The sequence below is a fragment of the Empidonax traillii genome, unplaced genomic scaffold, assembly GCF_003031625.1.
Source record: "Empidonax traillii isolate 1590-97213 ecotype Southwest subspecies unplaced genomic scaffold, ASM303162v1 scaffold23:size2178997, whole genome shotgun sequence".
Lineage (NCBI taxonomy): Eukaryota > Metazoa > Chordata > Aves > Passeriformes > Tyrannidae > Empidonax > Empidonax traillii.
The window spans coordinates 561,328-1,128,901 of NW_020955216.1; the positions used below are offsets into that span (position 1 = coordinate 561,328).

At 45.4% G+C, this 567,574-nt stretch overlaps 24 protein-coding genes, 2 long non-coding RNA genes and 1 other non-coding gene across 73 annotated transcripts in view; 12 read left to right on the top strand and 15 right to left on the bottom strand.

Moving 5' to 3' along the window:
* The window catches only part of PHKB (phosphorylase kinase regulatory subunit beta), a 69,375-nt gene extending 67,476 nt beyond the window's left edge, over positions 1-1,899 (bottom strand). For 2 of the 3 annotated variants that reach the window (XM_027902861.1, XM_027902853.1), the window contains exon 1: positions 1,694-1,811. Coding sequence is in view for 1 of the 3 variants with exons in the window: in XM_027902868.1 (XP_027758669.1) it covers positions 1,694-1,775 (82 nt within the window). In the remaining 2 variants the exon portion in view is untranslated. Of the gene's footprint in view, positions 1-1,693 lie in introns of all 3 variants that reach the window. The other variant, XM_027902868.1, reaches the window with a different exon arrangement.
* A 27-nt stretch (positions 1,900-1,926) lies between these two features.
* ITFG1 (integrin alpha FG-GAP repeat containing 1) lies at positions 1,927-71,099 on the top strand. The gene is made up of 18 exons (XM_027902882.1): positions 1,927-2,161; positions 5,854-5,926; positions 7,304-7,449; positions 9,095-9,152; positions 9,751-9,825; positions 11,952-12,046; positions 21,699-21,760; positions 23,804-23,888; positions 34,075-34,169; positions 40,662-40,834; positions 47,604-47,754; positions 48,052-48,160; positions 51,439-51,482; positions 53,337-53,415; positions 63,126-63,250; positions 64,107-64,189; positions 65,816-65,933; positions 69,299-71,099. Exons 1-18 carry the CDS (start codon positions 1,954-1,956, stop codon positions 69,356-69,358), a joined length of 1,839 nt encoding a protein of 612 aa, XP_027758683.1. The 5' UTR covers positions 1,927-1,953; the 3' UTR covers positions 69,359-71,099.
* A 5,186-nt stretch (positions 71,100-76,285) lies between these two features.
* On the top strand, positions 76,286-105,981 carry NETO2 (neuropilin and tolloid like 2). 2 transcript variants are annotated; one of them, XM_027902906.1, is made up of 9 exons: positions 76,310-76,406; positions 88,182-88,238; positions 89,004-89,144; positions 91,063-91,311; positions 93,207-93,251; positions 93,341-93,468; positions 97,030-97,258; positions 101,077-101,190; positions 103,748-104,997. In XM_027902906.1, the coding sequence occupies exons 1-9, from the start codon at positions 76,373-76,375 to the stop codon at positions 104,326-104,328; spliced, it is 1,578 nt and encodes a 525-aa protein (XP_027758707.1). In that variant the 5' UTR covers positions 76,310-76,372; the 3' UTR covers positions 104,329-104,997. The 2 variants fall into 2 exon arrangements, with proteins under 2 accessions (XP_027758699.1, XP_027758707.1); XM_027902898.1 differs by lacking the exon at positions 89,004-89,144 and having other exon boundaries at positions 76,286-76,406; positions 103,748-105,981.
* Positions 105,982-134,429: 28,448 nt separating this feature from the next.
* On the top strand, positions 134,430-146,280 carry DNAJA2 (DnaJ heat shock protein family (Hsp40) member A2). The gene is made up of 9 exons (XM_027902980.1): positions 134,430-134,630; positions 137,239-137,298; positions 138,302-138,522; positions 139,872-139,952; positions 140,279-140,412; positions 142,029-142,225; positions 143,657-143,801; positions 143,970-144,097; positions 144,594-146,280. The coding sequence occupies exons 1-9, from the start codon at positions 134,553-134,555 to the stop codon at positions 144,780-144,782; spliced, it is 1,233 nt and encodes a 410-aa protein (XP_027758781.1). The 5' UTR covers positions 134,430-134,552; the 3' UTR covers positions 144,783-146,280.
* Positions 146,281-147,096: 816 nt separating this feature from the next.
* LOC114067517 (borealin-2-like) lies at positions 147,097-154,006 on the bottom strand. Its single transcript, XM_027903036.1, has 10 exons — positions 153,791-154,006; positions 153,394-153,522; positions 152,398-152,438; positions 152,020-152,080; positions 151,308-151,375; positions 150,446-150,513; positions 149,718-149,756; positions 148,376-148,508; positions 148,066-148,152; positions 147,097-147,272 (listed from the first exon to the last, which is right to left on the bottom strand). Exons 1-10 carry the CDS (start codon positions 153,948-153,950, stop codon positions 147,225-147,227), a joined length of 834 nt encoding a protein of 277 aa, XP_027758837.1. The 5' UTR covers positions 153,951-154,006; the 3' UTR covers positions 147,097-147,224.
* A 9,573-nt stretch (positions 154,007-163,579) lies between these two features.
* On the bottom strand, positions 163,580-172,640 carry LOC114067474 (carbohydrate sulfotransferase 6-like). Of its 4 annotated transcripts, none has more exons than XM_027902957.1 (2): positions 172,532-172,640; positions 163,580-165,213 (listed from the first exon to the last, which is right to left on the bottom strand). In XM_027902957.1, the coding sequence occupies exon 2, from the start codon at positions 165,183-165,185 to the stop codon at positions 164,004-164,006; it is 1,182 nt and encodes a 393-aa protein (XP_027758758.1). In that variant the 5' UTR covers positions 165,186-165,213; positions 172,532-172,640; the 3' UTR covers positions 163,580-164,003. The 4 variants fall into 4 exon arrangements, with proteins under 4 accessions (XP_027758758.1, XP_027758750.1, XP_027758740.1 ...); XM_027902949.1 differs by lacking the exon at positions 172,532-172,640 and adding an exon at positions 170,999-171,932; XM_027902939.1 differs by lacking the exon at positions 172,532-172,640 and adding an exon at positions 170,136-170,318.
* On the bottom strand, positions 165,099-176,723 carry TMEM231 (transmembrane protein 231). 2 transcript variants are annotated; one of them, XR_003573407.1, is made up of 8 exons: positions 176,544-176,723; positions 176,298-176,467; positions 175,168-175,296; positions 174,087-174,230; positions 173,734-173,815; positions 173,494-173,599; positions 172,532-172,816; positions 165,099-165,213 (listed from the first exon to the last, which is right to left on the bottom strand). XR_003573407.1 is itself a non-coding variant. In XM_027902995.1 (7 exons), exons 1-7 carry the CDS (start codon positions 176,683-176,685, stop codon positions 172,627-172,629), a joined length of 963 nt encoding a protein of 320 aa, XP_027758796.1. In that variant the 5' UTR covers positions 176,686-176,723; the 3' UTR covers positions 172,244-172,626. The 2 variants fall into 2 exon arrangements, 1 of the variants encoding a protein (XP_027758796.1); XM_027902995.1 differs by lacking the exon at positions 165,099-165,213 and having other exon boundaries at positions 172,244-172,816.
* Positions 176,724-176,972: 249 nt separating this feature from the next.
* Positions 176,973-181,433, top strand: GABARAPL2 (GABA type A receptor associated protein like 2). Its single transcript, XM_027903024.1, has 4 exons — positions 176,973-177,177; positions 177,484-177,539; positions 178,666-178,838; positions 180,850-181,433. Exons 1-4 carry the CDS (start codon positions 177,144-177,146, stop codon positions 180,938-180,940), a joined length of 354 nt encoding a protein of 117 aa, XP_027758825.1. The 5' UTR covers positions 176,973-177,143; the 3' UTR covers positions 180,941-181,433.
* A 4,773-nt stretch (positions 181,434-186,206) lies between these two features.
* On the bottom strand, positions 186,207-205,618 carry ADAT1 (adenosine deaminase tRNA specific 1). 3 transcript variants are annotated; one of them, XM_027902916.1, is made up of 9 exons: positions 205,395-205,618; positions 204,566-204,634; positions 203,783-203,837; positions 202,890-203,020; positions 201,157-201,775; positions 198,970-199,115; positions 196,721-196,820; positions 194,094-194,180; positions 186,207-187,800 (listed from the first exon to the last, which is right to left on the bottom strand). In XM_027902916.1, exons 1-9 carry the CDS (start codon positions 205,561-205,563, stop codon positions 187,668-187,670), a joined length of 1,509 nt encoding a protein of 502 aa, XP_027758717.1. In that variant the 5' UTR covers positions 205,564-205,618; the 3' UTR covers positions 186,207-187,667. The 3 variants fall into 3 exon arrangements, 2 of the variants coding, with proteins under 2 accessions (XP_027758717.1, XP_027758728.1); XR_003573404.1 differs by lacking the exon at positions 186,207-187,800 and having other exon boundaries at positions 194,160-194,180; positions 196,721-196,964; XM_027902927.1 differs by lacking the exons at positions 186,207-187,800; positions 194,094-194,180 and having other exon boundaries at positions 196,703-196,964.
* A 1,047-nt stretch (positions 205,619-206,665) lies between these two features.
* KARS (lysyl-tRNA synthetase) lies at positions 206,666-215,660 on the bottom strand. Of its 2 annotated transcripts, none has more exons than XM_027903057.1 (14): positions 215,539-215,660; positions 214,672-214,816; positions 214,319-214,484; positions 213,761-213,854; positions 213,321-213,507; positions 212,939-213,064; positions 212,083-212,202; positions 211,709-211,871; positions 211,436-211,609; positions 210,645-210,730; positions 209,877-209,962; positions 209,424-209,550; positions 207,104-207,247; positions 206,666-206,837 (listed from the first exon to the last, which is right to left on the bottom strand). In XM_027903057.1, exons 1-14 carry the CDS (start codon positions 215,607-215,609, stop codon positions 206,751-206,753), a joined length of 1,776 nt encoding a protein of 591 aa, XP_027758858.1. In that variant the 5' UTR covers positions 215,610-215,660; the 3' UTR covers positions 206,666-206,750. The 2 variants fall into 2 exon arrangements, with proteins under 2 accessions (XP_027758858.1, XP_027758850.1); XM_027903049.1 differs by lacking the exon at positions 215,539-215,660 and adding an exon at positions 215,298-215,408.
* A 140-nt stretch (positions 215,661-215,800) lies between these two features.
* TERF2IP (TERF2 interacting protein) lies at positions 215,801-217,281 on the top strand. The gene is made up of 3 exons (XM_027903116.1): positions 215,801-216,340; positions 216,431-216,507; positions 217,074-217,281. The coding sequence occupies exons 1-3, from the start codon at positions 215,818-215,820 to the stop codon at positions 217,155-217,157; spliced, it is 684 nt and encodes a 227-aa protein (XP_027758917.1). The 5' UTR covers positions 215,801-215,817; the 3' UTR covers positions 217,158-217,281.
* A 2,617-nt stretch (positions 217,282-219,898) lies between these two features.
* On the bottom strand, positions 219,899-231,656 carry LOC114067545 (carbohydrate sulfotransferase 4-like). Of its 4 annotated transcripts, none has more exons than XM_027903096.1 (3): positions 229,546-231,656; positions 227,310-227,375; positions 219,899-221,364 (listed from the first exon to the last, which is right to left on the bottom strand). In XM_027903096.1, exon 3 carries the CDS (start codon positions 221,349-221,351, stop codon positions 220,173-220,175), a length of 1,179 nt encoding a protein of 392 aa, XP_027758897.1. In that variant the 5' UTR covers positions 221,352-221,364; positions 227,310-227,375; positions 229,546-231,656; the 3' UTR covers positions 219,899-220,172. The 4 variants fall into 4 exon arrangements, with proteins under 4 accessions (XP_027758897.1, XP_027758879.1, XP_027758906.1 ...); XM_027903078.1 differs by having other exon boundaries at positions 219,899-221,551; XM_027903105.1 differs by lacking the exons at positions 227,310-227,375; positions 229,546-231,656 and adding an exon at positions 225,166-225,620.
* Positions 231,657-231,771: 115 nt separating this feature from the next.
* TAT (tyrosine aminotransferase) lies at positions 231,772-241,363 on the bottom strand. Its single transcript, XM_027903068.1, has 12 exons — positions 241,229-241,363; positions 239,410-239,652; positions 239,162-239,266; positions 238,352-238,419; positions 237,810-237,968; positions 237,505-237,643; positions 236,929-236,981; positions 236,410-236,562; positions 235,393-235,521; positions 234,878-234,961; positions 233,195-233,293; positions 231,772-232,438 (listed from the first exon to the last, which is right to left on the bottom strand). The coding sequence occupies exons 2-12, from the start codon at positions 239,642-239,644 to the stop codon at positions 232,295-232,297; spliced, it is 1,368 nt and encodes a 455-aa protein (XP_027758869.1). The 5' UTR covers positions 239,645-239,652; positions 241,229-241,363; the 3' UTR covers positions 231,772-232,294.
* A 7,044-nt stretch (positions 241,364-248,407) lies between these two features.
* On the top strand, positions 248,408-249,515 carry MARVELD3 (MARVEL domain containing 3). Its single transcript, XM_027904191.1, is given in 3 exon segments — positions 248,408-248,466; positions 248,659-248,729; positions 248,851-249,515. Coding segments are annotated over 3 exon segments (795 nt in total).
* Positions 249,516-252,467: 2,952 nt separating this feature from the next.
* Positions 252,468-284,229, bottom strand: PHLPP2 (PH domain and leucine rich repeat protein phosphatase 2). The gene is made up of 19 exons (XM_027903127.1): positions 284,068-284,229; positions 283,616-283,860; positions 278,423-278,556; positions 272,778-272,968; positions 271,964-272,089; positions 270,600-270,754; positions 266,462-266,608; positions 264,784-265,014; positions 263,856-264,058; positions 263,287-263,347; positions 262,613-262,708; positions 261,172-261,327; positions 260,241-260,441; positions 259,598-259,760; positions 258,828-258,958; positions 258,331-258,441; positions 257,683-257,871; positions 257,322-257,553; positions 252,468-255,988 (listed from the first exon to the last, which is right to left on the bottom strand). The coding sequence occupies exons 1-19, from the start codon at positions 284,197-284,199 to the stop codon at positions 254,849-254,851; spliced, it is 4,044 nt and encodes a 1,347-aa protein (XP_027758928.1). The 5' UTR covers positions 284,200-284,229; the 3' UTR covers positions 252,468-254,848.
* A 1,043-nt stretch (positions 284,230-285,272) lies between these two features.
* Positions 285,273-324,848, bottom strand: AP1G1 (adaptor related protein complex 1 subunit gamma 1). 2 transcript variants are annotated; one of them, XM_027903140.1, is made up of 24 exons: positions 324,829-324,848; positions 316,167-316,370; positions 312,004-312,128; positions 309,684-309,825; positions 308,375-308,471; positions 307,478-307,554; positions 306,380-306,388; positions 305,226-305,321; positions 304,657-304,737; positions 304,310-304,408; positions 303,851-303,906; positions 302,893-303,006; positions 299,556-299,696; positions 299,189-299,243; positions 298,012-298,134; positions 297,590-297,679; positions 296,958-297,085; positions 296,263-296,367; positions 294,021-294,162; positions 293,345-293,471; positions 292,803-292,898; positions 292,400-292,560; positions 291,305-291,403; positions 285,273-289,175 (listed from the first exon to the last, which is right to left on the bottom strand). In XM_027903140.1, exons 2-24 carry the CDS (start codon positions 316,365-316,367, stop codon positions 289,074-289,076), a joined length of 2,466 nt encoding a protein of 821 aa, XP_027758941.1. In that variant the 5' UTR covers positions 316,368-316,370; positions 324,829-324,848; the 3' UTR covers positions 285,273-289,073. The 2 variants fall into 2 exon arrangements, with proteins under 2 accessions (XP_027758941.1, XP_027758947.1); XM_027903146.1 differs by lacking the exon at positions 324,829-324,848 and adding an exon at positions 324,292-324,424 and having other exon boundaries at positions 288,956-289,175.
* LOC114068332 lies at positions 301,224-301,310 on the bottom strand. The gene has a single exon (XR_003573567.1). It is a non-coding gene; the product is annotated as a small nucleolar RNA SNORD71 (small nucleolar RNA).
* On the top strand, positions 310,882-332,034 carry ATXN1L (ataxin 1 like). Of its 3 annotated transcripts, XM_027903163.1 has the most exons (4): positions 310,882-310,884; positions 324,777-324,963; positions 325,459-327,664; positions 330,719-330,800. In XM_027903163.1, exon 3 carries the CDS (start codon positions 325,569-325,571, stop codon positions 327,627-327,629), a length of 2,061 nt encoding a protein of 686 aa, XP_027758964.1. In that variant the 5' UTR covers positions 310,882-310,884; positions 324,777-324,963; positions 325,459-325,568; the 3' UTR covers positions 327,630-327,664; positions 330,719-330,800. The 3 variants fall into 3 exon arrangements, with proteins under 3 accessions (XP_027758964.1, XP_027758959.1, XP_027758974.1); XM_027903173.1 differs by lacking the exon at positions 310,882-310,884 and having other exon boundaries at positions 325,459-327,038; positions 330,719-332,034; XM_027903158.1 differs by lacking the exon at positions 310,882-310,884 and having other exon boundaries at positions 324,750-324,963; positions 325,459-330,850.
* Positions 332,035-333,793: 1,759 nt separating this feature from the next.
* Positions 333,794-346,371, bottom strand: ZNF821 (zinc finger protein 821). 16 transcript variants are annotated; one of them, XM_027903281.1, is made up of 10 exons: positions 346,275-346,371; positions 345,851-346,002; positions 344,633-344,722; positions 342,507-342,590; positions 339,789-340,785; positions 337,734-337,859; positions 337,082-337,224; positions 336,435-336,539; positions 335,411-335,577; positions 333,794-334,713 (listed from the first exon to the last, which is right to left on the bottom strand). In XM_027903281.1, exons 6-10 carry the CDS (start codon positions 337,813-337,815, stop codon positions 334,059-334,061), a joined length of 1,152 nt encoding a protein of 383 aa, XP_027759082.1. In that variant the 5' UTR covers positions 337,816-337,859; positions 339,789-340,785; positions 342,507-342,590; positions 344,633-344,722; positions 345,851-346,002; positions 346,275-346,371; the 3' UTR covers positions 333,794-334,058. The 16 variants fall into 16 exon arrangements, with proteins under 16 accessions (XP_027759082.1, XP_027759054.1, XP_027759061.1 ...); XM_027903253.1 differs by having other exon boundaries at positions 339,789-341,162; XM_027903260.1 differs by having other exon boundaries at positions 342,400-342,590.
* A 24-nt stretch (positions 346,372-346,395) lies between these two features.
* IST1 (IST1, ESCRT-III associated factor) lies at positions 346,396-353,033 on the top strand. 3 transcript variants are annotated; one of them, XM_027903308.1, is made up of 10 exons: positions 346,401-346,648; positions 347,563-347,662; positions 348,258-348,438; positions 348,671-348,758; positions 349,057-349,140; positions 349,522-349,632; positions 349,944-350,150; positions 351,223-351,315; positions 352,500-352,545; positions 352,702-353,033. In XM_027903308.1, the coding sequence occupies exons 2-10, from the start codon at positions 347,572-347,574 to the stop codon at positions 352,899-352,901; spliced, it is 1,101 nt and encodes a 366-aa protein (XP_027759109.1). In that variant the 5' UTR covers positions 346,401-346,648; positions 347,563-347,571; the 3' UTR covers positions 352,902-353,033. The 3 variants fall into 3 exon arrangements, with proteins under 3 accessions (XP_027759118.1, XP_027759109.1, XP_027759127.1); XM_027903317.1 differs by lacking the exon at positions 351,223-351,315 and having other exon boundaries at positions 346,396-346,648; XM_027903326.1 differs by lacking the exon at positions 346,401-346,648 and having other exon boundaries at positions 347,559-347,662.
* Positions 353,034-354,144: 1,111 nt separating this feature from the next.
* Positions 354,145-357,646, top strand: DHODH (dihydroorotate dehydrogenase (quinone)). Of its 2 annotated transcripts, none has more exons than XM_027903358.1 (8): positions 354,145-354,306; positions 354,583-354,782; positions 355,086-355,168; positions 355,678-355,865; positions 356,323-356,436; positions 356,795-356,948; positions 357,023-357,182; positions 357,328-357,646. In XM_027903358.1, the coding sequence occupies exons 1-8, from the start codon at positions 354,160-354,162 to the stop codon at positions 357,380-357,382; spliced, it is 1,101 nt and encodes a 366-aa protein (XP_027759159.1). In that variant the 5' UTR covers positions 354,145-354,159; the 3' UTR covers positions 357,383-357,646. The 2 variants fall into 2 exon arrangements, with proteins under 2 accessions (XP_027759159.1, XP_027759148.1); XM_027903347.1 differs by having other exon boundaries at positions 354,149-354,306; positions 355,086-355,189.
* A 1,929-nt stretch (positions 357,647-359,575) lies between these two features.
* Positions 359,576-361,357, top strand: HP (haptoglobin). The gene is made up of 4 exons (XM_027904202.1): positions 359,576-359,580; positions 359,863-359,924; positions 360,091-360,195; positions 360,594-361,357. The coding sequence occupies exons 1-4, from the start codon at positions 359,576-359,578 to the stop codon at positions 361,355-361,357; spliced, it is 936 nt and encodes a 311-aa protein (XP_027760003.1).
* Positions 361,358-361,808: 451 nt separating this feature from the next.
* DHX38 (DEAH-box helicase 38) lies at positions 361,809-371,125 on the top strand. Its single transcript, XM_027903338.1, has 26 exons — positions 361,809-362,328; positions 362,574-362,761; positions 362,919-363,023; positions 363,338-363,503; positions 363,616-363,734; positions 363,854-363,930; positions 364,017-364,172; positions 364,829-364,990; positions 365,070-365,177; positions 365,730-365,842; positions 365,945-366,082; positions 366,304-366,490; positions 366,581-366,766; positions 367,199-367,339; positions 367,513-367,623; positions 367,696-367,812; positions 368,038-368,145; positions 368,236-368,348; positions 368,871-369,079; positions 369,165-369,319; positions 369,412-369,567; positions 369,643-369,777; positions 369,856-369,981; positions 370,386-370,481; positions 370,617-370,738; positions 370,859-371,125. Exons 1-26 carry the CDS (start codon positions 362,006-362,008, stop codon positions 370,941-370,943), a joined length of 3,702 nt encoding a protein of 1,233 aa, XP_027759139.1. The 5' UTR covers positions 361,809-362,005; the 3' UTR covers positions 370,944-371,125.
* On the bottom strand, positions 371,091-375,255 carry LOC114067736 (zinc finger protein 853-like). Of its 4 annotated transcripts, none has more exons than XM_027903386.1 (8): positions 374,452-375,255; positions 374,034-374,110; positions 373,296-373,544; positions 372,536-372,664; positions 372,074-372,238; positions 371,796-371,957; positions 371,445-371,702; positions 371,091-371,244 (listed from the first exon to the last, which is right to left on the bottom strand). In XM_027903386.1, exons 1-7 carry the CDS (start codon positions 374,468-374,470, stop codon positions 371,475-371,477), a joined length of 1,029 nt encoding a protein of 342 aa, XP_027759187.1. In that variant the 5' UTR covers positions 374,471-375,255; the 3' UTR covers positions 371,091-371,244; positions 371,445-371,474. The 4 variants fall into 4 exon arrangements, with proteins under 4 accessions (XP_027759187.1, XP_027759205.1, XP_027759196.1 ...); XM_027903404.1 differs by having other exon boundaries at positions 373,311-373,544; positions 374,034-374,119; positions 374,452-375,253; XM_027903395.1 differs by having other exon boundaries at positions 372,074-372,223; positions 374,034-374,119; positions 374,452-375,251.
* Positions 375,256-426,771: 51,516 nt separating this feature from the next.
* Positions 426,772-458,114, bottom strand: LOC114067752. 7 transcript variants are annotated; one of them, XR_003573465.1, is made up of 7 exons: positions 457,941-458,114; positions 456,916-456,985; positions 455,938-456,084; positions 438,901-439,043; positions 428,496-428,605; positions 426,991-427,155; positions 426,772-426,847 (listed from the first exon to the last, which is right to left on the bottom strand). It is a non-coding gene; the product is annotated as an uncharacterized LOC114067752 (long non-coding RNA). The 7 variants fall into 7 exon arrangements; XR_003573459.1 differs by having other exon boundaries at positions 426,991-427,197; XR_003573457.1 differs by having other exon boundaries at positions 426,991-428,605; positions 455,938-456,044.
* A 718-nt stretch (positions 458,115-458,832) lies between these two features.
* Positions 458,833-459,441, top strand: LOC114068304. Its single transcript, XR_003573555.1, has 2 exons — positions 458,833-458,873; positions 459,211-459,441. It is a non-coding gene; the product is annotated as an uncharacterized LOC114068304 (long non-coding RNA).
* An 11,211-nt stretch (positions 459,442-470,652) lies between these two features.
* Positions 470,653-567,574, bottom strand: part of ZFHX3 (zinc finger homeobox 3) — a 129,409-nt gene continuing 32,487 nt past the window's right edge. The window contains exons 1-10 of one of the 4 annotated variants that reach the window (XM_027903449.1): positions 562,183-562,357; positions 555,352-558,101; positions 552,814-553,310; positions 529,335-529,566; positions 501,174-501,281; positions 492,273-492,406; positions 491,881-492,081; positions 484,534-484,636; positions 478,596-484,049; positions 470,653-475,881 (exon numbers count right to left, since the gene is read on the bottom strand). In XM_027903449.1, the coding sequence (XP_027759250.1) occupies positions 474,314-475,881; positions 478,596-484,049; positions 484,534-484,636; positions 491,881-492,081; positions 492,273-492,406; positions 501,174-501,281; positions 529,335-529,566; positions 552,814-553,310; positions 555,352-558,055 (11,001 nt within the window). In that variant the 5' untranslated portion in view covers positions 558,056-558,101; positions 562,183-562,357 and the 3' untranslated portion in view covers positions 470,653-474,313. Of the gene's footprint in view, positions 475,882-478,595; positions 484,050-484,533; positions 484,637-491,880; positions 492,082-492,272; positions 492,407-501,173; positions 501,282-529,334; positions 529,567-552,813; positions 553,311-555,351; positions 558,102-562,182; positions 562,358-567,574 lie in introns of those variants that run through there. The other 3 variants (XM_027903459.1, XM_027903441.1, XM_027903468.1) reach the window with 3 other exon arrangements.

The window sequence follows — 567,574 nt, forward strand, 5'->3', positions numbered from 1 at the left end:
TTGGCTTTACTGGCAACAATGTAATCCATAATTTAATATACATAAACATGAAGATACAGATTACCTCCTACAGGATTGGGTCTTAAATGACACATTGATGTTGGCTATAAAACATGAATCACTCGTGCAGTTCAGGCACATGGGTCTATACTCCATCTGTACTCTGTCTTATCCAAGCACTACACTAGGAAAATAATAAACCCAAACAAAACAGGGCTGTTTGTGAGCTGGGACTCTCCGGCACAGGCCTCAGCCAAACCAGACATGTATGGGGGAGTTTCAGACACTTTCTATGATTATCCCAACCATGACTCCTTCTGAAAGGGCCAGAAAGGAAACAGAAGAGCTCTGAAGATTACATAAATTTTAACATACTTATAAAGATACAGCAGTAAACTTGAAAAACAAGAACATGATTTTTAGTTTTAGATACGAATGTTACCTGAAAGATTATACATTAAATTTGATCTTTAAATCAACTTTATTATTAGAAGAACTTTTCAACTAAAATAATGTTTATTTCTTGACTAATTTTCTCCAGTTATGATATAAAACTCTATGAACAAATCTCTAGACAAAATTTCTATGCACAGGGAACAACAATAATCTGTCACTGCAAAGGAGTCACTTTTTATACATTTAACAACAAAGTCGCCTGCAGCAGCAGTAAATACTCAAGCATTTACAACCACCCAAATGCCTTCTGCAGCCACAGGGCCTGAACCTGCAGGGGGAATCCCAAAGTTCATGTGCTGCTGTGGGGCTTGGGGTTCACACACTTCAGACATGCAGGCTCCACACTTGATTTTCTAGAGCTCTATGGCTACACTTGTCAATCAGCTGTCAGGTAACAGCACTCTGTTAATAATCATAATCTGCCACAATGTAACAACTCTTTCAGTGGAGTCTCTTAATCACGGAACTTGCAAATCAATACTATATATACACTGAACTTTTAAAGCCAAATGAATCAGACCAGCCTTTAAACAATCCTTTAGAGACCTCATAAAGCCCCATCTTCTTTTCGCACTGTCTGATCAGTCATTAACACAACAAAACCAACCAAACATGCAAGTAAGTAAATAACAATTGAGTTTTATAAGCATATATGGTATATAAATAAACACCACAGGGATCTTCTGGAAAACTGCTTCCATTTAGAACAACTAAAGCCCTACTAAGACTGTATTTTACTTTGAAAAAGTAATTTTAAAAACTACTTTTTTGAACTTTGGAAATGCAAGCCAACTCGGTAAATATTGCCCTTCCATTTAGGTCAGAATGGAGCTGCCACGTAGTCCAAGTCTAGAACAAGAAATCCTCATGCCATAAAACAGTTACCTTTATCCAAGGGAAACCTGTCAAAAACTATTACCCTTTTTTTTTTCCTAAATACTTCATCTTTTTGACGGTTTTATATAACTGCAGCAATAAATACTCCTCTGAGCAGCTGCCTGTGCAGCTGTGGGGCCAAGTGACACCTGAGCAGTACCTGGGGCTGTGCCCTGCCAAGGACACGGGCTGAGGATCCCGGGAGCACCTGGTGTTCCAGGTGTCCCTCTCACAGCCAGGAGGGGCAAACACGGCCCGGGATGGGCCAGGAGCGGGGGCAGGAGGGTGGGAAGCGGGGTGGTGAGTGACGGGAGCGAGCGGGACCCGCGCAGCTCCTCCCGGGCGAGCCAAGAGGTCAGACCTGAGCGCTTGGAGCGGGCGCGCAGCTCCAGCACCTTCCAGCTCACATCGGCCATGTGAGAAGCCGCCGCCGCCGCCGCCATCCCGGCGAGGTCGCGGCGGTCGGTCCGGGATGGCCGGGCGGGTTTCCCTGGATCGCCCCTGGATCGCGCCGTAAAGCGGCTCGCGCAGGCTCCGCCGGCGCTGCCGCAAACCGCGGGCCGGCCGGGCCGGGCCCGCCCCCGCCACCGTCAGAGCGCGGGCGGGGCGAGGCCGAGCGCGATGGGGGCCCGCGGGCCGTGCCCGCCGCTGGCCCCGCTGCTGGTCCCCGTGGTGGTCCCGGCGCTGGCCCTGCTGGCCCTGGCGGGGCCCGCCCGCGCCCTGCAGAATGTCACGGCGCAGCTCTTCGGGCCCGAGGCCCACGGAACGCTGGCGGCCTTCGGAGACTTCAACTCGGACAAGCAGACGGACCTGTTCGTGCTGCGCGGCGGTGAGTGCGCCGGGCCGGGAGCGCCTGCGGTCCCTGCCCGTGTCCGGGCTGCTCCCCGTCCCCTCCCGGGCAGCCCCGCGATGCCGCCGCCCTCCTGCCTCGGCCCCCCGCGGCTCGGGGAGAGGCAGCAGGTGCCTGTGTGACTGCGGCCGTCTCGGTGCCTGGCGGGAACGGAGGGGCTTTCCCGGTAAGAGCTGGCCCTTGAGGAGCAGGCGATGGACTCGATGATCCCTGCGATCCCGCGGGCTCTGTGGGTCACGGGTTGCTCGTTGTCTCCCCCAGCACGGCCTGGGTGCCGGGGGCTGCCCCCCGTGTTGCTGAGGGCCGTCGCGCTGGTGTTCGCACGATGAAGTTGACGTTTGCTTTGCTCCTGACATAATTCCTGCGTGGAAAAAAGGTGTTTTCAGTTTGTTCTGAAGTATGGGTGTGTACAGGGCAAGACACTTTTCTTTAAAGTTGAATTTATGGTTTTGAAAGAATTGGCATTAATTTCTCCTCTAGCATGGTCACAGATTGGATTTTCGCTCCTACTTTCACAGTATTTTGGGAAACACAGATGAACATTTCGCAGATGTGAGGAGGATAAATTGCACGTTATCCTACCTTAAAGTGGCAAGGTAGAGAAATTTGTTTCTCACAGCCACAAGTCACCTGCCATGAGTTTTTGCTTAGGCTTCACATATGGTGAGACCCCAAATGAGAGCTTATTTTCAGTGGTCAGTGTTATTTGCAGATATTAGTCTTGGATTATCTTCCTTGCTTGAAGCAACAAGTTAAGATACTAAATTTATTCTCTGATTCACCTTTTTTATTCCTTCAATCTCAGAAATGTTTCTCTAAGTAGCTTTGGTAAAGCATGAGTGACTTTCCCATCTAGTTGAGTTACTGAAGTGCATAGTTCCTTGAAAATACTCCACTGACTCATCTACTGAAAAAAATAGTTAGATTTAAAATGAATGTCCATGATAAGAGGTTTAATTTTTACTTTCTTATCCTTCAGATGAATGCATATAAAAATGCGAATAGGTATAAGTTTTAGAAATAAGATTCATGGTTTCTTTGTGTCTGCACAGCAGCCCTTGCTAAATCACTTTCCTATGTGACACTTAGTGTAAAAATCAGCCTGAAATAACCTGCCTGAAAAAATTATTTTTCATAAGTTAAGTCCTGACAAAAAGTAAATAGGAAAATTTACAGAATACCTTCAAAACAAAAGGTAATAGTTCTAAACAGTAGGATTCTAAATAGTAGAATGAACAGCAGCCAATTGTAAATAGTGTGAGGAAATGAGCATTGGAGATAATATTGCACTTTGAGCAACAGGGATGGGGTAAAGCAGCCCAGTCCTAATAATTGTGGCCCTTAATAAGGGAATGGGGATGATATCTTGACCCTTTTTTTCTAGATTTATATTACTGTTCTGACCTTGCATTCCTTCAGTTGAAGGAGAGTAGTGTTCAATATGCTCAGATACATGAATGAAAATCAGGTTGTACTCACAGCTTTGGGACAGAGAGCAAACGTACTGAACATAAGAAGTAATCTAGATCCAGAAGTGTCTCACTGCAAGACTTGTTAAAATTACCAGCGGACCCTGGTTTTAGTCACTTTGAAACTAGAAATATACAAATAAATGGAATTGTGCATATGCTTACCTGTTTTATAAGGCTATACATGAAACAGGAATAAGTGGGGAAGCTCATGCTGTTTGCTTGTTCAACCTACCACATTCTAGTTTTGTTTGATGCCTCTTCTAGTAGTACTGGTGCAGTGAGTGATCATTCCTTTATTCACCTTCTGCATTTCATTAGGGAATTTTGAAAACTTCTATGGTATTCTCACAGCGATATTCAGCCCAAAGGCCTCTAATCTCTGTAATTGCTGTTTTTTATTGAAATTGTTCTTGGTTTTCACACCCTCTGATGTATTTTTTTCCTTTCTTCTTGTCCTCTCATCTCAGAAAGAATACAGAGCTGCAAACAGCACCTAGGATGTGTGCACTGTGGATTGATGTAGTGGCATAGTGATTCTGTTTTCTGTTCGTCTAATAATTTCCAGTAGTTTGTTTTGGCTCTTGATGAGCACTGAGCTGAAATTTTCATAAATCTACCTTTAGTGACCACAGAATCTCACTTCTTAGTGGTAGAAATGACTTGGAACCTGGTATGTGTAAAAACACATTTGCTTCTCCATCGTCATCATTACTTTACCAAAGAGATGATAACAAGGCAGGTGAGAGCGTAGTGTGAAATGGGAATTACAAGTTTTAGCAGGCAGCCCACAGGTTTATTGTCCAAGGCTGAGCAGCCAGCAGGTTTCTGCAGCTCGCTATGTGCCAGCTCCTTCACTCAGCGGTGCAGCTCGGGCATCACTGACTTGCCAGATGGGACTGTGCTGGTCCCCCCAGTTCTTTCTGAAAGGATTTGTTTTCATTTACTCATTTGTTGGTGTATTCTTCTCTTAAGTGGGGGAGCCCCTGGTGGTCTAGTGGTTAAGGATGCGGTGCTGTCACTGCCGAGGCCCGGGTTCGATTCCTGGTCAAGGCCTCTCCCTGGGCAGATGGAGCTTGTTAGCCCTGGAAGGCAATCCATCTACGTCCTGAGGACCTCGCTGCCACCGTCCAAGCTCACTTGGCCCTGGCAGATGAACCTTAGGATTAAAGGGTGGATTCAGTTCCGCGCACACTGTGTCTCACCTAAAGTGCAAAGACCTTCCCTGGTTCTTCATTCACGAAGCCTGGCCATTATTATTACTTCTCCTAACTAGGTTTATGGCAATTACCTTTTTTCTTCCCTAGTGAGGTAGGTTGTATTCTGCTATTCCACAGCTGTGGACTTTGCCACACAATGATGCTCTTGAAAAATGCTGTGGTAGCTCCAGTTTGGAACCATAGAATTATTTTTTATAGGCAACCCAGTTCTTGCAGTTTGGGATGCTACAGGTGTGAAGAAAAGAAAGAAAAAATACAATTGTTTTACTATGAACTGTTGTTTTAATTGCAGAAGTAAGTGCGTCTGTAGTGTGGTTTACTGACTGAAACATTTTATTTCATCATTTAGTTTAAAATTCTTCTTTTTCTTCCCCAAATTTCAATTATTTCTGCAACATAAAATATGGACTTTTATTTAGATATTCCAGAAATAATGAAATGATACTTGCTTGTATCATTGACTCTAAATGAGGAAATGCTGCAGGGAACCAAGTAACTTCTGAGTTTCACTGAAAGTGCTTTGGCAGCTGATTTGGGAAAGCAGTATCAGATCCTGCTACATCAGAGATAGTATTAAAAGAGTTCACTTTAAAGCTTTAGTTATTTGTGTGGAGCTGGTGCCTATTACTTCTCCACATGTAATGTTTCTTAACTCATTACAGGAAGTTTTAATTTAAGCGATGTGATAACAATAGCAGAGAGAACGTTCTAATACTAAACCCCTTAAGAAGGGGTGTCATCACTAAGGAATATTCTTGGTGTTAACATTCCTTTGAGATGCAATTGGCTTCATAGGGTGTGTTGAAGAAGTTCTCCTTCTGCTTCCTTTTGAGTGAGGATGAAGTACTGGTATGGGAAGGCTTTCAAAGTTTTTGCTGCTGGGAGGAATGGGTATCTGTGGCATAGTTGTTTACATGCTGGGTTTGTATGTAAACCATTTACAGTCTTCTTCCATTATTCATCATCTCCCTTGCTTCCACAGGAAATGAGTTGGTTATCTTCCTGGCTGACCAGAAGGAACCCTACTTCAAGCCCCGTGTTAAGTTACCAATGAAGTAAGTACTGCTATTCAACACTGAGAAAATGTAGGTGGCTGTTTTTCTTGCAGGTGCCCCTCTGCAATCAGTGAGAATGTTATAGAATTGTCTGTGCTGCTGTTATCTGTTTGACTTATTCAGCTTGCCCTTAGAGCTCCAATTCTTTGGCCAGTTTCCTGATTAATTTCCTGATATATTTTTGATTTGATTTCTTTGGATTGTGTTGGTCAGATGACAGTTTGTGGAGGTGACTTTTGTCATTCATGTTCTTTACTAATAGGTGTGACTTCCCACTCCCTTATGGAATCTTTATTCTTTGGGGGTTTTTGTCCTCAAATTAGCATTTAAAATACCCATATGTTAAAATATTTTTGTAGCTGATTTGGATTTTCAGGATTTTATTCCCTAGTAAAATAAACTATCATTTCATATCATGTGTTAAGTCTTTGTGGCAGGTAGTTCTGGTCTCAGTCCCAAGACATGTTTTCAGGGAAATTCACCTAGTTACTGTAGCTACTAATGGAATCCAGCCTGTATCATCTGCTTTAGGAGAGATATGAAGAATAGTGTTCTGGTATTTCTATCTAGAGATCTACTCCTTTATTGAGTTCAAATGTGGCTTTTAAAAAGGCATCAATTTTTAATAAATGTAAAACAATCTGTTTATGTACGTATATACGCATAATTTTAACATCCTGCAATACTGTGATGGTTATTGCTTATGAATCATGCTTATTAATGGTATTATGTTTAAATTGCTGTTTGAGATTAGCTTCATCTTCAGCAGTTCTACATATTTTTGTTTTTCCTTATTCCCTCATGCCTTGGAAGGAGCTAATTTGTTTAGTGCATTAGAAATGATCTGTTTTTAATCCTTAACAGAATGATCAATGGTTGTGTGTGTAAAGCAGAGCCTGAGTAGGTAGCCAAATAAAAGATAGAAAGAACAAACAAATGTAGGGAGGAGTGGTAAGACGTGGCAGAACGTAGAAGGAAATGACAATGTCTTTTGAAAAGTCTCCTTATGTGTCTGAATCCTCCTTTTAAACTGTTCCTTGTTGCTTTATGGAATGCTCATGGAATGCAACCAAAAGATCCTGCTCACTGAAATGCAGTTTTGAGGAGTGGTTCTACAGCAAATGAAGGGTTTTAATGGATCTAGATAGTATTAATGAATGGGATATGGCTGGAGAAAGCCTGATAACTGAAGTTTGGAGTTAAAAACCTCATCTTCCTTAGACAAGGACAGCCTGCCAGAGTTACTTTTGCAATAGATAAGGACTTTATAATAAGCCAGGTTGTTGAAGGATATTACTGTGTTGGGCCAACTAATAATAATTGGGCAAGCCTTTGGACACACAAGTGCTTTGCATTTAATTTCCTTTTGAATTCCAGATCCCTGGGTGTTACCATAACCAGTGTAGTTCCTGGAGATTATGATGGAGATTCCCAAATGGATGTCCTTCTGACTACCCAGGCACAAAGTCATGGCAGAGATGAACTTTCAGTGTTTATTTTCTGGGGACACAACCAAACATTAGGTGAGTTGCTGAGACTGCTCATTAACAGGATTGTTAGACTTGAAGTATTGTCAGCAAGTTACAACTCATTTTACAGTGTAGTGATTTTTACAGCTAAAATAGGGATTAGCAGCTCTTCAGTTTCACACCCTTATATTATCTTGCTCTTAAACTGTATTCAATAATTGATGAAAGAGAACAAAACACACTGTATCATGCAACAGACATAACAAAAAATATTTTAGTTTGGCAGTAACATAATAACTGAAGAGCTTCTTCTCATGGCTTCCCTGTTGTCCATGTCAGCGTCACAAAGATGATCTCAAAAGATTTATCTTCAATTTTAAATGCACAGAGAACTTGGTGTAAACTTTAGTGCATAAACTTTCAAAATAGCACACCTAAACCTACCAACTGTGATATAACACTTATTTCTGTTAAATCAAATCTCTGAAGACAGTGAGACACTAAAGTAGGTATTGGAAGAGAGGTTTCTAGATTGTCTATTGCTGGATGTTTCAAGAAATTTAGAATCAAGATTTCAAGAGTCTCTTAGCTGTGTTCTAGGTATAGCTGATTCTGTCTTTGGGTGGAGTCATGGACTGTGTGAACTTGTGAGGGCTCTTCTGTCTTCTTTTGACTTTTCTAGGAAAGGGTTTTGGGAAGAGTTTAGGGTTTGAGCAAGGACAGATGAGCAAAATAAGATACTCTTCAAATCCACAAAAACTACTGAAGAATAAACACTCTTGCAAACAACTGTGTTATGAAATAGTTACAGATAGGCAAGTGATGGCTTTAGATACCATTGCTTCTGACTTTAATCAGGGGTGAAACAAGGAACCCATGAAAGTGCAATGGATGAAATACTAAGAGAACAGCAGATGTCTCTAGTATTTGAAAGAATATGAATGACTTTAATTAATATATGCTGTGTTGCTTCTGGAAAAACATCTGGAGAGGAATAAATGAGCATTTGAGGCCTGGGAAAGGAGTCAGAGGTTAAAAACTGGGGCAATGGTTGGTATGTAGTGAGGCTACTGAGAAGGTATGTGGTGCCTTCGTGGGTAATAGAAGGGTGACAAGTCAGTAAGAGAGTACTGGTGTGTAAAATGTGGAAATTGTAAAGGGAAACATCGTGGAGAGAGGAGAGAAATAAGGATGGTCTGGCAAGGAGTTTGGATTACAAGTAGAAGTCAGGTGTAAGGTGATAACCTGATTAGGACTTAAAATCCTCACTCCACACTTAGGCACACTACCTCTAATGCTTATTTCAAATACTCAGTGTATATAATTAATGTTTTTTACAGTGGCAAAACATTAAACAGAAGTCAAACATACAGTGTCAATTTTTAGCCTGTCTTCATCCCAGCTATTGCAGATTTCGTGTCTGCATGCTTGCAGTCGTGCATAGAAATAGATTTCACTAAGATCTATTTAGAATGATTTGTTGAAGAGTTCAGTGAAGAGAGAAGAAACTTCAGTATTTTAACTGTAACTTTCCTGCAGATTTTCAAGAAGCCATTTAGTCGTTTATACTCAACGGTTCCTGATGTTTTTAATCATAAAATTCATGGTTGTAAATTAATGGAATAATTATGTCTTAGTTGAAAATGCAAATGTCACAATATATTGGTAATTGAATCAAGTTAATATTTTCTGTTTTCAGATCTTAACCATAGAACTATGTTAAATAAGACTTTTCACGATGAACCTCTAGTAATGGAGTAAGTATGACCTACTTTTTTTTTAAAAACACAATTATAGTGGTGACTAAGAGCCACTTAAATGTATTTTAATGCTAAAATTTGAAACAGATGCCCTTTATGCCCTTTAAGAGCAGGATGGTTTGTGTAATGTCAACTGATCCAACTAAAGATGAAGAACCATAACACTCATCTTTATAAATTCCTATGTGTTATATCATCCTGGCAATAATAACTACATGAGCTTTTAATTTTTTTAATTTCAGTACTCAAATTTATGCAGAAAAAGGAGCCATTCATTTTTTAGTGAATTTTATAAAGCAAAAACCTTGCTGGCTCATCAGACTGAGCAAATATCCCCTTCATAATGTACTTGCCTCTGTGTGAAATGCTGAACAAAAGCAGGGGTGGGAAATAGAGCTGGAAAGCCAAACCCACTGAAAGATATTTACTGCTCCCAGCAGCTCAGACAGGAGCCAAAATTCAGTCCGGTCTGTGCAGCTGAGAGTCCTGCGTTACTTGGTGGGAAAATGCTGTCCAAGTACAGGTTGACTTAAGAACAGTTAATTTGAACTCCTGTAATGACTGAGATGATTCTGAAATTGTTTCCCATTTTCAGCTTTAACGGAGACTTGATTCCTGATGTCTTTGGTGTCACCAGCGATTCAAACAAGCCACAGATACTGATTGGCGGGTGAGCTCCGGGGTTGTTCATTAGCCTCTGATAGAATTTTCTCTCGATTGTGAAAGAATGTGCTCAAAATATAACAGAACTATTTTTAGGTGAAAGTTGTATTATAAATGTCAAAAACAGTCTTTTTATGTGTTTGGTTTTTTTTTTAAACTATTCTCTCTTGACTGACAATGAATGAATGGAAAAATTAGAAACAGAAACAGAACTTACGGGGTTTTTAGAGGATTGGACCTTTAAATTCGTTACTTGAAGAAATTTGCATCTTGTAACTTGTATTTTGCAGCTTTTAAGTGGAACTATTAGGGTTATCCTTAATGGTGTTCAGTAACATTAACAAAGAATCTTGCAACTCTGTGTGTTTGAGAAGAAATCCAAGTTGGTGTCACAGCTTCTTTAGCTTTGCATACAATCAGTCCTTAAGTTTATTTTGAAAGAAAGAGTGTATTAAAAAGTCTTTGCATTCCTATGTGGTTTTCTTCAGCGGAGAAATGAATGAAACCATTTCTCTGTCTATGGCAGCACCATACCAGCTTTCTATCCTGCTTCCCCATGTCCCTTAGAAATGTTTAAATAAGGCTTTCCTCACACACCCCATCAGTGAGTTTAACAAATCTATACCTGTTGTTCCTAACTGGCTATTTTCCTTCCATTGGAGATGATTCAGAAGTGATGTAGGGTAAATAACCTTTAAATGTGTAAATGGAAATGATACCCTTCCTGGCAATATGGTTTTGATAATAAATCCCAACTTGAATTTTATCACCCTACTTTTGTTTAAATTAATGGCTTATGAAACAGATTTCAGAATCACAAGGATGTTTCTGAACCCTTTGAAATGATTATATATTGAAAAATTATATGAACTCTTGAAGATATGGAGAAGTGGAAAAGATTTGTTTCATTTTGTTGAAGAAATCCTTTCAGTAGCATTAGCATACAAATAAACTTACTCATTGTAGCTCAGAATAAGACTGAGTGCTATAGATAATAGCATAAGCCATGGCTTCTACATGGATAACAGCTTTATGTCATCTGCTTAGAAAAGCATTTTTCCATTTGTAATCTAAAATTTATTCTAGAGCTGTATAGCTAACTTCCCTGGCTGCTTTCAAAAATGAATACACAGAAAAACCTAGAGAAAATGTTTAATTATTTCTTCAAGATTACGTGATGCATTTGAACATTTCTAAGATTCCAGTTGTGATCCCTGGGAAGTCATCAGAGCCTTATTTTTTTGCTTAACATAAAATGAGTCACAGAAGATAAGGACTTCAGTAAAATGGATGTAACGTCACTGGAATAAAAAAAATTATTCTAGGCATAGTAATATCACTGTCCTGCTGGTGTATGGTGCATATTGAGATTTTTCAGAGTGTGTTAGCTAATGGTTCTGAAAGCAGCATACCAGTGATTCAGCAATGATGACTTCTGAAGGATTTGTTGCATTTCAAATCGTTGCTAATAGAGAGGTTTGATGGAAGTTAATTCATTTTTAGAGCAGAAACCAGCAGGGCATGTATGTTTATAAATAAATAAATAGAAGTATCACCTGCTTGGTAAATAACATCATTGGCCTGTAGTCCATCATAATGTGAGAGTTTAATTCATGTGTTGATTTTGAAGTGATTTGAAATAACGTGCATTTCCATGCAGCAGGTATGAGCTGCTGTAGCAGCATGTGAACCCTTTTGCTCATGTTTATTAATCAGAGGCTACATTCCAGAAGTACTTCCAGAATTAAAACTGCTAGAGGAAACTGTCCCAGGAAGGGCAGGAATCAGTGACTCAGGATTTACAGTTCAAGCCTAGGCACTAATTAGCACTTTGTGGGTGGTGATACTTTTCTGTGGAGGAAAAAAAAAAAAAAAAAAGGAAGTTGCTTTAGAAAGTTAATAAAATTGAGCTGGAGCCCCTGTGCTGTGAATCATCCTTCACAGAACCTTTCAAGCAATTACTCTTAGTTACTTGGTATATTGTAAGCTAAGTAGTAATTTTATCTTGGTATTAGGAGAACATGCTTTCTGTCCAATTTTATTTAAAGTTTCTCCATTTTTTAAAGCTATATTATCATGATTAACAGTCCCCGCACATTGCTGAAATGTATTCCTTTCTCTTCCTGTCTGTAGGAATTTGTCATGGCATGCTGCTCTGGAAACTCAGAGTAAAATGTATATACCACACTCCCATGCTTTTATAGATTTAAATAAGGACTTCACTGCTGGTAAGTCATAAAAGTGTTAAATACCTTCCTAAAAATATTCATCAGTAAGTATACAATGTAATGTGTTGCTATTTCCTTTGGTAATTATGTGAATTTGCTACTTCTAATTTCTTTTTAAATTATTTTAGTATCTAGAATTTAAAAATTCTGGGTTTAAAAAACTACTTTCAAAATTAATAGCCTAATAAAGTTTTCTACTTCTTGCTGATGCTCAGCGCTAATGCTTGTTGTGATTAATGTTGTGTTCATCATTAAAGCCTCGTTTCCTGCTCTTCACAGTGCTGTACTCTGCTGTTCAGCTGGCAGTGGATCAGGGCTGCATTTTCTTCATCTCGAGTCTGAAAACAGTTTGATAGTTTGATGCAGGAGAATGTTTTCAAGACCAGACTTACAATTTTTCTTTAAGATTTCAATATGACTTTTTTCTGGTCTGTTGTAGTTGGTTCTATCACTGATGGAGTAAATGGCACATCATTCTTGTATCACTATATGAGCAATCCTGTAACCTGTTCAGAGCTCAGAGTTCAGGGCTGAGCACTGCAGACAATGTTTCTTGTGGTAGATAAACTATATTCTTCCTTCATTTTCTTTGGGGGCTTGGGGGTTTCCTTTTGTGATTGCAGTTCATTTACCATGATGAATCTATTTCGTACTTACATACTCTTTCATACCTCCAAGCACATTTAAATATCATGCTAAACACACTAAATGAATTCTGAATTGTTTTGCTAGATGTGCAATGGACATCAATTCATATATGGTAATTTTGGGAAAGAGAGTTTATCTTTTTCTTCTTTAGTTGCATGGGAATGAGAGAGGAAAGAGTCCATAAATTTAATTAAGATGCTTATAAATGTTGGGGATTAAGTTAATTGCTTTAGCATGCAGTCAGACCTTAATATTCAGTTCTGGCACGTTGCTACATGAAGCTGTCAAGTGGAAATTCCAACTGGAAAAGTAGATACATGCTTGCTTACCATAATCAGTGTCATGTAATAAGCAATTCTAACACACTCAGCTCTAGAGGTCTTTTGGAATTTTGTTTTAGTGGCACAAGCAGCATAGATGAGCATTCCAGGTAGCATTTTAAGCTGAGTACATTGAAATCAAAACTCACAGGAAGGTAAAGGTAGGAAGTCTAAGTTGCTTATACAGATCAGTCACAGATGGATCCATTTCTGAGGTTTCTGACAGCGGACAGACTAAAGAATGTTCACAGAATTCCAGATAGTGCTAGTGATATGTGGAATTTTCTCTATTAAATAGAAATGAAAGTCAGGGTCTTTGTATGGAGAGTGCTGGGAGCTTTTATAGATTCACATCTATTTTCATATCTCAAGATGTGAGTAGAAGCCTCTATGAGGCTCTTCCCATAAAGATCCTGACTTGTACGTGCTTGTAGCAGCAAGGATAAAACACCTTGGGCTGAAATACTGCATTACAGTGTAATGGGGAGCTCTGTGGGAAGTGTTATGTTACAGCAACCTGAGGAAAATATTAAGAAAAATAATTCATACTGAGAAGAAAACTGGAGAAAATATTACCATAGAATTATTTTCTTTAAAGTAATGTTTTGCTTCTAAGATGGAAGTGATAATTTTTTTTTACTATCCCCGTGAAAATGGAACCAACTGGGAATAAGACATATGTTGCTGAAAAATAATATCAGTATATCTGATGTTTCATGGCTGATGTGTTTTTCCAAGACTGTTTGCTGCCAGAATGGAAAGTCACCATTCGTCTGGTCCTACCTGTGCATTTATGACACTTCCCTCACATCAGCTCCAGTAACTGCTTGGAACTGGGGCTGGTGAGGAACACAGTTTATTTTCACTTGAGTTATTAAGGTGATCCAACTCACCATGCAGCTTCAGGAGTGTCAGAGCCGATGTAAGCACTGGGAAAAGGTTCACTCCTCTTTTCGTAGCAGCAGTCATTGCCTGCCTTTAACCAAGCATAAAATTGCACCTTCGGTTTCATTGTGCCTCTTCCAAAAAATACCTGCACAGTGTTCTCGCCACATCTCCTGTAATTTGTTAGTCTGTGCAGAGCTGGGCAAGTGACTCATAGAAGCATCAGGTGATAGAAGGTAAGAAAAAAAACAACAGAGCTCTGTGCAGCCTGGACAGACCTTGCAGAAGACACGTAAATGCCTCTCCTGCTTGTTTAGCTCTGCTCCCTGTCAGCACAGCTGGGCAGCGTGGCAAGGAGAGTGGGATCCATATGGTGCTGTTTCTCCATGGAGGCTGCTCCTTACTGGTTGGCTCAGGTAGAGCTGGTGAGGAGGAGAGGATCCTTGTGACTCAGTACTCACCCACACAGCCATTCTTGAGCTGGAATGAAGCCTCATTAAGAAGAGGGCCTGGGACACATTGGAATGGTATTAATTAAAAGGGAGGCGTTGACAAGATGCAAGGGAATAGTCTGCCTGCTGAAATCATCTTGCCCAAAAGGCTTAATTGTGATATTTGATGCTCTTGTGATACCTTTGCACTGAAAAATTCAGCGTATTTACTCACAGTCAGCCCTACTATTCATGGACATGGAGATACAGTTGTACCTAAAATGAATGCAGTGATTTTTGTTTACAAATAAAAAAACCAAACCACCAGAATATGCCATTTTTACTTTGTTTTGGGTGGTTTTTAAGACTTTTCTCTAATGTTCTGCAATGTTTTGAGGCTCTTTGTATTCTGTAACAGATGCAGCCAATTTCATGATTTTTAGCTGGGCTATTTTTGGCAACTCTATCATTATAAACAGCTTAGGAGATTTAAAGCGTGCTTGACATTAAAAAAAGAAAAAAGGAAAACAAAAAAAGAAAAAAAAAAAAAAAAAAAGAAAAAATCCTCTCTGGGCTGAGGAGCTTTTTTGCTAGTTTATTGCCTAACCCATTTTCAACCTGCTGATATTAAACCCTCCAAACAGAGCTTTTAATTGCCACACTTCTCCTGCTCTGGGTAAAATGAAGTTGAATTGTTATGATTTCATTATATGAGAACTTGCTCATAAAGATGTGTTTAATCCCTAACAGTGCTTCATGAAAGGCTAACAGTGTAAGGATTTTATAATCCAAAAATCCTCTAACCACAACAAAGATAATACTAATCTTTCTTGGTGCGGGGTAAACTGGGCTGTTTCAGAGAGTAATGCTGTTTTTAAAGAAAGCATCCTCATGGAGAAGTCTCAGCTCCTTATTATTCATTCAGTAAGTAATTCTGAGTTAAACCGGGAACTTTGTACAAACCATGCAAAAATTTGCAGTATAAAACTCTTACCAAGGGGTCTGCATGTGCTTTATGGATAAAGATTAACTAAATAAAAAAACTTTCAAGTGTCTTTGCATGTGTATTAGGCACGTGTTGCTCCAGGGAGGAGTATCTGGTTCACAGAGTGCCTGAGCTGGGAAGAGATGTCTGGAAATAGTCTGGTCAACCAACCTACCATCACTGTCACTGCTGATACATGAACTGAGATAGAGTGAAAGATGAGGAGAAAATGATGAGTTAGAATAAGGCTACTGGGTGTCTAGTAATACATACTCACACTTGTCATTAGTTACCTTTAACAGCTGCCTTAGGAAGGTAATGTTGAAGCTAATAATAATAGGCTTGTTTGACCAGATTAAATCAGGTGTATTTTATAGACCAGATAGTCCAGGTGAGCATTTCCAAAGCAGGATGCTCAAGTAAGAGACCTGTCTTAAAAATGTCACATCCCCAAAGTGAAAAATTTGCATCATGTGACTTAAGAAGGATTTGTAGAATATGTTTAACTCTTTTGATTTTAGTGAAGGAGGTAAAAAGCAACTTCTCTTTGCATTAGTCCACTCAATCCAAAGTAAGAAGGGACTCAGTGTTTCTCAGCAATGTGTCTTGGATGTGTCATTTAAGAGGTGCAGAGAACACTGGTCAGTGGAGGAAACTCTGCTGGCAAGATGGTCACTACACTGAAGGTTTTACACTGAACCGTGGGGAAAAGGTGTCATAGCTGGAAACTGGGGCCAAGGTACGTGAAAGGACTTGATAAAGACCACCCAGAAATGATGTCGAGGTGGGCACCAGTGCAGGTGATCTGTTTGAAGCTGGGCTTACACAGACACTGTTTGTGCTGTTGTTGATTTGCATCACAGTCAGAGTTTTCACTTCAGTACTTTGGACCGAGCTGAGATTTAAATTTAGCGTGATTAGACTGTCTCAACATAAGTTCTCATAGGTGTATCAAGTGATTTTTCTGCAGTTGAAATTTTTAGGATAGTGATTATTTTGCTGTGTCATTTTTTTTCTATTGAGTTAATTATTAATTAACTAATTACTCTTATTTTAAACATCCTAAAATGTCAGATGTTCATTTAGGGATAATGCTGTGTTTCTAAGCCAAAATTCGTAGTTCCTAATTACTTGGAGAGAAAAAAAAGATTATTAAATAATAAATATGTCTGCGTTCAAAAATACAAGCCCTCTGCCAAGAAATCAGGCCATGGTCCTACAAGGGCTTTTGAAATGCTTAAATGTATGAGACAAGCTGCCTTGGGCTCTGAATTATACTGTAACCTCATACTGTACATCTGTCAATGCATCCTTGAATGCTGTGAAAAACAGCTGATGTATTAAATATTCTGTGTCTAACTTGGTTATGTGATTCCAAAGTTTGGAAGTGCTGCTTTTACAACCAGTCTTGTGTTGAACACTAGCACGTGGTGTGTATAATTGTAGATATTTCTGGAACTGTTTATATAATATGAAGGAAAAATCATAAATTTAGGTTTGGGAAAACTAAAGTGGAAAAATCATTAGTCAGAAACAGCTTGCTGTAAGCTAATTGCAGTCTCTTTACTGATTTCTGGTGGTTAATTTTCTTATGTTGCTTTGCTTTGGGAATCTAGAAACCTAATGTACCAGAACGTTCACAATGTGTTTTCTTTTTTATTCCCAATTCTTAGTTTAAATGTGTAAATGTAGATAGTTTTCTTCTTGAGAAACAATCATTCAGATCGCAGGTGATATTTCTCTTGTAAGCATTTAAACCTGGATTGTGAAGATACTGGAACATTTGATGCCAGGCTCTGGTTATGTATTCAATGAGTTTCCTCTGCATGGAAGCTGGAGGCCTCTCTGCAGTTAATGTTATCAACAAAGCTTATTTTATACAATAGGTGGGCATTTATTCTCTATGAAAATAACCAGGCTAACAAATTATTTGGCTTTTTAAAACTTAGCTTGAGTAGCATTTTAAAACTTGGGTGGGGGATGTGTTTACTCTCTCTGGGTTTGCTCCTTCCTTTCTGTTGTTTCCCAGAACAAATATTCAGTGATGATGTCACTGTGTCATTCCTCGAACAGCTACATTTTTTACATTTCTTAGCTGTTTTAAACTCTGATAATGGAGCTTACCTGTGAATTTACAGCAAGTAACAGAGGCAAAAAATGTATTATATAAGATGGACAGGATATATTTCAGAGGAGTTGGAAGTTGGAATTAGCTGCATCTGCTCCTGCTGGGATTGCTCTGCTCTTGCCAATGGCTTCTCTTACTCATAGCTTACCTCACAAAGAGAAAAAAAATGAGTAGAGATCTTTAGAGAAAAGAAATAGCTGTTTTAACTTCTTTTTCCTAATCTTTCTAAAAGAGCCCATAATCTCTGCTGTGTGCTTAGCAGTTTTAGTTTTAAAATTGCCATTATGAAGCGTCTCAAAAGCTATTCCTTTTGCAATTTTTAATTATATACTGATATAATTATATACAGTTGGGGATAATAATATGACATTTTTATGGGAATCAGTAGCTTACTACAGGTGAGAAGTAAATTGGTTGTGCCACAAACAACATTGTTTTGAGAAAGCATGAATGTGAAAATGGGTTCTGAAAGCACTCTGAACACTGAGCAGTTATATTCTATTGCTTGAAACAGTATCATTGCCTTTATTCTGAAAATTAACAGAATTGTCTGAAAGTCATGTTTGAAGTGCTAAAAGAAGCATAACTATAAAGCATAGATCTAATTTAAAAGTTTTCCAGTTAAGTGATTCTTTTAAATTAATATCCTATAGTAAGTTGTAATAATGAAAGGGATTTTACTTCTTAGGTATGTTGTTTATAATTGTTCATCGTGTTTTGCTAAATAGTTCCAGTAAACACTTACTAAATCTTGAAAGGCCTGTTTGAACAGAATAAATTCACAATCTTTTTATTGAAAGCACATTTCTTAAAAATTGACCAACACAAATTAACTTGTTTGGAACATTTGAAGTCTTTTTGTTTTGCTTAAGTTTTTCAGGAGAGGAAGCTACTGGAGGGAATGTTTCTTTAACTTTCTGTTTTGTGTAACCAGCATCAAAAATTCATGACCAGTAAATTGCAAGCTCATTAGCATTGGGCCTTGTACTTGTATCTGTGTTATAAAAGCTACATCACCATAGCCAGGCATGTTCATCCCCCAGAGCAGCTTCTGGTTAGCGAATATGCACAGACACACCTGTTCTTCCACCTTAATGAGAGCATTTTTAGGCATGTTTTGAGTGAGCATAAATAAATTCTAATTGGGTAATGCCTTGTACATGTTGATAGTGTTTAAAAATAGGGGCAATTTTTTCCCCCCTCCTTTATTAACTTAAACTTCTGAAGTGATTGTGAAATCAAGGAGTAACTTAATGTTGCTCATACCCTGGTGGCTTCTGAAGACAGTCATGGATGCTGAGAGTTTTTATTTTGAAATAAAGCCCTCTGACATTAAACAAAGGTCAGATCAGTCATTAGTGAAATGAATGCTCCATCTATAATTAGTACCATTTTTTATAACACTCAAAAGTGACAGAAAATAACAAGGATAATCAGAAGTGGACTTGGAGCAGGTTCTGTGTAGTTCGGTTTTCTTTTAATTTTCAGTGAGTCCTAATAAGAAAAAAACAATGTTTGGAAGTAGGATGAGTTTGTAATATTACCTGCTTTTTATTTAATAAGATTGTCTGCAGTTGTGGCTGCCCCATCCCTGGAAGTTTTTAAGGCCAGGTTGGACAGGGCTCTAAGAGCAACCTGGTCTAGTGGAATGTGTCCCTGACCCTGGCAGGGGGCTGGAACTGGATGATCTTTAAGATATCTTCTAACCCAAACCCTTCTGGGATAGTTGCAACAGTTCACTTTGCATTTGATTAAGAGCAACCTTTCCTCTCAGGCAGTATTGATTTCTTACTTGCAGCCATTCACTAAGGCTGTAGGTGTTACATTTCAGGAAATCTACCTTAATCTGACATCAAGATCTTCCCCCATCCCAACTCTCAAGTACTTTACTTCCCTTTGCTACATCATATCTCAAGTTAAAGATTTAAGAAATGCCCTGCAGGCTTAGTCTCGTGGTCCATCTAGCTAGCCCAATATTCCTTCTCTGGCAGCAGCAGCAGCAAAGTAGCCAGGCCAATTTTTTTGGTTCTGATATTTTCCTCTTTCTGTTTCATATTTCCATGGTGTATCTCCAGAATCTACAGTTAACATGGGGCTGTTAGAGGCACACCCTTACCTGTCATTTTTTGTATCCCTTAACGTACCTGTTGTCTAGTAAAAGTATCACCTGTAAATGATTGGTTATTGAGCTGCAGATTTTTTGATTTCATTACCTCAGTATCTCACATTGGGCCGTTGTTCTGTTCATCAGCATTTGAACAGCCCTCGGTACTTAGTCCTTGCTTTTTAAACTTAGAGATCTGTATGGAATAGACTTTGTTTTCTACAGCTGAAACTGCAACCTGAACTGCCTTGCAAAGGCACTGTGGCAGTGTATCTTTAGACCAGTGACTTTTCCTGGTCGTGTGTAATGTGATAGGCATTCCTTGTAGGGAAAAGGGGGTGAGTTTTCTTGATATAGCCAGAAACAAAACAGGAATGGTGCGGTTTTCAACATGATTGGTGTTTTAAAGTACAAAAAGTGTAGAAAAGAACTGTGTATGTCTTCATTGTTATGCAACCCAAGAACTGAACATCCAGATACTAATGCATTTGTTGGTTCCATCTCTTCTCCTGCAGCTGTTATATACTAAAGAAATTAGTACTAATCGACATGGAAAGCAATAGCAGTGAAGTGAGAGATGGCTGCCATGGACACTGTTCCTTTGGAAAGAAGATGCTTGCAAGGAGTCTCTGCTATGGCTGTTAGATATTTATAAATAGCAAAGATTCTTAATTGTTTCCTCTCTCATATGCTTTTGGTTCTTGGAGCCAAAAACATAATAAAACCAGAGAAAATCATAAAGTACATTAGGTTGAAAGTAACCTTTGGGAATTACCAGGTCTAGAACACTGTTCCAGACAGGACTTGGTTTTTCTCACACATTTCTTTCACAAACTTGAGGGAAAACATTTGTAATTCTGAGCTCTACCAATTTGTGAACAGTTATTTGAAGGGTCTAAATTCCATTGCCTTTTTGCGCTGCTGCTGCAAAGAAATACTTTGGTTTTGCTTGCTTTTGAAATCTGTGGCATCCTTGATCAAAGAGGAAAATTACTTGTAAATTTTAAGCATTTGATTCGGTTTCAGTGAGAGGGAGTTTAATCCTACAAACAAGCATGAGCATTTTGGACACACAGCTTCTAAGGAGGCTTCAGGATAAAACAGAGGGCAGTTGGCAGTGAGGTGCCAGTGGAATTGTTTCAGCAGGCTCTACAACTAGAGGTGATGTTGCTGTACCTATATTAAGATGTCCTATGGGAAATGGCAGCTTGTTGCTCTGCTGTAGGAGCAGCATGGCACAGCTCCTCTACGCTATTTTTAGAAGATTATCTGCTATCTTCGCCTGCCTTTGCATTCTGCCACTGCAGTGTGATATTACAGCAGCCTTGCAGATGCTCTGGGGTGCCGGTTCCACTTGTCCTATACAATGTTATGTGCCCCAGGTTAGGTTTGGGGGTTTTGCCTGCAAGGAAACCCTTGTGTTCTGTCTCAAATAGTGGCAATTGAAATTACAGAGGGGAAGGGGACAAGTGTTTAAAAGAGTACTGTTCTTAAATCTGGATTTCTTAACACTGGATTTTATTTTTTTTTAATAAAAACTTCTTCTTCCCTTTTTTCTAATTTGTATGCTTTCCTAAATATCAGTGAGTAAGTTCTTCTTTCAGTAGGCAATGCCAGATAAATGGTCTGAAGGCCTCTTTTGCACTCTCTTGATGTTTGAGAGAATTTTAGTGTAAAATATGCCAGAAATATTTCTCCATCAGTGTATCTGCTGCTTAATTCAACATATTCAAAATAAAAGGATAGCTGGTAGGTTTTTGTCTTTAATTTTGACTTCCTAAAAATATAACTGTGTAAACTTTTTTCTAGCTTTGAGGTATGCCTCTGTCTTTACTCTTAAGAAACGTTCTTCAGGGTGCATATATAACATCCAGCACTTCCTAACTCACATGAGAGTAACTTTACTTGTGTTTTAACCTATACAAATGCAAAACTTGTGTACGGAAGAGTATGAGGGATGAAAATAGTTTTGGAGGGGCGTGTTTTTAATGTTTCTTAATATCTTTACATCTCAACGTCACTGGAATAATGCATTTAGAACTTAGGTAATTTTTTAAAAATAATTTATATATCTTTACTAAGTGATCAGATGTATTTGTTTGTGTAGTCTACTGCTAAATATTTTTATTTCTCTTCCATTTTTCCTTGCAGATTTGTTCCTTACTACATCCCCAAATTCCAAAACCATTCAGTTTGAGACGTGGGTAAATAAGGTAAGAGAGAAAACAGAAATGACCCTTATGTTCAAACATGAACAATTTATAAAAACCAAAAAGACATCTGAGAATGGATGCTGAGGCACTGACTGCACCGTTGCATTTACACTGCACAACATTCCTGGGCACCTTTCGCTCAGCACAGGTCCCTCTGCAGATTTTGGAATGTGACTGCTCAGTAAATCAGGTGCCTTCAAACACCTCAGCAGGGCTCCTGTGTGAGGAGCTTACTCACGCTCAGCAGGGTGGTTTAGGAATGAAAGGATGGTCATTTGGGTTTTATTCTTGCTGGTTTTTTGTTGTTTTGGGTTTTTTTTAAGTAAGCTTGGTCTTGGACAGAGGTTCAAAATGTCACTTCTAACTGGTAAAATTTGTGTTCAAGTTACAGTTGAGTCCAGAGTCCTGTGTTAATTAAGTATCATAAATGAAATTCAAGGTTGAGGAGTAATAGCTCGATGGATTAATATTTATTTATTGAGATTCTGCTTTTGCATTGCAGGAGTATCTTTTGTCCTGTGTTACCCAAAAAGGATTGTAGTTAAAAGTTCACCTTTTTCTTACAGTAGAAAGGGCTTAATGTGTTTCTTATTAGCTAAGGAATGAGTTTTTGAGAGTTTACCTGAAAATGTATCCATCATGTCATAGTTAAGTCACTGTAGAACAAAAGATGTAGTCTTGTCTTTGACAACATGGCCATCTTCAACCAGGGAAGAGTAATGAAAGCAGTGAGTCATGAATCCTGTATTTCCAGCTTTATATAGACCTAAATTGACAGGCATTGAGTTTTAGTGACTAAACAAGACATTTGTGCTCTCTCTTGTTGTTTGGTTTTTTTTTAATGTTCTTACAAATTTTGGACTCCTGTATTCTAAATATTATCTTTCATTATATATTTTGTATGGATAGATTTGTTTGTCTTTAGAAAGAAAGAATTCTGTTCTTTGGAATCAATCAACCCAGTAAAATAGGTCATACATATAAAATACATGTACATATATGTGAATCTTAAAATACCTTAATTGATCCATTAAAAGCTGTTAAATTGCTCTCTGTAGAACAAAGCAATTCTCTTCACTGATGCACTCGTGCTTTTAAAATATTTGCCCATATGAGATATGAGGGGCTGAGTACAGGGCCTAGTCTTTTTTACTGCGTGGAAATGCATCAATTTTATTTTTTTAATCATTATAAATTATATGTCAAGGTAAAGATATTTAGTCAGACATCCAGTACAAACAACAACTGAGTGTGTGCAGAGTTGCATCGAAGCCTACAAACTGAATATGACATGAGTCATGTTGGATGTGGATAACTGTGCACTATTCCCAAAGCCTTTGTCTCCTTCCTCTCTGGTATCTGTGTGGACAGCACTGTGCATGTGCTGACTGCACTGACTGGGCCAGGGGGCTTTGGGTCATCTGACATGGCTACAAAAACTCAACATTTTAAAATGGGCTTGTTCCAGTTGTGATGCAGTTCTGTGATAAACAACGATCCGGTGCCTTTTGTCCTTCTGATGAAATACTGGACTATTGTTTTCTGTGGGCCTAGATTTTAATAATAGGTAATTAAAACAAGATCTAAATCAGATCTAATGTCAAATCAGTTTATTTCCTAATTAGAAGGCAGTTCAGAAGCTATTTTTAACAGGTGTGCAGCTGTGGTTTTATATATTAGTTATATCAATAAAATCACATAAATATGCATAAATGCACATTAGTATTCATAATCACTTAATTATGATTTAGATAATGCTGCTGAAATAACCCAATCTCTTCCTCTTAACACAGCAAAATAAATGGAAATTGTGTCTAAATATTACTATTGCTGGACTTCCATAAGACTCCATGAAGGATTAGAAATGTAAAAGCTCAGTCCCAATTTTGAAAGAGTCCTTTTTTTGTTGTTTTTCTGTAGCTGAGATGTCTCTCTACTATTAAATTGCATCTTTATTGATCTATATTTTCTTTGGTTCGAAAGTCAAATTTCATCACTTAGACTGCAATTCAGTTTTTCCGTCATCTTTGTCCTCTTTGATAGGATGGGAACTTCACTAAAGCTGGAAAAAGTAAGGAAATGCCAAGTGGTGCGAAAGTTGTTGGACAGTCCGTGTTTGCAGATTTTGGTGAGTTTTATTCTTCCACACTAATCCTGAGTGTTTCTTTATTTTCCATATTTTGTTAGATACTTTACACTGAAGAACAAATAAAGATGTTTAAGTGGGTTTTATGTTTCCCTGCTTTTTTCTAATAGGTGTTTGTTTTATCTGTAAATCTTGAAATATCTGGGAATAATTGTTAATGAATTCAGCTTTGACTGTCCCAGTACATTTTGCATCACATGTATCTATCTACATTTTATTGCTTTGAGGTGTGGTACAAGACCAAACTTTTACCAGACATGGGTTTTTTGCCAAGATTTTATTTTTTCCCCAAATCTTGTTCAGAAGGTGTTATCTGAATAAATGGTCATAAATTCTTCACTTGTACAATTTAATAAGGACCAAATGTAAATTACTGAATTATTTGAATAAAGATTGCTGGAACATGGTGAAATCTTAATGGTTGTAATTGAAAATTTTGAAAGACTTTTGGACAGGCGAAAAATTTCATTTATATGTAAATCTATTTTTGCAAGGTAAGTGAAAGCCTGTATTTTTCTATTAGCCAGTCAATTGTGGCTAATAGAAAAATTGTCAATATGTGTGTTTGGTTACAGAGAATAGAGAATGTTGATTATGTAGTCCAAAAAATACTATTTGTCTGTGCAGTTAAATAACAATTTTCCATTCCAAGGGAAAATGCTTTGGGCCTGATTCTGCTGCTGTGACTGGATGTAAAGAAATTCATAAAAAACTAATTTACTGCATTTATACAACACATTTCCTAATTGAGAGACTGAGCCTGTCTTTAAATGTTGTCAAACCAGAGCCTTGTTATATCATTTTTCTTTTAAAATATGTTTTAAAGAAAATGGCAGGTTTTAAAGTTCTTAGACCCAGAATGTGACCCTCTTGCTGCCACTTAAAAGGGTTCTGAGGAGTTGTAGCAAAGCTCTTCATGGCATGGAACTAGAAGACCCATCTGCTGGGTCAGATCTACAGGGAATAATGGCAGGTAGAACCTGAACCACGCTCCAGGTTCTTCTGTGAAATGTTTGACACGTTTTCAAGAATCTTTGTCAAATTTTTTATAAAATCTTTTGTTGTTTCTCTGCAAATTTGAACACTTACCTATTAAATATGTGAAGGAAAGGATAGAGTACTACAGATTTTACAGATAAAAAAAATGGAATGTCCCGGGGCTTTTGTAGCCACTTTCCACGCTGATGTTCTGGGTAATGTGTCTTAATAGGTATTAAATAGAAAATTTTTTTTCTTAACAATGGCAATGTGGAAAGCTATCTTACTGTAGGATAATTTATCTCTGTGTTAGGTAGCTAATGAGCCCAAATGATACATCGTAATTTTAGAAGTGTATCACAATTAATGGAATTCTAATAAACCCTGGGATGTCTCTGCGAAGAGAAGTGGAACTGTTCAAATGATAAAGTTGAAATTTTGGAAGTATGACTAAATGGAATGTGCAGTGTTTGGTACAGCCAAGGTTATGAAAGGCAGTGGCTGGCACAGATTAGTCTTGGGGGCTGTGGATTTGGAGTTCCATCACCACTTGTTTAATGCCCTGCTCTGCTAATTATCATCAAAGTCATAGGCTGAGCTCTAGTGTGGGGTAACAGGGGAGCAGTCTCTCCAGCAAGGATGAATATCACAGGACAAAGTGTGCTCAGGGACTTAAGAAATGCCTGCAAATAAATGTAGAGGGACAGCAGGGAGGCAAGGGACCATCAGTATCAGCTGTGGGAGGAGATGCTGCCTTTTTAAAGTCATTGTTCTGAAAGCTCTCAGCCACTTCATCTCTAGCAGAGAACACCCAGATCTTGCTATATGAGGGTCTTGCCTCTCCCTGAACAACCACACACACACTGTCAACTTCATCTTCATTCCACATCGCTCCAGTTGAAGGATGGGAAATGGTTTAATGGTCTTTCTGCCCATTAATTTTCTTAAGCAATGGAAGAGATTGTTGTAAATGTGTCTGTGTGCTTTGATAAAGGAATAAGGTTTATTCTGACAACTATGATTTCCAATCAGCATAGGAGATGGAGTAGAGCATCAATATTTTGTTTTCTTCCCATCTTTCTAATGTCAGTTTAAAATACTCAGGGCAACAAGGAGTTACACTCCACTGAACTAAGTTTCAGAGAATATTGAAGTGAATATGGTAACTAAAACAGTGTATATGAGTAATGAAGGACTATAATCCTAAATTCCATGTTCTTCCTGAAATGTTGTGTGAAAGAAGTTGAACAACATCCCACCATCAAAAAATCCTCTTACACCACAATAGTTGGGTGTAAGAGTGCTATTCAAAAATTGGAGGGAAAAAAACCTTTAAATGCAAAGGAAGTTTGTGGTTGAGTTCTGCTTATGTTTGTTTTCATTCTGGTATTTTTTGTTCTGCATCAGTCTAACAATAAAGTGTCAAAAGTTCACATTACAAGTATAACACTCTCTCAGAGTAACTGCATTTACCCCCATGCTGTATCTGCTTACACAAAGATACTTCAAAAAGCAGAGTTTTATCCTACAGCTTCTGCCTTTAGTGAGCTGAAGGCAAAGAAATGCATTGCTAGAAATGGTTTGTCAGACTTGAACGTCTCCTTTTTCAGTTTTCCGTTTCAAAACTGATGGAATAATGATTGTTGTGAGTCAGAGGAAGTTAAGGCACGACGGTTTGCCATTTGAAAGAGTTATTTGGCTACCTGTAATGGAGCCTGGAGGAGGTTTCATTGCACAACAAATCAAAATATCACAACGAAATGGAAAATGAGATGTGTGAGAAGGTTGTGCTGCCTTCCACCTTGGCAGGTTTTGCCGAGCCGCGTGTGCTGCAGAAGGTGCCTCACGCTCTGCTCTGCACGGCCATCCTCAGCCTGGCACCGACACAGCTGCTGCTGGGACCAGAAACAGCTCACACACAGGCACCAGCCTCTTAATGCTCTTACTTCTGCATTGCCAGCCTCTATTTTTCTTCCCTTTTCTTGACATTTTCTGTACCTCCCAGCTGATGTGCCAGCTTTGCCATTTGCTAAAGGTCTCAAAGGATTCCATATCTGTGCTTTCTCTCTGTGCCACTTCTCATTTACTTAACCTTGTGCATTTTGGACCCTGGAATGATGTCAGGTCCAGATGTGAGTTTGGGGGTGTGTCACTTGGGCTGCTGCCTTCTCATTTACACCCACCCTTCCATTTGTACCCTGCTGCACTTCTGCAAGAACCTGATTTACTGATCAGACCTTCATCATAGCAAAATAAGCATTGTTTCAAAGGTGACTTTGATGTTATTTCCTGCTTCCAAAAATTTTATTTGAAATACCCTTTTGAGCCATAAGTCATTTGTAAGAAGGGGGGAGCTTTGAATGAGATCCTGACTGAGAACTTCTAAAAGCAACTGATGTGGGGTAAGATTTCCTTAAACTAAGGTTGAACAACAGCTATCAGGAAGAAATTATTTGGATAAGTGGAGTTGGAAAAAAACAGCAATTAGGTGACTCATGAGATGCTGTCACAGATGTTAGTGTAATCTTAGTACTGAGTGTTCCTAGGTACTGAAAAAATAAAGATATATTTTTTGTTAAAAAGATACACAAGTGTATGTTTGTATGCATCTATATATGTCTGTATATTTTAATGGTAAATTATGCAAAAGCATGTGTGTTCAGATCAATACATAATGGTGATGGAGTAGACCTTAGGCTTTATGTCTAAGTTGGAACCTCTGTAATAAGTAGCACTTCCCCCTTTTACATGATAGCAATGATTTGTACGTTAATCTGACCAAAGGACAGGGAGCAATTGACAAATTTGTATTGCTCTTCTGAAAGTAAATCAGGAATGCTTTTTGACATTTATTACAAATGGCATTTCAATTGATTAAGGTGAGCAGAGTTGGGCACTGGAGAATTTTGCACTTACTTGGCTGACACATTGCTCCAAACAAGTAAGAGCTCTTCATTATTACTTTTCCTATTCTTCTCATGTCACTATGGTAATTGCAGTGCAGTGGTTGCTATAGCAAAAATGATTAATCCTCTGTTGTTGTTATCTCTGTGCTCACAGAGGCTTTTTATAAGATCTGCTTGTACTGTCTTTATAGGAAATCATAGATGTTGTCTAGAATCCTGATAAATACTTGCAAATATAGAGAGTTTTAATAATTGTCATTTAAAATACTGGGAAAATGTTGTATTTTTAAAGAAATTTAAGGATTTTGATAGGACAATCTGAAAATTACCTTTTTTTTTTATTAGGGAGGAGATGAATGTGAGCCATGTTATGGACACACAAACCTGCTGTTTTCTTGTTAGTATGGAGATTAATGACATATGTCTTTTAAGTAGTGACTCAGAAACAATTAGCACAAATATTGTGCAGTTTACACAGTCCATTAATTCATTTTTACAGGAAGTTAATGTCATAATTACTATTTAACTGTGATAGGTTCAGTTGGATAACAGAGTTTGATAGATCATCCTTTGATCTAAGAACATAAAGTTGATTAATCAGTCATTGATTTTGCTTAGTGAAGGCAAAGAACTTTATTGTGGCCTGAACAGAAAGACTAAAAATAGCTTTTTGAAATCAAACTGGATCATCCTGCTCATGGTGCCCTCATAAATAAACACAACTTCTCCAAAATATAAACACTCTTTCTGTTATTTCTTTCTCTCCAAGTCTTTGTTAGGACTTGCATACAGTGAGATATTTTTGTCCACTTAGCTTTACATGTAGTTCCCAAACTGTTCCCATTTCTGAGGGGGAATACTGGTTTCCCATATTTTGCCAAAGTCTTTCACGTGCTGCTGACAAATGCTGGTATCTCCTGCGAAGAAGAATTGCTGTTGCCTCACGTTAAGTTTTGTCCAAGGGGCTTGTACATTAAGAATTACTTTGCTTTCTTTCCAACAATGAATTTGGAGGAGTGGTGCATGTGCCACCTGCTTATTCATTCTCTCTTGAACAACTTCATCTCCTCACGGCTGAGTTTTTCTTTGGCAGCGATCCTGGTTAATATAATAGCAACTCTCAGCCCGGGTTGAGTTGACCCAAGAGAGGCACACAAGTGGCTTGCCTTGATTCCTGTTATCCCCTTCACTTGTCAGCACTTGGAGGTTTGTTGCCATGTGAGCTTTTAACATGTGTAACATCAGAGAGCTCCAAAGAGCCAGGTTTGGAGTGTCTGTTTTAAATGAAACACTTGGAACAAGCAGCTTTTAGCAGGAAACTGCAACAGGAATTTCGGTGATGCTTATTGTTTGGGGGGAGAGGTTTCATATTGTATTTAATCTGCTTTCTTTTTCTTGCTTGCATTCTGGTTAGTCCTGGAATTTCCATTTGAGACAGAAGACAGCACTTGGCTCCAGTGCAGCCTGGAAGTCTCTGTGTGCTGTTTGCTGGCACGCTGCATTTAAATGCTTCTCCTGCAGAGGAGCTGTGAATATGGATTCTTTGGAAGGATGCAGACAGGCTTGGAGTCAGAATTGATTTAGTGTGAAGGAGAAGGTTATAAAGGTTTCTTTAATGTCCACAGAACTTTGAATCATCTATAAAAGCTCTTTACATCTGTTTTTTGAAGTTATGATTCACATTTTCTAAAAGCAGATGACACTGATTGTTTTAATAATGTGTAATTATCTTAGTAATTCATTATAATTGTCTCTGTTATGACCATCTCGTTGAACACCTAGAGGCAGAGAGTGACAAAAGAATTCTAATGATTTTATTACTTAAGAAGATAGATTTAAGATAATCAGCTTTCAAACAAACCTTTATTTGATTTGAATATCAAACTCAGTTGCACTGATTGTAGGCTTCTTGCCTGCCCCAGAAGGGTGTTGTTTTTAGCACTATCTTAACAGGGCTTTTTCCTCCTTATCCTCTTATTGTTCTTCAGAACTGTAAATGAAAAGCCCAGGAGAAAGGCAAATGAGAACTGGGCAAAGACAAGAGGGAGAGATGTGAGCAAACTAAATGTCTGGTGAAAGAAAAAGCATCTAGAGCTTCATTAGGCTGTATTGTATTATACAAGAGATGCCTTCTCCTTATTTGGACTTACAGTCAATAGCAAAGAAAAACTTCTTGGCTTTTATTGTACTATGCTGAGGATTTATAGTTTGTCACCATTTTCAAGAGAACTGGGAAAAGTGCACTGAGAAGGGTCTGTGATAACACAGGGACCATGGCTATTCTGAATGTATGTAATGTATGTTCTCAGGAGAGAGCATGAATCAGAACATTGTGGGACTGGAAGGGTCTTGATTTTTTGTTGCTTGAGTTTTAAAATGAAGAAAGCTGGACTCTTCTCACTGTCTTAGGCTGTACAGTTAGATTTTTTTCTATTTCACAGAATACTTAATGTCAGAAGGGACTTCTGGAGATCATCTAGTCCAACCCCCAGTTTTCCAGAAAACAATTTCTTTTTATTTACCACAACTGTAATAAGTTATAGTAATTAGTCTGAAATCTAAAAAAACCTATAAAGAGTTGATTATAGTGTTTGTTTTTAAGGGAGCAGAAGTAAGATTACACTGTGGAAGAACTACATAGCATTCAAACTATTAAAGGATTTGGATCATACACCCACCAAAAGCTGTCTTGCTCTTTGTAATTACAGCTTTATCTTGCATATTACAAACCAGTTTTGAAGTGAGAGATCATGTTACCTGTCATCTCCCCAGGTTCCATTTTCCTTTCAGAGTCCATGTTGGAAAGTGCATTGCACTGGTATGTGCAGTGCATCTAATAACCCTTGAATCTGGTTGCAAAACACCACTTTTCTGACACCTTTTGCTGTGTTTTTAAAGGAATTTGAACATTAGGTTGGAGAGTCTTTTGCCTGTGTTTACTTGTGTTAAGTAAATTATAAGGATGTTTGCTTTAAAGGCATCTCCCCAATATCTCTTGGTTTGGGAAGAAGTTATTATGTGTGTAACTCTTTTAACCATTTCCTGTTTGTGGATTCAGTTTAAAACATATGCTTATGCTACATCACCTCAGTATTGCATTTGGAATATGGAACAATTTTTAATAACATTGTATTGGTTTTAATCTGGTTTACAACTTGTTTTCTACTTTCACCCATATTTACATTTAAAATAGATTGAGAATACTTGTACTATGTGTTTTTTTGCAAGTGTCAGTGAAGATTTCAGCTGCAAGTAATGTCTCTGATACAACCTCTCTGTGTGAGGTGTTCCCACTGATGCGCACTAGCCATGGCTTTTGGGGTACTTTTGGTTTGGATTGGATTGCCAGCCCTTTGTAAAGATGGGCACAGTGCTGGGAAGAATCCATGGCTGTTCTTTGAAATTCAGTGAACAGGCAGTTGTAAGTAATGATTCTCACATGATTTCTAGATGGCATAAGACTGCTAATTTTGTCTTTACATATTTAGATATAAGTACAGGTTTGCAGGTGATGAGTATGTGGGACTGTTCTTTTTCTAGCCTTTTCCACTGCCTATAAAACTTAATCTTTATTAACCATGTAGTTGTTTAGTATCACTCTCAAGCAAGAATTGTGTGTTGAGAGGATGTTCGTTACACGGAGTTTTTTCTTTGTACATCAAAGATGCTCTAAGTTGCGCAGTGATAGCAAAGGACATTTGGAGTCTGGAGTGTTTGGCCACATCTACTGCTACAAATGATGCTGAAATTACAAATAAGACTAAGTTTGAGATTTCCAGCAATTTGGACTGAGATTTTTTTAAAACCCATACAGTAATAGAAAGACTAATGGACTCCAGGAACTGAGTGAAGACTACAGAGGATCTCCAGGAATAGATTTCCTAGGCAGACCTAGGCTGAAATCTTAAGTTTGTAGTTTTTCTGGAACACTTGCATCTGTAAGGTGATGGCTTTGTGTCTAATTATGTGCAAGTTCCATCCTTGCTGTCCTATGGATTAGTTATTCTTCAAAGGTCCAAGGTTGTTTTTGTCGATATACTGTACTATTCCTGAACGTTAATTACCAAGACTATCAAACTGAGTTATTGGCATAACAAGATGAATGTTTGCAATATAAGTAGAATCAAACATTTTATATTCTCCTCTGCTCCATAGTGTAATTTAAAATGAGAACATCCTTGTCCTTGTCCCTTTCTAAAAAAGAGGAAGAAGAGAGTATTTGAAGGTTCTTTGTCCTTGTGCATTACTGAAAATCTTCTAAAATTACTTCGGACTGAAACTTTTGTAGAAATGTGATTAAAATATTAGGGCTTAAGTTAAATTTCGTATTCAGAAGACACTTAGATTTCTGCAACTTAATTCTATTTTAGCAAAGCCTTCAATATTCCCATGGGATTTGCAAATTGAACACTTTGTTCCATTTACATTTAGAAAAAGCCTGAAGTCTAGCATTTAATCTAGTTCATGTAAGCAAAGATTCAGGTGAGTAACATGTTTTAATTGTTGTTCTTAAGAGATGCAGAAGGAAAACAAACAACTTCAAAAGTTGGAGCTGATTTCAGACTGGTCAGATTCAACAGCTGCTGTGTTGATTTCTGGGTTCAGTGGTGGGTAATTCCCTCTCCCATCTCTTGGGGTGAGAACTTACTGGATTGCTATCACTTAGGCTACTCCACATCCTGAATTGTCTATCCTTGATAACAGAGCTGCCATGAGGATTTGGGAGGGGTTTGGTGGTGAGGTAGAATAATTCACGAGGCAGATGGGATGTAGGAAGCCACTAAAGGCTTGGCTTTATCACTTGGAGATATTTGGGGAAGTCTGATATTTTCATCACTCTTCCTCCCCTTACAACCTTACTTTCCATCTCCCAACTTCCTGATAAAATAAGGGAGGGACCTAGAAAATATAACTGTGCACTGATAGATACATAGATACACACACACCCCTTAAAAGGAGGCTCAGCTTCCTAGAAATGTAAGTTGGCAGGCTGAGAAAACATTTCTTGTAGTGCAGGTGAAGTATGACAGAACTTCCAGGCTGTGCTCTGTAGTATATTGGAAAATTGATAAGGTGTTCAGTGACTTTGGCAGATGATCTAGTTTTTACATATTAACTAAGGAGATTTCAAGTAATTTTACCAAATCCACTTGCCTAAATTAACGGGTTTGAGTTTTTTTGCAAGACAAAACACTATATATGCCTTGAGCCCTTAGATGCTCTAAGTAACATTGGCAGTTCATCCAGAAATCCATTTCCTAGCACATTCATGAGCTACATTTCTGAAACATGAGCTTTGATTTTATAGCCTGCAAAAGTGGAGTCCCTGGAATCTCCCTGAGCTGGGGCATTCTGCCTCTGTGGTAAGGCAAGGCTGGCTACATTCAGGACTTGCAGGTTATTAATTCAGCAGTTCTTGCTGCTGCTTTTTGGCATTTCCATTCAACTTCCCTCTGTGTTCTCCTTCTCAGCCCACACAGGTAACTGTTGGTGGCCTCTATCCCAGTGCAGAGTCAGGATATTTTGGAATGTGCTAGACAAAGCTGCAAGGTCATCGTGTGAACACAGGGATTTCTCCTGGAGCAGATAATGAGCAATTATTATTTTTTTTCCCCATTATATGTTCTGTCTGTCAGAATTCTGGATGCAAATAGACATTACTTGTTTAAACATTAAAAGGTCATTATTCTACTAAAGGTTTTGGAAATACGTGGATTAAAGGCACTTGAAGAACATTTTTGAAAACCTGTTATTTACTCAGATTTACCTAATTCTGTAAGCCTGGGATTTATTAGCCATTGTGTTAATCAACTTTCTAGCGTTGTTTTTTATGCTAAGTACAGATTAAGATATTACATGTGAACTCATGACTCTTCTTAAGGTCTTACTGACAGCACAAGAGTTTAAAACTAGTTCAGAAAATTAAATAAGTTTGTATGGTGGACTTGTGATGGCAGATTTGTATTAAAGGTAATTTTCTTCCCAGCTGAACAAAGGGATTGATTAAATTACTAAGCACCTATTCTTCTGAATATGTCAGTAAAATTTAAAACTTTCCCTGTATTATGGGTCAAGATGAAAATACGTCAGCAAAGGCAATCTTCAAACAAAAGACCCAAATTAGATTCTTAGGTCAAGGATTCTGAATGGGTCTGGTTTATCTCATGTAATTTTTCACATCTAAACCCATAACAAAGTATTCACAGCTGATTATTTTTTGTAAACAGGGTTTCTGAATTTGCAAATACGAAGCTGACAGGGGTTTTTTTTTTTCTCTTTTGCAGATGGGGATGGACAGAGTGAACATTTATTACCAGTTTGTGAAGATGAAGCATGTCAAAGAAGTGCCATCTACCTAACTAAGCTGGGATTGGATCAGGTAATGTGATTTTGGAATAGCAAAACCCAAGGAAAATACTGTGCTTTGTTAAATAATATGAAACAGAAAAACTGGTTTTGGGGAAAGAAATGAAATTTCCTCACCTGTAATTACTGGATACAAGAGACTTTTATTGATTTATTTAATTGTCTGTTCCTTGTCTGAAAAATGCGGATTTGGTGGAAGAGGTTGCATAGCTAGAATTCTTCATAATGAATAATTCTACTCAGGAAAATGATGAATGCTTCTGAGCAGTTTCTTGATTGCAAACCACTGCGTTCTAAGCAGGATAATTGCCCCAGCGTGAGATGAAAAACAAGGTTTGTGTTAAGAGTTCAAAACAGATCTAATTAACTCAAATATACAAGTTGAATCAGCCCACATCTCTTACCCCTTGTTTCTAGTTTCTTTTCTTGAAAAAAGTGGTATACAAAGACTTTTTTTAGGCTGTGTATATTCAGAATTGGGCTTCTTTTAAACTATTGCAGGTTTGTTTCTTCGTGACACTGCTGGCTTTGAGAGACATGGTCATAATTCCTGCAGCAGATCACTCTATGTTCATTTATATGCGTGTGTGATAATTTGGTTTAAGTATTTACAGTGCCTTCATTTATAATAAAGTTTCAGCATGCAGTAAATTAACCAACTGTTTGTTGGATGCCTTAATAAATGTTTTATTAAATTCAAGTTTAGCAATGTGAACTGAAAAGCCAAGATGAGGTATAAAGTACTTGTAGCAGACAGCAAAACCCACTGTAGTGTACTTACAGAAATTTACAGTGGGTGCCACACATGCTGCTAACAAGGTTATGAATTACTGATTATTCCCTTACTGACAAATTAAAAGTAGAATTTTGTGTTGATAGTAGTACCCTCTCTGATCTATAATTCAGAATTTATTAGTGAACTTGTTACAGTCTGTAGCCCAAGTTTCAAGTGTAGATTTTCTCATTTAAAGAATCAAAAAGCATAGAACACAGGCTGTATCCCACTTTCCTGCTAGTGAGGAAAATCACTCTGTATTGGAAAGGAAAGCACAGAGCTTCCAGTCAGTTCAGGAGGAATAACTGGGATGGAATATACCATCAGTGCAAGACAGAGTAACTGTAAATTTGGCAATTTATCTCTTTTAGCCCCCTAATCTTGGCAGCTCTGTTCTCAGAAATCAATTTTGCTGTGCATGCCGTGTTTTGGGTTGGTTGTGGGTTGTTGAGTTTTTGTTTTGGATTTTTATTTCTTACATTCTTCCCTGTAAACACAGAATACAGACAATAGCTGGTAGCATTGCACAGTGTCACAGGGGAATCTGAGTTATGGGCCACAGCCTTTGTATTAAGGAAGTGGATGCTCAGGTCATCAATATCTGCACTGCTGCTGGTTCTTTGGGTGAGCACATCCCACAGGTCACATCCTGTAATGGGTGAGTGGCTGGGGTGCTCTTTGTCAAAGACAAACTGCTCTTCAGCTCTCAGTTTAGTTACTTACTCTTGATAATATAAGAATTAAAAGGCATTTCAGTTTTTCTGCTCATGTAATGTGAGACAAATATTGTAAATTAAAGTCATTTCACTGTAGAAAATCAAACCCACACAAACAGTTGGTACTACTGGGAGATACAACCTGAGAGTAGTGGGTGACTGTGAACCAGTTCTGTTAGGTCTTGTTCAGAGTATGTTTCTAGAAGGAAGAGATGCAGCCCTGACAGAGGAAAGTGCAGGTCAGTTTGCATAACAGACTCTCCTTTGGAAAAATTCTGATATTATTGTTACCTAGTCTGAAGTAAAATTGCACATAGACAGTTTTAATCTTATTTCATTTTTTATAGGAGTAAACTAATCACTAATACATCAAATTTTTAACCAATATTTAATGTATTAACTTAACAATTTCACTGTGTAGTTTCAATTTTAAAAGAATTTCCAAGGTAATGACTTTTGAGATAAAAGTTAGCAGCTAAATATTGTCACATAATTTTAAAAAGCGAAGAATCCAAGAGATTCTCACCCTAGTAGAAGGAAAGTATTAAAAAGTATTAATACTTACCTAGAAACTTGAAAGCAATTTTCTCTTGATATTTTTAGAATGACTTTTTAATTAAAAGTGACAGTATCAAATGACATGCAGTAATGACCTGTTCTGGCCTAACCTTTTGAAAGAATTCTATCTAGAGCACTCTTTTCTTGCACTCATCGGCAGCTGATGGAGCTGCTTCTCTTAAAACATTTTCTCTTTTCTGTTCTGAAACAGTGGATAATATCAGTATCCTCATTCATATGTCTGCAGCTTTTCGCATGTGTTGCAGGCTTCCTTCAGGTAGAAATCTATTCAAACATGTCAATTCCTGTATTTATTTTGAAGTGAAATGTTTAATTTCACTGAATTTGGTCACTGTGTGATGAGATGACCCAGCTTCCAAGCTTTGACTTAAGTAGCTTAATCTTCATGAGAAATCTAATGATTTATTCTTTATAAGTATTAGAAATATCTCAGATAACATTTTCTTCTTTTGGATGATGGAGCAGAAGTAAAGGCCAACAAAATACACACGAGTGACTTTAGGAGATACAGACCTACTAATGTTTTAAAGGAATGTGAATGTTTCCATGGCAACAGCAGAATGGCTGTCAGATCTGAAGTGGGATCCTATACACTGTTTCAGATTATGGCAGGTGTTAGGACACCTCAGACTTCTTTAAATTCACCTACAGTCAAATCTGAGAAATGTTTTAAAGTCCCTGGTACAGTTTATTGTAGAAACTCTAGATACTGTGATATTCTTAGAGATGACTAATCCTTCTTTTAATTTTGCCAAGGATTCAGTATGACTTTTCATTTGTTTCCTGAGGCAAACAGTGTGATTTCAGTCCCTTCATTCGCAAGTTTCTTTGTGGGCTGGATGATTCTTATAACCTCTCTCTGTATAATAGAAAGGTTATAGAGATTTATTCCTCTTGGAAATTTAGCAGCTCTGAAGTAGGACGCAGTGGTGCATCCACACAGTGGTGCATCCACACAGTGGTGCAAGCCACAAGTCTTTGTGGTGTCATTCCCTAGGCTAGAGAGGAATGTTACACCATCAATTATCGGCTGCACTTGGTCAGGGCCAGAAGTTTTTCTTCATTCCTAATAACAGTTTAAAGGGGATGGGGTGGATTCTGCTGCTGTAATTGTCGTAAATCTCAGGTTCTGCAAGATCCTCTCATCATTCCGAAGTTGCTCATCTTTCTCAAAGCAGCTGTGGGGCTGTGAGCATTGAAACACGACCTTTACTGCTGTGGTTACTTTTTCCTGTGGTTCTGAATCAGTGTTGGGGCTCGTCGTCTTCTGGGCTTTGAGCGCCATATTAATGGTGTAAAGTGTAGTCATTTACTTAGTTTATTTTTATGCAACAGTGGCTGCTCAGCTGTGGAAGGGATTCAGGTGACCTTTGGAGGCACTGAAAGCCTGATGCATCCTGAAATCATGGGACTATTTGTTATGTACAGCTGAACTACAATGCAGGTGTGCTGAGAGAGGGACCCCCAGGGAAAAGGGCTGTGGCTGGGGCAGCTCTTTCAGGCCACTCTTGATGCTCATCTTTCTACAGGGTGGATTAATGCTTCTCAAATAAATCAGGAGAATCCCTGAATGAGCACCAATTTCCAGACTTCCACACTGGGTGGCCTGAAATCGGGCAGCTGGCTGGGGGTGGGGTTTGTGCTTCTCAGGTTTCTGGACGTAGTTTAAAAATGCACATGTGTTAATCCAGCAATTTTGGCTCAAAGACCTGCTACCAGGCTTTGGAACCAGAGCAGTACCTTTCCTAATGTATGGAAGAATGGGGACTTTGCAAGAAATGAGCCTTTTCCAGTGAAGTGGGGTGAATGCAATGAGTTTTAAATGTTTCTCAAATACCCCAGACCTTTTTCAAAATGAAAAAGGTGTTGTTTTCACGGGGTAGTAGTAGAGCATTCTCTTTTCTACTTGTTGAAAAACAAATGTTTGAAGAGCTTAAAAACGAATTTTCGAGCACTTAAGTACTTTTCCTTTTTAGCCACAAAGTCATTAATTGAAGGATTAAAAATATCTACATAAATGTTCTAAGTAATTATATTAGTGGCATGCAGTGGAATTTAACAGAAAGGGAAGAAGGAAATCTGATTTCTCTGGCTGGATTTTATGTGTTCATTTAGAATTTATTTTAGATACTCATTCTATTTTTCAGTCTTTTTTCATCTGAGCTGTGTAGCAGAAATCATATGATCAGAAAACTGGAAAAAGTAGCTTTGTGTGTCCTCATTATACCCACCTATTTCTATCTTAGAGTGAAAGAAAAAAATTGGTTTTAGTCTTTTCCTATTAAAGTAGTAACAGCAAACATGAAGCTTAAAGTGTCTGGGTTATCAAACACAAAAGAAGTAAGAGATTTATATTGTTGACAAACACATTTCCATTTTTTGTCTTCTGTGGTGAAATATATGTCCTGAGGCACATGAACAATTAATCTTGCATTACATTACACAAGACTACAGTTCATAATAGAAATATTCAGAATGAGTCTCACCAAAAGCGTGGATTACTCCGAATTTGAAGTGTCATTTTAAACAGTTCCATGTGGTGCTGCGATGTGATCTGGTTGGGCAGTGAACAGCACTGATGTTCTGGAAGTGTTACACAACTGCTCTTGTGAACAATTCCCTCGGGTTGAGCAGGACGGAGGGATCTGATCCATGGCACAGACAGTGCTGATGTTCAGTAGCAATAGGTGATGTTTTGCTCACCTATTGTTTTATATCTCACTGTAGACCTTAGGATTGTAGAATTGCCTTCCCTGACTCACTCTGAATAGAGTAAAAAGAAAATACCAATTCATATTTGTGCCTAAAACTGCATTTTTAATTTTGCTTCTTTAAAGTAGTGTTACCCTACATGGGAGCATTTAAAAAGTATGTGATGGATGTAATTGGATTTCACTGCAATGACTGTGTGAATGATGCTGTGTGAAGTAAAAGCTATATTGTATTTCATGGTTCTGCTTTCAATCAGTGTTTTTCAAAATTACAGTATTTGCAATAATATTGTATCATCTGTCTTCTGCATGACAAATAAGTGCTAAGAAATCTTGCCCTTTGAAAAATTTCCCACAGGGTGTGGGGGTTCAAATATGTTTCATTTCAGTTTGAGTTTTCAGCGGGAGTGTAGGAGATCATCATTGCAGTTCAAACGTCATCACTTCCGTGGGCAGAGTTGCACTGAGTGTGTGCAGTGTCAGGCAGAACTGTTCCAGGCAACTAAGCCACTTGTGATATCCAAAACAAGTTGACCTTAAGTCACTCACTTCTCTAGTAATTCTGGGAGCTTCTCTGACATGCCTGTGGTCCTAAGGGACCAGTCAAGGCCACACGATTGCCATGTGCAGGAATGTTGTTGGTCACTGGATTGCGTTAGGGAGTCTTTCCACAGCAGGAAACGACACTGTCGTGGATCTCAGTCTGCTTCCTGAAATAGCTAAATTGAGACTTGGATGAGAGACATGTAAGATCTGTTAAGTGCTTTTGATGTTGGTGACAGTGATCCTTTAAGATGGCACCCTTCTGTCCTTTTGAAGGCATTGACAGTTAGTTGACATATAAAATTACTTCTGACTTTAAAAATGGCACTGAATTTCTCTGGAGCATTGAAATGTTAACCCTGGTACTTCAGCTTCATACTAACTTGTGAAAATACTTTGATTTTAATTAAGATAAGTTCCTATTTAGCACCTCTGCAGCACTTTGGAAAGTAAGTGCATTTCTTGTCCTGGAGAAATTATATTTTGCATTTCTTTTGTACTTTCAGTTTGATACTTTAATCTTAATTTCTTATCAAACATTTCAGTATCTGATGCTGCTGGGGAGATAGGAGGGGAATTGAAGCTCTTGAACTTCTGAAAATCCATGAATAATAGAATCATTTGAGCTGAAATGAACCTTAGGAGATCCAGCCTCCTGCTTTAAGCAGGAGCAACACTGAATTCAGATATGAACTGTCCTGAAGCATACTGATAGTATCCAGCAGTTTTGATGAGGGTACATCAGTCCTCCAGCTTTAATGATGCCTATTGCTTGCAATTCCAGGGGGAAAAAATGAGACTTAGGATCTCAATGCCCTGATGGTTTGGGCTTACCTACACTTTAGGATTAGTATAGATTCCAGGCAAGCCTGAATTTCAGTTAAGGTGTTCCTGAATATCTCCGTATACTGGACACATTCCAAAACACGGGTCCTTTATTCTTACAACCTGACCTACATTTTCCCTTTTCTGGAATAATTTAATGCATAGAAAAAACTCAGAATAATTTTTTCATTTGGTGGTAAATTTAGGAAATAATCCTTATTTCCTCTATGGAAATTTGTAAATGGCTACAAATCCTGATGAAGTGAAGAAATGTCAGCTGTTTTAAATAGAATTACCTTGTTTAAATAAAGTGGATTTCTCTACCTAGCTGTTCTTTTTTTTGTTTTATTTTACAGTGGATTCCTGTCTTACAAGACTTCAGAAATAAAGACACAGTCTGGGGCTTTGTACCATATCAAAATGACAAATCTTCAACAGAAACTTCATTTCCAATTACCCTTCATATTGGAGATTACAATATGGATGGCTACCCAGATGCTCTTGCTATCCTAAAGAACACTTCTGGAAGGTAGAGTATATGCAAACCTAGAAATAAAACTATCAGGTGCTTGTTCAATCATCAGTCACACAAATTGCTAACTTTAGTGCATCTCATTCATTGTAACAAGTGAACAAGACTTTTGATCTCTGTTAAGCATTTCTCTTTGTGAAAAGGGGAAACATTTAGCAGAGAATATGCTTTTACATGCTATGCAGGTTTATGCATTTACAAGCTGTATTCAGCATAATTGTATAGGCTCAGACTGTGACTCCTGGTGAGGAATTGCACCAGGGACTGGAGGATGAGGAAACATTTTAGGTGCTCCTCCCAGATGACAGGAGCTGATTCTCTCCCTTTCCTTTCCCAAACCATCTTCTGTAAAACCCTGATTTCAGCTTTCAGTGCTGACTGGTAACACCAGGCTGGAGAGTTGGGGAAACTGCTCCATGCTGTGGAGTGAACACTGACTGGTGACTCTGCTGAAGAGTGCAATAGTGGTTTGTCCCTTCCGAAAGGCAGGAAGTTTAAATAAACCTAATAATTTACCAGTGGTTCTTATATTGCCCAACTTTAACTGAAAATAAATAACACACATATCCAACCTCCCCCCCACCTCCAAAAGGAGCTTCTAACCCTTCCTATTTAATATCTCAATGTAATCTTTGACCTCCCTTTTTTTTTCCCCCCATTTTTTTCTTTACTTGTTTTTTTTTTTCCCAGTATTCTGTATTGCTACCAGCTGGTGCTGTACAGTAGAGGGCACGTAGGGATGCTCAGAGGGAGGCTGTTGTAGCGTGAGGAGTTAGTGATCCACAAAAGAGCTGACCCGAGGAGCTTCATCGCTGTGCTGTGCCTCGGCTGCGGGAGAGACGCGGCTGATCGTGACGGAGGAGCCTTGGGCAGCTCTCACCTGGCACCTGCTGACGGGACTGCTGGCGTGTCCTTATCGTTACCTTGAAGGGAAGCAGCGTGTTTTCGTGTGAACAGCCTTTTGCTTGACAGTAGGAATGATAAATAGCTTGTTTATTCTAAGGGAAACTTAAAAGAGCTCAGGAGACCATGATGCCAGTGAAGCTCAGTACAGACAGGAGATGTGCAGCGTGCTGTGCCCTGACTAGAGTCTGTCTGGTGCTGCACAACTGGTTTTCCCAGCATCTCAAGAAATATAAGGTTATTTATGCTATTTCATGTTTCTTCCTCGTGTCATTGCTTGTAAAAGGTATTTTAACCAATACCTTATGTGTTGGTTAATGTAATGGCGTCTTAATGTCTTAGTATAACCTTTGACAGATGCTTGCTCCAGTGCATTACAAGGCAAAACAGGTCTGCCTTGCAGGTGTATTTATTGTCTTCCTCTGTGTGGTATTTTGGATAAGGTTGGGTGCAGGTTCATACTTTGAATTCATAAGGAAAAGAACTGAGGAGCTCACTTTGATGCTTCAGACAGTGTACATATAAGAGAATTCACTGCTGAAGTCCAGGAAGTCAATTCAGATCTTCTAGGGGTTGCCTAAACAGGAGTCATCCACTGACATTTTTGTGTTAGAGTTCTTCAGATACTGACACACACCTAAGAATGACCCAGTTTGAAGAGTAACGTGCTTGTATTCAGCCTACGTGCTGTGATTCAGAGACAAGGCTGTGAGCAGCTGAGCTCTGTAGCTCTGAGCCTTAAAATAACCAGCAGAGCAGGTGTTTCTATTCAGACATGGCAGACGAGGAGGATGCTGTTACTGCCCAGGATGGCATAGCCAAGTTAAAGCTCTCAGGCCCTGAATGGCAAGTTTCTCACTCCATACCTGCCTCAGCTGGGAGTTTGCATCTTCTGTTCAGCAGTCATTGAATAAAGACTGCCAAGAGTCAGAGAGCAAACTAGAACCAGTGTCTTTGCCATAGAAATACTGTGACATCAGGAAAGTTGTTGTCTTTGGTTTTACTAAAGTCCCAGAAATCCTGTGTTTTGAGCTGTACATAGGCTGTCTTCTGGTGTGTGTCCTGATAGTCACTGCACTTCAAAAGGAGCTCAGAAATTTATTTTAAGTTATTTTATCTTTGAAGATTCTTAGGAGCCTCTGTCCTCTGGCTGGTGTAAGATTATGGCAATGTAACATCGTGTAAAAAAGTTTAAAATAGTTTGTAGAAGCCCAGGAAGTTACCAGTGTCTCATTGCAATGAAGTGCTGTGATACACTTCTATCTCTGTTCTCCCTGCTTCTGAAATTGTTTGCTTATTCAAGGGAGTGCATTAAAATTAATTTGAAACTTGACATGGAAGTTGAGTGACACAGTAAGGCATAAGGACTGAAGGTACTGGCAGATGATTTGACAAGTTATTGAAAGGGAGGTTCAGGAAGATGAGGAGGTCTGGCAAAAACAGGCTAAGTAACCTAAAAAAGGAGAAATACATTGCATGTTAACATTGTAAATATCCAGTATTTGTAGAAAAGTAATGAAAACATGCTTTGTACTTTAGGATGGGAATGAAAGTTACATTTTTTTGCACTCACTATGGAATGTCACATTCATTATTAATTCATTGTTTCTGAGAGACTTAAGCAAGTACTTCCTTTTAAAATGTGTAACTGGGTCACTGATTGGAGAGAATTAAAACAGTGTGGGAATTAAATTAAAGCTGTCCTTAAATTAGAGCAAATTAAAATGAAAACCTTATTTAATCGATTTTAAACACTTCTGGATCAAGCTGTTTATTTCATTCTCTGAAGCCTTTCATGCTACATCTACAGATCTAATTTCAGTGATTGATTACTGTGATTAAATGATAAAAGCATTTTTGTAAACTCTTGACCTCAATCTATGCTATCGTCTGGGAAGCCTGGTTTCTACTTGCTGTCTGTAACATAAAGAAGTTAAAGGAGGCAGAAACAATTTTGTTCATCTCAAAATATACCCATATGTGATAATAGAAGAATTAAAATAAATTATATGCTTCCATCACAATTCAGGAAAGTACTTTCAGATCAAATCGTTACAAATGCCTACAAAAGACTGAAATAAAGATTTAATGGTTGGACATAACATTAGTTTACTGTCCTGCCACATGGGCAAGTCAGGAAAATGAGCAGTAGCTTCAAGTATTCTCAGAGCTGTTGTAAGATTCTGCTGTTTCATCTCCTGCCATATCCCTTTGATTTCAAACTACAGTCTGTAATATTCTGATGGCATGGAGATGATCCTTGCCAGCAACAACAAAAAAAAATGGAATCTCACTTGTGTTTGCCAGTGTTGAGAGGGTTTGAACCCAGAGAATCAATAAATTCCAACAGGTGGAGATGCTAAATTCACAGTAGATTATTACCTGTTATATGTTCAGTATGTTTATATGTTCTTTTAACTTCTCACTTGAGTCAAAACCTGCACATTAGAATTCAAGTCCAGGAATTTTTCTTCAGGCTACATACGTACATGAATTCTGTATTAGAAATTGTGTGTGTATATAGAATAATAATAAGTGAAGGGGTTTTATCAGTAGTTATTAATTGGTTCATCTGTACTTCCTGTCTTACCTAAATGTATTCATTTTTTCACGTGCTGGGTTTTTTTAATTGACTCTGGTGACACTGAAAGTGTAAGTTACTGTAGGTGAGTTTATAAACACCTTTCTCCCATCTAATTACATGAAACAAATTTTGTTTAACACTTGTTCCCAATTAGATGCTAATAATTGGCATCTTGCATTGCAAACATGTAATCTAAGTCTTTTCAATTCCACTCTTACTCAAAGGGAATTTGACTGGATATGGACAGGTTAATAAAAAACTTTCGAGTATGATAGACTTCTAGAAAGTTTTCTAGGTGTTCGTGCTCAGTTTTAAATTAATGTGTATGTATTAATCCTTTATATGGAAGAACTCTTATTTGACCAAATTATCTCTTCCTAAATCATTGTTAGTTGTCACTTGTCAGAAGTAAGGTTGGATAGAGGACTTCTTCTAAATGTAGGATTGATGAGCACCTTGTAATTGAGCAAATCTAAAAAACCAGAGGCAAATTCAATTACTTTGAACGTCTGGAGTGAGATATAAGTCATTTCGATGTCCCCAACTGTAAATGAACTAACCTAAAACTGACAGCATGAGAGATGTATGAAATTAGCAGTAAATATTTAATTCTAATTGCAAAGAAATATGGTAAAATAAAACTGAGATAAGTCTTCAGTCTGTCTTTGGTGTTAAGCCTCGCTCATAGTTATTTAGCTTTATTAAATTTACGTTGGAGCACAGATGACTTTGGTCAGAAGGTTCCAAATTGTAGACAACTCTATCCCAAAGTATCGAGTTATGCAGGAAGTACAAAATGTAGCTACCATTCTGCATTGGTGTGGATAGCTAAATATTTAAAGTGCTGCAAAAAGCATGTTAAGGGCAGAGTTCTTTTGCTCTCCTCTGCCGGTATTGAAGCTGAATTGTTTGGTATTGACTGCTGCACATTTGAATAGCACCTTAGCATTGATTTTTAAGGTTTTACCATTACAGCAGTGTCTATCTTTATAGGCTCTCAAGGACATCATTTTCACGATGCAGATGATCATCTTTATTACAGTGAGATTGTTACTCATGGTAAATCTTCAAAATTTGGTTCAAAATAATAGGAAGGTCATAAAGTTGCTGCTATTAATCGTAGTATGTAGCAGAAATAAAGCATGGAGGTAGATACTTTGATTCTAGGGATGCTTGTGTATTAAAGGCTTAAATAATACAAGGATTCAACTGGCAGCTCGTAGGCTAACTCCAGATGTCAAGAGTTCTTTCAAAAGAGAATTGAAGAGATGAGGAGACAGCAAAGAGCTGATTGCTCTCCCCTCTGCAGACAATAAAGCCCTGCAAGTCCCCGTTGCTGCAGCACGACCCACACACTGAGATTTCCTCCTCCCGTGCTGAGATGTAGCACGTGGGACAGGGAGTTCTACGTCTGTGAATTTGTTTATTTCCTCTACAAGATGGCTCTTCTACAGTGCACTTCTTGGGTCTTCAGCATCTGTTTAGGGTTTGACATTGCTTTTTTTCTTCCTGCTGTTTGTCTTAAGTTTCTCTTGTTGCTACAGAAGGGTGAAGGGAAGTGGCATTGCCATGCTCGGGGCTACTTTGATTAGTGCTTTCCTTTTTTCTCACAGTGCGGGTGCAAGAAGAGGAAATATAAAAGGTTCCTGTAGTAAATAAAATCCTTGTGTCTATCCATTCACAAGGCTTATAATTTAGACTTGAACAATACTCTACACAGAGCGTAAGGCAAGCTTGACAGTCTTTTATCTTTTAAATAACTATCATCTAGATAAATTCTAGCAGTTTTTAAAAAATCTGAACTGAAAGAAAGAATCTTTGTAAAACTTCCTCCAAAATTTAAAAAAGTGTATGTCAAGAGATGAAAAAGAGAAATTGAAACAATTTGCTTCACTTGGGTTGTCACCTTAACTTGTAACTACAAGTTACATGTATTACCCAAGTATCCACATCAGAATAGCCAACTGGCTATTCTGATGTAGATACTTAGGTAATACATGAAATGAATGTGAGCACTGAAGAATTTCAAGTTATGATTCTGAGTTCTCAGATACAGATAATACAACATCTCGAATGTTGCGCATTACCTCGTTTCATTTTGGCCATGCATTCATTCAAGTAATTTTCCTAAGGAGCAGTGCTTGTGTGTGTGCATGTGTGTGACTGCATCCTGGAGGCTCTGCATGCCACTAAGACACAGAGAACCCCCCTGCTGTCCCCATCCCTTCAGCAGTGTGTCCAAGGTCACACTGAGGACGTGGCTTGGTTGTTGCCCTGGGCTCCGACACGCTCAGCTGGCTGCTCTGGCTCCTGGCTCTGCCACCAGCAGGAGAGGAGCAAACTTCATCTGTTGCCATTGCCCAGGCAGTGATGGATTCCAGCAGGCTCTCAGGATACAAACCTACCCAAAGAGCTGAACTCCTGGTTGGTAAAACCTGGTAAACTGAACGTTTTCCCAGTGGCAGGAGCACTGATAAAGACTCAGGGACAGTGTCTAATGGTGCTGATCATCAGCCTCCATGTGTGAACCTCGTGTGTCCCACTGACCCACGGCACCTATTCGGTACAGCCTTTAAAAGGGAGATTTTTGTCCACTAGAGCTGCTACTCTGGTTCATTTCTTTGCTCCTTGTTTCAGTATTACAGCCTGTCTTTGTGTCTGGATTCATTGCACCTCAGCAAATGCCCGGTTTGGTTTGTCTCGTCCTATTTTTACTGCGCTATTAGGCTGGGATTTGTGGTTTATATTTTGCTTTGGAACAATGGAAATGATACCAATAGAGATTTGCTTTAATCTTAAATTTGTTTAAAACATCGTGCATTGTGTAAGGAAATTTATTAGTGGAGCTGGGATGGGAAGAGATTGTCATAAAATAATAAAAAAGCATGGACATGTTTTGAATTAGTGTTTAAAATGAAGGACCATGGAGAGATTCAGGAAAATGGCAGATAAGTGCACTTGTACTTGTTTCAGAATAAAGTAAGGCTACGTTTAGTCCTTTGAGTGGATGGTTAATTAAATTATTCCTGCTAATTTGGACCCATTTATTTAGTGTGTTCGTTGTTTTAACTCGGGCACGACACAGTGATTGTAATTCTGTCTGTAAAGTTCACATTCGTGCTTATGGATTTTCAAGTATCCAGGGGCTGCTAGCTTTGTTGTTATTATATTTAACTCCAGCACACTTAAACTATTTAATTATAGTATTTTTGTAATGTCTGTTATTTAGACTTATCAATAATAAATTGGTTTATATGTGTGTGTGTGTGTGTTTTACAGCAACCAACAAGCATTTTTACTAGAAAACGTCCCCTGCAACAACGTGAGCTGCAAGAGCATCCGTCGCATGTTCAAAGTGTTCTGGGAGCTCTCAGATCTAAACCAGATCAAAGATGCAGTGGTAGCAACTTTCTTTGACATATATGAAGATGTAAGTTCAGCTCTGTACCCAGGAAACAGAGTCTGTGTGTGTGGCTGTGCCTGTCCCTGTGCCCTGTACAAACATTGGCTTTGCAGCATGTGATAACTTGTGGGTGGACCATTCTGTCTTAAAATTAGGATTCTATTAAAAGATTTTTGAAATATATTAAAATTAGTAGTGAAGTTGTAAACTTTGCTGCGCAGTATTTTTTTTCTTTGTGTCTCTAAGGGAATTTGTTGGCTAAATTTGGATGTTACCGAGAGTAAATAAGCGTTCTAATGTAAATTTGGGTTTTTTTTCCTCTAGGGAATTTTGGATATCATTGTGCTAAGCAAAGGCTACTCCAACAAGGACTTTGCTATCCATACATTGAAAAATAACTTTGAAGCAGATGCCTATTTTGTTAAAGTTATTGGTAAGTTATCACTGTATAATCAAGTCAAAATGGGATATTGAGAAGAATGTGGACATTTAAACATTTGTATATGAAAACTATGATAATGCTCTGTGTATGATAACTTTAGAAAAGAAAAAAAACACAAAATGGGAAATACTTGGGATTGCAGAAATCTCTCATTGCTAAATCTGAGCTTGGATTAGGTGGTTTTGTTTCATTTCAAAGGGGTTTTGGTTTTAGTTTACTTATTAAAATCCAAAGTAATTCTGACCAGTGTCTGCCTGGAGAAACTGCAGCTACCAGCATTAGAAGTCCTGACAACTAGATTAAAAAAATTGTCTCATAGATTTAATAGGTCTTGAGGGAAAGGGTTGCAGTAGCTGATCATAGGAGGCCCAATCTGTAGATTTTCTGTACGATACCTCCACTTACCTCCTCACATATATAGTGTTGTCAGTATAAAAATTGTGATAGATATACACATATATGTCATTCGACTTACATGTTATTATTTTAATTGTGTGAAGCTGTTTAAAATTTGGAGGAAGATTAGCTCATAGTCCACTAATTGGAGAAAAAAATGGGATGATTCTTGCACATATAAATACATATGCTGTGGTGAGACAGAAAGGAACCAAGAGAAATGACGATATTGATTGGAGGGACTGTGCTTTGCTTGTCCACAGTGACTGCCTATTCTGAGAAACAATAGCCAAGGGCACTTTTATTTATCTGTGCCTTGAGTGGTTCCAGTGTTTTCTTCCAGCCGGAACTTCTGTCCTTTTTGCTGTGCCTCTGCCTTATCAAACCTTTGCTGGAGTTCTTGTCTGTGTCATGTGGAAATGATGCAGAATCTTCTTCAAAATGGGCTGATTTCATTTCAGTGATTACTGGCGTGGTTTATGTTTTGTTTACACTGCATGGTCTGTTCTGAGGGTCAGTTTGCTCCCATGTGGGAGTCACTTTGGTGTTTTCAGTCTAAAAGGCACAAAACACACCTTACCTGAAAAGCACAGAATGGACACGGACATGGCCGGGGTGTGGGAATTAACGAGAGACTTGGTTTAAAAGGCTGGAGTTAGACTGTGATAGCCATAATTAAGAGCAATTAGGTTTTCCAATTGCGTGCCCTGCCCTGTTCTTCAGCTGCAGAGGTGTTGAGCTTTGAGCTCACTGCTTGTCTGTCTTCCTTAGTTTTTCTGAGGAGTTAAAAATGAGGCTGTATGGGAGCCTATGAGAACCAAGCTCAACAGGAACAACTAGAGGTTCACCTTCAAAAATTGTATTTGCCTTCATGTTAAATGCATCTAATCCTTCTAAAGCACACATCCTGCACACCATAAGGTGAACAGCACTGCAGTTACTATTGGGGACTGGTGCATTCATTACTTGGCTCCTTAACCTGAGCTCTGTCCTCACAGTAATAGCCTAGAATAATTTATCTTGTTGATCAGAGCCTTCTTTTAAATAATACCATGTGTGGGTAGTGTAATTCCCAAAAGCATGCAGCAAATCCTCTGGAAAAAACTTACACTTCACAAAGCCATATCAGAATTATAATTTTGTAATATTTTAATGGGAAAAGGAGTAATTTGCAACATGCTTGTTGATTCACTCTGTAAATCTATCTTATAAACTGGAGCAAGCCTTTTTTTAGCACCCTTTTAGGGGGTGAGTATTTTTGCATAGAAAGCCCAGGAAAAGGGAATTAATGAGTGGCTAAAAATATTTTTACTGTGATACAGGGGAGAATATTTCTAACAAAACCTGCTTTGTGGAGTTAGTGCATCAATAAATGCATTGTGCTCACTTATTTGGCATATGGACAATGAGAATAGCTTTGCTCATTATAACTGATGTCAAATCTACTTGGTCAGGTAATTTGTTCAGGAGTGAAACCGAACAGCAAATTTCAGTGTGTCTTTTTGCCTCAAAATGGGGTTGGTTGCACTTGCAGACACACTTATAACAGATAAAATTAGCCTATAGCTTTAGAAGTCTATTTATAGATACATATAGTCTTCAGATTCTGCTTTGGCAGACATTCATCTTACCTGTCCATGTTTTGGGGGAGTTTTGGATTGTATAAAATATTAGATTTTACTATATTTGGAAATTTCAATATTTTGAAATGGCAAACAAAGAGTGGTAACTTTGGAATCTCGACAGTTGCTAATAGTCACCCACAAAATATTAGAAAAATTCCTTCAGTAGAGCAATGCCACTTCTGACTCCCATAGGGAATGATTTCTAATTGGACTGTGAACATCTTACTTGCACCTCTTAGTATTTCACTGATCCCAAACATTTTGTACCCTATACTTCATGCAGCCTTAAAGTAGACAGAAGATGCTTTAAAAAATTCCTGGCGGTTTGGGTGACCTGCCCTCAAATCTGGTCCAAACCTTCCTTTTCTGTCTGCCACACTTGCTTTGGGATACCATAACTCATGGAGAAGTAATGTTTTCCCTTGGCTTCAGTACCTGGTGTGTATCCTCTTCCCTGCCCACAGCCATTCCTGGCCTGCTGCTCAACCAAACTGTTATCATTACAGTCCAAATTTTGCATCAGAATGGCACCTTAGATTATTTTGTGTGTGTGGTTCTTGTTGTTTTATTCTAATACTCAGTGGCAGGATGTTCTAGGTCACAGAACAGATGGATTTCATTGCTCATTGCTTAATTGTTTAACAGATTTCTGAATGTTACTGATTTTTGAAACGAATAAGTTTTAAACAAGTAATTGAACAACTATCACAGGCTTTAGATATTAAGTAGCGTTATATATTTGCTTATAATACTTTTGAATTATTAGAATAAATAGGTAGTGGGATTTTTGTTTGTTACAGCTTTTGTGAATAGCTTTAAATCAAGTTCCAAAACTATGCCTTGTATAGAAGGAAAAGCCTTTACCTTTTTATCAGTTAAGGCAATAAAGCTGAATCTCTGCCAGTATTTTAAATGGTTAGAAATGAAGAATAATGAATAAAATGTACAGTCCACTATTGTAAAAATTATTTAATTTAGATTTTTTTTAACTGTCAGATCTCTCCTTATGAAGCTGGTTAACCAGTGAGGTGGGATAAACAGTGACCAGCTGACAAATTTCTGCCAAGAAGTTTGCTTTATACAGATTGGGAAGTGTTATACATTATCATAACTCACATAGAAGACTTTGCTTTGCTTTGTTTTAATGGATACCTGACACTATTTGTAGACTTTATCAGGTTTCAGAGATAGTGCACCCAAGCTGGCTTGTGAACAGAAACACTACAAGCTCACTTCTTGTTTTTGCAGTTCTCAGCGGCCTCTGTTCTAACGACTGTCCTCGGAAAATAACAGTAAGTGGAACTATGACTCTGCATTAGTATTTAGCTTCAAATAAGCTGAAGTCTAATTATACCAAAAACTCTCAACATATTAAAAGACTTATTGACTGAAGGAATGTGTAATCCAAATCACGACTGGCCAAGTTCTGTGTCTTTGAGACCCAGAACTTTGTGCAGCTGCCTGCTCAGAGCTGAAATCAATTGACGGATTGTGCAGGGGGTTTGTTACCCAGCACTGGGGAGGCTGGGATATACCACACAAAAGGGAAACTTGGGTAATCCAGCTGGATGTCTGGACTGTGTATTGTGCCAAGGCTTGGTCTGGGCATTTAGAAAGTCCAGGCAAAACTGATAATGGGGATTCAGCCACAGAGTCACCTTGGGACTAAACTGCAGGAGTGGGTGCAGTGAAGGAAGGAAATGCACTGGGCTGTGAGAGTTCTGCAGATAGTTACATACACATTTGCATCTCCAGAGATCCTACAGCTCACCCACCAAACTGCCAATTAGCCAATTGTTTAGCAATGTTCAGGGTGAAAGTTGGCCTGGAAGAGAAACTTTGAGGAATCAGAACTAGCAGTAGCACTTCAGCTCTGCAAAAACATTAAATTGAAATTAGATTTGAAAATAAAAAAAAAATGTTTCCTTTGGGACCAGCTTTTTATTTCAGCCTATTTTAAGACATAGAGTTTAATTTCTGTTGTAAAATATTGAGGTTTGATAGTATTATTGGCTTAATTACAAATATAGGGAGGGTTTAAAAAGCAAATCTTCACAACAGATGTTGGAGAACATTTCATTATCAAGATCACTGAAACACTATTGCCTCCGTTGTACGAGAAGTTCTCTGTCAGAAAGTAACATAAAGTATATTATGCCAGAGTACAGCTACTTGACACACAAAAAAATTAAATTTCACCTTACTCATCTTTCATAGGTCTGCATTAACATCATCTCTCTGGTCTCCTTATTCTTCATTCTAATTAATTATTTTCAGGCTTTGATCTCATCTGTCATCATTATCACTTACTGTTATGGTTTGGAACTGACTGTTTTTTGAGGCATGGCATGAAACATATCATCAGCTCTTCTTTTAGTGTTCTTTCTGTAAATTATTTGAAATACCTTTACTGGATTTGATGCCGTAATAGCAGCTTGAATTCAGCACATAAAAAGAAAAAAAAAATTCCTTTAAATCTATTCTTAGAGTGGTTCTCCATCCTTTTTCTGCCCCACCATAGCAGGTAATTGTTTCCAACCCCTGCTTACTGAGGTGTATTTGTTCTGGTTCATACTCAGTAATACACAACTACCTTGGATTCCTCCCTCCCCATGACTCTATTTTGATGTTTAAGTACATTTTCTCCCTAAAGACAGTTTTGCTTAAAATAGATACCAGCACTTGACAAGTAACTATTCAATCACTTTCATGAATTAAATGAAACACTGCTAAGTGATGATTAAAAAAATGGACTTTGTGTAGTATTTTTCAATTCAGAAATACCATCAAGACTGTGCGTTCTCCCAGACAGCATCAAATGAGTTCTTCTTTTTGAGAACATACAGTTAATTCTTTGAATTTTTAGGGGTTTTTTATTTTACTTGTAGCTTCCAAGGAAACCTTAAGCCTTTTGCCAGAGGACTGAATAGTATTGCTTTCTCCATGAGAAACTAAACACCACTTTGCCAACTGATTACCCTTATTTTGAAAATTAATTTCCACATAATGCTACGACCAAAACAGTTGCAAGATTTTTGTAATTACAATATGAAAAATAAATTATTAATGTAGAAATACTTGTCTTCAATTTACTGTTCCTAACATTTTGCCTGCCTCTTTCTTTTTTCTTTTTCCCCCCCTCCTAGCCCTTTGGAGTTAATCAGCCTGGTCCTTACATCATGTACACCACTGTAGATGCAAATGGCTACCTGAAAAATGGGTCAGGTAAGCTAATCTCGTCATGAGAATACACATGTGTAAGTACTTCTCAGCAACCTAAAGAGCTGGAAAGTTTACAGAGCGAAATGGGAATGGTTTTGAAGAGTGTCTTCAGTTTACAATGCTAAACCCCCCCAACTTTCTCTTCTTTCTTTACAGATTGCATTTTTATTAGAAATATTGCAACTGCTTTATTTTTTCTTCTGTCCCTTCTGTGCCAGTTGGGTTTGAACAGTTGGCTGTATCTGAGAAATTGATGGGTACAATATCATCAGTTTGTGAAATAGCACAAGCTTCTAATTATATACTTTTCCTGTCAGTTCCTAAGCAGTAATGTATTAAGAAACAACAGTGGCCTTGACATACCTAAATAGAATCATAGTAGCCATATGAAAAAGGATCAGGATAATATCCAGTAAACACAGGATGTATTTGTCTGGATTTGCTCACTACATCTGTCAGACTAAAAAAATCAAATCATGAGTAGCCTACAGAAGCTGGAGAGGGAACAGCTGCATCCTTTCCGGTAATAAAAGAACTACAAGGTATCAAAGAATCATCAGGTAACAGGCTCAAAAGAAATGGGAACAAGTGCTTTATGAAACTTAAAAGCTTAACTAGTGGTTTAATGGCCTGAGATATTGCAGATGCCTCTGTTTGCAGGAGGCCAAAAACAAACAGCCAAAAAAAAATAACCCATGAGGCCATGGTCCAAGCAGGACCTGGGGTTAGAATACCCTGGGATGAAGGCTGCCTTCCTGAGTGTGCACTGGTGGCTTGTGGAAGACACAGGTACTTAGTGGTCTATTAGTCCAACTTATGACTGTTAATCTTAGGACTAGAAAGGACTCAGTTCTTGCGTAGGCAGCATATCCCAAACTCTCAAGCTGAAACATGATCAGAGTGTGCAGTCTGTGAGTGGTGCCACTGTGGCTCCTTCCCCAGGGGGGCAGTCACCTGCATCTGTCACTCCAGTCTCATTTCAAATTAAACACTGATTTAAAAAATAAAAAAAAAAGTTTCCAGCAGTGCACTGGGAAGACTGAGTTCTGTATAACACTGATTTAAATCATAGCAATAATTTTAGGGGGGGAAATGCTGGCATTAAAGTCCTAAATCAATGGGTCCTCTTTGGGGCTCTTCCCAAGAGCTGCTGTCAGAGCTACTGGAAACTCCTACAAATTCTATATTACAAAAGTTTCCAGCCTGCCACTGCAAGTTCAGTGAGTGCATTCATTGGGTGAACAGGCATCTAAATGAAGAAATCATGGGTGTAAAGGAGTGCAATGTATTTATTCCCTCGGGCTCACTGGAACTTACTGCAGGCCTGCCTAAATCTGGTGCACACATGTGAATATAAATTAACTTAATGCAAGCACAGCTTCCTACTTCCTTTGGCCACTTGACTTGTGAATCCCATCTTATTATCAGAGAATCAGGAATACTGATGACTAACTCTGTCTTAAGTAACAAAAAGGAGGTATTTTGCCTAAGAAACACATTAGTAGAACCATCAAACTGCCCTTTGTTCTTCTTCTTTAGAGAAGTGATATAAATTGTCTGTAAATCAAAAAAACAACCTTTGTTTAGGTCTAATTATACTCATTTAAATTCATTGTTCATGTAGTCAGAGAAGTTTTTCACTCTTACTACTTATTTATAATTAACACAATCTCCAACTTAGAAATCTGATGTTTTTTCTTTCTTTGTGTCATGGAGCAATGCACTTATCTTAGAAATTTCTTATATCTTTGTGGAATAGAACTAGCTTAAAATTTGGATCCCTTTCATGTATCATTTTCCTAATTTTTTTTGTTTGTTTCTTTCTCTGTTCCAAGAACAAAAACAAATACATTTTTCTTAAGCATTATCTTTAGGGTTTGCTGAATTTGGTTGGTTATGACTTTGTTGTTTGTTTGTTTGGGTATTTTAGGGAGGGCAGAGCTTTTAGAAATGCAATGTTTTTACAATTTACTCTAAGAACAGCTATCAAATATGATTTAATATTGCTATATTCCCTTCACTGCTACCATATTTACAATAATAAAAACCTAACAGAGTCCAGACATGATGAATTTCCTTTTCTGTTTTGACGTTAGGAAATAACAGTAATGAATTCCAAGTGCATTTATGACCCTAGCAGGATTGCTACAGGGAATTTTCTAATGCTGCCTTTGATCAGTTTCTCAGCTCTAATAAATTAATAGATTTTTTTGAGACTGCATAATTCCTGCAAGAACTTTTCAAAGTCGTGTTTTCTGAAGGTATTGCATTAAGTTAGTAGCTAGACTTTCTTCTTTTGCAAGTCCTGTTTGTAAAATTCAGTAAATGTTCCAACTGCAATTCCTGGCCTACAGGTTGTTACCTTGAAAAACAGCCCATTACATCATAATCCTATTCTATTTGACTGTCAATAAATACATCAAGCAGTGCTTTTTATGTGTACTGGTAGGCAATACCAAACCCACATGGTATTTTTGGGCCATGTATAAACCTACAAAACATCTTTTCTGCATTAAGCTTTTTAAAGTATGCCATCAATGTTCTGTTTTAAAACTAATTTTCATCAACCTATTTTCATTCCTTATATAATATTATGGAACAATCCATATCTGAAACTTTTAATTAACTGAAAGAAATAATGAGACAATAGAAAATTTGAAAATAATCAATCCATTTCCCAAGAAATAATGTGAGTAAAAACATAGTTCTCTTTTTAATAAAACCAAAACTCATCATTACTTTTTTCGTCCCCCCTCCAAGTCAGCTGATGTTACTTATTGGCTCTAGGGCTGGTCTCAACAGAGGAAGAGGTATTGGCAGGACTACTGAAACCAGTCACTTTAAGTTATCCCTCCAGCCCCAGCCTTCAGTAAATCATAAAGTACTCAAAGCAATTTCCCCATTCTGCTTCTGATCACCCAAATTCTGCAGGACTTTAGTTGTGAACTGTGGTACCTTTCATGTAGGCAATATTCGTGCAAAGAGTAAAATAAAAAGGCCCATATGGCTGTTCTTATCTAATTCATTTTAAGGTCCTTTGATCTGCCAAGCCTTAACGACAGGAAATTTGCATAATTATGAGGGCTTTTTTAAAAACATTGTTGGAATTGTTCTCTTTCCTATTAACATTCCTGTATGTTGTTAAAAGATATCAGAATAATAATTAGCGTGTATTCTCTGCTTTTACCTTCCCATTGCTCAATTCACTTGTAATCTTAAAACAAGAAATAGTGTTCAATTAGCTACAGGGAACAGCAATTGCCATCATGAGCATTAGAATGGAGGAGTACTGGGCCTTACATCTGGGGTTAGTATCTCCACAGACCTTCTCCCCTTGAGAAGAAAATCAACTGCAATAGCTTCTTCAAATATTTAAGGAATTTTGTGCTTGAGAGATCAGGTCCAGGTGTAAATCTGAGGGAAGCACACAAACTCAAATCTAAGCCACGCTTTCTGAACAATTTCCTGTGATCTACCTTCTCCATCCCCGTCTGTCTTGGAGCTGTTATTGTTAAGGAAATCCCACAGTTAAGTATGAGTGCCAGCCAGGATTTTCAGCTCTATGTCTGCATTTCCAGGCTTTCATTGGATTTTATTGGGAGAATATCTTCTGTGTTTCAGCCGGCACTACGGACATCTTAATTTTCTCCCTTGAAGTAAAAATACACTGATGGAGTTTGAAATAAATAAGGTCATAATTGCAGGTTGTGTCTACCAAACATACTAATCCTATGGGCCAGGAACAACAGAACAATAAATGTTTAAGGTTTATCAAAGATCCAGATCCACATGTGGGCATGAGGTGATCCTATGAGTGGTTCCATTGAATGGCTCATATGGATCAAGCCATAATGTGTTTAAGCATCTGTATGACTGAAGCTGTGTGGACTGATGGCCTTTGCAGCTCTCATTTCACAGCTCTTTCATTTTGCTGGGTTTGCTTTGTTTTGTTTTAAACCTTCCATGGCAGAATGACCTTTCACATGCTGTGAAGTCGTGCCCTTCTGGTTTTTTGAAATCTGCTTACTCTTCCCTGTTGTTGCATTGAGTTCTCCTGCTGTCTAACTAAATTGAATTGTGAGGTGAACACAAATGTCTGGCAGCCTTTATAGTCACGAATTTAAACATAAACATTGCAATATGTACCAGAAAAAAGCAAAACAAGCTTATTTTCAATGGCCATTTGACACTTGCTCAGTGTAGTAGGGTTCATTGTGAGGAATTCCACTATATAGAAAGAAGAGCGGATCCATGGAACAAGCTGGAATAATTCAATAATTGAATAGCGGGATTCTATTAAGAGGGATTTTTTCGTTGCTATAGGTCAGAATACCCTGCTAGTATGTTTTTCTATATAACTTTCTTTTGTTTAGAAAACTATTTGAATTTGTAACGTTGCATGAAATATTACCTCACCTCAGATATTTAGGCATTACAAATGACCCAACTTGTCCCCATGCAAGTGATTGTAATATCAGCAATATGATAATTTTATCATTTGAGGGGTTTTAAAGACTTACTAGTTTTACTTTTTTGGTTTTATGGTGCAAAGTTATCTGTCTTGAAAATACATATTCTCATATAAATGAATCAGGTTTGGAGTTTGGATTTGCAGAGTAAGTGTTGGCAGCACTGCAAGTCATTGGTGCACTTTGAATTCCCTTTCCCATATCATTTCTAGGACTGCAGAATAAGGTATTGCAGAAAAGGTTGAGGTGAAGTTGTGTACTGCATTAATCTGGAATTTCCTATTGGGTAGACAAAGGAAAAGAGGCAACCACCTAAGGAGGACAGGGAGACACCCTCAGCCCCAGAAAGTTGCAGTTACCACTGCATAATTTTAAGCAGAAGAAGAGCTGTTTCCCCACTGCTTTTTTTCCAGCCAGTGACCTGCAGCTCCAAAGGCAGTAGTAAGGGAACTGAAGTAAAGCTGTCAACCAAAGCCAAGGAAATCAAATTCTCCAAGTTTCTAAAAAGCTTTCAAGTTTGAAGTTGTTGGGCTTTTGTTTGGTGTTTTTGGTTTCTTTTCTGAAAGCTGCTTTGTAAATTCTTAAGGATGTTCTGTGGATCCGTAATTACTATCAGTTGTACTTTCCCTTTCTCTTGCTGTAAGTTGTTTTGGCATATTTTCAAGTAAAATAAAGTGCTGCCAGCTTCAAAAGATGGGGAAACACTTTGTGCAACATAGCACAGTACTGAGAATGGCTGTAAATTAAATATCACTGTAGTGTTTCAGCTGTGCACCTGAAGTGACACACGTTCACCGGGAAATGGGACTTAAACCTTGAACTGGCTTTGGCTCATGCCAGCTGTTGAGTGCATGTTGTTCCCAGCTGTGCAGCAATCCAGGCAACTTCTGCACGGCATTTTTTTGGAATAATTTTTACTTTTTCTAGGATGTATATGTTTATCTAATCTATGTAAAAGCAGTCATTTGTGTGTTGATCTCAGTATTAAGGTAGGTGATGGTACAGAATGACACTAAAGGCTACAACTCAGATACTGTTTTTTTTTTTACCGGAAAAGATGCCTGCATTGTCAAAATGTAAAAATAATGTATATCTAAAACTAAGCAATTCCTTGTTACATTTTCTAACTCCATTAGATTTTTCGGGTTTTTTGACAAGTTGATTCACATTTCACAAATACCTTCAGTTACTATTCTGGTGAATGTATTAAGGTTTCTGATAAATGCATCATTTTGCAAATTAGAAAAAAATGTAGCAACTGGAAGAAATAATGACATAACATTTTTATGTATGAAAATATATTTAGCTTTTCAGCGCTAATATATTGAATTTTGGGGAACTTTTGAAAGCCTAAATATTACTGTATTTTGAATTAATCTGAATGGCTTTAATTGACTACTTAAATGCAAATGATATTTTGTCAAGAAAATCATAATAAAAAAATTAGAAGAATGGTGCTTCAGGAAACCACAAGCTTGAAATCATTTTCCATTAGTCTTTCAGTTCCGTGTAGTGATCTTGTATGTTCTGCTCTATTTAATTTCACAAAATAAGCTCATTTAAACTGATTGAACACTATCAGTATTGTACATCTATTTCTGTAGGTTCAGGTAGGCTGTTCATAAATCCAGTATCAGTGCTGTTTAAACAAGGCTTTGCTTCTACATGTAAACACGCTCACCTCCCCTTCAGAAAGTGAAATTCGTCATTTAAGCGCTTCTGCTGCCTGAAATAAACTGCTGAGGATGTTACAGTTCAGCTCAGGGGAGAGCAGGTACCCTTGAGCTTTCAGCAAGTTTACATCAGGGTAATGAGAACAGAAGGAAAATGACTTAATTCGGTATAAAAGAACAAGGAGTGCGTGTGTCACAGACGACACATCACTCTGATTTTCAGACAAGACTTGGGAAAGGTTAATGACACGTAGTGCTTCCAATTTTATATGCCAGACTTCAGAAGTAAAGAGATTGATTCAGAGATGTCCAGAATGGTTTCTGAATGTAAAACTGCAAAATCTTCTGAGGTTTGGCTACCCAACATCATATTAGCTCTTTCTTACGAATTTGATCTCTGACAGGCTGAAACCACTGAAAACTGTGTGCTAAAATGTTGAGGGTTTTATTCTTCCTAAGGTTTTTTGAAGCAACAAACTTAGTGATTTATGATTTAAAACAAAAATACAAACACCCCCCCCCCCGCCTTGTACTGACAAGCCCATGATATCTGGATGTTCGAAATAACAGATTTGAAACAAGAAGCATAGGGCAAAAGACAGAGTGTTGAATAGTCTTAAAAGTAGTGTTGAAAAGAAAAGCATGGTCAGGAGGAGTATTTTCAATTCTTGTTTATAGTAACAGTTCTACTTATGAAGCAAAACAAACTGTGAAGTAACAGCCACTTCTTCTATCTGCCTGCACAGACCTCCAAAAACCTAAAGAACAATTCTAGTGTAAGAAATAAATCCCACCCTCCTCCTTGAAGATGCAACAGTATTTTCAAATTTTCTTTGAGCAAGTAGAAAACTGTTCACAATAGTTTTACAACAGGGCAAATTGCTATTTAAATTAAATTTGAAATATTTGTGTAAGTAAATTAATTACCAATGACTGAGAACTTCAGATATGACAATAAACTATTGACTCTACTCTCTGTAATTTCTTGTTTTATTTTTCAACTTGGTTCAGGGCTTTTATGTTTCTCAAATGAGCAGTTGTCATTCTTAATTACTTGGTTGCAATTCTGAGTGGAATATTTTGGTAAGCATCAAACAGAATTTTTGATAGATACAGGGGGAGTAAAGCAAGAAGTAAACTCAGAGATCTCATGTGCTTACTCAGCTTTAATGTAAACTAGAACCTTCTATGTGCTATCATCCTGCTTGGTTATTACCTTCCACTTTAAAGGCAAATAAAAAAATAGGTATGTGCACATTTTCTGCCTGCTGTGTAGAGGAAAACATTCCTTTCTGACCTTTGCAAATGATCTATTTACATCCTGAAGCATAAAGATTTCATTATCCTTATCTTCGTAGGCATAAGAACCAGTGTTAGGGGCCATGAAATTATTCAGTGCTTTAAGAATTGCAGCTGCAGTATCTGACTCTCTAACCTCTTTAAGGCTGACTGCACACAGTATATGACATTTTCTTCTATTTCCTTTAATTTAGTTGACGTTCATTTCATTTGTATGGTGAAAGAAAAAAGCAAGATCTTAGTGGCAGTCTTTTCATGATTCTAAATATTTCACTCAAAAGTAACTCTAAAAGCTCTTCAGTGTTATATGTTACAGCAGTACATTGTTCTTTTGGGGAAAATCCTTCAGTATTAGTGAACCAAATTTTAAAATTCGTTATTACAGCATGATCAAGTAACACATACCTGATTTGTTTTTATAACTAAGTCAAATTTAATAAACCCACCTTTACTCCTTGTCACTTTTATGTTGGTTACCAGAGCTTTCAGATACTATGTTTCCTCTGATTTGGGAATTATTCACATTTTAGATTTGGAAAATGACACCTAGAGATTGAGCAATTTAGCCAAGATCATGTCAGGGAAGGCAGTGACAAAGCAAGGACAGTCTCAGGACTCAGATCCTACCCTGTTATCTCAACTTACTGAAAAAATCCCTGTTCTTGAAGAGAAAAGCTGTTCATCAGTGCCACATCTTTGGGAAATTTACCTAACAGTGTGCACAGTACACCTTGCCCTCCTAACAGCACTGAAAGTACAAATCCAATTTAATATTTCTCATCAGCTTGCTCATTACATGGCTGACACAGGGGAAAAGTAAATCTAAAATATGTATAATCTTTAGGAAGCCTTACTGGTTTTTTTTGCTAATAGCATTTTAGCTTAATAAAGACGTAACTGCATCAGGCTGATTTTTCAGATCTCATCTGGAGCTCTGTATTTAGTTGACATTTATCTTCCTTTTTAAAATAAAATTATCATAGCTCTAAAGCTACAATAATACAGAATATTTACCTCATGATTAAACGGGCCTGTTTCAAAACATGTCTGACAGCAAATGGCAAGTGGCTTCCTCAAGAGCTGGTGAAGGGCAGGGGATTCAGGAAAAGAGAACATGAAGTAATCATTGTATTGAAGAGGGATTCAAAATCATCATCCTTCAATACTAGAGCAAAGTGCCAACTTCCAGAATCAAACCTTGGATGAGAGTGTGGAGAGGTAAAAAAGAGTTGGCTGTAAATCCACTACAAAATGTGAATGTCTGTTCTTTAATTCACATTTGGCTGTGTTTTGTCGCTTAATTTATGATTTCTAGTTTCAGGCAGAATCTCTCAGGGGTCAAAGCAGAGAAATATCTGATGTTCTAGAAATACTGACTACATCACAGCCACGTGAAAAACACTTCCTTTTGGTCACGTAAACCTACTTGTGGCTGTCAAGTATCCCTTGAACTCATTTCTGTTAATCCGGGCTGAATTCCTTGCGGTTTATGAGGTGCTGATGTAACCTGCTGTGTAACCAGATCCCTCACTAAGAGGCTTTCTAGAGAATGAGCAAAGAATCTACAGAGCATCTGAATCTGTTTACCAGAAATTAAAAGATTACAAGATTTTTTATTTCAATGGAATAACTGAATACTTTGGAAATGGGATGTCAATGAACTTGTGGATATCTGCAACACTTGTCTCTTTCCCTGCTACCTTTTCAAGAAACCTGGAATCTGTTTTTTCCCCTCCAGTTTCTCCTTTAATTATTATTAACTTGCAACAACTGTAATCCTGTTTTCATTAAATCAATTTATTATTTGAACATTTGTTCATGAGAATTTACATAGCTAATTTTGTGACTCAGTAGTAATTACTGATCAACAAGAATTAAAGTGAGCCTTCATATGTCAAGTCTGATCTTGTAAATCAGTGGGGCAAAAGACTTGGCACTAATCATATCAAAATAAATGTGGATAGTTGATTTCTTCTCACCTTGTAACAAATAAGAGAGATTTGTTTTAATATATTAATGGTGCTCAAAAGAATTCTCTTTTCTAGAAATAAGCATTTAAGCTGTTCTCCTCGTGAGTGCCTACAAATAATTTGCAAATGTGAGATTGAGCCTTTAAGAAATAATCAGATGATTGGTGAAATATTGTTAAACATTTGTATTCCTGACTGTGCAATGTGTGTTTGTCTAGCAAGTTGGTAGTTTGGAGGTTGATTTGGTGGGGTTTTTTTCACCCAAAATACCTACTTGGTCTTCTCTTCTGGTTTTATTTCAGCTGGACAGCTCAGCCAGTCAGCACATTACTCTCTGCAGTTGCCCTACAACGTGCTGGGTTTGGGACGCAGTGCCAACTTCCTGGACCATTTGTATGTTGGCATTCCTCGTCCCCTGGGAGAAAAGGTGAGCTGAGATTTAAAACTGTCAAGCTAATGTTTGTGGTGTTACCTTTCCTAAAAGAGTTCGGATAGAAATACTGCTAGGGATACTCTTTATTTTAATTCTCTGAAGTAAGAATATCAAAGAAGTTTTAACACAGAAAAGTTTGCCCCACAGAAGAATGTTTTGGTGGGTATGTAAGCTCTGAAGCAAACACTAAGACCAAAGACCAGTGGATGACTGAAGCTGTCTCTGAAGTGTTAGCTCAGGTATGTAGTTTGTAGGGCAAATGAGTATTAGATCTGACAGTGCAATTATTCTGGACTGTAATAGCTGTAAGGCTTTCCTGGAGTTGGTCTGGCCAGCCTGGAACTCACAGAATCCTTTCTGCTTTGGTAATAAAATCATGATCAGTGTGATGGGAGGTGGAGATTACTGTGATGCTCTAATCTTCAGATGAAACATAAAAGTGGGGTCCTCACCATTTCCAGTCTTTAAAGATCTGATGGTACAACTTTAAGAAGTAAGGTACTCAAATTGGCCAAATTCTGATTTGGATAATTGCTTTGCCTGCCTCCTTTGTAGAGTCGATTCTTTTCTTCTTTCCTTATTATGTTGTTGCTTTGTACTTTTTAAGCAGATGCTGTGTTTCATGTCAGAAATAGTTATTTGCTTTTTAACTTTTTGTGGGTTTTTTTAAAGCACTTTGGAGTTTTCAGAATAAAAAGTTTAAACAAAATTAAGGGATTAATCTCATATACTTAAAATTCCTTTTTAAAAATGGGGGTTTGTTTCTCCTTTTGTATGTTTCAACAGCGAATTTCTTTCCTTTTAAGTATATTGTTTTGTTAGGAATTGACAGAGTGTGTTTTTTTTTCAGTCCATAAGAAAACAGGAATGGACAGCTATCATACCAAACTCCCAGCTCATAGTCATTCCCTATCCTCATAACGTTCCTCGAAGGTAACTCTATCATTTTGATTTGCACTTCACAAAATTACATTAATACATGTTTTAAATTAGGCATTATATGTAGGTTTAAAAACAGTTACTTGTATAAAAGTAAATTGGAGAACAAGGGCAGGGGGTCAGTTCTGAGATGCAGCTGCCTCTGACCCTGAGCAAGATCCTTCTCAGGTATTTACACAGACTCTCACATGGTGCCTGGAAACAATCAAAATCTATTCCCACCTCATGCAAACAAGTAAAATGTTTTACCAGCTCAACACCCGTAAATATTTGCTGGATATACCAATATTCTTACTGACAAATTACAAAAAAAGCATGGGAGTGGTTGATTTAAGCATTTTTTGCATCAGTTATGCAAGTTCTGTGTGGGTCCATAGGAGAGCTTTGGCTCAGCCCTTCGAATGCAGTAGCTGTTGCTGCAGGTGTGAAGGTTCTTCCTTAGGTAAAGGTGAATGGCTTGGTTACACGAGAGCTTGAACACAGAATTCACTTTGCAAATGAAATGTTTATCCCAGAAAGAGAGCGTGTTTCTCTCCCTGCTATTAGAGAACACATTAGCCAAATATTCCAGCTGCTTTTTGCCGCTTGATCTACCAGTGAGGTCAGTTGCATTTATCATGCAGAAATGATTCTGACATCAGTTTCAGCAGTTAATTTTACTATAGGACAAATAACAGTTAAGAAGTGATGTGCTGCTTGAGTTGCTAATTAACAACCACAGAAATAACATCTGCCAGATGAAAATTTAGTTGTAGTCTGGAGGTATTTTAAGGTAGGAGTTGCACAGAAAAATTTCTGTCATCCCTAAACTGTTTTTGCTTTCCTATAAAGGGAGTTTATGGACACTGGAGAATAGCAGAGGATAGAATCCCCAGAAGAAATAAAACTTCATAATAAAAACCTCTTAATTTTTTTTTAATAGGTACGATATTTCCTGAGAGGCCTCAGTGCTGCCACAACACGGAGCCTGCTGCTGATGGCTGTCCCCTGACAGGAAGCTGTAGTACAAAAAGGGTGTTCACTGACCCTCAGGGCCCCCCACTGTTTGAGAGATGTCTTCCAGAAGCCCTTACAACATTTAATTTTGTTGCTCTCCAGCATTCTGCTGCCATAATCCACTGGTTATATTGCCTAGAACAGCATTTGTCCCTGGGTAAACGTCAAACTGAGAGAACTGGCCCCATGAGCCTGTCCAAGAGCAGCTTCTCATGTGGAGGAAACATCTTACTGGCTTATTTTCCTCTGCTTCTCCGTGTCCCCAAGCCCCAGGCTTTTTTGTGGAAGTTTCTCTTATGCATTTTACTTTGTCCCAGGCAGGGGCAGGAGATAAATCTCCTAATGAGAAAAAACTCATTCCCTGAGGATATCCATGGCATTCGTGAAAAGTTAAGCAGAAACTGCATTTAGACATGGTATTACTGGAAAATAATTATATTAAGCCATATATTTCCAAGTAAACATCATTAAGCTTCAGTCTCTAAGTAGAGTTGCTCACTTCTGTAGACCAAGTTGTCACCTGCCTTACCCCAACAGGTTCTTCTCATCTTTGTAAGTTAAATCTGTTTTCTGCTTCCTAATGAAGGGTATTAATGTTTCCTTGGATTTTTTTCCTTTGCATAGCTGGAGTGCCAAGCTGTATTTGACCCCAAGTAACATTGTACTGCTCACAGCTATAGCCTTAATTGGTGTCTGCGTTTTCATCCTGGCAATAATTGGCATATTACACTGGCAAGAAAAGGTAAGCTTAATTAACTAGAATATTTCCTATACTATTTACACTTCCTAATGTTTTACAGCCCTGTACATTGGGGATTCTTTTGACTATTTTTCTACGGTATAATTTCTGACACGGGTTGAATTGATTCCCAAAAAGTCTTTATTAATTTAGTATTCACTGCAAATTTAAAAATTGGCATTGTTTTTATTTAAGCTCTAAGTCACTTAAAAAGGGAAATGAAGAGCAACATGGGCAAGCTTTTGCAATTAAGCTGTTGTTTCCAACTTAAATCTGTTTCATATCTAAGCTTTCCATTTCGCAGTTTTAAGGAGAACTGTTTTAGAAAATGGAACATAAACTCAGTTTACTTATCTTGAGTTCTGCTGTTAATCTAAAAATAAGGAAAACATCTTTTTTTCTGTATCTATCTTTGCTGATTGCATTGACATTAGCATTCAGGAATGCATAGGGAGTCAATCATGGGCACGTTGGTTCTTTGCTCTGTGGGTCTGAATTATACATGCAGTGTATAGAAATCCATTGATTTGAAGAAGCATTTTGAAAGGGGCCTTTCATGTCACAAAAGAAATGCGTTCCCATTTTTCTCAACTCTGCTCAGTTCACAATCATATCCAACTGGCAGGACTGCCAATAAATGCTACTACATACCCAAACCATAATCCTAGCTGTCAAATAAAATTACTGCCCATTTTGACATGGTAGAACTGTTTGTTATTTTGTGCTTGTGGAAATAAAATGACCTTGTTAAACATTCAGGCGGGCTTTGCACATGCTTTGTCTTTAAATGGTATTTGTCTGTCAGTCTTCACTCTTCAAAACTTTAAATACAATCCCCGAGTAATAATAAAGCTGCAAATGAGACACACAAAGCAAAGAAATATGAAATTTATGATGACTGTCATTAGTATGTCCTACTGTACCAAGAAAGCTCTGCTAACTGGGAGTTGGGCTGGGCACTGGCTGGGTTTAATTCTGTCTCCAGCATATCTTGAGCAACAGGAGTAGCAGAAAAGGTACTTGGACTTTGAGTTGGGGAAGGGTTGACTATGCATAATTCCATCTGGAGAAATGGAGATTTAATGGCACCATTTAAAACAGTTTTTCATACAGTAATTCAAGCATTGCCGTGTAAAGAAGGACTCCGCCCAGAGTACTTTTGGAGCCATTTTAAGCCCCATGACATGTATGTGTATGAAGTGGTGTATTGATTATATTATAAACTCATTTCCAACTCTGCAGTCTTGCTCAAAATAGGTTCAATATTTGGATAAATTGTGTGTATTTTCAGACCACTGTATAAACATGTTTTAATTCCTATACTTTTCCTATTGATTTTACCTTCCCACTTTTCAGAAGAACTGCTGAGGTACTGAACACATAAGAATGTTCACTAAGGCTGCATCACTGACATTTTTAAAGTTAAACTCCAAAGTTCCTTGTTTCTAAGCTTGTTCTTAGCTTACTGTCTCTCAGTAATCCTCTCATAAAAACACCATCCTGGCTAATGCCATTTTCCCATGCAGATCTCTGGAGTACCTGTAGCAAAGAAAGGAAGGGGATATGTACTGCCACTTAAAATCTTTCCTATCCCCCAGAGGATGTGTGTCTGTGAGCTGCAGTGTTTTATTCAGCAGCTAAAATAAACCCTGTGCTTTGACCCCTGTAGATGGGTAGTAATAGGAGCCCTTTGTCTGCAATAGTTCTCACACACTCGTCTGCCAGCCAAGTATTGTAGCATGGAAATAACTGTAGGGTTTAGGGTAGGTGTTGCTGTCATGCCTTAGAAATTGTGGATCCATTTAAAAGGAAAAAAAAAGAGCTTTGAAATCTCAGTTACTAGTTTTTAGTTTTGATACATCAAATGAAAGAGTAATTGAGGAAGAATTGACACCATTATTCATGTTAGCACAACTACAGTGTGTTCCATTCGCTAAGGACCTCGATCTTGCTGTGTTTCCATTCTTTATAATGTGCTTTGGGGTCTCGAGGCTGGTCATGTGAGCATTGCACAGTGATGGCAGTGCTGCCAGAGAAGGGTTTTGATGGATCCACCAGAGTATCAGTTACTGTCAAATTTGAAGCAGTAATTTTTTCAGGAAGCATCCAAGAAATGGAGTGAAAATTGTTTTCTAAGTGGGACTGTGAAATTCTGTGGAATGTGACAAGCATTTCAATGTAGGAAAGAGTGTGCCACTCCCTCCTTCCCACCCCTTTTTTGACATTCAAAATTCTAGTGACATTGATAAAATCCCTGCCAAAAAAGCCAGACTGATACATCTTAAACCTCACTGACAGCTCTGGTGCTGCTACAAAATGCAGTAAAATCCATACTTAATCCAAAGGAGTTGCTATCACACATAAACATTGTGTAATGAGGAAATATTTGGCCCTGAACCAAAGCAGATGACAAACTTCCATGGCAGGAGACGTGCACCAATTTTTACAATTGTGGTGTATATTTATCAACTGAGATACAAATCTGAGTGCCCACACAACAGCACACTGGAGAGGCTTTTCTTTGTTTTACTCATCAAAAAAAGATGGGTCTAAGCAGCTAAAAAGCATTTCAATCTGTTTTGCTAAATTCTCTCATGCTGGGATTTACACATACTGTCTGTCATGACAAAAACACTGTTTTCTAGAAAAGTTCACACTGTGTTCAGAAATCCTTAGAGAAGTGCTTCCATCCTCTGTTACTGCTTTAGCACACAAGAGGAGACTTGTGGGAGGAGAGGACGTTTTTACACATTACATGGATTGTAGATACAATTTAAATATACTTATTTTTTCCAAGCACCATCTAAACTACTCTTTCAGCAGGTCAGTGTGTGGGAAGTGCACCTTACTTCACATTTTCATAATACAAACCAAAAACACAGAACGTTTTTAGCCTACCCGGTGCTGTTAATTGTTGGTTGAACTGCCATCTTGGTCTAAATTTGTATTTTAACAGAATGGGTTTTTTTAAATGAGATTCTTCTGAAGAGTAACATAAACGACATTTACAGTTAATGCAGAGTACTTTCCTCTCATATTTGTAATGCAAAGTAAATGCATCGTAGGAAACAGTTTTCAGGTTTGACTTATTCCTTTTAAAAAAGCATTATTAGAAATAACAGAAAATAATGGGTCATAAATACTACAAAAGCAGAGCATTAACAGCAGAAACCAATTTTGCATAGATTATTGCTATTTCAAGCTGACATTATTTAAAAGTTAATTATTGAGGTTTTCAGTAAGCTTTCTTGCCTTTTGTCAAATGAATGACTCGGAAAAAATCAACCATTCTCTGACATTTGACAACTCATTTCTGTAGCAGTATTGCTCTAGATTCCACAAAGTGTTTTTTTATTAATATTTTTCAGAAAGCAGATGACAGAGAGAAGCGACAGGAGGCTCATCGGTTCCATTTTGATGCTATGTGACATGCCTTAATATTTATGAAGGAGCTGCTACTCATTTGCTTAATTGAAATACTGAATTCTGGGTTTTAAGATTATTACCGTGAAAATACTGTTGGTGTGTTATTTGTAAATGTTGCATTATTTGGTATTTATTTGCAAAGTATTAAAATTAGACCTGAATGTCTCTCAAGGCCTTTCTGTTAACAGCCTGTATATAATAGCATTTGGCCTTTATTTAACAGAACTGTACATTTCTTTTTCTTAGTAAAGGGATCAAGTTGCATGAACTTGTTTATGTACCAATTCTTTAGTAATATTTGATAGAAAGAAATATGTGTAAATCAAGTGTTGCCATCTCAGCAAGCAAAATACTTTGTACCACTTGAATTGGTCTCGTCATTTATTCATTCCTGCAAAATAACCTGATTTCTGAAAATTAAACATGAGCAATTTCTCAGATGACTTAATTGTTAATTCTTTTGATTGTATTAAATGGTGCTTAATCTAAAGTATTCTGTATTTTTCCTTGTTTAAATCCATCTCTGCAGTAGTTAAAGAACTTAGGAATTAGAGAACCAAAAGAAACCTGCAATGTAATGCTGGTTCAGTCATCATGGGATAGATGCAGTATTTATGTGTGCTAGTTCTGGAGAGAAGACAACACATTAAAAAATTAAAATCACAAAAATGTATCAGGATTACATAAACTGCTTTTATAATTAAAGTATAACCATATTTATTTTAGAACGGTCCAAAGTCATTATGAAAATACATATGAGAAAGATACAGGATTATTTGTTTGCTTTTGTTTTTCAACAAGTTAAAAGAAACATTTTTGAGTAGAAAGAGAATGAGGATTGACACCTAAAATTTATTGCTAAGTGATGAGATGTACAAAGGTAAAATAAGACTGTAGTAGGAACTCAGAACAAGCAATGCACATCATCTATGGACACTCCTATGCCCAGATGTCATAATAATTACATAAGATGAGTAGCTCAACTCTAAATATTTAAAATGGTGATGAGGTTACTGTTGCACAGTGTACTTGGGATCCTCGAAGAGTCTCTTAAGAATAATCATGCTTCTCTTTTCCATGAGTTTACAGTCTCCTAAGTTTTACTAGATATTTCCACTATGCACTGCTCAGATGCCAACACAGGAGACTTTCATATCACAGGACTGGGATTATTCAGGACAGAATATTTACTTAATGTACACCTTTAATATTTCTCTAAGTGTCATGAAAAGATAAGATTTTTTTTTTTAGAGAAATAGTTAATGCTATTGGACTTATTAAATGACATTGATAGAATTGGCTCCCATCAGCAAAAGAAAGAACAGATTTCATTATTAAAAAGATGCAGAATTTAATATATTTTCCTGTCTTTTTCAGATGGTTGGAGAATAATGCTAAATGCATAATGCCACTGTGGCAGCAAAGTTGTCTGTAGCCCTCTATCACAATATAATACACACAGATTAGCTTCCTTATTTTTTTTTAAAAAGCAATTAGGAATAAAATAACCTCATGCTGACATTTAAGCTGTTGTCAGGTTTACAAAACAACGAACTCACATCTTTTGCTCTGAGGTATTTTGCATGCTCAGTAGTGCATCATTGCATCACTATATACATCACTGGTGCTTTAATAGCTGTCTTATAATAAAGTTTTCCACAGGTTCTAACTACTCCTAGCTTGGCCCACACTGTATATGCATATGATTTTGAATTAAGGAATTAAATATTGTTAAACTTCTTGTCAAAGGTTTCATGTCTTAATTTGGTTTTCTGCTCTATAAGCATCAAAATTATGTTGGGGTAAAGTTATTACCCTTCCACCACTAAGTTTAAGAAAGCAACATCAATTAGGAAGTGCCATTACAGGTGATTGTTACAGTAACTGAGATTTAAGAAGTTGTTCTAACTGCATACATTTTCAAAATGCATCCACTGTAACACAGCCCTGGTGAGAAATACTATTGGAAGGCTTCCTCAGTGTGAAATTTCACCTATATAAAAATACTGTTGACAGGCCAACTGACAGATGGCTGTTGAAATACCATCTTTCTTTGTTCTCATTTTCCATGAGAAGCTTTAAGACTGAATCTTCCTACCAGATTTATCATTAATGCACTATAATCCCCCAACAAAAGAACCAACTTTTCTGCTGCAGATTAATAGGCATATTCTATGTAGTATGATACTCCTCCTGTGCTGAGGCCATCTTTCTCAACAGGCAGCTGTATTAGAAACATTTGCTGCAGTTAATTGAAAAGTAATCACTGTAAATGCACCGAGTCAATTCAGGACTTCTGTAGAGTCACAGAATGGCTTGGGTTGGAAGGGACCTTAAAGATCACCCAGTTCCACCTCCCCTGCCGTGAGCAGGGACTCCTTCCACTAGACCAGGTTGCTCAGAGCAATCCAACCTGGCCTTGGACATTTCCAGGGGTAGGGAGCCACAACTTCTCTGCACAACCTGTGCCAGGGCTGCTCTCGACCTGTTCATCCCCCCAGCCTGGATTGACACCAATATTTGGTATTGATGCTGTAGAGATACCAATATATTATAATTCATATTTACAAAATCTTTCAAATAAATTACACCTAAAAAGAAAAGGAGGAGTCAATCCATAAATTTCTACTATATTGTAATCAATAGTGTCAAAACTGTGTCAGTTTTAAAGGTATTAATAACAAAAAGAATATTTTTTTAAAATTCAGAAAATAAAATTGTGCTTTAAATAATCTCGTACTTTGTAAATAAACAGTAGGGATGGGCAAATGTTTTCATCAAAGAAGTATGTTAAGAAATCAAGAGCAATAGAGGTCTTAAATCTGACACATTGCTATGCTGCTTTAGTAACCCTCTGTTATCCATTCTGGAGTTTTTTTCCATTTTGGTGACAGGATCTATTTGTTGAGGCACTATAATATCAAACTCACTGTCACTTCGAAAATAATCAGCCACACAGCATCATTTTTGTAATTAATTCCTGACTTCAGTGAAAAATGTGGTCTCATCTATGACACAATCCATAACCATTATAACCTTATTTTGAAATTAATGAATCTTCCAATTCAAGCCAACCAAGTCTGTAGGTATATTCCAACAGTCGATCTGATTATATTGCCTAGCAGAGAAGTGCCCAGTAAGCTTTCTGATGCCTATCAGTATTCTTCATGACTACTCCAAAGTTTGCAGTGTTTGTAACTCAGTGATAAACAACAAAGCCAATTGTACATATTTATGTATCATTACATGTCACCACACTAAGAGCCACTTGCACCTTCTGTAATTTTCTAAGTAGAAATCGTATGCAAACAGGATTTATCAAATGTACCTAAATCCTACTGACAAAACCAAGTACCAGACACTTCAAACATAACTCCTAACTTCCTTTCATAATCATTCACTGTTGACATCTATATTTTTGCAACCTCTTCCAAAAACAACAGCTGCTGGTCTAAAGCTATTTGTGATGTATGATCTGCTGCTACTCAAGAGCAAAAAATACATTAGGTAATATTAAAATTTAAACTTCTCATAGAACAGCAAACCAGAGGAAGTTTTAAGGAAGAACTGTTGGGAGGAGGCAAACCCAGTTCTAACAATAGAAATGTCAGCCTTTAATTGCAGCAGAGCACCTGTTGTACCTGACTGCTTGTGAGCTGCTCCTGCAGGTGTTTACCTACATGGAAATGAGCAGTCCCAGTGCCTTCCCTCATTCAAAGATAACCACAATGACTCGATAGAGCATCAGAACCATCCACAGCTGGCTGTCCAAAAGCTGTCTTCAACCTTTCTTAATTCCCAAACTCAAGTTAGATTAACTCAAGCTTACTGCCAGCTTGACCCCGTGGCACAGCATTTTCCTCTCTGGAAACTTGCACTCAGAAAACAGGAACTCAGAGCTGCTTCAGACCTGTCACAAGTTCACTGTGAAGTACTTTAAAGCAGCACCTATAGCAAGAAGTCCAGGAAGACAAAGCAATAGGGGTGTCCGCAGGAGAAACGTCTTTGAAAGCAGCAGTAAATGATGGCAGAATATGCCCCAAATCTACAAATTGATGCTACTACCTGCATCTCCCACACTGACAGCTTGACACAGCCCTGGGAAAAGAGCAGGATGGAAAAGCTACTCACTTCCCCAGGTGTGTAATAGCTCTGTTCAGCCTTCTAATGGACAAACTAGAAGTTCAGCTCTTCAGTTAAATTGACTGTAGCAGATTGGGTCTTTGCAATTACTACCAAAACTTGTACTAAGCACAAGGTATTGCAAGGGTTTTCTCCGTTCCTCTGGTGTGAGACAATTGACCACAAATAGTCTTCAATGCAAATTCAGCCTGAAATCTGAGAATCAGGCCAGTTCTCTCATTTCTCATACCATCACTAGTAATAAAAATATCCAAGTCAAATTTTGCCATCAGCTATACTGTGCATTCCAAAAAAAATTTTAAAAAGCAAGTAACCCCCTGTTTCCTAACAATCTGCAAAACAGCAGTCAGCTTTTAATTATGTACTTGCAGAGAGGATAAAAAATTGTGGACGATGCACAGATACAGTAGTCTGATATTTTCTTGAGTCACTACAGCAAACATTTTTGTTAGTAAAGAAAATAATGCAAAGTAGATACACCTGATGAGGACTTCTTGTATAGGAGTTTTCACTACAGGACATTTCATCACACCACTATAAATACATGGTTAAGAGGTGAACACAGAGAAACCGCTTCATCCGCTGCTGGAATGCAGCGGCTATTTAACATTTCATGGAAAAACTCTGCTCTGAGGAGGACTGTACCATCTCTATTTGAAACTGAAAGGACAATTCAAGTGAGTAGAATAATATAATTATGTAACTTGGGATTTTGCCAGACCATCAAGCTTAATACTTCATGAAGCTTCTTAGAACACTGAAATGGATCTTTAATAACCAGAAAAGCTCAGGACCTTTACTCTAAGGTCTCACCGGGGCTCCGGTGCGGTGCTAGGCAGGGGCGCTCGCAGGCAGGAGTTGTTCCTCCCGCACCGGGTTCCTCCGGCTGCTCCTCGCTCCCTCCTCGATTAACTCGCCCTAACTGACAATCACACTGACTTGAAGAGCCTGAAGTATTTAACAGATAAGGTGAGGCAAGAGAATGACCTTTTCTAACAGGATATGCTGACCTTTGAGCGTTGTAGAAAGCATTTAACATTCAAACACATAGCACCAAACCACAAGGAAACCAGAGCTTCGCCTCGCACCGTCATGTTCGACACTGTAGTGAGCTGCCCTACTCCTTAAGCAGACGGGATCGCTAGCTGCAATTATGCACATGATTTACAGTTTGCAGAATCTGTTGGGTCTATCGAGTGGTTTCCAAATCGCTTCCACACGGTGCTTGCGCGCGCGGGGCACCTGCAGGTTCAGATCTGCATCACTCTGCAGGACCGCGATGGGGAGAACGGAGGACCTGACTTTAGTGGAGAACGGGACCTCCTCCGTGCTGGAAGCGGGGCCGGAGCAGCTCCCGGGCCCGGGACACCCGCACGGCAGCTCCTGCTGGGGACGAGCCGGGAGCTCCTGCCGCGCTCCTGCCCCATGCTCAAACCTTTAACACGCTCCGGGCACATCCTCTCCTCTCAGTACTTCTGGAGGCTGAGCGAAAGCTCTCAGCTTCGCCTAATCGGCAATTCTAGGGAGGAGACATCCTGTAGGAAATACCCAGCGATACTTCAACCCGTGCTGCCTATGGGAGATTTGAAAACATCTCTAAGGGACTAACATGAGTTGCTGTAATTTTACATGTAGCCTATGGGTACTGCAGCCTTTCGCGGCCATGCTCCCGGCTCTCGCCCTCACATTCCTCTATCGCCAGCTCGGGGGGGATCCGCAGGCCGAGACTTCTCCCTCCCAGCCTGGCGCCCGGGGGTTCCAGACATCCCTTTCCCCGACATCGCCACCTGCCTCCACCCCGGGCCCTCTTCTTAAGTAACATATCCCCTCACAAGCTAACCCGATGTGATGGATAACTAGAGGGACGGGAGCCAGGGCAGGCAGCAGGCTAAGTGCGCCTTTTTATTAACTTCTTGTAAAGTAATAGCTCCATTTTAGCTGTCACTCCTGTCAAACAACAGCCGCACAATAGCGTGTGATGGGCTCTTCTCGGAGCCCGAGCCACAGGCAGCGCACAGCACACTGCGGCCAGGCAGGCACCGGGCACGCCGCACTGCCGGGGCCGTGCGGGCTCCCTGCCACGAGCGAGGGGGCGAGGGAGAGGGACGGGAAACGAGGGGAAGAACCGGGTCCTTTTTACCCCACCGGGAACCCACTCAGATCCCAAACAAAGGCCGGCAGCCAGGATTCAGGCTCGTCCGAGCCACCGTGTCCTGGAGAGGGGCCGCACGGCTCGCCCCCTCCGCCCTGCCCGCTCTGCGGGCGGCCAGCACGGCAAAAACGGGAAAATCCCGGCGGACGGAGGGCAGGAGGGGCCTGGGACGTGAGGCTCGGTGGGGGACCGGGGCGGGGGACCGCGGCGGTGCCAGCCCCGGCTCCCTGTGGGGACGGGGCGAGCAAGGGTCCTGCCCCAGCGCCCCGTCCGCCGCCGCCCCCTCCCCGCTGCCCGGCCGAGCGGGAGGAGCCCCGCGGCCCCGCCGGCTGCGGCTGCTTGCGGGGCTCCGCGGGGGGCGGGCACATGCGTACAAGCGGCTCATCCAGGCAAACACCCCTCACATCTTAAATGAGCTTCATTTGCCGGCAGCCGCTCCAGTCGGGCTGGGAGCTGCCGGGCTGCGCTCGCAGCGCCTGGCGGGGAGCCCCTTAGGGCGGGCCCGCCCCGACGGAGACCCCCGCGCCCCGCTCTCGATGGGACTGAGCGCGGAAGCGGCTCCGCGCTCGGGCGGCGCGGGCGGAGCGCGCCCCGCGGGGGCGCCGGGCATGGCCGCGGGCGGGCGGGGGCCGAGCCGGAGCCGCGGGCACAGCGCCCTCGCGGGGGGCCCCGCCGCGGCCATGGAGCGCCGCTGATCGCCGCCGATCGCCGCCGGGAGACAATGGCCCTGCACAAACTCTGCTCCGTGCTCGAAGGTAGGAGCCGCGGCGGCGCGGCGCCCTCCGCGGGAGCAGCTGCTCGGAGCGGGAGCCGCGGTACCCCCGGAGCCGCCCGCCCCCTCGGCTGCCCCGCGCTGCCCCCGCCCAGCGCCGGCGGAAACTTTGGAGCGAGGGGCGCGGGGGCTGCGCAGGGGCGGCCGCTCCGCTGCTGCTCCTGCCGGGGCTGCTTCTCTGGAGCAGCTGCCCGAGCCCCGCATCGCCCCCCGCACCGCGTCCCTGCGGGGCGGCCGCGGGTCCGGGCCCCGTGTTGGTGCGGGGGGGTCCCGGTCCCAGTCCCGCTCTGCCCCAGCGCTGCGGCCGCTCGGGGTTCGGCGCTGGGGCGGGCGCTGCCGGAGCCCATCGCGGGGCCGGGCCGGGGCCCCGCTCCCATCCCGGGCTGTTCCGGCCCCGCTGGGGACACCTCGGTACCTCGCGGGGGGGGAATCCCAGCCTGCAGGAACGTGGGTCAAAGAGGCAACGACCCTGCCCCAGCGCCGTGTATATTCCCAAGACCCATCAACAGCATCCTGCGTTCCGGTCTGTTCACTGTCAAAATACTCCTGCTTTCGGAACTCTCCTAACGAGCTGCCCAGCAGTGATCAGCCCATCACACTTGTTTTATGGAACGAGATCTGTTTTCAGCAGGGCTTTCACAAAATCAGCCGCCACCCGAGTCACAAGCTGGCTGACCGGTATTGACCTGAGCTTTTCTTCTTGAGGCTTTTAAATCTTGTTTCTAACTTCTTTCGGTTGAGAGGTAAACAACTGAGGAAGGCTCGTCATCCGAGCATTTCTTTGTCTGTGCTGTTATTTATACAGCTCGACAATGGGCTAGGGTTTTCTGTTAGAAAATAAGGCTGGATGTGGCAGTTAACCTTGTGCCTCAAGGGATTATTTCTACTATTCTGTACCTACTTGAGCAATTGCAGACTTGATAGTGATGCAAGTCTATTTTTTTATCAGGTTTATTATTATTAAATTATTCTGTTAGGAAATTTTGGCGCGACCGTTTGCATTACTGAAACCATCAAGGCATTACTGCAGGGTGGAGAACTGTTTTGATTATGCACTGACGTCTTCCCACAGTATGAAAGTTGTAAAGAAGTCTGTTTCAAATCCAGAATGTTTTCGTGGCCCGTAAAATCCCGTGTTCCTTAACTGAAGGATGTATGTCTTTAGGTTTAAGTAAATATTTTTCGTTTATTAGCATAATAACTGAGAGACAGAAGTTACTTGCTGTCAATAAATGTCTGGCTCTCTATATAGGTGTTAACCATCCACTGAGTTTAGACAACACAGGAGCATAGGGCTTACATGGGGAAGACAAGGCATTTAGATATTTTTCTACTGCCTCTTTTAAGTAACAAATTTAAATACTCTAAACCACTATATTACATATCTACTACTTAAATACTTTCTAGATATGCAGATTTAATCACGTTTCAGAAACTTGTGATTGCTGCAAATTTGACTGTACAGGTTTTCTCCTGAACAGACCTATAAATATTGTTTTTTATCATGACACTAGTGTCCAGGTAAAAAGTCCCCATTCTGCTCAGGAAGTTTTTTGTATTTTTCAGAACCTATAAATTGCACAAAGCCATTAGTCAATAAGCTGTTAGTATTCTAAATGCATCCCTTGCCATGACTACAGAAACAACCTATCATTACTTAGCATCATGCACTGCCTTTTATCTCTGCTTCACCAGGAGTTGTCACATATTCCAATTATTACATTTCATCAGACACAAAAAAATGTATTCCCGTAGACAAACATACAGATTTAATCCCAAAAGGGAATAGAATTCAAAGTAACCTTCCTTATTTTACAAGTTGCATCTTAAATTTTGCATGGAAGCTCTACCTACAGTGGCAATAATTTTTAATTTTCTTTCTCCATACAAGTCTTTGTCTGCAGAACTGGGGGAGTTCTGCTAAACCACGTACAAAGTACCATGAGCTCAATATATCATTATAAGTCACATTTCAGTAATACTTAGAAACAGTTTAGTCATCTGTTCTTAGTATGGAATACACATCTACATCTGTGTCATCCACAGAGGTTATATTTTGTGACTGTATAACCTCAGGGCAGAAAAGAGCCCGTCATACTCACTTTGTGGCAATTCAAATTTCTTATATTAAGCTTGTTCAAAACTACTCTATGATCTTCCTCAGCTATCAATAATAAGAGCTGATTTAAATGAACATCTCCATGTAATTCTTCCTCTGTCCGTACTATTCAGCAAAACTTTTCAAAGTCTCATCCTGAATCCCATCATCTTACATGGATTATTTGCTCCCATCCAGAAGTGCCAGTGCTGAGTGGCAGTGCTGGTGGAGCACAGCAGCTCTGAGGCTGCAGTGGCTGCAGTTTTTGCTGAGTGGAGCCCAACCAATGCCCACCTGCTTTCTTAGTGGTGTCTGTAACCTCCTGGAGGCCAAGGAGCTTTGCTGCATTTGGGTTGTTGAAAGACAAAGCCTTTTCCTCCTGTCTTCAGTTCTCATTGAGATTTTAAACACCCTGGAATTGGTCCCCAAGCCCTGGAAAATGCACCTGCTCTACAACAATAAAGCACTATAACCCTCTACTTCTTAAGAGAGAAAAGCAACTGCTTTCTTGATAAAGCCACGTTCCTGTTACGCTTTGGAAGCAAATAACCCATCTTGGATTTCCTCAAATCTGGAATTCCTCTAAAATGTGTTTGCTAAGAACTTGTTCCCATTCTTCCAATATGTTCCCTCTTTCATTTGCCTATGCTATTATCTGGTTAAAAAACCCTAAAAACCGTAAGTTAAATCCTTTCTGTACATTAATTTTGGACTACTTCAGCTAGTACAGTTGGATTAATTTAAAAGGTAAAAAAAGAGAAAATATTCTCTCTAAAAAGAGAATTTTGTAGTTTCTTACCCAATAATTCAACAAGCAGCCAGGGCTAGACCAAATTACTGCTACTTCTGGAAAGTCAGCATTCACAACCTTCCAGTGGGCTACAGAATTATTTCCAACTCTTGTCAGGTTGCAAGAATGTGGACTACTATGATTAGCTTCCTGCCATTCTGCTCAGCCTCCTCATTTGCATTTTGGCATGATTTTAACAGCTAATTTCTCACAAACAAGTAGTGTTAGGAAGTAATGCTTACTTCCACACAACAGCTAGAAATTATGGCCACCTCTTTCCAAAATCAAAAGGTGTAATATCGACCCAAAAAGCTAAAACAAGCAGGGAAAAAAATTAAAAATCTATTAATAATTTCACAATTTGTTCATTGAAACCAAAAGCAAATTACTGACTGAAGAGGGTAAAGTGACCTAATGAAGGCAGTATCAAGTGCTAGTCAGAATTTCATTTTTTACATAATAAACAGTATCTACTTGCAGAGTTTGCTGCTGCACTGGAAGAAAAGTGAAGCACCAAACTGCTGGCACTGCTAAGGAGTTAAGCCGAAGTAACTTAACTGTGGAACAGGATTCAGAAAGCTGCTATGTTCTAAGGAGAGTATTTGGTGGTGTGTATTATGTCTTGCTCTTAATACACATACAAACTTAATATCCAAAATGCACCCCTCAGCAGCATGACTTCAAAAACATTAAATCCCTAGATTTCCTAAGAGATAGTTGACCATGACTGCTAAAATTGTACAGAACAAGTTGGTTATAATTACAGTGATATTAATAGAAAGTTTCAGTGTATAAATCAGGTATATGGCTGTGGCTGGAGTACAGAATAACACAGGATTGAAGCTGAAGGAGCTGCTGAATTATGTATCCCTAGGTAATGAAAAAGTTAAGATCTTCAGTGTCTTCCCTAAGGTTTAATTCACAAGGAAAGATTAGACAGAAAAATTACCCCCAAAGTGAAACTTCATAAGCTATTCATCACTTTTGAACCTGTCAGAAAGTCACAGTGTAATTCATTGCAGGAATGAAGAGAGCTGATAATTGCACACACTCTTGTACACAGAGTTTACATACAAAACAAATCCATCACTTGATGTATAACCCATCTGGACTGAAACAAAATTTTAATTATGGTGTCTTGGATTCAAGTTGGGGCTCTAGTGCTGCAAAGAAACCTGCTGCCTGTGTGCCTTGTATATTCCAATTTGTTAGTTTAATTAATGAAGCACTTAGAGTCTAGGACAACTTAAACAGCTTGCTACCTTTAAATAGCTTGCTGCCTCTCAGTACATGACTGGCAACTGCCACCTCAAGTATTGCAAGAGATGGGGGTTGGGGAGTGTAAATTTTTCAACAAAAGCCCAGCAGGTAACTTTAAATGAAAAAGAATCTGCATTTCTTTTAGCTTATCTTTGTGCTGCACTCCATTTTCTGTTATTACAAAGCTGACCCCACTATGCAGCAGAAAAGGACGGCCAATATGTTAACAAACCTCCAAAACCTCCTTCTTTAGCATACAATAAAATTGGTGAACACAGAGAAGCCTCTTTTGAAGGGACTAAGAGTGAGGAGGTAGAAAAAAAATATTAATTATACTGTGTACATAAATTGTTGCCAGACGTGACAGCAGGCAGCAGAACTTTTAATATTCATTTCATAATAGACATTCCTGAGAAGATTTCCTCTGAAAAATACACTTTATTGATAATAAAGAAGATGATGAAGTCTGATGAGTTTTTAAGTCCAAAGTATCACTATCCGAGTGCTCTAGGAACAAGTTATCTCTTGGAAAGGTGTGTTCAGAATAGTCACGTACAGCAGGATCAGTTCTGTCAGCTACAGGGAAATCATCTGAACTTCAAGTCAGTGTATATATTTTAATAAGGTTTTTTAAACCCCTCATCAACATGGTTTGCACATGCAGCCTTCTCATCAGTCTCTTGCTGCACACATCTTGGAGATAAAAAAAAGGATCTTCCATATAAAAAGGAAAGCTTCTATTTTAAAAATGAAAGCTATCATTCTTCTGGCAGAAGTTTTGCTGGCAGACAGACCCAGGGATGGATTATAACTAAAAGGATGTGGAGCAACTGGTAAAATGAAGCAGCCCACAGCTGCTTTTACATTTCTAATGGAGGACAGGATCCGAAATGTTAAATGTTTTGAGCTAACCTAGAGGGGACTCTGTCATAGATCCATCCAAGCATGAATTGTTCTGGAGATGATTTTTATCAAAGGGATGTGGGAGAGCTGCAGTTACTTCCTGAATCAGTTAACCTGGTTTCTCTGCAGAGATACAGAGTCCCAATTTGTTTCTCTGGCAATCTTAAAGCAAGGAATCCCTACTGGAAACAGCTGGAGTGAGATGAACCTGTTATAACTGAGAATAGACCTGAGTGCATTCAGCTATCCTGCTGGCAGCTAATGGCTAACAAGATTTGGATCTTAGAAGGCGCTGGAGTCACTGTTAATAGCTGGTGAAGCCCACTCCTGCTATCGAGCTTTTGTGAGGAGGATTAAAAATGGGTTGGCAGCTCCTCTCGCATGCTCTGGGTAAGACTTAAACCCAGCTAAAATATGTCCTGCCTGGTGCATCCCTTCATCTCTGCTGCTTTATTCTGTGGCAATCCTGCAGTATATTCCAATATGAGGAAATCACTGGAGCTGTTAATAGGATAAGTTGCAGACAGCCACCTTAACTGCTCTTTGATACTCATTTTACCAATCTGCAGATGTCCTGTTGAGACCACAATAGATTAGGGAATATATCCAGACTATGAACTATGAAAATGTGGGATTCAAAAACTGCTGTGTTTTCATCCTCAGCAGTAGAATTATTTGCCTTAAAAAGAAGGCAGCAACAGATGCAATCCACTATGCCTTTTGTCAATGAACAAACATCACCAAGTGCTAGGAAGAGAGAGAAAAATCTCATTCCTTGGAATTTACAGTTCATGTTTCTGAGCTAAAAATGACCATCCACACAGAATTACGTAGGATTCAAAGTACCTGGACACTTTCCTGTCTGTCCAAATTGCACAATTCTTTACTAGACCACCCAGCAGTCAATCACTTTGAATTTCTGCAGCAACTCATCCTGGATCAGAGCCCTTAAAAGCAACCGAAACATGAGTAATTTATGTTGTACATACAATCTAGGCCAGATAATAAGATAGGATATGATATCACAAATGTCCCCAGCGCATTAATAGCTAACATTAATGTTTAGACACACATGAATTAAGAAGTGGATATAAAAGCTGGAATGCTGTGATGAGCTGTTACTGAAAGTAACACTAATTTTAGCACACGGGGCAAATTAGGAGCTAGGTTTGAGAACAGTACACAGAAAGGGATTCATTCCCATAAGGCAAAACATAGTGTATATCATTAAGATCAGGCATTTGTTACTCCAGGCTGGATCTGGCAGAAAGAAGCAGGCATCCTGCCAGGGTTTTCCAACATGCATGACCTGTGTGTTGCCAATTACCATCTATATGTATACAAGGTGCTGCCTAATCCAGGGAGTACAGCAGAGACATACAAGGAATCCTGCTTAAAGCAAACTCTGTCATCTTTATCCCTGGGATTCTGGCTACCACTGCACTAAGAATGTGTAATACTCCAAACGATTAAGGCTTTATTTAAAAAATTGGTGGGATTTTTCCCTCTGTTTCTCAGTTGTGCCTGACTGCTCCCCAGTTTGATGTTCAGCTTGCCCTGCGTGCACAGATCCCCCATTGTCACCACTGAGGACAGACACTGCTCTCAGAGCCACACAGCAAATGTAGTCTGTTTTCTGTGTGTGTGAAGATCCCTAGAGCATGCAGAAAGGGAGAGGAAAGACATATCCCAGGGAGCTCAGAGCACTACTGTATCCCACGAAATCTGAGAAATGCATCTTGCCAGAAAGTACAAGCATATGTCACATTTGCAGCCTAAAGCACTTGTTTTTTAAGCAACACACTGATTTCTCAATATTGGGTTGAGCACCCATTTACTATAAAACTAACTACATTATTCTCATTTTTAAAGAGAAATAGAAGCCGCACATATGTGAACCTCTCTGTATATACTTCAGTACACAAATTGTCTTTATTTTCAGCTCAGATTTATTTTAGAAAATTTTAAGAAATGCCAACAAAATCTTGACTCCTGCAAACATTGCATGGTTTATTATAGCAGTTCAGGAGCTTCTTTTATATTATTTCATAAGCCTACTTCAACAACAGAATAGTAAGAACTTGCAATGTATGGTTAGAGTCTTCACTCTTCAAAATTTATACAGCTGTCTGCAGGCTATGTGATCTAAAATATTTCATGCAAAGAAGTGAAGAAAATGAAAAATCCATTCTTTTAAAAACAGAAACAGAAGCTTGCTGCTTTTTCTTTATTTCCAGTTCATGTTCACACAGGTAAAAACTATGGGAGCTTTAAATAGTAGTACAGAATTCATGAAATACAAGCCTGTAGCAAATAGCAGGTTCATGAATAAAAGAAACCCCTTTTAATCTGTCTGCCTCAGTGTGTGTGCTGCTGTTGGCTTCCTGATGGCCTCTTCTACAGGGTACATATCATGAAGTAGAAGCTCAATATAAGGTGAAGAAGCACTAACCTTTATTATATTTGCCAACTAAGTATCTTAAGTTTATAAGGTCAGTCTCCCATATCTGTGTCCTCTAGAAAATTCTCACCACACTCCTGCATTAGAAACAGCACAATCAGACCTCGCCTTCCATGCCTTTGGTAATCAGTGCAGTCATGCAGTGCTGCACTGTGTGCTGTTGTTTACATTGCCAAGGCATGTTCAAGTGGCATTTTGACTCTCTGCTTCTGGTTCCTGTACCACAATAGACTCTGGAGCTAAGTCTAGACCTATCTTTAAGCTGCACTGAGGAATGGTCAAGTCAGTGCGAGATGTAAGAGACTTTAAAAGAGGAAAAAAGGAGCAGAGGAATACTCTGTCCCGTTGTAAGTTCAGGTCCATTATAACTGTTTGAATTTCAGTTTATCAGAAATTACAAGATCATTCTTCATCCTTCTGGCACTGCTACAAGACTCTTAGTGAAAGTAGTTGGGTCTCTCGTGTCTGTTCCCATTGCTGTGTCTGTCCCTGCATGCAGGACCAGGACACTGGTTCAGCACCAGCTCTCCGCTGTACCATCCTACAGGATTTGTCCCTTCCCTAAATATCTTCCTTCTAACAGATTGTGTTGCCCAAATTAGTCTTTGGGATTCAAAATTTCTTTTCCAAGTAAGTGGTATGGATTTAGGGCACCAAGTGATTGCTTTGTTGTTTTTAAAATGCTCACAAAAATGGGTTAATGGAAACAGTCTGAAAGGTCTAAAAATATCCCAACTGATTTTTTTTCCCCTTCTTTCTTTTCCTTTCATCCTGAATATTGATAGGCCTTGTTTTCAGCCCCCAGACTCCTGTTTGCTATCCCACATTATAGCGTGTCATGTGAATGCACACAGTTTAAGGCCATACTACCTGCCCAGTACTGCCATACTATTGCTCAGGAAGATGGTAAGTCCTCTGCAGCTCTTTTAGAGCAGTGTCACGGAGATAAGGCCAGCGCACATCCAGACTATTACTCAGAGACACCTCTTCCCTTTGTCATGCTGTCACCCAGGATAAAAGCAATGGCAAAGGAAGACCCTGAAACCTTTGCCACTGGGCTGCTCTGAATGTATCTGAAGGGTTTGTTGAGAGCATGAGAATTATGGGCATTGCCAGGGAAGGGCAAGAAAGAGGTGGAAGAGATTAAGACTGCAGAGGATGAAAAGGACAGGAACAAAGAGAAGGTGGCCCCTACTTAACTATTTCCACTCATCCATACAACATGACAAAAGGAAGACATTAAGGCAAATATTCAGACCATTTATCTTCTGCAATTGCCTGCATATCCATACTGTTCTGCAAGGAAAATGCACTGTTGTTTGCATTTACACTCACATATACAGCTCTGGACTATTTATAGAAATGGCATAGGCTTTAGTGGAAACCAACCAGATTTTCTGAAGTCCTTTTAGGGGACTTGTTTCTTTATCCAGATCAGCAAGAAGGGAAATCAATGATTAGTGTAGCAGAACATCTATTCTTATGTTATTGCTATCAGTACAATCACACAAATAGATGCACACTGATATTTGTTTTTTAAAAAAGTATACAGTAACTGTATAAAATGGTAGCCATAGCAAAAAGCTGTACTAAATAAAAAACTCCCAAATTTTTCACTGTTGCTTAAAAGTGACTGCATTCATTTTGTTAGTCACGGAAGTATTTGTTTCACTCATAGCTCTGTGTTCTGTTACTCTAAGAAAAAAGTCAGAGCTCATTTCACATTTTGAGAAGTGGCACAGCAAGTTCTACAGAGCTTGCTATGTCCTTGCAAAACAAGGGTGGGCACAGCACATCCTCAGGAAAGGTGAATTCAACAGAACGTATTGACACCTGATTTACACAGGATTGTGGGAACTGCATTTACTTTAAAAGCCAACTTTGAAATGTTGCTCCACGACCAGTGTAGAAAAACCCAGAGAAAACAGACTGACAGCTTTATAGCCACTACCAAGGTTCTCTCTTCTAGGGACAAGTACAAATACAGGAGCTCAAATGCGTTGTCAGTGCCTGCATTCAAACTCGGACCTCTGCACAGTTTGAACAGAGAAGCTGCAAAAGTGAAGTGCAGATAATTGTGAAATAGTAGCACCTATATAAGAAATATTAAGTCATGTTAATAAAGATGAGATGTTTGTTTATTTGCTTTAAAGACTACTGAACAGTCCTAACCTGAAGACCAGTAATGGGGTGCTAGTTGCTTCCATCTGAAGGAGAGTGAGTCAGCAATGGTCAGTGACAGATACTTTGTACTGGGATAATACGTTAGAAAGCATATTTTTCGGTATGTTGATAATGATGAAAATGCAGAATTATTGCAAAGATGGAAATTGAAAAACTACTTAAGTCTTCACCTACTATCTCATAATCCACACTTAAAAATCAAATAAGCTTCTAGGAACATAACACTTGTTGCAAGACCCATATGGTATTTTAGAAAAGACCCACAGTTATGAACTTGACTTACACAGGAAAAGCAGTTGTTGGTGAGGAAAGTCTCAGAATGAAATACAGCCTCGTTCAGTATGGGCAGAGAGAAGAAAGGGCAGCAGAGACATACATAATAAAACACAAATGCTATATGGACACTTTCAGGAGCAGACTTTGATCCCTTTTATCTTTTCCCAAGGTAATATATCCATGCCAACATTACAGGAGCCTGTAGATGAGTTGGGTCAAGATCATCGTAGTTCACAGTCAGTACATGCTCACTCTGGAAGTCTCTGAAGGGCTCAAAGTCTTACAGCAACACAACGAAAATCACAGATGGAGAAAATGCCTTTTCAACATGAGCCACTAAAATGCCTGAGCAACCAGATGGGAAAACTGAGAAAATAAAACTAACTTCTTGAGTGTGACAATAAAATTCCTGCTGAAATCTCTTTTCCTGCAGTGGTAAGACCTGTCTGACAGCAGATTAGGAACTATGTGAAAGGCCATAGCAGATCAAATCAAAGGTCCATCTAGCCTGGTGCCTTCTTTCACAGAGATACAAAAGCAGAAAGAGTATAAAACTGGAGCAAATTATAATTGCCCCAAATATTAGCCCAGACTTCCAACAACTTATGGCTTAAGGAGTTTCTGAAATAAAATGTATTTCAAGGATGAGTTACAAAGTGTGTGCGTTAAAAAAGGAAAAGAAAAACAGGAGAAAAAGAAATCTTTGTTTAATTTGAACATGCCACAGCTGAGTTTGCCCAATAGCTCCTGGTTGCCGTGCTACAAGAGGCAAGTAATAGTTACTCTCCATTCACAATTTAAATGACACTTGTGATTTTATAACTTGGATCCTATCTCCCCTCAACCAACCTCTGTCCAGGGCACAGTCCAGGCCTGCTTAGCTAGTTCTGTAAGAGATGTGTCAGAATTGCAGAGATATCCAAGATGGAAGCAAGTGAAAGATTTGAAGAGTGGCATATTAATATACTCGATTTCATTCCCTTTTCCCCTCGTGGTAATCCCTGACAATTTGATATGGCAAAGCATTTTAGGAAAATCTGGACATTAAGCCTGCTTTAATGGATGGTGGAATCTGGGATCTTTAATATGTGCTGTTCATAGTGATGCTTCTTGGGTGCAGGGAAAAAGTAGATGTAAGGAAAAGCCAAGAGGGAAGAAGGGAGGGAGAGAGGGAGAGAAAGGAGGCAGATAGGGAAAGGAAGGAAAAGAGGGAGGGAGGGAAAATTTTTTTGCAGAAATCCCTGGTGTTGTGGCAGCATCACAGCAGCCAGTCCTGCCAGCACAATTCAATAGTGCTCCTGAAATCCATGGAAGGATAAGACCATGCAGTGAATCCTGTGGTCCAGATTAATTTCCTGGAAGCTGGAGATGTCTTTTTGCACACATTAGGCAAATAGAGTTTTAGGATAAATGATAAATGATGCATTATAGCAGAGAAACATCAGGATATAAAAGTTTTATAGAAAATAGATACCATCTAATTTTAGAAAATGCTTGTAAATTAGTAGATACTCCAGAAAATACTCCTAAAGTCCCCTCAAACAATTAATTGCTATTCTCATATACACTTTCATAAGGTACCTGAAAGAAGAACCAACAGTGCTTGTAGACTGCATTGGTTTCCTAAAGTTGAAATTTTAAAACACATAAATGAATTACATATTTTTGTGTGTTCTCAGTTGTTTTGGTCAGTAATGCTGACTAAGGATTTGCATGAATCAGGTCTGCAGAGAATGGTAATTTTGATGAATTACTGATGTTTTTCTTGTCCAATTTCTCTCATCAGTGTTGCTGGTAACAATCCTTGTAGTGGAAGGGATTGCTGTTGCACAGAAGACACAAGGTACAATTTTAGTTTGATGATTTTCTGTCAAAAAATGTAACAGTTTTGTAATTTTTTTAATTGAGCAGTATAAATGAAAGAAAGTATTTGTGTTCAGGTGTTAATAGCTCTTGGATTACCAATATGAATTCTAGTGTTTTCCATTTTCCCCCATTTGCTGCATTTTCTTCTGAATGAACAAAGCCATCCAGTCACAAAGAACATGGAAGTTCACTCACCCAGTTAAAGTTCTGTGCTTTTAGATGACAGAGGTGGTAAAGAAGCCACCATGGAAATTCATGTTTTCTTTTATCTGACAACAAGCTTTTCAAATAGTCCACCCACAAGCATTTTTGAAGACTGCTGAGTGGGGAAGGCATCAATTTCACAAACCTCGTTTTCTCGTATGTGAGATTAACCCACACTTAAAAGAGGAGAAGAATTCCTTGAACTGACACCTACAGAATTTCCTTGGAAAATTTCTGCAGGAGAGAGTTTTCACCCCCATAAATCAAGAAGCTGCCAAGATACCAGTGGAAGGTGATGTTATTTACTGGAGGCAGCTGAGACCTGTATCAGCACTGGGTGTCCTCTCAAAGGTGTGCAAATTGAAACGGCACAGATAAAGTTAGATATTAACAAGCACCTTAGAAGAGGGTTTTCAACCAAAATGAATTACTGTCCTCTTTAACAGGCTGTGTGTCATGCCAGTGTTTTATTTTTGCAATATCAAACCTGCAGGCTTGCAGAAGAAATTTGGTTTATCACTTTTTTTTTCCTCTCAAGGTGGGCAAAATATCGGAGTGAATCGCATCCCTCCCACCCAGTGCGACAACTGGGTACGGACGAGTAATGGAGGACATTTTGCTTCACCAAACTACCCAAACATGTACCCCCCAAACCAGGAGTGCATCTACATCTTAGAAGGTACCTGCTGTATTTCTGTTTCGTTGTGCTGTAATCTTCCTGTTAAATGGATAATCTTGAACTGTTGGGACTGTGTCGTTTTGCAGTACTGCGAAGTATTGCTTTGCCATATTGGTGATATAATAAATTCTGCATAAATTTACTTGAACAAGAAGCTAAATTTGCTCTCTGAAGTAATAATAACAAATTAATAAGAAATGCAAACATGAAAAAAATTAGCTGTAGGGAATAAGACATACCCTCACAGCCAGAAATAGCAGCATCAGATCTACTGTAATCTATGAAGACACAGAACTATTAAGATAAAAATTGTCGTTTGTTATCTTAATATCACTGATAATAAACAGCAAAAAATGAAGACTATTTTCAGACCATACTGTGTTATTCTAAGTCTATCTCACTAGCAGAAAATCGTTATGCTGTCCTTCATTAATAAAAAAGATACATCTGAATGCCATAGCACTGTACTAAAAATTCAGAGATTTGTTAGCTCTGCTGAAGTCACTATTAAAATAATGTGCTGAGGACAAAAAATTGTCATTAACTTGAATAAAGCCACATTCCAATGAGAATATCTTGGATAAAGGCTGCAAGACTTGAGACACTCTAATTATTTTTCCTCTTATTAGAATGCACCCAAAACCCACTGAAGTCAGCTAAAAATATTAGTCAGCTTAATCATCTGATTCATATCAATTAATTGAAATATTTCAAGTGGTAGGTTTCAGTGAGTTTTTATTTGTACAGTACAGTGGTGGTTCACAGACACCCTTTTTGCGTGTACACGTGCACAGTTTCGGTTCTGAGTCTTGTCTGACCGTGAGGGCACCGTGGAGCACACACAGCAGGTCTGGCCTCAGGGGTCAAACGAGGCAGTTGACACGGCTCAGAATCAGCTCCAGAGCCTCTCCTTACAGCCCTTCCACAGAAACATTGTGGGTACCTGAGTGAGACCAAGGCCCTCCAGAATTTCTAGCCAAGATCTGTGCGTTCCTGCAGATCACTGCTAGGCTGCACAAGCAGCTACAAATGTGTGTAACTCCTGTGTAAGGAAGGTGTGAGGTCTGAACGGAGCGTTAGAGGCACGTCAGCAAATGCTTTTCGCATCCAGAGGGAGCAGCCAGCGTGGGATTCCTTAATGCTGGTGCTCCAGACACCAGGGAGTATCTGAAAGTTCACACAGCTCAAGAGATGCCAAGAGCAAGGAACACTAAAGTTATTCACAGAGTATAAAGCCAGGGATGGGAAAGTCCCGTCTCAGAGTAGTCATAACTGTGTCTCATCAGGATTTAGGGGTCTGATCCAAACCCTGATATTAGGCTGCCACTGATACAAACTTGCCAGCATCTGTAGCCACCTGCGTATTAATAACATATTTGAAGCATTTACACTTCTCTGAATAGTCTAATGAAAGATGTCTTCTGCCAATGGATCTGCAAATTTGGACATTATGTTTAAGAAATGTATCAGTCAGTAGATCTTCATATCATCCTCTTTTCCATTTTTTTCTGCACACCTCACTGTTTTGTCCTATACTGTATATTTTACTTTTGCGTAACACTGGGTTTAATTTATATTTTAATAACTAAATCTTGTTTGAGTACCTCTGCATATATGTTAATATGTCACATGTGCTGCATTAAATTTATGCAATTTCTGAATTTTCAACGATGAAGATCAGCAAGCAAAAAAAATCCTGTAAAACTCTACGCAAAAGTATCTTTTACAAAATAATTTTTAAAAATTTTATAACGGTGTGTCTGAGTTTTTGTAGCAGACTGCCAGATATATTTTGAGAAGTTTCCACTCTCTTTTTTCTGTTGCTGTTTTGGAGGCCTGTCTCTTCATTATTTCACATCTTCATGGTTTTTATCTAGAGCTTCATTTAATCTTTTTTTTTTTTTTTTTTTATATCTAGCTGCTCCACGACAAAGGATTGAGTTGACCTTTGATGAACCTTATTACATAGAACCCTCATTTGAGTGTCGGTTTGATCATCTGGAGGTTCGAGATGGACCTTTCGGTTTCTCCCCTCTCATCAATCGTTACTGTGGTCTGAAAAGTCCTGCACTAATTAGATCAACAGGGAGATTTATGTGGATCAAGTTTACGTCTGACGAGGAGCTGGAAGGAAAGGGATTTCAAGCAAAGTACTCATTTATACCAGGTAAAAACGTCTAAAATTGTGAGTTAATGACCATCTGCTCCCACTGAACTCTGGGTATGTTTGAGCTCTCAATCCAGAGTTGCATTTCATTATTAGTGCTTGTGAAGGCACAGTGACAATGTGATAGTCACAGTCTCAGTCCTGCTTGGGACACTTGACTAAAACCACTTCGGAAAGTTGACCAAAGGAAATTACAGGTCTGTAGTTTGCTAGTGAAGAGGACAGTTGATCTTGTTCATGCTGAAGTCTCCAGCAGCATCCCTCTTTGTTCCTCTACCCTGTACCAGTTTCACCAGTGACTGTGCACACAAACAGCTGCATTTTCAACAGCCTGTCCTCCAGCAATATGAGACACTGACAAAAACACCCGAAGCAAATCTGCAATAGCACTCCAGCCAGAGGCAAAACATTTTAAATCTCCATTCTGAAAAGCCAGAGGACATTTCTATACAGTCCAAGCATCAGCTCTCAGTAGAACTAGATTCCCTCAATCCACAGGCTCAGCCAGCAGAGCTGCTCTTTGCTCACAGGTCTGTGTAGTTTACAGGTAGGAAGGAGAGGATAATGTGCTGACAGTGCCTTTAGACAAACAAAAGTACATCTGCTCTGTGGGGCCACTTAAAACTGGCAGGGCATTATTCTTACATGAAAATTTGACCTGATGTCCTTGTGCAAAGCTTGACTACTGTACTTCATGGATACTACACGTGTGGTTATCAGCATTTTACTGTCCTTTGGGATGAAAGGCAATATAAAAGTGTCAGTTCTGCTCCTTTTACAAATGTATACACAGGCATAACTTAATGTCACCTTTACCCAGCTGGTCTTTACCCCTACAGCAGATGAATACAATATCTATGATTATATATTACTGCTTAGGGATTTAGACTTGGAAATTTCAGATGAACATGGTGGCCAGTCCCCTGGGAATAACACGTTAAAATGTTTTCAGAGGGGCAGCATTTATGCATTTTGCCAAGTCCATTTCAAAGGCATTTCATAAACATCACTAAATTAGCATAGTTCCAGGCTGGAACTTTAAATACACATTGAAATGTTGCTGTTCTGATTTGTGAGGAAACATTAACCTGATCCCTGAAGTGCAAGCCTTGGATATGCCAGCCCATTACAGACTCGCTTTTAGCCGAGTTCTCGTCTCAGTAGATCGAGTACCATCAGTTAACCATTATGGAAAAGTATATTTTTACTTCACTAGTATTGGGCACACAGTGTGCTACTACAGGTTTACTGCAGATGTACACAGTACCTACACATCACACTGAGGAAAAAGGAGATGGAGGAGCAATCAAGGTGAGATTCTGCTTTCAGAAATGAGGTCTAGAACTGCACTACCTGGCCTAGTAGAAGAGATAAAGGTACCCAGGGAAAAAGTATCTCCAGGATTGAACTGCCCTTCTTCACATCCATTATTAAGAGCAGTTAGCTATTTCAAAGTCGTGATATATTCTGCTAAACTCGGTTCAAACTGTTCAAAACTAGACAGCAGTCTGATAAAATTAATCTAGTTAATCTTTCTGCACACAGAAAGATCCCCTGTACTCTTGTGGAGCTTCAGCAATTTCAGTGAAAACTGGAATAGTTAAATTGAGGACATAATGTAGGAGCAAAATACTGAATAGTCTCTTTTAGTGTTATGTTAGATATGTGAGCTGCCAGGATAGAATTACCTTATTCTGATAAGGTCAATTGTTGTGGAATAATGTTCTCATCTAAAAAAACTTTGCCTCTTTCCCCTCCAATTGCTTCAGTAAACTTTCTGGTAATTTTTATTGCGACATACTAAAAAACGGACATAATCTGCAGATAATACTAAACCTTGAAGTGATTCTCGAGCACTGATAGCCCTTGTGATTCATAACTTCTTTCTCTTGCAGATCCTGACTTCACTTACCTAGGAGGCATTTTAAATCCCATCCCAGGTCTAGTATTACAGTAACAATTCCTTTATACATGAAATTTTAAATTAATATCATACTGCATTTGACAGCAAGGTTTATCTCCCCCCTAGACTGCCAGTTTGAGCTCTCAGGAGCTGATGGAATAGTACGCTCCAGTCAAGTAGAACAAGAAGGGAAAACAAAGCCAGGACAAGCAGTTGACTGTATATGGACAATTAAAGCTACTCCAAATGCTAAGGTGGGTTTTGTTCACATAACTCAGTATATAATGTGTTTCCATGACATTCATAACAGGGAATGGTCACTAGCTGGGATTTGCATAATGTCTTACTTTCACCGAAATGAGTTATGTATCAGTGGTTTAGGAAATCCAGAGATATAATTGTTTTTGAAATTAAACTTACACAAGTCCACAGAGCTGCCTTCCTATCATTTGAAACTTCAAATACCAAATAACTGTGAAAACTGTTTAAGCAACAATTTTCAAGGGCATTTGACTTGAATTCTGGATTTATTGGAAGACTGCAGGCAAAAATGCTGGCTAACACCTTTGATAATTTCCGGTAAATCTCACTGCCATGGTTTAGCATTTTACCTCCAGTGGTTCTGTTGGAGAATTTGGTTCTGTTTGGACTCAACACGACACGTGCCTGCTTCTCCCATCTAATTCACAATCCAGCACCTTAAAATCCACTTTTGTCAGCAGTCTGAGCTAAAAGGAAAGGCTCAGCTTTCACCTGGAAACAGCTGAGAGATTATCACTCTTCTGACTTAGCTAGAGGATCTCCTAAAGTACCTCAGTTAAATTTGCTGGACCTTTTCTGCCCAAGCCCTAAAGGGGCATTATCAGCTGCTGGAGCCAGAAATCAACATTAGTTACTCAGGTACCTGCTATTTATGATTGCGCTGCAGAACTAGAGACTGCTTACAAAACCATCGCTGTCTTATGCTCATTAAAAACCTCGAGATTTGTTGTTAGGCAGAGAGAAGGAGAAAATCCTATTCACAATTCCAAAATACAATAGCTACAGCCTGTTTAAAAAAACCCAACAGCTACACATTTCAGAATCGTGTATTTGTTAATTATGAGTTGCACAGAAGAGTACATATTTATATTTTTTTTATAGCATACATATCTTTAACTTTGCTTCTGCTTGCATGTACATAAAAATTAAAAAATATTTCTAAGCAGTAGCTGCCAAGATGCCAGTTCTTACACACTCCTTATAGTTAACTAAGCAGCCCTGTTAACCAACTTCCAAGTGTATTCTGAAACAGCAGCCTAAAAGATGATAAGAAGGAGGACAAGACAAGAAAGAAACTAAAAGTCCATTAATATATTTGAGCCTTTGAGGAAGTGACTCAACTCCCAAGAGCCCTATCCTAGTCTAAGTAATAGCAGTTCTACCAGAAACAATAATAAAACCATTTTCTCTCTACATTGCCACTTGAGTGCACGAGGTCTTACGCTTAAGCATTTTAATAAATTATTGAATGATGCCAGAAGGCAGAGTTATAGTTGGGTGAGTCCTGAGATTAGATCATCATCCTAAATTATTGATTTAAAACATTACAGAAAAATAATTCTTAGTATTCTGACAGTGGTTTCTCAAGCTTCAATTCTGGCAGAATTATGGTGATAAAATCCATTAGATCTGATATGGTTCTCTCTTGAGAAAAATAAGCGTAGACATTTTTAATTTCCTCAATCTGATTTTGTAATAAAAATAAACTTTTAAAACCAACACAATTACAGCAATTAAAGTACCTTTAAAATCTGCATAACAGAGAAGCATCTATTATAAATTATATATAATAAATTGCCTCAAGATTTCAGAAAATTGCAAGGATAATCAGTATAATCTAAGAGTAAGGACCTTTTACATTTGCCCAACAGTAACCCAGATGAGCTTGTGAAGAGGTGAGGGCTTTTAATGGAATTATTCCTTTGTTTTCATACAAATAATAGCTCTACTAAAAATGTGCTAAATTATTTTTAGTTTCCATTGTAATTTTGTGGCAGATCTATAAAGTCAATCGTTAAAAGAAAATACCATCTCTCAGCCCAAATACTAGCACTTACAGCTCACACCCACGCCTGTGAGATAAGACATCAATGGAAGACAGGCTCTCAGTGTAGATGAGAATTTCCAGCAGTAAATCTAACACAAACAGCAGGGGGGGGAAAAGAATATAGAAAAAAAAAAAAAAAAAAGAAAAAATGTGTATACTGAAAAATCACAAAACAGTGAGGTGAAGCATGAGATGATATGGCACAGGCTGCACCTTTGGACAGACAGAGCAAGGGAAGGCAGTGCTGGCAGCCTGCCTTTGGAAGCACTGGGAGGGAAAAGCCAGGGGGTGCAAGTGTCACCTGTCTTTCCATGTGCTCTTTTATCCTGTTTTCAGTAAAGCCTGTTAGGTGTATGGGGGGATGTGTGTATCTTCCCCCCCCCCCCCCCAAAGGTGGTTAATTTTATTTTAGTGAATTCTTTATAATTCAATTTTGAAAGGCTTTGGCACCCACTGGGGTTAAAAATGAGATATGGCAAAAGGGCAGAAAACCAGGTGAATAGAGCAGGTGCAGGAGTGGGATTCATCCACCCTGACTTCCTCATTCACAACCTAAACAGGACTTGTTGGGCAGAGATAAAAATCCACACTATGCAAAAAAAATTCTTTAGCATCCATAACAGAGGCCAGAGAGGTGATCAGAGATGTCCTCAGAGCACACCCAGGCTGGAGCCAGGCTGACCTGAGCACACAGGGAAGAGCTCAGGGAGAGAGGGGGAGCAGGAGACCTCAGCCTCCACCTGGAAACATTTCTCCTCTCAAAACAAGGGCTATCTGACAAACTTTGGAAGTTGAAAATGGCCTTTGCAGCTTGCATAGGTGACCTAGTTTCATATCTCATAAACTTTCACTAGAATTCTGAGAATTCCAATACAGCCATTTAAGAGATTAAAAAAACCTTATGAGGTGTTCATGTCATTCTAGCTGAATTATCTTGCACGAGTTTTCTGCTCCAGCAAAATAAATTATTTCCTTACTCTTTAAGCACCATCTCAATCTTCTAATTTTCTTGCTGCACATGTTCAAACACATATGCTACCTTTTCTTGGGTTAGATTTCTGCTTTTTGAAGAATTAAGGTTAGCTTAAATTTATTACCTCTTCCTACATAGCCAGCTTAGTTTTCTCTCTCAGTTCCATTTTTATTCAAATTACTCCTGACTTCATGGTTTGTGTCTTCCATAACACTGCTATGGTTCAGTAATTAGCTTTCATTCTGAGGCAATAAATTTTAATTTCCTTATTTTACTTCAGAGCTTCTCTGACTAGACTCCTTCCCTTATATTTTAACATTATTTTTATGAATTAAAAAGAAAGAAAAGAGAACAGTCAAAATACCATTAAAATTATTTTAGCACATTTATTCATTCCTTGTATCTCTTCTAGAGTAATAGACTTCCCATTTAGCAGAGCTGCTTGGGGGTTTCTTCAGCAAGTGTGCTGCTTTGTGCTTTTATTTCCAAAGGGAGCAGAAATATATCAAAGTAAATTGTTAAATAAGGACTGTTTTGGGGAGCGGGAAGATGTGAAACAGATACCTAAGACAAAATTTCAGGTAATACTCCACGTGGACATTTAATGATGAAATGTAAGTTTAAAAGTGTTGTGAATTGGGAGATACCCATAATTGTAAGGGAACAAAACATCTTACTCAATATTTGCTAAGAAAGAAAACCATCTTCTCAGTGTTACTTCCCCCGGAGACATTAATTCCTCTTCTCTAACAGATCTACATGCGGTTTCTGGACTACCAGATGGAGCATTCCAATGAATGCAAGAGAAACTTCGTGGCTGTGTATGACGGGAGCAGCTCCATCGAAAACCTGAAGGCCAAGTTCTGCAGCACCGTGGCGAACGATGTGATGCTGCAGACGGGGACAGGGGTGGTGAGGATGTGGGCAGATGAAGGCAGCAGACTGAGCAGGTTCAGGATGCTCTTCACTTCATTTGTGGACCGTAAGTAGATTTTAAAGTGCCTGTTCTCCTGCTATCGGGACACTTCAAGTGTTCTAGGGAAAGCATCAGCTACGTGTTATGCAGCAGGAATACATGAAAAAGGTTATTTCTGTTTCTTTCACATAGTAGCTGGTAAATTAGGTAATTGCTTTATTACAGCTGTAAGGTGGTTCCTGAAGAACCACCTTTCATAAAAGGCTTATTTTCCATTTGAATTCAGCAATATTACCACCCGAGGCTATGTCCTTCCCACAGAGTTCCACAAACCAGCACAGACTTGCTTCAGAAAGACAACACAGGGACTGAAGCCATCCCTTATCCTCAGCTGCATGTGGCTCTAAGAGATTTTTGTGTTGTTGAGTTTGGGTCTTTGGGGTTTTTTTTAATGCAAGAGGTTGAAACACTAAGTACTCCTGAAGCTAGATAAGTTTCCAAACTTACGATTTTAAAGCAGCTCAGAAGTTTTTAGCAGAAGAAAATCTGCAAAGGTATGTGGTTATTCTTTTTTATTTGGATACTGCCTTTCTTGGCAGGTAGTTGAAAAGTATATGGCTGAAAAATGTATCATGTAGTTTTAAGTAATCTAGTCATAAACAATTTTTCTAGCTGAAAAAGGTGAATTCACACATTTTCAGATTGTTAAGCTATCTTTCTCTTCTGCCTTGCTAATGATTTGTAATTATATGAAGCCAACCATGAAAACGATCAATATTTTTGAAAAGATTTACATAAATGAACTAATTGTGCATGACAGTCACCTAACGCACACCTAGTGCTACTTGCAGATTTGACTAAGTAATTCAGCTAAGAGCAATGTTAAAAATCAATGTATTTGATTTCTGGCTTGATTCAATACATGAATAATGCTGGATACAAAGGACACTGGGAACATTGCACCAGTCTTAGGCAGCTGATATGAGAAGAGTCCAGCTATGTCCTTGAAGTCCTGGACTGGAAGTGATCAATCGTTGTGACTTTTAGTCTTCATACTCCTCAAATAACAAACAAAAGGCAAATTAAGTCCATTTGTCTCATCTTCACAAACTGTGGACATCCCCATCCCCACAAAAAGTTAGAGACTACACAAAAATGTACAATAGGGACTGTGCTGGTGGATGGAGAAGCAGCAACAGAAAGGATCAACCAAAAATACAGAACCACCTGTTCAGGGAAATAAGAAAGGGAATGTGTCTTACATTCCTGTTTATTCCTCTGTGCCTCCAAAAGAACTACAACTCCCTACAGGTCCCTATCAAAACACCAGCAAATACACATAGATCCACAACCACTACTTTGGACATGAATTTCATAGATCCTCCTTTATCTCACAGTCAGAAATATTTCAGTAGATACTGTAGCCTGTTACATACACACCCATTTTAAACTATTGTGTTTAAATTCCAATCCTGGTTATCCTTTATAAAGCAAAGCTTGCATAATCTTTCTTTCCAAAATCATAAGGAAAAAATACCTAAGTCTTTTCTCCCCACATGTAATAAGGCCAAGAGTCTTTTATTTTATAGCCTGCATCATGAACACTTCCATTTTGATTATTAGCCTTTCTCCCATTATATAGGTATAATGGTTAGAAACGTTGACTGCATCTTCCCATTTCTGTGAATGGCTTTAGGTCGTCTGGGATACCTGTTTTCATATTTAGATTGATACTCTTGCATAACTTTTGTCCTGTCATCATTTAGTCCTTCAGGGAGATGTGAATCCCTTTGGAATATAACTGCAGTATCATTTCAGACATTCCATCACAATGCATCATACGATGCTTCCATTAGGCCTTGAGCCATTAACAATGTGCATTTTCTTAGCAGCCACTCTTGATACATTACAGGAGAACATTAGTCACATCAACAACACAACAACCATCCTCCTTTATGTTTCCTTTCCTAAAGAGTAGCAGTTGATGAAACAGTTAAAGACATAGATAAGTCTGAATTTGTAGCGTTAAGCAGGAAAATGTTTGATTTTATTCTTTCATTTATCAAGTAATTGCATTGAACTTGGGGGAAAAAAAAAGTCCCATTGAAAAATGGTTTGGCCCTTAGAAAAAGTTGGATATAAAACATTATTGAAAAAGGCTCTTGGTTTAGAGCCTACCTAGGAAGTCTCCCTGGTCAGAAAGGATCAGGGAGAGCAGCTTTCCCAGGACCATATGAAGTCAGTTAGTGAACATCTCCAAGGATGGAGACTCCACAACCTCTCAGGGCATCCCATATGGATCACATTAGATGCTTCTGGCTGGTTTTTTGCTACAAGGGGGAATTACTGCCTCATGTTCCACTATTTCTCCACCAGGACTTGAAGTGTTTGTCTGTAGATCTGCCTTGCAGCTGGCTGATCCTCAGCCTTAGACGCATTTGTGGAGTTATTCCTTCGCTGCTGCAGGACTTTGTTTCCTTTTGTTGAACTTTAGGAGGAGGAAAAGGTGTTCCTGAGGCTAAATCTTCTTTCCATACTAATAAATTCTCAACTCACTTCAGGAGGGAAGATATATGTGGTAGCTACCATGACATTTTTAAGCTCTGAAATTACATGGATAAGCTCTCCCAAAATACATTCTGTATTACACTTGCACTACAATTAAAGCACAGACTTCCTACATGGAACTTCTTGCCAGATTGCCAGGGTTAAGCAGTGACAGAAAGCTAATACAAAGGCTTAAAACCAATGAGTGTAGGTTACCAGACTTAGTGGAGTAAGAAATGGGAAGACAATGCATATTAAATTTAGGGAATGCAAATTCAAAATTAAAGGTCTGAATTTTCTTTTTTCTTAGACATAACTCCTCTTTTTGTCACTGAGACTCTGAAGTCCAACAGAAGGACTAAGTGAGAAATGAATGCAGTATTCAAGAGTAGCCATTCCCCTCTGCTCTACCCTAGGAATAAATTCTTTTTATGAAACCAAATAGTCAAATGTCTATCACACATCTTTGCTGTGTAATATATAACTGAATCCACTAATAATAAACATTTCCGTGGTGAAAATAGTGCATTACTGAAACAGAGGAAGGGAAAACCAATTTCTTGTCCAGTACCCTGAATTCATAAATAATTCTCTATGTATACTATATAACACCCTGAGAAGAATTATTACTATTTTTTAATATTTTATTTGAAGTCAAGGAGCTATAACAAATATTCACAAAAACATCAAATCTCCAGGGCAGCTTTCTAGTTAATATCTTTCTTCAAATTTCTAACTATATATAGACAGATAGATAAAAAGCTAAACTGTACTCTCAATCCCTGCATTAGCTCTAATAGGAGGATCCAGGAGCTTTTGATTCACAAGCAGAAATGACTTAGATGCCTCCAGTTATTGAAATCTCTTGCAATTACTGAAACAGTCCTCTACAAGCTGAAATCTGATTTGCCTTAAGGTATTAATGGGCTCTAAAATGCAGATATTCAGGGGCTGCCTCACAACATCTACACAGCAGATGCACAGCGGAATAAATATATAATTGATGGTGAGCATGAGATTTTTAAGTATTAAGTTTTTAAAGACATGAATTAAAGCCTCCTTCCATTATCTGTATTTTGTGACTGACTCTATCTGGTACTTACCCACTTGGAGCAAGAATTTTTTTTTTTGTAGCATAGACAACACGCCTGAAAGCAACCACATGGAGAGAGAGAAAATCATCTGATAGTTAATGATCGAAAGAAAAGGGATTGTGTTTGAAACAAAGATAAAGAATGTGCTAGCATGTTAAAAAAACAAACAAGAACTTACTAGTTGTATTGCGAGGCACCAATAACTGAAAATTCTGAGTGTTTTCTTTCTCCTCTCTCCTGCAGCTCCCTGCTCAGGCAACACTTACTTCTGCCATAGCAACATGTGCATCAATAATTCTTTAGTCTGCAATGGCATCCAGAACTGTGCATACCCTTGGGACGAGAATCACTGCAGAGGTGAATACAGTGCAAAGTAGAGCCTTTATGAGCTGGGCTGGTCAGTTTGCCTTTCAAGAAAGCCATCAAATGTCTTTTTCCTGGAAATATGCTGAAGACAGCTATTCTGCTAATCTCAGGAAGGTGTTCCAAATTTTATATTTAAACTCAGGAGAAATGTAAAGCTACCTGAATATTGACCTTACTGCTTCATAACTCTTCAGCATATACTCTCTACTTTAAAAGGGTATCAGCTTGATTAAGAAAGAGAATTTAATATATTCCAGGCTACATCCTGACCATTTCTAAACTTCACCGAAAGCGAGGATTGTAGGGACAGGTAGTGCCTTTTAGAGGAAAAGAGAGCTGGAAAAACACAAACAAGCTTTCAAGCATAAAGAGCCTTTCTCAGGGCTGAAATAGAAGCAACAATCCTGGAAGATAAATACAATTTTAAAACATTTGAGTTATAAATTGCAGGCTATTTCAGAGTAAATTCAACTGCTGCATATGGTGTGAGAAAGGATGGGAGGAAGGAGGAATTGTTAGGAAGAGTAATCACTTATGGAAAACAGAGGTGTAAATGTCTGCCTCTAGAACACGGGGCAGGAAGTATTATTTAAACCATCACAACTGCAGTAAGGACTTGCTTCAAAATCAGGTTTTATAGGAAAAATTCTCATGATTTGAGAAAATTGTTATTCTGTTAAAGCACCCCTGGTTTTTAATTGCTTTTTGGGTAAACAAAAAAAAATTCATACCGCTAAAAAATACTCTGTATGTCTTGGATATTATGGAAGCTTTCCAGCTAACAGAACTGATCCATAGCTCCCAAGTTCTCAATGTACAACTAAGCTTCCTCTAAACAACCCTTAGCTTTGATAATATTCAGCATTCCCTCTTAAGTGCAATTTCTAGATCTCTTTCCCATCTTTACCAAATGCTGTCTGGAATCTCACCTAGAATCCACACTTCACTCACGTACTGTAGGATTAAAAAAAAATAATTCCACAAAAAACGTGCTGTAATGTGAAAAAAGAGTATTTCCCAATATCTGTAAATTGCTATATCTGGTGCTGAACAACCTATCATGTTTTATATTTAATGCAAGCTAAATTCTGCTGTAGTACTTGCACAACAGATAATTTAGGGGCAGCTGAAGACCAGATCCGTATTGCCAGCTATGGGAGACTGATGCAACCAAATAAGCGATATTTAGCCTTAAAAAGAAAGCTGCTCATGACTGTGCTCAGTTCCTGCAGGCACCCAGAGTTCTCATTTAGTCCATATCAATAGCTACATAAATCTGAGCATATTGTGACCTACTTATGCCTAAGCCCTGTAACACAAAAATTGTTAGAAAAGTCAGTTGGGTGCAATGTATTTTAAGAGACTGGAGAAGACATCACCTTTTGCATAACAACTTCTTGATTGAAATATCTTCCAAGAATTAAGAAACCTAGATGAAGACAAGAGAACTTCCATGGTACAGGAATCCATACCTCCAGCAGTCCAAGCTGTGAAGCAGAAATGTAACTTCTTATTCCAGTTCCTTGGGAGTCTGTTTAGTACATGGATTGTTTCAAATAACACATGAGGGTGTATAACTCTCTCCATGCACAGTGTGTGGTACTCATGTGCGTAACACACATATTCAGGTGCCAGATATCTGAAGATATTATGCAATATTTAGGCTACTACATTTTCTTCTACATAGTCTTAAATGCTTTTCCTCCCCACTAGCAGGTTCTGCAGAGCCTCAGTGTAGAAATCTTTCAGTCCCCTAGGACAAGAACATTTACAGAGAAAAAAATCCAACTGGAAAATTTGAGTTTTCAAATAGAAACTTTAAATATGGAAAACGGCCTTGTTCTGATGCTGCCATCTTGTGTGGTTTCAAATGAAGTACTAGCCAAAATTTGGATTAGTTGGTTCCCCTCCCTCTTCTTTTTTCCTCTCAACTGACTTGATTACTGGACTCCTAAAACTGGAATATATCTATGCTAAAACTCCCTGTGTTGAATTAGGTATAATAGCCTCACACAATAGACACAGACATTACATTTCCAAGAGATGTGAAAGCAAACAGCACAGCCATTCTTACACCTGATATCACTGTGATAATATTTCATTTTTAAAGAAGAACTAGCTGATTGTAAATCTAGGTTTTCTTCCACGGACATCAATGGGAATGTTGCCAAGAGGAACAAACCACGGCAAGAGAAGCATCAGCTGTAGCTGGATTTAACCTATTTAAGGTTAACTTAAGCCTGTTTAATTCACAGATTTTGGAATATGAACTGATCAGTTAAGGTTCAGGATGGAAATCACCCCCTAGCTGAGTCAGCATGCAGTGGTCACAGAATTCCACCTGCCACTGAATTATCATATGGTAGCCTCTAATGACAGGGAATTAGACAAATCCCATTGACATACAGGTCTAGTCTCCAGTGCCTTTAAGTAATTTTATTAATATGGCACTTGCTGGCAATCATAATGATTTGCTTTGTTGAAATACATTATCAAAAGCGTGGAAAATAATAAAAGTCTTACCGTGATCCTCATTTTTTCTTTGCAGAAAAGAAAAGAACTGGATTGTTTGAACAAATCACCAAAACTCATGGGACAATCATTGGCATCACATCAGGGATAGTTTTAGTTCTTCTCATCATTTCAATTCTAGTGCAAGTAAAGCAACCTCGCAAAAAGGTCATGGCTTGCAAGACTGCCTTCAATAAAACCGGTTTCCAGGAAGTATTTGATCCTCCTCATTACGAACTCTTTTCACTAAGGGACAAAGAAATTTCTGCGGATTTGGCAGATTTATCGGAAGAACTCGAGAACTATCAGAAAATGCGACGCCCTTCAACAGCTTCCAGATGCATCCACGACCACCACTGTGGCTCCCAGGCCTCGAACATAAAACAGAGCAGGACCAACCTCAGCTCCATGGAACTGCCCTTCCGCAACGACTTCGCGCAGCCCCAGCCCATGAAAACCTTCAACAGCACCTTCAAGAAAAGTACTTACACCTTCAAACAAGCTCATGAGTGCCCTGAGCAGGGTATAGAAGACAGGGTGATGGAGGAGATTCCGTGTGAAATTTATGTGAGAGGAAGGGAGGACACGGCACAAGGTTCATTGTCTATTGACTTCTGACTTCCTGGTGAAGGTGGGATCGGTGTATATACGAGATGCTTGTGTACAATGACAGTGTACATATTAAAAGTGTATCATATGCAGCGTGTGAGATGCACACACTTTTAGCTTATTATACTTCATTAAAAAAAAAAAAAACAACACCCAGTCTTCATAACTAATTCTTGCTGAAAAATGGTGAATTTCCTCCCATCTTCCCAAGCTACCTATCTAGTGGAGGAGTAAAACAGAGACTTTGCATGGAAATTTTAAGAGAGGATATTGGAAGAAAAAACCCTAGAAGTACTAATCATTGAACACTGAAAACAATGGCTACTATTCTCTTCTGGCTACCATTTTTCTCTTCTTTAGATGTCTGCTTTTGAAGACAATTTTAATACCTCACTTGCATAAATAAAAGTAGTTAAGTGCACCCCATGTATGTCAACATAGGTGTCTTATTGTGTTTGTCAAATTGGAAGTAGAGTTAGTGTTAAGTGCCAGTTAAGACTCAAGAATTATGTTACTGCCATCTGTTTCACTTGCCTCCCATTTCTATTGCCTTTAATTATCAGTTCCTCACTCTATGCTTTGTAAGAAATGAGTGGAAAGGGTTATTGCCTTTTAAAAATACTAAGTTATATTTTAGTACATTTGGAAATACATAATCTTTGCAGCTTTTGGTTAAAACACAAGCGAGTAGTCATGTTATTCTAGATGCAGACTTTTACAACAGTTTTCTTTCAAGGTTTAGGATTCTGAAATATTCTGCCATGTATTACAGCTCCATATGGCACATTGATTTCACAGCTCCGTACTTGGGAAACAATTTTGTGCCTGCGTTTTCCAAGTATTTACATAAATAGACTGTACTGTACATTCGTCTCTTAAAATAGCCTTTTACTCCTTGTTGCAGCCAATCTTCCCTACTGAAATCAGTGGTGATACTTTTAGCTCATGTCCTACTTGCCTGAAGAGAACTGCTCTGAGGTCTGTGTGATTACCAGATCTATGAAGATACTGGAAACAAAGAGAATTCACAAAGCAACTCTTATTAACCCTTATGGAACCCTTCTTGTGCCCCTGGTTTCCACATGCAAAATTGCACATTTCATACCTTTTTTAATGGTGGTTTGGACCTAATTTTAAAATTTTTACAATATAAAAAATTTTTTAAAATATATTCTCATTGTGGTTTTTAAACTTTTTATATAGTGTGATACTGTACAGACTATTTATTATATCACAATCTAGCACCTGTACAGCAGGCTTGTGTCAGTGGCCCTCTTGGCAGCTCTGAGAACAAGCAGTCGCTGCTGTACACATCACAATTTACCAGTAGTCCTTACCATGACTTCCACATTAGCCTACATTTTATTTCCTGGTTGGTTTGAGCTTATTCCAGTATTTTTTGTACATGAAACCTTTCACTAAAGCTGACCTTCCACCTTGCACTGGGCATAGCCTTTATTTACAGGTGTCAAAACATAGTGTTTGTTGCACTCACTGTAGTACAAACAAACAAACAAACAAATCATATTAATGTATGACTGTAGCAATTGAAAAATCTTTAAAATAAAAGATGAACAATAGCTACAATCACAGAGGTTCATTAGAATGACAAAGCATTTTTGCAATCTTTTTTACAAATGCTTTGAATGTATGGCATTTAAGAAAGAAGAAAAAAAAAAAGAGGGGAATTGAGTTTCTTCAACACTTCCTAACTTCAAAGTTACTGATGTCTGATGTCCAGAAAGAATTTATTACAGAAGCTCATATATCAGACCCATCAGGCTGTATCCCAGTGTCAGTTTTTGTGCTGGTCTCAGAATGTATTCCAGTTTGAAGGAATGAAAATGAACATTATTTTTAGATGCACTTCACACAGAAGTGTTAAAAAAAAACCTAGTAAAGTTTGACTCGAAAATTTTTGAATATTTAATTAAAGCATTTGACAGATTTAATTTACTTTCAGTAATATTTTCAGTAAATTTTACACTTTCAGTAATAAATACCTCACCATGACCTATAAGACACAGAACATTATTTCTGACAATCTGTTAGTTCCAGATTCTTTTTACAAGTACATAGTTTACACAGGTCATTTTTATCCATATAGCTCCTATAAGTGCTAGGTTTGCATGATTAAGTTTTCTTTTTAAGCTGCATTTCTCCATGTGATAAAAATAACATGATCCCTACTCTTCCCTAGGTTATGTTGTCTCTGAACAGTAAACCTGTATTAATAAAACAAATAGCAAGCCTTCAAAGCCCAGGTCTGTGGGGAAAAGGGACAAGCTCTGTTGAAGAAGTTCCTAAATGGCTTGGATAATATTTCAGTCTCTCATAACTTTCCAAATCTATGGTTGGAGCACAGGTGCTTTTTGGCTACCCCAGGGCACGCGGGTGAGCTCCCGTAGCCAGTCATGTCCTTTGAGTACAGCTTTTTCCAGTATCCCCAAATCCATCTCCACAAGCTTTGCTTTCCCCCCCTTCTTTGCTATCTGTTCTGGCTGCTTTAGGATGTCAGTCAAGACACTCCTGCCTGTTTAACACCTGCCCCAGATTCCCAATACAGAGCAAAACTCTCTACAAGGGAACTTTCCTGTATTACTGCAATAGCAAACCCAGCCCTTACTGTGGCAGTAGCTGCACACAACCCCAAAGGAATAACGATTTCTCTAGGCCTCTAGAAGTAGTAATAGCAAGAAAATGAAATATTGGTGCAAAGTGAAATTAGCATTGAACCTAAAATTCTGAAAGGAAAACCGGTGCACAGTGTGTTTTAAAAAATAATAATGCCTACACATCTCTGGCAGTGTTGAGTTCAGTTACTTAGCTGTGCTCTAAGAAATGAGGGGTAACTATTACAGCCATAATTCCATTTCCACTTCAGTAAAATTCCTTTCTCTGGGTGGACTGATTGGTATCACTCAGAGTACAGAAAACTGGCATTTTCAGCAAAAGAATCTAGTATTGGCTTTGCAGTCTCAATCTGGTTGAGGCTGATGTTGTGGTCTTTAAACTTTTTCTGGCATTAGTGAAAAATACCACCTTTCTTATTTGTGCCATTTCTAAGTACTTTTAGCCTTTTTTCGTTGTCTCCATCTTAAATTCATGCATTTCTAGGAGCATCCTGATTTTGCACTGAGTTGTACCCTTATCTGCAATACCATCTGTTAACACTGAACACTCATTAGCAAAGATCTACTCACAAGACACACACTGACCAGGAAAAGACCAACAGCAGGAACTACTGTTTGGTATTTATAATTAGTTTTTACCTTTTATCTTAGTAGCTTAGCCAACTATCTAATATGAATAAGGAATTGTGATAAAAATTGTATAAGTAAACCTCAAGCCAACATGAAAATAAAGGTGACTGTGAATCACGACTCTTGCGAGCTCTGTGAGGAGACATCTGCATTTACAGACATGACAACAGTGGTGCAGGAAACTGAGGCTTAACACTGTTCCTGACTCTGAAATATATCGGTGATGGCAGAAATACTAATTTGTGCTTAAAATGCATGAGATTCTCTTGTCTGTTGTAGACAGGATGACCCTCATAGCATATACATATACAATGGCATATTATAAGAATTAGTCTATTTTTACTAAACCAATACAAAGAAGGGTTGTGAAAAGAACTGTCATTGATTTACAAGAAAAGGTGCTTGCCGTGGGAACACGTCACAGGACTTTTAAGTCATTAAAATACACTTTGTTTTGGTTTTTCCTTGGTGCAAAGAATTCTAGGCATTACCAGCAAATCTGCTAAATGAGGAAAAAAGGCTTGACTTATTTGCAAAACAAATTAAATAATGTTCTTACATCATTGTTCAGGACACTGAAGTTTCCAAACTGTGTAAGTATAATCCTTTATCTGAAAGGATACCAAGCAGAAGTCCTAAAAAAAAACTAAAATTAAAAAAAAAAAATTAAAAAAAAATCTTGGCACCTCCACCTGGGAAGCCAAGAGTAAATTACTGCTTGAAATGGAACAACTTAATTCATGTGCATATGTGAAAGCATATCTACGGCCTTACCTTCCTGTATGGTCAGGTTCTATATATCTGTTCACATTAAAACTCAGTCAAATCCATTTACTTTTTACATGACCTTATTTCAAAGTTTATGCATAAGCCCTATGATTTCTCAGGAGGTCTGTAGTCTCTTTATCAAAACAAGATTCCTAATCCATGTTAGTCTGAAAGATAAGCTGATTTTGCACTGAGATCACACTGCTAAAACTGAATATTAATTATAAGGGGAGAAAGGATTTTAAAATGAAAAACCTGGATGAGTTAACTCATGCTTTGAAAATTAGTGTTTACACCACCGATCTCAATCTAACAATATAAAATATCTTTAAGACTTCCGTTCCTGTGGTGTCTAATAAGCATCTCTCTACAGCATAAGTCCCCCCTATAAATACACAAATCACATGCCAGTATGCTGTAATATGTGGTTCCAAGTCAGGGTGGAACTGCAAGTTTATTTTCATACTCAGATTTTTTTGCTGCACTCCATTTTACACAATCAGCTTAACAAAAATCTTCTTCCATCTGTTTCGTAGCTCAACAACAGTAATTTCTGAATGGTCAACTTGTTCCCTCTTATTTTGCTGTTGAAGATAATCTACCATATACCAGATAAAACAGCTTAGTTTGTATAAGTCTGTTTTTACAGAGCCAGGCTCAGGAGAAACAAAGTAAGATCTTGATGCTTTTGTATGTCTTTCCGCTACCATCCCATAATTCATAGTAATAACTTGTACAGTGGAGAAGCCCATAAAAACTTCATGCTACATTCTGTTCAAGAAAAAATAAAGTCTTACAATATAAACCAAATAATCTGTACCTAAGACCGACACACCTCAAAATTCAAAATAATTTTATGTTTTGGAATCTAAATCTAAAGGGTATGAGCTGTCAGTGCTGCCAATGACTTAAGAAATACACATCACACCATCTTCTCTGAACAACTTATTTCTCAGCCCAAACACAGATTTCCTAGACATTTTTTAAGTGTTAAAACTTATTTTACTATTTTATCAATGTATATATAAATATATGCATATTACATCTTATAATTAGCTTCACAGTTCATTATCACCTACATGAAGTTGCTTCTGGCTTCCTTCCACATGTATTTAGGAGCAGTAATTATAGTGCAAAATATTTCTCGTTAAACCACAGCATTTCAGGCTTTAAACACTGTGCTAATTCTGAGACTATACTGCAGCTTATTTTTCACCAGAGAAGTAAGAGGCTGCAAAGAAAACTCAAAGCTCACGGGATTATCTCCTTGACCTAAAATGAACATGGCTAAACTGGAACAGAGCACATCAGTGTTCTAAAACTCAAGATTTAGTATTTAAGAGGGAAGTAATACCAGAATTAAAAGGGCCTGTGTTGTTTTATGAGAGGATTTAGTTTGCCCCAGTTTGCTCATAACACTTGTCTTTAATAACTGCTCCATACACCTATGAAAATGACACAGGCTTAAGCTGTTTGCAGACAGGAGAGGAGTTGAAAATTAGAGAATTCTTTGTTGAAAATACCAAACGAGAAACAAATGTTAACCACTGGACATTTCTGATAGTGCTTAACTCGCCCTTCAATGCAGTCGAATTAGTCTCGAGGTAATAAAGCCCACAATTCTACCTATATTTTAGGTTCCCTCACATCAGTAAAGACCCTCATACTCCTGATAATTTGGAAAAAGCCACCTGCTAGTCCTGAGTTTATGGACTAACATTCTCAGTTGCTACTGATTATTATAGAAAAAGGTGATTTAGTGATTAATGGGGGTGAAAAAAGCAGGAAAATACTCTTGAAAGCAATTATGAGATAAAAGATTCTTAGAAAGACAAGTCAATAAATCCCAAGTCTCTTAACCATTGTAATCCATCTTCTATTTGTAAGGAACAAACAGCCAAGGTACATAAGGGATACCACTCGTTGCTGGCTCTCCACTGTACATTTAATAACCCAACAGACCAATTGAAGGCCTGAGGCCTAGTCAAATAATTTTAATCTTTCTGTAGTAATGAAAACAAAGAGACCTAGCAGAGTAAAGATGTTTGTTTTGCACTTACCAGAGGCAAAAGATTCTGCACAGGCCATTTAATCTTCTGTCATCGTGAAGTGTTATCTTTAACAGTGAAGGGAATTCTGGAATATAAAAGAACAGCACAAAATATCTATGTACAATTCAATTCATAGCAAACAAATCAAAAGGAACAGATACTTAAAATAATCTCATATATTAGGTATTTTCTAGAACTCTGTATGACTCCTAAGATTATCACATTCTCCCAGACACCTCTGCATTTTGTCTGTTCTGCAGATTTGAATTCAAGCTCTTGTGTATTAAATCTGTGCAAGTGAAGTAGTAATATGAGAAAACTAAATTCTTGGTCTTTAAGATCCAGAACTAATAAAGCTGCAGACTTGGAAAGTTTTACTGTACTGCACTTCCCTCCTGAGAGTGAAAGCAAGGGCAGACATCCTTTACTTGAACTATCGGAATCCAAACATGACTTATAGTTAGAACAAAGTTTGGGTGTTTGTTTTTGTTACTTTGTTTTGTTCTTTTTAATTGTAGTTCCAACTTCCCTTTCATTATTAGCATCATAAGATAACATTTCTTCTAAAGCAAATATGGGGTTTTTTTGCCCACAAAGAAAGAGCTATAATAAGTAGATTTAAATATTGCATTACTGTGTTTAAAATTATGAAATATCTGGTTTTAATATCAGTTTATAGAAGCATAAAAAGCTGCATCACCTACATTCATGGAATAGTTTACATTACAAGTCACCAGATGTGTAACGTCAAGTTTTACTGACTTTTTAGCACCACCTGTAACACTACTGCAAATGACAAATCCTAATGCTCAACAAGAGAAATAAAAAGCATAAACCCAGTTCTTTTTCAGTTCTCTCTTCCCCTCAGGAACACAAATAAAGGCTACCAACTGTTCTTTAGCAACAGTACCAAGCATGCAGATTTGAATAGTAGCTAAAGTAGCCCTCAAGGCTTAGGGGAACATTACAGGAAGTAGAAAATAGAGTGTATTTCTACATTATTTTCCTATAGGCAGCATTTAAAACCAAAAAATACACAGGGTGACCAAACAAGGACTGCTAAGGGGAAATACACAATTTTATGTGAACCAGAGCTGGAGGTCGTAGCTTATCCTTACTGTAGGACTACACTGAAATTAATCTCCCCAGAAAACTCAAAAGGTAAGGAACAGCCACTTCAGATTTACAGTATAATGAAAAATTATTTCTGTAGAACAGCAAGAAAATGCAGTTTGTTTGGTTGCCTTGTCGAGTTACAAAGAACAGCTGACAATGACTGAAGGAAGTGGCAGAAAGCCAACCCAACCTCAAAGCAGAACAACTTGTCTTGAAGGTGTAATAACTCGTCTTCTGCTTGCCTAACCATGGGGGTAACTCCTCTCTTCTTTCATCGTGGAAGCACTTTCAGTTCTGGTAGGAGAATATCTGAAATGAATGACATTCCTGCCTGTGGGCCCCAGGCCAGTCTTAACAGAAATACCTGGTATGAAATAACCAGGGGAAAAAAAAAAAAAATATGGCTTTGATTCCCTTTCAGACTGGAGTCAAATTCTAGAGTCTAATAGGAAATCCACCAGAATCAGTGTATAAGCATCCAAAAAAAAAAAAAAAAAAATCATACAATGTCCTAAGGAGAAGGTCTGGATGCCCTGTGAACAGCAGACATCAGCTTCATTGAACACAACTAAAACACTTTTCAGCACTAAACCACACTCAAGTTGAAAGATTTCAAGACAGATCCAAACATCTAGAGTGCTATTTTGAAGGGTAATTCATTATGTTAGTGATTTTATTGATTAACAGCAAACCCTTGTTATTAAGGTCAGATGTCTGTATCGATTTTTTTTTCTTTTTAAGGGAGACTTTGTATGAATATTAATGGCTCATGCCTAGAATTGAAGAACTGAAAGACAATATAGCAAATTAAATTAAACCAGATTCTCTGTTCTCAGCAGCCAAACTACATAAGCAAAATGCCACCTCTAATCTAATGCTTATTTTTACTGTTTTTAAAAGGCATTTGGAAGAAACTCTTTGTCATAACCTCTCACAGAAAGCAAAAGCTAGGTAGGAAAGTATAAAAAAGAAAGGTTAAGTTAGAAAAGTATCAGAACAGATGTTACAAAATCACAGCCTACAAAAGGCTGAAAAACTGAACTATGGAACCCAAGACACAACTCATGTGTCTCTCTAGTGCCAATATAAAGCTGAAAATTGAAAATAGGTTTACTTCTCTAGAGCTCAGATACACTACAGTATTATTGAAGCACCACAGTCTAGTATGCACAATTTGTCTCATTTATTACCAAGTGAAGTTCATCGCACATCCATGGGTCTAGTTTTCCCATATGACACCACTGAAGGTTTTACACCGTGACAGTGATGCAGAACTGATCATGCATCACTCATGATCCTGATGGTGCATAAAGGAGATCAAATACCAAGTTCTTCATTTCTAGTGCAAAAAACCTCTTAAGCACACACAAATCTGATTACTCAAGAATATTGTCCTCTTTAGCCTGCTCCAGCAGCAAACATTTAAAAAATAGCTAAACCTATTTTCTCATCAGATGGGGCCACATGTCTAGTAATGTCTGTACACAGCACATCTAAACAAATGTATCTTCATTAGTTTCATGTCAGTGTTAGCTCAAATAACAATAGTAAGCTCAGATGGAATATGCTGCCAAAGCCTGCCAGCTCTGCTTTTTCCTACAGTGTTATCGTCCATTAAAGCTGTTGATTATGAAATTACTTTCTGTCCTTGTCCTTCACTCCATCTGACCAACAGCTCAGTGACTACTGCTCTCTGCTGTCTGCATGCAGATAATAATCCATATTCCAACTCCAAGAAACGTAAGAAAGCATGATGGTGTGTTCCTGTAGCAGTTATTTAAAATACTGACCCATTAATACCTGTCACAAATAGGGGAGGCAATCTGCTAAGCAGTTATCCAGCAGCCCTATAAGTATATACACATATCATTGAAGATATGTATGTTTTCATCTTTGACAACCAAAATTTTAAGAAGTACGTGTACAGGAGAGAAAGAAGGACATTTTGGAAAACATAACAAGGGGATTAAATATTTCCTGGTTTATTATCAGCTTACTATCAGCATTAAAGATGAATAATGTATGGCTATCAAGAAATTAGATGTTCAAACAACTGAAGAGAGAGTAAAGTTTGAACAACTCATCACATTCATCTTCAGGGAAACAAATTAGGGTACATTACTGTCACAGATTTTGCTTGACATGGTTTCAGGTTTCAATCCAGTTACGTGGAAAATCTTGGGAACATCAAAGAAATAACTTTTCCCCCTCCTCTCCTGAACACATACAAGTGAAAAGGTTTTTTCATAAATCCTTTAAGCTGGATGCATGGCTTATACAGAGGGAAAGACAACATTAAAAAAAAAAAAAAGTTTCTCTAAATTCTGACTTACTCTGGAAAAAGCAGTGATGCCTCAATTACATCTCTACCAAAACAGAGGCTTTTAGAAAATTCTTTCACTAGGCAGCAGTTCACTGAATTGCTACATTAATGTACATTTCAGGCTTTGAAGTCAGGGGGCCAAAGCAGAAATGAACCAAGAGAAAAGGCATGCCATGCCCCCTTTACAATTCCATTAGTGATTTCTCCCATCTCTGTGGAAAGGTTATTTCTGTATCTAGATTTCTCATTCTCCTAACAAGACTGAGTGGGGAGACAAGATAAATATTTCTTATTTCATTTACAGAAGTTGTATAGCTCACTTATTTAATTAGATTTGTCGTGACTTACAGTGGGCAAAGCAAGAGCAAAACTCTCTTTACATCCTGATAAGCAAACAAATGAAAGACTTCTGTTCCTCCATTAAGGGCAGCCAAAGCACCCTGAGGGCAAAATAAATAAGCAGAGAGCAGACAGGAAAAACTGACTTGCAGTGATGTGATATTCTAGCAACAACTAAGTCATAGCACTAGCATGGAAGGAGAGTCCCATCAGTCAAGTATTTAATTCCTGCACCCATTGCATTTGCAGGCTCAGAAATCAATTAGGAAAGGTCACGAGCGAAGGTGCATCCATGTTTGTGCCTTTCTACATCAACTATTTCAAAAGTTTCAAGAGTACTTTTGTCTGCTGTGGACTGTAATTTTAAGCACACAACTGTACTACAGTCATATTACAAAATACTTATTGGATAGGGATACAGATGCAGTTAAATTCTAAAAGATAGAACAATCATTTTCTCTCAGCAGTCATGGATTTCTTCCCAATTCTGACACTGTTATCTGTGTTTTCTTGGCTGATCAATTGACATCAAATGATCCAATTTGTCTAGTAATTTAATGGATGCAGTAATAAAAATGTAACTAAATATTACCAATGGTGTGACAATACCAGTTTTCTATAAAATTCAGTTTTAATTCTAAATGTTAGAGCAGACATGAAATATTCACCTTAGGCTTCTCAACTTTAGACTTCTAGTTTTGTGTTCCTGAAACAAGACAACATGCACATCACCGAAAGGAATCTGCATTCTCCTCATTATATTTTCCTCCAAAACAAGATTGTGGCAATTTGCCAGAGCTAATTTCCCAGCACAGAAAAAAAAACCAAAACAATGAAGAAAGAGAAGCATTAAAAAAAAAACACATTAAAGTAAGCACTTTATTTAGGCCAGAGGGAAAGGAAGAAAAAAACCGGAAACACAGAGAAGTTATCCAGTTACCAAATACTATCTTCCACTTTGATACATATGATTACTTCCTGCTGTCTCTGGGAAAGGGGCAACCACTACTCTCATTTATGCAAAACAAAACAAAACAGTTTTTTGTCATATGAGCAACAAGAAGCAGAACAAAATGTGACCACGTGATGCAGGGCACGGTGCTTCTAACATGTCTCAGTCACAGCAGGCAAGGGTTCCAGCTTAAAGAAACAAAAAGACAGGTCAGTTGGTAAAGTAATTAACACAAGACCTCTTTAAAATTAGGTTTAAAACTGTCCTAAATGAATAAGTAAAGCAGCAAGGAAGTAAATATAACTTTTTGTCACAATGCTAAGGTATCAGAAGACATTGGCAGGATCCTGACTATGCAGGTACCACTTCTTGTCTCAGTTCTGTCTATTTTTATCCAGGTCCTGAAATATGAGACATTAGAGTGTATTTGTTAATGAGTAAATTATATTTAGATTAAAAAAAATTAAAAGTAACTATTCACACAAAATGGTAAATACACCCAGTACATAGTGATAGGTCTTTTCAATTCATCTGCAGCCAGAACACTGCCGTTGTTGCAGTGGGGATTATGCTGACAGGGGCTTTTTGGCAGCATGTGAACAGGTGATGTTTATTGCTCAGGTCATGTTCTTCCAGAGTAAACACTTGTAAACAAATTACTGCTTGAACTGCCGTTTCCTGGCCAAGAGTACACTCATGTCATATGGTTTTGGGCACAGTTCCTCCCATCTAATGCAGATGATACTGGAAATATGAAAGAAAAAAGTAGTCACAAAAATAGATGAAACTGTTCTAGTACGGGAAGGAGGATAACAGGAATGACAAAGCTCTATTCTGGAGAAGACATGGCTAACAAAGCTCAGTAAATTGTCTTTCAGAACCCCAACGAAACAAAACAAAACAAAAAAAACAAACCAAAAACAAACAAACAAACAAACAAACAGGGTGAGAAGGGTGGGAGAAAGAACAAACTCCTTTTTTCTATAGCATAATCGGAATTTCCCACCTCGTAGTAACTTTGAATTTTGATTCAATTTAAATCAACACAATTCCATAAAGTTTGGAATGGTCACAGAGAATGGCAGCAGGGGTTAGTGACTAGATACTAAATTGAAATGTCTCACTTTGCTGGCTTAGATCTATTAATTGATTTTTTTAGAAAAATCTATTGTTTTTTAAGTTATGCTCAGCTCTTTTCTCTATCTAGTACCCAGTCATCTCTGAGGTAGAAAGTAAAAGCAGCCATTCCAGCAAGAGGGTAAGTTTAGGTTACAATACTGAACAAAACATGTAGTCCATTCTCTGAGGGAAAAAAGCCCATAACCCTTCAAGAAAAAAGCATCTCAGTAATGGATTATTTAAAACCTCCAAGAAGAATCTGCTTTAGTAGAAACTAAGCAGAAAATTAGAGAAAATGGAAACAAATACTTCATTTATACCTGTGGCTATGAAAGCAGATTAAAAAAAGAAGATGAAAGGCTGCAAGTTCCACTGCTGCATATCCTGAGCCACAGCAGGCTCAAAAGGCCACACACACATTTTTGCTCTCGCAGGAGAGGAGAGGACTAGAATAGCAATTCTAAACTCCAGAGATGATTTCTATCCTTTCCAGACAGGGCTCAATGATAGATTAATGTGTTTTTTAAGTAAATACCAAGAGGACAGATGAATAAACTATACAATAGATTTTACACCGTTCTAGTATTGGAAACGTTTGAGGATTGTTGTTCTTTTAAGAGCAACCATATAGAATCTAGTATAAATAATTCTCAATCCCTTCTACATTTATTGCTAGTGACATAGCATTCAAATACAAGACAGCATAATAATTAATGCCTCAATTAATTATGGTAATTAAGTTTCTTTCAACTGAAGAAACTGAGTGCGTGACAAGAGATAAGGAATATATTATGATTTACTCATCTGAGCACTTACTTGTGTTAGCAATGAATCTAGCCACATAAATAACAACTGTATAGAAACAAGTAGTTTTTATGACAAATGAAACACTTATTTTCAGATGCTCATAAAAACTCCATGTTCTAACCAAAAAGAGAAGGAGCTCCAGGCGTGGGCAAAGTCAGTGCTGCCTAACAGGGAGGTTGCTGGAGGCAGCAAACCTGCAACGGAGCTGCCACCTGCTATATCTGCATGTGGGGAACTCTGCCCAGAGATCCTCACTGGGGACTTTGTGGGGTGTTTTTATAGCTTAGAGGTTCTTCCCTCTCCCAGGGTCTCAACCTGAAAAGGTAGAGACTCAAAGCAGTAATTCTATAGAATGTCTTCGCTTCCCTAAGGAAAAAAAAACATATAAAAAGATATAAAAACCTGCTTTCTGTCTTTCCCCAGGGTCATGGATTAATATCGCTACTTTAGGCAGAAGGGTATTAAAAAAAAACAAGACAAAAAAGACAAACAAGACAAAAAACAAGACAAAAGACAAACTTTTCACCCACATCTATTTGCTTCTGGAGACTAAGCAGGAGGAGGTTCTACAGAGAGCAGAAGGAAGACTGGCACAGGACAAGGATTTCTTCTCTTGTCAGCAGGGCCCACACTGCCCTGTTCTCTTCATATCTGCACCACCAAGCACGAGCTCACATGACTGTCTTTTTGAGGTGTATCAGCGATGCTTTGCTCATGTGTTTTTTGTCATCAGAGTTTGCATTCTTTTTCCTGTGAAAAGAATACCTCTAGATTATACTCTATCAAATTAAAATACTATGGCTACTATGAGCCATTTCTAGCACATTTTACCAATGCTGCTTCAACACAGTTATAATATAACATTTCCCATCACTATTACTCTGAAAATTTTAATTCCAGACAACCCTGACAGAACAAGTCTGTCTCGATGATACTTTACCAAACCTTCAAACATAAGGTTTGGAGATGATAGTTGAATATTACAGTCTTTGTTTTGGCAAAGCACCATATATCACATCTGTCCAAATTGTGCTCTGTGAAACAGTATATCCTAAGCACCAGAAACCCCAAAATACATATCTTATGTTTTAAAGCAAAAGTGGATAAACCCAGACCTTTTGCTACTTGTCCGTGTTTTCTTTTCTTGATTCAGAATTATTTACAGATAAGCTACAAACAATAGAGAGGAAATAAAAAGAAAGCTGAACTAACAAAGCACATGACAGTAAACAGCTTATCAGCAAGAGCTGCATCCCCTCCCTCATTCAAGTGAAAGAAGATCAAGAATTTATAGGATGCTGGCAAGAACACTTTAGAGATTTGAAGCACAGACAGGAGGAACAGGACACTTGCCAAAGTCCGCACAAGGGTAGAAAGATATGAACAATCATTATCTGTGCAAGTCAGCTGGAGAAAGCTACTCAAAAGTATGCAGTGAGAGGAGACAGGGCTGCAAAGTCAGCTCACAGCAGACCTTTCTGCCCCAGCTTTCCCAGCTGATGTAGCAGCGACTGACAGCACCATAGAAAATAAAACATCACAGTTTTTTGGGTCAAGCTGCTTTCCTCCTATGGGATATGCACTCAGATTTGGAAGAGACACAAAATAAATATACTAGAAGGTAATTGTAGCATTTATCTATAGATATCTCAGACTTTGATGATGCAATCCTATTAGTAGCTCTGAGTACAGTGGTTTTTTTTAACCCCTGCTAAAATAAAAGCACTCTACTGCACAACTGATCTGGTTGTTCCTCTGAAGCAGTCACTTCAAGAAGTTTGAATTCTAAATCACTAAAAAAAAAAAAAAAAACAAATAGGAATTGCCTTTTAGCGTATAAAGTTGTCAAGACAATAGAGACTTATAGAACATTAATCACTTGCTGAATATATTTGATTTATAGTCTGAAGTTATTTTTACAATCACCAACATATTTTTTGTTAGAAAACCATCTGTTGTTCTATGCTGCCATACAATCTTAAAAGGATACAGATGCAAACCACTGATGCACCTTCTGTGCTAGTTTTTTTATAGAAAGTTAGAGAGGATTTTTGGTCCTTTTAAAATAATTTTTACTTCAGTTATTCAACTATCAGAGCAGCAGGACACTTTCAGCACTAATGAATGTAGTGCTGTGTTGCACACACATGTCACTGGGACATCAAAAAAAAAAAAAAAAATCAAAAAACCTGGAACACCAAGGGAATCCTGATAAATCAGAACAATGTAATAGCCTTGAAGTCTTCCAGGACTTTATCTCAGAACCAAGTCACAGCAAAGGTCAGAAAAGAAGTAATGAGGTTGCCCTGAAACTATGTCGAGAAAGGAAGACTGCAAGGCTTTGTAATTTAGACAATGTTAAATCAGACAGTATTGCCTTACAGAAATGCTTATTGAATTTTAAAAGCATAATCAAAACCAAAAATCCAGCTATTTTTTCAAATAATTATTTTTGTAAATACAAATCCTCATACATTTTTCCAAATTTACCAAAGCACTAATTCATCTCTGCTTGTTTTGCTTTTATGAAATCTATTAAAGGCAATTTTGATTAGAATGTCACAGGACATGTGCTTAGATTTGTACAGGTAAATGTCTAAACTTCTGAAACCCAGCCCTAATTAAATTTCTTGCCTGCAAAACTACTATAGGTACTCTACTTCTATATTCTTTCCCAGTTCTCAGTGCTCTGTGATCCGTTTTAGCTACCAGTTTATTTTCTTTGGTATTTCCTGGGGCTTACAGGGAAGATGTAAAACATATTCCTTTCTTCCAGTGCTTATACTGGTTCATGATTACAGAATAAAAAAATTGTAAGAAATTCTTGTATGTTTTTGAAGAATCCAAGGCCGTGCCAGCTGTATTTCCTCCAGTTATGGTTTCCTGTGTTTTAAAGAATAACACAAAATTTAATCCCTGCACTGAATAATGACAGTACAATAAAAGAATAGATCTTATTGTGCAACTTGGAGTCCTTAAGTCAACTGAAGCATGACTTTATTCTAGAATATTTTTAACTGGAATTAATACTAATACAGTGATGGCCTAAATTCTGGGCCTGAGCGCATGAACTAACACAAAAATGAAACCAAAGAGCTCCAGCTCAATAAATAGAAGCAAGTACTACAGCAGAAAAACATGTCCTGATTCATCACTGTAGAAGCACACATGAAAACTGAGAAGCTACTTAAACAGTTTAAGAACTGGCCCAAATTTATCAGAAGTACAAAAGTTCAGCTGTGGAATTAAAGATCAACAGCTGAGCACATCAAGTGTGTCTGACTGACAGCGCTGATAGAGTCCAAATCAAAATACTCATAAACTTAAATGGATAGTAAAGTCTCTAAGAATTTAAATTTCAAATTTTAGTAAAGCCCTTAATTTTCTGTGTAACAACCCTTAATGAAAACTTCTAGAAATGCAGCGTGAAAAAAAAGTAAAACTCGAATCACCTCTTATTAAGCGGTGTCTCCCCTCACAAGTGACCTACTGATACCAAGCTGAGAATGCCTTAACCAGGTCTAATAGGTGAAGTTCAGCTCTACAAAATATCAGTTTAAATTCCATGCACCAGGTGGAGTTTACATAGAGTTTAAGAGGCACGTAAGTCCTGCGTCAACTTCCTGCTCAGGAATCAATTTTGCCTCAACGCACAAAGCAAACTACAGTGAAAGAAAGGTTAGCACATAGTATTTAAAAGAAAATATGACATTCAGAAAAAAGTAAATATCATCATAATCTCTATAGTATTCACCTCCTCACTACGCTAGAAATGAATAGGAGAGCTGTCAGTTCAGTCAAGAGGAGTCTGCATAATACACATAAAATGGGTACACAATTATTGTTATTTTTATGTGAAATCCAAGTCTTCTGCATAAAGAAGTTCTAAATACAATCCCAGATCACATATTTATGTCTTTGTTGTAAACAGAAAAAAAAGAAAAACATGAAAAATATTCTAGAACAATAACAAGACTTTGGACATTTTTCCATTGTTCAGACTAACAACAAGAAATGAAGGCGAAGAATCAACCAGATAACGAGCTACATTAAATTATATGAAACTCATTATTGGGTTGACACAAGCAAGGTTTTGTACTACATATATATAAAAAAATTATATGAATTTATGGTCTGCATTTACGTAAAGGGGAAGAATTTTAGATTCTATCATATATGTGCATGTTTTTGCAATGTAACTGTTATAATTACCAAGTGAGTTTCCTGCACCCTACTTGATGTAGTACCTGACCTGCTGTTAAAAATTTTGTTTTTAAAAGACTACCAAGCTTGAATTATGTTTTAGCATTGAAATAAAAGCTTCAGATTCAGCACAGAATTTAGAGTCTTCTAATAAACTAGATAAATAACACATTCAAAAGTATTTTCAGGGAAACAAGAGCTGCTCTATCAGTCTGGCACTATATTTAAATCTCTTTAAAATGCAGGTCATTTTTCCTCCAACAAGCATCTATAGATAATAATATAATCTAAAGCTAATTTCTGGGACATATGCATATTATAATTATTTTTCTTATTGGTTTTAACACGTACATCAGTAGCTTTACAGATTTTGATTTTTTTATTTAAAATTTCCAGCAAGAATTTGCATTCTTATGTGTGCTATTCCTCATGTTTCCTGCAATTCAGAGGGTTTGTTTGTTTTTAAACCCATTTCAGCACATTTTAAAGCAAGCTGATGTGCATTACTGTGCATGTTTATTTGAGGTTAAATTATATATTGCAAAACACGTGGCACATTTTTGATTTTTCTGTTCTCATTTTATTTTTAGGGATGTCTAGTTTGACTGACACTGCACAAGGAATCTACTGAATTCATGCATTGACTTTTGGCTGACAATGTAGGTATGCACCAAACCAGCTGAGGGCTTTTCACCGATGCAGACAAAATTCAACACTGCAATACAGCAACAAGGGACAAAGAGCAGGAGAGGGAATGAAGGGCCAGGGCTGCCTCTTGCTCTGCTGTGCACCTGGTCTTGCTGTTCACCACCATCCCCATCTCCTGGGGATACCAAACCATGCCCCCTTGATTCCTGCAGATACATAACCCCACAAGAGATGGCAATATTATTTTTGACTTTTGATCCCCTAATTTTGCAGCTATGTGGATACCTTACTTGTCCCAAAATTTTCCCATAAATTCTCCTTGAGTTTACAGTTCAATTCATACTCATCACCACCTCAAGACTGAGAGGAGCTGGCAAGGAGAGTTCTAGCCAGTATTTTCAGTGCAGGTTTGGTTCAATTTGATTAATTCAGAATCTGTTGGAAGCAGCAGGCCATTTCCACGTGTGTGTGTTGTAAAGAGCACACATATCAAATTTATTCATTTTCCTTGAAGCAGCCAAGAGGCAACATTTCAATGTAGGTACATATTCCTATGAGGACAGAGATGGCATGGGCAAGTGCTTGGAGTAGCAGGACTAAACCCAAGAAATATTCACCAGGTTAATTTCTCTTACATAGCCTTCCTGTATCTTATCATGCATAAAATGAGAAATATTACTCATTACCTAAGCCATTTTAAAATTTTGCCAATTAATATTAACTTGATTGGGAGCAAATTTTTGCTTTTTGGTACAAATATACAAAATTGTCTATACAAACTAGAATTTTGCTTCAGTAGAGGGAAATTAGACTGTCAGTCTTTGAAATCAGGAGTGAAAGTATTGTTTGCCTGTTGAACCCTTCTCATACATTTCTTAATGTAAAATAGCTCAGTCCTCTCTTCCTCATTATTATCTCCAGCAAAATTTTAATCTGAACAGTGTTAGCATAAATTTATATCTGCTGTGTGTAGGTTAGGGGATTCAAATTATTGGATTTATTTTTACTGAAAGAGAACTGAAGTATAGTAAGAACACACATGATGTAAGTCTTGCTATTACTCTCCATGGTGATGTAGGGTCAGAGTGGAGAATGAAGTGGACTGTTCTGAAAAATAAGTTATTTGCTGTTTGGGAAGAAGTATTGGGAATCTTAACACACTGGTCTAGGGAGCTTACTGTAACTGTTCAAGATAGCAGCAGACATCAGGTTTAAAATCCCAATTCAGGGAGAAAAAAAAAGGCAGTCTTCATGAATTCTCATCTCTTTAGGACACCATAACCCTGAGAGCAGTGTTTACTCAAAATTTAGAACCCCCAAAGTTTTCAATTGCTTACAAAACACTCTACAGCCTACATTACCACCCTCTGCTCTGAATAGTTGGCCAATACATTAGCTCCAGACCAGGGAACTAAGAAAAGGTACTGCTGGCCAGCTAGCAGGGTTGTGAAAAAAAAAAACAAAAACCAACAACACAAAAACCCCCATATACAGGCATGCTCTGAACATACTCTAACTTTTCAACACTTCATGCACATGCTTGCAGGATAGGAAAAAAAGCACCTTAATATTTATGTAGTTATTTCTATTTTATCCCTCATACTTGTCCCTCAGGACTAATAAAGCATGTTTCCTTTCCAAAGAGCATCTAAACCCTTTCATAAGGGATGACCCCTCCTCTGTTGATCTCCTCTAGCCATACCACCCTTCTTTGGATACAGTTCTGCCAGCAGTAGAGGGAACTGTAATTTGATTTAGTTCATCTTGCTGCTGTGTTGTAGCCAGGCTCTTTGCTCTCTGTCAGCTCAGAACCCGCACTAAACTCTCCTTCTCCTACACATTGTGGTGGTGCTTGGATATCCCTCTTTGTCACACAGTATTAGCAGAGATGCTCCCTGTCCGGAGCACTGAGCAGTTATTGCCCAAATGTTCCCACCCTTGACAGGAAAAGGCAGTGCTGAAGGTGGTGCTTGTGAGCTGGAGCAATGCTGGAGGGCAGCTGGGCTCATTACTCACATCTCCATCTGGAAACAGCAGACTTATTGTTATGAGACTTTAACCCACCAGGGCATCTTAATGTGGAGATTATCAATATACTCAGTGTAATTCAGCTCCTCACTTAATTGTCAGCATGCCAAAGCCATATACTGTAATTGTATCAACTGAGCCAAATCAGCTTGTTTGATTAATTGTGATTTCTTCTGGTTTTAGCTAATAGAACTGAGTAAATTAAAGATCCCAAGCTTTCAGATTTTTTTCCTCTCTCTATAAAAAGCCAAACTGTTTTAAGGCTTAATAAGGTAACAACCACTTAGCAACACACAGACTGTGTTCCCATATGCTGGTCAAGAAAGCTCCTCTCCACTACTCAGTGAATCCAGTTAGGAAGCCAGACTGCAACCACTACTGCACCAGTTCTATGCTGGATTATCAAAACAAAAAGGCACAAAAATCTTAGCTTCGTTTTTATACAGGTTATAAGTGGTGAAAGAGTAAAGCTGATTCTCTTAAAAGGATATATTTTTAAGAGCCTGTCCACAAAACCTGAAGTTCCTTGAAATTACACCTGAGATAAGGACAATTTACAAATAAAAATTTTCACAGGCAATCACATTTTATAACACTATATATATATATATTACATTATATAGTGAACTATACAAGCATAGCTCAGGATCCTGGCTTTAACATCTGCTGACATTAACAGTCTGAAATAAGCATTGTGGTTTCCACAGGGTATTTTAAAATACTGAAATCATTAATCTGTCCATTTTTTTAACACCCCCCCCGAATTTAAAAATCTGCATCATCCTGTTTTGTCCCCATACTTTTTACTCTACAGTTTCTGTTTTCCCCCACCCAGTGATTTGTCAGCAGAATGCTTTATCTCTGTTAAATGACAGACTACATTCCTACAATCAAGAATACTACAGAAAAAGCTTCTCTCAGTCTCTTCTGTACTTTAAATAATGAAGTTTTTGCTTTCAGCTAGTAATCAGAAGCCCCAGGATTACTGCCAAATGTGTGTTTCTTGGATACCAAGCAAAGGCTTCCTGTCTTCCATTTAGTTCTTTAGTTCCATTTTCTGAGTTAAAGTGATGGCTCCACGAAACGTTTATTCACAGTTTACAAACTTGCAAAAAGGAATAGGTTGTGTCTTCATTAACTCCTATCAATGCAATCAGTAGGAAAGTAGAAAATGTTATTTTGACTGTTCAAGTTTAAAATTATTTTCTGATTAACTATTTCATATAAAAATCACCTAAGTAACACAAAAGAGGGTAAGGAGATGCAAGCCTCTTCATAACTTTATTTCTCGCTCCCTAAGAGATCATCTCTGAACTTCTTACAGGAGTTAGTTTCTCCTCGGAAGTGAAAGATAGATCAGGAAGCGAAGAATTTGCTTAACACACAAAGCTGTGATCTCTACTAGAAGATAACGTGGGGTGTTACTAGTCCTGGCTGTGTTCATGAGATGCTCCTGAGAGATGGTTACACTTCACATTAAATGAAACAGAGAAGTAGCTTTGTAGATGTAGCACTCTCCAGGACACAGCCCTTAGCTAAACCTTCCTGCTACTGCAAGATGTATGTCAAATGTAAGTCATCCTCTGCTTTCAATTTGACTGCCATTTACAAACCTTTTTTCCTCCTTTTCAGCTGTTATTTATAGGTTCCAAATGACCTTATTCTTCTCACTGTTACTTCTCTTACCATGTCCAAACTGGAAACACTGGGTTGTATTCAAACTGGTTTCCTGCGTAATACAATATAACCAACTGCCAGAGCTGTCTGAACAGGCGACATGGAGCAGATTTTGCTGAAGGTGACAGTTGATTGAATTCACAGAAGCCCCATTACCAAGATTATTCTGAATTTAATTTACTGTCAGTTTAGTAAATTGTGTTTCTAAGCATCTATTTTCAAGTTACTATGGAAACAAATCTTGATACTTCTGTCATAACTGAAAATTTAAGAGGAGTAATTTTAATGAAAAGTTTCACTGTGACAAAGTGAAGTTCTGGGGTTTTTTTAAGCAAGTTTTTAGGCGGGGCACGGCAGCGGCAGGTACTGGACCAGACCCATTTCCCGAGCCAGAGCTCCCTCCAGCGGCGTCCGGAGCGAGAAGGGGAAGCCCCGGCACACACGGGCTGACCTCCCCCCTGCACCCATTGCCGTTAGCAAACAGAGGAAAAAGTATTCTTTTAATTAAAGGAAACAATTAAGGGGGACAAAATAATACCTAGAAAATAAGAAATTTTAGAACTTTAAGGTAACTGAATTCAACTCAGGTCAGCTGCATCCCGAAGTCCCCCAGTACAAGCTATTTTTTTTTTTTCTTTTTAAAGTCACTGACAACAAAATTACTTTGATTTGGAGAAGGGACACATTTTAAATACCAGGTTTTTCTCCTCCCCCCCCCCCCGATCTGCTGATAAAAATGAGAAAGGAACAAGTATGTTCTTTGAACTGCATGCTTCAGCCTTACTCAGAAATGAAGTGTGCCCATTTCAACTGGCTTGAGGGGGACTGATTTCTTTACTGATAGAAAAAAAATTTCAAAGTTCAGAAGTTTATTTGAGGATATCTAAGATAAAGCACATTAATCGTTCTTTTCCTAGTGGGCCTGCTTCTCTGATCATGAAGGCAGAACAGGAAGACTTCAGCAAGACAGCGTGGCCACTCTATGCTATTTTCAGCACTCTATTCCCTCATCTTCTGACACAGCACTAGGAATATCCACATTCCTTATCACAGAGCCAGTCTGCCTCTCCTTAACTGCCACATGGCAAATTTCTGAGACTCAGGAAAAAAGCGAATAAGCAGCAAGAGACAAGAGTTTAAGTCCTTTACCACAGACTTCTCACGAAGGGAGCTGCTAGGCATGTAACACAGCACAAAGCTCATCACCTGGTAACTGCAGTTCTTTGGTACACAACCTTAAAGAACTGTTCTCAGCTTTAATCAGAGATGGTTGGAAAGCATTCTGGGGAGAATTCTGGCCTTGAGAAACGTCTGTCCCTCTCAAGCCTCAGACCTCTGGTAGAGAAGGGGTGTTTTGTCAGTGACTCCCAGCTCCAGTGGCATGGGGCTCAGACACAAACAGCCTGGCTGCAGGTACTGCCTGGACACAGCTGAGCTACAGGAAACTGGGTGGGATGTGGGTGGGAATTTGCAGGGATGGCAGTGACTTGCAGAGACAAAGTGGAACTAAGCATTTATGTAGTTTCTCTTGACGTTTTCTTCATAGGGATCAGATGCCAAATTCCCTTATTTCTTACACAGATGAGACAAAAAAGGGGAAAAAAAGGAAGAAATCTGCAATACTTGGCTGATACACTAAGTTGCGTTTTCAACATAATACAGATTTAAAAGACAGGAAAACTGTGCACACAAAAAAGTCAGATTCCCTTGGAAATCCCCTTTTTTTCAGGACTCCTCCCCTTTCCTGTTTATTTGCAAATCAGATTTCAACTGGTGACGCTGCAGTTATCTCATGAAAGGAAAACCCACCGAGCTCTATTAAAACCACTAACCAAAATCATAACTGGGGCAAACTCTTTAGAACACCACCTTAATACTGCAAATAGTCTTAGATAAGAATGAGGGAAGCCAGCCTTCCCTTCAGTGGAAGTTTGATTAGATGATCTTAAATCCCTCAATCGTCTGTGTGAACCCTGTGTCCAAATCATGAGAGCTGTCTCTGGGGACTGTAAGTTTGAATATCTGAAGTATTACTGTTTCTCACAAACTCTTTCATTGTTTTTTTTCAGGCATCCCCCATGCTCCCCCCTCCACACCTTTGAATAAAAAAAAAAAAAAAAAAAAAAAAAAAAAAAAAAAAAAAAAAAAAAAAAAAAAAGTCATTAAATAACACAGGAAGAGATTCTACTTTCTCACCTTTCACCCTTACCAAACCTCTCATAAGAAGTCAGAAATGAGTCATTATTCAAGTGAAAGAGTATGATGACAAGTTGAGTTATTTTTCACATTTTTTACAGAGCACAAAGGTAACAGATACATGAATAAACAATTTCTGCTTTTAGTACTAGAGAGGATCTGCAAGACAACTTTAGTACTTCTCTCCACTAAGTCACATATTATTCCTGAAGGTTAAAATTTGTTGGGAGCTGAAAGGCAGACATCTCATACTTTCACATACTCTGTCCATGTTATTAGTTCAGTGACAGATATAAGACTATTCCCATTTTAACTTGTTATTTAAAAGTGTTTCAAATTGGCAAAGCTTAGATAGACATTCGGTAAAGCTCCAGACTTGCTCTTGTGCTGAAATCAACAGTAAAACTAAGATCAACTGGAGCAAGACTGAAGCTAAAGTTATGAAGCAACCTTTAGAACCAAAACAAATAATGCAATAGGTACTGGTGCATGGTTAAACAAACTCATAAAAATCTATATATAAGGATAGATGTACCCTTTGGTACACTGCTCTGAAATAGCACTTTTGAATTGGTCAGGAAATACTGCTCCGACTTGTAAAATTGTTTCATTTTGGAAGGCTACAAATGTGACAATCCTATGCATTTATCTAAACACAAAGATCTATCTTATACATAAAACTTTTATCAGTTGAGCTTTCTCAAAGCTAACATATAACTCTAGACATCAGAATTTTGGCTACATAAAGGAAGAAAGGAAATGCTTCCTAAATGAAACATTATTCTTTGTTGTTTTTTTCTGCAGTCTTTGCACTCATGGAAATAACTGTGGTTAAATATTTTGTGTAGACTAATTTATCTAAGACAAAATGTAAACCAGAGAGAGCATGTGCAATTGAAAATATTGTAAAAATTGTAAAGAGTGCAAAAATCTGATATTCAGCAGATTCTAATAAATTGCATTTCCTAAACACCAACTGTGTGTTGATCTAGTAATAATTTGACTCTTGGCTGTAATAAGATTAATTGCAAATAGAAGTTCAAAGCATAGAGGAAAGAGTCACAATTCATCAGCAGATGGAATTCAGCAACAGCTTTCAGGAATGTGTTTACTCTGTTTGAGGACAAGATTCTGTCAGAAGTTGGACTGGTTTCGTTTAAGATGGATTATGGGTAGGTTAATGAGCAGGTGTGGTTCCTCTATAGAATAAATAAGTTCTTGAGTGAATAGCTGATGGTTTCTACATAATACTTTCATTGCATTTTATACATGCCTCAAAATATTATACACCTTTCCTGCCTCTTTTCTTCTAAAAAAAGTATTCACTGTTGCAGATGGACACATTCAGTGGCAGCTTATTACCTCAAGAAGCCAGATTACTTTTTTTCTTTTGCTAAAGCATTCTTTAAATAAGTAGACATTAAACAACTGCTGTTTATTCCTAGTTACCTTCTCCAGGGGTTTCTTTCATCCTGGCTTCAACCTTTGTACAGTCTGTTCAGCACTAACTTGCTACCCCTCTTCACAGTGGTTACCTTCTCACACTACATGTAGAGGGCCTGGTCTACTTGTAACAGCTACAACATAATTAAGAAAAATTTAAATAGACTTCAAGGTATAATAACACTATCTTTACATTTATGTGACATGAAAATGTCCCCTTTACTCTCCTTTGAGATGAAGCCTTTCGTTGAGAATAGGTCTCCACTTAAAGAACAAACACAACACAAAGTAGTAAATGAGACTTATTTTTCACAGAATTTTTGCACCCATTACAGAAAACAGGCCCTAATAGGAGAGACTGTTAAAGGCATATAGTTCAAAGTATGTAAACTTTAGTTGAATCCAAATTTTAAGCAGGAAAAGAAGGTATTAAAAAAAAATTTCTAAAAACCACTTCTTGTTGTTTAAAGGTAAACAGTAAGGAGAAAATTAAAATCTGTGATCTCTTAAACTACACCCCAAAACTCCAAAACCTAAATCCATACTCAAAGCAAAGGAAAAAGAAATATTTGCCCCATAACCTTCAGATGGAAATATCTGGTAAAGCCCAGCTGCCTTGATAACTTGGCATTTAAAAATGCAGAACTCCTAAATTATTCTTCTTGCTGGTTCAAAAGGAAAACCCCTTAAGCTATCTCCCTTCCCACTCCCCCTTAACAGATTCCTGCAGTACAACCTTTTTAGCTTGTTTAGCACTACCTACCAAAGGCAGTGATTCAGTTTGGGTCAGAATTTCAGTTAACTGAACAAAATGGGAAAAACTACTGACATGGCATTTAAAAAAGTATCACTGGAAATCAAAAATAACACTCTGAGATTATGACAAAAATTACAGATAGTGCTGTGAGTGTGGCTGGATCCAGCAGGTGCTCAAGGAGGAGTTAGAGGAGAAAAGGGCAGACAGAATTGGAAGGGAGTATGAGGGACCTTCCAGGGAGTAAAGTCATCCAAGGCCACCAGGACCTCAGTAACTGTGTCAGTAATACCAGATAAGGCTGAGATTATCTAAGTAACAGTATCTAAGTAACCCAAATCTGAGTGCACATGTAGCAAAACCAGAGCCAATGAGGAATAAGCTACTAGGGGTGGGTTGTTTATATGGGAGGAGACTGAGATGGAAAAACAGAGGTGTAAGGACAGCAAAAACAAGGGCTGGGAAAAGGCAAAAGGAATGAGGTGTGCAAGTCATTACTGATGCTGCACACAGGAACCTGTCAGGCAGCCCTAGCTTTCATCACCACACCTGGGCAGGACAATAAACCAAACCTGTTGTTCTGACCATATCAAAAAGTGGAACCTGCCTCCCTTGCCGGGGGAATTCGGGCAGAGGCAGGCTGGGCACTCTTCCTGATCAGTGAGGGAACAATTGGCTGGCACTCAAGGTCTGGTTGTTGTGCCATCTCCAGCTGCCAGCAGAGGCAGCTGCCCCTTTCCTAACAGGTTCTTTAGCTGTGAGTCCTAAAATTTTCTACAAACTTCAGGGTTTTTTTCTTTACTGGTTTGCTTTCTTTCCTTAGCTGAGAAGTTCTAGAAATTAGACAGTGTGCACAATACACCAACTGCTTTATCTGATGAAAGATGATACCGAAAAAAGTTTCAAAGCAATGGCTATATAGGACCTTAATTTTTTTTTTGTCTTCAGTCTAAGTACCTTTTCCAGTATTTAAACAGAACACTCTTATTATTTTTAATTAGACTGTATCGTATTAAAACAGGAGTTAGTGATGCCTGATCATATTTTCATGTTAAGACTATGTTGAACACATTAATTGAACCTGAAGGGGGGTTATTTCACTTGTAGTAACGTGAAACCAATCTCTTTCCAATTTTCCTGTAATAAACATAATCAATACTTATTCAATTTCTAATAAAGTATTGTAAAATGCTTCATCTTAATAAAGAAATTAAATTTGTTTCATTTAAAGAACTAAAAACAGGATCTGAAACAATAACTGAATTTGAATGGTCCCTTCTAATGCCTGTGCAAGGCCAAAACAATACCTCAAAGAGCTGAGAATTGTGCAGTCCGTGTAGAAGCAAACAAAGCTTCATGTAGCAACTGCTTTTCATCACATTGTGTGATAATAATAACATTAGAAACTAAATAAAAGAGCTCTTATCTGGAAATAGAGTAAAATAATTTTAAAATAATGAGAAATACATACAAAAAAAACCCAGACAATGGGCAAGTGTTACCAAAAAAAGTGGGGGAGGACACAACATTTCAGCTGTGAGCCAAACGTGTTCTGTCAGTACAACTCACAAGTCAGTGGTAAAAGCAGTAATGCAGGAAGAGGAAACTTCACCTTGCTCTTCATCTACATTTTAATTTAATAAAAAGGTAATCATCCAATCTTGTGATTCCTTAGCTCCACTTGAAAATAAAATGTAAAGTTTCATCCCAGAGGAGTTTTCTCATTATGTGTTACTTAGTCTGATTGTGCAAGACACAAACCAGGCCTGTAGTAACAAGGCTGTTTTGGCAGGGAAGAAGGAAGTTCACAAACACTGCTTCTAAACTGCCTCCTTGGCCTGTGTTCAAGCTGATACACCGAGTTCACCTCTCACCCCCATAGCCATCAATCTGCTGCCTCATGGTCTGGCTGCCAAAGTGACCTCAAGATGCCAAGTGGCTTCAGAAGTCACTCAGCTCACAGGACAGGTAAGTCTGGGCTGCATCACGCTTGTGGTGAACTTCCTCCCCGCAGGAATAGATAAGAATGGCACCCCACAGGTTTGAGCAACCTCACCCTCCCTTATTTTTTTTTATCACAAGGACACATATAATTGCTATAGTATGTTAAATATTGCTTATATCAGTCCTGATGATTCTGCTTAACTCCTAAAGTTGCAAGTCTGCCCTGCAGGGCAAAGAACTGCTTCTCCACACACTCCTAATTTTTCTTCCTGCCTGTTCACTAAAAAGAGAATCCCATATAACAAAGACACACAAATTCCATCTAGAAACATACCAAGCTGTAAAGTAAGCACAATCCAAAACAGTCAAGCCAGATAGGCATACCAGACAGTTCTTTGAGTAGCTGAATTTAGCCTTGCCAAAATAAAAGATGAAGCCAAGTAGAGTAATGCACAGACAAACCACAATGTGAGGCCTTATTGGGTTTAGCCACATATGTTAAGCCATGCAATTCCCAAAGCCGGTACACACAGCTTCCAAAATCACCAAAAAAACCATACCTCTTCTTATGAGGGTATTTTTCTTTCTGCACATCTCTGAACTAGACTAATAATTACAGCCCACAGGACTCTTTCCAATAGCCATTCTCTGCCCTGCCACTATTTTTCTCCCTCAAGAACTAGTCTGCATTTTCTTTTGAAGCTCTTGACTGCTGTCACACCTACAAAACCAGAGGCAGATATTACCATCATCTACTGACCCAGATTACTGCAGACTGAATAAACACATTGATGGAATTTAGGGCCCCATAAACATCTGCCTAAAATGAGCAGAGAAGCCATCAGCAGACTGTACTTCCAAATCCACACTGCAACCACAAGCTGTGTGAAGGAATTGAAAATGAAGAGTTCCCTGACATACAATGAGGGAAGAAGACTTCAAGCACTCAGATCCATTCCCCTTTGGCAAGCAACCTACTCAATTTTCTACACCACAAGCCTATTCATCATTTCAAAGGGCCTTTTCTGTTCCCTCTTATATGCCAGACCAGTAATCTGTTCCCAGCAGACTCTCCTCAGGGCTCAGCCTTGCTCACCTCTTCTTCAGGGAGCACCCTCTCTGAAGCACAACCTGGGTTTACCCAGAGAGGAGTCAGGAAGCTGATTTCCTGTTTTCTGCCCTTATTTACAGACCCCATCCTGTCATCCTAAGCCACACATCTGCCACAAATTTTGGACTCTTCCAGCAGCTCCCACCTAACAAGAGGCTAATGACAAGGAGACTACACCAGAGGAAAGGCTCAATAGTGCCTCACCAGGCATTAAGAGACAAATCTCTAATTAGACAAAACCCGGCTTTTTATTTGTCTGCTAGAAGTGGTGCCCAGCTGGGGCCTTGGGGCTGGTACACTTTGTGAGTCACTCTGGGCCCAGCATAGCAACTGGCGCTTCAGATCCCAGTAGTGCAGCAAAGCACAAAAACTGAGCAGATGGGTACCAATGCTGTATTTATAACTGCTCAGCAACATGTCCTTGAAGAAAGTTCAGTGAGACCAAATGCTGGGACCTAAACTTTGGCCACAACAACCCCATGCAGTGCTACAGGTTGAGGGCAGAGTGGCTGGAGAGCTGCCCAGTGGAGAAGGACCTGCTGGTCGACAGCAGCTGAACTTTAACCATCATGCGCCCGGGTGGCCAAGGAGGCCACTGCCATCCTGGCCTGTACCAGCAATAGCGTGTCCAGCAGGAGCAGGGCAGTGATTGTCCCTCTGTGCTGGGCACTGATGAGGCCATAGCTCGAGTGCTGGGCCCAGTTCTGGGCCCCTCAATTTGGGAAGGACACTGAGGGGCTGAAGTGTGTCCAGAGAAGGGAACAGAGCTGGGGAAGGGTCTGGAGCACATGTCCTTTGAGGAGTGGCTGAGCGGGCTGGGGGTGTTTAGCCTGGAGAAAAGGAGCCTCAGGGGTGACTTTATCACTCTCTACAACCCCCTGAAGGAGGTTGTTGTCAGGGGGTTGTCAGGCTCTTCTCCCAGGCAACAAGTGACAGGACAAGAGGATGCAGCTTCAAGCTGCACCAGGGAAGGTTTGGCTTGGACATTAGGACCAACTTCTTCACAGAAGGGGTGATTAGACATTGCAATGCGCTGCCCAGGGAGGCGGTGGAGTCACTGTCCCTGGAGGTGCTTAAACACTCAGTCGCTCCAGGCTGGATGACAAAGTGGGTATCGGTCACAGGTTGGACTCGATGACCATGAAGGTCTTTTCCAACCTCCCTGATTCCGTGGCCGTGACCCGAGCGGAGGGGCACCTGCGGAGCCCGGTCCGGTGCGCAGCGCCCTCATACCGGGCACAGCCCACCCTCCCGCCGGCACTCCCCTCACGGTGCCCGCGCACAGCGCCCCCTGCCGCCCCGCAACGCAACTGGGTCAGGCGGCCCCGCGGCGGGGGCGGGGCCGCACCGCCCGCGCGTCGCGGGCGCGGTGACGCAGCGAGTGCGCGGTGACGTCGCGGGCGGCCCGTGCCCGTGTCCTGCCGCCGGTCCCGGCCCTGCCCGCCCGCCCTCGGCCCGCCCGGCCCCGCTCGGCCCCACCGCCCGCACGACATGGCCAACGTGGCCGACACCAAGCTCTACGATATCCTGGGGGTGCCGCCCGGCGCCTCCGACAACGAGCTCAAGAAGGTGCGGCGCAGGGGCGGAGGCCGGGCGGTGCGGGGGGTGGGGAGGCCGGGCCCGGCCGGGCAAGGCTCGCGGGCGGACCGTGAGGGGAGCGGGGCCGCGGGGGCGGCGGGGCCGGGGCCGCGGGGAGGCCGCTGGCAGGGCGAGGGCCCGGCGGGAAGAGGAGGAGGAAGAGGAGGGGGCGGCGGGGCCCGGCCCGGCTCGACCCTGCTCCAGCGGGCCCCGCGCGGGCTCCAGGCGCGGGCGGGACGCGGCTCGTCCCGCCCCCGCGGCACCGTGCGGTGCGCGGCCGGGAAGAGCTGTTTTGGGGAGGGGGGGAATCCCCGCGGGTGGATCCTCTCCGGGGCCATTGTCCGCCCCACGTGCGGGCCGGGGGGGGCTCGGTCCCGCTCTCACAGGGGATCCTCTCCCGGGCCGGGAGCGGCGGGGCGAGGTAAACAAAGAGCGGAGGTGAGAGCTCGCAGCCGGGTCATCACCACAGCGATCACACCCTGTAGCGTATGAAGCACTTTTTTTGTGGAGGGCCGTAATGACCGTTCACACGTGAGGGAGGAGAATGAACCAGACAGTTCACTCGCAGCGGCTTCCGCGGGTGGGTGGTGCTGGCACCGACAACTGCGCCTTACCCGGCATGCTCGCGGCAGCCTCATTTGTGCAGGGATCGGCGATTGCAGTGTTGAAATATAGTGCTGGAGATGGAAGGTTGTGCTTGGTGTACAGCACTGCCCAGGAGAATATTGTATTTTCTTACAGAACTCTCTTAAATATATCCGTGTCCTGTAAGAGTGAGAAACTTGGGACACATTTTCTACTAGGGTAGCCTGCATTGCTTAGTATTAATTACTACAGGTTAAACTAATCGTGGAATGTGAAGTTTCCAGCTTCTACAGCAAGGAGTTCATCAATGTGTTACCCTCATTGAGAGGTTTCATGGATGCTTTAAAATCTCCTATTTTAGCATATTTACAACAGTATAGAAAAGCGAAGACAGTCAATATCTCAGTCAAAAGGGGCTGAGAGAATAGGTCTTAACACTGGTTAAATTAACTTTTATTCAAATTACAATATGTTGCCAGTGTAGACCTTGATTCTGAATCTATTTCTGATTAAATGAATAGTAATGGCTTCCTTTAGGGCCGTGGGTAGTTGTAAAAATTGCTGGGGCCTGGAATGCTGTTATCAGCAAAGAGACATCTTTTTGAAGATCACCGTGTGAGCTCCTTTCTTCCTGATTAGATAATGTTATTTAGGTTATCAGTTCAGTGGTGGTTTGTTTTTTTTCTTGGCTAGGCTCCTTAAAATATGTGGGGAAAATCCATTCTTACAGAATGCGTAGATTTGTGGACAGTTAGGCCTTGTTACTGATGGGTAATTTGTCCTGAAGACGTGTGATTTTTGTTCTTTATATTATGGTTCAGAATATTTAGCTTGTAATGTCAACATTCTGCTTTTATTTCATTAGGTCTTTATAAAGCTTCATTTCTTGATTGATTGCATACAGAAGTACAGAGTGTTTCAAGACAAAATCAGTAAAGCAAAGTAACTGTGCAGATATAGAAAAAGGAAATTTTCTTTTTCAGAAGTTGTAAAGTTATGATCTCTGTAAAGCTTTGTGTGTAAAGCTCTCTTAACACTGGAGTTCTAAAGAGTTAGTTTAGGTGCTCAATTATACAGAAATAAAGCCTTTGGAAAGTCCACTCTAAGAACTGATATTTCAGTTTTTTGCAATTGCGTCACTGTAGCTTTTTAAGGGACATGTAATTTAGAGAATAAAAGACTGTATACAACGTAACTTGTTAATATCTGTTCCTTGATTGTTTCTGAGGGGTACTGAGCTGCAATGGGGGAAGGGTTGTGGTCTTTACTGTCAGAAACTCAAATTGTAGGAACAGTCTCTGCCTGTTGTGTTAATTTGATGTGGTCTTCTGAAGTGTAAGTGGAACAGATGAAGAGCTGCTGAACAGCAAGTGATGATCCTGGGAGTCAAAGCTCTGGTCAAAAAAAACATTCTGAAAAATTTCTTCTGGATATTTGGCTGTACTTTTTCATCCTGCTGTTTTAGAATAGTGAAGTTAAATAAATATGTAAGTTTCTGCACATGTAACTCATGTACTTAGTTCACAGTGAGATGAAATCTTGCATTATTGATAGGTTAGGAAGAATAAAATGATGGTTGTGAGGAGTGGTTGTAGGGTTGAATGAGAAGCTGAGGCAGCCATTTTGTTGTTAGTTACTGCTGTGATTGAGGGGAAAGACAAACGGGCTGAAATTTGCTGTTGTGCTGTAGGTTTTGAGTGGGTTCTCTACAGTAAGTAATTTTAATGAAAGTCCAATGGGATTCTTCCTGTAAGCTAATGAAGAGAAGCAGAAAAACTAGTTCTAGCTATTGTGTGCTATAGCTGTGTTTAAATCCAAGTGTAGTTAATTTATGCACGTAGCAATGGCAGAATGTTTTATATATCATTTCAATGTATGAGTGATTTTGAAACACTAGAACTTTTTCATTTTGATTTATTAGGATTTTCTTTCTTTTTGGGGACATTACTTGAGTTTCGCAGAAAAAAACTAATTAATTTAAATTTAAACTAATTTTCTACCTTTTTTCAACTAGGCATACAGAAAGCTGGCTAAGGAATACCATCCTGATAAGAATCCAAATGCAGGCGACAAAGTAAGACAACTTTTTTTTTAAAATGCCTTAAGTTTGCTACTACAGCAGCATCTAAGGAACAAAGTACAGGTGTTGGGGGCTTGCTGTTCAATCTGTTGAAAAATAATATGTGTAAGATGGGACCTTGTCTAGTCAACTTTTTTCACAGTCTCAAAATCTGCCAATGTGCCTCATGACAAAATGCAGTAGCTGGCTGAGTCAAACTGGTAGAGAAGGTAATGCTGAGGAGAAAACTGCCTCTCTTTGTCTGCTGAGATGGTGTCAGCTGGCATTGGCATCTGTGTAGGTATTTGAAAAAGGTAGTCAGTTTTCCAAGCTTTTCCAGCATGGAAAAGTGTATGTTGTAGAGGTTCTTGAAACTGCTGCAGCATAAAACAAATTACATATGTGGGAAGGTTGAATTAGGTTTGTTATGCTGAAAGCAATTTAAAAATTGTCAATTAGGTTGACTCAGCTGATTATCTTTAACAAAATTGAAGTTCTAATGGCTGCTTAGGGGTGAACAGAGATGACTATGAAAAGATAATAATTTGTTATAAGTACAAATACATTAATATACATTTTACTAAGTTACTTAATTGTAAGTGCCTACTAGCATATCTTGAAGTCTTTGCCATTAGTATGTCATTAGCTCTGTTGGGTATTTTCCCTGTTGGCTTCTGCAGTCTTGTGTACTTAGGGTTGTGTTTTTGGTTGTATTTTTTTTTTTAATTTTATTTTATTTTTTTATTTGTAAGAAATCTTGTCTTATTCTAAGATCAGTAAAGAATAAAGATAGCCAAGGTTTGCAGTAAAATGTCTTATTTTATGGTAAGGAGTAGCACAACTAAGTGACAACTGAGCCCAAGTTTGACCTTTAAATCTTGCTTAGAATAAGTTATATTAGAAGAAGGGTGGAAAACTGTTCCGTAATTGGTGGATGTTCATGCTGGGCAAGAAACAAGTAAAATACTCCCTTGAAGTTCTAAATTACCATGCACTGTTTTGACTGTTCCTCTTCTAGTTCAAAGAAATAAGCTTTGCCTATGAAGTATTGTCGAACCCGGAGAAACGTGAGTTATATGATAGATATGGAGAGCAGGGTCTCCGAGAAGGGAGTGGAAGCAGTGGAATGGACGATATTTTCTCCCATATCTTTGGTGGTGGATTGTTCAATTTCATGGGAGGTCAGAGTAGAAGTCGTAATGGTAGAAGAAGAGGAGAAGATATGATGCATCCACTCAAGTGAGTATCTTGGTACTGCAGTTTGTAGTTCCAAGCTTTCCTGATCAGTAGTTGGCTCTGCTGGTTTCTGTTCTTAATTTGCTTCTCGGTAAAGATCCTCTGCTGTCTGCAGTGGTTTTCAGACCTGCATGTTGTGTGTAGAGCAGGAGGGTGGTCAGTGGAGTTACCAATGGTTGGTTAATCCGTATAACCTTGTATTAACTTGGTAATTTGATTTGCCATGTTATTAGAATGTATGTACTTCATTAGCTTTATTTAGTTTGTTTTGCTCTTTAACTATGTTTGATAGTTCTTACCTGAAAAAAACTTCAACAAGCAAGTATTACTTACTAGCTGGATTCTTAAAAAAGTGGAAGTGCTCTGTAAAGACTTCAGTTGACTTGCATTCATTGTCCAATATCAGCTGGAACTACAGCTGAACCTTGTAATTAATGGAAAAGTGTGTGAGGCGGGTTTGGTTTTGGTTTGGCTTCTTTTCAAAGCCATTCTTGAATGTCACATCTAATTGTGTTTTGTAGATCTCTTCCTGCAGTCGTGACTGGCTTTTTGCCTGCTGAGCAGGTCCTTTCTAAGTTCTTAAGTTAAGCTACGTCTTTCCTGTGGTCAGCAAACCGTGCTTAGTAAAATCTGTTTAATTTTACATGCTTAGTTTAGCAGCTAAGTGCTGCTTGGTATATTATTAATTAGCTTTGGTTTTGTTATTATTTGCAAACACTGATGCCAAGCATCAATGCAGTTTCTATTCACCAACAGACCCTTGTAGGAGAAACACTAAGTATGTGTACATAATCTTCTAGCAGTATGTAAAAGTTATTGGAGTTTGATAGTGTGTTCAAGAGCTTCTAAAAAAATTAAAACATGAACAAGTCTTAAGGGATTGAGTGGCCTTGAGGACATGCTAATCCCACCTCACTAAACTCTCTTGTGTGGGAAGCCAGTGCAGTAGTAAGTATTCTAAATGTGTTCTTACGTATTCATACCATAAATATTGTCTGGACTGTCTCACCTGCTGTGTAGAACTACAAATAGTAATTAATTATGACTATATAATAACACCTAAAATGCTAGATCAGCTTGTTTCCTATTGAGAAACACAAGCAGTCCTATCTGGCTTCTGATTAAATTACAGCTTTTCTCTGAAACTGTGTTCAGGTTTACAAGTGTATATTGACATATATTTTTTAGTAATTCCTCATGGAAGCCAAAACGGTGCTTTAAAATCATATTTTAATACCAGATTTAATCTTTTTATGAAGTTCTAGTTTTCATTTGTCCTAGGTAAGTATTTTAATCACATGAGGAAAGTAAGTTGTTAATTGATAACCCAGGAGAAATGCTTTATTTTCTAGAGTCTCTTTAGAAGATCTGTATAATGGAAAGACAACTAAACTACAACTTAGCAAGAATGTCCTTTGTAGTGCATGTAATGGGTAAGTTTGTTTGTATTTTTGAGTTCTCTGATTGCTTTGTTGGCAGATAATGTAATGAAGGATGTCCTATGTCAGATCTTTATCAGTATTTGACTTACTGGAGCCTGCTTTCAGACTAGTAAATTGTTGAACTTGAATGACACTGTTGATGGAACCGGAACTATTCAAGGGCTTTGTCTGGGGGAAGGATGGGACAGGAGAGAACTTAATTCTAATTGGCAGTGCAGTTAGGCATGTAGGCATGTTAACCTTCTGATGGAGGGGTTTTTTTGGTTGTATGTTTCTGAAAAACTAACCTTTCATGCAACTGGTGGTTTCCATTGCAGGCAGGGAGGGAAGGCTGGATCTGTTCAGAAGTGTAACGCGTGCCGGGGCAGAGGAGTGCGTATCATGATCCGACAGCTGGCCCCGGGGATGGTTCAGCAGATGCAGTCTGTGTGCTCTGACTGCAATGGAGAAGGTAGGCCAAGCTGTGCTCTGCTGCTAAATGTGTGTGGTTGGATTCAACCTTCTGCTTAAGTCTCAGGAGGAACTTATCCAGGACAGTTCTACCCCCATCTACTCAGCTGTGTCTCAATCTGGTGTCAACACGGAGGAATCATTTTACTCAGAACAGCAGCAAGATTTACAGTGTTTAATGCTGAAAAGCAGCTTAGAGGCTTGAACAATAGGGATAGATTGTTTTTAAAAACACTCAGATGTGGGTATTACTTATTGCTTTTATTCTTGTGTTAAAGAAAAAACTAAGATATTGCTGGTTTAGGAACTACTTGTCTTTTCGCATCTCCTAATATCCAAGGACAGCTTTAGGTTAAAAATGGAAACCTAAAATTGAATTTTTAACTTCTTCAAATTAAGAAGATATCTTTGGCTGAATTGGTTCTTTTTGGGGGGAACAAGCTCAGCACGTGATCTGCACTTAGTGTGACTTCTTTTTAGGTCTTCTGCAGTTTGCAGAGTAGTAACATCACCCTGTGGATGATTGTAATTTCGAGGGTTGTGATGAGTAAAAAGAGTTGTATTTTGTGACTAGTCAAAACATTTCATAAATGATGTTGTCTTTATCATTTCACATACCTAACCTACATATTTAGTAGTTTCAACTGGATCATAATGTTGTGCTGTGTTTCACAGAACGGTGGTTTAAGCTGAAAAGTTTAATGTTCTAAAGCAAGTGCATCTGCTTGTGGCACTTAGTACTGAAGTTGTGCAGTGTGTGTGCCATAATACTGTGGTTGCTGTGTACAAAGACAAAGCTCTCTTGACAAAGGTGAGGTAGAAGAGAGTCTTGAAGCCATTTTGGATCATCATCCTGCAGTTTGCTGGAAACAGTAATTGCCTTTCTAGAGGTCACAGATAATATGAAAAACTAACCAAAGTTTCAGAGTATAGAGGTGAAATCCCTCATGTGTCAGAAAACACTGGATTGTTTCTGTGGGAAAACCTTTGTATTGCTCTTGCATTAAACTGATTTGACCTACTCATATTTTGTGTGCAAGACTCCTGCTGGATGCATTTACACAGTACTGTGTTCTGGGGATATACTGGGAGATGGGACTGGCAGGGAACAAAATCCAGTAATCCTTTTTCACTGTTTTTAACAGAAGTGGAACTAAGTTTCCTAAATTCATTGAAATATTTTGGAATTTCTGTGCTGACTTTTAAGGGAGAAGAGTTGCTTCAGTGTGGCTTTAGTTTATGTTATCCCTAGCATTACAAGAAATAGGAAAATAGGTTTTTCATTTATTTTAAGGGTAGTAAGTTGAATGGTAAGGACTTAAGGAACACAAAGTCTTGGTTTGTCATTTTTCAAAATCCTTGATAAAACAGCGTGGAAGGTTTTGTGTATCTTTGTTGTTATTTACTGACACCCCACCTTTTTTCTTTTCCCTTCCTTCCCCCTCTCCCAGCTAGGGTAAATGAAGCCTGGATTTTCTCTTGTGAGGAATTCATAAAGCAACATCTAAATCACTAGTTGTGTTGCATGAATTCTTCAACCTGCTTTCAAATAGTTTTTCTTCAGAATTGGATGCAATTATGTGGAAATCACTGAACTCAAAAATTGTCTTTACTTAGGTGAAGTAATTAATGAAAAAGACCGCTGTAAAAAATGTGAAGGGAAGAAGGTGATCAAGGAGGTAAAAATACTTGAAGTCCATGTAGACAAAGGCATGAAACATGGACAAAGAATTACATTCAGTGGAGAAGCAGATCAGGCTCCAGGTGTGGAACCAGGCGATATTGTCCTTTTGCTCCAAGAAAAGGAGAATGAGGTAATGCTTTTGTCTTTTAAATGCCCTTTATCCTAGTTGTTAATATTTAAGTTGTATAGATGGCCATTCATTTAAAGTAATTCATATAGTTGGAGCTCTGGGAGAGATGGTGAGTAGCTTTTAATAAATTTATAGCATGTAACGTGGCTTTCATGGTGAGCCAGAGAAAACTCTGCAAGTCCTTAGCCAGAGGACAGGCAGATTCTGGTGCTTCCTACTGCTAATAAAAGGTAGCTTTCTTAGATAAGCTCAGAGTGACTTTGATGCAGTAGATGCAGTGAAGAGCTGTTCAGGTTGTTAACTTTAATCTGCTTTGCTTGTGACACTAACAAAATGCTAAATGTTGCTTTTTTGAATGTCTTGTGACATGGCAGGGAACTCCTGATAAAATCCCCAGATGGTGCTTTCTGTGTCTGTCACTGTGGTTCTGGAAATAACACTAAATGGTGATGTTGCTGATTCACTAACAAAGCAGAAGCATTATTATTTTATACTAGACTCGTGCTCACTGTATTCTGGAGTGGATAGGTTGCACTTTGGAATTAAATATGGCAGTTTATCTCTTTCTGTTAAGACTTTCTTGGGCAGGGTTGAGGTGACTGCGCTTTTTTTTTTTTTTTTTGAACGCTTTTGTTTAAAAATGCCAGGTATTACTGTGATGAAATAAATAGTGTGTTATACTCAGGGGAAGGGGGGTGTGTCTGTTGTGACAGAAGGAATACCATTGAGTACAAATTTAAACTCCAGTCATATATTAAGGATATAATGTTGGTTAGCTGATAATTAGGTACTTTGCAAGATTTTCAAAGCTGTGTCAAGGACTGCTAATCTGTCAGTCTGTACTTTGTCCTAGAGAATAAAACTAGATAGACTTCTAATGTTCTTAAAATTTTCCATGAGGTGGCAGTCATGATTCTACCAATGGATAAATCTTAGATTTACTCTGATTAAGAATCTTGAACAATATGGCTTAAAGATCACTTCTGACGGCTGTGGACTAACTGATTGAAGTCCTGCTGTAGATCCAGTTTGCTAAAGCAGATATGCATGATGACAAAATAGAAGCTGAGAAACAAAGATGTGGTTTATATAATTCAGTGCAGGGAAAGTACTGCTGTAACTTTTGTTGGTACATTGCTGTGTGGAAGATGATGGAGGTAAAAGAGCAGTGCTGCTATACAGGCCTTGTTTAATTTAAACCTTAGCTCACAGCATGTAGTGTGGTTTGCCTTATCTTAGATGACACTTGTGTCAGGCACAAACTTTCCAAGCACATTAAACAGTCTGAATTAACAGAATCAAGTTAACTTATACAAAGGCTGTTGCTCTGACATTGAATTTTAAGGATGAATAATAATGAACTTATTAAATAATGAGCATGGTGGTGTTATGACCATAGGACTAGAAAAGGCATCTGGTTTTGTTTTCCAGGTGTTCCAGCGAGATGTGAATGATTTGCATATGACACACAAGATTGGACTTGTTGAAGCACTGTGTGGGTTTCAGTTCACCTTTAAGCACCTTGATGGACGTCAGATTGTGGTTAAATATCCTCCTGGAAAAGTAATTGAACCAGGTAAGCTGGGCCTGATGAGCATTTCTCTGATTGTGCTTTTGTGACGCTTTAACGTTTAATCCCATTCTTGTCCTGTTGACTGAACCTAAGCAAGGAAAACTAAGAGAACTGTGTGGAGGCAATGGTTCTGCAGTAGCACTCTCCAGCTTACTTCTCTTTGAATTCCAGGCTGTGTCCGTGTAGTCAGAGGTGAAGGAATGCCACAGTATCGCAATCCTTTTGAGAAGGGGGATCTTTACATTAAATTTGACGTTCAGTTTCCTGAAAATAACTGGATTAGCCCAGAAAAGCTTTCAGTAAGTAGTTTTTCAAGCATAACTGTCGTGTCTTATTTGACAGGGTGTGCCGAGGGCATGTGTTGTACCTCACGTGCTTGCTTTCAGTGCTTAAATTTAGATGTAAGTGCAATTGTTCTTTTAACCTTTTTTATGGGCAACATGTTACTTGAAATTACTCCCTGGAATAAGAATTTATATACCTGTATTTAAGAGCTGTGCAGATGTTATGCAGACGAAGGCAGGAGGAAGAATCTCTCTGTTGCTTTGTGATAAGTTTTCAGAGTGCAACTGTATTTACTGATTGCACTTTCGGTTGTTGATATGTCGAGCTGTTGGTTTTCTTTCCGTGGTGTCTTCCAATTGACACAAATACTTTTAAATGAGTCAGGGCTTTCATCTGCTTAGACTTCTAAACCAGACTTGCTCTGTGAGGTGTCTTGAAGTTGTGGAAAACTGGTGACTTAACACAGCAATTGTAGGTGCAATACTGAATGCATTTCTTTTCTTGGGGCAGGAACTTGAAGATCTTCTGCCAGCTAGACCAGAATTTCCAAATGTAATTGGTGATGCAGAAGAGGTAGATCTTCAAGAATTTGATACCACTCGTGGTTCAGGTGGTGGCCAGAGACGTGAAGCTTATAATGATAGTTCCGATGAAGAAAGCAGCCATCATGGACCTGGGGTACAGTGTGCCCATCAGTAAACATTTGTCTAAAAAGTTGCACAAGGATTTTCTTTCAAATTTTGCCTGACTTGTTTTCAACAATCCAGCTGGATTGTATAAGTAATCCAGATGAACCAATGGACATCTATTGCTGTATGTGTAACTTTTAAATTGGTCTATAGTATCTACAGAGTGTAATTTAAACTAACCACAAGCTTACATCTTCATTTTGACTGTGTAGCAGAATAAAGCACTTGAAAGGAAGACAAGACTCCTTTTCACATGGGTTTTAAGTTTGTCCTCGTATCTGTGCTTGATTTTTATCAGTTTTGTGTAGATTTTAAGTTTCATATTTTAAATTCAAATTCTCATTGTAAAGTTTGTGTACAATTTGTCCTGAGGCTTGGTATTTGGCTGCACCTGCATAAGCTGCTACAAGTAGAATCAAGAATTTCATAGCCTGTATCTATCATCTAGATGCATGGTAATAAATGGGCTTTGCACATAATGGGTTTAGAGCTGACTGGGAACAATGAAAGACTGAATTAGAAGTGGTTGTAAGTTTTTTCTACCATCTTGTGAACGGTTTCTGAAATTCAATAAAAGCAGTTGGTGTATAATATATTTCTTTTGCCTTGTAACTCTTACTTTTCCAGTGGCTTTAACTAGTCTGTGTACGAGGAGACTATGTAGATGATAGACATTTTGTAAACATAGGGAGGCTGAAGCTGCTTTAAGACTAAGCTAAGGTTAAGTAACAATTGTGTGCCACGTAAAAGTCTTTTCCTGAATTGAAACATGACTAAATGGGCACAGGGAAGGTTGCAGCCATGTCCCCTTTGTGTGAAGAAAACACAAGGATATCCGAATTCAGTTTGAAGATAAGAAAACATTTAAATGGGGATGCTTATATTCTGAAATAATGGTGTTTTTCTTTTAGCCTTTGAATCCTACTCAAAGCCTGATTCAGCCTCACTTCCTAGAGAAATGTTTCCAGTTTAAAAAGAAATATGTTTGACCTGGAAACATAATAAATGTAGATGGTTTTGTTACTTTCTTAGTAGTTTGCACTTTGTTTTAATTATGAAGATATTAAGTTCTCCAGCTTCAGTTCTGTTACTTTGAATTGGTAAAAATGCCCCAACAAGGCAAAAATGTGACCTTAATTAAGGAATGTTGTGCATGAACAATGTTGGGTTGGTAAGCTGCCTCTCTATAGCAAGGTTTCTCTCCCTGTTAAAGTGAGAAAGTTGAAGCTCTACTTTTCTTTACAAATCTGAAGTGTGACTTGTTTAGTTATTGCTCTGATAGTTGTTGACATTTTACCAATGAGGTTGGAGGGACAAACTCCAGGGGTTTCCATGTGCTTGGGTAGGCATTGGCATTTGAGTGTTGCTGAACATCCTTGTTATAGACTCTAAAAATGAAGCAAAAATAAATACTGTTTGATCTGTATTTCAGTATTGACTTATGCTGTGGCATTCTCTGGTGGATCTTTTATTTTCATTTATTAAAACTTTGGGTTGCTTTTTGTGAAGCCATGGTTACATGCTGATCCTTTCTCCTGACTAATGTTCTCCAAGAAGTCAACCACTTTAACCTGTGATGCTTAAACAATTACAACACCCGTCTTCTGCTTTTAAGTAGCAGCTGTAAGATACACCTCCTTGAAAAATAAGAGTAATATTCTAAACTTTAAATCTCCTTTCAAATTGCTTTTTTGAGGGGGAAGGGAGGAAGGGATTTCAGATAGGGTGCTGAAGTAGAAAGTGGAAGAGGAGTTGATCACTGTAATTCAGGCTAGTTCTCCTCCAGTCCTGAGATGGCATTAATTTAGGCTCTCACCAGCACCATCCAAATGGTGAGGGACCCACAGAAATGTGTTGGCCTGTTGCAAAGCATGCCCAACACTGTGCCTTTTCCAACCACTTGAAAAACTGCAGGTTTACCTCAGTGTGGTTTGGGAGTCAACAGTTCATGTTGAAATGTCCATTTGATTGCAATAATCAGAAGCTGATACCACATGATTAATTCAATGGAAAATGGATGTTAATTCAGGTTAAACTATTGAGAACTGCCTGACTAACTATTTGTGAATGTTCTGTACACTTCATGTATAATGTAAAGGAGAAGTTTATTCTTACACTTATGTATAGTTATGTAAAAAAACAGAGTCCTGTTTAGAATATCAGAGTTCAAACTTATTTCCTACCTCTAACTTATTGTTCATTTTACTGTGAACTGCTGTTAGATTTTAACTAAGTCTTTTATAGAGAACTTGAAAAAACATTTTCTTCTGCTTTAGTATCCTTCACAGAGATAACAGGAACTTAATAAGACACATCACATGATATAAAAGCTTACAGAAACATTTACTGGGCAGTTTACAGCTTTATTAAGACGTAACAGACATTATCTAAACACTTCAGAGGCAGCATGCCAGAGCTGTCACCAATATCCTGTGGGCACAAGACAGTTCCATTAACTTGGTTTAGCTGTTGCCTTTCCACAGAGTACGGTCAGCTCACTCTAAGGGGGGGAAAAATCATTTTAGTTCAAGCCACCCAACAGAGCTTAGAAGAAGAAAACATTGCTCTTGCTAAAGCAAGCAGTGAATTCTCACTCCCTCCCCCACAGCAGGGCCATGTTATAAAACAACAGAACAGCTTCCAGACTTTTATTTTAACTCAAATAGCTGCACTGAAGTATCAATACCTGCACAACTGTAAACTGGTTAATATTTCTTATGTCTGGATGGATTTCTATTACTTTAAACTACGCCCAGGTACCCTCATCTTCAGAGGAGTGGGGCACTATGTGCTGCAAAGTTTCTGCTCCACTTCCTTTTGCTTCAAAACTATTTACCTCCCTCAGTCCAAGGTAAGGCAGTTCCTATTCAATTGCAGCAGAGAATTAACAGGTATATAGTCCTTACTGAGCAAGGGACACAGAATAGTAGATTATAATAAGATTCAAAACTTGGCTTTAGCTTCGTTAGCCTTTGTGAATATGAGGCAGGAGAATGGCACTTTGCACTCATGGTAAGAGAGACACCAGAGCAGTGCAGAAGGAAGAGTTGATGCTCCTGTGCTCCCCCAGGCCGTTACCAAACTGCACATGCTTTTTCAAGGGCATTTACTCCTACACATGGTCCATGTGCAGCAGTTCTCCTCTCCCTCTTACTCCCTCCCTCATTATGCCAACTCATTTAGGTTTAAACTCCAAAGACTTAAAGCACTTAGAATTTACATTCGTGAGGGTATCTCACAGGAAAAATCAGCACTAGGTGTTTACTAGTCTAAGTCTACTAGTTTAGGCTTACCACCAAGTTATGAATGTGCTGTACTGTATCCTGATTTAGTAGTTGCACATCAATATTATGGAGGTCTCCACCAGCTGTACAGAGTGTCTAAATGTGAAGAGAAAGTTTTAAAAGTTACTCTGAAAGTTTTTACTCTCGTGCCCAGCTTCTCTGAAAAATTGCACTTCCCTGCTACACTGCAAAACTTTTGGCAACCGTTTTTCCTTTTGTTTAGCAGCATCTCATTCAGGAATAACAAGAGCTATCACTACCAGAATATTCACATTAATCAACTACTGTAAGTTGAAAATGTTTAAAATAAAAAATATACCTGTCCATCAGCCAGGGGAATGTTTACAAATGGAACTGGTTTATTTTGGGGTACTGATTTACTTCTTTTTAACATGCCTTGAACTCTTCCACGAGTAGGTAAAGTTCTTGAGCCCGTCTGTTGTAATCCAGCACTAGAATACAATAAAGATGTTAGTCTGAGGTTAATTAACTTCCTATGGTCTGCTGGAAATTTTCGTCAAATCCAAGTAGTAGGAACTACACTTAAAAGAAAGGCAGTCAGCTTTAAGTTTGTCCAGTTCTACCACAAGACTCCAGGAAATCCAACCATCAGCAGCATTCACTGGGTGATGTTTTATGCCCCTGACACTGCAGTAACCTTCTGAGCCTGTTACAGGCCTGGGAGCAAGCTGACATTTGGACCACTCAGTAACAAGAATATCCACTCTCCAGTATCAGCAGTAAATGTTTACAGTTTGGGAAAGAGGAAACTTTCATGCCTCAGGGCTCAAGATAAGACATGTGCTGTGTCTGTCTACCACAGAGGGAGAGATCAGTAAATACCAAAGCTGCTTGCTCTCAGAGGGACAGGGCACACCTTATGCCATACAGAATTCCTAAGCTTTCATTACACAAATCTTCTCACTCTGCCTAAAAAATGGGTATGTTCTACATGGAAACAGGCCTTTAACATTTATATCAGGCCAAGGTGAAACTCAGCCAGTTGCTGGTTTTAGGACCCATTTGAGTTATTCATCCTCTCACTTCAGCTGGTGACTTGAGCCAAAAGCAATCTCTGTAGCGTATGGAGAATGATGTTAATTGAAAATATGATATGCAAAGAACTGATTATAAATGTATTTGGGTTTTGTGGGGGTTGCTTTATTTTTTTAATACAGCAGTGTTGGTGACAGTTTAATCAAGACTGGCCTCTGAGAACAAGTTTGAGCCATAAACCCTTAAATAGTGAGTGAGAATAGAATTTATATTCTTAATAAATTTTTTTTAAAACTAATTTTAGTTAGGACATCAAATCCTGTACCTCCATGAGAATGCAAGTTAACACCCACACTCAATGCAGGAAGTGTAACTGGTTCACATCCCCACTGTCAAATTTAAGGGCAGACCATGAAGATCTATTACATCTGGATTGATGATGATTAATATCTAGATTGATAATAATGTAGATACAGTGTCTTGGCTCATCTGATTAGAGCATGATGCTAATAATGCCAAGGCTGTGGGTTTGATCCCTGTATGGGCCATTCACTTAAGAGTTGGACTCCATGATCCCTGTGGGTCCCTTACAACTCAGAATATTCTGTGAAATTCTGTGGTATTTAACAAAATTATTTCTTAAGAACAAGTCAAAACCCCCTTACCTGTTGGGTACCTTTGGAGTGGCTCTGAGGTTTGTGGCACTGCAATGAGAAGAGACTACTCTTCTGCAAGTGGGACTTGCAGAAGGATGTTAACACACTCAAAAAAAAGTAGTTATCAGTTATGTTTGGGGGGTTTCGTTTGTTTGTTCTTGTTTTATTATTATTTTTATTTATTCCTCCTCATCTAGTGTGGAGTTTTAGCTGAGATGGAGATAGACAGACAGTGGGTTAGAGAATGGATCAGAGAGTGCTTCAGGACAGAGATCCAGTGTATACACATGTGAAAAAGCCCTCCTGAGGTAAATGTGGTATTGTGGGACCTAACAACATACAGGAGCAAAAGAATTAATTTATGTGAGTAGGTAAGAGAGGGCTGCAATTACCAAACTGAGTGTTTATTACAGAACAATTTATTAGTCCTGACACAGCAAAAATGCCTTCCTTACATGTTCTCTTCCATTAAGTATTGTTTGGAAATCTATACTGATTCCCTAAGCTCAGAACTCTGCACCATTCAGTGGGAGATACAATTCCATGCCTTCATCAGCTAGAGGTGCTTTTTTGTCCAGGTTTCACATCACCTCAGTGCATCTCACTCACTCAGGGAAGACATCCTTATCAGATGTATTCCTGTTGGGCTCAAATCTCAGCTACTTGATTTGAAAATAATTTTATTCAGCATTCACAAGTTCAGGTGGATTTAAGAAGCTATCAAAGGTCAGTCTTACCTAGAAAGAGGGTTCAGTTTGCCATTTAAACCAGAGGCCAATGAAACCAACGACTTGGTTTTGGAAATCTGAAAATGTATATGTAAGACTGCAGTTAAAAGAAGTGGCATTTGGAAGCAAAATGATAGGTATTTGCAGGAAACAATACTGTAAGAATTCCATGTGGAAAAAGAGCAGTTAAGCCCCATGGTGTTGCATTTTATATAGTTCTATGTATATACAAAATGGCAAATATGCATTCTAGAAGGAGTTTTGTACTGTCAAAACATATTCATACTGAAGTTCTGTACAATCAACCACCTGTCTCAAATATCCACCTTCCAACTTTTAAACCTTACAACTAATGCCTTTAACTCTGCATTGAATGTTTTTTGTGTTTGTTGTCATCTTGCTACATATTTCAGTGCCTGGCTGAGGAGCTACTTTGCACAGACAGACTGAGGTGGTAAAATTAATACTTGATTTGGTTTAGAGATCAAGATGGAAAGAATGCACTAGTCATTCAAATATAGAAAATAATTAATTAAAAGGAAGGCTTTTTTAAAAAAAAGAAGTTTCAACAAAAAATGGTTCCTCAAAGCTTCAAGACTCACTGGCAAATCAAGAGAGAATGACTATGCCAGTATTTGCAAGTCTGTGTGAATTAGTCACTACAAGTACAGATACTATATTTCATTATGAAAATTATTTACTATACTGATTAGCCTTGCTTAACTTAAAATATGTTAAATTTATAACAGCTGATTTTTCAAAAAAACAGCAAGTCACTGGCCTGCCTGGTCATGGATCTGACAGGGTTCATGGCAGGTCAAAACTGACTAAGCCCTTATGGTTTTTGAATATAAAGAAAAAATAGACTTACTTTTTTAGTTACTTTCTTTGCAGAACCGTGCTTGGCGTCTTCATATTCCACAATTGTAGTTACCTTAACTAGAAATGTATTAGCAAGACAAGGAAAATATAAATCTCAGGAAGAGCACAAAACACCACTTCAGACTTGTGTTTAAAGCCATTTTCCCCACTGACAGTTACATATCACTGCTGCTCCCCATGGTCAGTCACCTGGGACACACTTCAAAACAAACTCTGTCTGTTCCTTGCAGTCAATGAGACACACAGGGCAGTTAAAAAGACACCAGATAATCCCTTAACTCCCAGACAAAACAGAATTACATCTCAGTGTCCTCCTTATTGCATATATTGGGATGTGAAGAAAAATGGTGTTTTTCTTACAAAGCTCTGTGGGCAGAAGGTCAAAGGGGAAGCAAGAAAAGAGGGGTGACTTCCCTAGCTCTTCTGCTATACTGTAAAGCACTGGCAAGTCACTTAAATCTCTCTCTTCTCACCATTTTCCGTGATGAATCCAAGAGGTACTTTGAAGTACCTCAAGAGTAGCATAAGTCATGATCCTCCACACTGAATGCTAAGGGGAACTGTTACACACTTTCCCCTCTTGTGTTCTTGAGGCTTAACATTCCCTTTAGAAATGCTCAGTTCAAACCAATTAAAAAAAAAAAAAAAAAAGAGAGAGAATATTTAAGAACCACAAGCTATGTTTTATTGGATTGACTTGCCTTTTTTGCTGTTGGTCCTCACCAGTTTTGGATTTGGTATGTCTTCTAGAGAGCAGTCAGTCTAAAAAATAGTGTTTATACAACAAAGGAGGGTCAACAGATTTTGCCTGGTAGATGAATATTATGTTACAGAAGCACATGAAAGCAAGAAGTGGGACTGGCTAAACACCAGTTTATTTTTTCAGAAACGTCTGAATTTCTGCCACCAGATGACCTTAAAATTTAGGTAATGTTCATAACTGCACTGTGACTGGCTGTCTTTTCATGTCATCTTCTATTTAAACACACAGCCAAACAAAATATTTTGTCTGAAATATTTACAGCAGGGAGAGAAGAGCTCTATTTAAACTGTGATAAAATTTGAAAACACATACTTACCACTGCAGCAGCAAGAGCCACTTCCTCCCCTCCTTGCAAATCTGTAACTCAAGAAAGTGTAACTTGTTTAGATACTATTACTTGCGTCATTTTTATCTTCAGTTTTTTATCTTACAGCCTATGAAGCAGAACAAGTAATTCAGGATTACAGTGGCTTAAATAGTTAACCTTAGTTAGCATATATGTTGCATTGGAACAAGATTCATGTAGAACAAGAGTCATCCTCCAAAACCGCGAAAATTTCAGTATGTTTAATCTTTGAAAGGATACTGAGTGTAGTCACATAGTATATAACTTGAATTCCGAGAAGAGCCACACACACGCATTGTACTGCAGAAGGCTAATGCTTTTAGGCAGAAGTTTCTCAAGAAAAGCACTGAAATTCATACTCAGGCTTATGGTAAACTCATCAAGAGTCTTAAGTTTGATCACTGTGTGGCCCCTGCAATTTCCAGCTGCAAGACAGATTCCAAAAACATCAGTTCTCACCAGAATATACCACATCTTAAACTGCTGCATAAATGGGAGTTAAAATAAACTTGCTTGCTCATCAGCACAGGTGAACAACTAGCTGTGAAAGGCTCAGTAGTAAAAGACTTCAACTGACAAAGAAAAAAAAATCTCTGGAGCTGGAATTGACAGAGTCAGATGGACAGAAGCACTTACGTTTTCATGCACAGAAAATACTAGGTTTGTAATTATTCCTTGTCCTTCAGACTTTAAATGACTATTTAAGAGCACACATAAAACCCCTCCAGAGTCTATACACACACTAATTCTACACCCTGTTTTGCACAGATCAGTCTATTTGAACAAGAGTGCTCAGTGAGCATCTGCAGGGTAACAGCGCTGCTGATTAGCTTAAAATACTCAGCAGACAAAGCAAACTTGTCTATAAAAGTCCCCGAGTTTACAGGTTTTCTCACACCAGTCACAGACACATCCTGCCCTAATCGTGTCCTCACCCCTCGCAAGGACAGGGCCACGCACACTTACTGAGCAAGTCTTTCCTTTTCATTTTCTTGATGGCAGCGGGCATCCTCAGCAGCTCCACTGCAAACGCCTTCTCAGCTGTTTGCAATAGCGAATCGAGCTCCTTCTTCATCTCCTGGACGTGCTCCTTGGCTTCAAAACAAAACAGGTTTTTATTGCCATGCGTGTTACATATTTCCAAGTATAAAAGCTGGAATATCGCTTATAAAAGAAAGTTAACGTTTTATCGGGAGAAACTCGGCTTGGGAGTCGAAGCGCCTGCTATACCAGCCACTCCAGGGGACGAGAACGGCCATGCCGGCCCGGGGGCTCTTCCCGCCGGGAGCCGCTGTTCCCTCCACCCATCCCGGGCAGGGAAGCTCCGGCGGGCGGGCACCACCTCCTCCGCCCCCGGCCATACCCTGCTGGTCGAAGTCGCTGAGGAAGAGCGCGATGCGCTGGTCCTTTTTCCCCTGCGACAGCCCGGGGCGCTGGTCCCGCTCCTGGGGCAGAGCCCCGCGGTCCGGCTCCAAGCCCGAGTCTGAGCTGTGCCGCTTGCCCGGGGGCTTCCTCAGGGGCATGGCAACCAGCCCGCCGGGAACCGAGCCGGGGAGAGCGGGGGATCCTCCCTCCCTCCGCCCCCGCCCGCGGGCCGGGCGGACACACCTCGGGGAGGGGATGGGATGGACACACCCTCGGGGAGGGGAGGGGACGGCCCGGGGCGGGGGACGAGGGGGATCTGCGGATGCCCCCTGACCCAGGAATGGCCAGAGAGGCACAAAGCCTATCCTATCCTATCCTGTCCTATCCTGTCCTATGCTAGGACAAGGAATAATGGGTGCAAATTGAAAGAGGGGAAATTTAGGTTAGATATAACAAAGAAATTTTTTACTGTAAATGTGGTTAGACCCTGGCACAGGTTGGCCGAGGATGTTGTGGATGCCCCACCCCTGACACCACTCAAAGCCAAGTTGGATAAGGCCTTGAGCAACCCCGTCTAGTGGAAGATGTCCCTGCACATGACAGGGATTGGGATTAGATAGTCTTTAAGGTCCCTTCCAAACCCTTAACATTCTATGCTTCTATAACCCTTGTGCCCTGACAGGAGCTGGGCTGGCTCACATGTACACACACAAGGTTTGGTTCTGGTGGAACAAATTAATTGTGCTGTTTTGTTACTTGTTTGAAGCGGCCACTGCAAATCTGAGCACACAAGGAGGGAGTGCTCCCATCCCTGATGAGTAGTGACCAAGGCCAGAGGGTGTCCAGGGCCAGGGGCAGGCAGTGGATGTGCTGTCAGGGCTTGGACAGGTACTGTGAAACCTTTCTGCTCGACAGGGAAACCTTTCTGCCCTATTTTAGAGCCAAGGCTTGGGTTTAGATACTTCACTTCATTGAGTAGAATATGCAAAGCTTCAAAGCTAGTAAAGTGAATAACCTGTTCTGGCTCATGCAAATGGTTACAGGTTGTGTAAATTCTAATCATGTGAACACAGGATTTAATGAACATGTAATAAAGTGGAACATTAGAAAGGCATGACTACACCTAATATTGAATATTCAAATCCATATCCTTAAAAGTAGAATCCCTTGAAGAAACCTATTATCTTACATACATCCAAATAAAAAATCATGCCAGAGCATGAGCATTTTGGGTTTTGTACAAATTTGACCAAGGAACTGTATAAAAAGGAATTTAGACAATATTTTAAAACACTAGTGATTTTCACGCAGCATACATAGTTGATGCTGCAAGCTCTCTGTAGTAGTTTTTTCTGTATCATTCATCTGGCACAATATCCTTATCTCCTGAGCCAGATGGGACAGCCTATGTCACTGAAAAAAAAAAAGCTGTAAAAAATCTGACTGATAACTCATAAGCATTTTATATCAGATCATGTTCTTTGTAAAACAAACAATGTACCTCCCTCTTGCCATTATATTTTGATTTAAAAGTATAAGAATTGCTGTCCCAATAAAACAAGAAGCCTTTCATACCTGTAAGTTATCATTAGAAACTTGTAAACCTTTATTTTCTGTTGAGTGGTAAAGAAGGTCATCAGTAAGAAACAACAGCAAATTGGTTTCCATAGTTGGACCAAATTGTACCCAACTTTTTGAGCTTTAGGAATGGGCATTTATGAGTAAATATACATTCTTTCTTTAATTGAAAACTGAATTCAGAAGCATTAAAACAATGCAACATCCCACTCTGCAGTTTTTAGTCCCTTTCTCCCTTCTCCTGCATGATATGAAAATCCCACAGAGTATTTATGGCAGACTGTGCAAGACCTACAGAACAGAGAATTTTTCCCACACTGGTGCAGGAATGGACTCATTGGTTTTTCCTGGAGCTGTTTGTTACCCAGATATCTCACCCAGCTGGCTGTGTTGCAGAACTACCAAGGCTAAAGATACCCTCTGCTATTTGTTTCAGACTGAAGAAGACTAAATTCCGTGATAAATTCCAGCTATCAGTGGCTTGGCTGGAGCAAAGTGCTGCTTACTGGAAGCAAAAGCAACAAAGTTTATGTTCACAGTTTTGGTATCGGATTATTTAGCTCAACATCTTGTTTTGGTGAAGTGAAAAGTTATTCAGTGTTTTTAAGGAGCAGTTCTATAGGGAAAATGCTACACTTTTAATGCAGTTTCTCCATATGGAAACACTGTTTAATCCCCCTTCCTCCCAAAGAATGCAGGGCAATTTTTGTAATTCTATAGCCAATTTTAAGATTAAAGTCTAATTAAAGTTATTATTGTTTGTATTCCTGGAGAAAGCATTTCAAATGCCAGTGTATAAAAATAGAATAAAATTATGTCCTTTTTTTCCCCATGAAACCTTAACTTACATTATTAGCTCCTTATTCTATTTACTAAATAAGGTGAGGAGCAATTGCCAATGGGACAGTTCACAAGTTCACACTGTGAATTAAATAACAGTACTTCATGGAGGAACAGGGCTGAAGAACCTACACAAAACACTCACTTCAAAAGGAAGGGTTTAGGTAATGTTGTTATTCTCCTTGACTTGCTTGTACCTTTTTGTCAAAAGTCTCAAAATTGTACTTAGAAAAATCTAAGGCACTGACATTTGATAAGATTAAATTAATTTGAGAACTGTGTGTTCCAGTTCTGTTGGCAGTTACTATTTTTCCCCCCTGAATTATCTGCTGATTAGGAAGTCCCCTGGAAAGTTCTTAAAAACATGCAAGTTATAAACCTAATCAAATAAACAGCTGAAAAACAGCCCTATTTTTATTCTCATCTATGCTGACAAAATTCCCTTTAAAAAATGAGTATTACACATCAAGTATCAGAGCTCTGGTTAGGAACAGAGAGACTTGTCATTTAGTGATAGAGGTTACTGACCCGAATGCAAAAAGGTAAAATTTGTAAGGAAACCTCCCTTCCTCTTTCCCAGACTTGTAATTTCTTAAACCAGACTGAGTTTCATTGTTACAAGTGAGAAACTATGTGTGTACTTCAACACAGATTACCACCTTGCTCAGTGTACAGAGGCACTGGATGCCTAAGAACAAGGCTGATTTTATACCTATATTTGAACTTACATTCCTGTTTGGATTTTAGTAAGAGTAGATCTTATTTAGTAATCTTTTTGTCATATTAAACACAGGAGAAAAGTTGAATTTACTGGCAAGAAAACTGATTTGATAATGCCTCCTCAGTATTTTTAAATGTAGTCATATTGAATTAATTTTAAATGCACTGCATAGTTCTGTAAATTTGTGTCACTACAGGATTATCTGAGGAGAAAGGAAAGAAGACTGATCTCTCTGAACATTTTGAGTTCCCAATACTTCTGATAGGTTTAGGAAATGCACAAAAGAACAAGCAGGTTATTGCTGACCTTTATGAACTGCGCATAAAATTCTTCTCCAGATACTGGAGGATTCACTACAATATCCATTGCTGCATGTCCTGAGACTTGGGGACAAAGGCAAACAGAAAGCAGTTTAACAATCTTCTCCTTTAATTTCTGAGTGCTAGTAAATGACCTCCATGTAACCTCCTCTGTAGCCACATCTGTGACAAAGTGAACAGAAAAGATCGGTCAACCTCAAATGTACAAATACTGGGAAAGCAATGAAAGTGATTGCAGAAGGGGGAAGACAATTAAGGAGAATCTTACAATATATGACATGGAGGTTGTTGAAACAACTGTTACACTGATAATGGTTTAAGCTGGAACTACATGGGATGTCAGTAAGTCCTAGTATCCCATACAGAGATGAAGGTGAACATGCAGCTTCCCTGTCAGGTGAGTTCACATGGGTTGTTTAATTGTCAAAACAGGAGCACACGGCTATAGCAGCACACTCCTCCCCATCTCCTCCTCCCCAAAACAACCAAACCCAAACATTTCCAGCATCAGACATCCCAGCAGTTATTGAGCTGTTCCTCTGAATGCTGGAGACCAATTTTCCATTATCACAGGTCTGGATTGGGAGTGTAGGATTTCACCTTTGTGGAACTGAGACATTAGGTGTCTGCAATAAATGTGCTTATAACTTGGTGCTTTGAAAACCACAGAGCTAATCCATTACTCTATGCTTTAAATGCTTTTTTCCTTCTTTTGATAGTTTTTAGGTAAAATTCATAGGAGATGGTGGATTACCTTCAGGTCAGTAACATGAAAGGGCTGTCCAACCAGATTAATGAGGAAGATGAAAAAAAAAAACTAAATCAGACTTACTTGCCCATATATCCCTCAGAGGTGGAGTGAAAAGAGGCCAGCTCAGCATTTTTGTAGTACTCAGGTCCCATCTCACACAGAAACTTTTTGAAAGAATGGAACTGGCATCCTTCAGAGTACACACTGTCCTGGTAAACCTGAACAGTCAGAAGACATTAATGTGCTCTGTTCTCCCAGCTAAGGACAAAACATGGCCTTTTAGAGAGACAGATCTGAAGAAACAGTGGTAACACTGAAAACTTAAGGGCTGTTAGAAGATACAAGGTTCTTTGTTAAGTAATAGTTACTGTCATGATATACTTTATATCATGTGACATAGTTAAAGGTTCAGCCTTTGGGAGAACAGTGAGCTTCTTTGTATACAATTTAACCTTTACTTGCATGTTTAAATTGATTTCCCTTCTGTTTCTCTCATTTGAAGTGGTCTCAGCTTCACACAGGTTTTTAGGTCAGTTCCAACAAAGTTCTTCCTTGTGCTCCCTGCGCTTTCTCTCTGGTTCAAATCCAGATCAAGCCACCTGTTATATTGGTCCTTTGACACTAAGTATCCTGAATGTTTGCTCATGTCTTGATATGATAACAGAGAATCTGTTCCCTGTACTTAAAAAATACCAATACCACCCACGGAACAAAATTATGCTTCATATGAGTACTCTCAGCTGTGCTTTTGAGAGAACACAATATTCCATTACCTCATCAGCCAGAAGAAAAAGTTTCTCTTCACGGGCAAAGTGTATCACATCTTCAAAGCTCTTTCTATTTTGCACCTGTCCTAAGTTTTATTTTTAAAGCAAGAAGAAAGTTAGCATGTCATGGCTTCCAATGATTATGCCTGATTAACTGCAAAATTTAGGAAAAACATTCTGAGCACAACACTACAGGGAAAGTTGGAAACGGGAATATCAAGATCATGATTTTTCTGCTGTGCTCAGTTATAAGCAAAGAAGTCCCAGCTAGTTCTTGCTTGTTGCTTTCCATTCACTTTATCTCACTAACCACAAGAGACCAATGAATAAAACCAGAAATTAGAACTGGGGCCTGTGCAGATTCTTCTTTGGAACAGTGACCTGTTTTAGATTAGGAGCAATTGTGGCCAGCTGGGAACAAAACTGCAGTCCCATTATGTTTCCATTTTCAGTAACAGAAGAGACCAAAAGTCTTGGAATGGAAATATAATCATATCATGTAGTTTATGCCCAGAAGATACAGGCAGAAATGTAATGTTTGTGCTAAGGTTAGTCCAGAGGATTTACCTGTGTGAGTCTATGTATAGGGTTTTTTACATGTGAAATAAAAGAGTGTATTTGGTACAGGTAGTAGAGAGATTTCTTGCTTTTATAACCAAGGGAGAACTCTGATGTACAGGTGCAACCGAAGCAAGCGTCCTTATCAGCATTTAATTGACAGTGTAAACCCAAAAACATCTCTTCAAATACAGCAGCATATCCTTTAGTTTCCCAGTGGTTCTAGTACGAATTCTGCTGTTCTGTGCTTCTCATCACATACTGACTCAGCTGCTAAGTTAATGATTTATAATCAACATAATTTTGTACCCACTATGAGTTTAAAAATATCGAGCATTCAAAAAAATATAATCAGGATCATATTTTAAAACTCCTTAACACCCTCTGTCCCCCGAGTTATGAAGCTGCTTTATCTTTGGAAGGGCCAAATAATGAGACTCGTAGGGCTGCTGATTTTTCATCACTGGTGAAATCAAACCAGCATGGTACAGATCCTATGTGCTATGTTGCCATTCCTGACAAGCTGCCAGTATCACAAACTCTGGAAAGCCAAGTCACTACCAACATCTGGAGAGCTGTTCCCATCAGAATATTGTCATTCTGAGCTCTGCCACTAGATGTCATTGAAAAAAACACTTTTACCAACAAGCTATGAAAGGCTGCCTTAATAAAAGCAGTCTGAAACCCACACTCTGAAACCCAAAAAATCCTACACCGCTTCTCTCCTTCCCCCACAGCATCTCCCACAACCACTTTTCAGTCACTTGTAGCAGAAATGTCTAGGATCACCCCAAGTTCATGTGCAGTTTACAGAGCACAACTAGTAACTTTAAATAAAATGAGATGTTAAATACCCATGCGCATCACTGCTGACTATGAGCAAGAGATAAAGAGTAAAAATAAGCCCAGGCCAAGGTGATTCAAACTATGAAGCCTAAAACTGATGGACAAGGAAGTGAAAAGTGCACATCTATTTTTGAACACTGTCATAAAGCCACAGAATCTTCTTTGCTTGCTGGGTGGTGTGAAATAATTGTGCCTGGCTTAAGTTTCCTCACTCAGTTATATGCTAGTACTCTTCCTGATAATATTTCTACAAAAACATGATTTATAAAGACAGAGAAGCTTTGCAAGTACTGCACAATTGTATTGGGCAAAATAGTAATTCAGGGCACAAAGTTCCCTGGTGTCCTAAACATTTACTTTTAGAGGACTAAAAGTTCTATTGGGTTTGTACGTGGGTCTTTGACCACAGCCAGGAAGCTGCTGGTAAAGTAGGAGAGCAAAGCTAAGCTGTCATTCTGCCTTGTGCTCATGGAGTGCCTTGTCCTGTGACTGAGGATAAACAGAACACTTAATTATCCTAGACTTCTACACTTAATTGTGCTCAATTGATAGTTTTGACTAGAACTTGTGAGTTTGCACTGTGGGATGCAAATAAAATAAACCCAACCCAAAAAGCTGCATATGCATATATTAGGTATTTTTGTATAGGAGAGTGGTAAATTTCTCAAATGCCTGGAAAGATACGCCAGTTATCCCATATGCAAAGTGATGTCAGTAGAATCCCAGAGTGTTTGGACACAACAGAAGCTGAGGACTCAATACCAAGTGTAGGGTTTTGCCAAATTAACCTTCACTGGAAGTGAGGTTATTCTAGTTCATATCCAGAGATCAAGACATTTATATTAAATAAAATTAAACATTATGCATTATTTATATAGGCTGGTATAGATGTGGGTGCAACACTTCAAATGACCATATTTAGTGAAGCCACTTTTGTGTTGGATTGACAAATTTCCTAAAATCAAAGTTTTGCTGGAACACAGCACATCTCTTAAAGCTACACAGAGGGATGAGGTTTGGACCTTTGATTTTTCCCAAGAAAGCCAATCTCTCCTTCTCAGCCAAGAAGACAACAGCAGTGAGCTGTCAGACTACCAACACAGTCACTTCCATTCAGCTGCAGGTCCACTCGCCTCAGACTGCGTGTTTATGGAGTGCTGTGCAGAGGTTGATGAGCTCAGGGACCAGGAGAAGGGACTGATACACAATACTGGAGACAAGGAGGGACAAGAGGGGGCAGAAAACAATATAGCAGATCAGTAGGGTATACAGTGATTTTAGCTTTATAGGAATTTAGAGGTACAGTTGCTCTTGGCACATATCAATTAAAAAAAAGACAAACCACATTTAGACTCCAGTCACAGAACTTCAACTTATCCACTGAAACTAACAGGGTGTGTTCAGAATTATCATCTTATTTGAATACTGCAACTGTTTCAGGTCTACTTGCTCAGAATCTACTGAGCTAACACAAATTGCTGGCAATACGTGATCTGCTGAAAAGGAAACTAATTTCTGAAGTATTATGCAAGGATGAATTTCTTCCATTTTACTCCAGCACAGGGCTGTGGGATCCTACCCTTAAGTAGAAGGGCACAAGACTTAGCATTCTGAGAATTCACACCACATCCCTGAATTTGAGAATCATTACAAAGAAAGATTGAGCCAAAATTCAAATGTATCCCCAGTAACTCTTACGTGCCAAATGCACTGTGTGGATTTATTGTGCCAAACTATGACAGGAAAGGAATTGACCTAGAGGAACTTCTCAGTTTTGATAAATGTATTTTTAATGTTCTACATTAAAAGACAAAACTGATACAAAGAAGGTGAAGATAAACTGCATTCTGTATTAGGCTGTGTTGTTCAGAACAGTCCAAGGCTGAAATACTGCTAAGGTAACCAATGTTTAGGTCTTGTTTATTTTAAGAAGCTTCACAGCACCTAATCTCAAAATGTGCCTGTGCAAATAGGCACCACAGTCACAAAAATTAAGAAATATGCCAATTACCATAATACGTGTTCTGAAATGTCACTGTTGGCCTACCTGAACTAAGGTAATTAAGTGTGCCAGACTCTTCACTGTACCCAGTAGGTGTAACAGTATCTGCAGAGTAGAAACTCTAGTGGCATTTGCCAGATATAACTAGGCAGTACAGCTGCTAAATGAGAAAGAATTGCTAGTCACAGCAGTGAGCTTCCTAGAGCCTCCCATACTTACAGATTTATCAGAAGAGGCAGATTCAGGTTCCCTCCTCTTGGAGCTCTGCCCCAAAATGGAAGCTTCTTGCAACTGGAAGCAACTGGAACTTCAGGTCCTCAGGAAAGTAACTCCCTCCCCTGAGTGCTGGATCACCTGCCTGAGCACCTACAGTGCTTATATCCCATGTCACTCCCTGCACTGTACGTTCACACCAATAAATGAAACCTCCAATCTCTCCCTCGAGCTGCATCTTCCCAAGCCTGAATGAGTTCAAGAAGCTTCAGATGGTAGTCTCAGGCGTATGATGTGACTCTTGCAGATGGTCCTGTGCAGGGCTAATGGTAGAACTCGATGATCCTTGTGGGTCCCTTCCAACCCAGCATATTCTGTGAGATTCCGTGTGATTCCCCGTGCCCCCACACTGCCCCACCTGCTCAGGTGCTGCTCCCCACCCCTGCACTGCCCCTGGGCACAGGGCTCGTCCCTTGGCACCTTGCTTGAGCAAAGCTCCATCTCCAGGTACATCCAGGTGCTCCGCCAGCCCCTAAGAGATGCTCTCACCTTCGTTCCTGGAGAGATGCCCTGGGACCACCCCCCTCAGCCGCTCCTGGTGGAGGGGGCACCCGGGTGACCGCCGAGAGCTGTCCCCCAGCTGAGCCCGCCCCTCCTCACCCTCACGGGCCACACGCGAAGGGGAAAAGGGACAGAGCCATCCACCGGGAAAGGCACCCCTTGCCTAATCCCCGCCCCGCTCCTCCCCTGGCTCTCCGCCCATTGCCCCCCCTCCCGGGCTCCAGGGCCAGCCTGTCCTCCCTGCGAGCTGCCGCCTCTCCGAGCATTTCCCAGCCAACTCCGTGATCTTCACTGGCAACGTGTCGTCCTGAAGACAGAGGGTAACTTCCCTGCAGGAGCAGGTGTGCACCTGCTCTGTGTCACAGAAGGTGACAGGGACACCATCACTCACCTGTGATTCTACTCAAAGATTCTTCACGCATTTTTTGCTTTTTGCACTCCATGCCAAACATCACATTTAAGTATCTGATTGTAAATGTTGCCGCTCCAAGGGAATCATTATGAAATCAATAAATTAAGTTCCTGTTTAAGCCTTTTACAACAGAACTTGCTCCAGCTTTTGGAAAACGTTTATGTGAAAGTTTAAAACATCTAGAGAAGTCTAAAAAAGATACACAACTGCACAACAACTTTAAAGGAAAGAAAAAAGTCAAATGAAGGAATTTAGTATCTACTTCATTCCATTTATACAAATAAACTGTGATTCTTAAATATATAAAACATGAAAACAGGAGTGAACTATTATCGAAAAGACATCTTTGAGAATTCCTCTTGTGACAGAAAGTACTTAAATTATAGTACTTTAAAACAATGCTGTGAACAGCACAGCTCAGTTGTATATTTACAATCTGACAATTATCTTGCCTTTTTTTGTTTTAGAGGTGTAAGAACCTCAGGAAAAAAAACTCCTTCCATTAACGGAAAAATAGTAGACAGAAAGATACTTAAAGTCAACAGCCAAGGATTTTCCAATCACTATATGCTGAGCAGTAGAGAAACACTCAAACATCTACCCCACTTCCCCCTCCCCCCCCAATTTCTCAAAAATAATGTTTCAGTGCTTTGGATTAAATGATAACCAACTGAATTGATTTTGTCGTCTTGGCAACACTAAATCCAACGTCAGATCTCTTTGTTCTTTTTCGGAATCCACCAGCTGATAGCCAAGCATGTTTATAGCACCTTTGCAAACTTCCTGTACTTTCTTAACTTTCTGAAAGGGAAGAACATTTCTCCAGGCCTGTGAAACACTAAGTGCATCTCGAGACGTGATTTTGAAGGCTTCTTTTTTTTTCCCCGGTCCCTGTCCATGTGTGATATTATAGATCCAGCTTTTGAGCCTGGGGGTCAAATTAAGATCCGCAAATTTGTACATTTCTGAGATTTCTGACAATGGATCTCTCACCAGATCTTCAAAACGGATCATTAAATAGCGATTTTTAAGGAAATTAGGTGGTTTTAGAGTAGCCGTTTCATAAATCTGAACATGACTTCTACAAATCTCTTGCATGACTTTGTATTTGCTGTCTTCCACTTTAGTGCCATTGGTACTCAAGACAATTCCATTGTCACGGGCTAATGCTTTCACAGATTGTTCTCGTGACTTAACGACTGCCCTGGGGTCACGGACCAGGTGAATAATTTTGAGATTCAGGGATGGGTCAGTGAGAAGAGGGTAGAGGACCTTCAAGTCAAAGAATCGAACTTCCTTGATGACAACATGGCTGTAAGTTTTACAGGCTTCCTCCACCTTGCTGAACGGATACCGTCCACAAAGAGTCTTGCAGGCCATTTCACTGGTGATGTCAGTGCGTTGAAAAGAGTCACAAGCAGGAGTTGAGCACAGAGCCCGACTCGTTGCCCACTGGAAAAGATCGGATAAGTTTCTTTTCCAAGGCATGTAAGCATCAAACACAGACATGTCACACAGGAAGACCGACCGGACTAAGTCCCGCACTGCCATGTGTAAGACTTTGGCACTGTTCTGAGACATTGTCACCCACACGTGCCACGCAGGCTCCATCAGGTAGAAGACATTGGGGTGTTGGCTGAAAAGCTGCCCGACAAAGGAAGATCCCGACCGCCAGGAGGAGAGAATGAGGATGTGGACTTGTGATGGTTTCTCCTCAGCCTGAGGCATGAAGCTGCTGTACCGGGCGTACATGAAGAGTAAGAATCCAGTCTGAACTGTAACAAAAAGTATAACGACTGTGCTAGGAATCCGAATCCTTGCCATTCTCACCGAGGAAGAGCAATTAGAAAAGCTGAAAAAGAGAAGAGAAATGCTGGTGAACCATTGCTGGTGTGGCAAAATAACGATAAAACACAATAGAAAACTTGAATATTCATAAATACTGCCAAGGGACAAAAAAAAAATCCTTCCAAACGATTCCACTGTATTTCTGTTTCAGTTTGACACTACGAGGACTTCTATTCCCTAAAAGGAGTAGATGGGAACATCAGTAACTGGCTGCTGAAATAAAAAACATTTTTCTAATGTGAGTGCTGTACTCTGCAGTGACAGTAGGGTGCTACACCAGGGGACGCTTGTGCACAACCCTTTATTTTTCAAACTGCAGAAGATGGGTGAAAACTCACAACCTGAAGCCACATCTAGCCACAGATGATAAAATGAAAAAGCAGCTGACAGGTATCTTTGGTCTGGAGCACATATATCCCAAGACTGAATATCCCGAGTTTGCATTTAAGGGAATTACCTATTTGGGAGTTAGAAATGTCTGCATATAACTCCTATAAAATTTTAGGCATATCAACCCCAAGTGGAATTGTTTTACTTTGTAATCAAAGTGCAAACCATATGCATTCCTCACAGCTTTTAATGAGAGGTTTTTGGCACCTACCCCTTTGTGCCCTCAGTTGTGCAGATTCCACTTGTAAGCAATCAGTATAAGTTAGCAGGCAAGGTATTAGGAAGGTACAAGTCCTCGTGTATGCAGATCATCTCCATATTTGCTATCTAGCTGCATTTACACAATTTGTTACTTGTCACTGTGAGAGAGACATATATCAACACACTCGACTCTTGAAACCATGCAGGCTAGCAAATACAGACACACACTCATTTGACATAATAAAATCCATTAAGTTCTTAGTGCTGATGTGCCCACAAGAATTCTTCAAGACAATATAGCTGAATACAGTAAGGAATGAAGATCAAGCACAAGGATAGTCAATGACTTCTGTAAAAGGAATACTGAAGTGACTATTACTCCTCAGCCTAGAAAAGAGTTCCCTAGAACAGGGAAATCACAACTGGCCTGGAGAGAACAACTGCAAAAACACTCTCTCACAACTGCTAAAAATGGGAAAATTGGGGGAATTGAATCAATGATTTCTCATTACAAAACCTCTTTGTATGCTGAACCTAAAAATATGAAACCCCGCCTCAAAATGCTGTGGCAGCAGAAGTATACAAGAGTTCAACAATTACATTGATTAAAAGCAAGTAATGGAAGAAAAGCCTCTCAGGACTCACCAGAGGGTGCTGTTAGGCCAGCTCTTTCAGCACAGAAAGGCAATGTGCCAAAACTGCATTGGTTACTAGGTGAAACACTAGTCTATGACTTGCTCAGCATTGCCTCACCTCTCCTTGTGCCAGTGCCCTCCTCCTCTGCCAATGGCTCAGCGGCATCACCTGTCCATCCCAGGCTCCTCTCAGGAGAGCCAGAGGGGCTCGTTCTGCCTCCTTTCTTCCTTCTTTGCTCCACAGAGGTGCTTCCTCGGCTGCACCTGCCTGACCAGAGCAGGCCTGCTGACCACAGGCATGGGGGAAAGGGCAGCAGAGGGGCCAGATGTCCTTACTGCCACTCCAGATGCCACCTCGGTGACAAAACTCTAGCGAGCACCTCCTCAAAGACTCACGCAATCATTCTGTCCCTAAGTGGTGAGGGAGCTACAGCAGGCAGAAAAACAGACTGTGACAGACAGCAATTTGCAGCATAGAGCACTCCAACACCTCTCAGGCATGAAGTATTGCAGTACTCGGTGGCATCACACTATATGCTCTTGTAAATATTGAATACTGCTAAGCATAAATTATGTTAATAAAAGTTACACTGTTATTCCTTTTCTGTGATAGTAGCAGTAGTACTTTCTTTGTGATAATGGTTATTCAGGGAGAGCTCTGGTAAAGAGTAGAATAATCAGAAGTTGTACTCTCACAAATTCTTAAGGCACAATCATCTCTTTGCAGGCCAATGAAAATGTTCAAACTGTGACCTCAAAAGCATCTGCATATATGGCTTAGTTGACAGTCCTAAGTCAAGCTCTGTCACTGGGCCTGCCTGCTAACAGCTACTAATGGAAACAAGATCCTAGACTAGATGAACCCTGGGACAGTCCCAGAATAACTATTCTTCCATAACGTCCAAAGGAAATTATACAAACTGGCCAACAGAGCAATCATTTTCTTCATGACTTAAACTGTCTCTGATAGACTGCTGAGCTGCAGGGCTGTTGGTATCTGCCACTGCTTGCCAAGAAACTAAATACAACACAGAAAGCTATCCAGTTTTACCAAGCAGGGTAAAAATACAGCCAGTGGTAGCAGGGCTTGTTTTCTAAAGAGTGCACTTTTCAGACCCAGAATGGCAGAAAAGAGAGAAAGAAACTGTGTAATGAATGATTATTTTGCTCTTGCTTTCGGGGACTTTTATTCCTTTGCCGCGTAAGTCACGTAATGTTGAAACTGAGTAATGAGATCTTTGCAGGTCAGCTCTGAAAGAAGTACAGTTTCTAAGTAACTTCCTTTCAGCACAGAATTCAACCTGGAGAGACGTAGAAAATTGTCAACAATAAACTTTATAGCTAAAACAAACAAATAACAAAAAAAAAAAAAAAAAAAAAACTCCTATTTACACTGCTCAATTTTTTTTTTTTTTTTTCTGGGATACTAAAAAGTTGGTAGAAAAACAGAAAGAGAGTGTCTCACATTAGAGCTGTAAAGAAACATGCTCTCTCTCTGAGTTTGGGACAAAAGGCTGGGATGAAAGACTCCCTCAGAACCAACAGGCCTAAGTCTGTTCTGGGAAGACTGAAAACCCTGGCTGGAATAAAGCAAAATATCTGAGTGAAGAATTATAAATAACTGCTCCCCTACAATGACTTCTGAGCAACTGAATATTAACTGTCTTTGTCAGTCTTCCCTGGTCATTTTGAGTCTAAGAAAACATCCAGCACACATTATTTCAAAACAGCTTATGCAGCACTTTTAAAGCCAAAGTCTTTATAGATTACACAGAAATTACTTCAATTTCGTATAATGTTCTCAATTAATTCCCCCAGATTGATCTTTTCCACTGAAAAACAAATACCTAATGCTCTATCATGTGTTCAGCCTTTTGGTAGCCAACAATCATCATCCTGTATGTTTGTCATACACTAAATGCTGACTTTTCAGAGCAATCATACAAGATGAATATATGTAGTTATGTAGTTATGATTCCCCAGATGCAGCAGTACCGACTGTGAAAAGAATAATAATGGTAAATGTCATCATGCATTTTGTAGAAATAATAGGAAAATATTTGTGCATGGTGCGATAAATAGAGCAAAGATCACCTGAAGGTCTACGATCCCTCATGGAGATGTTTACTCACTGCATACTTCACCTATAAGACATCACACCAATGAAATCACCACCAGAATTGCTTCTGTGGGCTTAACATTAGGAACACACTTTGCTGTTTTAAGAAGTGAAATGCAGGAATGTGACAAAGCTGGTCAAAGAAAACGACGCAACAACAGTACTAGTAAATCTTGCTGTAATCACCCTGCTGACGAAACATTCCTTTCCAGTGTTCTTCTGCAGCTAAAAATCACACACCTTCCTAAGGCTGTTATTGCCAACAATATGCAGATTGATCTTTGAATGGGGAAAGAAAAAGTTCATTTGGAGGGTGCCTTCCATAAGTATTGCTACTTCAAAAAGTTAAGTCTTTCTAATAGCTGGCCAATAGTAAATAGTTGAAATTCAAAAGCCTACTTAATTTTTTAATAGAACAGTGAAACTGCAACTAAAATAATTAAAGTACAGTAAATGTACTGTAATAATTCTGAATTATAACAATATATAAGTACTCCAGCTGATACTGTTAATTTAGCTTTTGGAAATGTACTTCTTTTCACAATCTAGGGGCAAATGAGATTGGAACAACTGTTTCTAGGAAATTATCAGGCTTAAATAATTTATGATACAATTAAACGTACCATGGATTTAATTACATTGCAATTAGAGGTGTGGGTTTTTTAAGGGTACTGTTTCCTTTGTGTTTTATTTATAATTTTTGGAGTTAGATAAAGTTGTCCAGCCTGAAGAAAAGGCAGTATCGAGGCATAGCCCTACACCACCTGTTTCTCCATGCAGTGCAGCTGAAGATCACAGTGTTTTCAGCTACTAGAATTACTGGTGCTCAGGAAACGAGGTCTGCTTAGCTGCAATTTTTGTTAGGAATTTTTACTATGGCAAAACTGGGGTGAAAAAGAGACACCTGCAGCGACTGAATGCTATTCACTTACTTGAGACTCTGCCTGCAGCGGTACAATAGTGTCCTCAAACTCAAACCGTCAGAGGACAAATGGGCTGAGGTGTGCCCTGCATATGCCACTGAAGCAACTAAGAAATAAAGACCGGTATATGACCTTCACCTGGAAAGAGAGGCTGGACACAATAGAAAAATGGGAAGGGATTTCCCAGAAAGACGGGAAATGTCCTCTAAAGCACCTTATTTCATTCCCTAACTCTACCACCTCAACCTGAATCAGCCATGTTCTCTAGGGAAGAGGAAAGAAGAAGAACAAAAACCTAACCAAAAAAAGCTCTGGTTTTCGACAGTTTGACCTCTGTCAACAACCGCCTACACCTCCAACAACGGCCGGCTCGAGACGGCGGACAACGACTCCGCCGCACCTGGTGCTACCGCTACTTCACCGCCACGGGCAGGGGCGAGGGCAGACTCCTCGAAAACGTCCCCCGAAACGTAGCTCGAGTGCCAACGGCTCGAATACATCCCCCAAAACCTAGTGCGAGTACGAATGGCTCGAACGCATCCCTGAAGCGTAGTGCGGCTGAACATAAGCACCGTTGAGACCGGAAAAAACGGTCTGACCGGGACGACGAGTCCCCCGCGAGCAGCCGCCACCCCCACCCGCAGCAGCCCGCCCGTACCTTTCCGCCGCCACCGCCGAGGCTCCGAGCAGCCGGCAGAGACAATGAGCCGCTTTCAGACGTGGCCGAGGCGCCGGGGCAGCGGGAGGAGCCCGGGAGGGAGCCGATCCGCCCCGCTCCGAGAGCATCCCCGGGCAGAGGCGCAGCCCGGCAGAGGCGGCTCCGCCCAGCACCAGCGGCTCGAGCGGCACCGGCGCCCGCCCCGCCGCGGCCACGAGCGCGGCACCCGCCGGGGACGGCTCGGGGCAGCGCCGCCAGTGCCTCGGGCCCGCCTGCCGCAGCAGCCCCCTCCTCTTCCTCCCCCTCTTCCTTCTGCCCCCGAGCCCGCCCCAGACCCAGGCGAGCAGAACCGGAGGGTCCTGCCCCTGCAAACGGGCTGCTCGGCCAGTTAACGAGCACCGGGGTCGTTTTTTTTATCCCAGCTCCACCTCTTAAAAGACTCCTGAAACATGGCTCTTACATGGCCACATTGCCACTTCAATTTATGCATAGGACCTTTAACCAGACGCTTACTTTTTCTCCTTACAGAACCACTTACATGAATTTGATTAATCACAGCAACCCACTGTGTCCTTCCTCAGTGAAGAGCATTTAGGTTGTTCTCTGGCATATGTGTACACATAAGATGTGTGTAGTAGCACTGTGGTGGATGGCAGTGGTTTCAGATGGTTGTCTTTTTATTTTGGGTCATTTAGAAAGCTAAAGGAAGAGTCCTTGCAGACAGCCTTCTGAGAAAGGCTCTTCCTTCCTAAACCTCCCTTAATGGTACTTGCATCGGATTCTCAGGAATATTTTTTCCCTGTAGTTCAGTTTATTGCTGCAGCCATAAAATCTTAGCTTTTTTCTACCGCTTGGTTACTTACAGAAGTAGAATGTCTCTTCAAGCTTGAGAAAGGAGTCAGAACTATGAACCAAGAACTATTTTCAGTATAACAGTGTTCCAGGAAGTTACCACAGCAGAGGCACCACAAATAAGTTTGTTTTTTTCCCCCTGCTCTGGTCACACTTGCCCTTAGGGCTCCGTTTACCCTGCATTCACTTACTCACCACAGTCATGAAGCACACCTCTTTCAAAAGAAATGGAGGGATTGTTTCAGGTCATACTAAACACTTACATGCCACTGGCAAACAAATAACTCTTTGATTTCCTCCTTTTAAATTATATAGTTCTCTGCTTAAATTACTGTAGAGGATTTTTTCCAGCTTTCCCTTTCTAAATGAAAAGAGAACACAAGGATATTTTAATTTGTATTTCCTAAACCAGACCTATTCTCCATTTCTTATTTCACATGCATTCACTGAACTCTTGCTCTGAGCAGCATCACTGGTCATAACTTAATGTGAAAGGCTACAACAGGAGAGAATAGTGAGATAGGAATTAATGGAGGTTCCCGATACTGTTGTTTTCTGACACTAGTCTCTTTCCTGTTCCTGTTGCTACCTTAAACATGTTTCTGTTCAGCTAGGAGGAAGACTGTTACCCATTCCATTTTTGCGAGACTACAACATTCAAATCCTTAAAATGAGGTCCTGTGGTCTCTCCAGAGATTTCCACCCCTTGCTTATGCCCACCCTAATGCTTGTGCAGACACATACCAAGTTCATTCAGGGAACTGAGTCATCTGAAAAAGTGATTATATTTGGTAAATATCATCTTCACCAGGTGATTATAATTGTTATCAGTTCTAAGCTGTTTAAGTTCTGAAAGTAGTTATTCACTTGCTTTGGAACTCCAAAGCTTCTCTGGTAGTATTTTTTGTTACTTTTCTTTCAATAAATACCAGGCTTCTCTGTTTTACTATTCACAATTAATGGTCTAGTGCTACAGTAATAATGCCAATAGTAAGTGGTTGTGCAAACCTTGCACACAGCTATCACCCACAACCCAGTTTCTCACATCAACCTTGAATTTATCCATCATCCAATTTAATAACTAAATTGCTGAGCATGTAACTGTGCCACATAACTGTGGCTGTACTGTGACAGGAGTGTCTCTGATCTTAACTCATCCATACATTTTTTCACATTCCTCATAGTTTGTTTCATTTCATGGTGCACATCAATGCATGTACAAATAGCTCTGGACAGAAGTCTAAGTCAGCAGTGAATTAATTCACAAGACAGTAAAAATACAGTTTATGTTGTTATTTTTAGCATATTATTTTCAGTCTTCAAGGTGTAGTAAAATGAAGATAATGTAAAAGCAGACTCATTTCTTCCTACTGGCTTTTAAAGCATGTTCCAGTTGGAAAAAAAAAAAAAAGGCTGTTATTTAACTTTTAATTGTAAAAAAAAATTAAAATTTTCAATTCCAAAGCAGTGTTCCCCAAAAATTATATGAATGAACATATATTTAAAAAGAAAGCACAAACAGAGCATACTTGGAACATACTTACAAAATTCGGATCTTTGAAAGTAAAAAGTGAATAGAGAATAAAAGTGGGTGACTATTTTTGAACTGTGTTTCTTGAAAGTGTTCTCAGGCATCTCCTCAGAACTGGTGCTGTTTGTAGCCTAGTACTGGAGACGTTGGCAGAACTGATGATACTGGAATTGTAGTCAACACGTGATTCTGGAACAAAAACATCTTAATCCTACCAAACACCCAAAGAAAGATAAGGAGGATGCTGACATACTGGATCCAGGCAAATTTAATAATTTCCCAAAATCCTGGCTGATATTTAAAGAAAGTCAAGGAGTGTTAATGAAGAAGCTTCTGATTGCAATAAGTAAACAAAGGAACTCAGAGGCAGACAGGTACAAAATCTGTTAAGATATCAGGTTTTGTGGCAAATGGAAGCCTCTGAACCACAGAAACACCTAGAAGTCTTTTACAATAGTAGGTAACAAAAGCTGCAGAGAATATCTGCCCTAGAAAGCATTTAAACCAATTCTGGATAAAGTACCTATTTTGTGCCTGACTCACCAGAAAGTTGTTATTGGTAATAGGCAGGCAGGTAAACAAACCTCATAGGAATTATACTCCATATAGACTCTTTTAAACACAGGCTTACTCTTGTCTGAGAAAATGAGCAACAACATAATGAACAAAGCAAGATTCACTAAGAATATTCACTGAAAATGGCTAAGAAACTGCCTTTAAGGTCTGTTTAGTAAAGCTGAAAAGCAACACGAGTTCCCAGTAGAGAAAGGCAGAAGGTGGTTAGGGAAGTAGAACCATCTGGAGGAATGGACAAATAGGTATTTCATTAACTCCAGAACTTCAACATTACCTTAGCTAATGAAGAAAAAGTTTAGCAACAAATCTAGGAGAAAACAGTTTTCACTTGGCCTGTAAGTGAAGGCCCAAATAATGCAACCCAATTATGTCACAGTTTATGCAGTTTTCAAAGGATATAAAATAACTTCCACTGGGTAACGAATAGTGGCATTAATGATAAATGGTGTATCTGCTGCTCTTCCTGTCATCCAAAGAGGGCTGGGATCTGAAAAGACTGTTGTCACTAAAATGGGGAAAGGAAATATCCAGGTTAAGGGGCTTTTAGGTCTTAATACAGAACCCAAATACCTCACAAAACATCTGCCAATATGTGCACTACTACTGACCTGTAGTTCACAGCTACACATTCAGGCTTACCATTTCTATCCCAATATGCTGCAATGATGTTTGTTAGATCATAGTCACTTGCAAAAGGACTTGTGCCATTGACCACAGACACCTGTTACAACAAGGAGACACTAGCATTATTTGTCCAGTCTTCCAGACAGTAATTCTGCCGACTTTCTTACACAAAGTAACCATGCCCCTGAGGGAATGCACATAAATATCAGGCTGAACATCTTGGCAGAATAAGCTCTTCCCTCTTTTAGCCTAACAATAAAACACCAGCTCCAAAGCTTCACAGTTCACTCTGTGCAGGACTACAAACAATCAGGGCGTCACCTATGATACCAGGAGGATAGAAGGGGAGGGAAAAAACATGTGCTCACATTGTATCTGGTATCCAGTCCACAATGGTTCAATAATTGCCTCTGCTTCAATTTCAGGTCTCCGTTCATATAGAGCCGAGACCCTGGCACAGGAGAAAAAAACTGAAGAAAAGCCATGCTCTGCATCACAAATGTTGACATTCTCTGAAATGGTGAACACAAAAAAAGAGAATTTAGGTGGGGGGACACCCCTCACACACACTTTTTTACCTCTTTGTATCTATTCGGTATTTTTCTGACTCCCAAGTTTCAGATCATTACATTAGTCTAAACAAGGGAACGCCAAATAATTTTTTTTTTTTTTATAAAGTGATCTAACTTAGTTAATACCTACAAAGTTCCACAGGAAATTCAATCCAACAGTCTGTGGCTAATGACATAATCACAGGTAAACAGCAGTAAGATGACTAAACACATTCCTTACAAAAAGGAAAAAAGTTCCTTAGCTTTTATCAACCACTCAACATGAAGGAAAATTTTCACATTTACAGTGGAATAGAAGTGTCGTGAATATTGTAACTCTCTGTGATACCAATCACTGATCTAATATTTGTCTTCCTGTAACACTTTCTTCCTCCTCCCAGTTACAAGATACAGAAGATCCTGGTACACCATTACTAACATATTAAGAGTTGTTAAGTAAGCAAAATCTATGGAGTTTTAGGCTGTTTCAACAGCCTGCCTCTCCACCTCAGAAAACTAACTAGTTATGTCAAGACACAGCGGTGTGTCCTCTAACAGTAAGAATGCATATCCTTCTCCCTACTTTCAGTTATTTCCTGGTGTCACCCACACTGATACTCACTGTTGTGCATTTCTATCCTCTATGCTGCACTACAGCCCAAGAGAATATAGAGCTTAAAAAAAAAAAAAATTCTAACAAAGCGCATCAAAATATGCAACAGAGCTAGATTAGGAATGACTCGGCAGAGGAGGAAAAAATTAAATATTTGTTAGTAAAATACTTATTTTTAGATAGGAATTTCAAATGTGAAAAGTTTCTTTTCATCGTTTGCATAACCACTATTGGAATATTACACAGGGTCTGTACATCACAACAAACATTATTAAAAATGCTCACATAAAGCTGGTAGGAAAAGAGCAGAATCAGCTGAATGCCAAGTACATGCTCTGTAGGTTGGAGCGGAAGTTCCAATTCAAAATGCAACTGATCCATTTTGCCATCTTGATTTTTGTCTTCTTCTCTAGTCTAAAAGAATATGATTTCTTAAAAATACAGGAATTTCTGTTAGAAAGAAAAACAGAAAAGGTAAAACCCCAGGGGACCTCCACAACTGCAGCATGTACAATCAAAGGAAGCAAATAAGCTGCAGCATTAGGAAAGAAAGAAAAAGTTGCTTGACTTGATAAACCAAGAACTGGAGACAAAGAAGCAGCCTGCAAGACTGTCTGTTATACAACATCTCATATGCTCCTCCCAGGAAGGGAAAGCTCACTAGACCCTTCAAAGTCTTTTCTGCCCTATACCATTCTGACCATCTCCCCCGCATCCTACAAAGCACACCTTAGTGCTGGATCTTCTGTCAGACCCTGTGCAAATATGACTGGTGGTCAGGCTTTTGCCTCCTGCCACTGCAGTGTGACTCTGTACTCCCATTCCTGGCTGTGAGCCGAGGCTTATTACACCTCTGTGCCACAAATGCCCAGCACCTCAGCTATTTGCAAGCATAGCAGGACTCGTAACAGAGGCAAACAGAAAAATAACTGCCACTGTGGAATCCCAGAAGGAATAGTGACTGCAAGGCAAAGGCTGTGTGCTTGAGAAGGCTCATACCTTCTTCCAAAACTAGAGCCTACCTAGCAACCCATGCAAGCTCACATTGTAAGCCATGGGGAGGAGAGCACAACTGATTTGAGGGAAGTAAACTGATGTGTTCGTGCAAACCCCCAGTGGTGCTTAGGGACATGGTTCAGTGGTGAAACTGGTAGTTTGGCCAATGGTTAGACTTGATGATCTTAAGGGTCTTTTCCAACCTAAATAATTCTACGATTCAATAGCACTGAAGAGGGACTTAAACCGGACTCGCTAAAAATCACTTGTCCCAACTGAATTCTGATGTGAGGCACGAGGTTACTCGTGAAGCTGCTGCTCCTTGCAGGCAGCAGTGCCCGCTCATGCCCCGAGCCGGCTGCCCCACTCCGCAGCCCCGCTTCTCGCCGCTGCTGCCGGGCCGCCCCGGGCAGTCCTACCGCCAGGAGCGGGACTCGGAGCCGCTCCTCCTGCAGCCTGTTGAACGCTGGGAACGTGCTCCACGCCAAGAAGCTGCCCGGGCCGGGCCCGGTGGTGGCGACGAGGAGAACCTCGTACCGGAACCGCACAGTGGGCTGCTCTAGGTACGTGCTCTGCTTCAGCCAGAAACCTGAGGGCAGAGACAGCACGAGATTTCAGGGCCGAGCCGGGTCCGGCCGTGCCGCGCGGGGTCGAGTGGCGCTCACCGTGGCTCCGGTAGGCCACCAGCAGCGGCGGCACATAGGTGAGCGCGGTGATGAACAACAGCGCCAGCGCCGCGGCGGAGCAGAGCCCGGCCCGGTAGCGCGTGTAGAGCGCGGGGTGCGAGAACAGCTCCACGCCGACCATGGCGAGCACCCCACTCGCGTCCCGCTCCCGCCGCGGGACTGACGGGGGCCGCGCCAATCAGCGCCCAGGGACCGGGTGTGCCAGCCAATGAGGGCGCAGTGCCGCCCCCGGGGCCGCGGGAGGCGGGACAGCGCCGGCGGCAGGGGCGCTGCCGGGACATTGCCGGGCGCTGCCGGCCCGGCCCAGCCCGTGCCGCGGTCCCGAGGGCCCCCGCAGCGCCGCGGGCGGGGCGCCGGCCGGTAGCTCCGCGCGGGGTGTCACAGCCCCGCCCCGCGATCCCCGGCCGGAAGCGCTGCGGGCCGGGCGGTTGCCGGGGAACGGGCGAGCCGGAAGTCCCGCCTGTCGAGGCTCGGCTGTTGTTGTTGTGACAGGGACCGTGACAGCGACAGGCCCGGCACGAGCCCCCGCCCCCCGCACTCGGGCCTCGCCGCCGGCTCCGCTTCCCGCCCGCCCGCACCATGAAGTGGATGTTCAAGGAGGACCACGCGCTGGGTAAGGGTGGGCCCGGGCCGGGCGATGCCCGCCAGCGGCCCCGCCGCCCTCCGTCTGCTGTGTCGCCATCTGCCCCGGTCGGCTCCCCCAGCCTCTCGCCTGTGGGCGGGGAGCCGCTTGCGGCCCTCGCCGAAGGGTGGTGCGATGCCCGGGGACGGCCTCGCCGAACAGCTGGAGATCTCCTCGGAGGGTGGGGAGGTGGCCGCGATCCTCGCAGGCTCTCGGCCCTGCGGGCACTGCCCTCTCGGCCTAGGACGCCGGCAGTGCTGTTACGATGAAGTGACTAATTGTGAGTTTTGTTCACAGAGCACAGATGTGTCGAGTCGGCAAAAATCCGAGCCAAATACCCCGACCGTGTCCCGGTGAGTAACCGAGCCAGCTTCCTCAGAGTACTTAGAGTCAAAGGTGGATAAGCTGTTTCCATCCTTCATACTCTTTGATCAGTCTCTGCTAAGTAAATTCATGTTCCTTCTTGTATCCTTAGGTGTTTTAAAGAAGTCCCAAACACATCTAACTAATCCAATGTTCCCTTCTCTTCCCCAGTGCCTACTGACAAATAAGCAAGAGTGCCTAACTTTATAAACACTTTCTGGGTATTTTTATGATTTATTAGGTTTCTTCCAATGGCAATTATATCCCAGCAAACGTCTTCATTATCTTGAGGATTCATTATGTGCCTGATCCTAAGATCAGGTCCATGTTTTCTGCTTGATGATTCAGATTGAGCCACGTGCCTTTCATAAAATAGTTGGTACCAGTTTAATAGTCAAAAGTGTTTTTCGAACAATGTTTTAAGGGGAACACAGAGCTAAGGAACGGAGACACTGGAACATCTTGTAAAACTGATTTCCCCACCTGCTGCATTTTTCCTTCAAGAACTAGCCTGTGTGGAGCAATAAGCATCAGGTCTTTTCCACAAGTAGTGCTTAATTCTCCTTTCCCCAGTACCTGCTGCTTTTTGTTTAGTTTTCTTTTGTTTCATTTTGCTTGTGGCCATCTTGCTCTTTCCTTCCTGTAGTCTATTTCTGATTTCCTAAGGTATGATGAAAGATGTTCTAATGTCAGTTCAGCATAATACAGATAATGCAGCCCAGGACACCATTAGCCTTATTTGCTGCCAGGGCACACTGCTGGCTTATTTTCAACTTTGGGTCCACATTGCAATGATTTCATATTGTCAGTGTACAAAGTTAAATGACGTGTATTTCCCTATCATGGGTTTCTTTTGGGCATAATGCAGCTTTTTACCTCATGACTGTCAGGCTCAGATATAGGAAGTTTTGAGCCATTGTGTGTATGAATGTAGGTTTCGGTGTAGCTGTAAAATCAGGTTTTACAGTGCTGAGCCAGTTCTACCTCTCATTTGGTTGCAGTCAAGAAACCTTTTTGTTCCTCCCCTCTGCTCACTGTTGCAAGCCCCTGCCAGCAGGAGATTTACCCAGGCTGTCTGTTCATACCAATCCTGACCTTCACACCTGCACTTTACAGGTCATAGTGGAGAAGGTCTCCGGATCTCAGATTGTTGATATTGACAAGAGGAAGTACTTAGTTCCATCTGACATCACCGTGGCCCAGTTCATGTGGATCATCAGGAAGAGGATTCAACTGCCATCTGAGAAAGCAATATTCCTCTTTGTAGACAAGACTGTCCCACAATCCAGGTGAGAGGCTATTCACTTGGTATTCTGATATGCCTGTGCATATCAGAGGGTCAGTAACACCATTCTTTGAGGCTCATTTGGTGGTTTTAGGAGGTGTTTGGTTACATCTTCATCTCACTGTGAAAGGGATTTTTCCTCACAAGTTTGATAAACATCTTATTTTTTGAGCCAGGCTTAAAGGAAAGGTGACTGAAAACTATATTATAATCTACTTCCATGGCAAAAGGGTGAGCTTTGCACTTATGATATCCTTGGTCGAGTGCAAGAACACATAGATCATCAATCTTAAAAAAAAAATTATTCTCAACATAACAAAAAAGAGGCATATTAAATATTTAATAGCAAATGTCATAAATTATTCTAAAAAACCCAATAACCTGTCAGCTTACAAAGAAATTCTGATGTTACAGACTATTTGCTGCTACTTTTTTTTAAAAATTACTTATTTTTATCTATAAACAGAAAAACGCACAATTGCTGTAGAAAGATTTTTCACGTTGCTTTTATATAGGAGTAAGTTTCACTGTTGTCTGCTACATACATACATATAGCAGAAGCAGCTACTACAACTACTTTGTAAATGAGATTTTTTAATAACATTTGAAGAAACAGTACCTCATGCTGTTACATGGCTTAGATGTAATATTATTCTTATTACTTACTTGTTGTAACAGTAACAGTCCCTCCAGGTAACCTGTCCAGACTCAGGAACGTTTTTTATTTACTCTGTGATGCACAATAGGGAGAACCATGAGAACCATCTTTTTCTACTTATTTTAAGAGTAATAGGAATGCCTATATGTCATCTTCATAACAGGACTGTAGAAAGCTAGGAACAGGACAGACAGACACACTGTCTCATGTCACATGTTCACAATGAGGTGTCACATCTCAACCAGAAAAAGAGGGGCTTGAACCTTCAGTATTAATGTAAAAATGATAACTTATTAACAGATAAAATATCCTGTTAATGGTTCTGCTCATCTCATAGGCTGAGTTTACTACATAAACTGGATGAGGAGAGGAGGATGTCAAGGGTTAGTGATCTGTCCGCTACTTACCAATTCTCTTCCGTTTCAAGCACTGCTTCCAAATCCTCCCAGCTCCTCTCTTGGGTAGAACGACACGGTTGTTTTCCCTGTCGCTCCCATCCAGTCTCCATCTTTCTGTTCGTGAGCCTTTTCCCAGTGTTGGAAAGCTGGAGAAAGGTGAGCTGAGGAGGAACCATTTGTGCACCCGACTGACATCAACTGCCTGTTCCATCTGTAGGTGAATGGTTGGAGCAGTTGTACTTGCCAAGTAATTGCTTTGGTTTCTTTTTGTTTTCAAAATACAGACATTACCCTAAAGACCACAGCTGCTTAGACTGTGCAGGGCCATATGCCTATTAAGTTTAAAAAATTTTTTATTTGATCAAATGTTCAAAACCTCAGCCACAGAAAAAGCATTAGTTTCCAACTAAATTGTAATGTATTGCCCACATATTTTGATACCAGCACTATTTGAAGTCATCACTTTTTGGCAATATAGAAAACAAAGCTTTTGCCTCCCAAAACAACCTGGACCTCAAAGAAATGGTCCAAAACAGAGCCTAACTGAACATTCACAACTATACCAGGTGGAGGGAGGAATGAGGTTGCTCACACAAGAAACAGGACATTAACGCAGCTGCATTCAAGGTACTATCAGACCATTGGTCCTGATATGAGTCACAGCATCTGATGCATGATTCAGAACCTGAAATACAGTCAGTGATTTACTTCCAATAAAATGGAAGCATTCTGACAAATGCTTTTGTGAAGAATTATCAAAAATATACTCTGCAGAGAGCCCAGGATCATTTTGCTAACTCAAGAGTCAACTGCTTTTCATATATCCTCATTTTTTGCATTTTAATTTATATACAGATTTATAAGTTTTTATTACTCCTTGTTTATGCAAGATTCTAACTGTTAATATTTGCAACTGTCATGAGCCAAGCAAACCATTTCTCTTTTTTTCCCCCTTCAAGCTTAACTATGGGACAACTTTACGAGAAGGAAAAGGATGAGGATGGATTCTTATATGTTGCCTACAGTGGAGAGAACACATTTGGTTTCTGAATGGTGGGTCTTGGATACTATACCATCCTGCTGTGTATCTTGTAAATAGCTGATCATTTTCTGTTCAGATGTCCAGAGAAGTTCCTTCTATATACATGCATTTGTAACTGGATTTATTTCTTAATATATTGATAGATCTTGTTTTATTAGACTGTTAAATTATAAAAAAAAGTTTTGTTGGTTTTGTGCATTTTTGGTTTTTTTCTCATGGCTGTGAATTCCCAGACCCTCACTTCTTCGGAGGATACATTTGATGACATTGATAAAATAATAAAGCAAAGTAGTTGGGCTACTAAAACATGAAAAGAAGAACACACATTTATTCTGTTTTGAGGTGTTAGTTTAAGAAAAATAAAACCAATAAATTAGTATTGGGAACACTGGATTTGCTAGCTTCTTAGCAGGAGCAAGATGCTGATCGTGTTGAATTGAGCCAGTATGTTCCTCTTTCTCAATTAACAAACAAGTACAATAAAAGTTCCTGTCACAAACAGGCAGTGCTGTCATTTCTTTACCTTAATTTTGGCCAGAAAGTTACACATCACATTAACTAGATGCTATACAGCTGCTTATATTACTTAGTAGACACTGTACAGCTTCTCAAACTTTAGTGTGGCTGATGATGCAAGGAAGAAACAAGGAGCTCTCTGTGGGTTCCAAAACCAAGAGCTTCTGATCTACTGGATCTCATCAGGAAAAGAGCTATGCTGGCCCACAGGCTGTCAATGGATGAGTAAATACCATGGATTTTGGAGAACAGGACCCAGGTGTCAGAAGCACAGCATGTAAGGAAAGAGCACCTAGGAGAACAACTAGGAGACCCAGAGAGCTGAAGAAGTGGAAGGTATAATTCTTACATGAGTTATTGCAGAGCAAGAAATAATTGCAAAGGTGTTCAGATTAAAACAGCTGCATGAGCAGCTCTTAAAAAAACCCCAAAACCAAAACACCCCCTCCCCCTAAAAAGTAGTTCCTTTACAGGTAATATACACATCCTTTCCAATCACAACTCTGTAGATACTGTAAGGACGTTACAGAACCCAGTATGGGAAAGAACAGCTTCCCTGTACAGCTGAGTGGTCTGGGAACACACCAGAGGGAGGGGACACCATTCACAGGGACCTGGAGAAGCTCAAGAAGTGCACCCATGTGAACCTCATGAAGTTCCACAAGTGCAAGGTGCTGCAGCTGGGCCAGGGCGACCCCCAGGATCAGTAGAGGCTGGGACTGAAGGGAATGAGAGCAACCCTGAGAAGGACTTCAGGATACTGGAGGATGAAAAACTGGACATGAGCTGGCAATCTGCACTCACAGGTCAGAAAATCAACCGCGTCCTGGGCTGCATTGAAAAAAGCATGGCCAGCAGGGTAAGGGAGGGGATTCTGTCCCTCTCCTCTGCTCTGGTGAGACTGAAGCACAGTTCGGGGCTCCTCAGCACAGGAAAGACACGGTCCTGTTGGAGCAGGTCCAGAGTTGGTCACAAAAATTACCGAGGGCTGGAACAGCTCTCCTATGAAGACAGGCTGAGAGAGCTAAAGTTGCCCAGAGAAGGCTCCAGAGAGACCTTATATCAGCTTTTCAGTACTTAAAAGAAGGTCTGTAAGAAAGATGGGGCAGACATTTTAATGGTTTTAGACGATGAGGGTAGGCTCTGACTAGATTTAAGGAAGAATTTTATTTTTTTTTTATGAGCACGGTGCCCAGGGAGGTTCTAAATGCGCCCTTCCTGGAAAAACTGAAGGTCAGATTGAACAAGGCTCTGAGCACCCTGTTCTAGTGGAAGGTGTCCCTGCTTACTGCAGGAGGGTTGGCCCTTTGGAGGTCCCTAACTACCCAAACCACTCTATGATTCTGCTTTGATAAGACAGACAGAATTATTAATGCTGCATGCACAATAAAGAATTCAGATCAGTTCCTCCAGTTTATTGAGCCCTGTTGCCAAAGCACGTACACAGTACAGCAAAAGTGAAGAGCCTTAGTCAGAAACCCAAATCTTCTCTTCAAATGGGCTTAGCAAAGTTACACAGCTACTTCTACTTACAGGCAAAGAAGCAAACCTGTGGATCACGTAGGAGAGGAGGGTGGAAAAACCACCTCATTGACCCAATTGCACAGTACTGAAGTTCATGCCTTCCTATTAAAGGATACCGCAGGCTTGGAAAAGTAGCATCACTCTGACCTTCCTAAGCCAGCAAGGAAACACCAAATACAGTTTACATTCCTAATAGAAGTTTTACTTCATTTTCACACTACGTGGTGCATAAAAATTTAATTTTTAAAATGTTTCCAGTTACAGTGGGAATTTTATCCCTTTCCAAAGTTAAATTCATATTAACCCAAAGTTCCATGAAGACACATCATGCCTAGAATTATGTTTGGCTCTGCAGTCATTCACAAATATTAGCAGAAATACTCCAAAATGTGAAGGTAGGAGCCTCTGAAATGTTCACACTACTCTATTATTGAGGCTTGTCACAGTAACTGTGCTCCATGTGCTGACTGCATCAGAAAATGCTCTGCTGGTCTCAGTAAGCCTTTCATTATTCACAATAGCACTGCACTGTATAGCACTGCTTTAGTAAACATTCCGTCACTGCTTCCGTCCTGAAATACTAACCCCCCTTCCAGGCATTAATGTTTACTCTTTACAGAATTTTTGATTCAGAATGAAGAAAGGTGATTTCATCTGGGTTTTTTTTTTTTTTTTTTAATTACCTTTTATTACTGGAAAGTGTTGTTTCCTTTAAGCTGAAACTTCACAGTTTTTCTATACTTATCAAGTAATATTTTTTCTTAGCTGTTAACACATCACTTAAAACTGCTAGATAAAGGTAATTACATGCTAGCAAATAGATACATCTAAAAGCAAGGAAAGATGTTATGATCAAGGTGACTTTTGGATTACCCTTCATAAGCCTCTTAAAACACCACGTAACTGTTCTCTTTAACATCTCTGTATTTATTAGTTTAGAGTTAGGAGCCCAGATATTTCTAAAGAATGCAAGGACTAATGTTTTACAGTGGTAACTCTACTTTTCCTCTGCAGATGCACTTAAAATGACAATAAAACATCAAGAGGTTTCCTTTTGAAATGCATAGATGAAATGCATCCCTTTAGAAAGTACAGTCACTCCAGTAAAATTATTAAAAGCATTTGGGTCCCATATGATCTTCACTTGCTGTTAACCCTTTAGGACCGGGAAGGCATTTCAATTGATACACTGAATAGAAAATTAAGAAATACCTTGTTACTACTACACAGCAACACTTCTGGATCACCTATCTTTAAGCTAAATCGAAATGTCACCTCCAATATAACTAGACTAGTACTGGACTAATTTAGTATTCGGTAAATATTTAGTATTCTGACCATTTAGGTGGTCTTTTTAAAAAAATTATCTTGCTTCTACCTGTAAATCATTGCTGCAACCCAGTTTTGGCATTATCAGATACTATGAGAAAAAGAACAACACCTTTCTTTCCTCCTTACCAACAGAATTCTCCTGCCTTCAGCAGCACAGCCTGAGCTCTTCCTTTCCTCTAGGGCTTACTGGATTTATTGCAAAGCTCATTTAACTCCTAGTGAAAGGCTACACCTTGCCTCAGAGTCATAGTTTTTCTACAAATACAGTAATTTAAATAGTCTTCAATTTACTCTGAATGTACTGAGATCAGTAAGCCTTCCAGCCTGCGTAAGATGAGCAGTGGAAGCATGCTGTGAAGATCAAAAATCTTGCTTTTTCAAAGTCACTGGGATGATAGCACCTTGTCTCATGGAAATGCAGCCTCCAGGTCAAACAGATTGGTTACTCCTACCCTGGGACAAAACCACTTGTTTCTATGCTCTGGTGTTGACTTCCTTAAGGATGAGCAGGGAGTCTGCCCTGCCTTCTTACTGTGACTGAGAACAGAATGATGTCTGCAATAGTGAAGCTGTTAAAGACACCCCACTCAATGATTACAGTTTCTTTATTCTGGCAATCAGGGACCATTGGTCCCCATACTAGTTTGGGAAAGTCAAGGACCTATCTGGGTAGTACAAATATGCTCCGCAAAGCATTTTACACATCCCATGGGTGTCTTGGCACCCTCCCATGCTCTGGGCTACCACGAGCTGTTTGGTTGCCTTTATCAACCATGAACTGTGGGCACTTCATTCCTGCTGCTTCACTCCCCCAGCTCTGCTCCCCTGTGGCAGGGTCTGCACTCTGCTGTCCTCCCTCTGCCTCACCTGTCCCTGCTTCTCAGGATGGCCTCTCAGCTATCCCAGCACAGAGGAGTGATACAAGCTTGGAACACATCAACTGGTACTTTCCAGCAGCAATTCTTCCAAAGGTCTGCTGACAATGATCAAAGTGTAGTTCACTACCTCTTACAAAATCAGAGACTGTGTCCTCTCCTATCTCTGCATCTTTCCCTTCTGATTTTTAAACCAGTTTCACGGTACTGCCTACAGCATTTCCTGACATTTTTGAATCAAACAGATGCATCATTTAAATATTTATTTTCCATCATAGAAATGCCATCCAGTTGAGTATAAGATCCTCCACAGGCTTAACCTTTTAAACGTTGTTTTGTTTAAGTTCCTTCCCTCTCTTTTATTCATTGACATGCTCTAGCTTAAATACATCCTTGACCCCACCCAAAAAGTGAGGTTAATATCAGTATTCAGCACCTCAAAAACTGCTTTTAAACCTGACCAGTAACAGAAAAATGGCAGTCTATAGCTCAAATTTTAGAAAAGAGATATAAGAATTTAAATCAAATAACTGCTCATCTGAAAACCAGTCTGATGCCAGGACTACAGAACGAGTCTTACGCAACCCATTTTAATATTGCAGCTGAATAGGAAATGGGAACATTCCAGTCTGGTCAGCAGGTTCACTACAGACATTGCTGATTAACAAAGGGAGACGAGGTATGGTAAGTTAATAGTTTCTGCAAGATTTCAGGAAAGGACAAAGGTAAATTTCAGGAACCTGGAAATTTACTGGTAGCTCCTTAGGTACACTACAGTATTCAGCCTTTGAAATGCTATTTGCTCATCTACAGTAACTGCTACCATTCATCTTCAGCAGTTCACCCTGCAGCCCATCTGGCCATTTTTTAACCTTTGATGACTTATGCAAGTCACCCATCTCCATAATCCCCTGCCCTCTAAAAACACATACAATGACTCCCCCCTCACCAGTACAACGGTTCTTTCTGCATGTTAGTGCTGCATTCGAGAGGACAAGATTATACACACAGAATTCAAGTTATTTCCTATTTCTTCAACAAGTAAGAGAGAACTATACTTATCTGACAAGTCAATGTAAGTGTGAAGTAAAAGGATTTGCTGTAATCAGTTCTCAGAATGTAATGTGATGTATACTGTTTGGGCCCATATCTAGCTCAGTAGTTGACAGCAAAGGCTGTGCCCATTCTTCAAATCCAAAACTGTAATATACCGAAGAGCAGAAAATTCAAATCACTGAAGAATTCCTAAGTTCTAAATTATCCACTTCTTTCATCCTGCCATTGCCTTGTTCAAATCTTTCATGATTTCTGGTTTACAAGAGAAAAAATAAAAAGGGGGAGTGTGCTCAGTTGCAGTTACACAGTCCTGAACTCGCTCAGAAGGCAATAACTGAGACAAAGTTTAGGGAGGATTATCCTCTGCTTCCCCCACAACTGCTCACAGTGTTGACGGTTTTGCCATGCGGATGTTAGCTGGTAATAAAGCATGATGACAAGAGACCGCAAGACACATGCCAGAGACTACTTTCAGTCCCCCCAAAGCATCTCCACCTTTGCCAGGCTATTAATGAACACTTGCCAGGGAACAGTGACATAAATGGCTAAGGCACTTCTGCTTTTAATTAACCATCTCCCACGGTGGGGACAAGGGGGATGCACAGTGCTTAAAACACTGAAAAGCAAGTAAATGTTTGCCTGTAGTTACACAGGACCGACAGGTTTGAACAGGTAATTCAGGAGATTTCTTTCCTTCCTATGGAAGCAAAGCAGTTGGAGGGTTATCTGTCAAAGTCCTGAAATTAGGAAAGGGGCACAGGATATCACAAGTGGTATTATTTGACACAGACTCCTCCCCGGCACTCTTTTACTTCTGCTGTGGCTATAGCTGTGGCTATATTTAGTAAATAGCACTATATATGATGGATTACCAGAAAAAATGACACTTTAACAGAACGAGTATTTCCAGTTAGAAGCAATGAGGCTGGGGGATATGGAAAATTCTTCCAGGCACCAGAAAGGGAGAGCCAAGAGTTATAAAAATATTACTTACTATACATTCATGTTGTCCCAGCAACAGAAAAACAACCATAACATTACGAGGAGTGGAAGAAAAAAACAGCACTAAAATTTTACAATGACGGCCTTTCTTCCATCACACTGCTTCACTTTCAGGTGACATTACATTCACTGCAACAATTATGGAATTATGATCAAATCCTCATATAACAGAGGGCAGCATATCCCTGCTTCCTTTCTTTTGGAGGCATATTTTTTCACGCAGCTCAGAACTTTAAGTCAGTAACGATCCTTTTCTGCATTTTAATAAAAAGGGCGCTTCAACACAACCAAAATAAAGACTTCTCTAGATTTCTTTCCTTTTCACTCCTGTCTCTTTACAGCACATGAACTGAGGATGTTTTTTCCTGGACCTTGAACTGCAGAGGTATCTGCTGTTTTTATTGCTGGATTTACATAGCCACATGGATTCTCATGTGAAGTGCAAGTATTCCTTGGCATTCTTGACCCAACCCAGCAGGGCTTGGCTACGCAGCACTTTCCAGGCTTCTTGATAATTTAATGCAGCTTCCTTGTAGTCCCAGTAGGTTTTTAGAGTCTTCACCCTGACAGAAAATGCACAAAAACGAAAACAATTCTATGATCCTATTGAATGTGACGTCACAGAACGGAAAAAACCAATCAAACATCTAAGAACATGATGATGCCCTGTGAGCTCCTTCATGCTAAGAGGTGAAATTCTCTTCTAGGGAGACTTGGAGAGGCCCAGGCCCTGAAGCCAGACATTGTCAGCAGTCTCACAAAAGGAAGCAAACCAACTCTTCTACCATGCTTCATACACACTCTCCAGCAATAGAAGTGTTTGACTGTGTGACCACAGGCTACAGAAAATTTCTATGATAGCAAAAAATGCTGAAGAAAAAGCTGAAAAGGTGGCTAGAGGTGCTCTGAATTGGGTAGAAGCAGCCTTAGCTTGCTAGAAGAATAGATGTGCTTGCTGGCTGGAAGGGAAAGGGACAGAACAAACAGGACAGTTCTTTTCCAACACAAAATTAAGGGGTAAGAGTGAAACAAAGAAGAAAATATTTTTTTTTCTTTCCCTAAAGCAAAAGAGACTCGGTGGGTTTGGTGCTCTGTTCCCCTTCCTCAAGCAGCACCTACTCCCCACCGTCTCAGCAGAACTATTGGTCACTCTGCTGAGTACACTATGCCATTGATTTTCAAAACAGGGAAATTCAGGTCTAGAGCATCTGACAACAAGTGTCTCTAAGACAGTTTCATCAAGAGATTTTTCCTTTCCTTGCATTCCTTTCTCAGCTTCTTTTATCTCCCTTTGCCAAAAAGTCTGTCAGCCACATGTGGTGTGCAATGTTTTTACACATTAAACCCAATACGAAGGAAAGATGACAGGCAATGTGACCTTCACCAAGAAACAGGAAGGGGCAAACTACTACGGGAACCCTAACCTAAAAAGTCTGAGAACCACTGCACTAACTTCTAGAACAGGCTTTAATGCTCCAAGGCAATAATGATCACCCATCACCGCCCAAAAATACCCCTCCCTATAACTGCAGACCATGAGAAGCTGTGTTTCAGGCATTGAGCATTCTGCTATAAATTTATCTCTAGAACACTGTGACAGGCATAGCATGCCATGTTATCTATCCTGCAGACTTTATGTTCTGAATGTTTGAGAGTGGTGAACCTGTCTATGCCACTGCTGAACACGGGAGATGTCTTCCCCTTAAAAAACCTGCCCTGTACTCTCATCACAGCTAATTTATTCTGCTTTCTCTACCTCTCCTACATTAATCATAGTCTGTGAAACTAACTCTGAGCTCCTCTGCAAAGTTCCATGGAAGGGCCTCCTGCAACTCTCCCCCACCTGGGCAGTGGAACAGTCACAGAACCCCATAATCTGTAGTGGATCATACTTTAGGAGCATCGTTGAACGGGCAAAAGGCCAGCAATTATCTGCATAAGCAGTATTCAGGAAACAACCCAGTCCAAGAGGGATCAAAGTCAACCCTCCAGAACTGGCTCCAAAACCCTGGCATAGGCAAGCTGTTTCTCTTCCTGGTACTGTAACATGTGCCTCAAATGCAGTACAAACCACCTGCACCCTCACCTACATTTCATCTATTTTTCATTTCTTCCTTGCTAAATGGTGCTCTTTTTTCCTGAATCTGCTGTCAAATCAGCAGCTCTGACTCGTATCTATCAGTCTGACCCAATTTAACCAAAACACATATGGGATTTTTCTAACCTACATTATTCCAACAGACCTTCGTTTGGAAACTCTTACAGCAGACAGTAAAAAGATAGCTAGAACAAAAGCAGGATAGACAGGAGGAGGATTTTCACCACACTGTAGCAACTGCTGGAGCACATGTGACCACAGCCTCATGGAGTCTCAATCTCCAGACAGACAACATCAGTACAGTGATTTAAAAGAGCATGCAACAGAAATTTTAAAAGTATTTTAAACAGCTTCCACAAAGAGCAGACAAAATCAAAAGATTTAGTTAATTCATGCTCAATTTCTGCATTAAGCTCCTAAGAAATTTTCAACATAGATACAGGAAAAATGCTTTCAAATTCTAAGTACATTGTATCTGCATAGAAAACTTAGGTGACTTGACTGTATCTCAGATGTAGTTAAGGCTCTGAGCATTAGTAACGAAGAACCTGTGACCTTTTTTTGGCAGAAACAAACACTAGTTTGCTGCCCCAGGCAAAGTTCAACAGTCACAGCATCTCTACCCCATCCAAGTCTGTCTGACATACATTTCTTGCATGTTTCCCTTTACTATTTCAATCTTGCCCCTACATTACTGTGCAAGAGAGAGACAGGGATTCTGCTGGCTGTGTGCCACAGACATGAGAAATGGTCTACAGACTTCCTTCTGAAAGGTAACACAAAAAAGCCTTATGCAAATCACCGTTACACTTGAAAACATTCACACACACAGCTACACGCAAGGCTGAGCAGGAATGGGCTCATAAAACAGGCAGCCTGCAAAGAAAAGCAATACAGTGCAGCAATGCCTCCTTCTCAGGTAACAAATCCTACCTTTAACTCCATACTCAGTTTCAAACATTTATGTTTAACCCATAACGTACTTTCAAGATTGCAGAGACACTGCACGTGAAAAATACGCACATAAGCACAAGGAATCGACCAAAATATTACTCATACAAAAATTAATGAATCACACCTAAGAGGGCAAAAGCTCACAAATCTTCAGTGTATAAAAATCTGTTGTGAATCCATAATATAAGGGGCCAAGGAAACCAGACTTTAGCTGCTTATATTAGTATCTTCTTCAATGCTGCAGACAAAAGGCAGTTATTGCAGGCACACTTTGTAACTGATACCAGCTGTGAAGAAGATACAGATCAAAGTCCCAGAGTGAGCCACCTCAATAAGTGAGTTCCACTCAAACAGAGCAAGTTTGAACAGTAATACGAGGTTCTGCAACATCTGGAAGATTGTTACTGCATTGCTGGGTTCTATCTCAGGAGACCAGATTTTCAAAATGTTACTGAAAAATTGGAAAATTAGCTTTCCGATGTCATCTGAGATGTGGAAAACTGAATCACATAGTGTAATAGAAAAAAAAAATCAAATTGTGAGATAATTATGATGGCTAATCACGGGAAACAAGAAAATGCCTCTTAATAACAGGCTCTTCAATCTGGTAAAGACCTAACAAACATCTGTAATGTGAAATATATAAAAGACTTTCTTAGATCAGAGGGCCTAACTGTCCCAAAGGCCTCTATGCAGTGGTAGGACCACTGCAGGAATTATTTAATGTACAAACTTGAAAGAGAAAATTGAAAAGGGACTAGAAAATTGCAACAAAATTCCAAATGAGTTTGTGTTGTATTGTGATTGGTTTTAATTGGAGAACAGCAGTGAAACTGCACCATCAGTGCCCCCAGTGACAGTCACTTCCATTAGGCCAACACTTCCTTACAATCACCCTCAGTCACTCCAGCAGCAAATATTTAGCAGTCACCTTTTGTTTCTGGCAAAAACTCTTAAATATGAAGCCCAAGTGAAAATTTTACACTTCAGCCTTCGGAGCCATCTCAAAGTCCTTGCACTCCTCTGTACAACAGCCCACCCCCACCAATTGTGTCACTGGAACTGGAATGATCCATACTGCAGACTGAAGGAGGAATAATAGTAAAATCTTAATTGTGATGGCTCCTGACTACAATTTAAGAGAAAAGAGGATTAGTCATCCATTTAACAAGCCCAGCAAGAAAGGGTAGGTTTATTTTACAAAGTCTCCCTTAGATTCAAAGGGTCACATAGCCAGACACACCTTATTCAAACAGCAATGCCCGATGACTGTATGGTGGGTGTCACTGTATGACAAAAGAAGGCTTTCACTTCCTCAGATGATGAATAGGGCATGTTTTTTTTCCTAAGTGGAGGGGGGGGAAACCCAATTATGCAAAAAAACTCCTTTGCCATATTACTACCAAGGAAACTGCAAACAATACTGCAGAGGATTTCACACAACATTTCAGATTAGCAATGACGCAACACTGTCCACCTGTGTGTTATCATTCCTTGGACACTGAACACAGAAAACATGAAAAGGGAAAAAAAAAAAAAAAGATGGATTGATGCACCAGTTATTTCAAAGCTCTAACATGAGAGGGAGTCAACTGAAAAGAACTGAAGCTTGGCAGGTGGAGGTAAGAGGTAATAAAGGAACAACATTTTAGTTAGTTTAGATAGAGAGATGAGTGAGAATTGAAGTAAGGCACAGAAGGCAGATCATAGAAATTAATGGAAAGGAAGGAAGAGTGGGACAACATAACACAGCATTATCTGGTTCTTGGTGAAGAAGTAGCGCATGCCAGCCAAACACCACCTCCTTAGTCTCAGCTGAAAGCAAATAACTTAAATACTGAAAAAAAACCAATTGCTGAATGATGCTGAACATCTTAGCTAAGCTTGCCTTCTAGGAGAGCCAGAAAAGTTCTGGCCACAGGAGGCTCTCAATCTGTTCCAATTTAACAGTGCCCACACTGATCCTCTGGACAGAAGCAAAGAACGAAAGAGAAAGGAAGACAAAACAAGCAGGAGAAGCAGCTTTAGATACACAAAAGAAGAAAACAAAACATCAGAATCATTATAAAGCTTTAACTTCCCTGGTTCCTAGGCCTAACAATGGACAACAGTTAAGTTGGAAGGAAGGGTTAAGCGAAGAATGATCCTTGTCCTAATATACCCTGCAACTACAAAACAAGCTATTCAGCAAATTTGAAATTATTACAGAATGAGTTTTCCCCAATGGAACAGAACCAGTTCAAAAATGAATCAGCTGCACAAGCTGACTGGTGAGCTGGCACCTCTACTGTATAAGTAGAGTTTGTGCAGTCTAAAAACAGTGCCACATCTGTGAATCAGCTGGACTTTGTTAGGAGAAGTTCAGACAGAAAAACAGTAGAGGACAAAAAAGTCAAAGGAAATGGCAAAGCCACTTGAGTCTAGAAAAGCCCTGAGGTGAAGTGACTTTATGTAAGCAGCACATGATCAGAACAATGAGTCACCTACCCAACAATGCACCAGTTCACAATCTGTTTTGAGGAAATTAAGATGGCTAAACAAGTGAGGACAAACTCCTACCCAAAAGTGTATCTCTACATTAGAATGAGTTGAAAGCATCTCATGCTGACATCAGAACTGTGAAATAGTTATGAGACACTTCTACAGGATCTTTAATTTAACAAAACTCAAAAGCAAGCAAGATCTATCAATTAATGATCTGGGGTGCACTTTGGCTAATTTCACTGCATCTACTGTGCTGGTACCGTGAAAGGCTGAAAGGGCCTGTCTCCCCTGCTTACAGCCACACACCTCCTACTTCCTCTTTTAACTTTCCATGAGCCGATTCAGCTCATAAGTCTAAGAGAAAACACAGAAACCAAGAAAATTGTTTTCATCCACATTAGCTAGTTGAACTGACTCACTATGGGATTGAAGAAGTGCTATTGATACAAGGGAGAAAGCAGGAAAAACAGCCAGTAGCAGCAGAGACTGCTGTGGGACCATCCCTATCAGCAGCTACAAGCAGTTAAATTAGCTCAAGAGTTGGTGTACCTGCATCCTAGAGCTGGTGAAATCATACCTGGAAATAAGTCTAAAATAAAATAAACCTTCCATGGTAATGAAATTGGAACCTTCTACCTCTCTCAGAATCTCTAAGCCAAAGAGAGAAGTTTCTGTGGATGTGAAAATATGCCTTACTTTATGGCAGCTATTTGGGCTGGAATACCAACAAATACATAATGCACATAATACTAAAGCAGACTGGATGATTACTGCAAGTAATTGACTCCAGTTTGATAAACCAAAGTTGTTTCTAATAATGTAAAGGAAAATTCCAAGTATGGACTCATTGCACAAAAGCTTCCTTCTGTCCCTTCCAGAAAGTCTCCCCCAATGTAACATATGCATTGCACAAAGAGCCCTACACACTATCTCACCTTATTAGCTCTTATTCCACCATACAGAGCAAAGATTTTAGCCTAGACTTAAAAAAAAAGTGATTTTACTGAAACTCTTCCTTCTTGTGAAACAAAGAAATGGCATTTGACAGAATTACTAAACACCAACTAGATACCAATAACCCCACAATTTCTGGATGCGGGGTTTGCACACCACCAAGGGCAGGCAGCTGATCTAACAGCCATGTTTTCACAAAAAAGATACTACTGCCTCATCTTGTGTCTCTTTTCACATTTTTCAAGTATCAAATTTTAACAATAAACAATAAAGGAAGATTCATGAGCAGATTCTAGTATCATCACAGTGTTCTTTGGTTTCATTAAGATAAGCTCACTCTTCTAAATGCAATAATAATGTCTTTACCGGAGAGTGTCTGGTAGATCCTCTTGTGAAATACTTGTCACCAGCTTTTGGAATTTATGGAAGAGTTCCACTTTACAGATCTTGGATCTGATATATAAAAAAAAAAAAAAAATTAGAAATCCTGATAGAAAAAAGACATCAGAAGTTTACTTCCCCGTGAAGAGCAGAGATCAGTGTTTGCTCCTCCACGTCCCCTCGTGAGGAAGTTGTAACTGCGATGAATTCTCCCCTCAGTCTCCTCTTCTCCAGGTTGAACAAATTAAGTCATCTCAGCTGCTCCTTGTAAGGCTTCTCCTCCAGACCCTTCATTATCTTGATGGCCCCTTCTCTGGACATTATTATCTTTATATTCTTATTTTCTGGTGCTCAAAACTGCCACAATACTCAAGGTGAGGCTGCCCCAGTGCAGAGCAGAGCGGGACAATTCCCTCCCTCACCTGGCCCGCGATGCTTTGCGTGATGCCCCCCAGGACATGGCTGGCCCTCCTGGCTGCCAGGGCACTGCTGACTCACATCCAACTTGCCATTGACCAGGACCCCCAGGTCCCTTTCTACAGCACTGCTCTCCAGCCTCTCGTTCCCCAGTCTGTGTGTACATCCAGGGTTGCCCCATCCCAGGTGCAGAAACCAGGAGTTTTCTTTTTCAAACTTCATAATGGTTGGTAATTGCCCAGCCCTCTAATTTGCTGAGGTCTCTGCAGGGCCTCTCGTCCTTCCAGGGAGTCGACAGCTCCTCCCAGTTTAGTGTCACTGGCAAACTCAGTGTACCTTCGAGTCCTGTGTCCGAGTCACTTATGAAGATGTTGAAAAGCACTGACCCTAAAATGGAGCCCTATTGAACCCTGCTGGTGACCAGGACATGCAAAGACACTCTACAATTTAATCTTCAACTTAATCTGTCAAAGGTTCATATTGTAGTCTTTGGTGGTGTAGTTAATTAAGCATTTACAAAAGCACATACCAGACATTTACCTACAAATTCCTTTTGGTCAGTCAGCTTTACCTTCCTTGATATTTAGTGTTATCTAGCATATCGAAGGGGAAAAAAAACCTCACTCCCTGGCAATCACTGTGAGATTCCTTGAGAGAAAAAAACCTGTAGAAATACTTATCATGTTTATTATTAACCACCACCACCCCCTATAAGGCTGTAAATTTCTTATTTTCATTATAAAAGTTCCTTTTGTGACTGTTTATCATCGAAGTGTAAATAGTTTACTTGTTCCTTGACATTGTTTTTAATCCGTATTTCCTAAGGAAACGAGATGTTTGTAATCACAGTCTTGTAGACTCTAATAACTTCTGAATGTTTTAGTGAATTTTGAGCACATATTGAGAGGAGGATCTCTCAACACTAATTAAGTTCTTACACTTCTGTGCTAACTGGCAGCTAGCAGATGGCTCTCAAGTTTTAGAGCAATACACAAATGCTATGTAACAAATTTAAGCCTACTGAGAAAAAGGGGTTGGTTGGTTTGTTTGACCTTTCACACGTCTTTTGGAATACACTACACACCACATGTTGAAAACCACTATTCTACAGTGCACACAAAGGCTGTCTCAAAAGACACACTAAGTCCCCCAGGTCACCCATGTTAGCAACACCCCAGACACCAAGACTGGTCACAAACCACAAAATTCCTCTTCTTTATAAAGAAAATTTGAAAATATTAGGATATACCAGTATGAACTTTAGTCAAGTCAGGCCTAACCTCAAGAAGCTCAGAATGTGCAACTTGCAGGCACGTGAACAAATTCTCCATGAGAATTGTCTAGGTTCCCCTTATTACATTATTCACTACTCAGGATTATTGTCATTCTCCCAGAAAGTCTGGAAAAAATGAACAATATGACCACTGATAAACTGGTGATAGAAGTAGCCAACAATTAATACACAAGCCCTAACTCTCAAGCTGAATTTCCACAGCCCACTGATAATTTTGGTCACCTCACCTAAACTGAAGATAACACAGAGATGGAGAAATTTGTCTTCAGATGTTACAAGTAATTGTTCTCAACCACAATAAAAATACATAACTGTTTTTTTAAAGCATTAATTGTTGATAGAAGATTACGAGACGTTTCAAAGAGCACAGTGCCAAGACCACAGTTAGAAAGGTTACATGTTTCATGTTAGGAATGTGCTGCAAGTATTTCGATACATTTTCAAACTTTAAGGTAGAAAGTCATATTTCAAAGTAACACTTCTAACAATCATACACCCAGTTCAGCTGGCTTGGCTCTTAGAGAAATCTGTAAAAAGTGAACCTGCAATGTACACATTCCCTTCGTAGTCATCAACCCCAAAAAAACACAAAGCAAAAATTCTAACTTCCCCAGTAAATATCCTTTTCATAAAAATTTATCCTAGTCACCTGCCATTACCTACAACGCTCTCAACAATGACCAGGAGTCAGGATAAACTTGATAACTCTCGTTTAACTTTTTTATTGCAACTCCCCTCTCTCCCTTAGACAGTGACTCTCCCGTTTCCCCTGCTCCCGACCTTCCCTCCTTTACCCCATTCCCTAGACTTCCCTCTCCTCTGACAACACATCACACGAGCTGACAGAGACATGTACGCTAACAAATAAAACGTGTGTCTGGGTATTACAACATTCTCACACCTGCTCTGATGGCTCCCAATCCCCTTCTTTGTTGTTCCCTGGCGGAAGCCATTTGATGTGACATCCAGAGGTTCCTCAGGGACTGCACTCCAACTGATAGCTGCAGAAGAAAGGATGAAGAACAAGGGAGATGCTCTTATCACAAAAGCAGAACCTAGCGGTTCCTATGTGTTCACGTGCTGCTTCCCAAAATAACTCAGACTAGAAAGGGGACCATGGTTCTCTAGGGCCAGAATTTCAGGACCTAAAAGAATGGGTAAACTCTGTTTTAATTTTTAAAAAAAATTAAAATACACACACACACACACACACAGAGAGCTTTCATGTGAATTAGATCCTTTAAGAATGTGTGCCTCAAAATATCTGGCCTCCAGCTTTGTTATTCTCCCTTTCTTAGGGGGATTCCACTTTCTTTTGCACATCCTGTCTGGACAAAGCATGAAGAAATTTCCAAGTCAGATGGCTTATTTTCACATCAGGCAGTGAATACTCCCCTAAGCTACTTGCACCAGTCATTCTGTGTTTTCCTTATTAATATATTGTTTGCTATTATTTTACTGTGTAAGTAGTTCTATGTTTGATAACTGATGTACATCAAACATCTGTGGACTTTACTTGAACCTTATCCTTTACCCCAATTCTGGAAACTCTGTAATCACCTTAGACTATAAACTTCATTATGCTGAAACTGTGCATAGGACACGTTACAATTTATAAGTAACCACCAAAGCATCAGCAGTGTTGGCAGAACCTGGCATGTCCCATCTGCCTCTGCACAGCAGGTGCCATAAGACAACTTCTGTTCCCTAAATTCTCCCATTTCTCTGTGTTCCTAACAGGCAAAACAGCTGCATGTTCATTAACTCTGAAGACCATCTTGCCATCCAAGACTCTCAAAGGCTGGTTATGATTCAGCTGCAATTGTCGGACTCCACTAAGTGTCAATTGTACCTGCACTGTGATAGAAGTACAATTCTGTATCACTCTACTAAATTACAATCTTGTGTAGCAGGAAATAACATTACTTACATACAATTGGTATTAAACCCTCCGCATGTAGAGTATCTAAAACTCAGCTGGTCAGAGGACATGAGATCATGACAAGCAGATACAAAGTCACTTAAAAATGAGAACACTTTCTATTCTTTCACTTCTTCATAATTATCTCAAATTTCAAAATATTAGAACATGTTTTCCTTTTTTAAAAATACCAGCTGAAATGTTCCTATTGAGCATATTTCAATGCTCAGGGTAACAGCCCAGAATTTAGAGTTTATTCTGATTTTCACTCCTTCAAGAAAAGAATGAACCCTGCACAATTCATATGTGCAAAAAAACCCTGTGATAAAGCATCATTCATCTTCATTTAACAGAATGACCTGAAAAGTGTACAGAGGGACAGACATACACTGAATTTAGTCACAGTTTGTTTCAGATCTTTTTTGATAACTGAATTGGCACTATTTTTCAATAATGAATTTTGTTTCCTATCTCAGAAAATCAAAACAGTTTCCTTCCTGGGACTTATAAATAACTACAATTTAATTAATCTGAATTCCATTAAGGAACCCTTTGTTTCCATTCTATTTTATCATCAGCTCTATTGTAATAGAAAAACTTCCAGCTCTGCTTCAGACAGCAGAAGGCAGGCATGTCCAAGTTTAAAGAAACTGCTTAACCATATACAGAGGGGCAGCTCCATTTTGTTTCCCCCAAATGAGACCATGTTGCTAAATCACAACGAGACTTGCATATTCATTCATCACCATGACAAAAAATGCCAGGTCCAAAATCTCTATCAATTAAACCTTTGCACTATACTACTCTGTATTCTTTCTTCGTTCAGATTTCTGGAGCAATTACAAGCATAACTCAGCATGGCAAGTCTTCTTTTCATTACCAAGGAGAATGCAAAACTAACTGAAACAAGAAGTCTTTTGATATTTTTGTTTTCTTCTTGCCCTCGGAACTTTTGTTTTCCCTGGTTATTTTCTGTCTGTGCTTAAATTATAAATTCTTACTGTCATCAACCAAGCGTTTATTCAGTCTGAAAACTCCCTACAGGAAACTAGAGGCTGAGCTGAACAATATTAATTATTAGCAATTAAGTTATGACCTGAAATTAATTTCCTGCTGTTCATACTTTGCCTCTGGCACTGGCACTGAATGACATTCTGTTCCAAACAATCCAAAGCCCCTCATTTCTATTTGGACTTTTGCACTCACACAACTGGCCCAAGTGAACTCACCTGCACCACAAGGAACAAGTTTCGTTTTGCTGTTAGTTTGACCCTCCTGAACTGCCTCACGACTGTGTTCAAATTGAAGATCCGACTGCAGCAGCTTAACTTCCTGAGCCAGAAAACCATCTGGTAAAGATGAGATGTGCTTACACCTAAAGAAAACGCAGAAAAATGCAAATGATTTTCAGTCTGTTCTTCCCAAACAAGCCCATTTTGTGTAAGTTTCCTTCATCTCAAATATGTTCCTTTTTTCATTAAAACTGAATTCAACATGAGTTACAAAGGAGAGACAACGAGGTTTGGAGACATTTTTCCCTTCAAAAGGTATTTGTTGAAAAAAAAAAAAAACAAAACCAAGCCAGATTAGTTTATTATGACCTTGACCATCCTAGAAAAACTAAAATGAATTGATTTTTCAAAAGGTCTAGTTAAAGGCTAGTATGCAGGATAAAAACTGCAATATACTTCTGAAATCCCAAAGAAAAAAAAAAATAATAATAATAAAGTACTTACATAGTCAACCACATTAGCAATTTTTTTAATGAGCCTAAAGGTTCATAATCAAAGCCTAAACAGATACAAAATATACTTGCAGTTCCATGTGTAATCTCATCTTTGTTATCTTAAATCACCGTTGCATACTGAATGAGATTAGCATATGACAAAAAAAGGATATGTGTTTAATCACCATAATATTTACATAGAGCAGGAACAAATTAAGACTCATGTCTTGCCAGATGCAGCAACTGAAGAATAATGAGGCTAGGCAAATTCTTGTCACATGAGTTACAGAGCAAGGAAAGGATTATACAGAGAGCTCCACTGGATAGGTAGTTAAGAGTTTCCCCATTAACAGATTATGACCTCTCTCAAAATCATCCTTGAAGGACGCAGGGCTATGGAGAAAAGGAGTTACTAAATGAAGTTAAACCTTTCATATGAACTGGTCTAGTAACTGCCTCTTCAAGAAAATGGTTCAGCTTCCTGGTTTCTTTCTTGCTCTCCTTTCTCTCTACTCTGTCCAGATCCATTTACTCTTCTCTACTACTTGCAGATTGCTTTGTTGCACTCATTTAGCCTCCCAAGTAAGAAAAACATCCACTTCCTATCCTTTCATTGCTGAGATAGTTTTCATCAGTTCAAGGATCTGAGGAGAAAGTGAGCCAGGGCACAACAGGTGACTTTCCTCATTTAGCAGCATTGCACTTCACCTCCCACGAAAATTTCCCTGAGGTGACAGGTTGTGTTAGGAGAGCTCTACTCCTCACAGCAGGGACAGAGATCGAATCTTGGATGTAATTCAGATTAAAGCAGCAAATTTTTACCACCACGGAAATGCACATAAGCTTTGCCTTTCCAGTGTAACACAACCCTGTGTTCTTCCAGTGGACCAGTGCAAGCTCTCACATGCTAGTCCTGAACATTTCAGTAAATCAGAGAACACCTGAGGTTGGAAGAGACCTCTTGTAAGTCATCTGGTCCAACCACCCCATCTCCAGCAAAGCCACCTACAGCCAGCTGCTCAGGAGCATCCAGATAATTTTTGAGTGACTCCAAGATGGGAGACACCACAACCTCTCTGGGCAACATCTGCCAGTGCTCCATCACACTCACAGTAAAAAAGGGTTTCAACTTCAGGTCTAGCTGGACCCCCTAATACTTTTGTGTGCAGCTTCTTTCCATCTGGGCAGCCCCAAGCATGTATAGACACAGGACGCTGCACTTTCCCTTGCTGAACTTCATGATGTTCCTACCTTTCTCCAACCTGTTGAGGTCCCTCTGGATGGCAACACAATGTCCTGGCATATCAGCCACTCCTCTCCATTTTGAGTCTTTAGCAAATTTGCTGGGCATATGCTTTGCACCATCATCCAGATGATTAACAAAGATATTAAACAGGACTGGACCTAGTATTGACCCTGGGGCATACATGGCTTCTTACACCTTCAACTACACTTTGCCCAGTGATTAGTACTCCCTGGCTCTGAGTCTGAATGACTCTGGGCTCAGCCACTCAGATTTCAATCCACATGTCTGCCCATCCAGCTCGTAGTTTAACAGGTTCTCTATGAGGACCTTACAAAATGCAGTGTCAAAAGCTTCCTGAAGTTCTGATATTTGTGTGACACATGTTGTCTTTCCAAATTCACTGTATCCACACACGCCATCTGATTTCCAAAGGAGAGCACTTACCTTTCGATGATTGCTCTCTGCATGGCTTCTTGGCTATATGGACACTTCCCCACTATAATTGCTGACAGATACACCGGATGCTGCAGGAAATGCATGAGAAGAGCTCCTTGACACCCTAACACATTCCAGCGAGCCAGTTTATCACTGCAGGACATAGAGCATGTTCTGTCTCCACGACCTGGCTTCACTCGTAATAATCCCACACAGTGGTAGCCCAGCCCAGGTGTTCGGGCATCATCCAGCTCTCCAGGCACACATTTGGCTCCAGTTCTATGAACATCTACTACCTTTGGTCTCACTGAGCCAGTCTCCTTATTAGCTGTTTGCACCTCTGCAGAACATTCACAGCATTTTTGATTTGTATCGTCTTCTCGTTTTACGGATTCTTGCTGAACAGGCAGGTCTTCAGTGACTGTGGAAAAACAACCATCCTCTCCAGTCTTCATTCTCTTGATTGCACCATTACTTGCCACGTTCTCTGCTTTCCTTTTATCTTCCAGACACAAATGATCATGCTTACTTCTGCACTCTGCTGATTGTCCAGCTGCATCACCTGCAGTCATTGGCTTAGAAAGCTGGTTCTCTGATTCAGTGATTGGAATAATAGAAGCATCTCCACCTAGAACCAAAGAAATAACACAAAATTAGCCAAAACCACATTTCATGACTGGAACACATCATACCAGTAATATCATAACTCCTGTTGCTTTCACAGAGTTGCGCTCAGGAAAATTTACCTACAAGAACGCAGCTTTAAATCAACATTGTCCTGCGCAGCGATAAATCAGATTTCACTTAAATTTGAGCCAACATATGCTCAATTTCAAGTTTTGCATTCTACAAAAGAAACAAGCAACATTTAGAACAAAATCTGTAAAGGAAAAGGTAACAAAGGCATTTGACAGACTACAACAAGTGCTGAAGACTCACAGGAAAACCAGTCTGATCTAACTAAACAACATGTACCTCAAAAGAGTAATTAAAGAATAATTTGTCAAATAAGGGTGAAAACTTTAATCTGTATCACTGAAAGAAGCTCAAAACCAGAATTCTGAAGCTCAGCTCAAAGCAAGCAAGGCAAGTCTGACAGGCCTGGTGACAAAAAGAGCATTTTCCATGACAGAAGTTTCATTGCATTCCGTAAGAAGTTCTGGGTTAGGGAGCTGGAGCTGTTTTGTTGGTGGGGCTTTTCTTGTTGTTCTTCAGGAGTTTGGTTTTAGTTGGGGGGAGTGGGTTGTTTTGGGGGTGGTTTTTTTGTTTGGTTTTGGTTTGCTTGTTGGTTTCAGATTTTTTGTGTTTGGTTTTGTTTGGTTTTTTGTTTCACTGGGCTGAGGGGGGTATTGTTTGTTCCATTGTTTTTAGTAACTGTGGTAAATGTCAGCATTTTTTATTAGAATTTTAATCCAAGGAGAATGTTTAAAGCAAAGCAACCACGCGATATGACAAGTATGTTAGTTTCCGGAAAAGAAAATCCTAGCTATTACTGCTTAAAGTGAAACATTCTACCCTATAATGAGCAGTACATCAGATTTACTGAGCTCTCATGAATCACATTCGGTGAGATAAAATGCCAAATCTATCTGTAGAGGACCAGTCAAGTACATCTTCAGGTACATACTGGTAACATGAATTTACTGCCTCACTCCAGACCAAAGAGAGACCAAAGAAACACAAGGGGCAGACAAGATTCTAAAAGTGGGAGCAAGGTAATTGGTTCACTCCAGCCTACTCACATGGGGTATGACTGGAGAAGAAAACAAATATGATATTTGGTTTGAGTTTCCATTTTCCAGTTTCAGTTCCCGGACTAAAGATACTGCACTGCTGATGGGAAGCTGCCAGCCACATCTGATGGAGAAGGTACCTGTTAGGCAGAAAGTTTTCATGAAACATTTACTTCATTTTTGATGCATGGGAAAACAACAAAACTTAGATGCCCTCTAGTGCCTGTTCTTTCCTGATGGAGTCTATGAGAAGCCAATCAGTTATTCTTCTACAGATAGATGGGATCCAACATACTCCATAAATGAAAATACATAATTGGAATTTCAATAACAGACCTCAAGGAGTTGGATTCAGTGGAGTTAAGTATCTCCTCAAATTGTGTATATAAGGTACTCTCCTCCTATTGTGTGCGTTTTTACCAGCACTGGAACTCATCTGATTCTGTAAGACTCAGTTTGGTGGCATCAAATTGCAAGAAATGTAGTAATTTCTGCAGAATTACTATTCTCCTGGCTCAGTTCCTTGAACCAGCTTATCCCATGTAAACAAGAGGACTGGTATGTGGGAAACAGCAAAACTTCTACCCTTGACCAACAGCTATCAGACCTGCATTGATGTCACATGAAATCAGATCCTAATTCTTCAAAAGAGGTTCTACAAGAACACAGAAGAAACAAGCTTTTGTAAAAGGACCTTAACATCACCTAGAAGTGTTGAAATTAGGCTAAAATCCTGCTAACAATGGGAAACAGTGTTGCCTGCAGAGAAGTAATGCAGTGTTTCATTACATTCTCCTATCTGAAGCTGCAAAATATGGCTATTTCAGCAATAGATCAAACCCATTTTTATCTCAAGCACTTCAAGTGGCATTGAGTAACAGCACATGAACTTCACGCCTCACCTCTGGAAGCTCCTCTTGGCCACAACTTCAGCATGACTGTCATTCAAAATGTCTCCTAAAGCAACAACCAAGTGAGAAAACTAATCATGACTGAAAAGCAGAGAAACAAAGCAAACAGAATTTCACACAGGACAGTTCTCCAGATCTGTTAGCATTTGAAGGTTTAACATTGGTATTACGTTATTGCAACATATTTAAACTTCCAATCCCCACAAAAAGGAGCCTACACAAATGAAGGATAAAAAATGGACGGGCAGAGCAAGGAAAGCCCTGCAATAGTGAGAAATGGTAGTTGTGAGCAGTCATGTACCTAACCCATACACTTTTGGTACAAACACTTCAAACTACCCAGTTGCAGAATATGCAGTAAGGGAGAAAAAGCCTGTTAGTGTCTTCCCGGTGTCACCCCTATCCAAACTCAGTAGTGGCATCTTTTGCATCAGACCACAGCAAAACTAGACTGTCAGGTAACCAAAGCACAGTTATTTTGCTTGTGTTTTGCTTTGCTTTTAGCTATGATGTCTTTGAGCATGCAGACTCCAGGCCTAAGCTACACATTTGTACATATAAAATGTTCATTCACCTTTAAGTCAGCAAGTGCAGCAACTTTTCAGGGCAGCCATTCTGGCTGTCTAAGCTCCTCTCTCTTTGATAAGGTGAGGTCTGGCTTCATTCCAGAATAAGTCTGAGCAGAATGCCTTGTACATTTTTATTGATTCTACGACACCAGCAAGAGAGAAGGTAACATAGATAGTCTGTTCTTGAATTTCACGCCATACTTACCATTTTTTCTCATTTTGTTCTGGCCAATACATTTTGTTCCAGTTCCCATAGCAACAACTTCTTTAGTTACTGAAAAAGAAATATTAACCGAACAAACTCTCACCAACTATTGCCAGAAGTGATGCTCTCACACAGTCATTCTGGTAAGACAACACACAGAACATCATGTAGAAGGGAATGGACAGGGAGACAGGCCACACAACCTTACAGAAAGGAAACAGATTCAGAACTGAATACAGGAGGCAGAGGCACCAGTGTGAAGAAAAGTCTATGATGGCAAGGCAGGAACTCCATTACAGGTTTGATGTGCCAGGCAGCACAAGTGGACACTGGCAGAGCATTCCCCAAACACACAAGAAATGAACACAAGATACAATCTGCCTGACAACACTGAAGTGCCAGTAAGAGAAAGGAGGATAAACACAGGTGCAAAATGCAGTAGGACAGTCTGTTAAAGGAGAGCAAACTGAGACGTTTCTAGAATTCTTTCAGATAGCAGCCTAACATTTTTGCAGGTGTTTATATTAGGAATTCAGGTTCTGCTTAGACCTTCAACACATATTGAACAGCCAAATGCAGGCTTTCACCTTCTTAGTTAGTCTGGGAAGAACAGCGTTTCACTATAACAACCTTTTTCCAGACAGAAGTTGTAAAAGCTTTTACAATCACAAAGAGTAAAGAATTTGGGTGGAGATAGAAATGGGACAGGAAGGGGTGTATACTTTTCTTAAAAGTCATCTTGGGGGCGGGGGGGGTGGGGGGGGGAAGCGCATCAAGGACCTCCTCTCCCCATTCCCCACCTCCCACCCCTATCCCAACTCATTCTTACCCTGGAGGTTCCCTGGACTACCGAGAGCCTCAGTCTGGGCTGCAGACTCCACTTTGACAACAGCTGCCAGTGAAGTCCATTCCCTCTTTGGATCTGGCTTCCCCTGCTTGGGGAGTCTCGTCCTATAGTGCAAGTAGCACAGCCCAGCGATTTCATCGGCTGACCACATGGCTCCCGGTCCGGTGCGGGGTGCGCACGGGGGCAGATTCCCCCACTGCCCGCGAACACCCCGTGAGCGCAACACACCCCCCCCGAGACCCCCAACGCCACCCGCGCTGGGTGACACGGGCGGGGACACGGGCGGGGACACGGCCGCGCACGCGCAGCTGGGGCCCGGGACAGGCTCCCGCGCACGCGCCCCGAGGCACAGGCAGAGGGGTGGGAGCGAAGATTTGCCCCAACAGCGGGACTGTGAGTGTTGAACAGGAGTCCTTTATTGACAGCACCGAACTCGTCCTTAAGTGCTCCAACAACACCACCAAAGCAAACCCTTATCTTTCCACAAGCCATTACACATTCGTGTTAAATCCCGCCTAGTCCGCGCCCACTCTGTATTTATCGCTGTAATTATTTCACGGTCTCTGCTCCCATCTAGTGTCCTTTTATTACAATTACAGTCTCTTAAAAACACATCTTTTTAGTCCATAAGTAATTCCGTTGTACTGCTTGTATCTTTTCACTTCGAATGACTTTTTTCACAGCCTTGAACACTGGATGTTGATTGTTACCTGCCCGTTCAAAGATATATGCCATCTGTTTGCAAAAGTTATGCTCCTTTCCCAGTTCCTGTTATCTAAAAATTAGAAAATTCTCAGCAAGTTAAGCAAAATCAAAGGTTCTCGTACACAGACCTTTAGCCTAAAATAATTGTACGTTAACTCTTTATTAACTGTTTCCTATTAAAGTGTTAGTAGAAAAAATTAAAATCTATAAAAAACTTAAACTAATAAATTCAAACCTAATTTGGAATATAAAAGATTTAGCAGATAGTATTTTAACAGTTCCCTTTCAGCTGTCTCATTTCCAGCTCATGAAACTGGTTCTTCTGTTCTTCATTCTTAGTTGGGTATCTCACAGGTTTGGAGACTGGTTTCTCATTGGTTACTCCTTTTAAGCGATACAAAACTAAACATACATACTTTTCATCTTCAAACTATGTGTCTTATCTTAAAGGTTATAGGATTCTCAGACAAGGAAAACTTTCAACAACATTAATCTCAGGCAAGTTTCTCAGGTAAATTAAGCACAAGCAGGTAACGGCATTAACAACCTTTTTCAGGGTGCAAAGAGCATTGCCTTTATTTACGTCTGCGCCACCCCGTGCTCACACAGAGGTGCCCACGGCGGTCTGGAGCCTCACACAGAGGTGCCTTCGGCGGGGGGCTCAGGCTGTGCCTCCTTCTTGTTGTCCTCTGGCTTCATGGCAGGGAAGAGCAGCACCTCCTGTGGATGGTGACAGCATCAGTACGGCGAGCAGGTGTTGTGGGAGTGGCCCTGGCCCGGCTCAGCCTCCCCAGAGCCGAGCAGGCACAACGAAGCTTTTCCTAGATGGATGTGCATCTCCAGGCCCCTCCCACGCCTGCACTGCCTGTCACTGGTCTCCAGGCCCCTCCCACAGTTGCACTCTCGAGGAGATTGCCAGCTTTGCAGAATCCCATTCCCTGCTCCCTGAAGTGCCTGCAGTAGGCACTGCCACTGCCAACGCTTACCTTGATGTTATTGGAGTCTGTAAGGAACATGGTCAAGCGATCAATTCCCATGCCCCAGCCGGCTGTAGGAGGAAGGCCGTACTCCAGGGCGGTGCAGAAGTTTTCATCAATAAACATGGCTTCATCATCACCTGCAGCTTTTGCCTAAATGAGGAAATTATTAGTAAAAGGTGGATTGTACAGAGCTAGATAGCTACCATAAAAGAGGAATACTAGTACTTGTAGCAGCCATGTAGCTGATGAAACCTAAGCCCTGTACAGCTGTGGAAGCAAATAACAACTGTGGGGGTCACTTGCACAAGTGCTACCAAAATAGCTCCAGGCTCAGTTCCTTTCTGACCTGTCATTTTCCTTTCTTGGCAAAAGCCCAGGCTTTTCACTTCAGTAAAAGCCATCTTCAAAGCTGTACAGCAGCAGATTATTGAAATTTACTATCAAGTAAGTTAGTTAACACAAGTCTATTTTACTGACTTTGACAATTGTTTAATCCTCTCAGGCACTATGAAGCGATTAGAGAGTATAAAGGACAGCTTTGTTTCTGCAAAACACATCATCTGACCTCAATCATTTGGGGACAAGCATGCATTCATGGCTGTGTATACCTAATTAATTACAAAATGAGTTTCGGTCACTCCTTTAAGAGGCCTATTATTTAGAGAAACCTAGTATCATAAATTTGCAAGGTAATAATTTCTAATCTGCAGCTCTGCTCTGTGAGTTGACTTAAAATATTAATAACTCAGTTCAAGACATTAGGCTATTTCTTACACAGCATTCAAAGTCTTACTGGACATGAAAATTTATTTAAGAACTTAAAGTATAATGTTGTATGACTGTAGGGTGACAGACCAATTTAAAGTCAGGATGACCGTCCTGATCAGTTATGGTTACAGGAAACACCTCAGCACCTGGAGGGGGCATTCCCAGGAACCCACTGTCACAAAGAGGGACGGAGATCCCCCATGGCTTCCCGAAAGTTCTCAACAAAATGGGGAGACTTCCCAGCAACAGACTGATAGGATTACCAAAGGATGGAGTGTTATGTTAATAGTATGGTCTTTCTTCGCAGCATCCTACGGGAACACAGGGAGCGGATCCTTAGGCCTATGTCATCTGTCTATCACCCCAAAAATTATTATTGACTATAGTCACTCAAACTGCCTAAGGAAAAAAAAGTATAAAAAGAGATCAGACACGAGCAAAATCAGGGAAAAGTCCCATCATCTCTGCAGGGGTAACTAACGAGCTGCCCTGTCTTCCTTCGGACACTGTAGGGGTGAGCAAACATTTACTCTGCTTTCTTTACCTTGATCTTGCCTTATATCTTATATCTTGCTTTAAGGTGTGCACTTCCTTATATTAGTGAGTTAAAATGTATGTTAGTGGGAAGCGGCTATATTCTTTTCTTTTTTTTTTCACTTTGTATTAACAAGTGTATTTAGATTTTATTCTAGTCTCTGTAAATTGGGCTGTCGTGGAGGGGGGTTGCTTGAGTTTCATATTAAGGCTTAGATAGCTGTATTGTTTTGTAAAGCATGCTTCTGTTTTTTGGGTTTTTTATTAGTTAAGTGCCATCGAGCAGTTCAACGTTATCACCAGTGATGTGAACCCTACAGTATTTTGTCACATACTTGTATTAATAGAAGTTATTCTGTGAGTTGTTAGAGTTAACCTGGTTTGTTTCTGGTGCTGGCAGCCTTGTACCTTGTAGCACAACACTGCTGAGAAGATTCTCCATTACTATTAAGTGCCATCCCCATATCAGAGTATCAAATTGCAGTGACTCTGTCTAGCAAAGGGTCTCTTTAGGTGAGGCACAGACAGACTGTTTTGGGCTTTAAAAGGCTTTGATATTCTGGGGACATTGATAGCTGATAAAAAATATATTAATACAGGTGGGGACAAGAAATCTTTGCATTTTTTTACTTGACATATGACTACATAAATACTTAGTTGGGGAAAAATAACTTTCAACCTAGGCAAGATACAGAAAACACTTTGCTCATTTGCGTTTTTCCAGATTAGTACTTTAGGTAGAATAAAAGGGAAGATGGTCCAAAATGAACTTGCACTAAAAAAATCTAAACAACAGTGTTTGGACTTGTTCACCTTACAGAGAAAGATTCCTTACCTTAGAGAGCAAGGTTCCTTTAAGAAGAATTAAATTTTAATGACAGGCTTTCACTTGACTGAGCCAACATGCCTCAAAGTAGTAACTCTTTTCAGCAATAGGTACTAATGACCGATTTGGAGGAGACACAGGAAATACTCTTTGCTTACATGTCTGTATCATTGATTTACTGTCAGCAAGACATCATACCTTGGCCTGATCCTCAAAGAGTTCCCGCTGTCGGACGGGATCGTTGAGCTCTGTGTACGCATTGCACACTTCCTTCTTCATCACAAAGAGTTCGAAGCGTTCGGTCAGTCCTGCATGGGAGCGATGCCTGTGTGAGGGAGACAAAACAGCCAAACCTTAAAATTAACATATTTACTGAAGCAAAGAACACATACATTACTATGGGGGACTGCACACTTGGCACTATCAGCTGTCAAAACTTCAAGCTACTAAGCATCGACACACTTCTTCCCTGGATGATGGGTTGGTTTCACAGCTCAGGAACCAATCTTGATTTGTGTCAGAATTCACAAATTAGCACACAACATCAAAATCTCTGTTTTGACATATGTGACTTTTTTTTTTTTCCTTTTTTATAAAATAGGGGTAGAGGATTTAAAAGAATTACATGCTGACTGTGACTCATACTCTTACCATTTGGCAAGAGGACTCATGACCTGTGGGTGATCACAGATGAATGTAGGGTTGATACATGTGACTTCCAGGAATTCACCAACTAACTGGGAAAATAAAAGTGAAACAATTACACAGAGTACAAAAAAAAAAAATTGCACAGAGTACAAAAACAACATCACTTTCCTAACACTGCCTTCACAAAGCATCCTGATTTCTTCCCTTTGCTACTGAAGGTGGTACCTTAAATCTGAAGTTTCCCGAGTAATAATTTCTGATCACGGTAATGGCTTCATTAACTGAGAGTGTGTGTCCGAGTCAGATAAGAAAAATGACCTAACAAAAACTATATAATAATTCATTCTGCATGTTACAGCAAAGGCCAATAGGAAAAGCATCAGAAGAACAGCTGGACAGTGTCTGGGTACAAAGGAATACAGCTGACAGAACTACATGGTAAGTCTACCTGTTTGATAAGGTACATACAGATACATCTCGCAGACAAAACTGACATAAGATAAAGCAGATCTGCTTTAATCACAAGAGACCAGCTATCAAACTAAAATTCCCTAGCACTCAAATTAAGCAGACATAAGTAAACTACATCTTAGTGTAGACAACACAAAAGAAGATTTTGACACAGCCAGTTTTCTTGCTCTAATACGGCAATAGCTGAAATGCCCTTCAGCACGTTTTCCCAGGTGCAGCTAAACTTCTCTGAAGAGGCTTCTGTTGATACAGATAAATCCTCAAAGACATTAGGATTATAAAAATAGCACCCTTACTTACTTTGTCAAGAAGCCTGGCTGTTGTCCTGGGAGGTGGACATTCAATGTCTCTCTCTGCACAAAGATTATCAAAGAACTTGCGAGTTTCTGAAATCGTAAACAAAAAATTAGAAAAGCCACCCTAGCAACCAATTTTTGTTCTTACTATATCCTTCAACATGTCTTAACAGTGATTTAGAAGACCTTAATGGTACATATCATGGAAAACCATGAGCTTAAATGTCAATCTACAAAAATAGTACCTGGCTTTAAAAATTTACAGTAAAATATAACTTATCTTATACTTTAGAAATTTGATACCACCACATGACTGCTGGACATTATTATTGGAAGAAAAAAAAAATCACCAAGAAGTGTATGAATTTGGTTTTTTATGTCTCTTGATTCCAGGAATAAAATAGCACATATGTATATTTTGAAGAAAGTCCATAATAATCGTACACCTAAGCTATGACTGCAGGCACAGAAACTCAACTGCACCAAAGACAGAAGAAATAAGCAAAAAGTTGGATCCCTTCAACAGATCAGGAAATACCCAAATCACACTTCTTGAGTACATCCTTTCACATACACTCAAAGGAAGAGCCAAAAACAGTCAGATCCTGCCAAAGACTGCAAAGTATTAAGGCTTCTTTCTGGACTCAGGTAAAGTGACAAAACCACAGAGAAGTAATTCCATGCATTAGTACCACCTCAAAAATGCAGCTGACAAACTGCAGGCTGAGAACTTGCTACCTTTTGCCCACTTTCTGTTAAGGAAGAATTGTATGACATTCATACTCGGCATCTAACCTTCAGTTTCAAAATGCTCAGTTGGTGGAAATTTCACTCCCAGGGCCTTTTCCAGATCATAGACCATGCTGATTCGCCGGAAGGGAGGTGTAAAATCTATCTCGTAGGCCTGTCCATCTGGACCATCTGGATGATAAGTGATCTTGTAACTCCCAGTAATATGTTTCACCATCCCTACAAAAGGAACGTGGAGTTTAGAAGAAGAGTATGCCACATAATAAGCAATTCTTCCAGAGATTCTTCCTCTTTTGCTATTGATACTGCATACATCACCTGAAAGCAACTTCTCTGTAATGTCCATCAAGTCATGGTAGTCTGCATAAGCCATGTAGAATTCACAAGTCGTGAACTCAGGATTGTGAGTCAAATCGATTCCTTCATTCCGGAACTGCCGCCCGATTTCATATACTCTGTCCAGACCTCCAACCACCAACATCTAAACAAAATGGAATTGTAGTAAATACAGTGACTTTTGAAAAAGACCTTAAAGAGAGCTCGAACACACACAACTGCAGCACAACCTTACAAATATAACTCAAGACAAATCCAAGAGTCTTTTCTTCAAGAATAACTCTCATTTGAGTTACATTTACTTTTTAAAACAGTTTGAAGAATACAGGCTTAGCCATAAGAGGCTTGCATTCTACCTTATGGTAAAGCTCTGGAGCAATTCTCATATACAAATTCATTTCCAATTCATTGTGGTATGTGATAAATGGTCTTGCCACAGCTCCACCTGGAATTATATTCATCATAGGAGTTTCAATCTGTAAAATAACAACAAAAATTGTCCTGTTTTCATAAACTCTGTTTCCAAAACAGAACTGCACACATCAAGCAAACAAACCACACCTAGTTTTGATGAAAAAATCTTTGTATTTCACTTATTGACATTTCACTATATTAAATATATGAAAAATATACGAAAACAATTTTGAAGTGCACTTCTTTCATGCAGTCAGTAAAAACAAATTACATAATTGATCTGTTGCTATCAAGAGTCATTCACATTTACTACCAAAATGAACCTGCTGTTACCAAAGCCAGGAACAGCGCCATGACATTATCACAAAATCCTCTCTCTACACTGAAGAAAAGGAAGTTCAACAAGGCCAAGTGCAAGCTCTTGCACACGGGTCAGGGCAATCTAGTTTTACCCACAGGAAGTAAACTCTGCTTTTATCTCCAGCTGCAAAACACCATTTCAGAGATGTTGTTTCCACTCAAAGTACTGGAATAAGGAAAAAATAGCAGTAGTTTGGAGTACTACCTTGATAGAAGTTTCCCAAGTCATAACCTCACCAACTGATGAATAGTCTTAATTTTAAAGAGAGGAAAGGAATGGCTCCCATTACATTAAACTGATAAAACACATCATGCTATGCTAATTCTTGTCACTTCCGGAAGTACTTTGCATATGAGCCTGAACAGAAAAGCACCCTTGGAGCTGAGAAGCTCTGAACACTTTCAGTATCGGGAGAGAAATAAACACTCAAGCCTTACCTCAAGGAAGCCCAACTCATCTAGAAAGCTCCGAAGGTAAGTGATGATCTTTGCACGAGTTATAAATTTCTGCCTCACATAACCATTAAGAATTAAATCCAAGTATCTCTGACGATACCTAGTTTCCTGAAAAGAACATATATCCTTAGAACAAGCTAGACAAAACGTGATGCAAAAGGAAAAAAAATATCAAACCAAAACTAATGTTCCTTTGTTGACTGACAACATCAACAGGTACCAAAGGTCACCCATTCAGACCTATCTGTGGCATTCCTGCCCATGGCAGGGGTGTTGGAACTAAACGATCTTTAAGGTCCCTTCCAACCCTAACCCTTCTATGATCTGTCAAATTGCCTCCAAGACTGGCAGGTATGACAAGTACCTTATCTTTGAGGCCAAAGTGAAGATGAGGCAACATGTGCAGGCATGGAGACAACAGAGTGATTTCATAAGGAATAATACTCAGTTCCCCTTTCTTTGTTTTCCCAGGATTCCCCTCTACACCAACAATGTCCCCACGACGTAGCTTGTTGTTAACACGGAAATACTCTTCCTCGGATTTGTAGAAGCTGTAATTACAAAACAAATGTAAGCAGGCTTGTTTAAAATTCAACCTTCCAAACTGTCCTCAAGTCTCTCCCAAGACCAAATCCTTAAAACCAAATAAAATTACTCAACAGGGAAGAGAACCAAAACATCCTAAGAATAACATTATCTGGCTGCCTAAGCCAACCCATAGATGAAACAGAACACTCAGATACAAATCTCTAGGCCCCAAAATACAGTGCTGTTCAGGATGCTACTGGGAATATCTCTCCTTACCTGGAATTTGCCATGACCTGCAACTTGACTCCTTCACCACGAAGATCATAGAAAATCAGTTTCCCTCCAGAGGCACGCTTTGCATGGATTCGACCTAAATATCAAAGTACGCAGAACATCAGGAAAAGAGTCCCCAGCAGACAGGAAACAGGGACATAAGCCACAGAATTATCACTTGGACAAAGAATAATCATCATCTCTGCACTCAGCACCGAGCAGGATTACTGCCACTGAGTCCAATCTCATGCCACGAGAGCTTCAGGCATGATCCCAGAAGCCCAGGTGGAGCAAAACGGTTGCTGACTGTGAAAGAGAAGCAGTTAAGTCTCAAAGTTAATACCATATGCACTTTGGGTCCTGGAGCCCACATAACAATCTGATCTTCTGGTTGTAAGGGATGCTGCACAGGTCCACTCAGTCTGAAGGGACATGTCCCAAATCATTTAACACTGCTACAGATTTCATGATCGAGTATCAGAGGATCAGCAAAATTCAAAGAGACCAACCCATCAATAAAAGTAGCTAAGATATATTTCTGTATCTCACAGAGGCCTTTACCTGCCACTCTCACTGTAATGCCTGTCAGGTGATCTCCTGGCTGCAGGTGACTGTACTTGTCTATAAAATCTGAGAGAGATAAGTCTACACGGAACTTGTGGGGATAGGGATCTTCGTTGGTGCCCTTCAGCTGCTGGATTGCATGGCTACGAATCTTGAAGTATTGCTGCCACCAGAAACAAACAAAACCAAACGATTTTATTAGAATCTGAAAATATATCACAGGCTGTAAATTAAAATGCAGCTGCCCTTATACAGAAAAGGCCATTTCATTATTCATTAATAAAAACATAAAATTTAAGTCAATAAGATTTATTCACAGAACAGCAATAAGCATGAGGCCAGATGCTCACATTTGGATCCAAGCTTTCCTCATCAGCTCCAGCATTATTCTCAGAAGTCAAGGAAGGCTTTTTTAAATCCTTTTCACTTTGCTCTTTCTGCTTTGCCTCTTTTTCAGCTATTTTTCTCTCAGCCTTTAAACGTCTCTTCAGCTCACTGCAAAAGAGAAACCAGATGTAGCAGGTACCCTGATACTTCTACAGGGAAAAAACTGTACAGTAAGATTTTAGTAGAATGCTGCCAAATAACCCCATCACTTCTTTTAATCTGCCCAAAAGTCACGATAATGCTTAAGCACGTTTAAGCATTTTATTCTTTGAACTCTTTTAGTTCATCTCCTACAACACAAATACTTAGGGAAAGTGAAAGCGAAATGAAACAGGGGAGACAACGCCCAAGTGCCCAGGAGCATTCCATTCTCATTTTACTACTATGAGCCTGACAGCCCCACGCTGCGTGAAAGTGAAACAAGGCAAAGTTCCCACTGCAAAAGGTCAGGGGAACGTAGGATTCCCGAAGCCGCCTTCGCGGTCCGGCCCGTTTCCCCAGGGCCCTCAAGCTCCTGCCGCGCTCCCGACCCCGTCGTCCGGGACTCCGTGAGGACAGAACTGGTCCGAGCCAGACGCAAAGCACCGACCTGCTTTGGTCATGAAGCGCCTGCCGCCATCGGAGCGCGGGCGCGGCCCTCCAGGCCCAGCCGCGGAGCCGCGCGGCGCCGGGGCTCAGCATGGGGCTCCGCCGGGTGCCTTGGCGGAGACACGCACCGGGTCAGCGGGACACTCGCCTTGCCTTGCCTTGCCTCGCCTCGCCTCGCCTCACTTTCACCTTCAACTTCACCTCCCGGCCCGGCCCGGCCCCGCCTGCCCGCCCACCCTCACTTTTTGCTGAGGTGCGACTCGGTCTCCGCCGCCTCGCACGCGCGCTCCGCCGCTGCCGCCGCTGCCGCCATCTCCCGCTGCCAGCGCCGCCCTTCCGCCCGCCCCTCCCTGCGCGCGGGGTGATGGCGATGGGCCGGCGATGGGCGGGGATGGGGGGCGGGCTGGGGGCGGTGATGGCGATGGGCGGGCGGGGGGAGTGTTGGCGATGAGCGGGCTGGGGGCGGTGATGGCGATGGGCGGGCGGGGGGAGTGTTGGCGATGGGCGGGCCCGAGGCAGTGATGGCGGGCGGGCGCGGGGCGGCGATGGCGGACGGCGCGGCGGGGGCGGCGCGGTCCCGTTCGCTGTTCCTGTGGGACGACGGGCGCCCGATGCGGTTCTATGTGCGGCCCGGGGTGTCCAAGCTGCGGCTGGCGCCGCTGGTGCTGGCGGGCGGCGGGCGGCTGTGCCGCGTGCAGGAGCCCGGGGCCGTGCTGCTGGCGGAGCCCGGCGAGGCGGCTCCCCGCGGGGCCGTCTCCACCGAGTACGTGACGGAGTGCGTGGAGCGCAACGAGCGGCTGCCGATGGAGCCCTTCGTGCTGCCCGCCTCGCCGCCCCCCGCCGCGGCCGCCGCCACCCCGCGCGGCCGCCTGTCCTTCACGGAGGCCGAGGACGCGGCGCTGCTGCGGGCGGTGCGCGCCGGGGGCGCGGCGCGGGCGGGCGGGCGGGCGCTGTGGATGGAGCTGGAGCGGAGCGGGCTGACCCGGCACAGCTGGCAGGCCATGCGCGACCGCTTCCTGCGGCACCTGCGGCCGCTGCTCGGGGGTGAGCGGGGGGCACACGGCGGGCAGGGCGCGGGTGGCGGTGGCGGGGCCGGGCCCGGGCCCCGCTGACGGTGCCCGCGTGTTTCCGCAGAGCTCCCGCAGGCGGAGGAGGCCTCGCAGGTCACGGGTCTCTTCGCGGCCAGTAACCGGGAGTTCGATTGCGCGGAGGTGAGTGGGGCCGGCCCAGGCAGCAGCGGTGCCGTGAGCGGCTCGGGGCCGACCCTCCCCGGTGTCACAGGCGGCAGCATCATTAACAAGTGAAATGCCTTTGCACCGTGACATCCCTTCTGTGGCTAAACGGGAGCTGCTTGTGAGCTGTCAGCTACATAGCTTGAGATGGATGGGGCCTCGCTGCTGCAGCTTTTCTTAACTTTGTTCCCTGCCCAAGTTAACATGAGGAGGTTTATGTGATGGGATTGTCACATTAAAACCTGCATTGGCAAATAGAAATCATCCTTTCACCTCAGGCATAAAATGTTCCTGCAGCTGCATCAACACTTTTGCTTTTTATGCTCAGTTTGTTCAAAGTCTCCCTAATATTTCATGCCTTTCTATGATCAAGTCTATCTTCATTAACACAGCTTAACTTCAGTCATTGAGTTTTACTATGCCTAGTAATTGCTGAGGTTTTTATATACTGTAGAGTCACAGTGGAAGGTAGTTGGTAGCAGTAGTAAAAAAAGCTGGCCAGAAAATACCATGTCTAATCGGTGACTCCTCTTACTCTCAGTCAGAAAGTGACACTTCGGACGTTTCAGAAGAACTTTCTACACAAGATGGAGGAGGAAGTTCCCCAGGAGAAACAGCATTTGATTTGAAAACTGGACTGGAGGACTTTGCTTTCCCTGACACTCAGTTACAAATGGAAGAAAGACCAACAAGCACTTGTTCTTCCAGTGTGGTGGGAGAAGTAGTAAAAACTATGCAGCACTTCATGGAGAAGTTCAGTGTGGACCTGTTCACTGTTACTCAGGCCTTTCTGAAAAACAGTGGTGAAGTGGAGGCTACTTCAGACTTTCTGCAGATGGGGCAGCGCTTGGATGGGTACCCTGTGTGGAGCAGAGAGGATGATTTAGAATTGCAAAAGGATGACGAACATGTCAGAAATAAATTGATAGCAAAATTTGGAGCTGAAAATGTAGCAAAGCGGATAGCATTTAGGAAGAGTTAGCAAGAGGAGGACGACTGATCTAGGACTGTGGCAGGAATTTTACAGTCATTTCAGAAATGTGATGGAAAATTTGATCAACATTATGAAGTTTCAGAATTTTAAATTTTTTTTTAATAAAAGGCCCATTTTTATCTCTACAGATCGAAGTGTTGCAGCTTCCTTAATCCAGGTGAAGTAACACATGTACCAGACCATATATTCTAGTTGGAAAAAGTACACCAGCTTCCAGGGCCATGTGCAACAGTAGGAGTAGGAGAGACAAGTTAACTAAGAGTGCCCAGAGTTAAGGTATCACCTAAGTTGTGTTTAAGAGAGAACACCATTGCTAGTATAGAGTCACAATCTGGAAAACTCGGTACTTTTAGCACGTTGTGCTTTGGTCACTTAATATTATTTGAAGTGAATCCTATAAATCTGGAGTTCATCCTTTTGATGAAATTAAATGGGCTGGTAAAAGGAAATTTTTTTTTTTCTAAAGATTTATGTTTTGGTTTTTTTGCGTATTGCACTGTGGCACTCAAGGTGGACTGGGAAATTGCTGATTTTAAGCCAAATTCAGATGATCTTGAAAGTAAGTAACAGTTTGATATAACGAGACTGCTATTTCAGAAAACCAGAGAAACACCTGAAATACCGGGGGGTTAACCAACGTAACCAAATAAATGCTAAAACTGCACTATGCAGTGTTTCACTGGACAGGTCATTCCTGCTGCAAAACCTCGAATTATTTGGCACATTCATGCTGTTCAGACTGGTTATTTGGTTTGTGTGGAAGGCCAGACAAGCACTTAACAAGGGAGCGCAAGACATCACAGCAAATAAAATAGTAAGGTTTTTTTTAGTTAGAAACTTTACCAGCTGGATTTAAAATACGGGTACTGATGATGACGAGGTTCGTGAACAGGACATTTGTCACCTCTTGCACCAAAAAGCTTCCCATTCTAGGAAGCAGAAGTGAACGTAATTTTCAAAGCAGTATGCTAAGAAAATGCATTATATATTACTTTTATGTCATTTATTTACTGACTGAGTGGAAACACTATGAAAGGTTTTTGTTCAGGTAAACATTTGATACTTAGCATTGGTTGAGTCCACTGAAGATAAGTATTTATAATAAAACTTAAGCCACTCAAGCACGTTGGTTAACGTAGAGATATAATTAGCAATGTATTGAAAAGACTATTTTTGTTCAAAATCAGGCTTCTTGGCACTTAAAGTAGGAAGCTGTTTACTATAACTTCAATAAGAAGAGGCTTCTGAGACCCCATGCTATTAGCTGGATATGTTAAGGTCTGTTTTAAAGGGACTTTGAAGAAAGGCTGTCTCTGTGCTTCTCTGGCACAGTACAAGTACCACTTCTCTATGTCAGCCTGCCTGCCCCGTTGGCATAAACACTGTAAAGGAAAATGCCTTGCTTTCAGTGGACTTAGTACCATGATGCCAGTGCTGCCTGCTCAGCATGGATTTTGTCATTCAAAAACAAGATCCCCCATAATAACTCTATTATTTCCATAATAAAACATCCCACCCTTTGCAGGGATTAGAGGTTTAGCTGTAGGAATATAGATACCCACATTGCTAAGGTAGCAAGTGATCTGTAGATGTGTGTTAAAGGGACTCCCCAATTTACATGTGGAATAGATGTTTAGGAAGAGGTATTTGTAGGCATTTCACTCCTCCCCAAGTCTGGTAACAAGTTTTTCTTCTTGTCTTCTAGAACACTGATAAAGCCAGGTAAAAATAATTCTGTTGCTCTGATTTGAGCTACATATTCCCATTGGAGGTAGGAGAATGGCATCTCCAACTGTGCCGTGGGCTGCTTCAGTCCACTCCCATAAACCTATCTTCCCAGTTCCAGTATTAATAGCAATGGAATCCATGTCCTTACCTTGTGGTTAGGATCTCAGCCTTAGCATGAATTCCAGTCACACATGTGGACTGTGAGAACTCCCAGCTATTCTCAGGTTTGAAAGCTAGAAGACAGAATTATTTCAGCTAAAAAAATAAATGGATTCATATAATCTCAAAATGGATCCCCACATGCAAATCTAGGAGTTTTTATTTTCAAAAATAGTGGGTTTATTCCATTTCCCCATTATATAGTAAGTGAACACAAACATTTCCCCGCCATTGCCAGCAAGGCTGGATACCCAGGCAAAGGAATGGAGCAAAAGGAAAACTAGGCTTGAAAACTCAACTGTTCAAAAAAAAAAGCATCTTTCCAGAAACCAAATATTGATCATCCTTGCATCTCTTCTGGCATTACATATCCCATGTGGCAGCACGGCAAATAATGTTCTCTCTATCCAGCTTCCTTTTATATTTCCTCTTCCTTTGCAGTGCAATTGCTCCATGTGTTTTCCCCAGTACTTAACTGTGGTCTGTGGCGGGGTTGGGTTCTGCTATCTGGTCCCACTGCTTTGCTATTTCATATGCTCCAATCTAAACATAATTTGGAGAACAAACTTGCGTTACTTCAGCCTTCATTGTGGCTGAATCTCCAGGGGCCTTAGAGAGTGACCCTGTGCTTCTGAGAGCTCTTGTGAACGCAGTCAGGATTCCTATGTTAGTTGTCCTTGCATCCATGCACACGCCCTTACACTTCTATGCCTGCACCTCTGTCCTCTTTTGTTCTAGTGAACAGTTCTGCACTCTGCAGGCTTCAGAGAGTAGGTACAGACTCCAGCTTTTCTGCCTTCAGGCTTTGGTACTCAGAGGAGTTCTGGGCGAACAAAAGATCCAGTGACATATTTTTTTGCTCTTCTTCAGACTGGACGAGCCGGTAGCCCAGCAAGTCCATCGCATCCTTGCACACATTTTGCACTTTTTCAATTTTCTGGAAGGGAAGTGTCTCCCTCCAGGCCTGGGATACTCTCTGTGCATCTCTGGACCCAATTTCAAAGGCCTGTGCTCCGAGACCCTTCCCATGAGTGATGTTGTGCACCCACTTCTGAAGTTCTGGTGTGAAATGGAGTTCTGCAAACCTGTACATCTGCGCAGCCCTTGCCAGCGGGTCTCTGACAATGTCTTCGTAGCGAACCAGCAAGTATCGGTCTTTCAGGAAGCTGGGAGTGGCCTGAGTTCCTGCCTTATAAATCTTAACATGACTTTTGCAAATTACTTGCATTATGTTGTAGGGCACCGTTTCACCCTTTGCCCTACGAGACCCCATAATAATGTTACTGTCACGTTTCAGGTCGGACACTGTTTTCTCGCGGGACCTGAACACAGCCCGGGGATCACGGACCAAGTGAATAATTTTGAGGTTCAGGGATGGATCAGTGAGAAGTGGGTAAAGGACTTTCAGGTCAAAGAACCGGACCTCCTTGACGGCAATATGGCTGTAGGTTCTACAAGCTTCCTCCACCTTGCTGAATGGGTACTTGCTACAGATCTTTTTGCAATTGCCTGCAGTGATTATGTCAGTGCGATTGAACAAGTCACAGGCAGGTGGGGAGCACAAGGCTCGGCTTGTCTCCCATTGAAATAAATCGGACTTTTTCTTCTGGCTAGACATGTAAGCATCAAACACAGACATGTCACACAGAAAGACCGACCGGACTAAGTCCCGCACTGCCATGTGTAAGACTTTGGCACTGTTCTGGTACATCCTAACCCAGACATGCCATGCGGGCTCCATCAGGTAGAAAACGCTGGGGTGCTGGCTGAAGATTTGTCCAGTGAAGGAAGATCCTGATCGCCAGGAGGAGAGAATGAGGATGTGGACTGGAGAAGGTTTTTCTTCCAAGGGGGCATTGTTGTTGCAGGGCAGGAAGTGGATGAGGAGGAAGGACAGAACTACCAGGATCAGGAGCAGGTGCACTCTTCTAGACTTCACCATGGTTGCGAAGGATCTGCAGAGACAGAGGAAGTTCAGCATCACAGGATCACAAAGAAGGCAGGATGTGGTGCATCAGGCTCCTGTGAATTTCTCTGCAGGCACAGGGTTTTAGAAAGCTGTCACAATACCAGTGACACAGTGACAACCACTGCACAAGGCGTCTTTGGAAAGGACATAAGTTCTGCAGGGCTGGAGGTTTTCTGTAACAAAAACACAGCTTGTCAGTGTTAGTCTAATGTTGTCAGTAAGTGTTGTCTAATGCTGTCCTAGAAGATACTGAAAAGCTTGTCTGCATTTTTATCAAAGTTTAAGAGCTAATTGAGTGCATTGAAATAAGTCTGTACACACAAATGTGCATTTCATGTACACAAGCCCTGCAGACATGATCTGGGCAATTTTTATGAAGAAAAGTTGTAAAAAAATCACTTTTTGTGGAGAATTCAACAGTTCCACGCTGTTACTTTTAAACACCTGCTCTGATCACCATGTACAATTATTTTAATGCCAAAATGCCGTAAACATAAAATACAGGTTTCAGTTTGTTTTGATTGTATTCTTTTTGAAATTTCAGGAAACATTTTTTGTCACCATAGGCAAAAACTCACATACCAAAGGAAGTAATTTGGCACTGTAATAAATCCAAGCAGAACAATATCTCCTCCACAGACAGAGCATCATAAACAGTTTTGCTAGAAAGGCCTACAAGTGTAGGCAGGCTTAACTGCCTACCAGCCTTTTTCTTAGCCTAACTCCTTTCTAAAGACTGTCTCCTGCTACCCTTCTTTCCTACCCCACTCATTCCATAGGTCTTGTATGAGAAGAGGTACAATAGAATGTGCTAATTGAACTCAAAGTTCTGCTCAAAGCTGGCTCCTTGTTTCTCACACTAAACCTCTGTTTCAAAAAGTACATTAAAGCATGCTCTGCCAACTGCTCCTGTCTTGTGCACTCTCCTTCCTTCCCCCAGCAGTGCCTGACTGTGCCTCGAATACAGAGGGGTGCTCACGGCACTGGCCACCCAAGGGATCTGCCTTCTTAAGGCCCAGGTACCATGGGGTGCTCCCCATCACCCCCTGCCAGCCTGGCAGTTCAGCTGTGCCACAGCCGAGACAGACCTCTCTCTATAGTGCAGCTGCTTTACATTTTCCAAGGTGAACTGAAATTAAAAAACCTTGCTGGTTCTTAGTCATGGTCAGTCCTTCCAGGTACATCCACAGCCAGACAGGACAGAGAGAGCAGGACCTTCAGGGCTGTGGGGCAAGACGGAAGTTCCTCGTGGACAGAGCGGCACCAGAGCTCAGGTCCAGCTTTGTACACTACTTTTGTGCAGCCCACGATCGCACGGGGTTGAGGCAGCCAAGCCCATGCAGAGCAGAAGCCCCCCTACTAAAGCAGCCAAGGTATAAAATGGGACCCAGCCAGCCACAATGCAGACACTGCTTCCCTGCTACATGTCCCATGTCATGTTCTGGGTCCATGGTAATCATGGCTGCTCCTAAAATTTTCCTAACCTCCTCCTTATAACCTGCCTCAATTTCCCTCTACAGCGAAGCTTTTCAGACTAATTTGCATGGAGGTGCCTCCTCCTATTATTTCAGTTCCTCTAGTACTGATGTTTTAGATTTTCAGGTACAGTTACGGCTGCTAACCAACTAGGAACTCATCTTCCCTCCAACATATATGCAGAAATTGACTTGTTTATCTAAACTATCTGCTGTGCATTGTTTTGATCTTAGAGTTTATAAGACAGCAGTTATAATTTCTCAGAGCCAGGACAATACCCAGCCTGGTTGTTGCCAGTAAGTGCTACCACAATATGAATTTTCCTTCAGTAATGTCTTGCAAGGGTGGGGCTGTGCATTAGTAAGGGCCCACATGCTTCTGGTCTCCTGGACAAGAAGCACACTGATTTTTTTGGTTACACAAATGGCTTGTAGTGTTCAGGTCTGACGAGAAGCTGAATCAGGTTGCTATTTGGACCAACCCAGGAAGAGCTGCAAACAAAGAGTGTTGTAAAAGTCAGTCACTTATCAACTTCCTCCTTGCAAATACAATGCAAGGAATACAGAAGTGTTTACCAAAAGTCCTGGCTTCCAAATTAACTTTGACAATATCACTTCCATCGGATTAATATTGTTACTCTAAGTCCTCACACAGTTCCTGGACCATAGCCAGAAGTTATTAATCAAGAAAACTGTTGAGCAGACATGCACACTGGCATGAAAATGCCTAGGCAGATTTAAAACCGCAAAAATAATTATTTCTTTGGGAACTTGCATGCAAATAGTCTGAGAATGGATTCAGGTTTTTTTAGGAAGGAAGGGCATGTTTTTGTCTTGAATCAAACCAGGGTAGGATAGCTTCATGTTTTAGACATTTGACAGACTATGCAGGCCATTCCCTTGACTATTCTTGGTAGAAATGACCTCATGTAAGGCTAGACCCTCAATAACTTCTTCACTCTTATACAAGAAATAGTGATGATTGTTACCCTGACAAATCTGTTCTACAAAGGGCAGAAGGACTGAAATGAGTTGTGTGCCTGGTGAAGTGGAATAGAATAGCAGCAAAGAACAGTAGAAGTTCTATCATACCTTCCCTAATATAAAGGAAATACTAATTATATAACCTTATTTTTCACCACTGTATCTCTCAATCAGGGCAGCTGGGATGTTTCTAAACTAAGGTCTCAAGCTTAACCGCATTTTCCCTACAGCAAACATCCAGAGTCACCAGGGATTCAGTTAATTTCATGTTCCAAAAGTGAAAATATGAAGCTCTCATAGAGCTGCCGAGTAAAGATCAGCCCAGAATGACTGAGACAATCTCAGCTGCAGAACAAAAAAAGGCACTTTGCTGCTGTGTGCTGGCAGAGAGATGAGCCAGGATCTGGCTGAGAGAAGAAAGATTAGGAAGAATCTCAGGGTACAAAGGATGAAGCACAGGAACTACTGAAAAAAATAACAATCCAGTGTCACCTTGTTAGAGTCTCCCACAGCAGATGTATGAGAACACAAAGAATTTACAAAGATCCCAATGTGCCTGCCTGAGCCGCTAGAGTCTCAACAACAACAACAACAACAACAACAACAACAACAACAAAAGAAAAAGAAAAAGAGCAGAGTTTTATGCTTTTCCAGAAAGACACAGGGACCTTGGAAAATCTTGATCCTGGCAAAGAACAAGCATTACAGAAAGAAACAAGCAGCTCAAGGGAAATGTACCCATCAAACACATTCTGAAAATTGGGTGGCATGTCCCCAGGGTTTGAATCTATGCATGCCTGGGGGCAGTGTGAGATGGCCCAAAATACCTCATGCTGTGCAGACTGGTGGCTAGTGCTCTGCCAGTCTGGGGGAGTTCTCCAAACCTGTGCACATTCCTCATTGCTGAAGTGACAGCAGTATAGCAAAGAGGATCTGGTGCCAGGGAAGCCCTCGGCACTGGTCTTTGCTGGCACTGATGGTTGCTCATAGTTTTTTCAAATGCTTCTTCAATTTGTCCTGGTCATCTTCTGCAGAATTAGAAGTCATGTGCCCACTCAGAGGAGAGCAGCTGGCATGACAGTCACTACTAGGAAGAGCTGAGCAAGGGCACTGAGAAGACAGCCTGTAGAAGCAGGAGCTACCCTCTAAATCAGGCCAACAACTTCTGTCTGCAGGAAGAATCGTAGCAATTTGCTGGCATCTGTATGTTTGCAGTGTTTTACAAAAATTATTTCCCAGTTCAGGATGCTGAGCATGAGCAGTGACTACAGTCCTGGGCACAAGAGCATCCACACCAGATACCAAGAAATGGTTGAAAAATCTCTCACCTTAGCAAGTCCTCCTGAAGCACCACCGGGCCTGATTCAAGCAAAGTTGCCCTCAAAGTTCATTGCTGTGGTACACAGCTCTCTATAAGCAGTCACACGAACACTCTGCCTTCATGCTGGGCTCTCATCTACGCGTGTTCTGAGCTCCTACCTACACCTGCTGCTGCTCCCTCCTGTCCCCTTCATTTGTGTACATCCCAGATCTAAGACTGACTGCTCTGCACTGCCCGCCTACTTTGATCAGCCTCGGACTAGTAAGGCTCCACCCTGCACTAAGCACAAAGCATCGGACTGCAGGGGCTCAGATGACCAGGCACTGCTAATAAAGGAGCAGGGCCAGAAAGTTTATGAAGGAGGCTGAGAAGTGCTTTTAAACTAAGTCCTGTTGCAAGCAAAAGAGATGGCTGTCTCTAAAAGGAGGAACAGGGACGCCTATGCAGTGTCAGGAGTGCCACCAGGAGTGCAGAGACAAGGCATATTTTCCTACCATTGCCCTGGCTGCTTGTCATATTGTCAGGAAATGCTAATTCAAGTAAAATCTCCCTAACCATTGCTTTGGCTGCTTGTCATGTTGTCAGGAAATGCGAATTCACATAAAATCTTTTTGTCTCTTCTCTGTCTGTGCCTTGCTTGAATTAAACATCTTAGGGCTGGGAAAGAAAATTGTGTGAAAGGAGAAGCTGTGGAAGGAGCAGCTGGACTTGGCCTGTTAATGATTCACAAAGGTGCTGGAGCTGCAGTGGGGCTGTGCTAGGCAAGGTAGTGAATCAGGGCAGTCACTGGGCTCAAGAGAAATGGTACTGTGTAGAGAAAATTGCTTTGGGTCATTCCTATTCCACATCTCATAGTTTCTGTCACACCATTTGGAGAGATGTAGACCTTCTCTTAATGGTGTCCCCTGTCCCCAGGGACATCACTGAGCTGCTCTCAGGGCAAGTGGAGTATAGGAGACAGCAGAAGCAAAAAATCTGGGCAAGGCTGGCGCTTCCAGGAGGAGAAGCAACCCGAATGAGGCAGATCCTGTTCCATTTCACTTGCTGCACTGCCAACACAAATGGTCAAGCCCTGGTAACCCTGGGCTGGGAAACAAGGTGAGAAGCTGGCAGTGGCCCAGGTAGGGCCCTGTAATGAACCATGCAATGTTTTGTAAAACCTGAATTTCAGCTGTGTGTTCCCATGCCCTACACTGACACTGTCTGTAGGAAGGATTTACCTGTAGGTCATGAAGTGCTGCAAAACCTTTGTAAAGGTCACACTACTTGAGTGGCTCTTCCTGAAGCGTTTTCCTCCCTGGCCAACAGTTGCATGAGCAGAGATGTATCAGAATTTCTGTTCCAACTGTGTGTAGTTTGCCTGAGGATGTGTCTTTGTTAGCTGATGAGGCATACCTGGAGCAGTGAAACTGGATCAGCTGTATGGTTTGACTAACTCCATGCCCTGTCTTCTGCCATCGTCAAAAGCCAATGCCTAGGGAAGAGAACAAGAAACACATTTACTCCCTACAGGCTCTCTTGGCCTGAAGCCAGGGATCTGGATGACACAATTCACCTCTCTGAATGGAGATGTCCAAAATAAACTAGTGAATGATGCCCTGACAGTTCCTATTCCTTTTCTGTTGGCTGTGACAAGAGTGGAGGGTGATGCTTGCGTAAACGTAGAAGATGTCTAAACTCAGTTCAGATTAACCTTGTCTTTGCATTTGACAGCACCTAGATTTTTTTTATATTCACTTCTCCAATCTTGTTTTGAATTCAGATACTTTTGACGTCAACAAGATGTCCTGGGAATAGATGTATGCTTGGCTGCATGTTGTGAGAACTACTTCCCTCTGTTTTGAATCTACATATAAAAACTGGTTTTGATATTATTACTTTTTTTTTTTTTAATCAAGAGAGACAATGAGTAATTTCTCCCTACCTGTAGTCCTCAAGCTATCCAAGATTTTAATATCTGCTCTTGTACACCCTGCAGAACAATTCATAGTAGGTTGACACCTAAAGCAGCTTATGGCAATCATGCTGTGGAAGTCTCTACATCTTTTAGGTAGGTGAGGGGATGGTTCACATTTTCTGCATCCCAAATGTTATTGACACCAGGGAACTGCTGGAAGAGTCAGTGCTATGACTGCACTGGTGAATGCTTACCACGGAAAGACATCTGCCTTTCAAAGCAGAGGGAGTTCAGTTGCTTTTTAGCTGACACCACTAAAGCTGTAGAGGAAAGATGGAAATTTATGGCTCTGCAAGATTGAGTATGACAGAAAGCTGCAATGTGGCTGGTCACATAAAAGCTATGAATGTTCTCCTGTGCTGATTACTGGATTTGAGTACTGCTACATCATCATGTTTTGAATTGTACAGGGAAAACTCTGCTCCTTCCAGAGAAGAAACCTGACGGTAATTTGATAGGTGGGTGTGCTCCTGCACTGAAGTTGCTAAGGCCTTTTCCTTGTGTTAGAGATAAGTTTTAAAGTTATATTTTTATTTAGAAACAGTTTGAGATAAACAGATGTGTTTGAATTGGCACATAAGTACCCAAAGTTGCAGTAGGCAAGAGCAAGGATAGTGGCTGACTCCTTCCCTCTCTCACCCTGAGTGCAGTTGCAGTATAATTTATTGTTTTCATTGTAATATAGCCTCCTAATATCAAGTGGTGGGAGAACAGTAAAATGGGAAAACATGAATGAAAGAAAGAAAGAAGGTTGTGAAAATAAGGTCTAAAAATGAGGTCACATAATATTTTATCAACACATTGCAGAAAAGATAAAAAAAATAAGAAAAAAAGGTATTTATTCTACTTTTGAATTAATTTCACTTCTGCCTTCTTTACATACATAGGCAGTCTATAACCAGAAATCAGCAAAGCACTGAGTCTTAGAGCAGAACAGCTAGTTTAGGGTAGAGAGAAACAACAGCGATAAGCAGACATGAAGCATTCATAAGCTCACGCAGTGCACTGGAGTACCGAAGCACCAACTACCATGCTAGCACCAGCTACTTCTGCCAGGTATCCAGGAAATAAGTCATTTAGACCTATTGACAGCACCTATTTGCTCTGGCAAAGCTTCAGGGAACACCGACCCAAGTCAAACAAGAGAACTGAAGACAATTCATGACAGCACTGTGAGAGCCTGTGCCAGACAGCCAAACCATGAGGAAAATCCCAGTGCTGCTGCCCCCCAGGAAGCTCTCCCAGTGCTGGGGACACAGGCTGAAGGCCAGTATAGAAGATATAACCATAACCTTCTTCTGACCAGTTTAGCTTAGCTAGTTTTAGGTGCCTTCTGGTGACTGGAACCCTGCTGAGGCTGTGCCTTTCATGGCTGTCATGTCAATAGCAAGACTTTGTCCATGCTGAGCCTTCCTCCTCCCACAGAACTCCTCTGCCCTCTCACACTCTGGTTTGCAAAATCCCTCCCAGTCACCTCGAGCAAGTATTGTTTCCCAGCCCACTGCTGCTGCCTCCTCTTACATCCACAGTCTTTCCCTGACTACTTCTCGTCCTCATGCAAGTCTACCTGCGCCTCCCTTTGCTGTGTGTCTTGGGTAATGCCACCAGAGCAAGTCAGCTCCTTTGGCCTCTGACAGGCCTGCACAGCCTGGGAGAACAAGGTTACGTGCCAGCCATGTACAAAGAAGTGTTGCAGGGACACTTTCCCCTGGGGTCCCACTCCCACACGATGCTCACGCCTTGCCTGAGCTCCTGGGCAGGCTGGGCCCTGGGACTCCACAGCCTCCACCTTCGTTCCCAGACTGACTCCTGCGACCATCCTGGGCTCAGATCAGTGCAAACCGCATCTTCCCACTGCAGGTGTACAGAGTGGCTACATGCCGGTGGAGAGCAGACCAGTGCAGACAAGCTCTTGCAGCAAAAAGCCATGGCACCAAGGCAGGAAGACCCTCAGAAACCCCTTTGTTCTACAGCCCTGTTGTAGTCAGCCAGGGCTGCTACAAGAGGGAGTGGGTGAGGCCAGGGCTGCATTCAGGTTCCTAAGGCACCTGTGGGAGCTGATGGCCTCACTGCTGGCAGGTGTGATATGGCCCTGCTTGCCAGCAGTGCTGAACCCTGCTGAGCCTTCGGAAGCTGAGGACTAGTATACCTCGCCTGCACTGGCCCCTGAGCTGAGAAGTTCCTTACTTTCCAAGAAGAGCACTAGGCACCAGATTGCCTCTCTGCCTGTGTGGGGTAGGTCACTCTCCTCCTAAACACAGCCAGTCCAGACAGCAGAGAAGAGCAGAAGCACACTGCAAGCCTGTGCCAGAGTGCACCACAGCTAAGACAGGAGCTTGGCTGTGGATCAGTGTGGGAGCTGGCAGAGGCAGGATGAAGGGACAAACACAAAACCACAGATGAAATACAGAGTAAATTTATTTCCACTACCTCACCAACCAGAGGATCCTCAAAGCAGTACCCAAAGGCAGAGGCACACGAATAGGGATGCCAGCACTGTGGAGCCTGGTCCTTGCTCAAGGATCACCAAACCAGATCTTTTCACCTATATATCAGGGCTCATTGCAGGCTTAGCTTACCACTGAGATTTGATCTTAACACAGCAGAGCAGGAATCTCAGTCATGTTCAGTGGGGTGCTTCTCAGTCTATCACAGGCCTGTGTTATCTAAACACAGACGTACTACTCATCAAACACACCAGGCTAAACAACAACTAGTCCAATACACGTGTTTTTCTACACCTCACCTCAGCAAGTCACTTGAGCGTGTCTACAATCCTCCTCACCAATCTGCTGTTACTTTCCCAGAATCAGGCATAAGGGCTCTCAGGGAGTTCTACTAAAGCCCTGCAGACCTTGTCTGAGCATCTACAAAGCGCAGCTTCAGGGCAGTATCTTGACTTCTTGCTTGGTCTCATTGCTGAAGGGGCTTTCTTCGGCACAAAGCAGCTCCAAACACCAGCTTAGGCTAGTTTGTGTGGCTGGCAGGGTGCTCTAGGCTACACCCACACTGTTACGCAAAGCATCTGTGAGTATAATACCTGAAAAATGATACCAGCACATTTGTGGTTTAATGCTAGTTTGCTATTGCATCAAGGAAAACTTAGGCGTAGTCAAAAGGCAGTGTTATGTTTGCAAAATATGGCAAAAGAGGATGTGGCCTTAAGAAATCTAAATATACTGAATGTTGTGAGGTATGGCTCCCTCAGCATCCCAGGCCAAATGCTACTGGGTCAAGAGGAAATAAAATCATGTTAATTATTGCAAAATATTTGCAGGTTAACAGACATCTCTGAGGGGACTCTGAAAAAAAGTGGGATTCCTGAAGGGAGAGTGATCTCAAATGGGCAGCTTTCTCTAAAAGCAGGATCTGTTCATTAGTAATGGGGATTAAGGCCACAGAACCTAAGATGCATGAAGAGTTCAAGGAAACAGATGAAACTTGACAGCTGTAGTAGGTGCAAGGTGGTGTAACAATGCAGAAACATCACGCTGTGAAGGTCTCCTGGCCCAATAGACCCTTCACACACCATTCTACTTATTATTTGTCAGTGTTTAATTTTAGGCAGCTCTGGTTATTTGGCTCTATTGAGAGGTCTAATGGCATGAAATCTCTAATGCTGTGTACTACTCACCCATAGTCCCAGCTTCCCTCTCTTTTTGTTCTGAGATTGCTTTCTTTGAAATGAAAAGATGTAGCATGGACACTCAGCTGAAGTGTCAGAGACCTTTTCATACACTGCTGTCTTTCTCATATAGATACCTCCCCTCTAATGGACTACTGGTACCCAGATTTTGTATTGGGCAAGGTAAGGGGAGACTGTGAGATGCCTACAGAACCTGTCAGGTCTGGCAGTGTGTAATCTAGAGCTAGCTCACTTTTACTGTCTCTAGTGAGGCAGGGTTGACCCGTGGATCCCAAGTCTGCAGGAGGACAGGTGAGCAGAGCTGGAGGGGATGACATGAGTCACTGTGCAGCTTGCCCCTCTGTCAGTTCCAGAAGTGGCTCCTGGGCAGCTGACCAGGACGTGTGCTCTGGTGGCTGTTATCACCTCCTCTCGTTTCCACAGAACAGATATCAGGCCACTATTTCCTTATTACTCTACGGAGCTGATGTATTCAGCAATCAGTAACCCTGGCCCCACTGGCATGTCAAAAAAACCCCATACAATATGTGCCATGGGGCACCGCCCCATGATTCACCACTGGAGCAGGAAACATGTGGCTGCCCCAGCCTTGAGTGCTTAGGCACCAGCACCCTGCATGGCTGGCTCCGTCCCAGGGGCAGCTGCCTCCCCACAGCAGTTGGCACCAGCACCTGCTGCTCTGTTGGGGTCCATGGCGGGAGGGCTGTGAGGGCCAAGGGGCAGGTGCAGGCGGGACCGTTCTCTGGGGAGCAGCCAGGCTGCCAAAGAGAGCTGCCTTGGCTCCAGTTTATGTCAAGCTTGCAGGGCCCATCCTGCTCCCAGGCCTGATGGGTTCCTTTGGGGGTCTGAGGCACTCTCACCGTGTCTGTGCTGTCACACAGGATGGCCCTGGGCAGCCAGCCACAAGGTGGGGACAGACCCTGGGGCACTGCAGCGCCATGGGGCCAGCAAGGGTGACACACACAGTGACCAAGCTTGACCAGGTGCAGCAAGAGCACAGTGCACGATTAACATGTCAGAATCTTTATTAATAAAAAAAGTTACAATAACTTACTCCCTTTGTCACACAAAGGGCTCAGTATAAAGAGCTCTGGCCTCCTAAAGTAACACAGGTAAGTGAGAGGTGGGTACTTTTCTCTTATCCTCTGAGACAGTGGCCCCTAGGGTAAGCATGGCCAGCACAGGAGTCACAGGCCAACGGAGCCTTTGCCACAGGGCCTGGCCCAGGAACAGCCTTCTGCCCCTGCCTGCAGCTGGTTCACAGGCAGCACAGACCAACACAGGGTACAGATGCTGACTATATGGAGACCGGGGGATTGGATGCGAGAGGGTGTGCAGGCTGTAGTGGAGGAGAAGAGGAAGTGGTGTCTTCTTCCCATAGTGCTGAGGGGTCTCTGGAGCACAAAAATTGACACAGCAAGACAGTGGCTGCTTGCAGGCAGAGGGATGTGGGGCTGGCTGGAAGCAGCTCTGCCTGCCTGGCTGCTGCCTCACACAAGGTCTAGCCCGACAGAGGCAGGAGGCCAGTTGCGGCTACTTGTCACACTCCAGATCCTGGGCCCCCTCAGCACCCTGGTAGTGCATCTCACAGAACTCCTGAATGCGACTGCAGGCCTCCAAGATCATCTCCTCAGGCACGGTGATCACCACTCGGAAGAAGTTTGGGTACTCAAAGCACTGAAAGAAAAAAAGGTGAAGCTAGGTGATTACCTGGCATAGTGCTGTACTTTCAGAGCCCTGCCTTGGGGCCACGTCCTGCATCAACAAGTGAAAATGGTTAGTGTAGGACAGCAGGGCTGGGCTCTTGCTCCCTTAGACTGGTTTTTTTTTTGTTTGAAGCAAATCTCCCATCCCCATCTGTGTAGACATGACGCTGTGAGGGTGACAGGCCCAAGAACTCTCTGTGTGGGCTATGCAGACCCAGGGAATGGACTGGGAGGAGTTAGTGAAGGAGCAGGCTGGAGAATATTTTAGGTCTTGTCCACATCCCATATTGGAAATGGAGCTGGAAGAAGGTGAACACAGGGCACAGACCTTCTCAGCCTTCCTTGGGACTACAGGGGCAGAGGGCTGGAAACAGCCTGAGGAAAGGAACATGAGTGGGAGCAGCCCCAGGTCTCTGAAGGAGCACCTTCAGCAAGAAGGTGTGGTGGTACACGGAGTTCAGGGGTACAGCTCTGCCAACCTGAGCGATACAGAGCAAGCCTGGAGCTGGGGAGATCCTGGCAGCCTGACTGAGGGCTGTTAGTGAGGCAGAGACTGCCACACACAGCACCTGGAGCAGAAAGTCAGCTCATATACACTGTTGCAGACCACGGGCACTGCACACGCAAATCCCAGCCTGCCCTCAGAGCTCAGGGATGCCAAGCCCTGCAGCTTCTCCTGCCATGCTTTGGCCCTGCGGCTCCCTGGGGCTCTCAGCATGAGGCTCACCGTGGCTGGCAGGCAGAACACAGACTGCTCCGAGATGAGTCGCTCAGTGAACTCCACATCATTTTCAAACTCCGGGAAATGCTCCATCTCTATCTCAACCTGCGGCAGAGGGAGATAACATGGCAATCGAGGGCACCAAAACTATCTGCAGTGTCCTTGTTTACACACATGGCCCAACAGCTTCCCAGTCAAGTGCAGCTGTCTGCCCTCTGTCTGCCCTCAATTTTTTGGGCTGACTTGAATGTAAGATACAAAAAGAAACATATTAATGAGAACTGGGCTTCTCAAGAAGCCTTCATTAACTACCTAAAGCTGGAATTTCAGTCAAGCACAACTTCAGTAAAAAGTACCTGATGGCAAAGATACAGTAACCAATTAGAAATGAAAAGGAATAAATAAAACACTGAAAAAGAGCTTGGTAGAGAACTTAATATGCATTAATAATTCTGTCATGCAAGAAATCTATATGGTAAGAAAAAGACAAAATAATGCTTTGGTTTAAAAAAAGTAAGATAGCAAGGTATGTAATAGCATGAGCAAAATAAATCCTTGTAGAATGATATGAAAAATTTAAAATTACATGAAAATACAAAAATCTTCAATAAATATTTCTGTTCTGTATTTGGAAAGAAGGCAGCTGTCCATCTGTCACTTAAAAACAGTGCTATTCTGGCCATTCATTTATAGAATTCTAGAAAATTTGGATTGGATGGGACTTTAAAGCTCATCTAGTTCCAACCCCTCCACCATGGGCAGGGCTGCCATCCACTGCTAGATCAGGTTGCTCAGGGCCCCATCCAGCCTGACCTCTATAACCAAAAATTATTTTGAACATCTCATGAAAATATTGTTAAACACATAATTTGAGAAATAATTTGCATGCAGAAGTTCTGAAAGAGTTGGTAGGAAAAAATATACCAGATGATCTAGTTTGAAATAAATGATCAGCTACTGTAGAAATACAGTAGGTGTGAAAGAATCTTAAAGCTGTGCCTCTACACAAAGAGCATAAGCAGAATTACATTTGTAGCCCTGGGTAAAACTGGAAACAAGTCCACTGATAAGGATTTCTCTATAGAACATGAGTGAGACTGATATTGCAATATTCCCCAGTTCTAAGCCCACATGTTAAGATCTGATGAAAAACTGGAGATACTATGAGACAAAAAAAATAAAAGATTCAAAATGTGTTGAAGTGTCATAAATGTCTCAGTTGAGCTTGATGAGATGAAAAAGGAAATTTCAGCATATTATAAAAAGCTAAAACAAATAGGCATGGGAAAAGGCAGAAAAAGAGGTAACACCATAGACGGAAGACAACACAGGATACTATGAAGAAGGTTACATCTACAGGAGGTATGAAAATCTGCCTTGTAGTGTAGGGGCTTCCCATTGCCACCTGGCTTCAATCCAGGTAAAACAAATCTTGCCAAGAACAACTCATGGAGGTCTGTGCAGGAGCAGGGGCATGAACTGTACTGGCCTCTGCTCTGTGAGCTGTGAACAGCATATTGTGGCCTTCTTAAGTGACCTGGGGATGCATCTACTGCAGAGGGAACGTGAAAATGCACAGTAAGGGAGATCTGTTGCTAAGTACCAATCTGAAAAACTGACAAGCAGTGGTAATGAGACCCATTGTGAGTGTTGGTGGTCTGGAAAAGGCACATCATTCTCCTCACTTACCATGAGGTACATGGCTCCAGAGGGCCGGACAGGCCGAAGGCCAGGGATAGCTGATAAGGCAGCGTAACAAAGGTCAGCATTGGACTGAAAAGCAAAAAGGAGAAATTTCAAAATAGGTGAAATTCCAGGAAGCAGCTCAGCAAATGGAAGCCAAACTCTGAAGTGGGACTATAAGCAGGTTTGCCTACTGCAAACAAAGGCACAGCAAATGCAAACACCATGGGAGATCATGGCCTTGAGCACAGCAGGTGTTATTGAGTTGAGCTCAGCAAGTCAGTGCCAAATACTCCATCTATCCCCTGGGCCAGCAACTCCAGATGCAGGGCTGGGCTGCCTGAAATTTATGCCAGTCAATGTTTCTGCCCCAGTTACAATGTCTCCTGCTGGAGTCTGATTTGTTGGGGTCTCCTGGTCACAGACAAAACTGTGCCTTGAGGTGAGGTGGGGAAGGATGATGAGCTAGAGATATGACTCCCTCCAAACAATTCGTGAACAAACCTTGCTTCTCTGTTTACCTTGAGGATGCTCAGGGTGTTGTGGTAGAACTCAGGCGGTGTTCGGCGCAAGATGCGCTCCAGTGCTCCTTGGACAAGGGTACAGGGTCCTAGGATCCTTTGACTCAGTCTTACAAGGCCATCCCTGATCTGAGAAAACATCATGACACTTACAGCTCAGATGATGCTTCTCTTAAGGAGAGGAACCTTCAAGGCCCACTTGCTGTATTTCTACAGCTGTTCACACCCCTCTCTTCAGTGAGCGTACAGAGCACTAAAGAACACTTGCTTGACTATATGCCAGATTTTGCAGACTATTTACAGTGCCATTCTCTGTTCCTTGTTTGCAATACCAACAGAGAAAACCTTTGGAGCTTCCCAATCTGACTCAAACCAGGCTGAAATACAGAGAATACAAAAAAAGCCAGAGCTGTTCCAAATACCACTTTGCATTTCCCTTAGTTTTGGACCCACAATACACACTTTCAAAACCAGGTAAGGGCAATCAACATTAGCTTTTCTGCTCACTCATTTGGTCCTCTCTTCTCCCTCTTCCTCTGCAGAGAGCCTTCTAGGTGGAAAGGTCACTGCAGTAGATGGTTGTTCTTGTAACACAGCTGAAAAATAGCCAGATAAGGCACTGGCAGCACTGCAGGGTGCATGTGCTTACTTTTAAGAGAAACCATGTAAGAGCACATAGACATCACACATGGACTTCACACGCTGGATAAGTCATGCAATACTTTCAGTGCACATTGGAGCTATTTGAGAAGAGAATTTAGATGTACAAGAAAAGGACAAGGCATGTATTAAGGAACAGCAGAAACAAGGAGTGTGTTACAGTGTAGATGTGGTTGGAAGACCGTGTCTGGAAGCAGATGGAGTAAGGAAGGGGCACAAAGAGCCTGGAGTTGCATAAATGTATGTAAGATCAATTCCATGTGAGAGCAATACCTGCCTGTATCAAAGACCTGTTGATCCATACACTGAAGACTCTGCAAGTGTGTTGCCATGACAGCAACACTCAGCGGTTCTCACCTCATTACCAAAGATGTCTCTCCTGTCATGAATTAGGATCCAGCCCATCCGCCAGCCAGGTACGAGCCACCGCTTTGCCAAGCCACCACAGGACAAGATTGGCACATTGGTGCTGAGAGTTGCAATGGGTTCATACTTGCAATCAGCAAACACCTGTGACAGAAGACTGTGTTAGGGCTGTCCCTGTCTCTTATTGTGAGAACTGTTGGGGTGTGCATGGGACTTAATAAGAAGGGATGCAGGGAAGTGATGGGAAATTGATGGTGAAAGCTCACAGCCTCAAGGTATGAACATTGGAAGTGCACTCACATAAAAGCAAGCAGTTTGGGAAGAGGAAAGGAGCTAGACATGAGAGGAAGCTCCAGGACTGTGTACCAAAGGACTGGGAGCTCCAGGCATGGACTCAGCCATAGGAGAGTAGAGCTGTTCCTCAACTCTGGGGACCTGGCTATCATGGCCAAGGTTCATCAAAAAGGACAGGCAGCACTGGGGGTGAGAAGGAATGCAGCTGACACTCACCATGTCTCCGTAGATCTCGTCAGCAAGGATGGGCACGCACTGTCTTGATGCCACTGTGGGAGAGAGTACATTCAGATTGGCCACCCTGCATCCTCCATGGGAACAGACTTGATCTTTCCCACAGGGCCTGGCAGGATGCTGAGGGAAGCTCTGTCCCAGGGCAGAAGGTTCCTATCTTCCTCCTACAGACTGTTCATTCAGAAAGCCCGACTATTGGAGATCCCTGCCCTGGCTGAGCCTAGTGCTGCTCCAATCTGTGGGAGCTGGCAGCACAGCCCTCCCTCTGCCAGGCCAGGGCTCAAGAAGTACAGGACTCCTGTGAACACTCTCTCTGCAGATCCAGAGTGGAGAAATGAGCAGTCCAAACCACACAGAACTTTTGAGGAAGACACAGTGCATGTTCTTGACTGGATAAGACAACACCCTCACACCGAGCAGGCCTTGATTCCTGAGGTAGAGTCAGTCATGAAGAGAGAAGCAAAGCCCTGGGCCATGGTACTGCAGTGATTGAGAAATGGGCAATGTGGGCAGACACGGGACTGTAACCATGACCCAGATACACCCAGACAGGCTCACCTGCCAGGATCTCCTGGAGATGGCTCTTGCTGAACACAGAGCCACAGGGGTTCGATGGGTTGTTCACAATGAGGCAAGCTGTTTTCTCATCCACCAGAGACTCCAAGTGCTCCAAATCAATTTCCCAGGCCTTCTCTGGCTAGTGAAATAAAGAGAAGGGGAAGTAACATCTGAAGAACTCGACTTGCCACATTGGGTGAGGTGTGCCAGGGCATTCAGGGTTACTCACATCCCCTGGCAGGACCAGGGTATTTCTGAGAGGCAAAAATGTCAGGGCTACCCCTTCCAGTCCTGCCACCACTTACCAAGAGGTTGTAAAGTTTGACCTCAATCCCCATAGACAATGCCAGAGTCTTGTAGAGGGAGAAGCCAGGCCGTGGCACCAGGATGTTCTGGCCTGGGTTGGCCAGCACTGCCAAGGCAAGCTCTATGGCCTGGCTGCAGCCACTCGTTAAGATGACGTCCTGCAAAGAGCACAGAGAGGGGTCAGTGGGAAGCACAGCCACTCTGAAGTGCTCCAGACATGTGGGAGTGACACAACACCCAGGCTCGGCTCTGACAGGTAGAGCTTCTCAGCCAAAAAGGCAGCATCAGAGCCTGACTGAAAGCATGAAACCTTCAACAGCTGGAAAGCCCAGCCTCCTCCTGAGGAGAATGGAGGTGAAGGCCTCAGGGAAGGGATGAGAGCAGCAGGAGGCCACCTTGGGGCAAGGCCATCAAAGCCTTCAGTCCCATAGCTGGACAGGGAGGGAGAGCTGAGGCAAGGCTCCCATGCCCTGTGGTCTGGGCACAGGCAGCAGCACCCTGCTTGCACTGTGATGGGAGCACCTTAGCTGGGCACCAGTACCTGGGCCTTCAATGGTGCCTCTGGGCAGTTGTAGTATGCAGCCACAGCTTCCCGGCAAGACTGGTAGCCTGAGGAAAGAGAAGTCAAACATGGAAGGAAGGTTTTTACAGACTGTTTCTTCCTCTCACCCGTTTGGTGGTGTCCCAGGGTGGCAGAGACTGCCCTGCTTCAGGTCAAGAAGGATGAAACTCCAAGGCTGGGCCAGGATGGCCAAGAACAGGGACAGACCTTGGGCAGGGAGGCAGGCTCTGGCTCCAGCATGTCCTGGGGACAGAACTGACAGGAGCAGTGTGGAGGGCAACCAGGGAGTTTTCTGAGCCAGAAGGAAGCCCAGTGCGATGACACGGCCTTCACTGTTTAGTGATGGCACTGGGGCAGCCCTCCCTGTCACCACATGGGGGGGGGGGGGGTGAGGCAGGCATGATCTGTGCTCTGTGCACGAGCTGCAGACAAGGCTCATGTTGTTGGCGAAGTCAGGGAGCCCAAGGGGAGTCCTGAATCAAGGCAGACCAGAAAGGAGATTGGCTGCAACCCACAGAAGGGACACACAGTTCTAAGCTCTTTTGTGTGCTTGAAACCCCTGGCTGGGGCAGCAAACACAGCTTCTGCAGGAGGCTCAAACAGCTCAGGCAGGAAAGAGCACTCAGGTGTATCTTGGGGATACACATATTGTGTGTTCATGTCACTGCTGGTAAGGACAGCTGCAAGGTGCCAAGGGAAAAATGTCTGTGGGCTCTGTATATGTGCTGTGGGGTAGGAGCTGGCACATGCCTTTGTCCAACTCTCACAGGATTAACTTTGTCAACTTACCGACAGATGGAGCGTAACCATTGCACTGTCCCGAGTCCAAAACCTCCTTCACAGCCCGTGTGACCTCATCGTTTGTGGGAAGGTTTCCAAAGACCGTTGGGTCTCCTTTTCAAAGATTGAAAAAACAGTAAAGTTTTCACAATCTGTGACACGCACAGATCTGGCCTTTGTGCTTCAGAGCCCTGCAATCTGCCAGACACACAGTTGACCCCAATACCCAGAGGCTTCAGCCACAGGACTATGCTCACCTAAGGACAAGGAGATCATAGTTTTCTTTGGGTTGGGTTCCACCTTCATGCTGTCCACGATGGCTCGGACAGGATTGAAAGTTTTCTTTGACATTTCAGAAGCCCTGACAGCCCATCTTGGCTTCCGGCTCTTTGCCTTCCCTGGTGATATGTTGTTCCCAGCACTCTTGAGATGAACATCTCGCATGGGGGCATGGTCTCCATGGCCATTCACTTGGATCAAGTATGAGTCCATCCTGAGAACTGTCAGTGCAAAGTGAATTTCCTGGGTTTAGTTAACTCATGTCAAACAAGGAATCTGTCCATTTGAGGACCCTACCTACTGCCTATGGACAAAGCAGCAGCAGCCAGTAGGGCTGTATTTTCACTACCAGAATGCAGTGAAACCCCACGCACAAGTGAGAGCACAATACAGTGGGAAAGATAAATGAACTTCTCTGTGCCAGATGCACCACTGCCCAGCATGGACCTGCTGTGCTGAGGAGGACTAGGCTCCACTAAAGCCAGCAGCCAAGAGTTGGCAGCACATTGTTGTCACTGCTTGACTGCAGGTTCAATATTCCACTGACAGAAGGACCAAGTCACCCCCTACCTCCCCTTAGCTATCAACTTGCACACCTCAGGATGCAACCACTAGGACTGGCCCACTATGTGTGTTCGCATTCAGAATGTTCTTCCAGTCTACAGACAGAAATACAACACTGTAAATCAAGTCTCAGCTGCCAAAAACGTAGTTCTTGTCCAGTGCTATCAGGATGCACTGGACTGTGGCAAGGTAGAGGTTATACACTTGCCTCTGTCAGCAGAGAACAGTCCAGCCCAGAGCACAGCTCAAAAGACAATGCTTAGAAAATGGAGCAAGTCTGGTATGGCCAAGAGGGAAATCCAGGAGGCAGCTCTGCCCCAAGGAAAGGACCTGTAGTCCCACCTGAGGCTGGGTAACAAGCAAGGCACAGCAGAGGAGCAGCTGCCTTTGAGGCCCTAAAATGCGCAGAAAAGTGACTTACACACTCCAGCATGTATACCCAGAGCATGAGCTAGACCCAGGCAGGAAAAGCCTTACTTACAAACTGCTGACAACTCAGAGCTTTCCACCTGCAGGTGGGGGACAGGGCTCAGAGCAGGCAGAGACCTCCTGAGACACCAAGTCCATTCTTGCTGGTACTAGCACACTGCCTTGTAATCCTGCCACAAACTGCTTATGCTTTCTATGCTGTCCTATTTCTCTGCTCCACGGAAAGGCAATTCAGAGAACAGTGGCCTTTCCCTGAGGGTAGTTACTTAGCCCCACACTTGAAGATATGCACAACACAGCTTCCCCTTCCTTGTTGCAGAGACTGAGCCAGAAGGGTTGTAGTGGCTCAGGCAGGATTTGCTATCTGAACAAATTTCTCACTATTTCAATCAAGTTTGCACCTTGAGATGCCCCATCCTGCTACAGTTGCTCTACCTTATTAAGTGCCTTATTAGGCTGCTTACAGCAACTCAGGCTGAGCTGACAGGGTCACAAAGCAAGACTTTGGCTTTCCTGTAGCTAATACCTTCCAGGTTAGAAGAAAGGCAGCAGAAGAAATATACAGCAGGTCTGCATAAAAAACTGAGCTTAGAAATGAGCCATACATCTCAGCTCAGCAGCAGGGCTGAGTCCCAAATGCACAGTCTATCCCAGCAGAGAACCTCACACCACCCTGCAACGTGGTTCTCCCAAAAAGAGGAGCTGCAGACACAGGCACAATGGACGCCTTCAAGGTAGGCAGCCAGGAAAGATCTCCCAACTTCTCCCCTAAAAGAAGCAAGGTACCAGAGCACAGCACTTTACCTTCTACAGCACAGACGGGGAGACACCAACAAGCTTGGGGGTCCAGTCCCTAGTTTTTATCCAGGACAATCCCCTTGAGAGGAAAGTCCTGCAAATTCTTGCCCATGAAATACTCCCCAAAACTGGGCGTTGAGACCAAATCGTTTAGCCATTGGCTCACAGAGAGGGCTGCTCTCCCCACCCAAAAATGACCTCTCCTCCCCTTTGCAACTGTCCTCACTCCAAACACCTGGAACATGCCTCTGCATTATTAACTCTTTCTGGGGGTGGCCTACAGGACACAGCTTGGCTTCCCGGAGCACCTGGACTTCCACCCTTTGGCACCAATTCCCTCAGTCCGCAAGGACTGCTGGGAACAAATCTGCAGAGTCCAATATTCCAGTGCTAGCACCTTGTAGTTCACTGAGAGTGGATTGATGGACCATAAAGCCCAAGGAAGCCGTCAGTCTGTCCTGATCTCAAAGCTCTGGGCTCTAAATGCATCAGCTGAGGAAGGCCAGTTTGTTACTTTATTACAATCAGGAGACATGTTCCTAGGCTTTAGGGAAGAGGGCACTTCCCTAGCCAGTGTTTTAGAGACACTAGGATCTGAAGGATTAAAGAAACCTCAAGTTGCCATCAGTTTGGAGCTTTTTTTGCCTTTTCCTTTTTTTTTTGGCTGCAAAGACCCAAGCAAACTCCTGCCATTAACCAGAGTGCTGCAATGGGCACTGCTGAGGCCACGATGGGGGACAGGGATTCAGGGCTGGAGGCAGGCTGGGAGGTGGTGGGGTGCAGCCAGCAGGTCCAGCCAGGGCCCCCAGCCCCAGGCTGGAGGGCAGACCTCCCATGGCAGTCACCCTCGAGGCCTCTGGACAAGGAATAGCACCTTTCAAAAACCCTTCACAGAGAAACGTCAGGTATTGAGGCTGCTTGGACTGTCTTCTGCTGAGGGCTGCACAGTTTCTCTCTTCTTTTAACTGAAACCTGACATAAACAACCTTCAGAAAACCACGCAGACCCTCTCCAAGCACCTATGGGTTATTTTCTGGCTTCTCACAGCTGACCCCATCTCTTGCCATGCTGCAGCCCTGGTAGGGTCAAACATGGTATTTGGGCCGCCTCAAGGACAATGCTGCATGTTCTGCCTGGCAACAACCCCCAAACTGACGCAACTGGAGCTCTACCCGTCATACTGCACACAGCAGTGGGGTTCAGGGGAGGGCAGAGTGGAAGCCTGCTGCCAAGAGAGGGAAAAAATGTGTCTCTGGAGACACAGGCAGAGCCAGTTACATAAGATTGAGAACCTGGCCAAAAGAGGGTTGAGGAGTGGTGTACAATGACATCAGTGGGTTTCTCCCGCTATTACTGTGCCTTTCCCCTCTTTCTGCATGACTCTAGTCCTTCTCCAGGTGCTCTCAACAAGGGGTCTGCAGCTTCCCCCTGCCTTGCTGTGCACAGGGCCTCCCAGGATCGAAGCATGAACACACAACCCAGCACTTTGTATTCTATAAACAGCCAAGCCATCCTTGTGTGGTGCAGTTAAAGAGGCAGCCATACCCTGTAGGATGATTTCTGCCAGCAAGGCTGCTGGCTGTCTTGGCTGTCACACCCTCTGCACCCCACTAGCCCTGACTAGCCTCCCCTTTGTGGTTTGCTCCCCTGTCTCAGCAGCTCATCCCCATAGGTATCTTGTTGCTTACCTCTTCAGCTCCTTCTTTCTTGTGTAGCTTGAGCAATTGATTTTTGTCTTTTCCCAGTGGAAGGAGAAAGGAGTGATGGCTTCAATGTTTTTTATAGTACTGCCTTGCTCTGGTAGTAGGACTTCCCAGAATCCCATTTCTGTGGACAGAGACCAATCCAGCAAGAGCAAGTAGTTCCCTCTTCCAGGCCCAGCCACAGTCCCAAAGCAGGACTGACAAGGGGCCTCAGGGGAGCACAGGCTCAATCATCGCTGCACTGACAAACCTGTCTCTGCCAGCTGCACATGGGTCATGCACCAGGAGAGTTTTGCCCATGCACCCATTCAGGGTGCAGGGCTGCAGGAACAGACTGCAAACTGGTACTCTGCATAAAAATCCACTGGGGTCAGTAACAAACCACTGTGCTAGTTAACTCCTCGTATTTTGTTTTTATTTCCAGCAATTTATGTCTGCTCCTTTCAGACACTGGTACAGTCCCAACTGGTTCAGGATTTGTGTGTAACCTAATCTCTGTTGTGTCTCTGCATTTCTACTTGAACCAGCTTTTAATAATCAAATATGTGTTGTTGGTTTTTTTGGTTTGTGGTTGGTTTGTTTGTTTGTTTTGGATTTTTTTGTTTGTTTTGTTTTTTATTTTATTTTATTTTTGTCAATTTATTGTTGAGCAAACAGCAATGTCTCTCATGAATGTTGTGGCTGTTTGTTGATTCTGACAGCATCTTTATAACACTGCAGCAGGTTTTCTGAAATGCAAGGGGCAAACCTTGTCTCTTACAGGTCAGCTCACACAGGCACTCTTAAAATGTACATATTCATAGTTAAAGCTATTTGGAGGTGTGAGCAGGGCTGCTGTGCCAAACATACATGTATCTGTATGAGTCTGATAAACCATGGTGACTGTTGTGCCTCCAGCAATCTTATTTGCTGAAATGGAGCATAGCACCTGTTACCTCTTTGCTTAATCAGAGCAAAAAATCAGCTCAAAAAAAACCCCATCCCAGCTAGGTTCTGAAAAGCTGTGCAAACAATGTGTTTAAGAGCCAGAAAGATGGCCCAAGTCACATAGAGTGGCTCAAAGCCAATAACAGAATGACTAAAAATATACAGTAGCTACATTTTATCTATCTGCCTGTATTTAGGATCAATTTTGATTTTACCTCAGAAATAAACATCTGAGAGATGCACAGTCTTTCTCTAACATCTGAAATTGCATAGTCTAGTAGAGATGCCTCATTCTGGAAAAGTACTCTGTGTACAGCAAGTGATATGCAGGATGCTCTTGCTGTGCTTTGGAAAGCAGAGCACTGGCATCTGGGAGCTGTCTGATCTCTGCACTTCTTTGGGAAGGGGAACAAGGTGGTTCCCACCATGCACAAATGCAGGGCACTGCAGCAGGGACAGGAACCTGCCTAGGCTCCTGGTAGAGCTCTTCTCTGCAAGCCCTGGGCAGACTGGGTACAGCTTCATTAATACACCTGACTTCATTAGCGCCATCTCCTATCATTTGTGATTTCCCTCTGTCAGGAAAACTAGGGAACGTAAACAACAAATGCTTTCATGACCTCCCACAACACCAGCACCTGAAAATGCACTGCTGCAACCTGGTAGCAGCTGTGCTGGGCAAGGCAGACTGTTCTCCCCAACCACTGACCACTGTGGCCTGGGGAGGGGACAGAGTCCAGCAGCTATGGGGGCCCTTCCTCGCTCAGCCTGGGCACTGAGTCCACCGCAGGCATGTGGAAGACACAGAGTGCACTCCAGCTTCTTGGGGAGTTGGAAGCACCAGTGAGCAACAGGCCGGACAACCACAATTAGAGACTTGCAAGACTGTTACAGATGCTGAGAAAAACGTTCCACAAAGCAGGAGTGTTACTGACTCCTGCGTACAGGGCACAGTGAAGAGAAACACCTTGTCCAGACTTGTTTACATCCAGGTAAACATTATCCAGGTAATTCATATCCTGTGTTTGAGTTATGACTTCAGAGATTTGAGCTGTTGCATGATGTGTCGCGGCAGCTGTTCCCCAATGGCCTTGGAGCCACAGGGACAGTGACCAGCCGGTGGGGGTGGGGTGGAAAGGGACACAGTGGCTTTGTGGGGTGAAATGACACTGTGAGCTCACAGTGAGTGGCATGGGCAGCACCAGCACCTCCTTCTCTCAAGAAGACAGACAGGCCAGCCCCTCGTGTGACTGAATTTGAGCCCCAGTAATGGAAACCCACCATCTGCCTGACTATCTGCTCCTGCAACTACTGCTCGTCTCTTTACAAAGTGGTGGAGTTGGTGTGGGCAGGAAAAATTTTGTCTTTTTTGTGTCTGAACCACATCCCTTTTGCTTCAGGATAAGCTCACTGTTTCCTGACCATGCCAACAGCAGATAGAGAGAACAAAATATTTCCCTGCTCTTGACAGCAACTTTTTACAAGTTTGCAAATTGTTTAGACACCTCTCTATCAACAAGCTTGCAAGTTGTTAACAGACACCTGTTATTTCAAATGAGATCACTGTGATCAATCGTTTCCTCATAGGCTGTATTTCTAGAGCTTTCTTTTGCTTTCCTCTGGAGCCCCTCCAGCTGATTCACAGCCTCTGGAAACACAGTGCGCAAGACTGGAGGCCAAACCAGCACTGAAGGGGGGGCAGAAGAATTTCTTCATGTGTCCTACATGTGACATTCCTGTTCATACACCCTAGCAATGTTAGTTTTTTTCGCAACAGGATGACATTGCGGACTTGAGTTCAGTTTGTCATTAACAATAACCTCCAGTTCTTTTTTGCAGTATTGCTGTATCGTCATGGTGCACTCATTGTCCCTGTGATTATTTATTTATGTGGGACAGTCAATAAATCTAGTTGTGGTGTTCAGCAGTGATTGTGCTGCAGTTCCCAGCTGCCTCACACTGGAAAAACATGAGGTAGTTCATGACTTGCTCCTTCTACTTCACCCTCCAAGTTCCCAGGGAGGGCATTGAACCAGGTCAGAGCTCTTGGTCCATGGCAAGCCAGGCCAGCCCCTTCTCTCCCTTAGTACAACAATGACATCAGAAGCAGACAGAAATGAAAGAGCCAAATATTAAAAGAAAAATAAATAAAAGACAAGCCAAAACAGTGGTGAAGATTAATACTGGTATCCTTGGCTTCCTGTTGCTCTCTTCTGCTGACTGCTGTTGGTTGCAGTAAGAATAGGAACCCAGAAGACAATGCTGACCAAGTTCAACTGCAGTACTTTGAGCAGGAGTGAAGTGACACAAAGCATTTTTTTATGATTTCTCATTATAGTAACAAAAGTGGAATAAGATTGTCTCAGTTCTTCAGTACCTTGAAGTTCATACCTCACCTGTTAGCAGCAAACATTCTAGTAAAACACTGAACACATCTCCAAATCACCAAAGTGGAAACTCCCAGCTCTGTCTTTGAACAAGTAATTCCAGCACAACACAAATCCAAAGAAAGCTTCAGCTCAGGTTGTTGGATGACCAGCAGCAACATTCTGCATAAGAAATACTTATTTCATCCCTTCTTGTCGCTTATGATTATTCAGCTTAGTTCTTCATGTCCCTTTTATGTCAGCTAAAAGCTCTACTGAGCCAAATGGCACTGTGCAGGATCTTAAAAGTTTACAAAGGGCTAAAAGCTTTTAAGCTAATCTGGTGCATGGCAGCAAGGAGGCCTGAGTTCTGGCACATGAACATGAGAGACGCAAAGTACGCAGATGAAAAGGTGTGTGCAACCGCCTCACTGCAGAGCATCTACACTACCCCGAGTCCTCGTCCTAAGCTTCCTATGGTTTCCCCATTCCCTAACTTAGCACACAACTCCTGTTCCCTCTGTCTGAACTGGGGTTGAAACAAGGGTTCTTTTAAGTAAATTTTAAGGTGACTTTTCAGATCTCCATTCCTTTGTGGAATCAAGCAAAATGTTGAGGAGAATGTTTTCCTATAGTGTTGAGGTGCAGAAGTACTGCAGTTTTTAGGCTTCTCACCATATTAGTCTGTAGGATTGTTGCTGTTGCTCCTGCAATGACAGAAGGGTGAAACAGTCTTACTGTTGCCACCAGTCTTACAGATGGAGCAAATGTGTTTCTGCATCTTTGTGATGAATTTGGACTTTTCAGGGCACACATTCAGGCACTATGTCTGAGACCTTGTGGTGTAACTATTTCCCTGAAAATATCTGTTTTCCTAAATGCAACAAAATTATTTCTTTGAATGGTAGAGCTTTTACAGGCAGTGTTTGGTCAAGTTCTTGAATAAAAGCATTTGCTCTGCATGTGGAGTTTTCTGTGCTTATCTTTGTGTTTTCAAATTGTCTTGCTGTTTACTTTTCTCCCTTTCCTGAATCAGAGCTGCCCTTACCAGCCCTGAGCAATGCTGACACTTGTGCATGGGTGAGATCCTGGACACTTGCCTTCACTCCAGCCACCCCCAGTAATCAAAGGAGTAATTCACCACCTCCACTGCTGGCAGGTGAGGATGCTGAACTCAGGGGCCTGCTGGAATGGGAGGATAGATTGGCAGCAGGGCATTATTGCCAGTAAAAATAGCACATCATACTGCCTGAAGTGGCCTCCAGCAAACAGACACAGAAGAGGTCTGTTTGGTTCTATATGGATAAATATAAGGATGGATATCTATATGGATAATATATCTAAAGAAAATTACCTGAATGTGTTCGGCCGAGTGCTGAACTGGAACCTACAGTTGCACTGCAGGACAGATCCCAAGGTGTTCGTGACTGTACCTGGAGACAGAGGCTTCATGCTGGGGCAGCTGGAGAAGAAACAAAATGCTGTGCATTGCCAGGACAAGGCAGAAGCACTTGTTCTGCTGTGATGTAAGCCCCTGGTGCACTCATGTCTTGAGTGCTGCATGGAGGTGCAGTCACTGCATCACAGGATGGGTTTAGGGGAGTTAGGGCAGGTCCAGGGAAGGGCAGCAGGTACAACACAGGGAATGGTGATACTGCTGTGTCAGGAGAGACAAAAAAGACTGGGACTGGGATTTCATAAGGGATCAGAGTGGCAGGACCGAAGTGTGCAGAGGCAGAAGGTGGCAGGCAAGCTGAACAAAGAACACTTTCACCAAAACTCACAGCACAGAAGAAAGTGGAACTTGAAAAACTGTGAATCTTTAATTAGTGAAATTTAATCAGTTTCCAATGGAAAGAACAAGCACATTTTCTGTGGTAGGTGGGAAACCTCGGGACGCTGTCACCGCAAGGGGCTGCGGGGACAGTGCCCGTGCGAGCGAAGGAGCGGGCACACCTGCGAGCAGCAGGTGAGCCGTGCGCAGGTGCTGCGGGGCCGCGCCCCTGCGCCATCGAGCCGAGCAGGGCCGGGCCGGAGCTTCTACCGCCCTCGCTAGCACCCGGCAGGGCTGAGGCGACCACCGGGCGGCCAGAACGGAGGTCACCGCGCCCGCACTACCCCGAGGCGGGCGGCCCGGCCCGGCCCCACCGCCCGACCCCAGCGCCGGCCGAGCAGGGCCGCGCCGGACCATGGCCGAGCGGGGCTGCCCCGGGGCCGCGCGGTGGGGGCGCGCCGGGGCGGGCGGACGGTGAGGGGAGCGGGCGGTGAGGGGAGCGGGCGGTGGAGGGGAGCGGGCGGTGGAGGGGAGCGGGCGGTGAGGGGGGAAGGGGCAGGTGGGCGAGAGGGGCCGGGCAGAATAGCCCTGGGCTGGACAGGCCGGGCCGGTGGCCGCGGGGGGCCCGGGCGGGTCGCTGCCATCCCCGCTCTCGTCTCCCCTCAGCGCCGTGGCCGGAGCAGCGTCGGAGGGGCCGCTGGAGCGCCGCCGCTGCCAGTACCTGCGCACGGGCCGGGGTGAGCGCGGCGGGCGGGAGCCGCCCCCACCGTCCCGCTGAGCGGAGCGCCGGGCACGGCTCCCTGCCGGCCGCCCGGGGGCTCCGCCGCGGCCGCCGACCCACCTTGGCCTCCCCTGCAGCCTGGTGCCAGATGGTGGAGGTGCTGCTCGCCCTGCTCGTCCTCGTCTGCAGCTCCGTGTCCGGCGGCTCGGCGGGAGGATACACCGGCCTGCCCGCCCTGGGGGGCATCTACTACTACCACTACGGCGGGGCCTACAGCGGCTTCAGCGGAGCGGACGGAGAGCGAGCCCAGCAGCTTGACCGGCGTTTCCACCTCCTGAAGCTGCCCATTGCAAGGGCAGCGATGGCCGTGGCAGGGTGTCTCCTGGTCTTCCCTTGTATTCTTTTTCTGGTTGGTTTTCTACAGGTACCATGGCGTTTCCCAGCATGGCTGCTAATTGAATGCGCCCTGGACATAGTGATTGCAGTTGGCACAGTGCCTGCTCTGTACTATTTCTTCCATTCTATGGTGGGGGTTTATAATTCATCAGTGTGCAAAGAGAGAGAGCAGCTTTATCAAAGCAAAGGCTATCAGGGCTTCAGGTGCAGCGTGCACGGGGCAGAGGTTGCTGTTGGCCTCTTAGGCTGCATGGCCACTGTGGCGTACCTGCTGAGTGCAGTCCTGGCTGTCAGAGGGTACAGGACAGTTCACCAAAAGAAACAGAAGCCGGCACGATTATAAGAGCTTCCAAATGATTCCTCCACTACAGTAACGGTCATGATTTTTGCCAGTTTCCGTAGATGAAGCAGTATGCTTTCCTTGCTTCTAGGCAGTGCAGCCTTAATGCTGCAGCGGAACACACACTGAGTGGGCATAGCTCTAAATACGGTAGAGTCAGGGCTGTTCCTAACTTGAATTTGCGTTACTGAATTATTAATGACTTCCAAGTTAATCCAGTGACTTGTCTCCTGCCTCACAGGCAGCCCTTCCATCCCACTGTTGGCTGTCCTGTTCTCCTCCAGTGAGGTCTTGCTACAAGTCCTGCCACTACATCCTTCTGCTGATGAACAGCTTTGTGTGGCCAAAACTGTTGTTACAAAAGGCAAGTGACTTCACTGAGAACAGAGCTGTTAAAAACCAGTGGGTGAGGCCCATAGTTGTGGCAGCTAAATATTGCTTCCTTGTAGGTCTCTTGGAATTAACAGGGCAATAGGAACATGGCATTTATAAGGCCATCAAAAAATCCTGAAAATACCTTGCAAAATGATGGATATACTTGGTATAACTTGTTGCACCATGCCTTTTCAAACTCCTGGAGAGGGCTCATTTTTGTATGAAATGGTCTTTTATATAACTTGTATACAACAGTTTTGCTTAAAAAGATGCCCCAAGTTGGGATAACGAGACAAAAGCTTTAAGAGATTAAAGGAGTGGTTTAATGTACAAGTATATTGTTTTCAAAATACATTTTTAATGTACAAGTTGGGGAAATGAGATGCTACTCATATTTTTTTTTTAGAAAGACTTTTATACGAAATTTAACTGGGAAAAGTAGCACTAGAGTCACCAAGTTGTGCCTCAAAATGAAATGTCACTTCAGAGCAGTGCCCACTATGTGCATTGTTCATATGAGGATTGAACCACCATGGTCTTACAGATGAATTCTGCCCATAATAAACTAAACATACATGCTTTGCCTTGGACATATCTCCACTTTCACTGGCACCAGTGACTAAATCCTCACTATTACCAAAACCATGGAATGTTGTTGGAACTAGAGATAGGAAAGTAAAACAAATGCCAAATAGGAACACGCCAGGTGCTCTGGGGTTTGTTTGATTTCTCCTGCCTCTTAGTAGCTAGAGGCATCAAGTGTCTCAGCACAGGGATTTATGTGGACAGCCCACTGTGGTCCTATTCCTGTTAAGATTTCTGTATGTCCCCTTGCTGCAGATACTTCTAGAGAGCTGTACAGTGCTATTTAGAGCAAGTTCACAGGGCAGGATTCCAATAGCAGGCAACAGAAAGCCACCTTAATAACTGATATTATGAATTCCACCCTCACAGTGTTCAGCTTTTGTATGGAAGGCTGAAGAGTGAAGTAGCCCAGAGAGCTTAGTGAAGGAGAACCTGTAGCACAGCTGCTGCTAGACACAGCTGCCTTTGACTAGGATATGGTACAAATTCCCTCCAGCACAGTAACAGAATCAGAATAAACTGTTAGATGAAAGTAAAAATCTTTATTGCTAAGTCAGCCGAAAATTTGATGCAAAAATATTCTTCCTTCCTGAACTGCTCTATACATCTGAATAAAGAATCAATGGACTAGTGTTTTCCAGCAATCTGACATTATTTACCTCTCCAAAGCAATACAAACATAGGCCACAGTGCTGAAGGTGCATTCATTTGACAACCTACTCCACACACGATAAAAAACAGGGATTGTCTTAAGTGCATGCTAGAGTGGGATACAGAAAATACTCTCCTTTTTTAAAACAACAAAAAAAATAATGAAAAAAGATAATTTAATAAACAATTGGTGCACTGCAATATTTCTTTAACATGCGTTGGGTCATATGAGTCAAGTTTAAAAAAAGGCAACATTTTAAAAGGTGAAAAAAGAGGAGAAATACGGTTGAGTCTTCAGACAGCAATAGAACAGCAGACAACAACTGCACAAAGACAAAGAGGTGATCCTACTGCCTGAAGAAGGCCTTTGGCAAGGGACACGAAAGCCGTCACCATCTGGAAGGAGTGCAGAAGCTCTGCAGGTCCAAGACCTTAGGTGTGGCTGAAGGTCCTGTGTACTAGGGGAAGGATTTCAGACTTCACAGCAGCCTGTCCCTGAAAGAGGGAAATACTTGCTTCTCCTTGGAACAGGATTCTATCCTCCTGTCTAACTGAGGATTCTGCTCTGGTGTGAACAGTCTGTGATGCTGCCTTTGTTGGGCCTGTTCTGGGTACTGGGGGCAACTTGGAGGATATCCCTTAACACCTGGGCCCCAACTACCCATGACTGAAGATAACCTTTATGGGATCCTTTTGTGGAAGCCTTTCTGAACAGGACGGGGCAGACAGGTCAGTACCTTCAGAGTACCCTTCTCCGCGACAGAGCTCATCAGCAGAGCCAGAATTACTGAAGAAAGATGAAGATAAACCAGCCACACCCCTGTCTGCCCAATGTCAGAAACCCCCCATTTTTTGGATGACAGTGGCCTTGAAGCATGTCTCAACAGCTGGAAACTTGTATTAGAGAATCCAAGACATTTGCATGAAAAAATAATGTCAGTGTCTTTGCTGACACCCAAAACTGGCCTAGGAAAAAGAAGCACTTTTTGTGGTAAACAGGCACTATTTTTAATGCATGAAGAAGATTTTGGATGAGTGGAAAAAAGCTTCACAAATGCCATGGCAGAAGTGGAAAAGGAAAAGCTTGATCTTCAGAAGAAGCACACAGAAGATATGCAGAAGCTGCTTGAAGACACCAATGCTCGTCTTAGCCAAACAGAGGAAGATTATTTGGAACAGATAAAGTCAACTCAAGCTGTGCTGCCCAGAGTGAGAGAAACAGTTCATAATACCAGCTTAAGCAGAGAAATCTGTAGACTCTACCTAGAGTGTAAGGAAGATAACAAGCCATGTCTTCCATGACAATTCATACCCACAGGAGATAGGAGCTGGCTGTATTAAACTTCCTTTCTGCTTCAAAACCAGAAACAACACTGAAGAAAAGGTCTAAGTGGGAGTTCCTTGTGTTCCATTCTGCCACTGCCATGAAGAGGAGCAGTTCAGAAATCTGATTGCTCCACTGCAGAGCTGTTTTCCTTAGTCCTTCAACACTGAGCTAGGTAGAGCTATTCATTACTAACTCCTTGTGGCAACTCTCCACACAATGCTACTGGTTCAGACTGGCAAGGACACACTGGACTTGCCACATCAGTGCAAGAAATAGAAACCTGATTTGCATTAACATCCACCACTCTTGGAGTGCAAGGTTTGTCACAGTCTTACTCAGAAAGAAGGGTTCCTGCATCAGTCCCATTCTGGACAGAGGCTGCTCTGCAGCCCTTTCAGGTATCAGAAAGTGTTGGGCTAGGCACAGGTATTTGGTAAAGTTATCGCCAGTGATGGAATCAAAAGTTGCAGTAAAATACACTGGGATGACCCTTTTCTGTACACTTATATGATGAGAACATGAAAGAAATTTTGGGAGTTTAGCATTTGAATCTTTTCTGCTGTTGTTTCTCTGCCTAAGGATTCAAATGCTGTTGTTTCTGTGACTAATAATTAGCTTCAATCTCCAGTTCCAAATGAAACAGGCATTTAAACAACGAAAAATGGTGTGAGTTTAAACTTTGGAAAAAGCTGGGTTGTTTCATGATTACATTGCAACTAGCACGAAGTATATCCTTAAATTTGCTCCTCATGCATGGTAAAAATACATTCTTTTCCCAGTAAGAAGAAATTCAAGGTGCTTCGAAATTTTCAGTAAAACTCCACTAGATTTTGTCAAAAGATCCACATTGACATTGACAGAATCCCACAAGTAGTCTGCACAATATTTCCTTCTGAGCAAGGTCCAAATTTGATCCAAAAATAGACAACTCAAGCCCCTCAGATCTTTCCAAAAGAAACTCCTAAGTTTTCTTCATAAATATAATTAACAAAGAAGAAAAGGCACTAGCCCACATTACAGTCAGGATTATTGCACCACTGACATGACCGGGGCAGCTGCTGTCCAGCTCTGTCAGCAAGGAAGACAGATCTGCATGTTCCAGGGGCAGTGGTCTCCATAACCCTTACAAAGGTGACAACACAGGCAGCCAACTTACACCCTGCATCAAAAATCCTACTGGAAACACAATGCATCTGAGTGCAGACTGGCCTGTTCACCATTAGTGGGGCTCTTTTAAACATCTTTTTCAGCTCTGATAATGATATTACTAAGATGAAAAGTTCTATTTTAGCTTTTGTACTGAAGGCTAAGGAGGAACAAGTATGCTTTCACCTCGTTTATGGCCAGATTGGGCATGTATCATGAAATGCTGGTTGCTGTGAATTTGGAGCATGACTCCTGTTTTCAGAGGCAAGCAAAGACGCTGTAGCTGACAATGCAGGTGTTTGTGTTAGTGGAACAGAGCACTTGGTGCTGCAGGGCAGCCCCACTGCTTGCCAGCCCTGGAGCAGCACAGCACTGCTTCCAGCTTGGCTCCCCTGACTGGGCACTGAGACAAGCATGAGCTCCCAGTCTTATCCCATGTCTTCTGGATAGAGGAATTCACTACTCTGAAGCATCCATGATGGAGGTTGCCAAGTTGCTGATGAATTGGGTCTGTGCCCTGCAGCGAGAAGCACTAGCTCTACACGTTACCTGAATCGACCAGTCCTGAGCTGATCTTTTCTATGCTCCATATGAAATGCAGCAGTTGGAACCTGCTTATCACTCAGCTATATATTTTCTCATCCTGCACAGAATGATCCCATCATAACCCTCACTGTTCCTGCACTAGTGCTCATCAAAACACTGGTAGCCTGAGTCCTCCACTGCCCTAACTATATCCATTGAAAAAAGCCCCCAGCATACCTGCTGTGGAGTGCTTTCTCCCCTAACCCTAAGTAATAAAGTGCTGGGCTGGAGGGGAGAAGAACGGCTTAAGTGCAATCAATAAAAGTGCTTGCAATTAATGTAGGAAATCATTCTTAGGTCAGCTTCATTGCAACTATCTGTATTCTTTCAAGGAATAACAAAATCACATTGAGGGGGAGGGCAGGACACTGCACCAGAAATATTCACAGGACTCTTAACACTGAACATTTCCCCCTCAGCAGCCTCCTCACCCCACACACACGTACACCAGACCCTTTCCTGCAGAGCTGGCAGAACCTCAGGGTTTAAGGAGTTACAGACAGTCCCTATCACAGAGCTCAGCTGCTGGTCTGAGTGCTCATAGAACAACTGAGACTGCAGTGAAAAGTGGACAGCCCAGACCTTGGCACTCCTGATTCTTCCTCAACTCCATTAAGGAAGCAGCAGGTGCCTGTACTCCTTGCAGATCCCAGGTTTGCTTGGAGGGCAAGACAGCCCTTATGAAACAGAGCTTCCTGGGACAGACAATGTGGGAGTGGTAATCGTAGGGTTACAAAGCTGTGTCAAATTCCTCTGGCAGGGGTGCTGCATGTTCCTCTTTTGGTTCCTGATCTGCTCCATTCTCCTGGTGCTGCTTCATTTGTTCCTTCACTTCCTCTTCCAGATCAGGTGGCACCACAAATTGATCTTCTGGCTCCATCTGGGATGGAGCAGCAAAATAGCCAGTCTTCTTCTTGGGTGCCTCTGTGGCTACTTCGATGAGGTTGAGGCTCTCCTCCAAGGGCACTATGGAGCCATTGGAAAGCTTCTTTCCATAAAGACAACATGTGGAAAGAGATTTTTGAAGTTCACACTTTTCCTTGACCCCTCTCTGCACAGTGTTGCTGTTTACGCTGTTCTGCCTCCGAATGATGAGGATGAGCCCAGAGTCATCCTCTGGCCCTGGAGCAGGGGAGTTGTACTCTGCAGCAAGACATTCAAACTCCAGGCCCTTTCCTTTACAGCAGTGGATGTCCACCGCTACCTCCACTTTACTGCCATTTGTCATCACACCTTCCACAGGCTGCTCATCGTCACTATCCAGACCGTTGTCAGACTGGTTGCTAGAGAAGGTGGCACTGGAAGGTTGGCGCTGAAAGATGCTTGAGGGGGGCAAAGGATGTAGGCTGCAACGTCGTTCTTGTCGTGGCAGCAAACTGCCATCAAGACCAACAGCACTGTGTTCATCTGAAGCAGTAGAGCCCACCTCACTGCTGACCTCGGAAGCAGACAGTTCACTGCCAAACTCTGAAGCAATTCCACTGCTAGATGAAGGTGTTGCTGGCTTGGTGGTGGTGGAACTAAATCCCCCAGGACCTGTCAGAGTGAGGCCATGCATCTCACATGTGCAGTTGTCCTCACTGATGTTCAGACACACCACCATTGCTCCTACGTTGTCTTGGCAACCATAGCTTTGGGCTAAAGTGCAGAGTTTCTTGGCAGCAGCTAGTGGGTCGTGGAGGTGCCGCACGGCTGAGATGGCCTCTGCATAAGAAAGGTGTTCCCAGAGAGCTTTGTTCCCTAGAAGTAGCAGCTCATCTTGTACAGTCAGTGGAATGGAATTGACATGTGGTTTGGGCAGGATCCAAGGATGCAGGTAGGTGCAGCCCAGCATTCGAGTACAGCAGGTCACACCATTGACCTTATTGTCCTGCAGACAAGAGAAACAAGGAGTAGCTTTGGAAGTGCTATTAGATCATTTGGAGGGCAACCTTTCCTATGCCCATATGCTGCTTTGGAGCCTTGAGAAATGCCAGTTACACAGCTCCAGTACAGGAGAAAGGGATCTAGGTGCAGGTACTACAGCACATTCACTGTACCTGATCAGCAGGTACAGTAACCCCCATCATCCATGATGGCAATGACACACTTGTACCCCACAAGACTTTTTGTGGCACTCTGAGGAATTGTAGTAGAGTGCTCTGAAATGTTCAGACTCCCTGCAGCACAGTGATCAGAGAGCCTCACAAGTCTCACATGAAATGTATTTTTTCAGTACGAGTGAGATAGTGACTTTTGACTTTCTCAGTGTAAGGCAGATTATCCAGACATTAAATGATTTCTATGTATTATCTAAACTATTTCCCTCTTTGTTAACATGTAACTGCATTCTCAAGTGTGGACACTACATCCTGAGGAAGAAAAGAATAAGTAAGTATCTCACATTGTTTCTGTAACATGGATGTATCACCCCCTTCTGGTATGTGGTCTCCTGGCCAGCCTGGCAACGGCCTCTTGGACAGAAAAGTGCCCAGAGCCCTCAGTCCCTTTTCCAAGTCAGTGCCTACAGAGTACACAGCTTCCCCAGTGTTTTGAATTTAATTTCAGTGTTCTTAATTTCTGTATCCTCTGGGTGTTAATGTTACTGCTGCTGCCAAGTATTAAAACCCAGCAGAGGAACATGCAGGGAGGTCTCCTTAGACAATTATTTCACTTTTGTTTTTCAGAATCCATTAGTGAGCCAGTTTCTAAAGCATTTGATGTGCTACATTGATCCCACAGTTCTTTTCAGTCAGAGTGCTATGGTGTAGCGTTACAGCACCTTGCAGAGCTATACACAGTGACAGATTATCCCTATGAGAAACACTTCTATCTAACAACTTGATACTTTTTAAAAGATTCACTGAGCATAAAACTAAAGTACCTGGTACTGACTTCTCAAGATCTTTACTACTAATGTATTTTTCCAGTTCTTTGGAACTTGCTTGTTATTTCCAAGTTTTTAGAAAGTTAACCTTTACAGAGTTCTCCAGAAATAATTTTAATACTTTTGCATAAAATCAGTCATCCTGTACCTGTAAGTCTCAGGCTATAATGGGTCTTTTAGGAACATGTAATTTTCAACAGCTAATCAGCAAAAGAAGCAGAGGAGGAAGCACCAGCCAAGACACTCAGACACCCTCTTGCCTACAGCATTGTGCAAGCAGCAGAGTTCAAGTTTTTATGGGAGGGTGGAAACTGAAGTAAAACGGGTCCAAACAAACCTCTGTTATAATGGCTTTTTGCTCCTTGACCCTCCTGGCTTCTTCTGAACATTGTTCAAGGCTGAAGACTTTGGAGAGAGGCAGTGGTTTTCCACTTCGGCACAGAATGGCTTGGCACGTCCCCACATTGGCCACCGTCAGAGAAAAGTTGCTGGTTGGATCAGCCACCTCGTGACGAATATAGCACAGGACAGCAGAGGAACCCAGCTTCTGCCCAGCCATGCCCAGCTTCCTGTGGGAGGAGAAGGTGTAGGAGGCTCCAAACTCCCGTGACAGGCATTCTGGAAGGCTGCCTCACCCCACCTAATACATTAATATACCAGTGCAGGTCCCACCAGGACCAGCTTGCTCACTGTCCTACCTGTGGGAGACCAAGAAGGTGTTGGACATGAACATGGTGTCTGACTGCTGTACCTCCTCCAGGAGCACATCAGCCATGGTGCATTGCAGCAAGCGTGGCAGTTCTTCATTCTTGTCACCATCAAACATGCCATACACAGCTTCCACCCCCTCTGCAAAGCTCCCCAGTGCCAGGGATGACACACACAGCCTGTTAGAAAAGCATACAAGCAAAGTTAATATGTCTCAAAAGATTATATGGTCCCCAAAACCACAGCCATCAGGCACCTTGCTGTGAGTGCCATTCTGACAGGGTAGCAAAGCCACTGTCCCTACAGTCACTGCCCCGGGAGATATAGAGCTGCATTTTATTATTGGAACTCCCAAACCCTCCGTGACCACAAGCAGGAAAGGGCAACATGCACAGCTGTCAAGAGAAAAAGCATCTCTGCTGGAGTGGGAAGGAAAGTCCAGGGATCTCAGAATAGGTGTGAAAATTAAAAGAAAAGACAATGTGGAGGTCTGAGTTACCAAGACTTGGCAAGAGATCTGGAGAGACAAAGGGATGGATGAGCTCTTGTGCAAAACAGGTCTGCACTGCTCAGCAGTGCACTCTGCCCAGTACCCTGAGAAGACAAAGTGTCAGCATCCAGCAGACCATAATACTCACTTATTTCTTTGGCCTGCCATCTCAGCTACACCGTGACTCCAGAAGGAAGAAGTGAGTGCCGAGTCTGCCGTGAGGGAGGGCTTAGCATCAATCTTCAGTGTGGTAATGTGACTACAGAGAGAACAGATGTCATGCTCTTCTAGACCCTGCTGAACAGTTTGTGGCCATAGCACCTTGTCCAGTCAAGAGTTTTAGATAGCAGTTTGTGGAAAGAACTGCATCAAGGAGTGGAATTTAAGGTCTTGGCCTTCTGGAGATATCTGGCTGCTTATGCCAGAGACAGCTGGAAGAACCTCATATGACCCGATAAATTGCTTGCTCTGATGTTTTGGACCTTTTTCTATCTACAGACAGAAGTCTCAGCTGCCTCAGGGAGGGAACATTATAACGCTATGCAGTGCTATGATATACACTTTACTATCCCATTTCCTCCCCTGGGAAGGGTTACCCTTCCCCCTAGTGCAGGTCACTACTGGGTTGACATCTTGATAGCTCACCTGAAGATATCCAGTGTCTTGTGTTCTAGCACCAGGTTTCTGTTTCCACTCAGGTCCAGCTCTTGCAAGGCACCTGGCAGTGCCTCAGGGATTAGGATTTCAGTTAACTCATTGCAGCTCAAGTCCACAAACTGCAGTAGCAACAAACAGCACAATGACAAAGAAAACACTCTTTGTTGTGTCATGTCATCGATTACTCCAGTGCTCCTTAGAAACAGCTCTTACTGATTGTTTCCCACACACAGGTCATGAAAATGGGTCTGACTTGTCAGCTGGAGAATTATTTATAAGCAGTAAAGACTTATAACTTGCAATAGCCAGGACTGAATGCCCCCAACTCTCCCAGCCTGTCTCCATAGGAGTGGTGCCCCAGCCTTCTGATCATTTTCACAGCCTCCTCTAGACTCACTCTTAATAGATCCATGTCCTTCCTGTGCTGGGGTCCCAGAGCTGGAGTGAGCACTGCAGGTGGGGTCTCACATTAGCGGGGCAGAGAGGCAGAATCCTCCTCTTCCCTGCTGCCCACACTGTGGGATCAGCCCAGGGCACAGGGGATTTCTGGATGCTTCTCATCCATACAAGTCCTCCTCCCCAGGGCTCTCTCAATCCCTTAATCCCTCAGCATGGATTGGTACTGGGTGTAGCCCCGACGCAGGTGCAGCACCTGCACTTGGCCTTGCTGGGATCTCCAGTTTCTCTCCTAGCAGTTACTCTTCATTTTTTAACCCAAACTTTCCCCTGACATCTCTTTATCTTCTCTATATGAATACCTGAATACGGGGCAAATGCAGGATCTCTGGAAAGATGCTGATTTCATTAGAGTGTGCAATCAGTGTATGAAGTAGCTTGCAGTTTGCAACAGTTGTAGGAATTGTTTTCAGTTTGTTGCCACTCAGATTCAGTTCCTCCAAGTGTTCCAGCTTACTAAGTTTGCTGAAAAGGAAACAAAAAAATACTGTAACTTACCGATAAGAACTTGTCACTTCCTGAAGCTGCAGATAAAGTATCCATAGACATTACCCTTTATGAGCTACTTTTCTGATTTATTGATAGGAGACCAAAGTCCTAAGAGATGCTCTAGAAAGAGCGCAGGGTTGGCTTGGCTTGGATGTGCCTGGTTTGGATTTGCACAACAGACAGGCCCCCTCACCACCACTGCTGAAGCTGCAAATACCACCCAATCCCCACAATTAGGTATATCCCTTGGCCCTCTGGATGGCATCCCAACTAGGAGGACAGGAACCCCTACAGACAACAGTAGCCTGTGCCAATCCCTTAACATGCTTCTTCTGACTTTGTGGGTAGAAATGTTAGGCTTTTGTCATCAAGCCACATGGAGAGCATCTTGCTCTGCCTCTGGCTCCTGTACAATCCTGAGGAGTGCTGTCATGCCCAGAAGTCTTACTGACTTACCTTGCAGGGAAAGTCTGCAGGTTGTTGTTTGCCAGATGCAGGATCCGTAGGTTTGGGTGTCCCACCAAGACAGGGATGCACTGATCTGTGAGGTTGTTATTGGTCAAGTACAGCAGCTGCAGCATGCTCAGACTCTCCTCCCCCACACATGCAGAGGGCAATGACTCCAGGCTGTTTGCAGATGCATTCAGGTACCTGAGGCTAACCACAAGTGCAAGAATCAGACTTCACATCAACCAAACCACTCCATTAACAGTAGGAAAAGGAGCTATACAAATGCCAGCGTGAACAGTAGCATTAGACAGGAGGCCTGACAGCACTGTAACATCCCTACTCACATTAAGATTTACAAGTCTACTAATGGTTTACTACCTATATAGCACTGTGGATGCACACAGCATTTTACGGTCAACAGTGAATACTGAAGAGCCTGTAGGTAATAATGGTGGAAGCACATAATATAAACCTTTAGTTAGACTCTTTAAAAGAAGGTCTGACTCCTGTCTGAATAGACAGTTATGAAGGGTTGTTCATTTGCAAAGGTCTCCCTTATTGTTCTCCAGTGACCTGATGTACTTTCTACTGCAATATCTGAAAATCTGTCTGGCTTCTTTCCTTTGCACCTGAATTTGCGACTACTTCAGGCAGTAACATGATCTTAAAAACAACTGCAACTGAAACTAATTCTTCAGCTAGCTGTTGGGTTAGGCAAGCCTCTCTTTTCCTGTAATTTAACAGTAACATGGACTGATTCCTTCAAATCAGCTTGATCGCTTCCCTAATGACGCCCTAATTATCTCCTCATAAAGGGCACACCTTGTTATCTCTTGCACAAGGGACACCTTGCAAGGACAGTCATGAAGGTGTCACTTTAACCCTTTATGGCTCCAAAGGATAATGCAGCCAAAAGACTTCTGCTACTGACACTCACTTCAGAGCCTTGAGAAAGAGTGTCTCTGGGAGTTTAGTCAACAGGTTGTGCTGAAGGTCCAGCACCTCCAGTGGAATGTGTTCTAGAAGAGGTGGAAGGCTGTGCAGACGATTGTGTCCGACCATCAATTTCCGAAGGCTCAAGCTGCTGAGGACCCTAGAAAGACACAAGGTTTGCTATTTAACTTGGTTCACTCCTCTTGACATCCCCAGAGTGGGAAAGGTAGTATTTAATCCACTTAATTTGACTGTACAGCAGAGAAAAATTAAAACACATAGATCCATAAAATGTAAACAGTGACAAAGCAGAACAATGCACAGTGCCTCAGTCACTCTGAATGCTTGGAAGCATATCTACATTTCCCTCTATTCTACTGCAGACTGGTATCTTGTGATGCAGGTCTGTTGGTGTGTATTGCCCAGCATTCTCTCAGGCAGGCAGAGAAGTCACAAAGGATGGCCTTAAATGCCTGTTTTCAGATGCAAACAGAAAGAAGTGCTTCCTGGTGTCAAACCTAAATTCAGAGCTTTAACTAGCTGCTTAACACTCCTGTATTATTTTTGAGGCAGTAAATTAATCTTTGTGTAACATACATAAAATTTGGTCTCTTTCATCCATTAACATGGCTAAAATTCTCTTCTAACTTCTCATTATCACATCCTTGTATATCCTTTTCTTGCTTTTGATGTATATAATTTTTCTGTGACAATCATTAGAATGTCACTGCTGATCACTTCCTATGCCTCTTGCTTTAACTTCTTCAACCCATGCTCTTCATTTCTTCCCTGCCACCCACTCCTCCATTCAATTTTAATGCAGCTTACCCTAGACACATTCATCACACTCACACCCCCACCAAACACCCTTGTTAGGCTGAGAACATTTGTGCTTTGCTTCTTCCCAGGATATCCTCCATACCTTGGAGAAGTCATAAATATCTGCAAACTTATTTTAGCTCCTGGCTCTCCTTTACTGCATTTCTGCAGAAAGTAAAAGGGAAACAGGGAGAAAGGAGCTGGCTGATTGTGTGCTGTAAAAACTACCTTTGAGATCAGCTGTACTGCCCCTTTGTGGTAATTCCCTATTAAAGGTAACAGATAAAATTTCTGTACATATTAGGGTTTCACCTGTGACCTGCGTTCACAGACACTAAGGTAACACAAATAACTCATAGCAGCGTGTTCTACATCAGGTGCAAACAGCTACAGTAGCGGCCAAAAACACAGGACAGAATTACCTGGCCTCTGTTGTTAAAGAGGCTGACCTACAAGTTGGTTCCTTCCAACATTTGAATACAGAGTATTTTTGATGTTGCACAGATAAAGTGGATTATATCTCTGTACAACAAGGAATAAAGCAACTGGAATAGCACTGCTTCTCTCTGTTCCCAGACAGCCCACTGTAAAAGAAAGCTCAGCTCTGTTTACGAAAGTTTGCTGACCTTGATGGAAGCTCCACAAGGAGATTGTAGCTCACATCCAAAACTTCCAGCTTCTTAGCTTCACAGGCCCAGTCTGGGATACACTGTAGTTGATTGCTGAGAAAAGCAAGTGGGAAAAGCTAGACACCAGCATTCCATATGGAATAGATCCTGTTTGAATGCTGCATGAAGTTAGTGACAGCCAAACCAAAAACAATAGACAAAAAATGAACACCAGCATCCAAGTCACGTGGAATTTCTCTCATGGCTAAGCTGTGTAATGCAAACTGAGCTGATGCATGACTTGGGAGGGCATCCTGTCTTACAGGTCTCACAATGCTGCTCCAAGGGCAGACATAGGCAATGAAACCAACAGCAGAGATCACTGGCAGCTACTCTAAATGTTTGCTCCACAGACCCCCACCATTCAGCCCAGTAAGCTGCCACAGGTTCAGTGGTTCCTGCTTGGCTTTTCTGATCACAGACTACAGCTGAAGGACAGCCAGTCACCTGGACAGGCCATACTGGGGTTCAGAGGAGCTTCTGGTCAGGAACACTTTCACCATTTTTTAGTGCCAGGCTTTGCAGTTATATTATGTTTCATTGCTCTCAACTCTTTCAAAAGCTTAAGATTTTCAGAAAATTTTGCAGGAAACAGCTACTTCTTTTAAATTCTGTGCTGTATGGTCACTTACTGAGAGAGTTCTAGACATGTCAGTTGACCAGGAACTGGATAAATATTGACAGCTGCCAGACCTGATGAAGTAAAGCAAATAAGTATGATTGCAAAGCTTCAGAGAGAAAATAACACAAGGAAGCAGCTAATCTATCAAACGAGACTCATAATTTTTCTTTATGGAGACTCAAGGTCTCTATTGATCCTTTCTAACACAGAATTCACAATTCATACATCTGCCATATGGCATTACAGCATCTCACTATCACATGTCTCCATCTGCCACATGGGGCACCAGAACAAGGGGGAACTGTACTTTTCTTTGTGAGCTCCCAAATGGATCTCACTGGAAGATGAATTCGTTGGACAGTAACTCAACACCACAACCTCCCCCCCGTTACACACCCTGTGCACACACATGCAGATGTGATCCCTAGGAGTTATCCTCAGAGAACCCATCACATACAGTCTCACCACAATAACACCAAATAAATTTTTTTTTTATGTGTGGGAGAGGGCAAATGGCTGTTTTCCTTTATTCCTGGGGCTTAAAGGGAGAAGGAAGGTGAAGAAGACATAGAGACGTACAATTGCTGTTGGCATAGAGGGCCCGAAGGGAGAAGCCACTCAGTGTCAGCTCTCTCAGCTTATTCCGCTCACAGTGCAGCTGCTCCAGGCTGCCCAAGGAGCTCAGATCCAGATCTGTCATCTGATTGTCTCGTAAATCCATGTAAGTCACAGATTTGTTCCCTTCCAGAGTGTCAGCTGCTGCTCTCTTCAGGTTGTTCAGCCTAAACACTCAGAGATGAGTTAAAAAGTCAGAAAACAGAATACTGAACACTGGACATCAGTAAGAAGGGACAAGAAACGAAAGGAAAGGAAGAATTCTGGTGAAGGCTAACACCAAAGGTGAGCACAGTGAAATGCGTGAGCAGCAGTGGTGAATTTCAGGCAGTCAGTACAAACAAAAACATTTCTTTTGTCTACACTAACATGTATAACCATTTTACTCATTCCTCAGTTTCTAAGAGATTCTGAAGAAAGATTCAATCTAGGAAACAGAAGGCAGGTCAAGGGACAGCTATTTTAATTGACACATGAAGCTAATGCAGAGAACAGACACTAGATTGTCCCGCCACAGCAAAAGCCTCTGTGTGCCTTTCTGAGAGTAGTGGAGTTGGCAGTCCGGAGAATCAGGATCACATCTCTAGGGCCAGGAGTCAAGAAAGGGAAGGAGAGATCAGAGAGCTACCAAAGCTCAGGGTAACAACATGTCACAAGAGGAAACTAGAGGGCTGGGTCACATTCAGCGTCAGGCACTGCTCAGTTAGCCCTGCTTTTCCAAGTGGATTTGGCATACCCTGAGAAACAGAACTCCCTAAAAGCTAAAGAATCAGTAAGGCAAAAAACTGCACTAGTTTACTGCAAAACGTACTAGAAGTTACACAGCTCCTCTGCTGCAATTAGAAGGCAGCACTCTGGTTTTATAGACACCTGTGAGCTTCCCCCCCCTTACCTCAGGTCCACACTTTTGATGTGACTCATACGGTTCAGCAGTGCCAGGTCCAGGGTCTCCAGCAAGTTCCCTGCCAGGGCTAGTTTGTCTAAGGCGATGAGTTTCTCAAAAATTGCTGGCAGTTCACAGAAGTTATTGAAGGAAAGCCCAAGACAGCTGAGTTGCTGCAGGTTTCCAAGCTCTTCTGGTAAGGATGTGAGGAAATTGCCATCAAGCCAGAAGGTCTGGAGACTGTAAGCAGTGAAAAAGAGAAAGAAAATAATCCCACAAAGAGTAGTGAATATCACATTTAGTATTTTCAGTGCATTTTCTCGTATAGCTAGCTCTCAGTGTAGCTATTTTTCAAACATACCTAACAACTAATTTTATTCTTATACACATAATATTACTGAAGTACTTTGATCACACATGTAATAGGCTTGGAACTGCATACATGCAATACCAAATACCTCTTAAATTATTTTGGGAGTAAAATTCCAGTCATGCCAAATACAAATCAGCACTTACGTCGTAAATGAAATTTATTTACTTAATTACTTGGTTTTCTAAAAATGGCACAGTTTAATCCAGTACCTACCCCAATAACACACTGGTAGCAGATTTTTACACTCTAGCACTGAAAAAAGAATAGGGAAGCTTTCTGTTGTAAGATGAATTGTTTCAAAGTTTGCATGGCTTTTGAGACTCAGGTCCCAAATACACAATTTCCCTTATTATGATTATGTTCCAGCAGAGAACTTCCTGAACAGTGTTTAGTGGTGGTAGAAGTGCAATCTGAGGCCACAAAATTTTCTTATGAATAAGGGCTCAAGGGGTCATCAAGATAACTGGACCCATAACTAAGCTGTAAACCTCCTTAAAGTGTAAGCCTACCCCACAGCTTTTTCCTCACAATTTTATTATGGTTGAAAGATCACTCTAGAAATTACTTGCTCACATCCAGTGTGGCTCCAGACACTCCTTTTTTAAAAAGTACAAGCTGAAGGAAAAGCAGGCCACAAAGAATCAACAGCTCGATGTTTATCTAAACAAATGTAATAATAGTCCTGCAATTAAATTTACTTAAGTTTAAGTTTTTATACATTTGGAGTAGCTACAGGAGAAAATGGACAAGGCTTTTATTCCAGCAAACACCTTATGACAAAATTTTCAGATGGGATTGCCCAAGTATTTCCATGTTAAAATCCTCTAACACAAAAAGCAGCCAATTCTGCAGAACACTATCAAAACATACCCGTGCTGACAAAAAAACCACTAGACCCCTGTGAGAAGTTACCACGGAAAAGTTTTCTGTTACAAATTGAAACTTCAATAGAAATTGCATCAGTACTGAAAATATTAATACAAATAATAAATTCAGAAAGTCATACAACTCTGCAGCTGCAGAAAAATGCACAATGACTCATCTGAGAAACAATACAATTGCCTTCAGTGCCTCAGCTGCATCAAGTTTCCTCATCTTTTCTACACCAGCAGCCTTAACGTTTTAATAGTAGTGATTAAGGGATTGCACATCTTGGTTCTTGATCTTCTGCTGGAGTCAAATCAATCATTCAGCCTTCATATGCAGAACAGGCTGCCCTACACTCACACTTTCAGGAGCAGTACCTGCATGTCAGCAGTGCTCAGCTGAGGCACCAAGGATGGTTATGATCACAGGTGAAAAGAACATACTCACTTCAACAGTTTGCCAATCTGACTTGGCAGGTAATGAAGTCCATTACAGGAAATATTAAGCTCAGTCAGAGTAGAGATCTCACACAGTGATACAGGAAACTCTCCCAGTCTATTATTGGACAGATTCAGATTCTTCAACTGAGAAAACCTATTGGCAAGAACACTAGTTAATTCACAAACCTAAACGGTCTCAAAGCAAAAACATACAAAACAAGTCATAAAGAATTCTTAAGTCTTTGTACACTGGTGATACAATCAGCTAACTCGTTACAGTAGTTCCTGCACAAATCTGATTTTAAGTCACTGATATTTTTCTCAGTGGTCATGCTGAAAGTAATCAAATACCATGGTTTTACTGCAGAAACTGATAACCTTCTACCCTGATTTGACAGGCTTTCTCCTAGTGACTAAGATTGAGGAGACTCAAATATCAGTTCAAAAAAATTACCTTCAAAGAATTAACTAGAGTAAAAGTCTATAATTATGCAGCTTGGGAAAAGAGGAGCTGAAAACATTCACTGTGACTATTCTGAGAATAAAACAGAAGCTGAGCACAACAGAAAGCTAAGCAGAGCTAGGAAAGAAAAAACTAGAAAAGTGCTTGCTTCTTGTTGGGAAGCCCCAAGACCTACACTCCAAGGTGCTTGAAAAGGATTCCATGTCTACAGTGCCCCTTGCTCAACAGACTACTCCAGGTACTGCCCCAAATGCTGACACAGCCCCATGGTCACTGCAGTGCCCCCTGTACTTAACAAATGATTGCCTATTCCATCCCCTTCCATCACCCTGAGAGGTCCAAAGAGAGAGAAGGAATTTGCGTGGGCGGAGTAACACAGGAGGTTCTTCTCCAAGAGTTCCTGCCTCTTTCTACAGGAAACAAAAGTATTTTTTCCCTGAGTAATAACCTCCTCATCCCAAACTGGAACCACCAGAAATTAATTCAGTGGGGAAATTAATATCTCACTTTTATGAGATAACCGCAAATTTCATGTACCATGGAACTACTTCTTGGAAACACGCAGTTCATTCATCTGCCCCACCTATCTGAGCTTTTGCCAGGCATTGGGGAGTAGCTCTTATTTTGAAGCAAATGTTTTAATATAGGTAACAAAACCAAGGTTAATGAGCTTGAGGGAGAATATTGCTTCTAGCTTGAGATGTTTTAAAATATAAGACTGAAAGATTCTTTAGTACTTTTATTTTTTATAGCAACCCTTCATCAGATTCAAAATACTTGGAACGATCTGTGTAGGAACTATGCATTGTATTTCTCCACTTTGCTTCATAATCTTGGGGGGATGTTTGTTCTTTTGAAAGAGGGAGCATAGCTGAAACTTGGACGTGGGTTGTTTGCTTTTAGCACCCTGTCTTATGAATAAGGCACAGGCATTCCATGTTTGCAGCCACAGACTCTCTTGTACTGCAGCTGAATGCCAAAGAGAAAGATGTTGTGTTGGTAAAAGCCTTCCTCAAGGGAACATGGCATAATGCAAAGATCTAACAAGGATACAAAACCCAGAAACTTGCACATGGAACTTCAGACAGTACTGGAGAGGAATAAAACAATGAGGATAAAAATAAAGATTTGAACTTTCTTATTAGCTGGTTCAACTTGAAGAGATTTAGGACAAGTCGCAGCTCTCAGGTTCTGAAATCAGTAAACCCTTTATTGAAATTGCTTTCTCTGGAGTTCTGCAATGGCTACAGCACCTCTCCTTAACAACAAGCAGCATTTCTCTCTCATTAGCAGAGTATGGTTAGAAGCTGCCCCAAGAGACACAGCACTACACACAACAGCACAACCAATGTTTAGAATTCACCCCTCTCCAACAACATCAAAGCAAACACAAAAGGGGCACTAAAGTTTCCAAAAGCTGAAGGGAAACTGGCACATGACACAGCTTGGTCTGAGATTCCTCAAGCAGCCTTCCATACTCAGTGGGAAGGACAACACTTAAAAGCTTTTTGAGTTCTCCTTCTGTTCCTTCTCCTTTGCCCCAGTAAGCTCATGTAGGGATGTAGGAATGGAGTGCAAATGCAATTGTGATTCAAGCTCTATACGTGAACCAGGTATTACAGAGAATAAAGATCCTGAAATCATTGTGGGTCCTCAGGTTTTGGTCTGTGCTCTCACAGGGCATAATGACATAACAGCAAAGAGGTGTGGAAACAGTAACGAATCTTCCATGGGATGACCATCCTCTGCTCAGCAGCCCAAACCGGTGCTGCCCTGAAATATTCCTGTTTTAACACAACAACCTGTTCTGTCAGCAAAGCATCCCAGCACAACTCTGTATCTGCTGGCTAAAATGCTGATAAGAGACATGCACATGTAACGAGTGCACACACACATCAACAAAGATCAGATCTGAGAGTGTTTTTCAGAAAAGGGAGATACTTGAAAGGCAGTTTGTTTTGTTAAAAATGAGCTAGGACATATAACAAAACACATTAGGTTATTTAATGCCCTTTGCTTAACATTTTCCCTTTAGTTAATTACTTTTGTTCCATTATTATAGTTATAGCTAATTAGACTCCTAGAGCTTTAAAGAGGTCCCGAGAGGAAGAGATCTGATCATTGCAAAAAATTCTGCTGTTGGGAATTGACAGTCTCAAGGCAATGGTGGCACATACTGCAAGTGAGCAAGGGTCTTTTTTGTGGGTCTGTGACCTGAGAAACATCCTAAAAACCTCAGAAAGAAAACCTTTTCAAAAGGCAATGAGCACCCTTATGTGGGCTACCTAATGCTACCTGTTTATTCAAGATTGTGTGAAGTGAGGGCTTCTTTTATGGCTTTTGTTTGTTTGAGGATTTCAGCTTCATCAGACATAGTCACTGCCAGGAAAAGAGTCGAGTTTCTGATATGTCAGATTTCTTGTTGACTACATGCAAGGTCAAAAGAAATTTCAAGCCCCTTTGCTGATCCTGTGAACCAAGGATACTGCATTTTAGAAAATAAAGTTCTGGTACAGTTTTCAACATCATACAATGTATTTGAAGTGAGAAGTAGAAAGCAAAATCTAAATTATTTTAAGCAGCTTTTCCAATAACAGAATCTATTACAATTCAGCAGTTAGAAAACATTTAAACAAGTTTGGAATTAAAACAAAACCAGCCTAGACTCGGCTCTCAATGAAACTGCAAAGTATTCCCATAGGTGAGCCAATTTTTTCCCTGTATACCCCCATGGATACCTGGGTATCTCATGACTCTGTAAGAAGAAAAATGAAATAACACAGTGATAGGCCCCTAGAGACAAACAAAACAAAACCACTACCCACTGCTCCCATTCTGCCCCCAGCCCTGAAAAAAAAAAAAAAAAAAGTAAATCTCAAAACCCCAGAACAACAACAAAAAAGCCCCTCGGAGTTTTGTAAAGTTTCTCCAAATGCATTTTTCTTAAGGCACAATGTGTTCCAAACAGAGCCACTGGACAATGTTACTACAGGCTTCCTATTGGCTTTTGAAATCCATAAAGCAACTCCTTGAATTCTACTTAGCATGGCTAGTATAGATATCAACAGACTAATCTTCCTCTAGATTTGTATGGGTTTGGGGAATGAATGTAAAAATATTTTTGTAAGACACCTTGGCTTACCTAAGATGACTACATCATGCTGCCACACCACCACACAACTGCTTCTCTCTAAAGGTAGATCATCACAAGTTTCTAAAGCAAAGCTGGAGTCTCATAGGCCCTCTGCCAATTCCAAATGCACATTAAGAACTTGCCAAACCTTTTCTTTTCAGACCTAGATTTCTTCTTACAAACTTACTTACTCACAATAGCAGCATTATGCTTTCCCTCACCTTTTATTTTATAACCCAAGATGTTCTCTGCTTAGCAAGCAGCCTTATATTACTATTGTATCACATCCATATAAATGGTGCATCAGCCCACAAGGCTCATCTCAGACCAGGATTAGCTCAGAATCTGTGGAAGGGACCTCATGAATACTTTAAGTTGTTGGGAGTTTATGTCTGCCTGTGCTGTCCAGTTCTGCTTCCAACCCCCTTACTTGTTAGAGCTTCCTGAAGATCAGTCTTTTTATCAACCCCAAGAGAACTGGCAATACTTTATCCCTGGATCCACATGTCAAGGACTCCAAATGTAGAAGAAAAATAATTCTTTGCAGACCTGCAAAGAGAGTCGAGACTCCCTGCTCCACTTGATCTCATAAAATTGTGTCGTAGGTTGAGGTAGGTGATATCTTGACTGTAGAAGAGGTGCTCAGGTAGTTCCTCAAGGCTGTAGCATGAAAGATCAACCATGCTAAGTCGCATAGACACAACCTGAAAAGGAGGAGAAAGAGCTGCAGCTGTGCAATGATTTTTCTCTGCAAGTCTAATGGAAGGCCAAAGAATGTAAGCAGCAAACAATCTGCAGTGAACCTGAAAGAATTCCTTGTACCCACCAGGAAGAGTCCATGGAGTATGAGTCTATGCCATTTGCTACATCCCTGACAAGGATACCAACCTGGACTCACACAAAGCCCTTCTCTGTATGAGCACAGGGCACTGCCTAAAGTCTAGGCTGTAAGAGAGCCAAACTAATGGAGAAAAACAGACTTTGGGCTGAGGAAACTGTTGAGAAAGATGATCTCCAAGTACTTTCCAAAGGTGCAAGTAGCAACAGGAAGCAGCTGATTTTCCAGTTCAGTTCTTTGAGGTTTACAGAACCTCTGCCTAGCTGCTTCTTCTATAGTTCTACCTCCTTCTTTCTTTTGTTAGTTTGTTGAGGGTATAAAATTTGAAACATAACCTGTTATGAAAAGGCTTAATAAATTAGGGTTTTGCAACACTTCATAAGTCTTTGCAAATACCAGATCTCCCTTCATTAAGTATGTTTTATTTCAAGGCCTTGATGTTTCATTTGACATTTTAAGACCTGCTTTATTCTGACCCTATTTTCATAGTTCATTCTCTATATCTATTACAAAATACATATACACCAATTCATACATGGGTTATATATACAATCATATCTGTGAGGCCAAAGTGTGGTTCAGCATTAAGCTATCACCATCTAATCACACTCTAATGTGTAATAAAGCAGTTCAGTGTGTTCTGATGCACACGTGCCCCGCTGACCTATGATCTCTGTGACTCAAATCTATCAGGGCAAGCCTGTGAATGCCCAGCTCACACTTCAGGCAGGTTCAAGTATGGCAACAAGTGCAATTTGTAGGTTTATGTGGCTGTAAAGTCAGCCAGTCCCTGGGGTTTGCTCTAGTGACTTGTGACCAAGTTACTCTCATAGGTGCAGCAGGCATTAAAACAACACAGAACTACTGCTGGACATTGTAGAAGACAAGAAAAGGCTAAAAGAAAAATCTCAGTAGTCCAGAGCACGAAGGAAGCAAAGAAAGGCGGAAAGTGGCTCAGGTACTTTCTCCAACAATCTAGCTTCACCTCTGCCTGCAGACCATGCCTGCATCAGAAAATCCTTCCTATCCCTCCACCCACCGCCGTTGTCAAAGCACAGTGTCCCCAGGGCCTCACCGTGGACGCCCTCCGGTGCCACCGCTGGCACTCCGCCAGCGAGTCAAAGGAAACGTGGTACGTCTGAGCCTGTGCTCCAGCCGAGGTGAAAGCAAGGGTGTACTGCCGGCGTTTCATCTCTTCCACCTGCCAAGGGAGAATCGACAACAGTCTGCCCAAGCTCCAGCAACTACAGTCAACGTGGAGTCTAGGGTGAGGCATTAACGACCACCAGTAATATTACATTTTGCTGAAAACACGGCTGTAAAGTCACTGGAGAAAAAGCCAGAAGCAAATCCTGCCTAACACTGTTGTGATGTAAATCTAAGAAGTAATGATTTCCAGGGTGCCCATTCACAATGTTGGCTAGTAATGTGAAAGCAGAACTAGTATCTCTTCATTTTAGTAGCCTTCAGACTACTATTTAAGCAAAGCAAGTAGAAAAGGGTTGTGTTTGTTAAGGACGCGGTGCTGTCTCCGCTGAAGCCCGGGTTCGATTCCTGGTCAGGGCCACTCCCCGGGCAGATGGAGCTCGTTAGCCCTGTAAGGCAATCCATCTACGTCCTGAGGACCTCGCTGCCCCTGTTCAAGCTTGCTTGGCCCCGGCAGATGAACCTCAGGATTAAAGGGTGGGCTCAGTTCCGCGCACACTGTGTCTCACCTAAAAAATCCAATGCGCAGGCTGGAAGGTGTAAAGACCTTCCCCGGATCTTCGTTCGCGAAGACTGGCCATTATTATTACAAAAGGCTACATTAGCCTCTTGTGGACGATTCTCATCATTACAATCCCTTCTTCCTTCCCAAACTACAGGGAGCTAACCAAAGAAAGCCTTACCTTCCCTCCAATGAGAGGCAAGATGTGCATCTTCCCTGCATGGCTGTCCTTCACCGAGGACACAATGAGGCACGTGCCACAGAGAGTGACTGAGCGCTCTGCCCACTTGTGCAGCTGGGTCTTTCCTTTGCGGACGTTATAGACTCCAGAGAGCAGAATACGATCCAACTGTTCCACCTGACATGGCTTTTCTGAAGAAAAAGGGCTTATTAGCATTTACTTTCCATACATTCTTCGTTCTCATCTGAGTGTACAAATAACGACACCGATTTGACATGCAAAACCAGTTGTTGTAAAGAACAAGTAGACAAGTTGCATTTAAAAAAAAAAAAGCCTCATGCAGAGAACAAGCAACTTCCTCACTCAGCTCTGGAACAGCTGAGCAGCACCACCGTGTGCCTCCCAAGCAATGTTAGAATGGTTGCCATGCAGTGTGTTTTTAATCTACAGATAATTACAGACCTTTGCAAACCTACACGCCTGCCAAATATCCTTCATTCAGATGCAACAGAAAAGCACTTTCAAACTCTTATTGAGTCAGCTAAAGTCACAGAAACCATCAAATAAGTGGCTGCTACTGGGCTTTCAGGGAAGGCCTGGAAAATCAGCTACAGAAGGAAGTTCGTTCCCTGAAGATGACTGTTGTGGTTTTGCCTGGGATACAATTCATTTTTTCCTAGCAGATGCTGGAGGGCTGTGTTCTGGATTCCATGTGAGAATAATGCTGATAACACCCTGCTGGTTTGGGTTGTTGCTTGGCAGTGCTCATCCCAAGTCAGGGACTTTTCAGTGTCCCATTCTCTGCAGCGAGCAGGTGCACAAGAAGAAGGAAGGAAGCATGGCTGGGACATTTGATCCAAATTGGCAAAAGGGATATTCCACACCCTAGAACATCATGCTCACTTGTACAGAATGGGAGAAGTGGGCCAGAATGGCCCATCACTGCTCAGGAAGGGGCACTGGTCAGAGTGTGATGAGCAACTGTACTGTGCATCACTTGTGTTTTATTCCTCTCTCTTTGTTATTTCCCTTTTCATTACAATTATTATTTTACTTTATTTCAATTATTAAACTGTTCTCAGCCCACAGGTTTTACCTTTTTCCAATTCTCTTTCCCATCCCATGGGGGAAGCAGTGTGTGGGGTGAGCAGTTGTGTGGTGCTTAGTAGCCAGCTGGTGTTAAATCACAACAGTCTTTTTTTGTGCCACACGTAGGGCACAAAGGATGGAGACAGACAGACCTGACCAGAGTGTGTTAAAACAAATTTGCTGTAAGCATTGATTGTATTGGTTAAATAGTGGCTGGTCACAATGTTGATTTATTTGCTCTGTTTTGTTGCACTCATGTAACACCTTACCTGTTGTAAGGGTTGGGTTAAGGTTATCGTGTTGTACCTTGTCATCTGGTCTGTGTGCTCAGCACAGCCCTCACCTCTGTGCTCTGGTGCCATACAGCGGAAAACACCAACAATGACACTGTCTGCCTTTTCTCCTTGGAGAGCCTGCCTAGGGAGCAGACACTTCCCACATACTCCTTTTCTCCACCAGGCTAATTACAACAACATTTGGGAATTTCGAATATCCTTGGGAAGTTGAAACCAATGTGGTCCTACTGCTAGAAACCATGAATGTGGTTCAGATCTCGTTTAGGGTGAAGCAGCTCTTTGCAGCTCCTCTAACCCATGACAAGCACTTTGGCTACTCAGATCTGACTGGAGGCTGCTGCAGAGTGCTGCCGGAATGGGCATGCTGGAAATCCAAAAGGAAGTGGAGCCAAAGGCAGCCCAGCCATGTCACAGCTGATATTACTAATGCATTCTTCTCCATCCCTTTGACAGCAGAGAGCAGTTTGCTTTCACTTGGAGGGATGTCCAGTACACCTGGAATCAACTGCCCCAGGCATGGAAATACAGCCCCACCATCTGCCATGGCCTGATCCCGACTGCACTGGAACAGTGGGAAGCTCTGGAACACCTGCAATACGTGGCTGATATCATCATGTGGAGCAACACAGCAGAAGAGGTTTTTGAGAAAGGGAAGAAAATAGTCCAAATCCTTCTGAAATTTGGTTTTGACATAAACAAAGGTCAGGGGACCTGCACAGAAGATTCATTATTTTAGGAATAAAATGGCAAGATGGATGTCATCAGACTGCAGTGGATGTGATTAACAAGATAAAAGCAATAGCTCCACCAACTAACAAGCAAGAAACACAAGCTTTTTTAGGCATTGTGGGATTTTGGAGAGTGAATATTCCAGATTTCAGTCTGATTTTAAGCCCTCTCCATCAAGTGACCTGAAAGAAGAATGATTTCAAATGGGGCCCTAAGCAACAACAAGCCTTTGAACACATCAAGAAGGAGACTGTTCATGCAGTAGCCCTTACGCCAGCTGTTCATGCAGCCTTGGGCCAGTCCAAGCAGGACAAGACGTAAAACATGTGCTTTATAGTGCAGATGGGAAGAACGGCCCTACCTGGAGTCTCTGGCACAAAGCACAGAGACACTCAGGCTCAACCCTTCAGCTTCTGGAGTCAAGGATAGAGGATCTGAAGTCCATTATACTCCAACTGAAAAGGCAGCATATGAAGGGCTTTAAGCTGCTTCAGAAGTGAGTGGCACTGAGGCCCAGCTGCTCCTGGCACCTTGCTGGGCTGGATGTTCAAAGGGAGGGTCTCCTCTGTGCATCATGCAACTGATGCTACATGGAGTAAGCAGTCACATGGATCATACAAGAAGCTCAAACAGGGAACCTCAGTCATCCAGGAATTTTGGAAGTGATCATGGACTGGCCAGAAACCAAAGATTTCCGAATACAGAAGGAGGTGACACATGCTGAAGAGGCCCCGCTGTATTAAGGACCAGAAAGCGAGAAGCAATATGCCTTGATCACTGCTGCTCAGCAGTGCCTACCCCAAGCCAAGGACCTTTTAATGTCTTCCACATGCTTTTCAAGATTCTGTCCACTGTTTATGCTATCTTAATGGCTAGGAATATTTTCCAAATAGTCACTTAATCAAACACTTTAAAGAACAGGAATAAGCCTGATCTGACAGAGCAATGAGTTTGAAGTGTTAAGAATCTCCTCATATAAAATTTTTACTCATTTTATCCTAAATAATCCCGAAGACAGATGCTGGCAACTGATACTTTGTTTTACTTTGGAAAGGATACTTTTTCTTTTAGAAATTGCTGCTGACATGCTGCTTCTCTCTTGAACAAATGTCCTACAAGTGTCCTGATATCCAGAAGCGGCATGAAGCTGCAGGGATTCATATTCCAGTATTCTCCTCCCCCACAGTCAGACAGAGGAACTGAGTAGCCAACACATATGTCAGACAATGACAAAAAGATCTCATTAGATGGGCTGAAAAAATATTCTCGCAGTTGGTTATACATGCCTCACTTCCAGACACAAACCATACTCCAAAGATTTATTAGGAGCAAAAGGTTAACTACCAGCTAAAGCTCTTATGCTGTTTCTCAGTTAGACAGCAGATCTTCAGCTTGCCAAATCTCAAGCATTGTCTTGATGCCCATACCTGGCTGAATTCAGCTGAAACATTTAGTTGTTTATTTACAACAATTGTTTTGTTTCAGGGACATGAAGTTTGGCAGATGTCCTTTATTAGAGAAACTGTAAGTATCCATGGAAAAAATGCCTTTGATTTCACCAAGCTGAAAGACTAGCCCCAGACTAGTAAGAAAACAGTATTATGGGACCACAAGCAGTGTCCTACTGACTGCCACAGCAGCATCAAGCATTACTAAGCATCCCAATCCTCTAGGTTTCCCTATCTGCTCCAAAAGCATGACACCTATGTCCTAGAGCAGGGCCAGGGGAGGCCACAGAAACAGCCAACTGGCTGGAACACCTCTCCTATGGAGACAAGCTGAGAGAGCTGGGGTTGCTCAGCCCATAAAAGAGAAAGCTCTGGGAAGAAAGAAATAAGAAAGGTACAGAGAGACTCTTTACCAGGGCCTGTAGAGATAGAACAAGGGGCAACAGTTCTAACCTGAAAGAGGGTAGATTTAGATTGGACATAAGGAAGAAATGTTTTACAATGAAGGCTGTCCAGAGAAGCTGTAGCTGTCCCATCCCTGGAAGTGTTCAAGGCCAGGCTGGACGGGGCTTGGAGCAACCTGGGATAGTGGAAGGTGTCCCTGCCCATGACATGGGTGGAACTGGGTGATCTCTAAGGTTCCTTCCAACTCAACCCAGTCTGTGATGCCATGACTCTAAGTAGCATTTCTCTGGGGAAAACGCACACTTCCTCCCTTCTGTTCTCAGCTGCAGGCTTTGCAAAATTATGGTATCATCCTCCATAGCTTTCCCTCTAATTCCTCTGCTAACTTTGAGAATCCCTTTGTCAGTATTTGCTTTTACTTTCTTAAAGCAGGCCTCCTGAAGACTCTTCAACCCTTACATTTCTTCCTTCACAGCCTCTTTCTAAGCAGGACCAGCCTCCCACTCTGACTGGCATGACTCAATTTCATTTTCTACCTACTTGCTTCCATGAAGTTGAGTCACTGTTCTTGAATCCTCAGCAGTTCCTGCCTGACAGAGCCAAAATGAATTGCTCATTTTTTCTTCAAAAGCTCTCCATAGCCCTATGCTTTATGCCTCTCCTCCTTCCAGCTGAAGTAAATTCTGACTCCCCCTTCCTTGCCCCATAAATCCAGACTACTCATCACACTTCTTTCCATCTGTTATACTGTTTTGTTATAGATATAGATATATAGATATATATATTTGCATATATATCACGTATACACCGTTTTGCCTGTTCTGCACACAGCTCCCAGGTTGAAAGGGTTTGTCTCAGATAACAGAGTGAGGAAGCTGATTTCTCATGAATGCATTTTTTGACACTGAACAAACAAATGATGGTTAGCAGCTTAGTCTGGCTGCCCAGATCCATGAAGCAAGAACAATTTTCCATTAAAAGCACTTTTTTTTTTTCTTTTTTTTTTTTTTCTGAAATGCACCAAAAAATACACAAGTGAAGTATTAGCTTTAGTCTCTCTTATTTCTTTTATATTTCCTAACTTCAGTGAATTCCCTTTCTGACTGCTAGCACCATAGACCACAGGCCTCTGACTGTCAATCTGTGGCTCCCTGTCCACACTGTGTCCTCCCCAAGCCAATTCAACAGCCCCTGTCCCAAGTCTGGCTTCTGCAATCCAAGGCCCTGGGTTCCTGATGGCAGCCTGCATTATTATTAACCAGCTGGCACCTTCATTCTCTAGTTACAGGCTGTGGAGGTATTTGACCAGGACCTTCCTTGCCCATATCTATGCATTTTTTGTAAATACAATCTCCAGACACATCTAGACCAAAATGCAATATCTTTCTGATCCCACTGGGAGCTCCAAACCATCAGCTGCAATACCAGAAAGCAACAGAGCAATGCCGTGGACCTATCTTCATCTCAAATCATCAACAGGAACAAAGGAACTACAGAACTGTGAGTTTCTTCTATTAATCTTGAAAATGTTTTATTTTAAGAAATGCTTACTGGTACTTTGGGTGCTTGATGCAGCCCTCTATAAAGGTAGCAGGCCAATGACTAAAGCTTCAGCTGAGTTCCAGCTCACAGTTACAGCTACAGAACAGTGACAGTGTGCACACACACGATTTCTTACCACTGTAAAAGCGAATCATACAGCTGAGATCAGAGTTTGCTGCCTCTTCCTGCATTCTGAGAGGATCATCAAAACCCAACCCAGCCAAGTAGTCATACACAATCTGAAGGGGTTTTTCTGTGGGCTCCAGCCTCCTGTCAAAACATACAAGAAAATAGTTTGAGAACACAAAAAAAAGATTAAACAAGTCTCAATGCAGCAAAGGTGTGAGGAATAGTGACACTCTGGCTGTTCTGCTCCTCTGAAAAAGTCTTGCAAGCATGCACCCTTGGGGCTGTGCTCCTGCTTGGCAAGCAGCACTCAAGAACTGTAGCACTTGTGATTACATTGCAGAAGAGAAAGAGAGAGGAAAAGCAATAGGCATAAGCCACACAATCCATGGTGAGCATTTCCATTCCATGATTTAAGGAGCACCAGGAGGAAACAATGACAAGACACAAAACCAGAAATACTGCACAAAAAGCAGATGCCAAATAATTAAAAACCCCTACGTACAATGACTCAAAGATATAAAAGAACTCTTAAATTTTTCTTCCAAACGCAGCTGGGAGCAAAGCATATGAAGAATCCTCCTGAAGAATAAGTTCTAAAAAGAAAGAAAAAAAGAAATTTCCTACTCTCTTCAGCTCTCACCAGTGCAAGAGTCTCATGTTTTGGCAAATTAACTCAACTAACACATTTAAAAAGGACTTTTTAAGACTACAGAGGATTGCAGGAAGGATTCAGTGGCTAACTTGAATAAATGGCAATAAGAAACGTTCTCCTGAACCATCAGGTTTAGTATATTAAGAATAGAAAAGATGTTTTCTGATCCTCTCTTCTCACTTCTTCCTGAGAACCTGAGTTGTTATTTTCTGCATTAAAACAACCGAGTTTCTCACTACATTAGAAGTTTTACTTTAGGAAAAAAAAGTATTAGTGTAAAAGATTAAGCACTGAAAGCATTTGGTAGGAGTTAAAATAAACTGTTCTAATGGTCACTATCCACCATTAAAAATCTCCATTTTTAATCTGAAAGTGTCTAGCTTCAGATTACAGTCACTGGACCTCGACTGTCACCTATTCTTTAAGCAGGTGTTTATAAATCATGTCATTAACCACTCAAACTTCCTCTTCAAGATGAGGCTCAATGTGCTCTTATAATTATTCTTGCAGTATGGTGGGTCTTCTTTGATTAAAAAGGATTTTTACCACTCAATTTTTTTTAAGTTTATCCCTGCTCTGTCAGCACCAGTAGGACTGGTCCCTGTATCCACACACTGCACAGATGCATTGGTTCTACTCAACAATTTTTATAATCCTGGATCAAACCTCCTCTCGACTGTTTGGCACATTCACTGATATCCCTTCAATCCACAAGTCCTCCTGAACCACAGTTTTGGTAAGTTATAGCATCCTTCCTCTCTTCTGCAGAATTTAGTACACTTGTCTTTTACATAAACAAACCCAGTGTTTTCCAGGGAATACTCCATGCTAAACCATTTACATCAGCCTGCTGCACTGACTTCTCAGTACCTATCACTTCCTCCATTCATGCCCTCCTGAGCATGACTTTTTTTTTTAGCCACAGGTTATTAACAGAACAACTGAACAGTGCAAGTTTACCTTCCTTCTTTCAAACATACACTAACTCCCCATCCAAAACAGGATGCTTACACTGAATGACAGTTTCCAGTTTGTAAGGTATCAGTCAATGAGTTTTACTGGTTTGTGCACTTCTTTTCTCCCCATGACATCAGAACATAGAATCACAGGACACTTTGGGTTGGAAGAGACATTTAAAGGTCAGTCATCTACTCCAAACTCCCACCATGGACAGGGACATCTTCAACTCGACCAGGTTGCTCAGAGCCCCTGTCCAGCATCTCACTCCAACAAATGACTAATGCCTTTGGCTATTGAGCTTGAAATTGCAAAGCATCAAGATCAAGCTTGTTTGGTAGGACCTGTTTTCCACTAAACTTTGTTGACTTGCATAACATTGTTTATACTGCATGTCTGAACGTGAAATATTTTATTGCTGTATGCACCAAACCTTTCCGCTTCCTCCCACCTCTTTTCAAGAACAAAAATATTTCTGATTCTCTTCAGTGATTATATCAGAGTATTTACACTATTACTGATAGCTTTACAAATGTCATCTCATAATTAAGGCAGGACCAATTCCATAAAACATGCAGCATTTACATGTACCTAAGACTCCTCCAGGCTTCCTTTGTACTCATTAGGACACATCTCAAGAAGATGTAAAATGATCTCAGGTATTTCAAGGAGATACACTGCAACTCCTTCACTTCACACACAGAACCTCTTGATCACTCTCAAAGTTCTGGTGCAAAATAACAGTTTTTAGCACGAAAAGGCAATGTAGTTGATATGCAGCTGACCCAGAAAACCAGTTCTTACTGCTCAATGCTTGCTAAGCCTGCTTAGGGCAACTTTGCTCCCTACTTTTGTTTTACACAGAAATACATCTATTTACTAGCCAGAAGACTCTATGTGAAATAACCCCCTTATTCTCACTTCAGAAATTGTCTCTTGGAGCTTCTATTCAATAAGAAGCTGACGTCAGCCATGTACAATCAGTATGAAAAAGTGATTTATTAAATGCTGTTTCTTTCCCTGGACACAGGACAAGAGATTGGTCCAAAGGACTGTAATGCCATCAATTCTTTTTTGTTTGCTGAGATTTTAGGCTCCCAGCCTTCTTTAGAACTGTCTGTCAAAATTTACAAGCTCAGAGCCAAGCACTGTAACAAAAACGTAACTGAGGTTTACCTTATCACTCTTTTTTTTTTTTTTTTTTTTTTTTTTGCTACAGGAACAGACAGCAGTGAACACAACACCAAACTTTCAAAAGAGCTTTTCTGAGGTAATCTTGGAAACGACAAATCCGTGTATCTGTCTCCTTTAACAGGCAAGAAACTGGAATAAATAATAGACTGCACTGAACAATGCTGCCTTCCAGTACAGTACACCTGATGTATTCTATACCCTTCAGCACAGACTCCAAGAAGAATATGAGAGATTTGACTGGATCTCCAAATATCTTGCCCAAGTTTCCCTTGGCTACCCCTAGATTCCTGTTCTTCTGCTCACCAGAAAACAGCTTTTCCAGCATGTGACCCATGGCTCAGGAACAATAAATGCTTGAGTGTCACTCACAAAAAGTGAGTACTGTGCAACTGTAGCTCTCTCCACAAGCAACAGCCAACTTTTCAAATCTCTGCAGTTTAAATTTTTGTTGTGAAGGGTGTCCAGACCAACGAATGTATCTGTGCTATTCTTGTTTAACCTCCCCTCTGCAGGAAGGTGTGTTTTCTGGATATGAAGGGATACAAACATAAGGAAAGATTCTAGCTAGCAGAAAGCTAAAGATTCTTGAGGTGCATTGTGAAGAAGAAAAAGTTTTGACAGAAACTGACTTGAATTCACAAAATTTAAGCAGAAACAAAGGGTAATCACAAGGACACCACTGAATATTTAGAGTGAATACACAAAAAAGGTTTTGCTATTCTTCCATCCAGCTTTCAGTCTTCCAAGTCAGGTGCCAAATCAACCTTTGCCACAGCTTCAGAAAGAAAGTCACCTGCTGATATTAAAAGCATAAAGAATTCAGAAGCTGTTTGGGAGGCACACGTACTTATGGTAAGATGCGATCAGATGCTTAACGGAGCAACTGGTATTTGTGAATACATTATAAAGTAATTGTCAAACTTTGCTCAAGAAAGGAATTATCTCAACAGAGCATGGGGATACCTCAAGCACTCTGTCATCTTCCTGTGGACATGCACACAGGTACAATTCAGGCCTGCTTCCTGTTACTAACACAGGTGCTACTGAAGCAATACTGGTAACTCCCATCTCCCTACCAAGAACAGCCTCAGCGGGAAGTAATTCAAGGATCTCTTCTGTGGATTACAAGAAACAGACACACTGTAACCAAGAACTCTTCACAAAATTAACAACAAATCTTGACCAAGTTCCAGAGACACCAAGTGGCAAAAAGAGTGGGAAGTAGTAATTTATAGCTCAGTACTCTCTTTGAAAACAATGGCAACAAATCCAATTTGCTAATCCAGTACAAAGCCTGCCACAGATCAAAGACAGGCACAGCTAGGTAGCATGTGAAAACAGTGACTGAAAAGAATTCAAACACAAAAGCCATTTTAAGAGCCAAAAAAGTCAAAATGTGCCTCTCTCAACACATCTAAAAGCTCTACCTAACCTTTTTCATGATCTGCAGTAATGGGTCTGCTCATCCTTCTAGATGATGGAAAATCTGCTCATTCTTAGAGTCCAAAGCAAGCCAACTTCCTTACAAATTCTTCAAGCAATAAATAGAGGTTTTTTGTTGCCTCAGTGGCTATGTTCAAGTGTCCGTCCGTCTTCATAGAGTGTTTCTAACTAATCCATCCCTGTTTCCAATAACCTGGACTGGACACAGCAAATGGATACAAACAGCCTTCACATAAGGAGACCACAATAATTATCTGTCCCTGAGAACAGGGGTGGCAATTTTATAACTGAATCTGAAGTCAAGAGGAATCAGTGCAATCCTAATAAAATGAATGGGAGTTTGTAAACTAGGAGTCTGTAACACACCCAGAGCATAAAGTTCATGCACATAAAACTCTGAGCTGCCTATTTTCAGCCTAAATCAATTTCAGGCATAAAACATATAATCTGATGTTTAAACCTTCTTTATATAACACTCGCTACACTTTCTGTCTGCCTTTATTTACCTACAACTCTTCTTAGCAAAAAAATTATTGACATATAAATATTACATGACAAAACTGTGAAAGCACCTTACATGTTTTGCTGACTCAGAATTACTGTTTACAGCCTCTTAAATAGCTCACATTTTCTGGACACTAAAACACCCATAACACAGAACACAACAAAGGAATATATGAACGTGAGCCTCCATCTAGAAAACAAGGACATTTTTCTGGTTGGAGCACCACCCAAACCCTCTCAGTTAAAACACTTAACTAAGAGTTGTGTAAAGGGCACACCATTACTTCATTTCTATGAATTGCATGACTCAAGGCTGTACCTTCCTGGCACCTGCCACCTCTGCCTCTTCCCTACCTGCCCTGCGAACAGGAGCAGGCACACTGTGACCGGAGCCCCGCAAACCCTTACTGAAGGTTTCTCAGACAGAATTTATCCTTTCTCATTCCTCACCTGACCAGGTCTCCGTGAAGCTGCAAAAAGAGGCTTTTCCTCCCTTCTCCATCACAGATCTCCGACGCTGGGGTGTCCACCGTGCACAGGACCAGACGCAAGTCCGAGGGAGCCGCAGCTGCAGAGTCTCTTCCATAAACATACACGCAGCCTCGTCCGACGTCCCCTTTCAGCCAGGTCCTCTCACGGGACCCAACACGGCTCCTGCTCAGGCAGCTCCTGCTGCCGGCGCGCTTCGCGTTCCTCTGCAAGGCAGCCAAGATCCGAGAGCGTCAGCACCGCCTCCGGCCGCGGCCCCGCCGCACAGGCCGCACCGCCGGGAGCCCCACGCCGGGCACGGGGAGACCCCGGCCCCGCCCGGCCGCCCCGCGAAGGCCGCGGCGGGAAGCGCCCCCAGCGCCCCGCGGCCGGCTCGTCCCCCGCCCCGCCGGAGGCCCCGGCCGCCCCCTCACCTTCAGCACCCGGATGCCGCCGCGGGGCCCAGCCCGGCCCCCCCGGGCGCCGCCCGGCGCCGCCGCCTCGTCCTCCTCGGGCTCCTGCGCCTCCCTGGGCCCGGGTCCCGGCCCCGGCCCGGCCTCCCCCATCCCGGCCGGACCCGCACCCCGGGCGGTGGCGGCGGCGGCCCCGCCCCGGAAGCGCGCGGGGAGCGCGGCCCAGGCCCCGCCCCCGGGTGGCGGCGTCGTCGCCGGGGCCTCGCTGTGCCCTCCTGGGCCCCGCTGTCCCCGCGATCCTCCCCTGTGCTGCTCCCGGGCGCTGTGTCCGTGCCCTCCCATCGGCGCCAAGTGCCTCGGGAGAAGTGCTCGCCGGCCGGCGGGGGAAGGGGCAAAGCTCACCTGAGCGCTGCAGACGCACCCGTCACTGCCTGCCCTCCGCTTACCTCCAGCGTCTGTCACCAGCAGCTGCCACGGCTGGGGGAACGCAGCTCGACAGCCGAACACCGCCTTCCTCCTGGTGCCCTGCAGGTCCACCACATAAGCTCTGCCACTCTTAACTAGTGGCTGCTACTAATGATATAATTATCTACTAACGACATCATCATCGCGGTGCATTTTGGAAGAATCTGATTAATGCTTTAGGGCAGCTACTGCTCATGCCCCAACAGCATCAAGCACAATAGCAACAAAAGCCTCTCACCTTTCCCACAGTGCAATTATGTGTTTGAAAAGTTAGCTAATGAAATGTGGCTATGACTAGAAAACACAAGGCAGACCCTCCCCGCGGACATAGATGCTGCTTTGACAAAGAGATGACGATGATCCTTGTCGCAGGGGCACACAGAGCACCAAAGTGGCCTTTAAAGTAGCAACGGAATCATGATCAATGGCCACAGCACAGTGCAAATATTGGGGAGAAACATTCCTTGTGTTGAGATCCCAGCACATTTTTTAGCACCTGTACAAGCACTGCTGGTGGTAACTACCTGACACACTCTCTCTTCAAGTGGTATTCTGAACTGCCCCAGCGTTTTGCAATTGTCCTCTCATTTTGCTCTCCAAAATTGGCCGTAAAGTTTTTTAAATTCTGCCTGTTTGGTTTTTTGTTGTTGTTGTTTTAGTTTCTTTTTTTTTTTTTAAACATCATCCAAACTTGCTATGGCCAAACATCAAGAATCAAAACATCCTATCCCACTGTACTTGCAGAAAGCAACAAGGCACAGTTTTAAATCATTGAATATTGACTCATTTTATTAGTCACTTCATAATTTGTTTCAACCAAAAGACAATACACACAGCAGAAGTCTAATGCATCCCATGTAAATGTTTACATCCGTTAAGCTCCTCACTCACCTACGACTCAGCATTTACTTAAATTTTTCACATCTCAAAAATAGGTCTCCAGAATTTCAAGTGCCACCAGGCTCCCTGCTCAAATGGCATGTTTTAACTTTAAATTTGGTTGGGTTTCTGGGGGGTTTGTATTTTCATGGGGGTTTTTGTTTGCTTATTTTTTTCTCTATACTGTCAAAGAGGTGGGATTGGGGCTCTATGCAAAATTTAAATTACAACATCAGGAAAGAAAAAGGAATATACAGGAATAGAGTGAAAGTTCAGAGGGAAGTAGTCCAGCAGCTCCTTCCCTCACAGCCTCCAAGTAGAAAACGAACACATAAAAGTGCACCAGCGTCTTTGCTGCCGCAGCTCACAGCTGGGACCAGCCTCAGGGAAGGCACTGGCACCTTTCCCAGCTGTTTCAGCATCTTCCAAGTTATAGATCCAAGGTACTGTAAAGGTGGCAGTCCCCTCACTGCTATTGCTTCAATAAGTTGTTCAAGGCCATATTTTGTCCCATCAAAACCTGGATAAAGTCGACTTTAGGACCTTCCCATGCTCCTCCCCCTTCAGGGTCATTATGGCCACTATTGTTTCTGTCATTTTTTGACTCAAAATACATTCACTTGAAAAAAACCAGACATTCAATATCTCCCAGCTCCGAAGTCTCCCATGCAGGTCAGTAAGATTAGCCACGAAGTCTGTATCTTGCTGCCTTTATATTCCCCTTACAGTGAAGCAAGTAAAACGTTGACCAGGCCTGTAAGAATTGTTGCATTCAGCTGGTGGGAAGAGGACTCAGTCTGGGAGTGCCTCAGACCTGTGAGTACCCTCCAGAGGGAAACCCCAGCAGCAGCACAGAGCTTGAGGAGCACGCAGGGGTCAAGGAGCAAGCAGCGCTATCTGGGGTTGCAGGTACGGGAAGGTGGGAAGCCTGGCCTTCCTTCTGGCAGAACGTCAGCACCCATCCCTTAGCAAGGAGGGGAGAGAGCTCCAAGGACAAGTGGAATGTTTGGCTGCTGCAAAAGAGTTCTTCATAGCCAAGGGATGGCTTCCTGCAAAACGCATCTCAGGTACACGTGCTGCCTCCTCCAGCCTCCCTGTGATAAAGTGCCCACTGCCCCAAGCACAGACACGGTGCAAGGGTGGCTGAAGGAGCCAAGAGCACAGAAGAAATTCATCCTACAAGCTTACCATAGACCAACAGCAAAACCCAGTTGCTCTAGGGACAGAACACAAGCATGACAAGAGGGACAAGATACACTGTTCCCAACTCAGCTGCAACAAACTGGCCAGGTGAGAGACCATTTCCTTCTTCCTTCCCATCTAATCTCCCACACCAGTGCTCTTTCCCAGCAAAACCAAAGGGAGAGTGAGGTGTGCTGGCTTTCAGTACAAGTGACCATGTATAGTTCTGTGAAGAGAACAGGATAGCTTATGAGAAGCTCAGGAACCAAGGCAAAGACTTTCCATTAGCTTTCTGTCTGGGATGCCCTCAGAGCTCACTGAAGTACGGACTTAACATGCTCAGTCTTCAACACTAAATTTGAACTAGTGGGGTAGTGAAAGCAACAAAGCTAAATGCTCAGCACCAGAAATGTACCTTAATTCAGCCATTTTCTGCAAGACTGCCTGTTTCATAATGCTTCTAGCTAGAAGCACAGGATCTCTCTCACCATTGATACCCAAGGCATGACCCTACCACAACCCAAAGTTACTTTTTTAAGGAAATCATACATTATTCTTCTAGATTTTATAACCCCATGCTGATGCCAGTTGCAGTAGAATAAAGCTCTTTGCTAATCCAAAGGCCTTACTATTTAATCAGTAAGGTAGCAAAAATGCCCTCCAAGAGAAGACAAACTTACGCCACTACACGACTGGCACTTATGTCAGTGACAGTCAGTCCTACCTTATGTTACTTAATGCAGTTAAAACCAAAGCACACCGAACAACCCTTAGTGGCCTCCTGTTCTCAATTCAATGGCAGAATAGGTCTTCAATTTTTCCAAAGTACACCATGTACCACTCTTGCAATACTTTTGGCAAGGACTGGAGCCCAGTGTTAGCACTTCTGCGGACACAAAAAGCTGTGTCTGAGTTTGCCATAAGAGCAGTCAACACCGTCTGGAAAGTCCTAGAACAGAACTGAAGCAGACGTGCCCTACCTTCAGCTTACCAGCATATTCCCAGATGAAGATCTAAGATGCATCCTCCCCTCTTCCTCCCTGAAGAGCACTGAACATCTGAACAGTTTGTCACACTGTGCTTTACGTCCTACACACGGCCTCAGAGACCGCCCAGAACTGCAGCACCTCCCAGCAGTTCCAGAGGAACACCCTGAACACAGCTTTCCGTGAGCTCACAGGGGTACTACTGGACCTCACCTCTTTGGATCCAAATACTCAAACAACTGGCTTCCGTTCAAAACACAGTAAAGTTACTTTCAGTCTGAACCTGAACTGGCACATTACTCTGAAAGGGGAGCAAGGAGCAAACTACAAGGATCAATTAAGTAACAAAATGGGAAAAGGTCTCTTTAAACCGCATGGTCTTTATTTCAGTGCCAATATTACAGATACAACACAAATATCCCAGTCAGAAGTAACTCAAATGGAACCCAGGGGGTCTACAACAGGCTCTGGAAATTAAATTGGGGAGAAGGTCTGGAATAACCAGGAAGAGCAACTTTGCAGCATAGTCTCTGATGAGTCTCCCAGCAGGAGCAGAGCCCTTGCCCAAAGACTGACCTACAAAATTGAATGTGTCTTTTCTACCCATAAACCGCAACTAACAGGGTGAAAGACTTTGAAACCGTCTGTGGTAGGAAACCAGCTGCTCCTTGGATCCCTACACCTCTCATCTCTCACTACACTTTCTGGGGAAGCTACAGAAGACTCTGTGAATCTGCATGGCTGTAGCTACTGATAGAAAGAAAGAAAGAAAATTCAAGTGTAAGGTCTTCATTTCCAAGTACAGCACCAAAAGCAATTTTACCAGCTCTTGCCAGCACCTCTTTTCCTGCACTGTCCCAGGTTTGCAGATGAACTCCCAAGGCCTCACTTGCTCTTGGTATGCCATCACATAACTAAGAGGTGGGTGTATACAATAATGCACTGAGTAGGTCATAAGAAGCCTCCAGCCCCTTCAGACCTAGGGGATACAAGAAGAAAGAGGCAGGGCAGCCTGACATTCCCCAAGTCCCCATTGAGTCCCAGATGAAAATGCCTGAAGGAATCCAGCTAGAAATGAATGACAACACGCCTTGCCCATCCCAGGGAAAAAAGACAGCAGAAAGAAGGGGCAACTGCTCACTTGCTGCAGAGAGAAGAAAGTTTCCCTGCTAGAAATTCCAGACTTCTCTTCCAACCAGGCTGTGTTTCTTTTTGGGGGGCTGGGGGAAGGCGAGGGAAGGGGAGAAGGGAATGTTGCTTCTGGCTGTGAATGCATGTGTGAGGGAGTGCACAGTAGCGTCCACAAGCCACCAGCCTCATCAGCGGAGGAGAGGAGATTAGTCTTAACAGATATGCTTCAAAGTCAGCAATCACTTCAGGAAAATTCCTCCTCATCAGCAGGTCTCATCTGTTCCCCATGCCCATGGTGCAGTTTGGGGGATTGCCAAGGATCACAACCTTCTTCCCAGAGTTCTTTTGATTGGGTGGGATGAGAATAAGAATGGTGCCAGAGCCTCACTGCCAAGACTGAGGGGGAAAGTTGTTGACTTCTGCTAGATCCTGCATTGCTGAGCCCTTGTGATTATACGTCAACTTGATCCGCATACGTAGTTGTTGCTACAAGAGAAGAGGGGGAAACAAACACACACACAAAACAAATTCAGGTCTTCCTTAAAGGTCAGCAACTCCCACAACATTCATTTCCCCTCCCTTACCCCGTGAATACTCAACATAGACCTGTCCTGACTGCAAGAGCTTGCTGGAAGGATATGCAGGGTGAGCTATGACACTGCAGATAAATGCTCAGTCTGGTTGGACCTTGATTGGTCACTAGTTCTCAGATCAGGTACAAGCTCTTAGAAAAGCTAGAGCAAAGCTTCTACCCACATCTTTCTGCACTGGCCCTGCTCTTGCAAGCTCTGAAGTCCTTAAATACAAATTCCAGTTAACAACAGAAGAAAGCAGGAGGCAGATCCATACTCTGCTGCTCTGCACACTTGGACTTGCAGGGAAAGTTGGCATTTTCCAAACTGGCTGTCCACTCAACACAGCAGCCTGGAAACTTCAAGTACTGCACAGCTCAGCAGCACTGTGAAGGAAATAGCCTATGAAAGAATGGAAACAGAGTCTCCAAGCCTTCTGCTGGGAGTAAATGATGGAATAGCTCAGAAGCTGCTTTACACTGTCATTTTGGCTGTCACCCAGATACTAGGTGGCCCTTCAAAACAGCTAAAACACAGCATGCTCCAGTCAAGTTCCCTATTCTCCTCACTCTCAAAACACCCTAAGAGGAAAAGCAAAAAGTCAGCCATTTCTGTCTCTTTTTTCCATACCTATGTGTAAATATGCAAAAGGGATAGCAGAGAGAGGAAAGGAGGACAAGGACTGCTCCAACCAGAATCAAGATAAAGAAGTTATGCTTTATCACTAATAGATCAACATCATCAGTGCCAGTTTTTTGTTTATGTGGTGTTGTTTTGGAAAACTTGCCATCAGTTTCAATCCAGCACGGACACTATTTTGCACCTCTATACTCTGAAGTGTTCCTGGGAGCTGTGGTGTTCCAACAAGGAAACATGTCACTACCCAGTTGTATTTCACCTTAGGGGTTCCAATCTCAGGAGGGTATATTGTGACTTCTGGCACATCACAGGAAAACTCCTAAATCCTCCAAAGTTCAGAAAATAACTTTCAAGGTGATCTTTGAAAGATGTTCTATGGTACCACAGAGAAAACTCTTACCAGATGTATACAAGACAGAATAATTAGTCTTGTGGCTTAATATAGGCAGAGGTGAGCAGACTACATGGAAATAAGGGGAGATGCATGGAAACCACAAAAACTATGTGCTAGAAGACTGCCATTCAGTGAAATCTTGGGCTGAAATGTGTGATTTTTTTCTCACTTGCATGTCAGTCTAGCAGCAACACTTTACATCTAGAGAAGTAAGTATTAACCTATGAAAAACTTCAGATGTTTTAAGTTCTTAGAGTCATTCAAGATCTTAAGGCTGTCCCTCAAAGGAGGAAACGTGATCTCAATTTATTTTTCTTTCTGACGACACCTGAGCACTTGCAAAGCCTCTTAAGGAGGACATGTGGGACACATCCCTCCCTCCCCTCAAATCTGTTATATTCCAGTCTTGAAGCCTGTCTCTGAAGGCTATAAAACAAATAAAATTACAATCACATCACACCTAAACATTCTTTCAATCAGCTGTTTAAAACTAAACTCATCACATTAAAAACAAATGACAATTGAGAAAACGGACAATTTTGTTAAGAATATGTATCAAACTAGTTTTTGTGTAGCAAACATTTCAAGCAATGTTGCTGCAGACAGCAAGAACAAATGTTGAATGTCTTCATATGGCAAGATGCTTGCTTTCCAGACTTCACTTTTACCACCCATATAAACATTAGACTGAGCTTCTCTGGAAAGGCCACCTGAAAACTTAACCACTCGGATGTAAGACACGAATGAAGTCAAGATAGCAAAGCTGTGAATCTGTTTTAGCAGCATAACCAAATAGAAGGCCAAACCTGTGTCCAGAACCTCCTTTTTTTTTTTCAAACCTTTGTTTTTCATAACCTTTTCCTAGAGCTAACCAAAATGACCATCATGAAAAACACATCAGTCACTACCATCACCCCCTACCTCCCATCACAGATGCATCCCTAACTGACTGCCATTAAATGAACAATTCCAAGACAGTATCTTTAACAATTTTTCTTGGAGTCACTCACCTTCTGTGGATTCAGGACTTTAATGACCTGTGTGATGGTCCCCGAGTTAAATGCAGGGATGACACTGCTGCTGGGAGACAGGAGCTGCAGCTGGAATGTCTGAAGAAAGGCAAAGAGAAAATCTGATGCTTAATCAAGTAAGAACATAAAATGACTTGTCTGCACTGGGAGAAAGCAAGGAAAATTAGGAGTTCAGTTCCCAGCCCTGAATAATGAGTTCTTCAATTCCCTATCTTCTTGTTCCCTAAGAACAACATATTTGCTGTCCCACCTGCTTTCTGTGCAAGTAAGATCCAGACAGCACAAATACTGGGAGGTGAGGGCTCACTGCAGCGGACCAAGATGAGCAGCGATCCTTTGTTTTAGTGTTGCACACAGAGGAACAGTTGCACACCTGTAACTTCAGGAGGCCCATTCTTTCCTAATTCCTTCCTGTGGCAGCTATGAAACCAACCTGAATCCAAGGGAGGGGAATACTAATTCCCAGAAGTGAAACTCTCAGAAGTGAATGTATTTTCCCAAATTTGGAGAGCATTCCAGTCATATCCCGCTTGAAAGGTCCGCCCTACTATAAACTAGGCAATACCTGTCTCCCGTATTTTGTGCTGCAGCTGAATGCAAGGGAAGAATTCACTCCTTTAAATGAGGACTGCCACTAATCACCATATGATGACTCATTCAAATTTTATAAGCAGCTAATAACATCAAAAGAGTTTCTCTTTCATGTATTCATAGCTGCAAAGAACATATTTCTTAGAAAATAAGATTAAAGGGAACGATTAGGGTCTCCAAAATGTTTTTTTGACTCAACATTTTTTTGCATGTGGTTTAGCAGCTTTCCTAGAAAGTAATGATATTCAACCACTATTTTGTCCAAGCAGATGTAGTCCAATCTGATAGGAACCTGTGTTCTATTGCATTTACAACATTTACTTTCAGACTAGAAAGAGACGACCAAACTGAGCACTAAGAGGTCCTTTTAACAGTTCTCAGCCTTGTTTACCTTGCAAGTTTCTGTCTACATGAAAGCACCACTCAGGGAGTGTTTGCAGCTGGCCCTCTACTTCTCACTAGAGTTGCCCTAAGTGGCTCTACCTTTGGTACTGCAGCTTGGAAAACAAAATCTGTCATATCCAGCTCTGTGCTGTTGGAGGCCTGTATCGTGATTACAGTGACACTGGGGTTCGTGTTCGACCTCTCAAAGGTGAAGTCAATCTTCAGTCCATTCTTGTTGTATGCAGTAATGGAGGGGATTCCTGTAGAAAACAAAAAAGCAGCAGAGCTACAGAATCTGGAGTTCATTCTCAACATAATAGTATGCATTTAATTTACCCCAGACATGAACTCCTCTGAAGATTAAACACAGCCCCTTCTACTCCAGTGTCTATGCCACATTTTCAAATTCCCTCCCCCCCCCTTTTTTTTTTTACTACCCCTTGTTTCCTCTTCTAACTGAGTGCTGGGGCACTTCAGGGCAAAGGATTTATATGTCCCTAACCTGCAGCAATATCATTGAAGAGAGGTTGTGATGTGAGTCCATCGAGCAGGAATGGAGGCTGTGCTATCTGGGGTGCAGGGGCAGTTACTGGAGAACCTACAAAAAATGTTGAATGATTATTACTCAGCTGTGATGAAATGAAGAATAATTACTCCTTCACCAAAGACCGTCCACTGCATGTTGTATTTCTTGAAGCTCTACAAAAAAATCTGTATTTTCATCCTCCCCTTCTCTGCTTTCAAGAACTGGTTTCTCTCAAGCTAGCAGGCATTCAAATGGAATTAATTCCTCACATCTCCCAGTCCTCTCTGGGAAAGGCTCACCACATTTCCAGAATGAAGTGTGGAAATGCTCAAATCTCACCAGGTAATCCCGCAGAGTCAGTCTGGGTCTTTGCTCCCCAACTCCCACCTGTATGCTAATATGGATCTGGGTAAGAACAAGTGTGAAAACTAGGACTTAAAAGACAATGAAGAACTAGCTCCCTCTTATTGCACTCCAGTGCTGAGAATGTGGACTTCTAAGAAATGCAGCCTGCTCACCTGTTAGGTTGAGGTCTCCCAGGAGGTCAAGGAGCTCCCCACCAGCAGAGGCTGGCTTGTTTGTAGGTGCAGTGGGGATTACAGGTGTTATGTCAGTTCCACCCAGTAAGTCCAATAAATCATTTGCCTAATGAGAAAGAGGATGTAATAGTTACATATATTTAACTTTCTGCTACTTTCCCTTCAAATGCAGTGGATTCTACTTGTTCTCAAACTGAAGACCAACAGAGCTGCTGGCCAGTTAGAGGGGTTCTTAGTTTCACTGTGATCCCACACCCCACAAGAGATCTAGTTTCCATGCTTGTGGGATCACAGAGCTAGAGAAAAAAAGAGCTCGTGCACATGGAGACAGGTTGGGGAATCACAGAATATCTTGAGTTGGAAGAGACCCACAAGGATCATCAAGTCTAACTCTTCAGTGAATGGCCCATATGGGGGCCATTAACCATAACCAACAGAGCTAATCCCACCCTCTCCTGGGAGGCCCACGATGACCTGTTCCACACACCTGTTCTGGACACTAGAGCCATCAGAGCAGAGTCATGATCTATCACTGCCAGTCAGAACTAGCAAAGAGGCAGAGAGGGGAAGTGAGATGGTCTCAGCTTACTGTTGGCAGTGCCTAGAGTGTGGTCTGACATGTAGTGGAAGCTCATCCCAAGTCACTTTCAGTTACCTGAGTGGCAGGCTGCAATCCAGAGGGTGGAGGTTTGGTTTCCAGTACTGCTGGCTCTGTCTCTCCGTTGGTCTGTACAATCTCAGTAGGGCCATTTGTGGTGACTTTCTCCATTACTGGCATTCTCTCAAGCAGTGCTGGCCTGAAAGAAGCTGACATAGTTACACTGTGCCATCTTCCTGGATCCCAGTCCAAATACTTAGACATTTCAAGAGATGATTTACACAGGGAAACCTGCCTTTTCCTTTGTGCTCCAGTGTAGGGGAACTATAAGATTGCATGACAGCTTGAGGTGGTCAGAAGCAATCCCTGGCATTCTGTGCCAGTGTAAATACACTAGCTGACATCTAAAAACCAAAGGAGACCTGTCTTGGGTTTTCTCCCAGTACCTGAGACAGTTTCCACTGTGGGGTTTGGATAACAAATCCAAGATAAAAATTAAATAACTGAGCAACAGTGGATTAGCTGCAGACCTGGGACACTTGACTGCTCTGTCCCATATGCAGGTGAGTCAGAGTCAGCTCATCTGAATTATCTTTGCGGAAGGGTTAATCACTTAAAACAGGTGGTAAAGCTGGAAAAACAATCACCATGCTCTCATTTAGCCAAATAAGTTTCCAAAGAGATGGAGGTTCAGACCCTGAAAGTACCCTCCAGAAATGACAGAGAGATTGAAGAAGAGGCGTGGGATCCTGAATCCTGACATAGGGAGAACTAGTCTGTAAATATAAGAAACCCCTTGTAGACTGAGCCACAAAGCACTGCATGTAACAGGGGCAAGCCTGTTACATGCAGTGCCTAATACACATGCACTGCCTAATACACATCTTTTGGGCTGAAAAGGTGCTCCAGTGCCAATAAACCCAACAACAGGCCACATTTTTGACCATGAACAGTCTTAATGGGCAGAAACTACTAAACATTGACCTTTACACTGTCATGAGCAGCAGAATACACTGTGTGGAAAAGTACAAATGCTGTCTTGTAAAAGTGAATGAAGTTCACATATATACGTTCCTTAAGTGCAATGCCTCCCAAAACCGGGAAGAGCAAACACTGCCAAGCTAATCGTCAGGCAGTGTCAGCTGCAATGGTCAACTCAGATCAAAAGGCCCTCATGCTGGATTTTTCTCAACTCATTCATAAGGCTCCCTGGAAGCCCCAGGCACTTCACATGCTCTCGCTCCTTAACATGACTTTTCTAAGAACAATTTGAGTTGCTGCCTGGATCCCACAGGGGGAGAGAAAAGAGGAAGTCACAAGGATGTGATATATATGGAAAAATGTGATTGTGAAGAGCCTTTCAAACAAGGTTTAGAAGTCCCTACAAACGCAAGCAATATTTAGTCCAGTGGCACCCATTTTATCTCTCATCTAAATTCTAAAATGGATGCTTCTTCATCCAATGAATCTTATGAAAAGTTTTCAAGGGTGGATGAAGTTAATCCCCAGCAAATCTCCAATTTCATGATCCTCCCTGAACAGAATGAACTGTGGTGCTCCTATGTATAAACAATTAACTATTGCACATAGCAGATTAATGACTATTCTGCAAAAAATTAGCAGTTTTAGTTACTGCAACAAAGCAGGGCTTTAACTCCTTCATAGGAAAACAGTCACTTGTGCAAGTGAATGATAAAGTGTAAGGAGGTTACAATGCTCACTAACTGTAAAACAGGGATGCTGAGTGGTGCAGTGAAATAGCATGTCTTTCCATGCAGAAAATTTGAGATTTTAAACAGATACTACAAGAAGATATAGTAAATGAAAAAGATGTCCTGAAAAACTGAAAAGTACTGATAACTGGAAGAATTACTTCCAGTTCAGAACACAGCTTAGGAGGACAGGTCAATGCATCTCTCCATGTTTATTCCAAAGGCACTTTAAATCAGTTTGAACATAATGACTCTGGTAATGCTAGCACAGTAAAAGCTACCTGCAGGTATTAACTCACCTAGGAAATTTAAGATTCAACACCTAGAAGGAAAAAAATCGGTCCAGCTCAGGCTCAAAGCAGGACAAATGTTTTGGCAGAGAAAGTCTTTGATCACGGAACAGTATCACAGGGTACGTTAAGTCCTTAAAACACTCACTAAGCCTATAGATGGGGAAGGAATTCTAGTTCCCCTGCAAACCTACCAAAGTCACCAGACAAAGCTCTCACAGCACAGAGCACCACCAATAGGAGATCAGCACACATTATAATGACCCTTTTCAAACACCAAAACTCATCAGTACTTACCTCATGTGATCATATTTCTTGAAAAGTGCATTATACTCCACGGCTCTCTGCTGCAGCTCCACATCGATGCTGCTGCCGTAGATGGAAACTACCTTCTTAATGCGACTGTCGGGGCAGGGGGAACAAACAAACACATCATGGAATTAGAAGTAAGTGAGGGATTAGCATGTGTCATCCTGAAGATGCTACCTGGCCTCTGCCCAACACAAGTCCCCTGTAGCTCATGTAACACAGCAGTCCCTGCACTATCCATGCAACATCCGTATCTGAACTGTCCTCTCGCAACACCATCACAAATGATTACTGGACCACCTTAAGGTACAGCATAAAAAAGCTCAACTACCAAGAAGCCTCCAAGAGGAAACAAGGCTGTTTTTCTCTCCATCATCCAAAAAAGGAACTGGAAAGAACAGCCCACTGAAGGTAAGGACTTCTCTTTCCCATACGGAGTTCTCAAGAAATGGCAACATGGATTAAGTCCCATACAGTAGAGGACATCCATAGAGAAAACAGTACAAACAGCAGACATCCTCCACCCAGTGAGCAAAGGAGGACTGTAAAAGCCAACAAATAACAGGATGACTCTTGTAACCCATGGAAGCAGAACATGTTCAAGGAGTACTCCTATTGAAGACAACTGATGCCAGCATATTTGCAACAAAGCCCTGTGCAGTACACAACCAATGAGAACTCACTTGACAGTGCAGGTGAACCTTGTGGAAAGCTTCATGATGGCAGTGAGAGCATAGCCTCGTGTCACAGATGCAGACATATTAGATATCAGGACGCTTTCTAAAATATCAAGAACTTCATCCTCTGTTACCTGAAAAGGTACAGAGAGGTTAGGCTGAGACAGAGAGGAGCCTTGCAGCAAGCCTGCCAGAGCATACTGTAAAAACCTGTCTCTTGCTTAATGGCCCTGTCACACCTCCTCTGCAACTCTGAGCCTGTAGCGTTATGTTCAAAGCGTGTGAGACAGATGCATCCAGGTGGAGATCTCATGGTACAAATTTTAAAAGACAGTTCCTGCTCCACACACTGAAGGGCAGGTTTATCACCAAAATACACAGCTAAGACCCTGGCAGACTCCTTGCAAGGCAGGTTAGCACTGAAACCACACCGTTCTGCCAACTGCAGCGTTACTCCACACAGCCAGTGTTTACACAGTCCATGCCTGCAGCAGGGGAAGGAGACTCCTGCCCAGAGTCCATCACCATCACAGACATTAATGCTAAGGAATTGTTGCAAGCATTCCCCTCATATAGCCAGCATTAAGCAGCTCCAGCCTCAGCCAGGGATACCATTGCTGTTCTTTCCCAAGCTATACCTGTATTGGTTCCTCCTCTTCACACTGACCGGACACCAGAAGATCGCCATACTCTCCTATGCACCAGGAGGCCACTTGCACCAAGGGCTGCTGTTGGAAGAAAAACCAGAGAAGCCTCAGAGATAAATGGATGCCTGTATGATAAATTAAACCACCTTCATTTCCAAGAGCAAGCTTAGTCTTCCTCACAGATAAGGAAGTTCTCCACAGCAGAAAAAAGAGGAATGTTTGATTCGATCAAGAATTCTGAAAGAGAATTGAAGAATCTAAGAAGAACACGAACTTATAGAAGGCATGCCTTCTCTTCAACCTGTCCCTTGGAGCCAGACAGAGTGGTGTTGGCTTACCTTGAGATGCTTAGTAAACATGCACATTTATTGCAGTACAACAAGGAAACTGAAGCTGGCCATGTTTGGTTTTACCTGAGAGTAATCTCCAAGGATGGCTTTGTAGAGTCTCTGCACAGTGTAGGCATGCATCTCCACACTATTAGTTATTAGCTGGATCAGATTGGGAACAGCATCATCACGAACATAACTTCCTGCCTGCAAGAACAATTGTTAGGTTTTACTATCCACCTTCTCAGTAACACCCAGCAGCTGCTGCTACCTTCCACAAAACCACCTGATGTGCATGGAAATAAAAATCAGCCTTCTGATCTATGAACACTTCATGGTTGATTTTGAGCAGGCTCAGAGATGCACAAGCACAGGAAAGCATATTTTCCAATGAACAAAACTGTACCCAGAGAAATCCATACTATAGATAACCTCAAATTGTAAGAGGTTATAATATGTGGTTTCTCTAGCAGTCAAGAAAAGGAAGTTACTTTATTGAATGAGGTCATCTGAGAGCAATTCTCACAGCCAACCTTCTAATGGAAATCGATTCTCAGCTCAGAGGAATCTACTTTTCTCTGTTTCTGGGTGGTAAAACAGCACACGAGCCAGACTCACTTCTTGATGAGCTTCTCAAATTTGAACACTAATACTGATAAATCTCTTCCCACTCCTTTGCCTAAGGGAACACACTGCCTTACCCAAGTTATCAAGATCTCTTTCCTCATTTGCCAAAACAATACTCCAGTTCCACCTCAGCTATGATGTTTATAAATAAATTAAAGTAGGTAAAAAGTAATAATTAAACACAAAGAAGAGGAACTGGAAGGTTATTGATAGAGTTTCATTAATAAGTTTTGATAAACTTGGAATAATTCCAAGAAACTGCTTCCCCCCCTTTCTTTTTGCAAGCCATTTAAGGCTGTGCTCACTCTCCTCTGAAAACACTATATATTGCAATCAGCACAAGAGTTGTCCTAATTTAGAAGCTAACATGACTACTGCAGTAGAAACCCTCTGCTACACACTCGTATTCTTACGTGTTTCTGAAATTGTACATTTCCTCTAAAAAACCACTCAACCATATTTACTGAGTTTACATATTTCTGACTGGCTGCCTTGGCTCATTAGCATAAATACACCTCCTCTGTGTTTGTTATCTGCCAGCCTTTAAAGCCATCTCCAACTCGATGAAGAGTAACTTCCTAAAGAATTAAGAAAATTTTATGTAGTCACATACAGTAGAGGCAATTTCACTTACCGTTGTTAAGACTCTCATAATCGTGTCTATGTGCCAGCGCTTGGAAGGAGCATATCTGACAAAATTAAGAGAACAAGTTGGAGCAATAACTGCCAGCCTTCAACGCCAGCAAGAAACCCATCATCATCAGAACATCCCCCCTCAGTTATTTCCTGGTCCACTGCTTCCTGAGGGGGGACACCAACACTAGTGTATCCTGTTCCTCAGAGTGGGATACCACTGATAAACCACCCACAGATCAGCAAACAGAGAAGAAATGACTAACACATTCTATCTTGGGGAGTGGGGAAGGGAAGGAACAATATACAAGATGCTCACAATTCTGAGGATGTACCAAAAATTAATAGCAAGTAAAATGACTCCATACTTTTCAGCTGCAAGAAATATTCCAGATGCACAGTCTGCTTTGAACTCTGGCTCACAGGAATCTAGAAAATACAGCAACTCCTTCATCATTCCACGGACATTGTTCCCATTAACAAGAGCAAAACTCAGTTCCATTGCACGCCTAGGGCAAGAGACAGAAAACAATCAAATATCTTCACCTAGTGAAGGAAGGCAAAAACCCCACAAACCACAAGTCCGGCTACAAAAATGCAGTTACCTTTTAATTAAGAAGAGAGCAATATTTATTAATCCCATGGAATAGCCTTTCACACTAAATGTGCCAGCATTGTCCTGTTCATAGGCAGACAATAAACAGCCACTCCCCAAAAAACTAAGAGGGAGTGAGGGTGCAGAATGTTCTAGAATCATCTATCCATGTGTCCTTAAGGCTGGCAATATCTTTCAGCAACCAGAGCCCAACAGCATTAAACTCTGACTGTCCAAGTGTTTGTAATCACTTGCTGATCACTTCTGACACACAAGTGCAACAACTAATCCATGTTAGAACATGCTTTCTCCAGATTCAGGGATACAGAAGAGATCTGTTTCCAACTCTATATATTAGAGATTCAAATAGAATAGATATTTAAAGTGTTAATTGATAAGTTTTACTGTATGCTGTTGGATAGTATACATAAGATTTCTAGAACCCAAAGCTACCCGGATGCTCCATTCATTCCTCCTCCCCATAGACAGGCTGACACCACAACTAGTCAGAGTACCAGTGCACATCCAGAGCTCAGAGGCTATTCCTTGGCCTTTCTACTTGAGGTTTCTGTAGTTGATTCTAGCACAGGTCTCTCATTCTTCTGACATTTTTTGAATGAAGACTACTACCTTCAAATGTGATTCATTTCTGCACAACTTTGCAATAGTTATATTAAAATGCACTAAAGCAAGCTCACTAAACAACCCTGACTGATCTTTAAAATGGTATTGGACACAAGCTATTTGTTCTCAAGAATCTGAGAACATCTAGATAGCATTGCTTCTCAACATCTTCCTAATTATTATTATTGTAATAAGGATTTCTACAGAATGGTGAATTGTAAAAAATGTGTTACTTTGCCTTTTACCAAACTAATACCCAGAGACTGAGAAAACACACAGGTGTTCAGACTTAGGGTGAAAATACTTAATTAAATTGTTACCTTTTAACATTTAAATCTGTGTCTAGTTGATGACCTAGACCATTTTTAGAATTATTTCCATTCCTCCAACTAGTTCCCAGCTCCTTGCACCTGACCATACTGGGTTACATATTTATGTTTAAATTTTCAGTCACATTATAGCAGGTATAGCAACACTGCAGGTGCACGGGAGTACATTGTAACCTTAATACCAGGCATTTATCTCAGCATGTATTTCTTACCTTCAGTCATAGTACATGTTTCCTTTCTGTCATGAAGCTCTTAATTATGTAGTTTGATCACATTAAGCAGACAAAAAGACCTGAATTAAATGGCAAAGCCATTCTGAATTATACTACACGGACTAAAGACACGCTGCAACAGTTACATGATGAGAAGAGGCCAAGCTTCAGACAACCAAAACCAGGTATCATGTCTTTCCCTCAAGTCCCAGCCCCTGAAACTTGTTACCTGGGGACTCTGACACACATCCAGTCAATATATAGCTTCAATGAAGAAGTGCGTTGTCAGCAGCACAAGTGTCAGCATGGCCACGTCGTGCTCTGCTGATGGATCACTCAAAGGCTTCATCCTCCAACAGCACTCAGACATGAAGCTCAGTTGTGTTTTACGAACAGGCACCAATAAAATGACATCGTTGTCTTCTATCCAAAACTTTAACAGGGCTTTGCTGTTCCACAGCCTAGCCCTGTGCTGAGTCTGGCACCAAACAGCAACAGCAGCCTGACTTGTTTAGCACTTACGATACAAATTTGTGTTTTGGGATAGATTGCAACTGTAAAAGTAGCTTACATGACACTCATTACATAACAGTTTAAAGTAAGTCTCAGAAGCAAGATGAATCCACTTTGTTCCCTTATCTTTACATATTAGACTGAGTAATGCTTTCAAAAAATTTAGATCTGATTCAAAGATGAGCATAAATTTGAAGAATGCCTATAAGAACAAGGATCTATAAGGTATCTGATCATTGAGTAGATGAAAAAAAGAGGTTGAGCAATTTTGAAGGTATATTCATGATGCAATGAGAACTTAATGAAATTTTGGCCTGTAGCAGAGATTCCACAAATTCAACAGGGATGCCACCGTCCCCATCACTGCATGTTGTATACGGCACTGAGCTCAGACCGTTCTTTGTAACCCAGTTACAGAAAGAATAATGATGAGAAAGAAAGTTCTGAAAAAAAGAACAAGGAATTGATAGGCTGAAAGACTCAGTTTAGAAGAGCAGCATTCCACATAGGCTGGGCAAAAGTTTCCATGAGTGACTGACAGAAACAGGAGAAAGTTACTATTATGAGTAAAAGGAACACAACTAAAGTAATGAGAGTCACAGAATTACAGAATATGCTGAGTTGGAAGGGACCCACAGGGATCATCGAGTCCAACTCCTGGCCCTGCACAGGACCATCTCAGGAGTCACACCATGTGCCTGACAGTAGCATCCAAATGCTTTTTGAACTCTATCAGGTTTGGTGCTGTGATCACGGCCCTGGGGAGCCTATTCTAGTGCTCAACCACCCGTTCAGTGAAGAAACAGAGGAAGAAGCTAAGACTGAGTATATGACAAAAAGTATTTCTGTAGTGAGAAGTAAGATTGCAAGCTTTCCCACCGCCCAGAGAAGCAATAACATACCACTACTTAAATGACAAATGAACACCAAGAACGATAAAAGGCAATTGTAAGCAGTTTGTAAGCAAATTGTTTGAACAATCAAGTTTAGTCTCAATTCTACCACTGTCTAATCCATTTGATCTAGAATACATTATTTGGATGATTTAACACTGTTTCATGACAACATGGCACTGCCTGTTCATCTGGGAAAGAAAAACATGGTGGAACACATCAGAGTAGATTTGATCAGGATCATACTGTACAGAGGCTTTCCATCTCACTGAGAGCACACAAATCTGATCTCCAATGAGATTCCATTTTGGAAAAATTCAGGCAAATAGAAAAAAAAATTTTTCCCATGAAATGTAACAGCAGCTTTCCAAAGAAGGTGGCTGCACATCTTCTTTACCTTCTTTGAATTACGAACCATACTATATATTCATACTGGTCTCATTAACGGTTCCCCAGGATTATCATCATTTTCCACTATGTCCTGCTCACCTTCCATACGCTTCAACTTTGAGAGTCTATTTCACTGAGACTTCAATTACCTTTTAATGGAGACATCCAGATCCTTCAGGCAGTCCACAATGGTGCTTCTGTGCCGCTGGACTGCATTATGGTCTGTCTGCACCGTTTTCAACAACGATGTCAGAGCTACATATCTGTGATAAGGACACACGGTCATCAGTAGCTGACAGCAGCCATTTAATTTCTGTGCACAGACACTGCCCCCCTCCCCTCCAACTTAGTCTTATTTTCCAACAGAACAGGATTCTCTTGTACTCAGTAACAAATGGAAATCCTCCAGGGGACTGCCTGGCCTGTCTTCACAGGTGAGTAACCTGACCAAACTGTAACGTGCCTAACAACACCCCGCTGCCCAGACAAGCACCTGCCCCAGTTCCTGGGCTCACATCAGCTGTCCAGTCTTCACAAAGATTTTGAAAAATAGGGCACTTAAAGATTAGACCTCCATGGATCTTAAACTAGCACGAGTCAAATTTCCCACAGCCGAAGTCTGCGACCCATATCATGATTTGCCATATCCAACTGCCTATAGAGATGGGACTCAATTCTAGCAGTTACAGCAATTCCATGTCCAGATTAATAGTGACCAAAGCACAACCAAACTCCCTTGTTGCCACCAGCACCCAATCAGAAAAATCAGTCTTTGCCTAAATTGTCAGATTCCAATGCTGTCTCTGATTTGAATTGCACCACAGAGGACCTGGGACAATGCAGGGAATCCACACTTATTAAAAATCACACTTTAGGAATTAGATCATACACCCAGGCTTATCAGTTAAGAAGGGCAGGGCCACAGTTAAGATTCGTATGAAGAAAAGAACACATCAAGAAAGTAGCAAGCTTGACAGCCACACTAATCCCAACAGCAGTGATCCCAACGGGGTCTCCTGGAAAGCTCCACCTCAGCATCATCTTTATGTAATTGCTTCTCATGCATTTTAAACTGGGTGTTGTCAAAACACGGTTTGTACAACTTACCTAATATTTTTGTCGTTGTTTAATAAGAAACGGCCTAGGATGTTAATGGCTAAGACCTGCAGAAAGAGTTAGGGAAGGTCAGTGATCTAAAATGGCTGCTGGTCATCTTCATCGTTTCACCATGATTTTAAAGGCAGCATGTCAAAACTACCATTGTGGTTCTTAGCCAAGAAGAACTCCAGGAGCTGCTTAACCAGATGAAAAGCTAAAAAACACAAAGCTCAGGCTCTCACCTGCACTCAAGGAAACATAGTCTGCAGGAAGTTTTGCTTTTTAATTTTTGTTATTAAAAAAACCCCAAAACAAAAACAAGCACCACTTTCTGAAAAGGCTACAGTTTTATCTAGAATCAGCTGCAGAGCTGTGTTTGGGTGAAACAACCTTGCTTCATGTCCTCCAAACAAATTACCCTAATACAATCCTAGGAAAGAACCAAAAGCCATAGCAAAGGCAACTTACTCTCAGGCCACTCTCAGATTTTATGTCCATAATAGTCAGCACAGTTTCATATAGAATGGCATTTCCCACATTTTTACTTGTTTCTGTGTTAGTGGCAACCTGGAGAAAGGAAACAAAATAAGCAACTCCAACACATGCAAAACAGATCCCCTTTGTGCTGCTGTGCAGAACAAGCAGTGAAAATAACTAATCCCTAGCAAACAGCATCACACTTGGGAATATGCATCTCTTTCAGCAAAATTCCACCCAGCATGACAAGCAGCTGTATCCTCCCCAGTGCTGCTGAATCCAAATTATTAAAAAAACATGAGAGAGTTTAAACTACTCATCAACCTTTCAGACCTCACCTGTGCAAGTATATCATTCATTGCTTCACTAGAATCATCATCATTTCTCCCTAATATTCTTAGTAACCGCAGGATTCGTACCTATTTGACAAAATAAAGGAAAGGAAAGCTCATTGGATGGCAGTGTTTGACATGGGGTCATGAAATGCCCAGTACACTTCCTGAGGAGTGGTAGAGAAGCAAAACAACCTGCTGATTTCCATTTTTAAGCAAAATGCTTATCCTGAGTAAGACCTTTATCAATAAGAACATGCTTATGCTGTGCTTATTTTCTTCCCACTAGTCAGAAGTGTTCAGAGCCCCCACTACCAGGCACAGCCTTGCAAGACCAATACATGCTGCTATTTCTCTTGTCACATGATGTGGGTGGGGTAAGGCCCTACAACTGCTGGTTAAACTAAGGCAGGTGTCTGTCACTAGGGCAGATGAAGAGCATTTTCACAATCAGCTCTAATGAAGACACAAAATCTTAAAATCAACACAGCTGCCCTGAGATAGTCACTTCATCACACCTAAGGCTCAAAACACTAGAATTATAGCTATCAGTCACTGTTTGAATCAGTTCTTACCTGCAAAAAGGGGTCACTGATCCCAGACACATCATGCTCTGGTGAATATCCAGACATGATAAGGTTCTTCAGAATACGAACTAATTGGGGAACAAGCTGTGAAGAAGAAAGTTGCCCTATTAGTGTGTTGTTCTTTCCCCAACCCCATCTTTGAAGCACAGGTCCAAGACCAAATCTCATATTTGAAATCAAGTCAGTCTGAGTTCTTCCACAAAGTTCAACCTGCACAGCTAGAGCTGATGCTGTATGAACACTTACAGCTTGGCTAGGGCACAACTAGAAACAGTTAAACTGGGAATTGGAGCACCATATTGTATCTTTAAAGTACTAAATCTACATTTGTGGTACAGTGCAAGAAGAAAACCAGCCAAGATTCCCCATCGTCTCTTTTTGTTCCTACCTTTGCTCTTCAGGAGTTACATACTACTCTGAAAACATGCATTTAACTGAACACACAAACAAAGGCAAACCTGAATTTCCTATGTCTGCCTTAAAGAGGAAACCAAAAGGTGCTGCAACATCTTCCCGCAACACAGAGTAAAAGACAAGTGGAACATTTCTAGAACCCTGATTAACATTTTCTTTGCCTTCCAACATGCAAAAGTTATCAGGACTGAGGACAAACAGAGAGAAACATTACAGCCATGGAGATCAGTTGAGGGCTGCCCCCTATCTTCTGGAGTACAAATTACACCCATGAAGAATATCAGCACTGCAGATGGACTTGTAGCTCTTTTCAGCACAGTAAGGTTTTACAGACTCTTACAGGCAACTAAATAACTGTCTGTCCTGCTCCCTTCTGGGAATCACCCGAAGTTGCCCCATGATTCAGGTAAAACACAAAGCCAAGTTTGTCAAAAGCAGAAAGTCGAGGGCTACAGCTCATACAGGCAAAAAAAATCCCTTAAGTATTTCTCATATGACAGAGAGCTTCAGGAAAACAGGCTGATGTTTGGAGAAGGCCACAACTGAGATTCAGGGCTGTCATGGGTCTAGAGGTTTAGGTGACAAGATCAGCATAGAAAGAGCATTAGACAAGTGCAGCTGATCCAAGCATGCAGCATCAATCACAAATGTGTCGTTAAGAGGCACTGCCTCACAAGGGACAAACATCTACAGATTCAAGGCAAACATCTAGAAAAATTAACTCTTACCTTTTCATTCTAACTCAGCAGGATTCCAAACAGACAAAAGGGACAAAATAGACAAAGCAAGCATTAGGGACAGGTCAATGTTACACCATTCACAGCATAAACAACTACAAGAAATAGCTAGAAACAATGTAGCTAGTAACTACATTTTGTGGACTCAGCTCTTCCTTCTTTTCCCACATCTATCATCTTAAATGAGCATTAGTAGCAGGGATGGTACCTGCAAAATGAACTTCATCCGAGTTTCTTTCCTGCTTTGACATATGTAATGAAGGCAAGGGAAAATGCATCAAAGGATGCACAGTTTGAAATTCCTAATGATACAGACAAGCCAAGAAGAACAGTAAACCGGACATGCAAATAAACAAACACCTTTAAGACTTTTCAGAGGAGCAAACAGCCAGTTCTGTTCTACTAGCTTTGTTCTGTTTCTCCTTCTTTGACCAAGAGGTCAAAATGACAATCAAGGCAATTTTCAGATGCCCTTCTATTGGTAGTCTTTCACATGCCAATAATACTCTCTCCAAATTATAGCAAAAAGCATAAGGAAGCCAGGAGGATGGTGGGAAGCAAACATTTCCAGAGGAGGAAAAGTGACACTGACTCTCAAAGCCTTAAGTTAAAATGGAAAATGACGTAGCACAGCATGAACCAGGCATGAGGTATCTATCGAACTCCCATGGGTATTTCTGACCTGAGTTTATACAGCTGTGTGGCTGTGGTTAAGGCATTCAGGTGTTGGCATAAGCTTTGGTTTTTCATCTTTGACTCTTTCTGTTTGTTACATTTGTGATTACAATGTCACTATGCAATTAGACACAAAGAGTGGAAAAGACCCTAAGGGACCATCAAAGGCAACATTTCAAATCTAACTTCAGGATGTTTTATACTGCACAATCTTAAGACTGATGTTCTGTAATTTACCCACTTACTGAAGGCAATTAGGCCTAGATACACACAAGATTCACACACTCAATAATTTTTAAAAAAAATTTAGATAACAAGTAGTCAGTATCATTAAATTCTACACCCAAAGAGTTGTAAGGATTTTATTAAAACACCATAAATATTAATTCTGCAATATTACCAGTTCACACTTACCTTTCTAAAGTGTGCAAGCATGTCTGGGCTTCTCTCACACATCTCTGTGAGAAGGACAACCGACGTGTGAAGAACACCTAAACACGTGGTGGGGAAGAGGAAAATGTATCTACATTTAACATCACTCCGTTGCCTCCAGACACATGACAAAGATCATAAAAAAAACCAACAGGAAATCATTAACAGAATACTATTCTTGAATTCAACAGCTACCACTAAAGATATTTGTGACTGCAGCTGTGCCCAAGGGGAGGCAGAGCGCAATGTGGTCATGTCTTATATCTGTAACTAAAGGCTAAAGGAAGAGAGAAACTGGACTTGGTCTGCAGAAATTTGCTATATGACCCTTAAGGACCCTTCTAAATTCAACCACTCTACGATTTATACAAACAAAAGACTCTGGAAGGACAATATGTGTTAATGGCATTGTGGATTTTGGGTTCCTTACACTTCCTGATTTTCTCTTCTGATTTAGGTAACCTAGCTGACCTTATGTGACCTGGATCGGGCATTCCTCAGACAGTCTCAGAATTCCACCTAGAGAAAGACTACACAAAAAACCCCCAGAACTCCAAACCTAAAAAGTGCACTTTAGAGTAACTTTAGGCAGTGTACTGGATAAAAATCACAAACTTTCCCAATTCACCCACTATTCTGAAGTCTATCAATACACAGTGACAGAGTTCTTTTTGTCACCTCTGCCATGTAAAAGTCTTACTGACTAGCAGAGTCCTACACATCCCTTCCTTCTGAAAGACATTTGCTTTCACTGCATAAACAAGAAACAAATCATGCAAATACACCTCAAAAGTTCCCTCCAAACTAAAGGCTTAGGTAGCAAGGGCATCATCCTGTAGAGAATGGTCTAGCCTTCCTAAATACTATCTCAGCTATTACCATGGTTCTTCTCATTCAGCAAGTTTTTGGTGGCTGGCAGGAACATCTCCATGAGTTCAGGCACCTTTCTGATGACATGAACAGCACACAGGGCTGCCTGGATAGGAAAAACACCTCAGTTAGTACACACTGCACTGACAACAATAGCCATTCTGAGAACGTCTGCCATAGCAGAAACTATCACAGACTTCATGATACACAAAGGCTTGGAAAGTTTATGGCACATTTTTTCACTAAACAGCATCACAGAAGAGAGTTCAATAAAACTGCCATGAATTGGGGTGTGGGAACACTGAACTACAAACTAATACTCCTATTAGCAATGGTTTACTTTCACATTATTCACATGAGAAGTTCTACTATCTGCAAAGCAACTCTGCCTTTAACAGGCTACTTCAGCCTGTCTTCCTGTTGCTAGGGAGGAGGTAAGTTTAATTATTTGCTTCCAATGCCTTATGTCAAATTATGGCTCATTTACTTTCCCTTGAATATCATCTCCTTCCCCACAAAATAACTTCCTCCTGCAGGTGATAAGTGCTACAAGAAACAAAATATACTTTCAGGACCAGCCTATTTTTTCTAAGATGCAGAAGTAACAGGAAAAACTATTCTTTGCAGCTGCTTGAGAATTATACTAAAGGCCTCTTCCCAGAATACAGCAATACCTCTTAGCTTTGCTTTCTCTCCAATCTCTCTTAGATCCAGCACTAGACAAAGAAGTAACAATGGACCTCTTCCTAAATCTTACAGCTCCATGCTCTTCACAAGATTTATCAGTAAATAAATCTAGAAGAAGGAGGGTGATCCCCCTCTGCAGATGCTATGTCACACTTGCTGCAGAAACAAGAAAATTTGTGTTTTCCCATTTCAAGACTTTAACCTTTCTACCTCTCTTACTATTTTCACCATCATCATCACAAGACATCAAATAGGAATAGGTCCAAATCGTCAGATACCAGTCTGTGCTGCTAATAAAGTCTCTCTGGACTTATCTGACAAGAAATAAAACTGATGACCATGAGTTTGAGGCTAATGTCTGTGGAGGGTCAGGTGTTCATATTACCATCAATAACCTTAGGATAGAGAGTACAAAAATACAAACAACTGCCTCACCCATTGGAGGCCTGTCTTTCAGAGGCTTACACACATTCCTGCTATCGACAGACAGGGAGTTTTGAGCTCTGTCTTGCACACACATTATTCAGCCAGTGTCATCCCAGTCATCCAGTATTCCAGATATTAGCAGGATATTCAATCAATCTTGCCTTTTAATCCACATAACAAAGTATTCAAAAGTTTCCTGAAGTACCTTCTTCCTAAGATAAGAGTTGGAAGTTTTGAGGAGCTTCTCCACCTCTCCTGCAAGGTCTCTGCACATTTCTGAGGAGCCCATGCAGCCAAGAGTACAGAGTGCCAGCCCCTGCACATACTGCGTGCTGTGATTAAGGTCACTGTAAAGGAGAACAAAAAAAGTCAATCAGCATGCACACAGAGAAACTGAACACACAAAAAAAGGCATCTATAGCTACAGTCATCTAACCAGCTGCACACATGGGCCAAAAGAACTTTCCAGATTCTCAGCTATGTGGGAGAACAATTTGGGAACAACAGCAGCTTTGAGTGCACATACCACATAGGGTTTGCTACTCCTTCTACCTAAAATCCTCAGTTAAAAAGATAAAATACTTGGTTCAACTATCAGGTGGGTATCCAGGGATTGAGCTGAGAAGAAGGAAGACCACACAGAATTCCATTAAAACTTCTAAAACCAAAACACTGTACTTTGGAACTTGAGTGCAGAAAAGAAATTATTATGAAGTACAAATCTGCAGTGACTCTGTCCCAGCTGAAACATGTTCTAGGACAGGCTTTACCTTCTGCACTTGCAAATCAAACAGAATAGAAAAATCTACATAAAAGTATCCTCTATCCTGACCGAAAACCACAAACCTCACCACTTGCACATCTTGAAAAAAAATCCATATAGGAATTCTGTTTAGCAATTCTTCCTATTCATATGCCTAAGGAAGTTGTGAAAAGCAGTCAATAAGAAGTTAAACCACCTAACAAGAAATACTATTTATGAGGCCAGCTACTAATGTCACACTAAGTACAAGGCAACACAGGTTCCACACGGCAATCCTGACACCTTTAAAACCTGTTTGCACACCGCTTCTCTATCTGTGTTTGGTGCTCAGGTTGCCATAGCACCCAGGACTCAGTGCTGAAGAAAGTAAAAAATATGGCTTCTGGTTTGGGAGGCAAGGGGAGCTGGGGACTGCACAGTGGAAGAGCCAGGGAAACCAGTGGTGGGTGACCCAAGGCGCAGGAGGTGCAGAACAGAGACAGAACAGCATCCTGGTTGTAACACCGAGTAGTTACGGCAACATGCAGATGAAGGAACAGGTAGCACATGCTACTAAATGGGTTGGTTTTTTTGTTTCCTTCCTTCAACTAATTTTTGGCAGCTACATAAAGCTGTGTGTATATCAAGTACCTGCTTCAAGAGGGTGCTCACCTTTTTGTATCAAAAATCTAGGTTTTGCTATAAAATAAAAAACGGTGAGATAAATCAAATCCCTTAATGTCTGGATAAAAACAAGACAAAGTGGTAGATACAGAAAGTCAAAGGAGAAATCAATAAACAACCCAGGGAGGTGGTGGGAAGCTCTCCAACATTTCTGCTCAGCTTCAGTCTGACCCATTTCCAGTTCAAACTCACGACACCCTTACCAAATTCCCTGTAGTATAAACAATCAGAAGAGGTGTTAACCTGCAGCCTGGTTCTAATGGCAGAGCCTCATCAGCATGGCATTTCAATGAAAGATCATTACACAAACATCTCTTATCTCCTGGACACTGGGTCCAAAGTCAGCCGTTTTGTCAAGTTTCTTTCCAAGCACTTTGAGGTCACAGTCTAAGTGAAGATCAATGCTTTACTTGCTCATATATGAGAGGCTTATGAGCTAAAAGTAAATCATAATAAAAACAAATGCACCACACGCAACCAAACAGGCCTTTGGGTAAGTCAACTAGAACCCAGCTGTTCCACTCCTGCTCCCATCCATCTTGAAGAGAATGTTACTGGAAACACACTAATCGTCATTTATTATACTGTGATGCAGAAAAATCCCAGTTTAAAATCGTTTTGCTGAGAGAAGAAAAGTGATTCAAAAAATTCATTTCCATTCCCTCTTGTCTCATTTCAGCAAAATGACACACAGGCAGCACATTCCAAATTGCTGCCCTGCTTCCAAGGAAAACCATTCATCAGGACTGTCAGAGCAACCTTATAAAGAAAGCAAGATACACAGCCTTGCTCCTTGATGACTCTTCAGAGCTCATCAGCAGAAGCAAAGAAACACAGGACAATATGTGTTGCTTTCGACATACGCCTCTTGAAAACCAATGTAATTTTATAGTCTCTTCCCACTCAGGAAGCAGGATCGTCCAATACAGTGCAATACTACAGTCTTATTAAGGTCAACAGCATACAACAAATTGAAGATACCAGTTTTCTAACACAAGGGGGTAAAACTAAAGTGCTCAAAACATCACTGTCAGGAGTGTACTTTCTGATCCTGAAACCTCAGAGCATGTGTTGATGGAGAGAGAGGTGGTACCCTTACTTCTTGATGCAATTGGTCATAAGAAGATGGACATCCTGTCTCTCATCCAGCAGCAACATGGCACCTAAATACCCAATGCGCTTGTCTGTGAATTTCTGAGAGGCAATGAGCTTGAGGCACTCCAACTGAAAAAAAAAAAAAAAAGGAAAAAAGAGGGGAAAAAAAAAGACAATTAGCTTAAAACTACTTCTTAGCTAGAGGAGAAACAGTTTGAATTTTGATGCATACTAATTTAGGTCTCTCAGAATGCATTTTTAAAAGTGTATTTCATTCCCATTTTGGTGATGTGGAACACAAAGAAAGGTTAAATGACCTGCCCAAAATTCCCAGCAAGCCAGCAGGAAGCTCCTGTGTCTTGAAGCGGCCAGACACTGTTGGCCTTCCATGACCTCAGATATACCAGCTATGTGGATTCATGTTACATCACAAAAGTACACAATAACATACTGAGAGAGATGAGAGATCCATCATTAAAAACAAAATTGTAAAGATCTAGAAATCTAGATCTTGTGTCTTGTTGATTATGCACCAGAAACTTCCGAACCAGACTTAAGAGCCTCTATTTATCTACCAGAGAGAGGGTCAATGCTCTGTAAGTTGGCAAAACAAGGGCATGTAGTGATAGGACAAGGGGCAATGGCTTCAAATGGAAAAAGATCTATAACTAACTTGCTACCTAGGTAAACCTGAGATTATCAGAGATAGTTAAGTTTCTGCACTGCTCTTTAATCTCTGCTGGAATACCTGAAGTCTACTAAAATCATGTGCATTGTAGCCACTACAAACTTCCCTTCACTGTGTAGAAACAGCAACTGAGTCCAATTGCACAGAGGAAATCCCAGAAACAACACACATAGCTGCCACTTGCACTCTGCTGATTAAGAATTTAATCACTAACCCATTTTTAAAATTAGAAAAAAAAACCAAAACAAAACAAAACCAACAAACCAAACCAGAGATATTCTGATATTACTTTACACTAAAATATTTTTCTGTAACAGAAAACGAATCAATGTCTACTTTCCAGATAGGAAAATGAAGATCTCTCCCTCACAAACACTTCCTGTAAGTCTGCTTTAATAACTAGCTGGGGCAGCAAGTAGATGTACATGATGGGTTTGAGGAGGGTCAGACAGAGCTGGCAACATAAAAGGAACTAAAGGGGGCATGCACAGGTAGAGATACAGGGTGTTAGGAAAAGGGATTCACAGCTCCAGCTAGATGGAAGCTTGAACAGGGCAACAGGCACAGGAGAGATGCAAGAAGCACACAGATCACAAGGGGAAGGTTGCACAGGATACTGGTAAGAAAATTAAAGTCCAAGTGACACAGAAAGAAAATGTATGGCCTAGTCACTGCTAAATTCTCACAACCCTGTGGCATCAGAACACACACCCAACTGGGCAAGTTGCTGTCACGTGTGAACACCCAGCTGGTGCAGAGTGACAAACAGGTAAAAAAACCTTGCAAGACAGCAAGTTCAGTTTTTCTAGGTTTAAAGGGGATGAAAACCTAGAATAAACACCTCTGAACAACAAGACCAGTCATCCACAAAGATAACTGAATTTGTACAAATGGGTAAGATCAACCGGGGATAAGGTACAGAATACTAGATATTGAGCTCTCATCTTTCCTGTGCTTTCTGTGAGAGAATAATGCACCTGTGAACCAACGTTTTTTCCTGGGTTTACAAGATACTTTCTTATACAATCCTCTGCAAAAATGCAATGTAAAATTGATGACATCTAAGCTACAGTATGAGAGCCAAAGGCAGAAGATGAATGACTGAGGAAGAGCATAAGAAAACTGATGACTGCAACAGATACTCTAAGAAATATTTCTAGTATTTTTTCATTTAAAAGATATTAGTGACGTTTACCCCATGAAAGGCTGATGAGTTCTTGTTTCATTTGTATATAAATACATGCAAACTAGATGCATGCACAGCAACACGAAGAAACATGATCAGCTGAAGCTCTTACTAGGTCTAATTAGTGGAAAAAATCCTGATACTGTTATATCCATTTCACTCAAGGAACAATTAAAATCTGCTACATCAGTACTGTAACAGATACATTAGCAAAGCTAGATACGATACTGCCATGTAACAAGACTACAACTTACCTAACTTTTACTGACATAACCACTCTGACAGCTACAATTTTTTTGCAAACAGAAACAATAACAAGTTATTTGATCGTTTGTCTAGGCTGTCTGACAACTTCCAAACGTGCACAAATGGCCTTTGCACATTCTCAAGAGACAGCTTGCTCATGCTTGTATTTGTGTACAAGGTATCCTGGGTGAAAGTTGAGGATCCCTGGCTTGGAAGGAACAATACTGTCCATTCACTCCTGGTTACCCCACCCACACTGTTAGTTGCAGGCTCCTTATAGCTTTAAGACAGACTAGCACCACTTGTGGCTCTCCTGTTTTTCACCAAAACATCTGTCATTTACCTCGTCACTCTCAGAAGCTTCCTGTCTACAGTGGGACTGTCTCTCTGCACCACTCCTCTGCTGGAACAGCACGTGTCCTCAGCAGGTCCCCAACTCGCACAAACTACACTCCTCCTGCACAACAGCAGCATCTTGAAAGAATCCTTCCAGGAATAAGCACTAAAGACATGCAAAGGTCTCTAACTCACTCACTTGAAAAATACTTGTTAAAACCCCTTTTCAGCACTGGGATGCTGAAAAGTGGTTCCTGAAGGTGCCTTCAAAATGCAGCAGATAAACTCCATGAGAACCAAGCACATCGAATGAAGTACCCTGCTCTTGAACAGCCAGAATAGATGCTTCTTCTTGAGATGTAGCAATCCTGGCAACAACAGATATTGAATAATCTGCTTTATCCTTCTTTCACCGAGAGTGAATTTACCACTACTGACCAAAGCAGAAACTGCAAGTTATTAGATATCTGACCTAATCTTCTATATGTTACAGAATCGCAAAATATACTGAGTTGGAAGGGACCCACAAGGATCACTGAGTCCAACTCTTAAGTAAATGTCATTAAATACCCGAGTAACAAGATAAAAGAATGAAATTTAAACATGTTTGTAACACAGACCAAGTGCAGAAATTCTCAATGACACTTATCTGTAACACTTATCATTATTCTTACAGCTCTAAGATACCTAAGCCTTAATTTTTGTGACAGGAAATTTCTCTCTTGGACCAGGGAGCCCGGCTATGAAAAGTGTTAAGGACAGAGTAATACACAAATTCACTTGCTCTTACTCAACAACTCATTATCCTGAAAGAAGAATCCAATGATACAGAAGTAAGATGATGCACTTTATATGCAAAAGCACGGCCCACACTCACTCCCTAACACTATTTGCATTTTGATTTCGCTGGTTTGAGCTTACTGTTTTCAGTGATACATATCAGGATTGGAAAATCCAATCATGAATGGAGAGACTCACAAGACATGAAGCTATTTGAAGGGATACAAAAATCTGACTGACTTCAACTCCACTGAAGTCTAGGTTAGATTACCACTAAGAGGACACTTACTGACTTCTAAGCAAAACAGATTGTGCCCCAAAGACTAAGCAAAGCTAAACCTGTCAAGAACTTGTAGATCAAGAACTTCCATCTTCTTGTCTCCTTTTTCTACAATCTGCATCAAAAATAGCACATCAAAAATAAGCCAAGAGATGGAAAACTCATAGCTGCATTCTCCATGTCACCTCACTAAGATGGGGTTGAGGAGCACAACTTCTGATTGCTGGGAACACACCAGCTCTTGTCTGCCTCAAAAACACTGCTTTAGAAGAAAAAGGGTATAGAAATTCCCTTGAAGTATTTGGTATTTTCCACCAGAGACAGAAGTCCAAAGTGCTATTCTGACCCCACCTAAAAATACCTCTGTCTTGGACTGTGGTGTAAGCACTGCTGATCTGCAGACACAGGGGTGGTGAGGTGGAGACAGTACGGCAAAAGCAGACTAAGTTTCAAAACAAAATACGTAAGTCCCCAAACAGCAGATCTCACTAACAAAGTCAAAACTAACTAATGTAAGTTCAGATCATACATGAAAACACATCCCAAAGGAACAAAGCAAAACTGCATGCAGGAATGCTCCGAACAAGTCAGTGTGCCCAAAACCAGAAGGCAGACTGGCATAAGCACAGGGGGCACTGAATTCTGACCTACCTGTCCGAAATGTGCAGGATATCCCAGCATGTGCATATACAGCAGCTTTGCCACGTTTCTGCATCGGTACGTGTTATCTTCCTCTCGGAAGGATGACCGGATAGCAGCACATTCCTTTTGGATCATCTCACGCTCTTCTGCCTGGGTTCTTGCTGTCCGGATGGTCCGGATCAACTCCCGCAGTCTGATGGGGGCTGGCATCCTCTGGGAGAAGAAAGAGGCCTGTAAAACTGGTATTGCACCTAAAGGTTTCATCCTGCTCTCATATTGCTGTGTAGTTTTTTTTAATTTCTTACCCTACCAATATATAAGAAAAAGAATGAAGAAAACATAGGCTGCTTCAGTAGCATGGTTAAAAGTAAATCTGAGAACATGAGGAATTCATTGCACCTCACATTTGCTTTTCCAGAGCATTAGAAATGGGAATTGCTGTGATTTGAACTACCTGCCAATTGAATATGATTCCCCACCTGAAACAGGCAGAAACAGCATTCTGCAAGGTACTCTCATAATCGTATCATCTGCCTCTCTCCAGAAAATCCAGGTTCCAAAGACAGCTGATCCCAGAATCAAGACAACTTGGGTCAGAAATCCTTTACAAAACACAACTCCATTTAATAACTTCCACAAGATTTAACACAAGTGCGTCAGATGGCCACGCTTCAAAACTCCTGCAAACCTGTGCCATACGCACTTCCTTCATAGCAGTGTAGAAGTCAGCAGAAAAGCAGATGGAAGAGTAATCCTAGTTGTGTGGATATTTCAGAGAATCCTGTTTTAAAAATAAATAAATCAAGTTGACACCATCCTTTTATCACATCCTAAATAGAACCAATTTCTGTGAACCAAACAAACCCTGTGACACTACTATCTGGTGGCACTGGTATGAAAAGAGTGTGCAAGAACTTTCAAGAATAGCTTCACCTCATCAGATGGAATACTGATGGAACCATCTGACCCTGAGAGCAATGCAGTCCGTCAAGTATCTGGTAAGAGGGAAGTGGCTCTCAAACAGGAGCGAAAGTTTAAGATTATGTTCAACAGTTGAACTTTTTAGTTCACACTCACCAAAGCTCACTTCTGACCTTCTGGGAGCTCACACTACACAAGCATCTTTACAGCCTTCTTTCATGCATGCCAGCCAGTGAACAGAACCAAGCCTTTCTGATAACAGATAATGTCCCACAACTTGTAAAAAGTTGCCATGGCAGTCTGTTACAGACTTTTGTCTGGGTCACCATCCCCCCAGAACAGTGTGTCATACATTTTAAGCATTACCATAGCAGAAGAAGATGTGCATTCAAGTACTGTGCTAACTAGCTTGCATGACACCACAGAAAGGCTGGGACACACACAGAGCTGAGAGGGGGCTTGTTTGCTTTCAGAAAAGCAGAGAGAGATGTATGTTCAACAAGCAAAGGCAGCCCCACAGTAAGCCAGCCAAAGCCGGGTCTGTAAGTCTCAATTATAAACTCATCCATAACACTAAGCCTCTTCGGCCAAACCAACTAGACTCCTCATATTTCAGTTCCCTGTCTTCATACCTAGAAAGTTTGAATTTACAGAGACACAAAGCATTCAGTTTTGAAAATGGAAGAGGTGTTCTTCCTGCATAAGTATCCCAAAATGCTGACATGCATAGGATCAAGGTTACTGGACACATTATTCCTTAGTCTTGCCTTGTCTCTCCACGTGAATCCATAACACTTCCTCACATTACTGTGATATGAATAAATTAGCTGTTGCTATGCACTCCTGCTGCACTAACAAGCATCACAGAAATAGTCAAAGAGAAGTAAGACTCTCCAGAAGTCCTTCCCTGACCATTCCCTCTGCTGCTTTCCCTGCACATTCTACAGTTCTTCTGCATCCTTTCTGAAGGGAAAGGAGGGCAAAATGCTGCACTCAGCACCTGAGAGAAAGATGTACTATTGATTTATTTATATAAAATATCTCCTATTTTGCTCTCTACTATTTTCTTAATAATTGGTAACAATCATTTTGGAGTTCTGATTGCTACAAAGTTCTAGTCAATGAAAAGGAGAATTGAACAAAGTTATCATATATTTTAAGTGCAACTTTCTATGAATATTTTTTTCCATCCTTCCCCGGTGTTCAGGCAGGACTTCTACCTCACTGAGAAGGCGGGTACAGTGAAAACAAACACTGAAGATCCAACAGGACTTCACCCAAACATCATCCAGGTGCTGAACAAAATGAACAGCCCATATTTACAAATGCCCTTGCATAAATAAAGAATCAGCAAGGCACACTGTAAAGATTATTTCTTCTCCTCACCTCACAACCACAGGAAAGCAATCAGAAACCAGCACAGAACGCAGAGAATTGATGAGTAAGCCTCAACAGCCAAATTCTGAGGGTACCTGCTGTTCTCACTCATGTAACACACTGACACACAGTTCCACAGACACAGTCCAACCTGAGACTGCCTAAGAGCACCTGCATCCCACACCAGCTTCCTGCCTGATGAGAACAGAACAATTCAGAACTGCTCTGATGGAGGACAAAATCAAGGACAAAAGACAAAGCTATCGTTTATTTTCCACCATTGAGAACTTCTGTCTTTTTGCTGCAACTACATACTTCTTTTCTTTCAGTCAATATTAAATCATTGAGCTTTTAATTATACCTTTGAATGCTTCCCATAAAAAAGGTTTTGCACCCATCTCTGTAAAATAGTGTCTCCCCCCCAACAAATCACCTCACATGCTTATCCTAGAAGCTTGAGCTCCATTCTCGTGCACACAATCTTCCAGCATTTCAATGCAACACAGTTCCCATGCAACATAGCACGTGTGGTTTTCTTCCCCTCCACAAGCCTTCTCTTAATACCAAGAAATTCTTGCAGCAGGTACCTGTGCTCTGCCTTCATCGACTTTCAGATTCTTTTGCATGTTAATACCTAAGAAATCTCATCTCAGTTTGGAGTTTCAGACATTGCAAATACGCATAAGAAGTAGATACTGCAGATGAGAAGAAACTCTGGACAGGAGAACACTTAAATTCAGAAACATTTCAGAAGAGATTAGCATTTACCTATTCTCAACAATACCAAAGTCTATTATAATGCCAACAGACATTCAATGCAACAACAGCAAGAAAACAGTATCATCTACCAACAGCAGACCTGGAATTTTAATTTAGTTGGTGCCTAAGTGCTGCTTACAACTTCCTCCAAAGTAGCAGATCTTGTTCTTCAAGATTAGTTAACATTTTTCACCAGCACAGGCACATGCTTTTAGTCTTCACACATTAACATAAATTACAAGGCAGTTTTTTGAAGTAGTTACCTATTTCCTCCTTTGGTTTACAGCAGAAGTTTCCCTTGGCCATTTCTTTGCTAACTACAAGCTCCACAAATCAGGCCCCGAGTAAAACCCAAGAGTTAATATTTACAATATCTGGTAGGACTGCACACAGAATTCTTTGCCCCTATCAGATCTGTTTCCCCTTTCTCATTGTGAAGGCCCTGCTCCTCAGAAGAACCTACTATCGAGATCAAAACTTCTAAGAGTCAGATACCTAACTCAGATTAGTTCAAAGGGTGGCTGCTGTCTAGGTTCCTTTGAAAAAAGAATTCCAGCTTTTTTTCTTTTCTCTGGATTGCATGACAGGTGCTACCTCAGTGATTCTCCTCCCTCTGCTATTCAGGAATCCTTCCCCCAAACCAATAAAAAGGCATCCTCTCTTTACACAACTCATTCCTACTAAACTATCCAGAAGTGAGAAAACAACAAATATATCAAGAAAACAAAAGCTGTAATGCATTAAAACACTTAATTTTCATCTAAATTATGCTGTTAAATCAGTATTTTCTGCTCTTTTATGGTCTTTTACTAGTTAGCTTGTAACATTTCAGAGTTGAAGATTTTATTCAACGTGCCATTATACCTAAAATATTTGAGTATAGAACTTTACCAGAAGTCTCTCTTAGAACACAGTCACATTCAAATACGGTGAGTCACCTTTTATATTTACAAGAAGTACCTAGTATTACCAAAACCCACCTTGAAAATGCTCAAGTGCTTCAGTCAAGCTATGTTACTCCATCAGGAATTGCAGTGTAAAGACAAAGGACAGACTATCCTTAAATGTTGAGTTGATACCTTCTTCTCTGGAAACTCTTCGGAAATATTAGCTTATGTCTAAAATGTCTAATGTGTCTCTATGGTAATGATATTTAAAAAATTAACAGTTGCTCTATAACTTCTTTAGGACAAATTATCAGACATTTAACAGTATAACATTCCATTATTATTTAGCCTTGAATTCCAGAAACATTAAGACAAAGGCCATCAAAGCTCAATCAATTATTCACAGAAGGGCTCTACTGTTTGGGGAAATAGTCTGAATTTCCAGTTCTACTGAGACACACACCAAGTTACAGCTTTTCCTGTAAACAGTCTTCCTGAAGTCGGTTCTGCCCAGAAAGCACCCCAAGCCTGAAGCAGCGCACATTTCCCACACATCTAAAATACACACCTCCCCTTGCTCCACCCCAGTGCGCACAGGCAATCACACTCCTCAAGCAAACACAGCTTTCAGGAAGTTGCACAATGAAAGCCTGACCCAACTCCCAACTGAAATCAGTAGCAGAACTCCCCCACTTGTTTTGGTCCCACTGAATCCAGCCTCCTGCACACAGGAGCAGAGGATCTGTCTGCAATGTTGATATACAACACTGATGGCCTCAACTCTACACTGCTATCAGTGAGATTCACACTTCTATCAGATGATTTAAAACAAAGATACACTGGCAGTAAAACCAGAAATATGCACTGCGAGCAGAGATGAAGCTGTGAACAAAAGTAGAGGTATTGGCACATGGTGTAGTATTATCAATATTTATACAGAAAACAGTAAACATCAAAGTAAGGAGCACCATCATCCTCAAGGGCAAAGGCAATACAAAGAGTTGAGGGAAAGGGCAACCAACCATGTAGCATGCTAAGAGGAACATTCTCTCCTGAGAAAAACCTATTGGATACAAGAGAATTAGAAAGTAACATCAGAAAATCAGGAAGAAATTAAGGCAGCAGGGGGCTTCCAAATGCATTCTCGTAATAAAAGGCATCAGGCTTATGCTTCGCTTTATACAAAGACAGCTGAGGGAGAGGAGGAAGGTCAAGTAAGGAAAAGAGTGCCCCAAAATGAGAGAGACAAAACAGTTTTGGAAGAAGTGATGGTCCCACTTCCAGTTACATGTTAAAAAAAAACGAACAAGAAATGTAGCACTAAAGTATAGAAGAAGCGAGGCAGGGCCTGCTCAGGGCCAGAGGGGAAGGGGAGAGGCAGGGGAGGACCTATTCTCACAGACCCTGGGTGAGCACTGACCCTACTGCCCCCTCCCACTCTCTGTGGCCACGGGCACAGCCCCACAGCACAACTCAGCACACTGGATGAGGCTCCCACTCCTGCACAACTGTGCACACACCCCGAACCAAACAGCTCCTCAACTGCCTTCAAAAGATACGCTGAGCTCCCAACCACTACAAACATTGATCTCAACAGCTGACCAAAAAGAAAATAAATGTTTCCCTTTTTTTAGCTGCTAACAAAGGTAAGAAGAAGAATTAGCACAGCTACACAGCTGATCAGCACGGCAGTTGCAAGTAGAAATCCAAATTTCCTGGTTTCCACTTCTATACTTCAATCACCACTGACCTATATTGCCTTTGTATTTATTACCTACTTCTAGTTCCCTCGCTATTTTAATCTGTAATCTGCCTATTTTACTTCCTGTTCACTTCCCTGTACAATTAGAGTTTAAACAAACAAACAAAAAAAAATTAGCTACTACTTTGTGACTAAAAACCCCCCACTCTTCTTTACCCTGGTTAATGCCAGATGAAAGACAGGATGCCTCATTTTTACATTCATACATATAAACTTCACAACAGGCCAGGTAACTTCAGCTATGCCCTAGGAAGTTTTAGTCTTCAATTTTATCTGCAGCATCTCTGCCAAACAGCAGGTACAGGTTGTACTAATACCTGTGATATCAGCAGATTCACTTGTGCTCATGTTACTGTAGCTGTTTTTCAAGATACAGCCTCATCATATATTTACTTATTAACACCCAAACTTTCCTCCAGTGAAGGACTTGGGTGGTACCAAGGCACAGCAGACACTCTTCCCCAGAGAACAGCTGAGTATCATCTACAAGTTAACATCACCTTCAGTCAGAAGAGTTTGCCCTGTCACTAAAAAATATGAAGAGGTCAAACAACCCATCTCCTGAAGTTATACATTGCCCACTCACAAATACAAATATTCGCACTAGAGAGGCTCAAGGAGCTCTACTGAGTGAGTGACATCAGCTTTAGCAGCAGTTAAGATTTCCACGAGCCCCCACACTTGGAAAGGCAACGTTCCAAACCTGAACTGCACCGAGCAGGGCAGGCTGTGTGTGCCCGAGAACAGACAACCTGGGTTCCTTTGCTGCTGCCCACAACCTCCTCACACAATGGCCTGACACGCTCACTCACCCTGTTAGACAGTGATGCCACTACAAGACTCTGCACACAAGGAGCTACCAAGAACCAGAACATTTCTGTATCCCTTTCTCTCTCACACAAAACTACAAAGGTGCTACAGGATCCCTCCCATCCCTACCACATCACCTTCAGGAAAACAGATCGGCAGTCACAGGAACACAAAAGAAAAGAAAAAAAAAAAGGAAGATTATGGGGTTTTTTATCATAAAAAGAGGAAGGCTGAAAGTTATCTTACACGCTGGAAACACTGAAGTTGGATCCCTTCACAAAACAATTACCACAGTCTTTCCCCTCCTCAAGTCATAGGAATTTAAATACCTTTCCCCTCCTTCTCCCAGGCCAGAAGAATTAAGGGGTTCACACTGAGCCCCTCAGAAAAAAACACAAGATCTCCTGCCTTCGCTGAGCTCGAGTACCCAGTAAGTTTTCAAACTCTGTGCCAAACAGGAGTGCACAGGAGGAGGCAAAAGAAAGAATTAGGCAACAGAATGGGACATACAAATAAACAAAGGGAAAAATACCTAGTGCAGTTTAGAGGAGCAGTGGTGGTGAAACAGGGGTACAAAAACCTGCTGTGCTCTATAACACAGAAATGGAACAGAAAAAAAAAAAAAAAAAAAAAAAAAAAAAAAAAAAAAAAAAAAAAAAAAAAAAAAAAAAAAAAAAAAAAAAAAAAAAAAAAAAAGAGAAAAAGAAAACAACACAAAATTCCCAGCCATTTTAAATGTGGGATGTTGGAGCACCATGCAGGGGAAAACACATACATATTCTACTCTGTTTAAGCCACTACAGACCAAACACCTTCTAGCCACACGTGTCACATGTGTCCAAAGGTGTTCCACTGGGATTCTGTGCTGTCCCATTAACATCTCAAGCATCAGAAACTGAAATACATCATTCAGCACTTTTACACATCACTTACAACATAATAAAAAGCACACCTGTTCCATCTGCTAACTTTAAAAACAAATCTCAGTATTAAAAAAAATAAGCATATATAGTTTGTCTCATAGTTTGTGCGAGAAGAGAACTCAACCAGCCTCGACGAAAGGACTTGAAGCCGCCCTGACAGACCGGCCGTCAGACACAGCTCACTGCGAACGCCTCTGGCCGGACTGTGCCTCTCCCGCCCGCTGAAACCCCTGATAGCTGGTGAACACGGCAGGCACTGGGGAAGCCGTAACGCTCGGAGCGGCTGCACAGCTCGAACAACCACGCTCCGGCGGCAGGACCGGCACAGGTCCCGGCTGCTCCCGGGACGGCCACAGGCCCCAGCACGGACCGGCCCGGGCTGCGCTACCCGCGGGCACGGCGGCACAGCCCTCCCCGGGGAACGGGCCGAGCCGGACACGGAGCGCTCCTGGCGCCCGGGCAGGCGGCCCCGCGGCGCGGGGCAGAGTCTGAGGCGGTCGAGCCGCCGGGTGGAGGCAGCGGCGCCTCCGGAGGCAGCGGGAGGGCACCGGGCGGCCCCGCGAGCAGAGCGACCGCGGCCCGGCCACGGAGCTCGGGGCAGACAGAGGCAGCGAAGCTCGCGGGGCCCCGAGCAGTGAGTGGAGCGGCGGCGAAGCCCCGGGCCCGGCGGCGGCGCCCAGGTCGATCCCACTCACCGGGCCGGTCCCTGCAGCGGCAGCGGCGGACGGAGCCGGGCATTCAAAATGGCGGCGGCGCGGCCGCAGCACCGATACCGCAGGCGGAGGGATCCGCGCGCCGGCTCGCTCGCCGCGGCCCCTCGGGCTGTCCCGGCGGCAGGTGGAGGCACGGCCGAACCGGGCTGGGCCGGAATGGGCGAGAACGGAGCGGGGGCCCCGGGGAACAGCCGGCGGCGCGGCGAGAAAGGCCCTCGGCACTATTTTTTTTTGGCGGAAGCACCCGCGGGGCTGGTTTGACGAGATGCAGTGCGTCTGCACCGTGGCAGTCCCTGATGACATCACGAGAGGGGTGGTCCAGGCGGCGCGCGCTCCCGGCGGCGGGGCCGGGCGGGTCCCGCCGCCCGCGCCCGGGGTTCCGGGGGGGCCCGGGGGACTCCGGGACCGCTCCCCGCCCCCAGCGATCTCGCCCTGCTGAAGCGTCCGCTGGCGGCGGAGGGAGCGAGGGTGTACAGCTGCCCCCGCCCCGGGCAGCTCTTCTGTCCGCCCTTCCAGGACCTTTTGTCACCGCAACGATCACCGAATGCCGAGAAACTGCCTTCTGCGGGGCTCCGGCCAGCAGCGCGGGCCCGGCGGGACACTGCGGGGGTGCGAGAAAGGGAGCGTGCTCCTTCAGAGCGCAGGTTCCCGCAGGTGAGCCGGGGGGTGCCCGCGCGGGGTGCGGGACCGACAGGCCCCGCACGGCGCTGCCGCCGGGCCCGCCTCGGGCCGACGCGGCCGGTTGCCACGGCAACGGCGCTGCGGCTGCCCCGTGACGTCATCCGGGCGCGGCGGCGGCAGGGCCCCCGCCGGCGGGTGAGGCGCTTCTGGAGCGGCGTGCTCGTCATCGCGGCGTCCGCGTCATCGCCGCGCGCCTCGGGCTGGGAGGAGCCGGTGTGGGCACCGGGCGGGCCCCGGGCTGGACCGGGACATGGCGGGTGAGCCGCGGGCACCGGGTGGGTCCGCGGGGCCGGGCCGGGACATGGCGAGTGAGCCGCGGGCACCGGGCGGGGCGGCAGCGCGGCCCGGGCTCCGGAGCCGGGGGTGGGGCGGTGACCGGGCTCGGGCGTCTCCCGTGCCCGGGGTACCGGCCGGGGCCGCCGCCGTGCCCGTGCGCGGGACTCACGGTTCCCTCTGTTCCTGGCGCAGGTGAGGCGGCGGCGGGCGGCGCGGATCCGGGAGCCCGCCCGGGGCAGCCCCGGCGGGTGCCCCCATGAAGGAGCGCGGCGGCCGGGGCAGCCAGGACACCTCGGGGCGCCATGAGAGCGGGCCACGAGCGGAGCCAGGAGTGCCTCCCGCCAAAGAAGCGGGACCTTCCCGCCGCCAGCGCCGGCACCGAGGCGGGACGGGCGGGGGGCCCCCAGGGCTCGGGCTCGGGCCCGGAGTGGGCCCGGACGGCCGGGCCGGGTCCCGCCGCCCCCCGCTACGCCCCTGGCGAGGCCCCCGAGGCGGCGGCGGGGCTGACGGTGGACCAGTACGGGATGCTCTACAAAGTGGCACCACCGCCTGCCACCTTCTCCCCCACGGGCCTGCACCCCGTGGTGAACGTGAGCCCGCTGTCCCCTGCCTTCAACGTGAGCTCACCCATCATCCAGCACCCGGGGGTGCCCTTCCCCCCCATCCACTACGCGCAGATCCCTCCGGCCTCCTTGCAGCTCATCGGGTCCCACTACACAGTGCCCTACGCCGTCCCCCCTGCCTTCCTGCCTAGTCCTCTCCTATCTCCTTCCACCAACCTCGCCGCCCCCCACGTCCCCCACTTTGTGCCATATGCCTCCCTGTTTGCGGAAGAAGCTGCTCCTTCCCCCCAGACTACCTCTCCCACCCACAGCTTCAACAAATCCGCCTCTGCAGCCTCTCCTGGGCAGGTACAGCACCACTCTGTGCCCCAGCTGGACATGGCCCCAGGCAGAATTCCTGTTTATTATCAGATGTCCCGCCTCCCCCCAGGGTATTCTGCCTACGAGGCACCTGCAGCAGGCGGGAGCCCAGTGTCTCCTCAGCAGGACAGTCAGCTGAGCTCCGAGGTGACTGCAGCCAACGGTGGGCAGAGGCCTCTGGAGCAAAGCGTGGCCAGGAGGCCCAGCGAGGCCATGGACTCTGCCAGCAGTGCAGCTGAGGACTGCCAGCCCCCGGGGGCTGCAGCAGGAGGTGTGGGTGACGGACAGTTCCTGCCAGGTTACCAGATGCTGGGAAGAGAGATCTCTGTGCCAGCTCACAGGAGCACCCCAGACGCTGATCTGGAGGTTCAGAGGGTGGTGGGAGTGTTGGCGTCTCAGGATTATCATGTTCTGGCAGCCCCAAGGAAAGATGATCCAAGCCCTTTGAACCTTTGCCATAATGTCTCGGATGGGCAGGAAGACATGATGAGAAACACCATGGATAGGGCTGGGAACAGCCAATCCCGGAGCCCATGTGGAATGTCCCCCGAGGAGGCTGTTAGACAGAGACAGTTAACCAAAGGAATGGTGGTAGCCAATGGCAAGCCAGTCCTTGTTCCTGTTGGATCTGAGCCCGTCAGGTCTTCCGCTTCAGAAGCCCTGGTGAAGCAGAGCCCAGATGCACAGGCTCGAGGAAGTGTGCTGGAAAAGGAGGTGGCCCAGCTGCAGCCACCCAGCTCCTCCCAGCTGCCCTCTCACTTCATGAAAGGAGCCATCATCCAGCTGGCGACGGGAGAGCTGAAGCGAGTGGAGGACCTGCAGACTCAAGACTTTGTTCGCAGTGCGGAGGTGAGCGGGGGCCTGAAGATCGACTCCAGCACTGTGGTGGATATTCAGGAAAGCCAATGGCCTGGGCTTGTTACACTGCATTTTGTGGTTGGGGAGCAACAAAGTAAAGTGAGCATTGATGTGCCCCCGGAGCATCCCTTCTTTGTGTATGGCCAGGGCTGGTCCTCCTGCAGCCCAGGGCGGACTGCTCAGCTCTTCGCTTTGCCCTGTCACAGGCTGCAAGTGGGGGATGTCTGCATATCAATCAGTTTACAGAGCATGAATGGCAACTCTGCTTCTCAGGCCAACTCCCCTCTCACAGATCAGCTGGGATCTGCCAGGGAGAGATCGGAACGAACAGCTCAGGGGCTCCGAGAGCCACCTGACAGAGCTGCTGAAAGGAAGAGCCACACGGACAGGGACAGCGCGGCCCAGAGCGCTCGCGCAGAGCCCCCTCAGCCTGAGGCTGGCACTCAGCACAGCTGGACAGCCCCAGGCTTCCAAAGATACAGCATGCAGGCGGAGGAGCCTCGGCCCTCCCTGCTCCGTCCCTCTTTCATTCCCCAGGAGGTGAAGCTGTCTATCGAAGGGCGTTCGAATGCAGGGAAGTGATCCCATGGAGGTGTGAGCTGGGGCAGCCCCAGCAGGTGAGCCTCCCCCTCAGGTGGAGGAATTGCACAGACTCTGTGACAGGTTCACCAGCAAGGCTGCTTTCTGCCCTGCAGGGCTGGCTCTATTCCAGTTCCGTGGCTGACCAGTCCCTCTTGGGGAGTCAGGAGGGCTCCAGTGCCTCAGGGAGCAGCGACAGGCTTAGCTGGGATGGGGAGCAGGGACGTGCTCGTGAGCATGCAATGAGAGCATTCCAGAGGCTGGAGGCTGGGGCTTTCTCCCACCTCCAGGGATAACTGACTCCCTGCAGGGCAGGGGCTGAGCATTCAGGACAGGTGGGGAGATGAGGAGGGCAGACACGGCTTAAAGTAGCAGATAAAATTGCTGAAGATTTTATTCCTCCTTTCTCGTGATGGGGAGAGATGGGTCCCCACTGGAGTCAGGGGGCTCTACTCCCAGTATCCCCTTTCTTCACACATGCACTTTAAAAGGACCGTTCACTGACGGAGCTCTCGAGGGCAGGACGGAGGTGCTTCTCTGGTGGTTCTGATTAATGTCTCTTCCACTGAATCCAACTGCTCTTTCTTCTTGCAAAGAATGTACAGATTTGAATGATTCACAGAAATTCAAGAGGAAGGACCAAAAGGATGGTTTTGGGTGTAGGTGAATAGGGAACTTGACCACTTGGGATGGGACACAAGTTGAGCTGGGAGACATTTAGTTTCCTGCTATAAAATACATTAAATTGTTTGCCACCAAATCAAATCTTTCTTCCCATGCTAGTAACTTTAAAAAAAGGTCCTGGGCTTATAAATTTGCCGAGTCTTTGCCTAGGGATGAATGGGGTTGGGTTTTTTTATCTGGTTGGATTTGGGGGCTTGATATTTTGTTGATTTGTATTTTTTTAAAGCTGGATTAAAATATGTTCAGCATTCTCCAGGAAAGGATGAAAACATCCTTTTTGTGTGAGAAGACCGAGGCTATTTTGTAATTAAGTCAGAAAAAAAACAACATTCTGGGTGGGTAATTCTTCCCTGCAGGCAGTTTCCTGAATAAGTTCTGGACAAGAGACAAGTGTTTGTGCATGTGCAGGCAAGGTAAAAAGTTCCTGCTAAGTACACTATGATTTATGTAGGAGCTCTAAAAATATCACAGCATCACAGGGCATTTTGGGGTGTTTTTTTTTAGTTTTTCTGATGCTTCACTTTGGAGTTCCTCTGTAGAACAACATGGTAAAATCAAGAGTAGTCTCTTTCATGGTGAGACTTAATACAATTGTGTATGAATACCTCATTGTGGTGATAACACTCTACTGAGTGAAGGCTCCTGTAGTTACACTAATCTGCCCTCTCTGATGGTGTATTATGACACCAGCTCCAACTGCTCAGCCAGGATAAAGAATGGTCACTGTTCTGGGGAGGAAAGAGTTTTCACTGACTTAACCTGGGTTAAGTATTCCTTGCGTTAAGGTGCCCATCTCTGTGCTAGGACCAGGCTTTGGAGAGGGCTTTTCTCAGTGTGCAGAGCCCTTATGTCCAGCATGCTGTTTCTGTCTCCCTGCTCTCATCTTCCTAAACTTTCTGTCAGGTGTGCCTGACTCCTGGGGCACCGCTCCTCCCTGTCACAGAATGGTGTGTGTCAGCACTTCTTGCAGTGGTGCTGCCTGAGGGCTGTTCTGCACTCACTAGGAGTGTGTCCTGTAACGGGTTGGCTTCTATGGCTTCTACTGTGTGATGGGCAGGTGCTCTGCCTGGGTATCAGGCAAGTTAGAGAGTCTCCAGAATGTCCCTTCCATCCCACTCCTGTTTTCCTAGCACATTGCTAGCCGTTTCTGTTGCCTTTGAAATGCCTGCACCTGGACAGACTCTCTTCAGGCCTTAGGTGGGATGTGCTAATCATGCCTTCAGTGTTTGTGCCTCATGGGGCTCTCCAGAGCGAGGGGCTGCCTGTATCATGTGTAGCTGCTCCCAAATGACACACTACTTTGGATCTCATCAGCTGTATTTGAGATGTGTGAAGTCACGGTGATGCTGTCGGGTGAAGATTCTGCCTCCTCAGGTGCAGCATCTGCTGGAAAAGACGCTGTTTTCACAGCCCTGTTTGTCAGTGAAGTGTCCCCCTGGGCCCCCATCACCTGGGGGTGTCACAGCTCCTGTTCACTGGACTCTCCTACACAAAGACCTCGACTAATGTTGGTAATCAGTACTTAATGCTCAGGATACCCGAGTTGTCTGTGGCCAGAGGCTGGAGACAGAGGAGCCCAGGTTCTTGTGCATGTTCTTTGGTTGGTGCACGCAGAGGAATTGAGAGCTGTGAAAGCTGAGGAAGGGATCTCACATTCATGTGGCGGTGAATGTAGAGGGGCTGGCCACACCATAGAGGAGAGGGAATGTCTGAGCAGCTTAGGGTGCAGAGTCCCTCACATGTGTGAACACAGGAGTCTGTCTGAGCGAGGATTTGAAGAGCCTGCCTTATCCCGTGTGTGTTACTGTGACTCCTCCCTGGTCTCAGCCACACTGTGCCGTGGTCTGAACGGGCAGCACATATGACTGAGGCAAGATGCTTTGTGGCTAAAACAGCTTTGTATTGTAGGCAGCTGAAGGGCTGTGAAGGTGCTCACCCTCATTGTTTACCTGGCTGCTGACCTGGACTTTGGCTTGCTGCACCTCTGTTGAGTGCAGTCCTGAGCTCTGTGGAACAGGCCAGAGTGAACTGGACCTCAGTCCTTCTTCCCAGACTCCCTGTCAGTCCCACTGTTGTGCATGTTTCAGCTGCCAGCTCCTCCCTGGCGGCAGTGCTTTTGGGCACAGCTCAAGGCAGGGCACTGAGCCCTGGAGAATCTGTGCATCTGGCTGCTTGCCCCAAACGGTGGGCAAGAGGGGACCACTGAAGGTCCTCCTGCCCAGCTCAGCAGTACTGGTATCACTGGAACCTGTCCTTACAGGGCTGGTTGTGTGGCTCAGCACTGCAGTGGTGGTTATGCTGATCACTGAGACTCTCCTGAGACAGGGAGTGTGTGAGATAGGCTCTGCTGCAGGCAGAAAGGCTGTGAATGAGCCCATGGAGGAGACTTTTATTTCTTGGGTTTACAGGGAAAGGAGGAGATAAAGCCAGGAAAACATTGTGGAGTGGGATGGTTACCTGGGCTTTTCTGCTGGCAGAGATGTGACAGACTTCTCAGAGAAATACGTTCCTGCTGCTATTGTGAAGGAGAGGAGAGCTGTGGTGTGTCCTGCCTGGAGGAGGAGGAGCCCTCCTGGCCCTGGTCTTACCCAGCTCACACTCTGCAGCAGGAGTCAGTGGGATGCAATACTGAGTGTCTGTAGCCATCTGTCTCATCCCATGGAACATTCCTCGGGTCAGCTGCCCAGCGGAGCCAGGCCTGTCATTCACAGCAGAGAGTGCTCATGCCTACAACTATGCAGAGGAAGCTCTGTCTGGAAGAGAGGAAGCTGCAGAGGGCCCTCTGCCTTCCCCTTCCAGCCACTGAGCAGGTATAATGCACTTTTCACATTAAGTGTCCCTGTCCCCACCCCCACACTTGAAGTCACTTTGCCCCATAGAGAACTAACAATCCTTGTTACTCAGAAAATATTGTTAAAGAAACTACAGCAGCTGGAGTAGCCCAAATGGTAGTTCCTGCCCGCAGCAGCACACGTGCCTTTCCCCAGCATCACTCACAACTGCTCCTTGTCTTTCAGGCTGTCCTAGGGCCTGACCCTTTGCAGAAGCTGCTACGATGGCCATGAGTGCACATTCTGAACAGTTTGGCCCCCGATGTTCCATGTATGGCTTAAAAGGTTGATGGTCCAGGCCCTTGCACAGCCTTCACACCTGGGATTGCCCCTAAGGTCCTTCCAGGCTGCTGCTGCCAACGTGCCCCTGCACACTCGGGTTGTTTTCAGCTTTCATGGCACCTTAGCGCCGGGGAGGGTCTGCCCAGAGACAGACAGACAGACACAGGGGGGCCGGCTGGGCTGCCCTGAGGCAGGGAGGTGTTTGTAGATAAGTGCTGACCCCTCACTATAACCCCAGTATATGGCTGTATTAACATGTAACCGACGCAGTGTATCTAAAGCCTTAGAACTAGTCAGGTGCTCCCCTCCAACCTTGTCCCTGCCCCTTTCCTCCTACCTGATCTTTAACAAAGCATTAATAATTCTAAGGATAATCTCTATTTTGTTGTGCTTTTTTTGTAACTGTTTTAAATAAATCAATTTGTACTGTATATTTGTACTTTTGGTGAGATCCTTTCTCCTGTTTTACCATTTTAAGTCTGTACTTGGCTACACACAGATTGTATTTTTATTGTTAATGCTCTTATGAATATTGCATTTAACTTGTTGACTCTGTAAACACAGTATATATCTATATATATATATCTCTATATATAAACCAATAGCTTTTCCTTTGGTGTTTGAGACTTTTTGCTTGTCTGTAGCATCAGTGATCATCAAGATGTGGTTTCTCTGGTCTTACACAGTGATCTGGAGACTCATGACAAGGGCAAGGTACAGGTTGTCTGACAGATGGATTATAAGCCATAATTTTTTCAGACACTTTTGTTTTATGTGGTCTCTCTTGAACCCCTTGGCATAAAGATGCCAGTGGTGTTGCAGGGAAAGTTCCAGCTGCAGGTTGCAGAGTGAAGGTACATTTCTACTGGGCAAGCAAAATTCATGAGGTAGAGCAAAAGTAAATACTGCCAAAAGCAAACTGGGTTTGAGTATGAAAATGGACAGAGGTAAGAAAAGAGATCAGAAAACAAAGGAGGAGATGAACAAAGGAACATGGAACTGAACAGCTCCTTTCCAGATCTGGTGCCTTTTTCCAAAATAAGAGAAACGGGGATGGCTCCTGGATGTCAGTTCTACGTGATGAATTTCATGTAAAAACAGCTTCTGTGGGAGGAAACAAGATGTTGCAGTGGCATGTGGAGGAAACTAGCACTGAAAAGGTTCAGTGCTCTTTCCTAGCAGCGTCCCCAGGGCTGGCACTAAGGGTAGTTCGTTATCACCAGAAAAATGCAACATAAATGCACTTTGAAGGCAACTTCTGTAAGTTTAACTAGGGCTTTAAGGGACTGCAATCAAAAGGTTTTTCAAACTGAAAAATGAGGGGGAAATAGGGTTCTAAGTAGTCTGGTCAAAAGGTTTTGCTTCTTGTTTTAACTTCACTCTTCTGATCGCAAATAGGAGTCTTGTGGTCTCCATTTCTCTGCAAAGCAGAGAGACAGCCATCAGAGAGAAGACAGTAGCTCCCAGGGTGTTTGAACCAGTGTGTGACTCCAGATCTTCACTGGGAATGCAATGGAGGTAGTAGAGGTCTTCAGGCTACAAAACACAGAGGTGTGGCACACTGGTTCATGTTTGCAAACCACAAAGCTACACCATACATTTTCAGATACACATTCTTAAAGAAACCCAGTAACAGAGAGTGTACCGCCTCTTTGCCCCTCATGAGTCCTTCTGTGCCACTGCTTTTTGCCTTTTCCACATTCAAGATGCCTAGATTTAATTTCCATAGTTTAATAGTGGGAACATTTTCCTATGGGCATAGGCTATGATCATGTTTTGCCTCCAGTACATCGGTGCTGCTCTTGCACTGGGAACCCCAGCACTGGAAACAGGACTCCAGGTGTGGCCTCACCAGTGCTGAATAAAGAAGAAAGCAAACCCATACAGTCCTAGAAACTGACCTGCTCTATCATTTGCTATTCAACCATTTCTTCCACTTGCAAACCTGAAATGCTGTTTAGGTGAAAATTAACTTCTGAGTAAAGCAGCAAACTTGTCTGCTGTTTGCTTTCCCCGGCCAGCCTTTCTTTTACTGTTTTTATGGGGTATCTTACAACAGGAACTTAGTTTCCTCTTCATTTTTCCATGGCTGCTACTGCAAATAAGCACATAATAGTGTTAAGAAAAATGGTGTGCACAGCAAGACATCCTCCTTTGTTTCCTTGTTATGGACACAAACTGCAAAGGCTTTATTCCTGGAGGACTTGTGCACTACCAAAGTCTTCGGCTCCTTAAATCATGCTGCAGTAAACAAGATCCCTTTTTAGTGAGGCGAGTTTCACCTGCAGCAGAAGTGCCACAGCCCAGACCCATCTATGGGGCAAGGGTCCAAGAACAGGACAAACCACGAAAGGTAAAGAAGGGGACTAATAAACGTGAACATTAATTTATTTTCCTTCTGTCACAGGCTGTGACTTGGCCCCCAGAGCAGACTGTATACTCAGAATCTGCTCCCACCAGAGCTGCTCCCACCAGGTGGCAGACATCTCTCAGCTCTGTTCTCCTCCTGGGTTCAGAGGAGAACCAGAACCACCTGTCAGGGAAGGTCAGAGAGAGACCCCCAGCAGCCTGTGCAGAAGCCTGCTAGTGCACCTGGGGCAGGCACGGCAGAGGCAGCACCATTCGTGGCTGTGGTTTACTGCAGCGCATTGTTGCTCTGCTCCTCAAAGGTCATTTTGCCCAGCAGCTGGCTCTCCAGCTCCACATTGCCCACTGGCAGCTGGAAAAAGTTCATCTCAGCTGCCAAAGCAGCCATGGCAGAGGGGTCCTGGCCAAACTGTGCCCGGAGCATCATGTCCATTTTTTCCAGGCGCCGCTTGAGCCTCTTGGCCTCGCGCTCCCGGATGAGCCGGGCCTGTCGCTTCTCGGGGGTCTCGTTGGCGCGTTTCAGGCGCATGGCCTCCCGGTCCCGCTGCAGCCGCCGCGCCCGCTGCTCGTCCGTCTCCTGCATGCGCTGCAGCCGCTTGGCTTCCCGGTCCCGCATGCGTCTCACTTCCCGCTCCTCGGGCGTCTCATTGTCCCGCCGGCTCTTCTTGGCCGTGCGCTCCCGCTCCAGGCGCTGCAGCCGCACCTCCAGGGGCTCGTTCTGCCGCCGCAGGGCCCACTTGCGCATGCCGGGGCTCTGCGCCTCCAGCAGCTTGCGGTACGCGGCACAGTTGTTGCACACCAGCAGGACGCCCGCGGGGTACACGGGGGTGCGAAAGGCAACGTCCTTCCCCTCGGCGCCGGACGGGCCCTGGCTCTGCGGCGCCGGCAGCCGATCTGCACTGAGCACCTCCGGCAGCTTCTCACTGCAAAGCATAAGGGGCAGAATCAGACTTGGTGCTGCCGGCAGAGTCCCCATCTCAGAGTTCCCGGGGGCTTCCATGAACAGTGCTCCCACTACAGCCTATGGCAGAGGCCTCTGCTAAACCATTTGCCCACAGATGCATGTGAATATCTTCCGGGGTAGGAAGTGGGTGAGCCCAGAGCAGCATCTGGGTTGGAAGAACGCAAGAGCAGGAATTAACCAGTGAACTGCTCCTCTCCATCATCTCTGGATTTTTCCTTTCAGCCCCATTCCACTGGTCAGTGGATAATTTCCCACCAGCCAGGGAACAAAGAAAGAACATTTTGGTCTCTGCCTGTAGCCCTGCTTTGGAAATGATGAACCCACCTGGGCAGTGCAGCCCTGTGCTGATGGGTTGCTGGGTAAGGGAAGTGGTGTGTTGTTCTCTGGTGACTAAAGACCCCAGTGGTTCTTGCACCCCTCTAGCTCTGCACAGAGCTAAGGAGCACCCTTTTAGCACCACATCCCCTGGAGGTCTTCGCAGGGGATGCAGAGATGCAGACAGGAAGGGATCAAGGGAATCTCACTCACTGGGGATGTTTAGCACTGTCCTACAGGTCTCGGTGTGTCCAGAGCCACAAGTTCTGAGTCATTTAAGGCAACCCACCTAATCTTTAATGTGGTGCTCTAGCCCACTCACCAGCCAGGGAGACCCTGACCTGTTGAAGGTGGCGTGGCTGGTGAAGCGTGCTCCACACACTGCACAGTTGGACAGCTGGTCCTCCGAGTGGATCAGGAGGTGCCTCCCAAGGGACCCCGGTGAGCTGAGGGCTCTGCCACACACAGGACACAGGTAGCTCTTGGCACTCACCACTGCTGCAGTGTGCTGCAAAACAACCGCTCAGGTGTTAGTTATACACTGCCCAGCTCCCTGCCCAGTCCAAGGCACGCTCAAACCATTCTGTTCAGCCTCTTGGAATGGGAACCCTTTACCACTACACCTCTGTCTGACAGCAACTAGATCAGGCTCAAGACATTTGGTGTTTCACAGGTCAAACAAGGAGAAAACCCTTCTACAGCTCCACTCCAGTGCAGGAGAAACAATTAAGGGCAAACACACGTGGATCGCAAGACCCTTGTTTTCAGAAAGGCATTTGGGGAGCAGCTGGTGCTGGACAAAGCATGACTGGATTAATAGCAGGCAGGATGCTGGTGAGGGAGCACTTAGATGGAGGCAGCTGGTGCAGATAAGAGGCCAATTCAGTCCTGCTTCATTCCTTCTGTTACAGACTTTGATGTGCTACAAAAAGAGCACTGACAACAAAACCTGAGATTCCACCAGATTTCCTGCAAAACTGGAACCAGGTAGAGGAAGAACAGCTATTCTTATGGCTAATTACACGAACTGTAATGAAGTAAAAAATAAATGAGTTATTAGGAGGAAGGTTTCTTATATCACTGAATGATGTAAAAATTGCCTCCTTTTAATCTGAAGGAACTGTCTGGCTTTAGCCTGCAGTACTTGCAGAGACTGCCATGGGATAGAGTTGTGTTTTTCAGATCTGCAGACTGGTGCCTTGCTAATTCTTTCCCCAGGACACCCTCTGGACACAGTTTACTGCTGTAAAGTTCAGTCACATCCTAGCTAGAAGCTCGGTTCTCTAATTGGAAAGACCAGAACAAAGTTACTCTACACTTTGGGCTGTTTCTGGACTTGGGGCTTCAGGCCAGAGACATCCCTACCTGGTACACATGAGCAATAAGCTGCTCTCTGCTTCCACACTCCAGCTGGCAGAGGGGACACTGTGACAGTCCCAGCATGGGGTCAGTGTTCAAATTCTCAGGCACCTACAGAGAGGAACAGCCACTTTGGTGAAAGGCACACAGCCCCCTCCACAGCCCCCCACCCTCCCTGAGCTCCGCCCAGCGCTGCTGCAGATCCAGTGCTGTGTGCCCAGTCCCACTGGGGCTGCTTTGGGTTCCTGACATCTGAAACCTCCTTCACATAGCCTCTGAGCAAAACTCCTGCATCTCAGGGAGAAGAGGCAGAGGCCTCATGGCCTCCACTTGTACCCAGGCTCTTGCCAGCACCGTGGCTCTGGAAGGCAGGGCCTGCTCTGTGGCAGGGGGAAGGAGAAGTCCATCGGAGAAAGGCACCAAAACTGAAGGAAGGGGACACACTCCACAAACATTTTGGCCAGTTTGTGCCTGCTGTCTCATAATCCTGGCAGCACAAGAGCTCTTCATACCCTTTCCTCCTGCCAGGAAACGTTTGGAGGAGGTGGGAGGGAAAGAACAGTAAAGAACTGTGATGGGGAGAGGAGGTGTTTAGAGAGTACCCTTCTCCCTCCCTGAAGGCTACAGCGAGTGCACAGCCAATACACACTTGCCTCGTTTTCTCTCATCAGGGGGGTTCCGGCCATGGGTCGTTCTGCATTCTCTAATTCCTTCTTCACTTTCACCGTTGAGCCATCCTCCTCTGATGTATGGGAAGAAACTTCATCCTGGGTGGTTTCCTCATCATCACTGCCACCTGAAACATGCAGAACAGTTATGCCAAGTGCCAGGACCCTGAGGGCATTCATAGGCCTCAGGGTCTTAACTCATAGGTCTTAACTGTCTCGACCAGCATCAATCACATGGTGACTCTATCCAACCCTCCAACCATGGGCTCCATTTAAACTCAGTCTGGGGCACTTCAGTCCCTGAGCTGCTCTGCAGAGTCCCTGGGCATGGCCTCTTGCCCTGCCTTCCTCGATAATTGCCAGACTGTCAGCTGGACTTGCTGCCATTTCCTCCCCACTCTGGTGAGGTGGGACTGTGTCCCGGTGGTGAGGGCATTGCCCAGTCTGTGCTGTGCTGGTCCTTGGCTCTGGGCTTGTCTTCTCTCAGGACGAAGTCCTGCACAGGAGCCAAGGGCTGACATGGAGGAGGAACTGGGTAAGATGGTTCTCAGAGGACCCCCCACACCCTGTAGCCTCACCCCTTCTCAGAGTCTCCCCAATCCACTACCTTGCCGTTATTGGAAGGGGCAGAACTCACTGCTGCTGGAGTCGGGGTCTTGCAGCGGACGGATGCCTGGCCTTTGGTCCCCAAGAGCTCCAGGAAAGTTGTTTTTCATCATGGCTTGGCGGGCTTGCTCCTCCAGCCCTGCAAAGACTTGCTCCCCTGGTAGCCACAAGGACAAAGAGTCAGACTAGTGCTGTTTCATTGCATTCACCACCACAGCTTGCCAAAAACACAACAGGCATAGGGCTGCTCACCTGCATGGTGCAGAACCTCTGGAGTCACTTCTTGGAAAGCACTTATGTCACTTCTTTGCTTGCCTACCCTGCCACACCAGCCTCTGGCACCTGCTGGTGCAAGTCCAGTTCCTGGGTGTAGAACAGTCTCAATAGGGCAATGTCCAGCATTGGGCTGCCCCCTGCATATGCTGTATATGCCACTCCAGCCACAAAAAACCTGTGAGACCCCATATACCTGCCTTAGTGAGCCAGGTGGCTTTTGCTGCCAAGCTATCCACCAATATCCTACAGCACAGCTCTGGGCTGTGGGAAGCCCCTGGGGACTATGAAAGTATCCCAGATCAGGGATAACAGCGTATAGCTCTTCTAAATCAACAAGTCCTATTCCCTGCTATAACAGGCATCTTGCACAAAAATAGAACCTCCCTAAGTGCCTGGTACATCACCTGCCCTCCACAGTGATACCAAAACTAGGGGCTGTCCTTGGCATGCTCTGTCACCTCCTTCTGTCTCAGGAGGGATAAGGACAAGCTGTCCTTGCAGAAGGTGTTTATGCTTGGAGCTGGTGTTCTCCTGTGCACACGATGGATGACTTGCTCCACTACCTTGCCTTGCCCAGGAATGGCTATCCCTAAAGTAAATCTCAGGGGCACTTAACGTGCTCAAAACAGAAACCCAAGGGAAGGAACCCAGAGAGCTGAGATGCACATTTAGGACAAAACAGCCTGTTCTGTTGCAAGCACTGACCGCTAGTACCTCAACTCAACAGGAAATGGCAAACACCTTGGAAGAAAGCAGTTATTTGTGCTTCTCTGAAAGAAAACCTTCAGCAATCCCCACTCAAGAGAACTTTTGGTTCCAGAGAATAACAATAAAAGGTAACCACTAATTTTCATATTCAAGCAAACAAATTACTTTGTTCCAGGTGTAGTTGTGATTTACCTTTTTCAGTAGATGAGCTGGGAGGCCTGGAAAAGATGCTGAAGTTCCCAGCAGGCTGGCTTTTGGGTTGCATTTATCAACTAATTTGTAAGTGCTTAAGGACCCCTCAAAGCACAAATGCAAAAATGCCAAGGAAGATGCAGTGCATTTTTCAAATAAAATCAAAACACAGCTTTCAGAAGAAAATGTTGCTTTTTAGTACTGGGCCACAGCTGACATCAGTTTAACCAGCGAACTGAATTCCCTGAGAGAGCACCAGTCCTGTTACAAGGACAGGCACATTCCCACATGCTGAACTGTTCCAGTCAGTGTTGCTCTGTGGTCCCACTCCCTGCCTTTCCTGGGGCTTACCTCACCATTTTGGCAGGGCTTTAAAAAGCCATAATTTAGAGAAGATTTCAAAGACCTTCAGAAGTTTCACGGAGACTGTGGGAGAAGAGTTTTAGTTCCCAAAGTCCCCATGGAGGTTTCCAAAAGCATTTGAAGGTTTTTATCATTCTGTTTCAGAAACGTGAGAAAGGTTTCTGTAGATGACTTGAGAACACAATCCATGCGTCTGAGGAGAGGTGCTGGGAAGCACCCCAAGTCACTGAAAGCAAGAGGAACCATCATGACTCCTGGGATACACGTAGCCCATTCAGAAGCCATTGCAGCACCGAATGGTTTTCATGACGTGGAGTGGTGTTTTTATGCCTGGACCACAGCTTCATGTTGGTAGGACTGAGATACAGACTGTACAAGCAACAGACACCACAGAATCCCAGAGCCTCTCCAAGAAGCAGACACCCACAAACCACCAGGATAAAAGCCCAGAGACCAAAAAAGCATTGCAAGGGAATGGTGAAATGGTGAAATGAGGAAACCTGTAGAATGCAGGACAAATATAAAACTACGGTGGGAGATGTGCTACCTGTGACAAAGTTCCAAAAGAGGATTCCCAAATGCCACTGCAGCTGGTTGTAAAAGCAGTTATGTGTTTGTTTGCTTCCCTCTCTTCCCTTCCAGACAGATTACATTCCCACTGAGCAGCAGGCTGGAGTCCAAAGGCAGGCAGGTTGCTGCTCAGTTATACAAGCCCTGCAGATCGTCTGCAGGATTTAAGAGCTAGGATCTCTATCCAGGTGACAGGGGGAACTCCTCCCATCAGAAACATTGGTAAAAGTCACTGTAACCAAGAGCAATCGTGTGTACCTGGGGCCTCTGCACAGCACTCCCAGAGCCCAGTGAGCATTGACTCAGCACAGTGCAGAGAACAGCCAGCTTACAGCCAGCAACACAAGCTGTTAACCAAACCCGTGCTGTTAGCAGGGATGCCCTGTGCATCCTCCACAGACTGAATCCGAAAACATCACGGGATTGGGAAACGCATACATGTAAAAATGCTGTCTTCAGCTTGTACAGAATTTCTTATGTGTTAATAATAACAGTGTCCAAAAGAATTTAGCAAAGAGTGTCCCGCTCACCTATTGATGAACTAAGTCCTACTTTGATGAAGCCTTAGAGCTTTAATGTTTGATAGGTACAGGATTGTACTTTTGTTGTTTCTGCACACACATGCTCCCATACAGCCACTTACGCCCCTCCCTCCACCCCACTTTGGATTCACTTCCATTCATTTGGAAGGGGAGTAAGATAGGCAACAGCTTTAGGATCACTGCCATAAATAACGGATGTTATGCTTAATAGTGAATTCACAGACTCTTCTCCAGAAGTTTCTTTATTAAATACAAAAAGGGCTGCAGGCTGACCACAACACCAAAACAAGTCACTGAAGTTGCTTACAAGCAGCTAGAGACGAGAGATCACACAAATGCCTCTGCTTTGTATTCCATTCTCCTCTCCATACTCCTTTGAATGAGTGGGATACCAGGTGAGCAGCGGTGGAGGTAGGGGACAGCCCTGTGGTACTGTGCAACAGGGACAGGCATGACTGTTAGGGTCTGCTGGGTTATCAGCCCTGAGCCCTTCCCTTCTCCAACTGCATGAGTGCAGGACAACTCTCAGGTGTTCTGGAAAATAAACACACAAACAAACAACTCCCATCCCAAAATCCACAAAACAAAATCCAAAGGAACTGCATCATTCCCCTGCCTTCCTTCCTAAACAGAAGGGTCTCTCAGAGATGAGTCACTTTATTCCCCCCTTATACATCAATTTTAAGTCCCTGTTCATGTAGGTCTTCTCTGTGTTCCTGGACCTGAAATTTGCAAGTCTTTCCACCACTGTGGATCTATTCCACCTGCCCCATGGCTATTCTGGGTTGTCCACACTGCTGTAGTGGTTACTGAAATGAAAAACAACACAATTGAAAGGGTTAACAATGGCAGCCCACGGAGCCCTTCAGAGCCAAGGGTTTTGATGCAAGTAACATTTCTGCTTGGTTGAGAATGCTGGGTGTATCTTGCAAGATATGTTCTCTTCAAACTGGGAATATTATAGACAGCAGAATCCAAGGAAGACCAAAGAGCACAGAACGTGTGTGTGTCAGAGAGAGGGAAGCAAATAGAGGATTAATGGGATATTAGGACCACGATAAATAGAGCTCAGAAGCAGGAATTAATCTGACTAACAGAAGCTGTTCTCCAGAGTTCTAAAATAAGCATCAGTTGCAGAGGGCACAAGCAACAGAAAGCAAAGCAGCTCGTGGACAGCAGGGAGAGAGAAGTGCACGCTAACACCAGCAGTGAATTTTGGCAAGCACAAAGACAGCAAGTGGTCCACGACTGATGGGGTGACAGCGCAGCAACGGACGGGCTTGAGTGCAAGAGCAGATGAATTGCTTAGAGGCTTTTTATACTTTTCTACTTCAGACTCTGCGAGACAATAAAGACCAAATTGAATCAATTAAGGTATCTCCACAGAAACAACCTAACTGTATTCTATTTTTCAGTAAATATATTCCACTGTTACCGTTCTCTTTATTAGCACTTTGTCAAGTGTGTTTTTCATGCACTACATGGCAAAACAAAATTAAATTATCAAGAGCCAATTATGTGCTGCAGGGAAAATGACTACAATTAAAACTATAGGACTGGTCACCATGCACAATGAGACTTTTGTGATAATAGTAATTTTTATCATTGTTTTACCACTGCTTCAGTATTATTTTGAATTTCCTTACACATCAACCTCCACTTAAAACTCTTTTGACTTGTAAAACAATCTCCTAGCTGTTCGCTCTGCATGCCAAACAAAACGATCTTGTGCTAAGTGAGGACAGCAAACCATTTTGTGAGAGCAAGGTGAAATGAGAGCCATGCCAAGCCTGGAAAGTGACCCTGGAAAGAGGAAGCACCAAGCAAGCCAGGGAGAGGAGATCTGCAGCTGTCGCTTGCCCTGGTGAGTCCAAGAAGGGAACATGGAGTAGCCATGCAAGGAAGAAGTAGGCACCATCCTCTCATTAAATTTGTCCAGTCAGATATTCACAGTTGTATTTATGCAAATCCAAAAAGCACTTCCCCAGCCCCAGAGCCTGCCGAATCAGATCCCAGGTGCAGACAACTGTGTAAAAAGCTGCATACCTGCTGTCCCTTTCATTCCTCTCCTCCCAACCACTGCAGTCCCTGTGAAGAAGTCCCAGTAACGTGTCTGCTATGTCTCAGCCTGACTCCTCATTCTGCTGGCTCACCCCGTTCTTGGAGCCGATGCTCTCTCCGATTATCCTCGTCAGGGCACTGCACGGCATTTCTGGGCCCTCCAGACACACAGCGGGCTAGGTAGACAGAGAAGTCCCAACGATTTCGTGGTGTTCATCATAAGACAGTCAAGATTTTCCATCCCAAGGTGGAGACATCATCACTGACATGTTTCTGGTATCTTTCGGTCCCTTTATTTTCTTGTGGTCCTACTTGCTGCTCCTGATGGCTCCTGCTGAGTAGTTGCTCTGTGGCAACGTACTGCATGTAAAGGACGTGAACAGGTCCCAGAATTCCTCTCCATGGCATACCTGATGCCATAACCTCAACCTCATGCCCACTGGTAGAGTGTTTGTCAGGCAGCTTCTCCCAAGACCAAGACTGGAGATACAATCACTTGTATTGCAGATAGAAAAGCAATGTTCACTATGAAAACAGTGCACAGCTGAACTCTGTGATAGGTAGAGTTTTATATATAATAATACAAGCTTCTGAAGAACATGACCCTTACACTGTGCAGTGTGGAAAAGCGCCATCCTAAACACCATGGAAGCTGTACCTGCACCATTGGAGCTGCTGTAGCCCTTGGTTTCCATACTCAAGAGAAGCCCCAATTCTGCCCCCAGGGAGACAGCTTAAGTGCATGACTGATATAAACCTGAGCTCAGTGGCAGCACTACTACCTGGGCACTCTCAGAAGCGAAAGTATGTGGACATAAGGCGTGTTACTGGCATCATAGGACAAAATACAGGACATTCCAAATTTCTCTAAGGAAAACAACTCCAAAGTCATTAACGCAGTATCAGGAAAATCACAACTATACTCTGCCCACTTTGGAACCCAGCGCCCAGAAGCAGGAATCAGAGAGCACAGGGCAGTGCAGATGCCACAAGCCACACCCCAAGACCCTCACGCTGGTCACCAAGGACAGCCCGGTCGGCTCGCCCGAGCTGAGTGGCCGGTGTGGCTGCAAGTCCCAGAGAGAGGCAGTTCTTCCCAGTACACTCACTGAGTGTGCAAGGTGTCAGGCTCCAACAGTGTTTCCTCACACAGAGAGCAGCATGCACAGATCCCTGCTGTGTACCTATGCACGGAGGCAGCACACAGACATGCAAGCCAGCAGCACCAGCAGTGAGGCAGTGTTAGGGCTGCAGCACTCAGCTCTGTCTCATACTCCTGACAGCTATTGCAGCTAGCAGTATCCAGGGCCCTCTCAGCAGCCTTGCTCTCATGGGTCTACAGAAATGAAAGAAGAACTTGTTTTCCTCATTCCAGCCCAAACTCCAAGCATGCCTCCAGCCACAAACCCGGGTATGAACAAGGGCATAGCTCCAGGCCCCTCAACTTCCCTCTGCTACCACTAGTCAAACAAAAGCCATACATGTGCAGTTTCCCCCCTGCGGCCAAACCTCCACCCATGTCTTCCCGCTGCACTGACACCTGGCTGTAGCCTGCCCACAAAAGTGCTAATGTACAGCATCTTCAGCCTGTCAAACAAATGTTAAGGTCTTGGCAAGGTTGGAGAAACAATGATCTGTCCTACCAGCTCAGGTCAAGAATGATCTGGTAGACAGTATTTGTCTGTCCCGTGAATTACTTGACCACCACCCCCTTCCTGACGGGAAAGAGCAAATGGCTTTATTTAATTATCTAGTAGGAAACTGGGGTACAGTGAGCTTACACAGTGAGTAACATGCCCAAGGCCAGTCAGCTCAGTCTGGTAGGACGAAGATCAAAACCCAGGACTTGCTGGCTTTCAGCCACATGCCCAAAGCACCTTGCCTACAACCTCTTTTGCTACTCAAGACAGGCCCTAAGTCACATTTCCTAGTATTCCAACTCGCACTTATGACACAAAGCCCAGCTACAGGCCCTGCACATACAAACCTACCTCTGCAGCATTAGTTGTTTGTTCAAGCCTACCCCTGTCGTGTCACGCCGGGGCACAGCCAGCTCCCCTGACGCACAGAGCTCAGATTGTCTTCTTACGCTCCCTAAGACAAAATGTGAGTAGCCACCCTTCCCTGCAACCTGTACCTTCCCGTCATTCCCATCCTCCCTATCTCACTCCGCAATCCAGACAGAGGGTCACACACTGCTGTGTAACATCATACTCACAGTGAACTTTGTTAGGAGTGGTCTGTTTCCGACGGGACATGTTTCCCTGACCTGGGAGCAGAGTGTTCCTCCCGTCAGCAGAGGGCTCACCTGAGAAGAGAAGATCCTGTCACACACTTCATTGGAACCTTCCGAGTCTCTGGCCAAGCTCAGGTGGTTGTCCCAGGATCACTCTCCACCTTCTGCCCACGGGGCTCGTTCTGCATCACCACAGCTGGATTTCGTGCCAGCATCCAACACAATCCACAAGTGTTTCACGAGTCATCATGCACGGGCAGTCCTATCCAGTTCTCAGGCAAAGGTTTGAGCAATCCTGAACCCCCCCCAACCAAACTGAGTGCCCCCTTCAAGAGTGACTGCAACCTCAGTCCCAACACCCTTCTCCCTCCTGTTCATTCCTGTAGCTTCATCATCGACTGCTTGTCCTCAAACTGACAGAAGAAGGTGACAATCCCATCAGTCCCCTCGGACAGACAAAAGGAGGATCCGAACCCTTCCCCACAAGACAGTCACAGGGATCCCATCAGCCTCCTCAGAAAGGTGTACACAGAGATCCTGTCAGCCTTTCACTGACACACGCACAAGGATCCCGTCAGTCCCTCACCGACTGATGGACACAGGGATCCCATCAGCCTCAGACACACAGACAAAAGGATCCCGTCAGCCTCTCGCTGACAGACTGACATAGGGATCCCGTCAGTCGCCTCAGATGGATGAACACGGGGATCCCGTCAGTCTCCCCAGACAGCGGGATACAGACGGCAGTCCCAGGACATGGGAAGCGGCTGGAGGAACTGGACCCGCAAGCGGCCGAACACACAGACAAAGGGACGCGGCTCCCCTGGCACTGGGACGGACCACCGAGGGTCCCGACCCGGCAGCCCCAACAGACAGATCGGCCCCGGCAGCGGAGGGGCCGCCGCGGGGCCCGTCCCGCCTCTCGCGGGCGGCAGCGCCAGCCCGGCCCGGCCCGGCCCGCCTTACCCGGTCCCGCCGCAGGCGCCGGGAGCCACGGACAGACAAAGGGCAGCGGACAGACGGACGGGCAAGATGGCGGCGCCGCCGGAGCGCGCGGCGCGGGCACGGGCGCGGGCACGGGAGTGACAGCCCGGCACGGCACCGACACACACCGGGAGCCCCAGCCCAGCGCCGTCCTGGCTGTCACCGACTCGCCTGCAGACCCCAGGTGCCGGTTTTTCATTAGCTGAAGCGTCTCACCTGTTTGCCATTGATCCGCCCCAGCCCGCGGCTCCCGGCCGCCCGAGGGAGCTCATCCGTGCCCGCGGCGGGGCTCCCTTGCCCCGGCCGCCTCCGCCGGCAGCTCACCGGGAGCGCCCGTGCCGCCCCGGCTCACCGGGATCTCGCGTACCCTGCAAGGCCAAAACCCACGGGTTTAGCATCAACACGGACACACCGCGCGCGTTGTAAACCGGCGCTCCCACCGAGAGCTGAACTGCCCCTCCCCGCCGGCTCGGGGCCGCCTCCCCTCGCAGGCAGCCGAGCGCCGCCGCCGCGGGCCCGCTCACCCTGGGGCTGCGGCACCGGGCCCGGGACCCAGCTGGACCTCGGCCCGACCCTCCCTTACGGTGGCACTAGCGCAGTGTGACCCTCAGAGAACCGAGGACGCCCCGGCCCCGCTCACCATCCGCGACCGGGGCACGGCGCGGCAGCCACGGGTGGAACACCGCACTGCCGGAACCGCCGCGCCGGGGGCGGGCACCAGCGGGGCCTATCGGGCGTGACACAACAGAGCCGCGCACAGGCTCCCTCCGCCGAGTCATGTAGTCCCTCTGCGCCCCTCTCCCGGGGACGTGGCCGCTCCTTCCCCTTCCTGCCCGGTAGCCGCCGCGCCGGGGAGGCGTCTGGGAGGCCAGACTAGAAGAGCGCCCGCCGCGGCGGCTCGGCCGTGCCCCGGGCAGAGAGCGGGGAGTGCCGGCTGCGGGGATCCCTCCGCTCGCGGTGAGGCGCTGCTACCGGCACGCCATTTTGGGTGACAGAGGCCCGGAGCTGCCGGAGGTGAGCGGGGCCGAGGCCAGGGAGGAGGAGCGGGGTGGTGGGTCGCGCTCTGCGGCCGAGGAGGTGCAGCGCTGACGGGGAGGCCCTTGCCCAGAGTCTCCCGCAGTCCCTCCTGCGCTGTAGGACGTTCCCGTTCGCTGGGGAGAGAGAGGGAATTCTCCTCGCGGCTCCTCGGGTGCAGCTGCGCCGATGGAGCCCGCCCAGAGCACTGTCCGAACTGGCCCTGGACCTTGGGCCGGACACGGCGGGTCTCGCCGGGCGGCTGGTGGGGCTGATGTGGCCGCCCTGGCAGCCGGGCCGGGGTCACGGCTCGCCCCGCGCTGGGCAGAGCAGCCGCCGGCACGAAGGATGGGGAGGCGAGATACAAACCAGCGTCTTTCTATGTGATATCTTCTTAGGAACCTTTGGGGTTTTTTGATGAACAGTTCTCGGAAAGCAAAATGCTCTAATTAAATATCTTCAGAATTAGCTTTCCGTAGGGTTATTGAGTTGAAATGGCTCCTGGGGAGACTGGGGGAGTGCCAGAGCGTGTGTTCAGTAAGCAGGAAGAGTGTGGGGAATGTGGAATGGCAGCTTTTCCTTCTCCTGACACGACTGATACAACCTTAGTTTCTGCAGTTCTTGGGGTAGTTATTTAGCTGGTTTATCATTTGCATATTGGTAGGACAGAGTTGGGCTTTTTTCTTCTAGTTGACTTTTCTGTTTCTTTAAAAATATCCAGGAAGTTTCCTGGAAGTTTCCAAGGCCAAACCTGTTGGGCTTGGTTAGGCGCAGGGTTGTGAAGTGGAAGAGGTAATGATGAGTGCTGGAGGTCCAGCTATTTATAAACAGCTAGATTCTGGAACGGCAGGCCTGGGCTTTTGGGGGAATTTCTTGGCCTTCCCGGTTCCAGTGACCCTCCCTGTTCTCCCCAGAAGGTGTTTATGATGCTGGGCTCTGGGTTCAAGGCCGAGCGCTTGCGAGTCAACCTGCGCCTTGTTATCAATCGCCTCAAACTGCTGGAGAAAAAGAAGAGTGAGTACTGGAGGGGGCTGGTAGGCTTCACCATACCTTTGGGGCTCAGGAAACTTGGAGGTTTTTCTGAAGTCAGGGTGCTTTTGTGGGCCGAGTATTTAGTAGCTTTCTGCTATTCCATGCTGGACGCAGGCCTTGCAGCTTGTCCCAGTGTGTGAGGGCCCCGAGGAGCAGGCTGGCCACAGCTGGCTTCTGTCCACCTGCCTGGCAGGTGCTGGAGTGCAAGGTGTGGACTGGTAGCTGTGGGCTGTGTGTGCTCACAGCACAGTGGGAAACTCCCTGGGTGCTGTGGGAGGTTCTCCCTACCTGCCCTGCCCTGACACAGATAAGGTCTGTGGTCCTGGTTGACTCTGCAAGGAGGTTGTAGGTGCAGAAGTGCTTCCAGCAGCTAAAGCCCATCCTCCTTTCTCCTGAGAGTTAGTGTACTTGGACCTGGACACAAGGGCTCCGCCAAGCCATGGCCAAGTGTCTCATGCTGCAGAGGCTCAATGGGAGAGAAGCTGCTGGTGGCTTTGGGTGTGGTGGGGACTGTGGGGGGTCTGGAGGCAGCAGCCCCAGCCAGCACGGTGACCACGCTCGGGGATGTGTGCTGCAGCTGAGTTGGCCCAGAAGGCAAGGAAGGAGATTGCAGATTACCTGGCAGCTGGAAAAGATGAGCGTGCCAGGATTCGTGTGGAGCACATCATCCGTGAAGATTACCTTGTGGAGGCCATGGAGATCCTGGAGCTGTACTGTGATCTGCTGCTTGCCCGCTTTGGCTTGATCCAGTCCATGAAGTAAGCTTTGACTGAGATGGTCCTGGGCTCAGGGAGGGACACTGCTGGGGGGCAGGTCTGGGGTACAGCAGGGCACCTGTGTTTGTCTCAGTGTCCTAGGGCCCCCAGAGATCTTTTCTTCCCCAGGCAGGGAAGACTCTGGTGCCCAGCATGGAGGATGGGAACTTTGAGGCTAGGCAGATTGAGAGCATCAAAGGCACGGTGCATGAGGGAACTGGTTTTTGTGTCCTAGGGAGCTGGATTCTGGCCTGGCAGAGGCGGTATCAACCCTGATTTGGGCTGCACCACGTCTCCAGTCGGAAGTGGCGGAGTTGAAGATTGTGAGTAGGGTTCCTTGAGGGTGTTGTGCATGCTGGGTGGGGGTGATGCTGTCAGAAGCTGGTGGAAGCCCTTGTCTGGGACTTTGTGTCGCTAAAATAGAGGATGTGTATTCATGGGCTCTGCAGATGGAGACCTGATGTCCCTGGAGCATGCAGGGTGGCCGTGGCTGCTGAACAGGGATGCTCAGTGGCAGAAATGAGAGGGAGGGGGGCAGCTGTGGGGGCTACAGCAGGTGTGAAGTGTGTGGTGGGAGAAAGCAAGGGTGTGCATGTTCCTAGAGTTTCTCTCCCGTTGCAGGTTGCTGACCAGCTGTGCGCCAAGTACAGCAAGGAGTATGGGAAGCTGTGCCGGACAAACCAGATTGGAACAGTCAACGACAGGGTAATGAACCGGTGGAACAGCTGGAGCTGGCAGAGCAGCCACACCTGCCGAGGCTCACTGCCCCTCGGGCCTGTGCCAGTGGGTGATGCCCATGGTCACTGCAGAGCAGGGCGGGCAGATGGAGCCCTCCTGTGTTGGAGCACGGTGCTGAGAGCTTGGGCAGGGGGGCCCTGCCATGCTGGTTGTGGATGGGGAGCACATGGAGCCCTGGCCTGTGGCTGCCCACAGTGTGCTGCACTGGGCAGAGGCTTCTCCAGAGCTGCCCAGTGCTCCCTGCAGCTGGTGGCACTGGCTGGGATAGAGCTGGGATGGTGCTGGGCCGGAGCTATGGGGTGCTGCACTGCCCTAGCCCTACTGAATCTCTCCATGCTTGTGTTGCAGCTGATGCACAAGCTGAGTGTGGAGGCGCCGCCCAAGATCCTGGTGGAAAGATACCTCATTGAGATTGCTAAGAACTACAATGTGCCCTATGAGCCTGACTCTGTGGTGATGGTGAGTGAGCTGTGGGCTGTGGCATTGCAGTGAACTTGGTGATCATTGTGCTTCAGTATCTTCTAGACAGCCCCAGCACAGCACAATCCTTATTCCTTCCCACAGCCCTACAGCACGTGTCCGTAGTTACTCATGCTTCTGCCTGGTTCCTGTTCTGTTTTCCATCAATTCCACTGTAAATCCACTCTCTATTCTGTCCTCGTTGTTTATTCCCGTCTCGTCCAGTGACGAAGGCTGCATCTACTGCTGTTCAGAGGGCGGTGATCGGAACAGAGATGTGGTGGTGAGCAGGATTCTTCTACCCTTTCCAGGCTGAAGCCCCAGCAGGTGGAGAAGCAGATCTAATTGATGTGGGGTTCACGGATGATGTGAAGAAGGGTGGCCATGGAGGGGGTGGAGGTGGTGGATTTACAGCCCCAATGATGGGTCATGATGGGTTAGTACCCATGCCTGTGATGATGCCCATGCCCATGCCAACACCAAATCCACCCTTCTCCTATCCACCTCCAAAGGGACCGGTAAGTTCCTTGGCATTGTGTGTTTCTTTTTTTCTGTGAAAGATTCCGAGTATGGCACTTAGCCTTGTGCCTGCTGACTGGAAAGTGTCTGTACCTTGATATGTCAGAAGGTTATTGTGTTGGTGTGAGATTACATGGGATGGAGACTGTTGGCAGTGCAGCTGAAGCTTCATGTTGCTTCTTGACTGTGGAGGTTCCTAGCCCCATTCTCCAGCCAGCCCTCTTTGCCTTCAGGGAACAGAGGAGTCCAGACTTAACTCCTGAGGCAGTCTCCTGACTGCCAGGCTTTTGTCCAGGAGTTGGAGCTGCACTTCGAAGTTGGTAGGCTGATAGTGTGCCAAGATTCAGTCAAGGAAATCAGGTGAGTTTTTTGGGGTGGGAACAGCGCAGAAAAATGCGGAAGAGCCCTGCCTTCAGACCTGCAAGGGAAGGATACCAAGCCAATGGCTTTTGCAGATGACTTGCTGTGAGGGTGGAATATGGGAGCTGAAAAGAACCCCATTGTCTAAATTCAATCATTTTCAGGATATCTGTGTAGACTAGAGACTGTCAGAAGAGTGGGATGGCTTGGAGTCTTAATATGGTCCCAGTAGTGCTGCAGTGTTTTTTGTAGAAAATCTGGGCCAAGTATCATCAGCTGGCTGTTGGCCCAGGCATAAACATGCTGAGGACTTGTGCCAAGTCTTCTTCCTTGAGGCACTGTTGTGTTACAAGTGAGAGTATAATACAGATCTTTGTGTGAGGCAGAAATCTCCTTCCTGTTCTGTGATACTACACAAAGGGCCAGAAATGGCAGAGTATTCCCTTTTTGTCCTGTTACTTCTTATACCTTGAAAGATGAAGTGTTTACCTGTGCTGATTCTTTAGAATAATCCTGTTAGCTGGGTCTGCCTGCTCCAGGTGACTACAACTGACTTAATACTTGAGAATCTTTTACTTGTAAGCATAAACTCAATCCAGTTGGTTACTTGCCTGCATTTATCTAAGACTACTTCCTGTGGCTCCAGTAGCAGCTGTAGGTGTTTGATATCCCAGGTGAGTAGTCTGGTGCATGACTGATCTCTCTGTACAGGAGAACTTCAGTGGCCTGCCAGTGGGGACCTACCAGCCTTTCACTAACATCCACCCACCACCAATTCCGGCAAACCCACCCACATATGAGTCTGTAAGTGCCTGAGCTGAATGGCCATTGCGGGCAGCAGAGGGGCCCTCAAAGAGAGTGCAGTGGTAGCCACAGAGAAGGGGAGTGTTCATTAAAGACACTGCTGCCGACCTTTGGAGCTTTCGGGGTGGTGCTGGCATTGCTTACGGGTGAATCACTGAGTGCGCGTGATGGGAGGATGACTTGTGGGGAGAAGTTCCTTGTTCAGCTCTGTGCTTTGGCTGCAAAGGAAAGCCAGGATTTTTCTTGCTGCATCGATCAAGTAGCGATAAATAGTTAACAAGCAGAAGCAGAGTCTACAAATTCTGGGGTTTGCCATGTGAAGGGTTTATCACCTCAAGTCTGTTTAATTATGGCTTTTGAACTAATTAATAGTTAGCCTGGATGACAGTTTTGGCTGACCCAGATGCTGTATGTTTAAACACTCCTCTTTTCCCAGAACTTTACTCAGTCCTTGGGGAACAATGAAAGAGAGGCTGGAGACTTCCCCTTCTTTGCTTGTTTGTGGTTTTGTTGCTGTAGTTCATGGTCATGCCTCCCACACTCTGGTGACATGCTGCTTGTTTTTGCATTATCTTGAGTAGGAAGGAGCAAAGCTGAGCACCTGTGTGTGCTGAACCTTGGGCTCCTTGCACAGCAGCCTGAGTCCGGGAGGGGCAGGCACACTCGCAGCAGTGCAGGTGAACTGGGTGGGAATGGATGTCGCTGGCTGCAGCCTGCAGGGAATGAGGAGCTTTACCAGCACAGCCAGGTGTGCTGTGGGCCTTTGTCCCAGTCAGGCCAAAACCTGAGATGCATCATTTCATACCCTGCTGCTAGTCACAAGGGCTTGTCAGTGGTTTATGATGAAAGGCAGAAGAGCTGTGATGACATGGATGAAGAGGGCAGTCTTTTCTCACTCATGCCCTCGAATGTTTCAGACATAATAGTGGATGTGCCCTGTTGATTCAGTTCCAGAATATGGTCAGTGAAGCTGTTTTCATTGGAGGGAGAGGAAAGCTGAAGTGCTGCCTCTATTTCTCAGGAAGAGAGGCAGATTGTTCCAAAGCCAATGCTGTCTGCTCAGGGCAGGGAGGAATGTGCTCTGCTCTGCTGGGACTGTGTCCCTGAGCTCTGCCTGCACGCTGGATTGCTGGAGTGACCATGCCTGCTGGGACAGAGCTGTAGTAACTGAGAGTCTTTTTCAGATTGATGAGCCGAATGCTGACAAGGACACTGCTGCACCAGTGCCTGGTATGTCCAGGGGTTTGGAAAACTGGGGGTGTTAGAGGCTGTTCAGAAAAACCCATTGGTGCTGCCTGTTTCCTGGAATGAGCTTTCCCTTGTGCAGCTCTGTTTGGCCTGGTGTGTGCTGACAGTGAGGTGCAATGATACGTCTCTTTTAAACAGGGCCTGAGCCCAAGCCAGAAGCTTCTCCTAAACCAAGAGCTGGAGCTCCTAATACCATTGATAACTTTGTGCTGCCTGAATTACCGTCTGTGCCGGACACGCTGCCAACAGCATCTGCTGGCGCCAACTCCTCTGCCTCAGAAGACATTGACTTTGATGATCTTTCTCGGAGATTTGAGGAGCTAAAGAAGAAGACATAAAAATTCCTGGGCTGCAGGAAGGAGGGGCAGGAGCTTCTCCCTGAAAAAGACTTTCCTTGAAATTGGTTTCCTATATTAACCTCGAATGAACGCACTCCTTTTTGAGCTCTCTTCCTGCTATACTTACACCAAGTGCTGCCACTTTACTGATCTTTGTTGCTTAAGGAGGTGAACTGTGGGGAATCGTGTGAGACTGGGTCCCTGTCAGTCTGGGTAGCTGTGTGGGGAAGCTGTGTCTGATGTTCTTGGCAGTGTTCCTGGCTGCTTTCGTGATAGCTCCGTGCTCCCAGAGGAGGCTCCCTCTTGGGGGAGCCCTTGCTGGCCTTCATGGTGTTCTGAGGGGAGTCTGTTCCCAAGGCTTCACGTTCTGCCTCGGCCTACTGAGCACGACTGGCTGGGCAGAGGGCAGGGCCAGGGGGGCTCTGCTGCTGCCCAGGGGCTCCCCTGGCTGCTTTGCTGCTGGGCACGGAGCAGGTGTGGAAGCTGATGGGATACGCGGCAGCACCTTGTTTTTCACCGAGCCAGGGGTGGGGTCTCCCAGGGCTGTACTTTACTTGTCCGTGATGCTGCCACACCCGTACGTTCCCTGTCCTGTGCCCGTCCGTGATGCCGCAGACGGTTCCAATAAAGCTGGACCCGGGCTGTTCCGGCCCCGCCCTCGGTTCCCTTGAAGAGCGGCCCCGCCCTAACCTGTTGCTGCGCCGCTATTGGCTGGAAGGGTTCGCCGCTCTGCCAATCACCGCAGGGGCTCCCGGAAGTGCTCGCACGTGGCGGGCTGAGCCCATGGCGGCGGCGCCGCTGCGCGTGAGCGGGGCGGGGGGACCCGGGCCGGCATGGGCGCTGCTCACGGGGACCGGGCACGGCCGAGGCGGCTGGGGATGGAGCGGGGAGGGACGGGACGGGGCAGGATGGGTGGTGTGGGGTCCGGGGCCAGAGAGCCGGGATATGAGGGTATGGCATAGGAAGGGGGTGCCGGTAGCAAGAGGGGATGGGTAGCGGGGTGGGATGGGTGCGGGTGCTGGAATGGGATCGATGCCGGTACGAGGATGGGATGGGTGGTGGTGCGGGTGCCGGGTTGGGATCGGAAGGGGGATGAGTGGGTGGTAGTGCCGGTAGGGAAGGGGGAGGGGATCGGTACCGGGACGCAGGGGTGCTGGTGCCGGTAGAGGGGCTGGGTCTCGGCGCGCCGCTGACGGCCGTGGCACAGGGGCGGCTGCGGGCGCTGGCGCTGGGAGGCTGCGGGCTGCTGCTGGGCTCGATGCTGGCGGCGGGAGACGAGCGGCTCTACGCGGCGGCGGTGATGCCCGCTCTCCGGGCGCTGCCCCCGGAGGCCGCCCACTGCCTGGCTCTGCGCGCTGCTGCCCTCGGACTGCTGCCCCCAGCCCGTCCCGACGGCCCCGCGCTGGTGCGGCTCTGGCGGGGGGAGATCGGGGGTAGGGCGGGGCAGAGAGTCGGGAGGGCGGAGTGGGCGGGCGGCCGGGAGGTCGTGTCCCAGTGGAAACCTGTCACGGTCCGCGGGAGAAGACGAGGGTCTCTCGGGCAGGCACTCCATGAGGCCACCCCATGGGGCAGAGGAAGGGAGGTCAGGGGAGACAGCCGGGCTGCTCGGGAGGGGTCTGGAGTGAGGCCCCGGCTGTTTTTCCTGCGGTCAGCGGGCCCTGACCCAGACTTGTCCCTGCAGGAGGTGCGAGTCCTCGGGCAGCGATTCCGCAACCCCCTGGGCCTGGCCGCTGGCTTTGACAAGCAGGGTGAGGCTGTGGACGGGCTATACAAGATGGGCTTTGGCTTTGTGGAAGTGGGGACCGTCACACCCAAGCCCCAGGAAGGGAACCCCAAGCCCAGGGTCTTCCGGCTGGCAGAGGATGAGGCGGTCATCAACAGGTGGGAGCTGAGGGTAGTGCTCAGCCATGTCCTGCGGTCTGCCCACCCTGAGGGTGGTTATTTGGGGAAGGTCAGGGGTGATTTTCACCCCATGGCTGGCTTGCACTCAGGGCAGCAGGTCCCTCTATGCCAGCACCTGCAAGTGCACATGGCAGTGCAGGGTTATTTTGGTGGTCCCACTCTGTGGTTGGTGCTGTGGTGACTTTTGGGTTGGATGAGCTGAGCAGAGCTGCAGAGACTACGTCTGCCTTGTTCTCCCATGTCCTGATTGGGCCCAGCCATGAACCCTGTGTCCTGGTACAGGTATGGATTCAACAGCCATGGCCACGTTGCAGTGGAACGCAGGCTGCGGGCCCGCCAGGAGACACAGACCAGGCTCACTGGTGGTGAGATAAGACTTTGCTCTTGTGGTCTGCAGGGTGGGTTTGGGGGTCTCCCAGGTAGCTGTAGGCCAGGAAAGGCGTGTAACACCAGTGTCCGGGCACAGGAGCACTCTGACCAGAGCAAGGTACTCTCGGGCAACAGGACCCTGTTGGGGCTGTAGACTCTCCCCCTTGGGATTGTGATCAGGCACCTTTCTCCTGCCATTTTCTTTGGGATTAAGTTCCACTTACTGCTTTAGGCAGAACATGTTAAAGCCAAAGCCAAAAGGACCCCAGCTGGGCAGATCTGGAGGGCAGCCTCTGCCAGGCTGTGATGCTGGGAGGTGCTGAGTGGGGCAGCTGTGGTGATGCTCCTGTGGCTGTGGGACAGTGCCAGGCCCATTCCCATGAAATAAGTGAGCTGTATATCCCCATCTTGATTTTAGCTGGTCCTGGAGCCTCCCTTTTTGTTGCTCTGGCCCTTGGGTGGTGGTTGGTCCTGCTGCCCTAGTTCATCCATGTCTGTGTTCCAGCGGGTATGCCCCTTGGAATCAACCTGGGCAAGAACAAGAGCTCCATAGATGCAGCAGCTGACTACGTGGCTGGGGTCCGGACGCTGGGCCCTTTGGCTGACTACCTGGTTGTGAATGTGTCCAGCCCAAACACCCCAGGGCTGCGGGACCTGCAGGGCAAGACTGAGCTGCAGGACCTGCTGAGAAAGGTGGGTGGTCCCTGCCAGCCAGCTCGAACTGCAGCTGCAGCCCTGGATGCATGCTGTCCCCTGGCAGTGTCTGCTCCGCTCCAGCCAGTGGGTTTGCCCTGGCACAGGGATAAGTGGGGCAGCTCCCAGGAGTGGTGGGCAGGGCTGCCGAGATGTCCCCTGATCAGCTGCTGCCGTGGGGTGCACCAGGGCACTGTACTCCATCAAAGGGCTTGGGAGCAGTGAGGTATTGCCATCCACTCTGCTCCTGCCAGAGGCAGCAAGTCGCCCATCCCACGGCTTTGGGTGTCATCAGGGTCCAGTGCTGTCTGTGTGCCCCAGGCTCTCTACTGAGGTGCCTCTCTGTCAGAAGTGCCATGTAGAGGAGCAGGGCCTGTCCCTGTGCTGGTTGGTGCTCATGGCTCCTGGTCAAGGCATGAGGCCTCTCCCTGCCATGCACTGCCATGTGCACCCGCAGGTGCTGGCGGAGAGGGACCTGCTGTCCTGCAAGCACAAGCCAGCCGTGTTGGTGAAGATCGCCCCCGACCTCACTGCACAGGACAAGCGTGACATTGCCAGCGTTGTCTGCGAGGTAAGATGGGAAGGGGAGGCTGGTGTGCCTTGTGCCTCACCTCACACTGCACAGGGGCAGGACTGTGGCACTCCTGACAAGTCTCTCCTGACAGGACAGCTGTACCTGCAGCTCCCTGGCTGCCACAGGGATGGTATCCTGGGTAGCTTGGAGTCTGTGAGGACCTATGTGTGTCAACCAGATCTTGGGTGACCCAGACAGTCCAGGCACTGAGGGGCAGCTGCTTTGTGCCCAGGCATGTTTCTGGGTCATGTGCTGGGGGAGCCCTGAGCTGGCAGCCCAGGGGTGGGATGGGATAGGATGGGATGGGGGAGAGCTGCTTGTTGTGGCTGTGTCCTCATGCTGCTGCCCCCCTCAGCTAGGTGTGGATGGGTTGATTGTCAGCAACACCACTGTGAGCCGCCCCAGCAGCCTCCGGAGCAGGCAGCGCATGGAGCCCGGGGGCCTCAGTGGGAAGCCACTGCGGGAGCTCTCCACACAGACCATCAGGGAGATGTACTGTCTCACTCAAGGTAGGGGCAGAGCAGGGCTTGGGATGTGTATGCCAGCATTGCCTGTGCCATCCTGACCCTGTGCCTGCCCACAGGTCGGGTGCCCATCATCGGGGTGGGTGGGGTGAGCAGCGGGCGGGATGCCCTGGAGAAGATCCGCGCCGGAGCCTCGCTTGTGCAGCTGTACACAGCCCTCGTGTACCACGGGCCGCCGGTGGTGGGGGCAGTAAAGCGGGAACTGGAGGAGCTGCTGAGGTGAGTGGGGTCCGGGTACCTCCCCAGGGAGCCCCTGGGCCCAGGGTGGCTCTGATCAGCTTTGTGCGGATGCCCGAGCAGCACCACCGCAGGGCTGAGCTGCGGTGCCAGGCCGGCCCAGCCACCTCGCGCTGTCCCCGCTTAGGGAGCAGGGCTTCAAGAATGTCATGGATGCTGTTGGAGCGGATCACCGGTGCTGACATGCTGCAGAACCAAGGTCTAGCCGGGAGGACCCATGGCTAAGCAGGGATGAGTCTGATAATTCCAGTGCTGGGCAGGCTGGGACCAAGCCACAGTCCTGGTCTCAGCCCCTGAGAAGAGCCTGTGATGGGTGAAGCAGGGGCTGCATTGGTGGGGAGCAGGGGAGGGGACCTTCCACACCAGTGCCACCGCCCAGAGCTGTGTTTTGCTTCCCTATGGGCAGCTGAACCCAGCCCAAGTGTCAATAAACATTTGGCTCACCTGGTGTTATGTGTTGCTCTGGGGATACCCCATGGGCACAGCCCAGCTCTCCTGAGCCAAGCAGGATCAGCTCTCTATGTTGCTTCCATTTTTCTGGTAGGAGAAGCTGCAGGACAGCTGAGCTCTGGGATGGACTGACTGAAGTGCACCAGGGCTCCCATGGCAAGGACCTCTGCCTGAGGCCAGGCACTTGGGGGTGCTGGGTGCCAGTTCTTCCCTTTGCTGGCAGTACACAGCTCTTTGGAGATGGCTGCAGTTATGCCCTGTTATTATGGAAAGAGTCTGATTGGTAGTGCCTCTGCCTGTTAATTTTGTTTCTGAAGCCTCTGGCGCTGACTGTTCCCTCACCCTGAACTTCCTGCACTTATCTGGGGCTTTTCTTGAACAAGAGCTTGCCCTGGACACATCATTCCCTTTGGCAGCCTTTCGCAGTCCACCCTGCTGAGCAGGATTGCGCCACAGCACTTCCCCAAAGTTGTTTACAACTGCTGCCCCTGTTCCGAGTGGCCCTCAGCTCATGTCAGGGTCATCACCCACCTGCTCCCCCTACTCTGCAGCCCCTTGCACCAGCCTATTAATTTCCCAGATTCTCTGCTGTGGGATGGTGACACTTATCGCTGCTCTAACAGGGAAGGCACCTGATCTGTCAGCCAAGGTGTTGATTTGGAGAGGGCTGGGAGACTCTTGCTCTCCCAGGTTGAGAGTGACATAGCACCTTCCTAAAGTGCTTGCATGGTTCATGGGTCAGAGCTGCCAAGCCTTGATGAATTGGGTGCTGGACTCAAGCTTTCTGTGTGGTGGCACAAGTATGGCTGGTGCTGGATCACAGATGTCAAGCTCTGCATTTTTTGGGGGCTCAAATGCCCCATGAGATGGGAAGAAGCTCACAGAGGATGGGAAAGCCACCTGGGCTGTCTGGGATCAGCCACCTGAGCCTGAAGAGCTGGAGCATCCAAGGGGCAGGGGGCCACTGGCAAGACCCTGTCAGGCCAAGCTTCAATGGCTCAGGGCTGGGGCTAGTGCTGCATGCTGTGAATGGTTTTGGGGTGGCTTCCCTGCAGCACTGGCTCCCTCCCCTCCTGCTGCCCCTCAGCTATGCTGCTGGAGGCAGACTGCTCGTGGGAACAGGCTGATGTACTCTGCCCTGCATCCCTGCTGCTGCCCAGCCACATCCAGCTGGGCACTGGCCAGCAGTTGCTGCTGTGAGTTCCCGTAAGCCTGGGTTGAGCCCTCTGCTGCTGACAAACAACCTGCACTCCTGGGGACAGAGGCTGCCAGGACATGGGGCGGCAGCCCCACTGCGTGGGAAGGGGTGGGTACTGTTTGGAAGCTGGCTTGGCTGCGGTCCCTCAGAGCCTGTCCCTGACATGGGACAGGCTGTTCCCCTTGGCCAGCAGGGCTGGCACTGCCCAGGGCACTGGTACCCCAGCTCTGGGTGGGTGTACCCTGACTGTGAGCAGAGCCAGGAACAGGATGGGATGGGACCCGGCTCCTGGGAACCAGCTTCTCCTGCCAGCACTGGGGCAGTCGCCTGTGCCCTGCAGGGACTGTGGTAGGTGTGGGCCCAGGACAGGTTTGCTGAGGGCAGGGGCTGGTTTTCTCTCTGTGAGCCTCAGTTGGTGTCACAGTGCCAAGGCACCGGTGTCCACAGCCAGACCCCTCCCCCGTATTTGTAGCTGCAAAATCCAGGAAACTCTTGGCACCTTGGCTTCCCATGGGGGCTTGGCAGCTTCCTGAGAGCCTCTGCCAGGCCGGCGCAGAGCCAGGTGGGGCTTTTTGTGCTGCTCCTGCTGGGAAAGGTGCTGGCTGCAGGCAGCAGGGTCAGGAGGTCTGGAGCTCTTGGGCTGTACCGGGGGGAGGGAGGTGGCAATAAAAGGGGTGAGGAGGGAGCCCAGAGCAGCAGTGACCTGCAGGAGGAGGCTGCTGTAAGCATGGGGTGAGCAACACTGATGTTTTCCTCCATATGCTCAGTGCTCGCTCTGTCCTGCTTGCCTGGCTGAGGACCTGGCCCTGCTGAGGGCCATGGCAGGACCCATGTTGGGCCTGGAAGCATCCCAGGTTCCAACCCTGCGGCCTTACCCTCTGCAGCAGCAGGGTCCAGGTCTGGCTCCTCCTGGGACAGGACATGAGCCCGACCAGGGCCTTGGTGGAGCCCATGGCTGGGAGCAGGGGAGCTCTCTGGGAGCTCTCTGCTGATGCTGCCCTCTTCTCCCTGCAGACCTGCAGAGCTGCTGATTGCTGGCCTGGCCTGGAGCGTGCTGGGGACTGCAGCTGCCACCGGTACCTTCCAGGGCAGGCGGGGAGCACTAGGGTTCAGCCAGAGGGGAGGGACTTGGCAGGGAGCAGACATGGGGCAGGGAAGATGGAACTAAGGAGGTAACCAATGGAGGTGGGAGCACATCCTCGGCTTGGTGCTCTGGGCCAGCTGAGCATTCTCTGCCTGCAGAGTGGAGCTGTGCAAAGCCTGCGGAGATTGAACATGGCCATGTGGAGCACCTGGTGGTCAGGTACCGCTGCGACCCCTACTACCAGCTGCGTGGCTCCGGTGATGGTGAGGCACATCCCCACCTCCAGGGGATGAAAGGGGCTGCCCCAATGCTGGGGATGCAGCCCCCCCACCCCACTTCCTCGGGGGTATGAGTAGCTACACCTGCTCATCCAAGGCTTGGGGAGATACAGGCACCTCTGTGCCTCCCTGGCTGCAGGGCAGGGATGCTGACTCTGGTTTCTCTTCAAAGGAACATACAAATGTGATGGGAATCAGGTCTGGATGAGTCCTGAAGCTGGTAAGGAGGTGCCTGTCTGTGAGCCAGGTGAGAGCAGAGCTACAGGGGCTGGGGCTGTGAAGAGCAGTCTGTGCAGTCAAAGGGCTGCAGGGGCTGCTCCCTGCGGCTGCTGAGCATCACTGGGCTGAGGGGGCTCACCTGGGCTCTGCTCTGCCCTATGCAGTGTGTGGAAAACCGAAGAACCCACCCCGGCAGATGCAGCGCATCATCGGGGGCCTGCTGGCTCTGAAGGGCAACTTCCCTTGGCAGGCCCGGATGGTGACCCGCCACAACCTCACTGTGGGGGCCACACTCATCAGTGACCAGTGGCTGCTGACCACGGGCAGGAATGTGTACCTAAACCACAGTGAGAACACCAGTCTGGAGGAGATCGCCCCTACGCTGCAGCTGTTCCTGGGCAGCCGGGAGCAGCCTGCCTTGGACATTGAGCACATCGTGCTGCACCCCGGCTACCCGCAGGCTGTGGACCTGGCCCTGCTGAAGCTCAAGCAGAAGGTGCTTGTTGGAGAGGAGGTGATGCCCATCTGCCTGCCCCAGAAAGACTATGTGCAGCCAGGGCGGGTGGGCTATGTCTCAGGCTGGGGCCGTGGTGCCACCTTCGCCTTCTCCGACATGCTGAAGTACGTGATGCTCCCGGTGGCTGAGGACAAGCAGTGCCAGGAGTACTATGGGGCACGGAATGCATCCTACTGGGTGCAGCCCATCCTCAGCAATGATACCTTCTGCGTGGGTATGAGCGAGCTGCGGGAGGACACCTGCTACGGGGATGCCGGCGGGGCCTTTGCTGTGCAGGACCCCGATGACAACACCTGGTACGCAGCCGGCATCCTCAGCTACGACAAGACCTGCACAGCTGCCAAGTATGGCGTATACGTGGACGTGCAGCGTGTCCTGGCCTGGGTGAAGGAGACAGTGGCAGCTGGCTGAGGGGCTGCAGGGGAATAAAACTGTCCTGCCCTGGGCTGCAGGCTGTGTCTCTGTGCAGGCTGTGTGTGTCTGTCTGTCTGTCTGCAGGCTCGGTGTCTGTGCAGCACGCGGGCCTGTCAGCGCGGGGGCGAGCGTGTGCCTGCCCTCACCCCGCCACATCCCAGTGGGTCACTACAAGCCTTTGCCAGCGGTTGGCTGGAGGGCCCAGGGCTGCAGGGGCTGCCCGGGATTCTAGGAGGTTCTCGCTGCCGTCCGCGGTGTGTGGGCGTCCGTGGGGGGCTCGCTGTCCCCGGGCCGCTCCCATGGGGGCTGTCCCTCGCTGTCCCCGCTGGGGCTCGCTGTCCCTGGGCTGTTCCTGCCGGCCCCGCCCCTCCGTGACTTCCCCGCTGCCTCGGCGGCCACGTGACCGCGCGGGCCCTCCCCCGGCCGGAAGTCCGCCGGGAGCGGCAGCGCGGCTCGTCCAGCGGGGTTCTCACCGGCCGGGGCGGCGCTCCCATAGGCTCTGCCCGCCGTGTCTATGGTGCGCGGGGCTAGAGCGGCTCCTCCCGCGGAGCACTGTGGGGTGGCCATGGCGGCGCCAGGGCAGCCGGGCTACAGTCGCTGAGGGAGCCGCGGGCGGTGCCGACGGCAGGGCCCACGGCGGCCGCCATGGCCTCGGTCAGCGAGGAGTCGCTGCACCGGCTGTCGGGGACGAGCCCGGGCGGCGAGGCGGGCGGGCTGCTGCAGCGGGCGCAGGGCGCCGAGCAGCACGTCTTCAAGGCGCCGGCCCCGCGCGCCTCCCTGCTGGGGCTGGACGTGCTGGCGGCGCAGAAGCGGCGGGAGCGCCAGGAGGAGGCGGCCGGGGGGAAGCGATCCCGGGTCGCATCCTACAAGGACTGGGAAGAGGGTCGTGACGAGGCGGGCAGCGCCGAGGAGGAGGACGAGGAAGAGGACGAGGACGACCGGAGCAGCCGCAAAGCTCGCAGGAACAGGTGGGGTCTGCGGGGGCGGGGGTGCTCGTGATGCCCGCGGGGGTCGCTACCGGCCGGGAAGGGAGCGGGGGGCGAGCACAGGTGGTGTCACGGGGCTGCGGCCTCCGGGGTGGCGGGGAGGGAGGCCTGAGGGGGACTGCGGGCCACTAGGGCAGAGCTTGGAACTGGAGCCGTACGTGACCAGCTGAAAGGCATCTGTTGTTTAGCACTCCTGAGCGTTTCTTCTTTCTGCTCTGTCTGCCCAGGCATTACCGCTCCGTCCATGTGGAGACACCTTCATACACAGGGGGTGTCAGCGAGGAGTTCTGGGAGCGCAGCCGGCAGCGGGAGAGGGAGCGTCGGGAACACGGAGTCTTTGCCTCCTCCAAGGAGGAGAAGGAACGGAAGAAGGAACGCAGTAGGGATCGGGACCACGATCGTAAACGGGACCGTGGTAACTGCTCAGAGACCTTTGTGGTGCTTCTTCCTTTGGGTCTGGGCTTGTCCTGGCACCTGTTTGTAGTCCTTAGCTAATGTTTGTGATGATTTCTGCAGCAGACTTAGGAAACTTGTATGTGTAATAGGCACCTGATCCTACTTTGTTTTCACAGAGGAGCGGGACAGAAGTCGTCACAGCAGCAGATCAGAAAGGGATGGTTCATCGGAACGAAGCAGCAGGAGGAGCGAACCTGAGAGCCCTCGACATCGGCCCAAAGGTGGGAGTGGGATCCAGTAGAGCTCTTAGTGTGAGACCTAACAGAGAGGGTCTTGGGTTTTTTTTTTTGCTTCCTGCTGGTTGTGTCAGGACAGAGATGTGTGAAAATCTGGCAGATCTCTGCAGAGTGGCATTTATTCTGGGTCTGTGTGGCCCTTTGGCAATTCCTTGAAATCACTTGGTCAGCTCCTGCCCTTAGAGGGAGAGCAAATGAATAGTCTCTCTCCCTGCTCCTCACTAGAAGGTGTTAGGTAGCTCCAGATGCTCGGGGCCACTGTTTGAACATCAGGTGTCAAACCCCACCTCCTCTGCCAGATGCAGCCACACCATCTCGCTCCAGCTGGGAGGAAGATGATAGTGGCTACAGCAGTGCCCGTCGCTCACAGTGGGAATCTCCCTCACCCACACCTTCCTACCGGGACTCGGAGCGCAGCCACCGGCCATCGTCACTGCGGGACACGGACCGGCGGGAGCGGGACAGGTACTGGTGCCTGGGGCAGGGCTGTAGGCTGTGGGGCTACAGAAAGGGGACAGTGTGCTTGGGAGCAGTGCTAGGCTGTGGCACCATGTCCTCACTCATGCTGCCTTCTCAGGTCTGTGAGGAGCAGGTACTCGGACAAGACGCCATTGCCCACCCCATCGTACAAGTACAACGAGTGGGCTGACGACAGGAAGCACCTGGGGGCTACGCCACGGCTGTCCCGGGGGAGAGGTGAGGAGTCAGAGCTGGACTGCCTGGGGCAGGCGGCACGGAATCCCCTTCCCTGCAGCACACTGTCAGCTCTGTGGGGTTTCCTCGGGAGTGTTCTGGACCAACTGTCTCGCCCGCAGGCCGGCGCGCGGACGGGGAGGAGGGCATCACCTTCGAGACGGAGGAGGAGCGGCAGCAGTGGGAAGATGACCAGCGGGTGAGAGCCGGGGGCAGGTGAGGGGCTTGGGGCTGCCAGGCTGTGGGGGCCAGGCAGAGCTCAGCGCTGCACCTCTCACTTCCCAGCAAGCTGACCGGGACTGGTACATGATGGATGAGGGCTATGACGAGTTTCATAACCCCTTGGCCTACTCCTCTGAGGAGTATGTGAAGAAGCGGGAGCAGCACTTGCACAAGCAGAAGCAGAAGCGGATCTCAGCACAGCGGCGACAGATCAATGAGGTAGGGCCAAGACGTGGGATTGGCTGCTCTGAACACGTGGGGTTGGCTGCCTCTTGAGAGACTCATGGGCTGAGCCCTTGCTGTCAAGTGGAGAAGGACGCTCTTGGTCCTGGCCCAGGCTGATGGAGGGCTCACAGGCAAACTGTGATTGAGTTCCCCTGGAAATTCCAGCTCTGTGTCTCCTACATGGGCAGACTTTGCAGTTAGAGTGGTTGGTGGATTGCAGTGTCCAAGGCAGCAGGAGTGCAGAGGGCTGTGCTCCTGTTGTTCTGGGTGTGAGGTACATTTACTGGGACTGTCCAGTGTTGGCCCAGTGGATGCCGCCCAGGGGGCAACTGTCCTCAGCACATGAGCAGGCCTATGTCCAGGCTTCTTCACGCATTCTGAGTGGGATAGGGGTCTTGTGGGCAATGTCTGTCCTGCATTTCCTTGGAGGCAGTCCTATTGACCATTGCCTTGCGTGGTCAGTCTCTTTCTTGTACGCTACTTCAAGCTACTGTTTCTTCCTTTGTGCTCACTTTCAGGCTCCCTAGGTCAGAACCATCAGTTCCATCCTGTTGCCAGTGTGGCACCCAGACCTGAGCTCAGTGTTCTGGTGTGATCTCTGGGGCTTTTTGTGGGTCTTCTGTGTGTTTATGAGATTTTGTTTCCTACAGGATAACGAGCGCTGGGAGACGAATCGCATGCTGACCAGTGGTGTGGTCCATCGGATTGAAGTGGACGACGATTTTGAAGAGGATAACTCTGCTAAAGTTCATTTGTTGGTGCACAACCTGGTGCCCCCTTTCCTAGATGGAAGGATTGTCTTCACCAAACAGGTAGAGGCTGTAGCTGAAGGTGCTGATATGAGGTGCATGTATGAGCCCTTTGTACTGAAGCAATGCCTCCTCCCTCCAGCCAGAGCCCGTCATCCCTGTGAAGGATGCCACCTCGGATTTGGCCATCATAGCCCGGAAAGGCAGTCAGCTGGTGCGCAAGCACAGGGAGCAGAAGGAGCGTAAGAGGGTATGCTGTGACCTTTTGGCTTGCTGCTCTCTGTACATGTTAGGTAGTGCCTCACAACCTTGTTTGGACTCTGCAGAATTCAGGCTTTGGCAACAGTGATGATAAGGAGTTCATATTTTTGTGACTTGGGACATCTTGGCCGCACAGCTCACTGCATTGCCTCATAGCAGCTCCTGTGCTGTGATTGCCTCGGGTACTGCCTGGGACATGAATCACTGTGCACTTAGGCAGAGGAGGCTGATCCAAAGGACATTTGGATCATGGAAGAAGAAAGCAGGGAGAAGAGTGCCAGTTAGCTTGGGGACAGCCATCAGGCAGTATGGTGGCAGTATGGCATACTATTTTCTTAGGAGGCAGTTGCTCATCCTGTGCCTGTATCCATAGCAGTGTCTTAAAACTCTGCTCCAGTAAATTTGGAAGAGGGAGACCTGATGAAGAGTGGGGTGTGCATTCTGCATTGGGAAATTGTGGGACAAATGTCTTTTCCTAGTCTTATAAGTAGGATTGTATGTGCTTCTTGTCTTAAAGTTATGCTGCTTTTTGTCCGTCCAGGCTCAGCACAAGCACTGGGAGCTGGCAGGCACTAAACTGGGAGACATTATGGGGATCAAGAAAGAAGAGGAGAAGGATGAAATGGTGACGGAAGATGGCAAAGTGGATTACAAGTAGGGACTTGCTCTGAATTACTCTGCTCAGGTGGTGATGGGGGCTGTGGGTATAGCAGAGTGTGTGGAGAGGCAGCTTCAGGACTTGTGATGTTTCCTTAGGACTGAGCAGAAGTTTGCTGAACACATGAAAGAAAAAAGTGAAGCCAGCAGTGAGTTTGCCAAGAAGAAATCGATCCTGGAGCAGAGACAATACCTGCCCATCTTTGCTGTGCAGCAGGAACTGCTCTCCATCCTCAGGTATGGCTACCAGGGCATCCCCAGAGTATTGGCCTATGTTTTGGAACCCAGGTGAGGAATTCTAGATTCAATGGCCATTTGGAAGCTGTATTATTTGGGAACAAACCCCATTGCTTTCTGTGGGTGGTGGCAGCTCCTGCCTGAGCAGGATGACACTTGGCTGGTGAACACAGAAGCCCTTCTTTGTAGTGTACAAAGAAATACTTTTTCCTTTTCCACAGAGACAACAGCATTGTGATTGTGGTGGGGGAGACAGGGAGTGGGAAGACGACCCAGCTGACACAGTACCTGCACGAGGACGGCTACACTGACTACGGCATGATCGGCTGCACCCAGCCCCGCAGAGTGGCCGCCATGTCGGTGGCCAAGCGTGTCAGCGAGGAGATGGGGGTGCGCCTGGGGGAGGAGGTGAGTCTGGCAAGGGGTGCAGGGGTACCACCCGATGACAGTGAGTGCATGGGGCTGTTGGAAGACTTGCTGGTATCTCTACCCTGCTAGGTGGGCTATGCCATCCGTTTTGAGGACTGCACGTCCGAGAACACAGTGATCAAGTACATGACAGATGGGATCCTCCTCCGTGAGTCGCTGAGGGAGGCTGACCTGGACAACTACAGTGCTATCATCATGGATGAGGCACACGAGCGCTCGCTCAACACTGATGTGCTCTTCGGGCTGCTTCGGGAGGTGTGTGAGCCCAGCCTAGAGGACAGCAGCGGGGGGCACTTTGAGCAGAGTGTTGGCAGGGACAGCCCTTCTCTGCCAGGTCTGGGAGAGGGAAGCAGAGCTGCTATATCTCTGTCTGCATTTGCTGCTCCAGCATCTGGGTTCCTGGTTCTGGAGGGTTAAATCTCTCCTAGTGCTGCCAGAGTCTTGCTGGCTGAGTGTCAGAACTCTCAGTACAGAGATCTTTGCTAGCTTAAGGCTTCCTGGACCGAGGTTGGTGGGTCTTTTTAACTGCACAGATCATATAGCATCTGTGCTATTTGGCATGAGCTACCAGTGCCTCTGTACTACAGCAGAAGCTCTGTCCTGTGCTGTTGTCTCAGTAAGAATGGAAGCAGCCCACAACCATGCACAAATGCCCCTTCCTTACTGTTCCTTTCATTTGCTTTCTAGGTAGTGGCCCGACGCTCAGATCTGAAACTTGTTGTCACCTCGGCCACCATGGATGCAGAAAAGTTTGCCTCCTTCTTTGGGAATGTTCCCATTTTCCACATTCCTGGGCGCACTTTCCCTGTGGATATTCTTTTCAGCAAGGTATGGTCAGTGTTGTGGAGGGAAGTGCTGTTGTGACAGGAGGGGGTTGTGACCTGGATGTGCTGTACTCTGAGGTGGACACACAGGTCAGGGGAGGAGTGGCCATGGTGTGCTGCACTCAGGACAGGCCAGGGAGGTTATTCACCTTTGTTAAGATGGGCTCTGCCTTTCAGACCCCACAGGAGGATTATGTGGAGGCTGCAGTGAAACAAGCCCTGCAGGTCCACTTGTCTGGTGCTCCTGGAGACATCCTCGTCTTCATGCCTGGCCAGGAGGATATTGAGGTGAGCTGGAAGGGCAGGCACTGTCCTACCCCCTTGTTTCATTTTGATGTTTATGCCCCTCTTTGTGTTTAGGTGACCTCAGAGCAAATTGTGGAGCACCTTGAGGAGCTGGAGAAGGCACCTGCTCTTGCTGTACTGCCAATCTATTCTCAGCTGCCCTCGGACTTGCAGGCCAAGATCTTCCAGAAGGTGCTGATGTGTGCTCTGTGATGGGGGTGGGGACAGGGAAAACTGGAGCAGGAGACAGTACAGAGCAGGAGGGAGGGATGCAGACATGTCTCTATATTGAATATGGAGGGAAAGCATGTCCCCCCTTTCAGCTGTCACTTGGGGCTCTGTGTTGCTGCTCCACTCTCCTCTCGAGAGGAGCATAGCCTCGCCCAGGGAAGTGACTGATGTGTAGTGTGCTTGCAGGCTCCCGACGGGGTCAGGAAGTGCATCGTTGCCACTAATATTGCAGAGACCTCACTGACAGTGGATGGCATCATGTTTGTGATTGACTCTGGCTACTGCAAGTTGAAGGTCAGCTAGGATTTCCTGTACTGTTTGTGATCTCTGCTGCGATTGTGATCCGGCCTTCCTCTTACTTCCATCTGATCTTGTGCCCTGCAGGTTTTTAACCCCCGCATAGGCATGGATGCGCTGCAGATCTACCCCATCAGTCAGGCGAATGCCAATCAGAGGGCAGGCCGAGCTGGCCGGACAGGCCCAGGCCACTGCTTCAGGTAGGCACATCACTGGTGTTCCTGTTCCTCTTGTATCCCCAGCTTGGCATCAAGTTAAGTATGTTTTTTTCTCACTGGAGCTGTTCATTATCTTGAACCTTGGGGGGATGTGGGCAGCAGGCAGGCCTGAAGGACTTCTCCTTTGGACCCAGTGCCTCTGCAGAGAAAAGGATGTGCTCCAGCTTCTTCCCGTGCCCATCTTCACTTGTGGCTGTTCTGCCCTGGATGCTGTCAGGATAACAGCCAAGCCAAAGGCCTTTCCCAGGCTTTGCTCTGAGACCAAGGAAGGGCTGTGCTTGGGCAGGTGCTGTGCTGCAGCCCAAACACCCCGATGTGCTGGGGAGGACAGACTTCGGCTGGGGTAGAGGTGCCTCCCGAGGGTCCCGCTGTCTGGGTGGAGGGTTGTTGCCATGTGCCATGCCAGGCTGGGCTGGGCTGGGCTGGGCTGGCTAGAGGCTGGCAAGTCTGTAAGGAATACAGTGACCAGAACAGGAGGAGCATGCTCTTGGCATCTGTTCCCAGGCTTTACACTCAGAGTGCTTACAAGAATGAGCTACTGACAACCACGGTGCCCGAGATCCAGCGCACCAACCTTGCCAATGTAGTGCTCTTGCTCAAGTCCTTGGGTGTGCAGGACCTGCTGCAGTTCCACTTCATGGATCCGCCCCCTGAGGACAACATGCTGAACTCCATGTACCAACTGTGGATCCTGGGGGCCCTGGATAACACAGGTATTGGCTGCTGGGGCAAGCTGCCAGCACATGGAACTGGGACCTGCCCAGTTGCTGATCAGTGATCCCTGTGCTGTTCCTACAGGTGGTCTGACCTCAACAGGACGTCTCATGGTGGAGTTCCCACTGGACCCTGCACTCTCCAAAATGCTCATAGTCTCCTGCGACATGGGTTGCAGCTCTGAGATCTTGCTCGTTGTCTCCATGTTGTCTGTGCCTGCCATCTTTTACCGGCCTAAGGTACCCGTTTCGTTCCATCAGCTTGGGGCCTTTTCCTGCTTGGGCTTCCTGCTTTTTCCACGACTAACCCGTGTTCTTTGCTCACTCTTCAGGGCCGAGAGGAAGAGAGTGACCAAGTGCGGGAGAAATTTGCTGTTCCAGAGAGTGATCACTTGACTTACCTGAATGTTTACCTGCAGTGGAAAAACAACAACTATTCTACCCTGTGGTGCAATCAGCACTTCATCCATGCTAAGGCCATGCGGAAGGTGAGGCTGTGGCCATGAGGCTGGGGGAGGGAGCCTTGTGCAGGTGAGGGCTCTGACCAGCACACACCTTTGCAGGTGCGGGAGGTGCGTGCCCAGCTCAAGGACATTATGGTGCAGCAGCGGATGAGCCTGGCGTCCTGTGGTACAGACTGGGATGTTGTCAGGAAGTGCATCTGTGCTGCGTATTTCCATCAGGCTGCAAAGCTGAAGGTGAGAGGTGTCTGAGCTGTCTGGAGGCTGTGAGGCCCTGCCTGGGATCAGGTGGACTAAGCACACTTGTTTTTGCAGGGCATTGGGGAGTATGTGAACATCCGCACAGGCATGCCCTGCCACCTGCACCCCACGAGCTCTCTGTTTGGCATGGGCTACACGCCAGACTACATTGTGTATCACGAATTGGTTATGACCACAAAGGTGAGCTTGAGCTGAGGGCTAGCAGGAAGGGTGATAAGTGCTGTGAGGGAGATGGGAGGGCTTTGCTATGAGACTGGGATCTGTTTGAGTGGCAGTTCTCAGCCTTTCCCATCTGTACCAACTAGGCATGTCTGTGTCATCTGCAGAGGCCTGTTCGTCCCTTTCCCAGTATTTTTCCCTGGCCTCTGTGGGACATGTTTGAACCTTCTTGTGGTCTCACCAAATCCAACCCATAGCAGGGGGCCTCTTGGGGCCAGGAGGAATTCTCTGGAAGGGGTATGGTCCCAGCCTGAGATGTGCCATCAGCAAGTGGGGGAGGAAGGGAGCTGCCATGGCTCTGGTCATGGTGCCCAGGCCCCCAGAGTACCATCCTGCTATCCTGGTCTTCACTTCTGTCCCTACAGGAATACATGCAGTGTGTCACTGCTGTGGATGGAGAGTGGCTGGCAGAGCTGGGTCCCATGTTCTACAGTATCAAGCATGCTGGCAAGTCACGCCAGGTAAGTCTCCTGTCCAAGATGAGCTGGCAGATGGCAGGCCCACTGTGTGCCTATTCTGCTGCTGTGTATGTGTTTTTTCACATGGAGGGAACAGGCCATCCCTCTCCTGTCCCTGACCTTGCTGCCTTGCTCCAGGAGAACCGCCGCCGTGCCAAGGAGGAAGTGTCTGCCATGGAGGAGGAGATGGCTTTGGCCGAGGAGCAGCTGCGTGCCCGCCGGGAGGAGCAGGAGCGCCGTAACCCGCTGGGCAGTGCAAGGTGGGTGCTGGCCCTGCCTGGCCATGGCTTGCCTGCATGGAGCATCCCAGCTTCCCCATGGGCATTCTGGCACAGAGAAAGGTTGCATTTTCCATTAATCACCCTCATCCTCTCCAACAGATCTACTAAAATCTACACCCCTGGGCGGAAGGAACAGGGGGAGCCCTTGACGCCACGACGCACCCCCGCCCGCTTTGGCCTCTGAGAAGGCAGTACCTGTTGCTTTGGGACTTAAGGACTTCCAGGAGCAGCTGAGTCTCAGGAGAGTGCCCTACACCCCTGATCACTGTATTCTGTGAGATCTCTACAGCTTGTAGCCCAAGAAGGCTTTGGTGCTTGGCACTAATTTTGCTACAGAACAGAAAGAATTTTATTTGTTTAAAGGTTGTCAGTCTTAATTCTTGCTTTGTTTTGCGCTGCTTCTTGTCCCAGAGGCGAGTGTTGGGTGGAGGCAGCTCTGCAGAATTGTGCGAGGCTGGTGCTGTCAGGTTGTTGCCCTGTAGAACCTGGAAGGAGGCATAGAATTTCAGTGACCTGGAGAACAAGACAGCCTGTCCCTGTTTCAACCCTGGCCTGTACTCATGCAAAGGCAGTTCTCCCACAGCCCATGCCCTTGACAGGTAGCTTGTGCCCAGCTGTCCCTGCACACCTGGGACTGTTGGCCCAGCCCTGTTTCAGGCCAGGCTGTGCCAGGGATTCTGCTCACTTTTTCAGCTGCTGCCACTTGTGGGGCTGCTCAGGTGTTCTGACTGTGAGGTGTGGGTTTTACATCCTGCCTGGTGTATCTTGAATGCCCGTCTGTATCCTGCACCTGCTCTGTCACCTTGCTGAGCTCTTCCATAAGGAAAGCCAGCTCCACCTTGCAGACAACCAGCTCCTCTTCTCGCAGAGCCAGAGCTCTCTCACTGTCTACATGTAGCTGCTGCCAGTGTTGGGCTAGTCTGCTCAGGTCATGCAGGCTCTCCTGGAGGGAGTAGACATGCAAAGTAGCACAGTGAGAAAGATGGCCTGAGGACAGACTCCTGGTGTCCCACAGGAAGGCTTGAGACATCCTTACCTCTTGCTTCCTCTGCTCCTGGGAGCTCTTCCTCAGCCCCTGATGGAGCTGCTGGCTCTGTGTCTTGTGGACTGCAATCTTTTTATCCTGCTTGGTGCTCTGTCGCCGGGCTTGGGCCAGTTCTTTCTGCAGGTTGGCTGTGTCCTGCACCTGCCCACAAAGCTGTGGGGCAGGGAGAGTGGTTTGGCTGCACCATGGGCAGGCTGAGCCTCTCCTGGAGGCAGGAGAGGGCCCTGGCACTGAGGCTGCATTCCTGCCCTGTCCTGCCCTGCCCTCACCTGTTGCTGCAGCTCTACCACTTCTTGATGTGGGCCTTGGATGGTCTCCTCGGCTCCGCTCAGCTGCTGCAGACTCTGCTTCTTCTGGGCCTCGGTGGCTCCCAACTGCTCCTGCAACTGAGCTGGGCTGTGCTGCAGGTCCTGACTCTGCTCCTGTGTCCCCAGCTGCAGAGAAGACAGTGTGTTGGTGGGTTGGTCTCGTGCAGTGTGCCTTTCCCTGAGCAGGGGCACAGCTGCCCTCCTTGTGCTGCAGGAAGCTCCGGGCCGGCTGGTGCCGGCTGTGCGAGGCGGTGGGGACAGGCTGGCATTGCTGCCACCCACCCCACCCCAGAGTTTCTGGGGAAAGTGGAGCAGGGCTCAGCCCTGCAGCGTGTTTTGGGACACCAGATGTACTGGCTCCTGTGCCTCCCTGGCTACTTCCCCCTAGACTTAGTGCAATGGCTGGGGGTTGCTGGTACTGACCTGCTCAAGGAGCTTTCTGCTCTCTGCTGGGATATCATGGCTGGTGACAGAATGGCTGTGGGCAGCCACGTTGGAGGTGACCTCTGTCTGCACTGCTTGGTCCTTCAGGTGGAGGGATGCATCACTGACCTGTGGGTAGCCAGTAGGATGTGGGATCACCCTGTGCCCCTGCTGTGCAGAGCTGGGGCTGGAGATGGAACCACTTTGTGTCAACCCATGGACAATGAGCTGTGGGGGGAGGGCCTGTGGCAGAGGAATGTGGCCTGCACCAGATGGGAGGCAGGAAGGCTGCTGGCTCTCATCTCTGTGCAGCCTCCACAGTGTCCTCCCTGTTGTGGCAGTGTCTGCTGAACAGCCAGCAGCCCTAGAAAGCCATCCCTGTGGTCCCTGACCTGTGATAGAGCATGGTCACAGGGAGAGTGGTTATCTTAGCTCGCTGATGAAGTTGCAGACTGCAGCAGTGCTGCCAGCCCTGGGACAGTGCCTAGAGTGTCAGTGGGGCCATTGGGGGCTGCAGTCTTCCAGCTCAGCTGGGTGGACTGGGTTGTGCCAGCCATGCCTGTCCTGTGACTGTGCTGCTCCATACAGAGTGTGGTGTTACAACCCTGTCCATTGTGTGGCTGGCAGGACATCCCCTACCCTCCCATGGGGGTTCACCAGCTGTTTGCACAGGCTGTGGGGCAGGCATGGTGCCTGTGATGGGAAGGCAGTGGGGGACACATGCAGCGTGGCCTGCAGCTGTTGTGTCCAACACTGGTACCTTGTCCATCAGCACCTGGCACTGCTTCATCAGAAGGACCAAGTCCTGATGCTCCTGCTCCATTTCACACTCCTGCTGCTGCAGCTGGGCCAGTCTCTTGCGGTTCACATCCCTGCAGAAGTCCAGGTCCCGCTGCAGTGACTGTATTGTGACCAGTACCTCAGCTGGCTCCAGCTCCTGCTGCTGTGTGTCCTGGCATACTCTGGGCTCCCCAGGCTGTGGCTCCGGCACCAGCGATTGCCTTTGGCCCTAGGACATGGTGTGAGCAGCATCTGTGCAGCTCATCACTGTGGCCAGCCCATCTTGCAGCTCCTGCCTGGGCAGACACCAGGGCAGGACAACTCTGGCAGTCCTGGTTTAGTGCAGAGCAGCAACAGAGCATATTGCTGACAGGTGCGTGCAACCCTATCCACCCCCAGACACCACCACCCTCTGTATGAGTGTGTGTGACACATACAACCCCCCTGGGCTCACAAATGGTCAAGCCCCCAACACCACTGGTCCTCAGCACTGCAGTGACACCAGCATGAACTGTGGCACTATGGGAAGTGGTAGCCATGGGACCAGTGCAACCCCAGCAAGAGTGGATACTTCCAAGCCCTTGTGCTCTCCCCAGCCCTGGGGACGAGCTGTCTTGTGACTCAGTCAAGGCTGGCCAGCGTCTCCTGTACCACCTGGCCACCAGCCTGTGGCCACACGACCAGCCCCTGGGTTGAGCACAGGATTGGCACTGCTCACCTGGGACTGCCAGGCCTCTGATTCCTGCTGAAGCTGCTGGATGGAGTCGCTCAGCTCGGGTGTTATCTCCTCTGCCTCTGGTAGCCCTGTACAGTGATACCTTTGAACCCTCAGGCTGGCCCTGAGGTACAGGAACCTCCCTGGATGTGCCACATTTTGGCCAATCCCTTGCTGCTGGAAGGACCACAACAGGGGACAGGCCTTTCCTGTGGCACCAGACAACACTCAGTCCCAGGGATGTCACCCAGCCCTGCCTGGGGCAACCCCACCATCCCATGGTATTGGCACTGCCACTCCCCATCAGAGGAGCACCTGGTGCCAGCAGGAGAGGCTGAGCCTCTAGAAAAGCAGGGTAGAGCTGTGTAGGACCGCAGCCCACACTCAGCAGGACCTGGCCCCACCTGCCCACAGTCCTCACCGCAGTCTTCCTGGGCCATGATCCTCCTCACTGCTCTTTGTCCACAGCAGGCCGTGACACTTCCCTGTCTGCCACTATGAGGTCACCACGTTCTGGTTATCATCCTCAGAACTGGGCCAGGACACGGCAACACCCTTGTGCCAGGGCCTTGCCACCCTCACGCTGCCACTGCCCTGTCCTCAGACTGAACTCAGCCTGTGGCTGGCCCCAGGACACACCACAGGCCTGTGGCCCAGGCTGGGTGGCAACGGGACCAACAGTGGTGTCACGCTTGGGGCTGTGCCCTGGGACAGCCAGGCACAGCAGCCTCCCTAGTGTGGCCCCTCTGCTTCGCACCTCTTGCTCGGGGCAGGGCCAGGGAGATCCACTGCAGGGGCACGTCCTGGTGGAGCCGCAGGCCACAGGCCCCAGTAGAGGCAGAGTGTGCCCAGAGGAGGCTGAGCGCGTGTGTGGCCGGTAGACTCGCCCTGCCTGGGGCCACCCCACAGTGCCTGGGTGCTCGGAGCAGCAGAGCGGGTCCTGAGTGCCAGTCGCACCTTGAGTGTGGGCACAGAACTGCCACTGGCCTGTGTCAGTGGCACAGGGCTCCCTGTGCTGTGTGCTGTCCCTTGCCGACGCTCAGTGCAGTTTCACAGGTAAGTGTTTTAACTGGAAATTTCCAAGGCCAGGCTGGGCCCAGAAGGTGAACGCAGATGTACCATAATAGAAATCATCGGTTGCTATGACGACCTGCTCCACCAGCGGGTCGCAGCCACAGGCAGTGGGAGCAGGCGCAGCACCAACAGTGCTGCTAACAGGGCTGCTGACCCCCCCTGACCAGAACACAATTTGACCATAATTTCTGCCAGTGCAAGGGAACAAAATTTCCCTGCAGCTTTCAATCTTGTTCAGGCAGCAACATCCAGGGCACAGAGCCTCCATGGGGCACAGAGGATCCGTGGGGCACAGAGCCTCGTGCTGTGTGCTGTGCTGTGCCATGTTTCATCATGCCATATGCGATGCCATGCTGCAATGAGCCAACACATGTTCCACACCATGCTGAGCTGTGCCTGTCTGGAAGGGCTTGACCCTGCTCCAGCTCTCTATGAGCCTGTGGGGCAGCACCACAGCCCTGACCCACAGCTGCCCACTTATGCTTGGCTGGGGCTGAGGGGACGGGGTGGTCAAATTGGCCCTTCTGCTCAGTGAGCTGCAGTCCTGGGGGTGGGAGTTGTCTCACTTTAATTACTGCCGTAATGTTATTCTTTTCAGTGCCACGTTAATTGAAATTAAACAGCTGCCGCGTTCAGACTGGGACAAAAGTGAATCCTTTTTCATTCTCCTCTGGTTTAATGAAGACTGACATGCTGGGAGAAAACAAAGGCAATCCTGCCGCTGCCTCTCGCTGGCACACACACCAGCAATTACTGGGGACCCTGCAGGCCGGCAGAGACACCCTGGAGCACCCCACAGCCGGAGCCCCAGGCAGCCCCATCTTGTGTCCCAGGGTGCTCCTATCCAAAGGGTCTGGCTGGGGGATGCAGGGGATGGGACACCCACAACATGGGGGATGCCAGCACAGGTATTTCAGTGCCCAGGTGCTGACTCCAGGCTTTCATTCTGTCTCTTAAGAAGCATCTGGCCACCAGCCATGCCCCAGTGTGGCCCCTTGGTCTCACCATGCTGCCAAAGTCCTGCCATCCCTGCAGGCTCAGCTGGCTTCAACCTCACAATGCTCACAGTCCCCAACTGGCCCATGCAGCCTCTCAGCCTCAGTCAGGGCAGCCTTGTCAGCCCAGGTGGGTGCCTCTCTCTAGCCTTAACCTTTTTTCTGTCTTAGGACCAGGAGTTTGCTCATGATGCCATTCAGAACTTTAAAATATGCAAAATGAGGCACTGGTACAAACCTCATTAACACCCGCCTCCAACATCATTAAGATGTTTCCAAGAAAATTAATTGAGAGACTCATTAAAAATAAATTAAGAAAAATGTGTTGCAGAGCGCCTGCTCCGAGCTCGTAAATCACGGCTCAGAGCTCCAGGCCGCTGCACAGGCAATTAACGCCAGCCAATTTGTTTTATCCCGGCTGCGAAAATTAGAAAGCAGACATGGAGATTAGATTAGGGCTGTCTGTCAAGCGGAACTTGGAGTGAATATTTTAGGATACAAAATGGAAATCAGGAAAACAAAGCTGGGACTTCATTCGGGAGAGCTGGCGGGCAGAGGGTGGGGGGGAGGAGGGAGGTTTGGATGTTCTCTGTTCTGAGGATGGCACCATGGCCGCGTGCCGATGACACCCATCTCGCGCTTCCGCCACCGCCAGCTCCATCCTTGCCTGCTCCTCACCATCCTCAGTGGCTGTGCAGATGCCGACGGCCCCTCTTGGGGAGTGTGAGTGCGCAGTGAGAGCACTCTGAGCTGCTGAGTGTGACACAGCCCAAGCCAACATGTCTCCTGTGTGTGCCGATTACACACTCGGCTTAGCAAACACAGCGCAACTGGGTGAGAACACTGCTTGGGGCTCCGTCAGCTTTGGGCCATTGGTGCCCCTTTGTCCAACCCAGCACCTTCCACCACAGCAGCTCAGACCACTTTATATTCATGAACAGAACTGCAGGGCCTCAGCAAAACAAGTGCTGTGATCCCCATTTCACAAAGGGGAGCCAAAGGAGGGATGAGTTGAGGTCTTGCTTGTACCTATGTGAATGCAAAAGCAGCTCATGCAGTAGCAGCCACTGCACTGGCACATCCCAGCACTGTGCAGGGCATGCCAGCGGCTGCTTGTGGAGCCAAATGTCCAGCCATGGTGGTACATGGCCCTGGTGGCAGTGGGGGCCCACATGCTCCCACTGCTCATGGTGTAGGGGGACCTTGGAACTCTGGGAAAGGCTCTAGGAGGAGACACAGGCACTGCGTCAGCCTGTATGATTTAAGTGATGCTGAGTGAGGGATTTAGTGAAGAGTGAGGGGTAATTTGGTCACATATCAGAATGTAAAAGCGGAAAATGGGAATGGAGCTGTTAGCAGAAGGCTCTTGGGTCAGCAGGTGAAAGTGCATGCCAGTCTGATGGCTGAGATGAGACAAGCCAAACTGAAACTGGAGTGCAGCACACGCAGGAGTGGTTACCTGTGGGCAGAACAAGCTGGACACTGTGGTCATCCACAGCCACTTGGAAACAAATCTGGACAGCTCTTTTCCAGCTCTGCTCACCTGTGCCTGATCCCAAAGGAGACAGTGATGCTGGTGGTGCCACGGTGGGGTGGGACATACCAAGTGAGGTCTTCATTGCCCCCCTGGTGCCCTGAGCCAGGGTACCCATCCGTGGGCATCTCTGCAGTGCCCCAGGCACCAGGTGAGCTATCTCAGGCTTTGAGCTGGAGGTTGTATGCAGGCTCCCAACCTGCCCAGGGGTATGTGCTTGAGCAGCAGGGGAGCTGAGGTCACCTGTGTGTCACCGTCTGCAGGCTGGGGACCACAAACATGGCCACAGACTTGGGCCAAACTCCTTCTGGAACACTTCTGTTTGCAGCTAAAGTTTTCCATGCTGAGCATAAAAATACATTTAATTCAGATGTTTGATTAACCTCCTTTCAACTATTCCTGAGTTATGGAACAACTGCAGAAGTTTTGCACATAAAAGATTACTAGTGTTAAAAATAATTGTAACCACAGGAAAAAATAGCTATACATTTTGAGCTAGATTGGACTCCATCCTCCGGTAGCCCAACTCTGACCTCAGAATAAAACAAACATGTTTTGGGCCCCCTCCGTCAGCCTGTGCCGGGAAGGGGAAACGACAAACAAAAAAACAAAAGCCCAACCAAGTATCCCAGGATTTGTGTGGGAAAGGGTCTGGAGAGCCCTGGACAGCTTTGGAGAACTGCAGGAATGGCTATATCAGGGGCTGGTTGTGGACAGAGATGGCATGTGGCTGCTTGGCAGAGCCTGCTGCAGGATCGAGGAATCGTGAAAGGGTCAGGGTTGGAAGGGACCTTAAGCTCATCTTGTTGCACTCCCCGCCATGGGCAGGGACACCTTCAACTAGACCAGGTTGCCCCGTCCAACCCGGTCTTGGACACTTCAGGGATGGGGCAGCCATAGCTCCTCTGTGCAACCTGTCCCAGTGGTGGGCGGGGGCTGAGAGAGGATTGGGGGAGAAAGGAAAGCAGAAAGTGAAAAAAACCAGGAGTCCCTGGGACAGGGGGACAGGGGTGCGGGCACGCGGGTGTGCCGGGATCGGGGGTTCGGGGGTGTCCGCCGGGCACCCAGGGGGGCCCGGGCGGTGCGGGAGAACAGACCCCGCTCCTGCGCGTTCCGGCCCCCGCCCGGCAGGGGTCGCTCTCGGCCCGCGCTGCGCTGCTGGCGCTGGGGGCGGCTCCGCCCCGGCGGCCCCGGCGCCTCCCGGGCACTGCAGGGCACCCCCCGGCACCTCCTGGGCACTGCAGGGCACCCCCCGGGCACTGCAGGGCACCCCCCGGCACCTCCTGGGCACTGCAGGGCACCCTCCGGCGCCTCCCGGGCACTGCAGGGCACCCCCCGGGCACTGCAGGGCACCCCCCGGCACCTCCTGGGCACCCCCGGGCACGCCTCAGGCACCCTTGTTCCGCCGCGGTCACGGTCGGGGCTGGGCGGCGCGCCGGGACCGCTGCCTGGGCCCGAGGTGCTCGTGCGGAGGTGTCCGGTGTGCCCGTGCGGGGGTGCCCGGGGATTGGGGTGCCCGGCGCCCCCGCCGCAGCGCAGCCCCGGCCCATAGCAGGTGGAGGGCCGGCGAGTCCTGAAAGGGGAGTGGGATTCATGAATGGGATCAGCGTTTGCGTCGGTGGAATTTTAATGAGTCTTGAAGGTTATTTCTGAGCGGTTCTAGTGACAATAGCCGGGTCTTCCCGTTGGGAGGGAGCCGTATCCTGGCCCGATCCCATCAGATGCTGCCCGGGGCACACTCCTGTGTTTGGGATGAGGAACAGCAACAGCAATACCGGCAGCGTGGGCAGAGTCCACTGGGAGCGACAACAACCGGGACAGGCTTGCAGGCTTTGCATTCCGCAGTGGGAATGATCTCATTATCCTTCCCGGGGTCTCGGCCAGCTACTTGAAAAATACTTATTAAAAAACCACGGCAGCTCTCAGGAGAGGGTCCTCGCCAGGAAATGGAGAGAGAACAAACTGGATGTGTAAAAACAGAGCAGGGAGAAACACCCACAGTGGCAAAAATGGGTCGGGACCTGCCCTGCTGTATTCTCTGTGCACACTGAGAGCCCAGGCCACATCCCAGAGTGGACAGCAGTGCTTCATGTCTCCTCTGTCCCTTCATCCGCCACTTGTTCCCATGAAACCTTGGAGTGGGGAGTGTTGGTGCATGTGGGGGCCCACCCAGCCCAGTCACACAGGAGCCAACCTATGACATTCCCATTGCTCAAAGACAGGGTGACCTGGCTCATCCCCTCGTCCTGTTTAGGCAGGGTCAGCTGGAGCAGGGTGCCCAGTGCTGGTTGGGTTTAAATGCTTCCTCCTAGGGCCAGTGGAAGGTGCAGAAGAGCACGGGAGTGACCCTGCAGGGGTGCAGCAGCCCCTAGGGCCACCTCCTGCCCACCATCCATGTGCTGGCAGTGCTCTTGGGGCTGTTGTGTATTCGTGCCATCATGGCACCATTTCCACTGCTTCTGCTGCCAGTTGCATCTTGTTTTCTTGATTCTGTGGGTTAAGGACATACACAAGCTGTGTAGGAGCTATCATGTTCCTATAAGGAACCATGAGTCAGAAATCAGCAGGAAGCACAGATCCTGCTGGAAGAAGGAAGGAACAAGTGAGGAACAAGCACTGCTCAGGTCTGGTCACAGGACACAAGGCATCGGTGGTTCTTGCAGTTACAGCCACTAAGTCTGGGAGAGAGGGATGGTGCACCTGGACAGCCATCTCTTTCAAGTCAGCAGTGATGGCAGCAGTGGGTGGGAAAAGGTTGGGAAAACATGGAGGCTGAAGGGAGGCAGAAACCTTTCCCTTTCCATGGTTAACCTTAAGTCTCTGGCAAAAAAGAAAGGAGTATTCTAAGATAAAGCATAAAACCAACGGGAAACAAAGTTGAGACCTATACTTATGCTGCATAGAGAGCTTCATTAGCCCTGTTGACACAGCAGTAATCGCAGAAAAAAAATCAGTAGGAGTGATGCAAAGGAACTGACTGCCGGGGAGGATGTTATGCTTTTGCCATCTCTTGATGTCTTCAAGCGCAGCCGAATGCCTGTCTGAAGCTGCCTTAGCCAGACAAGTTACTGAATTCCACAGTAACATGGTGAAGTTTTCTTGACTGCAGGTACAGGAGATCATGCTGCCCAATCCATTCCTGCTTCACTCTGGGAATCTGCAGGAAGGGAGTGCAAAGGAGGACCACAGCAACATGATGTTATTTGTGCTCTTGGGTAGGGCTTCATGCTAGAGCTGATCCATCTGGCTCCAGCAGCATTCCCCATGGAGCCATGCGTGTGATGCTCATGATGGGTGGTGAGAGGTCCCAGAACTCCTGGGTGATGGGGCTGGCTGCTCATCAGCCCTGCCCCGTGTGGGCTGCCTGTCCCTGGGCCACCAGCACTCCTGTGCCTGTACCACAATGACCTTAGTGCTCCATGTGATGGTGAAGGTGGGGTCTCAGTGGGTAAAGGTGTCCAGACTCCACGGGGGCAGGTATTTTGCCTAAGAAGGCTCTGTGTCCAAGTGCAGGGCAAATGTGGCCCCTTCCTGGCTGTTGTGCCTGGCTCTGGTGAAGAGCTGGCTCCCGAGTTCTCCCCACAGGGTTACTCAGCCCCTCAGGTGGGCAGACGCTTGAGGCTAGACCTGCCTGGGAGAGGCCAGGTCTGCAGTGTGGTGAGGTTGACCTTGTATCATTATTTCTTCTTTTTTTCAATGTTTAGCAGCTGTCCCCAGTCTCCAAGGTATGACACAGCCAGGTAGACCTAATCTTGATGAGGGCATTTGCACCGTCTTTCTCACAAGATCTCACTGCAGTCCCAGCTGCTCTAGCTCTTCCTCCTTGGGAGTGAGGGCCTGGAGCTGTGCTAGATACAACCAGATGGGGATGAAGAGATGGAGCTGTGGAAATGTTTGCTTAGTGCCCAGGAGCAGTCCAGAAGGCAAACTGGCTGTTAACAATTATCAGGAAAATAATGCAGAGCAGATCACTGTTCTGCCACTGAACAGATCCATGGTGGAAGCACGCTGTGATTTCTATATGCAGCTATGTCTGCCTCTCTCAAGAAAATGATTTGGAAGAGTTTCAGAGAAGAGCAACAAGGATGATCAAATGCAAAGAGTATTTTCCATGTGAGGAAAAGGTGGATAGTGTCTTTAGCCTGGAAAAGAAATGACTGAAGAGGATTATAGTATCAAGTTTGGCAAATAGAAGTTGTCTGCAGTGTGATTCCTCTTTGTCCCTTCAATATAAGAACCAGCAGCACCCCATAAATTAGCAGGTAATAACCAGAAAACAAAAAGCAGGTGTTTTTTTGAATGTCGTGTGCTGTGTTAGACTGCTTCACACAGGCTATGGTGGGCCCTCAAAGTTCATGTGCATTCAAAAATAACTTATACATTTAAATGAGAGAAAAATATCCACTCACATTGATGGAATGCTCTGATTCTGCTTCTGGAGCTGTGAGCTGGGGGTGGCTGGCACTGGCAGAGTGTTCTGGGCATCACGGCAGGGTCTGTGCCCTCTATACCCCAGTGCAGATGCACCAGCCAGACTCCAGGAATCAATCACCAAATTGCACTGTCTCCTCCTGGAACAAGCTACCAGTGGAGAAACAGAAAACAGGGGTTTGTAGCTATGCTGAAACTTCACAGTTGATTTTAAGCTTCTTAGACAGTATAATATGACTGTGGATTCCTGCTCAGGGCTATCGACTGCAGCCTGTGCCAAGGCGCATGGAACCCCCCGTGCCATGCCTGCATGTGATGGAGTGCATCCCTGCACCAGCAGTGTGACTGACTCAGATCAGAAACCAGCTTCCCGGGATTTCCCACCAGCATCCTTTCAGATTGCCATCCAGCAGCAGAGATCTGTGCAGCCAGGAGGTGACAGGCACCAGGAGACAGCATTTTCTTCAAACCACAGAGAGGAATTAGCACAGACTGGAAGCAGCCCCCTGCCGCCTGCTGTCCAGGGTGGGACATGCTGCCTGCTGGGCTGTGGGGAAGGAGGGGGCTTGCCCTTCAGATGTGGCTTTCCCAAGTAAGGTGTGCTTGTAAGCAGACACTGTGGCAAACAATTTGCATGTTCTTGCAGTGTAAATCCTAACCTGATTCTCTCAAAGCACCTGCTGTTGTGCTGCTGTGGTGCTAAGGAATATCTGCATGGTGGAATAAAATGCTATACCTTAAATACTTGAAATTAATTGAGATCAGTGGTCTTTTTGTGCTGTGGGACCACACCAAGACCACTGATTATTTACAGTCCTGTAGGTTAGAGCAGCAAGGCAGCTGCATGGGTTGTCTGGGCAGGATGGACAGTTTGGCCAGTATGGGCCGTATGGCCAGGCCACCAGAGCAGCTCCTGCAGGTCAGTTTCATGGTGCTGTTCCTGTTGTCACTTTAAGCAGTGCCTCTGCTTTGTCACATACTTCCTATTTTGCAGCACACTGCTCTCTGCAGTGCAATCACAAATCCTCCATCTTTTTATCAAGGTGCTTCCTGATCAGCATTATTTTTGCATACCTTCTACTACAAGAACGAAGAGGCCAATACTGAGCTGCAGTGAGTGCTCAGCCAGCACAGTAATCAGCCAAATTCCATATTAGCAGCATGGTTTAAATGCCCAGCCTGGTTCTATGCAGTGACCAAGAACATAGTGAGTGGAAGGGGCCCCTGCTCTATTTCGGTAATGCTCCCCTGTTTCCCCTATTTCTGGAGTTCATTAGTACAATATCAAAATTACAGACCACAACACTTCCCATTTCTTTCTTCCATTCTGAATTAAAGACCTTCTACTGAAGACTCTCACTTCAAAAACCAGCCAGGCACTTTCTAATATCAAGCAAAATGCCTGAAGAACAAATTGCTCCTATCAGAAATAAAGCATTTTAGTTCTGCCACAAGCAGAGAGATCTGTGTTTATAAGTCCCTCCAAAGGCAACTCCATCTTTCCTGCTTTCCTCTCATTTTCTTTTGATGCACAAAGCCTGCACGCTGCAGTGTTGTGATTGGATTCAGCTTTGGAGCAGTGTAATTGTAAATATTCATTGGAATCCAAGCTAGTTTTCCCAAGTCTCTCTTAAAGGCTCTGCAGCTATACAAACAGCCATGGTTCTGCATTAGCGTCACAGCCTGGAGGCTGCCTATTCCTCCCCAGCCCCAAAGTCTGCTCCTTCAGAGGCTGCATGGAGAGAAATCAGCCTTGCCAACCATTTTAGTCAATGCTCTATTATTTTCTTTATTCCCTGTTTAATGCCTGTGTTGTAGAACTGGCTCTCAGATCCAGGTGCCCGGTGGGGTTCCTTGCTGGTGTCTACACAAATAACACGGCTCACCTTGGCTCGCAGTTCCCCTGGCTGTCGTCGCCGTGTGTTTCAGTCCCTGTCTCTCTGCTGACAGTGATGAGATGTCTGTGAGTGGCTCTGCGTCCTGGTGTATGGTACATAGTACATGGTATATGGTACATGGTATATGGTACATGGTATATGGTACATGGTATAGGGTACATGGTGTAGGTATTGTGCCTGCCTCCATTCCACCCTCCTCTGAGATACTCCATGGCTGCCCTCACACAGTGGGGCAAGGCCAAGGGCAGCAGACTCCTTCGGCCTCCGGGGAGCTGAGCCCCGTACGTCAGCCAGACCTTGCCTTGGTGGTTCCTGGGCCAAACCCTGCACAGCCAAGCTGTGAGCCCCAGACTGACCATGCACCCCAGGTGGTCTCTGACTGCAGCCAGGTCCTGCACAACTCATTTGCAGAGCAGCACATGTAAGAAACTGCACACAGCTATTCTGACGAGAAGGAAAATTGAATCCAAACGTTCTGATAGCAAATCTATCCTCCCATCTCTGCCTCATCCACTCTTGTGTTCCCCACCATGGGTGGGACTGCACTGCTCCGGCCAAAGCCTGCGGCATAGCAGCACATGTCATGCAGATGGTGGTATCAGAGCCTTCATCACCCACTGACACCCTCTGGGCTCTGCTTGCTCCTTTCAGCATGTTACAGCACGTGTTCTGCCTCCTGGGGTACCTGGCACCAGGCAGGTCGGCAGTAAAAGGGGCAACACTGAAGGTGATGCGGTGGGGCTCTGGCAAAGGCAGAGCTGTGTTTCAAGGTGTGAACAGGGATAGATTGAGAAATGAGCATGAACCTCAAGAGGCTGATAGTCCATTTTCCAGTTCTGAGACAGGGGAACCTACAAGTGCCATGCGTATTGTGTATCTGTCCTTAAAGCTCTCCTGTAATGCAAGATCCTCAGGGCCTGGCAGTCTGTCACCTGTTCTGTTCTCCTCCCCTTTAGAAAGCTTTTCCTAACCTGGATCTTTTCTGATGCAGGCTCTGGCCATTAGTTCTCGTGTGTTCCTTCATGAACATGGAGAACAGATGGCTTTGTTCTTCCTTCCAGGAGTTTCTTACATACAGCTGGTGTTGTGATTTTCCTCAGTCATGCAAAAACAAAAAAAAGGAACAAAAACAACAAAACAGTCATATCATGAATAACAAAAGAAACCCTGTCTTGTGGTACTCCCTACCACACAGAGCAACATCGATGAGTGCCCTCTGAGAGCAGATGAAGTAACAAGGCCTTTATATAGATAACAGCTCCCAGAGTCACAACAGCCCATGGAGAGAAATGCCCTACTCCTGTAGATCCATATCTTCTGGGGATTGCCGCCAAACTGTCCTCTTCATCTCCCTTCCTATCCCAGAGGCATCAGTTCAAAGCCAACTGCCTTCAGATGCCTGGAGCCCCATCTCTAGTGTGAGAACACACTGGTCCTTTGGCTGCAAAGTCCTGGTGCAGAGGAGTCTTCCTGGCATGAGCTGCAAGCACAGTCCTTGCCTTCCAGCTCCATTTTCCAAAGCAGCCAGAGCAATGTTCTCCGGTGCTCCTGCTTGGATGATTTATCCAGGTCACGGTGAGGACAGCTGGCTAACTGAGGTTAACAGCTTTCTCGGTTTCATTTCAGAAAGACATTAGCATGGGGGCTGTATTAAAGAACGATATGCCAAATTCTGATTCATTCACCAGGAAAGCTCATGACCAGGTGGGGGACTGAGCTGACAGGCAGGACTGTGCTGCCAGCCTTTCCGTAAAGGGCAGGACCATAACTCATGTTCCCAGTGTTAAATTACACCTGGCACTCCTTGTAGAGGACTCCTGGTATGTGCTGCCTGCTGAAGGTACCCAGGACCACCAGCCTTGGGAGCCATGAGCCCCCACACCAGGAGATTTATCAGCAACTGGGGCTGGCTCAGAAAAATATATTGGAGCCCTTCTGTCTGGAAGAAGGATGATGAGAAGGAAATATGACAGAGGTCCATAAAATCAGAAGTGTCACAGGAAGGTGAGTAAGGAGTGACTGTTCACGGTCTCCTTCAATAAAACAGCGGAAATTGTCAGGGGACAGGTTCAAAACAAACTAAAGGAGGTGGCTTCTTAGCCTATGCATGGTCAAGCAGGGGAATTCACTGCTACAGGACATTGCAGAACTGGGATAAGATCTGAGTTACAAAATTAGTTTGACAAGTTAGAGATGAAAATTCCTCAAGGGCTGTTAAACACAAAGACTCCTGCTTGGGCTCAGAAAGTCCTTCCACCACAGAAGGTGGGTGACGTCTTGGGGTGATATTACGAGTTTCTCCTACTTTTCCCAGGGGAAAAGAGCTCTTTCCCAGGCACAAGCTGCTGCCAGACACAGAGCCAGGTGGAACACTGTTCTGCCACAGAATGGCGTTATATTTTTATGTAACAGGGCTTGATGCTCCGTACTTTAATTGGGAGTTTTGTCAGAGAAAGTTGAGACCTGGGCTGTTTTATCTGCCACTTTCACACTGAAACCAGGAGTGAAGCTCAGCTGAATTTGGTATTAACGGTTGGGGAGATGGGAAGGGAAGGGAATAAGAAGAAACAGAGTGTGATTCCCACCCTCCCATGCTGTCCTTGCACAAATCAGCACACAGTCACCCATATGCATATGCAGAATGCGTCCATCCACTCACACAGACAAAGGCACACACGTCCTGCTCCCACCTTCACCGTGGGCAGTTGGAGCGCGGGCTCACCGCGCACAGCTCAGCCCACATACTGGTCTGGCTCCTCACACACAGAACAATGGGTGATGTGGGAGTTAATGGAACAACATCTCGTTACCTTCCTTCAAATGCAATGAATGTAATCAGTGCATTGTGTTCATATATGATGCAATATATGTATTATTCTATATATATGAACACATTTATATGAATATATTCATCATAACCACATTAAATGAAACAACATATTTCCCCTTTGACTAATAAAGGGGACCCCCCCTCCTGATTTTAAATGCTGTGCAGTGAGCTGATGCTCAGACAAACCAGCAGTGCTGAGCTCATCCTGCCATCCAGCACCACCTGGTGCTCCAATGTCAAAAGTACCTGGTTTATTCTACCAGAACCCTGAGCATATTTAACTATCAAGTTGTTAAAATAGACACTTTTTTTATGTCTTATGGGATGCTGAAGGGGACGACAGGGGGGTACCAGGTTAAGCAAGTAATGCTTCAGTGTGAGGCAGCAGCTGTCCAGGTTTCCGGGACCAGCTCTCCTCACCCCCGTTTGCCGTGTGGATCCGAATGAGATCTTGTGGTCAGAATCCACTGAGGAATGCCGAGGAATGCCGGTGCCCAAGCAGACCTCAGGCAGACAGCCAGATGGCTGCAGAGGCGGGAGTGACTGTGCTCTCCCAAGCCAGGCTTACACGCCAGAGGAACACACTGAGCAAAGGTCTGACTCCTACAGCTTCTGAAATACAGCGGTAGGAGAGGGGGGCTGTGGTGGCACAGGGGCAAACAGACCTGGCACGGAGCAGACTGGCCCAGGCTGCCCAGCAGGCCTCCAGCAGGAAATTAGGGTGCTGGTACCCTGATGTCTGGGAGCAAGCTGAGGATTTCATCCACAGCAGCATAGCTGAACAGGTCTGAGCAAGCCTCATCACCTGGCTCACGGCACGTCACTGTCACCACTAGCCAGGACAGCGCTGTCCTGAGGCAGTGTCTTTGCGGCCACCCTGTTCCCATCTCTCCGAGGTCAGCAGCGGGAGCAACACCCAGGACATCTGTGCGTGACAGCCATCACACCCCCACACCAACTGCAATCCCAGTAGCCATTTACAGCCAACAGAGCTGTGGCCATCTCCCTGCTGCCCTCAACCTTCCCCTCCTCACTGGGAGGTGACAGACTCTACTCTCACATCTTCAGCCCTTCCTTATGCTACCATGTAAATGAGAGCAGCAGATTATGACTATTGCTGTGAATGCATCAAATAGAGTTCCCTTCCCAGCCTGGGCTGCCAAGCTAGAGCAGACTGGCATCTTCTCCTACCTGCTCCAAGCTCCCTCCCGCAGCTGGTGGCTGGCCCCCAGGTCCTGGCTGAGCTGCTCGTCCGGCTGCATTTCTGCTCCAGTTCTGCCTGCCTCTCCCTCTGCTTGGTCTGCAGTTGATAGATCCTCTGCTCTTGAGCATCCAGCTATTGACCCGCCCAGGGAAAGAAAGAAAAAATGGAAAAAAAAATCAATTAATACTAAACGGCTTAACAAAACCCCGAACAGCACAGGCCTGATGCTGCTGGGGGTGGGGATTGGCGGGAGTAGACACCCCCCACGCACATCAGCTGCAAAAATCTGATGTTCTGGGGACAGGAAGCCAATATGGTAGGTGTGATTTGACATGCTCATCCGCAGCAACCAGACATGTCCAACTCAGGGAAGGCAGAGACTCCACCACACTGGGGCACCTGCCTCTGCTTGTGGAGGGAGTGTCAGACTGCCTGGCTGAGGGAAGCAAAGAGCTGCTGAGCAAGATGAAAGTTATTCTAACCAGTAACCAAACACCCAGCTCCTGTTCTGGCTGCGTGTTGAGTTCATCAGGCATTCCCTCTGTGCTGTCCTTGGAGCAGAGGGGAAGGGGCTTGAGTACCCCACAGCCTGGCCATCCCTTCCTGTCCTGCCTGAACAGGAGCAGCTCTCTGAGGGCTCAGTGTTTTCACTTCTTGGTGTCCCAGGTATAAGCAGTTTCCACAGGGTGGGAGCAGGGAAGGATCATGAATGTCAGCTAAGGAGCACTAGCACAACATGACTCGAATATTGACCCAGTGCGGCAACAGTCCTGAGGGGGAGCCACTCTCCCTGGTGACTTGGCAATGGATCCCTCAGGGATGCTTGCTCGCCTTCTTCGGATGGGTGAGAGGAGCCACAGCCAGCTGGCTCTGCATGGCTCCTGCCCTGCTCAGAATGGGGAGGCAAGAGAAAATGCTGGGCAAGCATCTCAGGAATTAGTCTGCTTGGTAGTTTAATTTAGTACAAGAAATCCTCTGTGCTGCTGGCTGGGGGCTGTGCCGTGCCGTGCCGAAACCAAGGGTCCTGTGTGCAGCAACGCTGTCACTGCAGCTGCGAACAGCATCTCACTTCTGCTGCCCAGGTGCACCTGGAAGCAGCACTGTGTCCTGGGGAAAGGGACCTCCAGGGCTTCCAGTGGACACTTGCTTGGCCACCACCACCTCAGCTCCTGCTGGCAGCGCTTAACCCCCTTGGGGGGGGCTCTCCCAAGAGTGACGTGTCCCAGAGGCTTCTTCCTCGGAGTATGTGTCCGTCTGTCCTGCCAGCAGAGACACTGTCCCTGGTCCCTCTGGGCCCAGCTGTGCCCCACATTGCTGCGGGGCACAGTGCTGCTGGCATCCACTAACACTGGCAGCAGCAGAGAGGCCTCATCAATGTTCACTGACTCTTGCTAAATCTAGAGAGGATTTCGATATTAATTAGATGTTAACTGATTAGTAAAACATATTTGCTGAAGACTGTCACCCAGCTGTCAACATTCAATAAATACATTAATAATCAATTTGCATGTAATTAACATGAAACGATGTTAATGTCTACATTAAAGATGCATTGTAGCACACAGGGGTGTGGCCTGCAGAGCTGACATGGCACTGGGAGGACCACACCTTGGCACAGCCAGGTCCCAGCTCCTGCGGATGGGAGGGACAGAGGATTGTGTCTGGCAGCTCACAGAACAGGCATTGGGAGGTCCTGGGCAGAAGGGTGGGCACCCACCAGCAGCAGCAGGCTGGATAGATTCCAAAGCCATGGGCTCACAAAGCTTTGTCAACAGGGATAATGAGAGAGAGATGAGAGATGGAGAGGAGCTGATGTCTCCTCACCATTATGCTTCCCGCTGCTGCCAGGCAGGTGAGTGGGTTTGGGAGGCAGAGTGATTCTAGGATTTTCAATGCAATGAGGCTCTCTGCCAGTTCCTCAGCACCAGGAGTGGCTGTGACAACAAGAGATGTCACAAGGCTCCATGGAGCAGCATCTGCCTGTGGGTCTGAGCTCACCAGGGCGTGCATCCTGCCCAAAGCAGCACTGCCTGCCAGTGTTCCCCTCCTTCCCAAATACCATTCAGACAAGCCCACCTTTCCTCTGTCCCCACACAGCCCCACGCAGTGATGTGCTTGCAGCAGGAAAGAAGGTGGCATGTTTAGGGTGAGCATCCCCCACCCCCACCCCTTCTCCTCTCATTTAAGTGGAATCAATTGTGCCATTTCTGCTTTGCTTTTCAAAAGCAATTACTTTCATGTCATTTCTACAGACATTCACGGAGAGCGAGAGAGTGAGGGCTTGATTATCCCCCCTCCCATCCCCATCCTGTGGCTTCCGCAGTGGCGGTGAAGTATTAAATTAAATGAGGTGTCTATGGAGCGGCGATGGTTTCAGGTCAGAGGCGCTATGGAAAGCTGTATGCTGCACTGCTCCTGTATATGTAAATGGATATATTAAAACCACTGATGTCAACTTGCAGCACTCATCTCCTCTGCTCTCGGGTGATCAAAGCTGATTGCAGAGGCAATTACTGCGAAGGAAAAGAAAATCACGGCCTCCTGCTCATCCCTGAGCTACCGGAGTTTAATTGCTTAGTGTAGCTGAAGCTGCCTCTCCATCTCCCTGGTGTGCACACACACATGTGGGAGCAGCGCACGCCTAGAGACAGACAGGAATGGACATTTTTGGGGATGGGCAGTGAGAAGCACCCCAAGCAGGGGAAGACCACAACATGAAAAATAATGATGCTTAAAAATGAATTAAACCACTACAGCAGGCAGGGCTGTATCTTAGCAAGCCGCTGGATCGATAGCACAGGGAGAAAACCAGGGCAGCATAAATAGATGCCTGTGAGACAGACTCTCCTGTTCTCTGCTCTCTGGTCCAGGATTCACAGTAAGTCTGCTTCAGTCTTTTACAGGCTGTAGCTAATCAGATTCCCAAATCCTGGTGACACAGTCATGACCCCTCTTTTACAGCTGAAGTGACACAAAGGGAAGATGTTGGTGCTGTCCTGGGGAGTCCCAGCTCCTCACCCTGGTCTCACCTTTGTGCTTCACATGGGATTCCAAAGGTGCACTGTGAAGGCAGGGGACACTTTAAGGCAGGGGACACTGTAACACAAACACAGCACTTAACCAAGTCACAATCAGCCCCGTGTCACACACCTGCCTGGGCTGCCTAGCTGTACCACAGGGTCACTCAGTGCTGGGGGGTCTGACCTGTTCTGAAGCAGGGCTGAGCATGTGCTCTCTGCATGCACACCTGTACCTGGTCTGAAGCAGAGCTGAGCAAAGCATAAGGATCTGTCACTAAGGTTACGAGGGAGCAGGGGGGTAATAAAGAAGATGGGAAGGGGAGGAAAACAAAAGGCCTGCCTTCCCACCTGAGGACAGCCACAGTCAGCCCTACAGCACCACAGAGGTGTTGGCATCACACTCACACAAGGCAGCAGAGACCTCAAGGCTGTATTTTCTGCTATAACCCAATTCTCTCCAATGTCTGCTGCTCTCCTCCCACCCTTGGCCAGGCTGAGTGCTCCTGTGAAAGTTGCCCTCACCTGATACATGGGGAATGGGACAAACCCAGACAAATCCAATGCTGCGGTGCATAGCCAGAATAGCCATCAGCAACAATTCCCTCAAAGGGGGACAGAAACATCTAATGGTGAAGACAGTTCTGCCATACCACAGCTGCGTTTGGGAATGATGAGTCTGGCCCTCAACAGCAAGTGTTTACAAAATTATAAGTGCTAAGTTACTTGTTCTTCTGAATTTTTGACCCTTGAGGGTTTCACTTTTGTGCTTTTCTCCTGAAGAACTGGAAAGTGAAGTATTTTTTAAATTGCAACCAAAGCCCAGGACTCTTTTCTTCCTGCTTGATTCTACAACGGGAGCTTCAAAAATCCACAGAAAATCAGGAAACCCAGAAGTAAGCCCTGTGATCTGCTCTTGCTGTGGGAGCACCAGAAGCCCTTGGCAGCACTGCCTGGCCCCTGGCCATGGATGGGCTCTGCCACACGCCCTCCCCTTCTGCCCTGTGAATCCAGATTTTCAGCCCAAGGATGCAATTCCTTTTTTATGAGCTGCCTGTCTCTTTTTGTTTAGCTGAGAGTGCTCGAAGCCCTTCCCCCACCCCCTTTTCCACCGCTGCTGCTGGTTTTATTCAATTCAACACTTGAGGGAACTGCAGATGAAATGTCTCTGAATCTAAATTGCCAGCGATAGATCTAACAGCCTTTTTCCCTCTCCCCTCCCCGAACTCCCCTCAGACAGAATGCTCCAGCACATTGTCTCGGCCATGCTTGGCTCCAGCTGCAGAACAGCAGCACCAGGATGGGAACACGGCAGTGGGAGCGTGGGGCACACAGCCCTCTCTTGCCCTGCATGCCAGCATGTGAAGGGAGAGAAGGTTGTCCAGTCTGAGCAGGTGTCACTCCGGCATGAGCCTGAGGAGATGGGAAATGTGCTCTTCTTTTGGGTGGGAATCAAGAGAGAACATCCTCACTATTGGCAGTGCCTGCATGCCCAAGCACTGCCAGGCTTAGTATGGGCCATGTGATGCCAGGTGGGCAAATGGCACAAGAAAGGCTAGGAGAGGCTAAACTTCTTTCCACAGGGAAAACCCTTGACCTTAGAGCATAGAAAAGTGGTCAAAAGGAAAACTAACAAGGTAAAGAGGAAGAATGAATTAAAGCTGGGAGACACAGAGGAATTAAGAGCCTGAAAGAGTCCATGCCTGGCGAAGAGGCTCTTGCATAGTCCTGCCTGTTTTTGTTTGGCTGAGCAGCTCCCTCCACAGAGCTGGGATTCATGGCATTATCTTCATGCTGGGGAAATTAAATGCTTTTTGCCCTTTGACTGCAGAGAAAAAATAAGAAAATATTGGCAAAATATTACTGAAACAATAAATATTTTTTTCTGAGTGTAGAGAGAGAAAGTGAAGCGTTGACTGTATGAGGGATGAAATACTTCACTGGACAACAGCTTAAAATTGTCAACTTTGCAACTTCAATATTATTTTAAGGAAAAGACCAGTTGGTGTGTTTATTCCACAACTGTAAATGATGTCCATTTCCACTCAGATAATAAAAACCACAACTGACCTCTGTCTCACTCTTTCAGTTCTTCAGTCCAATTCACTCCTCATATACAGATGGTCAGTATGGAAGCTTCCCTCTCAACAGAAGCACATGTTGAGAACAAAACAAATAGATGGGGTATAAAAATAAACATACCAAGAGGCATCATGCTGAGTGCATTATAGATTTTCATATTTAATTAAAAGAAAATCTGCCTTTGGGTGTCTGTCAGGAGAACAGAGCCCTGCTGTTGAATCTGTGGCCTGTCCAGTATCTGGAACAGTGCAGGTTTCCACGGAAATCTGGCTCGTTATTTACAACAAGAGCTCCCTCTTCACAGGAGGTTTGCTGCAGCAGGGCTGCCATGGATCCAGGCATTTTTACACCCGTCACGAGGAATAATCAGATAGGCCTTGGTATGAAGTGCTGGAAAGGGAACTGCTGGGTGTTAAAAGGAGTGGAAAAGGGATCATAAGGCAACATCTGAACACCACTAAGACACAGTCCCTCTGGCAGAGCTCTGGATTGCCTTCTCAATGGAAAAGTCGGGGTTTTCTGATGAAACAAGAAAACTACAACTAGGCAGCTCAGAAAATACACACCTTCCCTGCCCGACATCCCCATGTCCCCACTCGCTGTGTGAAGGGTGCAGACATTCCTCCCACCACCCACCTCCTCTCACTGCAGCATCCTCATCTCCCGCTGGCCTATCAGGTGGTGACACATGAAACACAGGTCACTGGGCACACTCTGAAGTGACAGGTACAGGGTCTGGTTTTCAGGACCAATGGATCTGTGCAGCTCCCATGAGCACCACATGGACGCTGGATGCTGAGGAAGGGAAAGCAGAAGCTGTAAAACAACTACACTCATCATTGACACAGGCATGCACTCTCATGTAAGTGAGGGGAAGCCCAGAAAAAGAAGATGAAAGCTGGGCTGAATACACAAAGGAGCACAGACAAACTCAGGAGTAAGCAAAAACCTTAAAAATATATGGCCTTATTCTGAGGTCCTGGTGACTACACTGATATTACTGCCAAGATGCAAACCAGAGTGATTTCTGCTGAAAGATCACTGACGCAGAGATCACCCCAGTTGTTTAGTGTCTGCATGAAAAGCAGCACCAAAAAGGGCCTCCACATACCAGCTGGTTTTCATCTCTTCACCAGTGCTATGAGACAGTCCCAATGCTCACAACTGCACCTCCACTGCAGCAGCTGTGAGCACCCGCCTGCTTCACTCACTGACCGTGGCTGCAGGCAAGTGTGGAGATGCTGAATTATAACCAGGAACTTCACTGGAAAACCTTCAAGGAAATTCTTATCAATTTATCTCAAGATTTCCTGAGGATACAAATTCCCCAGCTCTTCTCCAAGGAAACATCTGAGATGCAAATATGAGGATTTGATACACATGGCTGTATCACCCTGCTGTTCACTGTAAAGTTAGTCTGATATGTTCAGTGGAGACCAAGAACACGCAGAAAAACCCCACAAGTGAAGTCTGTGGCTTTTGGAGCTGGTGCCAACGCATCCATGGTTGCTCTATGGACAGCTGAGGCACATCTGTCAATACTGAGGGCCCCTTCTATGCTGAAGAAATACACAGCACTTATAAGCAATATCAGAAAATAACCTGTTCTGTGAACACATTATAGCCATGATGCAGAGCCCCACTTCATCCACTTCCATGGCCGAGGCTTTAGCAAGGAAACAAATCTCAGCTCCAGCCTCCTGCCCAGGCTCTGTGAGCTGTCTCCTCCAGTTTGCCCACTGCACCCCAGACAGCCCTGATTCTGCAGCTTGTGAGGGTGACCCCTCAAGAAAACAGCTCTTCTGAGGGGACAGGGATTCCCAGCATACACTGTCACTCACTGAAGACCCCTCTGAACCCCTGCTCCTGCACTAGAGAGAGATCACTTGTCTTGCAGCAAGACTTGCTGCTGAGAGAACGTGGCTTTAGCTAAAGGAAACAGATTGGCCCTGCAGACTGTGAGGGCAGGCACAGGCAAAGGGCTCCAGAGCAGCACAGCACAGCAGAGAGGAGACACTGATCTTACTGGGGCTAAAACCTGCTCTGACAAACAGAAGGGCCAAGCTGACTGCTGGGACAGGAGGAGCCCAGCGTGAGCAGGTCCCAGTGCAGTGGCAGTACCGTGGGCAGGCTGAGGGCTGGCAGTGGAGCCCATACCCTGCACCCCAGTGGAGCTCTCGGCATCCACAGGCTCCAAAGAGCTCCCAATGGCAGCGAGGCTCTCCCAGAACCTCATCAGCCATTGCTGACAGGAGGTTTTGAGGCAAGGTGAGAAAATATCACACAGATCAAAGGAAAAGATAGGAGGAAAACCTTAACCTCACTTTGCAGTCATACTATCTTTGTCAAAATAAAAGTCAGAGCTAAATCCTGCTGCCACACACCTTCCTGCTCCGGAAACTGCTCAGGCACAGACATCTTCCATCAGCTGCCCATTGCAGGCACAAGGGAGAGACTCCAGCATTATGTCTGCACAGCGGCACCAACAGCAAATGCTGCAGCAGTAATGGGAGGTTGTTGTGATGTAAAGCAGCAAGGTCACACGGTGTGTCCAGGAGCCCTCGGAAAGGCAGAGGCTCTCCAGATATTGCAGAGGGAAGCTCAGAATTGGTCTTGGTTCATTAGGCTTTGCCTGAGGGGTTTTCTTCCACTATTAACTACAAACAAGGTTCAGGTTTCGTGCGTGCAATGCAAAAAGGTGAAGGGGAAGGTTTACCAAGAGCCATTTGTAAATATGCTAAGGCAATTCAGATCTGTTTTTAAAACCCATCAGATATCCTGTGTACTAAGTCACCTTAAACAAGAACGCTGAGAAAGATCTGTCAATACAGCAGCATCTTTTTCTGCATAGAAATTTTACATCAACGCTGGCAAAGAGTCTGTGCATAAATTACACGTCGCAGAACACACAGTGCAATTTCCTTCCCTCCAGGCACCGACACTGTGTTCCCCTGCAGCCCGCCTGTTCCTCCCAGCTTTATGACCCCGGTGAGATGAGCTCTCGCTGTTTTTTTCCTTGTTACATTCTGATATTTCAAAGCATGGCCTGCTTCTCACTCCCATCTCCCTTCTCCACATTATTAATGAATTGGAAAGCAGACATCATTAGTTTTTGGAGACCATTTCTTTTAAAATTTACAGAACCCTTCATCTGAATCCCCAGAGCCAGTCTGCTGTTCTCATCTTGGAATCTTATTAGCATCATACCTCCTGGATCCTGCCATGCAAACTGCATTGCTATGCACTTTCCAGCACTTGACCCTTTTGCGGACGGAATTAATTTTCTCTTTGAAGCAGGAGCAGCATGCTGTTGTGCTTGTTAAAGGAAGAAAACTCACAGTGGAACAGAGGGAACAAGCAGAGGATATTCTCAGTTAAATATAGGCTTTATAAGGTTTTATATAGGTGGGCTGAGAAAGGGAAAGATTGGCCAAAAGAAATAATACATTGATGACGCTTTATTACCAGAAACATCTCCCAAAATAGCATACAAATAAACTGATGGACAATACTCACTGGGAATTTCTGGGTTTATAGCATCTCCTGTTCAGCAGGATTACCTTCTCTGCAACCCTCTGCATCCTTCACCTGCTTCTGCATCCAAAATACCCGCAGACTTTTGGTTGTGGAATTAATGTGACAAATATGAAGAAGCAGAATTTGATCCCTGGTTGGGTCAATGGAAAGGTGCCCAAGCTCTATCTGAAGTGCATGAATTAAAGCCCAGATACAAAGAGGTGGTTCTCTAAAAAGAGAGTAATATCTAGTATCCCAAGGACATCAGTGTCATTGCCATTTTCCCCTCAAAAGGCAAAACATTCCTAACACATAAAGTAAACTGGAAAATGTAAAGTGTTTGTTGCTCAAACTTTGTTACTTTGGGCTATTTCTAGCTCCACAGGACTCCTGGAACTGAAAAAATTCCCTCATGGAACTGGAAGCAACTCATTCTTCTGTGCACACACCTGACCTGTCCACCAAAGCCAGCCTAGAAGTCAACCCTAGAGATGGTCTTTGCTGTGAGGGTTGGTTCTACCTCATTTAGCTCACAAACAGGCAAATCTTGACAGCGCCATCAAGGCATCTCTTCCAGCTCTCCAGAGGCCGTGTCAGAGACATACTAAGCACCTCAGTCACCTCTTCCTCCCCTTTCTATCTTGCCACAGCCTGCAACATTGGTCTGCCTGTGAAAGCAAAGATCCCAGACACAGGTTCCTAAGGCAGTGATAGGATGGTCCCTCATGGTGTGTAGAAACCCTGGATGTATTTTCCAGGCTACTGTGCTGGTAACACTGGGTGAGTGAGTGTCATGTCTATCACCATGTCCTCCAAAGAGTGAGAGAACTGGAGAACTGGGACTCACTCTTCTCCTCATTTACTCCTCACCTTCAGAAAACGTGGGGGACGTTGGTGCAGAATTTGTCAGGCAAAGGGTGTTACAGCGGCAGCACAAGTGCCAGAGACAGACTGGCAAGAGCTTATGTATAACGCGATGGATGATCTATAGCCAAAACCATGGGCAAGCACTAGCCATTAGTCTGGGCGCTGGTAATGCACTCCCCGAGTCCATTACTCACCAATCCATCAGGCAGCCTGCTACAGACAGAGAGATTCCAGCACTTCTAAATCTGTAACGCGATGGCTGGCAGCCTGCACTACATGCCCTAGGTTACAAGGGCACAGAGGAAGACAATTCATTTTGTGTCATAGCCAGTATTTCTTCTTCTTCTTCGCTGTGTGTACTTAAGAAATGGACCTTCTATTATCTGCAGATTGATAGCCAGGAGAATGCTCTGGTGTCTCCGATCACATTTACTACTGAGGAGGCTTTCAAAGGATGCCAAACCTCGCTGTTCTCATTACCTGGACCAAGTATGGAAACATGCACAAGTACAGATGGAATTTCTTAATTTGTGAACAGTGCCTATAGTTATTTTAGAAAAACACTACAATTATGAGACACTATTGTAACACTGGATATGACAGAATCAAGGCTGCCACCATAATCTGGGCCCTTCTATATAAACATATGCTATGGGCTCCAATGCACATCTCACACTATCCTGGCCTCATCCACATGAAGAATAACACGCACAGAAGAGGAATCAGTCAGTGTTTCCTGGTCTCTGCCACAGCTCAGTGCGTGGCTCCAGCTCCAACTTTCATTTAGTGTCCCCTTCTCAAACCTCTCACAGAACTTTGTTATTAAGCTGCTTGTGGAATTCCTATGACATTCATCACTCTCAATTCTCCGGGAGCATTCCCTAATCTCAGCACCCCTGTGAGGAAAAAGTTTTATCATCTGCACTTTACAAATGCCACACAGAGGCAGAGAGAGACCCAAACACCAGGTCTGTCCTCTAAATCTAGGTTCTTGATTCAAGGTGTCTAGTTCTGATTTGTGAAGCACTTAACAACTTTATAGAGTTTCATATGTTTCAAGCAAAACCATCAGTGTTCAGCAATTCTGGAAAGAAACACCTAAGTGTTCCAGGCTGAAAAAGTGGAAGACAAGGACAATTAGAGCTGTCTGCAAGAGTTGTGGCTCATCCACTGCCTCCAGTAACATAACAAACGCAGCAACACAATGGCTGTATCTGTCACTAAAGGCAGCTCCCAAGCCATTGCCTGCTATCCATCCAACACTTCCAGGTTCCACAACAGCAGGGTGAGAAATCCCTCACACAGGAACCACCTGTGCCACATGCTGATCCGTTCCCAGTGCAGTATCTGTGCACAGAGCAAGTCACCAAAGAACAGGCCCTTGCACCTGGGGCTGGGCTGAACTGCACTAGCATGCCAGGCTCTGCAGTTTGGGAATGTGGGTCAAGAGGCGCCAAGTAACCAAAAAGAGTGTCTTTCCGTGGAAAATGTCAGTACTACCTTTATGTGACAATATGAGTCAATACTGACTTGGAAATTAAACACAGGAACTTCACACATTAAAACTTAAAATAGCAAATCAACTTTGAATGCACACTTCTAGCACACTTTTAACTTTCCCTCACCACAGCCAAAATCTGTAATGATGAAAACACCAAAACATCCCTTTTCTCCTCCCTGACCCTGTTTTCCCCATCTGCAGCTGCCTTGATGTGTGTTTTAACCAAGCTTTGCATCCAGGACTCTGAGCAGAAATAGGAAATGCTGCTCATGTCCAACATGGGTGGAATCATGTTGTGGTAAGCAAATGAAATTTCTCATTTCATGGCTTTTGAACACCCAGATTTGCAATTCAAAAACCACTGACATATTTTGGTTTGTTTTCCTTTTCTGAAGTCTGGCCATAAGAGAAAAGGGGCAGCCTGAAATGTGAGGCATGGCCAATGCAACCCAAAGGAGCTCCCGCTCCCTGCCCTGGCCAGAATGAGGACTAGGAAGCAGGGAAATGGAAGAACAAATAAAAAATGGAAAAACAATGCAGGGAAAAGCATATGAGCCTGAAATCAAAGCTTTGTCATGACAAGGAACATCACCATCCCATGGAAGGAGGAAGGGACGAAGGGACGCGCAGCGATGAAATAGGAGCGGTAGGAATTCATTTGCCTTGGAGGCATCCCCACGCATGAACTCACACAGGCACAGAGCAAACCCAGCTCCTGCTATTCCTTCAGGGAACCCTCACCCTCAGGCTAATCCTAAAACAAGCATTAACCTACTTATTGCGCCCTGGGGCAGTTTGCAGGGTGAGGAAACTGCCTGTTTGGAAGGAAGGGGAGAAGATCTCAGCATCTGAGTACAATAACTTGAGAGCGACAGCAGGAACTTCTTGTCATTTTGGCAGAGCTGGGTTAAGGCAGGACACCCTCCCGCCCTTGTTTTGAACCATCTCCTCACGTGAGACACGTGTAACAAGTGTAACTTTATTAGAACAGAAGTGTCACTGTTTTAGAGCCCTTTGCTGGGGCAACTTGGGAAACTTCAGCTTCTTTGTTCTGCCCCTAAAGCTCTGCCTGCACAATGAGGGCCCAGGCTGAGTCACCTGTGCCAGATCTGTTCTGTCTGTCTCACGGGATGGGGGAGGGACAAGGGATAACGTGATGATTCCCCTGCTCGCAAAGCACCCCCAAATCTCAACTGCTCTCGAACAGCCACCACCACCTGCCAAAATGGGGAAATGCCAAGAACTCCTTTCCTCTGGGCCCAGGCTCACCAGGCTTGGCTGGTTGAGCAGTGTTGGTCCCTTCAGCAGATTTATCCTGCATGATATTGCTGCAGCTTTTAGCACAGGTCACCGTGGTGCCACTTTTGAGACACAGATGTGTGGGTGCTGGAACAGAAAGTCCCAGTCCTGGGTTTGGGGACAATGCGGTGACAAGGACAACAGCAAAGACAAAGAAAACAGAATCACTGATCTGGCAAAGTGAGTGGGCACCACTGGGATGGGCAAAACATGAGAAAGAATGACAGACAGTGTCTGGGGGAGCAGAAGCCACAGGCACTGTGTGAGCAGGCAAACAGGAGGACCATGGGGAGCAGAAGGGAGGCACCAGTTGGCAGCAAGCACCGAGTGACCATGGTGACAGTACTGCTGGCCTTTGCTGGAGGGCTTCCACCTGTCTTGTGACAGCTACAGGCAGTGATGCCCCTGTACTTTACGCCTCGGAATGTACTCTTAGGAAAGGAACACATGGTCGATTCTAAGAAAGACAAACCCCAAACCTCTCCAGCTAAGAACCTAACCCTGCAAAATCTGCTCCTTCAGTTGCTGAAGTGAAAAGTGGCTGAATTTCACTGTGGTAAGATATTTAACCATTTCATTGTCAGTCAGAGCTATCTCTACAAACACAGATCAGCTGCAGTGACCACTGTGGAGAGAGTACCAGAGTCACAAACAGGCCAGTCTGATGCTCGGGACCTTAACATTAGGCTGAACATTGAGAAGGATCCTGATTTCCATCTGGGAATTCAGCAGCCTGTCCTGTTTTGCTGAAGATGCCGTCCACACAGCACCCCTTCATTCCCTGAGTCTGCAGCACATGGACAATATCTGCCTGTAGCATCTGTAACACTTTTGAGTCGTGCTGTACAGAATTGTGCTGTACTGCCTCACCTCACTGAATTTTTGGCTCCATTGAGCCCAGGACCTGTGGTCTGGCTACCATCCTGCCACCTTAGTTTTATCTACACCAGGAACATAGGAGCTGCACATTTACAGTCTGACTGTTTTCACTGTATATGTTTTCTCCGTTCTGCAAGTGATCAGCTTGGTTCTTTTTAGAGCCTGCAGTCAGCTTTAATCTACTTAACCGGGATTAATGAGAGATTTGTTAAAGATTTAAAGATTTTGTACACTTTGCTTACAACTGTTGTTATCTAAAACCATCAGGCAAAAACCCCCATGCAGACAAGCCGTTCCTTATGCCAGGCACATGTCAGGTGTGCCAAGGCTGGTAATGTGACGATGGTGGCTGATGCCTATTGCTGGCAGACCGGTGCCCCCATGGACCTGGTCAGACAGCAGTGCTCAGACTCTGCCAACTCAGAACATGGGTCATTGAGTTGGCATCAGCAGCTCGCATTGTCACAGAGTTCAGCACTGATAAGAATGGAAAATTGGGACCATCCATCCAACCTCGGCTGGCGTTGCCTGAGGGTGCATGCCTTACCCAAGAGAGGTGAGGAGGGAACTGGAGGCCCTGAGGGTTGCCTGTAACTGTATCCTACTACTCAAACCAGCATTAGTACTGGAGGAATGGAAGGAAGGAGGCAGTGGTTGTTTAAAACAGGAAATCTATGTGACAATTCTTCTTGGTGGAAATGATCAAAACAGGTAATGCCAATAGGCACATGGCTGAACTATGCTCTGCTCGGGGGGGGCCCAGTCACAGAGGTGCCCCAGCTCACAGGTCCCTGGATCAGTGTTGCAGATGACTTACCTCATCAAGGGAAAGAGAGCAAGTCCTGCAAGCAAAGGCCCCGAGAAGTCCAAAGGACAGAGCTACAGAGAATTCTTTCAATGCCACTGGTGAGTAGCCACAGCAGAACACTGCAGGAGAGCAACAGGGGTCTGTCAGGCACGCTCTGTTCAGCTGGCAAAAAGGTATCACCTCAGTAGAAACCCAGACCATGAATGAGCAGGTCTGTGTGAAGCATTCCCCATACACTGTCCCTTGTTGCTGACCTACAGAGACAAGACTATCTTGTCTGGCAGATATGGAGGTTTCAGTGCCTGTTCTGGATGAGCTTTCCTTCATCCCTAAGAAACTGTTTCACCCCTAAATACAAAGCTCAGGACATTTGCAAATCCTTGGTGCAGTATCAAAACCCCAAGAGAACATTCAGGCGTTTTGGTGTTTTGATAAAAATATCAGAAAACATCCTAGAGTGCAAGGAGGGGGACCAGGACCAGCACACCACACAGCCCAGAGCACAAGGGGGACTGGGACCAGCTCCCCACGCAGCACACGGCATGAGGAGGGGATCGGGACCAGCCATATGCACAGCCCAGAGCACAGTGAGGCAGCTCTGTACAGAGCTGTGGGCTGTCCCCAAACAGACACTGAGTCCCCTCTGGCACCTGCGAATTGCCCCACAGCCTGAGTTCCTCCTCCCACCCGTGGCTCAGGCTTGCTGCTGGCCAGCCCTGACAGTCTGCCCATCCCTGTCCCCATCTGGAGATCCAGCATCAGTCACAGTGCAGAATCTGCTGATGCTACACCACAACAGATACGCAGACATTCTCCTCTCCTTTACAGCCTGCAGGAGCCTTTGTGACAAGCAAAGCAGGGTGGTTTGCCTTGAGGTTAAACACATCCCTGACCCCTGACACTGCAGGGCCACTAATCATGGAGCCATGAGACATTCCCCAAGGCCACCATCCCACTCCTTCCCACTGCCCTCGGCCCTTCCTGCCCTGCACAAAGAACCCTGTCTCCAGCAGGACACACCAGCTGTTCCCAGTGGCCCTGGTCCTGCGCTGTCTCCAGGTCAGACTCAGCTATTTCTCTGTGTCGTCAAGGACCAGTACAGGGAGAGTGACCCCTTGGTGTTGGGGGCATCATCACCCCGCAGTGCGGGGGCAGGCACCAAACCTGAGCAACAACAAGCAAAAGATGCTTCAGAGTCTGGCTGTGCTGCTGCCTCTCACTGATGTCACACAGAGTAAATGCCAGTTTGTACTTGATGCAGAGGGTCTCTTCATATTCCCACAACAGAACTCCCCAGTCACAGGTAAAAGCACAGTCTATGAACTCAATTCTTTGTCCTGGAGACACTCAGCATGACTTACTGTCACAGCCTGGAGCTGCATGCACTAAAAACCAAACACACAGACACGGTGTTTTGAAACTGGTTTAAAGTGTGACATTTGTCACTTTAGAGGTAACTAACACCAAAAGTGATTTGGAAGCAGTGAGATAAACACATCTGGGTTTTACAATTAAAATGCAGACTCTCAAGAACAGCAAATCACACTTTCTTGCCCAAAAGCCCTTTTGGGGACCTCCCAGAGCTGAGGAAGGCCAACGCTGAGCTGCCCCAACCCCTGAGCTCTCCCATCCCACTGCTCCTCGCTGGATGCTGCCAGGAGCTATGATCCATACAACTTTCCGCTTACCCTCTCCCCATGCAGGCAGCTCAGGGCAGTGGCATCCCATGTGATGCTTCATCCAAGAGCCCACCTGCATCCTCCTGGTGCTCCCCAGATCACCAGACACTCAGAGAAAAAGGAAAAAAAAGACAAAATCTTGATACCTGTCCTGCACGTCCAGATATTCCAGAGACCTTTCCAGTGCTGATGCTGAGCGCTGCGGCCCTGGGAACGACACTCAGGGTCCCTCCGCTGGCAGTGCCAGCCCTGCACTGACCTCGTAGCTCTCCCCAAGGTCACGGGGCTCGAATTCAAGCAGGGGCTGGACCTGGCACACGGCAAACCAGCAGGAATCCCACTGTGCTGGTCAGTAGAGGCAGAGGCTTGAGGCAGCTCTCCGATGCACTGTGCCCACGAGCTCGCTTACCTGACAGTGCAGGGGCTCTGCGGCTGGGGAGAGCCCTGAGGGACCTGCGCGAGCCCTGGCTGATCCACCTGCGAGACTGCCCAGCCATCCAGCCCCACGCTCCGGCCTCACACCCTCAGAGAAGTTTGAGGGGAGCAGGTGGGGACTTGGCAGAGGGAGAAACAGAAAATAAAGCAAGAGGACAGGGTGGGAAGGGGGATCAGTTCTTATTCCTGAGTGTTTGGGCTGCTGGGTTCAGGCAGACTTTGCAAAGCAAGGGAGGACCCTCCTGGCAGGGCAGCCGGCAGCTGCCTCCCCACGCCACAGTTTTTATAAATTCTGGGAAACACTTTTAGACAGTCACTGGCACTCATAAATTATACAACTAATTTGCATATTCCAGTCATGAGACATTATGCAAATGTGACCTGATTTGCATAATGGATTCCTCTCGTCGCTTCACTTGCTTCATGCTTTTAAAAAAACGAAATAAAATGAAAGCACGGGAAGGTGAAAGCAGCAAGTTCCCAGCGTCGCTGCGCCTCCTCCTGCCACACCGTCACCCTCACTGGCGGCACGCTGGGGCGAGGGAGAGCGAAAAAACAAAGCCCCCACTTGGGTTATTTCTTTCGTAATTACAACAAACTAACTTTCCCGTGGTTGTGATGCTTCATCCCAAGCGACACATTGGAGCCGATAAGAGAAACTGAGCCCTGGCAGGTGGGACGAGCCCATGAGGGCCGGGGGCCCTCTGATGCCCCTCGCCATCGTGCAGAGTGCTCGGGCTGGGCAGTCCTGTGGTGCGAGGCATTCCTGGACTCTGGTGGGACTTTAGGGGGGAAAGCTTCCCCACCGAAACTTCGACAGCACTCATCCTGAAAGGAGGGTGGGTGGGAGAGGCGAGGGGAGGGGTCATGTTGATTGTTTGTAGCAAAATACAGCGGTGACATGTCAGGAGGATGAGGCAGGATTGTCAGCCACCCCAGCCACACTCCAACAGTCGACGGCCATCCGTCCATCCCTCTGCAGTGACTGGTTTTGCTGCGAGCTCTTCCCTGCCCCCCTGCACCCGCGTGAGGCAGAGCCGTGCCAGGCGGCTGGCGTCCGTACCCTGTGGGAAAAGTTAACTGTAATTCTTCAGCTTTTAAAATCAATTAACCCGTGTGTTAATTAACATCAAGTCGACGGGAGGAGGAGGAGGAGGGGAGAGCGGGAGGGAGGAGGGAGGAAAAGAGCTGCAAGGGCGGATGGCAGCGGAGTTGGCACAGTGCCATCCATTCAGTGGCAACGCCACAGCTCCCTGTGATCGCGGCAGCGGGTATATGTTACGGGGGCCCTGTGCGCGGGCCAGACAGTGCCGTAGAGCCAAGGGAGATTATCCAGACCCCCAGGAGCAAACGGCAGGCAGCGACCGGAGGCACAAGTGCCAGGATTACAGACCAGGCTCCTCTGCCGCAAGCCCTTCCTCGGACGCACACCGTGGGGACTGGGCCCCCCTGCCAGCACCGCACAACTCGGACTTCCAGCACTTTTTCCCCCCTTTAGACGTCATTCTGCCGCAGTGGAGCCAGCACAACGGATGCTTTCACACCCTGCGAGACAAAGGCCGTCGTCTCCGCCATGACACCGCTCCGTTCCAAGCCGAGGCCGGCATCTTGGAGTCTTTAAAAATAAATGGAAAAGGGAAATGGGAACAATAAACACAGCAACTGAAAAAACCTCATCAACAAACCCCTTGTGCCCGCTCTCCATGCCAGGGGCAACATGGGCATCTGTCGCAGCAGAAGGCGTTTGTGTGGGGCTTTGCTTTTTTTTTTCTTTTTTTTCCCCGCAAGCTGTTGGTGTGTTTTGCCATTCAGGTTCGTTTACAATTAATGCCAAAAAAAACCCCAACCACACCCAGACCAGTCAACAACAAACAAAAGGGAGTAGCCGACATGGAGGAAGAAATGCCATGAGAAGCTACAAGAATGCGAGCTCCGGCCGGTGCCATTTGCCATTCGGACAACCTCGGGGAAAGGTGCCAATTCTGCAGCTCAGGAGGGACCCCGAGAAGGGAGCACGAAGGTCTCGGAACAGCACGCCGAGGGAAGGAAGGGAGGAAGGAATACCGCTCTTACAGGGCAGGATCAGAGCTGCACACAGCCTCTGCTGGGAGGAGAGGGAATGTTTGACGGTGTAGCGAGATGCCTGTGTATGCACACGCACATGGAACAGTGCATACGGACACACAGACATGCACGCACACACTGCCTTGGCTCGGTGCAGAGGAGCTGTGTGAGTGGGGGGGTGAGGAGGTGTGTGTTTGCCTCTGTGTGTGCACACACGTCTGTGTGTGGATATTTATTTGTGTGCACGCGTGTAACACACACGCAGGGAGAAGTATGTTTGTGTGCCTTGGTGAGAGAGAACGACAGGGAGTGAGGAAGAGACAGACACACACACACACACACACTCACCCACCGTCAGTATACATCCCACTTTTTGACCTAGGTATACACGGAAGACAAAATAAAAATCATACTGGAGCAGCAAGCAGGCAGGCAGAGATTTATCTACATTCACTGCTATCACCAGGGAGATGAATGGGGCCGATCTGAAGCCCTTCACGAGATCCACTATGGGAGTGAAGGAGGAGGAGGGATGCCACACAGACATGCACAAACTTGAAGACAGAGAGATTTGGAAGGTGCTACTTGTGAAACCCAGGTGGCACTCGGAGGGCGAGCGAGGGAGGGAGCCACACGGGCGCTCCACAGGGTCTGGAGGGCGCAGGGCTTCTGGACGAGGGCGTCAAGGGACAGCTGGCTACTTACGTTGTCTGCGCTGCTGAGGATCCTGCAAGGTGTTCTGTTGGCACCGGGCGCTGAGCCAGGGAAGGGCACTGGAGACAAAAGGGAGAGACAAAAAATAAAGTCATACAACGGGAATATTAATTGCCTCTCTTGCGGATTTTACAAAACACACAAAATGTTTCCTTTTTGCTTGGTGTTTTTTTTTTTGTGGATTGGCGCACTTCCCTTCTTCATGGAAAATACTAGCATGGGATTTACAGCCCAGCTACAGGGCTCAGGATTAACAGCGCTGGCATCTTTTGGGCATATTTTTTCTTTTAATGAATGAGCTTTCGCTGTTAATGAGGAATAATCGTTTGGCTAATGAGCTTTGAAACATTAAGAGAAAAGAGGTTTTTTTTCCCGTTAATCGCCCTGGTGCGACCGCATGGATGGATTACAAAAGACAGCAGTAGGAACGCAGTACAAAGAGGGGGAAACGTCTCCTGGAATGGGATAAATGCAGAGATGGGTGATGTGTCCCCGCACCTCTCCTTCTTTCGCTCTCTCTTACTCCCTCTCTGCCAACTGCTATGGGTTTCCATAACTCCGCAATCAAAGTGGATGCTCGGGAAAGATTATTATAGTCAAACAGCGAAGCGTCGGCGGTTAATGTCTCCAGTGTTTAATCATCATACAGTAGAATGGTTTTATGCATATTTCATTTGCATATCATTAAACCGCGCTAGCGCGGGACATTCAGAGCTGGAGAGGTACAAAGTTGGGGGGAGAGAGTGTGAGAGCGAGAATGAGACAGAGGGAGGAAGGTCCCTATGATGCCTATCTTCAAAAGCCAGGGACTTGTTCCATGATCTGTCTTCTCCTTTTATTAAAATCATGATGACTTGGAAACCTTTGAAGTTGGATACAACCTTGGATTCTTCTAATTCCAGCAGAGTGATGTATTAGAAAGGGGGAAATGATGCTGCGCTAGACATTTAAAGGAATATAAGCTCCAGTGGAATGGAAATAGGAGCTCTTTGGGGAACGAACTGGCAGAGCCAGCCACAGCTTCGACAAACACCACACTGCTGGGCTCATACTGGTGAAGGATACCAGAGTAATAGAAAAGAAATGAAGACAACATATACATTAAGATGGGGAATATATTTCTCTACTCTTTCTCTTTTCCTTTTTTAAAGGCACAAAGAAGGATGGAACCAGTGGTAATTTACACGCTAATTAGCGAACAGTTGCCTCTTTTTGTGTTTGTTTTTCTTCTCTCTTTATTTTGGAGAGGGGCGTTGTCACCGCTGAAGTGATTAATCAATTATTTGGTAGCACAGATCCTTCTCCACTGGCACTGATCAAGAAGGGAAGGTGGTGGCTGCGGGGGGAGGAACACAGTGGGCTCTTTGTAGATCTTATACATGCACAACATATTAATTGGCGTCTTTATAAAGCTCCCTCAATAGACTATTTCTTTCCTGGAGACCAGCAGCTGGTTAGCCACCGTTGGCGACTCTTCAAACATCCTTTTGGCTGGGGGCAGTTCTGCCACTGTTTGTTGTTGTGTTTTATTTTCTGTCTCCACGGTGGGGGCTGCGGGTGCGGCGCTCCCACTACCCATGCTTCCGCACAGGAGGCAGACAGACAGACACACCGAATCGGTACCAAGGCAATCTCTTGAGCTGAACGCGGAACTTTGCTTCCAAATGAAATACTGTTTTATATTTAAATTATCTTCCTTTCCCTCCCCCACTTCTCTTCTCCTCCAAGTCTTTGTCTCGGTTATGAATATTCAGATGAGCCGTGATGTGATTACACTGTACAATTACTTGTGTCCGTGCTAGAGGCAAAGGCACTGAGGAAAGACAGAGCCAGATGAGCTTGGAGCTCATCTGGGGTTTGTTTTCCATATTCTCCCCCATCTCTGTGGCGCTGCGGCACATGCAGATGTCGCTGTTGTTCTTTATAAAGCCCTAATGATATGCAAAAGCATAACGACCCCATTTGGGTTCACAGCATCAATGAAATATTATTGGGGGGGGGAATCCTGACTGAAGGAATGTCCACATAAATTATTTTTATTTAAATGAGTCGAAGAGGTGGCGGTGAGGCAGAGGAAGTCACATGAATACATGCATAATGTGAGCACGCAGAAAGGTTATCGCCAAGGAGAAGAGGGTTTTGCACTGTGCCTGGGACAAACAGGCTCGTTGGGGAATCGCTCAGCCCACTGCGTGATTTACTTGTTTATCATCACTCATCCCTCAGCCAGGGCACTGGGCATGCTCGCTGCCGGAGACCCAGAGCGCTGAGACCTGGATGCCTGGATGATTCCGAGTTTTCCTTCAGAAGTGTGTGGTGGGAGGGGGACAGGAGAAAAGGAACTAGAGGGAGAATGTGCTGAGTGGCACAGCTCGGTGACAAAGGAGGGGCTCGATGACAGCTCGAGGGTGGCGTGACAACATGCTGCCCAGGCTGGCACATGCACTTCCCAAGGGATGCAGCGCTGATGCAGTGCCCAGTGGGTCCCTACCACAGGCCAGTGGGCAGGGCAGTTCTGGCTACTGTGTCTTCAGGAAACCTGCTGGGGACAGGGAGCCCAGAGCTGGCCAGATCCACCCACACCCATCTTCCTCAGAGTAGTGAGTGGTACCTGGATACTGCAAGTATGAAAATACATGGGTAGGACCCCATGGTTGCTCTGTCCTGCTGCTCTTCTAGGCTGGGACCTGCACCCATGATCATCAGCAAGGGGTGAACAAAGAGAGACAGAGTGGGCTGGCAGCCAACAATAACACCCTCACCTGAGCTGTGTGACATCATCTTGGGGGTCTGTGCCTTGTGTATCTGTCCTATGCTGATCCTAGATTGCTCTGCAGCCTCCACACACCCTTGGTGGTGGGCAGGGCTCAGGCTGCAGACACATGTGGTGCCAGGGAGGGAACATCAGTCTCCTCTCCACTGGAAAAGGGAGACGAAGGTGGAGAGGAAGGTCAGTTGCAGATGGGACTCGCTGCGAGAAGAGCTTCCTCTCCTCTCATGCCCTGGGCACACACAGACCGTACCTGCAGCTCCAGCAAGGCTCCTGAGCAGTCCCTTTCTGATCAGAGTGGGGTGGACCTGCTGCCTCTGAGGGTGTGCTGTTTGTCACAGGCACAGCAGTGGTACGAGAGCCTGCCCAAAGGAGGCTGTGACCCCCAGGCACACAGTAACCAAGGGTCCTCAGGCAGGCCACCCTCAAAGGGACATGAGACCCCAAACAGGAAGGTTATGCTCTAGTCTGTGTCTAAGGACCGAAGTGCAGCAGGGGCAGTGACCCATAGCCAAGAGAGCGGCTGCTGCCCTGTGCTGCTCAGTCTCCTGATCATGGGCCCATCCAGCTGTCACCTGCTTCCACTCCCTTCCCACATCTCAAGAGATGCATCCCTGTCACATACACACACATCCCCAACTCTTCTGCAGGGGCACTCGAAAGAGCAAGCCCAGACAACAGGTTGCCAGGTCTGAACTAAACCAGGACAAAGGACTGCCTCTGGGCAGCAATCCCAATCCTGAGCTCTGCTTGCCATTCCAAACCACCTGCAAAAATCCAGGACAGGAGGGATAACCCAGCCGGCAACCTGACTCAGCAGCTGGGTGTGAATGTCCTGCCCTCACAGTCTCAGGGGCACAACTAAGGCACAACAAGGTTCCTGTTGTCCCTGGCAACAAGGAACCTGTGTTCAAACCAGCCTGGACCCAAGTGTCTGTAAGGAACAGAGCATCCACAATCAGATGGAGTGGTCTGTGCAGATCATAGAATCATATAATGGAATGGGTTGGGTTGGAAGGGACCTTAATGAACATCTCGTTCCAACATCTAGCCCATCCACCCCAGATGATGTCTTCCTGACCCCGATGTGCTGGTCTGGACCCTGTGGAACAGCAACTCCAAAGGTGTCACTTGGCCCTGCCCCATCTTTCTGGTCTCCAGCCTCAAAGTAGCTCAGTGCCAGGGTGTCTGTCTGGACCAAATGGAACCTGGAAATACAGGATAACTGAAACCAACACAAAGCAATTCCAAAGAAAGGCCATGCCTGTGCCATGCCCTTGTCATCATTCCAGGTGCTGAATCCTTCCCCCACCTGGTTTTGCCCTGGCAGCAGCCCAAACAGTGCCTTGGCATGCCATGAACCTTAGGGAAGAGACTAAAAGGGCAGAGCCTGAGAAGAAAGCTGCCCTAAGGTGGTGGGTAAGACAAGGGCTGAGGTTGGGAGGCACAGGCAGTGGCAGTGCAGTGCCACTGTCCCTTCCTGTGCCCATGCTGACAGATAGCCCTCCCTGCCAGCTCTGCAAGGCTGTTCAGTCTGCCCATGGGCCCTGGTGCAGCCAGGGCAGCCTGTCACCCTGACCACAGCTGGTTGCCAACCTCAGAGGGTGTTCTGACCCAGACATGGAGCAGGTTACAGAGCATATCAATAGCTCTAGCCATGCCCTCACTTGGCTGACACTTCTGCAGCCCTCAAGGTTCCTGCTCCCCTTGCATGTTGGAGAGGGTCTGGCATGCCAGAAGGAGCCCAGAGGCTGGAGACTGCCAAAAGAATCCAGCAGCCTGCTGCCTGTCCCCAGGGTAGACAACCCCCTGGGGGAGATGGAACCAAGCCTAGGACCCAACCCAGTCAGAGTCATTCTTTCCACAAGTGCTGCTGAACAGGAGCAGGAAGAAGACTGTGCTGGGAAAATGAGTGTGGAGCATGCAGTGGGTGAGGCAGAGGAGGTGGAGATGTAGCACATGGTGAAAGTCATGATGCTCCCTGCACGACACTCCCACCCCACTCCACACAGCACCCAGTGTGCTCCTGCAGCTCCTGCTGCCAGGCTCCCACCACTTCCTGACCTGCACAGGTGGAAATATCACCAGAAATATCACTCCCAGTGTCCCAGACACTCTGATTGCAGACTGTGGCCGTTTGGAGGCAAGTCTCCCCATGGAGACTTTAGGAAGGGGCAGTTCCTGGAGCACTGCAGGAGCCGTTGAGCTGCTTGTCAATTCACCAAATACCCTGAAGAAATTGCTATTTAGGAAAAGGAAATTCAAGCATTTATAGAACATATTGCTATTCAAAACACCAAAAGAATTGTTTTGCAAATAGTAGCACTGCTGAAGAGGGGAGAGAAGTACATCAGTCATTTGATATTACATATAAGCAGTTTATTAAAGAATTAAATATTTATAGACTATAAAGCAAGCAGGGCGATGAGTCGCAAACAGCTTGCTGAGAAGTATGTTATAAACAATGAGTCTGTCAGGGACTAATAAAGTATGGGGAACGCAAATGTTTTATAAAATCACCAGGCCAGCGATGAATCTCCACAGCTGAGATGCTGCAGAACCCGTGGAGGTTCCTGCCGCACCATGAGCCTGGAGCCAGCATGGGAGGGACGGAGTAGGATGGTGCTGTGTGAGTGCAGACACGCTGAGCACTCGTGGGAATGCACATGATTCAGTGCTTGGAGAGACTCAATTTTTCACATTATTCTAAACACAGATCTATTAATAGGAAGTTCAGGAATTTTCAGAGTTCAAGGCACTTCCCTCTTCAGTTTTTTATTGCAGCTACTCTTTCATTTCCAACAAAACTAGAGTTTGGGATTCAGACTGAAGTTCGCCTCCCTTCAAAGCCCTTTTCCTTCACCTCCCCTACCCAAAAGAGAAGAAGCAATCAGCCCCAACCCAGCCAGCATCCCTGTCCCCAACAGCCCTCTGGAGCATCTGGACTCATGTTTGGAGAGCAGCAGCTCTATCCATTAGAGACACAGCATATTTACAAGGGACAACTAAGATTTTCAGAGACTGTACAAGAGGAAGCAGCCCTGAAGGACAGGAATAACTTTTTGTTGGCAACACTGGGGGAAATGGTGACTGACAGTTAAAATGGGCATTTTTTCCTGCAGGAAATGGGCAGGTCTTGTTTTCCAAAGGAACAGGCGTCTGTCACAGCAATCATGAGGACATTGCTGTCCTGTTACTAATGGAAATGAAAGTAATCCCCAGATTACTTTATATTTTTGTGAAGCCAACCCCAGGGCCAGAAATCATTTTTAACATAGGGTGAGCTTACACCTTTGGTCCAAGCAGATCCCCATAGCTATCCCCGCAGCTGAGGTGCTGGTAGATGAAACTTCCAAGAGGTCCAGCCATTCATGACCCTTTGGAATTCACTCTCTTTGCAAGCTATCAGGGCTTAGACCCACCTGAAACACCCCATCACCACCTATCCCATTCCTCAGGCTGGCAGTGCGGGGTCTGACATGGGATGGAGGGTGTGCACAGAAACTCAGGGGGAGCATGGCTACTGCCTCCTTCCTGACAGATAAGTCCCTATGAGGGGCCACGTTAATTAACACAGGACTAAGCAAGCTAGAACTGTCTGGGGTTGGTTGAGACACATTCCATTTAGTACATAGAGAAAAACCTCCCTTTGCCAGCTGCTCAGTCTGCACTCAGACAAGGTGGGAGATTTTCATCCTCTGAGATGTAATTAAGACTTTTTTTTTTTTTTTTTTTTTGTTTTGTTTTGTTTTGTTTACTGTTCAAATGCAGTAATTATTCAAGCTTATTTGCCAGGGAGGGTATATCAGACTAAATTTTGGGTTAAATAGCAACCTTTGTTGTTCTGTGTGGAAATGTTCATGGGGAGGTTCAGGTCTTACCAGACTCTCAGGCTGACACAGAAGGTGTATCAAAAAGCACAGCCCTATCAAAGGCACAAACCCCATTAGTTCCAGATGAATTGCTTGAGCGGTTCCTCTCTCTCGAGCTCAGAGCCTGTTAGTTTCAGGGGTCTCTAAAGGAAAGTGTGGTATCTCCCAGAGGGCACCATAACCAAGTTCTGCTGTTCCCATGCTGCTGGAGCCGCTGCTGTTGGCACTGACTCCACCAGTGACTGAGTGCTGCAAGGGTCCCTAAGCACAATCCCAAATCAGGACAACATCCATGCAGCTTCATGTTTCTTTCTCCCTTCCTGCAGCCCAGCCCTCACCTCTCCCCACACTAGCACACCATGGCATTTGGCACCCTTAAATAGGTTTCTTTACCCCAGTGATTTTACTAAATATTATTCTACCCCTCTCCTTCCTGCAATCCTAAAATCACGGAACACAGTGCTACATACTGGGTGTTACTGGTGGCTGGAGTTGTGTCTCCATTGCACTGGCAAGTATCTGCAGGACACACAGCCCAGCTCTTGGCCTGTCCCAATGCTGCTGTTGCAGATTCAGGTGCTGAACTCATTTCCTTCCAGCTCAACCCCTTGGGGACATCAGGACACATCAGTTCATGGCACAACTCACTGGTTCTGGATTTGACACACATTTCAAGTCTGTATTTACACTTTGGTCCTTTTCTCCTTCAGTCTTTTCCCTCGTCTCCAGGCACCCTCCAGCACTCATGCCTCCTGATATTCCTCTCCATGACCAACTCTCTTCCTTCTACCAAGGCGTTTTGATGGGTTTTTGTCTTGCTGAACCTGAAGTTCCTCTTCTCCCTCATCTGCCACAGTCACAGTTCAACACTGCTGCCTGTTTCTAATGCTGACACCTGCAGACAACCTCATTCCTGGAGCCACTGTGGACACGGCAGTGGCTCTCCCTGCTCCCCAGGTGTGGATGCAGGAACACCACCCTATTTTCAGACCAGACGAACACATTATTAGTACACCATCTGTACTCTCTCCTCCCAGTCCCATACCACTCGAAGCCTCGCTGGCACCTGCCTGAACTGCTGTGAAGTCACCAGTTCCCCAGGCCTGCAGCACCCACCTTACCATAGAGACTGAGAAAGACTTCTTGGAGAGAACACTGCAGGATCAGAACTATCAGCACATTTTATTGGCATATTCCCACCTTCTGGTATTATGACCTGCAGGATGGAGGTGAGGAATTCCAGCTGAGCATGGATTAAATACATGTGCTCAAGCAAGTGTCAGACTCACAAGCTGAATCATAAGGGGGAGATATTTAAAGGTGTGCTTGCTGCTCCTCCATAAGCATTTTGCAGATCTCTGTATGGTGCCAAGCATTAGCTAGGCAGGTAACATGCATCATTTGGGCCAGAAAACCCCACCGAGGCACATCTGGCTCTGGGTGAGCCCAGAGATTTTGACTGGTGCCAAGAGAGTGTGATGTCTCTTCACAGGCATTCAAGGGGTCATGTCTGAGCCGTCTCAAACTACCCAAGCACATCTCCCCTACCCACACATACATATAGTCTGCTTGTGGGCCATGGCTGGAGCCAGGACCTCAAGAATGGAGAATGAGCTGTTCAGGCTCAGAGAACAGCTGCTCAAGAGCTGTGGTGATGTGGGACAGAACTGCCCTGGGAATGAAGTCAGAAGACAGTCAGCCTCCGAAAATTAAAACTCTCTCATATGTTGTCATGACTAGAAGGGCTGACTCACCTCCAGCATGAAGTGCACGTTACGAAGGCTACACAGACCCAGATGGATCACATCCCCAGGAGAACAAGTGCTTTGTGTCCTGCATTTTAGACACCTAACTCAGAAAAGGAATATGTTTCAGCAGACAACAGATTGCCCCAAGCACGCTGTCCCCATTGAGCATCTCTGAGTGCACCTCAGACAAAGGCGATGCTGTGCCACTCTCACAAATTCAGGTTTTAAATACAGCAAATAGACACCTGTGCATCATATATTTTGTTATAGATATTCCCTACGTACATCAAGAAGGTTTATTTTACTTTAATGGACTCCTTTAAGGAATATTTGCCATCCTGGCAGCCTGCAAGCAAGGCTACTGCTGAATACACTTCTTCCGCCGGGCCAGGCAGATCCACAGCTCCGGGGTGCTGGCACAGCACCTGGCACATGTCCCACAGAGCCATCACCTCCCACACAGCACGTGGGAGCCACGTTGGCTAATGGGATGTGTGGCTGTGACACTGCCCTACAGCTGCAACACCACGAGCCTAGAGCTCTGAAAAGAGCTGAGAGCCACCTTGCCACTCCCCCATCCCAGAGCAGCGGGACCTGAGCACCCTGGGTCATTGTCACGCTGTGCTTTAGCATGCCTTTGACCTAATATAACTTCCAAGGAGGAGGAGGGGACGTTACCTCACACCAGCTCTCACCAGACTGCCTCTGGTCTGGCTCTGATGCTGACACAAGGGAGGTGCAGGAAAAAATTTCAAGGCTGGGAAAGGGAGGAATGCTGGAAAATGCCCTTTTAGCATGGTCAGTTATTGAGGTTTAAATAGCACCAGGAGCTGCATCCCTGGTTTCTGAAGAGGGAGTCTGCAGCAAAGAACAGCAGCATTTAAATGTTTGCACCGTGAGAACAGAAATGAGATGACCTGAAAAAGCCACAATTACTTCCCACACCTGGTTAGTCCTTGGATGGCATCGCTGCAAAGGCACTTGTGCTCTCGGATGTCAGATAGACATGTTTCTTTTTTAATGAGAGAATTAGAAAGAACATTTGGCAGTGGACCTGCTGCCTCATAACTGCCTGCAGAGGAATATTTCTGCATCTTGTTAAAAAGATCATGATTAAGTCAACTCCTGATTTATCCTAATTTCATTTTCTTTATTCCTATTCTCTCAGAGCTCTCATTTCTGCTGAGGACTCTGAATGCTCAGAGCAGGGGCTCAGACAGCCGTGTCTGCAGTCAGAGCCCCGGTGGTGCTGGGGAGTGGAGGGGTGCACGTGCAGGAGGAACAGAGCCTTGGACCCTCAGCATGACAGAAAAGAGTCTTGCAGGTCCTCCAGCGGACTAACACAATAAATGTCGCTGAACTGTCTGCTATAACAAACACAGTGTTATTACAGAAAAGCTTCCAAATTGAAAATGATCAATGTGCTTTTAGGGGACTGCAGAGATAGATCACCTGCACTCACTGAAAGGAGAGAGATGGTTTTAGAAGCTACTGTTACAGTCTGCTCTCTCCTCCTACCTTTTCAACCAATAAGAAAGAGGGCCAGAGGGAAAACAATAGCTCAGGAAATGCACAGCTTTGCTCTCCTGACAGTGTCTTACCAAAATTAAGCTAGTGTTTGCCATGCAACCGCTTCTCCTTGCCACTGTGGGTTTAGGGGTTTCTATGTCCAGGTTTATTCATGAAATACAAAGCAAAGGAACATGATTGTTCATATGTCAGCATACAGGGATCTAAATAGTGATTCGATTTTGATGGAACTTGCATCCAATGGCTTGAAGTCATGCCATGGGCCACACAACCCCCATGCACTTTGGGCAAAACACACAGATCACAGACTCTCAGCACAGTTTGGCTGGGAGAGACTCTCAGAGGTCACCTAGTCTCATCCCCTGACATGAGCAGGGACAAGGAGGGACCAAAGTTGGCCTTTCCCTGTCACTTTGCACAAAGGTGTCTCTGACCCACCAGAAAACAAGTAAGACAGAACCATGAAATGATTCAGGGTGGAAGGACCTCCAAGGGTCACCAGTCCAAGCCCTTGCTCAGAGCAGGTCTAATCAGACCAGGTTGCCAGGAGCGTGTCAGTGAATGTCCAACTGTGTCCCTGAAGATGACGATCCAAACTTACATATCAGAGAGTTCACAATATGAACAGTTACACCAAACACAGACAGATTGACCAGAGAGCTTTCAAAAGCACCCTGGGAGTCCACGGACTTCAGGTTCCAGGCTGCTGATCTAATCCAGCTGCTATTCAAGCCATTAATTGTTAAACACAGAAAACAAACTATTCCCTTCCCTTTGGCAGCAGCTTCTTCATGTTTGAAAGCTGCTGTTGTATCAGCCTCCTCTGCTGCTATCATAAAATTTGTGCCTAGGAGCCAAGAGGACAGGACAGAGCAGAGCTTGGCACACTGCCTCTGTAATTTTGCTGACTCATCTGTTCAGAAGTATGAGCAACCCTTCTAGAAGCAATATCACATTAGCACCAAAAGCTTCCCAAAGTCGATTCCCAGCCTACCTTTACTTTCATAGATAAATGTAGAGAATCAAGTTGTTATCTTTTTATGAAACACCACAAAAGACTGGCCCAAAATAGCACATCCCCCTAGCAAAGGGCTCCCACAGGTTCATTCATGCCTGTAGGAATAATCCGTTCTGTTCGTACGAGTGTGCTGGAATGGCTTGAGAGGTGAGATGGATTCCTACAGTGTCCGACCCTGTGTGATTCATAGTCAACAAACGCTCTTGAGCAGGAACAGGTCGGGTGCTAATCCCCTCTGTTTTGTCTGCAGCAAAAAGCAGTATATGACACATCAAAGGTTTGCACTGAATTTCTGAGGCAGGTGTGTAGCCACCTCCAGCAGGACAGGAGCTGCACACACCGGGTCTGTATGCCTGGTAAGACCACTGGGTGGTATGGTGAACACCACATCAAACCTGCACTCTGCCATCAGCCTGCCTGCCTCTGGAAAATTTCCTCCACTTGAAATTCTCCCCATCTCCACTGATCATTGTTTTAATTCAAAGGGTGTTTTAAAGGATGTGATTTTAATGAGTGCAAGGCTCAGACCAGAAATACTGTATTTCTTTCTCCTGAATGATGAAGTGGGCACTTGGACTCTCTGCATTGATTTCTAATCTGCCATTTTATACTCTGACAGTGAGCCCTGGAAACCAGGTTCTCTCAGCTACTCCGTGAGGGTTTCCGTAGGTAAGAGCAGCTGAGATGGGTCAGGCCAAATGGGAGGACCCAAATATCAGAAGCCCAACCCTTACTAAGCTCACAGCCCTTCAGCCTGGCCAACCAAAGTAATAATAATAACGACAATAATTATAATAGTAGAGAGAGAAGATGTGTGCAGACTTTGATGCAAAGGAGCTCAAAGTGAAACTCTGCTCCTTGGTGTGCAGGCAGGTCCCTCCTTCCCAAAGAAGGCAGAATGACTGGGAAGCAGGAAGATAAAGGCACACGGATCTACTAATCAGAAAGGCAAAACCACATGTTACCACCACACGCAGAGCCATCCTCAGACCCACTCCTGAGCACACCCAGCTTTTGTCTCATTCCCCACAGGCGTGAGATCCATGGCTAGGTAGGAGCCTGGTTTTGGTTCCTAAGAGCCTGAGTCCCAGAAAAGCCCTCAGCACAGGCATGCTGCATTCCTCAAACAGCACAGCGATTGCACTCCCTTCCATCAAACCTGGGTCGGGTTTCTGATGAGGAACACCTATAATTAAAGTGACAACTTCCTCTCCAGATGCAAAGGAGTCGTTTGTTGCTATAAGGCAAAGGCTGCCTTTTTTTGTTTTCCATTTCCAGCACTTTTGTTTCAGAGATCATGAAACACACCCTCCTCTCCTTAAACATTAACACTGGGGATTTAATTCCTGTGCATCCCACACAGACGTCTGCGCCCACTGCCTGCAGTGCTGTGGGTGCAAGCAACCAGCTCCCAGCCACCCTCACACCACCCACTACTGTCATTTCTGCGGAACCAGAAATATTCTTTGGACTCATCGGCTACTGTGAAGCCAGAGCTGTAAAGTCGGATCTTTTCCTCCTTTAAATGTGACTGGCTATTTACTCCCTAACAATTCTGCTTCAGAGCTGATTTAGCATTTTTATTGGAATGTGAAAGCTCTTAAAAGAAGAAAAAAATCTAATCAGGCAGAAGAGATAGAAAACTTGCTGAATTTTTTCTCCCCCCTTTGCACCGCTTCAATCCTATCAAAAGCACATCTTCCATTCATTGCTTCCCCATGTCATTATGACAAGCGGCTACAAATCAATAGCAGCAGCGAAGGCGGCCCCGGCCCGCGCGCGCCCCGTGATAAAGATTCACTCTCAACCCCGATTTGCTAATAGCACATAATAGCAGCCATTGGCGCCCCGCATTAAATCATACATTTCACTCGGCGTTTATTATGGGATTTTTAAAACTCCTCACCAAATTGGATTTTCTCGACGGTCTCTAATTTCCACATTTATCATTTAACATTAAACTCCTCTGTGGGGAGGGGGGTTGGGAAATGGGGAAGGAAGACAGGAGCCATGCAATTCTGTATTTTCCCCTTTCTTTTTTATGAAAACCCATAAATAATCCCAGGTATTGTTGCCATCAGCCCTGAAGTTTTATATATATAAAATACCAGAACTTAGGATAGAATAGCTTTGGGACTCAGCTTACCTTTGTGCAGCCCTGATAAAGAAGAGGAAATTAAAGAGAAAGCCATAAGGAAACAGATTTTAAATAACAAATCCAATAAACAAAATAGTCAACAAAGTGAGGGGGCATGAAAAGCACTAGGGAGAATCACTGTGGATTTCCTCAGCTGAGAGAGTTAGTAGCAAGGAAAGACAGATTAAAAAAATTTAAGAAAAACCCAACAAAACACTCACAAATAAAACCTTACTGTTTCTTTTCAATTCACAGAAAAAATAATTTAGCAAATAAAGTGAAAACTTATTAACAAACTCATCTTTTAAAGCAGATTTCTCTTATAAGGTGTTTCCTTGTGGTCAAGATCAACAGCAAAGGGTGTTTAAAAGCCTCTGCAGGAGCGCACACACCATTTTAAGGCTCCTGGCACCTGATGGGAGCAGGCAGAGCCTGGATGGCAAATGCTCTCTGAAGGAGTCCTCAGGAGGAGGCAATGACCCAGGTTTTGGCTGTGACAGTCCCTGTTCTCACACCAAGCAGAACTGTTCAGCTCATGAATGTTGAGGCCCAGATCCTCCATCATCTTGACCTTGAAAGAAACATCCAGATCCCAGGCTACTGGAAGCACTACCTGTTCAGATATGAATTTGAGTTTGGCTCAAATGAAGGCCAGTGGCTCCTGAAGCAGGAGGTGCTGCTGTAATGGCATGGTGAATTAAGCTTTCGCCTCTCGTGATTTCCAGCCATGAGACGTGAACTCAATCAGCCTCTGTCCAACATCCAATTAGTACAATCACCTCAATTCACAAGCTACTGAGCAGTTTAACCAGGACTCTGCTTAAAAGGGTTGGGAGATTTCTGTTCTGGTAAGTTTTGGTTTCACTAAAGGGCTCTTAGAGATTAAATTCCTCAGTTCAGCTGCAATAAATCAACCACATCACAGGCCACACTCCAACAGCTCTGGGCCTTTTGAGGCTGGGTCAGTGTCGTTCTGAATCCAGTTGAACGCAAAGGCAGTGACTCTTTTACTCTAAAATTATATTCTCTTAAACTTACAGTGAAAGTCACAAAATTCCAGAGCCTCTCCTTTGAACTGTTACCTGTTCCCCTGAGCACTGGCAGCACTAGCAAAGGCTGGCAGGTGTAAATGCTCCTGGGAACCAGTCACCTCTCACAAAGCGGAAGAACATCCCAGCATGGTTTTCCCCTCCCTGGAAGTGCTGGTAACATTCAGGGAATACAGTGGTTACATGTATCGAACCTGGGCATTGGCCACTCCGGATTTAATGAATCACAGACTGAGTCTCTGGTACCTTCACAGGAAGCAACGTGTGTCCTTCCATCTACAGCCAGAACTTGAACCTGGCCAATGCAGAAATGATTCACTATTTATTCACCATCAGAGGCATCTGTTTGAAGTTAAAACATCAGTCAGAGCTAATACAGGAACACAGAAGAGAGATAGAATACAGTATTTAGGGTAAGAGCCTTTTTCACTTCAGTCATCCCACACGGCAAAGGGCAAAGCCTGGGCAGACAGACATCTCCTGCACAGCAAGTTTAAAGATGTGCTGGGGTCTCATTTCCTTTCCTTCCTCGCTTTTTCTGTGGCATTGCCAATTCAATTTGGGGCTTCCTGCTACTGTTTCCTACTTCTCAGTTTCATACCTGTGTTGAGCACATAAGCAGTCCCCAGGTGCTGGTCTCTGTGCAAATACACACCTTCCAGTGCCTCCCACTGTTTCTTATTGTTCCAGAATCTGAAACATCCTGTGGTTTATCGATCCATCTAACCACACTTTGCCACTGATCTTTATCTTTGCATTCTTCCTGGCTTACGCATCAGAGCAGAAAGTGTGTGACATGTTGCTTTCCAACTGTCCTGGAGGGTTTTCACACCATGTAGTCACAATTTCTGGCAGCTACTCTCTCTCCTTCGATTGCATCTGATGGAAAAGTATATGGAATTACCAGAATAACTCTGAAGCTTTTGAGCAGACTAAATGTGGTGGTGAGGCCCGGCGCAGGTTGCCTAGAAAAACTGTGGCTGCCCCATCCCTGGAAGTATCCATGGCCAGGTTGGATGGGGCTTGGAGCAGCCTGGTCTACTGGAACATGTCCCTGCCCATGGCAGAGGGACTGGACTAGATAATCTATAAATGTCCCTTCCAACCCAACCCAGACTGTGATTCTGTGACTTCAGAACATAATTGCTTCTATCCTGCTCCAAAAGAGATCTGCTTGCAGGGGGAATCATCTGGCAAGGAACAGTGAGTTATCTGTGGGCACATTTAAAGAGGAGTCAGAAAGGTTTGCAGAACACCTTAGAATGAAAATGATTCAGAAAAGATTTCTTAAGAGCAATGCCACAGGAACACGGTTTCAACCATGGTCAGGAAATCACATCCTGGGTTGTCACTTTTGTGGTAAGAACATGACAATAACAAGGGGTCTCATTTCTCTGTTACAATCACCCAGATTTGGATATTCATCTACAGAAGTAAATTGGTCTCTGCATGTGCAAACGAAAGTGTGGATGTGCTCCCTTCCAGCTGAAAGGGGCTGCTGGTGTGCCAGGTCTAAGCTCTACCCAACCCAGTCTTGCACAGGTTTCCCCAGTTCCTGCTGGAGGAGCTCTGATCACTCCAACCTTTTCTTTGCAGGCACTTTTTCCCCCATGGAACTTCCCAAAGTGCAGTTTGTACAGCAGGTTGTCTGAAACTCATCTGGGCAAACACCTCACATTTAGAGATGATGACAGTGTTTCTTGCATGCTTTGTGGTAATAAAACAAAACAGATCAAGTTTTTAAGTGACCTACCCATGTTAAAAAAACAAACAAACAAACAAACACCAAAGGTTTAATGGCATTAATTAAATCCTTCAAAGCCCATGTAGGCTGTTTCTCTGGGACATCCATCCAGGATCTCAGTGTTTGTTTGGACTTCAGGTCTTGGAAACATACAGGAAACACAGGACTATTGTGTATGAACACACAGATTGATTTGTTGGTTTACAGTAGAAAAAAAATAAACAACTACACAACTAAAAGTATCAGAATTTGAATGGTCTTAAATCCAAAAGGTAATTGGCCTTTTAAAATACTGGTCACTTAGAAAGAGCGTGGGGTCAGCAAACTGTAGGATGACAAAAGCTCCACAAAGTTTGGGGTTTTTTACCCCAGCAAAGAAGAGGTTTAGCCAAAACAAATCAAACAAGTTGGTTTCTTCTAACAGATCATTCTCCCAGCTCTGGGTCAGTGGGACGAGGCCCAGAGGCAGCTCTGCCAGATTGTGCCTTTTGGAACAAACAGACAAGATGACAGAAAACATCAGTTGTAAAATGTTTTCATTTTCCTACCTCATTGTGAGCACACTGGAAAGTTTCTCCTTGCACCTTATTAAGAGCCAAATTCTGACTCAAGCCCAGCAGGAGCCAGGTGTACTCTCCTACTAGTGCTGATGGGAGCCATACCAGATATGTTCGGCCAAGACAAGGAGGCCAGACACTGGAAATGTCAATGGCACAGCACAGAGCTCCTTCCCCCATCAAATGCCTTGCTCTGTGACAGTTGGTGAATTCTGATCTCTTTCCATGACTGACCTCCTGCACTCGAGTTGAGCCTGTGAGTGCTCAGCCACACAGAGGCTGAAGGGATGCTGGGATCCTGCATCCTCTCCTGTGGGACCAGGGCAATGGGGCACTTGTGCTGAGACACCTGGGCTCCAGCCACGCCAGGAATTAGACCCAGGACAGTCTCAGCATCATGGCCTCAGCATTATAATTTTTTCTTTTATTCTGTCAGTGCTCAAACTTGTTGACCTTCCAATCATTGTTGCCCTCTCTATCCTCATCGTGGCTTTCAGGGAGGATGGTGGGTTTATTACAGGGCAATTGGGAGTGTTCTCAGTACAGTCATTTGTCTGAGGCAGTTACTGCATCACTGTTCCTGATCAAACAGGATCAGGGAGCCAGGACTCAGGTTAAGTGGCATTCCTACTCCTGGAATGCTGAAGGCCAAACAGAGGCACATTAGCAGAGCTATGAACAAATTAGGACAGACTGTGTCTGGGGCAAGACTCAGTGCTAAACACAGTTATATCAAAATACAAAAACCTGAAGCAGTGTTTGTGTTTTCTGAGGAAGGTGAGAAGGCAAACAGTGTAAGGAATGGGGGTAGAACGGGTGAGGGTTGGCCCAAGGGAGAGCTTCTGCAGGGCAGGAGTTTACACTGATCCACTTCCACCTTCCTAATGTCAAGGAGGATATTTCAGTGTTATCCAGCATTGAAGTTCTGGCACTGTAAGGCAGCTGTTCTGTTCTTCAAACCAAAGCTGTAGATGCTGTCAAACAGCTTAATGACAGGTCTGCTTTAAACCCATCCAGACCCACTTCTGGCCAGTACAAAACTCAAACTCTAGCTAGAAGGGTTTTGGGTTTTTTGGTTTTAAATTATGTAAAAAGGTGCCAGGCACTAAAGCTGACCTGCATTTCCACGTGATACATTGTAAACAAACAGCTGCAAAAGGTCTCTTCCAAAGCCTGTGTCACTGTGTTAATGCTGTGCCCACCAAGCCCTGCCCAGCGGGCAGTCACTCCCTCTGACACTGAGGGATCCCCTCCACGCACCCCAAAGAGCAGCAGGGCCTGCCCACGTCCTCCTGCGAGGCCCCAGGTGGCCAGGAGTGCCCAGGAGCTGCTCTCCCACTGTACTGACACACAGACAGAAATGGAGACCTGCACCTTTAAAGTTCTTCAGCATTAAATCAGCGATGCAGAGCCGCAATTATATCAAGTTATTCTGCCGACATGAATCCTGGCGATACAGACCCAGACCAGCAAAGCTGATTAGTAGTGTTGGAGCTCCCTGCATGCTCCTCCAAAACACAATTAAAAAGAGTTTTATTCCGAGTAACACGGGGGTTACAGGGTCAGAAGAGTTTCCATTTCAAAAGGCAGCAGGATACAAACTAGCAGGAAGGGGAAAGCAAATTGCCCAGATTTTGTGCTGGAAATATGTGGGTATTTAAGCTGCTGGACTTCAATTTCTTACCAAAATTTTTATCCTTATTCCTAAGGAGAATAGGAAAATGGGTACAAAGACAAACCTCTTCTATATTGTGATGGCGATAACCCTGCTTTCACCTGAAGCAAGTACAGGTTCTGCCACCTTGCTTCAACTTTGGGCTTCCCATCGAGTCTTACAAAGAATAGATAACAATCCTTTTGATTTTCTACGTTTTAAAATTTATTATGATTAAAACACGAAAAAAAAATTAAAAATTGTACAGGAAGATCCAGCAAAATAGTTTCTTGTTCAGAATTGCTTTAAGGAGCCAAAAATGCAGTCTCCTAAGCCAACAAAAAATAGAAATATTGTCCAGTGTCTGGCAGTTGGCAGTTCACCTTGTCCCAGGGTTCTTTCTGTGGCCCAGTCTGGTTGCAGTCAACTGCCTTCCTGCAGGCTCCTTACAAGACTGCTCTAGGGAGATTCTGTATCTACATATTTTATCTGAATCAATGTTCAGTCTCTATGAAATGAGGTTCTGCGCAGAGGACAAAATCTGTGGAGATTTCCTTGGCTAGAGCTTAGAGGAGGAGAGCTGTTGGATTTCATAGAAGCCAGCCAATACAAAATAAAAAGAAAGAGTCCTAAACATCAGTGAAAGTAACGTGGAAGGTGACTTCATCTAAATTTAAATGATGGACAGATCTTGCAGTGTCAGTCTGATTTGGGATTTCCAGAAGCTATTTGGCTTTCCTCAGACCAGCGTGACCTTGTCTCCAACTCTCTGAAGCCATGGGAAAGGGAGGTTTTTCCTCAAACACTGTCAAAGCAACAAGCTGCTCCTTCATTTCTGGTTTCTCTGCTAAACATAAAGGTAGAAGCAGAGAAGGGCTTTACTCCATAGTTCCTCTAAATACAGCTATAGAATAAAACAACCCTCTTCTGCATAAACTGATTTCCAAATATTTGTCATATTATGGGAGCACAAAGAAACAATATTATTCTTAAAAAAATATTCCAAGATGAAGCAGATTCCAGGTTTGTAGGAAAAAAGACAAATGGTGTTGGAATCTTACAGCCAGGTTTTTGCCTTTATCCCCTCTCCTGACCCTACATGCCATAGAAAAGCTTTAGGTGTACAACTTGAACGATGCTTATCTGCTTTTACACTCAGTAGAAATGTTTTTGTAAATAATCATGCCTTGCTTTATGAAAAGCCTTTTTTTAATAACAAAAATATGGCCTAGTTAATATTTGTTTTAGTAATCAGATCTGGCCATGAAAAAAAGGGACAATTATAAAAATGGCTGTAGAAAATCCTGCATGTCTCCAGATTAGGAACAACAGGATAGTTCATCACCAGGCACTGCTGACACTGAGTTTTCTAACCAGATAAAACATTTAGCAGTAGTTATATCACTGCCAATTCCTTTGGTTAGTAGCAGGAAGGTGAAACCTGGGATATGTTTGCTTAGAAAAAAAAGGTGTTATTTTTCCTTCTTATTACAATGTTAAAACATTGTTCCTAAACTACTTGATCTACATACACATTCAAAACTATGAATAATTATATATACTTATATATATATACTTATATATATATAATGTTATATAGAGGGTATATTATAGCATTCTATATTATATATATTTAATGCACCTTATTCTGTTGGAGAATCTTGAGTCATTTTTATACTACAGCATTTTCTGACCCCATGCTGTCTAGGATTAGCACTGTAAATATTCTAAAAGCCAAGCTGAAGTTGTTAGTGACAGTACAATATCCTTACACTTGATTTATAAACAAATTTTAATAAACTGAACATATCAATGCATTAATTGCTCCCCTCACTCTGAACATGCCCTTGTCCCTGCAGCCAGGCTGCTCTTCACTCCCTGGACTCTGATGTCTCAGGTGTAAATGCTTATCTGGTTTTTAAGAAAACAACAGAATTGTAACTGAGCCTCAGAACTCTGGGTTTTGTCTGTACAATGGTTAGACACCAGAGATAATGAGACTCCAAGCACCACATTGATATTAAAGCTTCCACAGGACTGGAAACATTCTGAACCTGGAGACACAGGAAATCCATGAGTTATGTGCCTCATATCCAGGTCTCCAAGCAGAATTTTCTCCTCTCTTTCAGGCAACTGTCCCCACACCTGGTCCAAGGGTTTGGTCCCTGTTGCTTTCTGCAGAACCACCTCCCACTCCTGAATCCAGCTCCCAGCCATTTCTGCCATGTGCCTCAAAGCAGTTTTTGCTGTTTTGTGAAACCCTGGTTCAAGGAACAGCTCACATTCACAGTGACTTGGGGGATGCTGACTCAGAGAAAACCAGTAATGTTTGGCATAAGGCAATTCTGTAGGGAGAACGCTGCTTGGCTTTCATATATTATTTACATATAGAAAATATATAATTTTATATATATTATTCTATATTATTTTATGTAATTATTTTGCAAAATGCAGAACATGTAAATCTATGTGCTGTGCTTTAAAGAACTGGCACCCTCAAGCAAGGTTTCATGTCAGCAACATCAGTGAGCCTGAATTCACACCACAAAACTGTGACATTCTCAGCTGAGGCTGCAAACCCCCATCCCAGTGCCCTTTCCCTCAGCCTTGCCCTGTCAGCCCTCCAAACCCACACACTCTGCTGCTTCCTTGTGCCAGCCCAAGACCTGCCACACACAGTGCCCCAGCATTGCTGAGCTCAGGTGACAGCCTTTGTTCCTAACTTCTTGGAATTCTTCAGCCGCTGTGAGACAACCCGGGGTTTGTACTTCATCTCACAGAGCCTTCCCCCACCTCCAGTTCTGCAGCCTGCAAAGATTGCTTTTCCCACGCTTCCTTCCCCGGCCCTGGCCCTTGGGAAAGAACAAGAGGCAAAATGTTTACAAGAGACAGACTGGTCACAAACCGCGCCCTGCCGAGGGTTTGGTAGCAGCGTTCCTGCTCCCTGTCTAACCAACATCGAAGATCTCCAGAAGTTTCCATTTTTAATCATCCCAAATCAGCTTTTCTTTCATTTTCAGCCCAGCTAGTTGAGACCTCCCCCACCCAGAGGATGTCAGTAGGGCAACGCACTGTTTTTCACCCACAGAGCAGAGCCCATGACAAATAACACTCAGAGCTCTGTGAGGATGAGTGTCCTCTGCAGCTCACAGCCCAGAGGCTTCATTATTGCATCGCCCATAATTCAATTCACCCTTCCTAAAAGGTCTCTTTCTGCACCCAACCCCCACCCCTGAAAACACGTCCCACTAATAATTCCCGATTAATGCCGTCAATTACCAACTCTCCCCCAGCCCCTCTCCATCCCCTGATTGGGCCGGAATGGAAGGGAAGCAGCATCTAACCGGGGAGGAATAGAAGTAGGGGTAAAATAGCAATAAAAAGTAATTACATAAAAATGCTAAACATATTACATCTGTTAGTTTGCTGAGCCCAGTGGGCTTGACAATTCCAGGTTTTTACCATTGTCCGCGCCCAGACAGACAAGAATAAGAGAAACAGGGAAAGGATCTTTCAATAAGATTATTAAATCAGTGCATGAAAAATAAGTCGTCATTACATTGCAAAAGGGAGAGAGAAACTCGCTGAAATTTCTTTCTGCAGCTTTGCCTTTGTGATCTGCAAGGTGCTGTGCTCCTGCTTACACTCTGTTGCCCTGGCAACGTACTCCTGTAAAATAAAGATTATTAAAGCGCATATGATTATTTGGCCGCACAGTGAATGAGGCAGCCGCTTCTGAAATTCCTTATCAGAGAAATTCAATTTTAGGCCAAATTGTGTTTTCACTGCCTCTCAGCTTCTCCCTCCCCCTCTGCAATACCAATAAACCCATCATCTCCCCAGCTGTACATGATACTTTGTCACTAACTCTTTCATGCCTTTCCTTTCCCATTCCAGGTTTTATTTTTATTCTGTCAAAGCAGAATGCTCTTCCCAATTTGTAGAAGGTTTTTCTTCCTTACAGGTTTTTTCTCCCCTGCACAGCCAGCAGCCTCTTCGCGTGCTGTGGCAGCGGGAGGGGACATTCCCCTCCAGCCCAGATTGGGAGCCAGGGCCACATCCCAGCTGGGAGCTCTGGGAAGGTGAAGGGTGAGCACGGAGGGGTCACCTGAAATGTCAGAGCACACAACTGCCCTTCACACCTTGTGGAGCCTCATCTGATGCAGGGCCTCGGTGGCTCCTGCTTGCAGCTCATCCCTGCGTTGCTGCTGCCCAGCCCACAGAGATGCAGCTCTATCAGGCAGCAGTTCTATCGGCCACAGTCCCCCGGCCCCACTGAGGAGCTCCCCAGGTGACAGACAGCCCCTGCCAGGCAGTACCAGCACGGCTGCGGCTCAGCAGTACCTCCGCTGCCCGACCCCACCGCCACCAACACCCCCATAGCGGTGACCACGGCAACGGGCACCTGCCCCTGTCCCTGCTCCTGCCCTGTCCCTGCTCCTTCCCCTTCCCTGTTCCTGTCCTTGTTCCTGCTCCCGTCCCGTCCCTGTCCCTGTCCCTGCCCCGCTGTCACCGCACGCACCGCCGTGGCTGTGCCGTGTTTCCACCACCGCTACGGCCGCACAGGGTACGCGCACGGGCACGGGGGCGCGTCCCACCCGGTGCCCGGCGCGGTGGGACCACGGGTGGGGGGCCGGGGCCGCGGGGGCACTCGGGGTGCGGGGCCGGGGCCGCGGGGGGACCCCGGGCGGGGCCGGGCCGGGTCCGTGCGGCGCTGCCGCAGCACAGCAGGGGGCGCTGCCGCCCCGCCGCCGGCGCGCGCCGCAGGGCGGGCCCGGAGCGGCCGGGCCGGGCAGGGGCGGGGGCGGCGCGGGGGCCGCACCGGGGACAGCGCCAGGGCCGGAGGGGGGGCTGGCACCGCGTCCGGCCCGGCCCGGGCAGCGGCCCCTGCACAGCCGGCGGCCTTTAGCGGCTCTTCTTGCCTTCCTGCAGTTTAATTAAAAGACAACGGCCCGGTTGGGCAGGTGAATTAGAAATAAAAGAGCGCATCACGCAGCCACAGCGCAGGGCCCGCCCGCGGGGCGTGGGGGGCTCCCAGGACCCACCAGCGGCCCAAGTGGCCCCTTTCCCACCTATCGCATGCTGGGGCTGAGACCCGAGTCAATGTAAACACACCCCGTTCACCAGGCACAAGGGATTCTGCTTCTTCAGGTAGCATTAAAAAATGACACCGACTCCAGAAAGGAAATGAAATTGCTTCTTTTAATATTAAACTTGTAATTGTTCTTATTTCTCCTCAATGTTTGATGATGGCAAGCCGAAGCGACAGCCTTTGTGCAATTCTTGGAGGGCGACCGCAGTGCGGCGAGGAGGAGTGAGGATTTCTGAAGGCAGAACGGTGCAGATGAAAGCGAGCCTCAGAACTAACGTGTGTGCTTTATTTTTTAAAGATAGAACAGAGAGGAGGCACAATTACCCCAGATTTAGAAGATGTGAGTTCAAGCCCTGACCTACTGAAGCTTCCCATACCGTAGCTTCTCCTCCCTGTCTTAAAACCAGGGAATAGCTGTTGCCTACCCGGCAGATAATTGCAAGGATAAATATCTTGGAGGCTGGTTGGTGCAACAGAAAAAAATGCCTAATATTGTCAACACACAGTATCCCAAATCTGGCCTCCAGTTTGCTTATAGTCAGCAGAAGATAACTGTGATTAATAACAGGGACAGGATTGGAAAGGGGACCAAAAGGGGATGAGTGGGTTTCAACAGAAATAGGTTCACCAAGGCAACACCTGGAAAATTTCCTTTATAGTGGGGAGAGGAGTGGTCATCCACTATCCCTTTGATAAACATAAATATATTGCAGGGGAAAAAAACCCCGAACAACAAAGCAACAATTGAGTCGTAGAAGCAGCACTAGACAGGTTTAGAAAATCCTCACAGACAGCATCATTCCCTGTACAAACCAGGGTAGCTTCCCAAGCTCGTTAGAGAAGTGTAAGTGGTTCCTGAACTCTGTTCTCCAGTCTGGCCAATCCACCTGTGCTACCTCCTAAGACCGATGCCAGAACCAAAACACCTCTTTGATCACTGAGATCACTTCTGAAGGGTGGCAGAAGCCTCAGTTTCCTCTGTAAGAATGAACAGGCTCAGTTACAGTCTATAGCGATTTTGGACCACCCCAAACAGCTCGAGTTCTCCTAGAATGTAAAACACACAAAGGTCCTGGTTCCAAAACACTAATGATTTGAAATAGCTCCTACAAGTGGGCAAAAAAAAAAGTCTAAGAACAGTTACACTGATCGGGGCAAAGGTCCACCCATTTTTTTGGTGCTAGGTTACTTGCCTGGGAGCACTTCTGGCTCACCTGGAGCAAATTACATCAGCAGTCATCGTTTCTAGGAGCAAGAAAGTCTTCTATGGACTGGAGAACCCATAGCATGGAAATAAGAGAATCTCAAGGATTTTGGAAAAAGGGACAAACAGTTGGCTGTAAATTCCCTGAGTGGCTTTATTTCTGGTGTCCACATTTTTAAAAGGACACAGGAAAATTGGAGACAGTGCAGAGTCATAAAAATTATTTGAGGACTGGAATAGCTGCCTCGGAACGAGAGGCTTAAGGAGCTCAATCTGTTTAGTTTATTAAAAAGATCAAGAGATAGCTTGATTACGATGTATAAGTACCTTCAAAGGGAGAAAATACCAGGTCCTAGAGGGCTCTTTAATCCAGCCAAGAAAGGCATAACAAGAACCAATTGCTGGAAGCTGAAGCCAGACCAGCTTAAATTAGAAATCAGGCACAGTTTTATAGTGAGAATGATTAGACATTAAAACCCCTGCCTTATCAAAGGAACGAGGATTCTTCATCTTTTAATATCTCCAAATCAAGACAGGATGCCTTTCAGTAAAGTAAGCTTGAGTTTAAAAAAAAGGCTCAATGCAAGGGTAATTGAGCGATCTTTAATGACTTATCATAGGTAAGGAAAGCTCTAACATCTTAATTTGGAAAGACGGCTGGAAATTTGGCAGCACATAACTCTGGCAACAGGTACATGATGTCTGCACTGTGTGAGGAAATCTGCCGAGACCTGGCTGTGTTCTTTGCCTCAGAGAAAGATCAGATGGCAGGTGCCAATCAGAGACCTGATAGTGTGAAAACTGACACCACTTTTCTGTATTCAGCCCATTCCATGTCCTGCGAAGGCAGAGCCATGATGGTGGCACTATAAATGAGTCTGCTGAAGCCCTGGGCCACGGGTATGAAACCATAATAAATATAAATTAAAGTTCTGAATGATCAGACTGTGGCTGTATTTACTAATTACAGCTGAAAACAGGACACCAGCCCGTGGGTGGAACCAGCTGCGTTTGTCCCCTTTCTGGGCATGGATGTTCCAGGACTTGTGGTTGCCTGACTGTCCAAACTAGGCCTAGATGCTCCATGAGAGCAGATAGATACAGGGAACAAGGCTGGACCCAGCAGTGAGACACAGGAACCAGGCAGAGAAGGCAGGATTAATCATGTTATTTAATTACACAGCAGTTGTGGATTTACATAAGGCTAAAGTATACCCCAGTGGGTGTGAGGAAGAGTTCATGCACCTACATGACAACACAGGGAGCTTCCCAGCAGCATCACACTGGGTTTTTACATTATTGTATGTCTTTATGTCATATTCCCTGTTGAAAGGTTCATATCAGTCTTTAGGATTCAAATTGTGGAAGATCTTTGTACCACGGCCATCATCCCCATCCTTCTCTGAACATCTAGATCAGCAGTCTCCAAGTCTCCATGAGTAAAAAAATCTTAAGTGTGCATGCCAATGTGTGTATATTTATCTATACATTATCTTCATGTACTAATCCATTATGTACTTTATAAAACATACACAAAAATAGACATTTGCAAAGGATAAGGATGAAATAAACATAATATAATTTTTAAAAAATTTATTAACTGAAAAAATATTAAATATTAAAATATAAGAAAATAGAAAAAATTTAAAATATTAGTTGTAAAAAAAAAAAAAAAAGATAGTCTTGTACATTGCACTGTGGAGACCACTGATCTAGGTCCACAAGGAACCTACAACTTCTTCTAAACACTTCTGTGCAGGCGCCTCAGATTCCCTGAAGGGAAAATGGCAAATTACTGAAGGCTGAGCCTTGGTGATGTGGCACAAGGGAAGTGCCAACATTGGCATTTATAAGGAGCTAAGACGAGGCAAAACCTGACCAGCCACCACGATGCAGAATGTCTTCAGGAGCTGAACAGTGCAGTCATGTTCTCAGGTAAGGCTCTAAACAAAACTTGCTGTCACGACAGGAGCACTGACCCCAGAGCCTGTGGTGAAGCCAGCTGTGGATAGGGGCTTAGTAAACTCCAAGGTTCTTTTGTGCTGAGCATGATATAGGATGTGGAACAGTGCCAGAGAAACACTTGGTGCTGGATGTCAAACCATCCGTCTGCCTCAGCCCTGGCAGCAGCCAACTCCCCAGAAAGCTGCTGAAGGTGAAAAAGAATGGGACCCCTTCCAAGTCTACCACTTAGGCTTATCACCAGACAGCCAGAGCCAGAGTTCTCTGACACAGCGCCAGGCAACCAGAATCAACACTCCCAAACTTCTGAAGTGAGACCTGGAGTCTGGGAGCCCTCCAGGCAGGCACCTGAGAGCTGGACAGTAAAGGGACATCAAGATGTTCTGTCCTGTTTCTCAGTGGAACCCTCTGGGTCTAGGGACACTCATGGGGTGAAGGAGCATGTTACCACACTATCGTTTATGAACACCACCCTTTGCTACAAGATTGGGGTGGAACTTCAGCTGAGAGAAGCAAAAGCATGATCAAGGCACACTCGCACGGGGACTGCCCACCTGCATCCTCACAGAGCCTGTATCTCTGACAAAAGAGGGAAAACGCTGAAATATATCTGTGTTGTGCCACCGTCTAACAAGTCTGCAATGTTTGTTGGGCATGTGACAATTTTCTTTTCAGGGCTGAACTGTTCTACATCTTCTAATCCCATTTCAGTTGACTCAGTCAATGGACTTTCCATCATTTCCTTCATACTCCCATCATGATGGGTCTCATAAATCTTGCTAATGGAGGATATTACCTGATATCTGAGATACATTTTCCTTCTTGCATTATGATCACAATACATTTCATTTGCATTCCTTAGGCCCTGTCCAAGGCAATTCTGCTCCGTGGTTTCTGTTTATGCTCTTCATATGCTTGTGGACAAGAACAACACTCTTCATTTATTTTGCCAAGTTAAACACATCTAATTCTTTTCATATTTCTTCATAAATCATTACTTCCAGGCCTTAAATGCAGCTTTACTCAGAAAAATTATTTTAGAAATGACATTGCCTGGTATCCACACTTACTAATCTCCCAGCAACTGTTCCATCATTTTTCCAACTGCCAGTGCTTTGCACTAATTTCACAATTTATTTTTTTTTTGTCTGGGTGCTCTACAGAACAGCATGGGGAAAATCTTAGATCTGATCACATTTTCCTTCTTCACATCATTCACTTCCTTTTGAATTCACTTTTGCCATCTCACATGCAGGAATTAATACAAAAATAATTGAGAAATTTACATCCAATTTGATGGAATTCTGCAACACTGTCCCTCTTTTCAAATACAATATAATCCTTGATCAGAAGTTATGGATAAAAATATTTTACTTATTTCTGGTGTGGCACCTACAATGTATTAGATGTTTAAAAAAACCCTCTTCCTGTAAGTGCAAACCTCATGTTCTTTAATGCAATGCTGGTACCTGAGACTTCCATCAGGATTTATGTTCCTGTGGCCGAGTAAACGTTAATTCTGTTGAAGATTCACCAGCAGAATAAATCCCACCTGGGTGATCCAAACTTACAGAAACAACACACCTTAAACAAGAAGCTATTTTACTTCTTTAGGTACCCAGTCATCCCCACTTACTAAAAAGACTGGAACAAGCATCCAGGCCGCTCTGCCTGCAAGCAGGAGGTACCTCAGCAGAGCTGCCCAGGTGGCAAACACGATTCCAAGAGGAACAGCTTTTAAGGGAATATGCTTTGCAGATCATGAGCTAGAAAAATTTGGACAATATTTTACCATGTACTGAAATACTGACTTGAATCCCTTTTCTGACGGGAGGAAAAGGAGTGTCCTGCGTGGGTTCTGCAATTCCTTGCTATCGCAGCAGTTTATTATCCTCCAAAATAATTTCCCAAGTTTTGGGGAAAAAAATTAATTTCTTTAAAATTAAGGACACATATTATGGGTAGAACTGGTTTTCTATTTAGATTCTTCCTTTCCAAGTGTTCTATTAACACCCCACATTGCGAAATGTCTCCATTACTCACAGATAGCCTTGTGCTGCTGTGGTTTCCCCTTTGTCAAGGCCCATTTATGAAATCAGTTCAGGGCTCATCCACTTCAGATTCCTGGTTGACTCTCTGTTTAGTAATGATTTCTTTAATTTCCCCCCTCATACACCATAAGCCATTTCTTATTTTGTTTTACAATTTACTCAGCCTTTTTGATTATTGTCCCTCTCTCTACATTGTAAATAATCCTCAATATTCTGATTTTTTGCCCTATTTCCTTTCATCGTCTCAAGTAAAGGCGCCTTTGTACCATCAAATCTTTGAGCTACATCAATCACTTCTTGTGTCTTGTATCTTCCTTTATCAGATGAATTAGTTGTGATGTGCTTATGATATATTTAAATCCTTGCCTGTTTTTCTCTCTACTTATGTTTGTTTTCTTTGTAAATATTTCTTGCACCCATTTCTCTGTCACTAGTTACTTAGTTCCTTGAAATTTATCAGACTTTTTAACAGCTTCATCTTTCCCGTTTTGTGCAACTTCCTCACAAACAGCAAATTCACAAATTTATTTTGTTCAAGGCTGATGTAGAGCTGCTCTTTCCCTGCTCAGACCCCGCCGAGCTCAGACACAGCTGCAGCTCTGGCAGGAAAGTTTTCCCTCTTTTCATTCCCTTTCACAAATCTCCCAGCCCAGGAGATCAGTGATGTTCTATTTCCACGTTATTGTTCTGAGCAATTACTCCAAAGATCCTACTGATACAGATTTGAAAGAGCAAGAAAAACAAGAAATTCTCTTTAATTACTGAGGACAAAATGAATACTGACACTTCAGCTGAGGATGAAAAGGATTGTTTCATGTTCTACCTCAAATTCCTCATCAGACATTGAAGTTTCCACTAAATTCTATGGAAATCAGGGCTGAGAAGGGTCTGCCCTGCTTCTGATCATCTTAAACATGGTGTGTCTGTCACCACGCAGTGAAATGTGTGCCCTGTGCTTCCAGGGATTCCTCGGGTATGTGCTATCATATCTTATCAACACACAGTACTTATCAAGTGTTGATGCAAAAAGCCCGAAGGAACATGTGTAAACTGACTTCAGAAGAAGAAATCACGAGGAAGACCTGAGGGAGTTTAATATAGACACCAGGAGTAAAATTTGGTATTGGAAACACTCCTGTAATGCTGAAGGTATCCCAGTGACCAACAAAAAACCCCCGTGCACTTGGAGAGGGACAAAAGAGCATCAAGGCAATGCAGGGCAGACTCTGAGGAGGGCTCTGCCAGAAGACTGAGCAAGTCAGAAAACAGCGTCAGGCAAATTGGTACCTTCGGTTCAGTTTGTCAGAAATAGGGCACCGTGGCACGTTGGGGTGGCGAGAGCAGATGATGGGAGGGATTGGCAAGATAAACAGAGTTGCAGTGCCACACTCCCTCCTACTCATGCACTCAAGGTGGTGTTTTTATTAGCACATGCATCAGGTATTTTGAGTCACAGACAGACACAGTGTTTATTAGCTGGTTAAAACCAAAACACTTTTGCAAATTTAAATAAATTGGAAAACTTAAAAGAAAAAGAAAGGTTGAAGTTATTTATGATGCCATGTAACCAGCTCTCACCCTGCTCACTGCTGAGTGCTGCCCAGGGAGGATGGTTGTAGGTTTTGGCAGGCTCCTAACTCACATAGGAAGACACAAAAAGCCAGTTAAGGGCTCCTCTGGAACATTCTGGCTATTTTTTGAAGATTGAAAAAAAAAAAAAAAAAAAGAAGAAAACAGAAAACTCTACCAGCTGAAGCTGGTATATATATAGAAAGAGAACAGGACCCTCCAAGAAGTGGGCTATATATTTCCCACAGTAAAATCTGTGCATGGAGAACAAAGCTATAATAAAAATAAGCATCCAAATTGCAGTTTATTGTGCCTCAATGATCTCCAGAGGAAATCTGCTTAGTCTGCAACCCAGAGGAGGATTTTCCCACCTTCTAGCTATGAAAATCTGAAACTAATTCTGTGTTCTCTGGCCACTCATAATACAGGCTCTACAATCAAAACATGATTAACAACACTGCTGCTGCTGCTAATGAATAAGCTAGAAAAGAATCTACCTCTTATCTAATGTTAATTTTCCAAGAAAGGGAGAGAAAAAGGCAAGGATGACAAAGTAATATTTTGAGGTCAAAGCAGGCAATTGCAATTCCATTCCATAATGCCATCACTTTCTGAGTAGAATGAGCTGTGATTAGCAAAGGAACCTTACCAGGGGGAAAAAAAGGTCCATCCACCTTTCAGACCTTCCTGGTTCTGAACTTGACAAACAGATGTTACCAACACCTGCATGCTGGCTGAAGAATCTTTCCCAGCTGGATCCATGAACAAATCGTCACAGGCAGCCCAACACACAGAAACACCTTTGAAAATATTCCCTATTCATGCTCAGACCATTTTTTTCTAACATAATAGTGGTTACAAGAAATTAAAGACTCTTTCCCCATTTTTTCCATGACTTCTTCCTCAGTTCTCTCTACAAATCCAAACTCTCCTGTCTCCCCAAAATCCAAAACAGAAAGCAAAATATCCTTCCCTTCTCTCCCCCAGATCAGCACAAGCTATTCTCAACATCAGGTCAATAGCAACACAACGAGGAGAAAGCTTTTCAATATTAATTTTTTAAGTTAGTCCAATTAAAGATAACACCTTCAATCTCCCTTATGCTGCATTTTCCAAACATTTTAAAACATTGGATACAAAATGCTGATCCTGAAAGAATCTGAAAGCTAGCTGCTGAGCTCTGCCAGGAGGAAAAACTTTGTCCCTAGGGAACTGGCCAGCAATCGGCCACGTGATCCAGCAAGTTACACCAACCTCTGTCCTATTCCAAGGGCTTGCTTTAATCCAATTGTTTAGATACAGCTTGACATTATTATCCCAGATCTCATTACCACATTGCAGAGAACAGTCTGTAAATCCTGAACTGAGAATAAAGAACAGGCTGCAAAATACACTGTTTTATTCCTGGCTACACCAAAACCCCTCTGCCAACAGCAACCCATCTTTGCTTGGAGCAAGGGATGGACAAACACGATGGATAAAGCAATGATGATGTAATATTAAGAAACTATCAAAAAAGGAAAGTCCAAAGCTCCTCTCTTCCCCTCAACTTTTTTGGTGTAGTTTGGAAACACCCACACTTTCACCGGAGAGACAGGGCAAGTGCCAAACCCTGGTCAGAGACCCACCTGTGCCAGGAAACAACTAACGTGCCCTCCACCTCCAGTGGGCTTTTAAGCAATTATGTGTTGTACATAGGTTATCAAATTACATTTTTCACTCTTGAAGCACTGTCCAGAACTATCTTCCATCTCTTCAGTTTGAGGGACCAGTGCAGTATTCTCTCTTCCTGAATAATTTGAGTTGAAACTAAATTTAGCAGGACAGAAGAAGATGGCACCAAAATCTGAGTGCATTAGTACCTGTGCACACTATTCCTTGGAATTATCATTTCATATGATGATTTGTCACCATCTGATTCTCAGGCCATGGAAATTGTGGCACAAAAATGCATTTACGATTTTGGCTCTTACAATGAATTCTGTAAATTTTACTAGATGTTGTTAAAAAAGTATTTCCCTTTCTTTTTGTAAACCAATTGTCCTTGTTTGGTTCCTGCACCAGAATAAGCAGAAACAGCAGTTACCTGTTCACATTCCTCATGTGCCACAACCTGCTCTCCCTGTGCCACTGACACAGGGACTTTTCCCTGTGCTCGATGTTATTGGCTGGAGTGTGGCAGCAACTTCCAGTTCCACTCTGCAAAAACACTGATAAAAACTTGGCCCTCTGAGGATGAGGAGAAGAGAAGAAGGTAAATATACACACACAAAATAAACAGTGGGTGTAATTGTTTGCAAGGCTGCTACTGCAGTAACTCCCTTGATTTTGAGAGCCACTATTATGATAAAACTCAGTTATAGTCCTCTGAAAAGTGGCAACAGACTGTCATGATATCCAACATGGAAACTGATGTTATTGCTTGGCATTGAGGCAGCTCCACCAACCCAGGCCAGTATTCCTTCATACTGAAACAGTGATTTAGCTCCCAGCACCAGTCAATTATTTCCACTTCCTCTTTAATACATCAATTTTTTTGAATTTGTTTAAATTCTAGGCAGCAAGAATGAGAAATCTTGTCATCTTCTTCCTGAAGAGCCTCACATACTGAGCACCGCTAAATATTTGGCAAGATAAGTGACAGAACTGCTCTAAAGGAGTCATGCGTTCTAGAAAATAAAAAACAAACGTACATCTGTTGTCTCTTTTGTCAGTGTGAAAGGTGAGCCACATAAAACATGTAATGGTAAAACACCGAGGAAAGACAGAAGACATGCCCATGTCAATTTAGGTGTAAGGTTATCCCATTTCCTCTCATTTCTGAGGAGGTGACATGCTTAGTTTTTCAGAAAGATGTGCAAGAGACCAAAGTAATGGTTATTGGATCATGCTGGCCTGAAATCTAGGAAAAAAAGCTACCAAACTGTTAGCTTTGCAGACAGGTATTGTTGGATTTGACTCTGGTGGGGACTCAGACACAACCTGGAAGGCTCACATGCCTGTCACTGGCCATCAGAACATTCAGCCTTTGCAGCCAAGTTTATAGGGATGTGCCACAGCCCCACCAGCCCTTTGGCCAGTGAAAAGGGCACAACTTCCAAGTCATGCCCTCCTTGAGGCAGTATTCCTGTGCTGCACAGGATCCCACAGAGGCTCAGTAAAGCAATGGAGCAGGAGGGCCAGAACGTGGAATTTTCTGACCCAGAAGCAGCATAAATGGCTGGGTGAAGACTTCTGTATGTAGAGATCAAGTGGGGACACCTCCCTCACCGCCAAAATGGTGCTGCACACCAGAGTATCCCATTAGCCCTCCCAGGCGGGAAAATACTTTTTTTTCCCCTCAGTAAAAGAACAAAGACCATTGATTTTTCTGTTTATATAGAACAGGCAAAAAGAACTCAGGCAAAGTCCTCCTTCTGCAGTACTTGTTTGAGATACAGTGTGTGACGGGGTTTTTATAGCTGAAACAATTGCATCTCAAACTATGAAGTCTGAGTGTTCTCCAGCTCACACCCACAACAGTGCCTGTGGCAGGGGGGATTCTGAGGGACAGAAACCTCTTTTCTGGAGGAGGATGGCTGGCACCTGACACAACTGGCCTTCAACTGAAAGGAAGAGACTGCAAGGCTTTAACACATTATCTGATTTACACTATTATTCATAATGCCAAAATATTCAAAGTACAAAAAAAGTATTATTTCAGCTCTTTCTTGGATGCACTTTGTAGCACACTCAATGACCACCTTATCCCTTTGCAAAGGGTGGCAAAGACATTTCATAAATGTTTACTCCAGGATTAAAATATTTTTGGTTCAGTTTGCATATGACTCACTAGCAGGCTCCCAGGTTCGTCTGGATTATTTGTTGCATTTGTTGAAAAGTACACATGTACATATACTAAATTCACTTTAAAAGGAAGGATCCTGGAGGACTGCTGTTCAGTGAACAGGAATGCCAGTATCCTCCATGCTAACAGCCCTGACTGAAGCAGTTTACTTAAGAGGAGGAATTAACTCTAGGGCAGTTATTCTGCTGAATGTCAATAGACAGCAGCACTGAGAAAACTCCTTCTTTTTTTTTTTTTTTTTTCCCTGATTTGGGAAAAGGAATCTTTGAAAGTAGAAAACAGCAAAGACTAAAACCAAACACAGCAGTCATCAATGGATGAATTCTAACATCAATTACTAAAGATAATTCTAATATTTGTCTCTCAGATTATGGACTTTTCACAGCAGAAACAGAATAGGAACATACCCCAGACCCAGCATTCTTTCCCATACCCAGTGCAGTCAGTGGGACAGGACACACTCTTCAAGCTGAGCAACTTTCCACTGAGGCATTTTTCTGTCAGCATATTGTCCAACACGGAAAGGTATGGGGTGGGGGAAAGGCCACAGGCATTTCCCCCTCTCAAATTATCTCAGCCATTTCATTCTGCAGACATTTTATGATGAAAGTGTTCAGCCTCGAGACAGGGCCCTCCATGTGGCAGAGCCATGACTGTGACCATGGACATTCCTGACAGAATCTGCCACGCGCTCTCTGTATCGCCCTCAGCGCAGGTGAAGGATCTGTAAATGTGGGTAAAGTGCTCCAGGGTTCCCTGACAGCCATAAGGGACAGCAGAACGGGATCCCAGAGCACATGGACACAATAATCATAAACACAGACATCCAAGTAGTAAAAATATTCTGAACTACATCAGGTAAATATTTCAGTGTAATATTTACAATGCTGTCTGCTGACTTAAGAGCTCCTTTGTAGAGGAGCTCTGCACTTTAATGTGTATTTCTATATTAACTTTAATATTAATTTCCCATTGAGTTTCCAGTCAAACTGTGGGACTCTGCTTCTTTACCATTAGTAATTTGGTGAAGAGTTTTGAACCCCCTACTGTGTTATTTGGTTCCATCCGTTGATGTTTCTTTCCTTACCACCTTGTCCCTCCAAGCTGGCCAGTGTTCCTCCCTTGCCATCCCATGTTAATCAGTCCCTTATCCTCACTGCCACCCCACATCTGTCTACCCTGAAGAAAGAAAGAAATAGGGGAGGGGCTTATTGAGGCAGCAGGGAGACATGGACAGAGCCTTCAGATACTGAGGAGGTTGTGACAAAGAGTGAAAACCTTGTCCCATATTCATGGAACACAAAAAAAGTAGAAGTAGATATGAAATGCAGTAAGGGAGATTTAGATTAAGTAAAGGAAAAACCTAGTCTCAAATAAAAAGTGTAATTAAGCACTGGAATACATTTCCATAAGAATATCAACTGTCTCCAGAGATGGAGGAACATTTCATGGTCCTTTCCAGCCCTAATCCAGTGATAAATCCTTGACATCCCTTTCCCTTACCTTTCAGACTGTTCTTCACTGTTACTTTGCAAGATAACCAAGTTTGATTTTTTCATTTAACAAATGGTGTAGGGTTACTAAATCTTTTGGTATAAGAAATTGCTTGTCTAAGGCACACTAGTGATCCATAAAGGCTGACAGCCTGTCTGCAAGGGCTGCCAGCAGCAGTTTGGGGAGAAGAAACTTTGCCGGAGAGACTTGCAGAATGATCTGTCTCCATGTGCCCTCCTGATCTCCAGGAGTCAGCCACTAGAGTCAGGAGAAATGGCAAACTTCACAAAACTGTTTTAAAGGAAATCATCAGAACTTAAGATTTTCTTTCTACAGCTCTGAATCTTACCATATTCTTCAGCTGCAAAAAATAATCCTAAAGGCTAATTTTAAATTAGGGGAGAAAAAGGGTTCAGTTTATTAGTTTTGGTCTTGAGTTTTGAGTTGTATCAAGAGTTTTTCTACTTGTTGATGTAACAAATACCAAATAGAAGTCTCTTTCATATACTGTATTTTTGTGCACTGACAATCCTTCAGGCAAGCTCCAGTTGTTTTGGCAGCTTACAGAATGATTTATCTGCAAAGAAAATTCTCTTGTTCAGTGGTACATAGAGAGGTTCTGCTGCAAATTCTTTTAGAGGAATTGCAGGATAAGCAATGGAGATCAGTATCTGATCCAAGATTTCAGCACCGTGGTGGTTAAAGCAGTGAGAGAAAAACAATGTTGTTTGGCACTTAGAAACCTGTTTCTAATCAGCTGAGCTACTCCTATGGGGTCAAATAAAAATGATTAGCTTATTAAAAGCATAGCTTTGCTATTTAATAAGCAAAAATGATTGAAAATTCTGTTCCAGATCCTGATAATTTTAGTGTTTCTAGTTAAGCCTACAAAATTGCATTCATTATTAGTGTCTAGATTCATTAACAATTCAATTTATAGATATTAATGCTTATAATGCATGCTTCACTTGCCAAAACTTGAAGAGAAATTGTTTCAATTAGCTTTCATGGATCATGGATCCTACCGGCTGGGTATTTTTAGACAAAAGATACAAACACATCCCCAAGCAATGCTAATGCACAGCTGGAATCCGTATGGAAGGTCAGCTAACGGTTTAAAAGGAAAACCAGTAAATGAATTTTACACAGAACAGTGAGACAGGAACAGAAACAATCAAATATTTGCAGGTCACAACTCTCCCCTCAAAAACGCCACAGTTCTCTGGGCTTTGTGCTGGATTTTTAAAAATCAGTGAGCCCATGAAGATATAAGCTGGTGACCGGATTAAGGGATGCCTGCCAGGCTGTGACGACGCATGCCAGGTATGCACGGGCCCAAGGCAAACTGCTCCCTTCTCATTCAAACTACATAATTAAAGTCAGCAATGAAGCACCGACGTAGCCAAGGACAGAACTGTGATCAACATTTTATCCTTTAGGTCTGTCGGACTCAGGGTAAACAACCCCAAATCTATACAAACAAATTTGTGCTACACCTGCAAACTAAAACCCCACGAGGGGACAGAATGGAACACCCCACTGAGCCGGCCAGGTGCAGGTTCAGGGGCCAGGTGCCCAGTGCTGTCCCTGTGAAAACAGGAGGCCTGGGGGTAGCAAAGCCATCCCCAGTGTCACACGGACACTGCAGCAGCAGGAGCTGAGCCCTGCTAGGCTCTGAGCCATGCACGACCCAGGAGAAGCACATGGCCTCAAAACCAGAGAGTTCAGCTGAGCACTGAAAGGACACACAGGATCGCTTGGGTTCATGGCCTGGACCCCATTAATATAAAAAAGTTACTAGAAGTTAGCCTTTGATATTGCCAGTAATCCATTCCTTTCCTTGTCCTCTGCTGAACATTCAAAACACCAGCTGGACAGTGGTAGGATACTACAGCTACTACATAGTCAGTATCCTGAGGTACATCAGGTGTCTCTAAAGGCAGTACAAGTCCCCCACAGTGCAACCTCCTGCTTCCAGAGCACAGGGTTACCTGGCACAACAATGTCAGCTGAGCCAAAGCCCTCAGTCCATATCTGCTCATAGCACCATGGCCTCTCTCCCATCTGCCTCTGAGATTCAAAGAAAACTGGTGTTTCTGCAAACAAATAACTTCAGTTTGTGGGTCTCCTCGCTGAGAACAAGGTAAACTAAATTTCAGGAATATCAAAGATACTCGGTATTTATCCAAGCAGCCTAGCCAACCATTCCTTCATAAGGCTTGTCTTTGTTTCAGAAGTGTCTAGACTATACAGATCAATCAAGTTATTTCTTTTGAGTTGGCTTATTTTCAGAGAGCAGCACTCTGAAGAGTGCTGACCACAGAGGTATCTCACAGGCATCGTGCTGCTGGGCTTGAGCACATCTCTCTCATGTTTATTTGTAGGGCAGAAGTCAGGCCCACACTAAATTCTTTGCCAGTGACGTGAGAGCATGTGCTCAGCTGGAATTTCTCTGCAGAGAAACGCAATTAAGAAAAAGATTTAGAGGAGTACCATCAGCCCTGAAGTTGGCTGGAGCCCGCTCTGCAGAGCAGCAGCAATAGCACAGACCCACTGCTGCTCGAGGCGGCTTTGTGGCCAGCGAGCTCAGAGGTACATCTTGCTAAATAAACATTTTTGTGGAGTTAGGACTTAAGTCAGGATAACCTTGTTATAACTCAATGAAGGCAAACCCAGATGATCCATCTTCCAGTTTGACTTCACCCTAAATTTGGTACCAGAGGACAGATTGGTGCTCCATTCAGGCTTGTACTTTGGCAAAGCAGAAGGGATGAAGAGGCCCCATGGCCACTTGCACTTACACCCAGTTCATTGCAGGCCACAGAATTAAAAAAGAAAAGTCATCTAAACAACTATTTTTAATGATGTGATGTGTCTTCACCTGCACGAAGTAAAAAGGAACATAAACTCACAGACCTTAACCTGCACTATCCGTGTTCCCAAATTCATTAATTCAAGATTACAGCTTGAACACTATTTAAAAAAAATCAACTCATTAAATAAGAAAAATGCCTCACAAACCTATCAGCAATGCAGTGGCAATGGGAGCCTGACTGCCAGCAGCTGTGGTCAGCAATGAGGTCATTAGCAACACCGCAGTGCTGGTTGAGACCATCATTCATTTGGTTTTGAAAGCCCACAGAGGCCTGACTTGCTCTGCCATGGAAAGGAGAGAGCAAACAGATGAAAAGAGAGAGCAAACAGATTCCAGTTAAGAGAAGATCCTGTTTATCACCTCTCCCACTTCCTGCAAACATGCTTCTAAACCTCTTCTACCAGCCTCTGAACATCCTGGTTATTCCTCTGACTGTGCAGTCACAGAACAGCCCAGGCTGGAAGGGATCTTAAAAGGCCATTAGTCCGACCTTTCATGGGAAAATGGGCTCAGATGAGATTCTAACATTCTGTTCAGAAGCATCTTGAAACCTTCCAGTGGTAGTCCCCTTAATATCAGGATGCAAGTTTCTCCTTGGGGTGTCTGCAGACTTATTTGTATTTATCATCTCCAAAGAGATAGCAGTGACAGACAACCTTGGGACACTTGTACCTGTACTCATCTCTGACACAAGACAGCTTAATGGTTAAAAATACAATAGATTTAAACAGTCAGAAAAGTCAAATTTCCAATTACAGAGCTAGAAACAATATTAAAAAAATTTAAAATTGCATATATTATGTTTAAAAAATATATATTTTTTCTTCAGTGTATCTTGGAGAATGCTTTTGTGTTTTACTGGCCACAGTAGTTGCAGATTGAGCCCAGATTAACCCCTGTTTTCCACGTGGCCATTTCAGACCCTAAGTGTTTTAGCACTATCTGGGAGGAGGGACATGAATTTCTCTCAGTTCTTATTTTTCTGACTATTTTTTTTTCCTCCAAACACTTGAATGATTCAATAAAGTGAAGTTATTTTTGGCAAAGAGCACTTTTCACCAAGAATTGTTTAAATGCTTTTCTTGAACAGTTTCCTTTTGTCTTTTTTAAATTCAGTGATTGGTTTTACAACCATAAAACTTCTGCAGGTATAAATGTAGGGTTACATATTCCTCCCTCCTTTAAAAAATCCCACCCATTTAACAATAACTAAGTTAATTTTTGCATTTTATATTTTGCAGGAGGAAACAGGGCAGGAGGAAACAGTGGTTAGAGGCAGGAGGTTGACAAGGTGAGAGGATGAGGGAAAAGGAACAGCAGAGATGGATTAGGCACAAAGGGAACACAGGTGGGACCAACAGAAGGAAATGTTAGTGGGCAAGCAAACATAAACACTCCCCTTAATTTTCTCTAGCACCAGACAAGTTTGCTGAGTCTATCTCTCCTGGAACTGATGGACAACGAGGCTCCAGAACATGAGACAAAATAGGTGATGAAAATGAATGGGAAAAGGAGGAGGATGGTTCTGGAAAAGGTCACAAGAGTGTCAGATAAGCTATTATGAGACAGGAGAGTTATTGTTGTTGGAAGTAACTCATAACTTCATATCTGAGACTCAAGAGAATTCCTGTGGTGAGCTTGGCAGGTCCCATACCCTTATTTTGTGCATTTTGGAAAACAGAGTGGGATGCTCCAAATACCCTCAGGGGGAAAAAAACAGAGTGGAGTGCTCCAAATATCACCACAGGAAAGGTCGATTTTGGTTAACAAAAAAAAGAAAGAAAAAAAAAATTGGTTTGCAAGATTTCCATCTTAGCAAAGCTTTGATTCTGACACAATCAGAAACCCCAAGAGTTACCTTGTCGAAAAACTGGAAATTTACAGCTTGCACGGAACTTAAGAAAAAAAAAAAAAAAAGACAGCTATTTGTGGCAGGAATGCCTGCCTGGTTTAACCCCCCTCTGCCCTCCTCTCACCCACCCAGCCCCGCACTTGGGGCAGACTCCATGCTGGTATTTGAACTCAGTCAAAGGAAGCCACTTCCTCATTAAGACATACCCAAGTATGGCAATAACGTGGAGAGCCAAAAGTAGTAACAGATTTATTATTACCACTGTGTGGAAATAAAATGGGTTTTTTTCCCTGTTACTCAATCCAGTTAATTATCCATGCAAAGCAAAGTTATTCCTGGCAGCCACAGAGGCAGAGCTGACTTGGTAATGCTGGGGGTGGAATGGTTGTTATGCAGGAGGAGAAACTAAATAGTTCAGTAAATTAGCCCAAATAGATCCACACTGGTATTGGCCTCTAGAGATTCAAAATACCAAATTCAATGCTTTTAGGCTTATCAGACTTTTTATTTAATAGAAAAATGTCTGATCTGGGACTGCATCATATCCCAAAGACTCTACAAAGAGGTAATTTTTCAGTGTGCCCTGAGGGTAACAGGAAGAATTACAGAAAGCTTCAAACCATCCAGCTCCCACAAGCATCCTGCATCCTGGACTTCCACTAGAGCAACAAAGTACAGCCAGCAAGGAATGTTGGTGGTTCCTGAATACTTGGATGGGTGTTAAAAAGCACAGCACTAAGTGCGTCAAAGGCCCAAGCTCTCCTGGAAAAGCACACTGATTTCACTGGGGGGAGCCCCAGGCTGAGACTGCAGCACCATATTTGTGTCACTGGCCCCAGGACAGCTCAGCCTGAAGCATCCTGTACCCTGGCTCCTGGAGCATTCTGGAGGCACTCTGCTTACTCTTGAAGCTTATTCGCCCTAAAAAGTGTCCCCACAGTCACCCACAGTTAAGTTTTACCTTGTGAGAAAAAACAAGCAGCAAAAACACAAACACCAATCACACAATGCCACATTCCCATTTGACAATTGGAGGGAAGCCATCGAAGTGAAGCCATAGAGTGGAAAAAACCCCAAACCTCCAGAAAGCAAGAGCTGAAAGTGAAGAAAACCACAGAATTTATTCAAAGCATTTATTTGAACTGTCCACAGGCACAGTGATTGTACAAACATGGAACAACGGGAACACAAATGAACACTATGGGAAAAGAAACCCCTGACATTTTTACTGCAGTAAGGACAGACCACCAAGAACAGCCTGACTCAAACACAAAGCATTAGTTCCCACACCAGAGCTGTTTGTGTTGGCTCCAGCAGCCAGGTCTGACCAGAACAGTAAGAACATGCATTCTGCTGATGTTTGAATAACCCCTGCCAACAAATTGATCCCCCAGCAGCCAGGCTGTAGGATACGGGTTCAAATAAATAAATAAATAAATAAATAAGAGAGAGCAATAAAGTAACAGGAAAAGACACCCGGTGCTCCTCTTCCAGTATCAGTGTTCACTGGGAGCTGAATAACTAGGGTTCAGTAGAGTGAAAAACATGGTGAATTTGTAATTGTTCATAATTGCTTTAAACTGCCATGCTCCAGTATAGCCTATTTCCTGAAGAGATTTCATCCTTTCACTCTTTTCAGCCCTTTACAGACTCTTAATATTAAATGTGACTCTGTACCTTTAATTGTCATTTTCCATCTTGCACAAGAAACCTTTTCCACAGTACAGTCTATTTTTAAGTTATAAATAAAACACCCAAGTATTTTCTTTTTCCCACAGATGAGAACATTAAAACATTGACATTTTAATCTGTTCTATACAAGAGTGAGTTGTGTCAGCACACTGCTTCCAGCTACAACAACAGAAAACCCAAGTTTAATTAAAGACAGAGTGGAGAAGCTGCTTGGTGGTGTCTGAACCAGGGATGCAAGGCAGACCCTCACTCGCTCACGATTTTGGGCTCAGTTTCCTCTTTGGTCAACTACTGAGCAGGAAAAAGATGATAGAAAAGGAAGGACAGGGAGGAGAAGAAACAAATATATTTTCTCAGTTGGGAGATGCGAAAGGCGAGACCACATACCTGAGACTTACATACATTACAAATTTTACCCAGAAAATAGTGACAGCATGGCACAAACAGTCTTAATACAAATGTGCAGCAGAGGCCACTCACAGCCACACGGGCTGGGGCTGAAAAGCACACACCTGTAAGACTCACACCCGTGCGTGCTTAGCCTGCACCTGCTAATAAATGGTTCCCAAATAAACTGTTATGTCCTCGCACACTTGTGTTGCCCAGTCAGGAACCTAACTCTTATGTTTCAGTCTTAGAAGTGGTATAAAAATGAGTGCAGACTTGTTATGTACCTGGCACCTTCCAAGAGCCCTCAGCTGGGTGAGGATTCTCCTTCTAAACTGCAAAAGTGGTGACCCCACAGCTTTCCTTCTCACTAGTAAAGTCCCAAACCCTGAGCAAGCCCCTAGGGTTTTGTTACATCACCCAAACAGAGGGGCTGTGTCATATTATTTGTTTAATAATGAACATGTCAAAACCACTACAAACAGGAAGATCAAGGGAGTAAGAAAAAGCATTTTCTGCAGTAGAAGTGAGACATATTTCTAAGGAGTTCACTTTATTAGCATTTCACATCCAAAGTTTCTCTCCAATACCTAGAAGTCTTAGTAACATGCCTCTTGATTTTCTTTAAATATGTCAGTCCATAACGTTATCACTCACTGGCTGGAGAAGAACACTGCTGTGTTTGATCCTGCTCTCCGCAGCTTCAGTTCCAGTGTAAAAGGCTAGTTCAGGCTAGCTGATATCCCTAAGGCAGGGGACAAAGCAAAGGGAATAGAGTTGTGTAAATAGGAATGAAATGGAAACTGGAGATGAAAAAAAAAAAACAAGTAAAAAGTAGGAAAAAAGGCACAGTAACACAGTTACCAATTGCAGATCCCAAGCTTTGGAAGATTCAGCTGTGAGTGCTGCATTCCCATCAGACAGCACAACCTTTCCTGTTCACATAAGTACCAACCACCAGCACAGGCGCCTATAGCACCTGATGAACAGGAAGCAATAAATACCTGTTCATGGGGCTCCTTTGTTGACAGCCCGGAGGTGATTTGATACTCCTATCTTTCTCAGCAGGTGGGCACGTGCCACTGTTTCCATTTCTGGGCATTCCTGTATATGTGTCAGCTTCACAGTTTTTCCTGTGCCATATTCTAAACTCAACACTGGTGAGTGTGAATTATGAAGAAGTTTCCAAGAGTGCTTTCTCCATCTGCTTCCCATAGAGGAAAAAAAAAAAACAACTCTCCAGAAAGTCTGCGAATGCAAGCAGAGCCTTTGGGAGCCCTTTCAGAGGATCAGCAGCAGGATTTCACCAGGCAGCTGTAGCTCATTAGATCTGCCACAGAGCGTGAAAGCCACTTGCCAATAGTGTCAGAGACTATTCCTCATGTCAGTCTCCAAGAGGACAGCCCTGGCAGAGCCCGAGGGGAGTACACTGGGCTGGGCTCCGAGGGAACAGCGGGGCACACGGCCGGGCGCTCCACGCTGAACATGAGGTTGAGCTGCGGGGCAGAGCGATGGCCCAGCTTTCACCCCTGGGCATTGGGGCTTCCTCTGCACCACAAATGGAGAAGCTGTCTTGGAAGTAAAACCAAGATGGCCATGTGCATGATAAACATACACCTGGCACAAGCTATTTTCTACTAGCAGGTCTGTGCACCCCTTTGAGGCTTGTTAATCTGCAGTTAACAGCAAAATAAAATAATTCTGGGAACAGTCAAATTGAAAGGATATCTCACAGTTCAGTATTCAGGTTAATCAGGACTACTGAGGTGCTGCTCCAAAATAAATACAAGATTAAAGCAAACAAAGAGGGAGTCTAGAAAATACTACTTTTGTTCCTTTCATTTAACACATGCATAAATAGTAACAAAAATAAGGGGTTTTAACCATAGTACATAACTGGACGGGATTAGCCCCCCTGAATGCTGGGCTGGCAGATGTTGCAGCTCTGGGCACAGCATCAGGGTTCGAACACAACACTGTCCCCTTTAGCTCGTTGCAATAATCTAACACACTCTAATAACTCTTCTCTTCTGCCTTCACTTTCCTCCTCCCTTTTGATGCCTGGAGCAGCACTGTGGACAGTTCGGCACAAGCCCCAGTCCCAGGCAGTCTGGTCACACAACATGGCACAGCACCATCGCTCACAGAACGCAATCGTGCCGGGGCCTTCACTACTGCATGCCATAACCTCTAAGTATCCAGTTCTACCCCAAGTACCCCAGCTCTGATATCCTGCCTGCAACAGTGGCTTGGAAGAGTTGTCAGAAATCCAGGAGACGAACGAGCGATGATTTATCCATTAGTGTCTGTTAATCAAACAAATGTCACCCCACCCAAGCCTCCTGACGTTGGTAGAGACTCTGAAGCAATGAAGGAACTTCACAGAAAGCATTTTCTCCACATCTCCGAGAATCAATAATCCACTTGTACAGTTCATTTGGATTCTATTTTTAAAACTGTTTTTACAGATTACCAGAGACAACAATTTCCCTTCCCAACATACACCTTACTTAGAGAAGTGCTTGCAGAACGTTGGAAAAAAGCATGATGAATATACAGCAAATAGCACCAACTAATCAAATTATATACTTAATTCCTTAGCATTCCGGAGAAGCAGTGGATTATATTTGACAGAGATGTACTGCAAGAAGAGCAATCTTGTGCTCAGAGCAGAGCAGGCCTTTCTGCAGTGCCTTGCTCTCACTGGGATGTGCTCTATGACAATGGCAGTACAGCCACAGATCTGTTTGTCGCAGCCGAGGAGCATCAGTGTCCTCCTGGCACAGGAAAGTATTTTAGAAAAACTTTCAAGAAGCTGATGTCACGTAAGGTACCCTAAATGACCCTATAGACACTTCATTAAAAAGCCAAACTCTACTGCATAGAAACAAGTAGGATTGATACTCTTGTACGACTGCATATCAAAGAGAATCCTCTCCAAGCAGGTACCAGAAAAAAAGACATTCAATAGCAAATTTTATGAGAGAAGGATAAAAACCAGGTAGTTCAACAGTTCCTGAAATCCCAGTGGTGGTCAATAAATCGACTTGTGCTTCACATTATATGAAGAGGCTGTACTTAGCAAATCACTGTGTAAGCTGCCTCAATAACAGCACTCCTGCTATCAAGTTTACTTGCAATGAGTCCAACAAAGAAATTAATTTCTTAGATGACAAGAAAAGGTTATCTAGAACGGGGAAAACACAGGAGACAAAGATTTCCACTAATAAAACAAATATCAGACTCTGAGCTGAATTTGAAGCTATCTTTTTTTTCCTCTGAAAGATTTGAAATCCCTGTAGCCCAAACACTAGAGCTACAAAGAAAACATCCTACAACCTGCCCTGCTAAAAATACAAAGAGAGCAGAATGAGCCAGAGCTCTTTTCAGTACGTGATTTACTCCCTTAGCCACATGCACGCTGCTCCTTGGGAAGGCCCAGAATGAGGAAATGTACTGCAACCCCAGTTCCAGACTTAAAAGCAAACCTCAATTTGAGATACTAATTGATTTACTCTCCAAAAACTTCAGTACAATATAATTCCAGAATTCAGGACATGCCCTTTTCACAAGTACAAAGGTGTTTCTCATGACTCCAGAAAGTAACAAAACACAGACCTTCCTAGTCTGATCTTACTGATTTTATTGATCCATTTATTCCCAAGAGAGATTCCCATCTTATTTTCCAATTATCAATTTTTTCATAAATATTTCCACAAACAGGCACCACTTTCCTCTGTGCCCCTCTTTTTTCCTCTCACTATAATACACAGCCTTCAGTTATTGCTCTCATTTCATTCTCTTCACACTTTTTTACACTCGTGAAGTGAGCAAACTGACCTGGTTTATCTACATGGCCACAGGAAGTCAGCCACAAACATGAGACAACACAGAGGTTTGATTTTGAAAGTCATTACAAAAAAAGCAGATTCCCTGTTTCTGCAGCCCAAAGATCTGCTCCCAACGCTTCTTACAGCAATTCAATCCATCTGACACCCAAGAACTCTATGATCACATCACACAACTGGCCTCTATGCTGAATGGTTTGACGACAATACTGCACTCACAGGATCAATTTCTATAGATTTGGGGTTAGTTGTAAAAGTCTGATGAATTTCCCTATTTCATGGCTGCAAAGATTAACATCAAATTTTAATCAGTTATAAGCCAAAGTCATGTAGTTCACCTGAAACAATAACCCAAAGAGATTTAGACCCTCAGCTTCTGTCCCACCTCAGTCTAATCATGGCTGCCCAAACCAGTGACAAAGGCTTTCGAGGTCACAATCACCCATTTAGTACCAACACTAGTAGTTAAGCAGGGGACTTGTAGGGACCACCATGCTGAGAAACGATTCCTGCAAGCTGAAGTCCCACAGAAAGCCAGATGACCCTGCTAAGACATTTATAATTTGAGTGAATGGCTTGAGCTAGGTCAGATGGGAAAGGGATTAACATCTAGGTTTCAATTTCCATGGTGATTAGAAGACAGAGCTTGTCTGAGGAGCTGTTTGGACCATTAATGCTCATTTTTAGTATCCTTTGGAAAACACAGGCTATCTGAGAGGGCAGAGGGAAACAATAACAGGTTGTTGTAGTTTTTTTTTTAAACCTGGCAACTTGAGTAGCTATAATCTTGTCTGTGTGACACTGATCTCAAAGCAACAGAATAGCCAATACAAGACTCTGGCTAGAACAAAACGGAGAGGATAATATAACATTAATGACACAAGTTTTCAGAAAATATATTCTTGCACTAGCATGATCTTTAATTGAAAGTTTATTGCTAATTAATAGCACAGATATAGCAGGTTTTTGTAAGGCAGTTGACTTGATGCAAAATGACATTTGATTAAGAAACTCAAAATCAACATGACACATCAAGTGGGCTAGAGACTGATAGGCCCCAGAACATAATTGCAGATGAGGCCAAACACTAAATAAATGTTTCCAGCTTATATCAATTAAATATCAACACAAAAGAGAACCGTTTCTTTCATCCCACCCTCAAGAGATGACCTTATGTTATGCAGCAGTTTTCTCTGTGCTCTGGAAAAAAGCACAAGATGATTACTGAACAAATTTACAGATTAGAGTCATGAAAACAAGGATCAGTGGTAGAAAGCCATTTAGTTTGCCAGGTAAAGAAGAGCAGAGCAAAGATCACTGTTTTTAATATAGCTAAATGTAAGAAAACATGCCTAAGCCCTACTTCCAGGCTGGCAGCCTCTCTTGAAAGCAGGTAATCTGAAAGGTCACTGTAGAAAAACATTTGTAGGGAGCTTCAGGGAGATACTGTGGGTAAATAGGACCATGGAGATAATTTTGCTTTCAAATTTCCTCCAAAGCTAAAACTACACAAGTGAGGCTTTGGAAAACAGTTGACAGCAGCTGGTGACAGAAACTCATGCATTAGAAGAGCAAAACCAACCCCTCCCCTAGGAAGCTGCCAAAAGTTTGATTGAAACAGAGGTAGGAAGCATTTGGGCATCTCATGCGTTCCTTGAAGGTCAAATTGGACAAAACTCAGGTATATGAGAGACAATTAGGAAGGAAATATGATGGATGGCAACTCTACTGACAGGTCTCTGAGCAACATCCTCATGTGCCAATAACAAACACTCAAGCTCTCCTGCTTCTTCCTTTCATACCTTGTCTTTGCAGATCATGCAGAACATTAATATTTCCTTTTCCTGAAGGAACTCTCATATCTTGAAAAGCTAAACTTAAAGGGAGCTACTCACACCTGGTGCAACTAAACGTTTTGCTTTCTTCAGCAATGAAATCCCACTGCTACGTGTCACAGCTTTTTTCTGAGGTGTAGAAATGCCAGGTAATGCTGTGATCTCACTCACCTGTTACAAAACCTTGTAGCAAGCACTCTGAGATCCCCCCCAGCCACTGAGAGTCCCACAACAGGACATGACACATACCAAGTGCACCCAGAACATCTGCTGCTTTGTTCTGGTCCCGAACGCATAGAAAGGAGAGGAAGAAAATGAAAAAAAACCAGCAAAACAATTTATTCTGGATCTCTTTACATCAAAACACCTTGATGCTCCTTCAGGTAGTCCCTCCCCCTTTATATAAAGTTGTATTTAGATTACCACACACAGCTGAACAACTCAAAGCCTGAAACATAAAAGCTCAAGGAATGTAAGAAGTGCATGAGGACACGTAAGGAGTAGGACAGAGCTGAGGAATTACAGCCCTCCTTCCTGATTCCCAGCCCAGGGTTCTTGGGTTCCCACCTGAGAGCACCTGTCAGCCACAGCCGTGTGGAACAGCCCAGCTGTGATTCTGGTCACGACCGAGCCAGGTACGACATCTCTTCAGCAGCTGTGATTAATCAAGAGCACAAACACAAGCTCTTTTAACCACACTAAGGGGAGATTTCTGCCACAAGAAGTATTATACCAAAAAACCAGCTTAGATACCTCCAAGCCAAGTTTATCCCAACAGAGCCCTCCTGCCCACAAACCAGGACCCAGCTGCAGTGGAGACATTTGTGGTTTCCCTACCTGCCACCTGCCTGCCTCCAGCATCAATGGACAGCTTCCAAGGGACACTCAAAAGAAAGCTGGAAGGAACGGAGAGGAATCAATGGCAAAACAAACCCGAAAAGCTTTCAAGTGTTTTGGGACTCTAGAAATGAGGGGGTTGTATTTTTAGCCTGCATACAAGCAGCTCAAGGTGCTTTTTCTTTGTCCCCATGACAGTAGGTAAGTGAATACACCTGCCTCGCCTCACTCCCTGCTGATGGTAAACACGAGGTCTTGCATTCAGGTTATAACATGGAGTTACTTCAGAGCAGCCCTGTGCCAAAATAGCACATTTCTGAGGGATGCAAAGGTATTCAATAAAAAGCTTTTAAAGGCATATTTTTAAACTTGCAGCAGGAAAGCTTTTCTGTGTCAAGACAGTAATTCTTTTAGCAGCATTGATCAAAATGTCATTCTTTTATGAGTGTACAATACCTTTTAATGGCATACAACAAGCCATTAGGGTTCTACACCTCCGTGCAGCACACAGCTTACTGGAACATCAGGAACACTGGCCAAGAGACAGCCCCTGGTTTTTATGCCTGTATAAAGGCAGAGTTTCTTTCAGTCTCCCCAGGTCTGCTACACCCAAATACATACAAGTGAAGTGACCCAAAAATTAAGCCAAACTTCTCATGCCTTCTACAAGAGTTATTTTTCCACACATTTCCCCCAAGAAATACCTCTCATAAACACAACACATATTCTGGCTTTCCAAAGTGGGATTCTATCACCAGGATCTGATCTGGCTCCTTGTTTTCCACACCAGCAATCACACTTACCCCAAATCAGCACTGACTGAGGAATCAGAGGGGAATGAATAGCACAAAATGTGTTTGATTTTCAGAAATGGGAAGAAGTGCCACCTGCCCTTTGCTAACACTGAGGCCTGGTCAGAATCCATCTACAAATCATCCAGTTCTTTTCAAGTGCTCCAGCCCTTCAAAGGGTAACAGCACTGGTGATTGCATTTGCTCTGCTTGAATGGAAGACCAGCACGGGCTTTCTGGATGCATTCAGCACTTTACAGCCTGATTTTAGTTACAAATACCAACAGGAAAGGGAATGCTTTCTGTCAACCTGCCTTCAAGGCTTTTCTCATCAAGGATAAGAGAATATTTATGGGATTTAATCATTACTGTTAATTGAGCAGTGGCAGCAGCAAAAGAGCTTTATTTTACTATCTGAAATTCTTAGGGACAATAGCAAGATCTTCTCAGCTACTTCTGAAAGTGTAAAGCCATCAGTATAAACAGATAAAACAACAATTCCAATAAAATGCAAGGTAAAACTGTAAATCAAAGACAGGAAAACTAGAAAGAGGAGACAGAAAAAAATTGGGGTTCTATAATCAAAAGCTGGAGTGAAATTAATTACAGTTAAGAAAAGTTTAAGGGGCTGCTTATCTCTTACCTGTTCAGAAAAAGCCTTGTCCCTCTGAATTCCAGTTATGAGATGCTGCAGTGAGTCTCCTCAGTCACATCTAGAATTTAAAATAAAAGTTAAGTAATATAATTTTTATAAGCATACCTAAATTCAACTCAAACAATACAGTTTATGCTCTAGAAGATGCCATTTTCTCAGTTAGAATATCACAAAACCAAGAGTGCTTACATCTCCCCTGCATTCATTTTTAAACATACAGTCAGGCACAGAGAGGTCACCCCCAAAGACCAGAGCTGTGCCACATGGTCCAACTGATAACTCAAACCAAAATTCTGACTGGTCAGAGTCAGAATTCCATAGGTATCAAGGGATGATTTCCCACTATCATATACCAGAGTTCAGAATTGCTTCTTCATGGTTGTTGCAGTCAAGAGAGTAAATACACACTCAAGCATGTGTTTGGGGATTTTTAAACAAACAGATGATTTCTAGGTTGCCTGAAGTATGACAACTAATAAAACCCGGATTTTGTAATAGCAACTAATTTCTTGTTGACCTCCACTAAGTTCTGTGCAATAAACATTGTGGCAGCATAGGAGAGCTGTTCCTGTCTTTCTTTTTCCCCTGGAGCTTGATTCAGTAAAAGCAATTCCCTGTTTCTCTCTCATCAGTGATGTAGAAATAAACTAAGGTTTTGAACTAAGGAGGGCGAACAGAACCAACATAAACAGGAACTCGACACACTGAGCACTTCAGCTTCTATCAGCTCGATGTTTCACTTCAAATCTCCATCCCTGAAGGCTTTTAATAGCAGGTTTGTCAGAAACTACATAGATGCCTTTCACCTCCCTTTTCAGCAAGGAATCAGACCAGATAATGTTTCCCAATGTTTTTGCAGCACAGTCTGCCTAGAGAAAGTTTTGCACCCAGGTGTTAAACCCAGTGACCACTGTGAGGAGTGGCCTGCCGAGCTTTGCCTCTCAGCCCAACACTCTTCCCTACAAAGAGTTCAGGGAACTGCTTGGACATATGGCGTCCTCCCGAGCACTAACCTGGTCCGCAGTTTGGCAGGTGCCAGGTGTTTCCAGGACACTGAAACGCGGAGCCTCTCCCAGTCACTTCTATCACTTCTCCCGGAACGGCAGCGGAGAGGCCGGTGGGAGAGGGCGGCACGGGAGGAGAGCTCTGCCTCCCCCCGCCCTCCCGGGACAGGGGGATGCCGAGGGCAGCGGGAGGAGCTCAGCTCGCTCGCCCCAGCGCGGGGGTCTCCCCGGAGCCAGCAGGAGCGGAAGCGACCGGAGAGCCCGAGCCCGGCGCCGCCCGCTATTCGAACGCACCCGCCAGCCCGTCCGCCCGCCCAGCCCCGTATTGACAGTGCCCTCGTCCAATCATGAGCGGGACATACTAAGCCCCGCCCCGAAATGGACCAATCAACACTCGCCAAGGGAGGGGGTGGGGCCGCCCGCGCACGCGGAAGGCCTCACGAGCCCCCTGATCTCCGAAGCTGTTGATGGACGTAAGAATGATCCAATAGAAGCTCAGCCTCCCGCCCATGCTCGGCGGCGATTGGCCATCCCGCCCAGCGCGGGGGAGGCGCGTTGCCATGGGAACGGGCGAGCGCCGCTGGGCGGGCAGGGACCTCCTGGGCCCCGCGCCAGCCCCGGCCCGGCCCGCTCGGCACCTCCGGACCCAGCAGCGCTGCTGCGGCCGGCCAACCCCGCAGAGAAGCCACTCAGTGATTACACACTGGTTTGGGGGGCTCAGGTCGAATATCACTGTCCTGCGCTGTCCCTCGGCGCAGCCCCAGGCCCTGCTGCCATCGCCTCGCCAGCATTCCCGTCACAGCTGTAACCCCGTCAAAGCCACCGAGGCTGGATTCTGATCTAAAGGAGTTGATGCTGCCTCTGAGCCACACACACAGACCTGATTTGAGACAGGGGAAGCCTCCAAACCCAGGAGATGCTGGAGATGGCTCGCTCTCCCATGTAAAGGAAGCAGCCAGTTTGGGAAATGGAAAGGTTGTTGAAAGAGGTGTCATTAGCACAGCTAAAGCATAATCCAAGCTTTGGAGCTGGGAAACCTGCATGACTCATACATCTGTTCGTGAGAGAATATAGAAACCAAATTGCTGTAGGCAAAAAAAAAAAAAAAAAAAAAAAAATTACATATGCAAAGACAAATGGTAAATCATAGGAGCAAGGAACTTCCTGGCTGCCCTGACACTTGATGGAGAAGCAGGGAGGGAATGGAGCTCACTGAAACCATAAAGATGTAAATGACAGGGAGCTGCCGTTTCTCACAGCCCTCGCTCATTGTTGGCAGGATGGAGTTCAGCTTGTCCAGGCTCTGCTCACAGTGACAGACCTGGGAAACAGTGTGAGGCAAAGCTCCAGGCTGTGATCTCCAGGAGGAAAACAGCACTGGAAATTCACTTCTCCCTTCTTAGAACTGGAGTGTGACTACAGAGCGAGAGAATGCTTGGAACTTTGTCTGCTGTTTGGAGAGGATTGAAGTAAAACAAATATTTTTGTAATAAAAATTTAATATCCTTTTTTTGGGCTTTGTAATCAAAGCAGCTTTCTAAGCTATGCGCGCATGGACAGTAATCCTCTGTTAATCTTGCTCGCCTCAGGCATACGAGATGCTTAGGAAATAACAAAGCAGTGCCTACTACAGGAGAAACTTCTAATTTGTTTTTGTCTAGCTCAGCATAAGTCCAAGCCCCAGGTGCAATGGACCATCACATGAAAAAATGTAACAGAGCTCAAACGTAAAATACTCTCACAGCCATGTACGTCGATTAAATACCAGATGGCATGGATGGGGTAACTGTGGGATGGTGTTGGAGATGGAAGTCCAGTTCCAGATTCTTTTTCCAGAACAGGGTATCACTTAAATGTGTGAAATTCAGGGAGATAGCAAGAGAGCCAGGGTTTTGTGGGGGGCAGAGCCCAGTTATGGTCACTGCTGGCCACATTACAACCATATTTCCTCAGAATTTCCACTGCAACTCTTTCCCCATCTCTCATAACTTTGTAAAAATTTTCTAACCAGAAACTTTTCTATCTTGAAAAATATATTTAGAACTTTTTTATCGTAGTATTCCTTCATCTGAAATCCACACAGGTCAAAAACTTGAAATTAGGAGCAGCAGTGATCCACACCAACATGTGACTTTATGTAATTTGGCTTTGATTTACCACTCATAGGAGTATGAATTTAGGACTGTTTTTACTGAGCTTACAGTCGAGGATATCTGCTGCTGGTTGATGTAGCTGATGCCTTCATTGGGAAGATCCCTTGTTTTCACTTTCAAGGTCACATGAATTCCTCCAGTCTGCAGGAATGCATGCCAGGTGTGCCTTGCTCCACTGTGCTGGTGTCAAAGCCCTGGTGTCCAAGCAGAGGTGTGAAGGACCCCGCAGAGGCCAACTCTGAGCTTATTTTATTATGGCTAATAGACTAAGACCCATCCTAGTCTGGAATCAAGCCAAGGCCTGAAACTGAAATTGCTTCCTTGTAAGTTGATTTGCTCCAGTCAGTGAATTGAGGGAAGAGTTCCCTTCCCATCCTGCTAGACCTGCCGTCTTGGCAATGTTAATAGAATAGACCCCAACCAAGGACACGTGGCAGGATGCCAGGACAATGCATCAAAATGATTTTTCCTGGAGAGTCATCCAGCAGATTGTCAGCAGGAGCTGAGCCTCCACCAGCCTGCCAGGGACTCATCTGGAAGAGCCCTGCAGAACCACAGTGAGCTGCCAGATAGACGTGTGAGCCAGAAGCATAAACCCACGTGCCTGCAGCCATCAGTGACACACAGTGCTGGCTCTGTGCCATGAGGTGCATCACTCACTGACACAGTGTCCCCTCAGCAGGCACAACGATCCTGCAGGTGTGGAGACCAGCTGGTCCAACCTCAAGCAGGGCAGAGGTGGTGCTGACAGGCCTCGAGAGGCACTCTAAGCCCTGCCCATCACTTCTCTGTCAGCCAAGGTGGGAGGCAGAACCTCTTTGTACAGCCCCAGGGCTGTATCCAAGGCATGTGCTGGGAACTCTTGTTAAACCTGAGCCCGCCAAGAGCAGCTCAAGCAGCAAAGCTCCCCCTGCTCCAGAGCCTCTCCTGCTGTGGCACGGCTGAGCCCAGTGGCCAGGCTGAGTAGCCACAGTGGCATCTGAGGCCAGGAGAGCAGGGAGGAAGGAAAGAGAACTCCTGAGAGTGCTGGAGGAGTTGGAGAGAAAACTCTGGAGCTGGCTGCTCCCTTGTGCACACTCCGTGAGCCTTCACTCCCAACTAAAGAGTTCTGGGTACACAAACTTGCTGATGTTATTAATCCAGCTGTGGGAATGTGCCTAGATGTGCTGGAGCTGAGCAGTCCCTTAAGAGGTTACATTTGTGGCACCCGTGCTCACAGCTGTGATAGCTTAGAATCACAGAATTATTGAGGTTGAAAAAGACCTTTAAGGTCACCAAGTCCAACTGTCAGTCCAGCACCACCACCGTGTTCAGCACTAAACCAAGTCCCCAAGTGCCACATCCATATGTTTTTCGAGCACTTCCATGGATGGTGATTCTACAGCTTCCCAGGGCAGACTGTGCCAGAGCTTTACATGCCTTTCTGTGAAAAAGAACTCTCTAATATCCAAGTGAACCTCCCTTGACTCAACTTGAGGCTATTTCCTCTTGCCCTGTCGCTTGTTAGCTGGGAGAAGAGACTAACCCCCACCTGGCTCCAACCTTCTGTCAGGTAATTGAAGAGAGCAAGAAGGTGCCCCCTCCAGTGCTCCTGCATTTGGGGTGAGATTAAAATTGCAATGTCAACTGTTAAAATATTAAAATGATGTTTTCATTTTCCTTCTGCTTCCTGTGGAGCGATGGCACGCGGGAAGAAATTTTGCTGTGATTCCTCTGAGGTGCGAGACAGTTACTGATTACTGGAGAAGATGAGATACAGTCCTGTGATTCCCTGAATATCTGCTAAGCCTCAGGACAGTTTGTGTATGTTGGAGCCCCTCCTCCACAAAGAAAAGATAAACAGAGTGAAAGACAGCGCTGGAGCAAGCAGCAGCTCTGGATAGTCACTGGTCGCAGAGTTAATCCAGAACCTGGTAAATAAAGCTGCAGACAGTTAATTAATTAGAGGAATAAAGCCCAGAAATAATATTTTGCAGTAGGATTAGTTCATCTAGAGGGTACCTGGTGAACTCATAGGATGTGTGGGGAGAGAGGTAAAGAAGACACTAAATTGCCTTCAGCTCTTTAAATCATTTCTGCAGATCCTATTACAGAAGAGAAAGGGAAATGGCTGCAGAACAAATCATGAGAGTTCCTGTTTCCAGTGGTCTGACAACCCCTCTAAAAGAGAGAGAGAAAACGCCTGTGTGCACTGGAAGCAATAAAAGACACATTTGTTCCCCATTCATCACCGCGTCATCCTCGGGCGCGCGCAGACACTGCCGAGCCCACTGGGGCGGGGGATTAGCACAGCCCCTGGCTCCGGAGCGTCTGCCCCGCTGCTCCCTGCGGCTATTTTTGGAGTCAGCCCTGCCTCTGCCCCAGCCTGGTGGGACGGACAGGATAGTGTCTGGTAGGCACAGAGCAGGGGAGGAGGCATGGACCATGGTGTGGTCTGCCAGGGCCTCTCTGATCCTAAACCCAGGCACCACAACTACCCTGCTTGGGCACAAAAAAGGGAAGTCCCAAAGCACAGAATGCTCTCATCATCTCTCTGAAGGAGGAGCGGTGGCAGTTCAGGTGCACTCACCCAGGAGAGCTGCTGTGTGTGAGCTGACACAGTAACGAAGAGAAGGAATCACAGAGTCATAGAAGCACAGAATGTGCTGAGTTGAAGGGACCCATCAGGATCCCTGAGCCCAACTCCTGGCCCTGTGCAGAACACCTCCAGAATCACATCAAGCACCTGAGAGTGTTGTCCAAACGCTTACTGAGCTCTGTTAGCCTTGGTGCTGTGACACCTTCCCTGAGGAGTCTGGTTCAGTGCCCAACCACTTTCTGAGTGAAGAACCTTTTTCGAATATTCAACGTAACCCTACCCTGCCACAGCTCCATCTGTTCCCTCGTGTCCTGTCATTGGTCACAGAGAGTGAGATCAGTGCCTGCTCCTCCCCAGGGTCAACTAGGAATTGACCATTCTCACAGTCATGGCCCTCCAGTGCAGGGCACTGAGACCCCCTTGATCCATCATCTGTGTTGAAGACAGAGGCAAAAAAAGCACTGAACACCTCTGCCTTGTCTCTGTCCCTGTTTGTGAGATGACCAGCCTCATCCTGTAATGGGCTGATATTATTTCTACACTGCTTATTGCCATTAACGTATTTGAAAAAAAATCTTTTTATTCTCCCCCATATTTCTGGCGGCTTTGGCCACACAAATTTTCTCCCTACAGTGAGCAGCATCTTGGTATTCTTCTCTTGCCTTGTGACCTTGCTTCCACTGGGCATACACCTTCCTTTTTCACCTTATTTCCAAGAGAAGATCCCTGCTCAGCCAAGTCAGCCTTTGCCTTACCTGCCTGACTTCTGACATTTGGTAATTGCTGCTCCTGTGCCCTTAGGAGGTGATGTTTAAAAAGTAGTAGGAGAAACCGAAGGTTTCACACAAGCTCCTCAGAAGTGATTGCTCCAGCAATAGAGGCAAGTTTGGAGATCGGCCCCATTTCTTCAAGTCCCCACATTGCCAGCCACAATTGTTGAGTATTTCCAGGTGCTGCCAGGGCCTTCCCATAAATTGGTTTATGGGGTTAATTTACAGCACCTGGGAATTTTGTTATTTCTCAATGTCATGTCCTGCTTCACAGGACACTGATGCTCCTGTCTCCTTCCTGCTGTGGTCTCTTCAGTCCTCGGCAGTTGAACTGTATGTCCAGTGCAATAGACAAAGTGATCCACCTTCACCTGCAGTGCTCACACACACTCACACCATCGCCTTTGGAAAATAATTACAGCGTGGAGGCCGATCCTGTTAGATTAAGACAAATTAAGAATCTAATATATAGGTTTGCTGTCAGGCTCCCGGGGTCAGGGGTCGATACAGTATATTGCAGGGAGGCTATAGGTTACCCCTGCCCCAATATTTTATCATAATAAACCAAATGGGGATGAAACACCCAAGCAGCAGCCCATAAATCTATTAGCAGTGAACTGTCAATGTCCCACATACCCGGGTAATTTGTTAATTCAGAGCTGGGGCTCTTTTTTCACTAGACCTTGTAAACTCCTTTCTGAAACATCAATAAACCATCTGCTTTGACTTGTTAATCAAACGACTTTATTCAGTCCAAAGCAATTTTTTCCTAATAAAAACAGAGTATTTATCTCCATGGCTATAAAAGAGGATTGTTTTCAACTGTTCACTTATAGTTAAGAAGCACATTTAGTTTGGATTGATTTCCAATGCTTCGGTCATATCTTGTCACTTCCCATTTCTTACACACAGCATCTCAGTTTAGCTCCTTAGCAGGGAAAACACAACCTGCCCCAGTCAGTGCTGGGAGTGGCACCGGGGGAGCAGCAGCCAGCAGTAAAAAGGTCATGGAAATCAAACTTTAAAGAGCTGAACACATCCCTGCCAGCTCTCAGGCTGCTCCCAGCTTTTTCACAGTCTCCCCCACAATTGTGCCTCCTCCCAAACCAGGCCAGGATTCCACCTGGGACATCTTCCCCAGGTGCCCTGTTCCCTTACTGTGCATCCTGCCAAGGCTGTCCCAGAAAAACCTCGGTACAGTCCCCTCAATCCACTTTGTCGGTAGGCAGGTAGTGGTGAGCAGTGCTGTGGATGGTGGGATGTGTGGCAGTGGGGGGTGAAAATGGGGCTGTGGGCTCTCAGTGCCTAGTGCCCCCTAGAACACTGGCTGCCTGGCACGGCCATCCTCACTGACAAGGTGGCACGTTCCACATTCCTTCCTGCTCTACAGAGCACAGGGAGGGGTTTGGGAAGATCCATTAGGACACTATTCCTGAAGGATGCAATTCCGCGGTGCAGTACAGAGGGGGAGATGCCGGGCAGAGGACCTCGGGGATGCATTAGGGAAGGAAAGCGTGTGTTCAGTCAGGCTGGTTGTTTTTCTGCAGTGATTCGTCACATTTTCAGCAGGAGGGGATGAGCTGGAGCAGCCCCCGGCACTCCCCAGCATGGCTAGAGCAACTCACACAGCTGGATGAGGGCCAGCACCAGCCAAGGCCCGAGCCTGTCCCCTCCAGCCAGGCAGTGCCATTCTCGAGTCCTGGACACCAGCGTGACATAGGCCAGGCTCTGCTGTGCCCACTGTGCACAGGCATTGCAACTATGCACAGCTGGGGGCTGTGCCAGGACACAGGGACATCTTGGCAATACCCATCACTCAGGCACATTGTGGAGGTTTGCCTCTGCACCACCAAAGTGTGTCAGTGCACATCCGTGCAGAAACACTGTCCATGGAGCATAGCCCAACTCTCTGCTGCAGCAGCTTCAAGAGGCCAGTGGGAAATCCACTGCCGACCTGGTCTGATCCTAACCAGATCCCATCCTTGTCAAGCACCTTCCGCTGCAGACTGAGAAATCACAGATCTTCTGCCCAAAGCCTCCCTGACAAACACCTTTCCCTGAACACAGCCGGCAGGTCCTGCGAGCAGGAGCAGAGCCACAGCTCCCCATAGGTGCAGACCCCCACTGCTGGTGCTCAGCACTCCTGGCTTGGTGGGCTGTGGGCGCTGCTTCACACAGTGAGGACGTCGGTAGGGCCATGGGGGCAGTCTGGGCTGGCCTTTCCCAGGTGTCCTCCTAAGGTGCTGCTGCTGCCCCAACTCCTGAGTGCCACTTCCCACACAGCCTGGGCTGCAAAGGGATGTGTCACCAAATGCCCGAGGGGCATTCCCTTTGTGCCAGGGCCACCATGACCTGATGGCAGCTCCTCCAAAACCGACCAGTGGCAAGGAGGCCGGGGTCAGGCTGTACCTTATCCCCGAGGATGCCGGCTCACCTGCATCCTGCCAGGGGCAGGAGCCGGGGGTCAGGCTGGCCCCGGCCTCGGCGTGGCCGCCGCGTGTGCTGGGCGTGCTGGGCTCCCCGCAACTGCCCTGTGCCTCTGTGAAGGCTTCGCGCCCGCCGCCTGCTCTCCCCGGGATGTGGAATCAGCAGCCCCCAGCCCCGTCCGAGCCCCCGTGGGGGGGAAGGGGCAGAGAAACAAAGTCATTTATATAATGTGTCTCCCCGCTGAGCCCCTAATGGCTGGCGCTTTTGTTCTGCAGTGGCTGCCTGGCTGTGATGGGCAGGAAGCCGCAGTCTCCCTTTGTTCCACGGCCTTATTCAGCAATTTAGATCCATCATAAAAATCAAATATGCATGTTGCAATCGCCTTGCGTACAACAGCTTCAATTTTCGCCTTTCTTTAATTGAACTCCATGGGAGAAAGAGGCAGGGCCGGGGAGCAAGGGGCAGCGGGAGAAGCGCTTTGTGTTTTTGTTCAGCGGGCTGTGAAAATGGGGAGTAATGAAAATACAGAATTTTTATCTTTGCCTCATTATTAAAAAAAAAAAAAACGGACAGAAATCCTCGATAAAGCCTCCCTGCTAGAGGACAGCCTGTGGGGGAGCAGCCTTCTTTTCCCCGCATTGTGGGGACGACAGGCTTAGCAGGGCTGGGAACGAGGGGTGGCCCCGAGGGCTGCGGCGCCGTGGTAGGGGCTGGTGACAGAGCTGGCAGCTCCCCGCTGCCACGACACGCGCGGCTGAGCGGACACACCGTGGCTCTGCTCCTTTTATCCTTCCGGAACGCCAAGGTGCTTTTCTGTTGCTGAGAGCAAACATGTATCCTTAAATATTTTGCCATCGCGTCTCTGCGCTGCTCCCCTCGGGACTGCGGGAGCGCAGGTCCCTGGCGCTGGGGGTGGCCCTGTGCAGAGCCCGTCTCGGAGGTGCCGAGGCATCGCCGCGGAGTTGAACCGGGGTCGCTTTGTCGCCGCTCACCCCACGCCCTCCCCACATCCCCACAGGGTTGCCAGGGACAGAGCCAGATCCTGCGCTTTGGAGCGCTCCGGTGGCAGCGTGTGGACATCGGTTTCCACCTTGTCTCCACCTCTTTGTGAGAAGGTGACACGCCTCCCTGGGAGCAGAGCCCCGAGGTCTGCTTCGCCTTGCGCGGTCTGGGCAGGAAGGCCACCAGGCGATCGGGGCAACCCGCTGGGCATGTGGCAGGGACCTTTCTGTGCCACAGCAAACCTGCCCTGGAATGGAGGGCCTTTGCAGATGCCCTTCCATAAATTGCCTGCCTGCCGAGAGCTAAGTCCCAGCCCCACAAAGCCCAGTAAGGATGGGACAAGGCAATTTATGGTCTTGCTCCCATGTCTGTCCCCATGGCCTTTCCTGGCCGCAGGCATACAGGGGGACCCCTTCCAGCTGCCTCTCACTGGTGCACGGCAGAGCCAAAGGACATGTGGCAAGGCTGGTCATGTCCCGTGTCCTCTCCTGCTGCTGTGAGTGCTGATCACGGGTGTTGCTGGAGCAGGAGGGACATGGCATCACACAACAGACACTGAATTGCTGATTAAAAAAGAACAACTGCTGCTCTGCCAAAACATTCAATATTCCACACCACATCAACCTGACTGTGGGGGGAAGAGGAGCTTTGCCTTCTCTCTGCCCTACTGATAATTTTCTGCCAATTCTGATTTTGCATTGGCCTCTCTTGACCCCCCTGCTATTCCCAGCTCTGTGCCTTGGCTGCAGCAGGGGCCAACCCCACTGACCCACCACCACAGCCACAAGCCATGCTGGAGTGGCACTGAAAGCTCAGAGAGGGTGGAAGTGATGGGGCAGGGGGGTGTGGGCACTATGCCTGAGCACATGTGCATGTATGCAGCACGTGTGCACATGTGTGTGTGTACACGTGGGTGTGTGTGCACGTGTGCCCATCCTGGCCAGCAGCGGTTTGGCACAGAGCCCCCTCCCCCATGCTGAGAAAAGACCCTTTTTCGCTGTGACAATTCAATATAATTGAAAGTTTGCTTAGGAAAGAGAGTCTTTTTAACTGAACATGCTCACAGCCGAATCGATATGAATTATACGGCACAGAAGATGCCTAGGGTATTAAAACATTAATTAAGTAACATCATGCTCCCATCTAACCAACAGCACAATACCATTTATAGGTACCGCTGTCTGTTCTCTAGGGCTCAGTGTGAAGTCTCTCCTCCATCACTGCAGAGGCAGTGGAAGACCCGGAGCTCTGCTGGCTGCGGCTCGTTCACGGCTCGAGCGGGTGCCATCCCTTGGGGTGGGGCAGTGGGCAGAGCCAGGTGCCCTCAGCCCTGTGGTCCTGTGTGGAAGGGCCCCCATGGCCACAGGGCTGTGTCTGTCGTTTCTGTGGTGCTGCCAACCTGTTGCCACTTGTGCCCTGCTGGTGGGTTGGGGACAACCAGCTGGATCCTGCTGGGGATGAGGCACTGGATCCAGCACCACATGGACCGCTGAGGAGCTGTGACCTCGACCCATGGACGGTGCCAGCGCTCAGAGCTGAGCTGCCCTGCAGAGCTGAGCGGTGGCTGTGCCCACGCAGTGGCAGCTGGATTAGCTCACATCAGCCGGGGGACTAACACACCGATTCTGCAATACACCAAAATAGAAAGTCACTGGAGTGAAATCAGTGTCTTCACCACATCCCCTCTGGCAGAGTGTTAATTAAAATGACTCTCTAATGCTTTAGATCATCAGGTGTACCTTGTTAACGAGCTTGGAGGAGAGAACCACTCCACATTGGAGTTTAAGCGCTGATGGAGTTAACCCTTTGCCACTGCTGGCAGAGCTGGGGCCTGGTGGCAGTTTCCGATCACATCCATCTGGGTTAGCTCTCAGCAGCCTCCCAGTACTGCTTAGCCAAGGTGTGAGTGTGGGACCCTGCCTGGCTCAGCAGGGACCCATCTGCAGGAGTGACGTTGCTGCAACCTCTGTGCCGTGCCAGGGCTGAGCTCCCTGGGACCTTCTGGGCAGAAACGCTGCTCCAAATCCATCGGCAAGGCAGGTCCTGCTCTGGCTGTATAAATATGCATTTTACTGGTCTGTAACAGTACACTAGTGAAAGCTGAATCTCTTTGAGGTGATGGCAATGAAAGGTCATTAAAAATGACTCCCAGTCTCCTCTCACCAGAATCACAGCATGGAAAAACCTTTTTATTCCTGTCAGAGGTTTGCACAATTCCCACGGATGGGCTGCTCTGAGCAGGAGGCTCACGCAGAGGTTTTTAGTTTGCAGCTTGTGCTGCTACTCGAGGCCACTTACACCTTCCTGAACATTAACGAGGCACTTCCTCAAGCGTGGCTGTTTTACACTGGAATTCAACCCAGGAATAAATAGCAACGTTATATAATAAACTTACAAAACGGCTGGTCTAGGAACAGCAGTGACGTTAACACAGAGCAGTGCAAACACTGGTGGTGGGAGGGTCACACTGGTGACCCTGTTACCAGTGCAGTCCCGTCCACCTGTGGAAAAGGCAGGATGGAGTTTTCCCATTAAAAAAACCCTAACCAGCTGAGATACAATCCAGATCCCAGTCTGTTTAGGCACATTCCAGAAGAACAGTGCCCAAGCCAGGAACTGGACTGGGCAGCCTGGCCAGAAGCGAGTTTTGGAGTCCCTGAGCCACAGCGTGTCCAAGTGCGCTTGTCCCTGCCACCCTGGTCACCCGCAGCACAGGGTGTTCCTTTTTGAGGCTGCTCTTGGGCAGGGGTGGGTTGAGTATGCCAGAGCATCTGGAGTCATGGGGGGCTTGGCAATTTTGACTCACTCTACTTCGTAACTCATGGCTTGTGGAGGTTGAGTCAGAACGAGTCTTAACCAAAGAACACTCTGCACCCTTGGGAGCTGCCACATTTCCTCCCCATGCCCCTCTGCTGGACACTGTGGAGCTCAGCCCCTACTCCCGTGGAGGGGGAGGAAGGCACTTGCTGTCCTGGCAGCAGCACCGAGGACACCCAACACTGGGCAGACACTTGCCTCACCTGCGATGGTGGATGTAAATTATTTATTGCTGCTCTTATAAATTAGAGATGAGCGGTGGCCCCTGCGACTCCTTTTGGATGGATGTGGTCCCTATTAATGAATTTCAAGCATTTTCTGCTGCAAGAGGCATTTTTTGGCATGAGAACTGTGTACTGAACACTCAACAGTTCCTGTGGGTTCCCTTCCTGCTGCAGAGGGAGCACAAGGAGTCATCACTTGCCTACTTACCTGCATCTCCTTTCGGTTTATCAGCAGAAGGAAACAGATGTGATTTTAGTTTACAGGTTTCAGAATGACCATGAAAGCATTGTGCTTTCCCTTGAACCATTCATTACAGCACCGTGCCCAGAATCCTTTTGCAATCATTTCATAAAATTAACTGCACTTGTAACGTCCTTTACACACGCAGAGCATCCCAAAGCCACAGTACGGATGGTGCTGCTTGGCTCATTGCTTCCACTGGAATGGGAATGTGCAGCATCAGCCCAGGGGCTGTCCCCCTGACGAGCACCTGGATGGCCACGTGGGGAGGGACACGGACACGCGTGTGCTAGTGCGTGCACACGTGTGCAGACACACAGCTCTGTGGCGGTGCCCACCTGCGTGGGGCAATGCGTGTGCCCTGCTGAGCCATGCCATGCCATGTCACACCGTGCCACTTGGCACACACCCACCCGACACGGACCCGGCACCGCACACGCGGGACATCGAGACGAGAGCTTTTGCTCATTTTTTTTTAATGTATCACAATGAGCAGGAAACATACGTGATGAAATAGTTCCAAAGGAGTATATTCAATTACCATCTACAGTCAACTCAACTATGACAACAAAGTCTTTTGTGACAGTTTTTTAAAGTTTTGAAAGTTCCATGTGGTTTGTTTCTGTCAGTCTCATGTATTTTGGTACAGTTCGAGATCAGCATTGTTACAGTAACAAAAAAGCTAACAAGACTACAGTATAGAAAAACACCAAGAACATCATTTTTGGTTTCACTTGCTCTAGTTTTTGTACATTGCAAAGGCTGTTCATAACCCTCTTCACCTCATTTATGCTTTCTGTTCTACCCAAACTTGCCCCCCCAAATAAAAACGAAAAAATAGTCAAAGCTTTGTTTCACAGTGGGCAGTATCAGTGCCGACCAACTGACCGACCAACCAACCAACCAACCGACCGACCAACCAACCAACCAACCAACCAACCCCAATTTCTGCTTCCATTTAAAAGTTTAATTTTTTTCTTAAAGCAAAATATATTTCAGCGAGCGTGCCGGCTGTGTCAGCCCCCCTTGCCCCCCGCCAGCCCCAGGCGGCCCCACACACCCCTGACGCCTCTCTTTATTCTCAATTGTATGAAACTTTGGCCATCTTCACCACTTAAAAAAGCTTTTTATTAAAAATAAAAAAGAAACCCGCTCAATGCTAAGTTTGAAGTGTTTTCCTCATGCCCAGCCCGGCCCCTCTCTGTCGCTCGCTGGAAAGGCCACGCGTGGGCTGGGGGTCACGCAGGGGCTCCCGTGTGCTGACGTCGCTCCCGCAGCCCCCCGGGGCGGGTGTTGGGGCTCTGCGGGCGCGAGGCCGGCGCTGGCAGGGCCGAGGGTCCCAGCGGGGCCGTGGGGTCCCCTCTTTGGCCCCAGGCAGGAGGAGGAGGCAACCTCGCACTGAAAAGTCTCTAGAAACATTTAGAAAAAATACAAGAAAATGAATTTATAAAACCTTTTAGTGGGTGAGAAGGAGGAGGGGGAAGGAGGAGAGAGAAATTGCACTATGACCAAGCAATATAATTAAAAAACCGAAACAAGACAAAACAAAAGGATTTCCAAAAGAGACCTTGCGGAATTGGACAGATAAAGCTCATGTTAAACTGGGAACTGGCATCACAGAGAGAATCCAAAACAAAACAAACAAAAAAATTTCTATATGATACAGACAGAGTAACATACAACAGTTAAATGGCAAAAAATATATATATATATATTTCATAGAATTACAAACAAGATAAAATAATGGAAAACAAAAAACTGTACAACTTTAGAATTTAAAAAATGTTCATCTCAAACACGGGGAGAAATACAAGAACTTCTGTTAAAGAAAACAGTTTGTTAAAACAGCAAATGCTCCGTGGGTACGTGGTTCCGGTTTTGACACCTTGTGCTACAGCTGGGTCCTGGGAGGAACATCCGGTGGTTCGCGCTTTAGTATCGACTACTTAAAAAACAATTAAAAAAGGAATATGCACTGTGCATTACCCTAGAAATATGTACAACTGTTCAGGATCTAGTCTTTCATCGAACTAAAACCAAAATTCCATAAAAATATAAGTGTCCCGCTAGAAACCGAACCCGCGCTCGTCTCTCGGATGCTCCAGTCTCTCGTGGAGGCAGCGAGTGGCTTCGGCCCGGGGAGGAGCAGCCGGAGGTGGCGGGAGGAACCTGCATTCACAGTCTTCCAAGTTCCCTTTTGAAGCAGGAGGAGGATGACGATGGTGGGGAGAAGGCTTTTGCGCTTTCGGGGGCAGAGGAAACCGGGGGGAGAAGGAGGTTGTTTCTGTTGGCATTTGGTTACGGAAGGGTACAGCAAAGCATCTACATCTCCAAAATCTACATTTTAGCAGCACAAAGTTTTCCTTTCAAAGTCTGGGCCGAGGTGTGCCCGGGTGCCCAGAGGGGGCCGGGGGGCTCTGGGCATCCCTGAGCCTGGCACCCGCTGCTGCCATGGAGAGAACTTGGAAAGAGAAACCTGCCAGGGGTGCGCTGGGTGCTCGCTAAAAGTTGTCTCTCTGCTTGCAGAAGAAGCACAGATAACAACCTGGGTACTTTTTTTATTCTTTATTTAAACTTAGACTTGTTTGTTTAAATCAGAAACAAATTCTCAAGTAAAAAGAATCCTTTTTGCTCATTCTGCACCAGTGGTGAAGGGTATGTCTTTGGATTTTTATTTAAAGCATGAATTTTCTTTAGAGAAAAAAAATGTAACAAAACCTTTTTTTTTCTTTTTCAAAAGAAGGAACAGAGTGCAGCCTAATTACACAAACAGAACCGATGCTCAGAGGTCAGGAACAGAGTCTTTGAAGCATTTACAAAATGAGGAAAGGAAGAGGGGAAGAGAAAAAAAAAAAAAGAGAAATGGAAAATAAGAACAAAATAAGTGCACAAGGGTAACAGACATAGGTAAATCGTATGTATATGCCTTAAAAAGTTTCAAACCCCCAACAAAAAATATTCTGCAAGGGATCCTACTGACCCCCAAAACCCTTTGAACTTCTTTCTTTAGTTTTTATAAAATAATTATGCAACCACCCTCTAAGAAATGAAGGTAGCGACCATAAGTGGAAGATTACAGGATGGGGACGGGGATAAAGGTACAAAGGGGAGAAAAGCTCAGGCGAGTCGATGGATCGCAATCTATCTGGCTAGGAATGAACAAGACAACATCAAATGAGAAGCCGTCAGCTGGACCATACAAAAGCTAAATGTACACAAAAGGGTTTTTTCTTTTAAATCTACCATACTGCTTCAGTTCATTTCCAATGCAACAATCTACTCAACACCAAAAATGGTCATATCTATCATAAATACAGAAAGTCAGTTGTTTTAAAACTTTTTTTTTTTTTTTAAGCTCCAAGTCCTCAACACTCTCTGTGTGGGTTTTTTTTTTTTTTCTGAAAAGTGGGAGTGCTTAACTTTTCCCCTTGGAATTGGCTTCAGCAGAAAAGCTACCCTTAAAATCCCCGAAAAGCTAAAGCAGTTCACATTGTTTTTCTCTTGAATACTTTCTGCCCATTTTAAATTAACAGAAAAAAAAAAAAAAGAAAAAAAATCCTTTTCTGGAACAAAAACAAAAACAAAACAAAAACCCCAAAACAAACGAAAGAAATTTTATATATATATATATATATATATAAAACAATGATTCTGAAAACAGAACAAAGTGTGAGCGATTGACCTGAGAATAAAAAGACATTACATTTCTTTTTTCTTTTAGCAAGCCATTGGTATCTGAATGCTGAGATAGCAAGAAATTTAAAACTGTCTCCAGGTGGGCTGCTTTCCCATACAGCGCTGCCGGGCTCTGCTGTGCTATTAACGGGGGATCGGACAGGGGCAATGTACAGGGGCGCGAGCTCCGCAGGCGCGAGGAGGCAGCACGGGCCTTCGTCTCCCAGACCAACAGTACCTTCGAGAGGACAAATGTAACAGATTTTTTTTTTTTTCTTTTTCAAAGTTTTATTTTATTAAAAGGAAAGGAAAAAAGAAATGTAAAACCCACCGGCATCGTTATATGGGAAAACAACCCACGCTTTTTCTTTTTTTCTTTTTTCTTTTTTTTTTTTTTTGGTTAGAAGCTTTGGAATTGCAGTTAGTCTATTTTTGAAATTGGTTTGTTATTAACTTTTTTTATTTAAATTCATTTTCATTGTTCATCTTCAAAGCTTACAATCTGAAGGTGTCCATTCCTACGCTAGCTAGACCACTGTCCTTAGGGCAGCCGGGGTCCCGGGGCCCCTCCGCCGGGCTCGCCGGTCCATCTGACTTTTGGCTAAGATCCGTGTCAGACTCCTCCGAATAGTCGTCTGTTGGCATCGAGGGCTGAACCCCTGAGGTGCTGCATGAACTTGAGGTAACCGTTGAAGATGAGGAGAGAGGAGGGAAAGGCGGCGGTGGCGGCTTCCCCGGCGGGGCGCGGGGGGCTGCCGGGGGCCAGGGCTTTCTGGAGGCGTGGGGGGAAGCCGGGGGGGGCCGGGGGGGTGGGGGGCTGTCGTTTGAGTGAGCGGCCGACTGCGAGGTAGATGCGGTGCTGGGGTCGGGGGGGCAGGCAGAGTGAGGTAATAGACTGGGGTGCTCTTTGGCGTTTCTTGCTGCTCTTGTGATTGTTCGGTGTTTGTGCGGGGCTGACTCGAGATGCTGACTGAGGGCTTCGTCCCCACACACCGTGCTCTCGCACGCCACGCACTGGTACGAGCCGCTGCCCTGGCCGCTGCCGGTGGGCACGTGAAGCACCATCTCATGCAGGTTCGCCACGGACTGGCCGAAGAAGCAGAGGGACTTCAGGTGGTCGCTGGCCGCCTCCTGGTCGCCAAAACACGCCTGGCACTTGCGGCAGACCAGCTTGTACTGCACCTTCGGGACGATGAAAGGGTCGCAGAGGGAGTCCGCGCCCTTGCCTTCTGCTTCGGGCTCTTCTTGGGGTTTGGGCAGGAGGGGGGACACCTCGCGGGGTGCATTCTTCTGCTCTTCTTGCTTGGGGGGTTCTTTGGCAGGGTCTTTGTCCGGGGTGGCAGCCCCCGTGGGGACGGGGGTTTGGCTTCCTTTGGGCTGCTGCGCTTTCTGCTGTTGCTGCTGCTGCTGCTGCTGCTGCCGCTGCTGCTGCTGCAATGCCTCCTGCAGACTCTGCTGGTATTGCTGGTACTGCTGCAGCAGCGAGCCAGGTGACAGCCCCAGCAGCGCCTGTGACAGCGCGGGGCTGTAGGGGAACAGCCCCTCCATCCCGTACATGGGCTGCAGGTACCCGCTCTGCAGGGCGCCAGGGATCTGCGGGGCGTAGTAGGGGGAAAAGCCGGGGACGAAGTAGGGAAGGAACTGGCTCGTCAGCAAGGTGGTGGGGTCTGAATTCAGGGCGGCCTGCAGCGCCTGGAGCTGGGCGGGCTCCACCGCGTACTCCATGGCAGGCAGTGGGGCCGCGAGGGCGCCCGCCGGCGCCTCCCCCTTCTCCTTCTTGGGCCCTGGCAGGGGGTCCCCCTTCCCCTTGGGTGCCTTCTCCTTCTCTTTTGCCTTCTCGCTCTCCTTCTCCTTGCGCTGCGGTGGGGGCGGCTGCTGCGGCTGTGGCTGTGGGGTCGTCGCCGGAGGTTGCTGTGGGGCCACGGCTGCTGTGGCTTGTGCCGGGGTGGGCGAGCTCAGAGCGGCCGGGGGCTGCTTATTTGGTAATCCAGAGGTGGGGAGGCCAGGTGAAGGGACGCTTGTGCTGGGCAGGCCCATCAGGTTGGGTTTGGGAGAAGTTAAAGCTGCAAGAGGGAGAAAGAGAGGTGAGGAGTCACTCAGCGCTGGGCAGGCAGAAAGCATGAGGGTGACCCCAGGCTACCCCACAACCCTTCCGGAGCCTCTGTCTCCACTGCATAAAATACCATAGAATATCACAGAGTTAACTGGGTTGGAAGAGACCTCCAATACCATCAAGTCCAACCCTTGATCCAACCCCACTGTGATTACTAGATCACGGCACTCAGTGCCACATACAGCCTCATCTTCCTGCACGAGGGCATCGACCAGCCTGAGCTGGTGCGTTGCCACAGCACGGGTCGGACAGCCCCTCCCTGCTCCCGCCCACCCTGGAGAATGGCTCCTGTCCCGCTCCACAGGCCCTGTGCCATGGGGACGTGCCCTCTCAGCCACCACCACCTGCGGCTGCCTTGACTGCGCTGTCCAGTGGCAGCGACCGCGGTGTCTGACAGGGACGCCCACCAGTGCCTGGGATGCCCAGCACAGCTGATGTGCTACTGCTCTGAAATTCCCCAATGATTAACACTGATGTCAGGATCTGCTCTAATGGTGCTACACCAAAGGGTGGGAATGCTCAGTATTGCCACACCCCCACAGACTGGGAAGTTCTGGTCATGGCAACTGGGAACTGAACAGACTAGACCAGAGTTACTTTGTCCTTATTTAGGGTGGTGTTCATGAATCCACAAACCTCTGATGCAACCCCTTCCAATGTCAGAAGCTCTGGGCACTCAGCTTCTGAGCAATTCTAGAGTTTATGTGGTCAGATATTCCTCCTGGGCACGAGTGCTGTGTTTTGGGTGGAATTAAAAGCACTGTGTTGCTTCCTCATTAAGGAGATGGATTAATGGTGGAATGAGAAGCCTGTCCCTCTTCCCAACAGCAAGAATAGCCAGTAACAACACTGTCCCTGGTGCCTATTTCTGCTCTCACAGATGACAGTGGTTAGGGGCGAGATGTGTGCAGCTCCCAGAGTCACCTCCATTACTCACGACTGCTGCAGTTGGCAAAGGTGCTCCTAAAGAGGAACGTTTTACTTGGGAAGTCCCTCAGTGCTATTCTGGGAAAAAAACCCCAAAGCTCCAAAGTCCTGCTGGCACAGCCTCATTTGCTCCCGTCTCTGGAGAAGGAACTTGCTCCAGAATCCACCTGCTGCAAAACCCACAAGTGAAAACCAACCTTTCCCTGACAAACCTGAGTCCCACCGCTGTGGCAGGGGCTGCTCAGGGAACAGCCTGAGCAGGAACAGTGCCAAAGCCTGGAGGGTTCAGTCATATCTGATCCAAACCCTTCTGAAACCTGTGTCTGCTCCTGACATGGTGTTGAGACTACAGTGATCTGTGATGGCAGGACAGGTACAGAGTGAGGCTCCACACAGCGGGCCCGGAGACCTCGGATAAGGGCACATTATGGATGGACACCACTGAAATGGATGTTCCCCAGCTGAATGTTCCTCAGAGGTTCAAGTGCAGGAGCAGCAGGTAATTCATAGTGTTCTTGGATGCATGGCCTTATCTGCTCTGACAGGCCCGGAGCTGCCGTGGCCTGACCTTTGGAGCTTTATCTAAAGGCCACATATAGTCTGTTTGACTTTCTAAACAGCTCAGTCCTGTCTAGGCAGTCACTGACAGCGTTTAAGATTCATCAGATGCTGTCCCATCTCCTCAGGACACATCCTGTGCTTCAGAGAAAAATAAAAGCAACAACATAGACTGAACTGCAAAAAAGTAATTTTAGTTGTCATAAATTTAAGGCACTAAAAAGACAGTGCAGAGCGACCTGCAAAAGGGTGACAACATGATTCGCCAAAGAGATGCTTCTGTCCCAGTGCTCTGAAATAAGATCTGTGGTGAGAACAGAAGGGTGGCATGGAAAATCCTTGGCACGCGCAGGGGCCCTTCAGACACGCAGTGAAACAAGGCCTTGGGATCACGTTTTCTAGGTCACTCCTGGTAACTGACCTGCACCTTCCACTGACAGTTTTTGCCACATGGCTTACACTTTCTACCTATCCAACATATACAAGGGAAAGGACTTTATCAAAAGATAAAGTCCAGTATCTGAGATTAGGCCACCCAAAGGACTACATGAAATTTCATTTTTATGTAGCATTGTTACGAAAAAATCTTATTAAAATACAAACTAGATTTGTCCCACAGCTACACTGTTGTTTGTTGAGAAGGTACTTTCAGGTCATGTCTACTCATCACTCAAAACCCATCCTTAGCTGCACTGGGAATTGTCCTGGAGATCATCACAGGGACACATAAAGATGCTCCACGTCTGTCACCAATGCTACCAAGGCACACCATAGCTGTCCCTAGAAAGAGTCTGGATTTTTGAACACCTAGCATAGGACTATATAAACCTAATTTAATATCAAAAGGAAAGGAATAATGAACATTGTATTCAGCACATTAGTCCTTCTGTTCCGTTGGATAAATCCTTCATTTTCCACTTCCTTGGAGGTGTTTCAGGATTTCTAGTCTGTGGTAACACATAGAGATATGCAGCATGTCTAGGCATTGCTCTAGCTCACACTTTTGCTAGAAAACCTGAGTTGAGGAATTAAAGATAAAATACCTACTGCTTATTCATAAAGTCAACATGCTGGATTAATGGGCTGGGAATCCTGTTATCTATCAGTCATTCCGAGGGAACAAATGACTGTGCTAGAGATGTGCCAAGTGTGCCTGAGCAGGATAACACCTGTACCCACCTGTGTTGGATGGAGTGAAGCTGGGTAAGGATGGGCTGTTGAGGCCTGGGAGTAAGACTGGAGGGATGCCCTGGAGCGCTGGGTACGCAGCAGGAAGGTTCAGAGCTTGCAGGGGGGTGTTGTCAAACATGCCCTGCTGTTGAGCTGCCAGACCAAGAACCTCATTGGCTTTTTTGATCCGGTCCAGCTCCTGCTGAGCCATCAACTGACGTACAGTAGCTGGGTCGAAATACTCCTTTTCCTTATCCAACTGGCTTCCAATGGTTTCTTTAACTTTGGAGATATGCTGTTGAGAGAAGATATGGTCACGTACAGACAGCCGAGCGCTGTACTTGATGCCACACAAAGTGCACTCTGTTTTGGGTCCCTCGTAACTTGTTTGGTTTATACCAAAATGCTTGGCCATGCTGAGTTTTGACTTCTTCTCCTTTGCCCTTGCATTCTGGAACCAGACCTGAACAACTCTCTTTGGCAGTCCAATGTCATTGCCCAAGACCTCACACTCCAGCATGGTCGGTGTCCTGTAGTCATTAAAGCATGACTTAAGAACCTTGAGCTGGAGATTAGTCATCTGAGTGCGAAAGCGTTTCTGCCCGGGCCGGTCCCCGCTCTCACCAGACTTGCTGGCTGAACCACTTGCGCCAGGGCTGGGTGAGCAGGGGTCTGCAAGGCTGGAGGTTTCACTGTAGTCCACGGTACCTTCATTGTCGTACTCTTTGCTGTAAAAGCTGGGAGCTGGGCTGACCAGACCAGAAGACAGACGATCTTCGTATTCAGACATTGCTATCATGGCAGCTTTTGTCAGACCTTCGCTGGGTCCCGATGTGGATTTGGTTTCAGTTGCAATCCCTGTTGCACTATCATTGTCTGCGTTGCCTTCGTCTCCTGTGGTGGTGTCTGTGATCGCGGTGTTCACAGAAGAGCAGTCGTCGTTGTCCAACTTTGTCTGGTCGAAGCTCAAATTGACTGAGGACATGGATGGACTCTCGAAGTCTTCAATCCCTTCCACCTTAATGGAGGATGGACTCAGCAGAGTTCGAGGTGACAGTTCCATGCTCTTGTTCACTGGGGAGAGGGGAACACTCTGTCCATCGCTGCTAGTTGGTGGCATGTGGGAAAAGCTGGCTCCATCAAAGATGTCTCCCTTCATCTGGAGTCCCCCATCGCAGTCCAGAAGCATAGCAGACAGCGTCAGGTTGTACCCAGCTCGCTTGGCCTCATGCCAGTGACGGGATCGGATATGAGCTTCCAGAGCTGTCTTTGCTTTAAAGAGAGCTCGGCAGAAGGGACACCTTCTGTGGGCTTGGGCTGGCCCCACAGCTCTGAACTGCCCCTTCCTCTCCCGTGCACGGGTGTTTTGGAACCAAACCTGCACCACGCGCTTCTTCAAGCCCACTTCATGTGCGATGTGATCCAGCATCTTCCGTGTAGGGTTGGAGTCGAGCAAATATTTCTGGTACAGAATTTCCAGCTGCTCGGGGGTAATGGTTGTCCTTAGACGTTTATCCCTTTGGGGCTCTTCTCCCCCAGTCCCACTGTCATTCTCTCCAGGGCTTGCGCTGGCCTTCTCCTCCAGCTTTCTCTTCAGCGTGTTCATGGTGGACGTTGGAGTTGATGGTGAGGTGGCTGAGCTCGCTGGAATCTGTGGTAATGTTCCAGACAGCAGCTGACTTGCCAATAGTGGATTACTGGGATCAAAAAGCATGAACGGCATATCCAGCGTTCTGTCCAGGAATGGGGGGTGGATAAACTGGTTCTGTGCACTCAGGAAATGGAGCTGCTGATGCTCCTGCCAATGCTCGAAGGAAGGAAATGCCAGTTTACACTGGTCACACTGGTACGGGATTAGTTGAGGAGGTAGGTTTGCCAGCTGCTGAGGGGTGGAGGTGTGAATGGGTTTGAGGGAGAGGTGTGAGAGCTGAGATGGACTTGGGCTTGACTGTGATAAGGAGCACTGAGGGGGCTGAGGGGGAGGAGGTGGCTGTTGCAGTGAAGAGGGGGAGGATAACTGTGAAATCTTTTGGTGTGCTGAACTTGTCTTTTGTTCTCCTTGGTCCTGTTGCTGCTGAGACTCTTGCTTTGGTTGCACTTGCTTCTCTTGGGTTTGGTTTTGCTGTGTACTTGGAGGTTCAGACTGCTTTGGTTTCTCATCTGTAGCTTCTACTTTAGAACTAAAGGTGGAGGAATCGTCTGCCTCTGCCGTGAGCTGCAGAAAAGCTGAGGAGGTCGTGTTGGCTGAAGATGTAGGTGTGCTGTAAGCTTGTGAGGGCATTGGTGTGCTGCAGGAGGAACTGGTTGGAGTCAAGAGCTCCATTGCATCCATAGAGTCTTCGTTCTGGCTATCATCCTGTCCATCCTCATCCTCATCTTTGTAACAAAGCTTTTTCTGGTGTTTAATGAGATCAAAAATGCGCTGAAAGACCAGACTGCATTTTTTGCACTGGTAGTTCAAGTTGCTTGTTCTAATGTACCTGTCGTTTGTGAGCTCGCGTCGCTCCCCATCTTTGCCTTCTCCCTGATTTTCATAGTTTTTCCTAGCTTTTTGACGGGCATTCTGGAACCACACCACTATAACACGCGTTGGGAGGTTCAGCAAGTTAGAAAGCTGCTCAAATTCATCGTCCTTTGGGTAAGCATTGGCATCAAAGAAGTCCTGCAGGACTCTGAGCTGGTAGTCAGTAAAGCGTGTTCGAGAAGATCGCTTGCTTCCCCAGTACTCCTGCTTTTGAGGCTCCGGAGAAGGAGGCCGTGAGTCTATCTTTAGCTCTTCCAGGCTGGTAATGGGAGGGTTGCTGAAGTTGTATGGAGAGTCCTTGTTACGCTGGCGCTCCTTGAACAGGGTGTTTCTGAACCAGTGCTTGATCACTTTCTGGGGCAATCCGGACTTGTCTGCCATCTCTTTGATCTGTTCCTCACTTGGGGAATTGTTAATGTCAAAATACTGCCGAAGGACTCTGAGCTGGTCATCGGTGATCCGTGTCCGTGGCCTCTTGTTCTGCTGCTGCTGGAGAAGGCTGGGGTTGAGCTGATGCTGGTACAACTGGGCCAAGTCAGCGGGCAGGGGATCTACAGGGCCCAGCTGGGGCGGCAGCTGCGCGGGTAACGTCTGCAGGGGCATGGTTTGCATCATGAGTGGTGAGAAGATGGGGAGCTCCATGGGCATGGAGAGCTGGGTGAGTGGCACAGACGGCTGGGCTGGTGCAATTGTGGGAGAGGTAATAGGTGGGGCAGAAGTAGGGATGGCAGGAGCAGCAGCCGGCTGAGGAGGAGCTGGAGGGAGCGGAGGGGGAGGCGGTGGAGGCGGGGGTGGTGGCTCGGGGGTCTGAGGCCGCAGTGGGTACAGTTTGTCGTAGTGTTCTCTGTACTGTTTGGCAAATTTCTCTAACTGCTTAAAGGGAAAGTAATGTTGGTGAACATGCTCTTGGTGGCTCTTCAGGATGAGGATGTTTGAGAATAACTTGCCGCACGTATCGCATTCCAGCTTTTCCAAGTTCTCACCTTGGTCTGTCTTCCCGTTTTTCTTCTGCACCTTCTGCTTGTTCTCATTGTACTGAATGACGAGCTCAAAGCCAAAGTTTTCCAGCAAGGCTTTGGTGGCGTTGCCCCTCGCGTCAGAGGCGATTCGAGGGGGCAAGATGGAGGGTTCTGAACTACTGCCTGGCACAAAGTCCTTCTTCTCTTTGGGCTTTAAGTTATCAGGCAGAGACTCCTTCAATGCTACATTATTGTCTCCCCTCTCTGTGCTTTCCCTTTCCCGTGGGGTTTCTTTATCTTTCTCCTTCACTACGGATTTATTCTTCTTCTCTGGGTGCTGGCTCTGCTGTAACAGGACGGAGTGGGGTTGTGATAAGGACAGCTGACCTTGCTGCTGTTGCAAGAGCTGTGGATGGCTCTGCTGAGGGAGCTGAACTTGTGCCTTCAGGTCCTCCAGCAAAGTTGGACCTGTCCCAGTCAATGTCAGTGCACCGCTGGTGACAGGCAAGCTGACTTCTGGATTGAGCTGGAACTCAGCGCTGGGGATGTAGAATGGGAACAGGAGATGCTGCTGCTGCTGCAGCTGCAGAAGGGTCTCAGTGGTCATTGGAAAGTGCGGCAAAAGTGCTGGGTTGAAGAGCTGGGACTGCAGGAGAGCAGCTTGCTGCTGCAGCTCCTGCTGCAGGTGGGCCTGGACCTGGGCCTGTGCCTGTGCCAAGGTTTGGGCTTGTTGCTGCTGTTGCTGCTGCTGCTGCTGCTGCTGCTGTTGCTGTCTGGATGCAATCATGTCTGCCAGTTTCTTGCGGTTCACCTCTTTGGGCTCTGAAGGGGAGGAGATGTTAGTGCTTACAGGGTTACCCAGCGGAGGAATTCCCACGCTGTCGCTGGACACCTGGTTGAGCAGGCTGGGAATGGGAGTGGTGCCTGAAGTGCTCGTGCTGGTGGTTGCAAAAGCATTGCTGTTGCTGGCACTCACGGGGCTTGGTGTGGACGAACCCAAGGAGAGGCTGCTGCTGCTGCTGCTGTTGCCAGCCCCGTTGCTGCTGCCGCCCGCCGCCTCCAGCTTGGCCGCGCGAGCCTTGGTCTGGTGCAGGACAGACCTCATGTGGATCTCCAGGGTCGAGCTCTGGCTGTAGGCCACATTGCAGGTGTTACACTTAAAAGGTTTGTTGTCTGGGCTGCTGGTGGGCTCAGGTTGCCCAGTAGCAGACTCTTGGAGGGCTCGTTTCAGTTTATGCAGATGAGAAACGGAATTGTAATGGACCAGGAGAATGTTCTTCTGTGTGAAGGATTCCTTGCAGACTGTGCACTTGTATGGGCGAGATGGATCTAGGAATTTCTCCATAGTGAAGTTAGGGCCCTTCCTGAAGGGTAAGGCCCTTTTTGGTTCTGAGCCAGAGTCCTCCTGCACTGAACCGGAATCACTGCCTGTCGGGCTCTGCTTATCTTCCAGGTCGCTCTCCTCCTCCTTATCTTCCTCAACTATTATTGTGTGGTCCTCTGCAAGTGAAGGGTCGCCCATAGCAAGGAGGTCTCCGTTGACCAAGAGACCACCATACAGCTGCTGAATGTCGGCCTCGCTCAGCTCCAGGTGGCTGGTTTCCAGGTGCTTCTTCAGGGCCTGGAAGGTTCGGAAGCTGCGCTGACAGAGGCAGCACATGGTGGCTGCCCGGATGACGTGGTACTGGGAGTGGAGCTGCAGCTTCTCAATGGTTTTGAAGGCCAGGCTGCACTGGTTGCAGCGGTACTTGTAGACGTGGCGGTCAGAGACCGGCAGCTGAGGCCGCTTGGCGTGGACGTCGTTGAAGTGTGTCTGCAGGGCTGCTGAACTCTTGAACACCTGGCTGCAGCCCTTCTTCCAGCACAGGAAGCCAGAGTCCTCCCGGGCAGCGCTCGGATCGGCTGGAGCAGGCTTGGGGTCCCCGCTGTGCTCTGCACTGTCCGATGGCACAAGGCTCTTCCCTGCGTCCTCAGAGATCTCTGTGAAAACAGAGTTAGAGCAAACCCAAAAATTACATCAGCACACCAGGGTGGATCAACACTCCCTTTCAGTCCTGAATACGTCTTTGTTTTTTTCTCTCCAAGACAGCAAGTATTTCTAACATTTCTCCTCTATCTTCATTCATTTATTTCAATACCAGCCCCATTACCCTCATCATGGCCCATTGCATAAACCTACACAATTTAGTTCCTTGCACACTTTGAATGTCTGGAAATGATTCACACACACACATCCCTTAGTGCATTTATCAACTTCAATTCTCCCTTTCAAGTGAAGGCCACTCTGCCACCTCTGTCTTAACTGTTCCTGCCTATTTTCGAAAAAGAAGGTTCATCAAACTGAACACAGCATTCGAGTCTTGGTCCTACCAAATCTAGAATCAACAGGAATGAAACTGGTCCCTGACCAGGTGATATAACTGGGGGAGTGGTGGGACCACGGACCTCACTGAACGGCACTCACCAGGCTGCTTCCCCAACTCCTCTGTGCCTGAGTTACCATCCTTCTCTGGAGCGGCTGCCGGGAGGAACATGCTGCTGGGCATCATCACCTCAGGGGTTGTCACCTGGAGACGGGGGAAAGGACATGGGGAAAAGAAAAACACAGGAAAATATTTTAAACATCTTCAGTGGCAAAACTAGACATCGGTATTGTGAAGTCAGAGGTGTCACTTTTCACAGCTCACTGAAGACTCGTATTTATTAGACAAAGCTCACATCAGTCAAAAGTGTTTCTACAGTTACATTTTGGACATAATTAGCAGTGCACACTTGAAGAATAATCTTATTATTAATATTTTTCCTTTATGTAGAATTCAGACTTTGATCACTGACAATGTTTTGTCATGGGCTGTGAAACTTCTTGTGCAACCAATTAGGTAGATAAGTTGAAAGGCCCACCTTAAGCTGCTGAAAACATAATAAGGCCCCTAATTAAATCATACCTCGTAAAGTACACTGTAATCTTGAACCAGGGAGCATTGCAGCACTGTTTTCAAAGTGTATCGATGCAGGGGAAGGAGGGGCATGAGAAAGAAAAGTACAAATACGGAGAGAGGTGACAAAGGAAAGGATGAATAAGGAAGGACTAAAAAGAAAGCAAATTGTGAAATGAAAAGCTTTTGGTAACCCTTTCCTTGCTCTAAATTATGCATTCCCTTTGCCCCTCTTCAAGTCTTTGGCTAGATCCTGCACCAGCAAAACAAGTACAGTGCTGGTTTTGGTGTGGGAACACCCACACTTCTAAAGAGCTGGAGAGTCTGCATGGCTCATCCAAAGAAGCCCTCTGGAAGAGCCAAATGCACACGCTCATCCTGTTCTGGAAAACCATTTCTTTGGACATACCTGGTCACACACAGACACACAAACGACCTCACCAGCAGCCTGCACATGGCTGGCATCAGACACAGGACAATGAATGTCCTTCTCAGTGTCCAGAGCCAGAGACTTACACCTCTGGAACGCTGCCTCACAGCACCTGGACAGACAGACCTGTGTCCCCATCACCATCCATTTATGTTCCAGCACGTGGCTGCCAGTGCTAGTCAATGCCTGTGGCAAGTGAAGACACCTCTACAGCCTCAAGCAGCTGCCCATGCCACCCCACTGACACCAGGGAGTGCTTGCTCCCCTTTCACCAGGTACTCCTGGTGATGCCTGTGGTGCTTCTGCTCCCAGTTTCCAGTTGCTAGGAAGGTGAGGCACAACAAAACACTCCTGGACAACGGTGTTTCCTGGCAAAATAAGCCTCTCTATCCTTCTGCTAGATACAGAGAGGGCATCTGAGCCCTGGATTACAGGAGAGAGAGAGAGAGAGAGAGAGAGAGAGAGAGAGAGAGAGAGAGAGAGAGAGAGAGAGTGCATGCAGTGGCTTTCACGGGGCTCTGGCTGAATTGCAGGAGATGGGAGCACACCTACAGTGAAGCTGAAAAATCTCAGGATGAAATGGTGGCACAGGAATGGTTGCAGAACCTTGACCTGAGGGACGTGGAGCTCCCTCCCACTCCTGGGACAGCTGGTACATAGAGGTGAGTGCTGGGTCCCATGGATGCCAGCAAGGAAGGCAGCTGACACATCCCAGGAGGGAAGCTGAGCACACCAAACTCATTCCACCTTTTACTCTAAGCAGAAGTGTCTGATGGCTGCGGGGGGTGAGTTGGGAGACGTGAAAGGTCACTGGTTAATTCCCAGTAGCTGGGCTTGGAGGAGGGGGACAAGCAGGAAGGCCAAGGAGGGAAGGCAAGAAGAAACCGTCCCTCTCAGCTTTAGCAGCAGGGAGAGCGCTTTCCTAGGATCTTTAGGAATTATGAAAAATAAATCATGAGAAATTAAAAAAAACCCCAACAGAGTAGAAAAAGAATAAAATTATCTAACACCTCAGCTGCACATCATTATAGAGCTGTGGCTTTTCATAGGCGTTACAGTACAGCAGCCGTCCCCACCACCATGCTCAGTACGACGGATCAGTAATTGTTTTCATACACTTTAATTAGAAAAACTCAGATGGCTATGAATAATAATGGAAAAGAGAGACTTTTGCACTTGAAAGGTTGAAGTCAATCAAGTGTGAATGACGGCAAAAAAGAAAAAAAAAAGACACCAATTCATCAGGCCTCTGTTGTCTCGCCGCGTCTTTAATCATAATTCCTGATTGGGATTCAAGAAGGCAGTAAGCAGCGGTTCTTTGTCTGCCTTCACCTTCCGTCAATTAACTCTCCCCGAAATATAATCATCAACCTCACATGCTCCTCTGCATCTTAATCTGGGGCTCCAAACCACTAAGTCCTGCCCTATATGTGTTTAAGTAATTACCTTTATCTACCTGCATCTCCACAGCCACCATTCCTTCCCTTCCTTCCACCCTCCCTCCACCACAGGAAAAAAAAAAACAAAACAGGAAAAAAAAAAAAAAAGGTGGGAAGAAAAAAAGGCTGTGGTACATTAAATTGCTACAGGCACAAAATCCCCAAAGGCAAACAGAAAAAAGCTTGGGAAAAAGTGCAAGGCAACTAGAAATTCTGGATATGGATGTGGGGAAGTGTGGCAGTGCGGCCACAGGGGCTGGCCCTGGGGAGCAAACCCCTGGAAACAAGGCACTGGCCAGCAACTGGACTCACTCAGGTCCTCTGGATCCATCCAGGCTGTTCCTGCCTTTCCTACACCATTATCCAGGGCAGAACCCTCTGTCCCTTCATCCCCACAGACCAGCCCCGAGCAGGTGGCAAAGACACAAGGAGTGCGAAGGGGCTGCGTGTCCCAAATTACTTTGCACTGACATGGAATTCCAGACTGCCCCCTTTGTAGGGTTCATCCTTTTACACTACAAACCCATGTGAGGATACCCCGTATCCTTGGACCTGCAGAACTCGCCTGGCACGCTGTGACTGCTTTTCATATAACCCAAGAGCGGGGGCACAACAGGGCAGGAAGGTGCAGTGCCCCCAGCAGGTGAGGCAGGAGGGGTGCTCTGTGACACGGCATTTTGTACTGCAGATGTATTTCACGGCATTAACTGTTCCAGTGATCAAGAGGACCGTGTTTATGTGGAGCACAGCTTGTGTTAGCACATGTGGCTGTCAAATGCTCTCCACCTCCCTCTCACCTGCGCAGGCGATACCTAGCATATCATCTTGGCATCCCTCCTCAGCTCAGCAGCCCCCCGCCCCTGATTCCTGTCTCCCTGTTTAAATGTCTCCTCAACACTGTTTCACAACAGCAACACGTCAGTCAGTGTGAGCCGTTACTAAAACACAACCCTACAGCTGTGAGTTCAACAAATGTGGTTTATCTCCTCCCTTCCCTTCTCCTGCACACAGCTGTTCTTCTCTAACACAAAACCGTACGCACTGCATGGCTGCAGCCACCATCTCCTGGCCCACAAGCCACCAGAAAAGCCTCTTCCAGCATGGTACCTGTCTCAGTCACCCCAGATCCACCTCTGTGCACAGTCTGAGCTCACCATTGCCTGGGGTTCAGACAGCCGAGGTCCCTCTTGGTTCTCCCGCTGTTACCACACAGAAGGTCCTTACAGGATGGAAGTTGTTGGACAAGCCTCTCTGCTTCCAAGGACCCCTCCTTTTGGGTGAAATTCAGACCCATTCAGCAGATGAAATTTCTTTATGAAGATCCATGGACAAGCAGGGACACCCCAATTCAGTGGCCATTTCCATGGATGGCCAGGGAGGACTGTTACAGAGCACCCGAGGGCTGATGGGCCACGTCTCCTGCCTCCCTCTCCCTCCAGTATCCTCAGCAGATGACACGTGCCCTGACACCTACAGACCTGTTATCATCCTAGAGAACGACCAGCGGGCCCACTCCTCAGCGGAGACAATCCCCAGCAGTGACAAGCGCAGCTCCTGCCACCACCGGCTCTACTGGATTTTAACGACTGACTGTAGAGCTCATTGGCAGGGCTGGAGGTTTGGAGCCCAAAACCCACCAATATGACACCCATATATTGCTGGAACGTCCGAAAAACTACTCTTGGCCAGCAAGAGCAGGCAGCTTCCCTCACACTACACCTGCCTGTGCTGTCTGCAGATCAAGGAACCAAACGCAGGGACAGTTCCTCCAAAAATGCCCCAAAATGCTGAAATCATGTGGCTCTGAAAAGAAAACCTCTACAAGGAGTCTGAGGAGATACATCACTGTCCCCATGTCCATGCAACCAGGGGAAATACAGACAGGAGGCAAGGTTCCCCACCAGACAAAGGAGGTAATTTCCATTACAAAGAGAGAGAGAGGGTGCTGGAGTGAAAAGCTTCATTAGACTCCGAGAGGCAAAGCGATGGCAGTATACCAAGGTCACTTCTAATTTAGACCATCTAATTGGCAAACATGGCTCCAAATGGCTATCATCTCACAGGGCTCAGAATTAATGAAGCCCGATTATTTTCATTACCTTCATCCGAGATGGAGAATGAGACAGAGAGTGAGAGGGAAAGGGGGGAGAGGGAGGGGGCGAGAAGGAGGGAGAGAGAAAAATTGAATGACAGCAGAAGAGAGAGAGCAATAAGAAAAGACAATGGGAAAGAGGGAAAAAATGTAAAGATAGCAAGAGGGGGAAGTGAGATGGCAGGGATGGGCAGGAATGACTCCTGAAGCAAGGGAGAAAAGAAGAAGATGGAAAGATGGCTGGAACACAGGAAAGACCGAGGAAGAGAAAGCTGACAGCAAAGATGATGGGACAGGAATGTGCAGAAGGATAAAGCAGAGTGTGGGAGGAGGGGCCGTCCTCTCTCCCAGCTCCAGCCCATCAGTCTTGTCAATCGCCTGCATGGGCGAACTGCACTTCACCCTCATTACAGGGCCCTGTGGAGCCGAGCGGGCCCAAGCAGAGGCTGTAATGGGGAAGATGGAGCCTGGCCTCACTCAGAGCAGCTGAGATGCCATGGAGAGCAAACTTGGCTACATTCATCTACCAGCTCTGTGGAAGGGAAGCTGCAGGAGGCGGGGGGATGGTGTGAGCCCCAGCCTCTGTCTCTGTGTGGCAATGGGACACGGTGTGCTCTCCACTCCCCTCAGCCAGCCTTGCCAGCCCCCATCCCTGCACCAGGGCCGGTGGGAGGATGAGGCGGTCCTGTGGGACAGCCAGCCCGGCTGCTTGCTGATATGAAAAGGAGGGAGCACGACCAGGCAGCTCAGAGATGCCGAGTGCAAGCAGGAGCCGTTACCATGGCAACAGACATATTAGACACTGCAGGTTCCTGAACGGCGTCTGATAAGGTGTTATTAACTGGAGCCTCCTCCAACGCTGAGCGCAGTGACACTGCGTCGAGAGGGACCCGGCTCCCAGTTACAGGGATGCAATTCCCTTGTGGTGACACCAAGACCCGACTCACATGTCAAAGTCAAACCGAGACGGGATCTTCATGAGAATGAGCAAAATTAGGACCCTCTGATGCTGCCATGTTCTGCACAAACTGTACTGATTGCTCAAAATATTTGTCACTGAATACAGAAAGACCCACCTTCTTGACCCTGTGGTGTGAGACCCAGAGCAGGAGAGGCAATCCTCCTCCCCAGATGTGCCTCTGGGTGCCAAAGGAAAGAGCCAGTGGCAATGGAAGGTGGGGAAACCAGAAACAAGCATGAGGATGAGCACCATGGCTGGGCTAGTCTCCGCTGGCCCTTCTCCAGCACAGTAGCTGTGCTCACCTAAGGGACTGTCCCTGACCTCTGCAGGGTGTCCTGAACTGCTGAACAAGGGGCTCCTGCCAGTCCGCCATATCCTGGAGGACACAGACCTGCCTGAGGATGGACCAGCCCAATGCTTCTGCTCCAGATTGTGCATCCTACCCACAGCCTGGCTCAAACCACACCACTCCACACCTGCAGAACAGCTACCCTGAGCAAACTGGTTATACACACTGGCCTAAGGAAGGTGCTCAGCTTTTGATTGCTGCTCTTAAGAAGGTCAAAACATCTGCCATCAATGTAGTTAGAGGTGAGCAAGAGTCGTTCAAGCCTGCAGAAGGTATCTACAGACCTGAGCAGCACCAGTGAAACAGATGCGGGTTGCAGAGGTCGCGGTCTCTGTGAGGGCAGTTCCGTAGGCCACACGGGTGGCCTGCAGAGCAAAGCCACATCCTGCTGAACCCCGAGGAGACAGGCAGTTGGTAAAGCAAAGCGTGAAGATAAGAAGCATAAAGGTATTTATGGAGCAGGAACTGGAATGGGCTGCCCAGAGAGCCTGTGGAATCTCCCTCCCTGGAGATACTCAACTGCTGTCTGGACACGATCCTGAGCAAAGTGCTCAGAGGACTTGCCTGAGCTGGGAGGTTGGACTGGAGGAGCACTGGTGGTCCCTCCCAGCATCCTGTGATTCCATGACTCTGTCTTTGAGAAAGAGTCACAAGAGGAATCACAGAATTGTTAAAGTTGGAAAAGACCTTTAAGATCATCAAGTCCAACTATCAAACCCAGCACCACCACCAGGTTAAACCATGTTCACAGGTGCCACATCCACAAGATTTCTGAACACCTCCAGGGATGGTGACCCCACAGCTTCCCTAGGCATTTTGTGCCAGAGCTTTACAAACTTTTCTGTGAAAAAAATTTACCTAATATCCAGTCTAAACCTTGCCTGGTGCAACCTGAGGCCATTTTCTTGCACCACTTGTTACCTGGGTAAAGAGACTGACCCCACCTGGCTCCAACCTCCTTTCAGGGAGTTGTAGAGAGCAAGAGTGACAGAAAGAGAAGACAAGAGAAGTGTAAGAGAACAGCTGGGCCATGCTGTGTGTGCTTGCTCAGAAGATGTCACAGGAGGGGGCTGATAAAGAACATGAGTATTACAACAAACAGTGTTATTCACCTCCACTGCCAGGAATCAGCAAAGAAGGGAGAAAACAAGCAGAAACAGAGTGCAAGAAAAAAATCACAAAGAAAAAGAATTGACAAGATAAAAACTTATTCTATATACTTGATGATGACTTCTTAAATGCAGACATGATCTTGTCTCAAAGACTATACCAAAGCAAAAAGAGTGTAAAATGTGACAATACATCCCATCAGCTACTGCATCTTCCAGAAGCTTCTGTGCAAGCTGCCATCCCCATGCAGTGACCTCATCAGGTCAAGGACAATGTATTTATCCTAACCTCTTCACAGGGAAATCACTCAACGCTTCTGCTCCACAGGGCTCAAACTCAGACACAACGTATCAGGCTGGGATGAACCTCAAGGACAGAGCCCTGAGAGGTGAAGGAGCTGCCCACCACAGCCACCCCTGCTCCTCACCCTTAGCAGGGATGGCAGCGGGCACACTGGGATGGCAGCAGCCACAGTTGCCTATGCAGCCACTTACCGTCATGATGAGCTTCTCGACACAGTCAGGTGACACGCTGTGCAGGTGGGTGAGGTGCAGCTGCAGGTGGATCTTGTTGTTCAGCATGTCCTGGCAGAGTGGGCAGCGGAGCATGGGCTGCACGGAGTGCTGGGTCATGGCATGCACCCGCAGCCGGTTCACGTCTGCGTTGCTGTACTTGCAATACGGACACTGGTACATCTGCAGAGAAGACAAATGAATCACACAGCTGTCCTAGCTGCTGCTTTCCTCTTACAGCCAGGCTTTAATAATTTGATGCCTTATCCGACCACCAGTTAACGCCTTTCATCCTCCTTCTCCCATTTTATTCTTTGCTTTTGGCGCATTGGAAACAAATTACCTGCACAGAAAGCTGGGTTCTTCCGCCTTACCTGCTCTGATTTGGTCTCCTCTGAAGTTTTCGACCATTTAAAGGAGAGAGGCGACTCAGAGCTGCTGGGAAACGATATCCGCTTAGAGGATGCTGGAGGCTCCGTCAGCTCCTTCTCTGCCTGGCTGGCTGGTGCTGCAACAAAAAGTGATTTACATCAGGAAACCTCCAAAGAGGTCTAGGTTGGACAGTGCTTCCATTTACTGCTTGACACACACCCCAAGGACCTGGAGGAGGATGAGTACTGACTAACTCCTACAACACACACTTGACAAAAAACAGTTCATTCTTGCTGATGATCTCCCACAGCACAGGAACCGTGTGACTGGTGACCAGAAGCAGAGAGATCTCAGCTGTTTTTGGGGGCAGGAGGGCCTGGGCCTGTGGCTATGCCCAACACACTAATTCTTGGCCAGATGTGAAGGCCCATGTGTCACCTTCAGGGGCAGCTGGACTGACTCAGTGAGGCAGAACTCATACCCTTGGCTCACCCAGGACATTTACACTCTGGAATACGTTTGCCCTGTAGAGCGCTGGTGGTTGTGGCTGTCAGCCTAACCAATGGCACTCATGCTGGCAGCAGTGGCACTGCTGGGATGGCTCTGGCTGGCTCAGCCCATGCTTCTGGAGGAGTGTGCATCTCTGGTGCTTCCCAGCACGTGGACCTGCCAAAATCCTGATTTTGGTGGGACCTTGCCTATGGGACCCAGACACTCCCACACCTTGACAAGCCGAGGAAAGGCCATTTTATTCCAGCCAAACAGAGAAAAGTAAACGAGTCCTGAAGTCAACAGCAAAACACTCTGTGAGTTGTGGCACTGGGAGAAGCACATCCCTGACCTTTCCCCTCCCCCGAACCCTGGCTGCCTGCAGTACATAAATTTGTGGGACATCTATTATTTAAAAACTGTAAGGACAAGTATATTATACACAGCCCCCGTCTCCTCCTCCCCGAACACACATTCATAACAGTACTTTAATCTGTCTCGAATCGACTTCAAACCCATTTCGCCCTTAATGGGAGTTATTCATTTTCACTTGAAAGGTAATATCTGACAGCTGGATATTTAATATGATGGATCGGCTGCCGATTAACAAGGCACTGTAGCATTCTCAGGCCGGTCCCCCACACTTTTCCCCCCGTCTCCTACTCTCCTTGTGAACCTGCTGGTATCTGCTCCTTGTTTCAGAAAATGCTGTTACAGTCAGATCCCAGGAAACTGCTTCCTTCCCAAAGACCCTTCAGTGCACTGGCATGAGCTGTATTTCCAAAGGTACCACATCACAGCGGGGAATACAATCCCCATTTCTAACTGCCTTCCCTGACAGTCCCAACCTCTGTGCGTTCAGTTAAACAGAGGCAAATAAGTTCCAGGAGAAGGAAAACAGGTATTGCAAATAGGCAACGGTAGTATCAGAGGGAGGCAGTGATTGGAGGAGCTCTGGGATTGCTGAGTTCCTCCTGGTAGGCTTGGAGGTGATCTCATTCCCTGCATTGCTGCCAGCTGCACACCTGGTGCTTCAGTCCTGGCTGGGCACCAGCCTCCATGCACGGATGTACAGTCCTGGTTGTATCTGAAAGCCAAACCACAGAACTCTGCTGTGCTGCCAAATCCATGACAATGTCCAAACTAGGTATCTCCTTGAGTAAAACAAGTTTACAGTGTCAGTGCCGACTGAGAGACACCAACATAGATCATTCTGCCCCCATGGAATGACAGACTGCTCTGCTCAGCCCACTGCTTGAACCGAGACCCTCCCTGGGCTTCAGAAGTAGAAAGGGGTTAAAGGTGTCTGCAGAGCCAGAGTTGGCCTTCCTTGCTTCCTATAATAAGCGTGCTTGGAGCACTGGGCACATGGCACCACCTCGGTGCTCCTCTGCTGAGGAATGTAGTCCCTCCTGGAGGGTTCGGGGAGGCAGAGATCACCACAGACAGCCAGCACTGTGGCAGGCAAAGGACCACCCTGCCTTAAAACACCCTGCCCGAGCCCTGTGTGATGTGAGCGGCCCTGGTCAGGAGCCTGATCACGGCTGACACGGTCCACTCGTCAGTGTGACCTCAGACACTGAAGCGCCAGCCCTGATCAGGCAGCTGGACATTGGGACTGGTTGCTGGAGACCCCAGGTCTGTCAGGACAGTCAGGCGACCATGTGAGCCCTGCTCCAGCCCTGAGCCAAGCTGGGACAGTGACAGTCACGGCTTCAGGTCCCCTTAGACCTCTCTGCCCCTGGTGGTGACTGGGGCTCCCTGTGTTTCTGCACCAGCTGCTCACCGGTGGGATGTTTTTGGATGCAGTGACCGAATTCAGCTCAACCATCAGCTACCCACAGACTGCTGAACACCGGCTGCAACCTTGGGAGTCATGACAGAGTATTTTCTCATCTCCTTTCTACTGGGAAGCAGCCTGCTTAGAATTAGTAACAGGTAATTAAAATCTACTTTTCCTCACCAAAGTACCCAATTTTACTAAATGCACTTGATCCAACCCATAACTTTAATCCTTCAAAATCAGAATTATTGATGATTGTCCAGACCCCAGAATAACTGATTTGGTGCAGGGTTCTGAAAAATGCTCATGGAATATTTGTTTTAAGTATTTTGAGTTAACAGCTCAAGTGGGAATTTAAACACTGAGACCAAAGTTTATTGTTGATAAACAGGCAAATGCGTGAAGTGACACATTCAGTCCACATCACAGATCAGAGGAATTAAGAACTCTCTGCTGCCTGGAGAAACGAGGACGCAGCTCAACACCTGCCTGCAAAGCTCCCAGCACGGCGAGGGACCTTCTGTCCGTGCAGAGAGGACAGGACAGAACATCCTGGGCTCAAAATGTACAAAGAGCCACAGCCTCGAAGGGCCGTGAGGCACTGGAGCAAATGGAGACACCACCTGTAGCGTGACCACAGCCCAGTATCTCGCTTCCAGGTCCAGGCCTTGCAGGGCAGAAAAAGGAATTTGGTTTGAAGTATGACAAATGCCTACATACTGGATAGTACTGTTACATACTTTGGTTCTTTAAATGGATTTAGTTCATATTTGACGATTTGGAGGAACGTCTAAATCTAAAATCTAAAAATTTCTAAACTTATGTCCCCTAAAGCCAAGTGTGACTAGACAGTGCTGCCACAGCACTTCTGGAGCGCCTCTGATCTTCTCATTCTCCTCAGTAGCTTCTGCTTTTCAGAGGAGGAAGAGAGATCCTCCCTGGCATTATCCAGAGGTGAGATGGGCACTTCCTTCAAAGTGGGGACTCTGCTGGTTCCAGAGGAAAAGACAGCATGGGTCCCCCAAGCTCCTGCTCTCCATCCTGGTGGGAAGGGAGTTGCCACCCACCTCTCAGCCATCAGAATCTTTTAGCTAAAGTACCACTGACAGCCCCTTCATCTAAACTTCCATCTCCCAACCCAGCAACATAATGGAAAAGCCAATTAAATGATTATTAATTCATGCTGCTTTCCGTAAGCTAGAGGTTCTCATCTCCCTGCATTCCGTAAACCAGCTTGCCGCTTGCCCTAGAAATTTACAGTGGGGTTTCTGCTACTGCCATTGATTTAAACACCACCCTCCCCCCCAGCCTCTGAAAAATTCCCTGTTGCAAAGTCCAGCCACTGGCCTGGGAAACTTCTCAGTGGGATCAGGGAACTGTGCTTTCACTGCTCGATGGAAAATAACATTCTGTATTTGGTGGTGATGCCTGCCCCAAACTGCCTTGATGTGTTCTCAGAGCCATCATCCAACATCACGAGCCCTCGGACCAGCTGGAGCTGCTGCCGTGCACAGCCTTCTGCCGGCAATGCCCACGGCCACTGCCCTGTGCCCTTACAGCACCTGCAGCTGTCTCGAAATCCAGAGTTGGTTTATCTGTTTCATCCATTCTCCAGGAACTGCCATGATTCAGGAGCACCCAGAGCTCCCTGGGTACCCTCAGGGAAGGGTACAGGGCCCCCAGCGGTGCCCCCTCCACAGTAACTCATGGGCCAACATTTCCTCCTAAATACCGTCTGTTTAATTCTTTGTTCCCTGAACGTACCTTCCGTTCCAATCAGCTGCTGTAGCCACACTACCAGGCCTGTGCACTGCCTGTTACTCTACGGCATTTCTCAGCTCTGTGTTTGACAATAACACCATCGACAGGTAAACACCCCCGCGCTCAGCACGCGCACTCTGCACCCGCCCTCGCTGCCGCCTCGCACGGCTCCGGCCCTGAAAATGGCCGAATAATTTGTTTTTCTAATGCTGTGTCATACCTTCCTGCCTGCAGCGAGTACCCACAGCTGAATTACTATTAAATATTCATATCACAGTACCCAGAAGCCCCGGCTGCCACCAGACTTCCCTGCCTCGCTCCGTACAAACACAGAGCACCCAGCAGACGCTGTGGTGAGACGCCAGGCAGCACCAGGGGCATGTGGAGGCAGTGCTGCTTGTCACCACGGGCACCACAGACCTTCCCCGTGGCCCCATAGCCCAGTTCAGCTCCCCTGGCACCCGTGGATGCTGCCAGAGCCCAGTATGCCCCAAGCCCAGCCAGCCACTGCACGGAGCCACCTGGAGCTACCTCCCAGGAGCCTTTTGTATATCCTTGCAAAAACACAGTTAGAGGCAGCTTCCCATCCCCTCTCCAAGGTTTCCCTGGCGCAGGCGCCAGTGCTGAGAGTGGCTCCATCATGCCCCTAGTCCCCTTCCTCCCAGCCTCTCAGGCCCCCAGAACATCCCAGCCATTAAGTGCTCCACAAACGACAGATATTAAAAAAACAGCAAAAAGCAGCTGGGGGGAGGGGCAGGAATAGATTTCCGTCAGGATGTGCCTGACCTGTTTTTTTCAATTTCAGTAATTAGAAAGGCAGTCGGCCTGTAGGAATTATTCATAAACTGCAGGAGCTGTGCAGTATACATTTATGTTAAACATGTCAAAGCCGATTGAAATCATGCCTGCCAGCACCATAGTCCATAAACACACTTTTCTGCAACAATTTCCCAGCTCTCGGCAGCCCATTAATACCTCCTTTAATAGCAATCTACCACGGATTTGAATCAGGGACGCTCCATTGCACTAATTGCTCTGTTAGGTGAGCATCATGGATTAAAAAAAAAAAAAAATCATTAACAAAAATAAAAGCCCTTCAGGCCAGTCCTCCAGAAAGATTTCATTTCAATCTATATTTTAAGTAGACTTTGTTTCTTGTTTTTGTGGAAAAACCCCTGATATTCTCTAAGTACCCAACAGACAGTGCATTAAGGAAGTCTCTGGTAGACAGGTCACTGCTGGTGATGGGCTTCTCAGTCAGAGACACCAGACCAGCACCACCCTGAACCTAAGAGGCCTTGCACTGGTCTGTCCTGGCCTGATCCTGGCTTCAGCTGAGTACCCATCATCTACATCCTGCCTGAAAAATATAGTCAGGATCAGCCACAATACCTTTTCCCCTTGCTGGTTTGCTTGTGGTAAATCTCACATTAGTCATGACAAGATAATGTCTAATGCTGAGCCATCAGGCACAGAGCATCTCCCTACTCCAGCAAAGAGGTGGGCACAGAGCAGCTTTCTGTTACAGCGTGGAGGCACTGCCATCTTCCAGAACCTTCTAGGAGCTACAGAGAATTCTGCGAAAATCAAGATCCAGTGAGTCCTTACTTGGGATGGAGTTTTCCACATGTATACTCAACTGGAAAATATCACCTTAAGAAATGTTTCTGCTTCACATTATTGCATTTTAAAATAAACACAAAGAACGAATTGATACATTTATTTTGCAGCTGAGACATTTCAACAAATTTGCAATGAAAACAGAATTTTTCCCCTTGGTGCTGAGACTGACCCCGTGCAGGCTGCACCTGGGCCATACCCACCGTGGCGCAGCCCCTCACCTCTGCAGCAGGGCAGGGAGCTGGGCAAGGGAATTTAGCATCTCCTTACAGATCTCACAAACCTTTAAGAAAGTGGGAGAAATAAACCCCCTGTGTGCAGTGAGGAAACCGAGGCACAAAGGGGAGCAAATTGCTGAGGAACATAATGATCAAATCGAAGGTGATGAGCAGCAAACGGGTCTGTTCCCCTCCCCTTCAACATGCCAGTCACTGGCTTTGAGCCTGCACCTCTCCCGCCCCCATCTCCACCTTCACAGAGTCGCCTGGCTCAGAGGCTCCTCCGAAGGTCAGCCAGTCCATCCAAAGCAGGATAGACTGTGCCTGCCTCATTCCCGACAGCAGCTCCTCTAATCTTCTTGAAAGACCTCTGAGGAACCTTCCCAGAAAACCCACTCCAGTGCTTCACAGGCTGTGCAGGATTTTTTTTTTTTGTTTATTATCTAACCTCAATCTTTCTCCCTTCAATTTAAGCCCATTGTGTCTTGTTGTCTGTATCCTCAACATGAAGAACAAATTATTTCCTTCCTTTCAGAAGCATTTCATGCACAAGAAGACTTATCTTGTCCTCCTGTTTGGTCTTTTCTTGGGTCAAATAAGCCTGTTCATTTCATGTTTTCTCCTCCCAGCTGATGTTGCTCTGTTCTGGGTCATTCCTGCTGTTTGGGTTTTCTGAAATTGCTCCCCACATTTCCCCACACCCCAGCTCAGGAACGGAGAGCTTTCCCGTGGTGATGAAACCCACCCATGGCACAACATTGTCACCCACACAATGTCTGTGCTTCTTTCAGCCTGTCTTGAAAAGCGGCACCAAAAGCCTTCCCAAGGAGACACTGACTGCAAACAGGACCTTCTTCACACAGAGGGAAATTGGGTCGTGTTGACATGATTTGTTCTTGACAAATCCATGTCGACTGTTCCTCATCTCATTATCTTCCCATCAGCACTTACAAACAGTTGTTTGGTCAATTCCCAGGAAAATCTGGGGCAAATGGAGCTGGCAGGTGTGCGGTTCCCCAGCCACTCCTTCGGCCGGGGACAAGCCCCATGTCTGTCCCTCGCTGCACCTCCCCTCTCCTCCGCACAGCACAAGACAGAGCAGCTGGCAGGTCTGAGATGCTTCAGGCACTTTCTCCCAACACCCAGGTATGATGCAGAAGGTCAGGGACAATGTTCAGTGTTACCAAGTGCTCTGTAGCCTGTTCCTTGGCAGCTGGCTCTCCCCACCGTGCCACTCTGACATGGGCTGTGCTGCTCTGCTTAGTGAAAGTGAATGCAAAGAAGGCTTCGTGCCTTATCACACCATGGTCACAGCCTTACCCTGCTACAGACCGTCTCAGTGCCAGCAGCCTCCTCCTCCTCCTCCTCCAGCAAGAGCTTCCTGGTACTGCCTGCTCCCCTCTCTGCTCACAGCCCCACTGGTACTGGGGCATTTTCATGTCCCTGTACTTGGCTCTTCTGTCGCTGCCAGGAATAATCTGACCCAGTTTCTATTACTTCCCATGTCTGAGGTCCAGAAGGACCCAGGAACACAGTCATGTTCCTCGAGGGGGCCTCAAGATCAGAAAAATGATTGAGGTGTGGTGCCTCCTTTGCACACCTGCCAGACAGCAACACTGGGTAACATTATAACGTTCAGAGTGGTCGTGTTATGTGTTTTCAAACAGGACTTGAGTTCAGCATCGGCACATCACACACCATGCTGAGGCCGTGCTCCAGACAAGGCTGGTCCCATGATCTGTGGGCTCACGCATCCATTCTGCATACTCTCCACACACAGTTCCCTTTGCAGACCCTATGGAGCCATCCCATTTCTGATCTGCTCCTTGGCTGACAAACACTGCGTTAGGAATTTCACTAGCATGTTGAAGAACTAAACACATCCAAATCCAGAGCTTCTGGACAGTAAAGGGTTTAAAAAGAAGGCTCCTCTTTTTTCCTTACGTAGTTTGAGATATAAAAAATTTTCAAATAGATCAGCCTTTTTAAGCACTTCAGGTTTGGGCAAATGGCCCTACTTACCCCTGAAGAGATGTACTTGATAAATAACATTTACCTCTTTCTGTGATACTTTACAAAGTGCTTATGCTCAGGATCACAAAATCCCACACGAGACTAAAAACCACCTAGAGACAAGCAAAATCTGCATTTCTGGGTTAAGAACAGGTCTTTGACAGGGAGGAACACACAGACCAACCTTGAGTGCAGCCCATACCGAGAGCAAAGTCTTCAACAAGCAGTTAGGCCCAGCTTGTTCTCTATGCCCATCAGGACACATCTTCCACTGACTGAGACCGAGACAGGCTGAGATTAGAACTGCAGACACGAAACACCACATTCCATCCTTGTGAAAACCATGTAAAACAAAGTATTTTTGTCTGGGGCTCACCAAGAGGCAAACATGAAAGCAAAAGGAGAAAGCTGCCTGGAAGAAGGGTCTGTCTCTGTGCAGACTTGAGGCATCACACTGACCATCTCCAAGCCTGTCAACCGAGCAGGCCAGCATGGAGAAATGGGACCCAGGAGTCAGAACTGCTCCATCCTGGGCCAAGGAAACTGAGTGCCACCTCCAGTGCCTCAGGTACTGTACCCACGCTGAAGCAGTCAGCAAGGGCCAGCTGAGGGGAGCGATGACCCTCTCCACAGGGGGACAGTCACAGAATCACCAAATGACATGCTTAATCCTACCTTGTGCTGGTTGCTGCCACAAGGGCCACAAGGGGCTGTCCCCTTTTCCCTCCTCCTCTCCTTATTTGCCAATCCCCTTGCCCAGGTCCAGTTCTGGAGCACACAATGCCCAGCATCAGTCTGGGGCTGGGAGGGGGGATGCATGACCTATCATGACTCAAACTACTGCGTATGTCATGAAGCTACACTCAAAGCCTTCACAGAGGACGACGCATCACACTGACACTGACAATGCCATGCTGTGGTTAATTAAGGAAGGGTTTTGCGGACGTTGCTCTTCCCACCCCCTGGATTTTAAAAAAAGAGGAACCAAACACCACCTCTGCTGTATCACAGAATCATACCTGTCCATTTACTCTGGTCCTTGTCCCCTCCACTCTCTTGCTCCTTGGCAGGCTCCTCGGCATCACCGGTTGTTTCGTTGGGCCCTTCCACATCTTCACTGGGTTCTTCTGAAACAAGAGAAGCAGAAAGTGTAACACAGACATCGAAGGTAGAACAGAAGAGTAGGTAGCTGCCACTGAGTAAGAGCAACAGCCAAGGCTGTGCAGAAGTGCTGTGTGGCAGGTATCAACATCACTCAGTGTTCTCCCAACACACCTGCTCGCTGGTTAAGGCATAAATTAAGAGGAAAGAAGCAAGAGATGAAGACAAAATGAAGAATCTTGCCCACTGCTACCACCTGGAGCCACAGAGGTCCCCTGAGGTGTCATGTACAGTGACATGATTCTCTCTTCAAGAGCCACACCGTGGATGAGAGAAGCATGAAGGACTGGCTGAAGCCTCCAGCACATTCAGCCTCATCCTTCTTTCTCATCCTCATCTCAAGCTCTTCAGCCCCAGTGACACAGCACAGTACTGACCCTGATCATTGAGATGCCTGAGTTCACTGCAGACACATCACATCCCTCCTGCTCAAACTGAGCTTGGAGCAACTTGTCTGCTGCAGCCATGGCCTGGACATGAGGCACAGGGGGAACCTGCTCGGGGTTCTGCCTTCATCCCAGTCAGGGGAAGAGTTTGCCATCCCCGGCAGCACCACGCAGGTGCAAAAGCACGGAGGAGAGACACCACTCGGTGAAGTGCTGAAAGCTGAGAACAAAATGCAGAGCCCGTAACAACAGCACCAATGTGCCAAGGCCAGGCATGGAGCGTGTCGACCCAGCACAGTCCAGCTCCAAGCCAAGGCACCTAGTCAGGTGGGACACTGCGAGTGAGAGGGCTATGGCTGTTATACCAGGGTGTAACAGCTACATTATCATCTACTATTTTGGATATTTATGTACAGTCCCTATAACTGACTGTGAAGAGGTTATCCCACCACTGGACTAAACAGCACTTCTAGGCCATTATATAATTTTTTAGGCAGCATAGTTTATAATTTTAACTCGCATTATCTGGTCATGGTAAATCACTGACTATCCCGGAGTTTACCTGAATCACCTAACCAGTTCAAATACCATCCCTCCCCCTCCCCCTAACAAAGACAGGGCTAGAAATTCAGATTAAAGTATGTATTAGGAGCTTGCAGATACTCAGCAGTGCCCTTTGAGGATGTGTCAGACTATATTGGGGAGGAACTTGTAAAAGCATCCAGAGATCAGTTGATATTAGGTGATTTATGTTCTACCCCTTTCATTCTTTTAAAAGCTGGGAACTCTTGAGAGGTGTAGGGATCCCATGGGCTTTCCCTGGGAAAACAGGACTCCAGAGTGAGAGGGGTGGCAGTGCTGACAAAAGCACCCAACACGTAGAAAGACACTAATCACTGATGGAGGGGTGAGACGGGCAATCTGCCACGTGAGCCGAGTGCTTGAGTTTGCTGGGAGAAGGGCTGTGAACCAGCAGCTGGGTTCACGTTTCAGAAATTAAAATTCCAATCTTTTTTCCACTCTACGGAAAAAAACACAACAAATTACCCCCAGCACAACCCCACCACCCTGATGCCTTCAAACCACTTCAAGTAGGGCAAGAGCGTCCCATCAGCTGGTGCGGCTACTGTGGAAGCAGATTTTAGCTGGTTTTATTAAAAACTTTCTTTAACGGGTTTCTACATTTTATTTAGATCGTCATTTTAACCTCTCTCTAGATAGAGTGTTGTCTGTTGGCTCAGATGCTCCCTGGCCCCCTTGGACAGGGTGAGGAGATGGCTTCCACCTCCCATTGCCCCACGGCCCACAGCCCGCACCCCACTGCACATAACTCATCACCCACGGCCGTCACACGCTGCCCTGGCCCCAGCCCCACCATCGCTCAGCCCTGGCCCCCAGCCCAGAGACCCCCAGGCAGGAGCTCCCGGCCCAGCTGAACAACAAAGGGCACCCGGCGTGGCGGCACTGCCGGCTGCGACCCGGAGGTGTCAGCATCGGCATGGGAGGAAGAGGAAGGGCAAGCCGGGCTCAGCCGCTGTCTGGGCTCTAACCTGAGCATGTGGAAATAATACACGTCTTCCAGTGCGCTGTCTGGTTCGAGGGGAATAAAATAGGACATTCATAAGCAGTTACACCATCTGTCTTTATACCATCATCATCATCAACAGGGGAAAAAATAGCTCTTTAAAATGGATGAAAGCCCAGGCTGACAGTAACTGGAAAAATGTGAGCTATGAATACCAATAATGGGAGAAAATTATTAAAAAACAAGGCTACAAATGCAAGTCCCCAGCATGGCTGGGGCTGCAGTCCTTTGTGTCCATCCCCCACCAGCCTAGGCTGAGCCTCCACATCCCCAGCACTCCCCAGTTTTCACTCCCCAGCCCCAACCCCAACCCCAGGAACGCTCCTCTCTGAGGACGTGACCTGCTCCCAGCTCAACACCCTCTGCTGGGCAGGGGGGCAAGGAGCAGATTCAAATCTGAACCCTTCTCTTGCTCCACTCCAAGCTATTTTTTTCTGAAGAGTTATTTTTTAAAAACAGGATGGGGAGGGATCAGAGTCCACACATCTGCTCAGGGAAGCTCCGAACCAGATGGGGAAGGTCCTGGTACCATCCCTGCCCAGTTCCTTGCTCCCAGGGCCTCTGGCATGGAGCCCCAGAGAACAGGAGGCATTAACTCCAGCTGCCTCGTGATCCCCTTCCAGCAGACTTCTCCAGAAGGCTGAGGCAGCTCTGCTCACCACGCTCTGCCTGGCCTGTGTGGCAGCCGCCGGTGTTCCTGTGGAGCCCTTTCTGCTGGCTCCAACCCACTCAGAACTCGCCTTCAGTGCATGTGGGGCTCGCACCTGTGTCTGACCCAGCTTCTGGCCAGGAGACCTCAACACTGACAGTAAAAGCAGCGAAGCTCCTGCTCCTGAAAGGCCTGTGCCCACGCTCTCTGATGACAGCTCTGTGGTTGCTGAGCCACAGCAGTAGCTCTGCAGCACAGCGCAGGTCTGATAGCAAACATCTGTGTGAAGGCAGCCAACCACCCATCCATCCCCTGTGCCCCTTTGGGGCACCCCTCTGCGAGGACAAGGCCAGCAGCACATTTGGTAGGGAGAGGTCTGCTCAGTCCACAAGGAGCTTCCACTGCCTCGTCTGCAAAGCCCGGTGTCACGCTGTCCCCACGCTGTGCATGAGCAGAGTCCACCACCGTCCTTACGTAACGGCCCACAGAACCCCCACCTGCAGCTGAGTGTGCAGACCATGCCAAGGTCAGCTCCTGAGGCTGAATAAGCCATGGTCAGGGAGATGTAGGGAATTTTACTTTCAAATCACCATGACCCTTTTCTTGCCACCTGACACCCCAGTCCTCCAAAGTTGCACACACTGTTGGGACTTCAGGGGTGCAAGAGCTGTTGTGAGATTTGTATGGGGGAATCATGTCCTCCTGAAATCCAAACAACACATGCTGTGCATGTGTCTCCCTGCCAGAGCTCCATCCCCAAGTCCATGATGCTTTATTAATAACTTTTAAAAGGAATTTTCCAACTGCCAGGGCTCAGGTCAATACCGAGAGCGAGCAAGTGCAGCCCCTGGAGCCCAAGGAGCTGCTTTTCCATCACATCCCACCTGCCCCATGCAAAATCCTAGGAAGAATCTTTGCTTCCTTCATGAATAAATCATTTTAGAAAGCGGTATTTCCTTTTAATTTAAAATTAAACCGTTCACTGCAGGGGAGTGGGGGAAGAGCAGGAGAAGAGTATGGAAAATCACAAGTATCTGACTTCTGCAGAGGTCAGGGAACCTCTGACTCAGTACACACTGAAATGTGCCTGAATAGCTGTGCACTGTCGCACAGGACCATGCTCCTGCCATCTGCCCCTGCCCAATGCAGCAAGTTTGAGGGCTGGAGAAGTCGGCAAATGCTGATGGGATCCAGACTAGCTTGAATAGCCCAAGACCTCTCACCTCTCATTCTCACAGTCAGGTTTTCCTTAACAAAATCAGATCTCTTATCTGAAGGGATAAGGGGCATTTCAGGGGTGGCAGAAATGTAGGGATGGGAGAGAAAGAGCGTGCACTGCCTCTCCACCCTCCGGCAGGCTTGAGAGCTGAGAAACATTAGCTGTCATGAACCACAATCAAATCAGGTTTGAAATATTTAGCAGTGGCTTGGAAAATGCGGCGGTGCAGCTCTGACAGGCGAGATGTGCAGACACCCATTTTCCATTATAATGGAAATATCAAGCCTGTTCTGAATATGTATAACCTAGAAAAATGTATTGATTTTTCATTCGGCATTAAAAAAATGAAATACCCTGCAGCTGTCAAAAGCCTTTTGTTAAAAGCTCATCTTTCCTGGAATGAGGTTTACCAGAAACAAGTTTTAATTGTACACAGGGTCTCTCCTTTGGAACAAAAAGAATCCCTGATGCTCCCGTTTTCAGGATAAGTAGCCGAAAAAGCCCACAGAGAGACAGGACTGAGGCCTGGCTGACTGCTGCACGCTGTGGTTGTCAGGGAGGTGACGGCGATGGCTGTGTGGCACAGACACTGTGCTGGCACTGCCATGTGCTGCCAGCTGGCGAGGGGCAGCCCCCGCTGCAGGGTTCCCACCACCCGGCCTGTTTCAGAAGTTTGACTGCTTTCAAGTAGATTAAATGTGAGTCCTCCCGGGGCCCTGAGAGAGGAGGTGCCGGGGTTTGGGTCCGTATGGAGGAGGAGGAGGGTGGTCTGCAATGGGTTGATGCCCTTCCAGACCCTGGAAGCCCAGGAGGAGCTCAGCTGTCCCCAGGCTGTGCCAGGGCCACTGTGCAGGGTCTGGTGCTGCTGGCTCAGAAAGGGTCACCAAGAGGCACACAAAGGGTGGTCCCACCTCACACCGTGCACACGGGCACAGTGCACTTGGCTGTGGGAACAGAGCAGAGGCAGAGCCTGGGATGGGGGTCTGGCCTCAGCTCCCACTCCAGATGCATGTATGTGCTCAAATACCCCCCATGCCAGCTCCTAACAGGATTACTCTACATCAACCTGTTTATTCCCGCTGTTTTCCTGAAAGGAAAAGCAGGACTCCAAACGGTAACAAGGCAGCACTAGGCACAGGTTCTGAGAGGAATGCCACGGAGCTGCAGCCTGGGTGCAAAGCTGGTGGGTAAGTCCCACCTGACAAAGGGTTGCAGGAAAAGAATATTATCCCACATGTACCTTGGATTAATTACACTTATTTCCCAGACAGATCCACTCCAGAGCATGGTCGGAGCACCTCTGCTGCTTTCACTGACAAACATAAACTGCTGGCTTTGGATAGATCAGCTGACAGAGCCATCAGAGAGTCATGAAATGCTTGTGTTGGGAGGGACCTAAAGATCATCTTGTTCCAATCCCCTGCCATGGGCAGGGACACCTTCCACTAGACCAGGGTGCTCCAAGCCCCTCCCAGCCTGGCCTTGGACACTCACAGGAATGGGGCACCCACAACAAAGCACCCCTTCCCTGGGACAGCACTGCCTTCTCCGTGTCCCTGGGAACAAGACTGTCCATCTTTTATGCAAACTGGGCTAGATTTTAAGCCAATGGAATCCAACAGGGACTTGCCCCCTTGGATTTCAGCAGGACTAGAACGGTTGCTGTTATTTTCACACATGAAATATAAAAAAAAGGCAAATTCCTTGAGCATGTTTGTAGTGGAGCGTGATGTGATTGTGTTGTCATTTATGGGAAATAATCGCAAGCCCATCTCTCCCTTTCCCCCCATTTTCCAGTCCAAATAACCATGAAAAATTACACTTCAATGTCAGGAGGACAACAAAGGAGGGGCTTTCTCCTGCGGCTTGACGGCTTTTCTGCCTCCCCTTCCTTGGACAAAAACTACCTTCAATTCTGTTTCATTTTAAACGTGATCTAACAAATGCATCTTGACAAGTTCCTTTCTCTTTTTCTTTTAAACAGTATTTTGCACAGTTTAACCTAGCTCCAAACTGGAATCAGCTGGAAAGGAGGCACACGCGAAAACACAAACACAGATCAAACAGCAAAACAAAAGAGCCCATCTCCGGCTCCAGGTCTGCAGGGAGAGGACAAAGTGGTCTCCACTTGGAGACCTGTGGGACAAGGGTCCAGAGACAAAGGATGGGAGGAGTTGGGTCGCAGAGGTTACGAGGCAGGAGCACAGCAAAGGCGATGAGGAGATGGAAGTGCAGTGCCCAGCCCCAGTGTGTGAGGGAAAGGACCAGTGCCAGCCTTGTCTCTCTGCTAAAAACACTCAGTGGAACAGTTTGAGCAGAGAACTGTGGGTTTTACAGAATCGTGGAATTATGTGCGCTGGAAATGCCCCCTAAGAGCATAGCCATTCGTCCAGCACTGCCAAGGCCACCACTAACTCATGTTCCCAGGTGCCACACGCACAAGGTTCTTAAATTCAGCCAGGGATGGGAACTCCACCACTGCCCTGGGCAGCCTGCGCCAGGGCTTGACGAGCCTTTTTCAGGAAGGAATTTTCCCAATATCCAATCTAAACCTCTCCTAGCACAACTTGAGGCCATTTCTCCTTGTCCTGTCGCTTGTTCCTTGGGAGAAGAGCACTGCAGGCCCTCAGTGAGCTGTGCCAGGAGAGCAAGGTGCTCCAGGTAAGAGGTGCTTTGTGCTCACTGGGAACAGGCTCATTTCCAGAAAAACTTTGGAGATCCACAAATAAAACCAGCGTCAAGGCCAAGCTGAAGTTAAAACGCAACTTTAACAACTCTGCAACAAGGTACATCTTGAGAACACTGTAACTATAACAAAAATGAGCTATAATTAATTCATGCTTAGCCTTAAGGGCTGGATATGCACAGGAGAGCTCTGAACAACCTTACCCCACCATCATCACAAACCACACTTAAATCAAGCACTAAAATGTTCTCTTTCTGCTTAGTTTTTTTTTAAATATACAACTCCTACGACTCCTACTCTGTTCTCCCTCTCCATGGTATCGCTCCAAGGAAAAGTTAATTAATGTCTTGCTGACCCTCTTTCTCCCCCTACCCAACCATTTCCCAACCTCAGCATGTTTGGAGTTCTTTTAAGCTCAGCTAAAACCTTGGGAAAGCCATAATTGCAGTGCCCTGGTTTAGGGACAATTAAAATATCCCCGCAGCCCGTGGTATCACCAAGTCCCGGCACAGACGTAGGACAGTGGAGGGGAGTGGTGGGGCTGACCAGTCCACAGCTGGGCACAGGGTCCATGGCAAATCATCTCTGCTTGTCCCCAGTGAGGAAAGTTTTTTGTTACAAAGACCATTGAGAAAAGACCAACAGTTCTAAGCAAATGTCCTTAAGGATGGTTTGTACACGGGGTGAGTGAGACCCAATGGGTCTGACACACACCGTCTGGTTTGTTTGTTCTTGACTAGATCCCAGTGCCGCATGGCCAGGCTCTTCCTGGAGCTTGTTTGTAGGAAGTAACAATATCCATGGACATGGGAAATCATAAATAGCCATAAATAATATGTGTAATAAAAAATATAAGAGAATAATTCTGGGATGTGCTGCTGCCCCAAGGCAGAGTAGGTTGAGGAAACGACTATATCTGGCATTCAGTGCTCTGGTCTAGTTGACAAGGTTGGTCAAAGGTAGGACTCAATGATTTTAGAGGTCTTTTCCAACCAAAATGATTCTGTGATTCTGAAGAAGGTGGAAGGGAGACAGCAGGGATGCTCAGACCACCAGCACTGGGGAACAAGAGGGGTCACTCTGGCGGTAACCACAGTCATGTCTGCAAAGAGATTTTCAGCTTTTAAGGGGACTTCAGAATGAGGAGTTGAATGTCCCCAGGAGCCCTGAGAAGGACAAGGCAAATACACCCATCAGTCTGGACAGAGACAAGGCAGAGACTCCAGTCAGCAGAGGGGTTCGTGACACTTCAGTACCAGAAGTGCGATACCTGATCAGGTTCACCAGGCAGAAAAATCAGCCTAAAAGAACTGCAATTAAAAGTTCCCAGTGTGAACAGCCATGGTCTTGCTTTGCTGCTGAAGGACAGAGGCCACAGCAGTGATGCAGTCCCTTGAACACAGAGTCCCACTTCCAGCCCTGTCAGTTGACAGCCTGCGAGCGCATCCCCATGCCATCACCCCTCCAATGACCCCTCTGCCAGCCCCTCCAGAGCTCTCTGATACCAAAGACCACTTGGGTTGGTGCAGAAGAGTGAGAAGGCAACACAGGTGAGCTCTCACACACACAGCTAACACCTGCTGAGGAGAAGAGGGAGGGGAGACACCCCACGGCTCCACAGCCCTGGAGCTGTCCTTGAGGACATGATTGAGGGGCCTCACATCACCCCCCCCAGCAGGGATGGCCATGGCCCGGGCTGGGCTGGGCTGTCCCTCCCCCCCCCCCAGGTTTGGGTTAGTGGCACTGGCAGAATGTCAGTAATTGCTTTTCCCCTTGTACTAACGAGCTTTCAGCAGCAGCGACTTCAGCTTCCTGGAGCCAACAGCCCCTTTTTCTCCACCTCTCTTGGCTTTGGGTAATTGAAAGCGACTGCAATCTCAGTGCTGGCTCTCCAGCACTCAGCTGCACTGGGAGGTCAGGGAATGTCAAGTGAAGCCTTTCCACTCACTTCCCCACTGCTGCATGCACTGATGGAGGCAGCTCCTCGGCCCCGACGAACAGGTGAAATTAGAGGGCACTGAGCAGCCAAAGAAACCCAAGCACAGCCCCACTGCAGTGGGGAAGGGGCTGCCCGCCATGGCCCTCTGCCACAATAAGCTGCATGGCCCTGCTGACCCTGGGCCTCTCTTTTTAATTTTTAAACAGCAGATAGGTTTCTTTTCAAGGAAACAATACCTTCATCCTTATTTTTTTTTTTGCAGCATCACAAAACCCATTCCCCTATAATGCCCATGTTCCCTGTCACATATCAGGAAAGGATCTTTTACTTGCCATCAAATCTCAGGTAATGATGAAGGAAGTTGAACGGCTTCTCCACCTCCCAAATGAAACAGAGGATCAAGGAAAAGGGAAGAACACAGCAAAACTCCCGAGATGCTGAGGGCACTCATGACTCTCAAGGTGCCAGCCTGTGGCCAAGCCCGTAGGTAGTGCCATGTGGGCCATGCCAATGGACAGGGTAGACAGAGACTTTTGGTCACTCTGGCATCTTGCTTGGTGCCTGCAGCCCCTGAGCCTGGCTCCTTCCTGCTAACAAGGGCGCACTGGGCGCTCCGGGGACTGGATCTGCTCCTGGAACCTGGGCCAAGGCGCATGCACAGGTGGTGGCTCCAGCAGAGGCCTGTGATAAGAATTTATTTCTCTCAATTACGGGTGCTTGTCCCCAGCCTCAGTTCATCAGCGCAGCACGGCCGAGTCAATGAAAGCCCCGTAACGCGCTAATCAGATGCACAGCGACTTCCCGGAGCTGCCGGCTGCTCCTAAAACAAGCAACAACTCTGGGATGTGGGTTTCCAGCCCTGCCCTCCCTCTGGTCAGAAGTGCCCCTGGTCTGTGGCCGGGTCAGAGGCAGTTTCTCTGCAGGGTCTGAGGCACCGCCTCGCACCACACACAGCACGCGTGTGTGGGGTGGCCAGCAACACAGTGCCTGTCCAAACACTTTATCTCCCTGCCCGCACGAGTCGCTCCATGCCAGCAGCTTCCAAGGGTGTGTTAGAGATTTTCAGATTAAGCTTTTGGGATTTTATTGGAATTTGATCTAAGATATTTATTCCCTTCAGCTCAAGACTATTCTGAAATAACCCACCAATGTCCAGAGCAGAGAGAGAAGGATCTAAATACTGTCCTCACAGAGCAAATGTAAGACAAAAATGTCAGGGAAAAATCACTGCTGGGACCCCTTCTGGTGCCCTCAGAAAAACAACACCTCTGCTTTTGGAAACTTCTATTTGACACGAGCTAATCAGGCTGCATGTGGGAGGAGGGAAGGGAGGGAGAGACGGTGGGACGGGGGGATGGAGGGACGACATCGGGCACTGCTGTGAGGTCCTCCGGCCCATGTGTCCAGAACATGGTGACACTGCCTGCTCTGTGGGATACTTACAGGCTGCAGCTGTTTGATTTAAAACAAGCAAACGGCCCTTCCCCTTGCTACCCTTCCAAAGGGAGCCACAGGAAAAGGCTGTGAACTCCATGCTGCCACTCTGGTCTGGCACAAACCATCCCTGTCCCGACACTGCTGGCGTCCTGCTCCTCCACTGCCGGCACGGGGCCTTCACTGAACTTCCCTGGCACAAACCTTTGGGGCGTGTGGCGCGGGGACGCTCTCCCTGCAGCCTGCTTGACAGCACTATTGATCCAACGCACACTTGGTGCCTTCGAAGTTGTTTATGATCAATATGCAAATTGCCCATGGCATTGATCTGGTATTAATTTTCAATTAGGGAATCCACAAGGGGTCTCTCAGGGTCAATATCCAACAATCCAAGGTAACTCCACAGTGGAGCCATGGGGCTGATGCTGCCCAGGGCCTGGGGCTGCTCCCACACCTCCTGCCTCAATCCCTACGGACAGCCTGGATGCCACGGTGGTGTTGGCACTTGGGGAAAGCCCCTGGCAAGTGGATTTCGGCAGCAGCCCTCAACCTACACACTGTGTTACGTGGGCTAACACTATTACTGGTATGATGGTGCTGGGAAAGCCCAGAACAGGGGTGTGCACAGCAGCATCTGTGGCCTGGTGGGGGGTTGGGAGGCAGGGAGCTCAGGGTAGGGGGTGTGCCAGCAGCTTCCCAGTGGCAGAGCAGGGACCCAAACGCTGCCTTCCACCATGGAACACAAGCTATGGGAACCTGCACATCCCCAAAACCAGGTCAGAAGTCGGAAAGGTCCTCATATGCTACACACAGATTCCAAAAAGTGAAAGATATCATTGAAACTGCCTTGAAAATCTAGAGGAAAGTGTCCTTTTCCAGCAATGTGACCCATCTCACCAGCCACCCTCCCAGCTCCGTTGCTTTGGGAGGCCTAGAGGGACATAGCTCTTGCTTTGAGCCCCACAGCTGCACCAGAGAGGTGATGTCCCCTCCACGCTGGGGAGGTGACATCCCCTCCGCACCGCCGCCTGTGCCCACCCACGGCTCCGCCACTCGCTGTGCTAACCAGCACATTAGCTACCCAGGCTAATTGGTTTATGGATAACATTAATTACCATGTTGCTCATTAATGGATGAAATCTTTATTGGTTCCATTGATCAGCGGGACTTGTTAGCCGGCCTTCTAACCAATGGCGGATGTAACAAGCTCTCTTATTGGCATATCAATTAATGCAATCAATTTCTGGCCAGCGGCTGCCATTCGCTTCCCTGCTTGTTAGACTGGGGGAGACAGAGTCATGTCAAGTAAGCATTTATTTAAAGGGTTTCTAATTCTTCTTGAGCTGACTTCCCAGCAGGCTTTCTGCCACACAAGGGTTTTCTGCCTTCAGAGACCTTCCCCTTTCCTCTGCTGCAGAATCAGATCTATGACAGCCCCTCCAAACGGAATAATTTCTGTGAAATTATTTATTGAGTCTGGCAAGTAGGATCAGCCACAGCCAGAGGTGTGGGATTGAGAAGTCAGACTGTGCAACTATCCCAATTTAACACACTGGGGAGATGGGCAGGAGCACAAACACGCTCCCCAAGGACAGGCAGGGGCTCACAGGCTGTGCCACAAAGCCTCCCCACACACAGACTAATGCTAATTCCAGGGTCAGTTCCCCAAAGTTTTGTCAGGGAACAACAAGCCCTGGACGCTTCTGCCCTCCTCCACCTTCCAGTGTGAACCCAGACCATGTCACATAAGGCTGCACGCACATCCCAGGTGGTGCTTGCAGCCACTTCCTCAGCCCCAGCCTGGAAAAGGAGAGCAGGATCATACTGCTCATGGGCAGAATTAGCTGAGAACAGAGAAATGCCATGGGCTTTCATGAACCTATTAGGCCTGGCAGACCAGTCCTGCTTTCCTGAGGAGGGTGGCACCGGAGACGACCCGACAAAACAGATCATGGTATGATGAAGACTGAGAGATTTTCTGAGCCATTTCTCCCATGAGCAAGAAGAAGGGACTTGCAGATAATTGGACAGGAGGCCAGTGACGTCCACAAGGAGTAAGAGCCTCTGCTCTGACTCACAGGGACTTTGCTCAGTTTTCTTTTAGTCTATTGGCCTGAACGTGCTCACAAAGAGCTCAAACCTCTACCTGGGCTGAGTTCCCTCTGTCAGCGAGAGGCCCTGTGTGCCCACTGCAATCCTTCCCAGCCTGATCCACGCTCCGGATCTTCACCCAGGTGATTGTGTAGGAAGGATCTTCCTCGCCAAACACAATAATAAAACAAACCTTATCAGAGCTGAACTATAAATCTGTGAAGACTACGATAATTTCTAGCCATGGGAATAACACCACAAAAGTACTTCTTAAACTAATTACTCAGATTCCGAAGTGCTGCCCTAATGAGCCTTCCTTCTGCCCAGAACTTGCTAAGAGAAAAAAAAAAAAATCTACCTTCAGTGCAGTAATTACTGCTTTCCCCTTCAAACTTCTAACTGGAGATCAATGCTGCATTTTAAGACTCATTGATTTACAATTAGCCTGGCTTTCCTGCTAAAGTGTTTTTAAAGCAGAGTTTACTTTTATTTTATTTTGAAATCTCAAAGATCTGGTTCTTGGATTTTACATCCTCATGAGAGGTGTGCTGGGAGCTCACAGGGAGGCAGGCACACGTCGGAATGAGAAAAGAAACGGGGCTTTGATAGGCTGAGACTAGAAATAAAAGAAAGAAAGCTACAGGAAAGGAAGGAAAAGTGGAAAAAAGGAAATGTAAATGCAAAGAGAAATAAAAATGAGGCTAAGGAAGGAGAGCCACTGTCGGGTGGCTTGGAGCTCTCACTGCTCTGCTCTTCATCAGTATCCTTGGGAAAACCCCATAGCAGCTTTGTGCACCTCTGGCAAAACAAAGCATTGGATAAAAATAGTGTGTGCAGCAGGGATGGCCCAGGCAGCCCTGGCTGCTGCACAACCTGTCCCAAGAGGACAGCACGAGGAAGTGAAGCCATCAAGAATTCCATGCTGATCTGCCTGCTCTCTCCTGCCTCCTCCCATCACAACACTGTCTGCTTGGCATCCCCTGCCATGGACTCCCTGGCACTGGAGCAGCTGGACACTGGGACCCACAGAGGCTGGGGGTCTCCACCCCTGGAGGTGCTTCAGATCCCAGCAGAGATGGCCCCAGTAGGCCTGCCTCTAAGCAGGGCCTGGGCTTGGTGGCGTCCAGTGGCCCTGCCAACCTCCGCTGATCTGGGAGGCTCTGACCATTCTGGAGTGTTGCAGCATTGCTCAGTTCTGACTCATTTTTGTGTCATTTCTGCAGGAAATGAGCTATACTGGACAAGCCACTTCAGTGGTTCTCAACCCTCCTTTGTCTCCTACTTCTTCCATCAAAACTAGCATTAGGAAGGTCTTCTAGGATTAGAATGAGCAATGACCTGACCAGAGCCAGCTGGAGGAGCCGGCAGGCGAATGGAACCACTGGCAAGGGTTTCAGTTTTGGGGCCAACATAGTGGTCCAGCCTTGCCCTTCACTCTCATAAATTCTGTTCTTTACTACTGTGGGGTCCCAGAAGCCAGTGGCAGATGATGATCCTGGAGTGATGAAAGCAAAGCAAGAAAATATAGAAGCATTGTGCTGCATTTTACAGAAAGCTGCTTAGCCCCATTTCAAAGACTAATATGAAAAAAGTGCAATTAAATCCTTGAAAAACTGACAGATCAGCAAAACAAAACCACCCGGAGGAGAGCACGATTGAGCCTCATTAAGGAAGAGTTCAGTCTGTTTCTAAAACCTTTCTTAACACTTAGCCAGTACCGCTCAGCAGCCGCCGCTCCCAACGCGCCCGGCGCAATTAGTGTCAGAACGGAAAGGAAAAAAATCAGCCTAGGAAACAGGAATTAAACCACCAGATCCAGGCGAGAGAAAAAGATTTGGCTTCAGTGAAACCACCTGAATTTGGACAATAACCCCTCCTCGGGGTCTGCGGTAGCGCTCGGCCCTGCTCCCTGCAAACATACACACAACACACACACACATGTGCAAGTTACAGAGCGCAGCTTTAAGGCAAATCTGGGCTGTGCAATTCCTGTCCTCATCCCCTCCCCGTCCCCAAACACTCTGCATGGCAGTCACATCCCCCGCGAGGGCAGGTTAATGACAGATGGACAGTAAATTACACTGACCTCGACAGCAATTACAGCCATCGCCTTGGACAATAAGGAAATGGAGACACTGGGACAAATCCTGTGTTGTCCTGGAAGGACCCTTGGGCAGGAGGAGTGTGCTGGTGCTGACCGGCCCCACACACCAAATCGCTGGCCCCAAACAGGACCCGACACAGCCGAGATCTATTATTTTGCGGTGGGGGTGGGGACGAAACGCATGGGAGATAGAAAAGATGGCAGAGAGATGAAGCCATTTTATTAAATCAGGCAAATTCTAATTTATTCTGGGGAGATGGAGGAGAGAAAATGGATTCACTCTCAGCATGCACACTCCATATCGTCTGATCCAATCCCCACCGCCTTGCCAGAGGGGGAGGGGGCCTCGGCCGGCTGCAATGCTCCCACAATCAGAGAAAAAGATTAAAAAAATAGGATGATTCTTCTTTTGGATTGTGCAGCAGCCATGGGGGAAAAGGCTTTTCCTGGGAAAATGAGGTACCAACCCCTGCTGTCAGCTGTGCTGGGGTTTGATGGTTTGCCCCTTGGGGATGTGAAACGGGCAGCACAAGGTCCAGGGCTCACCACAGCATGTGCACCACGCGGGCAAACACGCAGGCAGAGACACTCGTGGGAGGAACATCCTGTGGGGGTCCTGCATGCTGCCATTTTTGCTGTTCACCCCAGCACACACCCTCACAGTTGGCAGGGTTATGACCATCATCCTTCTTTACTGGGTAAGAGACACTGGAATAAAAATGTCACGTGGGCAGTTCTAAGGAGGTTGGTGGGACCTCAGGTACCCCCGGGCTCACACGCTAGCACAGAGCACCACCTTAACAACCGCCACTGAGCACCACTGTAACACCACTGGCACGTGTGAGCATGGGCACTCCTCAGCCAGCACTGTGCTTCCACAGCCCCTGCAGAACCTGGGAGCTGAGCTTCTCCGCAGCCCCAGCCAGCGCTTTGGGAGCCGAGGAGCCCACCAGGCACAGCCAGGCTGGAAGCCACAGGCCAAACAGTGGCTTTCAGTGGGACAACTCAGCTTATCTGAAATCACGCGGAGGACCCAGGGGACCGCACAGTTCTGGAACAGGGACCAAATTAAAACACAAAGGTTTGTTTAAACAGCACCGACAAAAAGCAACAGAGCTCCTGCTGCAGGGGACAGTGATCTCTCGGACCATGGGCCAGCCATCATACGAAAAGAACAGACACCCGCAGCCCCATTGCTGCCCACACCAGGCGCTCGGGCACTTTGGGACGGGCAATACCGGTGCACTCGGAGAGAGGAAGGTGAGATTATGCTGCACAAAACTCCACAGCCACCAGGATATCTACCACTTCGGAATTAACCAGAAGGAAATGAGAACAACATGTAATTAATTACCAGTGGCCAAATAAGTCCAGAAAAACAAACAAGACCTTGGGTGAACGAGAAGAATGCCAAACCTGGCCAGGGCACAATGCCTCAGGCCTCATTGTCATGTGCAGAAATCATTCTAGTTATGCTTGCAATGATTAAATCAACATTTTATACAAGATCCTTCCGAAAACATCACCCTGCAGGAACTCCCCTTCCCTGAAACCATCAGCACTTGTCCCAGCTCTGACTGGAGCCTTGGGGGAGTAGCTTTGCAGGAGGGAAAAGGCTGAGAGCCCAGGGAGAGGGGCCAAGATGCAGCACCTGGAGCACAAATTCCTAACAGCAGAAATTCCTGTTTTGCATCCAACTCCAGCGCGGGCAGTGAAGCTGATTTTATGACTTATTTATTTATTTCGTCTTTGATGAACAGAAGGTTAATATAAGAACAACTCCTTGGCAAACCTTTAAGGGTAATTCAAGCGACACTGATGTGAATCAATGTTCCCTTTGTGAACGCATTACTTGGCAGAAACTGGCTTTTTGTAACCCCCTTAAACCTAGCTGGCAAAACAAAAAGAGAAAAAAAAAACGTCCTTCAAACAAAAGGATGAGGTGAAAATAAAGAGAGAGTCGACTGCACTTTATTCTCTTTCATAGAAGCAAATGGATTTGGTGCTTTTTATACATTAATCAATCAATATCACTGACTGTACATCAGCGGCGCAGCCAAGTTATGAATGACCTTTCTGGCAAAGAGGACACTTTTAATGCTCATAAGACTGCTCATAGCTTAGCAACTTTCCGAATTTATGCCTGCATGATTACCCCTCGGAGGCAGGCGCCCGTGAGCGCTGCGCTAGATATGACAAGGTTAGTCCTTGCCAATTTGTGCAGAAGGAAGGGGCTCTGCCTGCGCGCTGCGTGGCTGTGGCCGGCGGGGGACAGGCTCGCTCGGCAATGGGCGGTCACCTCGCCTGACATGGTCCTTCAGAGTGGGAGGAGTGGGGTCCAAACCTGGCCGTGGGTCAGCAGGCGAGAGCCATCCTGTGCAAAGCTCTCAGCCAAGAGCAGCAGAAACAGCTCTCCTGAGGGCCAAAAGCCCAGAGGGAGTGACAAGCTCACGTCGCGTGCCGGGGCTGGAGGCCAGGCTGTGAAGAATATTCCCCATTCATTGCGTCGCTGGCCATAGTGAGCTGGAATTGCTGCTAAGGGCAGAGCCAGGGCAGGCACTGCCTCACACCACAACAGGCTGGGAAACTGCTTCCAGCTCCTCTGCTCCTTTTCACATTGTTCAAAAGAAAACAAAAGAGATCCAGTGCTCAGACCACAGCAGGGTCACCGCTCCCCTGCAAGCTGTGCCTCAGCTCTAGCAGGAGCATGGTGGCTGCTGGGACACTGCCATGCACAAGGCTTCACTTCACAGCTCTGACCTTTCCCAATGCACATCCTCAGTCAGCTCTGTAAGAACTCTGCTGAGATGCAACTTTGGCTCCGTGGGCCCTGGTACCACACTCTTCCTCCCCACTGCAGCTCGTGAGCATGCAGTATTGTCATCTCACCCACAGTAAGAAACAGCAAAAACAATCCCCTTGCTTGTTTCAGACTATCCTTCCTTTCTGAAAAGTACTGTGCTCTTCCGATTGATTTAAATCTTGCCATACGTTTCATGAGTCCTCACCTCCAAAACTTTGCACCATTTGGAGCAGCCTGCAATCTGATGGGAGCTCAACATACCTTCTGGGCTAGAATCAGATCTCCCCTGCTCCAGTTCTCGATCTCTCCCCTCAAGAGGCACTCAGATTTTGAGGGCTTACTGTCTTTCAAGCATTTTCCCACTTTTGCCGTTTTAGGATGATCCTGATGATTGTAAAGAAACCTCTTTTCCTTCCTTCCCTTTTACCAGTGCTGCTCCCCCATGTGAAATGGTCCCAAACCAGCATCATCCCTTGCCCTGCAGCCATGTGGCTGGTGCTGTCACCCAGAGCTCTGAGCTGGCTGAGTGGGATCACTTCCACCAGGGCACCCCCCTCAAGGGGAAAAGCAAAGGGTCCCTCTGTCTCCCCAGGCACGTGGCTAGGAAAATCAGTGGCCCTAGGGATTATCCCCAAGTCACTGCCTTCTCTGGACACCACCCAAGGGCCTGGAACAGAGATCGACTAGTGAAGAGCTAAGAGAGGGTCACGACCTATGTCTCACCCCCCGAATCTCATCAGAGCCCCAAGGGACAGCAAGACATGGGCTCAGGGAATGCGGCTCAGCCGGGAAGCTGTGCTGCACACTGCCCACATGCCTGTGCTCTGCATCCAGGCTGCGGCCTCTGACCCTGCCAGACCAACACAAAACAAACCCCCAGTGACCCTCCACGCCACACACACAGAGAAAGAGAACAGGAAGAGCCAAGCGAGTAGGTGACATGGAAAGGAGAGGTGGCTGCACAAGTGAAGTGGAACGGCCCGGCAGTGAGCGTGGCCAGCCAGTGGCCAGCAAAGGCCAAATTAATGCCATTGTCTGGCCACAAAGGAGGCAGCAAAGTAGCAGTGGAGGCCGGGGAACAATCCCAAACACCCATCACCATGAAAGGAGAATGGAAAAGGCCAGAATGCTTCAGTTTAATTGGTAACCAAAAGTGAGAGCTGTTCCCAGAAAAGGGGTAGCAGCGTCTGCCCTGTGAACATGGGAATCAGAGAGGAATGAGGCGCAGCTACACGCCATGCTCAGGCTGTAGCCCTCCGTCCCTGCTAGCCTGGGGAGCAACAGCAGGGGCTATGCAGCCCCATACACACCATCCCAGAGAAACGTTGAGATTTAAGGGCTTGGGGCCCCAGGCCAGAGCAGGGAGGGCACTGAGCAGGGATTCCTGGGGTGTTGCTTCTGAGAGGCCAGAACATCCCTGTAGGCCAATGGAAACCTACACCTGACAATGCTGATAGGGGAGAAACCACAAGTCAGGATGTGTGGAACAGAACAAAAAAACCAACCCATTGCTATTTATTTAATGGAGTGGTCACAGACAAATAAAAAGGTTGAAAAGGGACAGGAGGTGGTGCCCACACAGAGAGGGCTCAGGCTCCTTGGGCTGAAGGGGGCCTTGGAAGGAGCCTCCAAGTGAAGGTTGGTTCAGTGGAGCTGGACCAACGCTGCTCCTCTCACCCGCCACTCTTGGGAGGACTGACAAGGAACACAGAAAAAATGCAAACTGAAAGCACATACGGATAATAATTTCTCATACAGCTCCCAATTAACCTTTGGAACTTGTGGCCTCAATAAATCATTGAGGTCAAAACAAAATATATGGTGAGGGCGATGTGCAACTTAGAGAAGCAAACTGAATATTTGGAAGAAATAGAAACCCTCTTGCTTAAGGGCATGAACTGAATTTTAGCAGGAATAAGGATGCGACCTTGATTTGAGGTAGGTTATTATTTGTTTACAGGTCCCCAGATTTCACTCTGAAGTAGCCAGAAGAGGACACTGGTGCTGGCAGACACATTATTAGCCAATCTCAGGGTTTTAGTGGAAAAATAAATGCATGTGGTAGCTCCTTCACAGGCAGTTCTGAGGACGTTCAGGTCATCACCAGAGGATCAATAGGCCTCGCAGAAGGGAAAGGAAGCAAGTGCATTTCAGAAGTACAGGCAAACAGAGGACGAGGGGCAGGGACAGAGCAGAGTGCTCTGACGTGCATGCCACAGGTGGGAACGCTGGAGAGGGTCAGGTCAGGGGTCGCTGCCAGCCTATGCCAGCTGCTGTAAACTTTTGTTTCATAAATCATCCCCCTGATAACGTATGGAAGCTCATTTTGCCTATGGCTCTTACAGAAAAACAGAATCCTTTTCAGAAACCAAGCTCTGTATCTCTCACCATTAAGTCCATAATCCTACAGATGAGCGGAGGAGGAGAGCATTTCCCATTCCCATAACGTTTCCTCTGAAAAAATGCCTCAAAGCACTTTTTCATTTTGGGCAATGCGTTGGGTTTGCATGGTACGGTGTGGGTAGCAGGGGGGGCTCTTCTTCCAGTCCTGCCAGTTTTAAGGACTATCAGACACATCCTCCTGCAGCAGAACGAACTTCAACAGAACCATGGTGGAGAAAAGGCAGGAACAACCAGGAAAGGAGCTGATGCCCTGCAGGGATATTCCCTGAAGGGGGGAAGGTGCAGGACAATTCTCTTCCAGTGCTGAGCATGACCCTGTGGACTTGCATCAGCTTGTATAAACAAATGGATCTTTTGTGCATGGCAACGAAGCCTATAACCCAAAATGGGCAAGTTCAGTGGCAGCAGCCTTCAAACTCACCTTCCAAACACGTCAGTGTGTCACTACAGGTCTCACTCTACCCCATTGTTTACTTACAAACCAGTCCAACGTCCTCACTGCCTATGAACACAAAGTCTGTGTCCAGCTGAACATAACTGACCTTTCCTTTCTGCACTGTGCCCACCCAAGGTGTTACTGGACACGTCAGCAGGGAAGAAGGTACTGAGCTAGCGTCAATTCTCTGTGCTGGAGCTCCAGCCCCTCTCAGCTCTGGTCAACATCAGAACAAGACACTCTGAGCTAACACACCAATAGCATGGCAGTGAGGCAACTCTCTAAACTCATTAACCTGGGAACACAGGAGGAGGCATGTTCATTTCAGAGATATTTAATCTGAAGCCCAGTAGAACAGAAAGGGAGAAAACAGCAGCACAGAAATGGCTACAAGAGTCAGATCTTTCCAAAGATGGTATTGGAGACAAGCTGCTGCCACACAGACTAGAGGAATGTCATAAATCAGGGCTGACAGTGGATGAACAGTTGCTGAAGCATGTGCGTCTAAGGTTTTGGAGGGTTTCTTTTTCTCCTTGCCACCAAAACGTCAGGGAGTTGGCTGGACACAGCACCTGAGCAGGGGTGAGGATGGGACAGAAGCAGCACAGCTGCGCTGATGGGACCTTCAGCATGAGCTGAGTTTGCTGCCAGTGTGAATCCAGTGTCACTCACATGGACATCTAGCCCTCTCCAACAAATCGTGAGACCAGGCTGCAGCACCCACAATGTCTTCAAGGCTCTACTGATTCACCTCACACAGAAGAGCCTTTCAGTCTTGAATTTAACCCACACCACTGCGACAACCACCTCCAACTCCTCAGGAGATGAGATCCCTACTCTAAACCTGGATGAGAGAGAGGGGAAAAGAGAAACAGCGAAGAGAAGTGGAAGGTGCAGCAAGCACTGTGCACTGGCAGCAGAGCTTCAGGGATGCAGCACTGAGGGCCAGGGATGCCACTCTTTGGTCCCAAAGGAAATGGAGCCCAGGGAGATGCTGTGCTCTGACAGCTGGGCTTCAGCCTGGATCTAGACTTTGTTTGGATGCAGAATAAAAAGCAGAGCAGAAGAGGGACTGGGAGCCTCGCAGTGTTGTACTGCAGCATCTGGTGATGTTTCCCCCTTGACTCTTCCTAAGTGGAAAGGGCTTTAAGATGCAGCCAAACAAGAAAAACATTCTGGAACAAGTCAGCCGTCAGAGCTTCCTCTCTTTCTGCTTAATGAAAGCCATGAGCTCCGCGGGACAAGTTGCGGCTGGAGCGGGATGGAGTTTATGAGATTCCAGCCACGTCTGGGTGACGCTGCCGCGTGCTGCTGGCCTGCCCCTCCCCGGCCCAGTCGTCCGACCGCTTCCTTCCGCAGGAGCCTCCCGGTGCAGTTTCATTAAGCGGATGCTTGAGGGTTTGGGCAGCTTTCTGTTACCCTCCTTTTATAAGGGGCACAGGAAAAAAGTCACAATAAACTTTAATAAAAACAAAATTAAAATGATTAAACCTTTCATATCCTTTCAAGATTATCTCTTTGCTGCTGGTTGGTCAAAGCGAAGCTAAGGCACAATTGCTCTTGACTTTAAACTCAAAACCAACCCCAAAAAATAAGTAACAAAGGAAATCTGCTTCTGCCAGATATTAAAGACAACCAACTTTATCCCTGCGTTCTAAAGAGCCAGACCTCAACAGCCCCATGGTGTCCCAAACGCACAAGGACAGAGAGATGCTGTTGCAAAGGGAATAGAGTTTTCCAAAATTTGGTTGGGGAAAAGGATGCAAGTAGGGAACAGATAGAAATTATGTTACAGGGTAATAATACCAGAAAAGAGAAGTTCCCTAAAGCTTTCTCAAAGCATCTGGCTCTCCTCATGTCCTCAGGCTCTCCAAAGGAGCCACCTATGTGCAGCCACCCTGACCCACACCTGTGAGAGGCATCTCTGACCATTAAAGCAGTGTGAAACTAAAGCAGAATCAAAAGCTTCCCCACACCTAATCTGCCCAGCCTCGGGATGGCCTCCAGGGGAGAGATCCTGCCAGAAGTATCACAGAATATGCCGAGTTGGAATGGACCCACAAGGATCATCGAGTCCAACTCCTGGCCCTGCACGGGACCATCCCCACGAGTCACACCACGTGCCTGAGAGCATCATCCAAAAGCTTCTTGAACTCTGTCAGGCTTGGTGCTGGGACCGATTCTCTGGGAAGCCTGTTTACTGCAGCTCCATCAGGAACTTGCTGGAAAGGTAAAAGGTCCTGAAGCCATTCAATTCACAAAGAAATGAAAAAATTCCAAGGTTCAGCCAACAAAGGGGAAGGCAACAAGCTGTCCTTTAAATGAACACACACGACATGAGATCTTGGAAAACAAAGAGATAATCCTGCATATGGGGTTACTTGGTGGGGTTGGCAGGGAGATCAGAACTGCTGCAGTGAAGGGGACTGCAAGTTCAATCAGCCCAATACACACATCGCCCAGGGCTATTTGCCTCTGCTGCTATTCCACGTATGTTACTGCACCATGGGTGAATGTTTTCTCTAAACAGGACAATCCCTCATCTCACTCCCTGTGTCTGAGGAGATGACAGAAAGGGATTTCCTCCTCAGACAAGAGAGCTGCTGCACACCCCCAGCTGCAGGACACCGCCCCCAGCAGAAGCGACAGGGCCCTGACAGCTCCTACGTACCTGTAGTGTGCCCAGCACTGCTCTGACTATGCACGTACCGATGGTTTGGTTGGATTTACACGCAGCACTTTGGAAACAAAGCCTGAGCAGGTTCCTGCTCTTGGGGGTTACAGATGATATAGAGGGAAAAGGCAGTATCAGGTTTTGGAGAGGAAGAAGTAGAAAGCCCAAGAGACACAGATGAAGCACTTGGTGTTTGCACACAGGAGCTCAGGTTGTCACCTGGTTTGGCAGATTATTAAACATGTCAATCAAGGACAAGCCTGGAAACGGTTTCCCTAGCCCTCTGCAATGGCTACACATTCCAGCCAGGTAACTGGCTTGGTCAGCAGAGATGGAGCTGTAGCGTGGTTTTGGCTGACAGATGCTGTAGTGTGGACTCTGTGTGCTCTTCTCCTGCAGGCACTGTACAGGTGATCTGCTTTGGGAAGTTTTTAATTGCTGTGCAATTAAGTCCCATGGAAAAATGGAGAGAGGCTACAAAAGCAAACTAATGATTCCTTTCCGAAACCCTCCATTACCTCCAGCAGATGTTGGAGAGCAACAGGCGTCATTAGCAATGACCACACTGCCTTTAATGGAGGCCAAGTGGAAGACATCACATCCCACTAAATTTGAGTTATTTCAAGCAGGGAGAAATATCACTTGACACTACCAACTTTAATTTCAAAAGTCTTAAAGTTCTACCGGAAGTAGAGAGTCCGCTATCATGAAAAATCCACCCCAAAGTCACATCCCATATCCCTGCTGTAACAACTCCATGAATAATTACTCCAAGAAGAATTACTCCATGCTCAATAACTGTGAAGGAAAAATGCCTCACGTGGTTGCCCACCTTTAAGATGGGAAAATAACAGGATGGTTCCTTCCTGGAAGGTTTTTGTGGAATATCCCCTTTCCCCTTCTCCACAGTCTGCTTCACTTTACAGATGGGCTGGTCACAATTCCCAATCCAGGACACGGCCACTAAGGGAAGAGAGGAACTGGAGAGCCTGAACAGGAAAGTGAGGAATCAGATATCAGGACTTTGGTCTCAAGGAAGCAGGTGAAGCATTAGGGCACACTGAGGTCACAAATGGAATGGACAGACATGGCTGGTATTGAGCCTCCCTTCTGCTAGAGAGAAACTCTGTGTCTGAGAAAAACCTCACATTGCAAACCACATCCCGGACACTCCCTGACCAAACCTGCTCCCCAGCACACGAGACTTGCTCCTGTTCCCCTGACAGCGATGCCTTCACACCCCTGGGGCAGCCACAAAACTGCTCGTGAGGGAGAGGAACACGAGTGAAAAGTTTCACATCACTCAGTGCACAGAGGTACAAGCACCAAACGAGCACCCTGCTGTCTGCAGGCGCCATAGGCAGGGCCAGGCTGAGGTGTGATTTGGTGATTCTGAGGTGGGAACTACTATTTTTAAACCATGTGGGGTTTTCTCATCTGAACACAGCTCCAGCTATACCCTGGTTCTGTTTACATACTTGGTTTCATTAAAGATGCACATCCTGATTTCAGTCTGCAGCTTGCAGCCCTTCAGAAGGTCGAACACTGAAACACAAGGGAGACGTGGACAGACAGTGCACCTCTGCCTGGGGGGACAGATGGAGAGGGAAAGTGGGGGCCCTGGGGCATCCCCCCCGGCTCCAGGGAACCAGCAGCTTTCTAGGGGCTCCCAGGGTAGAGCTTTGCAGAAAGGATATTCCTCAAAATAATTGTAATCCACATGTCTGGAGCAGGGAGACCGGCCGGTCCCTTGCTGTGGGTTGGCAGAGGGAGGAAGCAACATGGGTGCTCCAGCGAGGTCAGACAGGGGGGCAGAGGTGACCCTCCCAGCCCGCCTTCCTGCCTGGACAAAGGGGCTGTTCATGGTGTTCGGTGTCCAGCAAGGGCTGCCAGAGTGCCAGCCCCGCTCCTCACGCGAGGGCCCCAACAAGGACCTTGTGTTGGGAGGGGATGACTGCCAAGGATTTGGCAGCAATGAGCAGGACTGCTGTGACAATGAGGCCACCGCAGGAACTGTCCTCTGCAGTGAAATGGGCACAGGGCGGTACAGGCAAGGAGCGTGGACGCCTGATAGACATCTATGGATACCTGTCCTACACAGTGGGAAGAGTGGGCAAAGCCCCTCTGCTCCTCCTGTCACAGGAGGACACTACGGGAAGGGAGAGCAGAGATGGAAAACAGGAGGAGTCAGGAGAAACAGGTAAGGGAGGAAAGACATTAATTGTGATCAGCACTTGCCCAGAGGGACATAGGCTAAACAGTGGGTCTGCAACAGGAAAACAAGAGTGTGGGTGGCACGTGGACAGCGATATGATAGGATGAGTATGGGCACCACGTTCTGAACATGAAGCAGCTGTCCCACTCCAACTGGCAACCCCATGGCAGTTGCCGAAGCTATGGAGGGGGCTGAGGTGCTTCATGCCTTCCGGAAAGAAAGAAACACTTCCAAAGTCAGAATGAAAATTCGGTGCAGGTTGTTTCACTGTTGTTTCTGTCATTATCTAATGAGCTGTAAGTGCATCCATCCGACATCTCAAGAACGTTTTGGGTTTTATTATGGGTTTGGGCTTTTTTTCTTCTCTAAACCCCCATCATTAAAAATCAATTAGCTTATGGGTAACGTTACACAGATGCTGCTGCAGAAAGGGGCTGACATCTGCAGTGGCAGCAGCCCAGATACCACAGCAATAGATGTCCAAAAATACCCAGAGAGGACAACACCCCCTCCCTCAAGCTGTGTGCTCCCTGATGAACAAACCAGCTGAACGTCCATCCGCTTCCCCATCTCCTGCATAATGAGCACACTTCTCAGAGCAAGCAGAAAAGTTTAATTGTCTTTAATTATCCAGTTCAAGGAGGATTGAGTTTCCTGCCTGATGTCCATATAATTTCCCTGCCAATGACTTCATCATCCCTTTACTCGAAGTGGAGGTCAGCTTCTAAAGTTCTTCCCTAAAACACACCCGAGTTTTGGGGAGGGCTGAGCTGCTGGCAAAGGCAGGGACAAAGGTCCCCGTGTCCCCGGAGCGGCTGCTCAGGCTGCCTGTGCTTTTGCGGGGTGGGAGGGAGTGAGTTGCAACTAATGTGCAATCAAGAACCATCACAATTACAAATGTAAATGAACAGGCAATTGGCACTGACCTTTGCAGATTGTTAGAGGACTAATTAAGGTGTGATCAGAGCTCTCTTCCAACAGATTGAGATGCATCTACACAAGCAAATATCTATGCACCATCCCCAGACAGCAATGCTTTCTCCTACATGCTTGACACACCAGTGAGTAGGTACATGCAGAGTAGATACACACAGACAGAGCCAGCTTTCAACCTCGGCACCTGCGGGAGGGGAACAGGGCGACTCCACCCTGTCACTTGAGGCCACAAAAAAGGAGCAAAAAAGTCACTGTCCCTCTGGGCACTGGCAGACACGTGTCACAGACCAGGGGAGTGTCACGGACCTGTGTCTGCTCAAGGTGTCTGAGCCTGTTATCTGATACAACCAGAGACCTCTCATCAAAAGGCAGCGAAGAAAGCCCACCCAGCCCTTAGAAAACAACAATAAAAACCATGATGGGGACACAGGAGGAAGGCCCCACTGCATTACAGAGGAGGAGGAAACAGAGCGCAGACTTATACCATCCCTGTGCGTGGCCCTGCCATGCAGCTGAGCATCCCCACACTTGAGTTGATGCTCTGATACTGTAATGGGACCAGAATGAGGTGAAGATGGAAGTACCTGTTCTCCCATTTGGGTGGTAGCTTCTCACCCAAATCTGCCCCCCATCCCCGTGGGGATGCTCGGACCAGCATACCAGCAAGGTGCACCCACTTTGTCTGACTTAACAATGGGCTCAAAGAGTGTCTGAAATTAAATATTTCAGGACAAAGCAACCTGCAAAACCGACCTGAGGTTCCCCTGCTTTGCTTTTTGCAGCCTTATTCTTGCTTGTATTCTTAAGTTTTGAAATAAAATATGATCAAGAAATTGTCAGTGTCTTGTTCACTGTCAGTTTTTGTTAAAGAACCAACAAGCTTAAAGAAAATTAAAGTAAAATATTTGTAAACCGAAATTTCCTTTCAGTGACTTGTCGAGAGTTTTACTTTAAAAATATTACATTTTTTTAGATGGTCACCCAACCGTTTTCCCTCCCAGCCTGTCAACTTCTGCCTTCCCAGTACCTGCCTTGTCCTAATCTGGGCGGCCAGACGGGAAAGATAAGGTTTATACAGTAAAAGACAAGGTAAACAGAAATTTCTAGAGTAAACAAGATTTTCAAGGTTGTTCTGTCTATCACAAAAGGGCACGGATGGTTTCCCCTCTCTGCTCATTTTGCATTTAAGCAGCTCACAACCCACAGCCCTGCCCAAAGTACCCTTTCGAAATTGGAATGTTTTCCTACGGCGAAGCATCGCAGCGCAGCGGAACGGCTGCCAGAGCTGCTGTTCCCCCCCGGGTGGTGCGGCAGTCACAGCGCTCTTGCTGTCACCGTGACCTTTGGGGAAGCATGTTCCATGCCCTCCACTCCGCTGGGCCACCGAGGTCATGGATTGGGCACTTTTTTCCATAAGACTGAATTTAACTCTTAATGAAAAATCTCCCTGTTTCAGTTTTGGGGTGTTTTGGGTCTATTTCAGATCCTCATTACTCCACAGGCGTAGCAGCAATGTGACGCAGCTATGACCTCAAGAGTTCCCCCACATGTTCTCCCTCAGCTGCTGCTGCTGTCCTTTCTCAACTCTTTAAGCCAAGACCACCTCCTTTGTGTGTTTACTGCACAATGACAGTCCCTCAATGTGCTTTTCTGTAGGATTTACCCATTTTCACAGCAGTCACGGAGCTAAGTCCTGCCTGAAGTCAAGAGGAGGGTTGGGAAGGCTTTTGCTGACACCTCCCAGCTCCAGCCCCTTCATAGCACACGAACCAGCTGACCTAGGCCGTCTCTCCTCCTCCTCCATCCACAGAGGGCTTCAGGAGACCTTGGTTTTTCAGAAGATTAAGAACATGACTAAACAAAGTACCATCCCTGTTCTCTCCAGCCTAACTGCTCCCTTTAGGCACATCTGCTCTCGCTGCAATCCCTTTTCTATGATCCCTGTGAACAAATGCTTCATCCAAGCCCTTCTCTCCATCTACCTTGTCAAGAGGAGACGTGGAAAACAGACATGGAACACTCATCCTTTCTGCCCACCCCTTCCAGCCAGCTCCTTCCTCCTCCCAATTCAGTGTGGCTTAAGTACCAGAAATCAGTGCCAAGCTGGTACAGCTTGTGCTGGCACGCAGCGCATCACCTGAGCCACTGCAAAGCACCTACCAGCACACTGGTTTGTCAAGTTGTCCAGATGCGATGGTATCTTTAAATGCTCAAACAAAATTCCAGTGTTTAAGACAGCAACCTGAACTAACACGCACGCTTTTATGTCCCAAACTTCTACATCCCAAATCCCACCTCAGGCGGGAGGGATTACCATAATGTGTTTCTGATAAACCATAAGTGTCATCCCACACCAGGGAAGAGAAACAGGAATGTCAATGAGCTCGTCACTGAACAGCACAGCGGGTCCAATGCCACCCACCCCTGTGCCCCGCTCACGCCAGGATGGCAGCACTCACCAGCCTCGGCAGCTGGACACTTCCGGATGGTGAAGATCTGCCCCAGATCCTCCTCTTCTTCAGGAAGACCTTTCTGCAGGCGCTGCAGCTTCCGGAGGCTTTCGCTCCGCTGGTGTTTCATGGAGCGCACGTGCTGGATGAGGTTGAGTTTGGCCTTGGTGGAGTAATTACAGAGGACACAATGGTAGTAGCAGCTTTCACCTTCGACCCCGCTCTCGTGGTGCTGCAGGTGCTGTGGAGAACAAAGCAGAAGGATGTGAATGTCCTTTATTAGCCCCCGTCTCCTGAGTTAGTCCACTGTAAATTGCTAAAAGCCACCTGGGAATTAGTTAAGAAGCCACATTTTGACACAGACCCAGTTAGACCAAGCCTATTTGTTCCCAAAGTACCATGTGCTCTCCTGCTGAGGAGCAAGAAAACCACAACATACTGAAATGGGCACAAAGCACAGATAGAGAAAGGCAAGATTATCTCCTTCAGTGAGAGAAAGCACCAGACCCAGCACTAACACCTGCTCATGACCCACACAGGGCTCATTCCTTCACACTCATAGTTTGTTCTGGGAAGGGATCCAACTGCATGTCATACATAAAATTAAATTTGATAAATTCTAATGGAAAACTACAAAGAATAAAACCAAAGCAATACGAGAACACAACAAACCCATTAGATAGAGAGGTCCTGGACACAGTGTATCAAAGCAGAATGCAGAGCCATCCTGTCTATCACCCAGTGCTCCACTCCCTTGGCTTGGGAAGGAAGCAGCAGCCTAGCTGGAAGATGTTTGTGACAGCAACCCAGGCTGAAGAGCCAACAGCGGGAACGCAGTCGGGCTCCACTGTGAGGGCTCAGCACTTGGAAAAACCCCGGTCCCTGTCTGGAATTGTGCTGTTGCAGCCAATACAGCTAATTCCAGAGTATTACACAGTGACTATTTGACAAAACCTACCAATCCTCTGGCACAGAGGTCTGTGCCACCAGGGAAACCAACAGCCATTTCATGTCATGGATCCCATGGATGTGGCAACAATTTCTTGGAACCAGAGGGCCATGCTGGTTGCCACGGCATGGCTGCTCTCCCTTTGGGCTGGAAGCAGGAGGTCATAGGAACTTTCCCAATTCCCACAGTAAGAACCTATCACAAGTTGAGAAAAACGGATACTAAGGTGAAACAACATGAGAGACCCGTCAGTGAAGGCCAGTGGTGTTTCCATTCCACACCTACACTTCAGCTGGGCAACAATACCTGCCAGCTCCAACCCTGAGACCTATTTGGGTCATCTCACGGAACTCTTTCCTCACCGCACACTTGGCCCAAGGCATGAGTACGGTGATTTGGACACGATCTTGAGGTTTGTCAATCAAAAATATTGCCTACGTGCAGCCAGGACCTTCTGGTAAAAATTCCAACGTGCATTATCTCAGTTACAGCTGAGATAAGATTAAAGACACATATTACCCAGCGCTGTGTGCCTCGCTTACACGGAGGAAGGAGAGCCCTCTGAGTCTAGGAATGATTAAAAATAGGATATGAGCCGATGCTGAGGCTTCTGATTGGAAGGGTAAGGAAAGAGAATAAATGTATTCTAGATCTGGCTAATTAGACTAGCCTCTTTTGGGATCGCGATGTATTTAATTAAATTCACTGTAATATTTGAAGAATCCACGAGGGCACTAATCCCACTGGTGCCCTCAAAAGATTTTTTGCTGTTTTCTCTCATAAGAACTTCTTCCTCCTCTCATTTCTATTGTTTGCATGCGTTACCCTCTTCCTGAGCCAGAGAAACAGGAATGGCTTAAGGCATAAAAGGTCAGTGGGCCCATCACAAGAGTCACACACTCGGCTCGCGTGGCCCAGCCTTGCCAGCCCGGCTCTGTCCTGACCCCTGCCATAGCCCTCCCAGTCCCAACTCGCGGCAGGTCAGGCTCTGGCTCCAAGAGCCACACCAGCCCCATCCTCATCCTCACCAGCCACAAGGCACGTTGGGGAAGTCCTGTCCTACAAACCCTGTACTGGAGCTCGGGAAGTGCCCACGGGCTCAGCGGCAGCTTCTGCATGGAGGCAGAGAAAACCCCTAGTGAGCAATTAAGAGAAAAATCCGGTCACAGGTTCAAGGAAATATTAAGGACGTGGTTTCTGTGGAACTGGAGGCACAGCCTGCACTGCCCTCATTTAAAAGGGGATTTTAGGAAAACATTTGTTTAAAACAGTTTAATAAATGTGTCTTATTTTCTGCTCTTCTTCTGCTTCCTCTAAAACCTTGTGCTGGGGTGATCCTCACCTCCCTGTGATCCTGGAGGAATCACAGGCTGAGGGTGCCACCACCCCCAAGCCCAGGTTGGGCACAGCACCACATGCACCGGATCCACCTCATCCTCCAACTGAGGAAGGGAGCAGCTCAGAGAAAGACAATGTGAGGGTCGAGCCTGTCCGAGCTGTGAGCTGCTGGAGGCAATGAAACGCTGGCCAAATACTTGTAGTTATTGCCCATCACACTGTTAAACTTCCCCCTTGTGAGAATTTATCCATATCACAGGAAACAAATTCAAAATATTAAACCAGAACCTTGTTAGAAGACAAATCAACTTGAAAATCAAAAGAATATATTGTTCCAAGGAAATCCAACCAACTTCTGTCAGAGAACATTGATTTCTGTGAGTCCGGGGGGGTGTTCGCCCCTCCCTCTCCACGATAGGAAACTTCCAACATCTGGTTCTTCACGCATGGCATGCGAAATATTGATCAGGTTGAGTCAAAGCTCCACTTTAAATCAGAAACAGAGAAAGGAACGCTCTGATGGAAACCATACGGCTCACGAGTGCGGCTTCCCAGGGGACGCGGCTGTTCCTGTACGTACACCAGCCACGGTACAGCACTGCGCCGCTCCCAGCACCTATTCCCACACACACCACGCCAAATCCAGCCTGCCTGCCGTGCAGGGACTGTGCGGGTGTCCGTGCAAGGCTGTGCTCTCACAACAATCAGTGCAGGAGGGTCCAGCTCACAGGCCTCATCTCCTCCGTTTGCCCCCAGCCCAGAGCCATCCGCCCCTCACCGTCCCCCAGACCTGCCTGGGGACAGTGGGGCGTGGGTGCAGCATGGCCAGGGCGGCACAGGCACCGGTGCCAGATGCGTGGTTGGGCTGATCCTGCAATGCTGATGGACTGACTGCCCAGTCCTCGCCCTCCAACATCTGGCTCAGAATTATTTTCTTGTAATAAACAATAAATGCTCACAGGGTATGACTATGGAAATCTGATTTTTAAACAAAGTAAGGAACAATGCTACAGCCAGTTCTTGTTTCTCTCCCTCCATCCTTCACATACCCCGAACTCTGTTTATTTTACCATCTCTCCTTTCCTGATCTCACACTGCTTCACCCTCAGTACTTTACAATAATCATGGAATTTAACAAGACACTGTATCCCCCTGCCTGACTGCAGGCAGTCCCCTTCCCCCCATGCCACAGACCGCAGGATGTTTCTCAGAGTTCAGATTGTAGCACCCAGGACCGAAGCCCCGTGCTGCTGCTGTTACATGCATAACAAACTCTCCTGAACACTTCTGTAGCTCTTCCTGCAGTTCATGTTCACCATCTAATCTGATTTCTAAGAACTTTTCTACACCTTTTAAATTTTAAAAGATGTTAAACCTGTATCTGCTCAAAAATCTCCTCTGTGCAAAGTTTATTCAGCAATGGTGTAACGAGCCCAATTCTGATGGGGACAGGACAGAAATGCCCTCAAAGCACTGCCAGGGGCATGGGGATTCTCCAATCCCTCTCTGCCATGTTTAGTGGTTCAGCTGCCATTCTGGGGGACATCTGACCTGTAACCCAGGGAGACGCAACAACACTTTGAACTATCTCATGCTTTTGATGTTTATTATTCATTAGAAAAAGGCCCAATTTCTATGCAGTCCTAACCTCATCTTGCACAATGCTTTCCCTTCAGAGGGTCGTGAAGGTTGCTCAGGACAAGCCTATGCTTACAGCACTGGGAAGTTCCCAAGTCCCTGTGCTGTGCTTGTAAGGGGAAACACCCCACCACAACCCGCAGGAGGTCTCCATGATACAAAAGCAGTAGAATATGTGAGAAAACTCTCTCCAGAATCAAGGACAGCTAGCAGCAGAAATTCTGTCACTGCCCCAAGGACAGGCAGACAGTGCTCCCCAGCTAGGATCCCCCAGGTCTCGGTGGGCAGGAAAAGTAGCTGAGGTAACAGCTCTAGGGGCCAGAACCCAAAGTGGGAAAATAACCTCATGAACGTTAAGCAGCATGAATGAAAGGAACGACTTTCCTCACCTCCAGCTACGACAGGACTAGCAGCCACAGCCCCCTGGATCCTCAGCTGACAGCACCCCAGGGCTGCGCAAAGCCTGTTGGGGATGACCCCAGACAGTCCTCCACCCTCCTGCTTGCACAAACATCCTCTTCCTCACCACTCTGACCACTCCATATGGCCAGGTGGTGTGTGGGTCACTGAAAAACAGTCTGGAGAAACCTCCTCCACATCACTTCCGAGCGCTCTCACATCACAGGACACCCTGCCATGAAAACAGAGGCCACTCCACTACCCAGAGCTTCTTTAAAAAACAGTTGTCAGTTTTTTTGGAGGAGGTTTTCTCCACATGTAACACACTTCCTACCTCTCAACTCACCACTCAGCTCCATTAGGATGGGTGAAGTTAGTAGTGATTTCAAAGAATTGACAGATGCAGCTGAGGACGAAGGAGCCAAAAATCTGCTGGAGGGTCACAAAAGCCACAGAAAGGAGCACCTCAGCAGTCACTCAGAGGTTGACCCAAGCTTAGGAGGTGCTGGGGTCACTCCAACCCCACCAGCACACCCACAGTGCAGGAGGATGCCCACAGACTGACTCTTCCTCGAGGTGACGTCAGACAGGGGTAATTAGTCACAGGCTTGTAGGAAACATTTCAGGTGCCAGTGAGGACCGTGCCTGTGACAACACACCCCCGGGGAGAGGGACAGGACGTGACCCTTACAGTGGAGCTGGAGAGGGGCTATGGGTCACCATGGAAAGGGACCCGACCCCGACGCAGACCTCAGAGGCCTCATGAGCATCTCTTGGCCCCCATGAGCCTCTGATCTGCTGCACAAGATAAATCACACAGCCCTGCAAGAGAAGAATCTGAATTTTTAATGAAAGTCATGTGGATGCAGCTGTCTGATCCTGCTCTGTTCCAAGTACTTCATAAAAGTCAGGGCTAGCCTATCCGTCTTGCTCTCCTTTCACACCTGCAGCCCTGGCTGGAATTTCCTGGAGCCGAGGAGCCGCAGGCGGCCACGGCACACAGTGGGACACACACTGCCTGTGCACGGGGGAGGGTTGGAGAGTCTGCAGTCACCCCCGTCCTCTGAAAGGGGGGAAAATTGATTCTGCATCCAGCAGGTTCAAAAGCTGAACTTCTGCTCTTTTGTATCCACTGACATCCTGAATTGTTCACTGCTTCCAAAGGAGCAGTGTTACAAACCATTCCCTCCCCCAGCCTCCTGGCTCTGTGCATCACAGTTCTGCAGCGCAGTGTCAGCAGTAGGATTCAGGTTTATGTGCCCCCAAGTTTCTTCAGCTCAGCTTGTGGTGACTGGTCTCTGATCCTCATTTTAATTTCCAAGAGGTCAAAAATGTAGCACTCCCTCCTGCCACAGAGGCTGAGGTACTCACCTAAGTCCCCAGGTCACATAGAAAGGCCTTGAAAAACAGCCCCAAGTGCCCCCATTAACAGCCCACCCCTACACCTCCCTGGATCTGTATTTTCCAAGCCCTCCAGCCCTGCCTGGTGTTAAGTGAATGCCACAGATGCTCTCCTTGCCAGCCATGAGCCTGGTGCTCGCTGTGCTGTGAGGCTTTTGGGTTCCCCCCCACACGACCCCAAAAGCCACCCAGCAAACTGGGTTTGCTCCACCAGCCCTTGAAGTCTCATTAAAAGCCAAATATTGCTCAGCCTAAGGATGGAGAGCTCAGCATGGATTTTACTGAACGTTAAATCAACCAGCAAGCGTAGCCAGCAAACTCTGTGGCACTTTAACTTTAAATAATGCAATAATTATTGAATTTCCTTTTTATAACCGAAGTGCTGGAATGTAAACAATGGGGCTGTAATTGCAGGAAGGAGGGATCAATAGAGGCAATCGTTTTCAGCCATGTTAATTGTAAATACAATTGCTCCAAGATGTCAGCCTCGTTCTTCTCGCTCCCAGAATCATCCTAACGGATGACAGAGTCCAACTTTCCCATTACAGCTGTTCGCTCCTTTAAGAGGTTCTCAATCAGGTCTGATCAATCTGTCAAGATAATGCATGGAGTAAGTAAGACTCTTCCAAACACAAGCTCCCAATCAATAGCCTGGACCTGCTTAATGAGGAGGGGCTAAAGCCCAGGGGGAGGCACAGTCCCAGCTCCTGCTTGGCTCCAGCAGCCAACTTCTTCACAGGGTCTTGGAGCAGCTCCTAACGAGGACATTGTTTATGCCGCCTGTGATGAGCAGCATCCCCACACACCCACAGTTCCCCAGAGCCCGCGGGCAGAGAACGACAGAGGTTAACAGAAAGCATAAGCCAAGGAAGGCTGAACTTCTATTCACATCCCCCACCTTCTTAATTGTGCAACAGACCTGAAGGCACTGATTAATTATTCCTTAGAAGAGATCCCCGAAGATGCAAATCTGTGTGGGACCACTGAAAGCCAAGAGCATCGCTAAGATTCCTTCCATGGACTCCAGGAAGTACAAAGTCCATGGCGGAGCCGGCGCTGGCCCAGCTGTGCCTTCCAGCCCTGGGGAAGAACAGTGGGATGCCAGCTGGAAACCTCTCGAGGGAGGGAAGAGATGCCAAGAGAGGTGAAGGAGCAGCCAGATGCCGTTCTTCGGCTGTAGTACCTAACTCTAGTAGCACAGGTATCTCTTGCACACCTGGACACTATGCTGTGTGCTCCCTTAACAGCCCAGAGAGGGGCAAAAGGGACAGGTCTGACTGCACCTGGGCCCCTCCTACAGCATCAGACTTCCTCTTCTTCCACGACTGCGCTACAAGAGCTGCTGGCACAACAGATCCCCTCTTGGGCAACTTCAGAGAATTTTCCGGATCTCTGAAATTTCCCCTGGGAGACACTGGTGCAAGTGCTGCTGTACATGGAGATGCACACAGGAGTGTGAGTATCGATCCTGCTAATTATAGTGCTAAAACCAAAGCACGATGGGAGTACATTTCCTATCAGCTGGCCTGGAAAGTGCTGCCCTCAACCCTGCACGCTCCCACCCATCTGTGGCTCTGCCATGGGACCCACAACAGCCCTGCAAGGGCATGTCTGCTGCTCACCTGGGCACCTCTGACCAACAGGAACAAACAAACAAACTTCACACAAAGTAACCTCTCCCACTGCCGGTGAGGATGTGAGGGATGTCACCCAGAGCCAGCCTCACCCAGCAGCTCCTGCAGAGCAGCACAGAGCTTGTGAATGGTGGAGCTCCTCTTGCAGCTTAACCAAGAATCTGAACTGGGGACATCCTGCTCCTCAGGAAAGTGTACAGTTTCATCTCTTAGTATTTCCATGGATGCTGTCATCCCTGAAGAAATCCATCAGAAAAGCTGTACTTTTGTCTGCAAGGCACTGTACGGACAGCAACAGGATGGAGTGATAAATACAGCATGTAAATTTGTGCTACAACGCAGCAACGTCACCAAGGAAGAGGCTCAGGGCTTCCAGCCCACTTCTTTCTCAGTTCTGGGACAGCAAGGAGTTGAGGAAATCAAGGAGCCTCACCTTTTCCAGGATTAGGAAAAGAAAGAGGGCAAGAACAGCTGAAGGTGAAGACAAGACAGTAACCACAAGCAGAACCCATGATGCCACTGGCCAGACCTTTTTAATGTATTTTGTACATCTACTTGAAAATAATCAGTTCAGTGTGAGTTGTTAAGCTGTGAACACTCAGGTGAACTAGAGGAGACTGGGAATATGGAAAAGTACCAGATAAAAGGCAAATTATGTAATAAAAAGGGTTGGGAGGAACCTGGAAAGACAGCGGGATCAAAATCTGTTGTCCATATTGTAATTATATAGCTGCTGAGTGATTGAGAAAGGCTTTCCATAACACAGATCCTGGCTACGACTCTCCATAGCAGTGATGTTTTATTTCCTCCAGCAGTGATGGGAATGATCCCTACATTTTGTGTGAGGGCTCTCCAAGGAGACTCCGACTCAACACACATCTGGTCTTGTGTTGGTAATGCAGCTCAGACTTAACCACCCAAAACCCTCTCTATGTGTGCAGCCGGTGTTAAGAATTTCAACTGAAATGCTACTTTTTCCCCATATTAAGTCTTTTGGAAAAGAACCACTGGTCTCTAAAGTAAAAGCTTGAGGACTGTCTGACACCACTGTGCTCCTCCTCATGCCCTGAAACCGAGGTGTGCCAGTCCCTTTCCATCCTGCCTTGGCTCCAGGTGCCCCAGCAACTGCAGGTAGAACCCCAGCAGCAAGTCAGAGAAGCGCCATGGAAGTGAGATCCTTCCGGAGGCATGGAAGGACTGAAGGGACAGGAGGGGATCCCCATGCACAGCGAGGGACTGTTGTAATAATGCACCATGAAACCATGTGGGAAACTCACTCTGAGTTCACATTATTTAATAAAACACTACAGACACGGATTAACTCCCTTTGCCCAGGATTTATTGTTTCATCCATCTCTGGAGAAGCTGTGATGGAACGAAGCTTTCCTTGTTTTCATATCACTTCTTTATAACTTCCTACAGCTCTGCACTACCCTGACTCCCAGCTGATAACCAACAATAACAACAACAATACACTAGACAACTTTTTAATCCTCTCCATAAATCAAAGAATATCAATATCGAAGAGATGGAGGACACAACCTCCTGGCACAGAAACCAACAGAGATGCATGGAAAGACAACAGACCCAGCTCATCCTTTGCCCACAGTCCACAGCAAGGGTTTTCAAGAGCAGGGGATATGGGAGGAGGAAGAACCAAAGGAAGGTGCAATAGACTAGTATGACAGAATGGAAGAAGAAAGAGGAAATACATACCTATAAAATACATATAAAAAAATATTGCTTGAGTCTTGAAGTTGAGATTAAAACCGATAGAGCCAGAGAATGCACCCCCAGTGGAAGAGCCCTTCTCAAGAGGTGCAGGCTGCAGGGCTGGGCACCAAGCTGGGCAGCCAGAGCACAACTTCTGAGGCAGGTGTTGTGCATCAGCCTACCCTGAACACAGCGAAAGGAGCAGCAGCTGATTTCAGACCACACTGTGAAGGTGAGTTCATTAAGCGTCTGTGAAACACAAACAGAACACAGAGCACCATGGAAATGCCCATGAGAAAATAAATAATTCTTCATTCAGTGAAAGCTTTGGATTGTATTAGACAAAGCCTGGGGCAATGTAATGAAAGAGGAAGATAAAAAGAAATGGAATAATTACTCACAGAATGAGGCAAGAATCCTGCTGCAAAAATATGTATGGGACTACTTATAATTAAGAACTAAAATAACGTCTGCACACAAAGGGTTGTATTAAGGCAACCTGCTACTTCCTATGTTCTACATATTGCGAGGGCACCGTGAACCCATCAGACACTAATGTGTCCTAAAAACTGTGTACAAAAATTCAGGCCATTGCTTCCTGCCCTACACCCCTTAGCAACTACTCTGTAAAGAAACCTCTCTTGGGCACGAGAGGCCTTCAAAACAGAGCCTCCTCCAAATTTAACCGGGAGACCTCTCCAGTCCTTGGGCACGCAATTTTTCCAAGCACTCCTGGTTTCCATGAGGAAGGACATCTCAACGGCCCGTAGCAATCCACAGCAGCAGAACTGTCTGACTCACGGATTCCCTATGCAGCCTCCAAGCAGTTTGCAGTTTACGAATGGTTGGGTTTGCTGCTCTGTATTTTCTGTGTGTATCTAAAACCTAATTCAACTACAGTGTAATTCTGCAGAGGGACCTACAACAGATCAGAATGGCTCTGAGCATTAGCTGCAGCTATTCCCTCCAAGACAGACCACAACAATGGAAAACACAGAGTGTGTGGAACAGGAGGCAAACAGAGTAAACTTGAGATGATAAATGTCTCTGTGCTTTGGTGCTTCCTTTGTTCACGTGTATCTGCATCCACCTGCATTTGCCTACACAGGTACAGAAACTCCTGGGAAAAGCCAGGCACAGTATTTATTGGTTTTAGCAATTCTGGATCTGCAATCCCAGTGGACAGCCTGCAGACACACACACAGGGTAAATGAAAAATACCACAGAGGCAGCTCTGATCAGCATTAGGAGCATGTACTGACCGCTCCAATGTAGAAATAAAACGGAAGCAGCAAACCCGTTTTTTGGGAGCAGCGCCCACTCACGTAGAGAAGTGTAAAGAGACGACAGATTTCTAAACCTTGTTTATGAAACTGCATGTGTAACTGGTTACTTCAGCAGCCCCAAAATTCTGCCCAGCCCAGAGTCAGACACTTTGATAGGCCTATCTGGGCACTGCAGTGCATGCACCAGAAAATCCAGGTAGGTCAGAGCCAACGAGGTGTGAAAAACATAACACCAAGGTTCCTGCTTTGTGGGACCATAAAAAACACACAGAGGCAGCCACACCTGTTCATAATACAGCCCCCACGACATGAAAACACCATCTACAGGACTCCAAAACCTTTAAATCTCTCCCACCTAGGGGCACAAGAAGCTGCTGTGGGACAGCCAGCCCCTTCTCCAGAAAGGGAGAAAGGATTTCCAGCATCTGCTCCATTTCCAGCAATGATGCCGGTGGTCAAAAGCCAAAGCTAGGTACTGTCCTTCATCCACGGGTGGGTCCTGGACTCAGCAGCAGGTACCACAGCACCTGAACCTGCAGCCATCCTCAAAGGTACAACCATAGCTCTAATACCACACACCTGTAGGTAACACCCCAGAATGGGGTTACGGAACGGTCCCATGAATGCTGTGGGCGCAGTGATGGAAATCAGATTTCTCAAACTGGGACACCTTCTGGCTCTGTGCTGGAGAGGAGGTAAGTCTCACCTGAAGGCATGAAGGCACCTCCCCTGCCCTCTGCTGACCCTGCCTAGGGACACTCCTTACACTGGCACATGTGTGAAGGTTAACAACAATTTTCTGGACCAGTTTTCAAAAAAACATAATAGAAGGCTGACACAAACTGTCAGGAGCTGCTGATTTAGGAGTTTCTCTGCAGCACAGGATGGGGGTGGGAGGGTAGCTGGATGGGGATGGGGCTGTGAGGAGACCCAGCAGGAACCAGACAAGGTGACAGACACAGCTCCTGCAGTTGGCCTGGAGACACCAGGAATGAGGAGCAGAAAGTCCATCGCAGATGTGGTCAGCTCTTGCCCCACGGAGGAGCAGGGAAGCAGCCGCACGCAGAGGGTCCCAGGAGATGCAGCAGGACCCTGCGGGGTCTCTGGGGCAGCCGTGGGTGCTCTGAGGCAGCTGTGGCTGCGCACGCCTCGAGAGCGGTGCCGGAGCTGCGGACCCGTGCCAGGCACGCTCGCTGCTGCCGAGAGACGAGCACTGTGCTCCTTCCCCACCAAAACCCCCGAGGCCTCCCGCGTGTGCGCTAACCACAGCCCTTTGAGAGGCTCGTGTATTTACAAACTGAGGCATGTTGAAATCAAAGGGGATACCATATGACATAATTCACATTAAAATGTCAACAGGCTGACAATTTATAGAGTCAATCCACTGGAGGTGGGGAGAACTAAGACGCGGTAATTGTTTAATTCCCGCTTAAACCAACAGCAGCTTCACCTTCAAAGCGCTGCTGCGTGCAGGGCCTCTGGCTGCTGTCAGCCCCAGTGCCAGCCTGGCCCTTGGCCAGCATGGAGGCAGCGGCCTCAACCATTCATTGGTGCTGGGCACAGGCGAGGGATGTGGGATGCTGCTCTGATAAGTACAGCTCCAGCCCACCCCACAGCAAATATTCACCATCAGCACAAGGACAACTGTTTTTTCAGGAAGTCAGAGTCCCTGTGGTCAGGGCACTGGTGGCCTCTACCACACCAAGGCATGGCACACTTTCTCCTCCAGCAGGAATACACTGGGTGAGCACTCCAAGGGCACCAGTGAAAGAACGAACTGACACAGTGTCTGACACCACATGGCCCTGACTCTGCTGGGACCTGCAAGCACTGTGGCAGGGGAACAAGGGAGGTATGGAGTGTCCCAGCCTCAAATCCCCTCAGGGCACATGTGAACGTTTTACCCCATGTAGACAGCAGCAGCTTTGCCTGTGTCAAAATCAAATTTTGTAAGACACAACACCGGCCCCCTCAGCGTGCTGACATCCCCTGCCCATGAACAGGCTGCTAGCAACATGTCTTGTAGCCTGCAATAAAGTATAAGGAAGGCGGGAGAGGGAAATGTGCACCACTGGGAGAAATGTTACCTGGATAAACCACAGCCAATAAATTTTCTATAAATGCCAGCTAATGCTGTCCCTTGGAGAGCGCTGGGCAGGGACCGCCGGGCTCCAGAGCCCTCGGCACAGCCTGGCTGTCTGTACATAAACAGTAACACCTCATTCTCTCTTCTACCTCATTAACTGAAACGCATTAAAACAAGTGTGCACTGGGAGCAGCAAATGAGACTGTTAAACCAAGCTGATATAATCCTCATCAGCTGTGGGAAATGAGCACACATCCATTACGCTGACTCAAGCCGCCAACTGCGATTCACTGAGGATGCTGAGACCCCAAGAAGACACTCTTCCCCCGCCCCCCAGCTGTACCTCTCCTGCTTCCCTAACACCAGGCAGCTCAACTACTGCCTCCAGCACTGTCTCATGGGGTATATCCAAGCACTGGGGTCGCGTTCCTGTTCCAGCAGCTCCCCCCAAGCACAGAGCTGGGGGCCCTGGCCGGCACTGCAGCCAATGCTGTTCGAGTCCACTGTGCCCAGAAGGAATCTGCTCAGTGAGGAGACTCTGACTCTGCTAGTATCAAAGTGGAATAAAAGGCCAAGGCAGCAGAGCAAACCCAGAACACGGGATATTTCCCAATCCCAATTTCAAAGGGGGACACTGCCACGCAGTGTGACGGTATGTGACAACTGCAGGGCTGGCCTCAGGTGACTGACACATGTTCACACCCTGCCCGAATGGCACCAGCCTGCAGAACAGCACAAAGGGGGGGAATATACCACAGCACCCACATATAAAACTCCCAGTGCTGACACCACTGTGGTGTCACTCCCCCAGGCTGGTGGCCAGATGCAGATGGATTTTGAATTGGGGGAGTCTCAGCAGAGGCGACAAGAGCTGTCACACAGTGACCACTGACTTTCAGCACACAGGACCAGCTCCACAAGAGGATACAGAACTGCTCCCTTCTCCTGGGGGTCCACCAGGACACAACCCTGCCCTCACGAGTTAAGACTCACTCAATATATTGGAGAAATGTTCATTTTGCCTCCCCTAAGAAGGCAGAGCTGGGAGCAGGGAGTCCTCCCAACACTGCAAGAACCGGACAGACCACATTCACCTCAGACAGACAGACAGCAGCTTCATGCCCTCCACAAGCCTTGGGTTTGAACTCTTGACCTCACTGGAGCAGCTCAGGTTTCCAAACTCTCTTTTCTTCACACCAAGCACTGATGAGGCAGGACAGGGTTTCTCTGCCTTGCCCCTGGCCTTGTGGTAGGACGGGGTCCCCTCTGCCTCGCCCTCATACTCGCAGCAAGAATGTAAACAACCCCTTCAACCCTCATAGCTGCTATTTCCGAGATTTTAACCCAACACAGATATTGCACCGTGTTTCCCTCTAAGTGCAGCCCGTGCACAGCACAGTCCAGACCCGGCTCCCTGGGACTTGCTCCTCCCTACGGAACACGACACCCTGGGGTCTCCCTGGCAGCTCCCAGCAGCCTGCTCAGGCATTTTGAACGGGGTCCATGAAGTCTGTTTAACCAGCATGATGTGTGCAACAGAATCACAAAGAAACAGGCATTTAAAGTGACATCTGTTGGATTAATTAGCTGTGTAATTAGCCTCCCCTCTGTGGAGACAGGCTTTGTTACTGCTGCTTGAAACTTCCCCAGGTGATTCTCTCTGTATCCATCCTCCAAGCATGAGGAGGAGCGAGTGGGTGGGATGGGGCTGTACTGCTTGCCCAGAAAGAGGGGCAGAGGACAGCCCAGGGGCCACAAGGCAGCTGAAGGGCAGTAACTGGCTGTGGGTCAGAGAATCCCAACCACCATATCAATGTGGTGGAACCCAAACGGGCACGTGCATCAACCCGACCACATTCTGCAAGTCTGCCCAGGGGTGAAAGGGATACAAGTCAGGTGTTTACATCCTGCCCAATTAGATCAGAGCACCTCTGCCTCCTGCACCAGCTCCCCACCTCCCCGGCCTGTGAGCCTTGAGCCGGACACAGAGGGGTCACAGCAGGCCCAAACAGCCAGGGGATATGGCACCCATTGCACTTCTACTTGAGCCATGACAGACTCTGTGGGGCAGAAAAATCCCAAGGCAGAAAAATCCTGAGGCAATGTCTAGGACAAAGAGGAAACCAGGACTCTGGGAACAGCTGCTCTGCACCGATGGTTTGATAGCCAGATGCAGGTACCTCCTCAGGAATCCACCTCCCTGCTTTAAAGCAGAACGAGAGGGATGGTGCCAGGAGGGGACGGAGCATGGGGCTCTGCCCCACAGCCCTGCACTGTGGGCACTCATCTTTGCCTCTCTGCCGAAGTTCCCAGCGCCAAGGATCTCCCAACAGCTGCAGCCAGGCTTACCGGAGCCCGTCCAACCGTACCCGAAGGCACAACTTCCAGAGAACCTGTTGCACAAGTGTAACTTATTGCCTCATTTGACTTGCAGAACTTGGCTGCACGCGTCGCAGCGCAGGGGCAGGATTTTTAGGACTGGCAAGAGGGACCAAAAACACATTAAGGTATTAAGTTATGTATCATGCATACATTATTTATTGTAATTTAATGAATTCCCTATGAGACAGCAAACACAGAACCTCCCATGCTGCTTCCATAGCATTTCTGGGGACTTGGTTACAACAGTTTCCTCAGGAACAAGTCAGTTACCTCCAGAGAAGGATGACAGAACACCCTGCAGCCCGGTGCACTTGCACAGCCCAAAAGAAACCAGCAGTCCGTGCCACGTCACAAGGAACAGGTTGGGGAAAGCACCTTGTGAGTTCCTTCAGAGCCGCAACAACCCCTCCCCCTCCTTTGCCCCGCCAGAGATGGATGCTAATGAGTGCCCATCCATTATTTAATGAGCTTGTCGCCAGCAAGCCTGCAGCTGAAGGGCTGGTGCCTGGCCAGAGCTGGTACCTGACCCTGCCCAATCAGGAGAGGAACTAAGAGCATTTCCGAGGTCTTCGAGGCATATCAGCTGTGTTGAGCAATACACCTGGTCCAAGTAGCTGGACTCAAGAGATTGATATGCAGATTGACAAGAGGCTGTGAACTGCCAACCTTTGGCATAACAAAGGGCAAGAAGATGGGTGAGCCAGCCAAGTGAAAGGACAGAGAGACACAGCTGGGAATTGCCAACCTTTTTTCAAACAAAGGAGATGAAGTCTGGTGATGCCAGTCCTCATCTCCTTTGTTCCGAGTGGATGGAAAGAGAGAGGCAGGCAGGAGCTGAAGACTTGTGAGGAAGAGTGAGACTTATACGTAGAATGTGAGGGGATAAAAGCCCAGGAGTGAGAGTGGGGCTGCCAGGGAGTCTCAGGAATGCCCAGACTGGGAAGCTTCCTCAACAACCAGCCCAAAGAGAAACACGACCATCCAAGATGGGAGCATGGAATCCTCAGGAGGAACTACTCGAGGCACAGCTCTTCAGCAAACAGCGCTTTAAGCTCTGCATTGCAATGCCAATCACTTGCTTCAGTCTCACACAGAACTGTCCTCCAGCTCCTCTACCTCCTTGCTCCAGCACTCCTACACCCTGGCTTGTTCCAGTCCTACCTGCTCGTCTTCAACTCCATGTGTTAGGTGTCTGCAGAAATGTGGGGATAAGACCCCAACAAACACACTGTGATAAGATCCTGACAAACATATCAGGATAAGAACCTAAAAATCATTTGGATAAGGCCGCAACAAACAGGCCTATTACCCTGGACAAACCTCTCAGCTCTCTTGCCTGGAGTTAGTTCCCCGTGCCAGAGCTGAACCTGCAGGCAGGAGAGTAAGTGGATGCCCATCCCTCTGCTCGCAGGGGCTGATCACCCAGAAAACAATGCCAATCTTTCTGATCCAGACCAGCATCTCTGACACATTCACCCTCCATGCTCTCCTCTGTGCAGCAGTTACTCCCACATTGGCATGGGAGGGACAGCAGGTTCCCCTACAGCTTACACCACCACGGCAAGGTCTGCCAGGGCTTCTCTCAGCAGCCCTGCACCAGAGACATGGCCAGAACCACCTTGTCCTCACCCTGAAAGTCTCAACAACAACGATCACCTGACATGGGAAAAATTCCTGCTTGGAAATTTAAATATTCTCCCACGTGGTCCAAAATTACCAGGATAAAAGAATGAACCACAAACACAGAGAGAACTGGCACCACACATGGAGAAGGGTCAGATACACACTGACACCTCATCAACGTGACAGCTTGTTGTGAGAGGCCACCTGAGGGTCAGGACAGCTTTGCAAGACCCTTCCTATCCTACCCCGTGCTGAGCCTCTCCCTGCTGACCCACAGCTCTGGGTGAACAGGGAGAGGCAAGACGCCCCTATCACCGCAGCTCTGCCTAAGGGCTGCTAAGGGAAAGCTCAGTTTATATGGATTAGAATAAAGCTTGTCAAGGTGTTCTTCTGTTGTTTGTTTTTCTGTTCTTGTGTTTGGTTTGGTTGGTTGGGTTTTTTAGCCTATTCTCACAAATATTTTGAATTCTAAACCCTGTTTCACAGAAGGCTTTTAGCTCCCTGTTTTGGGGAGCTTCTGGCTCCTGCTGTGTGATCGTGGTTCCTGCTCCAAGCTGCACTCTCCCTCCTTTGTTATTCACGTTGCTTTTACAGGGCGGCTTCTTTACTAAGCCGCTGGTTGCACATGGCTCAGCACTTACTGGAAAACTGTTGAAAGAAAAATCTAAGTGACTGAGGCCCATAAATAAAACATAGGGCAAGCACTGCTTGCTCTCAGCAGTTCTGATTCCAGCCCTTTCAAAAAGCAGCACAGAGAAAGAGTAAGTTCTGTGATCCTGTACTAACGCGCTTTGCTATTGAATACCTAAAGGAAGGTAAGAATCTGCTTTAATACCAGGGTGACAGGAAGGAGCAATCCAGCACTCAGAGGCATGTGCAGCCCTAAGAGGGAGGTCTGAAAGGGTTAAACTTATACTGAGAGCTTTTTACTTTAAAATACTCATCAATCCCAACTAGACCGAGAGTAGGGGACCGTAGGGGTCTGTCCTCCTCACGCTGACAGTTCATAAGCTCATCTTTCATTACAAGTTTATCTGAGATTAGAGGATGCAGATTTGAACTAAAGGTTTTGGAGACCAGCTTTAAAAACAACTTTGTGGGGAAACTTAAATGGGTGTTTCCCTTGTGAAGTTGCCGTTGGAATGTGGCTTAAAACCTTGTAGGAAATCAGCTCAAAGACCTTCATACACTGTAATTTAAATGGGCTTCAGGCACAACTTGTGTTGCTCAAGAGTGTAATTTGGAACTCTGATGCTGCATCTGTATTCCAAGAGATAAACTTGCAAAAATAAACCCAAAACACAGTGAAAGCAGACAGGGAGTAAATCAAAGGTTAACTGAGCTCTAAATCTCCTAAGCAGCAAGACAGACTTGCTGTGGGCAACTTGACCCTAAGAACCTGAAAAGGCAGAGCTGGAAGGAAGTTTGTGATAAAAATCAAAACCCAAACGTGTTTTCTTTTGCCCACGACATCATTTGGGTATTTCAGAGCTGAATCAGCCCTAGCTCCTGGCAGCTATGAGTGCAGCTCTCCAGAAGGTCTGGGGCCAGACTTTTCCTACACTGAAGTCCTACAGGAAACATCTCCTGTCTGCCAAGTGGTGGGATGAGAGGGCTGTCAGCTCAACCCTACTGTAGAATTACGGCAAGACTAACTCACACCAATCCAAAAGGAACAGTATTTTAATGAACCAGCAATTTTCATGAGCACTCAAATTTATGAAATTCACAAGTTCTCCAGCCCTAGATTCCTGTGTCAAGCCAACTCCACAAAATCAATGGTTTTTGCCCAAGTCATTCCAGCCAGCTGCCACCCCTGCTACTTTCTCTGGGCATCTACTGATTTGTTTTTTTAAGCCTTCCTAAAATGAGCTAAACTGAGCACAGTATTCAACAATCAGACAAATCGAGGATTTACACAGCTGCCATGTTGTTGACTTGCCTCTCTGCTTCCCACTGATCACTGTGGCAATATCGTTAAAGAGACTGGCAATGATTCCACATCTTGCTCACAGGAAAACCAATTTTAAACCTTTTTTTTTTTTTTTTTTTTTTTTTTTTTTTTTTAGTGGGGGAAATAGAGGGAGAAGCCGAGACCACCCCACTAGGGCTGTCTGCCCTCCATCCCTCTAACACTGTGACACTAAATTCAATCAAACAGTTCCTGTGAAAGCACTTGGTGTTGTGAAGTTCTTCTTCAACTGTCATAGCTTTACCTCTAAGTGGTCCATATACATATAAGGTATTTTTATATATATAATATTTAAAAACTGTAAATGTATAAGGTAATATACATATTATATATATTATATTAAATATATTACCTTATATGATTTCTAAGCTTGGTTTTCATGCCATTTTTGGACCATTTACGAACACAGAACCCCCCTGTATCTTTTCAATCTTTTTTCTTCATTGTGGAAAGTTAGTTTTTATTTCACCTTCTGTTTCTCATCCTTCACCTCATTACCCACGCCCATACCTCTTCCCCAGTGACAATAACAACGTATTTGCTAAAGATCTGTTCATGAAGAATCTTGGCAAAGGCCCTGGGAACCCCCCCGCTCATGCAGACCAGCCCAGCCCTGCCTCTAGCCTGGCTGGCTCCTTCAAACAACTGGCTGTGCTGCGAGAACCTTCTCTTCAAAAAGTCTGCCCTTCCCCTTCCTAATCCATATGCCTACTAAGACTCTTCTAGTACAGTTTCTATCCGTTTGCTGACCTAATGCTTTGCAGTTTCTGGCCCACACTATTGCCAGGAGCCTCGTCCCTTCCCGTGGGTTTCTTCAGAACTCTGCAGAGCAGTGTCTTGCTCACCCCAGCAACTTTTTCCTTCGTGGGTACCTCCACATGAGATCACCCTCTGGGATTTATCCTACATACAGAGGCATCTTTCAATTCTGCTCTGAAATACACGCGAGAAGGATTCTCTCCTCCTTCCCATATGGTGGGCCCACTTCCCTTTCCCTTCTCCCCATGACATACTTTCCTATTTGATCACCTTGGACTTTCTGTGGACATTGGCTGGGTTCCCCCCCAGCTCTGTTTTCTCAGGGGTAGTTACCTCTAACACCTAAGGTGGTTTTCAGTAATTCCTCTGTGACCCACACACATCACACCCTTTACTGTCCACCAGCAGCTCACCCATTTTCACGTAGTTTTAACCTCAAGTTAGTTACTATTACATTAAATGCTCTTTTTGTCTGTTTCTATTATAGAAGGACATTGAATTTGAATGCATTATCATCATCATTCCATAACTATGTCTCATACAAGGTTCCATGCATCCTCTGGGATTAAAACTTTCTGGGGATTTTCCAAAAGTTTCTTTGAGTTGATGCTTTGAGCATCCTGTGGCCAATGGAGACACGAGCTCCTGCAGGAGAGGCAGGATGGGGCACACTGCTCCACCGTGAAACCGGGGACCTACCACCTTCTGCTGGGTGTGCAGTGGCACCTCCTCTTTCCCTTTCTACAGATCTGCTTTGCTTCTGTCTGAGTCAGCACAGATCCAGACTTTCGTCACCGCTAGCACCACAAGCACAGATAATAAGGAGTCATTTTCCTGCACACTCTGCATCTCTAGCTTACAAAGAGCCCCTATGCAAGGCACCATGCAACCCAAACTCTCTCCTTCAGACTCCCTATTCCCTAAAAAAGTGAACTCAGCACTTGGAAAGACTGAAAAGGAAGACATTGAATGAACTCATTGAAGGCGCTTGCCGGCAGTCTGGCCAGCAGCGTGTTTCTTCAGTAGTTCTTTGTTTAAACTTCTTCTGAGCTGCATGTTTTGAACTAGAGATTTTCAGGAAGTTGTAGGAAATGTCCAAACCTGGCTCTTGCTCAAGGAGATTAACTCCTTCTGGAAATTCCACCTGTGGAATAGACACCAGGAACTCGTGCCCGACCTCTTCCAGATGTGGGGAGTGCCGCTCTGCTCCACTCCTAGTCTCACGCTCTGTGGTCATGACGAGACAAGCCTTGGCTGCTGTTCCAGGGAGCTGCACTTGTCACTGCCTCTGCTCACAGCCACCCCCATCACCCAGCCCTGGCCATTCCACGTCCATTGGGCTGCCCCAGCTACAGGAGGAAGAGTCTTCAAACCCTTCATCTACCTCAAGCCAGAACACCCACCTCAAAAATGTAATGACACATATTGAGAACAGCTTCTTCAGGATATAAAACCCTCCTGGCTACCTCAGGAGGTCAGCAGTCATGAGAGAGGCATAGGGGCCCCAGCAAGTGCCAGATAAACAACAGGATTTCTGGTTTAGTTGCAGGATTTTAGGGGTACAGCAACGAAGTGGGAGAACACAACAGTAAAGGAGAGGTTACTAGACCCTTCCGGTTTCTTGCCATCCCTGTCCCCTAACCCCCCACAGGGAAGAGGCCTGATGGAAGCTATTGCAATGTGCAGGGCAAAGATGGCAGCAGAAGACCAGACCTTCTCCCCTGGCACTGAGAACGCTGCAGGAGAAGACTGAAAGCTTCACCCGACTATGGGCTGACAGTGTCTCCAGATCACATTTTTTGGCAGCAAGTAACACTGACAGAAGTGGCTCTTGGGCAATGCAAGCAGCCAATAACATGTGATTTAGGAGGAAAATGGCAAAAGCAGCAGAATAAGGAGGATTGTGTGTGATAAGCCCAGTGTGCGCTCTCACCCAGCAGCATCTGGAGAGGATTTTCTCCAGCAGGCAGGGAAGAACTCGATTACATCCAGTTAACTGTGCTCTAAACTGATTATGCATGTGCCAGGCTAATGGATTACATTAGCAAGAGGAAAAATAACATCCAATCAATCTCAATTTACTGCAGACCACACCAAGGCCTGAGAGAAGAGAGACCATTCTGTGAACTCCCCCCACTCCCGCTGCATCCCTTCAGCTATCAAAGAGACATGGCATTACAGTTGCTCTGAGGACTGGAGAACTGTGCTGGAGCTCGTCTGATCCATGCCTGATCCAGAGAGAGGCTTTCCTATTAAGTCAAACCCTAATTCCAGCTATGCTGGAGCAATCCACCCCTCCACTGTCCTCTGCTCCAGGCTTTATCCAGCCATAGCAGAGGGCCAATATATGGAGCATCCAAGGGAATCCATTACTCTGAAACTCAGCTGGTGTTTCACTGCTGTCAAAGGCAGCACAGGGCTGTAGCAGCTATGGAAGTGCCCAGCCCTCTCACGAACCTGAAAACTGACAGTACCTCTTCACTTGCCCGAGGGAAACATTCCAGGAATCTTTATTAAAAGCATCTGCACCTGTCCCCCAACTTTGGTAAAATTTTTTTCCCCCTGGCTCTTCTTTTTTCCCTTTTCCTTCCCCTCAGAGTGACAGAATTCTAATGCCCCAACTGTTTCTTCCCTAGTGGAATCCACTGTAGATTAAGGGTCTGGATAAAGAATTTTTAAACCTTTGCAATGCATATTTAAAAGAGCAATATGATGTATTAAAACACACAATAGAGCTTTCAAACAACTCTGCTGTACCCCAAACTGACCTCCACAGACAGAGGAGATTCAGTTCCTCATCTGGGTTTTTGAAGTCTCACTGGGACTCTCCTGCCACCAGTTACTAAGGTGTGTAACTCTCTCCTGCACACTGGAGAGCAGAGGTGTAGGTGCAGACCTGACCATTCCTGGAGCTAGACTCTGCTGGGTGAGGCTTGATCCCAGCTCATGATGGAACTGTCACTGTCACAGCAATTCTGGTCTGAAGAGTGAGCTCAGAGAAACACAACCCCCGCTTTGAGCAGCTCCCCACCACCTCCAGGGAGGTTTAACAAGCACAGCTCAAGGCAAACCTTCTATGATGCTCATGGTTGTCTTTTTCCTCTGAATCTTCTGGAACCGCTCATTACTAGGAAAAAATCCAGGAGTTTTGAAATCTTATGTGTCTGCGCCGTGATGTGGGTGGGTACTGCACAGCTCAATGTCAAGTCTTAAGTTCCCATAGCATAAAGAAAAAATTTTCAAAGAAATTAAAAAGCACAAGGTACAGTCTGTGTATATATAAAGAAGCCTCATCACATTTGAGGGAAAGCAGGAAGAAAAGGATGAGGACAGAAAGAATATAAAAATACCTGTGAGGAATGAGCAGACAATGAGCGAGAGAGCACGTGTGAACGGAGGGGATGCGGCTGCTGAGATTTATGGCAATTCGTACCTGATTGTTCATACTAAAGCCATTATGGGATGATTAGAGAAAAAGGTGAAGCTTTAAGTCCAGTGAAAATCAATAGAAACGTCTGGAGCAATTCTGCTGCACGAGTGAAAGGACTATTTACTGTATCCGGAGCTCCTCTTGGGTTACAGCCCACAGGGTTCAGGCCAGCAAGGGGAGGGGGGTGGGGACAGGAGGAATGAGGCAGGAAAGAGAAGGTGATTATAAAGACACCATGGAATGAGGGGAGGTGGGAGGAAAAGTAAAGCCAACAAGATGGGAGCGACAGCCCAAATGCCACTGTGGATGAAAGCTTGCAATGCCTCCATGTGCACGGCCACGCACGTGCACAGAGCTTCTCTTCCAGCCTCCTCCCTTTCCCAGCCTCCAGCAATGCTTTGCTTACAGATCCCAGCACTAACGTACACAGAGCTAACAGCACAGCGACAGCAGCCCCCTCCAGCCCTCCCCTTCCCTGCCCCATCCGCCCGGTGCCGGGACCAACACACTCTGACCGCAGCAAAAGCCTTCGAATGCCCACGGAGTGACAAACTCCGTATGGGAAAGAGCCAACAAACCACCGGCAAATGCTGCCTTGCACAACATTTTCAAGAGTGACTGTTCAATATCTATTCAGAAGTATCACATCTGCAGTGCTGTAAGACACAGAAGGCCCCTCTGAATCACTGTGATGTGAACACCCAATGGCCTAAGGCTTGGACAACCCCAGTCGCTCCCAAAACACAGGCTGAAGAGCTGTGCCACCACTGAGACTGGGTCCCATTGGAGAGCTCATCTCCAAAGGGTCACAAGCCACTGAGGTTCAACACAGATTTTCCTTAGAAAATGAAGGAAGATGAAGCAAAGCCAACTCTTACCTTATAAAGCTTCAGGCTGGCCTCATGCCTTGAGTTCACGGTGTGAAGACGCAGCTTCTCCAGACTGTTGGTGTAGTAATCGCACGCGTTGCATTTCAGATGGACCGGGTTCCCAATGGCCACACACTTGAGCCTCCACTCGTTGGCTTTGCCCCCCTCCTTGATGTGTGCCACCAGCTGGTATTTCTGCACGTGTTTGTCCGTCTTACAGTGGAGCTGGAAGTTGGCCTTGAGCTGCGTGTTGTAGCGGCAGAGCTTGCACTGGTACGAGTCCCCCATCACCGCCTTCCATTCGTCCTCGGGGAGGCTTCGCTCCACGTTCATGTGGAGGCCCAACATGTCCAAATTATCTGTAGTGAACTTGTTGCACACAGCACATTGGAAGAGCTTCAGTGATGGGTCGTTCGTTTGCGTGAAACTCTCACCCAAGTTCATGAGCTCCTCAGACACCAGCTGTCCACCACCTAACCGCATGTCCAGCGGGATCTCTCCACCCACTGCACAAAGAAGAAAGAGAAAAAGAGGTCAGAAGGGCTGAATTCTTGCCAGAAGAGAAACACAGAGCAGAACATAAGCTGCTCCCAGTGCAACCTGTGTACCCACAAACGCACAGTGAAACCACATGCAGCTGTCCCTTCACTCACTCCTCTGCATTGCTGGTCAGCCCCAGAGCTGAAGGAAAGTCATCACAGCCAACAGTGGAAGGCTGGGAAAGGACTGCAATGGCCCATTACCCACCTGCTGAAGGATCATCCAGCCCTCTGCCCATCAAAGGTGGCAAAAAAACCTCTGGGGACTTTCAGATGAAGAATTCTGTAGCACCAGACTGGAAGCCTCCATACCCACTTCAAGAAAAGCATTAACACTTTATTCTGTTTTTTCTTGCCTACCTGGAGAAGCAAATCTTACTTCACACAGTGCGTGAGCAAAGTCCCTGGCAAGTAAAACAAAGGCCAACAGTCACAAGCCCAGGTGACGGCAGCATCACGGGGAGATCACTGCACTGCCAGCGCTAGTTGGCAACAGTGCAGAACGTGGCATGCACAAAAACCTCCTGCAAAAAGTGCCACTCCTGCACTATTAGATCTCATCTCTTGTCTGAGAGTTCAAAATGGTGAAGAATCTTCTAAAATCAGTGTTGACGAGGTAAAGACAATTAATAGTGAGAGTGTGAGATCACATCAAGGAGAGCCAGCAGGACCCTGTGTTTGTCAGATGGACTCTTCAAACCAGAGCTCAACTCTGCTCACTTAACAGCAAGTAAGCACAACAAGCTCCTGCTCACACCAGAGCCACCTGGAAGATGCAGAGAAACTTTCTAGTGAGTTTTAATGCCAAAGCACAGAGACCAACCAGGAGCTCTGCTCCACCTTGCTCTTTTTTTCCATTTTTAAGACATTTATCTCCTCCTGCAGATTTTCGGTACTTTACCTTGATCTGATTCACAGCTCAGCTTAACAATCCTATGAAAGGAACCTTCAACAGTTCCTCAATCAACCAAAGGAGATGTAATTTCCTTAACTTTTCCTATGTTGCAACCTGTTTGCTGAGAAGGAAATGCTCTTTAAATCACTCTCTCCTGAACTCACTATGCAGGAAAAACCCAAAAGTAGACTTCTTAATTATAAATGTTCTGCTTAAATCCAGTTTTGGACCAAAGTGTAAAAATGGGAAAGTTCTGTTTCACTTCTTGCAGAGCTCACAGTGTATGTATCTGAGTCTAAGGGGCCAAGCTGCTTATTGGTAGAGGCAGGGCCTCCCTCCACGACCCTCAACATGAGATTTGCAACCACCAGGAGCACAGTTCACAAACCACTCTCCAGGTAGCTCCTGGACATCCAAGGCCCTGTCATATACTTTAGGAGCTTCAGTTAGAACACTTCCAACTTCTCTCTCACAACAGTCCTGTGCTTCAGTAAGGAGGGGTTCTGAACTCCAAAAGCCTCTGACCCTCTCTCTCACACTGGCAGTAGAACACCAGCTCTTCAGCAGAGGAACACCACCCCTTCCACCGAACTCATCACCCCTCTCAAACCTGCTTACCTTGTCTTCTTAGGGCAATGCAGTGTGGAACAAACCAACCCTACACTTGCCTTTGGGAATGCCAGCAGCTGACTGGACCCTCTCTCAAAGCCACCCAGCAAACTACTACTCACACTCCTCACCAAACCCAGGAGAAGTCCTCAGGAAATACTGTAGTAAGGATGCTTTCCACAACACAGAGGAACATTCAATGCATGGCAGCAGTAACCCATATCTGCCATTGCATTAGCTCCCTATGAAAACTCTTGGAAAAGTACTAGGTAAGCCACATGTTTTCCCAACACGAGAAGAAAACTGCACTGAGGGAACACAGACGAGAGGTCTGGACTGCGCAGCCTCTGTCCTCAACCACCACACAAAGGCAATTCACGGGGCCACAGAGCCAGTGAAGGGGTCTGGCACACAGCGCCCTGTCCGTGCACAAGGGGTTTGGAGTAAAGTAAAACACAATCCCTCCCTCACACACGGACACGGTGGAAAGCCCTTCAGCCTCACCTAGAGATGGAGCCATCGTTGCCATGGGGTTGGTGGGATCGAGTTGGAACCCCCCCATCATGAACTGTGCATCTGAAGAAGTGCTGTCCATCTTCAAGTTGGGAAGGTTCATGTTCTGTGCCAGGTAGTACTGGTAGAGCTCGGCCTCAGCAGGGGACGGCAGGCTGCCGAGGCCCAGGTGCCGGTTGTGTTGGATTTGGGACATATTTTGCTGAAGCAGCATCATATTGTGCATGTGCTTCTCACTGGTCATGTGAATCCGAAGGTTTCTAGCTACGTTGGTCTCATAGTCACACACCTCGCACCGCCACGTAGGTTTGGTTTTTGGTTTGGTGGGGGAGGGGGCCCCACAGGTGCTACCGATGTTGGCGGCTGCGGCCGCTGCGGCTGCCGCAGCTGCCGCTGCCGCCCCCGCGGTGTGGCTGAAGACTTGCTCTCCCCCTCCGTTCTGCAGGTTCTGCATGTTGTTGAGATGCTTGTCGGACTGCATATGAATACTGAGGTTGCCTTTGGTAGTAGTGGAGTAGTTACAGACCTCGCAGCGGAAGGGCTTGTAACCACAGGTGTAGCTCTCGCCCCGCGCCAGCCGCGGGTGCGGCTGCCCGCTCTTGCAGTAGACGCAGGAGCCGCCCGGCTCAGGATGTTTCTCCTTCATGTGCGCCTCGAGCGTCTGCTGGTACTTGTAGTGCCAATTGCACTTGGGACACTTGAGTGTCTTACACGAGTTGCGAGAATGCATCATAGTCATGTGGCCACCCAGCGACCGCGAGGAGCCCAGGACCGTGTCACACTTTGGGCACTCCACGCCGCTCCCCGAAGGGCACTCCCCACCCCCAAGTTCACAGAGGGGGCCAGCATGCTGGTGATGGGAGATGTAGCTCCCGTCCTCGCCCTCCGCGCTCTCATTTGGTTCTGGTGCTGTGGCATTGTCTTTATTGGCACTTTCATCGATAAAGTCCAGCCTCCTGCTGCCCTCGGCCACGCTGGCTCCGCCGCCCTCATTGTTAAAGCTTAAGTGATTCCTCCTGTTTGCACCATCAAAGACAAAGGAAGAAGAAGAATTAGAACTAGTAGAAGCTGTGCCCCGTGACAGGGTCTGGAGCACGTTAGGCATTAAGGGAGAGTTAGAAATGCTTTGGTTTGAGAGAGCAAGGTCCTTTTTGCTGCTGCCGCTGCCTGCCACAGCCCCAGCGTCCTCCTGGGGCCGATCCTCCAGTTCATCCTCCAACTCGCTAGGAAACAGTCCTTTGCAACCCTCATCATCCTCATCTTCTTCCTCTTCCTCCTCCTCCTCTTCCTCCTCCTCCTCCTCTACATCCTCTTCCTCCTCCTCTTCCACCTCCTCAACCGGCTCTGCCTTTTCCGAGAGGCTGTCCTGGTCACCCCCCTCTTGCTTCTCCCCCTCTGTCACCCCAGGGTCCTTTCCCTCCGAGGATTTGGTGGGACTGGAAGCCAGTGGGCCCAGGGGGACTGAGGTAATGGGAGTCTTCAGAGCTGAGCTGGTCAGCCCGCCCAGGTTGAGGAGCGCACCGGGAGCCAGGACGCCCGTTGCCGGCGGCGGCGGCTCCGCTCCGCCGGCTGCCCCAGCCTGGAGGGGCTGCTCACCTTCCATGCAAATGCCACTGAATTTACCATAAAAACTGTGTCCAGGGCCTATGAGGTTAGCTGTGGAAACGAGAGGGTGCTGAAAGGTTTTGTTTTTTGGTTCCAGAAAGCTGACAAGGGGTTCCTTGTCTTTGCCTATCCCTTGGATGATAGCGGAGATGTTCTTATTGCTAAGAATTTTCCGCTCCTCCTCGCTCAGAGTCATTCGGTGGTCATGCACGGCGTGGGTCACGAACGAGCGGACATACCCAAAAGAAAGCTTGCACAAGAAACACATCAGGATGGGCTTCCTCTTCCCGTAGAGCACAAAGCCATCGAATTTGGACAGGTCCACATTGTTGGGAACATCTTTGGATACGCAGGAGCTTTTGGCAGAACCGTCGCTGTTCAGGTAATCCTTGTTGCTTTTGTGTCGCACATCGAAGACGCGGAAGCTGTGCAGGACGGGGCTGATGCCCGCCAGGGCTGAGGTATTCGGGAAGGTCTGGTCTGAGCCCTCAAACCACTTCCCGAAGGATGAGGCTATGTGGAAGGTGTTGATGATCTGTGGGTAGACGGGAGCGGCGGCGGAGGGCTCTCCCTGCTTGGGCAGAGAGTTCGGGAGCAGCGAGGGGAGAGTCCCGCTGCCGCCGGTGCCCCCGCTTTGCACCAGCTGGCTGAGGCTCTCCACGATGTAGGCCGAGCCGTCGGGCTGGTAGACGATCTCGCCGGCCAGGTTCTCCACGTCGCTCTCCTCCTCGCCGTCCTCGCTGCTCTCGCTCCCGCTCTCCCCCCGCAGCGGTGGGGGTGGGCGGGTGCCGGCGCAGCGGTGCTCCATGTAGCTCTGCAGGCCGGCGAAGGACGCGGCGCACTGCCCGCAGCTCACCTCCTTGCCGGTGGGCTCGGCGCCGGGACCCGCCGCCGCGCTGCTCTCGGGGACGCGCTCGGGGAAGGGGACCCTCAGGCTGTCCAGGGGGCCGCGGCTCTCCGCCGCGGGCTGCTCCATGCTGCCGGCCGGGTCGGGGAGGTGGGCGCTGTTGAGATCAGTCCATTGCTGGTGCTGAGGGATGCCGCACCCATTGTCCTTCCCAGGGATGACGGGCGAGTCACAGCCTTCCATGGCAGGGCCGGTACGGAGCGCTCATTGCACCCGGTACAGCTCGGACCTGAGGGCAGGGAGAGAAGGAGAGAGGCAGGTGAGTCAGGGAGGAGAGCCTGTTGCCCTAAAGACCCCACCAGCACAAGAGCTGCCAACCCTTCTCCTCAGGACCAAAGTGGAGTCTGGTGCACCCAGACAGGCGCCAGGGACAGGCAGATGGGCCTTGGGGAATGCACAGCTGGGAACGAGCAATAGAAACACCTGGCAGCAGGAAGACAAGAGGTGAACTGAAGGGGTCTAAAAGGTGGTGAAAACCTCCCCAACAGCTTCCCCAAAGGGGGGTGGCAGAAAGAATGTACTGCCACCCCCAAAGCCTTGGATCTTCAGAAAACAAACAAAAACATCACAGAAAAGCTTCTGATGGAAACAAAAAAAAGACATGACAACAAAACAGTGCTGGGGCTTTAAAACTTTGTTAAACTCCTACTCTCTGGCTTGGCTCCTTAAGCCAGATGCTAGGTTTTTTGGTGATTTCTTTCTGTTAGTGGCTTGGGAAGCACAGTCCTAGCATTACCACATGTGCACCTCTGTGGGAGACTTTGAGACACAGAGCAACTCACAGTGATCTTGGAGTAACAGTGCTTTGTATGCACAGGAGATTTAACTGCTCTGCTCTGGACAGAGTTTAAATGGAGAGATGTCAGGAGAGAAACCAAACAGGAAATTCCAGATCTGACAAGGGTCTGTCTTGCGGATCGGAAAGAGGTCAGCCCACCACGCTCCAGGAAGCTCCCCGAGATCCTGCAAGGGGGGACAGCCCCTGCACATGGATGGCTTTCCTCTATCCCCAGAGGAAAACGGCAGGTGCAGGTCCCGGAGGAGGACAAGAAGGAGGAGGACACCCTTCCCACTACTTCCATTCTGCCAAATCAACAAGACTGGAGGACTCCTGCCAACTGCAGGGCAGCCAATGAGCCTGGGCTACTGGGCGTGGCCGACATCCAGGGCTCCCTGTCACTGTGACCCACTTTGCTGCATCTGGCCAACGACTCCAACACTGCAATCCTAACGGAGCCCTGAAATCCTAACGGAGCCCTGAAATCCTAACGGAGCCCTCTTTGGCTCATACAAAAAGTATGAAGAAAACTGGAAATCTACCAGAAAAGACATGAGCGGTTGCAAAGTAGGTGACATGCCCACAGCAGCACTGAGTGAACCACCTGAATTACTTCAAGCAAATGAAAACGGAGTGACATTCAGTGTTATCCTTTCTTTTCCTGGTTTCGCTATCTCCCAGTTTATTTTCCTCTACTACACGAAGCCAGACACACTTCCACTAATTTCCCTCACGTTTGTACCTCCCCTTTATATTTCACTTCTGATGAAGCTTGAGGGAAAAGCATTTACAACTACCCCTGAAGACAAAGTAATATTCTCAAAGCCCACGTGCGAGGATGCCTACCGAAGGACAGAGAGGCTCAACGAAGCCATCATCCACTGCATTCACACTCAGTGTTACCCGGCAGCACCTCCACTCCCACCTTCCCTGGATGTCATATGCAGCTGCCTCTGCAGTTGCACTGGTAATAAATAGGGATTTGATCTGCAACAACAGTAAACTGGTGCACTGAGCGGAACAAGAAAGAAGAGCACCAGAATCCTGATGCCAAAGGGCTCCAGCTTCTTCATCAGCCAGTTTTGCTCCCCTGAGCTAAAATACGCTCCAGCCGTGTAACGGTTCCTACTGCACTGGCTCTCTCCCCGAATATTTGTCCTTAGCTGTGTGTCTTCCTTAAACTCATCGCAGATCCTTCTGCATTGAGGCAGCACATTCACCCTCCCACAACACGGCTACTCTCTCCCTCTTAACTACTACTTCTGTACTGGTAACTGCAACCCAAATCAAACTAAAACACATTCGTTTGGGGGAAAATGAGGAAAAAGAAATTTCCTAAGGCTCATTCTTCTGCCAAGTGAAGTTTTGGGAATATCTACGCAGACTTCAAAACGCGTCACGGGACAACAACCCAGCAATGCTTTTAGACATCGTGGAGGTTGCACTGGCCAGCACGGCCAGCTCCCAGGACACACAGCCCAGGTGAGACACATAGCCAGGGTCACAGTGGCTCTGCTATCGAGAACTCCTGACTGGCAGGAGATGCCTGACTGACAGCCGGGCCAGAAGGGTTAGCAGGGCTGGAGGGGCGGGAGGGTTAAGAGCCTGATTGGAAAATCAATGTAATAAATGCTTGGTAAGTTACAGGAACATGCGGGAAGAGGAGGCCGCGATTGATAAAGGACTGCGGCTTTGATGCTGCACTGGGGACTTGTTTATTGACAGGAAAGCCAATCTCTCTCCCGGCCCGGCCCGGTCAGGCAGACCCGCGTGCTCCAATTAATTGGTGGGCTTTTCTGCCTTGGCTCTCTTTAACAGCTCTCCTCCACTTGCTCCAAGTTAACCAGCTCAGGAGGAGCTGCGCCAAAGGAATCTTCTCTCCTCTCCCTTTCACTGATACAGAGGAGGAACCCTTCCAGGGCAGGTGCAAAAACCAAGAGCCAAAATGGCCAGCCCAAGCCCCGAACACAGGCTGAGCCTCTGCACAAACCCAAGCTCTTCCTGCCTGTTCAGTCACTGCCACAGCTGTTCCTGAAGAGAGATGCTGAGGGAGGATGAGGCATGGAAATATTTGTTTCTATTCACAGAGGAGCTGCAGGAATCATCTCTTTAAACTGAAAACAGCAATTTCCTCGCTAAAGCAAACCAGGCTCTAAGCAGGAGCACAATGCAGTTATTAGTCCACTATCACGGGCCCTGCATCTTCCTCCACCCCAGAGCACCCCTAAGAGACCTGCGTGAGACATGGAGAATCTGGGAGGACAGACGGACTGCAGAGTGCTCCACACCTCCCGTTTGCCCCCCCCCCCCGCCGCCCTCTCTGCTCTGTTTATCAGCCAGTCAATAAGAAAAGGTAGTTCTTACTTAAGGAGGCAGAAGTCAACTCGTCAGGTCGATCAGCACTCTGTCTGTAAACATGGTTTCCCGTAAAATCAATGAACTCCAGTTACAGAGAGAACAGTCTGAGTGCCGGAGACTCCCTGCGCTCCCACCGCCCCAGCAGCATGGAAGGGCTCTCCCAGTCCACTCTCTGGATTTGTGTCCCACCGCTGCTCCCACTGCTGTGGCCACCTTGCCTCTGGCCTACGGCTCACCTGAGCCCTGTCCCTTCCTTGCAGGCCCTCTGAGCTGACGTGGGACCGACCTGAGGAGCGCAGGCACCACAGGGCAGGAGTGCCCCGTCAGGCAGCCACGGTGGCCCAGAGCCCAGCTACACCTGGACAGCAGGTGCAGGTGCCAACACAGCACTGGTGTGTCCCACACTTCCATTCCCACTAACCAGGGCTGGCAGCTGGTAGCCACACTATGCAGAACATGCAGGGAGTCAATCCCCACATCCCCCCCATCACCACCTTCCAGCCTCTGGCCCCATCCTCACAGGGACAGATTCACCTTCCAGCCGCCTTCCAGCAACACGCCCACCAAGGAGTGGCTGGCACTACAGCAACACCCCGCACCCTCTGGCAAGCTGGGGGCTCCTGGGCACCCCTGGCCTGCAGCACCAGGCTGCTTCCTCCCCTGGGGATGCTGGCAGCGGCACAGGCGGCAAGGATGGAGTGGGAGGGAGGAGGGGGCTCCTGCTGTTGCCCAGGCTTCCCGAGAATTAAATATGAACAGCCGTGCTGTGTAATTTTAAATTGTTAATTAGCACAGGGTTAATTAGGCGGCCCTTTCACAAGAGGCTGTTTGGCAGTAAACCAAGACTGGAAGCAATGAGGAAGGAGGAAAACAAAAGGAGAAAGAGACAGTGAGAAACTGTTCCCTGGGCTAATGACCCACATGGCACCATGGAAAAAAGGGCACCGAGGACAAGGAGAAGATACAAGCAGATGCATTACACCCACGGCTGTTACCCATCCGACACTCTCTGAGGCCGCCCTCCTTCCCTCTGCCTAGCCATGGGGAAGTGCTCCAGCCCTCCATCAGTTCCAGGGTGCTGGTGGCTCAGGGAAGCTGAAAGGGACAGAGGCAGGAGGACAAGGACAGCACAGGACTAAAGGTGGACTCATACTCTGTGCATACCCCTCCTTACATGCTCAGCCTGGCCTTCAGCAGCATCCTCAGAAGGACAGAGCCTGGAGAGTGCTGGTGTCCAGCTCAGTCAAGAAGCTCCTGTCTCAGCAATGGCACTCAATGACACTTGTTCCAGCCTAAAAACTAGGGATGGACATATCAAAGATGAGCCAGCAGCCAACTCAAGTTCATAGAAACACAGAATAGCTTGGGAAGGGATGTTGGTGATCCCTGGGACCAGGTATGGTCAAAGCTCCCAAGAGCTAGGGATGCACGAGGCAGTCACTGTGTCCCTCTGGAGCGGTGACACAATGAATCAGGAGCATCGAAGCTTTCTGTGTCGCCTCCCCGCACCTGGTGTGCTACACAGCACTCTGGTAACACTTCAGAAATTGCATATGGAAAGACATGATAAAAATAATTGCCTAGGATCAAGAATTCAAAAATTAAGGAAGAACAGAATGTATGTTGCCAAAGCAACTTTAATTTTGCTCTTTATGCATATGTATTACGATATTGCCTGCAATTAGGTGAGCACATGCTGCCTCACTTGGCAAGCAGGACAGTCACAGAAGAGGGTAAAACAAGGTGGCAGGAGCATGTTGTCACTTTATGTGATTTCTGCAGCAGCTGCTATCACACAAATATGTGAAGAGTCACTTCCTAGAATAGAAAGATCTTTTTAGATTTCCTCAGCAACATGGGCTGGGGATTCGAGCTGGGTGGCAATACTGAGTTTCAATTCCCAGTTCTGTAAAACGCTTCTATCTTGTAAGCTAAACAGAAGACACGGTTCCTAACTCTCTCCTATTCGTTTAGGTGCCAGAAAGCAGAAAGATACTGGCCAGCCTAAGGGAAGTGCTGAGGATTCTGCAACAGGACTTAATTTAGGATAACATGGTTCTTATAAGCCAAAACCTGAGCATAACAGGGAATGCGGATGCACAACGTTAAGAATTAATTTCTAGCTGGGGGTTTCCATCAACATTTTACATCATCAGTGCCTTGGGAGTCCTCTTACGCCATTCCTAGCCAGAAAAAAAAAAAAACAAACAAAAAAAACCCCAAAATACTGATATTTATTTGCCAAGTTCAACATTTTAAAGAAGAAATTATAAACTAATTTCCCCCTTTCACATAGCAAGTCACATCTTGCACCTCTCGAAGCAATACCAAGCCGTGTTTTGGCACACACCTGAGCACAGTGGAGTTGCCTCACCAGCAAACATGGTTTGATGAGTACACAGAGCAAGATATCAGTCTTGCCAAGTCCTGAACAAGCTCTACATCTCACCTGCTTCCTCTTCTGCGGTAAGGTTTTACTAACCAAAAGCCCAAGCTCAGCTCTGACTTCTCACAGAGTTCTGCTCAGTGCCAGCCTGTTTCCAGCTGGACGTGTGGCCACGTTCAACACTGCGCAGGGAACAGAATTAGCAAGCCAGTCCTGCCTGCTGGTGGAAGAAGCATCCAACCAGTGTTGTCCCGTGGGTTCCAAAGACTCTTGGGGTTGCAAGTCCTTGCAAATAGGTTTGTTATCCTGGCAAAGCCAAGAATTCCTAGAATCACAGAATCATTTGGGTTGGAAAAGATCCTTAAGATCATCAACTGTTCCCCCAGCACTTCCAAGGCTACCACTAACCCACATCCCCAAATGCCACATCTATACGCATTTTAAATCCCTCAAGGGACTCCACCACTGCCCTGGGCAGGCTGTGCCAGTGCTTGATCACCCTTTCAGTGAACAAATGTTGCCTCTGTGGAAGTCCCTGTGAACGCTGTGAGCTTTCCTGTTCTGAGGGATTCTAGCCCACGAATCCTGAAGGGCCCGAGGCTCCAGAAGGGGATGAGGCAGCACACAATGGTCTACAGAAAGAAAAGATCCATCAGGCACCTCAAAAGGACCGTACAGTCCTCCCCCAGCAGGAATATAACCCCGTGGGGGAGTGGCCTTCCGCAGTGCTCCAGCCCCGGCGCGCTGAGCGGCGCTGCACTGCACACACTCGCTGGAGGGACAGGGACACGAGGGCTGACACAGGGCTCACATCCACGGGCACAGCCGGTCCCTCAGATCTTCCCAGCATCATTAGCATAAACAGCTTTTCAAGCAGCAGGAAGCAAAAGAAACGCTGAACAAAACAGGGCTGAAAGCTGCAGGGCTCAAGCACTTGGCATGAAACTGAGAGAAAGGGGCTCCTTGAAAAAGTGAACCTTCCACATTATCCACATTTTCCCTCTGTCCTATACACCAGATAAAACTGAGCCAATGGGAGTAACACAAGTCAGGCAAGCTCTTCAGAAAGCATTTTGTTATGAACTATTATTCCAAGTTTGCTGATCCCTTTGAGCCAGCTACTGCACTACACATGAAAATATTTATCTAATCCTCAGCCCACTGCCATTGAGAGCAGAATGATCCCGAAGAGGGCCAGAAGGCTTTCCATGAGCAGCTGGGGACAAGAGCGTTTATTCTTCCAGAGAGACTCTCTGCACTGAGAGTATTTTGCAGCAAAGGTAAACGAGCTTCAGCCACATTTCTCTCTACACAGCAAAGAGAAGCACTTGCTTAGCTATTACGTGATGGGGCATTTGCACGCTCCCAGGGCATGGAGTTTGTTCTCAGGTCCTGCAGGAACCTCTCCCCTTGTGTAGGGCACCACAGAAGTGCCAGGTTTTGTTTCAAAACATCACACATCCCCCGATTCTGTTGTTGCGCAATTCACCCCTTTGCTCCAAACCCCCAACAGTTCTTGTCAAAGGCTGTTCCTAGCCCATGTTGCTGCATAAATAACTACATTTGCATCTGGTTTGCATTTTCAGTGCACTCTCGTTGACCCAACTCCAAAACTAATCAAAGAGCTGCTGAGGACAAACTGTCTCGCTCCGTCATACAGACCCCACAGTCCCCTGGTCCCCCCAAGCCCCAATGCCTAGGAAAGAGGGCCATGCTGTCCTGCCGTTTTGCCACAGGCTGCAGCTTGCCCTGTCTCCCCAGTGCCTGTCCAGTGGCTCTTACCAGTCCCAGCTGCCACAGCTCCCTTTGGGGCCCCATGTCCCTCCACAGAGGGCAGATACATCCACAAGACCTTGAGTAAGCCCTAGCCCCACCAAACACCTGGAGATGCTTGTGACGGGAGGAGCACTGAACTGCTCTGAGTTTCCAGCCCTGCCACACGGCTTCAGGAGCAGACACAACCAACCCTCGGCGGCCCAGCCGGAAAAGCCACTGCTCCGCTGCCAGGGTGTGCTCCACAGCGATGCTCCACACATGCAGGCTTGCACGCCTCGGGAAGAAATCCTGCCAGTGCTCCTTCCTCCTACGGATTTACCCAAACAACATGTGCGCTCCAGACTAGTGTCAAGGGCCAAGCCGAGGGTAAGAGTTAGACTCATAAGTCATGCGGATCTCTTCTGCCAGGGCTCGGATCCAGTCCTTGTTAGGAAGCAGAGTTGCTGCTGCATTCTGGGCTCAGTTGCTCCTTCCCACCCTTTGGGAAAACCGATGCTTTGGATCGGGACAGCAGGCTCAGAGGCATTAGGTCATTCCGTAACCATTCCACTGGCTGCTCAAACACCACAGATGATACGTCAGCTCTGCACTACACACTGGGCTTGCACAGTCCCATCGCAAAGGTCACTGGGATGTTGGCTCACACAGGCGATTCATTTTTCAGTACGGAGTAAACACTGGTTACAGTCATGTCACTTGAAGATAACCTAAAGAACCCTAAAATAGGTAAAGAAACCTGCTGGCATGGCTGGGAAACTGCCCCATTTAGCAGCTTTTAGGTCAACTTTTGGCAGATCCAAGAGTTCCTGTGCTCCTGTGAACAGCATCTGCACACTTATCTGCTCCCAAAACAACACCTCACTCCAGACTTCACATACAGCCTGAGCATTTTCTTTATCTGGCCAAAATAAACCCTCCTGATTGCAGCAACCATCAGGAGTCAACACCTATGTACCGCTTGATGGCTCAAAGTCTCAAGTTCGTGCTCTCTGCGTGCACAGCATGTAGCCACTCCATCAGCTGCTACATCCCTGGTGCACCTCGGAACCATTTCACCACCTCACGGGGGAGAGCTGACATGGATCCAGGTAAATGGGGGTTCCAAAGGAAGTGTCAAGTGGATGCACAGGGACTCAGGGCCCAGCAAGGACCGCGGCACAGCGCACTGCGAGGGACGCAGGCACCTCTGGAGACGAGGAAGGAAGTTGCTACGCACACGTCTCCAGACCTCCAGGACTGAAAGCGTTACTCGGCTGCTTGGCCTCTTGCTAATTGTGGGTTTTATTTTTATTTCCTATTACCCTCTTGCACGCCTGATGAGATTATCTTACCGGAACTGACACAGCTGGAGGCTGCAGCCATACATGGAGCCTCTCAGGAGGCAATGCAATTTTATTTTCATTGATCAGAAATCAGCAGGGCAGTAAATGATGGGAAATTCCATTAGGAGAAATACTGGGCCATGAGACCCAACTAGCTAGGTATACCCAAATCCCAGAAAGTCCCATCCTTCCTCAAAGCCCCATCTGGATGCTGACAGCGAGTCACCTTTCTTCCTCCCAAAATGGAGTCAGCTTCTAACCTGATACCCCTAATCGCCACCTGTGCTGCCAGAAGCAGAGGTGATGTTGTCAGACCACCCCCATGGGCTCACTTAGCCCAGACAGTGCCTTTGGTAGATGCAGCAACACCTGACGGCCCCAGCTCAGCCTAGAAGCTGCTGTGGGGCTGGGGCTGTTTCCCAACATGTGCCCATTCCACAGCATTTGTTCTCACAGGCTGGGCAGGTGTGGGTGCTGCTGGCACACCAGTGCCTTGGCCAGTTCTCAGGCAGTCCCGGCACAGCCAGGAGAAGCTGAAGGGATGTCTGCTGCATGCTCCCATCCCAGTCCCAGTAAAGCATTATATAAAGCTGCTGGAGACAGAAGCACTCCTTCTCCAAGGTCACAGTCTGGGGGCCGTGCAGGGCTCTCGGGTCATGCAGGGATCTCAGGGAACCCTGAGAGAGCACCACACACCACATAACTGTTAGAAGTGCAAACTCCTCTGAGCCCAAACCAAGAACCACATGGCAATCCTTCTATTTTAAGCCACCTTATAAACAGGACATGCACTCAGTTCCTCTCTCCTGGATCAAAATCCCTCCATCAGGCCTCCGAGTTAAAGCTGGGTTTGCCCCATCCCGCTGTCCCTAGCTGCACACTCATGGGTGACAGGTGAGCCCTGAGCCCCTGTCAGGACGGCGGGGCCTGCTGGCAGCACATGGGTTAACGGGAGCCGACCGCAGCACAGTTGTTAAGGTGATCAATACCAGTGAGATACTAAAGCAGCATAAGCCACATTATTGATTGCCAAGCAGATGATAAAACTGTTTATTATGATAATTGCAGGGTGCCTGCAAGAT

What these genes read in the sequence shown, in the direction of transcription:
- ATXN1L (XM_027903163.1), top strand. Translation starts at nt 325,569, where the DNA reads ATGAGAGCGGGCCACGAGCGGAGCCAGGAGTGCCTCCCGCCAAAGAAG.
- ITFG1 (XM_027902882.1), top strand. Translation starts at nt 1,954, where the DNA reads ATGGGGGCCCGCGGGCCGTGCCCGCCGCTGGCCCCGCTGCTGGTCCCC. An exon ending in CTAAAGAACACTTCTGGAAG is followed by an intron (nt 40,835 to 47,603) that starts GTAGAGTATATG and finishes TGTGTTTTACAG; the next exon opens with CAACCAACAAGCATTTTTAC. An exon ending in ACTGTCCTCGGAAAATAACA is followed by an intron (nt 51,483 to 53,336) that starts GTAAGTGGAACT and finishes CCCCCCTCCTAG; the next exon opens with CCCTTTGGAGTTAATCAGCC.
- NETO2 (XM_027902906.1), top strand. Translation starts at nt 76,373, where the DNA reads ATGGCCCTGCACAAACTCTGCTCCGTGCTCGAAG. An exon ending in CATTTTAAATCCCATCCCAG is followed by an intron (nt 93,252 to 93,340) that starts GTCTAGTATTAC and finishes TCTCCCCCCTAG; the next exon opens with ACTGCCAGTTTGAGCTCTCA. An exon ending in GGACGAGAATCACTGCAGAG is followed by an intron (nt 101,191 to 103,747) that starts GTGAATACAGTG and finishes TTTTCTTTGCAG; the next exon opens with AAAAGAAAAGAACTGGATTG.
- IST1 (XM_027903308.1), top strand. Translation starts at nt 347,572, where the DNA reads ATGATGCTGGGCTCTGGGTTCAAGGCCGAGCGCTTGCGAGTCAACCTG. An exon ending in AAGTGGCGGAGTTGAAGATT is followed by an intron (nt 348,759 to 349,056) that starts GTGAGTAGGGTT and finishes CTCCCGTTGCAG; the next exon opens with GTTGCTGACCAGCTGTGCGC. An exon ending in ACCCACCCACATATGAGTCT is followed by an intron (nt 351,316 to 352,499) that starts GTAAGTGCCTGA and finishes AGTCTTTTTCAG; the next exon opens with ATTGATGAGCCGAATGCTGA.
- KARS (XM_027903049.1), bottom strand. Translation starts at nt 215,389, where the DNA reads ATGCTGAGCCCCGGCGCCGCGCGGCTCCGCGGCTGGGCCTGGAGGGCC. An exon ending in CAGGTCATGGCAAATTCCAG is followed by an intron (nt 213,508 to 213,760) that starts GTAAGGAGAGAT and finishes TTGTAATTACAG; the next exon opens with CTTCTACAAATCCGAGGAAG. An exon ending in CAGCCAGGCTTCTTGACAAA is followed by an intron (nt 209,963 to 210,644) that starts GTAAGTAAGGGT and finishes TTATTTTCCCAG; the next exon opens with TTAGTTGGTGAATTCCTGGA.
- DHX38 (XM_027903338.1), top strand. Translation starts at nt 362,006, where the DNA reads ATGGCCTCGGTCAGCGAGGAGTCGCTGCACCGGCTGTCGGGGACGAGC. An exon ending in CCCTCGACATCGGCCCAAAG is followed by an intron (nt 363,024 to 363,337) that starts GTGGGAGTGGGA and finishes CTCCTCTGCCAG; the next exon opens with ATGCAGCCACACCATCTCGC. An exon ending in AACCCGCTGGGCAGTGCAAG is followed by an intron (nt 370,739 to 370,858) that starts GTGGGTGCTGGC and finishes CCTCTCCAACAG; the next exon opens with ATCTACTAAAATCTACACCC.
- DNAJA2 (XM_027902980.1), top strand. Translation starts at nt 134,553, where the DNA reads ATGGCCAACGTGGCCGACACCAAGCTCTACGATATCCTGGGGGTGCCG. An exon ending in CTCTGACTGCAATGGAGAAG is followed by an intron (nt 140,413 to 142,028) that starts GTAGGCCAAGCT and finishes GTCTTTACTTAG; the next exon opens with GTGAAGTAATTAATGAAAAA. An exon ending in TCCAAGAAAAGGAGAATGAG is followed by an intron (nt 142,226 to 143,656) that starts GTAATGCTTTTG and finishes TTTGTTTTCCAG; the next exon opens with GTGTTCCAGCGAGATGTGAA.
- DHODH (XM_027903347.1), top strand. Translation starts at nt 354,160, where the DNA reads ATGCTGGCGGCGGGAGACGAGCGGCTCTACGCGGCGGCGGTGATGCCC. An exon ending in TGAGATAAGACTTTGCTCTT is followed by an intron (nt 355,190 to 355,677) that starts GTGGTCTGCAGG and finishes TCTGTGTTCCAG; the next exon opens with CGGGTATGCCCCTTGGAATC. An exon ending in TGCAGGACCTGCTGAGAAAG is followed by an intron (nt 355,866 to 356,322) that starts GTGGGTGGTCCC and finishes GTGCACCCGCAG; the next exon opens with GTGCTGGCGGAGAGGGACCT.
- TERF2IP (XM_027903116.1), top strand. Translation starts at nt 215,818, where the DNA reads ATGGCGGGCGGGCGCGGGGCGGCGATGGCGGACGGCGCGGCGGGGGCG. An exon ending in CCTGCGGCCGCTGCTCGGGG is followed by an intron (nt 216,341 to 216,430) that starts GTGAGCGGGGGG and finishes GTGTTTCCGCAG; the next exon opens with AGCTCCCGCAGGCGGAGGAG. An exon ending in GGGAGTTCGATTGCGCGGAG is followed by an intron (nt 216,508 to 217,073) that starts GTGAGTGGGGCC and finishes ACTCTCAGTCAG; the next exon opens with AAAGTGACACTTCGGACGTT.
- AP1G1 (XM_027903140.1), bottom strand. Translation starts at nt 316,367, where the DNA reads ATGCCAGCCCCCATCAGACTGCGGGAGTTGATCCGGACCATCCGGACA. An exon ending in ATCCTGCACATTTCGGACAG is followed by an intron (nt 312,129 to 316,166) that starts GTAGGTCAGAAT and finishes TTTTTTTTTCAG; the next exon opens with TTGGAGTGCCTCAAGCTCAT. An exon ending in AAGAGGAGGAACCAATACAG is followed by an intron (nt 297,086 to 297,589) that starts GTATAGCTTGGG and finishes GTACCTTTTCAG; the next exon opens with GTAACAGAGGATGAAGTTCT.
- TAT (XM_027903068.1), bottom strand. Translation starts at nt 239,644, where the DNA reads ATGGACTCATACTTGATCCAAGTGAATGGCCATGGAGACCATGCCCCC. An exon ending in TATGATCTCCTTGTCCTTAG is followed by an intron (nt 239,267 to 239,409) that starts GTGAGCATAGTC and finishes ATCTTTGAAAAG; the next exon opens with GAGACCCAACGGTCTTTGGA. An exon ending in ACACCCTGAGCATCCTCAAG is followed by an intron (nt 234,962 to 235,392) that starts GTAAACAGAGAA and finishes TTTGCTTTTCAG; the next exon opens with TCCAATGCTGACCTTTGTTA.
- TMEM231 (XM_027902995.1), bottom strand. Translation starts at nt 176,685, where the DNA reads ATGGTCGGCGTGGAGCTGTTCTCGCACCCCGCGCTCTACACGCGCTAC. An exon ending in TCTTTTCCTACCAGCTTTAT is followed by an intron (nt 174,231 to 175,167) that starts GTGAGCATTTTT and finishes TCACCATTTCAG; the next exon opens with AGAATGTCAACATTTGTGAT. An exon ending in GACTGGATACCAGATACAAT is followed by an intron (nt 173,816 to 174,086) that starts GTGAGCACATGT and finishes TTGTTGTAACAG; the next exon opens with GTGTCTGTGGTCAATGGCAC.
- GABARAPL2 (XM_027903024.1), top strand. Translation starts at nt 177,144, where the DNA reads ATGAAGTGGATGTTCAAGGAGGACCACGCGCTGG. An exon ending in AATACCCCGACCGTGTCCCG is followed by an intron (nt 177,540 to 178,665) that starts GTGAGTAACCGA and finishes TGCACTTTACAG; the next exon opens with GTCATAGTGGAGAAGGTCTC. An exon ending in AAGACTGTCCCACAATCCAG is followed by an intron (nt 178,839 to 180,849) that starts GTGAGAGGCTAT and finishes TCCCCCTTCAAG; the next exon opens with CTTAACTATGGGACAACTTT.
- ZNF821 (XM_027903184.1), bottom strand. Translation starts at nt 344,672, where the DNA reads ATGTCCCGTCGGAAACAGACCACTCCTAACAAAGTTCACT. An exon ending in AGACCCCGACTCCAGCAGCA is followed by an intron (nt 337,225 to 337,733) that starts GTGAGTTCTGCC and finishes TGCATGTTTCAG; the next exon opens with GTGGCAGTGATGATGAGGAA. An exon ending in CCCTGATGAGAGAAAACGAG is followed by an intron (nt 336,540 to 337,081) that starts GCAAGTGTGTAT and finishes TCCTCTCTGTAG; the next exon opens with GTGCCTGAGAATTTGAACAC.
- LOC114067474 (XM_027902939.1), bottom strand. Translation starts at nt 170,263, where the DNA reads ATGCTCTCGGAGCGGGGCGGATCGGCTCCCTCCCGGGCTCCTCCCGCT. An exon ending in TCGGCGGTGGCGGCGGAAAG is followed by an intron (nt 165,214 to 170,135) that starts GTACGGGCGGGC and finishes TCTCTTTTTCAG; the next exon opens with CTTTTCTAATTGCTCTTCCT.
- LOC114067545 (XM_027903078.1), bottom strand. Translation starts at nt 221,390, where the DNA reads ATGCTGAACTTCCTCTGTCTCTGCAGATCCTTCGCAACCATGGTGAAG.
- HP (XM_027904202.1), top strand. An exon ending in GGGGACTGCAGCTGCCACCG is followed by an intron (nt 359,925 to 360,090) that starts GTACCTTCCAGG and finishes CTCTGCCTGCAG; the next exon opens with AGTGGAGCTGTGCAAAGCCT. An exon ending in GCTGCGTGGCTCCGGTGATG is followed by an intron (nt 360,196 to 360,593) that starts GTGAGGCACATC and finishes TGCCCTATGCAG; the next exon opens with TGTGTGGAAAACCGAAGAAC.
- PHLPP2 (XM_027903127.1), bottom strand. Translation starts at nt 284,199, where the DNA reads ATGGGGGAGGCCGGGCCGGGGCCGGGACCCGGGCCCAGGGAGGCGCAG. An exon ending in TGCCTCTCATTGGAGGGAAG is followed by an intron (nt 272,090 to 272,777) that starts GTAAGGCTTTCT and finishes CTCCCTTGGCAG; the next exon opens with GTGGAAGAGATGAAACGCCG. An exon ending in AAAAAGCCATTATAACAGAG is followed by an intron (nt 255,989 to 257,321) that starts GTTTGTTTGGAC and finishes TCTTGTCTGCAG; the next exon opens with GACAATAAGGTCAATGGTGT.
- ADAT1 (XM_027902916.1), bottom strand. Translation starts at nt 205,563, where the DNA reads ATGTGGTCAGCCGATGAAATCGCTGGGCTGTGCTACTTGCACTATAGG. An exon ending in GAACAAAATGAGAAAAAATG is followed by an intron (nt 203,838 to 204,565) that starts GTAAGTATGGCG and finishes TTGTTGCTTTAG; the next exon opens with GAGACATTTTGAATGACAGT. An exon ending in ATTGGGAGCCATCAGAGCAG is followed by an intron (nt 194,181 to 196,720) that starts GTGTGAGAATGT and finishes TTTATATATCAG; the next exon opens with ATCCAAGATCTGTAAAGTGG.
- LOC114067517 (XM_027903036.1), bottom strand. Translation starts at nt 153,950, where the DNA reads ATGCCCCTGAGGAAGCCCCCGGGCAAGCGGCACAGCTCAGACTCGGGC. An exon ending in TGGCTCTTGCTGCTGCAGTG is followed by an intron (nt 152,081 to 152,397) that starts GTAAGTATGTGT and finishes ACTATTTTTTAG; the next exon opens with ACTGACTGCTCTCTAGAAGA. An exon ending in GAGGACCAACAGCAAAAAAG is followed by an intron (nt 151,376 to 152,019) that starts GCAAGTCAATCC and finishes ATACATTTCTAG; the next exon opens with TTAAGGTAACTACAATTGTG.
- LOC114067736 (XM_027903375.1), bottom strand. An exon ending in CAGAGGCCTGGCAGTCCCAG is followed by an intron (nt 373,545 to 374,033) that starts GTGAGCAGTGCC and finishes ACCATGTCCTAG; the next exon opens with GGCCAAAGGCAATCGCTGGT. An exon ending in TGGTAGAGCTGCAGCAACAG is followed by an intron (nt 371,958 to 372,073) that starts GTGAGGGCAGGG and finishes CCTGCCCCACAG; the next exon opens with CTTTGTGGGCAGGTGCAGGA.